This window comes from Balaenoptera physalus (assembly GCF_965194825.1).
Source record: "Balaenoptera physalus genome assembly, chromosome: 8".
NCBI classification, from domain to species: Eukaryota; Metazoa; Chordata; class Mammalia; order Artiodactyla; family Balaenopteridae; genus Balaenoptera; species Balaenoptera physalus.
The window spans coordinates 67,605,716-68,060,406 of NC_138887.1; the positions used below are offsets into that span (position 1 = coordinate 67,605,716).

The following is a 454,691-nucleotide window of genomic DNA, read 5'->3' on the forward strand; positions in this document are numbered from 1 at the left end:
ACTGTACAAGTTCAGTTAGGTGACAATATCTGGAGATGGATCAGTCAGTTCACCTGATGAGTAAAACATTAAATACGTTTAACTATAAGTTGAGGATGGTGAAAATCTTAACTGTATTTTTAAAGTTTTAGGGCAGGGTCTTGGTTGATTGAATATAGATCCAACCTGCACTATGGCCTCTGATCACAGCCTCCTCCTGGCAGCTCAGAAATGTTTGCAGCTGTGACTGGTAGTGTCAGAGAGCCTTGATTATGAAGGGAATGAGCCCAGAGGCTGATGGTCCAGCACAGCAGAGGTGGGATTGGAATCCTTCCTCTCTGGGGCCCTGTTGGCATCTGATGGAGAGAAGGCCAGAGGCTCTGAGGACTCCCTCCTGTATCTTATAATATGATCGATACACAATAATCCTAAGGGGGAGTTGGGAGAAAGTGGGGTTGATATTGCAACCCACCACCACTACCAGAACAAAAGCCCTCAGCATAAACCCATGGAGAGTAGCAGAAGTTCCTCCTTTATCTTTTTCACCTGTGAGTAATAAGCACAGGGCCGGCCTAACTGGAATGGGGTCGCCAACTCTACTGCATGGCATCACCAGATAGTCCATTCTCTACTTAAAATCCATTCTCTGTGATATCCCAAACTGAACTTTCTAAAATGTAATAATAAATAGCAGCATTATTGTGCATTTACTATGTGCCAGGCACTGTGTCTAAGCACCTTACACCTATCAGCATGTTTAATCCCCTCAACTGCCTGAGAAGATTATTTCAATGGCCGTGTATTTAACCCCAGCTGAGTCCAAAACCCATGGCCTTACAGCATTCTACCCTGTCCACTTAAGAGTGTTCTCCTTGATCAACACAGAAATAGAACTAAGAGCACTTCATTTGCAAGACTTCTGAAGCTCTCTGTTGTGTTAAACTCAGTTAAGATAGTACCTTGAAAAGACACAAATAAATGGAGAGACATACTGTGCTCATGGATTGAAAGAATTAATATTGTTAAAATGCTCATATAACCAAAGCAATCTACAGATTCAATGCAATCCATATCCATGGCACTTTTCACAGAAATAGAACAAGCAATCCTAAAATTTGTGTGGAACCACAAAAGACCCCAAAGAGCCAAAGGAATCTTAAGAAAAACTAATCTGGAGGCATCATGTGTTCTGATTTAAAACTATATTACAAAGCAATAGTAATCAAAACAGTATGATACTGCCATAAAAAAAGATACATAGATCAATGGAACCTAATAGAGAACCCAGAAATAAACCTACACCTCTATGGTCAATTAATTTATGACAAAGGAGCCAAGAACATGCAACAGGGAAAGGACAGTATCTTCAATAAATGTTATTGGGAAAACTGGACAACCACATGCAAAAGAATGAAACTGGACCACTACCTTATACCACACAAAATTTAACTCAAAATGGATTAAATACTTGAACATTAGACCTGAAACCATAAAACTCCTAGAAGAAAACACAGTGGGTAATCTCCTTGACATTAGTCTTGGTGATGATTTTTTGGATTTGATACCAAAAGCAAAGGCCACAAAAGCAAAAATAAAAAAGTTGAACTACATCAAATTAAAAAACTTCTGCACAGCAAAGGAAACCATCAACAAAATGAAAAGGCAACCTACCAAATGTGAGAAATTATTTGCAAATCATGTTTCTGATAAGGGATTAATATCCAAAATATATCAAGAACTCATACAACTCAATAGCAAAAAATGAAATAATCTGATTAGAAAATGAGCAGAGGATCTGGACATTTTTTCAAAGAAGACATACAGGGGCTTCCCTGGTGGTGCAGTGGTTAAGAATCTGCCTGCCAATGCAGGGGACATGGGTTCATGCCCCGGTCCGGGAGGATCCCACATGCTGCGGAGCGGTTAGACCTGTGAGCCACAACTACTGAGCCTGCCCGTCTGGAGCCTGTGCTCCGCAACGGGAGAGGCCACGACAGTGAGAGGCCCGTGCACCGTGATGAAGAGTGGCCCCCACTCGCCGCAACTGGAGAAAGCCCTCGCACAGAAACGAAGACCCAACACAGCTAAAAATAATTAATTAAGTAAAAAAAAAAAAAGACATACAGATGGCCAACAGGTACATGAAAAGATGCTCAGCATCACAAATCATCAGGGAAATGCAAGTCAAAACCACAATGAGATACCACCTCACATCTGTTAGAATGGCTATCATCAAAAAGACAAGAAATAACAAGTGTTGCCGAGAATGTGGAGAAAAAGGGAACCCTTGTTCACTGTTGATGAGAATGTAAATAGATGCAGCCACTATAGAAAACAGTATGAAGGTTCCTGAAAAAATTAAAAATAAAACTACCATATGGTCCAGCAATCCCATTTCTGGGTCTATATCTGAAGAAAACAAAAACACTAAATTGAAAAGATATACACACCCCCATGTTCATTGCAGCATTATTTACAATAGCCAAGTTATGGAAACAACCTAAGCATCCCTCAATGGATGAATGGATAAAGAAATCGTGGTATTTCTTTAGAATTAAATCTTGCAATTTGCAGCAAGATAGATGGACCTTGAGAGCATTATGCTGAGTGAAATAAGTCAGACAGAGAAACCAAACCATTATAATCTCACTTATGTGGGGAATGTAAAAAAACAAAACAAAAACACAACCCCTCATAGATACAGAGAACAGATTGGTAATTGCAATATGTGGGGATAGGGGTGGAGAGGAGGTGAAATGGGTGAAGGGAGTCAAAAGGTACAAACTTCCAGTTATAAAATAAGTCATGGGGATATGATGTACATACAGCATGGTGACTATAACAACACTGTGTTGTATATTTGAAAGTTGTTAAGAGTAAATCTTAAAATTTTTCATCACAAGAAAACAAGTTTGTAACTATGTATGGTGACAGGTGTTAACTGGACTTATTGTGGTGATCATTTTGCAATGGATACAAATATTGAATCATTATGTTGTACACCTGAAACTAATATGTTATGTCAATTATACTTCAATTTAAATTTTTTTAAAAAAGAAAAAAATTAAACAGGTATCCCATTCTGTTTGGGAACCGTTGCTTTCAATTAGCCCTTCTTAAACGATCTTGTCCAATGGGAAGGTTCCCCATAACAGCCACTGTAATTCTAGATTGTCTTAGTAAGATTTTGCTATTTATGTATTCACAGCCTCCAGAACCGCAGTTCTTAGATATAAATTAGGCAGGTGTGCTGGAAGGTGGGGAGCTCAGTTCTCTGAGACTTGAGGACTCCACTTCTTTAGCTACACCTTGGGTCTCTCAAAGCCAAACTGCGTGGTGTCTTACAGTATACCTTGTTACATGGAAAATTTCTTGAGGTTGGTAGGTGACCTAGTGTCAATCTAACCCATTCGGTGCCCAACTTACCCTAGCAGAGGAGTCTTAGGTGGCCAGAGCTCTAACAGCTTTGCCCACCAATTTTGTAGCGCTGGCTTCCAAGATACCCATTAGTAATAGATCTATTATTTTTTTCTGAGAAGATTTCTTTATAGTGGTGGACACTCTAATGGCTTTAAATATTTCGAGTTCCGCCTACTTAAGATCTTGGTGTGCCGTTGGTGAAAAGAGCCTGATATTTCTCGTCTTAATTTAATGCCCCAAGTCCCCCAACGGTTTATACTTTGGACTTACCTTGAGGCTTTGTGAGTCTCCTAACAGCTGCTATCTTGCTTCCTTTAGATTGACAGGTACCCATTATTTTCCCTTGTTGAAATAATCCTAATTCAACCAGATTTACTGTTTCTGGCTGCCTCTGCAGTTCCTTAGGCCCGTCAGGACCTCCCCAAGGCGCTTACCTTGTAGATGAGGTCGGCCACAAATCCAAATGCTGTCGCCCATTAGGTCTGGAGTTTCTTACATCCCAGTCTTCCACCCGGAAGGGTCCGGACAAACAAACTCGAAGAGCTCAGTAGGCAAAATAACGGGATCCCAGAGAGCGTCAAAGAGGCAGCGAACCCGAAGGGCTCCGAGGCTAACTTCACCTGAGTCCGGGAGCCTCCCGGCATCTCCAGCAGCTGTCTTCAGGACACACCTCCTCACCAAAACTGTAAAGTGACAAAACTAAAACAACTTAGTAATGAATTTGATGTCCTTTAGTCAAGGGAAAACAGTCCATAGATCGGGGGAGCGCAGTACCTCCCAGCAGCGCAGCCCTCTCCCAGAACGCTGGGCGGTTGTGAGTTTCACGCAGCCTTAAGAGGCAACGTGGAAACAGCCTGATTGGCCAGGAGGTGGGGATTTCTTTAGGAAGCGAGCAGCGTCTGTTGCTAAGGGTCAGTGAAATGAGGCACAGCTGAGCTAGCAGACTGTGACCGGTGTATATCAGCTTCCTTGACAGGTGAGGAATTGCCTTTACCAGGGCTAATTGGCATAGAAAGGCCTTTGATGATCTTCCTAAATTGCCCCAAAGCAGGATGCTAGCAGATCTCTTCCTCTCTTTGTAGAAACTGAAGCCTTTACCAGCTGAATTTTATATACTAAGAACGAGCCTGAGCAGTGGTTCTCCTTTCTGGCTGCAAGTCAGAGTCACCTCAGGAAATTTAAACGTTTTTTTTGTATTTTTAAGTTTTACTAGATTCTTTGGAACCTAATGAGGTCCCAGTCTTAACCCCACAGATACTGATTTACTTAGTTGCTTGTGGGAACTTTCCAGCAGGGTTTTTTTGTGTGTCCTGTATTTTCTTTTTGTTTTTTGTTTTTAAAGCTCCAGAAGTGATTCTAATGTGTTCGTGATTCACTTATATAAAGGTGGGGGAGGGCAGTGGAATCTAAAAACATGTTCAAAATCCATATGATTAATTATTAAAATATAAAACGGGGATAACTGAGTGAGATATTTGTGAACCTGCTAGGTGCAAAGCACTTGCAAGTGCTCACGGAGGAGAATGAAAAGAAAATGAATTTTCCTTCAGCATGAGATTATGGTTTTGGCCTTTGTAAGTTCAGAACCTCTTAGTCGTGTTAATAGAGCCACAACCATGAGGACCACCAAGTACGGTGGTGCAGGACGTGCCCTGACGGACAGTCCTGGGTGAGTGGAGGATGGACTCCAGCCCTGGGACTCTCCCCCAGCCCTGAGGTGGCCCCCATATTGAAACCCTCACAGACACCAACGTGTACTAATAGCAGCCCTGACATGAGGCCTGAATCACAAAGCTGCCCACTGCCTCCCTCTTCCAAATTTAGGGCACTGTAAGGACAAATCGGAATTTAAAATAAGAAGCTTAATTCCCTCTGTTGAAAATAAGGCAGGAGGTTTCCCCTTCTGTCAGAATACTTACCTTAGAAAACTTGTATTTTCTCAGTCTCTTTGAAATGTATCTTTTTAGAAACTAAATAAGCCTCTGTCAGTTTTGCGATCTAGTAATGTTTTTCTCAAGGACCTGGGTGCCATCTCTTTGAAATACAACTGTCAGGAGACATCACCCCTATCCTCCAGTTTCTGTGGGAGGATGGGAGCCAGACTTCAGTGCTCCAAGTTGTTAAAGTACCTCCTGTCATAAAGACGTTTGTCCCCCTGCCCCCCATAAAGTCAATTAGCTAACGTAGGTGGTCACCCCAATCACCAGGTAAATTTAGGAAGAACTGCGTGTGATTAATGGTGCTGTCAAGTTCTCTTAAATGATGACTAGTTACTGTTTATCTTGAGAACCTGTATGTAATGACCACACCTGTGTGGCTGCATAAAAGGGTGAGATTTCTTTCTCTCTTTGCAACCTCAGCCAGTTGCCTGTGATGAGCAGCACATTCTGGTTTAATCCTCAGTCAGTAATAAAAGTGTTTTCTTTTTCTACTACCTTTGTGGAGGGGATGTCTGAATTGAAAGTTTTTTCAAATTGCATTTCCCCAACAGCACCTCCACTCTCTATTCTAAAGTTACTGTCTTTTTCCATGCTCCCAATGCAAGGGGCCCAGGTTCGATGCCTGGTCAGGGAACTAAATCCCACATGCTCCAACTAAGAGTTCTCATGCCACAACTAAAGATCCCACATGCCACAACTAAAAGAGCCTGCATGCAGCAACAAAGATCCCGCCTGCCGCAACTAAGACCCAGTGCAGCCAAATAAATAAATAAATTAATTATTTAATTAAGTTACATCTTTTTAACTCGCACCTTCCCTATCCACAGGGAGAAGTATTGAAGGTATAGAAGGTGTTTTTGTTATAAACTTGCTCCCTTCTACCCAGCTTCTGCTAAACAGGTGGAATATAGGAGTTATGGTAATTCCAAATGGTGATGACGTTACAAGAAGTTGAGGTTATGTTTGTAGCTTTTGTTTGTAACTGGGTAATTAATTCATGCCAGTCTGTCATGTTGAATAAGAAATACTGGTTAATGATTCCCACTTCTTTCACAGAAAAAAGAGAGAAAAAGAGAGTTGTTTGGTTTTTAATTTTGTATACACATTTTGACAGTTAGAAATTAAAGTTTTTTATAATACAATCTATTCATCTTTCCCTTTGTGATATCATTACTTTTCAATTTAAAAAAATTTATCAAAGTAATACATGTACATAGTTTTTATAAAAAGAAGGCCAAGTAATTCTAAATAGCTTGTAACGAAAAGCAGCAGTTTCTTGCTTTATCTTTCAGTGTCTCAGTAACTGTACCAGTCAGGATTTGATTAGAGAAACAGAGCCACTAGGAATGAAATAGAATAAAGTATCTATTATAGAGATTTTACCTTACACAACTGTGAGAGCCCGCTGAACAGTCTGTATAAGGTTTCTGCTTCTGAGTCTGGGCTGGGGCCTAAAATCAGCAGGGCAGGCAGTCTGAAAAGGAAGATGGATTTGAAGTGGAGGAGAGCACTGCCTCAGCCTCTCACCCCCTTGGCGACAAGGCTGGGAACATAGTCTGGGGCCACATCAGCGCAGGCCTTCCATCACAGGAGAAAAGCTATGGATCTACGCTGTGAGTAACAGGAGCCATTTGGTGTTTGTTAAGGAGGAATATGAAAATTCGATCTTTATTTTAAAAGATATTACACAAGTATCTAGGATTTATAAACAAATGGTCCATATATACACTGGTTTTTAAATATTTCATTTTAATAAATACCTTATGTTAAGTGTTCATTTGATCTATCAGCCATTCTTTGAGTTTCCTAATATCTATTACGTACTGACGACGAATCTGTCATTCCAAATTAGGAGTACTACAACAGTGGTGTCTTCTATTTACACCATTTTGTGGTAGAAAGCCCTATTTAATTGTTTAAACGAAATAAATAAATGCATGAAATAAATCCAAAGTAAATACATTGTGAAAAATACATTTTAATCCAAAAGTCTGAATATTAGCATTTAGTTATTTACAATGGTATTTACAATCAATTTTACTGTAACTTTTGTGAAGAGAGAGATAACTACGTACATAGAGCTATCTATCTACAACATACAAACCATAACTTCCTTACAACATACAAACATTAACTGTGTAGAAAAATGGTAACAGTTAAAACTCCTACAATTCAAAATCATCATAATTAAATTAGATCTTGACAAATTTTGCTGGGGTTGAGAAATAATGGTCCAGTCAGAACAGGAGAGGAAGCAAGTGTGTGCAAATCCCACTTCTTCCCTCTTTTAAATTGTTGCTCCCTTACTTAGGTGACCTACACTTGAAGTAAAACCTGTCCCTGAATTCTGAATAGAATTCCTGTGCCTGGACTTCTAAGTCCCAGACATTGTGTTAGGCCTGTTAGTATGAGTACACAGCAGATGGTTTTAACTTTGGGGTGGGCTTTTTTTTCGATATCAGTGCTAATGATTAATCATTTTTATGACTGCCCAACGTTTGTTCTAATGGTGGTCAAGAAACTACTGCTCAGGGATGCCTGAACAGTACGTTTCCTGTGTGTTTTTAGTGAAGCTGTCTGTCTGAACTATAAACTTAATGTTTTGATTAAGCCTCGCTCTGACTGAGAAGGTAGGTGAGAGCAGTAAAGAGCAGCTCTATTAAGATCAACCAAATGATTCTGAATCCCTGCTTACTACAGAAGAACTGGATGAAAGTTTTAAAAAGCCTAGGCTAATAACATCATCCACCAATCACTTTCCTTAAGGTTAAAGCAGCCAACAGTCTGTCACAGCATTTTCTAGATGATAAAATAAAGCTTTTTTTTAACTTGGTGATAGATACTGTTGATCACGGCTACATTTTATTTGATTCAGCCCTTGGTTAGAAATTCAAACCTTAATTAATATTTTATCCTTGTAGAAAAATACAATCCATTTTATGAGTTTCTAGAAATAAATTATGGAGAAAAATAGATACTACCTGTTCCTAATGGTCTCCTTGGAAATTACAGTCTTTGCCTGGGAGGATACACACACTTAATGTGTATGTAATATTTAACTTCAAAATATATTTAATTCTTTTCTATCTCTTTTAATTTTCTAAGTGACTAGTAATAAACAAGCTAATGATTACTGGGCAGTAGAGAAAAAACTTTTTAGTCATTTTTCCATCCAAGAATTTCATTAAAGAAACATGTGGCATGTCTTACGGTAGTACAAATACAAGACAACTGGAAATCCATGTTCACTTTTTAAACTACAAATGGTTGGCAACTGTTTCCTTAATAGTTATTGCAGGAGTAGGTCCAACATGAGTCCATATATAGCCCTTCTCTGGTCTGGTGGGAACTGTGGGAAATGGTGATGAACGTGACTTGAAATATTCAGAAGGTGCATGACAAACAAATTCCAAGTATTCCATCTTCCTTGGAAGATCCTCTTCTGGTCCTAGAAGGCAGCCAACATTCACATTTTTGAAGATATATATCATTTCCATAAAATGTTAAAATTCCTAGATACTAGGAGAAACTGGTCTGGTGGTAACTTGACATTAGCCCTTGAAACATATATTATTTTGAAGTTACTTTCCATCATTTTTTTCTGCTTTAACTGCTTAAGGAATATAGCATTCTCCCCAAAATATAACTCAATATAGAAAGGATTCTAAAAATAATATTTAGCCTTATATAGTGTTTATGATGTCGACACTGTTCTAAGTACTTGATATATATATCAATACTTTGAATCCTCACAACAACCCTCTGAGTTAGGCACTATTATTATTCCCATTTTACATGAGGAAATAAGGCAAGAGAGATCAAGGAACCTGTCCGAGATCACATAGTTAGTAAGTGGCTGTCCTAGGAACCCAGACAGTCTAGTTCCAGAGTCTGTGCTCTGAACCTTTATGCTATGCTGTCTCCTTTACAATCTGAGGATTAGGAAGAGGAGGTGAGACAGAAGTCCTAGAGGTGATTCAGTCATGTTACTGCCTCTGCTGACAATCCTGTCTGATAGAACAGGTTAATGAAAGTTCACTCTTCTATGTATCAATACTTACAAGCAGAAGACTAAAACTGCTTGGTCATGTATCAAACTTGACATTCAGCTGGGAATAATAGTGGTACTTTACTTGTCCTTGAGTTCTCTCTGAAAAAAACCTTTTGCATCTTTTTTCTTAGAATGCAAAAGTAACGTATGCCCATTGCAGGAAGGTTGAAAAGTTTGGGGTAATTTTAAAACTCTGAACACTTTCAAAATTCTATTTATCAACAACTTCTTCTTGTGAGTCTATGTCAAGAACCAATTCTTTGGTCAGCCTTGAAATTAATGAGTACAGTGGCTGCCATTTCAACTACCAACAATGATATAAAAGGTTGCAAAAGGTCTAGGATGATGTGTGTGACATCTAGAGGGACACATAATGAAAATTTGTAAGATCTTAGACATAAATGTGACAGTTCCTCTAGAAATCAATTTTGAGTAAATTTTTATATGTTACCTAAATAACCTAGTTCTTGAGCAATAAATTCTTTTAATAGAGTTTAACCCTGGGTCACTCGGATAAGTCTTATCCACACAGCATTTTAGTACGTGCGTACTGCCCTGGAACTCAAAGTAACGTATAGCCCTCAAACCCCAGCTATATAAATTTCATATTTTCTATAATAATCTCTACTTTTTTGTACTTAACGCTTCTCTGTTATGGACTGAATTGTATCTCGCCAAATTCATATGTTGAAGTCCTAATCCCTAATGTGATAATATTTGGAGATAGGGCCTTTAGAGAGAGAATTAAGGTTAAATGAAGCCATAAGGGTGGGGCTCTAATCCAACAGGACTTGTGTCCTTATAAGAAGAGGAAGAGATGCCATGAGTGCACACACACAGAGGAAAGCCCGTGTGAGAAAAGGTGGCTGTCTACAAGCCAGGAAGAGAGCTCTCACCAGAAACCCACCCTGACAGCACCTTAGGACTTCCAGCCTCCAGAACTGTGAGAAAATAAATTTCTGTTGTTTAGCCCACTCAGTTTATGGTATTTTGTCATGGCAGCCCAAGCAGATGAATATACTTTCACATAATAATGGAAAATTAACTGGGTTCAAGAACCTGTCTGTACCTGTCAAACTCACCTATGATGTAGGATGCAGGATCAAATTGGTCCCTTGGGCTAGAGAGAGTGGGAATGAGCCACGTCAGTGCTGCACTCTTCTCACAATACTGGTCCTGGATAAAACCCCTGATCTGAGCATAGTAGGGTTTTCCATCTTGTTCGTCAATTACAGAAACAACATCTCCAATTTGGTAATAGACTCCCTGGGGGAAGTAGAAGATAACCCCATATTTAAAATAAAAACAGAAGGTGGAATCAAGATGGTGGTGTGGGAAGACGTGGAGTTAGCATCTCCCCACAACTAGGGCGCCTGCCGGCCAATGGTGGGGGACTCTGACGCCCAAGGAGACGGGAGGAACCCCAAAGTGAACTGGTAGGACGTAGGGGGACTGAGGGGGGAGGAGAAGTGGAAGCCAGACAGGATTGGCGTCCCTGAGGCTGGGCAGATCAGGAGAGGCAGGTGGGAGGGACTCTCCAGGAAGAGCGGGAAAGGAGCAGAGGGCGATTGCCCCGCCCACTCGGGCCCTGAGAGCCTGCTGAGCTCCCAGGCCCGTCCCCTGCACTCCAAAGCCCCCTCCAGGTCTCGTGGGTCCTTGGGGGCATAGGAGGGCAGCCAAGGGGAGAACAGGAGAGGCAGGTGGGAGGGGCCCTCCGGGAGGAGCGGGAGAGGAGTGGAAGGCAACTGCCCCACCCACTTGGGCATGAGGAGCCTGCTGAGCTCCCAGGCTGGTCCCCTGCCCTCCAAACCCCCCTCCAGGCCACGTGGGTCCTTGGCGCCATAGGAGGGAGGCCGGGGAGATCAGGAGAGGCATGGGGGAGGGGCCCTCCCAGACTGGAGGAGCAGGAGAGGAGAGGAGGGCATTTGCCCAGTCCACTCGAGCCCAGGAAGCCTGCTGGGCTCCCAGAGGAGGTCCCCTGCCCTCTGAGACCAGGGGCGGGGGGGCATGCCTGGACCCCTTCTGTTCCTTGAGCCTAAGCCCCACCCCCCACAGCCCCCAGGGCCTTTTCCAGCCCTGTGGGTCCTAAGCATAGGCCCTGCCCACCACCCAAACTTCACCCTTGCTTAGGCCCCACCCACCCTCCACAGCCAAGGCCTTCCCACACCCCTCCTTTTTTATTTCTTTTCCCTCCTCCTCTTTTTTTACTATTGTGGTACTGATGTATCTTCCAGTTGTTGATTAATCTATATTTTTATTTTTATATTCTTCCTAACATATCTGTTAGTTTCCTAGTCTAATTTTATTTTTTACTTTGTTATTGTTCTTTTTTTTTTTTTTTCCACTCCAGGCGGCTTGTGGGATCTTGGTTCACGAGCCTGGGGTCGGGCCAAAGCTCCTGCAGTGGAGCTCCAAGTCCAAACCACTGGACTAACAGAGAACCTCAGACCCCAGGGAATATTCATCGGAGTGAGGTCTCACGGAGTTCCTCATCTCAGCACCAAGACCCATCTCTACCCAACAGCCTATAAACTCCAGTGTTGGAAGCCTCAGGCCAAACAACCAGTAAGACAGGAACACAATCCCACTCATTTAAAAAAAAAAAAATGAGACGGCAAAAAAATATGTCACAGATGAAGGAGCAAGGTAAAAACCTAAAAGACCAAATAAATGAAGAGGCAATAGGCAATCTACCTGAAAAAGAATTCAGAGTAATGACGGTAAAGATGATCCAGAATCTTGGAAATAGAATGGAGGAACGAGTTGAGAAAATACAAGAAATGTTTAACAAAGATCTAGAAGAACTAAAGAACAAACAAACAGAGATGAACAACACAACTGAAATGAAAAATACACTAGAAGGAATCAGTAACAGAATAACGGAGGCAGAAGAACGAATAAGTGAACTGGAAGACAGAATGGTGGAAATAACTGCCGAGGAGCAGAAGAAAGAAAAAAGAATGAAAAGAATTGAAGACAATCTCAGAGACCTCTGGGACAACAATAAATGCACCAACATTCAAATTATAGGGATTCCAGAAGAAGAAGAGAAAAAGAAAGGGATTGAGAAAGTATTTGAAGAGATTATAGTCAAAAACTTCCCTAACATGGGAAAGGAAATAGTCACCCAAGTCCAGGAAGCACAGAGAGTCCCATACAGGATAAAGCCTAGGAAAAACACACCAAGACACATATTAATCAAACTAACAAAATTTAAATTCAAAGAAAAAATATTAAAAGCAGCAAGGGAAAAACAAAAATAACATACAAAGGAATCCTCATAAGGTTATCAGCTGATTTTGCAGCAGAAACTCTGTAGGCCAGAAGGGAGTGGCAGGATATACTTAAAGTGATGAAAGAGAAAAACCTGCAACCAAGATTACTCTACACAGCAAGGATCTCATTCAGATTCCATGGAGAAGTCAAAAGCTTTTCAGACAAGCAAAAGCTAAGAGAATTCAGCACCACCAAACCAGTGCTACAACAAATACTAAAGAAACTTTTCTAAGCGGGAAACACAAGAGGAGAAAAAGACCCACAAAAACAAACCCAAAACAATTAAGAAAATGGTAATAGGAACATACATATCAATAATAACCATGAATGTAAATGGATTAAATGCCCCAACCAAAAGACACAGACTGGCTGAATGCGTACAAAAACAAGACCCATATATATGTTGTCTACAAGAGACCCACTTCAGACCTAGGGACACATACAGACTGAAAGTGAAGGCATGGAAAAAGATATTCCATGCAAATGGAAATCAAAAGAAAGCTGGAGTAGCAATACTCGTTTCAGATGAAATAGACCTTAAAATAAAGACTGTTACAAGAGATAAGGAAGGACACTACATAATGATCAAAGGATCAATCCAAGAAGAAGGTATAACAATTATAAATGTTTATGCACCCAACATAGGAGCACCTCAATACATAAGGCAAATGCTAACAACCATGAAAGGAGAAATCGACAGTAACACAATAAGAGTAGGGGAATTTAACACCCCACTTACACCAGTGGACAGATCATCCAATCAGAAAATAAATAAACACAAGCTTTAAATGACACAATAGACCAGATAGATCTAATTGATATTTACAGAACATTCCACCCAAAAGTGGCAGAATACACTTTCTTCTCAAGAGCACATGGAACATTCTCCAGGACAGATCACATCTTGAGTCACAAATCCAGCCTGGGAAAATTTAAGAAAATTGAAATCGTATCAAGCTTCTTTTCTGACCACAATGCTATAAGAGTGGAAATCAATTACAGGAAAAAAAAACTGTAAAAACCACAAATACATGGAGGCTAAACAGTGCGCTACTAAATAACCAAGAGATCACTGAAGAAATCAAAGAAGAAATTTAAAAATACATAGAAACAAATGACAATGAAAACACGAAGACCCAAAACCTATGGGACGCAGCAAAAGAAGTTCTAAGAGGGAACTTTATAGCAATACAATCTCACCTCAAGAAACAAGAAAAATCTCAAATAAACAATCTAACCCTACACTTAAAACAACTAGAGAAAGAAGAACAAAGAAAACCCAAAGTCAATAGAAAGAAAGAAATCATAAAGAGCAGAAATAAACAGAAATGAAGAAAACAATAGCAAAGATCAATAAAAGTGAAAGCTGGTTCTTTGAGAAGATAAACAAAATTGATAAACCCTTAGCCAGACTCATCAAGAAAAAAAGGGAGAGGACACAAATCAATAAAATTAGAAATGAAAAAGGAGAAATCACAACTGACACTGCAGAAATACAAAGGATTAAAGAGACTACTACAAACAACTGTATGCCAATAAAATGGACAACCACGAAGAAATGGACAAATTCTTGGAAAGGTACAATTTTGGGATACTGAACCAGGAAGAATTAGAAAATATAAACAGACCTATCACAAGTAATGAAATTGAAACCATAATTAAAAATCTTCCAACAAACAAAAGTCCAGGACCTGATGGCTTCACAGGCGAATTCTAACAAACATTTAGAGAAGAGCCAACACCAATCCTTCTCAAACTCTTCCAAAAAGTTGCAGAGGGAGAAACACTCCCAAATTCATTCTACGAAGCCACCATCACCCTGATACCAAAACCAGAAAAAGATATCACAAAAAAAGAAAATTATAGACCAATATCACTGATGAACATAGATGCAAAAATCGTGAACAAAATACTAGCAAACAGAATCCAACAGCACATTAAAAGGGTCATACACCATGATCAAGTGGGATTTATCCAAGGGATGCAAGGATTCTTCAATATATGCAAATCAATCAATGTGATACACCACATTAACAAATTAAGGAATAAAAACCATATAATCATCTCAATAGATGCAGAAAAAGCTTCTGACAAAATTCAACACCTATTTATGATAAAAGCTCTCCAGAAAATGGGCATAGAGGGAACCTATCTCAACATAATAAAGGCCATGTACGACAAACCCACAGCAAGCATCATACTCAATGGCTCCACACCATACATTTTCATTTTATAAACGATTCCCATAATCTACATTAAAAAATACTTAAGATCCTCATATCGTATTTCAATAGGCAACTTCCTCTCCCAACTCAGCTCTGGATGAGATGTTTTATAATAGCCACCTACAGGGAAAAATAGCTTAGAAAGGAGCAAAAACCACAATCACACCTTATACAGAGTAGCAGAGACTTTTAGACTAACCCAGCATTTTAGTAGCACATTATACAATAAATTCAAACCTTCCTTCAGTAACTACAGATGCTCACCTTGTAGAAGATTGATTCTGCAGTGATTATGGTGGAAACTGACTCAGGGGCTTTGATGGGCTGTGAAAAAACAAAAGTAAAAATATTAGCACATTCGTAGTATGTGTGTGTGTGTGTGTGTGTGTGTGTGTGTGTGTGTGTGTGTGTGTGTGTGTGTGTGTAGCGTGTACAGGCATTTTTCCAGCCATATATGAGAGTTCTGTAATTTAAGAAATACTAAAGTTGTTGTTTGGTGACAAGAACTGCAGTAAAAAAGAAAAAAAGAAAAAAAAAAAGCTTTTCTGATCGTTGTGGCAAAGCCTGGTCTGAATACTTCTGCTACCTTTACCTTAAAAATTGCTGAGCCCCAAAGGACCGGCTCCTGACTATGTGGCTGAAATCTAACAGAAGCCCTCTCAGAGCTTTATTACACATTCTAGTTATAAAAAAATCTGGCTCTAATGGCCTGAGCATGACGGAGGTGGGAATAATAAAAAACGTGTCTCCTCAAAGACATTTTCCATCTCCACTTAACTATGGAACTAGTTATGACAGTATCATCAGAACTAATTTTCTAGCAAGCCTGAACCAAGGCCAAAGGAAACTTTCTTGGGAGTTCTTAGTAACTTGCCACCACTCAACCATCATTGAAATTCCTTCCTAAGCTGTAACACACACTTGCACGCCACAACACAGTAACGAGGCCTTCCCAAATATGTCTTGGCATTATCCCTGAAGAAAGGGGTTGTTAGAGAAATTGATATTAAAATACTGGCAGAGAACATATTCCACCATACTTCAGAGGAAAACGTGTTTAAGAGCATTTAAGTGTATACAACTATAATCCAATATTTATATGTTTTGTCTAGTCAATAAACACCTCATTTTAGAAAACTGAATTATAAAAATCTTAAATAAATTAGGGGCAACTATTCTGAACAAGAAAAAGGATCCACAATCTGCACAAGAATATAATGCAAGGCCTCTCTGAGTTTTTTAAATGAACACACCCAACTTCAGAAATGCCTTCACTGGTAAGTGAAGCATTCCTGTTCCGAAAGCAAAGAGTACCATACTGTGGTTTTAAAAAAATAGTATATAATGCATTGCCCGTTGTGTTTGACCACTGTCCCTTGTATTTACAAAAACAACGAGAATTTACTGCAACAAAAATATGCTTTCCACTACGCCCACACAAGTCTTTCGACCATCTATTTTCTTATAGAAGAAGAGATAAAGAAGATTTAGTAAAATTTTTCATTCATATTCATCAAGTTGATCATTATAAATCAGTAAGAAACATCTTCTGGGGCCATAATAACAAACAAATATGGAAATGAATGAGTTCCAGTATTATTATTTACTTAGAGCTTTAAGAATGAAAAAAAAAAAGTTTTCCCAGTATACCTCGCCACACCAAGAACTATAACCCCATCTCATCCTTTCCAGAGAATCCAGTAAAATGCGCTCGAGGTTTAGGTTTCTTTTAGAATATTTTATATTTCCCAGAGAAAAAAATAAAAGTTAAAAAAACAGAGAAAGAGTTTTATTAACTTTATAAACAGTAAGCCTCCTACAACAGAGCTCACTCCCTTTTAGAAAGTCTGGACCAGTCCCCAGAACACTACAGAATAGCTGCCAAGAGCAGAGTCCAAGTTCAGGGATGAGAGATGAAGGCAGTGGCAGGACACACTACACACACAATGCCATTACAGTACAAGACACTGTCCACAATCATCTTACATTTTTTAACTTAAAAATATGTCTTCTCCCTTTTCCTTTAGTGGAAACTTTCTTTTCAGCAGCTGGAGCAGATTTGTATTTAGTGTTTCTGAGCCGAGCAGACCTCCTGTGAATTTCCTGCTTACTCTGTTACATAAACAATTAAAGAACAAAAAAGAGAAAGAAATAAAAAGTGCAGAAAGGTTGCTGTCCCGATACGAACATCTTACAAGGATCCCAGAGTATGCACTTTAAACGATCATTTAAAAATTAAGTAAGAGTGCACCTTTTCTTTTTATGCCGGGTAATCACGCGAACTGGCCTAATTCAAACAGGGAGAGCCTTAGGCAAGCATCTCCAGAGCATCCAAAAAGGTGTGAGCTACTTGTAATAGGTCAAGGGGCAGCAACAAGAGTAAGTCAGTCCAGGCCAAGGCAAGAACTATTCATCGGTTGTGTTTATAACAGAAAAATGCTTAAAAACTCAACTCTCCTACGCCAGAGAACGGGTTTGGTATGCCACCTCCTGCAATGTAATACTTATGCTGCCACTGAAAATGATGACATGATAATCTTAATAACACATTATGACAAAATGAACTTTATTAACAGGTAAAGAGGTCCAGTAGCATGACCCTGCTGACATCTCTATGTATACGTGTGTATACTGAGATGTCTGGTTGCTATTCAAAACATTACAATGGGGGGATTTCTGAACCGTTTTCACTTTTCTTGCTTCTCTAGCCTTTCAATTTCTCACAAGAAAAGGTGCTGAGAATGGGCCGAACCAAAGACCATGTTCTCAACCGGGATGGGAAGGGGCGGCCCGGCCCAGTATGAGCACGGCGATCCCGGGAGGCCCCCGCCGGCCCCCTCCGCGCCCACCCGGCCTCCGCCCGCCAAGCGCCCGGTCGACCTCCGCCGGAGGGAGGGGCCGGAGGAGCTCACCTGCTTGCCGCCCCCGCCCCCGTTGCTCTGCGGAGGGGCGGCCGAGGTGCTGGCGAAGGTCGCCGCGCCGAAGCCGCCACCGCCGCCACTGCCCCCCGTCCCGCCGGCCGCCCCCGAGCCGGCGCCCCCGCCGCCCGCGCCGCCCCGGCCCGTGCAGTGGTGGCAGAGGATCTCCCCCTGCGGGCCCTTCTTCCACATGGAGGACGATGTGGTCTTGCAGACGCTGCAGGTGGGCTTCAGGCCCAGTGGCATCGTGGCCGGCTCGGGCGGCCCCCGCGGGCGCAGCGACACGGGAATGGCGACCGCCGGCCTTCGGCGGCCCGCTGGCCGACCCGTCACTCCGAAAGACAGAAAGAGCGGCGCGGGCGCGGCGCCGAGCTGTCCACTCTGGGACCAGGCCGCGGCCGCCGCCCCCTGGAGGCAGGAAGCCTGTTGCGCTCCACCGCCCTCACCAGCCCCCAGCGGCCCCGGCGCCGGGAGGCGGGGCCGGGGCGGGGCCTGGCCTGGGAGGAAAGCCGAGCCTTGGCCTGGGGAGGCTTCCGGCGATGGGTGGGGCCCGCGCACAGGCCGGCCCGCCTGACCGGAAGTGCCCCGCCCGGGACTCCTGGGACAGAGGACGGTTCGCGGACTTTCCGGTCTTAGGCCTAAGATTGACTACTAAAATACTTCAGGCTCAAGTATATCTAAAGTTCAGATAAGCAACGAATAACTTTTTAATATGAGTGTATCCCATGCAATATTCGTTGTTTATCTGAATTCAAATGTAACTGGGCATCCTGTATTTTTATTTGTTAAATCTGGCACTCCTACTTAGGACCCCTTTACACTCTTTAAAGTTATAACTTAGACCCCCAAATACGTTTGCTTATAAGGGTTATATCCATGGACATTTGTGTATTTGGAGTTGAAACATTTTAAAGCCAAAGATGGCACGCATATGTTCATTGGCCCTTGAATGACAGTGTTCGTAACCTCTGAACCGTACGCCAGGGACAGAGTGCTGGTTTGGTATTGTTGGGGAACAGATTTTCCCCAAGAACCCCCAGAAAGGGTCTTGGGACCTCCGTGGACCGTACTCGAGGACAGCTGGCCCAGGACAAGGGTGTCGTGAGAATCCAGCCTCTATTAATGTCGCTGGTCAGTACAGGCCTCGCCAGAGAAACGAGTCACCCCTCAGCCTCACTTAGTGGAGCAGTGGTTGCATACCTGTCTTCAAGATCCTGGGTTTTCTAGACTTGATGTTCTTGGACAGATCATGATGAATATGTTGGTGGAGTGCTGGGCGAAGAGGAAGAAGAAAACTGTGTTGAACACCTTATGATGTCGTGAAACCGCATTTAGTGCTTATGCCAGTCGTGGAACAAGATATTATCCCTATTTTACTGTTAACTGATGATCAACAGAGGGACTGTGATTTGGCCAGTTGCCCACATGGCCACTGGTCTTGGAAGCACATTTGGACAGGCCTTTGAAGCAGCTCTGGGTCCTGAGTTGCGGCTCGGTCATCCTGGCTCTGAGTCTAGGATTCTCCAATAGTAAAACAAAATATTAACTGCTTTCCAGACCATTATGGGGTTTAAGACCAATTGTGAAAGTGGTTGAGGAGAGTAGGTACACAGTGTTGTCTCCTTATTGTAGAACAATGCACTCTGTGAGGGGTGTCTAGGTACTAAATTCCATGCTCCCTGATATAGCTCTCCCTCTAGTGCACCTGTCTTTGCACTTCATCTCCAAATTACTGCCTCTCATTCACTGAAGACTTAGGCCCTTGGCTCACCAGCTTCCTCTCCACCAAAGGACACCATCCTGGGTCCGGTCCATATCCACATGTGTAACCACTCAACACACTCTTTTCTCCATTCCTCCTCATCCCAACACCTTCATCTCCTGTCCTTGCCAGCTCCCATAGCTCCTGGTCACACCCTCTACCCTTCTGAGATCATCAGGAAGAACTACATTTTTTTCCTGGTTTAAAAAAAAAAAATTTACAACCTTTTAGAATTAAGTATAATACACATACTGTAAAGTATCCAGTGCACCTGTGTACAGGTTGATTATCACAAAGTCACCGCACTCAGACAACCAAATAAAGAAATAGAACATTACTACCACAAAAGCCCCTCACTTGCTCTTTATCCAGAGATAACCACTATACTGATTTCTAACACTGTAGATTTTGTAGATTCCCTTTGTCAGGGTAAGGAGGGTCCCTTCTATTCCTATTTTCATCATGAATGTGTAGAATTTTATCAAATAGTTTTCTGTATGAGACAATCATAATGCTTTTTCTTCTTTATCTATTAATGTGTGGACTACACGGATAGATTTCTGAATGTTAAATTAATACTGCCACTCCTGGAATGAATCCAACTTGGTCATCATATACTATTCTTTTCACATATTGCTGGATTTGCTTTATTAATATTTTAAGATTTTTGTATCTATGTTCACGAGTGAGATAGGCTTATAATTTTCCTTTCTTGTAATATCTTTGTCAGGCTTTTGCATCAAGGTCATGTCAGCCAAAGTAGGGGCTTTGGATTTTACTCTGAGTGAGACAGGAAACCATTCGAAGCTCTTCTACTTGCTAATATGAAAAGATCTCAGACATAATTAGGAGGGAAAAAAGCAATTTATAGAACAGTGTATAGAACATGATCACTGTGTGTAAATTAAAAATCTGTGTGAGTGTGGTGTGTACTTTTTTTAGTTATTTAGACAAAAAACTGTGGACAATTGATGCTAACAGAAGTGGTGAGGGAGAGAGGCTTTCACTTTTCTTTTTGCACCCTTTTTTATCATTTGAAATATTTTTTTACCACATTACATGTTACTTCTATTTTAAAAAAAGAATGAAAAGAGGAGAAAGTATCAAATGGAAAATAAGGAAATAGGCAGTTTCTTGGTCCTAAATATCCTCTCCTAGCCAGAGGTCCTGGGGCACAGTGGACAGTACCGAGTTCAAGGACTGGCAAGCAGACCTCCTCTCTGCAGCTCAGTCCCTTGTCTGTAAGTCGACAATTGTCCACCTCAGTGCTGCATGAAGATTTGGTCAATTATCATGCTTGGCACATAGTTCTCAGTCAATACATGGGGCTTCTCCTACAAGCAGCAAAGCTATAGTATCACAAAACTCCTGTGCAGATGTAGTAGAGTGTTAATAGAATAGTGCAGTTTGCTATAAGGATAAGTAGGACTACGTGGCAGAGATGGTGACTGGGGCAGGGAAAGGGGGGGTGTTGGGAGGTGAGAGAAATGGGTAGGAGAAAAGGATTCAGGAAGGCACTGTCAACGAAGGCTCTGACCCAATCCCCTGCTCCTTCCTGGGTGCCTCAGGAAGAACAGGAGCCACAATTGGCCAGGCCAGGGCTCCCTGAGGTGCCAAGGGAGAGATCTCAGATTGATATAAGGAGAGAGAGATACCTAGCTTAGACCCAGAGGAAGGGTCCGATTGGAGCACATAGAGATAATTTGGTACCTATGGGGATGTGCAAGAAAATTCTGCTGGTGGGGTGTGTCTGTGTGTGTGTGTGAGTGTGTAAGCTGTGAATATAGAAATAAATACCTCCCAAGGTCTTAACATTCACACTAAGAGAAAGAAAGCTGAGTTCCCCAGGGGACTATCACTGTCAGCATGCAGTCTAATTTGCATAATTTAGGTGTTGCATAGTTCAGTAATTAAAACTCTTTGGAAAAAAAAAAAAAGGCAGATGCATAAAATGTATCCCAGGGCCAGTTTCTAAGAGATGATATTCACCACATTTTGTGTCTTGGTGCATATGGGCAGCATAGGGTTCCTTGCCCACTCACGCTCTTGTCCTGTATATCTCAGGGGCACAAGGTCACTGAGTGGAGACTCATAGGGTTGATGTGAGGATTCAGTGAGTTAGTATACATAAGGTTGTAAACAACTGTTTCATCTGGTCAGTGCCTGATTTAATGTTAACTCTGAGGCTGATAAGACAGGAGGAGGCTTTCTTTTGACTAGACTAGTCAAGTCATTAGTTATACCCCTCTCCCCCAGCTGTAATCCTGGGAAAAATGCAATTAACTCAAGTGGCCTCTTAACACTGACAAACTAGAGAAAGAGAGCTTGCAGACTGGACAGAGAGAGAATGAGTGAGACCTATGGACCTGCAAGAAGGGAGAAAGAGTCAGGGCAGGTATTCTTGCCTTTTCGTCTTTTATCCTCAGGAGGGGCGTCATGACAGCACCGTCTCTCACTGCACTCTTACGTTCTGTGTGTAACCCAACGGAGCTACTTTCTATTTTGCGTGTGTGCCCCATGGTTCCCATGCCCGTGCCTTGGCTCAGGGTGTTCTCTTTGCCGGGCATGTGCTTCCTCTCAACGCGTCACACCCGGCCGTACCCATCTTCCCAGAATCAGCTCAGGCATCACTTCCTCCAGGAAGCCTCATTCCAGGACTCACGTGTCCTTTCTCCCCTCCCCCCAATTAAGTAGCTGTTCCTTGCGGTGGCTATTCCCTCCTTCCACCTTAGGGTACACCTCTGTACCCGTGTCTCCTTCACTGGCCTAGGAGCATGTTGAGGAAAGGAAGTTTGCCTTTTTCCTCTTTGGGTTTCTTCTACCTCCCCACACCTTGCACTTGGTAAGCAGGCACTAATTAGCAGTCTAATGTGTGGATTAATATATCAGTCAGCCCGTTCTCAGCTGAATGAACAGCCTCCACTCAGGACAAGTGCCTGCTCCCATTCCCCTCCTCACTGCCCCCCACCTCGTCGTCTGACTTCTCTCACCAAGCAGCCCGAATCAGGTCTCCCGGCTCCTCACTGGCCTGCAGCCCAAGTAGGCATCTCCCTGTATCATGGCGGGCACCAACGACATCATCATCCACCAGAAAAACCAATGCCGGGGCTTCTCTGGTGGCGCTGTGGTTAAGAATCCGCCTGCCAATGCAGGGGACACGGGTTCGAGCCCTGGTCCGGGGGAAGAGCCCACATGCTGCAGAGCAACTAAGTCCATGCGCCACAGCTACTGAGCCTGCGTGCCACAACTACTGAAGCCCGCACACCGCGCCTAGAGCCCGTGCTCCGCAATAAGAGAAGCCGCCACAATGAGAAGCCCGCGCACCACAGCGAAGAGTAGCCTCCGATCACTGCAATTAGAAAAAGTCCGTGTGCAGCAACAAAGACCCAATGCAGCCAAAAATAAATAAATAAATTAATTAAAAAAAATTATTTTAAAAAAATGCCAACTTTATCATAAACGAGTCTTACATATTTGAAATAATTGTGCAGGATCCCTGGTGGAGTTTCATAAGCGTCTTCCTCCTGCTTGAGAGAAGGTGATGACATGGTGAGGAGGACACCGTGTCCTCTGGAAGGCTTTCTGCTAAGGCTTCGGGACACTCCCTGACATGGAGTCAGTTTGGAGATGCTGGCATAGGCCCCCCTGAGAACCATGTGCATTGGCTGTGACTGACCATTATGAGGCTCAGCAGAGGGACTTGACTCGAGCCCCTCTCCGAGGCAGCGGGGTCCCTGGCCCACCCCAGCCTCCAACTGCCACTCCCCTAACTGTCGCTTAGAACTTTGCTTCTCGGTACCCTCGCCTGTGCCTACCTGTCCTTCAGACGACTGCTGGCTTAGGAGCTGGGAAAGCTTTTTGAGGGCCAGGTGAAAGCCACATTTTGTGATTCAGGCATCCGCCAACTCTAGTTTTATAAGGAAAACTCAGCTGTCTTTGATTTTTGTTTCTTTGGTTTTGGTTTTGAGTGCTCTAAAATCTTGTTGCCTCTCCCCCTTCCGATGTGCAGGACAGCTGGGGAAGAAACCAACTTGGTTGCTTGAGCATCTTTTAATCCTTCTCAGCTGTGTGTGAAGAGGGCTTTCCTCAGAGGAGTTCCAGATTTTATCAAAAAAAGAAATAATTATTTTACTCCTCAAAATGTAAATATCTTTTTAATATAAATAATAAATGCTCATTATAAAAATTCATACAATTCAGCATATCCTCCAATTCTGCTGTGATAGAGATAACCCATTCCTCTGATGTTGGATATTTAGCCTGTTTTAAATTTTTTGCAGTTACAAACAATGAATGATGTAATGAACTTCTTTACACGTGTATTGTTGCCTATTTGTGTGAGTATTTTTATGGGATAAATTCCTTAAAATGTAACTGTTGGGTCTAACGATTGATGTTGCCAAATTACTCACCCAAAAAAGTTTACACACCTGCCACCTCCCGTGAAGTTATCTCAGGGCTGCCTTAGCCACTGGACACAGAAGGCACATTGCCTAGGGCCCAGAATAGTTTTAGGGGTCATGAAAACTTCTTAATTTCTTTTAAAATCAGAAGAAAAAAACAAATATAATAATAATGAATATATAATATACAGTGAATCCAGCCTGGATTATATTTTTTATACTAATGAAGCCATAAAATATGCTTTTTCATATTTTATTATGGAGATGGGACCCAAGAAGGCAAATGTGTGTAAGGCCCCTACAAGTCATAATGTGGTCCTGGCTTATCCATTTCTCCACACCCTTGCAACTCTGAGAATTCCTTTTAGTTTTTGCCAGTCTTTTAGGCAAAAAAAAAGACATTTCATGATTGTTTTTCTTTCCCTTGGTTATTTGTGAGATGTAGTCTCCTAAGTTGATTGACCGTTTAAATTTTCTTTATGAATTGCCTATTTATGCTCCTTACTCATCTTTCTATTGAGTTGCTCATCTTTTCCATGTTAAAAAAGTTTTTACATTATAAGAAATATTGCAAATTTTATTTTCAGAATTTTGCATTTCAGATTTATTGCTATCTTTTTATGATGACGTTTAAAGTACTCCTGTACCCCAAATCTGTCAAGCATTTGTTACATGATATCATTCTTACAAAGGCTTACACAAATGTTCATTGATATTTTCTTCTATGGCTATTAATATGTATGATAATATCTTTAATTCATCTGCAATGCATTTTTGTAGAAGATGTGAAATAACTATTAAAATTTCTTTTCCAAGCATAGCTAATTGTTCCAACACCATGAGACAATAGAAATGCCACCTTTACCAAATATTAATCTCTTATTATATATATGAGTCTATTTCTTGAATCTCTTCCATCCCGTTGATCCGTTTATCTGTTGCCCTGCCAGCACCACACTTTTAATTATTTAGCTTAATTATATTTTGGTCTCTGATTAGGTATATCACTATTCTCCCTCTTCCCCATAATCCTTCTCTTTCAGTTTTTTTCTTGATTATTCTCACACATTTGCTCTTTCTGATGAGTTACGTTTTCAAGTGCTGAATAAAAAACTCCATAAGTTTTGTAAAAGTTAGAGATTAATTTGAGGAGTAAGGGGCAATTTTATAAAACAGGGTCTGCCTCCCCAGGGGTGTGGTATCTTGTTCAGACCTTCTTCAGACGCCGTTCCCAGCTGGTCCTCGGCTTGTCCAAGCCCTTGCCATCTCAGCAATCTCCTCAGACTCCTCCATGGCTCTCTTTGTGGGACAGGAGGTCAGTAGCAGGGGCTTCCTTGAGTCTTCATGTCCCCAAGAGGTTAACAGGGTCCTTTTTCTTTGCCATTTTGGTCTGCTTGGTACTGGTTTTCTGAGAACTATGTCCTGCTGCAAAACGCTGTGGCAAAGCTCATCATAATCTCTTACCTGGATTTCTGGTCTCTTTGCTTCCACTTTTGGTTACTCTGGCCCATTATCCACACTGTGCCTCGTGTAATCTTTCTAGTCAGATCCTCATGGCCTCCTGCTGGAAGACCTTCAGTGATTCTCCATTGTATTAATTATTCATTGCTGCTGTAAAAAATTACTACAAACGTAACACCTTAACACAACACAAATGTATTATCTTACAGTTCTGGAAGTCAGAAGTCTGAAATCAGTTTCACTGGGCTAAAATCAAGGTGTCAGCAGCGCTGTATTCCTTTCTGGAGGCTCTCGGGAAGAATACATTTCCTTACCTTTTCTGACTTCTACAGGCCTCCCACATTTCTTGGCTCATGGTCCCTTCCTCCACCTTTAAAAACAGCCACTGCATCACTCTGACCTATGTTTCTCTTGTCACATCTTCTTCTCTGATGCTGATCCTCTTGCCTCTTATAAGTATGGTCATAAGGACCCTTGTGATTCGACTGGGCCCATCCAGTTAGTCCAGGATCATATTCCCACCTCAGAGTCCTTAACTTCATCACATCGGCAATGTTGCTTTTGCCATATGGAATAACATGTTCACAGGTTCAGGGATGAGGATGTGGACATGTTTGGGGGACCACTATTCAGTCATGGCTTGGGGATGAACTTGGCTTGCCAGCCCCGCAGTGACTGGCCCCCACTACTCTCCTGTCTAAACTCACTCTGCTTTCCCCTTTGAACTCCCTACTCCAGCCACATGAACTTCTTTCAGTTTCTGGAGCCTGCCCTCTCTGCTTCCTCCAGTCCTGGTCCAGGCTGATTCCTCTGCCTGAGAAAACCTTTCCCTACCTCTTCACCTGACTAACTCCTCCTCATCTTCCAGCCTTGGCTTAAACCTCACTTTCTCTGGAAGGTTTGGACAACCTCTTCTACTCCCTGAATCTTCTTCCAGACTTTGTTGCTCTCATAACATCCTCCATTGTTTCTGGCCCTGCTTATACTGCCTTTTATATTATTGCTTATTTGATTATCTTCTCTCCCAAAATGTAAGCTCTTTGAGGGCAAAGGTGACAAGGGCAGCTCCACACAAGAGGGAGTTTATTAACTCCTTGCAGAATGAATTCATAAACATATTAATTTCATAATAGGATACAAGTTATTTTACTCTGTAGGCCTCATATTAAAAGTATTTGTTCATCATTCATTCAACAAATATGTGTTGAGCACTGACTTGGGAAGTACTGAACCAAGGAGTTGAAATTAAGAAAAAAATCATCTAATGTTATGAAGATGCTAAGGTTGTAGTGGTATGATCATAAGGACCTGAATAACAATTTTCCCTTTCTAGGAAAATGGACTTGGAGGTCAGTGAACCAATAGACTTTAGTTCTGGAGATCATCAACATCTGGTTCAGAAAGCAGCAGATGATAATATCCAGAGCAAGTCTGCTCGGTCCTACGGAACTTCATCTTCAACTCATGGGCCACAACAAACTCATGGGAATCCACACTCCAAAGCTGGTGAGCAAGGGGATACCTATGTGGTAGAAATTTCAGCAGAGACCACCACAGAGGACAGCAATCCTTTATCTGGCCCATTCTCAGAAGCAGCTATCCGCAGAGGTGAGAATATAGAAATGACCTTTTCGGAAGAGAAAAGCAAATGTTCTCTTAAAATGTTTACACAGGGTGGATTGTAGGATTTAATTTTGTTTTTAGTTTTTTCCCAGTCATGCTTTACCATGAAACATGACATAGGCCTGCAATAACAGATGGTCCCCAAGTTTTCCAGGGCATTCATAAATTCATGATACACATATTATGGTGAATAACGTGGTTTTCTTAGGAAACGTGAATTAGTCATTGAACGTAGAATGTTCTTACCTACATACAAGGTGATACCATGATATTGGCTTAAGTTTTAAAGAATACTAATTCAGAGCCCTACATATTAATTCTGTATAGGAAATACATTCAGCTGTACAGAAGTCCGAAAAACTGTGGCTTAAATAAATGAGAATTTTTTTTTCTTTCATGAAATATGAAGTTGGAAGGTAGGCAATTCAAAGCAAATGCTTAGGTCCCCGGTGAACACTCTGCCACCTTTACGCCTTCTTAGGACCTGGACGACTTGAAGATGGACTGTGAATCTCATTGCTGTCTCCCTGTGGCCCTCACCCTCTACCTTGTGGCTGGAAAGAGGCCTTCTGGAGCTCTTAGTTGGCAGCTGAGGCTGCAATGGCCATTATGACTCCCTGACATGGATGGCAGTTTGTGTTGGTTGTTGGCTCTCTTCTTGTGGCTTGAGTTTCTCATCACATGGAGCTGGGTCCCAAGAAGAGGTAGACCAGATGGACAAGCCCCAGTGTGTAAGCATTTATCAAGCCTCTACTAATCAAGCCAGTGTTAATGTCTCACTGGCCAACACGTCATGTGGTCAAGCCCAGCGTCAATGTGGGAGGGCACTCCACAGGTTTTGCCCAATTTAAATTCTTATTTGTCTTCTTGTAATTGGATTGTAAGTGTTCTTTATGTATTAGATCCCTTTTCAGATACATGATATGCAAATATTTTCTCCCAGTTTGTGGGTTTTCTTTCACTTTCTTGATGGTGTCATTTGAAGCACAAAGCTTTTACTTTTGATGAAATCAATTTATTTGGTTTTTTTTCCCTTGCTTGTGTTTTAGGTATCATATCTAAAAAAATCATTGCCTAATCCATGCTCACAATGATTTACACCTATGCTTTCTTCCAAGAATTATATTTCTTATGTTTATGTCTATGATCCATGTTTAACTAATTAACTTTTGTGTATGTTTGATATGAGAAAGGGGCCCAAATTCATCATTTTATATGTGTATGTCCAATTGTCCCAGCACCATTTGTTGAAAAGACTCATCTTTCTCCATTGAATTGTTCTAGTGTGTTTGTTAGAAATCAATTGACCATATTTGTAGGATTGACCACAAATGTAAGGGACTATTTTAGGGCTCTCAATTCTACCTCATTGATCTATATGTCTAGTCTTATGTGGCTGGACCACATTTAATATCTATTCCCTCACAGTCCTTGATACATACTAGATGTGAATTTAATGTTAAATAAGTGGCTATTTTAATGTAGGCAGCACACATTTGGGTATATATGTTCTGGCATTTTGATTAAGATAGCTCAGTCCTATTTCTTTGTTGTCACACTTCAAATGCACAGAAACTGCCCAGCAGAAGGACACAGTTGACAATCCTATAAGTCAACTTTAAGCAGCATTCTTTCTTTTTTTTTCTTCTAAAACTGGGATAAGGCCACAAAAAAGTAAATGGTCATCACTGGTGTCATATTCCGAGGGCTCCAGGAAAACCTGTGTAGTCAGCAGGAAGTAAGCAAACAGAGATGCCAACAAGCTCTGCATTCTGCTTTGGCACGCCATTGGCTTGGAACTCCTTGGTCATACTTAACAATTCGTCAGGTTATCAAGTTTCTGCACAAGCAGGAGGGAAGGGAGTTGCTAAAGGCAGGGAGGATAGAGAGAAAAGTGGTGGAGAAGCTCTGCAAACTCCCTGCAGCCCAAGTCCCTCTGCAGAGGGGTAAACACCCTCTCCCCCAGTAGTCCCTAGGGCATCACTGGGCTCCATCTATGCAGGGGTGCAGCTGAATCCCTAATGATGGGTTTGCAACATTCTGAGACTTTCAGGTCACTTTTGGTCCTAAGGAGGATGGGGTGTCCATAATGAGGAATTAAATCCCTGAGTTTGGTCTTTAAAATTTGGGGGCTTTCATGGATAAACCCTCAGATCTTCAATAAAATGCCTCTAACAGTCTGGACTGAGTCTTTTCTGAGAGTTCTGCAGAGCTGTACTGTTGTCACTCTATTGGCCAACTCTAAACTAGCACTCCCTTTCCTATCCTCAAAAAAATCAGAGGAAAATTTTCTTTCATTAAGTGTCAAAAATACGTAATTACATTTATATTTTTACTTTTGAATATTGTGTCATAAAAATAAGGTTTCTGTCTCCTCAGCTTTCATCGTAAAAGTGTTCTTCCTCCTGTCAGTTCAGCTGCTGATCACCGGGGCAATCATCAGCCTGTTTCTCTTCTGGTAAATCTTTATTACTGATGTAAATTGAGTATTAAGCTGCCCATATTAATTCTCACTGAATAGCTCAATTTAATTTTGATCATTAAAAGATTATCTATTTTTCCTTAATCATTCATAGGATATAATATTTCTGTCGCTTTGTTTTTCTGAGGCAACTTCTAGACGAAGGTGTTGGTAGATTTCTGGAGTTTAACTTCCTAAGCTAAGAATTTTCCCTTATTTTGGGCACTATTCTCTTTTTTATTTTCCCCAAGCTATTTCCACAGATAAAACTGGGTAAAGGAAGAAAGGTGAGACTATGGAGGCTTGGAGGCTGGAGCTCTGTTAAATGCAGAAATTATTTCAGGGACTATGATCCATCACGGCTTAAACCATCCTTTGAAAATCTGTGTTTACAAACAAACGTATGAGAATTTGATTACTTTTGCTTTGTGTACATATCAATCTCAGTATCTTTTAAAATTAAAACTTCACTAGGACATTTGCATTTATCCAGATTTCACTTACAACTTATGACTGTACTTTTTTGTGAATCTATTTTAAAGAGATTGGAGTTTATTTATTTATTTATTTTTGGCTGTGTTGGGTCTTTGTTTCTGTGTGAGGGCTTCCTCTAGTTGTGGTAAGTGGGGGCCACTCTTCATCGCGGTGCGCGGGCCTCTCACTATCGCGGCCTCTCTTGTTGCGGAGCACAGGCTCCAGACGCGCAGGCTCAGTAGTTGTGGCTCACGGGCCCAGTCGCTCCGCGGCATGTGAGATCTTCCCAGACTAGGGCTCGAACCCGTGTCCCCTGCATTGGCAGGCAGATTCTCAACCACTGCACCACCAGGGAAGCCCTGTGAATCTATTTTAAGAAGCAAGATACAGTTTTATGTTTTACTGTTTCCTTTCCCATCTGTCATTGTCAACCATTTAGGGTTTCCCCCCTTTCTTCTCATGAGATTGTTTAACTTCTACTTAAGTATTACACTAGTTAGCAAAATAAGCTACTTATTGTGTAAAACTATTATTTTTTTAACCAGGAAGGCTTTAAGAGTTTGGGTGGTCAAGAATCCCTGGTTCACCTACGCACTCTTGTAAGTATTATTGGATTAAATTAAAAGTTTTTTCTACTAGCTATTGATTGATGTCCTTATTAAAAATTAAGTAAAGGTATAACATTCCTTTTTTAAATTAATTAATTAATTAATTAATTTTTGGCTGCGTTGGGTCTTTGTTGCTACATGTGGGCTTTCTGTAGTTGCGGCGAGTTGGGGCTACTCATCATTGTGGTGCGTGGGCTTCTCATTGCGGTGGCTTCTCTTGTTACAGAGAACAGGCTCTAGGTGCGCAGGTTTCAGTAGTTGTGGCACGCGGGCTCAGTAGTTGTGGCTCACGGGCTGTAGAGCAGAGGCTCAGTAGTTGTGGCGCACGGGCTTAGTTGCTCCTCAGCATGTGGGATCTTCCTGGACCAGGGCTTGAACCTGTGTCCCCTGCATTGGCAGGTGGATTCTTAACCACTGTGCCACCAGGGGAGTCCCAAGGTATAACAGTCTTTTATTTATTTATTTATTTATTTATTTATTTATTTATGGCTGTGTTTGGGTCTTCGTTTCTGTGCAAGGGCTCTCCCCAGTTGTGGCAAGTGGGGGCCACTCTTCATCGCGATGTGCGGGCCTCTCACCATTGCGGCCTCTCCCGTTGCGGAGCACAGGCTCCAGATGCACAGGCTCAGCAATTGTGGCTCACGGGCCCAGCCGCTCCGCGGCATGCGGGACCCTCCCAGACCAGGGCCCGAACCCGTGTCCCCTGCATTGGCAGGCAGATTCTCAACCACTGCGCCACCAGGGAAGCCCAGTATAACAGTCTTGAAATGACAAAATTATAAAGATGGAAAATAAGCAAATTAGTGGTTGCTGGGAGTTAGGGTTTTGTGTGTGTGTGTGTGTGTGTGTGTGTATGTGTGTGTGTTACCATAATGGGATGGTAGGATATCTTAATGATGAGATAGTTCCACATCTTGATTGTGGTGCTGGTTACATGGATCTGCACATAGATTTGCATCATAGGTCTATGACATAGCATTACGTATATACATGCTGTACCAATGTTACATTACTGGTTTGGGTATTCTACTTTAAATAGGTAAAATGGGGGGAAACTGAGTAAATGGTACACAGGACCTCTGTTCCTTTGCAGTTTCCTGTGAATCTACAAGTATTTCAAAATAAAAAATTTGAAAAAAGAACCCACAAGCTATGTGTGGATGGCAATGAGAAAAGTTAATTTTAAAAGCAAAAAAAAAAAAAAAAAAAAAAGAGGTAAAGGTAATAATCTACATTTTTGTTTACTTTATAATACTTATTATCAGATAATACATCTTTATATCTACCTATACTATATCATATGACATATCATATGATATAAGCAAATAACACGTGGTTTTAAATTATCCCCAGGCCAGCATTTTTTGTTGTATTTATTATACTTGCTTGCTGCGGGAAGCTCCGCCGCCAGGTGCCTGCAAATTACATTCTCCTGGGATTATTTGTAAGTAAACCTCATTAGCATCCGTTGTCGTTCATCTCTGAAATATATTTTCATCACATTATTAAATTCATTCCATTTATTGTGGAAAATCTTTCTGTGGAATAATACAGATAGAAATTATTTGTGAGACATTCTCTTGGATGAATTTTGAAGTCATAAACTTACTTATGACCTGGAATCCACACCCTTTTAACAAACTAGAGAATCTGGGGACCCTGGGCTACTCCTCTGTGCCAGCAAACTTGCTTCTGAGAGGCCCACTCCAGAGTCTGGGCTACATTTCAGGAACAGTTAACCTGACTGTCCTCTGTCAGAGACAAAAAACACATTTTGTTGTGGAGAGTGAGTTCACAAATTGTGTGCAAGAAATGTAATTTTCCTTATTTTTGTAAAATTTATTTTATTTCTCTTTCAATGTGTCCTGGCTCTATTGTAATTGAGGTTTCTGTTTATTAATGTTTACACCAGTCAGGCCAAACCTCTTGCCTCCTGGAAGCAGTGGACTCTCTGAAACTCACTGACAATAGTGTTTGCTCCTCTTAGGAAAATCCAGAACAGAATCTCAGTATGATTTAGTGTGTTGGAAAGAAAGTCAGATTCTTTGCGATTGCTCCCATGAACTGCTGACCACCCTTCCAAGTGAAGATTTACTTACCAATTCACTTGTTCCTCACCTGGTTCCATATCAGAGTTGAGGTAGCTTATAAAATATGCACAATATAAGAAGATAAGATAAATTGGTGGGGAAATCTGATGGAAGGAAAAATAAGGAAAGGAAAATAAAGCCAAAGGTGAGATTCGTGCACAAAATGCATAGTTCCATGCATTTGAGTGTGATGAGCCTACATTTGGATCTGCGCCTCCTGGTGGTCAACGTGAGCAAGGACACATGGTCATGAAGCTGGAGAAGACTGTGTCTTTGATACCCACATCTGGGCATTTCTTCAGCTGACGGAGCGTTGAGGGGCCTTTCTTAGCTGGTGTGGGTACACTGCTCATTGTCCCTGTGAGCAAGTAGAGTCTCCCAGTTCCTGCACTTAACAGCACAGACCACACTCAGAAGGGGTGGGAGTTAAAAGCCAGACATAGAAAGATACTGGGAATCCTGGGGAAGAGACGATGGGACGGGGAGAGGTATTTTTCCAGAAATTTTTGGATGTTTTCTTTTAACTTTTTCAATAGTTCTAATGTTTATTTCAAGAAGAGATCAAAGTTACTGATCTCAAAGGAAACTCTCATCTCCAAGGTTTTGCTGTTTATTTCTAAGCTGGTAACAGCCTAAGAGAAGAAATATTATAAAAGGGAAGGTTGAAAGCAAGCACATTGTTAAAATGTCATGTGTACGTGGAATAGATGCACTTAAAAAAAAAAACCTATAAGGTCAATAAAGACAGCTTACTTTGGTCTGTTGAACAAAGTAGAGAATCAGGCTTACCCACTGGGTTTGGGAGATCCAGAGAGGCAATCCGGGACTCCCGGGGCTCCGGTTCTTTTCCAGTCTCCAATCCTGGACGTCATTAGCCAGCTGGAGAAGTTCAAAGTCCCTCAGGCAGTCCTAGCACTGTGGATAGGATGTGTCCTCACATTTACTCCCGGAGACTAGAAGGTTCTTTCCTGGCTCTTGCCATGGACCAGCTAGTCTCTGGATATGTCTCTGACGGAGCATCCTACCAGCTGGGGAATGTCCTCAGGCCTTGCAGCCGCTGCTGACTTAGTTCTTACTGGCCTGCCGGCTGTCCTGGAGCCTGACTGTGGGCCTGGGCACATCCTCATAGCCTTTTTGGTCTCATCCTCCAGCTTGACTGCCTTCTGGCTCTCAACCCCTCCCTCTCTTCCTCACTGCCCCATCCCTGGCTCCATTTGGACCATGGGAACCCTCCAGCCCCCATATAGCCCACATACAGCCCCAATGCAGCCCTGGTGCAGCCCTCTTCAGAGCCCTGGATTGGCACCTACCAATGCAGCTCCACGCTTAGTAGGTGTGTCCTCCAGCTCATCCCCTGGTACTGAGGTCTCAATCCTCATTCCACGTCTGAGGTTTGACGTATTTTATTCTCTTCCAAGCACTATAAGAAAGGTCAGTACAGAAACCTTTGGTGGAGCATTAGTAGAAATAGCATATCCTGCTCTGATAAAATGTTAAGATTCTGTGTGGATGGCCCTATTTGATTAATGACAATATGGTCTACAGATAAAGCTTTTACCTTGGTTTCCACATTCCTAATTAATACATATTTAACTCACTGAATATGTTGAAAGTTGCTATTGTGTTCTAAGAAATATTTACTCATGAAATAATTTTTTCTGTCAGTCGGGGAGAACGATAAAGAAATGTTTGTTTCCATTATTTATTTCCCATATTCATAGCCTGTAGCTTTGTTCGCTGGGAGCATACATATTCCCACTAGCTCACTAGACCCTGCCAGAATGCACAAACCTCAAACCATCTCTTCTGGATTTTGGCCTTGGGGTTCAGGCTTCTGATTTATTGTGATTTTTGTTCCTAGACAATTCTTCAAGGTCTGCTGCTAGGAACCGTGTCAGTGTAAGTCTTTGATACACATTTGTGTGTGTGTGTGTGTGTGTGTGTGTGTGTGTGTGTGCTTTTCTTTGAATGCTATGTGAACAATAATCACAGTCTCTGGTTTTAGTTTCTATAATGCCGAGGAAGTGTTGTGGGCAACGGCAGCAACCGCTCTAGTGACGATATCACTCACTTTATTTGCTCTTCAAACAAAAGTACGTATTGTCGAAGCAGATTTTTGTCATAAGGGAGTGTGTGAATATGTTTCTTTGCCCCTCCTCCCTCGGGCTCTCGGCTTTCTGTGGGCCTCTCCTCCATGGAGTCCTTGCCTTCAGGCTTCTGGCTTTCCTAGTAACCATGTTAAAAAAGTAAAAGGAAACAGGTAAAATTAGTTTTAATAATATATTTCATTTAACCCAGTATATGTGAAGTGTTATCATTTCGACATGTAATTAGTATAACAAAAATATTAATGAGATACCTTACATTCTTTATTTCGAAATTCAAATCCAGTGTGTATTTTATACTTGCAGCAATCTCTGTTTGAACTAACTGCATTTCCAGTGCTCAGTAGCCAAGTGTATTGAAAGCACAGCTCTAGACAAACTTTCTTAGCAGGCATCAGAGTAACCCGGAGAGCGTGTGAAACACAGAATTCACTCCTCCTGGAGTTGCTGCTTCACAATGTCTGGGATGGGGGCCAATAACGTACATTTCCCAGGCGCTGCTGATGCTTCCTGCCTGAGAACCAGACTCGGTGACCTGGTAGATTATTCTCTTGGTGTGGTAAGGGTAGGGAGTGAAATAGGAAAAATAGAGGAATTAGGAAAACACTCTTGCAAGAAAATACCTTGGATTCTTTTGCTTCCTAATCCTTTTTTTTTTTCAGGCCAGAAGATGAATATTCCTCTTTCTTTAAAAAAAATTCTCATCTTCCCTAGGCTGACTTGGTTACTGATTTATAGAAGCAAAACCAAAAAGCATATTAATAAATTTTAAGATTACAAAAGAATAATTAACAGTAATTTTTGAAAGCTTAGTATATGTATTTTTATTGAAATATATACACACAAATGTGAAAAAGGTACCCAGTTAACATCTTTGTCTATTTAATTCCATTAATGTAGTCTATGCAAATGCTTTTAAAAATATGAATGATTATGATCATACTATACTTACAAATTTTCATCCTGCTTACTCAGTGTACATTTTTTATTAGGGAAAATTTTATATAGATACAAAGATAGAATAGTTTAATGAACTCCCATGTGCCCATTACCTAGTTTCAAAAATTATCAATTTGTGGCTCCTGTTATTTCATCCATATCCTACCCTTTTCTCCCTCCTGAAGAAATACAACACTTTTTATGTAGCATTTTTCAGTGCTTAGGGGCTAATGGATTTCCATGGTTCTTGGGATTAGCCAGGGGAAATTATTAGCAAATGGGCCAGTTTCCGTCTAGTGGGTACACAATGCATCTCTAAACACCTTGAAATTGCTTATGGATGATAATTTAATTGGTTTTGTGTTGTTTATGTTTCCTTAGTGCGATTTCACCTTGCTAAGTGGAATGCTGTTTGTTTTACTCTTCGTACTTATTATCTATGGAATTCTCTTAATCTTCATACGATCATATGTAAGTGGGATCTCCTTTGTAAACCTCAGAGAATTGTTAGAATATAGGGTGAAGTGCTGGTTGTATTGTTGGTCTGCATCCTCTGAGAAGCAGACACCAGATGGGTGAAACTTGCAAGGACTTTGATAGGAGAAATGTCTGTGGGAGAAAAGTGTGGCGGCAACGAAGGCTGGAAGAGCTGTCAGACCACGACAGCATATGTGACCCCGGGTTCAGGAGAGGGAAGGAAGGTGGGAGCACTCTGGATGTGGTGCCATCAGGGGCTCCTGGAGCTAATGTGGACCATTACAGCAGTCCGGGGTCTCCCAGGAAGGTCCTGCTGCCCCCACCAATGACTGAGATGGCGAAGCGTGACCCAGGAGCAAACTACAGTGGGTTGCACCACACAGCCACCGGGCCCTGGTCAGTTACATGCCCCTCCCCGTAGCTGGAGGTCTGTGAGGCCACCTGCTGCACCAGTTGTGGTAGGGGACCACTGACAGGAGGTCTGGGCGTGAAGATTGAGCTCCGACCCTAGGCGACAGCTGTCCTCCCCTGAGAGGATCTTGGGGTGCACCAATGACAGACCCTTGTTCTACGTATGTCCAGCCTTGCTGGACTCTGGCAATTTTGAATCCTTCAGACTCCAGTTGTCAGCTGTTTCCTTACAGCTAGCTCAGTCTGGAAACACTGTGCCTCCCCCTCTGTGTCACTGACTCCTGATTTCTCTCTTTCCCCGAGAACCTTCCCTGGTTAGCAGAGTGTTCCCCAGCCCTCTAGGACTAGCGCTCTCCTCCTAAGCAGTGAACGCCATTATGCTTCTCAGATGTTATACACCACTTCCTTTTGCTCTTCTACAGCCAAACCCTTTGGCATTTAGGCCAATTTGTCACGCATTCTGATCAGGGCTGTTCTGGTTGCAAGGAACACATACCGCACAGACTAGGTCAAGGCAAAGACCCAGAGACTCTCACGGACTTCCTAGGTGGGAAGAAGAGCCAGAATTCACGGAAATGGAAACCCCACCTCCCTTTCTTGAACTGAGGTGATTGGCCATCTCTGCTTGTGAAGTAATAGCTCCAACACTAGCTCATGATAGAACGGCTGCCTGGATTCCTCTATCCTGAGAATTGATTTCTAACTGGCCTAGAGCATCTGTTTGATCCTGGTCACAGGTAAGAGGCTCTTGGTCGGTCAAGAGATTCACTGCTGTTGGAGTGTTATCTTCCACCTCTTGTCAATCAGCTCTAGCAAGGCTGTGTGAGGGTCACTATGTTCCCTGAGCTGAGGGGAGGGCACATTCTCTTGAAGAACTATGTGGATGGGGCTTGATGAATGGAATTGAGTGGATGCTGTTGACCAACTATGTTCAAGAAAAGATTAATTCTCTCCACAGCTTTGACTTTCTTAATATCTAACAGCAGTGACCTAAGTGATCCCCTGAGTTGTTCCAAGTCTTACTGTTAATATACAGTGGTTTCCTTTCTTTTTGCAGTGGTTGCATCTATTGTATGCTGGACTTGGAACTGTGATCTTCTCACTCGTAAGTCCATTTCTCCCTTTCTTTGACAAAGAGTATGGTATGTGCAATGATGGGGCCCTAAGCCCTCTGCTAGGCCTGGAGTCAAGTGGAGTCAGTAATTCACTGGAAAGCTCTCCAGGTCACTTGCTCCTTCCTCTGTCTTCCCGTCCTCCTCCTCCTTCTTTTTATTTTTTATAAAGACAATTCTTTTTAGAGCAGTTTTAGGTTCTTAGTAAAACCGAAAGAAGGGTACAGAGATTTCCCATATACTCCAGCCTCCATACACGCATGGCCTTCCCCATTATCAATATCCCTCCCCAAAGTGGTACATTTATTACAATTGATGAACCTATATTGACACACCATAATCACCCAAAGTCCGTAGTCTACATGAAGGTTCACTCTTGGTGTTGTACATTCTATGGATTTGGACACATGTATAATGATATGTGTCCATCATTGTAATATCATACAGAATATTTTCACTGCTCTAAAAATCCTCTTTGTTCTACCAATTGATCCCTCCCCATCCCCAACCCCTGGCAACCACTAATCTTCTTACTGTTTCCAAGTTTTGCCTTTTCCAGAATGTCACAGAGTAGGAATCATACAATATGAAGCCTTTTCAGATTGGCTTCTTTTACTTAGTATTTGCACTTTAGATTCCTCCATGTCTTTTCATGGCTTGGTAGCTCATTTCTTTTTAGTGTTGAATAATATTCCACCATCTTGATGTACCACAGTTAATTTATTCATTCACCTACTGAGGGACATCTTGTTTGCTCTCAAGTTTTGGTAATTATGAATAAATCTGCTATAAACATCCATGTGCAGGTTTTTGTATGGACAGATGATTTCAACTCCTTTGGGTAGATACCAAGGAGCATGTTCACTGGATCATACAGTAAGAGTATGTTTAGTTTTGTAAGACAGTATTCCAAAGTGGTTGTAATATTTTGTATTCTCACTAGCAGTGTATGAGAGTTCCTGTTGCTCCATGTCCTCACCAGCATTTGGTGTTGTCAGTGTTCCAGAATTTGGCCATTCTAATAGGTGTGTAGTCGTATCTTATTGTAATTTTAATTTGCATTTTCCTGATGACATATGATGTAGAGCATCTTTTCATATGCTTATTTGCCATTTGTATATCTTCTTTGGTGAAGTGTCTGTTAAGTTCTTGGGCCCATTTTGTAATCAAGTTGTTTGTTTTCTTATTGTTGAGTTTTAAGAGTTCTTTGTATATTTAGGATAACAGTCCTTTATCAGATGTTTCTTTTGTAAATATTTTCTCCCAGTCTGTGGCTTGTATTATCATTATCTTCACATTGTCTTTCACAGAGCAGACATTTTTAATTTTAATGAAGTCTAGTTTATCCACTATTTCTTTCATGGATCATATTTTTGGTGTCGTATCTAAAAAAATCATCACCATACCCAAGGTCATCTAGGTTTTCTCCTGTGTTATCTTCTAGGAGTTTTATGTTTTATAATTAAGTCTATGATTCATTATGAGTTATTTTGTGAAAGGTGTAAGATCTGTGTCTAGATTCATTTTTTTGGTATGTGGATGTCCAGTTGTTTCAACACCATTTGTTGAAGAGACTATGTTTGCTCTGTTGTATTGCCTTTGCTCTTTATTCTGTCCTGTTGATCTATTTGTTTAGTCTTTTCACCAATACCACACTATCTTGATTACTGTAGCTTTATAGTAAATCTTGTTGTCTGGTAGCATCAGTCCTCCAACTTTGTTCTTTTCCTTCAATATTGTATTGGCTATTCTCGGTCTTTTGTCTCTCCATATAAACTTTTGTCTCGCCATATGGTTTGTCAATATCCACAAAATAACTTGCTGGGATTTTGATTGGGATTGTGTTCAATCTATAGATCAAGTTGGGAAGAACTGATATTTTGGAAATATTGAGTCTTCCTATCCATGAACATGGAATGTCTCTCCATTTATTTAGTTCTTCCTTGATCTCATTCATCAGAGATTTATAGTTTTCCTCATATAGTTCTTATATATATTTTGTTAGATTTATACCTAAGTATTTAAGTTTTTTGGATGCTAATGTAAATGGTATTGTGTTTTTAATTTCCAATTTCACTTATACATTGCTGCATATAGGAAAGTAATTGACTGTTGTATAGTAACTTTGCATCCTACAACCTTGTGATAATTGCTTATTGAACCCTCAGATGCTCCTGGGGCTTCTAATCCTGACCAGGGCTTCCCTGTGGGCTGGCTGTCTCTTGCATGGTGTCCTGAGCCCTCTTCCCCTGGGGTTGGGGGGAAGACAGCTGGATCCCAGCTCACCTTACTCTCCCACTTTCCTGTCTGCCTTCAAACACATAACCTCACCTGAGAGGTGCACTCCTAACCGCCAATACATGAAATGATTAGGAGTCATTATCTCTCTTGTAAGAAGAAATAAGATAAAGTCAGGGGTTCTTGGAGGGGAGGAAGAAAGAAAAGCACTTTTCCACAGAAGGACTCCAGGGTGACAGATGGAGGCTAAGATCAAGGCTGGAAGCTCAGCTGCTAGAGGCCTTTTTTAAAGGATGATCAACTGTCCTCGTTTCCCTGGGACTGAGGGGTTTCTGAAGACACACAAAAGTCCTGGGCAAACTGGAATGGTTGGTCATTCTAGCTTTTTGTGCCACAGAGTTACTGGAATCAGACATAGGGAGAGGGAGGATAAGTGGGAAGGGACTTAGTGGTCCAGGTGAAGCAGCTGCTTTGGCAACCCGCAGACTTGGGTTTGACTCCCTTCTCTGCCACCTGCTACAGTGTGATCTTCCCTTCTTGGAGGCTCTGTTAACCTCACCTGCCTCAACTGGGCCATTCCCATATTACATGAGATGGCATCTATCATGAACTGATATGAGGCTACCCAGAAGGTGCCCCATTCTTTTCCTCCTGTTTCTTTCCTCCCCTCCTCCTCATTCTTAGAAGCCTGAGTGGGAACCAGGACGCAGGGAGAGCTGATACCTGAATTACTTGGGACAGGTTTCCCTGTAGTGGATGTTGTTCTAAAATGGATTATTTTAAAGAGTCTTTAAAACCCCAAGAATTCTTTGTAATGCCAGGGTTGACCTGTCTGATGCGGCTCTGCCTCACGGCACTAGACTCTTAGTCTACAGTCTGGATATAAAGACCTGAGGAGTCGCTTGTTTTCTTTTCCTCCTTCTAATGCACTTTTGCTGCCCACATCTGCTCACTTCACAACAAACACAAGGGTGAGAGGGCTCTCTGACTTTTTTTCTTGATGCTTTAGAAGCTCATAATTTTACCTACCGCAGCTGAGCTAAAACATTTAATTGGGGGTTATTTAACCATATGAGTCTTCTCATTCTATTTTGGAAATACTGACATCATCACAAAGCCATCTCCAATGTCAAGTTTTGAAAAATGCTATCACCCAAAGGAAAGTTCAGAATTATTGCTGTGGGTGAATCTAAATGTTGGGGAACCATCTTTATTTTCATTCTTTTTTTCAGTGAGAACATGTGGGAAAGTCACAAACACAGGGCATTTTGTAGTTTCTCTCTGTGTCCAATCTGCCCACCTGGTCTACATCACTGGCTAAAGGCACAGAGCTTTCTGGACTTGGAAGGAAAGGAAAGTTAGCCTCACAGATTTGGTCCCACTGGCTTCAGGAGAATGAAGCACTTGCTTTAATAGATAAAGCACAAACTTGGGGACATCATGAATGATTGAGGCTGTAAGAATAATATCTATAGCCACAAATTTACTCTCTGTGATATATTTACTGATGGTAAATAATTTTTCCAGATAGTTTTAGGATACTTACTTGATAGAAATGTACAATTTAAGTAGCTAATTCTTCTTTCTTTTCTTTAAGTACTTGGTGATGGATGTACAGCTGATGGTGGGAGGGCGCCATCATCATTCTGACCTGCACCCTGAAGAGTATGTTTTTGCTGCCCTGAACATCTACATGGACATAATCAACCTTTTCCTTTTTATTTTGCAACTGATTGGACTGGGACGGTAGTCATATGGCCAAGGCTGGCTCGTGCTGAAAAGAGGGAAGGAGGGACGCCTGTGAAGACATGCAGAGGTTACCACTCCATAAGCCCTTCTATTTTAAAATACTTAATTTTTTTGTCAAATGAAAGTGAACATTCAGTAAATGTTAGCTGTAGCTGTTATATATTTTTAGTTCCACTGTCACATTGCAAAACTTTCTGGTGGACATTTCTGATTTTTATAAACTCAAAAGGTGAGCTACATAACTACATACTTACAAACATTTGTAAGATGCTCATTACTTTGTGGAAGTTTTCCAGGCACTATTTAATGCTGTAAGCAACATCCCTCTACATGAATAAAATTGATTACAGAAACCCATATTTACTCCATTCTCTTCTCTTGATTTGGACATTTGTTGGGAATATTTTGGTATCTGACTTTTTTTAAGAGTAAGAGAAACTATAAAGAATTCTGCCTTTCTCTTGGATTCCAGAGTCAGACTGGAGAAGTAAATTCTATCTTGAGAGATCTCTTTGTTTCTATCTCAAACTATCTGTGTACTCCAAGGGGAGCCTTTTGGGTCTGAACCACTTCAGTGTCTGGCAGGAACGTAAGAAGGGGCCATTTCCAGCATGGATGAACTGTGCAGGGGGGAGGATGGGGAAATTAGATGAATTCTTCTGGTCTCTCTAGTATTTATCATAGAGCTTTATTTCAAAATTTAACTGAACATACAGATCTCAAGTAAGACATATGAACTTAAGTACAAGCAATATAGTCACATACCTCTACCTGACTTTTTGATTACATATTTCAGATTAGCCATATCTCCACTATTTTAGTAGAGTTTCTTTATTGTGTTTATGATCTCTTATTACTACCAGTAAAATCCTGAAGATGGGTGTAACCTCTGAAATGTGAGCAAGTAGAAGAGAAAGGGAATTTTCTGCTACCCAGCAAAAAATCTAGGAGGACCCTCTAAAGCTCCTGGGTCAGGATATCTTAAAAATCACCATCTGTACATACACCTGCCAAACTCATGGTGAATTAATTCCATACAAGAAAGCAAATTCAGCTGGGAAGCTTGAGATTTTGCATATTCTTTTGGCATCAAGACAACCTTCCTGCATATAATAGGGACACACTGGCCAATTTATTTCTCCATTGACGTTTCTGCCATCCCCACACCACATTAGGCATTTCTCTTGTCTCAGCAATGCTCCCAACCACACAAAGCCCACTGTGAGTCTATTGTATGTGCCATCATATAGCAGTGGTGACTTGATTAAAATAAATTCTACTGCTTCTATGACAACCTTTTGATTTCTGCATTTAGTAAGGACTCTGAGCAAGACATACCTTTTACGGTCAGTCTATCAAATGAGTAGATTACTTTGTTCTCAATGACAGAAATTCACCTTTTGAGAAGAGCGTCCACGATTTGAAAATCTGTCAGGAGTGGTCCCAAATCCAGTGATGGGTAGCACATCTGTAAATCAACCCAAGATGTCCATAATGGGGCAATGGAAACTTAAAGAAAAAGAATCGATAGAAAAATTTAGGTTATACTTTCTATAATGCTGACAAATCCTGGGCCTATAATTTACTTTTAACTTTTCTTATCCCAAATGAGTATTCCCTCATCCAGCTTTAGGCATGGTTTGCTGAGCAAATCTATCTATACACAAGTGGACCCTAGTGAAACTACTCATGTTAAAGGATAGTAAGCAGTTAGCCAAGGCCTTTTTAAAATCGGTATGCCACTTTGCCCTCATATGTTCAAAGAATATCAATGGCCAAAATGCTGTGGCATATGTTTGACATTACTATCCAGACAAATGTTGGCAGTTTCAGTATCTTTTGCTTAATCAAATTCCTTGAAACAGATCAATCAACTGCTGAAGATGTCGTCAATGGTTTCCAAGTCGTAGCACTATTGATAGATTGTAATGCACTAAGATAACATTTGATTTATCTGATTGTTGCTCTAAAGCAAGTGTCAGCAAACATACGACACACACCAAATTTAGCCTGCTATCATTTCATTTTTTAAAATTTTGTTTTGAAGTAATTATAGATTCACAGGACATTGCAAAGATAATTCAGAGAGGCCATGTGTACTCTTTACCCAGTTCCCCCCAATGGTTATCTCTTACATAATGTACAATATCAAAACCAGGAAACTGACATTGGGTACAATATGTATGTATAGTTCTGTCATTTTAGCACATGTAAATTCATGTAACTTCCATTGTAACCAAGATACAGACTGTTGCATCACCACAAAAATGTCCCTTTTTCTACCCCTTTATAGCCACACACATACACCTCTCTTCCCCCCAACATCCCTAACTCCTGATAACCACTGATTTGTTTCCATCACTATTATTGTCATTTAAAAAATGTTAAATGGATGAAATCATACAGTACGTGACATTTTGAGGTTGGATTTTTTTCACTCAGCATAATGCCCTTGAGATCCATCCAAGTCGTTGGAAGTTGTGTCACTTGTTCACTCCCTTTTATTGCTGAGTAGTATTCCATTGCATGGATATATCACAGTTAATCATTCCCTTACTACAGGACATTTTGGTAGATTCCAGTTTTTGGCATAAAGCTGCTATGAACAATTGTGTGCAGGTTTTTGTGGACCTAAATTTTCACTTCTCTGTGATAAATGTCTAGGAGTGCAAATGCTCGGTCATATGGTTAGTGTATGCTTAGTTTTTAAAGAAACTTCTCAACTATCTTCCAGGGTGGCTGTATCACTTTACATTCCCACAGGCAGTGTATGAGTGACCCAGCTTCTCTGCAACCTTGGCAGCATTTGATGTTGATGCTACTAATTATTTTAGCCATCCCGATAGGCGTGTAGTGTCTTGCTGTGATTTAAATTTGTATTTCCTAATGGATAGTGATGTTACACAACTTTTCATGTGCTTATTTGTTTGCCATACATCCTCTTTGGTGAAATGTTTCTTCATGTCTTTTGTCCATTTTATATTGGATTGTCTGTCTTTTTATTGTTTAGTTTTGAGAGTTCTTTATATATTCTAGATACGTGGTTTGCAAACATTTCCTCCCAGTCTGTAGCTTGTCTTTTTACCTTCTTCATTAGGTCTTCTGCAGAGCAAAGCTTTAAACTTTGATGACGTCCAATTTATCAGTTTTTTCTTTTATGGATCATGCTTTTGGTATCAAGCGTACTTTTTCTTTTCCAAAATAGTTTTAGCTCCTTTGCCTTTCCATATTTTTAGAATATTTCCAAATTTTAGAATTATCTATAGCTATAAGAAAATGTTGCTGGGATTTGGTAAAGTTGCTGCCAAGCAATTGAACCAAACCCAGGCATTCTGTGAACTGAGACACCCCCCACCTCCTACTAAACCAGTGGCTTTACTTTAGGCAGTGAAAATATACACAAAATATCCCCCAAAGGTAGCTACTAATTTTTCATGTAGATTTAAGATACTTGCTGCTACAGTCAGGCTAGCTGTGATCTCTAATATACCATTTGTTTGACTTGCAAGGCCTGTTGGGCCCATGTTAATTCTCCAGTGCCAGGTGACCCACCCCAAAGTGGAGATGTCACATCAGTGAGTCCCAAGGTCTCCATGGGTCAGGCATTCAGTTTCAAGAAGAGCCTAGGAGCCAGTTAATAGCTGCCTTTCTCCAAAATGGTGTACTAGGTGGCTGCGTCAGGCAGGTGGCAATGTTGTGCTGGGAAATGGCTTGAGTACTTGGGCTGCCACCAAATCTTTAACACAAGGAATGATTTTACTTTCTCCTCTTGGAATTCTACATTGTTTCTGTTGGACCACCAGAGAGGGGACCAAGAGGCAGAATGGGGAGTGATTTATGCTCCACTCTCACCTCTCTACATGTAGCAGTCCCTAAATGGGAGATGCCACACCGATACTTATGAGACAGGTAACTGTGGGCACATAATCGTCAATTCCATTAAACATTCAGATTTGGGAGCCGCATTATATTCAATCAGCCAAAGGGCCCCACCCACAAGGGAAGCCTCCCTTCCCCTCTATGGAGTGTGTCCAAATTCCTTTCTCCTGGCTGAATAGTCTAAAATGCTCTTGAGTCAGGAGCTACATACAGCAGGTGGCAAATGGATGCCAGATTACCTTGTCCCTCAGCCGAGAGGGTAAGGAGCCCAAGAGATGGGGGAGGCAGGTCTGTGGGGAGTACACTTAATTGTTGCCCTGTTCTCCCCCCTTAGCCCCTCGCTCCAGGGCCAGTGCCTGAACACTGGCACAAATACCTCTCCTACAACAGTGGTGACACACGTCAACATCCAGAGAGAACAGGGCCCACGGGCTTCTTTCTTCCCCACACACACCTCCGCAATTACCTGGAGTCCTTGGCACCTTCTGTCCCTCCTGCACCCGGCGCTTCATCCTCACATCCTCACTGCCGTCAGGGGTCAGGGGTCACGGGCCAGGGCGTAAGCGTAGCCTGATCTGCATTTCTGGGCAATGCTTTGCAGTCACTTTTGCATTTGAACAGTGCTGGACTGCTCGTAGCCCAACCACATGAACTTCTCATGTTTTTGGTCCACTCAAAGCTCTCAATCAAAGAGCAAGGTTCTTATTGCTGATGACATTTAGTTCACATTTGGGGGCTCCCTGATTCAGCAGCCACAGCCATACTGCCTTTCAGGTAGGGCCGCAAGAATTGCTGTTTTGTCATGAAAACTTTCCTTCCTGTCTGCCTGCAGGAGTTGGCAACAATCAAGGCACCATTTGGACAGGGCAGCTTGTTTCAACCCTACTTCTTTTCGTTAAGCCTGTAAACATTGGCTCAACTCCTGTTCAGTAAAACGTAGGACAGCGGGAACCCTTATCCTTCCCCCACCTCTTAGCTATCTCTTGAGTGAGAGCATTCACTACCAGACAGATTCCAGGGAGTCTTATATTCCCAAACCTGGTCCAACGGTTCCTCTTCTACAAAATCATGTCTCTTTCAGCATTCCATTCCTCGCTGCCAAAATCGTCAGGTCTGGGATTTGATTTTATCGAGTAAGTTAGCCTGTCAGAGTTTCGTGGATGCTGACAGAAGACACAAGACCCTGGGTCAGAGGCAAAGGCCTTTATCACTCAGGGCACAGCATGCAGAATGAATGTCAGCATACTTGTGCCAGTTCCTCAAGTCCCCAGTTCCACAGGGGCAACACAATGGGCCCAGATGAATGCCAAGTGTGCAGGGGGTTTGTGTCGCAGCTGCAGAACAGAGTGTGAGGAATCCAACACTTTGACAGCAAGCCTGCTCCTTGTCCTCAAGCTTACTAGCTATATAAATCCTGAGAAGTGGTCCAGGCAAAACTCTTGCCAGGCCCTGCAGTCTTGGCACCCTGAGCAAGCACATAAGAAGCCCAGGAGAACTGTACTGTCTCATCTAATAACTACCCTTCTCTATATTGTATTTTCTTCACTCCTTCATGAATATCTCTCTCAGCCTGTCTGTAATCTGATGGCTTGTGCAGGCTAGGCCATTATGCAATGGCTGGCTAAGAGATGATATATAGCCTGATCAGGAATATTTTCAAATTACAGTTTTAAAGACAGAAGAAGAATAATATCTTCAAAAGTTTGGCCATCACTCAGTTTGTCAGCCACCTGTCAGTCTTAAGTGCAACAGAGAGCTAAATTTAGGAAACTTTTCTGGTCCATCTTTCTTTAAGAAGTACGACTACTCCCAGTTCCTAAAATAATGACAGCCATGTAATAATCTAGAAAGAGCTACTTACATCTTTCTAGAAAGAAATCTATTCTAGAGAGAAGGGGATAATGATTGACAAGGCAGTAACATACTGTTGCTAAGGTGACTGTTGCTAAGGTGACCTAGGAACTATGCCCATAGTCCAGGGCTGAGATACTACTACTCAGCCCAAGAGCCAAGCACATGAACACTTTTCTCCTATGGAGTTTTTGTTTCAGCCTTAAAAAAAAGAAAAAAAAAACACCCAAATTTGTATTATCATGTAATATTTAGATTCCAAGATTTTACTCTTTAGTGATTTACTAACTATAACTTTTAAAATTATGACCAAACTTCAGTAAGTCTCAGATTTTAATTCATAATAGGTAAGCAACAATATTTGAGGACTAAAAAGGGAACAAAAATGAGATCAGTGGCTGCAATAAACATGCACACGGACATTGGAGCTAAGCTTGAGATCCACTCAATGAAAGGCACAAATAAGACGATGACTCTTGGTGGTTATCACGGGCACATCCTGTGAAGCACCAGCCGGTGGCCTGGAACTTGTGCCTGTGCACTTTGAAGTACAGATGCCGAGGGGTGTTGTAATAACTCAGATGGGAAAGAATAATAAAATGATTGAGAAGCAGGCATTTCTATTCATATGGCATAAGAAATTTTCCTATCCTAAGCAATTTCACAAAATATCTTAAAATTCTATTTTACTGTATGTTTCTATTAGAGATTTCAAGGAAAAATCACAACTTTTCTTCTGAAATCTACAGTGATCAAAAATAATGACTGTTGAAGTCACAGCGTTTTAACGCATTGTCATGCAATGTTTTGGACTTATCTCTGGGGTATAAAATGCTCAGTAAGTGGGCTAGTGTAAAAAATATTAGGAATTAATCTATTACATGTAAGAACCAAATCAATCCCATCATACTGGAGGGAATTTAACTTGAAAAAGATCAGCTTCCTGACTTGGTTAAACAAAGTCTATAATGTAATGAGACAAAAGTGAAGTAGTTTAAGTAATAAATGTTTAATCAAAGAATTTTACATATTATTAACAGCATTCATTTGGCTAAACATCTACACGTTTGTAGAATCCTACTGTATATAAAGTGGGAATGTATCAAGTATAGACTATGAAAGTGCAAATAAGAAGTCAAGGTTAGAGTAATTTTTTTTTTTTTTTACATTATAAAATTAACTTGTTTACAAAATAGGCTTTGCCAAACTTTATTTCTGAATTGTAAAGTCAATGACTATGTTTTTAAAATATGTACCAAGGAAATACAAATTGGATAATGATCGTTTTCATGCTCAGGAGAGAACACCACAGAAACACCGGGTACTGCACAAGTGAGAGGAACCAGAACCCACGGCTATACTGTCTGCACACAGGGCACTCTTTCTCACCTTACTGCAGCTTTGCAAGGCGCCTCAATGTGATACAAAGACTCTTTCTATTGAAAAATTACAACTTGATCTAAAAACTGATTGGTGTTGATATTTTCAATCCAAAATAAATTTGTAAAAAAATCCTTTAATGGACTATTTCAGTTTAATATACAGTAATACACTGCAGATAAACGTAATATTTTCCCCAACTAATTTTAAAAGGGATTGATATCAATGTTTCTGATAATTGGGGATATAAAAACTAATGTGGACTTTTGATATCCATGGCATAGGAGCAATTCCCACACAGTTTATCCTAAGGGAACAGGGGAATATTAAATACTCTAATATAATGTCTGAGCCATACGGTTTAAAGTACAAGAAAATTTCAAAAGTGGGGTTTGGGGAAAAAAAGTAATCGAAAACCACAATTACAACTCATGTGGATATCAATACTAATATAACCTTTTACCCAGCCCAGGACTTGCCTGTACAAACTTAGTACTGAAATTTTGGTATCTGTAGATTTCTGATAAGAATCTGGCAAAACATTAAATGGAGTATTACGTATCTATTTTGCTTATGTTATGCTAGTTTTGATAATATGTAAGTAAAACAGCCATTCCAACAGTTTATTCTAGTTTTAATTACACACTGTACCATTGTATCTTAATTACAACTAGGACCAGTATTTTCTTCACAGTAAGACACTGATAACTAGGAAGTTGATTTTTTTCAACACTAAACAGTAATCACACAGCAAATGAGTATTGTGCAATACAACAAACACGTCAGCATTTGCGATTTAGGCAAACAAACCGATTGAACATTTAGTTGTTATATTTACTGTAAAGGCAAGGCCATGGGTGGTTTTATGGAGGTCTTTGCAATTCATACAGCATAGTTACTTCGGAAGAGACACTGAAATCTGAATTACTTACTTAACTGGCAACTATCCATTTAGGTTAGGCAAAGGCACGGTAACATGTTGCGCAGGATGTTTTATTGAGTTTTTTAATAATTGTGGGATTTACTATAACTCATGAAAACTCCACTTTTTTTCTATTTTATAAAACACTTACCATTAAAAGTAATTGCACCCATTAGTAATTAGAATGCACTGTAAAATTGTGAAAACAAAGAACTATGATTGCACTTCCAATAAAGTGTCTCTTAAAATACAGCACCGCTGTTGCTAATCAACTGTACTTTAATATTAAAATAAACTGTTTTTAACAGCAGCATTAGATTTAGTTAACTTAAGCTACAGGCTACATTTATTTAAATGCAGTCTCCATGGCAACAAAAGCCCATTAAATTCTGGAATATCATTGCTACCAAGTGGCACCTTTTACTTCCGAGAAGGCTGAGACTGCTCTGGAGCCCTCCAGGACACCGCACACCTGAACGCCTTGTTAGCGCACGAGTCAGAGTTTGGCACAAGTGGACTGTAAATAGACATGAAAAGAGATCTTTGATTCATGTAAAAATTAAAATGAATTACACTGTGGTAGATGCTGCACTAAAGGGAAGCCTTGGATACCTCAATTCACACTGCTCAGACAAAAAGGAAGAAAGAAAATTACGGAAGAGCACGAGATTGAGGAATGAAATGTTACTAGATCTGTCCAAAATAACTTCTAAAATGAAGAAAACTTTTATTTTTTTAAAAAGGAAAAACCACCCAAGGATTGGAGAGTAAGCCTTTAATTTAAATGTTCAATTTAAGTATTGCTGACCTTAGGCTAAACAGAGGACTGCATTTTCTTGAAATGTGGAATCTAACCTATTTATTTCATTTGTGTTTCTCCCTCCCACTCTTCTGTTCGTCAGCAAAAAGGGGAAAAGCTATCCAATTAAATACAAAAGAAATTCCCTGTAAGGTTAAAATCAGAAATGAAGCTACCATTCAAGGGAACTCCTTTGTATTTAATTCTAATGTCAGTGGTTTATAATTAGTTGGAATTAAGTGGATCAAATCTCTATAAAGCATATTCCACTAGCATACCATCTGTACCTGCAATTCATTTAGAGCCCCGAGGTGTGCAGCTCACACTAAATGTACTTGTTCAGGCCAGTCACTTGAGGTTTGAGGTGTTTGACTCGAAACATCAGAACCATCCCCCTTGTTGGCTGCCTCATTACCACTGTTGCCAGCTTGAGATGCTGTTTCCCCAGCCAGAATGTTTCCTTCCAAAGGATTTTCTTCTTCTATTTGGGTTCCTCTACCTTCACTGACCACAGCATCTTCAAACAGTGAATCTTCTGGCGGCACCAGTTCCACATCCCTCACACCTTCTGACTCATCTTTGACACAGGGGAGCTGGGAATCTGCACTGATTTCTGCAGCTGCTGGAGGAATCAGGGCGATACTCTGAGGGTTCATGTCATGAAACCAAGCCATAATATTGCCAAGAAGATTGTCATTGATGTTGGCGTCCTGGCCAGCTGAGTCAGGGTCACTGGATGAGGGATAGAATTCACTTCTCACCTCACTGAGAGGGTGTGAACTCAGGGTGTCAGTTGAAAATGGGTCACTTTCTGCTCCTAGTCTCATGAGGCTGTTACCAAGTTCCAACAGCTCAGAACTGCTCAACGCAGCCCGAGGGCTATCTGTGTTCCTGGGGACGGAGTCCAGCCTGGAAGGTAAAGAGGTGCCTATCGCTCCTAACGATGCTTCATTACTGAGAAAGTCTCTATTTTCTTCATTGATGGCTAGCCCAGATTCTTGCAGAGATAACTGTATTGCAAGAAGTATATTGGGATCGTCTTCATCCAAGGAACTCAGAGCCTGAGGCAACAGAAAGTAAAATTACTTTAAAATTTAAAAGGAAAAATGATTGAACCCAGTGAGGTCTACCACTGTTCTTTTACCAAACAGATAATTAATAGTACCTCTATTTATACAGAAGAATTATCTGACCTACTCAAATCTTATTTTAATTTTCTTCTTGTGGATGCTAAAGGGAAAAAAAAAATTACTTAAGGTAAATCTGAAATAGAAGAATCCTTCCCTGTAGTACATCTCTGAAGCAAAGATTTTAGAATGGAAGGAAGAAAAAGGAAAGCAATAGAAGTAAAAATAGGAAGCCAGGCTAAACAGAGAAAGAGCAAAAGCAGGGGCAACGAGGCTGCCCAGAAAGGCTACCTGAAGAGAGTCCTGGTTCTCAGAGTGACTGGCGGGGGTGTAGTCGTGCAGGGAAGAGCTGTGCAGTGCGCTCATAGACGCAGAACTTACCACGGAGGTGCCAGGCCTGTGGCCACCGCCACCTTCCGGGATATCTGTTTCAAAGCAAGTGGTGCCAGAGATAATTTAGTCATACAAGATCTCATACATCTTTTTATTTAAATTGATGATTTCTCTTTGAGTGCTGGTGAAAACCTGTGTTCACAAGTTCACTTAATCTTTCAGAGATTTCTCATCCATATTTGTCTCATCATAAACAGCAATACATATCTAACACTATTACTTCAAATCCATGATCATTCTTCATATTTTTGCTTGCATTATAAATGGTTCTATTCACAAATACAAGTGCTACCAAGTGCTCTTTTTTTCCCCCTTAAGCAATAAGAAAGATGTTTTAGTTTTCAGAGTTCTTAAAACTACAGAAGGACTCTGCTGGTGGCGCAGTGGTTATCCGCCTGCCAATGCAGGGGACACGGGTTCGATCCCTGGTCTGGGAAAATCCTACATGCCACAGAGCAACTAAGCCCGTGTGCCACAACTACTGAGCCTGCGAGCCACAACTACTGAGCCTGCGTGCCTAGAGCCCGTGCTCCGCAACAAGAGAAGCCACTGCAATGAGAAGCCAGTGCACCGCAAGAAGGAGTAGCCCCATCTTGAGGCCTGTCGATCCTGATTTATTAAAGATGATCTGCTAACACCACAGTTTGAAGATTTTCAATTAATAATTTAATATTTAAAGCTGATAATTAATATAATTTATCTTTAACACCAGAAATTAAAAAAAATGTTGATAGGAGAACTGAGGCTAGGAGAAAAATATTTCATGAACACAATAACAGTAATCAACAGCTACAATTTATTGAGTGCTCACTAGGTGCTATTAGTACTTAAGGCTTTTACACTTATTATCTCATTTAATGCTCATAATAAGCCCACAAAGTGATATTATTATTATTGCTTTTTTTAAAAAAAAATATTTTATTTATTTATTTATTTATTTGGCTGCCTCAGGTCTTTTTTTTTTTTTAAACATCTTTATTGGAGTATAATTGCTTTACAATGGTGTGTTAGTTTCTGCTTTAGAACAAAGTGAATCAGTTATACATATACATACGTTCCCATATCTCTTCCTTGTTGCGTCTCCCTCCCTTCCACCCTCCCTACCCCACCCCTCTGGGTGGTCAAAAAGCACCAAGCTGATCTCCCTGTGCTATGCGGCTGCTTCCCACTAGCTATCTATTTTACGTTTGGTAGTGTATATATGTCCATGCCACTCTCTCACTTTGTCACAGCTTACCCTTCCCCCTCCCCATATCCTCAAGTCCATTCTCTAGTAGGTCTGTATCTTTATTCCCATCTTACCCCTAGGTTCTTCATGACCTTTTTTTTTTTTCCTTAGATTCCATATATATGTGTTAGCATATGGTATTTGTTTTTCTCTTTCTGACTTACTTCACTCTGTATGACAGACTCTAGGTCCATCCACCTCACTACAAATATCTCAATTTCGTTTCTTTTTATGGCTGAGTAATATTCCATTGTATATATGTGCCACATCTTCTTTATCCATTCATCCGATGATGGACACTTAGGTTGCTTCCATGTCCTGGCTATTGTAAATACAGCTGCAATGAACATTTTGGTACATGACTCTTTTTGAATTATGGTTTTCTCAGGGTATATACCCAGTAGTGGGATTCCTGGGTCGTATGGTAGTTCTATCTTTAGTTTTTTAAGGAACCTCCATACTGTTCTCCATAGTGGCTGTATCTATTTACATTCCCACCAACAGTGCAAGAGGGTTCCCTTTTCTCCACACCCTCTCCAGCATTTATTGTTTGTAGATGTTTTGATGATGGCCATTCTGACCGGTGTGAGATTTATTTATTTATTTGGCTGCCTCAGGTCTTAGTTGCGGCACCCAGGCTCTCTAGTGGCATGTCGGCTCTAGAGTGCACAGGCTTAGTTGCCCCGAGGCATGTGGGATCTTAGTCAAACCTACGTCCCCTGCATTGGAAGGTGGATTCTTAACCACTGGACCACCAGGGAGGTCCCTATTATTGCTTCTTTAGAATGAGGAGACCAAAGCTTGGAGAGGGTAAGTGACTTGACTAAAGTTTCACACTGATAAGCAGCAGAGCTGGGGTCATGAACTCAGGTCTGTCTGATTCCACACCCCATGTTTTTTTTTTTCTCCCCCTCCAGTCAAGTCTTTATTGGGGCCCTTGCTGCAGCAGAGGGGAGTGAGAACAAACAACAGGTTCCCTAACAAACAACAGGTTCCCTTGCTTGCTCGCTCCCCAAGGGGAGGCGAGCTTGTTCCTTATATGGGGGGAGGGTAGGGGTGTGTCCAGTGTGTGTGTGGGGGTGGCTTAGGTGTTTTGCCCACCCCTCTGGGGGTGTTGAGTGCAGGCGGCATGTGCAGTACCCTGCCTTTGCTCCCAACACCCTGTTTTTGCTCCCTGCTATTCAGAAGTGGCAGTTGAGTTTTTTGGTCTTTTGTATCTTTTTGTCCATAACTTGTCCCAACTGCACATGCACGCAGTTATTTTTAGTCCCATATAGTTTCTTTGTATTTTGTTGCTCAGAGAGAGGTGTGTCCAGGTGCAAGCATTGCAGCACTTCAGCAAAGGGTCCCAGGTCCCAGCCTGTCTCATTTTTAGTGCTTTTTTTTTTTGCCACCCATGTGTCTTTCTGGTGAAATTGATGCTGGCTAAGGGGCCAGCTAGGGGATCTCAGTTCTCTCCACATGATCTCTCCATGCTATCTCTCCACACTGGCTACTTTGGGCTTCCTCATAGCAGTCTAGCTTGGTCCCAAATGTAAGTGTCCCAGATGAAGAGAGAAAGAAAGGCAGAAACTGTATCCCTTTTGTGACCTAGCCTCAGAAGTCACATAGCATCTTTTTGACTGTACTTGATGTACCAAGGCCAGAGTCCATGTGAGAAGTTATGGGATAAAGGACACACAGGGAAGCCATTAACTGCACAGCCCATGTTCTTAATCGCCCTGGTTTTCTGTATCCTGTGACATTAGAAGCATCTGCATGCTGACTGTATATCTAAATTACAAACTGTTTCACAAATATTTAGATTAGCCACTTTTAAGAATAAATGCAAGAGAACTAAGAGATTAAAACAAACCCAACTCAAGAACTCACCTAAAGTGCTTTCACTTGGCTCATCAGGGTCTGGAGGATTACTAAGCATACTGTGCACATCTCCTCGACGGCGTTGTTGTCTGTGCCTCCTCCGATACTGAAATTCAGCATATTCCTGCATAAACCAAAGGTTATAAAATACAGGAGAGCATGCAAATTTTTAAATGCAAATAAAACAAACAATACACTTTTTTTCTAGGAAAAAAATGTGTGATTTTATATACATATTATAAAATCACTTGGCTTTAGAAAAAGAAACTGCAGGTATTGCCATGCCAAGGAAACAGAAACGGTAAAATGGAAAAAGAAAAAATTTTAAATAGGCGTTAATAATTGTCTGGATAAATTGGGAATACTTGCAAGCTCCAATGCTAGATCATAACTGAGCCTTATTTCATATGCCTGGGTCTTGTTATCTAATATTATAATTAATACCAGAATAATTTTACTAATAAAAGTTAGGCCCTATCTGGAGGTCTGGCTTTAAAAAAAATGACTGTGATATATGCAACAGAAAATAAAAGAAAAAAGATAAAATAAAGAAAAGCACTAACAGTTAAGTACTTGTTAGATTGTTGGATTCTGTATTCTTTGGGACTACTATATACCATACTCACATCAAAGAAGAATATGAGGTTACCTTTAAAATAAGATGTTACTTGGCTTCCTTCCTATATTAGTTAATACGTGGGGTTATCTACAACCCAGGCAGGGGGAAGTGTTTTCTATTTAGCATACGGGAAGAACACAGATTTGGGCAGATGTCCCTGAGTTTATTTTACATTTGTGATAATAGTTTAAAGTGGGTTTGCTATCACCAGAGGCAGAACCTGGGCCTACCTGCTATTATCTGCGTACAAATGTACTTTTCCAGATTTTAGTGACAGAAGAGACGAGAAGACAGGCCAGTGTGCATGACACCAGCATAAAAAGGCTAATTTTGAGAATCATTATAGACTCTTTCAGGGATAAACACTAAAATACTCAGATTTATGATTATCTCTAGAATATTCAATATGCTTATGTTGTGAAAGTAACTGGAATAAATGAAAATAAGTTTTAAAACCCCAGTAAAACTTTTACATCATACAACTCTGGTTAAATTTATTCAAACTCCTTCATCTACGTAAGCAGTTGGACCCTAATTAAAGAATGGAAGGCATTCTACCAGGTTAGAAACAAATGAACGTAAGATACTACAAGTGCCCAGAGAGATTATTCAGGTTCTTTAAATTTACTGCTGAGCTGGGGTATCATTTCCTCTTTTCCTGGAGGCCCATGATCCAAAACTGGATGACTGTTAATGTGTCATCATGGTTCACTAGACCACTGAGGACTACCACGTTTCTCAGACAAAGATGGCAAGAAAACATTATTTCAGTTAAGATTTATCTTTAGGGAGAATTTGTTTACTTTGTACACTTGGTGATGGTACAAAGTTACTCTGAATTAAATAAATTATTTCTGACCATAGAATATACATATTTCCAATTGAAGAAAACTAAATGGTTAAAAAGCCTGTAAAAGAAACTTGTTATATTTATAATTATTCTGATAAAAAACTCAAATGGTGTTCTCTCACCATGCAACAGGCTTTAAAAAAATTGTTTTCATAAAATTAAACTTATCTGAAAATTTCCATGGATTCCTAAGATCTTCAAGTAAGCATATGAAAAGGCTTTAGTCGGGATACTCCAAATGGTTTGAGAGTGTTAAGGCTATAGAGAAGAGTGAGAAGTTCTAGGATTTATAGGGAAAAAAGCTTCCAGGAGTTTTTTTTTTTTTGTAAATTATAATAGCCACCATTTATTGAGCACCAATTTTGTTAGTGACTTAAACAGATGCTTTAATCCTTCCAGAACTTCCATGGGGTAGATATCACCATCCACAATTTAAAAATGAGAAATTAAGGAACACAGCCTAAGTAGACCTTAAGTTATAGGGCTAGACCTCAAATTCTGGTGTCCCTTAGACTTTTCGATCATGCTGTTTCCTCTGGGCTCCACTGCCTTTAAAGTGGCACAAAACAAATACTGATGCTTGTCAATGACTCATTCAATTTAGTTTTAAAAGAATAAGATGTAATTAACTTTAATGAAAAATATAAATTCAACCTAAAAGTCTACTGAAGTTTGGCAACATTATTTTTTTCAGAATGCATATGAAGGCAAAGAGCTAATTTTTATAGATATAATTTTGGCAGATACTTGATAGTCACACACTTGCAGAATTTTAAAGGTTCATACTGTGTGGTAATTCTTTAGATCTGCAATAAGGTTTACATAAAAGCTTGGTGTTCAATGTACCAAAGACTTTAAAGAATAGAAAACTGAAAGTGAATTAAATTATCCTTATAAAATTTATTAACTCATAAAAAGTAAATTTAAGAAAAATGTTATTTATAATTTCACAATTTTTAATCCCACAGGAACAAGAGCTCAATAATTTTATTTATAAGTATTCACATGTGAGGTAAAAAGCCTGCCTATTTTTTTACAAAATGAAATGGTGTCAGTCATATTAGCAGACCCTCAATATTCAAGAGAAATATTTTGAAATTACTGAAGTTATTGTCAGAGCCAGAAGCCGCAAGATGATGCATCCATGACTGTGAATATACTGGTAAAGGTTTTATTTTTGCTAAATTGTGTTTCTACCTTGAAATACTGAAATCTTTCTATTCTTTTTTTGATAACTGAAGCTTGTTTATTCCTCCTTTTAGGTGGAAGTTTTCCATACTATTCCCCAAAGCTGAAATTATACGATTACATAAAAATATTCAAGCATAGGGTCAGGTAAAGAAAAGGTTCATAATTTGTTTTACAACAGAAATTTCATTAATATATTAAAATTTTTTTAAAAAATTTAAGTGAATTTAAAATTTCTGTATCAGAGCTCTAAGTACAAATTCTTCCTCAAGTAAATCTTGTTTTGGATATATCTACCAATACAAAAGGCCACAAGGTGATTGCAAGTATCCTTAGCAGCTGAAAAGAGAAAGTATCTGATTTAAATAAACCACAGTCATTTATGGATAATAATCAATTCCACTGTCTTTCAGTTGCAGACAACTTATGGGCTATAAATGGTAAAGGTTTCATAGTTTGTCCTGCTGCCTTCCAAGAATTAAGTTAAAAGGTTATCATAATATAAGTGTCGAATGGTATACTGTTGTATAAAGAACCAGAAAGTAGAGAGAACTGCTAGAACCATTTAAAATCAGACTCAACAGTGACAGTGGCAATTTAAATCTCAGAAAATAGCAATGTGATTAAGATTTTCACTTTATCTTATTTCTATTTGCAGCAAATGTTATTTGCAGTATTAGTATTTTAGACCTTCTGTATTTTAAGATGGTATATCAACAACAACAATGAAAACAAGAAGAGTGTGAAAATCTTAAAGAGAAGCAGAGAGCAACTATCAAAGCATTCTTTCTGCAGAAACACTAATGTCAAGTTTCCACCTTAGTAACTAATTATAAATCAATGCTAACAGGTTGTTGCAATAACTTTAAAAAAAAAGATTGTCTATTTAGGTTTTTAATAAATTCAGATTGAAACAATATTACAACTAGAAATGCATTTCTAATAAATAAAATTCATATTTCTATTAATTAAAGATATTTTCCAAAAATGTAAGCTATAAATTGGCCTTCTGACTATTCAGTAATTAAAAATAAGAGAGGGTATGCATTTAATAATGTGATGATAATCCAACGAATAGGTAAATGTAGACTCTGCTGAGGCATTATTATTATAAAAGAAAGAAAAAAACATTGCTTACAATCTCAGTAGGATATTTAGAATAGATGAGGGTGCAAATGCAAGCAGGATTGCACTAAGGAAAACTATAACTAACCAAACCAAACCAAACCCGCACAAAACAATTACCTCAGGTGATGCAAATCCTAAATATTCCCAATCCCATGTTCCACCAGCAAAGCTACAAAGAAATTAGACATACCATTTGATTTATTATCAGTACTACAAAGTACAAACAATCAGACCCTTGCCCTTTGAACATTACTTTTAATTCCTCTGCTTGGAACTTGCTTAACCAAAGATCAACTACTGAATATAATTAAAATGATTCTTTCATTATTTCTTTCAAATTCTACATTGCTTTATGTTTGTATAAAATGGTGGAAAAATTAAAAATCACCATGCTATACCAGAGTATTTTATAATTGCTTCTATTTTTATTTTTAGGGGTTTATGTAAAAATAAGGGTCCAAGGAATTTCTAATGCTTATAATTAATATGAATAAGAAAATATGCTTCAATTTATAATGGCATAAGTAGTATAAGTGTCTGAAATAAAACAACCAAAACTCAACTGCTCTTTAATGGATGAATACGGATCACTTAAAAAACTTTACTAATATCAGATTTCTAATTTCTTTACAACTTCTTACCAAAAAATACAAATATGACCTTAACAATTTGGCAAGGCTTCCAAATTCTACATTATAAGATGTTTTTGACTATCAAAATGATGCGTTAGAATACTTGTTGAATTATGAGTTCACTGAAGTGTGAAATTTACCTAGCCTAATTTAGTCTGAGAAACTATACAACGAAAAACAAAAAAATAAAAAAAATAGAAACAGTACTGGGGGAAAAAAAAAACACCAAAAAGAAGTTAACATACTTTTATCAGCTATCCATATTTTAGGTATAAGTAACTTTCAGGAATATGAACCCTAGTTGGACAAAAAAATAAACCTGCTAGCATTTGTGGCTGGTGCTAGGATGAGTTCCATGGTGTGTATCCTTTTCACCTGCGTCTTGGAGCTTCTGGTGAGTCTGCAGGAGCAACTCCCCGAGCCACAGATGCCAGGAACTCTTGCCTCTTCTGCTGTACAAGGCATGCTGCCTTGATTATCTTGTGGCGGGGTGTGCGAAGGTAAGGCCTATTGACTTTTTGGGCAAGGTCTTCAGTGACCATCTCTAAGTCTGTCTATGTTAAGAAGAGGAAAAAACAAAATTATAGGTTGAGTGGGTTAGTCAATAGCAAATCCAGTGTCCGTCTGGTTAAATCTAACTCCTCTGAAATCAGAAATTAATCCAAATTTTATATAACTTCCAATTTAACATGTGTTTCTACTTCGCACATTTTAGGAAAACAGCATTCATTCAATAGGCATTTATAGTAATGTAGTTGGTATGGTGGATACAAAGAAGTAGTGAGTATAGTATAGCAGCTGTATAAAAAAAATTTATAATTTGTCTGTGTGAAAAAGAACTAATAAATTTCAAGGCACTGTACATGTAAGTGCCTGACCACATGGTACAGACTGTATGTAAATGCTGAAGGAATGTGAAGCAAGGCAAAACCTTTGTGATTTGGGGTTAGCTCTGGAAGGCCTCATGGAGAAAATGAATATTCAGCATTGAAGGAAATGTAAGATATAAATTAGTAGAGGGGAGTTCAAAGGGATGACATAAAAACAGTAGCAAGAGGAGAAAGTTTGGTGACTTCAAAAAAGAGGAATGTACAATGAACCTGGTCAGCTACACTGATGTCAGTTTGCTTACATGTTTTGTTTTGTTTTTTCAAGTACTCAAGTTTTTCAGTTGTACTGTTAAAATGAACTGGCAAATAGCAACTTTCCCATCTAGTATGTAATGTGGTTTGTTTCATTTTTGAAGATAAAATTCCTAATTACATAATCAGAGTTAGGCCAGATTTCAACCTCAACCAGTTTAAAATAAAGAAATAAATGTGGGGGCTTCCCTGGTGGCGCAGTGGTTGAGAATCCGTCTGCCAATGCAGGGGACACGGGTTTGAGCCCTGGTCCGGGAAGATCCCACATGCCGCGGAGCAACTAAGCCCATGCACAACTACTGAGCCTGCGCTCTAGAGCCCGCGAGCCACGACTACTGAAGCCCGCGAGCCTAGACCCCAAGCTCTGCAATAAGAGAAGCCACCGCAGTGAGAAGCCCGCGCACCGGGATGAAGAGCAGCTCCCGCTCGACGCAACTAGAAAAAGCCCACACACAGCAACGAAGACCCAACAGAGCCAAAAATAAATAAATAAAAGAAAAGAAAAAAAAAAGAAAAAAGAAATAAATGTGGTAGGAAATGTTTGCATAGCTCAGAACTCATTCAAATCTGCACAGTGACAAATTCAAACATAAAGAAAATTTCAGTTTATTATTGGTAACTTTTCCTTTATTTAAAAACCATTCTAAAAACAGAAACAAAATTGTTTATTAATTACACTCAAGTAAGATAAACCTTAGTTATAAAGTGGTTGAAAAAGGAGAAAATCTGTTTTTCATAGTAACTGTATTTAAATTTAATAAAAAAGACATCTTACTTGCATGAGTTCAAAAATTTCTTTCTTTGTGCTTTTAGGTTCTAAGAAAAATCCATATGGATAAGAACACTTGAGAATGCGTCGAGTTTTTAAGAGCACGTGAACTGCATCTTCGATGAAAGTGGTATCTGGACAGCCTCCTTCAGCTATAAAGTAAACCAGGCAAAGTGAAGAATTTTTTTTTGCAAATACACTATCATAAAATTAAACAACTAAGTTTTCGTAAAAGAAAGAAAAAAGAACAAGGATCCCTAAGAAGAAACTGCTTGAAGTAGCTATATGATAGTATTTATTTGAACTAGACTAAAAACCTACATAAAACACTCATACGTTTTGCATGTAGGTGACGACTTGTATGCATTTGTAAATGGAGCACAGCCTGCAGTAGCCCAGGAGTACTGATGGCAGTCATGAAGGAATGCATACATTGATCCTGGATTCTGTTCTCACCCTGTGAGTAAACAAATCTAGCTTTAGGTCAACTCAAATGTTCCATGTTTTACTAAGTTTTTTAGGTTATCCCTAGTAGAATTCTACTCATTAAGAATCAGAACAAATGCCTTGCTAAGTTGCTTGCTAAAAAAAAAAAAGCCTAATTATAAATTATGCTTCTGCAAAAACAACATTGTAAGGTAAAAGACACAACATCCTGGGAAACAACTGGGTAACAAATGCTAGTTAATAAACACTCCAGGGAGAGAAAGAGAGAAAGGGAGGAAGAGTGGTTTTATTTCTTCCTTTCCAAATCTTCTATCTTTCAATTCTTTTTTATGTCTTACTATGCTGTCTAGAACCTCCAGAAGGTTGAACAGAAGCAGTAGTTTACACCTACAAATACTTATTTTATATTTAGTATGTTTTGGGCACTGTTCTAAGTATTAGAGATACGTCCGTGATCGAATAGACTGTAGAATCTGTGAGGACTTTTTCTTTCAATTTTTACTGTGGACAATAATACTTCAAGAGTTTGGTATTGGCTTGATATAGTTATGTCATTACTATAGTCTAAGAACTAGTAATTAACAAGGAGACTAAGCTGCTATTGATGCTTTTTGTCCCACTCTAATTTATTTAACTTATGGTTATTGTTTTAATTAGGAAGTTATCCTCATGAAAATGGTGTTAGTACTCATTACTTTTATAAAATGGAGCGAACACAAGGGTAATCGATTGCATTTTAGACTTAAAACCTTTTATATATAAGCTGTGATTATTTTAAAAATGTGACTTTTTAGGGACTTCCTTGGTGGCACAGTGGTTAAGAATCTGCCTGCCAGTGCAGGGGACATGGGTTCGAGCCCTGGTCTGGGAAGATCCCACATGCCGCAGAGCAACTAACCCTGGGCACCACAACTACTGAGCCTGCGCTCTAGAGCCCGCAAGCCACAACTACTGAAGACTGCGTGCCTAGAGCCTGTGCTCCACGACAAGAGAAGCCACTGCAATGAGAAGCCTGTGCACTGCAACGAAGAGTAGCCCCTGCTCGCCACAACTAGAGAAAGCCTGCACGCAGCAATAAGGACCCAAAGCAGCCAAAAAAAAAAAAAAAAAAAGTCACTTTTTAAAACAAACGTGCCAGAACCTGTACTCTGTGCGGTCACTGTGAGATATTATATTCTAATTATGTAACTAGTATTCAATCCATTTTTAGGAATGTTCTTTTTGAACTTCCATTTTAGGAACCATAAGTAAGCCCTATCTCATGACTTTGCTTTTTGACTCCAATGTCCGCTATTTACCAGTGAGATGATTTCTCCCAAAACTGTACTTGACTTCCATTCTATATTAGGCACTCTGCTAAATTTTCTCAAGAATCTTTGGGAATTCAGTTACATGACAATTTGATGGCTTGTGAATCTTGCTCCTTTGACTAGGTCAGGGATGCCTTTTTGGGCCCATTCACTTTTCCCAACATTGTAGAGCATCATCAGCAGTGGCACAGAGTAAGCAAAACCATAATGTGTGTTTATCTGCCAGCAGCAGAGGTTGCACTAAGAGGCGCAGGTGAGGTAAGCAAGGTGGAAAATCTTACCAGAGGCCTCAAATGCTAAACTACACTCTGGGCTTCCGAAAACTCCAAACTGCCAAATGAGCAAATGGAGATAAGGTATTCTTTTAAGGGTCTTAACCTCCTACCAATGAAGTGACTTAAGCATGACAGCTATTTTATATTAACTATCACACATATCACTTATAACTTACTTTCTTTGAGAGCTCTACTCAATTGCTCCATCTTTTCTTTGGCTGTTTTAAGAAGGCGTTGCTCTAACTAAAAGAATAGAAATAAATAAATATATCATTTTCGTTATTTATTCACAACAGTAGAGTTCAGCACATTTGAAATGATTTGGGACATACCTGATAGCTATGTTCATGATTTTTAAATCTTGTGTAGTAGTGCATAAATCTGTCAAGTTCCTGAAATCGTTTGTGTTTTTTCTCAGCCTAGGAAACAAAAGTCCACAAATGACATTTATAAATAAAAGTACTAGCTATTAAAATTGTGTTTTTTGATCACTGCAAAATTTTATTAGTAACAGATAGTAGTGCATACAGATTTATCGATTATTTTGTTGAGAAAATAATAACCAATACATTTTAAATGCTTCCCAGAACAAAGTCTTGTATTTGTATTCTCTGTGACAAACCACTGAAACCACAATTCCCAGAGTATAAGGTAAATATGTCTCTCAAACCTTATGTTCATCAGATCTTCAATGTTTTATTATGTTGTTTATTGTTATGGACTGAAATGTGTCCCCCATCAATTCATATGTTGAAGGTGCAACCCCCAATGTGACTATATTTAGAGATAGGGCCTGTGAGATGATAAAGGTTGAACAAGGTCATTAGGGTGGAGATCTAATCCAATAGGGCTGGTGCCCTTATAAGAAGAGGAATAGACAACAGAGCTTGCTCTCTCTCCTTCCTGTGAGGACATAGCAAAAAGATAACTGTCTATTAAGCCAGGAAGAGAGTCATTGCCAGAAACCGAATTGGCAGAAATCTTGATCTTGGACTTCCTAGTCTCAAGAACTATGAAAAATAAATTTTTGTTGTTTAAGCCACTCAGTCTATGGTATTTTGTTATGGCAGCCAAGCAGACTAAGATACTTATTATATGCAATAATATAATATTATATTGTAGATATAATGTTAAACTTGTTTTTAAGCCATTTTAGAGACATGCTGGGATATACGTCTTGTCTAATCTTCACCAATATAAAAAAAGGAAAATTAAAAAAAACAAAGCTCAAGTTTACAGAGCTATTTTGTTTAAATTAAAGGCTACTCTAAAGTGTATTGAATTTAAATGCCTCATTACAATAAAGATAGGAAAAAAAGAAATGAAAAACATTGCCACTGGTATTAAGTGGCTTAGTTAGAGATCTTGGCTTCAACAGTTCTCTTTACCTCCACAGTCATTTCCTTGGATTGTTCCTCCACATGCTGAATGACTTCATAGCGAGTACATCTGTAATAACCTCCTGTGGAAGAACTATGTTTTTTCCATTCTTCTAGGCAAATCCAGCAAAAGTCATACTTGCACTTCAAAAGAAAACATATATGCAAATATCGTCCCATGTTAGTATGCAAATTATTTTCTAATTTCTTGTCAACCAATTTGTAGAGATTAAACAATCCTGCCTGTGTGACCAGGAACAAATCTTCTCAAAGACACACCCTCTTCTTTTTGAGGTTTTCTCTGGAGACCTTATGTGCGCTATGGAAAGATGTGGGGGTAGTTTAAAATTATTGCTTATAAGGATAAATTAAAATCATAATATTATTAAGTAATCTCAAGAAAGTTTGAAAAATATCAACGGGATATTCTTTCCAAATAATAAAAACGATCCTGACAAATGGTTCATTTTTCAGGTGCATAGTAATCTTACCTTGGTCTATAAAGCTCCACCAGTGTATTTGAAAACTGTTGACTTTGACAAACTGATTTTTAAACTGGGAATAAGTTAAAAAGGCCTCTAATCAGAACAGCTAACATAAAACCTATTTCTCATTAAAAAAAAAAATTCTCTTTCTTAATTACCATAATTTGCAGACAATGCCAAAAAATATGAGTATTCCAGTATGAAAATATATCCTTTTTTCTTTTAAATGCTTATGGATTTTGAGTCAGAGAGATCTTTCCAATTTAAATCTGTTTTCTCCTGGTACTTTTAGAGTTTGTTTAAAAAAATATTTAAATCTTTGATCCGTTCAAAATTTATTTGGGTATTCGGTATGAATTAAACTTTTATTTTTTTCCACATAGCTGCCCAGTTGTCTCAATACCATTTACTGAACAGTCCATGTTTCTCTACTGGTTGGAGATGCCTCCTTTACCATATACTGAATTCCCATTTATGTGTCTATTTTCTGGGCTTTCTTTCTATTCTGTTTCATTGATCTGTAGATTCATGTACCAGCACCATGCTGTCTTAATTACTGAGCCTTTATAGTATGGGTTACTGTTTGACAAGGCTAGTTCCTCCTCACTGTTCTTTTTCAGAGTTTTCTGGCTCTTCTTACTTTGTTTTTCCATATGAACTTTTAATTAGCTTATCTAGATGCAGAAACAAAACCTGTTGGTATTTTTGTTGGAATCTTTCTACCCAAGAACTTTGTTATCTTTCCATTTGTTTGTCATCTTCTGTGTCCTACAGATAGGGGTCTTAACATTTTCTTCATGTAAGTCTTATCCATTTCTTAAGTTTCTTTCTAGATAAATGAGGTCTTCTCTTTCAGTATATATTCTATCTGAATGTTGTTGGCACACATGAAGGCTATTACTCTCTGCATATTACTTTTTTACTCTGCTAGGTAATTGAATTTTTATTGTTTGCAATAGTTTTTCAGTTGATTCTTGTGGGCTTTCTAGGTATACAATCATGCTGGCTGTAAAAAATGACAATTTTCCCACCTCATTTCTAATTTTTATATCCCCAATTTCTTTTCATTGTCAAATTATGTTGACTGGTATCTCCAGTCCAATGTTAATAATATTTGTGATGGGGAGTATCTTTATGTTGTTCTCAATTTTAGTGAGAGTACCTCTAGTTTCCCCACTAAATATCATGCTAACTTTTGGACTAAGATAGATTTATTTTTATCATGCTATTGCAATAAAAGGAAGAATCTATCTATTCCTATTTCTTTGTGTGTCTTATAAAGAATGGTTGTTGAATTTTTGTCAAAGGCCTTTTTGGCATCTACAGAAAGTTTACATGGTTTTTCTTCTTGTATCTACTACTAAAATGAGGTACAGAAATAGTTTTTTAAATATCAAACCATTCTTGTATTCCTGGAATAAACCCCACATGATTAATTATTCTTTTTTTAAAATTAAAAACATGTTTTTCATGGAAATATAATCGATAGTCAATTATTCTTCTAATGCACTCTGCTAGATTACATTTGCTAATATCTGTATTTTCCCCTCCAATATCTTATTTAGGACTCATGCATTGGTCTTCATAAATAAGATGGATCTACAGTTTTAATTTTTATAATCTTGTCAAGTGCTGGTATCAAGGTTCTACTCAGTTTATAATAATTTGAAAGTTTCCAGTTTTTTCCTTTTTTTCTTTTTGTCCTGGAAACAGTCTGAATCACATTGGAATTACCTATTCTTTAAAGCTTTGATAAAATTCTATTGTGAAACTGTTAGGGCCTATTGCTTTTAAAGGAGAGATCATTGAAAAACTCTCTTCTACAGAGTGAGTTTGTTTGGGTATTTCTTCTAGAGTTAGTTTCAATAATTATATTTTCTTAGAAAATCAGTCCATTTCAAATCCAAGTTCAAATTTACCTGCAAGAGTTGAGCAAAGTTATCTCTTACTATTATTTTAGTTTGCTTTGTTTATTGATTAGTCCCCTTATTTCTTTTTTTTATAAATTTATTTATTTATTTACAGCTGCCTTGGGTCTTCGTTGCTGCACACGGGCTTTCTCTAGCTGCAGCCAGCAGAGGGCTACTCTTTGTTGCGGTGCATGGGCTTCTCATTGCGGTGGCTTCTCTTGTGGTGGAGCAGGGGCTCTAGGTGTGCGGGCTTCAGTAGTTGTGGCATGCGGCTTCAGTAGTTGTGGCTCATGGGCTCTAGAGCGCAGGCTCAGTAGTTCTGGCACACAGGCTTAGTTGCTCCACGGCATGTGGGATCTTCCCAGACCAGGGATTGAACCCATGTGCCCCGCATTGCCAGGCGGATTCTTTACCACTGTGCCACCAGGGAAGTTCCAGTCCCCTTATTTCTTATATTGTGTATTTGAACTCCCTCACCCCCACATTTTTCTTATTGCAAGCTTTGTGGTTTGTCTTATTTTCTTCCTTCAGAAAACCACTTTTGGATTTATTTATTAGTTGTATTGTTTTTCAGTTCTTGACTCACTGATTTCTGATTAAAAAAAATTCTTCCTCCTTGTTTTCAAGTTTGTTTTTTTCATTTCTTGAGTCATATCCTTAATTCATTCCTTATTTTGTATCATTTTAAGTGAATAAGGCTACGCACATTTCTGAATTGCTTTAAATATAGCCCTCAGGTTCTGAAAAAGTAGTTATTTATAGAAATTCTTTAATTTCCATTTTATTTTTACTCACGAGTTGTTTGAGAGATTTAAAATTTCCAAATGAAAAGGCTTTTTGTAACTTTATTATTCATTTCTATTTTATTCCATTATGATCAGAGAATGTTGATTACACCACTCTATTTTCTGGATCATTACTTAGATTTTCTTTGATGATCAATGGTCAATTTTTTTGGTGAATGTTCCATGGGTACTTGAAAAGATGACATGAGTCCATCTTTTCAGGATACAGAGTCTGAATATATAGTAATCAGATATACCTTAGTCATTATGTCAAGTCTTATCTTCACTAATTTTTTCTCTACCTGGTATGTCACGAACAGAGAGCTGAATTAAAGTCTCTGTCCTCATTTAGTCCTTCACAAACATGTACTTACACAATAAATCGTGTACTTGTTTCAAGGTTCTGACAGTATGCAAGTTCTTTTGTTGCCTGCTAAAAGCAAACCTTGTGCCTGATTTGATCCAAGTACCCTTCAGTACAGCTCCATTGATCTCTCAAACTTAGTGGCAAAACTGTCTACAAACAGCAAAATTTTACATTCTATGATAAGGAAAAGAATACAGAACTTTAATAATTTTTTATATTTTAGTTGCAGCATAGTTTTCCACAGAGCCAGATCAATAAAATTACTATAAGTGATTTAAAATGTGTAAGAATGCAAAATTTAAATAGCTTCCTGAAAATTATCTAAAGGGAAATGAATAAAGAGAGTTTTTAAAATAAATGAACTTATTTTTATAGGGCCAAACCTGTCATTCTTTTAAAATGTTTAACAATTTGATTCTAGAAAGTAAAAACTATCTACTGAGTAATAACCAATACTGAAGCATTAATAAAGGTATATTATGATTTAGTCATTGTGTTAGAAAATAGATTCAATTACATATTACCTGTTGTCCCACCTTCACATTTTAAAAAAACTATAAAAGTATAAACACTTTCACGTCCTAGATGTCTTCTTTTATGTCATGAGAATTACTCATCAGTTTCCTTTGTTCAATGCAAATACTTCAGATGGTTAAATAAGACTACATTTACATAGTATGTAAGTAAATGTTTCTTTTATATGCAAAAGAAGTTTAAGCAAAATCTGTTTAAGATAAATTACCTTACATCATTAGCCTGATTAATTCATGAAAATATTCATTCACTCAATACATATCTATCAACTATTTACTGCTGGTAGGTGCTGTGACTGAAATAAAGGTAATGTTGGATCCTGCCCTTTTATTAGTAGCCCAACTGCTGATTTTTATGGTCAACGTGTATTTTTTTTTTTACACATCTATGTAGTCTATATCAGACTGTCCAAGAAAAAACTAATATGGATGTTGGAGATAGGACTGCATATAAATGAAATAATTTTGGCCTGATCAGCTAAACTAATAAGCAATTCTGAGCATTTTACTCAGAACACTACTAAGTTTTTCTTCTTAGGAAATCATTACTGTCTCACTAAGACAATTCATTCATGTTAATTTATTATAATATAAAATCATCTGGTAACTGTCATTATTTTTGAAGTCATAATAATAATGATCATTAGCCTCAAGGTAAAAAAATCAAGAAGTACTTAAAGAGAAGATATTGATGTATTTTATTGAAATCTTAACTATGTGGGTTTCTTTCACATCCTAAATTAGAAAAATTATATTGCTCTTCTCTCAATAATTTTAAAAAATTATTTTTATATACATGGCATTCCCAAGGAAAAGGAAAAAAACTGAGATATTACAGTTAAGCAAAAATGTTCATAAATGTAGGCATGGATTAATAAAATATTATTAACTTAATTCTAGAATATTTGTTTTAAATATGGTAGTTTCCTTCTATGCAACTAGGTCAGGAGGGTAGCCTTCTAACAGTAATTATTTATAATAATTTTTAGCCAAGTGACATTTTCATTTTCAATATAGTAATGAGTTACTTATTTAATTGATGATTTCATTAGCAAACCTAAAGTCTGCCCACTGTTTTGGGCACCTTTCTTATATAGACACCAGGATTTAAATTTGGACTTAGGGGGATTGCTTGGGGCCTGACTTGGACCTTGAGACTATGCTGTGTGCTCCAAAATCAGCTTTGCAAGAGATCTATGCAAGGTAGCACTCAATCATTTAACATTATTTATATATACACAAAACTCTCTCAGAATCCTCACTGGGGGAGTGGGTGACTGGGAGGGAAGGACTCAGGCATTTCTGATCTGGCCAAGTACCACTGAATCCTTACCTTTATTTTTAACATTCACCATGATTGTAAAATTTAGTAATATAAACCAACATTTATGTTATTTAACAAAGAATGTAGAATACAATCTTCTAGAATCCATCTGAAAGCCAATAAGATACCTATGCTTACAGCATTTCTTCTTTGGATTCACAATCAAATGAAGGTTCTAACTGCAAAGCATGTATTGTACAATCCTCTTTAACTTACCTTAGCACACTGCATGTGATTGCATCCCTCATTCTTCTGTATTGGAGACTTACAGTTAGCACAAGGCTTGGAGTTAGTTAACAACCAGAGACAATTGGCAGCATCCTCATAAGCTTCACTAACTCCCACAACTTTGGGATATAAAGCACAAATACAGAAATAAATGATTTAGTGTACAACTCCAGATGGAAAAACACTCAAAGTTTTCTTTGCAGGCTGTCTCTCAATTTTAAATATATACTTATTTTCCTATTAGGGTCTATGGCAAAGTTTTTACCCATGAAGTCTTCCCTGGTGGCGCAGTGGTTGAGAGTCTGCCTGCCAATGCAGGGGACACGGGTTCGAGCCCTGGTCTGGGAAGATCCCACATGCTGCGGAGCAACTAGACCCGTGAGCCACAACTACTGAGCCTGCACGTCTGGAGCATGTGCTCCGCAACAAGAGAGGCTGCGATGGTGAGAGGCCCGCGCACCACGATGAAGAGTGGCCCTCGCTTGCCGCAACTAGAGAAAGTCCTTGCACAGAAACGAAGACCCAACACAGCCATAAATAAATAAATAAATAAAATTTATATTAAAAAAAAAGTTTTTACCCATGATTATTTAAGACAAAATAAAAATGAATCCAATGACATGTCTGAAACTAAATTCATCATTTCCCCCAAATCTGCTCCTTTCTCTATCTCCTGTCCTGTTAAATGATATGATCATCTACCCAGAATCAATCCAGGAAGAGCATGATCTGGACACCTTCCTCTTTCCCTCATCTACTGTGTCCCATTGATTCTATCTCTTCCTCTTTCATATCCATCTCTTCTCCATTCCCACTTCTTATTGCTTTAGCTAGGATCCTCCACACCTTCTTCCCACACAATTAAAACACAGAAACCAACCTACCTCCCAGATCCTTCTCCCCCCACCCTCACAACCCACACTATATTGCCTCTATAAAGTGATCTTTTAAAAATACAAATCTTTAAATCTTCTAATTGTTCTCCACTGACTACAAGATAAAATCAAACTGTTTTAGCAAAGAATACAAAGCCCTTCATGATTTGGCCACTAACTACCTGGTAAGGTCCTCCCACCCTCTATCCCCACACCAACCTTATACTCTTCATCATCTTAAACTCTGTTTATTCTACGTTAATTTGAGATCTGCACTCTTAAAGAATGCCAGCGTTTTTAAAGACTCTAACTTTTACATTTTATGTTCTATAAATCTCCACCACCACCCATGCAGAGATTTAGGAGCTGGAGAGAGTGGTAGACACATAATTTAAAAATTATTTTTTCCTGCAAGAATGACAGTAATGAAGTTTGTTTTCTAACTTCAAGTACATAGGGAAGTTCTACCTTTTCTTTACTGAAAGAGATGTCTGAAAATCAGTTTGAAATCCTTGAGAGTAGTCCATTCAGTTAAGACCCTCATTATATGCAGATATTCTAGGAAGGGTTGGGTAAGAGGTTAGCCCTACTGTTGAAAGCAGGGGAGAAATCAGAAGTTTTGAAGTTTAAAAGAAAAAGTTACTCAACCCCCAGATTTAAATCCCTGGAGAGGAAAGGCGACAAACGTTTGGGCTGTCTGACCCCTGGGAACTGGCTCTGCATATGAACTGGAAGAGATGAGCACCAGCAACAGCCCTCTGATGGAGCCTAGCAGTGGAGTGGAGGCAGGGGTTGTCTTGCTGCAAGGAACCCTGGGTGCCTACCAACTTAAGTTTGTGTCAACAACAGAACAGCAGCTACTGCTGGACTGTAAAGCACTGGTTTTCAATTCCACACAGCAGAGAGAAACAATAGCAGCAACGAACTGCTCAGACTCCACTCCGTTTCTAAGGCCACTTGGTAGAAGATGGTTTGATTAGGGTGTTGGTGCAGAGAATGCTCAGATAATTTGGTGGAGAACAGGAGTTTCAGAAGGAACGTACTATACTTAATGGCTATGAAGGTCAGCTGTGAAGGTAATGCTGTTTACAAAGGGTATTGCTATAAAACCTAGTCACTAAGTACAGTGTCTAATTTTTGTTTAAAGTAGTGGCCTTTCTCCTCCCTTTAGCATCAACATTATTTTTAGCTCAGAGGCTCCAACATATTCTTATGACCTTTATTGTCCATTGTTACAATAAATAAAGCACAAAGCCATTAAAACAAAGCAGCTGTGTGGCCTGCAACATTAACAGTTCTTTTCTCCTACCCTTGGAGAGAATGCTAGTTTCTGACTGCATTCTAGAGGATTACATGAAGTAAATCATGTTCAGAAAATAACCAACTATTAGTACAACAAAAACTTGAACTGGAAGAAATGCCTTTACTACCTGTGCTCTGAACATGCTCATTTCATTACATACTTTTCTCAATACCTGCAATACCCAAACTCCCTTCAATCTACCTGGTCAGTCTTCTCCATCCCTACTGACTTCCAAACTCTTCACTTCAGTTGCATGTCTAATATAGCTTGATCTTCTTTCCTTAATAATCTAGTGTGCTTTTAGGTCTCTTTGTAAGAAAAATTAACTTCATTTAATCAAGTATTACAGTATAAAAATCTAAGATCTATTAGTAGAATCAACATGTGCTCAAGTGAAAAGAAAGTTGTTTTTAAAGACTGAATTCTTAAAAGACTACTGAATTTCATTCAATAACCATTACTGAGTATGTACTATGAAAAAAACTGGTCTTAAATTTTTATAAATTAATTATCATTTCACAGAAAATATAATCATTCCTGCTTCTTGCTCTGATTAGCTGCAACAGAGGCAGTTTCAGTACTGAAAAACAGTATTTCAATCTTCATATGGAATTAATTCTTTCAACTGAGCTCAGTATATTTTCTAATATTTTTCTCATCAATTAGATTTTGTCACTCCTTTTAAGTCTCATAACTCAAAGACTTTGGAAAACTAGGAATAAGGGAGAAAACGATCTCATGCATCTCCAAGTTTGGTTGAAAATTCTTACACCAAAGATATGTGACCATGACCCAAATTAATAGGTAAACCCAATACAGCATTAAATCATACTTTTCTTTTTTGGAGTATTATTTTTGTATATTTAACAGTGATGTTCTACTTAAGTATCACGGTGGCCTATTATTGTTTGCTTTAAGCCTTACCCTAAATTTCATAAACTTAAAAGTGGCCATTAATAGTCTACTGGTTACCACCAACTTTCACTGTGGTGATCACACATCAGTACAGTGAGACAACTTTTTCTCAGCAATGGGGAATTTTCTCTGCAGTCTTGGCTTTGGCTCCCTTTGCAGTGGACCACTTGTGGGTGTCCTGGGTCTCTTGCCTCCTATCCAATTTTCTAAAGTTCCTCCATCTTTCTGAATTAAAATCCTATTTGGGACTCTTTGAGGACTATCTTCAGTTTTTACTTGTGGTCTCCCTATCTCTGGCCACCAGAGGTAACCACGTATACACTGTGTACACCAGTTTCTAGTTCTTCTATTTCTCTTCTCTCTTCATTATCAGGATCATTATCTTATGCAAGGACAATCTGTCACAGTCCCTCCAAAAATCTGTACTGACTAGCCAGGTCATTCTCCCTCTTCTTCTCTAATAAGACTTATTTGTGAATATGGAATGATTGATCCAATTTTACATTGGCAAGGGATAACTAAAAATAGTCACCCATTTCAAAATACTTGCTCTATATCTCAAATCACATACTTCTGGTCATTTTCTACTCAAGAATTAAATACTATACTGTACTAATTACTTCTTGTGGTGCATTAACTCTTTTAGGCAACTGGCAAGTACACTAGATTAATAACTTAATAAAATGAAAAGTTATCTTCTTACTTCTCCTGTAAACACCTTTCCTCTCCCATCTGTATTGCCTGTCTTGTTTAAGCCCTTATATTCTCTCACCTGGACATTATGAAGTTGTCTCAGAAACAGCTTTCTTACCTAGTACCTCAATAGTCCCTAATTTATCATCCACACTTCCACCTGAATGATTTTTCTAAGCAAACATCTTCAGTTATCACTTTCCTACTCAAAACTCCTTTTTGGTGTCTCAGGATAAAGTCAGACCTCCCAGCATTACATATAACCCCCACCCCTGCACATGCAGTCTCATCTCTCACTGCACCTTTGCACTGGTTGAACTGAATTATTTGCAGTCCTTGAATATGCCGTGGTATTTCACAGCCCTACTTTACCATAAGCCTAGAATGCCCTTCCTATTCTGGTCTGTGTGAAGAACATCTATCAGTTTTCAATACACGGCTTATGTATCAATTATTTTATAAAGCTTTCCTTACCTCTTTCCTAGATGATCTCCTAACTAATCTGCTCCTTTGTCCCTCCCCTCCCTCACAATGTATCACAGGTATACTGTTCTCTCACACCATCTTTACACTTATTTTTCTGAGTTTTGTACATACCTGTCTCCATCTCTAAAATGTAAATTTCAAGAGCATAGAGGGCATCTTATTTCTGTATTCTAACATAAAATAGCACTAAATAAATGCTAAAGACATAATGAAGATACTATTTAAAAGCAACAAGATACTCCTAAGTTTTCTCAGCATTTTTTCTGAGCTGGAGACAAGCACTTCTAAAAGCCACTGGACATCTCCACACATATGTCCTGCAGGTACCTCAGGTGCAAAATGCCCACAACAAAATTCATTATTTTCCCCTGAAAGTTACTCCTTTAAAACCTGAATTTCCTAAGTTCACCAATGACATCATGATCTACCCTGTGACCCAAACTAAAAATTCACCTTCCTACTTCTAACTCTCCTTTAGTCTACCCTTCCTAGTTATCAGTTATCTTGATAAAAATATCTTTAACAATGCCACTTCCCTATTCAAAAAATGCATTCTCTGGCTTATTCTGTTAATAGGAGAAATTCAGACAATTTGGCAAGAACCCTCACAATCTGGCAACACCTACCTTTCCAGCCTCATCTCTCGCAAATTTCTCCCATGGACCTTAATTTTAAACTCCACAGAATGTATAAAGAAATGCAGGTAGGTGGGCAATAGCAAGCCATCTCTAATAGAAATATAGATGTTTCTAGGTGTCAGAAGCAGGAGAAGAAAACAAAATCCAGTCGTCTTGTCATGTTTAAAGGTGTTGCAGGGTAATGGTATTAATCTCTTTACGGAACTCACACACAGACATACCCATACACAGATGGAGGATAGAGCTAATGGGTGGGTATCCAGAGAGCAATGGCAAGCTCTATCTGGTATTCAAGAGACAGATACAATGAACCTGGGGAACAAGAACAATCTCTACAAATCTTTTTGATTTGGGAAGCAGGTACTCAAAAAATATTTGTTGACTGAATGATGAATGTCCAGGACAGAAATGATTAATCAGCCCTCACTAAAAAGTATCCTAAAATTATCCACTTCCCTTTGCTCCCATTTAAAGGACATGAGCCTTCTCATCATGTGAAAGGGATCGCCCTCACTGTCAATTAATAAACTGGTATTCTGGTTTACCTAAGTAGTGTCTTTTCCATGGATCTGAATAACCCCAAGTCAGTGCACAAAATCGATCTTGTGACTATAAACTGCTGAGAACAATCTCTCGGGCAATGGTATATTGCCCAATATAATACAAGCCTTTAGGGACTCATGGCTGCCAGCCAGTCTCTCCCAGTGTCACTTCAGCTGCTGACATTACCCACCACATCTCTGCTTCTGTGGATATGCTGAAACCCAACTCGTATCTTGCTGCTGTCAGGAAGATTCCTTAACATCCTCTGTCCCCAACCTGAGTTAGTTGTTTCTGTTTTTGTATTCTCATATTTATCCAACTGTGTTAGTTAACATATGATACTGTAATTATCTGACTGCTTCCCTTCTAGCCTCTGTACTCTTTGAAGGCTGGCATCATCTTTATTATGTGTTTTGCTCATAATAAGTGTAGATGAAGTGTGTGAATTCTTAATCCTCATCTATAATACTTCAAACTAACTCCATTATTCAAAACGTTAAAAACCACCAAATTAGTTTTCATTTATATTAATTTTATGACAGTTGTCATAAAATATTTACTTCAGGAGGTGAGAAATTATGGCAAAGCAGATATATTTACTTGTCAAACATGGGTATTGATATTAGGAAGGCTAATTCAAACCCATTCTGTTTCCCCTGTGTCACTCAATCCAATCTGTTAGCTTCCTATCTGTACAATGGGACAACTAGCATCAATCTCATAGCATTTGTGTGAGGGTTACCTCTGTTAGAGGTAATATATTTATAGACATCTCAGTAAAAATTAGTTATAGACATGGCATTTAATGTAAGTAAATCTACAGAACCACATAATAGCAAGAAATTAACTTGCCTTATCCTCCACTGTAAGCTTCCAGGGAAATAAGAAGCTTCCTCTCAGTACAGATCATACATTTCTTCTCATGAAGTACAGAAAAGCTAGTTAGCCCACCCCAGGATAAAAGGGAAGGACTATAGGAGCAGAACTTAAATGTGACCCCTGTTTACCCTGGAGTCCTAATAAGTCCGTTAGAAACATGGAAGCTGTCTATGCTTTCCCCGCTGAGATCTCCAAAAGGATGTTGGTTAAAAAAGGCGAGCTCTTGCATTAACAAACTTGAAAACTTAAAACTTCATTTTTAAATGAAGACTCTAAGAAATAAAACCACGTTATCTTTTGAATGCTATTATAAAATATGTAGCTGTCTAAAATTCCTCTTACGTTCTTCTGGTTTCATTTCAGTTATTTTTTGTAGCCAATTTTTCCATGTTTGGCAGTCACAAGGCTCATGGGCTTCACCAAGGCACTCCCTAAAGAGGAAAACATGGAAAAGGCAATTTTAAAATATCCTGCATCAACATCAAGGTAAAACAACAGGTGGGAAGTACTGTTCCAAATGTAAAGTTGAGAACACTGAGGCACAGTGACTACTGAGAGATGAAGCATTTCAATAGAGGAACTGGAAGCATGATTCTAAAGCTCAATACCACTAGGCCAGATTTTCTTTCATCAGTACATTTATTCACACATTTAAAAAAGTTCCAAATAGATTACCTAATATTTATAATTTAGTCTCTCATGCCTTAAGAGCTGTAAAGTATTTTTTATCAGTTGGGTTCTGTCTCAGTAATAGTTTAAATTCTTGCAATTCAATGGGTGTTCCCCTGGCCAGCAGCATTGCCATTACTCACGAGCTTGTTAAACATGCAGAAGAGCAGGCCCCGTGAGACCTACTGATTAGAATCTGCATTTTATCAAAATCACCATATGACCCTTCTGCATTTTAAAGTTTGGGAAGTACTATTTTACATCACATTCTTGTCATTACTTTTACCTCTGAATCTCCAAGTAACAGCAAGGGCAATCTAACTTACTTTCAAGTTTGATAAATTCCAATTTTCTGTCTTATTGGAATTTGGCAAATTTTGATTTAAATAATTAAAACTGTATCAATTTATCATTTGTAACTTAATTATATATTCTTTCTATAGGTATATAAAAGTCAAACATTAGGGACTTCCCTGGGGGTCCAGTGGCTAAGACTCTGCGCTCCCAATGCAGGGGGCCCAGGTTCGATCCCTGGTCAGGGAACTAGATCCCACATGCCACAGCTAAAAGATCCCTTATGCTGCAACTACGGATCCCGCATGCTGCAACTAAGATGCAGCACGGCCAAATAAATAAATAAATAAATAAATAAATAAAATTTAAAAAGTCAAACAAAAATGACTTAGAGCCTTTACGAATTATTTAATTCAATATGACATTATAGTCTGTAGCACAAAGCTAATCATTCTAGTTAATAACAAAACATCATTTTGAGCAAAGAAAAACCCAATCTATGGGTGCCATCATCATCACATCATCATCACCAGTCTCATTTTAAACAAAGATGTTTTCTTTTTTTTAATTTTTTTTTTTTCTTGGCCAAGAGGCATGTAGGATCTTAGTTCCCAGACCAGGGATGGAACCCACGCCCCCTACAGTGGAAGCACAGCGTTTTAACCAATGGACCGCCAGGGAAATCTCTAAACAAAGATCTTGTTTACAAAGTTTAAGTTAAGAAGACATGCAAACTGACAGGTAGAGTCTTAACTAACTATGAGGTAACACTTCACTATATTAAGAATGTATCAATTCTACTTCATACCCATTAGGATGGCTACTATTTTTGAAAAACAAAAGAAAATAACAAGTGTTAGGAAGGATGTGGAAAAAATGGAACCCTTGAGCATGGCTGGTAGGAATATAAAATGATGCAGCTGTTATGAAAAACACTTTGGTAGTTCCTCAAATAGTTTCAACAGAATTGAAAACAAGGACTCAAACTTTTACGCCAATGTTCATAACAGCATTATTCACAACAGCCAAAAAATGGCAACAACTCAACTGTTCATTGACATATGAATGGATAAACAAAATGTGGTATATACACTCAATGGAATATTAGCCATAAAAAGGAATGAACTTCTGATACATGCTATAACATGTAATGAATTTTGAAGACATTAGGCTAAGTGAGATAAGCCAGACACAAAAGGACAAATATTGCATGACTCCACTTATATTAAATATCTAGAATAGGGAAATTCATAAAGACAAAGTAGAATAATGGTTACCAGCAGCTGAAGTTGGGGAGGGAGGATGGGCAGTTATTGCTTAATGGTTGTGGAGTTTTTGCTTGGGATGATAATAATGTTCTAAAATGGATAGGGGTGATGGTTGCACAACACTGTTAATGTACTTAATGCCATTGAATTGTATACCTAAAAAATCACTAAATACCTGGAAAGAATAATTTAATTTTCTTAAATTTCTGACTCATTACCAAATCTGGCATTTGGGAAATCTTTTCCATAACTGTGGTTTTATACAGCTCCTTAGTAACTTAGTGATAATTTAACAGACATTTAAAAAATATTGCGTTGATTAAAAGTAGAAGTAGACAGCATCCACAAAGTAGATCTTTCAAAGTAGATCTTTGAAAACTAACACATCAGAGAAAATAAGCCTGAACTTCTCCAAAGTACAGTACAGTGATGACAATTTTATCAGATGTAATAGGTGACTGATAATCTGGATTATGCCATGTGTAGGAAGACAGAGTATTCTGATAGAAATAATGAAGATACTGGAATGTTCTACAGATACTGGAAAACTAACTTCCTGAAGAAAGTTTTAACCAAGACACCAATGACTGGTAGCAAATACTCTGACAGACAAACTGTAATTACACAGGATAGTGGGAGAAAGCAGTCTAGGTTCAGTTATTAAGGGCACAGAACTTGTTGGTGAACAAGTTATAACAGAAAGGGTTATCCTGTGGTGGGAAGGAAAATGCCTACTCCTACCTTCCCTCCCAACAATGACTATATTCAGTTCTATCCAAGCAGACATCTCTTGGGGATAGCTCTCAACTGATTCTGTCACATGTAGTTCTTAAAAAGAAGAAACTGTTATTGGCATTTCTTGAGGTTTTTGCAATCATTTTTAGAAAATATTTTTGAACTTTTGGGGGAAAGAAAGAAGCAAACCCTGAATCACATGCTTTTATTTTATAAAGATCTCTCTTGCAAAGCTTCCTTTTGCATGAAGCAGACTTTCTTTCTCTTTGTAACACTAGATAAGTAAGGGCAGCAGAATTCTACTTAAAATTTCCTTTTTTTCTTAGAATTTCTGATTATAGGCAAAGCTTTTATACTATATGAATACGAGTAGGAAGCTATGTAAAAACAAAAATTGCAAATTAATGCTTAGAGAGGTAAAGCAATGTAAAAATCCTAGAATATACATATATCATATACCTACATATATCAATCATATAGCTTAACGAATTTCAAAACTGAAAGGTAACAAAGTCCTGAATTGCTATGCCAGAAAATGATGATACTATTTGCTAAGTTATCTACCACCCTTATAATAGGAGAAGGAGTAAATATTTACCAAATGTGATCTTAAATCCATGTGGTCATCCCCAGATCCCCTAAACTGGGATAAAATTCCAAGTAGGGCCTGTGATCCTGGCATATAGTTTCCAATGGATACTGAGTATAACCAGCCTGATATTTTGGGGTGTGAGAAAGAGTAAGCTGATATATTTTCTCCAAACACTAGACTAGAAAGGTACAGCTTATAGCATCATATATGTTTATTGGCATATATAGCTTTTAGAATCTAATCTACCTTGGTAGGTTTTTCCATTAGTTTCCATATTTTCGGTCAAACCAAACTTACTACTTGCAGCATACAAAGAGAGGTGGGGAAGAATACAAGAAAGTAAAAGCTAATCTACAGTGAAAACTAATAAAAGCTAGGTCACAGAAAACACAGAGTTTAAGAAGACAATGCCAATCACAGATTTTTCCTTTCAAAACTTTATTATCCTCAGATCTTAGCAAATGTTATCATCTTCTTGATCTTCTAAACATTTTACTCATCTATGTTTTCCATTTTTGTAGCCTCTCCACCAATCCTCTTAATCAGCTTTTTTCATCCAGGGGTGCTTACATGAACCAGAGGGCTCAGAAAATGATTTTCTGAAGGATAGTACATAATTAGTACCATTCTAGATGGGGTGCTTTAGGGCACTAGAGCTTAAGTTTCTCAAGAAACTAACTTCAAAGAAGAAGCTCCTTTATTTTCTTCTTTTAATATTCTTACTTTATAATAAAGTAGATTCACATTAATCTAAGGACAATTTATATGCAAACAATTAAGCTTGTGTGTATTCAATAACTCACTTCTCATTTCTGTTGCTGGATCTTTATCTCTTCTGGTGGGATAGTGAGGTGGAATTAGGACTCAACCATCGAATAGTAAAACACGTAAAAGTAAAAATTAGGAATTTGCTTTTTAAATGTTTTGAAAAATTATCTTAAGGCATGTGGATATAATCTATTATTCAGTATTTTGTTGCTATTTTACTTGCTGAACCTGATTTAGCCATGAAAGTAGTAAATGTGGTTTTCCTTTCATTAATCACTATATTCAAGCACTTAGCCAGAAGCCTCGCAAGCTTTTTCTGTAAAGGGCCAGATAGTAAATATCTTGGGTTTTGCAGGCCATATGGTCTCTGTCACAACTACTCGATGCTGTCATAGCCTGAAAGCAGCCACAGACAATAGGTAAACAAACTGGCATGAGTGGGTGTGGCTGTGTTCTAATAAAACTTTATTTTTAAAAATTGGTGCAGACACTACTTTGCTGACACCTGACCTAGAATTCAGTGCTATATATAGGTTGGCAGTTCAAGAAATATTTTTAGCTAATGATAATGATGATGAGGTTAAGAAATAGACCTTTCACGGTAGGGATATTTCCATAACTGCCTTTTTACTATCTAGCAGTGCTACAGTTTGATTTTGGTTTCTGATAAGCATACAAGTAAAGATTAGAGTTTTATATCTGCCTCAAGTACAATATTTCCTTGCATATGTGATAAATCTGGAAATGAGCAAAAAGCATAACAAATACTATTTCTTCTTCTGATCACTTAATTAACTAAAACAAAAAGTTATTATAATTGAATAAAGTATAACGCTGATGTCAGACAAACATACAGTCAAGAGACTATACATAGTTACATGGCCTATCCATTACTGATTTATCATCAGTTCATACTTAACTGAGTATTTATCAGGCACTAGAAATTAAATAAAACATAAGACACAAACTGGTTCCTAACTGGGACTGTGCATTAGAATCACATAAGAGCTTTTTTTTTTTTTGGAGCCCCACTCCAAAATCCACTAAATCAAAATATCTCTTGTTAGGGTCTAGAATGCAAATTTGGAAAAGCTGTCTTAATACTAAATTCTGGGCATGCCTGGTTAAGAATCACTGCTAGAGACTTCTACTTTGAGAAAAGATGTTAAACTCTAAACATTTTCTAATCTATGGTGAGTAATTTGGTACTAAAGTTCAAGTGCATGGGCTCTAGCATCAAACAGAGCTGGGCTTTAATTCCATTTCTGCCAATTCCTAGCTGCATAACCCTGGGCAACTCCTCTGTGTCTAAATTTCCGTATCTGTAAAATGGGTATAATAATATCACTCCGTTCATAGCATTGTTAGGAGAATTCAATATCTGAAAATATTTGGCAAGGTGGCTGGCACACATCAAGCACACAATAAATGTAAACTATCACCACTCTTTACACATTTTTTAATGAATAAGAATATCAAAAATACTACAATTTAAAGGCCTAATTCAAAGTATAAAGTCTCTTTAAAAACTGTCAGAAAGGGGGCTTCCCTGGTGGCGCAGTGGTTGAGGGTCCGCCTGCCAGTGCAGGGGACACGGGTTCGGGCCCTGGTCTGGGAGGATCCCGCATGCCGCGGAGCGGCTGGGCCCGTGAGCCGCAGCTGCTGGGCCTGCGCGCCTGGAGCCTGTGCTCCGCAGGGAGAGGCTGTGACAGTGGGAGACCCGCGCACCGTGATGAGGAGTGGCCCCCGCTCGTTGCAGCTGGAGAAAGCCCTCGCACAGAAACAAAGACCCAACAAGCCAAATAAATAAATAAATAAAATAAATTTAAAAACTGTCAGAAAGGTGATTAGGCTATTCCAACTTGTCTTTTACTGACCAGCAGAAGAGGTGTCCTTTTCCACAGTCCACAGCAGGGGCTCTGAGCAAGGGGAAGCTGAGTGTATCAGACCCAGATGTGTTTGACCCTTGTTTTGTTAGTCTGACTGCTCTTTCACAGCCTGGAGTAGGACACCATTTAATGGCAGGATTATTTTCAACAAAGGCCTGTTTAAACAGCAATAACAAAACATAACAAAACATTTTAACTCTCAATTCTAATAGAGAGTGTACCCCATATCAATTTACTTTAAAGCAAAAACAGAGTGACATAAAAAAACAAAGCATAGTCAGTCTCAAGAAACACTTAAAATAGTATTGGGATATATAAAATAAGAAGGAAAAATGTGGCAGTTACCTTAGTAATGACATGACTTTTAAAATTTATGTTTTCTTTAATCTAAAAACCAAGTAGATGATGATAGAGTAAAAATGCAACTATTCATACAGAAAATGTGTAATTTAAAAATGTTTTCTCATACAATGTGCCACTTTTCTGATGGAAAATAATTTTTATAAATAGAATCTTGTGATTATTAGTTGCATCAGAACAGTAAAGTTCTAAATGGTACTCTAATAATACATAAAAATCAATATTATAAACATAGAATTACCATATGATCCAGCAATTCCACTTCTGCATATAAACCCCAAATAATTAAAAGCAGGAACTGGAATAGATATTTGTACACCCATGTTCATAGCAGCATTATTCACAGCAGTCAAAAGGCAGAAACAACCCAAATATCCATGGATGAATGAATGCATAAACAAAATGTGGTATATACATTATTGGACTATTATTCAACCTTAAAAAGAAAGGAAATTTTGATACATGCTACAACATGAATGAACCTTGAAGACATTATGCTAAGTGCAATAAACCAGACACATAAGGATAAATATTGTATGATTCTACTTATATAAGATGCCTAGAATAGTGAAAGACATAGAGACAGAAAGCAGAACAGTGGTTACCAGGGGCTGTGGGAAGAGGGAATGGGAAGTTAGTGTTCAATGGGAACAGAGTTTCAGTTTGGGATGATGAAAAAAATTCTAGACATGGAGAGTGGTGATGGTTGCACAACAATGTAAAAGTACTTAGTTCACTTAAAACTAGTTATAATGGTAAAGTTTATGTGTATTTTGCCACAATAATAAAAAAAAATGTAAAAAAAAAAGTCAATATTAAGATGCCTTCTATGTTAAAGAAACAGTAGGACTTCTTTTTTGAAAGTCCATGTATTAGGGTTTAGACCATAAAAAAATCTGAACAAGACAGTTAAAATGTAACTTTTAAGTCACACAAAGAAGATTTGCATACACTTCTGAATAACTCCTGAGTGAAAATAAAGAAGATGGGGAAAAAAAGATGAAATAAACATTATAATTTGTTTTATGAAACTATTACTTGAAATTAAAAAATCCATAAATTTCCAAGTTGATAGTCTTTATTTCTAAATATTTACACTGAGGAGTAAAAATATGTCTTCTGGAAAATTTAAAATAGTTACTATTTACTTTGAACATTATCTTGATCAATCATTTATAAAAGTTCAACATGCAAATCAATGAATTGTTTTGAGCGAGTTTTATTTTTTTTGTAAACTACTATTATGGCTTTTTGCTTTTACTTCTATCATGATTATAAAATAATGCTTTAGTTTAAAACTTTAATTTAGGCCACCATTCCTTTATGCAGTTTTTCTGACAAAGTCAGAGTCCATTACTTTGTTTTCAAAAATAAAACAAAAAAATTAAAATCTGTTATATAGGTTTAATAAAATTTAAATTTTGGAAATCACACAGATAATTGGCAGCATACCTTAATATCAAACTGTAGGTATCGTTTGTCCATCTCCTTAGAAACTACGCTTTCTATGATATCCACAGGAACAAGTTGGAAGCAATCATATGCAGGGCAGAAAATGTTGTGAGCTTCACCTTCTTGAATTTTCAGATTCAAAAACCTATTAAAAGTATCAATTGATAGAAAAAAGGCAAGGATATAATTTGCACATTCTAAGAATTTTTTCTTGATGCTGAATTTTCTGTTAGAGTATAATTAAAATATACCAATGAACAAACCGTGCAATATCAATTGTAATACATTAAAATTCATATAATTCACAAACACTGAACACTTATTACCTGCCCAACCATTCATTATATATATGTATGAATATTTATATACAGATCTATGTTTTATAATTTAACTTTGTTTGCTTTATCCTCTTTAAAAATTTGAAACAATATATTTATTTAACATTAAAAATAGAAATAAGTGGTTTAGAAAGGTCATATTCAATTCTCAATATTCTACACCTTTAAATTTAAGAGAGCAATGGTACAGAATTAAACCATAGATAATTCAAGAGATTTTTGAGGTGGCATTGGAATACAGCATAACTTTTTGAAGAAAAGGTTTTCTGCTTATATTTAATTTAGACAAATATTAAAATGAGTTTCATGTCCTATTCTAGGCACACTAGTTGAGGTAGTACAGAAAAGGCATCCTGGAAAGTGGCAGGAATCTAGCCCAAGGTGAATTAAGTGGTTAAAAGCAAGATTTTTTTTATTTTTTTTTTTAACAGCTCTTTTTTTTTTTTTTTTTTAACATCTTTATTGAAGTATAATTGCCTTACAATGGTGTGTTAGCTTCTGCTTTATAACAAAGTGAATCAGTAATACATATACAATATGTTCCCATTTCTCTTCCCTCTTGCATCTCCCTCCCTCCCACCCTCCCCATCCCATCCCTCTAGGTGGTCACAAAGCACCGAGCTGATCTCCCTGTGCTATGCGGCTGCTTCCCACTAGTTATCTATTTTACATTTGGTAGTGTATATATGTCCATGACACTCTCTTACCCTGTCACATCTCACCCCACCCCCTCCCCATATCCTCAAGTCCATTCTCTAGGAGGTCTGTGTCTTTATTCCCGTCTTGCCACTAGGTTCTTCATGGCCTTTTTTTTTTTTTTTCCCTTAGATTCCGTATATATGTGTTAGCATACTGTATTTGTTTTTCTCTTTCTGACTTACTTCACTCTGTATGACAGACTCTAACTCCATCCACCTCATTACAAATACCTCCATTTCATTTCTTTTTATGGCTGAGTAATATTCCATTGTATATATGTGCCACATCTTCTTTATCCATTCATCTGTCGATGGACATTTAGATTGCTTCCATGTCCTGGCTATTGTAAATAGAGCTGCAATGAACATTTTGGTACATGACTCTTTTTGACCTATGGTTTTAAGATTTTTTAATTAGAGAATTCCAGGTCTGCCACCAACAAGTTATATGACCTTAAGCAATTCATTTAACTGTTTTGGGCCTCAATTTCACTATATGTAAAATGGAGATAACAATATATACTTCTCAGGGTTGTTATACAGATTATATGATATAATATATGTGAAATATTTACATGGTGCCTGGCATAGAATAAAGAATTCATAAATTTTAGTGAGGGTTTTATCATTAATATTTCCCATGGAAAAAGAAGAAATAAACTTAAAAAAATTTTTTTTATTTATTATTTTTGGTTGCGTTGGGTCTTTGTTGCCACGCGTGGGTTTCCTCTAGTTGCGGCGAGCGGGGGCTACTCTTCGTTGCAGTGCACAGGCTTCTCATTGTGGTGGCTTCTCTTATTGCTGAGCATGGGCTCTAGGTGCGCGGGCTTCAGTAGTTGTGGCACGTGGGCTCAGTAGTTGTGGCTCGCAGGCTCTAGAGCGCAGGCTCAGTAGTTGTGGTGCACAGGCTTAGGTGCTCCGCAGCATGTGGGATCTTCCCGGACCAGGGCTCGAACCCGCATCCCCTGCATTGGTAGGCGGATTCTTAACCACTGCGCCACCAGGGAAGCCCCGAAGAAACAAACTTTTGAAGTGTGAATTTCCCTTGCCTGAGGAGACATATCCAAAAAAATATTACTAAGACTGATGTCGAAGAGCTTACTGCCTATGCTTTCTTCTAGAAGTTTGTGGTTTCAGGTCTTACATTTAAGTCTTTAATCCATTTTGAATATATTTTTGTGCATGGTGTGAGAGAGTAGTCCAACTTGATTCTTTGTATGTGGCCGTCGAGTTTGCCCAGTACCATTTATTGAAGGGGTCATCTCTTCTCCATTGTATATTCTTGCCTCCTTTGTTGCAAATTAATTGCCCATATAAGTGTGGGTTCATTTTTGGGCTCTCTATTCTGTTCCATTGATCTGTGTCTGTTTTTGTGCCAGTACCATACTGTTTTGATAACTGCAGCTTTGTAGTAAAGTTTAAAATCAGGGAGTGTGACGACTCTAGCTTTGTTCTTCTTTCTCAAGATTGCTTTGGCTATGAAGGGTCTTTTGTATGTCCATAAAAATTTTAGAATTATTTGTTCTAGTTATGTGAAAAATGTCCTCAATAATTTTTAAAAGTGTAAAGGGATGTTGAGACTAAAAGTTTGAGAACAGCTAACTGTAGAGTTCCTTTTTTCACATAGCAGGACTCTCTTCCTTTTAGCTATGAATAGGTTCCCTGTAAAGTTAGATATAATTTATCTTAATACTTATAGTCCCCTGTCAAAGTGCACAACGTACTTAGACATAGTTATTACTACATAATGATGTTTTTTAATTTTATGTATTCTAAATACATCAGAGCAGGTTTAACTATCTCTGGAGAATTAAATGACAGAACTGAGAAGACCTCATTGAAGAAAGGATCATCCCTCTGTGAGCCAGGCTACTAATTTTCAGCAACATAGAATTTCTCACTAAATTTAAAAGCAGAACATAGAGTTGATGAATGTTAGTAAAAGAGAGAAATCTGGGGCAAACTTTACCTATATTTTTATCTTGTAGGTCAGCTTCACAGATTATACCGTAAGTTCCCACTGTTTATTACCAAGCTTAGTAAGATGGTAATAACTAACATTTACTGAGTGGTTACTATATGCCAGGCCCTGTTCTAAGCATTTTCCATATATTAAGCCATTTAACAATAAACTGGCAACAATGCTATAAAGTACTCACCACTGTCACCATTTTATAGCTTAGGAAATTGAGGCACAGGGAGGTTACCACTTACCTAAATCAACGACTAATCAGTAGCAGGAAGGATATTCTAGGCTGGGTAGAAAATAGTAATTACCCTTTCATTTAAGCCCTTGGCATAGATGCTTCAAAGCATCTGTATGGACTGATGAGATAAGGGGGTAGGGAAGAGTAAGATAAGTTAAGATGTTTTCAAAACTATCTAGGGACCTTTAAAAATTCTTCCTTGCTTCTTAGACTGAAGAGTTTTTCTATATGCCCATGAAAGGACTGCAATTAATTTTAAAATGGTTTTATTCACATACGAGTCACTCAATCTGGAACTTGTTTTACTGATGCTTGATTTGACAAGAACTACCTGGTAGGAGTGAGGAGGAGTATCCTAGGTAGGCTAATAAGGTACCATGGAAAACAATAATTAGATCTTTCAAATTTAAGTCTTACCATTAAGTATGGGAGATGGTTCCTGTGATAGGAGTTTGGTGAGGAAGGTCAAGGAAGTTCAAAAAAATTCAAGTAAATCCCTTAGAGGGGCTCAATTTTCACAGAGAAATCAACGTCAATAGTAACAAACTTGGCAGAACCCAGATAATACTTCCTAATATAATACAGTTGACAATTTTAAGCTAAATAAAGTACTAAACCTGTGGAAGATTTTCTGTGCTCAGAACCAGCTCAAAGTTTGCTTTGTGTTGTGAGTTCTGACCTTTGCCAATTAATTTATCTGTATCAGCTGCACTGATTTGATCCTACCTATAATTAGATTCAGAGTAGAGTCTAATCTATGTTTTAAAAAGAACAACCAGATATTCTTACTTATTCTCATTTTTTTAAAAGCAGATTATTTTTCCCCTCCAAATAAATAATGTAAATATAATATACAAATCCATTTATACAAATATAAATACAAATATAATCTTCCCTTATATCCCAATTTGGAAAACAGATAAAGAAAATGTACTCAAAATGAAACCACAGTGACAGAAAGAAGATCAGTGGTTGCCTACAGATGGGAGGTGGAGGGTGGTGGTGGAAGGATAAGAGGGAGGAGGAAAGAGAAGGGTGGGAGGGATTTCAAGGAGAAATGAGGAAACTTTTGGGGGTAATGGATATATTCATTATCTTGATTGTCATAATGGTTTCATGGGTATATATGTATGTCAAAGCTTACTGAAATATTTATTTTGAATATGTGTTTTAGTGTATGCTATGCATACCACGACAAAGTTATTAAAAAAAAAAAACAGAAAATTTCCTCAGGTTCTTGCTCTCTCACGTAACATGGTATTCCCTAGTTCCCTATACTTGGTTCCTAGTATTCTACGAAAAAGAATAGTTTGAAAACTTTTTCCTTAAATATTAGTGATATGCTTTGCTTAGGTCATCAATCATTAGATTTACGTGTCTCCAGAGATAACCTGATAACATATTGCTCATTATATTGATCTTCTTCATTCAGTTTATAAACCTCTCTCAAAAAGTATAACATTAGAGCAACATTAATGGATGGTGAGAAAGTATAAATCTTGGCAAGGTAATGGGAAGGAGACTAGAGATAAACATGAGAAGGAAAATAAAATTTCAATTTGTAATATAGACCAACCATGCTTAGCAGAGACATCTACCTTTGAATTGATTAAAAAGGAATTTTAAGCATCCATATTCTTACAGATTTCCAAGGCTATCCACTTGTCACAAAAAGTTCAGAGAAAGCATAAAAACAAATGCTTAAAGAATCTTGGGATATAAGAAACTGATTCTTGATATTGAGGTGCAGGCTTAAAATTTACAATAGATGAGAAAACTTATTTACCTACATCTGCTTTGTTCCCTAAAGTACCTTACATTAAGCAAAATAACCTTAATTACTAAATTAAATAATTTTACTAAATTAATAGATGGGAAGATGTCAAAATAAAAACAGAATTCTTCTTTAGTAGTAAAATATAACACATTTGAGTGTAACTCTGAAACCAATATAATCCATATCATTAAATATTGAAAGCAAGCAATTTTATTGCCAAATCAGAGTGCTATCATGCAGTAAGAAATACTAAGCTGCACATATACTCACGACTCCCAACATCCTCTACAAAAGTCATGTCCACAGGGCATATCCACTGGGTCTTCAAATACAGAAATACTGCACATACAAATGTCACACTGGAAGTGAAGAAGAAAAATGATTTAAACAAAGTCATACCTTGGAGATAGAACATCTCTTTGTTCATTAGCTTATGGCAAAAATACTAGCATAGTAATTATAAACAGTGTTTCAAAGTTATAAGGGAAATTAAAGTTAGTGTGCCTACCTTTGACTAAATAACAAATACCATGCTTATCTCATTATAAATTATTGTGGGATTTAAATGTTTTAATGCAAAAGTGAAATTCTTAAATTCCAAATGTATGTGTTAAATTAGTCAGCAACTATTTTTTTGGAAAAGGAAATACAAGAAACAAATCATTGCAATCTATTCAAGTCAAGATCAAATTGCTCCTTGCAAAATAACCACTTCAATATCATATCCGTCACCCTATACGCACCCCAGAAAATCTACAAAAATGGAGTAACTGTTTTTTTCAATACAGCAACTCAGGATATTCAGAGTAGCAATTTAAGGATTTCTACCCAGGGAACCATGCTACAAAACTGTGTATCTTCTAAACAATAACTACCTTTATAATGTTATAGATGTGAATTACAGAAGTAGGATTGTTTTCCAAGAAGGCCCAGATAAAATCTGGAGTGCATTCATATTTATAACATATTTTGTGTGGCTTAATCATTCAAGAAACATAAAAATTTCCTGTAACAGTACACCAGTGGTTTGCCAATTAAAAATGCACACAATGGCAGTACTGTTTCTCAATAAAAAGCAAATATTTATTATGGAAATGTATCCAGATGACAAACTCCAGAAGTTTTATTGAAACAAATACATAATCATCAACATATGATAAATGTCTTCAGAAAAATATAAAAATACTTTCATATCTTTGGTTTCAGATGCCTATCACAAACTCAACTTTTAATATTTCAGTATGGTGTGCTCAAAATTTTAAGCAATTGGAGATTTTAAGTGAAAATATTGTAGATGGTTTTCCCAAATTCTTTTATGTTTTCTGTTTTAAAAGAGAAAAAGAAAGCCCTTCTGTTTTTCAATCTGTACTTCAGAGATCTCAAAAATAGCCTGTGATAATAAATACTTACCAAAGCATGAAATAATTGAACCCTTTAAGTAGGGTATAGGATTCAATTACAAGAATATGACTAGAGGTTCCATGAAACAATATTAAAACTAAAACTATGGGAAGTACACTGAATACTAAACCATACCAAACTGGTGTCCAAATCCCCAGGAGATAAACTTATTTCATCTGGAGAGGTGACGGAAGAGCGTGTAGTCCTTGGAGTTCTTGGAGAAGGGAGTGTGTCCCAGGCATTATACCCACTTGGTGGTGGAGTTGGCATTTGAACACCTGATCGTTGGCAGCAGTTCTCTGGGTTGGACATCCAAGCTTCAAGTAATTTCTCCCTGTCCCAATCTTTAAGAAAAATAGAATGGATATCTCTCAAATAACAGAGAAAATATGGTGATGTTTTAAGAGCTTCATAATAACAAAAGAGAATAAATTAGAGAGATATAGGTCATCTATGGAAAAAAAATTATTTGTACCAAAATAGTAATCGCAAATGAATGTTCATGTATGTTATATCCATTCATATTTTTAAACAGAATTTAAACTTTTATAATTTATCATGGCTTACAACCATGTCAATATCTAATAATATGGTCAAAATTTTCAGTCATTTCTACTAATAATCAAAAGTGGTGGCTCACATGTCATTGGAATTTACTAAATTTTTATTGGTATAGGTTTGATTAAGCCATTTTACTCTTTCAAGAATAATATGTCACTTCACAATTGGCCTCACTGCTGTCAAGTTGTAAAATGATTACACAGCTAACTGTAAGCATGTCAAAATGCCAACAAGTCCTAAAAATCATTTGATAAACAGCTTGAAAGCAGAAGGAACTTCTGAAGAGATTACGATTATAAAGTTTTAGTGAATTTGATATAAATTACACATTAAGTGAGCCTGATTCTGGCTTAACTAAAAAAAGGTTACCTTCCTAGTGCAAACACTTTAAAAATAGTCAAGTGAAGTATGTTATTGTAAGTCCAGAGCCATAAAAACCTAACCCATTCAAAACAATAAACTGATATATCCAATGATTTTCCCAGGTGTTTTATATATATTATTTCATTTACTCCTCCCAACAAATTTTCAATCATTATTGAGGTGAAGAAACCAAGACTCCGGGAAATAACACAGCTTGCCCAGGTTCACACAGATATGAAGGATTTGAAACAAATTTCTGTGAATCCAAAGCCTGTGTTCTTTCCACTGCAGCCAATAAAGCATAGGGTCAAAAGTAATATGAGTCAATTATTTACCACGGGCCCATTCTATATCATTTTACAAATCAAATACAAATAACTGTGAAAACTTTCTATATAAGACTTTTTTCAACCATATGAAGTCAATATATTTGGTGGTTTACCAGGATAATTATGATTCAGACATGCAATGAAGATAGAGTGTGTTTCCATATGTGCAAAGGCACAGAAGTATAATGGAGAGACATGAGCAGCTCTGTAAAGTTACAGTATACTATATTGTGGTTTGGGGAGATGGAAGATAAGATTGGAAACAGGAGTCATTACAAAAGAAGAAAAATCCAACAACTGAAAAACACTGCACATGAACGCATTCTAGGAAATGTTGCTAAATGGACCTGAGTGTTTTGATAGGACATTACAGGCATACCTTGGAGATATTGCAAGTTTGGTTCTAGACCACTGCAATAAAGCAAATATTGCAATAAAGCAAGTCATACAAATTTTTTGGTTTCCCAGTGCATACAAAGGTTATGTTTACACTACATTGTTTTTTTAGCTATAATGCTATTACACACTTAACAGACTACAGTACCTTAATTAAAATACTTTATTGCTAAAAAACACTAACCATCATCTGACAACGTAGGGTTGCCACAAATGTTCAAATTGTAAAAAATGCAATATCTGCAAAGCACAATAAAGCAAAGTGCAACAAAATGAGGTATACTTGTACTTACTTTAAAAGTTAAAACTTTCTTAGAACAGTATGATTATTTTTCAAATCTCCACTATAATACTTTTTAATAAATGGAAAAAAAGAACTACTATAATTTATATACACACATATTAAATTAAATTAAATTCTAGTCTTATCTACTACAAATATTTTCCAGCACAATTTCATTCATTTAGCAAACATTTATTGAATGTCTTTTATGTGCCATACACTATGTCAGGCTGTAGGGATATAATAGGAGGAAAAACCAGGCATAATTCCTGCTTTCATGGAACTTAGAGTCTAGTAAGGAGAAAGACATTAAGTAAAATCAACACATTAAAAAAAAAAATCATCACTGTCAGAAGCACCATTAAGAAGAGGTAGAGACTCCCATTCAGGGAGCTCATGGCTTGGAGTGGACATCTGAAGGATGAGTGGGAGCTAACTGGGTAAAAGGAAGAGGGAAAGACATTCTAGACAGATGGTACATAGCATGTTAAAAGGCCTTATGGCAGGAGAGAAGGTACCATCCTTGTGAAATTAAAAAAGTCAATGTAGCTGGAGCATGGAGACCAGAGGGGAAGCACTGTGTGAGTGAGGCTGAAAACAGGCAGGGACTAGGCCATGTAGAACTGTTTAATAATACTCCTATCATCAGTTTAGAAGTGACAGGAAGCCAGTGAAAACTGGGCTTAGGGTTAGGAAGAACAGGTTGTCACGGTTAGATCTGAAAAGATCATTCTGACTACAGTATGGAATAAAAAAGAAATTGGATAGGGTGAGAGTGGAGGGAAAGGTAGACTAGAAAGGAGGCTACTGGGAAGTACCAGTGAGAGATTATGGTAGCCAAGCCCATGGTTGGCTGCAGTGGAGATGATGAGAAAGGAAGAAGTTAAGATCTGGGACGTGAGACTGAAAATTTGGTAACAATGGGATATAGGGTCTGAGGGAGAGGAAATGTCAAAGTTGTTGTCCCGGGTCTTCCACGTTGGTTGGTTGGTGCTGCCATCCATGTAAACAGGGAATACCAGAGACTCAGGTACAGGTTTAAAAGCATGATTTTAATTTTAGACATGATGAGATTAAGGGGCTTTTGAGATATCCTAGAGGTGCTTTCAAATCGGCAGTTATATATAAGTGTATAGAGCTCAGAAGTCTAGTCTTAGAGGGAGAAATCTGTATCTATGGAAGCCGTGGGAGAAGATGTCATTTCCTAGGAAGAGAGTAGAGTGAGAGGAGGTGTGGACTACTGATGTTTAATTACCTATAGAAGTGATGAGTCTCCAAAGAAGATTTAAAAAATACTTCAGTATACATTTACTCTAAGGACAAGCAAACTAGCCTTGGTCTCATATTTTAAAAAACAGGTAAGTAAATTTTACTTATTTTCTCATTAGGTAGCTTTGAACTATATAAGTTACTTTTATTACTGAGGAAATGCTCAGAAAATGACCTTTGTATTCTTAACAGAGTCATCCTTAAAATTCAATTACTACTTAGTAAATACTGCCAAACATTTCTGTCTTCTGTCTTCAACCTCATTACTTTGGGACTAAATTTGACAGTAGATAACATAATTCTTAAATCTATTTTCCTGTGGAAAGCTGAATGAATGTTACCAAGGATACAATCTATAAATCTAACAAATAGTTCAGTTTAATAGCTCTGAAACAGAGCCCATCCGGATTTGGACAGCAATTAGTATAACTGTAGCTCTGTGCACTGTCTTTTTTATTCACTAACATCGTTTATCTCTGAAAATCTTATTTGATTATCAAAATGTCACTGATATTACCTAAACAATATAGAAGAGATGTCCATCTGAAAACCTGCATTAGCCTCTATTATATGCCTTAATAGGAGACTGAAATATAGAACTCTTAAGTTATCAAAAAAGTTATCACAGAATAGACAAATGTCAAGTAATAAAATTCAATTAGTTATCACGTTATTAGAATTGACCCTACTATATAAAAGAAGTAACTTAGGGAAATATCAATGGAATGAAAATGGAGGTGATCACTTAAAAATACTTGATGGGGCTTCCCTGGTGGCGCAGTGGTTGAGAATCTGCCTGCCAAGGCAGGGGACACGGGTTCGAGCCCTGGTCTGGGAAGATCCCACATGCCGCGGAGCGGCTGGGCCCGTGAGCCACAATTACTGAGCCTGCGCATCTGGAGCCTGTACTCCGCAACAGGAGAGGCCGCGATAGTGAGACGCCCGCGCACCGCGATGAAGAGTGGCCCCCGCTTGCCACGACTGGAAAAAGCCCTCGCACAAAAACGAAGACTCAACACAGCCATAAAAATAAAAATAAATAAATAAATAATTAAAAAAAAAAAAAAAAACTTGATGACACAATGTGTAAACACCAGAGAAGAAAATCTTTGTTTTAATTACAATAAAATTACTGGTTAAGTTAGCCTTAGATTCTATATAATATTGTAAGTTAGAATTATGATATATTATATAATTTAGCTGAATGTAGATACCTGTGGCAGAAAAGGCCATAAGTACTACACAACAGTTCTACAGAGTAGAACTGTTGCTTGCAGTTAAGTGTGACCATGTGACTGAATTCTGGTCAGTGGAATAGGTGCAGGAGTGATTTATGCCACTTCCAGGACTGGCTCAAAAACCTTCCCACACCTATTTCTCCACACTTTTTCCTTTCTGATTGGTTGTCTGGAATGGAGATAATCCAGGCAACCTCCGAAGCTACTTTGTTAATATGGCAGAGTCTCAGTCAGTCAGAGCAACTGTGTGGAGCAGAGCCCGTGTCCCATTCCTAAGACTTTAGACTATTATGATTAATAAATGTTCACTGTGTTTGACTCGATACTTTCACTTCAGCAGCCAGCCTACCCTAACTAATACAACTGTCACGTTACAGCTCCTCACAGATGAATAGCTTCCACTTTTATGCCAGCTCTACATTATATTTAAATGCACTCACTTTACTTGAAAGCTCAAGCAAAGGACGGGGTGCTGTGAACCTCACACAAAAGAAACACAATTTAAGGTATTTGGTATTTCTTTACAAGTTTTTATGACGGTTAAGTATTATTACTGACTAAGAGGAAAATATTTTATCTTTAAATTCTAAGATTTTAAAAACTATTCTGAATTTCTCAATGTCGTTTTTGAACCAGGTCTAAATTTTTTCCCCAAAGGATTTACTTCAAAATTTTAAAAGATGACAATGGAGAAAAATAGTTTTATAATAAAAAGATGGATTTAAAAATATATAAATAACATTTCAGATATATTATCTATTCATTTTGTAACTATGTTCTGAGGGCTTAAGGGATGCCAGATATTGTGGAAACAAAAAACAATAAAAAGCTATCCTCTAAGAGCTCCCAGGTTAATGTAGAAGAAAAGCAAATAAAGAGATTATTACAATATTGTATTCTAAGTGTACGACACATACATGCACAGGATATAATGGGAAGAGACAGGAAGGCTCTCAGTGAATACTTGGGAACACATAAGCAGAAAAGGTTTCCTGGAAGAATGATTAATAAGGACAAGCAGGAGTGGGTAAATAAATGGGAAGATTAACAGCCCAGGTAAAGAAGCCTGGGTCATGAAGGTCTACTAAAGAGCTGGGATATTTTAAGTCTGTGGAGAGCCAGTGAAGGGTTTTTCAGCAGGGGAGTAACATGCTCAAAATTTTAAAATGCAACATAAAAAATGAATAAGGATGAAGAGGAATGGCAACAGTGGAGACTACAATTTAGATGAAAAATAATGACAACCTGAATTTAAGTCAGTGGCAGTGAGAATGGAAACAGCTAGGGAGGATGGGGAGAGGATGAGAGATATTTAGGAAGAGAAATGATGAGACTGTGGCCAAATGGAATAGAGATGGAGAAGGAAAGCATGACTTCCCAGTTTCTAGTTAGGGTGATTAAATTAATGTGGCAGTCCATTTATCAAGACAGTGGGAGAAATGATGAGTTCAGGTGTGGACATCCTTAGGTTGAAGAGAAAATGTTAAAAAGGCATTTAGAAATAAAGCCTTTAATATTTTATTAAGGTCAGGTGGTAGATATATTCTTTATTATTTAGGTGGTTTTTGAAACCCTTGGTTTCATTAAATAAACGTGCACAGCAATGTTTCTCAGAAAACGGTCTACTTCGTAAGGCTTGTTTACAACACACGTTTTTATGCTGCATCCCTCACCTAAAGACTTAGACTCTCTGGAAGTCGTCCTAGGAATCTCTGGTTAGTTTCCCAGGCTATCCTTATTTATACTAAAATATAGAGCCACTGGTATATAAAGTGGAAAAGACTGTCAAGTACAGAACTCTGGGAAATATCAATATTGAAGTTAGTGATTCTGTTATATACCAAATTATTCACAGAGGTGATCAAAGGATGATGAAATATGCAGTTTTAAATTTTCTTCTGATCAAAACGTTATATAAAAATTTTTGGAAGTTGACATTCTATTTTAGTATAGATGGTAAAGATTTATAGTTAAAACAGACCGGTATGCCTCAAAATTACTGGATGAGAACAGCCATTTACCTTTCTATGTTTAAAAATAATTTCTAAATCAGAAAAAACCTCTTTGAAATAAGCCAAAATGTCAAATATCAAGTGTGCAACGAGAGGGTCCAACTCAGCATGTAACAACTCCCAGAATGGTTATGCTAAGTATCACAGAGAACTTAAAATAAGCTGAGCACTTTTCCTAAGTAAATTTGGTAATGTCCTCAAAAAAAATAAAAACAAACAAAAAACCTTAAAAGGAACTGCATATTCCTGCCTTGCCTCTCTAAATTTCTCTTTGTGCATTTCATGGGGAGAAACAGCTTTTACATAAAATAAATACAACTGACAATACTAATAACACAACTGTTAGTTAACTTTAATTGACTTTAGTAAAAATTAATGTCAAAACCAGGACTAGGACTATGGATTCCAACTCTTAACCCTGCTCGAATCAGATACATTTCTAAAATTAGACAATCTATGAGTTGATTTAGTAGCTCAATTTTCAAAAGAAATTTCCTGTTTCTCTCTACGATTCGTAGCCAGTTTATACTTCAAAATACAAAATGTTATGAGGATGCTGAGTACTGCAGTAACTACTGCACAAAAATGAACTTAGGCTTGTTTAGCAAACTATTTTGTTTTATATTAAAACATTAAAATAGCCACCTTTTAACTCTGAAAAGTTTCAAAAGGCACTCGTGTTATCAGAAGCACATTTCTTTCATTACCATGAGCTCGAAGTAAAGCTTCAGCAGTAAATAGTGGAGCCTGGAGCATGTCTGCTGTTTCCACAATAAGCATATCTTTCAATCTACGAAGATCCTGAGGTCTTAATCCTTCATATGGCTTTAAAAAGAAGAAAAAAAAAGTTAAATTGGCTATGATACTATTAGGAAGTTCTAAATGCCTATAAATAAATATATATGATTATCATTTATTTAACCTTCCAGTTCCAGTTTGGCAATGAAGTTAAAAAGGCTCTGTATGTTCCACTATCATGGACTTCAAACTACTCTCTCACAAGTCTTTTTTAAGCTGGAAAGTGGATGCCTAGTCTCATGTACCTTATCATTCTAAAACAAAAGAATCATACTATAATGACAAAACCATCTTACTTCATAGTTTTAAAAATCTGAATAATACAAAAAAGAAATAGAAATAAAAATCTATAATCCCACCACTGAGCAATGGTCATGATTAAAGTTCTCAAGTATTTTTATCCAGTCTTTTCTTTTTGCAAATCAATTGTGTGTGAATATATCAATATATGTTTTCACTTAGACTCACTTTTAATCACTGAACCACCAACATTTACACTTATTGAGATACAATCTGGATTGCTAGTGGGATTACATGATACCTATTAATTAATTTGGAGAGAAGTGATTATGGCATACTATTCAACTTCTTATAAATGTATTCTCTCTGTTTATTCAAGTGTTAATGCTTCTTAGTTTTCTTCATAAAGGTACTGTATCATTTCAGGTTTTTAAAATTCTTTTGTTATCCTTTATACTTTTTTTTCTTTGCTTTTAACAGAAAACATACAAGGAATAAAATCACAAATGTCTCACTATTCAGAAATTTATAAAAGCTAAAATAACCTGTGACATGTTTTCCCCATTACATTTCCCTAATTTTCCCCATCCTTGCTTATGGCAATCACTATCATGAATTTGATTTGTAGCTATCATAGTATTATGGCATAACATTAAATATATCGCTAAGCAATTTGCTTTTATTTTTATTCAATATTGTGTTTTTATTATTAATATTGATACACATATCTATTTCAATCCTTTAAACAGATGTAACCAGCTTACTGCAGTAAGCATAGAACTAAAGACCATAACTTAAAAAGCAGTAGAAATTCTCAAATACTTATCAGAATAACAACCATTGAGGATGTCCTTTGGTAACATCTATCACACATTCCAGAGAGTTCTGGGCAGTCAGTAAGCCCTATCCCTTATAGCTGATTTATAGATACTTTAAAATTAGATATTATCTTTATTTCTTGCTTTGTTTTTTTGATTATCATGGAAACCATTTCATCAATTCTTACTTAACCCCATATGGTGGGAACTCTATTCACCAGGGATAATTTCTCTCAGTTGATGTAAGTTTCCTGATCCTAAGATGTCTTCTGGCAGGGAAGCATATATAAGCAATGAGTGTATTAATGACAGGAAAGACTGACAGACTTGACTGCAAAAGAAACTGCCAAGATTTAAACATAAAAAGTGTGTTGCTTTTAATATATAAGGAATTTGTGACAATCAGTAAATTTAAAATGTCAAAAGTTATAAAAACATAAACATCCTTAAGTATACAAACTCTTTACCTAACAAACTGGCCAAGGTTTGGAAAAAACAAAAACAAAAACACCCCTCAATACTGGTAAGGTTGCAGTGAGATGGCCCTCTGATGTACTGTGGGTAAAAACAGAAATTGGATTATCATTTAATGACTAAGCATCACGTATCATGAGCCTTTAAAATACTGATATTGTGACTCAATAACTTTACTTACAGGAATCTATCCTAAGGTCTAATCACAATGTGAACAAAACTGGTCAATTGCAATGTTACTTTTAAAAGTGACAAAATGCAAGTATCCCAAATGTACTTTAAGGGAGTTATAGGACATCTACATGTTAGAGTAGTTAGCAGTCATTCAAAATGTTTTCCATGATGAGTTTGTGAATATCAAAAAATATAAAGGAAAAAAAAGAAAGTACAGGATGTAAAATGTACAATATCATCACACTGATGAAAAATGGAAGGCAAAATGTTACAAGTATTATTTATAAGTGGTAGAATAATGAGTATTTAAAATTTTCATTCTGCTTCTTCTTATAAAGTGGGTGTTTGGCTGAAAAAATTTTAATTAAAAAATTAAAGAACTTCCCTGGCGGTCCAGTGGTTAAGACTCCATGCTTCCAATGCAGGGGGCGCGGGTCCGATCCCTGGTCAGGGAACTAAGATCCCACATGCCACTCAGCACGGCCAAAAAAAAAAAAATATTGAAGAAAAATCATTGGGGATGTTAAAAAGCTTTAAACAGGGGCAGAGCAAGCACTCAATCAGTCTGCAGTGTTACTCTTTTTACAAATGATAGTAAAAACTTAATGCTGAATACATTTCATATCACATTGTATTAATAGTCTACTACACCTATATATGCATTCAGCTATACTGCCATGAATCTCTACATATTACAGGTATCCTATAACCTTAAGTAGAAAAAGAAATAAAAATTTAACCTAAACTATTCTATATAGGGATTAACTAAAAAAGGAAAAAGGAGAAATTTAATCCAAACTATCCTTTAAAAAGTGCCCCCAAATCATCATGTACAGTTTGCTTTTAAGCTAATTTATGAACCACACTTTGTCCTGCAAAATCCTACCAAATCCTTTAATGATTAAATTTGTAGTACTCATTCCAGTCTAGAATTTATACACTATATATAACATTGCTTCTAGAAACTGTGTTCCAAGTTCAGATTTGGGACTCCAGGTATCTTCCCTGCCTCAGCAATGAAAACCAATATTTCCTGATATTCCCAGTGGTGGCAACTGTTTATTTTCTGGTATATTTCCTAAATGTTCTTTTTCAGATTAGCCATCATTCTACCTAATTTATGTTGAACCAAATAAAATTTGACTTTAGATACATTAAGAAAGGAATAATATTGATATAAAGCAATCTGTACAGATTCTTTTTTTTTAATGCACAGTTTAAAACTTAAATAGGTTACAATGGAAGAAAAATAGTCCTTGAAGGAGAAAGACATATTGCCTTCATGAACATGTAACATATTCACTCTGAATTTCTGCAATGGAACTATAACTAGGTCATGTGAAGCATTTCAATACATTGCTCAGTTCCAAGTGGGCAGTACCCCTTTCTTCTGCATGAGGGATTAAAATGAAGGTGCCTTCCTCTTTCCTGCCGCAAAGATAAACTGCTTCTTTTTCAGATTAACACAAACCAGCAATAACCTTCAAAGCAGTCCAATACTGATACAAAGAAAGAAAAAGAAAACTAATTTAAAGAGGAATGGCAAATAAAAGTGCCTAAACACATACAAATAATAGTTATATAAGTCCTCTCAGAATCAAGTTAGCACTGAACACTGAAGAATCAGAATCGTTTTTAGAAGAAAAAATTTACTGTCTTATAATAATTTCTTTATTTAAGAAATATTTATGGATGCCCACTGTGCATGCAGTGTGTTAGACACTGAAAATATTCTGCTAAATAAGGCAGTTATGGTTCTGGCCCTCATAAAGTTGACAATCTAATAAAAGAGAAAGGCAGTAAACAAGTAAACTATAAAAATATATAAACAAAATAATTACAGCATGTGATAAGTGCTATGAAAAATAAACAGGGTATATGGTAAAGAATAATGGAAGGAGAGGGGTCTACTTCAGAAAGAATGGTCTAAGACTGCCTCTCTGCAGAACTGATATAGTCAAGAGAAAACTTGGGAGATGATTTTAGACATAAGGAACAGGAAATGCAAAAGCCTTAGTATAGTTTAGGTACTACAATTAGAGCAAAGTGTGTCAGGAAAGAACATTTGAGATCATGTTGGAGAGGTAAACAGTGGCGAGACCATATAAGGTCTTATATCTGAGCAAACAGTTTGGATTTTATTCTAAGTGCTATGAAAAGTCACTCTATGGTTTAAGTGATATGACCTAATTTAAGTTTAAAAGGCACTCTGGCTACTGTGCACAAAATGGATTCTAAGGGGACGAGAACAGAAGGAAGAAGACCAGTCAGGAAACTACTAGAGTATTTCGGATGAGAAGTGAAGGTGGAGAGGACCTAGGGAGGTAGGAGTAGAGAATGGGAGGAGTAAATGGATTTAGGTTATAACTTTGAAGGTAAACTGACAGAATTCCCAGACTGCTTGGATGTGAGTAATCGAGAATGCTTGCCACATTTATGCTTGAGTGGATGGAGGTAATGTTTACTGAGACAAGGAAGACTTAGAGGAAAACCAGAAAGCAATGTCGCTCAGGCCAAGGGAAGAGTGTTTCACTAATGGAGTGGTTAATTATGTCAAGTGGTGCTGAGGAATTCAAGTAAGATGAGGAGAGAAAAGCACCTACTGGATTTGGCAACACAGTGACTCTTGATGTCCACATCAGTGCAGTTCCATCAGAGTAGAAGGGAAGAAAGTCACACTGCAATGGGCTGAAGAGTGAAGGGAAGGTGAGGAAGTTGGTATGTATAGACAGCTCTTAAGTTTTGTTTTTCTCATATGACGATCAGAGATATGGGGCTACAAGTGAAGGGGGACAGGGACAGGGCTGGGGAAGAGTGGTCAACGGAGAGGTTGTTTTGTTTTTTAAGATGGGAGTTACCAAAGCATGTTTGTTGGTAAGAGCAATCCAGAAGACAGGCAGAGACTGAAGTACAGGACTGGAGTCCTGGAGTCAGCATCTCTATTTATATGTAATTAAACATACTTACATATGCTAAAGGACAGACACCACCTCCAGGTTTTCTAGATGTATTTTCATACTTATGGCTATGTAGATCACAGGATATTTAGCATATTGCAAAGAAGACCACACAGACTGGGTTTTAAAGAAGAAAAAAATAAAATTTAATATAAAATCCATATAATTTTTTTATTAAAAAAACTTACCTCTCGTTTGTCTAATGCAGCATATTCAGCTTCTATTTCTTCAGCTTCAGGATCTCGTGAGAATACCATTTGAGATTCCAGATTGAGGGCCAAATCTTTGTGGTGTTGCTTTTCAGCACAATCACAAGGAGTATCTTTATTCTCATTCTCAGCAAACAAGTCTCCTCCATGTTTTACTAAAAGCTAAAAAAGATTTTTTCAAAAACTTTCAACTATAGGACTTCCCTGGTGGCGCGGTGGTTAAGAATCCGCCTGCTAATGCAGGGGACACGGGTTACAGTCCTGGTCCGGGAAGATCCCACATGCCGCGGAGCAACTAAGCCTGTGCGCCACAACTACTGAGCCTGTGCTCTAGGGCCCTTGAGCCACAACTACTGAAGCCGGCGCACCTAGAGCCCCTGCTCTCCAACAAAAGAAGCCACGTCGACGAGAAGCCCGCGTACCGCAAGGAAGAGGGGCCCCCACTCGCCACAACTAGAGAAAGCCTGCACGCAGCAACAAAGACCCAATGCAGCCAAAAATAAATAAAGAAATTAAAAAAACAAAACAAAAAAAACTTGCAACTATAGATTTAAATGACCAGTTATTTCATGCTGCCTATTAAAAAATTTTTAATAAAGTAAGCATAACAAAAATTCAACAGTATGTATCTGAAATGACAATAAAAGTTATTTAGATACCAGTGGCTTCTAATTTTAAGATTAGCAATTCTTGCTTATTAGCGTTAAGATGACTTCCTTTTGAGGCTTCCCTGGTGGCACAGTGGTTAAGAATCTGCCTGCCAATGCAAGGGACACGGGTTCGAGCCCTGGCCCAGGGAGATCCCACATGCTGCAGAGTAACTGAGCCCGTGTGCCACAACTACTGAGCCTGCACTCTAGAGCCCACGAGCCACAACTACTGAAGCCCACGCCTAGAGCCCGCGCTCCCAACAAGAGAAGCCACCGCAATGAGAAGCCCACACACCGCAACGAAGAGGAGCCCCCGCTTGCTGTAACCAGAGAAAGCCCATGCACAGCCAACAAAGACCTAACGCAGCCAAAAATAAAAATAAATAATGAAATAAATAAATTTATTTAAAAAAAAAAGATGACTTCCTTTGGTTAAAAACAACAACAAACCAATTTCTTAAACTTTACAAAGAAATTCTTAAGCATTCTGTCCAATCCAAAGTTTTACTTAAAAATGAATAATTTTATAGTCATTCAATGCTCTAAATTTTATACATTTCTATAAATCTTTCTTAAACAAGAAGGACACAGCCAATACTGTTACTTTAACCACTAATACCTGGATGTCCTGACAAGGTGGACAAAAGTTTTCATTTGTATCATTCATTATCCAGCTAAACGCTGAAATAAAATTCGGTTGAGCAAATCACTGAAGCAAAACTGTTTTCAATATTCCTCCAAATAAGCAACGGGAGCAAAACTGTTCTCAATATTCCTCAAAATAAGCAATGGGAATAGCTACTGATAGCCAAGTTGGGAAGATACTCTACCAAATCTCTTGATATTTAAAGGTAGGATTTCGCCCAAGGAAATCCCACTTTTAAAAATACATGGAATAGGGACTTGACTTGTTCACTACTGAGGTTTCTGCTGGTTTTGCAGAAGTTAAATATGTTGCTATTAAGGGCTATAGGTTCAAGGTTCCCCAGTATGTCTGCAGAGACATTAACAAGGACATGAATACCATGGGGGCCATAATCTAGGACAACCCTAAAGGACAGCCTGACAATTAGTCACGGAGCTGATTCTTTTATAGAATTCAGTCACAACCATAACAACACAGTAACAGCCACCACTTATTGTTTTCTAAGTGCTAAGCACTATGCTGGGGCTTCAAATACATATTCTTACCTAATATTAACAACCCCAAGTGGCAGGGATATTATAATGTTTCAGAAGAGTTAAACAAGTTGACCAAAGTTACTCAACTACTGGGATTCAGACGCAAGTTTGACCAAGTTCTTAACCATGACTGGACATTGTACTGACCCAAAGAATAGGCTGATCACAAAATAAAGAAGTCAAAGGTATCCTGGGCCCACCATAAAGTTCTGGCCAGATCTTATTTATGATCTAAATGTGAATACTTTTTAGAGATTTTCATTTTTTATGTGGGTTAATAAGAATGGTAGCTTCTTTTCATTTTCTTCCAAATAATTTTATCTCCTCTCCCTCCAACAAACACACGGATCTTCCTGTAAAGTTCTTTTATTGCTTTTGGAACTGTCATCCTTATGGTTCCTCCACAGTCATCCCAAGAGGCCCTGATAAAATAAGGGACTTATACCAATGCCAGGCCTGGAAGCCACGGGCTAACTTGACAAGCCCAATGGATATGACTTTGGCTTCTTGCTCTAAGCCAAAGGTATACCTCAGAGTTAAGATGGTTTAAAACATTTTTTAAGTTGTAAAAACAAGCAAACAAACAAACCAAGAAGAATATGAAACATAGACTTATGGTCACAAAGCTTAAAATATTTACCCATTACGTCTGGCCCTTTACAGAAAAAAAATCTGTGAAGCAATAGCTCTCAGCTGTCACTGTTGCAGCCACCTTCTAGAGCCTGAAGGCAAGGTCATATCAGCTGCTATTTACCACCTGGAACCTTTTTAGTCTAAATGTGGTCTGGGGACACCAGGGGGTTTGTTAGAAATGCTGACTCTCAGGGCTACCACCCAAGCCCCTCCCACTCCAGGCCTCTAAATCAGAATCTGATTCTCATCTCCAGGAGATTCTTTTTTTGTTTGTTTTAACTTTTTATTTTGTATTGGAGTATAGCCGATTAACAATGTTGTGATAGTTTCAGGTGCACAGCAAAGGGACTCAGCCATACATATACATGTATCCATTCTCCCCCAAACTCCCCTCCCATCCAGGCTGCCACATAACATTGAGCAGAGTTCCCTGTGCTATACATTAGGTCCTTGTTGGTTATTGATTTTAAATATAGCAGTGTATACATGTCGATCCCAAACTACCCGACTATTCTTTCCCCCCATCCTTCCCCCCTGGTAACCATAAGTTTGTTCTGTACGTCTGTGAGTCTGTTTCTGTTTTGTAAATAAGTTCATTTGTATCATTTCTTTTTAAATTCCACATATAAGGGATATCATATGATATTTCTCTTTCTCTGACTTATTTCACTCAGTATGACAATCTCTAGGTCCATCCATGTTGCTGCAAATGGCATTATTTCATTCTTTTTAGTGGCTGAGTAATATTCCATTGCATATATATACCACATCTTCTTTATCCATTCCTCTGTTGATGGACATTTAGGCTGCTTCTATGTCTTGGCTATTGTAAACAGCGCTGCAATGAACATTGGGGTGCATGTGTTTTTTTGAATTATGTTTTTTTCTGGGTATATGTCCAGTAGTGGGATTGCTGGGTCATATGGTAGTTTTATTTTTAGTTTTTTAAGGAACTTCCATACTGTTCTCCATAGTGGCTGTACCAGTTTACATTCCCACCAACAGTGTAGGAGGGTTCCCTTCTCTCCACATCCTCTCCAGCATTTATTGTTTGTGGATTTTTTGATGATAGCCATCTTGACTGGTGTGAGGTGATATCTCATTGTAGTTTTGATTTGCATTTCTCTAATAACTAGCGATGTTGAACATCTTTTCATGTGCCCATTGGCCATCTGTATGTCTTCTTTGGAGAAATGTCTATTTAGGTCTTCTGCCTATTTTTTGATTGGGTTGTTTGTTTTGATGATATTAAGCCTCATGAGCTGTTTGTAAATTTTGGAGACTAATCCGCTATGAGATCCTTATGCACATTAAAGTCTGACAAGCAATGACCCTAGACTACGGCCTGTGTGGCATGGAAACTGACATATTTATATTACCTTCTCTGTTCAATACTGGCGACTTGTATTAAGTCCACAGACTTATCATACCTATTGCAGGGTCTGTTACTGTTTTCAGCCTTTCTGCTTCACTAACACAAAACAGACTATTTGCTTCTGGCTGCTACAGAACTGAGAGCTGACTTTACTCTATGGTTCTTTGATATTCAGAGTAGCAGAAAATGATTTCTAAAATGCACACTGGAATGGCTTTCAAAACCATGAATTGATTTACTTCCACAACAGATACTACCACAGAAGAGATTCTAAATATTAGCAAGCAAGATAAATCATCTTTAACTTAATCACCCTAGTCTTTAGCAAAAGCAAAGACAACAAAATTTAAGAGGCTGTGCCATTCCAGAATATTGGTAAGAGGAACCTTCCAGAGTATAGACTGCATTCCTTGGGGTTTAAAAAAGAAAAAAAAAAAAAAAAAGGACGTGTGGAGAGGAGATGTGAGGAGAGGGGATGTGCGAGAAGTCATTGTTGAGAGCCACTGTTGACCGTTTTTAGAACTTGAGACTTCTTGCCTTGATTGGTAATTCGAAAGGAGTCCCCAAATGAGTCTGATGGGAGTGGGGTGAGGGGCCACAAAAACCTGTATCTCATTGCTGCAATTGGTACCTGGACAGAAACTCATGATCAGTGATGGAATGGAGGGTCCATGTTTACAGCATTTGTCTTGGCAAGGAAAATCAACGTATATGCTACCTTTGGCATAGACGCTAGCTAGCTATCAGCAGTACTGCCTGACATCGGAGGATTACTTTTTGAAAAAGAATTTCAGCATACTGACCTTTGGGGCCTAAGGCTGGAACACAAGAAAGCAGAAGATGTCAAGATATCTGTTAAACTTTTGCTGCATAAAGTCAGGTGTTTTGCTTTTACATAATAGGGTGTTACACGTGGTTCTGAAGAGGTAGTTTTTAAATGCTTCAACCAAAGCATTCTAAGTATCATTTTCTCCACTCTCAAGCAAGGAGAACTGAATATTTTATTCAAATGTGTTTTTTAGCCTATCTCAGACACTTGGTGGTACGTACAATTTTCTACCTTAAAAGAAATATCCAATTATCACGATCTCAGCGCATCTGTTTATCGATTTTGCCTTCCTTTCTGTTCATAATCCCAGAGGAAGAGGGGAAGGACAGCTCCTAGTTCATGACAAATCCCTTCCCACCCCTTTGATCCATCATCTAAATGGCTGGTTGACTCTGACCAAGTCATTTAACTTCTGTAAGTCTCAGTTTACCAGGTCCATCTATAAAATGAGGCTTACATAATCTTGAGAAAAAATGTAAAAAAAAGATGATTCTTAGTCTCTTCTGGTTGTAAAATTACCATTTCCTCATCTGTTTCCTCTATGACCTCGAGCACTCCATTACTCCCTCCATCTTCACTCTCTGACTTTCTACTGGCTCCTGGTATAGGAGTCCCCTATCTTAATTCTGTTAGCCTTCTTGTCATTTCCCCAATACTTTACTTTCTCTCTTGGCCACATCTGTCAAATTAGTGACTGACACCCGCTATCCCTCTGCTTCCTCAGCAAATTACTCAATTTCTCCCAGCAATCTGGCTTCTACTCTGCCCACTTCACTATAATATTCCTGAAAGTCATTAATACTTCTCAAATCCAACAGCCTTATCAGTCTTGTAATTCCTTGCCCTTTCTGAAGCACATCAAATGACTGACTACCTCCTCTCCTTGAAATTCTTCTCTTGGCATCCTCGACAATGTATTACTTTGGTTCTCTTCTCTGCTTTTTTGGTTTTTGTTGTAGGCCACTTATTGTTCTCACTCCCTTTAAACACAGGCATTCTCCAAGTTGATGCTGACCTTAATTCTGTAATTTTATCTATAAAGTCTTTTTCTTGGATTTCTCATCTATACCTTATCTTGCAGATAACATTTAATTCTAAATCTATATTCATTACTCCCAGTTAGTTCTAATCTTCCATAGCCTGAATATCATTTCATGTGGATAATCTAAGACCGCAATCTCCTTCTAAATGAAAACGCAAGATATTCTCCTTTCCTTCTAACCAATTCCTTCACCTCATCTCACTTTTAATTTTTTTTTTCTTTTTACTACTAAAGTGTAGTAGACATACAACACCTCATCTCACTTTTTAAATGTCTGTCAATTGTTAGCAGGCTTCAAAGTGAACTAGGTTCAAAACCATGCTCAGTTTACTTAAAAATAAAGTTAATTTATTTTACTCTAATTATAGATATGATAGCAGATTGTTACACAAAATGCAAAAAAAATCAAAGAGAGAAAATTATATTATCCAAAGACAGCTCAGCATTGTTAATATTAACATTTTAAAGTCTCCATCATTTTTAACCTTTCTCTCCCTTACTTTCTCGTATCAACTGACCAAGTCACCTAAATGCATCTGCCTCATTCTTTCCATTTCTAATACCACCATACAAATCCAGGCCCTTTATCAGTTCACAGCAGAATTAGTGCAATAATATTCTAACTCCTGTCACTCCCTCTAGTACACTGGTTTTCAACCTTGGCTGTACACTAGAATCATCTGGAGAAGTTTAATATACTAGTGACTGGGGTCCACTCTCAGAAATTCCAATTTTATTGATTTGAGATATGGTCTACACTATCGGATTTTTTGTGCAGACATGGTTACAACCACTGTTTCAGCACAAAGGTTTCCAAATTGTTTACGAATCATCTGGGCTGTCTGATAGTCATATTAGGGTGATGAGTGGGGATTAAATATATGAACTCTTTACAGGTGATTCCATTGTATGTCCCACAGACTACTGCTCTAAGCCAAGGATTCTCAAACTTTAATGTGAGTATGAATGAATCACCTTGGGGTTCTTGTTAAACTACAAATTCAGACTCAGCTGATCTGAGATGAGGCCTGAGATTCTGCATTCCCAACAAGTACCCAAATTCATGCCAATGCCAGTCTGAGGACCACTGTCTGGGTAGCAAGGCTTTAAGAACCACTCCTTTAGAAGTCCCCCCCTTTCAACTCTATTCTACATTACAACCATTAGGCTAATCTTACTATATTTGCTTTCATAATAGCACTCCACCAATCAAAAATTTAAATGGCTCAATTTTCTATAAATAAATCCAAAATTCTTGGCATTAGTATTTGTACTTAGTATGGCTTCTATCTTCATTTTAAGTCATCTGTCTTATCAAACCTCTGCAAAATACTCCAATCTGCATATGTTTGAGACCTAGAACAGTGCTTCTCAAACTACAACATGCAAACGAATAACCAGTAAAACTTGCTTAAAGCATTCCTGGAGTCTACCACCAGAGATTCTGATTTGGAATCTGGAGGTCTGTGGGGCACAAGAATTTGTATTTATAACAAGCTCCCAGGCGTTACTGATGCTACAAAATGTGCTGAGGGCCACATTTTGAGTAGCCTCCTCCAAATGTTTAAACTGAAATCTCATCCACTCAGATATTACTACTACCCATGAAATCTTCTGGGCTAAGTAAAATTTAAATGATGTCTCCTTCCCTTCAATGCCTATAACAGTTAATGCCTAAATAATTAATAGCTCTTAGCATCATGATGTTTTGGAGGCAATAATGAAATCATAACTTTCTTGATTAAAAATTACAAAACCGAGGCCCAGAAACAGGCAAAGTTACTCAGTTGCTGAGCTGAGACTACAATTTCTGTATTCTTTTTACAGTTTTAAAACCCCAGGTGCTAAAAACACAATATAATTAAGTAAAACTCTTCAGTATGATTTGTGAATGATTTTCTTGGCTTTTCAATGAAGTGTGAAATACTCTGATAGCTGCCAGAGTGTCAAATAGCCCCTGTAGCTGTAAAAGGAAGTGTGACTTACCACCTTTGGTTTTCTAGTGACCTTTACTTGATCTAACAATAAGCAGCTACACTTAAAGCTTTGAATAAGCAAGTAGGACAAGGATGCATAGGAAATATCTAAAGATAATACTCATTTTAAAAAATGCTTTTCACAAAGAGCTGAAGCACTATCAAACACAACAATCACCTCTGTCACATCAACCATTTCTTGAATCACTATGACGGGTGAAGCACCAATATAAATAAAATGAGGCCTAATGACTAGGCTTGATCTAGGGAAGTCCGCCAAGGGGAGGAGAAATCACTAAACTTTTAATTGGGCCTTGCTAGTAGACCTAACCCATCATTCCTCTCCAAAGTACATCTCTATTCCAAAGTGGAAAAACAAAAACTCAGCACCCAAGAAAACAGTATGTTTTTTATAGTATTAAATTCTTGTAACATTTATATTTTAATGGAGTTCCGTTTTTGTGCGCTGGGCATCCATTACATAGTATTTTTAAAGTTCTTTGTATACTTAAAGCATACAGGACTTGCTACATATTGATAATGTTATTTTACATATTTAAAATAAGCTTCTATAGTGTGGAGCCATCTTTGCTTTCCTCTCCCAATCTTTGCATAATGCAGGGGTCCACTGCAAACTAAGGCCTGTGAGCCAAATCTAGCCTGCTGCCTGTTCCTGTATAGCCCACAAACTAAAAACTATTTTTACATTTTAAAATGGTTGAAAAGAATGAAAAGATTATTTTGTGATATGTGAATATTATAAGAAATTCAAGTGGGAATGTCCATAAACAAAGTTTTATTGGAACACTGCCATGCTCACTTATGCATTGTCTATGGCTGCTTTCAGGATACTGTGGCATAGTTGAGCAGCTGCCTAAAATATTTACTATCTGGGCTTTCACAGAAAAAAGTTTGCTTACCCTTGAAATAATTCTTTGAAATATGAAAAAATTAGAATTAAAGGGGCTTTAATTATAGTTTGCCTTAATAAATGTTCAACATATAAGCATTTCTAATTTTCAAACAATTGCAGCCCACTCCTCTTTGTGTTACTTTTATCTCATAAATAATTTTGAATGACAAATATTTGTGAAACTCCAAATTTTCCTACTCAAGGAAGTTCGGAAAAATACAAAGTGAGGATTTGATATAAGCACCTGTTGTTAGAAGGTGGCCAACAGAGATAAAAAGAAGGGGCTGGCCAAAAGAGGCAAGGAAGAGTTCCATTCTGCAAATGAGTGGCATAAGTTTGATACAAAAACAAAACAAAACAAAAACAGTCCCAAGGTAAATCCAGGTATCAAGACTAGATATGGGGATGATGGTAGCCTCATTAATAGGAATAAGGCAGTCAAGAGGAGGAGCTGGTGGGTAGAGAAGACTGAGTACAGTTTTGGAAACACTGAATTTGAGAGACTGTTGGAATGTCCACTGTCAACTAGGCAGCAATATAAGAAACTTCAGGGCTAGATATTCCATATATATATATATATGTATATGTGTATACATATATAAAAATGTATATATATGTATATACATATACATATATATATAAAATATTTAGCCACTGATACTGTCACACCTGCAAGTTCCGAAAAGAACTCTATGATTAAGATGTTTTTAATCCAGCCCTGCACCAATGGCTTCGCAATTCCACATCTCCAATTTATTAATCAAACACCATTTGTGAGGCAACGTCATGGGCCCCACTGGTGTTTCTCCATTTGAATGGTTGCTGAATATTTACCTATGCTTTGACAACCTCCATTGATGTCGAATGAGAGAAAAAAACCACAACCACCTTCTCTCCCCAGTACAAACTCACACTCAGCGTGGATAATCACAAAGCCTCCACAGGTTAACAGATGAAAAGAAATGAGCAGTCAACACAAACATCGAGCCCTCTTTGTGGTGTCAAGGCAGCAGGTGGGGGAGGGAGGAGGGAGGGGATGATCCCCCTCTCCTGGTTGAAGGCATCACTGAAAAGTACAGGGAAGGGGCCAGCTATGTCGAGAGGGAGGATGCTAAGGACCTGGTCATCTATGTGCATGTTCCCCAGAGTCACAGGTCAGGAGTCCGTAGCACACTGCTGCAGAGGGATCTTCCTTTGATGGCTCAGAACCAGCATGATCTCTTTTACATTAATTGTGTGTGTGTGTATGCATTGTGTGTGTGTGCACGTGCGCATGTGTGTGTTTGAGGGTGAGGTTTTAAGACTAATCCACGGGATGAATTTTTTCATTCAAATAGAATGGTCTGTGGTGGACCCAAGATTATACAGCAGGAAGATAAAGGCATTTAACTCTGAACCCAAATACTGACTCTGCTCCCCACTCTCCTGCAAGAATTCCACCTTCTACTCATCTGACCCAGCCTCACGGGGGCTTGGCTGGGAAGCGTGGAGCGAGGGGGAGGGGAATGGGATCACACACCCTCAGCCAGCAACTGGTATGCCTGCACACAACAGTGCTCTAGACATACGTGTTGCATGAACGAATTTGTGACTTAGTCACTGACCTCTTCTCGTCACTTTTTAGCAACTTTCCCAAAGGGAGAGCAGAGCCTTCTCATCCCGCTCTTCCCTTCTCCCCAGCATGGAAATGCCTTGGAATTTCTGCCCTTGCGTCAGGATAGAGGTGGGATGCTCAGAGGTGGGGACTCCTGGCTACCTGCCCCAGGCTGCTCTGGCCTTAGCTGGTCCTGGGGTGGAAGCCACCAGGGAACTGTGAGTGCGAGGAGGTCAACTTCAGCTCCTCAAAACATGGCAGTCTTCTGTCCCTAAGAGACCTTCCCAATCTTTGGGACTGTTGGGCTGTGAACTGGTCAAGAGAGGTATATGGTCCAGCTCCTGACTCAAGACCCCTGCTTGAGCAGCTGGATGAGGAGGGACGGCAGATATGCCTAATGGAACCAGCCACAGAGGAAGTGCAAAGTGGCGTTTCACCCAGGAACACAGTCAAAGCTGCAGGCAGGCGGGTGAGCAGTGCAAGGCAGCTCATCAGGCATGGTTTCATTTCTTCTTGGCGATGCCTTCTGCTTTATCTTCAATACAATCAGGACAAGATGTATCCAGAAGTCACTCTACCACCTGGTACGTGGCACAGCATCACTTGAGGTCTATTACAATGCAGCTTAGTGCCCAGTTGGGCACCCCTGAGGCACCCCAGAGGGCAGCATGCGTCGGTTTCTGATGTCTGTTAGGGGAAGTCTGGCCCACATGGGCCCGAAGCCAGAATAGTCTGCAAGTGACAGTGCCCAGAGCACAGAGACAGGCAGGAAGCCCAGAGGTGAAAGTGGGATTAGGGAGAACAGCCACAGGAGGGCTCCTGCCAGCCCGTCATGTTAACACAAATACCTCAAACTCAGCACTCACAGTCCGTCTTTCCTCCTCTCCCTGGATTATTTCCTCAGCCTTGCCCCTCCTCCAGAACATAAGAAGAACTTTCTGCACTTGAGCTTGACTTGAGGGAAGGAGAGAATTTCGATTAGCAAAGAGGAGGACAGGTGAGGATGTGGTGATTAAAGGTGAAGGCCCCTGCCCTCTGCTCCTGAATCACCCCTCTCCTGGTGGAGGGAGTGGGTGGAAAGAGTGGGTTCTGGCCAGGAACCATTCACCAAGTAGCTGGAAACATCTGCCCCGAGCAGGTCCACCTAGGGCTCTACAGAGGGTGCAGCGAGCGTGGTCTGGCTCCCCCAGTTTGTGCCACCCCAAGTGCCCGCTGGGGGAGGACAGGGCAGAGAATGCCATCTGGACACAGGCTCGCTCTCACCCCCTGGGTCTTCTCAGGTGACTGTCATGTCAGAGAGGTGCCCTCTTCAGATAACACAGCTCAGGTGGCAAGAGGCTTAGGTGGGTCTCCATGGCAACCACCAATCAGGTCCTGGGCCGCCTCCAGGGTTCATCAGAGGAACTGTGGTTGCAGCCTCTGGACACACACACACACACACACACACACACACACACACACACACACACACACACACACACACACATCCAGGGTGCATCCCTTTTCTGGCCTGTGTTTTTTTCTCTCAGCACAACTTCTGAGAGATAGAAACAGAGGAAAAAGCATGAGGCAGCAGCCAGCAGCACAAGAGAAAAAGGAGGGAGGCGTTTAGATTCACTCTTCCCTCTACCCTGACCTCCTGTGGCTGACGAACTTCCTGCATTTCCCTGAAGAGATCCAGACACTCTCTTCTCCCACACTAGAAAGCAGAAAGCAGGACCCCCGCGGGACCTTTCACCTGCACAGCACCGGACCTCAGAAATCCCTGGTCAGGGAAGATCCCACATGCCGGGGAGCGGCTAGGCCCGTGCACTGCGGCTGCTGAGCCTGTGCTCTGGAGCTGGCGAGCCACAACTACTGAAGCCCGTGCGCCTGGAGCCCATGCTCTGCAGGGGGAGAGGCCACCGCAGCAAGGGCCCCCCCTCACACGGCGTGCAGCAACAGGGGGTGGCCCCTGCTCACCACAACTAAAGAAAGCCCACCTGCAGCAACGAAGACCCAATGCAGCCAAAAATAAATTATTTTTATAAGTAAATTTTAAAAAAAAAGATACTTTTATGTTATGTTCTGTGTGTTGTATGTGTGTATGTGTGTGTCCCTTTAGCTGACTATGGAACACAATTATTACAGAGAGAAGGGGAAGTTTTTAAACATTTCATTTATATGGTTCAAAATAATGAGCCATAGGAAAGTATGTGTTTAAATGCACATATGAAATTGTCTACTGTTGACTTTATCAGCTCTGTCCTTAAATAAACACATAGAGAGAAAAACATCTTCAACAACTAGAAAAGACGTATTTCCATAGATATGTCCTCAAGAGTTAAAAAAAAATAGCTTGGCCTTAACCATGGAGTAAGATAATCAATTTAACCTTAAAGGCTAGACACTGAAAATGGGATATATTTTACTGCAATCACAGATTAAGAGAAAATTAGCACTAAAAGTGGTCTTTTGAGATAACTGTGATCGTTTCCTATTGGATGGTTGAGACTGATAATCTCAAAGAAGTTGAGTGATTCGCTCAAGGTCTTACAGACAGTCTCTGTGAGGACCAAGACTAGAAACCAGTGCCCTATATACCATACTATGATAGCTTAGCTTAATGAAAAAAATTAGTAAATATCTGATAATAGTCTCTTACTCAACCCAAACCCTTTATATCATGCTTGGTACCAATAAGCACTGTGAATGTTAGAAGACCTTATACAAACACTAAGACACTTGAGGACTAATTCTCTAAGAAGTACAGTTATATAGTAGGTTACGTATTTCAATGTATTTGTTTTACTCACTAGAACTAGAAAACATAAGGCCTCTGGAAATTAATGTACACTTCCTTGTGAAACTCTTCTGGTTTAATTAACAGTAAACATTATCAAAAGTCATTCAAGACCTAAGGCTGGGTATACGGTCAAGTATATATGAGATTTAAGATAGCTTTATATGGGTAAAATGATGTGCTAAAATCTGTTGATGACAACTAGAATAAATGTAATGAAGGTATTTATAGGGCTCTATGTGAGGTGTTTTACATTAAGTCAAAGAGCTCTTCTGAACACAAAAAAATGAAAACAGTCATTAAATGGTGTGGTTTGTATAAAGTGATTTGCTGACAGATCAAACAGTTAAAACTTACACACACATTCACACCAAGCAAATCATCAGGCCTGTCAGTTCAGAATAAACCTGGTACTAATTTCCTTCACTGAACAAAAAACAATGTTGGTAAAAACACCACATTCAATTTTTAAAAATAATTTAATATCATGTCATTGCAAACATACTTCAAAATGAACAACCACTAAAGCAATGCTTATAGAGAATTTTTGGAAGCAAGATATTGAAGCAGCAGTTTAAGAGCATTATTATTACTATCAAGAATAAGATATTTTCTACTCTAACTCACTTGAGAAATATGATGCAGTCCCGTCAACAATGACGAGTCACTATAGGCAGTGATTCTTTCATAAGAGGTGGGCATAGAACAATATACAAAAAGACTTGTGTAAAAAGCCTCAGGAATTCTGCCAATAGCCTCCCTCCCCGCAAAATCCTAGAACATCCTTCCACCACACCGTGAATCAAAGTTAGAAAGCAAAGCTTAAAATTAGTTTCAAGTTAATGACTGTCACTAATTAACTAGTGGGCAAAGGTGACACAAACCCAAGAGATGAAATGACGAAGATTCTAAAAGATTAATAAGTATCACAAACAACAGCAATAAACACAAGATAAGATCAGAAAGGTTCTAGAAGTGAAAATAACTGACACTTCAGATACACTAAAGAAATCATATAAATGGCCATAACCTTTTTTTTTTTTTTTAATTTATTTTTGGCTGCGTTGGGTCTTCGTCGCTGCGTGTGGGCTTTCTCTAGTTGTGGCGAGTGGGGGCTACTCTTTGTTGCAGTGCGTGGGCTTCTCATTGCAGTGGCTTCTCTTGTTGCGGAGCACAGGCTCTAGGTGCACGGGCTTCAGTAGTTGCAGCACATGGGCTCAGCAGTTGCTGCACGCGGGCCCTAGAGCGCGCGGGCTTCAGTAGTTGCAGCACGCAGGCTCTAGGGTGCGTGGGCTTCAGTAGTTGCAGCACGCAGGCTCTAGGCTGTGCGGGCTTCAGCAGTTTTGGTGTGTGGGCTCAGTAGTTGTAGCTCGCGGGCTCTAGAGCGCAGGCTCAGTAGTTGTGGCACATGGGCTTAGTTGCTCTGCAGCATGTGGGATCTTCCTGGAGCAGAGATTGAACCCGTGTCCCCTGCATTGGCAGGCGGATTCTTAACCACTGCACCACCAGGGAAGTCCCTAAATGGCCATAACCTTTTAACACGGGTAAGAAAATGAAGGACCTTCATGTTTTTTGGTATATTTATCAATTTAGAAGTATAAAGTTTATATAGATGAATAACATTAAGGAAATACTAAATTTTCAGATATGTATTTTAATCTGATTAATATATATTTAATCTGGATCATTGCTTTTCCAATAAAGTCCTACATTTTTGGTAAGTGGATACTCTGTGATTCAGTCTATAATTCTCCCCACTGAAACTTAAATACATCTATACAAAAGAACTTCTAAGAATTATGTATGGATTGACCTCTACATAGCTGAGTGAAACCTGTTCTTCTGTATGTAGAGTAGTGATGACAGTATAAAGAGTAATGATTTCTTAGCTTAGTTAAGATCCTACACTATATGGTTGATTTTATCTAAGCCTGTTGTTAAGATATTTATATATATATGAAAAACATATGTGGAAAAACTCAATTACAATATAGTACTCAGGCACGTTAATGCAGACTACACAGAAAAAAACAGCACATTTTAATATAGATATGTTTTTAAAAGACCCCAATAAATGTATTCATTAATATTTATCAATTGCTTAGGGAACTGATCAATTCTAGATATAGCTAAAGGTCCCACTTGTCAAGATTTGCCATATGTATAAATTTTATAAATTGGCTTCTAAAAATAAGCAAAAACATATCTCTACTAAAACTATCACTCTCAATATGATAGAGTTTCTATGATGACTGTTATCTTCAGGAATGTTAGCAAATTTTCAATTGCTCCTAATTCCATTTTATTTCCAAGGATGAATGTTTATGGGTTTGTTTTCCCTAATACAAGGGCTCCTGATTCTCTTAGAACCACAAAAGGGCCCGAAATGACTAGCTAAATTAACTGTTAAGATAAGTAAAACAAAACTGATTATTACACATTACCAAGACACAGATTTTACCATGCAGAATATTAAAAAAAAAACCACCACCAAAGTTTTACCTCTACACAGGTTTTCATCCCTGAGGCAGCAGCATAGTGCAGGGGTGTGTTCTTTTTGTTATCAACGGCATCAATAGCTGCTCTCTCATATTCGCCTTGGTCAAGTTTTGCTCCTTTCCATCTTAAAATCATCTGCAGACAGTCTGCTCTTCTAAAATCATCTTCCGTGGGGCGTGCTAAGCGAGGATGAAGGGCTCCTTCCGATATCATAATTTGAGGACCCATACATAACAAATGCATAGATGTTTCATTGTGCACATTCCGTTTATTTGGATTTCCATCTCTACCAAAAAGAAAGGTCCTAAAATGGTAAAGGAAAAGGATGAAAATCAGTTTTTTCCTACCTTGAAGTAGTACACAGAAGATACATTTAAAAGGTAACCTCTACTTCGAAGTTGCTAATCCAATTTCTATTGAAGCACTGTTTCAAAATAGGTTGAATGACTAATTCTTAGTTATAAAAAACTCCATTCTAGAATAATAATACCAAAAAACTAAAGTTGAATATCTTTACAGTATTTGCTAATTAAAGAAAAAAAGGCATAGGAAGAAAAAAGAAAGGTAAGGAAAAGGAAAATGAAAGAGAAGTGAAGAAACAAGGAAGATGAGAAAAGGAAGGGGAGGAAGAAGGAAAGGAACCGAAAGGGCCACTTACAGACTAATGTCAATTAACATAAATGCCTTAGGTACATTATTAAACATACCACACCAATTTTTTTCTTTATTGCTCTGCTCTATTTTATTTCTCTTGAGTACATATTTACTTAATAAGGATGGTGGCAATATAAGCGAAGCAAGCAATGCATAAGTCTGGGAGCTAGTGGGAACGTTAAATGTTAAATGTTAAATCTAGGAAAAATTTCTCTACCTAAGTCTTTGGCTAACCTTTGAAAGAATAAGGCACATATTACACGGTGTAACACTTTTTGAGGGGAGTAAGCTATGGTTAGTTCTGGGAGACCAAGATCTAATTCCAAGGTGGTAGCCCTTACCAATGATAGGTCTAGGTGAGCTGCCGCAGCTACTGCCAAACCCAGATCTGAGAGTCGTGCCTAGCATTCGTGCCTAGCATCTACTACATCCTTGAGCTAGGGTCAATAGATTAATATTTGAGCCAGTTCAGTGGCCATAATAGGATACTGGAAAATGAGCTGGATAAAACCTACTATAATACAGTCAGCCTGTACTAAAAAACACAAATACACTATGAAATGGGCATACAGTCCCATATCTGAAGATGAGCCACATTTACTGCAGAGGGCTGGTATCATTTGCATTCCTATGTCCAAGTGCAGAAGAGCAATGGGAAGGAAGCAGAGCCAAACTCTTAAATCCTAGATTCATTTGAATTGTTTTTAGGTTAGTTTCATCTTAGAACAAGAAAAAACAAAAACCCTGACCAAAAAGGAACTAGAATGGGCTTTTCAATTTTAATGAGTTAGCCAAGCTGGAAAGCTCTTATGAGAAAAAGGCTGAGTAAGCTGTCTTAAAGTAGTAGAGGGTCCCAGACAACTTTTAGAACAACTCTGGATATTTCCTGTTTTTATAATTCAAGATTCTACACAGCTCAGCAATATAGCCCTTCAAAACTAGCCTGAAAGTAAGATTTGAAGTCTCTGAAGCAGAAACAAATGAAATATTATTACTTATAATAACCATGTCAGTCCCTCATACCCCAACTCTTACCACTGGGGTAATGCAATCTAAGCCAGATCAGACATCATAGACATCAGACATCTGCACTGTGGGCGAATGTGACAGGCAGACTAATGTCCCCACCCCAAAGAGGTTTATGTCCTAATCCCTGGAACCTGAGAATATGTTACCCTACACGGTAAAAGGGACATCGCAGATAAGATTAAGTTAAGGTTCTTGACACTGGGAAATTATCCTAGATTATCCAGGTGGGCCCAATGTAATCTTGAGTCCTTAGAAGAGAAAGACAGGAGGGTGAGAATCAGAGAGATATTGGAAGATGCTATGCTTCTGCCTTTAAAAATGGCAGAAGGGGTCACAAGCCAAGAAGTGCAGGCAGCTTTTGGAAACTGGAAAAGGTAAGGTAAGGGATTCTACCCAGGAGCCTGCAGAAGGAATACAGCTCTGCCAAAACCTTGAGTTTAATCCAGTGAAACCATTTCAGACTTCTGATCTCCAGAGCTTTAAGATAGTAAATTTGTGTTAAGTCACCAAGTTTGTGGTAATTTGTTACAGCAACAATAGGAAGTTAATACAGTAATTAGCTGCAAAAATAAGACTCTGGGAGGCTTGTATAGCAGACCTCCTCCCCTCTGGAGATGGGGGGAGGCGGGGAGAGAAGCAGGGGGTGGGGATCGGGGGGAGGAACCTATCGCTGAGTGAGAACAAATCGTCCTAAGGAAGATCCTGGGTTCTTATGGTTTGGAATGTAAAATATGTTTCTGGGCAGAAGATAAGACTAGCATCTCTGAGCCTTACAACTTAGGGAATGTCTCAGTGGTCTCAGGTCTCATCCACTCTTTACACCTCATTCAAATGTAAACATGTATCTTCTGAGAGGTAAACCTCTCTGGAGTTCTCAGTCTCTACTCAGTCAAAGTTTAACTTCCAAGGCTTGTCTTTTAAGCCCAGGTCCCAAGTTCTAGTAAAATTTGCTCAGAAAACCCTAACTGTGCATATTTTCTCTACAGTCCTACATAGCCTTTATGGCCTTCTGACCCCTGCAGTACATTTGTAGGCTCTTCATTGCTTGCTCTGCTGTTTGGTTCCCCAAGACCTGACCTAGCCATCTAAACAAACCCAGCCCTACTTAGAAGCCTCTTTACACTAGGCTGCCTCCTCCAGTGGCATTTGGTCATTCCCTTCTTTGTCTTCCTATAATATCCTAATTATATAATTCATTACATTGTATCATAGTTACTTTCTTACATATCTTTTCCCTTCTCCCACTTGGTTTACAGCCTTCTAAGGCAGGGTCTATATCCTGTTCTTTCTTGAATCCCCAGTACAGTGTCAGACACAGAGCAGACTCTTGCTATAAACTGAACGAATATTACTTTTATTGGGAATATCTTAAGATAGAATTCTAGATCTCTAAAGCCAGCAGTGTAGCAGACTGGTAAAGAACATGGTATCTAGTACAGACTGCCAGACTCTAAACCCAGTTCTGTCACTTTTTAGCTATACGATCTTACACAAGTTACATAATAGCTAACATATATATTATATATACAATCAACATAAATATATACCTAATATACATAATATATATAACCAACTAATATATGGTTGATAGTCTTTGACCAAGTAAACCTACTGCTGGAATTTATCCTAAAGGAAATAACTTAAAGAATAAAAATCTATAGGAACAATGACATTCAATATACTGTTGTTTTGAATAGAAAAATCTGTAGTAACTTAAATGTCTGGTTATAGGAAAAATGGGAAACATAAATCATGGTCTTTCTATACAATAGAAAATTATAAATTATAAAGTCATTGAAAAGTCTATCTATGAACATTTATAGCTAAAACTAGAAGGGAACACGGAATAATCCTAACAGTTGTTTAAGGGAGGTAGGAATGTGAGTAGTTTTATTTATTTATATAACCATAACGTTGCTTCATAGTTTAAAAGAAAAAAAAAATATTTTCCCTAAGTCAACAACTAATGATAATATTCTTAATGATATTTCCCTGTATTTATAATGGTTGAATTATAGTGGATTATAATGAATAACCAAAATCTAAACAATACTCTAAAAATGTTTCAAGATTAAAACTTCTTCCAAGAGGCATTATTAACAATAAAAAAGATTTCATTTTCTTAAAAATTTAATTTAGAAATAAATTATTAAAATTAATTCAGAGTCTGTAAGATTCTGTACAACCACATTTATTTACCCTTTCCTATCCCTATTTCCAATATATCATTTATTTTCTCTTTTAGTTTGTTCAGGAGAGAAACAAACCATGGAATTTAACACAAGGAATTATCACCATGGAATTTAATACAAGTTGGAAGGATGTAAGTTGATATGGAGAAATCTCTCTTTCTCTTTCAATCTCTCTCTCATTAAACAATTAGATCATCCCCAACAGAGGGAAGAGATAGTGTGATAATTTTGCAAATGTTCTTATACCCAATGTGCCAGACTCTGATTAATCAAACCAAACAAAGGTTATTATTCTAAAGTTAAAGTATTAAAATAGCTTCTTTATACATACTTATTCAGGAAAGATTCTCAAATTTATTAGACATAGTACCATACCTGCATAAATATTTTGTACTAAAACTGTAAAGCTAGATATTCTAATTTTATTGATTCATATTACTACTTTTTTATTATCTGTTTAATTTCAAAAGTAGAGTCTTCTTTAATTTACATGAATGAATAAACAGAAGTATAAATTTATAATTGATATTTAAGTTTTACATAGGTACCTTTCTATAACTATGCCAGTAATTATGAAGTGTATTTTACTACTTGCATATAAGGTTAATTCTGGAACAAGGACAGGAGATAACTGGTAGGAAGATGGAGTAAGGAAAACATTAACCTGGAAAAAAAAAATCCCTTTCATTTGACCCTAATAACCCATCCAGAAGCCATCTGTTTTTCTAGATTCTTTCACTGTTAATTATCAAACAGTCAGTTTATATCTCCTACCTATATTTCTTCTACATTTCATCTCCACTTCAGTATGACCCTATTCTGATCACTGTACTAAAACTGCACTCTTTCACATCACTAAGAATTTCCTAAGAGCTAAATTCTTATCACTGTCCTCAATTCTTGTTTTTAATCTGAAACTGCTAATAATTCATTTACATCCTGACCTCTGTATCACCTCGGTTTCCATAACTACACATCTTTTTAACAGACCTCTTAATTTTTTTCAGTACAATCTCTCTTTTACCCATGAAGATGGCTTCACTTTCCTATCCCCTTACTGGAAGCAAATTCACTTCCTGAATCTATTTACTTCTCCATACACATTCCCTCCTTTCAGAGAGCACATCTACTCTTAAAGTCACTTATCTTTCAATGGTTTCTATGAATACACTTTGTAAGCTGTAAACTTTTTATCAGAACCCAAATGATAGACAGTGGTAGCAGAATCATGGTTTCTCTCAAAGGGCTTCTACTATCACTTCTGTGATAATTCTTAATGTTCTTTCACCCTGTCTAATGTGACCTTTAGACCATATTCTAACTTCTCAGAGTCCCATTTCTCTTGCATATTTCATCATTATCTCATATTCAATTGAGCTCCCCCCAAAATAAGTCTTCTCTCTTAGGGCCTCAGTTTCTTGCCATAACACTCTTATCCTCCCAGTCACTTAACATACACATGCACTTTCAGTTGCTTTTAAAACTTTTCTTCCATGCAACATTATTTTTGAGTAGTCGTTGTTTGCCAGGTACTATTCTAGAAGTTAGACATATTGTTAAGAAAACAGATTAACTCCCTGCCCTTATAGTGTCTGCATACAAGGGAGGTTAGGAGAGGAGAACTGCATTGAACCATTTAAAAGAATTTAATAACTCCTGAAATATGAGTCAAAAAAATAGATATCGATAACTGGAAACTATTTTAATTCTCAAAGTTTAGTATTAACATATGCTCTGATAAAGACATGCTCTAATAAAAATGTTATATTTTATTTACACCGAAAGACAGGCCCCATTTATTTCCAAGGAAGCACAAGAAGTTATCCTGTAAAATCTAAGGAATAAGCACTCTAATTCCCCATTTTATACATGACTTTCCTAAGAAGCGACAGCTAATGAACTGTATATCCAAACTAGAACATGCTGACTCCAAAGTCTAAACAGTCTTTTCATTACATTAAGTAGTAACTATTTATGAATATAAATTTAGATTCCCATGAACTATTTATGAATATGGATTTAGTTTCCCATGAAAGAAGCACTGTGATATGGTATAATGTAAACTAGGTTCAGAGAGATACAGATGAAAACTAGCTCTTAAACTGTAAACTACCCTTCTTTTACTGTATTATTCTGCCTAAGAAGAGGGGAAAGTTATACCTACTGTTGCAGGCACCATAAAGCTAAAGGAAATGAGGATAAAATCAAGGCCTTATTGCAAATGGGTAATTTACTTTATGGGAACTAAAGTATTTTGTCTCTGGCTAGGTATATCCCTTTGTATACCCATATATGTCATGTGTCAGGAATCTAGGCAAGCTATACTGAAGGGTCTATACTGAAGGTAGCAGGCAGGTATGCCAGATTACATGAGGCAGCGTGAGAAAATAATGGCCATCAATTTGTTAGAAAGTTTAGCAAGGTTACATACGGTGAAATAACTGAAGCTATCTAAAACACAAACAGTTAAAACAGAGTTGGTATTTTACTTAATGATGATGCGTAAATGCTATTTATCCTTATTCTATATGACACAGTGTTAAGAAGAGTAGTTTAATTCCAAAATCAACTAATCATTTAAAATAATAATGATTTGTGATTTTCTCTGTACTACCTAAATAAATTTTGAAAAACAAAAGATACACAGATTAAAAAAATGAGAGTTGCTTATTCTTAGGAAAGGAGAGCAATAAAGTAATTTCTGATTCTAGTATAGGATATTAAAGGCTTTAATAAAGAAATTATGAGCCACTGATCTCCAAACAATTAAGAAAAAAGAAAACACCAGAGACAGGCTGTCTAAAGTCGTATTAAGCCCACAGACACCCCAAAACACAACACTTGACGCGGCCCTGCCCAACAGAGGGACAAGATCCAGCTCCGCCCACCAGAACACAGTCCCTCCCACCAGGAAGCCTACACAAGCCACTGGACCAACCTCGCCCACTGGGGGCAGACACCAGAAGCAAGAGGAACTACGACCCTGCAGCCTGACAAAAGGAGACAAAACACAGTAAGTTAGAAAAAATGAGAAGACAGAGAAATATGTTGCAGACAAAAGAGCAAGATAAAAAACCACAACCAAGTGAATGAAGAAGAAATAGGCAAGCTACCTGAAAAAGAATTCAGAGTAATGATAGAAATGATGATCCAAAATCTTGGAAATAGAATGGAAAAAATACAAGAAATGTTTAACAAGGACCTAGAAGAACTAAAGAACAAACAAACAGTGATGAACAACACAATAAATGAAATTTAAAATACACTAGAAGAAATCTACAGCAGAACAACTGAGGCGGAAGAACGGATAAGTGACCTGGAAGATAAAATAGTGGAAATAACTACTGCAGAGCAGAATAAAGAAAAAAGAATGAAAAGAATTGAAGACAGTCACAGGGACCTCTGGGACAACATTAAATGCACCAACATTTGAATTATAGGGGTCCCAGAAGAAGAAGAGAAAGAGAAAGGGTCTGAGAAAATATTTGAAGAGATTATAGTGGAAAACTTCCTTAACATGGGGAAGTAAATAGTCAATCAAGTCCATGAAGCGCAGAGAGTCCCGGACAGGATAAACCCAAGGAGAAACAAGACGAGACACGATTAACCAAGCTAACAAAAATTAAATACAAAGAAAAAATACTAAAAGCAGCAAGGGAAAAGCAACAAGTAACATACAAGGGAATCCCCATAAGGTTATCAGCTGATCTTTCAGCAAAAACTCTGCAGGCAAGAAGGGGGTGGCAGGATATATTTAAAGTGATGAAAGGGAAAAACCTACAACCAGAATTACTCTACCAAGCAAGGTTCTCATTCAGATTTGACGGAGAAATCAAAAGCTTTACAGACAAGCAAAAGCTAAGAGAATTCACCACCACCAGATCAGCTTTGCAACAAATGCTAAAAGAACTTCTCTAGGTAGGAAACACAAGAGAAGAAAAAGACCTACAAAAACAAACCCAAAACAATTAAGAAAATGGTAATAGAAACATACATATCGATAATTACCTTACATGTAAATGGATTAAATGCTCCAATCAAAAGACACTGACTGGATAAATGGATACAAAAACAAGACCCACATATATGTTGTCTACAGGAGACCCACTTCAGACCTAGGGACACATACAGACTGAAAGTGAGGGGACAGAAAAAGATATTCCACGCAAATGGAAATCAAAAGAAAGATGGAGTAGCAATACTCGTATCAGACAAAATTAACTTTAAAATAAAGACTAACAAGAGATAAGGAAGGACACTACATAATGATTACGGGAACAATCCAAGAAGAAGATGTAACAATTGTAAATATTTATGCAACCAACACAGGAGCACCTCAATATACCAGGCAAACCCTAACAGGCATAAAAGGGGAAATCAACAGTAACACAATAATAGTGGGGGATTTTAACACTCCACGTACACCAAAGGATAGATCATCCAGAGAGAAAATTAATTAGGAAACACAAGCCTTAATGACACATTGGACCAGATAGACTTAATTGATATTTATAGGACATTCTATCCAAAAGTAGCAGAAATCACTTTCTTCTCAAGTGCACAGAAAACATTCCGCAGGATAGATCACATCTTGGGTCACAAATCAAGCCTCGGTAAATTTAAGAAAACTGAAACCACATCAAGCATCTTTTTCAACCACAACACTATGAGATTAGAAATCAATTATAGGAAAAAAACTGCAAAAAACACAAACACATGGAGGCTAAACAATATGCTACTAAACAGCCAAGGGATCATTGAAGAAATCAAAGAGGGAATAAAAAAATACCTAGAAACAAATGACAATGAAAACATGACGATCCAAAACATATGGGATGCAGCAAAAGCAGTTCTAAGGGGGAAGTTTATAGCAATACAATCCTACGTTAAGAAACAAGAAACATGTCAACTAAACAACCTAACCTTACACCTAAAGCAATTACAGAAAGAAGAACAAAAAACCCCCAAAGTTAGAAGAAGGAAAGAAATCATAAAGATCAGATAAGAAATAAATGAAAAAGAAATGAAGGAAACAATAGCAAAGATCAATAAAACTAAAAGCTGGTTCTTTGAGAAGATAAACAAAATTGATAAACCTTTAGCCAAAATCTTCAAGAAAAAAAGGGAGAACTCTAATCAATAGAATTAGAAATGAAAAAGAAGTTACAACTGACAACACAGAAATACAAAGGATCATAAGAGACTACTTCAAGCAACTATATGCCAATAAAATGGACAACCTCGAAGAAATGGACAAATTCTTAAAAAACTACAACCTTCCAAGACTGAACCAGGAAAAAATCGAAAATAGGAACAGACCAATCACAAGTACTGAAATTGAAAATGTGATTAAAAATCTTCCAACAAACAAAAGTCCAGGACCAGATGGCTTCACAGGCGAATTCTATCAAACATTTAGAGAAGAGCTAACACCTTTCCTTCTCAAATTCTTCCAAAAAAATTGTAGAGGGAGGAACACTCCCAAGCTCATTCTATGAGGCCACCATCACCCTGATACCAAAACCAGACAAAGATATCACAAAAAAAGAAAATTACAGGACAATATCACTGATGAACATAGATGCAAAAATCCCCAACAAGATACTAGCAAACTGAATCCAGCAACACATTAGAAAAATCATACACCATGATCAAGTGGGATTTATCCCAGGGATGCTAGGATTCTTCAATATACTCAAATCAATCAATGTGATACACCATATTAACAAATTGAAGAATAAAAACCATATGATCATCTCAATAGATGCAGAAAAAGCTTTCAACAAAATTCAACATCCACTTATGATAAAAACTCTCCAGAAAGTGGGCATAGAGGGAACCTATCTCAACATAATAAAGGCCATATATGACAAACCCACAGCAAACATTACTCTCAATGGTAAAAAACTGAAAGCATTTCCTCTAAAATCAGCAACAAGACAAGGGTGCCCACTCTCACCACTATTATTCAACCTAGTATTGGAAGTCCTAGTCACAGCAATCAGAGAAGAAAAAGAAATAAGAGGAATCCAAATTGGCAAAGAAGAAGTAAAACTGTCACTGTTTGCAGATGACATGATACCATACATAGAAAATCCTGAAGATGCTACTAAAAAACTACTAGAGCTAATTAATGAATTTAGTAATGCTGCAGGATACAAAATTAATACACAGAAATCTCTTGTATTCCTATATACTAACAATGAAAGATCAGAAAAAGAAATTAAGGAAACAATCCCATTTACCATTGTAACAAAAAGAATAAAATACCTAGGAATAAACCTACTTAAGGAGGCAAAAGACCTGTACACAGAAAACTATAAGATAATGATGAAAGAAATCAAAGATGACACAAACAGATGGAGAGATATATCATGCTCTTGAATGGAAGAATCAACATTGTGAAAATGATTATACACCCAAAGCAATCTACAGATTCAGTGCAATCCCCATCAAATTACCAATGGAATTTTTCATAGAAAAGAACAAGAAATTTTACAATTTGTATAGAAACACAAAAGACCTTGAATAGCAAAAGCAATCTTGAGGAAAAGAAATGGAGCTGGAAGAATCAGACTCCCTGACTTCAGATTATACTACAAAGCTACAATAATCAAGACAGTATGGTACTGGCACAAAAACAGAAATATAGATCAATGGTTCAGGATAGAAAGCCCAGAGATAAACCCACACACCTATGGTCACTTAATCTATGACAAAGAAGGCCAGTATATACAGTGGAGTGAAGACAGCCTCTTCAATATTGATGCTGGGAAAACTGGACAGCTACATGTAAAAGAATGAAATTAGAACACTCCCTAACACCATACACAAAAATAAACTCAAAATGGATTAAAGACGTAAATGAAAGGCCAGACACTATAAAACTCTTAGAGGAAAACATAGGCGGAACACTCTTTGACATAAATTGCATCAAGATCTTTTTTGATCCACCTCCTAGAATAATGAGAATAAAAACACAAATAAAGAAATGGGACCTAATTAAACTTAAAAAGCTTTGCACAGCAAAGGAAAGCATAAACAATGCGAAAAGGCAACCCTCAGAATGGAAGAATATATTTGCAAACAAAGCAACTGACAAAGGATTAATCTCCAAATATACAAACAGCTCATGCAGCTCAATATAAAAAAAAAGCCCAATCAAAAAATGAGTGGAAGGGGGCTTCCCTGGTGGCGCAGTGGTTGGGAGTCTGCCGGCCAATGCAGAGGACGCGGGTTCGAGCCCTGGTCTGGGAGGATCCCACATGCCGCGGAGCAACTAGGCCCGTGAGCCACAACTACTGGGCCTGCGCATCTTTAGCCTTGCTCCGCAACGGGAGAGGCTGCGACGGTGAGAGGCCCGCGCACCGCGATGAGGAGTGGCCCCCGCTTGCCACGGCTGGAGAAAGCCCTCACACAGAGGCGAAGACCCAACACAGCCAAAAATAAAAAAATAAATAAATTTAAAAAAAAAAAAGGAAAAAACTCAACTATATGAAAAAAAAAAAAAAAGGGTGGAAGACCTAAATAGACATTTCTCCAAAGAAGACATACAGATGGCCAACAAGCACAAGAAAAGATGCTCAACATCACTAATTATTTGAGAAATGCAAATCAAAACTACAATGAGGTATCAGCTCACACCGGTCAGAATGGCCATCATCAAAAAATCCACAAACAATAAATGCTGGAGAGGTTGTGGAAAAAAGGGAAGCCTCTTGCACTGTTGATGGGAACGTAAATTGATACAGTCACTATGAAGAACAGTAGGGAGATTCCTTAAAAAACTAAAAACAGAACTACCATATGACCCAGCAATCCCATTACAGGGCATAGATACACGCACCCCCAATGTTCATTGCAGCACTATTTACAATAGCCAGGACATGGAAGCAACCTAAATGTTCATCAACAGAGGAATGAATAACGACAATGTGGTACATATACACAATGGAATATTACCCAGCCATAAAAAGGAATGAAACTGGGTCATTTGTAGAGACATGGATGGACCTAGAGATTCATACAGAGTGAAGTAAGTCAGAAAGAGAAAAACAAATATTGTGTATTAAAGCATATATGTGGAATCTGAAAAAATTGGTTTAGACAATCTTATATACAAAGCAGAAATAGAGACATAGACATAGAGAACAAACATATGGATACTAAAGGGATAAGGGGGGTTGGGATGAATTGGGAGACTGGGATTGACATATATACACTATTGATACTATGTATAAAATAGATAACTAATGAGAAACTACTATATAGCCCAGGGAACTCTATTCAGTGCTGTGTGGTACCTAAATGGGAAGGAAATTCAAAAAAGAGAGGATATATGTATACGTATTGCTGATTCACTTTGCTGTACGGTAGAAACTAACACAACACTGTAAAGCAACTATACTCCAATAAAAATTAAAAGAAAACACCAAACACTTTAGGCTGAAGTTGAAAGTTAAGTATAAAGGAAAAATGTAAGTGTAAAGTATATGGCTAAGTCATGAAAACAGTAATTAAAACAGCATATACAGTCACCTTTTCTTTAGGTCTTTAAATACTCATTCAATAGAATGATAACCAGAGGATGGAGACAGATATATTCCTTCTTAGAGGAACCAGGGATATTGATCAGATCAGCAATTTTTAAACTTTTTGGTAGTAGAGTTTTACAACTTTTACAACTTTAAAAATTACTGAAGATTCCTATTGGGAGATTGGGAATGACATATACACACTACTATATATAAAATAGATAACTAATAAGGACCTACTGTATATTACAGGGAACTCTACTCAATACTCTGTAATGTGAAAAGAATCTAATAAAGAGTGGATATATGTGCACGTATAACTGATTCACTTTGCTGTACAGCAGAAACACAACATTGTAAATCAACTATACTCCAATAAAAATTTAAAAATGAAAAGATTCCTAAGAACCTTTGTTTATGTGAGTTATATAGATATTCATATTAAAAATTAAAATATTTAAAAACATTCATTAATTAAAAAAACAAACTCATTACATACTTGACATTCCTAATATCATTACATAGTTAACATTCTTAATATCTTAAAATGAAAAAATATATATTTTTTGAAAATTAAGTGAGCACAATGGCATTGTTTTACATATTTACAAATTTTATTTAATGTCTGGCTAATAGAAGACAGACAGATTCTCATAGCATTCAGTCTGTTGTGATGTGTGTCATTTGGGTTCAAGCATATGAAAAAAATCCAGCCTTATATAATCACAAAAGGGAGAAGTATTTTACAATAGCCTTTTCAAATAATTGTGAATAGTCATATTTGATACTATGCTAAAAATTCAACTGGTCATTTCTTAAAGATTACTTGCAATATAAAATATGATATCTTATGAAATGAACTTTTGTACTCTGTTACATTAAAATCCATTGGTCTACCTTGCATTTTGAATAAATCTTTTACCCATGCATAATTGTAAAAAACCATATACCGATCTTCTGAAAAATACTAATTCAGTGAGTTATGCAGAGCTTCTAGATTTTTGTCACATTTCATTATACAATATTTTTAAAAATCATATTAATTTATATCACCACCAATCTTATTCAGAAAAGTCCCTAAGTAATGGGAAGCTATCAAGCTGAAGGCAGCAAATATAAGTTTTCAAAATTCCAATATTCACTTAAAAACTCAAATTTTATCATTAGCAACAAATACTGTTAGTTTTTCCTTGAACTGATAGGCTCACTTATTTAATACATTTTCAAGAAAAATGTCAGCCAGCCAGTATCCCAGTCTGAATGCTGTTAATTTAAAATGTTGTTTCACGAAAAAATAAGTAGTTCAACTCATACCTCAAACAAAAGTACAAGTGCTCTTTCTCAAACCTATCATCATACAACAGCAGAAGTGATTTATGCATTCTTCACATTTGTCACATAGAATATAAAAAAGATGTGTATTCGAGGATGGAAATTAAATAAAATTAGTAATTTTACTGCTTCATTGAGGACATTTTAAGTGAAACTGTTTAGTTTTTTTTTTTTCTTTTAAAACAGCAAAGAGCCCGGCAGAGAGGAATACAATTACTAGTAAGGTTTGGTGCCACTTCCTTGATTCATCTAAAGGCGTCAGCAGTTTTATCCTCTATTTTTTACACTATAACTGCAAATGTCAACGCAGTGAAAAAAAGGTAAATAACATCTTAAAATTAGTATAAAAATAGTTTTGACCTACTGCACTTCCTTGAAAGAGTCTCAGGATCTAGGAGTCCTCAGAACACACTTTAAGACTCACTGGATTAGCTATGGAAACAACCTAAATGTACATCAACAGATGAATGGATAAAGAAGATGTGGTACATATATACAATGAAATACTACTCAGCCATAAAAAAGAATGAAACAATGCCATATGCAGAAACATGGATGGACCTAGAGATTATCATACTAAGTAAGTAAGTCAGAAAGACAAAGACAAATACCATATGATATCATGATATGTGGAATCTAAAATATGACACAAATTAACCTATCTAGGAAACAGAAACAAAATCAGGGACACAGAGAATAGACTGGTGGTTGCCAAGGGGGCGGGGGGTAGGAGAGGATAGGAGTGGGAGTTTGGGATTATCAGATGCAAATTGGTATATAAAGAATGGATAGGGCTTCCCTGGTGGCGCAGTGGTTGAGAGTCTGCCTGCCAATGCAGGGGCCATGGGTTCGAGCCCTGGTCTGGGAAGATCCCACATGCCGCGGAGCGGCTAAGCCCGTGGGCCACAATTACTGAGCCTGCGCGTCTGGAGCCTGGGCTCCACAACAGGAGAGGCCGCGACAGTGAGAGGCCTGCACACCACGATGAAGAGTGGCCCCCACTCGCCACAGCTGGAGAGAGCCCTCGCACAGAAACGAAGACCCAACACAGCCAAAAATAAATAAATAAATTTATTTAAAAAAAAAAAAAAAAAGAATGGATAAACAACAAGGTCTTACTGTACAGTACAGGGAACTATATTCAATATCCTGTGATAAACCATAATAGAAAAGAATAAGAAAAAGAATGTGTGTATATATACATATATATATATATATATATATACATACACATAACTGAATCACTTTGCTGTACAGCAGAAATTAATACAACATTGTAAATCAACTACACTTGAATAAAATAAATTTAAAAAAAGACTCATTGGATTAGATAACTTTCGTATACAATGTTTTCTAATTTCATAAAGTATATTTTAAATTATAAATGGTTAGAATATATTTTGCTACTTGATTTCTTTTATGTTAAGATATATATATTACCTTAGTAATAATAATATTTAAATACATTTTACCTTGGTATTCTAAGCAAGTTTTAATTAATCACATAACAAGACTTGATATTAAATATTATTATAGTGTTCAATATTTGGAAGCTAAAGCAACAGTTTTGTAATTTCACTGAAAATGTTAAACTCAAAAAAAGAAAGCCTTAATAGATTAAGTAATCAAGAGTTAATCTATTGAGAGCATTACTAACTGTGTAGCAGTGTATTTGTAATATTTACAATCTAGTCAAAGAGATGAGTTTAATGACAATTGGATGGTTTAAAATCTAAGTTGTAGGAATTTCACAGAACAGAAAGATTACCGCAGGTCAGAATAGTTGGTAATGAATTCATGAAAAGACAGAAACCAAGTGAGGTCTTAAAGGACAAGTAATTAGAGAAGAAAGAAGACATTTCAGAATCAAGGACTAACAGGAATAAAGCTAAGGGGGTGGCATTTTTAAAAGTGGGGAAACCAAGAGGGAGGGTAACCAGCTTGACTGATATCATCATGTTAGAGAACAATGAGAGATTAGGCTGACTCAGTAGACTTAGGGCAGAGAAAAGTTGGCTTCAGAAGCCAAATATAATAAGGCAGATAGTAGTGTAGTTACAGGTTTCTCATGATAGAACATTGAAAAGGCTATACTTTTAGCAAGATTAACCTGGACATGAGATTATAGGAGGAAAAGACTTGCAAAAAGATCATTTAGGAGTCAGGTATTTTCAGTATTGGAAGAAGGGGTTGGGAAGAGTGAACAAAGCTTGGGGCAACGGGAATGCAAAGAAGAGAATCCAAGAGATAAGACTTAGTGAACTTTGCATTAGTAGCAGATTAGGTAAAGGAAGAGTAAGGAGAAAGTCAAGGATGATTGGAAGTTATTTAGGGTTACAGACGTGAGAAGTAATAATATTATATGCTAGGCATCATGAGACATATAACACATTAATTGTCCCACAAGTCTTACATGTATCTATTTTACAGACAGGGAAACTTAAGTCCAGAGTGACTAATTTGTTTTGCTAATAAGTGTTTTAGGCAGCCCTGACATACAGGCTTATCTGACTATAGAGATAAGAGGCTATCACAGTGTTGAATAGCCTAAAGCTTATAGTCATCTACCTGGGCAATTAGCTTTGCCACTTACAAGCTGCAGAGTTCTAACAAGTTGCTTAATCTTTCTGTGCTTCAGTTTTCTCACCTCTGAAATGCAGATGATTAACCACCTCATAGAGCTGTAATGAGGATTAAGTGAGACAATGCATGTAGAGCACTGTTAATAGTGCCTAGAAAATAGTAAGGCCTCACCATCACCCTGATAGCAAAACCAGACAAAGATACTACAAAAAAAGAAAATTACCGACCAGTATCACTGATGAATATAGATGCAAAAATCCTCAACAAAATACTAGCAAACAGAATCCAACAACACATTAAAAGGATCATATACCATGATCAAGTGGGATTTATCCCAGGGATACAAGGATTCTTCAGAATACGCAAATCAATCAATGTGATACACCATATTAACAAATTGAAGAATAAAAACCATATGATCATCTCAATAGATGCAGAAAAAGCTTTTGACAAAATTCAACACCGATTTATGATAAAAACTCTCCAGAAAGTGGGCATAGAGGGCACCTACCTCAACATAATAAAGGTCATATATGACAAACCCACAGCAAACATCATTCTCAATGGTGAAAAACTGAAAACATTTCCTCTAAGATCAGGAACAAGACAAGGATGTCCACTCTCACCACTATTATTCAACATAGTTTTAGAAGTCCTAGCCACGACAATCAGAGAAGAAAAAGAAATAAAAGGAATACAAATTGGAAAAGAAGAAGTAAAACTGTCATTGTTTGCAGATGACATGATACTATACATAGAGAATCCTAAAAATGCCACCAGAAAACTACTAGAGCTAATCAATGAATTTGGTAAAGTTGCAGGATACAAAATGAATGCACAGAAATCTCTTGCATTCCTATACACTAATGATGAAAAATCTGAAAGAGAAATTATGGAAACACTCCCATTTACCATTGCAAGAAAAAGAATAAAATACCTAGGAATAAACCTACCTAGGGAGACAAAAGACCTGTATGCAGAAAACTATAAGACACTGATGAAAGAAATTAAGGATGATACCAACAGATGGAGCGATATACCATGTTCTTGGATTGGAAGAATCAATATTGTGAAAATGACTATACTACCCAAAGCAATCTACAGATTCAATGCAATCCCTATCAAATTACCAATGGCAGCTTTTACGGAACTAGAACAAAAAATCTTAAAATTTCTGTGGAGACACAAAAGACCCCGAATAGCCAAAGCAGTCTTGAGGGAAAAAAACGGAGCTGGAGGAATCAGACTCCCTGACTTCAGACTATACTACAAAGCTACAGTAATCAAGACAATATGATACTGGCACAAAAACAGAAATATAGATCAATGGAACAGGATAGAAAGCCCAGAGATAAACCCACACACCTATGGTCAACTAATCTATGACAAAGGAGGCAAGGATATACAATGGAGAAAAGACAGTCTCTTCAATAAGTGGTGCTGGGAAAACTGGACAGTTACATGTAAAAGAATGAAATTAGAACACTCCCTAACACCATACACAAAAATAAACTCAAAATGGATTAGAGACCTAAATGTAAGACCAGACACTATAAAACTCTTAGAGGAAAACATAGGAAGAACACTCTTTGACATAAATCACAGCAAGATCCTTTTTGATCCACCTCCTAGCGTAATGGAAATAAAAACAAAAACAAAACAAAACAAAACAAAAAAACAAAAAAAAGAAAACAGCAAGGCCTCAATGTGTTTGCCATTATTTTATTAGTACAATATGTTAGTGTCATTAACATAGGGAAGACCCAGTTTTGGAAGAAAAAATATAACAAGATGAGTTGGAGGTGGCTTCTAAATGGGTATTTTACAAGAAATGAAAATAAAAGATAAATGCAAAAAGGAGAGGTTATAGAAATACCTGTTTTTAAGTCAAGAAATACCCATTTTATTTTTAAGAGGTTACAGAAATGCCTACTTAATAGTCATAGGCCTGCATAACCTAAATTATTTATGGAATTTTTCTCATTCACAAATCCTGATCATAAAGATATTTCCTGTGCAATGATTTTATAAAATTTCTACTTACTTTGTGTAAGATACTATGCTACATGCTAGAAGTATAAAGAACGTCCTTTAAAAAAGCTGTAATTTAGGTAGACAAAGAGAAGATACACAAAATTATAAAATACAATGAAATAGTGTATACCAAACAAGTAATACAAACAAACAAAAAAGAACCATAGAAGTTCAAAAAAAAGACTTAAGTTCCTATGGGTTGTGACAGGCTAAGAAGATAGATAAAGTGTGCCTAGGACCTTGAAGGAAGGCTAAAATTTAGGTAAGAAAGAGAAAGCTGAGAGGAGTGGGATACTCCTGGCAGAAAGAGCACAATGAACATGGCAGACAGAACACACATGGCATGATTCAGGGATACCAAAAAGAGCAGCTTATTTTGAATGACAAATTTGTATAAAAAGAAATAGAGAAAGGATTGAAAAGTTTTTTGTCAAGTTCTAAACTGCTCAGGACACTGGTTTAAGAATTATATTTCACTGCACAAGCAAAGAAGTGTTTCTTTCTCTTCTAGCATCAGACTTCCAAAACTACATAATCTACTTCTAAAAAGACTAAATTTGTTTCGGAACTACTTTTCTATCTTTTGCTTCTTTCATCTTATAAGCTAGCAAACACCATGTAATTAGGAGAATCTTCACATATTTGCTGCCACTAATGCTTTCTTGTTGAAGAGAGATTTTTTTAAGTTTCTTAGTATTTTCAGTTTCAAGGAAATGTTTTGCTTTTAGAAAAGTTTTTTCAAGTAACTGAACCCCATTAAAAGAAGGAAACTCAAATCTGATCATGAATAGGTAAGGTAAACACATTAGTTTTTCAACTTAAATTACCTAGGGCACAATTCCCTGCAATTTTTTGAGAGTTGATAAGTACTTTTCTAGAATTGAAATGTTGAAAATTAAACACTACACTATTATAAAAAGTTCATACCATGAAACATACTGAGGATCAAAATGTATTTACAGTAAAAAGAATATGTGGGGCTTCCCTGGTGGCGCAGTGGTTGGGAGTCTGCCTGCCAGTACAGGGGACACGGGTTCGAGCCCTGGTCCGGGAGGATCCCACATGCCGCGGAGCGGCTGGGCCCGTGTGCCACAGCTACTGAGCCTGCGCTCTGGAGCCCGCGAGCCAGAACTACTGAGTCCGTGCACCACAACTACTGAAGCCCGTGTGCCTAGAGCCCGTGCTCTGCAATGGGAGAAGCCACCGCAATGAGAGGCCCGTGCAACTGCAACGAAGAGTAGCCTCTGGAGCGGCTGCAACTAGAGAAAGCCTGCGCGCAGCAACAAAGACCTAACCCAGCCAAAAATAAATAAATAAAATAAATAAATTAAAAAAAAAAAAAAAGAATATGTGAACTAACCTCACTACTGAAACTTTCAGTCTAATTTAGGCATAATAAAAAAATCATACTTAATAATTTAGGCATATTCAATTCTAGAAAGTTTAATTCACTACAATACCACATAACATGCACACATGTATGCATATATTTTCTAAAGATCAGGGTTTTTTTTTCCCTTTCTCTAATTTGTTATCAATTGGTTTACAGTAATACTTACCCTAATATTCTATTCATTCCATGTCTAGCAGCATAGTGTAATGGCGTATTGTGCTGGTAGGGCTCCCCATAAGATGTATTTGGATCAAGGGATTCTTTTAGCTGAGGGTTGTTTTCATATATTTGGCAGGCCAGGTTTTCATCACCATTGATGAGTGCTTTACGGAATTTGGTGGTTGTATTTCCCATGTTTTGTTTTGTTTTTTTCTGATAGGCAGTGGCACTTTTTCCTTACCCCTTCAGCCACTTCTTGAATGCTTCTGCAACATGTTTCACATTCTAATGGAGGAAAAAATTATTAAATTAGATTGTGAAAAAGTAATTATGAAGTATCCTAAAGAAACAGTATCATAATTAGGAACACTGATAAAATCTAGGAAGCATATGTAAGAGAAAAACTATATTAAATTTACCAAATTTATCTTGATAGCAAAAAAGTCTCTAATTTTTAATGTTGCCCAAATTAACCTGATAAACAGTAACATTTTTCCACTCAGAAACTGATAAGGTTTCACAGACTGCACTTTATACTATAAAAGTTACCTGCATATATGTGCTTTTCAATTTTCTCCTTCACATAGGCAGGAAATGAGCTTGATTAAAATCTATGGTTGAATACACTTAAATCCCTGTATAAATTATGTATAAATCTGACTCAGCCAATTTGTAGGATAGTGAAAAATGTAGGAAATTTTGCTCATATAAGAACTCCAGAGAAGCAAGAAGAATTACAATCCTGCAGCCTGTGGAACAAAAACCACATTCACATAAAGATAGACAAGATGAAAAGGCAGAGGGCTATGTACCAGATGAAGGAACAAGATAAAACCACAAAAAAAAAGTAAATGAAGTGGAGATAGGCAACCTTCCAGAAAAAGAATTCAGAATAATGATAGTGAAGATGATCCAGGACCTCGGAAAAAGAATGGAGGCAAAGATCGAGAAGATGCAAGAAATGTTTAACAGAGACCTAGAAGAATTAAAGAACAAACAAACAGAGATGAACAATACAATAACTGAAATGAAAACTACACTAGAAGGAATCAATAGCAGAATACTGAGGCAGAAGAACGGATAAGTGACCTGGAAGACACAATGGTGGAATTCACTGCTGCAGAACAGAATAAGGAAAAAAGAATGAAAAGAAATGAAGGCAGCCTAAGAGACCTCTGGGACAACATTAAACGCAACAACATTCGCATTATAGGGGTTCCAGAAGGAGAAGAGCCAGAGAAAGGACCAGAGTAAATATTTGGAGAGATTATAGACAAAAACTTCCCTAACATGGGAAAGGAAATAGCCACCCAAGTCCAGGAAGCGCAGAGAGCCTAATACAGTATAAACCCAAGGAGAAACATGCCGAGACACATAGTAATCAAACTGACAAAAATTAAAGACAAAAAAAGATTATTAAAAGCAGCAAGGGAAAAACGACAAATAACATACAAGGGAACTCCCATAAGGTTAACAGCTGATTTCTCAGCAGAAACTCTACAAGCCAGAAGGGAGTGGCATGATATACTTAAAGTGATGAAGGGGAAGAACCTACAACCAAGATTACTCTACCCAGCAAGGATCTCATTCAGATTCCATGGAGAAATCAAAAGCTTTACAGACAAGCAAAAGCTAAGAGAATTCAGCCCCACCAAACCAGCTCTACAACAAATGCTAAAGGAACTTCTCTAAGTGGGAAACACAAGAGAAGAAAAGGACCTACAAAAACAAACCCAAAACAATTAACAAAATGGTCATAGGAACATACATATCGATAATTACCTTAAACATGAATGGATTAAATGCTTCAACCAAAAGACACAGGCTTGCTGAATGGATACAAAAACAAGACCCATATATATGCTGTCTTACAAGAGACCCACTTCAGACGTAGGGACACATTCAGACTGAAAGTGAGGGGATGGAAAAAGATATTCCATGCAAATGGAAATCAAAAGAAAGCTGGAGTAGCTATACTCGTATCAGATAAAATAGACTTTAAAATAAAGAATGTTACAAGAGATAAGGAAGGACACTACATAGTGATCAGGGGATCAATCCAAGAAAAAGATATAACAATTATAAATATATATGCACCCAACATAGGAGCACCCCAATACATAAGGCAACTGCTAACAGCTATAAAAGAGGAAATCGACAGTAACACAATAATAGTGGGGGACTTTAACACCTCACTTACACCAATGGACAGATCATCCAAAATGAAAATAAATAAGGAATCAGAAGCTTTAAATGACACAATAGACCAGATACATTTAATTGATATTTATAGGACATTCCATCCAGAAACAGCAGATTACACTTTCTTCTCAAGTGCACATGGAACACTCTCCAGGATAGATCACACCTTGGGTCACAAATCAAGCCTCAGTAAATTTAAGAAAACTGAAATCATATCAAGCATCTTTTCTGACCACAGTGCTATGAGATCAGAAATGAATTACAGGGAAAAAAACGTGAAAAACACAAACACATGGAGGCTAAACAATATGTTACTAAATAACCAAGGGATCACTGAAGAAATCAAAGAGGAAATCAAAAAATACCTAGAGACAAATGACAATGAAAACATGATGATCCAAAACCTATGGGATGCAGCAAAAGCAGTTCTCAGAGGGAAGTTGATAGCTATACAAGCCTACCTCAAGAAAGAAGAAAAATCTCAAATAAACAATCTAACCTTACACCTAAAGGAACTAGAGAAAGAAGAACAAACAAAACCCAAAGTTAGCAGAAGGAAAGAAATCATAAATATCAGAGCAGAAATAAATGAAAATAGAAACAAAGAAAATAATAGTAAAGATCAATAAAACTAAAAGCTGGTTCTTTGAGAAGATAAACAAAATTGATAAACCATTAGCCAGACTCATCAAGAAAAAGAGGGAGAGGACTCAAATCAATAAAATTAGAAATGAAAAAGGAGAAGTTACAACAGACACTGCAGAAATACAAAGCATCCTGAGAGACTACTACAAGCAACTCTATGCCAATAAAATGGACAACCTGGAAGAAATGGACAAATTCTTAGAAAGGTATAACCTTCCAAGACTGAACCAGGAAGAAATAGAAAATATGAACAGACCAATCAGAAGTAATGAAATTGAAACTGTGATTAAAAAATCTTCCAACAAACAAAAGTACAGGATGAGATGGCTTCACAGGTAAATTCATCAAACATTTAGAGAAGAGCTAAGACCCATCCTTCTCAAACTCTTCCAAAAAACTGCAGAGGAAGGAACACTCCCAAACTCATTCTATGAGGCCACCATCACCCTGATACCAAAACCAGACAAAGGGGCTTCCCTGGTGGCGCAGTGGTTGAGAATCTGCCTGCCAATGCATGGGACACGGGTTCGGGCCCTGGTCCGGGAAGATCCCACATGCCGTGGAGCAAATGGGCCTGTGAGCCACAATTACTGAGCCTGAGCGTCCGGAGCCTGTGCTCCACAACAAGAGAGCCCGCGATAGTGAGAGGCCCGTGCACTGCGATGAAGAGTGGCCCCCGCTTGCCACAACTAGAGAAAGCCCTCGCACAGAAACGAAGATCCAACACAGCCATAAATAAATAAATAAAATTAAAAAGAAAAACAGACAAAGATACTACAAAAAAAGAATTACAGACCAATGTCACGGATGAATATAGATGCAAAAATCCTCAACAAAATACTAGCAAACAGAATCCAACAACACATTAAAAGGAACACACACCATGATCAAGTGGGATTTATCCCAGGGATGCAAGGATTCCTCAATGTATGCAAATCAATCAATGTGATACACCATATTAACAAATTGAAGAATAAAAACCATATGATCATCTCAATAGATGCAGAAAAAGCTTTTGACAAAATTCAACACTGATTTATGGTAAAATCTCTCCAGAAAGTGGGCACAGAGGGCACCTACCTCAACATAATAAAGGTCATATATGACAAACCCACAGCAAACATCATTCTCAATGGTGAAAAACTGAAAGCATTTCCTAAGATCAGGAACAAGACAAAGATGTCCACTCTCGCCACTATTATTCAACATAGTTTTAGAAGTCCTTGCCACAGCAATCTGAGAAGAAAAAGAAATAAAAGGAAACCAAATTGGAAAAGAAGAAGTAAAACTGTCACTGTTTGCAGATGACATGATACTATACATAGAGAATCCTAAAAATGCCACCAGAAAACTACTAGAGCTAATCAATGAATTTGGTAAAGTTGCAGGATACAAAATGAATGCACAGAAATCTCTTGCATTCCTATATACTAATGATGAAAAATCTGAAAGAGAAATTAAGGAAACACTCCCATTTACCATTGCAACAAAAAGAATAAAATACCTAGGAATAAACCTACCTAGGGAGACAAAAGACCTGTATGCAGAAAACTATAAGACACTGATGAAAGAAATTAAAGATGATACCAACAGATGGAGAGATATACCATGTTCTTGGATTGGAAGAATCAATATTGTGAAAATGACTATACTACCCAAAGCAATCTACAGATTCAATGCAATCCCTATCAAATTACCAATGGCAGTTTTTACAGAACTAGAACAAAAAACCTTAAAATTTGTATGGAGACACAAAAGACCCCGAATAGCCAAAGCAGTCTTGAGGGAAAAAAACAGAGCTGGAGGAATCAGACTCCCTGACTTCAGACTATACTATAAAGCTACAGTAATCAAGACAATATGGTACTGGTACAAAAACAGAAACATAGATCAATGGAACAAGATAGAAAGCCCAGAGATAAACCCACGCACCTATGGTCAACTGATCTATGACAAAGGACGCAAGGATATACAATGGAGAAAAGACAGTCTCTTCAATAAGTGGTGCTGGGAAAACTGGACAGCTACATGTGAAAGAATGAAATTAGAACACTCCCTAACACCATACACAAAAATAAACTCAAAATGGATTCGAGACCTAAATGTAAGACTGGACACTATAAAACTCTTAGAGGAAAACATAGGAAGAACACTCTTTGACATAAATCACAGCAAGATCTTTTTTGATCCACCTCCTAGAGTAATGGAAATAAAAACAAAAATAAACAAATGGGACCTAATGAAACTTCAAAGCTTTTGCACAGCAAAGGAAACCATAAACAAGACGAAAAGGCAACCCTCAGAATGGGAGAAAATATTTGCAAACGAATCAATGGACAAAGGATTAATCTCCAAAATATATAAACAGCTCATGCAGCTCAATATTAAAAAAACAACCCAATCCAAAAATGGGCAGAAGACCTCAATAAACATTTCTCCAAAGACGACATACAGATGGCTAAGAAGCACATGAAAAGCTGCTCAACATCACTAATTATTAGAGAAATGCAAATCAAAACTACAATGAGGTATCAACTCACTCCAGTTAGAATGGGCATCATCAGAAAATCTACAAACAATAAATGCTGGAAAGGGTGTGGAGAAAAGGGAACCCTCTTGCACTGTTGGTGGGAATGTATATTGATACAACCAGTATGGAGAACAGTATGGAGGTTCCTTAAAAAACTAAAAATAGAATTACCATATGATCCAGCAATCCCACTACTGGGCATATACCCTGAGAAAACAATAATTCAAAAATACCCATGCACCCCAATGTTCATTGCAGCACTATTTACAATAGCCAGGTCATGGAAGCAACCTAAATGCCCATCGAAAGATGAATGGATAAAGAGGTGGTACATATATACAATGGAATATTACTCAGCCATAGAAAGGAACGAAATTGGGTCATTTGTTGAGACGTGGATGGATCTCGAGACTGTTATATAGAGTGAAGTAAGTCAGAAAGAGAAAAACAAATATCGTATATTAACGCATATATGTGGAACCTAGAAAAATGGTACCGATGAACTGGTTTGCAGGGAAGAAATTGAGACACAGATGTGGAGAACAAACGTATGGACACCAAGCGGCGGGGTGGTGGTGGTGGTGGTGTGATGAATTGGGAGATTGGGATTGACATGTATACACTGATGTGTATAAAATTGATGACTAATAAGAACCTGCTGTATAAAAAAATAAATTAAATTAAATTAAAAGATTAAAAAAAAAGAACTCCAGAATGTGTTAAATTACTGTAAAGGAAAAGTGAAACTGCTCAGTACTTACTTATAAGATCCTCAGAGAAAAGATTTTTAAAATGTTAATATATAGTAGGACTACAAAACTCACAGCAAACGAATAGAACTGATTATAACTAATTATACACAGAACTATGGAAACAGTGATTATTCTACCACAATACTATTAAACTTATTTCCTTCTACTGTAAGTAATTCAAAACAAGGTTGAAAATATGAAATGTTTATGCCTACTATGTTTGGAAAGAGGTTATGATAAAGATCATACGGGCATTTACTAACTGAAGCAATGTGAGGTCGGTGGGGGAAGAAGGACATGGAAACAATCATTGAACTTGGAGTTTGAAATCTCATATTTACCTACACTAGCTGTGTAATTGTAATTACCCTCCAAAAGCCTCACGTTCCTATGTGTACAGTAAAAGAAAACAAACATTTCTTAAGGACGACAGTAAGGATTATTAAGAAACTTTATGTAAGTAGCTACCACAGTCCTTGGCTAATGTGCTTAATAAATGCTAGTTGTTTTCCATTTCAATAAATGTTTCTGAATCTACTCTTGAACCATTATCAAAATTAATGACAACCGAAACAGCTTATGCAAAGGCAGGTATGAAATAAAAGGCTTATTCAATTGGTGAGTATGGTGGAGTTTAGGGTCTCTAGTGCCGTACTAACAGGAGATAAAACTGAAGATAGGTTGGGGCCAGACTAAGAAATGTATACTTTAAGTTGTAAAGAACGGATAATTAAAGCCTTTTATGCAGGGCAGTTATATGCTTTAGAAAATTAGCTATTGTGACACTGTAGAAAACAGACTAGAGGCAGAAACACTTAGAGGCAGAATACAAAAGTCTATCACTTTACCCAATTAACTCACTGGCAGGCTAGACATTAAAACATAGCTTTTAAAAAAAAGTTGAAAATAATATGTATTTGTTCAACACAAGCATTGCACAGGGTAGCAACAGTTGCAACAGAATACAAATTAAAGGACCAAAAAACAGATGAGTTGTTTTTGAAGTCTCCTATAAAACAGAAGCTCTCAACCTTGGCTGTACATTTAATAACCTGGAAAACTTCAAAGAGTCCCATTGGCCAGGCTATAACCCAGACCAATGAAATAAGAATCTCTTAGGGGGTGGTACACAGGCACTGGTATTTAAGCTCTTTGGGTGATTTCAATGTGCATACACCACTGTTTAAAATGCTCCTGGATCCCTCTAGCTAAATGGTCACATCAGAGTATGGAGATGAAGGTGAGCAGGCAAGGTAAGACATCTTCTAAGCCTATTTTAGAGAAACGCGTTAACTACCTACTTAAGACAGCAGCGCATTTTCTGGTTCATATCTATACTTAATGAGGTCACTACTTGGGTCTTTTAAGGGTTCTTTGTTATTGATTTCTCACTTTAAATATGCAAATACAAGGCATAGTAGAGATTTTTGACAATATGGATAAAGAAAAAGGACAAAGAACTCATAGTCTATTTACTAACCACTGGTAGCATTTGATAAGTACTCATCCTGTTTATAATGTATGTAAATATGTGTTTGTATACATATGTACACTATAAATATTTATATACATAAATTAGATCATACTACATAATTATAAAATTTTTATTTAATTTTTCAGAGGGCTGCTGAATCTTTAACCTAAACTACTACTCCTTTATCATCTCATCTTGAATCCTGAATGAGGAGCAAATCCCTTCTACACTCTATGCTTATCACAATATACTACAACCACTTTGGGGATTTTCTTAGGGACAGCCTAGATTTTATTTTTTTCTTTTGTTTTTCATAGAATCTAGGAGCCTTGTGTTTATTCTCAGTGAAATAATCTGTACTTTTGTTGCACTGCCTTAAGCATTTTAGGGGTTTATTATTCTTAATGAGAACTCTAGTTTATTATATTAATATATTTTAATCTATAACCAAATATAAAGGTTATCATGTGGGTTCTAAAGGGTCTTTCCTAAGGATTTGGATAGTTTCACTTGTTTTGGTCTTATCTTTCATCCCTGATAGAATGTAGCTCAAATTACGAACATTGTTAGAGTACTGGATTAGATTAATAACATGCTTTCCTTGATTTACATTAATCCTTTAGTGAAATGTTCTGTAAGAAAATAATTTCTACCCAAGATGTGAAAAAAGAAACATCTAAGAAGGCAATAATATCTTGGGGTGGTTATTTATAATAATAAGACACTTAAAAAATCAGTAAAACTCTAAATGTGCATTAAATATGACTGTCACGTGTTGAAAAGCATAATGGCATCTACAAACATTTTTGTCGTTCTCAGTTATTTTCAAGTCTGTTTCATTTTTAAAATATGAGTGTAATAGTCTTGAAAGGTGCCAGGAAAGGCATTAAAACATTCACAGCTCCATTCCCTCTCAGATTTATTCTCACAAGTCTTGCCTAGAATTTGCCAGATGTGTCCTTTCACTTTTTCATAGCCACAACTAGCATAGCCTGAAGTGACTGTTCCCTCTTTGTTTGAATCAAACCCTTCCAACTCCAAGATAAATCTATGTATAGACCCTTTATGAAGCAAATGATGGACTATCAAAGAGGCAAAAATAATTCATTATTCTGGGCTTCTAAAATCTAGGCAAAGTTTCAACATCTTTGACTAGCAAAGCACAGCACTTGGTAAGTATTTAATGAAAAAGTAAGAAAAATGTAGCTTGTCAACAGACTGCAGAAAACTTTCCCTAATTTCCTGACTAACTTTTAATTGTGAAGGGCTCTATAATTTTTCCTTTAAATCTTTGTCTCTCAACCTGTCCATTCATAGGTTAATAATCTGCATCAAAAACTCAAGTGCACTTAAATTAATAAACTACTCCCAGGAATCTTTTATAGAAGACGAAGTTCTTCAGAAATAAATAACCAACTCCTAATGCAATTTATCATTTTCCACAAAAGTAAATTACTTTTAAAGTCATTATTATGGACTGAAGGTTGATCTCAACAAAATAATTGGCTCCCACTCTTTGTTTAACTGGTATTAAAGACAGTCTTTAGAAATATGATGTCAAACTGGTGAGAGTCTATTGAGGAATCTTACATCTACCTGTAAAGTTACTTACTGTAGCAGCTGGTCTCTATGCACCTCTGCCCCCCTAACATATGCCCCTTGATCTTAACCCTATTACTATAAAAGATTTTAAAAATTTAAGCCATATTATAGTTTATTATAAACAAAAACCTCTCTTTGAGTGCAAACATTAATTAACACAGTTGGAAGTATAGTTTAAATGTCACATATACTATTGAAGTGTTAGCTTATATCCACAAAAAAATAAAACAAAGAATAAGAAAAACAATTTAAACTTATTGTAACAAGAAAACTGAAATGATATATAAGTATTGATTTTTCATTAATTATAATGCATAGAATCACAGAAACAGAAACGACTACATTTAAATCATCCCATCCTATCTTTCCAAATTTAACACTAAAAGCTTTTGAACATTCATGCCTTGCTGTTTGCCTTCATCATTATATTTTGGGAAATCTACTTTATTCCTCTTGTTGAAGTCTAATGCTTCAGTAGGACTGAAATTTATATTACTGAATGTACACTCAGTTCACAGCATCTCTAAACAATGTACGGTTTAGTGCAGGTGTCAGCAAACTTTTTCTGTAAAAGGCCAGATAGGAAATATTAAAATATTTACTTTGTGAATCATTTGGCTTCAATGAGTCATATGATCTCGGTCATAACTACTCAACTCTGCTGTTGCAGCTTGAAAGCCACAGGCAACATGTAATAGTAGAATGGTTGTGGTTGTGTTCTAATAAATTTTGTTTACAAAAATAAGACCTAGGATTTAGCCCACGGGATGTAGTTTGCCAACCCCTGATTTGGTGGAAGGAACACAGCGTAGTAGAACAATCTGGGTTGGAATCCCACATCTACTACTTCTTAGTGCTAACACAAATCATTTAACCTCTCTGTACCTCAATTTTTTCATCTGTAAAAAAGGGATAAGGCCACCTACCTTGCAGAATTGTCATGATTATCTAGGTAAAGTATGTAATACAGTGCATAGCAGGTACTCAATAAATTTTATCTCCCTTCTCCTATCAGGATCTGCAAGCCATTGGGAAAGAGTTAGTCGCTGCCTTTAAAGAACTCAATACTCATTCTTTTCAAAAGACAGTGAAACCTTAAGAAAAATGTCACCAACTCCGTGTTCTACACCAGGAAAATATATAACTGGTAGTCTAGACTTCATCATTTATTAGGTGTCTGACCTCTGGCAAGTTAAAAACTATATATTTTCTCAACAGTCTTCTGAACCAAAGTTAATTCCACTTTCGCTATTTTTCTAGGTCACTACCATTATTAACAAAGGTCTCGTCAATGTAATTGCCCTTATAAATACTAAGTGACAGGGACACAGAATTGAGTACAAAGCCGGAGCAGGAGACAGAATCTCACACTGGAGGTATATGGAAAACACACACACACACACACACACACACACACAAACACACACACACACACACACACACCCCTATCTAAGGCAAGGAGCAAGAGGTCTTAGTCCAAAATGTTGCTAAAAATGAAGTATAGTTAAGAGATTTGGGGATTAGCTTGCCTAACTGCATATTAAATTGAAGTCAAGTGTGGCTTTAATCTTGGTGGCTTCCTGCAAGAAGTTCATGAACATCCATATTCTATAGGAAAACTTATGAGTATTAGAGAATACTACAAAAATGATCTGAGCTACGAAAAATCTTTTAACAAAGAAAGGAACTTCCCTGTAATATGCATTCCAGAAATAAAATTCACTTTGCTGTTTTTACAATACCTTAATATAGCAGTATTCAAAATAAAATGGCTACACAAACACAAAAGTATTATCATGACAATACTAGAAAACTCATTGCGGCAGTTTGGCTGCCTGAGGTTTCTGAGCAACCAAGGAAAGAGATAATCCAACAAATTCTGGCTGCTGTTGGATACCTTTTATATCTATATAGCTTTCACAGTGTGGAAAAGGATGCTGCAGTTAGTAAAGAAAGAAATGAAAATAGCTGCAAAGGGCATCAACTGACTGCCTCTTTTTGCCAAACTAGCAGATGAACACTGAAAATAGCTAGCATGAGGTCCACAAGTGGAAAACTGTCCAAACATGGGATGCAACCACCGTATGAAACATCACTCTTAATTTTCTATTTCCTATTAAAACATAATTATCTGCAATGATCACAAAACTTAGAACTCTCCACTACTAAAATTTTCAAATAGCTAAAATTTTTCTTAGGCAATATTCAGCTTTCATACGCTGGTCTTTACAACTACTCAAAATGTTATGTGTTATACTTTAATTCCCCCTTAACAACTGCTTTCATACTTTGAATTCAGAATTTCATACAGAACTGAAGATTAACATTTCAGCCTCTAATGCTATGGTGGTGCCAGCAAAGAGCTTAATTTCAGCAACTTTGGCATATCTGGTTATTCAGCAGTGTTTGCTTTCATAATTTTTGAATACTATATTGTCCTTACTTCATAAATAATAAGTGAAAATGTTAAATTGGAAGCGTTTTATCTTGGTATTAATAAGTGAAAGTCTTAAAGTCGATGCAGTTGAGAAAAAGATGAAATTACTTATGCCTCAAACTGAGGCTCCCTAAACTTAAATCAACTCTACATTCAATTGAAAAATAAAGATAAAAAAGACACACCACTTATAAAAGGTTAGAAATTTGTATACAAACATTATTTTAAGAGATAATAATTAGGAGGTGGAGACAAGATAGCGGAGTAGGACTTGAGCTCACCTCATCTCACGAAAACACCAAAATCACAACTAATTGCTGAAGCATCGAAAACAGAAAGGCTGGAAGCTACCTAAAAAGATATTCTACTTCCAAACACAATGAAGAAGCCACAACGAGATGGTAGGAGGGGCATTTTCGCAATATAATCAAATCGTGACCCATAAACCGGAAAATAATTGTATCACAGGGGTTCTCCTACAGTAGAACCTATGTCAGGCTCCCCAGCCCAGGGGTCTGGCATTGGAAGGAGGAGCCCCAGAGCATTTGGCTTTGAAGGCCAGCAGGACTTGAGTGCAGGAGCTCCACAGGACTGGGGGAAACTTCGAGACTCTACTCTTGGAGGGCGTACACAAGGATTCACATGCACTGGGACCCTAGGCAAAGCAGTGATTCCATAGAAGCCTGGGCCAGGCCTACCTGTGTGTCTTGGAGGGTCTCCTGGGGAGGTGGGGGGGTCGGCTGTAGCTCACTGGGGAGACAAGGACACTTGTGGCAGAGGCCCAAGGGAATATAAATTGATGTGAGCTCTACTGGAGGTTGGCATTTTGGCACCAAGACCTGGCCCCACCCAACAGCCTGCAGGCTCCAGTGGTGGGACACCTAAGGCCAAACAACCAAAGTGGTGGGAATAGAGCCCCACCCATCAGCAGATAGGCTGCCTAAAGTCATCCTGAGTCCACAGCTGCCTCTAAACGCACATCTCAACAGAGCCCTGCCCACCAGAGGGACAGGACACAGCTCCAACAGCCAGGGGGCAGGCACAAGTCCCTCCCACAGGAGGGCTGCACAAGCCTCTGGACCAACCTCACCCAAGAGAGGGTAGATGCCAGAAGCAAGAGGAACTACAATCCTGCAGCCTGTGGAACGTAGACCACAAATACATAACATTAGACAAAATGAGATGGCAGAGAAAGATGTTCCAGACCAAGGAACAATATAAAACCCCAGAAGAACTAAGTGAAGTGGAGATAGGCAATCTACCTGAAAGTAAACTCAGAGTAATGACAGTAAAGATGATCTAAGATCTAGGAAAAAGAATGGAGGCACAGACTGAGAAAATACAAGGAATGTTTAACAAAGAATTATAAAATGTAAAGAACAACTAAATAGAGTCAAACAATACAATAACCGAAATAAAAAACACATTAGAAGGAATCAGTAGAATAAATGAGGCAGAAGAATGAAGAAGTGAGCTGGAAGACAGATTGGTGGAAATCACTGATGTGGAGCAGAATAAAGAAAAAAGATCGAAAACAAATGAGGACGGTCTAAGGGATCTGTGGGGCAACATTAAGAGCACCAACATTCGCATTAGATAGGTCTCAAAAGGAGAAGAGACAGAGAAAGGGCCTAAGAAAATATTTAAAGAGATAACAGCCGAAAACATTCACATGGGAACGGACACTCACTCAAGTCCAGGAAGCGCAGAGTCCCATACAGGATAAACCCAAGGAGGACCATGCCGAGACACATATTAATCAAGTTGCTAAACATTAAAGACAAAGAGAAAATATTAAAAGCAACAAGGGAAAAGCAACAAATAACTTACAAGGAAATCCCCATATGGTTATCAGCTGATTTTTCAGCAGAACCTCTGCAGGCAGGCAGGGAGCGGCACGATATATTTAAAGTGATGAAAGAGAAAAACCTACAACCAAGAATACGCTACCCAGAGAGGCTCTCATTCAGATTCTACAGAGAAATCAAAAGCTTTACAGACAAGCAAAAGCTAAGAGAATTCAGCACCACCAAACCAGCTTTACAACAAATGCTAAAGGACCTTCCTAGGCCCGGGGTCCCCAACACCCAGGCCATGGACTGGTACCGGTTGGCGGCCTGTTAGGAACCAGGCCGCACAGCAGGAGATGAGCAGTGGGCGAGCAAGCGAAGCTTCATCTGCCACTCCCCATCGCTCACATTACCACCTGAAACACTGCTTGCGTTACCGCCTGAACCAGGCCCCCCATCACCCGCATTACCTCCTGAACCATCTCCCCTCCCCCACCTGTCGAAAAACTGTCTTCCACAAAACTGGTCCCTGGTGCCAAAAAGGTTGGGGACTGCTGCTCTAGGCAGAAAAGGTCACAACTACAAACAAGAAAATGACACATGGGAAAGTTCATGGGTAAAGGCAAACATAGAGTAAAGGTAAGAAATCACCCACACACAAATATGATATCCAAACCAGCAATGTGATCATGAGGACTGTACAAATGCAGGATATTGGATATACAGTGGCAATTAAGAGACCAGCAACTTATAACAATCTTGTACATATACAGACTACTATATCAAAAAGAAAAGATTAATGAAACTAAAAGCTGGTTCTTAAAGAAGATAAACAAAATTGATAAATCTTTAGCCAGAGTCAACACGAAAAAAAGGGAGAGGGACTTCCCTGGCAGTCCAGTGGTTAAGATTCTGCGCTTCCACTACATGGGGCTCGGGTTCGATCCCAGGTCAGGGAAGTAAGATCCCATATGCTGTGCGATGGGGCCAAAATTTTTTTTTAAATAAATAAAAATAAAATAAATTTTTTAAAAGGGGGGGGACTCAAATCAATAAAATTAGAAATGAAAAAGGAGAAGTTACAACAGACACCACAGAAATACAAAGGATTATAAGAGACTACTACAAGTCAACTATACGCCAATAAAATGGACAACCTAGAGGGAAATGGACAAATTCTTAGAAAGGTACAATCTTCCAAGACTGAACCAGGAAGAAACAGAAAATATGAACAGACCAATCACAAGTACTGAAATTGAAACTGTGGTTTAAAAACTTCCAACAAAAAAAGTCCAGGACCAGATGGCTTCACAGGCGAATTCTATCAAACATTTAGAGAAGAGCTAACACCTATCCTTCTCAAACTCTTCCAAAAAAATGCTGAGGAAGGAACACTCCCAAACTCATTCTATGAAGCCACCATCACCCTCATACCAAAACCAGACAAAGATATCATAAAAAAAGAAAATTACAGGTCATTATCACTGATGAACATAGATGCAATAATCCTCAACAAAATACTAGCAAACCAAATCCAACAATACATTAAAAGGATCATACACCATGATCCAGTAGGATATATCTCAGGGATGTACGGATTTTTCAATATATGCAAATCAATCAATGTAATACACCACATTAACAACTGAAAAATAAAAACCATGTGATCACCTCGATAGATGCAGAAAAAGCTTTTGACAAAATTCAACACCCATTTATAATTTTAAAAACTCTCCAGAAAGTGGGCACAGAGGGAACCTACCTCAAAATAATAAAGGCAATATATATGACAAACCCACAGCTAACATCATACTCAATGATGAAAAACTGAAAGCACTTCCTCTAAGATCAGGAACAAGACAAGGATGCCCACTCTTGCCACTTTTATTCAACATAATTTTGGAAGTCCTAGCCATGGCAATCAGAGAAGAAAAAGAAATAAAAGGAATCCAAATTGGAAAAGAAGAAGCAAAACTGTCACTGTTTGCAGAAGACATGATACTATACATAGAAAATTCTAAAGAGGTTACCAGAAAACTACTAGAGCTTATCAATGAATCTGGTAAAGTTGCAGGATGCAAAATTAATACATAGAAATCTCTTGCATTTCTGTACACTAACAATGAAAGAACAGAAAGAGAAATTAAGGAAACAATCCCACTTACCATTGCATCAAAAAGAATAAAATACCTAGGAATAAACATACATAAGGAGACAGAAGACATCTACTCTGAAAACTATAAGCTGCTGATGAAAGAAATCGAAGATACAAAAACAGATGAAAAGACGTACGATGTTCTTGGATTGGAAGAATCAATATTGTCAAAATGACTATAATACCCAAGGTAATCTACAGATTCAATGCAATCTCTATTAAATTACCAGTGGCATTTTTCACAGAACTAGAAGAAAAAAATTTTAAATGTGTATGGAAACACAAAAGACCCCGAATAGCCAAAGCAATCCTCAGAAAGAAAAACAGAGCTGGAGGAATCAGGCTCCCTGACTATGGACTATAAGACAAAGGTGCAGTGATCAAAACAGTATGGTACTGGCACAAAAACAGAAATATAGATCAATGGAACAGGATAAAAGCCCAGAAATAAACCCAGGCACCTACAGTCAATTAATCTATGACAAAGGAGATGAGACTATACAATGGAGAAAAAACATTGTTCTCAATGGTGAAACACTGAAACCATTTCCACTAAGATCAGGAACAAGACAATGTTACCCACTCTTACGACTATTATTCAACATAGTTTTGGAAGTTTTAGCCACAGCAATGAGAGAAGAAAAAGAAATAAAAGGAATCCAAATTGGAAAAGAAGAAGTAAAGCTGTCACTGTTTGCAGATGACACGATATTATACATAGAGAATCTTAAAGATGCCACCAGAAAATACAATGGAGAATAGACAGTCTCTTCAATAAGTGGTGATGGGAAAACTGGACAGCTACATGTAAAAGAATGAAATTAGAACACTCCCCAACACCATACACAAAAATAAACTCAAAATGGATTCGAGACCTAAATGTAAGACCAGACACTATAAAACTCTTAGAGGAATACATAGGAAGAACACTCTTTGACATAAATCACAGCAAGATCTTTTTTGATAAAAACAAAAATAAATAAATGGGTCATAATGAAACTTCAAAGCTTTTGCACAGCAAAGGAAACCATAAACAAGATGAAAAGTCAACCCTCAGAATGGGAGAAAATATTCGCAAATAAGTCAACGGACAAAGGATTAATCTCCAAAATATATAAACAGCTCATGCAGCTCAATATTAAAGAAACAAACAACCCAATCCAAAAATGGGTAGAAGAGCTAAATAGACATTTCTCCAAAGAAGACATACAGATGGTGAAGAAGCACATGAAAAGCTGCTCAACATCACTAATTATTAGAGAAATGCAAATCAAAACTACAATGAGGTATCACCTCACACCAGTTAGAATAGGCATCATCAGAAAATCTACAAACAACAAATGCTGGAGAGGGTGTGGAGAAAAGGGAACCCTCTTGAACTGTTGGTGGGAATGTAAACTGATACAGCCACTATGGCAAACAGTATGGACGTTCCTTAAAAAACTAAAAATAGAATTACCATATGACCCAGCAATCCCACTGCTGGGCATATACCCAGAGAAAACCATAATTCAAAAAGACACATGCACCCCAATGTTCATTGCAGCACTATTTACAATAGCCAGGTCATGGAAGCAACCTAAATGCCCATCGACAGACAAATGGATAAAGAAGATGTGGTACATATATACAATGCAATATTACTCAGCCATAAAAAGGAACGAAATTGAGTCATTTGTTGAGACGTGGATGGACCTAAAGACTGTCATACAGAGTGAAGTAAGTCAGAAAGAGAAAAACAAATATTGTATATTAACGCATGTATGTGGAACCTAGAAAAATGGTACAGATGAACCGGTTTGCAGGGCAGAAGTTGAGACACAGATGTAGAGAACGTATGGACACCAAGGGGGGAAAACCGTGGTGGGGTGGGGATGGTGGTGTGCTGAATTGGGCGATTGGGATTGACATGTATACACTGATGTGTATAAAATTGATGATTAATAAGAACCTGCATTATAAAAAAACAAAACAAAACAAAAAAAACAACTAATACTAAACTTTTTTTGGGTTATTTGTATGGAAATATGTTAATATAAATGTTTCAGACATACATGAAATTTCTAGAAATGTTATATGTTCTGGTATAATGCTATAAGTCATAATTCTAGTTATTACTTTAAAATGTGTATCCCAGAAATAACTAAATTTCCTTGTCAATTGCATTATTATGAACTTTCATCAAATCTTTAACCATGGTCATTTTTAAGTCTTTTGTCATTTACAGACAGTTCTGGGTGTACTCTGATGCTTTCGGAAAAATGTTCCTATAAAAGGGTTTCATCTTCAAGGAATTCACGGAAAAGACTCTGACAAGTACAAGTTTCTGGTAACTGACTATACTGCTGAACTGAATGAATAAGCATTTTTAGAAAACTGGAAAACTGATGAATTCATAGAAGTGCTAACAAAAGATCAAGATGGAAAAAAAAATTAATTACATGGGACTGAGTGAACGGATAAAAAAAAATAGTAAACAAGTATCCTTCGTACTGATATGAAACTATTAAATTATGCTAACAATGATAAGTTAAAAAAAATAAAAATAAAATAATGATATAAATTTGCCTGAATTTTCTACAGAACAAATCAGAGTATTCTGTAGACAAAGCAACACATTTTGTTAACAGCTGTTTTAGGCCTCAGTTGAGTAATAATAAAGAATATGTAAAAGGAAAATAAAAATAAAAAAAATAATGTTTGTTGTTATAAATCACTTAAATTTTGTGGTGATTTGTTTCTATAGCATAATTTAGTGCAAGCTAACTATTATAGGAATGGACCAGCAATTCAGAGGAGTAAACCCAAAAACCTATAAACATGGCTTAAACAGATAAAGGTTTATTTTTATCACATAACTACAAATCCAGAAGGAGATAATCCAAAGCTCTTATATAAACTATAAACTACATAATGTCACCAATGTCCTCAGCTCCCCAAATTTTATACTGTGCCATTCTTAGCTTGTAGTTTTCATTCTCCTGGTCATAAAATGGCTGCGACAGCTCCAGACTGCAAGCTTGGTATATCTCAGTAGCCAGAACTGGATCACATAGCTATCTGTAACTTCAAGGAGAGCTGGAGAATAGAGTTTTGACCTTTTAAGGTTTCCATACTTGAGACAGGAAGAAAGAAAAGATTTAGAAATAAAGACTGGGTCAGCATACATACAGTGCCTGTCACAGATGCCATTTCTACTTATTAGACTGGTAAAGGAGTCTGGAAACAAATTGAAATGTTTATATATTACTGGTGGGAATTATAAATTGATACAAGGATTTCATAATTTTAAAATATTTGTTCATGGTGAAGATGAATATATCATAGACCTAGAAAACCTACTTCTATATATAGTCATCTATATATATTCTTATATAATATATATATATTTACTTTTATATTTAAATGAGGTATAACAAGGCCAACTTATTTCTTTTAATAAGCTAAAAATATCAAAGTGTATTTATGTACTAAGGGTAGTTCTGTGGAACTTTTGTTTCAATAAATAAATATATACACACACAAACACATACAACATGTATGTGTGTGTTTATGCCATGTTATGATATATAATGTTACTTCTTACTGTGGGTTAAAAAAATTAACAGATATTGTCCTAGGATAACTCCTAACAGGTATTCAAAGAGACTTGTACACTGATGCTTATTTTGGCATTATTTACAATAGCAGGGCTTGGCAACCAGCAGACTCCACTGTACCATAAAACTGGCTGAGTGGTTTCATCGTGGACCCCAACTGCAGAATGCTTAGGTCTATTCTTTTAGGCTAAATGGAAGAAGGAAGCTGGGATAGGTCTCACCAGTTAATATGTATACTTCCACCTAATCCCATTTCGAGAATGATAGATACATCACCCTCAGCTGTCTGTCCCTGTGCTTTTGGCACACTTTGTTCAGATAATATACATCCTGTTTTCTTCCAGACAGAAGAGGAACTCAGCTGCACAGAAGAAGGCACAAGATCTGGACAATTTTACTCCATATAAAATTTTTCAATCTCTGCTGTTTTTAGCCACATCCCTTACTTCTTCATTCACAGCTACCTGTGCCTCCAATTCCTGTGCTTTTTTGGATTTCTTTAGCACTAATCAGTCTTTTTTTTTTTTTCTTTCACAACTGTAGAATTAGGTTTGGACTTTGCTTAATCAGTTTAGTTTCGCTAAATCAGTTGCCTTTTGTGTATTTGCTCTCTAGCTTTCAAAACTGTTTTGAAGTCTTTCATCTGCTGTTGTCTCCTCTCTTGTTCTTTTTGACTTTAACATAAAATTTTGACATAAAATTTACAAAGTACATTCACATTGCTGTGTAAACATCACCAATATCCATCTCCAGACCTTTTTCACTTTTCCCAAACTGAAAGTCTGTCCCCATTAAACAATAACTCCCCATTTCTCCCTCTCTCCAGCTCCTGGCAACCACCATTCTATTTTCTGTTTCTATAAAGTTCATTTTTCCAAAGTGGAGAATAATGAATAAAATTCATTTTTACAAAATGGAGATCTATCTGCATTCAGTTCTAGGACAAATTATTTGATTATCTCTGCCTCTTCATTTCTCTGTTCTCCCTTTCCAGAATTCCTATTATTTGCATAATGGATCTCCTAGCTATATCCTCTAGTTTTCTAATCTTAACTTTATCTTCCAACTATTCTACTGTATGTAAATTTCAGCTATCACGTTTTAATTTCCATAGCTCTTTCTTGTCATCTGGTTGTTCCTTTTCCTATACTGTCCTATTTTTGGATCATGGATGTAACATCTCATCTCTATGAAGATATTAAATAGTTTTTTAAAAAACTTTTGTATACTTAACATAGTTAGGGATGTCAATTCTCCTCAAATTGATTTATAGAGTTAATGCAATCAAAATCCTAACAGGAATTTTTATAGATATAGACAAGCTTATTCTAAATTTTAAATGGGAAGGTAAAGGAACTAGATAATTAAAAACAATTTTTAAAAGAAGAAAAAGTTTGAGGAAAAATATTAATTGATTTTAAGACTTACCCTAAAGCTTCAATAATTAAAACAGTGTGGTACTGGCAAAGAAACAGATACAGAGATACATGGAACAAAAAACAGACTCCAGAAATACATCCATACAAATATGGTCAATTCATTTCTGAGAAAGGTGCAAAAGCATTTCAATAGAGAAAAGAGAGTGTGTTTTTTAAAAGCAAATGGTGTTGGAACAACTAGACATCCATATGCAAAAAGGAAAGAACAGAACAGAACCATGACCTAAGGTGCAAAGGACAACCTACACAAAATTAACTAAAAATGGTTTATGGATCTAAAGGTAAAACTAAAAACCATAAAACTCTAAGAAAAAGAAAACATAGGAGAATTAATAGGACATTAATTTTTCTACTAGGTTCTACTTCTTTTTTCTAAGTGAAAGACCATTTCAGAATCATAGGCTGATCTGATGATAGCCAAACTCTTCTACTGCTAAGTAACTACAGCCCTCAACCTAATAAGAAAATTGGTTTAGAATCTGGGGACATTTTATTATTTTCCTGTCCCTCAATGATGTCCCACTGATTCAATCTAAAAAACAGGGTAAGACATGCTATTACAAAAGAGATTTCAGAAGAAAGTGAACCTATCCTACAGGTACTGCATAATATATAATTGTATTACGAGATGAAATATACAATTTCTAATGTTGTTTGTGCTTAAAGTCAAACATCAAGAAAAGTCTGGTAAACACTGTGTGGTCCATTGCCATGTCTGCGAAAGTGTCTTCTCGTGATGAGTATTTTATACTTTAGAGTAAGATTCTCCCCAAACACCCAACCACAAGCTGTTCTAATAACAAAGGGTATTTCTCCCTTAAATCCCTTGAACCACATGTACTAAACAAAAACGTAAGGAAGAGATGTAAGCCGAAAGGAAATACCCATAGTGCATTGTGGTGGTGTTGCTATTAAGTCAAAGGACACTGATTAACAGTAAAGACAAATTCTAAAAGAAGATTAAATAAAGCCTTTTACAACATGATTTCTTAACTTGCTGATTTTACAAGGCAGTCATACTTCTTAAAAGATCAAGGGTCTACAAATGCTTTCCTCCATTATATTCCAATTTATTTTTATTATGTGGCAGCTGTTCCACCCTCCTCTGGCAAGGGCAATCCAATTTTTCTGGAGAAAAATTCCACCACAATCAGGACATGGTTTAGATAGGGCTGGCTCCACTCTAGTGGTAAGCATAAGGCCCAAATCTGGCTAATCAGTGTTTTCTATTCAGGCATCCACAGTGAATGGGTCCTGTCACGTAAACTGGAGCACTGACTTAATTCTAGGACTTTTGTTGGAGGGACCAAGAAAGAAGTGTTTCCTTCTGAACAAAGACACAATGCATAAGTCACCGTGTTTTGTATCATGTGTTTCCCCCATTACCACTGGCCCATAGCTATCTGTACTAAGGATGAACATCTGACCCAAAGTGAAACTTCTAGCAAGCCAATAGCCTATTACAAGATCTGGTTCAAGAATTCTACCCAAAAGAAGGTTCTATACTAGATAGTGACTAATTTAACCAATCAAATTCTCTCTCTTACAGAATTTGAAGGTATAAGAGAGAAAGAAAGCATGAGTGAACTGGGCTTTCATACTTATCATTTCTCCTCAATCCTCCACAACCCTTCCCTGCTAAGACCTATCCTCTCAGGACCTACCCTCATCTCATGAAAAAAACAGAAGAAGCACACAGAAGGAATTCCTTCATCTTCTCACAGTCAAGCTTATAAACCAACTTGCATTCACTTTTCTCTTTTCTTCCTGTTAGAAAGAAAGTACATCCCTTTCAAAGCAAAGGCAAATGATCTATTTATGCGATGGATCCCTTCCTTTTCAAAAACATTTCCTTCCTTTTCAAAAACTACACTCTTTCATATACCTTATCCCATTCCTATGCCATCAGTTCCCCGGAATCAAGGGATGGTCTAGGCCTAGATCACCCATCAACATGCAAACATGCTCATTATTTTCCACATTACAAAATCTCCTTCTTAAAGGATGGTCTTCTCAATAAATGCTTGGTCAATTATATCCACATGGAAAAAAAAAGAATCTTGAACACTACCTAAAACCCCAAACAAAAGTCAAATTCCAGGTGAACTGCAAATCTAAATGTGAAAGGCAAAACAACAGCACTTTCAGAACAAAACTATGGGGGAACATCTTCATAACCAGGATAAGCAAAGCTATTTTAAACAAGACACTGTTAACATTAGTTTATTTCATGTATATAACATCATTGTCTTTTCCCCCATAATTGTTCCAAATCTCTATATTTTTAAAAGATATACTACATAATCAGCTTTTCCCTCTGCTACAATCATTTCCCTCTCACTCTCTTCCAGAAAAACCACGACCTCGAAGTTGGTTTTTTAAAAATATGGAATAATCTAGCTATTCATTAGTAGAACAGATAAAATAAATGGTGGTTAATCATACAATGGAATACTATATAGTAGCTAAAACATGCCAAAAAATCTAAAGAAAGGGCTTTTTTTTTTTTTTAATCCAATCAAAATGTAAACTTGTGGGTAAGTTTTATACTCTGTATTTCTCGCAGATAAGAGTGCCCATATTTTCCAAATCCAAACTTAAGATAGTCAGGTAGAACAATATAGAGCCCAAATATAATACTTGAAATCATACTTACTCTGGATGTTCTGGGAGGTGTTTACTGTACCCACAAGCAACAGAGTAACTGAATATCAGAGTAAACAATCTATATCTAATACGTCTATATTGTTGACTGTAAGAAGAGCTATCAGCTAGGACTCAATTTTTCATCATACTTAGGCATTTCACCAGCCTTTTTACACTAACTTCGAAACTTCTAGACAAATTAAGAAAAGTATGAAACTTAAACTTCCTCTTTCTTCCTAATGCTTTCTTCCATTTGCAAGGAGCCCAACTGGTATAATATTCCTGACCTTTATCTACCCCAGGGATATAGGCAAATCTGGAGAGAAAAAACTGGATATACTTACTGTTTTAACCTCTCAATTGGTTCAGAACTCAGGGAAGGAATAGAAGTCCTTCCAAACCTCACTCAACAAACATTTTTGAAAGAAGGTGAGAAACGTAAGCTTTATCCCTTTTAACAAAGTATATTATCATTGACCCTCATGAAAATGGAACTTCCAAAAATGACTGCAAAATTGCACTATATAAACATAAAAACTATAAAAGAACAAAATTCCAATTGATGAATTCACTTTGCTCTTCTTTGAAAAAATGTAACTTATAGGTTTAATATTACAGAGTTGAATTTCAGATAATCCTGTTAATGAAAACATTTAACAACAGCTTGAACAATACATGTACAGAAGTGGACTGAAAAAAGGCCAGAAGCCTAGATCTATAAGGAGAAGCTCATTAAAAAAACCTAGTCTTATGGTTTATGTACCTTCTCTGTCATTTGATCTGCACTACAATCCTACCTGCATTTTATAGTTAAGAAAGATAGGCTTTGGGAACTTATTTTGGGAAGGCCTTATGGTACATTTAGAAAACTCTGAAGACAAATCCTGGCTCTGACACTTACTAGCTTAAAGCTACTTAAAAATTTTGAGACTTTTTCCCCATATGTAAAAGTAGATAATTAAGCCTCCATTGCTGGGCTATTATAAAATAGGGTGACAAAACATATAAAATACATTCAATATTTGCTAAATAGTAGGTACTCAGTATAATGTAGTCATCATCATCGTTATTACTAACTTGCCTAGAATCACACAGCTATATCTAGTTCCAAAAACTTTTTTCCTTCTTTTGAAAATTCTTAATAAAATTATATTCAGAGAGTAAAAATTGGAAAATATATAAAGTATAAAGAAGAAAATTAAAAGATCACTATTATCCTCAAACCTTGTAATAATTACTGTTAACACGCTGGCATATTTTCCTTCTATCCGTAGAGAGCCTTCTTTTAGGTGTAGAACTGAATCATACTGTATAATAAAGTTGGAATCTTTTCTTTTGTACTTAAGTTTTATCATGAGCCTTTCCCCATTTGATGAACACATAATTTTAATGACATACAGATAATAATTTAGTCCTATCTCTATTGTTTTATATTAAGTTGGTTCTAATTTATCCACTAGAATGGATAAACTTATATATATCTTTGAACCTATGTTTTTTCCCTCACAGGAGGTCTTAAGCCATGTGGCAGTATCTGTTTTCTCAGCAAAGTCCCTACCATTATTACACATGTTGACATTCAAGTCCTGGTTTGCATCTGGAAGAAAGAATCCATTTATACTTTATATATCTTTAGCTATTGATATTGAATCTTAGCATTAAATACATTCCATTGCCATAGCAACAAAATAAAGGTTAAGGGCTTCCTCATGTCTACTGTCTGCTGTGCAAGCCAAAGACCAAGTCTGAGACTGGAAACTCTTCAAGAGCAGAAAAAAGAACTTGAATCCTGTGTATCTGACTTAATGTTTCTGAATTCACTTTATATTCCATATACTTTAATGAAGTAACGAAGGGCATAGGAATATAACAACCTTTAACACCTAAAAAAAGATATGAAGAATTGACATTTGAGCCACCAATGCTTCCCGGCATCCTGAAGAAATGGCAACAGGATGAACATAAGTGCTCAGTGACACTTTTTAAAATTGGAAAGTTAGGACATGATTCAAAACATGATCTGATAGGCACAATACCTGAAATGAAAAACCCAAAGTTTTTGACTTCCATAGCAAATACATACAATTCACGTCTTGTTGGGCTGAGAGAAAATGAGTAAGAGAGCAAGGTACCTCTATGGGACCTAACTGCTCCAATTAAGGTAGTTAATAAGCACTGGCTACACAAAAACACTAAAACCTACAAAATGCTCAAATAAGGACCAAGTACTCTCAATCCAGGTTTACAAGGAGGAATAGGTATTGACCTTTTTCGGAGACTATGAAAGAATCTATGGTATAAAGTTATAAATCATGATACAGAATCATCTAAAAGCAAGTTGCATACCAAAATATAACTGTGACTGTTAGGAAACCCCACATTCAATGACAGCAATTAAAAATTCATACACTTTACAGAAGATTAAAAGATGCTTATTTCCCAAAAGAATACACAGACTTAGGAATTACAATGTATGCCAGGGAAGTATGTGGCAATAAAAATCAATCAAAAAGTAATTTCAAATTGAAAAAAGAGAGGCATAGAATATATCATTTTTAGAAAAGGGAGAAGCAGAAAAATAAGGGTTGGGAGTCAATGATGAGTAGCCTATGCTAGAAGCACATGATTGTCAGATGCATTTCTCAGAGAGTAAGAAAAACAAGCAGATAAAATAATAAATTCATGAAACAAATATTTATTGAGCACCGACCATGTGCCAGGCATGTAGGGGAATACAGCAGGAACAAAATAAACTAAAATCCCTGTCTCCATGGAGTTCACACTCTGTATTCAATAGTGTAAGGTGTTGGGGCTTCCCTGGTGGTGCAGTGGTTGAGAATCTGCCTGCTAATGCAGGGGACACGGGTTCGGGCCCTGGTCCGGGAAGATCCCACATGCCGCGGAGCAACTAAGCCCGTGAGCCACAACTACTGAGCCTGCGCGTCTGGAGCCTGTGCTCCGCAACAAGAGAGGCCACGATAGTGAGAGGCCCGCGCACCGCGATGAAGAGTGGCCCCCGCTTGCCGCAACTAGAGAAAGCCCTAGCATAGAAACGAAGACCCAACATAGCAATCAATCAATCAATCCATCAATAAAAATAAATAAATCTATAAAAAAAAGTGTAAGGTGTTATTGAAAAAATAATAATAAAGCCAGGAAGGGGATAGAATTTGGGGACACAGTAATTTTTCATAGGATAATTAGAGAGGGTGACATCTGAGTAAAGTAGGTGAAGTAGTGAGCCATGTGTTATCTAGGGACAAGCGTATTCCAGGCAGAGGAAACAGCCAGTGAAAAGAAGCATGCCCTATGTGTTCAAGGAACAAGGAGGCCAGTGTTACTGTAGTGTAGAGTGAGGAAGAAAGTGGTAGGATATGAAGTCAAGGGATATAATGGGGGCAGGCACACTGTTTACGGTCTTGAAGGGTCACTGTAAATCATGAGGCTTTTACTTTGGGTGAAAAGGGAGCCACGAGAGGGTTTTTGGGAAAGGAATGAAATGACCTGACTTGCATTTAACAGAATCACCCTGGCTGGCTGTCTAAGAAGACTAATAGGGATCGCGGAAAGGTTAGAAGCAGGGAGACTATTTAGGAAGCAGCTGCAGTGATCCAAGTAAAAGATGATGGTAGCTTGGACTTGGGAGGTAGCAGTGAAGGTAGTGCATACTTACCAGATTCTGGATTTATTCTAAAGGTAAGGACAGAAAGAATTTGCTGCCAGATTGGAAGTAGGGATGAAGAGGGAAGGAAAAGACAAGAATGACTCCAGGGTTCTTGGCCTGAACACCAGGAAGAATGAAGTTATTACTAAGAGGGGAAGATTGCAAGAGGTGAGGTGTGAGTGGAAAGGGAGGAGATCTGCTTATATTTGAACATGTTACATTTGACAGGCCTATGAGATGTCAGGTAGGCAAAAGGATATGTAAGTCTGAAGCTGAAGAGAGAAGTTTGGACTGGAGATGCAGTTTAGAAACCGACAATGTACAGATTGTATATTTTTTGTATAAACAATTTAATATTAAAATATAAACCCGCTGATGTTTTCCACCCGTATTTTTTCTATTTTAAAATGCTGAGATTTCCTTCCTGCCTATCTACTCTAGACTACTGAATTACAAATTATTTAGTATAAACACATTAAATAGCATACAAAAAATGAGAAGCCAAAAATCCAATTAAGGAGAAAGAAGTATAAACAAACTACACCAAGGAGTAAAGGGTATGAATAAGGAAAAGGAAGGTGGTGAGAGGCATCATGGAGGAAGCTATGGTACATGCTATATTTAAAACAGATCATTGATTTGTGGTTGATGCTACCTGGGTTTAAGGGCACAAAATTCCACATGAAGAGAGGTCTCTTTTTTTTTTTTAAAGATTTATTTATTGATTGATTGATTGCTATGTTGGGTCTTCGTTTCTGTGCTAGGGCTTTCTCTAGTTGTGGCAAGCAGAGGCCACTCTTCATCGCGGTGCGCGGGCCTCTCACTGTCGCGGCCTCTCTTGTTGCGGAGCACAGGCTCCAGACGCGCAGGCTCAGCAGCTGTGGCTCACGGGCCTAGCTGCTTCGCGGCATGTGGAATCTTCCCAGACCAGGGCTCGAACCCGTGTCCCCTGCATTAGCAGGCAGATTCTCAACCACTGCGCCACCAGGGAAGCCCAAAGAGAGGTCTCTTTAATTTAAAAAAATTTTTTATTTTTGGTTGTGTTGGGTCTTCGTTGCTGCACGCGGGCTTTCTCTAGTTGCAGCAAGTGGGGTCTACTCTTCGTTGCGATGCATGGGCTCCTCATTGCAGTGGCTTGTCTTGTTATGGAGCACGAGTTCTAGGCATGCAGGCTTCAGTAGTTGTGGCACATGGGCTCGGTAGTTGTGGCTCACGGGCTCTAGAGCACAGGCTCAGTAGTTGTGGCACACGGGCCCAGTAGTTGTGGCTCGCAGGCTCTAGAGCGCAGGCTCAGTAGTTTTGGCACATGGGCTTAGTTGCTCTGCAGCATGTGGGATCTTCCCGGACCAGGGTTCAAACCCGTGTCCCCTGCATTGGCAGGAGGAGTCTTAACCACTGCACCACCAGGGAAGTCCCGATAGGTCTCTTTTAAATCATATTCTAGACAGCAAGTGAATGAGAGAAGCTCCTGTGTAAATGGACTGGAACTATTTTTTCCCACTCCAATCCATCCTATACCTGACTGCTAATCTTCCTACATACATGCAATTTTGTTTTTACCTTCTCTTATGAGATAAGGTTTGGAATTATAGTTAATTTCATTCATTTTATTATGTCCCCTGTCAGAGCTCCTTATCTAAAGAACTCTGAACACAGGAAATGATTTTCAATGAGGAACTATTTTTTAAATTCTCCCAATACTTGTATACAAATAGTACCATTCTAGAGGCATAAGAGAGAAATAAGTTAATTTCATAGACTAGATGCCAGCAATACCAGCAGCACCTGGGAACTTGTTAGAAAAGCAAACTCTCAGGTTCCACCCCAGACTTACTAGATCAGAAACTTTGGGGCTGGGGCCCAGCAATCTGCATTCACAAGCTCTCCCAGTGACTGCTACATGCTAAACTTTGAGAACCTCTAGCTTAGAACATTAAGACTCAATTCTCTCAAGGAATGTCAGTTGAAAAAGGCTACTAGACTATAAAATTCTTGAACATAGGAACTTTATTATGTTTCACTTTTGACTGTCTTATGTAACTGGCATTTAACCCACATTCAGAATTTTTGAATAGTTAAAAAAATCAGAGGTACCCCCTCCCTCTAAGTTTCCTTGTTTTTCTACATTCTATCATACCAAGTTACCAGCACAACCTTTATCCTTCCTTTCTAGTCCTCCCTATTCTATAGAACAGGTAATGTCTTTCCAATCAGAATATCATATTCTAACTTTTAAAGTAATTCTGTGGATGCTATGTCAAGTCACATTTCACAGCAAGAAAAACCCTTCAGAAGATTATTTCTCCAAGGGCATCAATTTACACATGAGAAAATTAAGGCCTGGAGAGATCACATGACAAGCACATTCTTACAAAAGTAGAGAGACACTAAAAGATAAAATTATTATCTTCAGCCAACCCTATCTGGCCTGAGTCAAAATAGCCAGTTTATTAGATTTAAATAAAGTAAGGTGTTAGAAAGACTGAAGGACAGAATCATTTTATCTTTACAACTGCTTTCTGGGAATAAAAATAAATATAACATCAAATTCCATCACTTTATTTATTTATTGGCAATAGTGTGTGCCCTTTTCTCATTCCTTGATCTATATATTAACTGTGGGAAAAAATGATCCCTAACATTAATAAGAATGCTATTCAGCTATCTAGTGAAATGGCATGCAATGCCAGAGTCTTGTCCTCCACTGTCATATCAGTTCAATACTAAGTTTCCCAGAAACTAATCTCAAGACAGTTTACAACAACAGTGTCATTCAGGTAATGTGGCAATTTTTCTGACCAACATGTATCTTCCTGGTTATACTCCATCCAACACAGAGACTGCCTAGAGAAAGCCAGAGTGGAGCTCCTTTGATACTTTGTGTCCCAAACTAAAAACAATTTTAATTGTAATCTAATCTTATTTCACAAGGATTCAGAAGTAACTGATAAGCAACATACTGATGATTAAGTAAGGTAAGGGGATATAGTGCTATTGAAGGCAGCCTAGTATACATGGAAAGAATATGGACTTAGGAGTCACAAAGATCTGCAGGATTCAAGGTTTTGTTTGTGTGTGTGTGTGTGTATGTGTGTTTTGTAAGATCTGTTAAAGGGCTTTTATTAAAAATTTTTTTAATTGAAATATAGTTGATTTACAATATTGTGTTAATTTCAGGTGTACAGCATAAAAATTCAATATTTTTTCAGATTATATTCCATTATAGGTTATTACAAGATAATAGGTATACTTTCCTGTGCTATACATTAAATCCTTGCTGCTTATCTATTTTATACATAGTAGTTTTTAATCTGTTAATCCCATACCCTAATCTGTCCTTCCTCACTTCCCTCTCCCCTTTTGGCAACATTAGTTTGTTTTCTATGTCTGTTAGTCTGTTTCTGTTTTGCATACACATTTATTTGTATTATTTTTAGATTCCACATATAAGTGATATATAGCATTTGTCTTTCTCTGTCTGACTTATTTCACTAAGCATAATATTCTCTAGGTCCATGTTGCTACAAATGGCAGTATTTCATTCTTTTTTACGGCTGAGTAACATTCCATTGTGTGTATATATACATATATACACACTACATCTTCTTAAGCCATTTGTCTGTTGATGGGCACTTGAGTTACTTCCATGTCTTGGCTATTGTAAATATTGCTGCTATGAACACTGGAGTGCATGTACCTTTTCAAATTAGTGTTTTCATTTTTTTTTTAATTTGTTTTATTTATTTATTTTTGGCTGCGTTGGGTCTTCGTTGCTGCACGCGGGCTTTTCTCTAGTTGTGGCAAGCAGGGGCTACTCTTCGTTGCGGTGCGCAGGCTTCTCGTTGCGGTGGCTTCTCTGGTTGCCGAGCACGGGCTCTAGGCGTGCAGGCTTCAGCAGTGGGCTCAGTAGTTGTGGCTTGCGGGCTCTAGAGCGCAGGCTCAGTAGTTGTGGCACATGGGCTTAGTTGCTCTGCGGCATGTGGGATCTTCCCGGACCAGGGCTCAAACCCGTGTCTCCTGCATTGGCAGGCGGATTCTTAACCACTGCGCCACCAGGGAAGCCCCAGTGTTTTCATTTTTTAAGGATATATCCCCAGCAGTGGAATTACTGGATCATATGATAGTTCTGTTTTTAGTTTTTTGAGGAACAAGGGTTCCCTTTTCTCCACATCCTCTCCAACATTTATTATTTGTAGACTTTTTGAAGATAGCCATTCCAAGAGGTGTGAGTTGATACCTCATTGTTGTTCTGATTTGCATTTCTCTAATAATTAGCGCTGTCTACTCAAGTCTTCTGTCCATTTTTTGATCAGATTGTCTGTTGTTTGACTGTAAGTACATGGGTTTACTTCTGAGCTATTACGTTCCATTGATCTGTGTGTTTTTGTACCAGTATCATACTCCTTTGATTACTGTAGCTTTGTAGTATAGTCTGAAATCTGTGAGGGTTTTACCTCTAACTTTATTCTTTCTTCTCAGGATTGCTTTGGCAATTCTGGGTCTTTTGTGGTTCCATATAAATTTTAGAATTATTTGTTGTAGTTCTGTGTGGGTTCAAGTTTTAATTCTAGTCCTTACTTGCCCGCATATAGGACAGAAGCCGTAATATTAGTATACTGCCTCATACTGTTGATATCTAGTCTTCAGTTATTTTAAAATACAAACTTGTTGAGAACAGGACCTTTGTTTTATATTATCTCTGTATTCCTCCACATTATATTCACTTAGGTGTTCAATAAATATTTACTTAACTAATATGGAATAGATTTTAATATATCAGATAAACTTCCTACGTAATAGGTACCCTTGCTTCCAGATTCCAGCCCCCAAAGCACATCACCCCCCAACTAGCTTAAGACAAATCTGATTTTGTCCAATTCCATTTTAAAACCTTCCAAGGCTTCCAGCCCTTAAGCAGTTAAGGAAAAGTTCCTGACAAGACAAGAATTTCTCTCTTATAACTCAGACTTACCTCTGAGTAGGTACTACTCAAGCTCCAGGAATGTTCTTCCCATGCCCCTATAAGCTCCTCCTCAATAGGCTAACTTCTACTAGTCATCCAGGCTTCAGTTTATAAGCCATTTTCTCTATCAAGTCCCTGATCATAGTTCTCCAACCTTCAGCTAACAGTTAGATGTCCTGCCTCCCTAACTTACCATCTAATATTATAATGAAATGTTTAACCTGCTTCCTTAATTATGTGGTAAACTTGAGGACAGGATCATACCACTTTCAGTTTTATATCCACTGTTTACCACAGTTACTGGCACGTAAAACACCTTTAATTAATATTATTTATTGAGCATGATGATAAAGTCCTGTGTTCTCAACAACAATAGTTTCCAATTTGAGAATATAATCATGTTTATTTCCCTGTTTGCTTGTAAATAACTGAGGGACAAAAACACCTGGCTGCCTAATAGATTAAAGAAAAAGATTCTGGGGCTTTATTCAGCACACACATTTACTACGACACAAAAAGCAAAATCAGCATTATTTTTTTCAAAGAACAGAAAAAATATTTCACAACTACTTGCTACCAATGGGGGACCTGTTTTCTCTTGGTCTCATCCTCAGAGGTTACAGTTACCAAACTGGATTTGATCCTCAATTAAAACAAGCAGAGCCATGGATAATGAAAGAAAAAATAGAAAGAAGTTGCTGCTCAGATTGGAATGCCATCCTGGGACTAAAAGGTGACAAGCACCTGTTATGGATGACTGAAAAGAAAGACAAATGAATCTGCATTCCTGATAGGCCAATGGAACCACGAAAACAGCCCTGGAAGTCCTCCCTCTAATTTCTCATTACAGTGGCCCTCCATATCCATGGACGAGAAACCAGCAGATATGGCGGGCTGAATGTAATGGACTTGAGCATCCACAGATTTTGGCATCTGCATGGGGTCCTGGAACCAATCCCCTGCAGATATAGAAGAACGACTATACTTAAAGATAATGCCCCCCCCCACCATTTGTTTCTACCACTCTTTTTTGGATTTCTAGAGCAACTAAATATGATTTCTGATTGATAGGAAAGACAATACAAAGTTAGAAGAATATTTAGAAAAAAGTTGGTATACCCAGGAGAATAGAGATATTCACAAGACAAGAACACTGGAAGCCATAGGGAAAAAGATAGACATAAATGATAATATGAAGTACCAAAAGAAAATGTATGGCCAATGATACCATAAACTAAGACAAACAACAAAAGACAGACTGACAAAACATATTGGCAGGGACTTCCCTGGTGGTCCAGTGGTAAAGAATGTGCCTTGCAATGCAGGGGACATGGGTTCAATCCCTGGTCAGGGAACTAAGATCCCACATGCCACAGGGCAACTAAGCCCCCGTGCCCCAACTACAGAGCCCATGAGCCCTGGAGCCTGCGCGCTACAACTAGATAGAGAAAACCCACATGCCACAACTAGAGAGAAGCCTGCACATCGCAACAAAGAGCCCACCTGCTTCAACTAAAGACCCAACACAACCAAAATAAATAAATAAATAATAAATCTTAAAAAAAATACTTTTGACAAACAAAGCTAAAGGATTATATCCATATCAAAAAGAAGCAACAAATCAATAAGGAAAAAAATCCAGAAGGTGGTGCTTTTCACTGGAAACTGGACGATCTCAGGAGAATGGATATTGACTAGGAACTTATAAAGACTGACACCAAGAAACAATTTAGGATATACAACATCAAGAGTGACCCAGGAGCAGGGGCGGGAGCTTCAAGACAAGGGCGGCACGAAAGAAACAGGTGAGAGAGGAACCAAGATGGCGGAGTAGAAGGACGTGCTCTCACTCCCTCTTACGAGAACACCAGAATCACAACTAGCTGCTGGACTATCATCCACAGGAAGACACTGGAACTCACCAAAAAAGATACCCCACATCCAAAGGCAAAGGAGAAGCCACAATGAGACGGTAGGAGGGGTGCAATCACAGTAAAATCAAATCCCATAATTGCTGGGTGGGTGACTCACAGACTGGAGAACACTTATACCACAGAAGTCCACCACTGGAGTGAAGGTTCTGAGCCCCACGTCAGGCTTCCCAACCTGGGGGTCTGGCAACGGGAGGAGGAATTCCTAGAGAATCAGACTTTGAAGCCTACTGGGATTTGATTGCTGGACTTTGACAGGACTGGGGGAAACAGAGACTTCACTCTTGGAGGGCACACACAAAGTAGTGTGCTCATCGGGACCCAGGGGAAGGAGCAGTGACCCCACGGGAGACTGAACCAGACCTACCTGCTAGTGCTGGAGGGTCTCCTGCAGAGGTGGGGGGTGGCTGTGGCTCACCATGGGGACAAGGACACTGGCAGCAGAAGTTCTGGGAAGTACACCTTGGCGGGAACCCTCCCAGAGTCTGTCATTAGCCCCACCAAAGAGACCAGGTAGGCTCCAGTGTTGGGTTGCCTCAGGCCAAACAACCAACAGGGAGGGAACCCAGCCCCACCCATCAACAGTCAAGTACATTAAAGTTTTACTGAGCTCGGCCCACCAGAGCAACAGTCAGCTCTACCCACCAACAGTCCCTCCCCATCAGGAAATTTACACAAACCTCTTAGATAGCCTCATATACCAGAGAGCAGAGAGCAGAAGCAAGAAGAACTAAAATCCTGCAGCCTGTGGAACAAAAAACACATTCACAGAAAGACAAGATGAAAAGGCAGAGGGCTATGTACCAGATGAAGGAACAAGATAAAACCCCAGAAAAACAACTAAATGAAGTGGAGATAGGCAACCTTCCAGAAAAAGAATTCAGAATAATGATAGTGAAGATGATCCAGGACCTCGGAAAAAGAATGGAGGCAAAGACCAAGAAGATGCAAGAAATGTTTAACAAAGACCTAGAAGAATTAAACAACAAACAGAGATGAACAATACAATAACTGAAATGAAAACTACACTACACGGAATCAATAGCAGAATAACTGAGGCAGAAGAACGGATAAGTGACCTGGAAGACAGCATGGTGGAATTCACTGCTGTGGAACAGAATAAAGAAAAAACAATGAAAAGAAATGAAGACAGGCTAAGAGACCTCTGGGACAACATTAAATGCAGCAACATTCGCATTATAGGGGTCCCAGAAGGAGAAGAGAGAGAGAAAGGACCCGAGAAAAAATTTGAAGAGATTATAGTCGAAAACTTCCCTAACATGGGAAAGGAAATAGCCACCCAAGTCCAGGAAGCGCAGAGAGTCCCATACAGGATAAACCCAAGGAGAAACACACCGAGACACATAGTAATCAAATTGACAAAAATTAAAGACAAAGAAAAATTATTGAAAGCAGCAAGGGAAAAACGACAAATAACATACAAAGGAACTTCCATAAGATTAACAGCTGATTTCTCAGCAGAAACTCTACAAGCCAGAAGGGAGTGGCATGATATACTTATAGTGATGAAAGGGAAAAACCTACAACCAAGATTACTCTACCTGGCAAGGATCTCGTTCAGATTCCATGGAGAAATCAAAAGCTTTACAGACACGCAAAAGCTAACAGAATTCAGCCCCACCAAACCAGCTCTACAACAAATGCTTAAAGGAACTTCTCTAAGTGGGAAACACAAGAGAAGAAAAGGACCTACAAAAACAAACCCAAAACAATTAACAAAATGGTCATAGGAACATACATATCGATAATTACCTTAAACGTGAATGGATTAAATGTTTCAACCAAAAGACACAGGCTTGCTGAATGGATACAAAAACAAGACCCATATATATACTGTCTACAAGAGACCCACTTCAGACCTAGGGACACATTCAGACTGAAAGTGAGGGGATGGAAAAAGATATTCTATGCAAATGGAAATCAAAAGAAAGCTGGAGTAGCAATACTCATGTCAGATAAAATAGACTGTTACAAGAGATAAGGAAGGACATTACATAATGATCAGGGGATCAATCCAAGAAGAAGATATAACAATTATAAATATATATGCACCCAACATAGGAGCACCTCAATACATAAAGCAACTGCTAACAGCTCTAAAAGACGAAATCAACAGTAACACAATAATAGTGGGGGACTTTAACACCTCACTTACACCAATGGACAGATCATCCAAAATGAAAATAAATAAGGAAACAGAAGCTTAAAATGACACAACAGACCAGATAGATTTAATTGATATTTATAGGACATTCCATCCAAAAACAGCAGATTACACTTCCTTCTCAAGTGCATTCTCTATCCTGGAACATTCTCCAGGATAGATCACACCTTGGGTCACAAATCAAGTCTCAGTAAACTTAAGAAAACTGAAATCATATCAAGCATCTTTTCTGACCACAGCGCTACGAGATTAGAAATGAATTACAGGGAAGAAAACGTAAGAAACACAAACACATGGAGGCTAAACAATACGTTACTAAATAACCAAGAGATCACTGAAAAAATCAAAGAGGAAATCAAAAAATACCTAGAGACAAATGACAATGAAAACACGATGATCCAAAACCTATGGGATGCAGCAAAAGCAGTTCTAAGAGGGAAGCTGATAGCTATACAAGTCTACCTCAAGAAAGAAGAAAAATCTCAAATAAACAATCTAACCTTACACCTCAAGGAACTAGAGAAAGAAGAACAAGCAAAACCCAAAGTTAGCAGAAGGACAGAAATCATAAAGATCAGAGCAGAAATAAATGAAATAGAAACAAAAAAAAAACAATAGCAAAGATCAATAAAAATAAAGCTGGTTCTTTGAGAAGATAAAATTGATAAACCATTAGCCAGACTCATCAAGAAAAAGAGGGAGAGGACTCAAATCAATAAAATTAGAAATGAAAAAGGAGAAGTTATAACAGACACCGGAGAAATACAAAGCATCCTAAGAGACTACTACAAGCAACTCTATGCCAACAAAATGGATAACCTGGAAGAAATGGACAAATTCTTAGAAAAGTATAACCTTCCAAGACTGAACCAGGAAGAAACAGAAAATATGAACAGACCAATCACAAGGAATGAAATTGGAACTGTGATTAAAAATCTTCCAACAAACAGAAGTCCAGGACCAGATGGCTTCACAGGTGAATTCTATCAAACATTTAGAGAAGAGCTAACAACCACCCTTCTCAAACTCTTCCAAAAAATTGCAGAGGAAGGAACACTCCCAAACTCATTCTATGAGGTCACCATCACACTGATACCAAAACCAAAGATACTACAGAAAAAGAAAATTACAGACCAATATCACTGATGAACATAGATGCAAAAATCCTCAACAAAATACTAGCAAACAATCCAACAACACATTAAAAGGATCATACACCATGATCAAGTGGGATTTATCCCAGGGATGCAAGGATTCTTCAATATATGCAAATCAATCAATGTGATACACCACATTAACAAATTGAAGAATAAAAACCATATGATCATCTCAATAGATGCAGAAAAAGCTTTTGACAAAATTCAACACCCATTTATGATCAAAACTCTCCAGAAAGTGGGCATAGAGGGAACCTACCTCAACATAATAAAGGCCATATATGACAAACCCACAGCAAACATCATTCTCAATGGTGAAAAACTGAAAGCATTTCCTCTAAGATCAGGAACGAGACAAGGATGTCCACTCTTGCCACTATTATTCAACATAGTTTTGGAAGTCCTACCTATGGCAATCAGAGAAGAAAAAGAAATAAAAGGAAACCAGATTGGAAAAGAAGAAGTAAAACTGTCACTGTTTGCAGATGACATGATACTATACATAGAGAACCCTAAAAATGCCACCAGAAAACTACTAGAGCTAATCAATGAATTTGGTAAAGTTGCAGGATACAAAATTAATACACAGAAATCTCTTGCATTCCTATACGCTAATGATAAAAAATCTGAAAGTGAAATTAAGAAAACACTCCCATTTACCACTGCAACAAAAAGAATAAAACACCTAGGAATAAACCTACCTAGGGAGACAAAAGACCTGTATGCAGAAAACTATAAGACACTGATGAAAAAAATTAAAGATGATACCAACAGATGGAGAGATATACCATGTTCTTGGATTGGAAGAATCAATATTGTGAAAATGACTATACTTCCCAAAGCAATCTACAGATTCAATGCAATCCCTATCAAATTACCAATGGCAGTTTTTACGGAACTAGAACAAAAAATCTTAAAATTTGTATGGAGACACAAAAGACCCCGAATAGCCAAAGCAGTCTTGAGGGGAAAAAACGGAGCTGGAGGAATCAGACTCCCTGACTTCAGACTACACTACAAAGCTACAGTAATCAAGAAAATATGACTGGCACAAAAACAAAAACATAGATCAATGGAAGAAGATAGAAAGCCCAGAGATAAACCCACGCACCTATGGTGAACTAATCTATGACAAAGGAGGCAAGGATATACAAAGGAGAAAAGACAGTCTCTTCAATAAGTGGTGATGGGAAAACTGGACAGTTACATATAAAAGAATGAAATTAAAACACTCCCTAACACCATACACAAAAATAAACTCAAAATGGATTCGAGACCTAAATGTAAGACCGGACACTATAAAACTCTTAGAGGAATACATAGGAAGAACACTCTTTGACATAAATCACAGCAAGATCTTTTTTGATCCACCTCCTAGAGTAATGGAAATAAAAAAACAAAAAACAAAAAACAAATGGGACCTAATGAAACTTCAAAGCTTTTGCACAGCAAAGGAAACCATAAACAAGACGAAAAGACAAACCTCAGAATGGGAGAAAATATTCGCAAACGAATCAATGGACAAAGGATTAATCTCCAAAATATATAAACAGCTCATGCAGCTCAATATTAAAGGAACAAACAACCCAATCCAAAAATGGGCAGAAGACCTAAATAGACATTTCCCCAAAGACATACAGATGGCCAAGAAGTACATGAAAAGCTGCTCAACATCACTATTAGAGAAATGCAAATCAAAACTACAATGAGGTAACACCTCACACCAGTTAGAATGGGCATCATCAGAAAATCTACAAACAGCAAATGCTGGAGAGGGTGTGGAGAAAAGGGAACCCTCTTTCACTGTTGGTGGGAATGTAAATTGATACAGCCACTATGGAGAACAGTACGGAGGTTCCGTAAAAAACTAAAAATAGAATTACCATATGATCCAGTAATCCAACTACTGGGCATATACCCAGAGAAAACCATAATTCAGAAAGACACATGCACCCCAATGTTCACTGCAGCACTATTTACAATAGCCAGGTTATGGAAGCAACCTAAATGCCCATCGACAGACGAATGGATAAAGATGTGGTACATATATACAATGGAATATTACTCAGCCATAAAACGGAATGAAATTGAGTCATTTGTTGAGACATGGATGGACCTAGAGACTGTCATACAGAGTGAAGTAAGTCAGAAAGAGAAAAACAAATATCGTATATTAACACATATACGTGGAACCTAGAAAAATGGTACAGATGAGCCGGTTTGCCGGGCAGAAGTTGAGACACAGATGTAGAGAACAAATGTATGGACACCAAGGGGGGAAAGATACGGGGGTGGGGTGGGGATGGTGGTGTGCTGAATTGGGCGATTGGGATTGACATGTATACATGTCTACTGATGTGTATAAAATTGATGAGTAATAAGAACCTGCTGTATAAAAAAATAAATAAAATAAAATTAAAAAATTTTAAAAAAATCAATAGTAAAAAATGAGTAAAGCTATGAATAAGCAATTCAAAGAACTGAAAAATCAAAAGGACCAACAAAAATATCAAAAGATGCTCAGCTTCACAAGTAGTTAGGAAAATAAAGAATTATAAGATGCTTTTAAAATTGATTTTATTGTCAAAGAAAACATGAGTGTTAGTGAGTTTGTGAGGGAAATAGTTACTCTCAGACTTTTATGACAGCAGTAAGAACTATATCAACATTTCTGGAAAATAATCTGGCATTATTTATTAAAATTAAAACACTATATATTATGTACAAGATATTCATTGCAATATTGTTCATAATTGAAGACTAGAGACAACACAGATGTCCAAAATGAAAACAGATATGGTTTCATATATCTATTGCTACAAAACAAACCACCTCAAACTTAGTGCCTCAAAACAATGTCATTTCTCACAATTCTATAGGTTGGCTGGGCCATTTCTTCGCTGTTTTCACCTCTGATTCCTCTGCAGGTGCATTCAGCTAAACAGTCAGCTGGGTTAGTAGGTCCATGATAGTCCACTTTCATGTCTGCTGGATTAATCCTTGGTTCTCTCACCCTCCTATAAGCTAGACCAGCTTCCTTACAGGGCAGCTACAGGAAAGCACTCTTTGAAGTCTTCTTAAGGACTAAGCTCCAGAACTCACACATCACATCCACCATATTCAGTGGCCGAAGCAAATCACAAGGCTAGACAAGACTCAAGAGATGGAGAAATAGATGGGAGAAGCAGCAAAGCCCCATGGCAAAGGGGAATGCATACCACTGTGGAAGGACTTTACGGTCGTTAATCATTCTACCACAGGTAGGTACTGTGTGTATATGTGTGTGTACTATATAGCTGTATATTTCATTATATATATGTATATTTGTAAATCTATAGTTTTATTCTAGCAATACTATATAGTTGTATATTTCATCACATATATGTATGTTTATAAATCCTGGAAATATGCTTAAAAATTAAGCATACTGAGCTATGCAAAGTAGTCAGCATGCTGGCTAAGGATGCAGGGCACTGAGGGCATGTCAGGAAGGCCAACACAGGTGTGGCCCAGAGGTGAGGATAACAGGGTGTTGTGTGCAGACAGGGAGTTGCACAGAGCTGTGGGCCCAGTGAGGGCTTATGGATCCACAAAGAGGCACAGGCCAACAGGCCCAGCAATCAACGAGGCAGGGTGTGGTAGGGAGAGATAAAGGGAGGTGATGGTCTATAGGCAGGGAGAATGGTAGCAAAACAATTGGACAAGTGATAACTATAATGAGACTAATGTGAAGCTAAGTTTCTTACCACCAGAGAAGGCATTAAAAACATGGAAAGGGCAAAGACTAGAAAGAACCCTGGGGTATTGGATTGGAATTGGAAGAATTAGGAACAAACTTCTGGTTTTATAACATGCACATAGATACAGAAATAATTATGGATGTATATTAGTACATTATACATATATGTATGTGTATACAAACCATACTTACATACTCACACATTTCCTAGTCCCTATAAGCAATGACACCCCAGTAGCAATGAGAAACTAAGCCCCTAAATCTTTGTTTTTAAACACCATATTTTACAAAAACAAATAACAATAACAAAAACCAAACAGGGCTCCTTGAAGAAATGGCTGATTCCAGGGCTAGACCAGGCAAAGTACAAGACGAACCAGGAACAGCATGTTCTGCCAGAAGTGCACAATGAATGAGATGGGAGCATGATAAATAGGCACAGGAGCCAGCTTGAAGGGGCTCCCACTGGCTAAATCAGGGACAACTTAAACAGCAAAATAAATAATGATAGTAACAAATCACAACACACTAAAATCAAAATCCACAAGTCCTTACTGATTTAATAAACAAATAGGGGAGAAAGAAAAGTTCTACCTTACAGTAAAATACCAACTAATACATGTAGAAGGAATAAAAAAAATAGAGAAATATAATTATAAAAGTAGTTAATTCAGGTGGGAGTCATCACTGATACCTACACTGAGGCTAGTGAGTAGAGGTTTGATAAGAATCAAGATGCATAATTTTGGAATACCTCTCCACAAATTTTGATCAAATACAAAAGGACACCAATATGATCCAGGTGTTAATCACCAGTAGCAGCATGATTTGACATCATATGCCTGTGGATGCAATGCACCGAGACAGGCACAGCCCCACTTCTGTGGTATTCCTGCTAGAAATGCAAGACTCGATTGGAGTCACGAGGAAATATCACATGGAACCTAGGCTCAGGGTGATCCTACAGAATGTACTACCTAAAACTGTCAAGGACATGAAAGATGGAGGAAAATGAGGCTGAAGAAGTCTGAAAAGACATGACAACTAAATACAACATGCATTCTTGGATAGGATCCTAGATCAAAAAAGAAAGAGATATTGTTGGGATAGTCGATGAAATATGAATAGGTTCCTTGGACTAGACAGTAGTGTTGTACCAATGCTTATCTTCCGACTTGGAGGGTTATATAAGAGAGTGCCTTGTTTTTGAGAAATAGACACTGTAGTATTTATGGGTGATGGAACACCATGCCTACAGCTTGCTCCAAAAGGTTCTGAAAAAGACTATGATAATGGGTACGTACCTATGTATTTATACACACATATACAAACATGTATGTAACATATATATGAAGACAGAAAGAGAGAGGACAGGCAATGGAAGAAATGCAGTAAAATATTAACAATGGTGGAATCTGAATGAAGGAGATAAAGGAGTTCTTTGTACTGTTCTGGCATCTCTTCTGTTAAGTTTTAAATTATTTCAAAATAGTTTTTAAAAATGTGATTATTAATATGTGATACAGAACATCTGGTGTTACAGCAAATGATAAGCAGCTACTGTCTGAGGCTAGGAGATAGAATGAAAACCCTGGCTTAATATGTTTATTTACATAACATTCCTTTACAATACCCTGAGGGGATACACAAACAGGAGGGCAATGTTTTATGCCTATTTGGCGTAAAGGCATCTCAATGTTTTTAAGTGAACTTTCCTTTCTCTTCATGGATTTTAAATAGGCATTTTACAGTTCAATGAGAAAAGGAATTCTGACTTATTCATCTCTGTGGTCCCAGTACCTAATGCGTTTATGATTTTGTCAGTTATGTCTTGAATAGGAATTCTATCCCCAATATTATTCCAATCAGAAAATACAGTGATCCTACCAAATGTAAAATAGATAGCTAGTGGGAAGCAGCTGCATAGCAGAGGGAGATCAGCTCGGTGCTTTGTAACCACCTAGAGGGGTGGGATAGGGATGGTGGGAGGGAGACGCAAGAGGGAGGGGATATGGGGATACATGTATACGTATAGTGGATTCACTTTGTTATACAGCAGAAACTAACACAACATTGTAAAGCAACTATACTCCAATAAAGATGTTAAAAAACAAAACAAACAGTGATCTAAGTACCAAGAATTCTGTTACACTTAAAGGGAAAAACTGTATATGTTAAGCTAAAATATATATGTCAGACTGAGGATCGAAAAATATCAAGGATTACCTTTCTTAGGAACTTGGAGGAGGAATAATTATATGCTCTACAGTACTAAAAACAAGAATGTATAACCAGAAGCAAAAGGCCTTAGTCTAAAGAGTGGCTAACTGTTGACAGTTTTTGGTTAAAACCAACCGAACAAACAAAACAGAATACAAATGAAACTTGGTGAAAAGAGCTGACAGTGGATGATCATCCTTTAAAAAATTTGAGAGGGTCTGAAAAACAATTAGATTGAACCATATCAAACTGCTGATAAAGCATATATCCTACTAATAGATGAGTAAGGTCAGTTTTAAATATGAAGGAATACATTTTCATTGCAGAAACCAAAACTCTCCAAGGCATCAGAGAATTGTCAAAATTGAACTGAGAATTTTAAAAGCTGAATAGGTTTCATGTAGCTCAATACTCTGTCCTTCCTGGAGAATACAAATATTTTTTAGTACATTTTCTAGGCTCTTGGTCCCACTAATTAACTAGAAGAAAAAAAAGTTATGCATGCTTGAAAATCTGCATTACAGTTAACCATAATTAACTTCAGAACTGTCTTTTCAAAGGTTTAAACAACAGCTGAAAATTACATTTTGATACTATATAATTCATCTGCTCTAGTAAATAAAAGATACTAATACCTTATGAAATTAGAACCTTTCTACTCAAAGCATTATTAACCTGATCTGACCAAGGAGGTGAAAGACTTATACACTAAGAACTATAAAACATTAATAATGGAAATTGAAGATGATTCAAAGAAATAGAAAGATATCGCATGCTCTTGGATTGGAAGAATTAATATTGTTAAAATGGCCATACTACCCAAAGCAATTTACAGGTTTAATGTGATCCTTATCAAATTATCCATGACATTTTTCACAGAACTAGAACAAATAATCCTAAAATTCCTATGGAACCATAAAAGGTCCAGAATTGCCAAAGCAATCCTGAAGAAAAAGAACAAAGCAGGAGGCCTAACTCTCCCAGACTTCCAACAATACTACAAAGCTACAGTAATCAAAACAGCATGGTATTGGCACAAAAAGACATATGGATCAATGGAACAGAAAAGAGAGCCCAGAAATAAACCCACACACCTACAGTCAATTAATCTTTGACAAAGGAGGCAAGAATATACAATGGGAAAAAGACAGTCTCTTCAGCAAGTGGTGCTGGGAAAGTTGGACTGCCGCATGCAAATCAATAAAATTAGAACATACCCTCTCACCATACACAAAAATAAACTCAAAATGGCTTAAAGACTTAAACATAAGACATGATACCATAAAACTCCCAGAAGAGCACATAGGCAAAACATTCTCTGACACACATAAATCATACCAATGTCTTCTTAGGTCAGTCTCCTAAGGCAATAGAAATAAAAACAAAAATAAACAAATGGGACCTAATCAAACTTACAAGCTTTTGCACAGCAAAGGAAACCATAAAAAAAACACAAAAAGACAACCTACAGAATGGGAGAAAATATTTGCAAAATGATGCAACCGACAAGGGCTTAATTTCCAAAAAATACGAACAGCTCATATAAGTCAACAACAAAAAAACAAACAACCCAATCCAAAAATGGGCAGAGGACCTAAATAGACATTTCTCCAAAGAAGAAATAGATGGCCAATAGGCACATGAAAAGATGCTCAACATTGCTAATTATCAGAGAAATGCAAATTAAAACTACAATGAGTTACCATCTCACACCAGTCAAAATGGCCATCATTAAAAAGTCTACAAATAACAAATGCTGGAGAGAGTGTGCAGAAAACGGAACCCTCCTACACTGTTGGTGGCAATGTAAGTTGTTGCAACCACTGTGGAAAACAGTATGGAGGAGCCTCAGAAAACTAAAAATAGAATTACCATATGATCTAGCAATTCCACTCCCAGGCATATATCCAGACAAATCTATAATTCAAAAAGATACTTGCACCCCTATGTTCATAGGAGCACTATTTACAATAGTCAAGACATGGAAACAACCTAAATGTCCATCGACAGATGAATGGATAAAGAAGATGTGGTACATACATACAATGGAATACTAATGAGCCATAAAAAAGAAAATAATGCCATTTGCAGCAACATGGATGCAACTAGAGATTATCATACTAAGTGAAGTATATCAGAAAGAGAAAGTCAAATACCGTATGATATCATTTACGTGTGGAATCTATTGGGCTGGCCAAAAAGTTTGTTCGGTTTTTTCCATAAGATCTTACAGAAAAATCCGAATGAAGTTTTTGGCCAGCCCAATAAAATATGACACAAATGAACCTATCTATGAAACAGAAACAGAATCTCGGACATAGAGAAGAGACTGGTGGTTGCCAAGGGGCAGGGAATTAGGGGAGGTATGGAGAGGGAGGTTGGGGTTAGCAGATATAAGCTTTTATATAGAGAACAGATAAACAGCAAGGTCTTAGTGTATAGCACAGAGAGCTATATTCAATATCATATGATAAACCATAATGGAAAAGAATATTAAAAAAAAGGAAGTATATATATGTATAACGGAATCACATTGCTGTATAGCAGATATTAACACATTGTAAATCAACTATACTTCAATTAAAAAAATTTTTTTAAATCACCTACAGGAAAAAAAACAAAAACTGTTAAAAACTATATTACAAGTTCTTCCCCTTAATGAGAAATCTTAATGTCAAATCTTTTCTAGCATATAAGAAGTAAAACAACATTCATCATTACTATAAACCAGAATCTGTATGGGTTTTTTTTGTTTTTTTTTAAAGTCTGGTTGGGGGTCATGAATTAGGTTTTATTTCAGGCCCTTTGAGGGACAAGAGAAATGAAAGACTTTTTTAAAAAAATAAATTTATTTATTTTATTTATTTATTTTTGGCTGTGTTGGGTCTTCGTTGTTGCGCGGGGTTTCTCTAGTTGCAGTGAGCGGGGGTTACTCTTCATTGCGGTGCGCGGGCTTCTCATTGCCCTGGCTTCTCTTGTTGCAGAGCACTGGCTCTAGGCACGTGGGCTTCAGTAGTTGCAGCACGCGGACTCAGTAGTTGTGGCTCGAGGCCTCTAGAGCACAGGTTCAGTAAGTTGTAGCGCATGGGGCTTAGTTGCTCCACGGCATGTGGGATCTTCCCAGACCAGGGATCAAACCCGTGTCCCCTGCACTGGCAGGCGGATTCTCAATCACTGCCCCACCAGGGAAGCCCTGTGTGGTTTGTTTGTTTGTTTGTTTGTTTATTTATGGCTGTGTTGGGTCTTCGTTGCTGCACGCAGGCTTTCTCTAGTGCAGCGAGCGGGGGCTACTCTTCGTTGTGGTGCGCAGGCTTCTCACTGCCATGGCTTCTCTTGTTGCAGAGCACGGGCTCTAGGGCGTGCGGGCTTCAGTAGTTGTGGCGCACGGGCTTAGTTGCTCTGCGGCATGTGGCATCTTCCCAGACCAGGGCTCAAACTCGTGTCCCCTGCATTGGCAGCCAGGTTCTTATCCACTGTGCCACCAGGGAAGCCCCTCAGTGTGGTTTTTAAATGGAGATAAAATACTTCTTAGGACACTTCTAAGAATTAAATGAGATAATGTAATAACTAAATGCAGGGTAGCTAGTGTGAATTAAGTGCTCAATAAATGGTCTTTACTGTGTTAATTCTTATAGAAAGGATGTGAAACAACCCTGAAATACGGTCAAGTAACTTAAAAACCTACTAGAGATGTCTGTAAAGGCATATGGATAAAATCACAGTCAAATATCTAGACTGGCAAATTCAGGGAGGAAAAGAATCTTAACTTATTTATCCTTGTAGTTCCAGAATCTAACATAGTGCCTGGTACACAGAGTAGGCATTCAATAAAGTTTACTGAAATGAAGTGAGTATGAAAGTAAGTTATCTGGAAAAGAAAAAAAAAAGAGGTAATCTGAGGTTGTCTGAAAAATAAACGTAAAGAGTCACCAAATTACTATTCCCTAAGCAAATCACACTTTGAGAAAGAAAACAAAATACCTAAGCCTTTTTAGAACCATGCACAGAAAATCCTCTCAGACTGGTCTTTTTAATAATGACTGAGTCACTCTCAAATCTGTTTTGGCAAATGTGTCATATATAAAGTTCAATATTAGAGAGAAGGATTTTTAAATTTCATCTAAATAAATGTTCATACCCGAAGAGGTAAGAAGTATCCAAAACACTGAGGAATCTTTCCTAACTTCCATTCAAGAAGAATCAGACTTAATTCATAGTTCTTCCATCTATTTATACATGAAAATTAGCTTGAGCTTTTACCTACAAGTTGTAAATACACATATTTCACTTTCACACGTTCAAGTGCACCCCAGAAAAAGAAAAGGAAAGAAAGAAAACCAACCCTCTCAAAAGTGGGCAGTGCTATAGGAGTATAAAAGAGTAGCAAACAAAACTTCTCTCCCATGTCTCAGCAGCCACCTGATAGAGCCCACACTTACGGCACGGTCTGCATGGTTTCAGAACACTTTCATATTGAAAACTCAAAATTCCCAGTGCAATGGGCAAGGGAAAAAGCATAAAGTGAAAATACAGTCCTATCTTTTCCACCCTACGTCCAAGAATAATAGGGGTCAATTTACTGTTTCTAAAAAGGACCTTTTCAAGTTATTGCCCATCACATCACTACAGCACCCACTCTTCTTATTTGCAAACTGATCAATTTTACGAAAAGCAAAAACCACACCCTTAATAATACATTCAACTCTGTGCAATGCTTGGCTTCTGACACAAGCCGGTAAAGTACAATTCCAGAGAGACAGCTGGAGATACATCTTTTAAGCCTAGTTCAAACTAAAATCTGTGAACAGTGTGCAGTTACAAATCAAATAATAACCTCAAATCAACTGCTAGAAGAAGGTTTTGAAAACAAAAAAATCATTATTAAACACATTTACCTTTCTTAACAAAATGACGTTTTCTGAAAAAAATAACCAAAGCTACCAGTCTACACTACAGAGTAATTTAGAGAACAATAACAAAGAACCTGTAGTTCACAAAGGAAAATCATTCTTAAATTATCATTTGCTTACTACAGTACCTGGAAAAGTACAAAATGCATGAAGTCAACTAAGAACTATTGTCCAGTCACTGACAGCATTACAGTTACTTTTTAGTCTAATTTCTGGAAAGTTCTGCTGTGGCAGTTTAAAAAGGAAACCAAATTTTAACGAGAAAAAAATGCCTAGTTGCAAATCTGGAAATACACATTGAAGATATTCACGGTTAATTTTTTTTTTTTTTTTAACTAAGAAGCAGGAAGGTGACAGGCACAAAGGTGTGTAACATCTGTAGATGGTTGAGCCAAATCAATTTTAAAAGAAAGGTCTCTATGGAATTAAGGATTTAAGATAATATCTTGACAAATATAATCTGACGTGATCAAAAATCACTTTAGTTTTTTTAACCACTAACAAAGCAAAAACTTCCAATGCAAAGATTTTCACATCATACACACACACACTTTAAATTAAGAATTAAATGTAAATTCAACACACTAAAAAATTATCTAAAGGTATCCAAAACACATTTGAAACATCAGACTTTTGTTTTCACATTGATTTCTCAGACCTCCTAGTAAGTCTCCCCCGGAATGGGTCTTCATTTCAATACAAGGTTGTTCAATATGCCACTTCGTGTGAATAGAGCTTGTGAGACATCCTCAAAACCTCCTCGGGAGATCTTAATTACAGCTCTAATTCCAGTTTCCTGCGACTCAAACAGCAACGTAGAGAAAACAGCTTATACACAGGAAGGGAGAGGAATGAAGGTCCAGAGGAAAGGCCCATTCTTTTGTGGTGGCAGAAGCTGCAAAAATAAAGGTTCCCTAGAGCAATGTGCCCCTATCCCCACCCATTATAGCCCTTCACTTTCATCCATCCACCCGCTCAAGACTCTCGAGCTCTCGAGAAGAGCCGAACCCGTGGCTTTCCACGTCTCAAAGAATGGGCGGGGGAAGCTGTGAGGTCCGGGGTACAAACAGAAAAAAAGGGAGGACACAGATCCTTTGAGGACAGAGGGACAAGGAGATGCATCCAGATGGTGAGGATGGGACGTGCTACCGAAACACAGAGGCTTGCAAATTCGCTGGGAGAAGAGCTCCCAATGGGTCAGACAGAGGATGTTGCCTGTTCAGGAATAGGGACACAACAATCCTCCACAAATGAAGGGAGGCATATTTGTAGGAGTCCCGGGAGAGCGTAAACTCGGTAGCGCTGAACTCGGAGCCGAAAATAGGCTGAGACAGCCTCAAAAAGACCGGTACGGCGAAGCTGAGACTTACGGTTACTTCCCGGGCTGAGGGTAAGGGTCGGATGGACTCCGCCGCTCTGCAGTTCTGCCGCCCCTGCCTCCCGCGCCGAGCCGGTGTTCTCAGGTACTCCCTGCGCCCCACCCACCCGGGCGGACGCCCCTCCTCGCCCTGCGCCCCCTCCTCGCCGACCCCGGTGCGCCCGCCGGGCAAAGGCTGCCGGGGCCGAGGGTGCGCCCTGGAGGCCCGCGGGAAACTCAGCGAGAGCTGGAAGCGCCTGCGGCGAGGCTCAGACTGGGCTGGCGCCCCCCATGCCTCTCCGGCCGCCGCGCCGCCTCACTCGCGGGAGGAGAAGAGGGGGCGGTGGCTCTTGCCTCCGCCTCGCGGTCAAATACGGCTCATGCTCCAGCCTGGCACGCGCGTGCAGCCCGGGCGGCCCCCCTCCCCTCCCCCGCCTCCGGTTCAGCCGCTGGCGCGCCCACTGCCGCCACCACCCCAGTCCCCGAGCCGCCCGCCACCAGCCCCAGACAGCCCGCAGCCCCAGCGAGAAACAGCAGGAACGGCAGCAGCTCGGCAGCCGACCCGGAAGTTCTTCCACCACCAACCGCGAGGCTGCGAGGGGCGTGAACCCGGAAGCGATTTCCTCGCCCCGGTAGCATCAGGATGGAAAGCTAAGGCCTTTGCAGATCTGGAATCCCCTAGTTTGGGGAGGGGGTGAGGTGTGTGTGGCGCTGAGCTGAGAGAAGATGGAAGGCCAATAAAGAGACTGTGGACAAGAGGCTCTCCGAGTCCAGAGATCCGAGCTCTTGAGGCGCGAGGTGCGGAGCGCGGCCAAACACGTCGGGCGGCTTCTGGTGGCGACCGAGTGTTTTCCTGTCACAGGAAGTTGGGCCTGGCCGCTGGGAAAGTGAAGGGAAGGAGAAATGAGAAAGCGGTGACGGTCCCCCGCCCCCCAGGTGACTGTCCCACCCACTGAATTGAATGTAGCGGCCCGGGAGGTCCTCGGCCCCCCGCACGGGTGAGACGAGGAGGAGCACGTTTCAGACGCCAGCGAGAGAAACGGAAAGGTAGGAGGCCGAACTATCTCCATCCACATCTAGTTTTTCAGGCAAGGACTTTACTTCTTACAAAGACGCCAAAGACCCTTTTTGGGTGGCGGCTCTCGGTGCAGAGAGGCGTGCACGTCCTTTTCCGTTAGTGGACGCTGATGGGCGGTGGCGGAGGAAAAACCTCCTAGGCAGAGTGTTGATTTTTGTCATTTCAGGAAAAGCGATTCACAACTTGTCCTTGCAGCTCACCGCTCCTCTCTGTCCCTCTCTCCATCTTTTAAGGCTTTGGGCTTTACGTTCTTTGCTCATTTCTCCATGGTGTTTTTAGCTTCACCAGAAATCTTTGATCTAGCTGATCTGACTCAGGATCTCACCTCCATGATTCCCTTCTCACTCTTGGAGAGTTTTTGTGTCTTCAGTTTGCTTCCGAATGCTTCTCTCAGCATCATGTCTTTTAACTGCTTTGATGTCCTCATCTTATTTTGGGGGAAATGTCAAAAACTCAAAAATGTTTTCATAACAATCGAAAAACAAATAATTCATTCCATGATCTTTTCGACTTAAACCCGAGTTAATGTGTTAGTTGGTTTCCCCTTCGAACTGGGTTGAAGAACTACAGTAGCAGTTGATATAAAGCATATTTAGATATACTACGGATGATATCATGCTCCCCCAAATAACCTCCTTAAATATACTTGTAGGAATTCATTTGTTTCCCAATTCCACTATTACTTAGTTCCTTCTCTGTTAGCCAGATTTAGTATAATTGCATTCAGAAGTTATTTGAAGATTATTAAATATCTTAAATTACAGAATAGAATGTCACTTAACAGAAGAAAAGTACTTGAAAATTACAGATGGTACTTTTTGATACTACCTGATGATTGGTAGAACTGGTTGAAAGGACAAGGACAAAGCAAGCTGTGTTAGAAGTAGCACCAGTGACTATTTTCTATTCTGCTTTATTATTACTTTCTCTCTTTTTATTACTATAAACCAATTTGAGTGGCAAAAGGATGAAATTTTTAATGGTCAGCATATCCCTGTAGGGGTATTCTTACAGATATTTAGTTGCCATCACTTCTCTCTAATGTTACAATGCTTTAAAATATTAAATTGTTCCAGGAGAGTGGAGAAGTGGCAAGTAACTTAGCTACTCTACCTCAGTTTTCTTCTCCTGTAAAATGGAGATAATAATAATACCCACTTCATCAGGTTTGGGGAAGAATAAAATGAGTTAATGCATGTAAAGCACTTAGCACAGTGTCTAGCACATAATAAACATTATAGGTGTTAGCACTTATTCATATTATTTTAAAAGCATAATAACATGGGTTTTATTAGGTTGAGAAACATTGCTTAAGGATGGAGGAGAAGGGATCAGGAACATCCTACAGAACCCTAAGATAATGCTCCTTTTTTTGTTTTTATTCATGAAGTACACTTTCTGATCATTATTGGTAATTTCTATTAGCATGTACATTGTAAATCATCTTGTTAATTTTGACTTCTGGTAACTAAATTTACAATACCTATATTCATGTACTGAATCTTCTCTTTTTCTTCATTGCAAACTTTTAAAGTTTGTCCATCTGGGGAATTCCGTGGCGGTCCAGTGGTTTAGGACTCTGCCCTTTCATTGCCTAGGGCCCAGGTTCAATACCTGGTCAGGAGACTAAGATCCTGCAAGCCTTGCAGCACGGCCAAAATAAATAAATAAAGTTTGTCTATCTGTACTGTATATAGCAAATGTTTCTCATTAAAGACATTATTGGCAGTTTGTTCAACAGGACTGTTTTTAGTAAAGATGTTAACAAACCTCCCCCCATGGGGACTAAATGGCATCTGTTCACCCCATTTCTCCCCAGTCATAGTGACGAGAAATGCCCCTACAGATTTTCAAATGATCCCAGGTAGGTATCACTCCCAATTGAGAACCACTTCTACATATTTGTAAGGCCTTATTAGTCAGGCAGCATATTATCATTTATGCTTAAGCATTTTCCAGAAAATGCCACATATTTCCTATACTTAGTCACTTGAACCTTTATCTAAAATTCAGTCTAAACACATTACAAACTCTAGTTATAGCTTTTTCTGTTATTTTTAGCTCAAATTACCCTCTTCCAATCCTTTTGCATGTGTTTCTGCCTTAGCAGTTTTGCCTTCATATATTAGTAGCTTCTGTTCTATTCCTCACTTAAGCCTTTGTTTCCTTCTTTCATGTCACTGCAAGTATGTATATTTCAAACATTCAAGTATGAATATTTCTTGAAACTCAATTTTTAGAATCTTTGGGGTACATTAACATTAAATGGTGTAAAAACAAAATGCTATAACCCTCATGGTTTTTAAAAATTATATCACATTTGTTTATCTTTTAAAAATTGAGTGTACTGTGCAATACCAAATATTCTAGAGAAGTGATAAGTATTAACAAATAAAGCTTTTTGCTAATAGATGTTTTTTTAACATGAGTTGACCAGCACAGGAATTGATTTGCTTTAAATCGTGTTTAGAAAACTAAGAATTACTTGATTTCTCTGTTTCAGTGCTTAATAGAAAAAAGGGTTTCCGTAGTAGTGCCATATATGTTACAAAATGTATTCACAATGCAATGTCTTTCTTTTGGGGGCTGGCAGTCTTCAAGGAGGCATCCATACATTTCAAAATTTGTTGGATTTTATTATCTTGAAGTCATTGTTAATCTGAGGTGAAAAGTAATTGCTAAATAGAAATTCTGAGAAGAAAAAAGCCTCATCTTTTTCACTTAGTATAGAAAGTGCTGTTGTATGAGGTGGGTTTTAAGATGATCTTATGGAAAAACTGAACTGAAAAAAATTCCACAAGGTATAGAGTGAAAATGAATGTCTTCAAAACTTTTCACAAAATGAAATGTCTCAATCCTAATGTTTTCTGTAGTTTCTCTGTTGAGATATCTGTAGTTTCTCTGGATCTAAATCAGTGAAAATTTTTATAATCTAAAATAAAATTTTTATAATTTATAACTAAATTTTATAATTTAAAATAATTTATAAATTAAAATAATTTTTGTGCAATAATTTTAACGGTTCTTTTAATTTTAGGCTAACGTTTACTTAAAATGTCAAAAGTTACTGGATTTTAAAAACATTTCTTTTAAAGGAAATTTTCCAGTTATAAGGCAGTGGAAGGAAGTAAATTAAAGGCTTTTGTTATTACACAAGGAAGCAAATTAAAGATTTCAAAATGACTTTATTAATTGCATTGAGAAAACAGAATAAAGTCCTCTATCTCCTCTCAAAAGATATTCAAAACCTTTTTTGAAAATGAGCTCTTTTTTTTCTATGAGAGTTGGGGCAATAAGGAAATCATTAAATATGAACAGGTCATTTTAATGCCTAATGGACTTTAAAAAAAACTGAAGAAGGTTCATCTCACCATGGCCAGGAAAGCAGCTCCTTGCTTGATGTTCTTTTAGAAATTTACTGGCATATAAATGAGAGGAAGTTTTTTTAAAAAAAATAAATAAAATACATTCAATACAAAGAGGTGTATTTTAGTCTAGCCATGAAAAAAAATTTATAATAGCACTTAATGGAGAGATGGAACTATCAAACAACCGAGAGTGCTTGAACTTCAGTTACTTGTTGGAAATTGCCTAATGGAGACTTCAAATTAGTCTGGGGAAAAAAATGTGCATGTGTATGTATATTAAAATATATATATTATATATTTGGAAGAAAATTTTTGGATTATCTAGGGAATTGATAATGGAAGTGGGAAATATTCTTAAGTCGTCATCAGAAAGCTTTTATCAACTGACTAAATGTTTTTGAGTCTGTGATAGGTACCTCCAATGAAAATTATAAACTATCCTTTAGTTCATCCAAATGTCAGATATCAAAGTACTTTTTAAAGATTCTGGAAAGAATGTCAATGGCAGCTATCTATTTCTAGCTTCCAAACTATTAACAGTATGACATTCACTTGTGCAATTTATGGAAAATAAGTGGGTACTATTCTAAATTGCTAGTTCAAGCCATTTTTTACTTAGTATTTACAAGACATTTTATAATCATATCACCTTTTTTTAGGTCCAAAAGGCAGATTCTTATGCTGTTAGGACCTATGAAAGTATGTATCCCCATTTTAAAAAACAAAAATCTACCTTAAATAGAAAAGGAAAAAGGACAAGGTAATCTTAAATTATAAACAAAGGTTTTGAATGGTAAGATATAATCAGTCATCTCTGACTTGCTTTTTACTTAGTATATGTATTCTAAGATAGAAAAATCAACATTTTATTTTTTAAATTGTTTTTCAAAGTAGTTATGTGTCCTTTAATTTACTCTTTCAAGGGATTTCTTTGTTTTATAAAGCAATGGGAAATCCAGAAAACATAGAAGATGCGTACGTTGCTGTTATTCGGCCAAAGAATGCTGCCAGTCTCAATTCTCGGGAATACAGAGCTAAGTCATATGAAGTGAGAACGATTTACTAACATCTGATTTTCAACCATTGAATGTCATTCTCCATTATCATTTTCATTTACATATAAAGTAAAACCATAGCCTGTAAATTCTTGTTGATAACCTTGATCTTTACAAGCTAGAATTTACAGTTGTAGATCTGCCCATCATCATGTCTTTTCTGCTGCATGTGTTTTGACCATTTTTCTATTCATTGATATGGATAAATTATTAGATATTAAAAGTTACTTATTTGAGTTTTACTTATATAACTTACGAGAGTTTGGTTTTTAGTACGGTTTACGGAATGGCTCTCAAAAATTGAAAAAAAAAAATGCAAAATTCAGCTTATTCAAAATTCCAACCTAAATTTTGTTCTTGGTTGTTTTCCCAAAGAACTATTTTTAAAAGTTCATTAAAAAATATCTTTACCTTTAATTAAGTTTTAGGCAATTAAGTTACTTCTCTGTAGTCTTGAATACATATATTAGTAAACATGATTGAGGCTCCCGCCAAAACAAACCCAAAGCAGAATTGTTATCTTTTCTATGCAGCAGATTTCAAGCATCATAAAATACTTCTAATCTAATCTAACTTCAACTAACTTCTCTAGTATTTTGCTTTAATTGCTTTTTTAAGGTTAGTTATCTGAAACCTATTAAGGGATACTGTAGGGGTTCTGAGGAGACTGCTGCTTCAGCAGTGCTCTGGCTTACTGGTTCTCAGTCTTGGCTACACTGTTAAATCACCTGGGGAACTTTAAAATTTCCAGTACCAGGACCCCACTCCCCTGACATTCTGATTTAATAGGTCTGAGATGAAGCTGTACGTTGATACTGTTTTGAAAGTGTCCAGGTTATTCTTATATGCAGCTAGGGTTAAGAAAGACTGCTGGCTTATTATATTCTAGGACAAGTAAATTTTATTTTAAACACTCTCTTAATATTATTTTTCTCATCTAAGATTTTGTTGCATGAAGTTCCCATTGAAGGACAGAAAAAAAAGAGAAAGAAGGTTTTGTTGGAAACTAAACTTCAAGGCAACAGTGAAATAACACAAGGCATATTGGATTATGTAGTAGAAACCACCAAACCAATTTCTCCTGCAAACCAGGGTATTAGAGGTAAGAAACTTTTCTTTTTAACACAGTTGGCTTTAAATGCTTGTGGAGAAAGACATTTTAAAAAGTAGATTAAAATCAGTTTCTTTTTATGTTCCTTTTCATTTGAAAAACTTGAAAAAGACTCAGAAATTTCTAGGGTTTTTTTTTAAGGTGCAGCCAAGCCCCCTTCAGAAAGTAACTTAACAATTTTTTTTTAAGTTAAAAAATATTTTTGAAATGTTTAAATAATTTTAAGTAAAAAAAAATTGAAAATATTTAAATTGTGTTAATGATTTGTTCAAGAGAGAGAGGAAGCCAAGGGGCGGCTTGAAAATTAAAAGAAAGCACAAAATTACTTTTGTTAAACGTATATTTCCCTAGATAAGTATCTGTGAACTACTATGTTTGTTTCTCTACTCCAGGCCAAGAGAAAACTATAAACCTCTCTCCATAACTAAGTAACAGTTAAGATTTTGTGTATTAGAGCAAGTCCTATAAATTACCAGCCAGCAGAGGTTTTCTTCCCATTGCGTCACAAGAAGAAGATCATTTTCATAGAGCCAAAATGAATTGTAGAAGTATTCACCCTGAAAGGTTCAGGCCTCATTTAAAATATTAGATAATCTATAGCCTATGAAACTGATTAAACATTAATGATCAATTTTATCAGGCTGTGGCCTCACAAGAAGCATATAGCAGAAGTTACAGAAATTATATACTCTGTCCAGGATTCAGGCATTATAATTAAAAAGGTAAAGCTAATTTCAGTCAAACAGCAGTTGAAAACAGTTGTTGATAATGAGGTAAAGCATACCTCTCTGTGCCTACTTTTTGGTTTTTTAAAGCTTATTTAGTGTTTTTTTCTATTTGTTCATCTTTATAGAGATGAGCTGTCTAATTCATCTCTCACTAAAGAGACTATTTTTGTTGCAGAGATAAGGCTGAATCCTGTCATTTGATCTGTTGGTTATTTGGAATAGTTGTTCTCTAGAGATAGCTGAACTAAGCCTGTTTCATAACTTCTGGAGGTACCATTCACCATATTTACCTCCCCAACCGGTAACCTCCTCAATAGGGCCTGCAGGGTTTTTGTGGCTTGGGGCTCTAAGCATTGTAACTCGAGATTATAAGAAGTTCCTGCATAAATTTACAGATCTTTGATACACATTCTGAGTACTACAGAGAGAATCCCCTTTCCCTAATTATCAGATTGACTTTTTAAATAAAATGATCTAGAAATTGATCTTAGCTAAAAAGGGGGACTATCCCTTTGGGTGATCAAGGCAAGTGAAAGGCTCTTTTGGATGCCACAAATTTGTCAGCCTTTTCTACCTCTGTCTTGGACTTCTCTGATAAATTTTCATCCAGATTTGTTTTACTATCACTAAATTGTTATAGTTATCAGGATCTATTCTGAGATCAAATTACTGAGACAAAGTCTGAGCCCAAATCACATATTTGAGCTGAGATAGACAAGTCATAATTTGCTATGAATTAGCCAAACTCTACCACTTGGTTCATTTACCAAGAAGGGGGATACAAGTGATATCAGTGTTAACAAAAATATCCCCTGGCCCAGAGGGCTGGGTAGTTTTTTTTAGGAGAAGTTACAAGTGGATAGGCACCCTGAAACATGTCTAGCACAATTATGTCTTATATACTTAGACAGTAGAATGTACTAACACATTTTCAGGCAGCTTTTAATAAGAGAAATGAAAGTAAAGAAGTTTTACTTAACTAAATAGACAGTTGTATCAATGAACCATACCATACCTGACTATCCTATTCAACTGAGGTTTTCTAAAAGTGTGAAATATTTTTATAGAGTAATATGATTTCTTATATAAGTAGTAGTTGTGCCTTTTTGTGCAGTGCTATATATAGTTTATAAAGCACTACCACAATTACTTTTTAATGAAATTCTTAAATTGGCCCTGTGAGTTGGTATATCGTCATTTTTACATCTGTAAAATGGAAATGCAAACATAGGTTGTCACCTACAAAAATCATATTCCCATTAGTGGAGGAGTTAGGACTAGAACCTCATTTCCCAACTTGTAATCAGTGCTTTTCTTTCCCCGCATGACAGATCTCATAGTTACATATATAATTTGCAAAGTAGGCAATTAAACAATGGATCAGAACTGGATTTAGGGAAGCTGCAAGGCAGGAGAGATTAAGTGGGACAAGACCTCAAGCCAGACAAAAGAAATATTGCCTCTGAAATTTATTAGAATGTATCTAACACTTATATTTTGTACAAGTGTCTATTTTGTAAAAAATTGTTTGGGGGCTATAATAATAATGTGCCATAATAATCACAAATATTGACTCCAGCATTTTGTGAATGAATGAAGCTGCTTGAACTCATATTATCTACCTGTCCACAGAAGGCATCCAGCCAGGCATTCCTACCTGGGTCAATAACAAGGTTCTATTTCTTGGGGTGGGGAGATTGGAAAGGTTGATAAAAATTATGACAAAGGTATCCAGAATATAAAAGGTTTTAGAGTGAAAGACTTGTAGGTTATTATTTATAGCCCCCTTGCTGCCAAATCAGGAACAACAGACTAAGTATACGAATGGTGGTTACAATTCAGAACAATAGTTTATAGCCCAATCAGATTTTAATAAAAACTGAAATTGAGGGCGGTGGTTGAATATTAAATGAAGAGCTGCTAAACTTTAAGACGAGGGTGGAGGTTGAATATTAAATGAAGAGCTGCTAAACTTTAAGACTTTGCAGTTTATGTACACTACGCTTCTTGGCCAGCTTAGACTTTAGTGAAACTCTTACCATCTACATCCCAACTGAATGAAGTATATGCCTGGATGTGCTGCTGTTCAGCTGCTCTGTCAGTCCTTAGCAGGACGGTTTTCCTTGCTATGTATAGGAAGCTTCTCTTCTAGTGAGTCAGAACAGGGGATCTATTAGTTGACTGTCCACAGAATGATTTACATTATTATCAGAATTACCAGTTTTTATTAGTGCCCATAATAAAATTGACTTTTTATATTTCAGTTCCTCTTAATACTGCCTTTAAAATATTTTTTCTAATTCTCAAGGTAATATATAAGATTTTAAAAGGCCCATTATTTTTATCTTTACTGACTTAAAAAAAATGATTAGGAAAACGAGTGGTACTAATGAAGAAATTTCCTCTGGATGGGGAGAAGATGGGCAGAGAAGCGGCATTATTTATTGTTCCATCAGTTGTCAAAGGTAAAGTCTAAGTTTCACCTTATGAATCTTTGTGTACCTTAGGTGCTAAGTTAAAGTCTGTTGAGGAACTTAGGAATTTGGATTCATAGTTACTATTGTAATACTATTATAAAATACATGTTTTTAAGATAATGGAAGATGGAGAAATTTGTTACTTAAAAAGATGTTTTGATTTCAAAGTAATATTCAGGCTTCCAGACTGATCAGTAATGTTTTTGTTTCTGTTTTTAAAAGTAGAACAAAGAAGTGAGGAAGGAAGCCATAATCGAAACAAAAAGTTTTTAGCTTATAATGAGGGATTTTTCAGACTATGCTATATAGGTAGAATAGAAATAAAAATTTATGTATTTTGGAAAATTAACAGATTATGATCAGAACCTATCTTATATTTGGGAAAAGAAAGTGTCAGTAATAGTTCTAAAATACTCTTCCCAACAGTAGTGATAATATTTAAAGAACTTAGATCTAATATGAAAATTTAATTTGAGCTTTGACAAGGAATTTATCCTATTATCCTGGAATAATAGAAAACATATTGAGCTTCAGTGCAGACCTTGCAGCCCACTAATTTTGTGTTCTGGGCAAATCACCTCTTTAAGCCTCACCTCTTTATTTGTAAGATAGGTATCTGCTCCTACTTGGTTCATCGTGCTGGAAGAACTCAGTGAGGTATTAGATGTAAAAATCACTATGGAACCTGTAGAGTACTGGGCTCATGTAAGGCAGTAATAATACTGATGATATATTAATGACCCACTGTGGACATCTCATCAGACTGCTGTTACACAGTACTTACACGTATTTTATCAGCCAGCTCTACCATTCCAGAATTTTTTTTTTCCCCAGCCATACTTAGGTAAAACAGATCAGTATGTTAAATGGTGCTGGAAATCTTATTATTAATCAGAATTTTACAACATTGTTGAGGAAGAGGAAGGGGAAACAATTTCTGTAGTCCTCCAGGATTCTAAATCCTGCATTCACCCAAATGGATAAGGTCACAAAGCTGGCCAGCACTTGAATCCAGGTCTACTAATTTAAAATCTAGAACAATTTATGTTATACTTAACAACTTTTTTTTAACATACTGTGTACTTTTAAATAAAAATCATGCAGTCATAAACCTTTTATATGATGGCATAATTCTTCATTTTTCTTTTTCAGATAATACTAAATATACGTATACTCCAGGATGCCCAATTTTTTACTGCTTACAAGATATTATGCGAGTCTGTAGTGAATCCAGCACTCACTTTGCTGCACTTACAGCAAGAATGTTAATAGCCTTGGATAAGTAAGAACTGCCATTAAAAATATTTTTTAATAAATCAAATATATGTTCATATTAGATATTAGCTCTGAGAGGTAGAAATTCTTTTGGAAGAAAATAATAAAATTAATAATATATATATTAAGAAATGGTAAGTTTTTGAAGTATAATATAAAAATTTTAAACCCCAAAGACAAGATTGTCCTGATTTGCTTGCAACATGTTAAGTTTATTCTTAGAAAATGACAAAGATTGCCCTGGCCTAAGAATTAAGATTCCTTTGTTATAAAACTAGATTTAGTATCGATTTACCCTTATCAGTGAACAAGTCGTTTCACCTGTCATGCCTTTTGTCTTTCTGTAACAGCAGGTCTAATGTCACCTACATCTCAGTGGTTTAAATTTTTAAAGGGCTTCATGTTTTTTGAAAAGGATTTTAATTATTATTATGTTACATGCATTAGAAAAAAAATAGTTTGCTATGTCCAATAACAGAACTTTTATTTACAGTAAATGAAGTACTTAACACTAATTAAAATTATAAAAATCCCGGGACTTCCCTGGTGGCACAGTGGTTAAGAATCCTCTTGCCAATGCAGGGGACACGGGTGTGAGCCCTGGTCCGGGAAGATTCCACAAGCTGCACAGCAACTAAGCCCATGCACCGCAGCTACTGAGCCTGAGCTCTAGAGCCCGTGAGCCACAACTACTGAGCCCATGTGCCCCAACTGCTGAAGCCCATGCACCTAGAGCCCGTGCTCTGCAACAAGAGAAGCCACCGCAATGAGAAGCCTGTGCACCTCACTGAAGAGTAGCCCCCACTCGCTGCAACTAGAGAAAGCCGAAGACCCAGCAGAGCTAAAAATAAATAAATAAATTTATTTAAATAAATTTATTTTTTAAAAAAATTATAAAAATCTGAATGTAATATTAGAAAGAATTACACATCAGAGTTGGATAGTAGTTTAGTTTTTTCATCTTCACTTTTTAACAAATACATCTACTACCTCTTTTTTTTATTTTGCCAGGTGGTTAGATGAACGTCATGCACAATCTCACTTTATTCCAGCTTTATTCCGACCTTCTCCTCTTGAGCGGATAAAAACTAATGTTATAAACCCTGCATATGCTACTGAATCAGGTCAGACAGAAAACTCACTACATATGGGCTATAGTGCACTAGAAATAAAGAGTAAAATGTTAGCCCTAGAGAAAGCAGATACCTGTATTTACAACCCTTTGTTTGGATCAGATCTTCAATATACAAACCGGGTAAGAGTTGAATGAATTTTGGCTCTGATTTCAAAAGACATTTCATTTCAAATGTAATTTTTTTTCCTGAGATAAATGCATCTATTACTAATTGTAAACATTAAGATGACATCCGTACTTAGCTCTGTTTTTATACATCAAAGTCAAGTATCTAAAGCTCTTTTTGTTTTGTTTTGTTTTCCCTTTCTAGGTAGATAAAGTGGTAATAAATCCATACTTTGGTCTAGGAGCTCCAGACTATTCAAAAATCCAAATTCCCAAACAGGAAAAATGGCAGAGAAGCATGAGCAGTGTCACAGAAGACAAGTACTGTTCTGGTTTTCCTCCACATTGCTTTTTAAACACCTACATTCTAATGTTAAAGTACTGTTTAAAATGATATATGCAATTAGTATGCAGTGTCATCATTGCATAAATGATTTAGTTTACAGCTGCTCAGTGAAACATAGCTTTCATAGATATGTCACATTTGTTTCAAAACAATCTGAATTTCAACAGTGCTTTTTTGTTTTTTTTTTTTTCCTTTTAATGATTAGGGAACGACAGTGGGTAGATGATTTTCCTCTCCATCGAAGTGCCTGTGAAGGAGATTCGGAATTATTAAGCCGACTTCTCAATGAAAGATTTTCAGTCAACCAATTAGATAGTGACCACTGGGCACCCATTCATTATGCATGCTGGTAAATAGATTATTCTTTTGTTTTTAGAAAGAATGAATCCTTAGTTTATAAATGTTAGTGCTTCTTTTCAAAGCTGTTCTCATTCCAGCCACTTTTTCCTCTACCATGTTTGCCTTATGAGCTTTCTCTGTAGTAGTCTTTGATTACTGTGTATGTGCCACACCGTTCAGATTTACAAGGTCTGCCCCACAGGAAAAGTATCATTAATGTTCTCAGGCATCCTGAGGTCATGCAGTAGGATAGCTAATGACTAGCAAGTGCCATTGCACAGCACACGGTCCCTTATTCACCCTTGCAATTTCTATTGTTTTGTACTGGAGTTGTGTTATGTTTGTTTATCCTTATTATATTTTATTTTATTATTATTATTATTTATTTTTTATCTTTGGCTGCGTTGGGTCTTCGTTGCTGCGCACAGGCTTTTCTCTGGTTGCGGTGAGTGGGGTCTACTCTTAGATGCAGTGCGCAGGCTTCTCATTGCAGTGGCTTCTCTTGTTGCGGAGCACGGGCTCTAGGCCGTGGGCTTCAGTAGTTGTGGCATACGGGCTCAGTAGTTGTGGCTCACGGGCTCTAGAGCTCAGGCTCAGTAGTTGTGGCGCACGGGCTCAGTTGCTCCGTGGCATGTGGGATCCTCCCGGACCAGGGCTCGAACCCGTGTCCCCTGCATTGACAGGCAGATTCCTAACCACTGCGCCACCAGGGAAGTCCTGCAATACTTTTAATAAGATAGATAATTTGATTCATGTGAATTTGAATGAAGACTGATTTAACTGTTTAGTAAAGAACATAAATTACTTTATCTTGGAAATGTACTCTTATTCACTAATTGGTACAAGGATTTAGAAAGGGAATACTGGGCTATCTCATCAAGAGACTGGGATTTGGGGCCTATCTTTATAAGCTTAGACAAGATGTTTTACCCCTCTTTTTCTGTTTTCTCATCTTTATAATGAGGGGTTTTATTAGATCAGTGGTTCTCAAACTTTTGTGTTAGGGCTCCTTGTCATTCTTCAAAATTACAGGATCCCAATTAGCTTTGGTTTATGTGAAGTATATCTAGTGTTATTTACTATATTAGAAGTTTAAACTGAAAAATATTTTAAGCATTTCTTAATTCATTTTAAAATAACAATAAACATATATTAACATAAATAACAAAGTTTTATGAAGTATGCCCTTATTTTCCAAAAACAAAAAAATTAATGAGAAAAGTAGCATTATTTTACATTTTTCCATCTTTTTACTGTCTAGCCTTGTGGAAGATAGTTGGATTCTCACATCTGATTCTGCCTTTAATTTGCTGTAATTTTCATGTCAGGTAGCTTCTAGAAAACTCCATTGTACACTTATGAGAAAATGATAATGAAAAGGGCAGATAACATCTTAGTATTATTATGAAAATATGTTTGACCAAGAGGACACCCTGAAAAGATTTCAGAGATCAAAGAGTTTCCTGGATCACTCTTTGAGGACCACTTAATTAAATCACTCCTAGGATTGCTCCAAGCTTCAAAAATTCTCATATCGATGACACGTGCCTAAAAATTTTCTTTACTAGAATCACCATTTTCCAAAACTATTTAAGTTGGCTTTCTCCCCTTATGGGTAACTTGTCAGCCACTCAGTAAAAGTCTCACTGACATCTCATATTTTCTCACCTCTCTCAAATCAGTGTCTTCTCTCTCTGATAGTACTTTCAGGCTTCATATCATTGCTAAAGAGTATTTTAGAACTATGATGATTTGGCTCCCTACAAATTATTCCATCTGATTTCATTTGGGCCTTCACTGTAGCCAGCTGTGTGTTGTCTTTGTCTCATTCATCTTGTCAGCCTTTTGGTCCCCTGTAAACTATTCCAAATCTTTCTACTCTTAAGCACTTAAACTTCCACCACCTTTTTTCTCTACTCTCATCAGATAGTTTTACCCCCTATTTTCAGAGACAGTTGACGCCATCAGAAATGTCCTTCTTCTCCACCCCAATCATCAGTTTTTGTTCCCATCTCTCTCCTGTATCATAGGGTTTGCATGAAAAATCCTTCTTGTTCCCCATTAAATTCACTTCCTACATTGCTGCACTTTCTTTCCTCTTGTCTTCAAACATATATGGTTCCTCTCCCTCCTTGAAAAAGAACCTTAATTTGAACCTGCTGCCTATTCTGGCCACTATCCTGTTTATTCCCTTCCTTTCATAGCCAGACTTCAGTGGTAAGGGGGCCACACACTGCTTTCTCTTTTTCACTCTTCATGAACCTTCTTAACCTTTTCTGAGTTTTTAATCTCTTTCCCTGCTCTGCTGCATTAAATGCTGTTGACCACCCCTTTGTTCGAGGAACAAATTGTAGTTGAAAGGATAGCTATAATGGAGCTATAGTAAAGGTCAGTACAAATGCAAGATATAACTGATACCATTATTATTATTATTGAAATACTGGTCTCCATTCTGTGACCCAAGCATGTGTTATAGTATGGAAACAGCTATACTAAGATTCAGAAAACTGGATTCTAACTGGCTGGTAACCATGAGACCATGGGCAAGTTACTTAACTGGTACAAGCTTCATTTTTTTCATCTGTGCGCTAGAAATATCTCTGCCTGCATCATAAGTTGCTGTGAAGATTATATTAAATAATTGTGTAAGGAAGTACCTTGAAAACTTTAAAGAATCATACAAAATATGTTTATATTAATTATTTTTATTATTACTTCTTGAATTGCTCCCCTAGTATCTTTTCCTATCCTGAAAGTGTTTTTCAAGATGCATTTCATTGTTCTAAAATGTTCATCTTTCTCAAAATTCTGTCTCAGAAAGATTTCATCCATTCCTCCCAGCCTTAACAGTAATTCTTTTCAGTTGGATGAATTTGCATATTCTTAAATATCTCAAGCCTTTGCCTTCCTCCTGAGTACCAAGTCTGCATTTTCAATTGCCAACTGAACAATTTAGTCACTCATTTTTTTTATTATACATAAGGCAGTTTGGAGAATGCAAAGACATAACCTTCAAGGAGCTTCCAGGCTTATAGAAATGTATATATACAAGGATGAAAGTAGATAAAATGAGATTAAAAAGTAAAACTGAAATGGTAAAATGTAATGGGAATATAGAGGAGGTAGATTTTAAACCGTTTCAGAGAAATAATAGAACTTAACCTAAACAAAGTCAGGAGGGGGGAAAAGGACATCTCAAGAATAGCTAAGAACATGAGCAAACAGTCATATGAATAAGAAGGCTAGGATACAATTAGCAGGTTTAGGGCGTAGGAAAACCATAGGGTATGTGAAGGGGAAGAAAGTTGACAGCAAATCGTGTTAGTTCTAAAGATGTGCTATTTTCCCCTCAAATGCACCATATTTAAAAGCAAATTTCCTTTCCCCTTCTACCCATTTATTTCCAAAAAATGAATTACCTTTCCACCATTGCATTAGATTGCGACCTTATATACGTCTTTGTAACCAAATGGTGGACTCACTATATCTCGCACATTCTTTGTACTCTGCTTACTCTTTTTCCCACTATCTAGAATATTTACTTCTCTTCAGCATCTCTTCAGCTTCTTCCTATTTAAAATCCAGTTCAAATTATTCTTCTATCAGAACACTTTTCAGAACTGAGACTGAAATCTTAATCTTCCTTTTCCAACATTTTTTAAAGCATTAATTATATACTATTATGATTTGACAAATACATATTTTTTGATTGTTCTCCTCAACTGTTACTTAAATTTTACAGCGTTATGTTATTTATCTCATGTTTTTGGTTTCCTCTCTGATTACATTATAAGCCTTTACCAGAGCAGAGACCATTCATCTTAACATATCTTTGTGTCTCCCACATTGCCTCATACAGCAGCTATGTGGAGAATTACGTCTTTGGGCCTATTTTGTAAATCAAAGGCAGGGCTGGGTAAAAAGCATTATTAAATTTATGGGTTACTTTCTGCTTCTGAAAATAATTTTGACTAAAAAGTTTATCTCCCTAATTTATAATTTTTGTGTTTTGTGTGATAGTGATTCTCTATCATCTGTTCTATCTTGTATTTGAGATTATATTTTCTCCCAGTTGATGAGAAATAGAAACAGTTGAACTGAATCAGAGTAATTCATAAGAAATCCCTAAGCACTGAAAACATTACATCAGTGTCTTCATTCCTTGTTCTCTGCCCTAGAAAAATCTTAGATTTCTTTGAGATATTGTCTAAAATTTGGATTTTTCAAACATTTCAGATGACTTTTTAGGTGTTTTATTTTTTTATAGGTATGGAAAAGTTGAAGCCACTCGCATATTGTTAGAGAAAGGAAAGTGCAATCCAAACCTTTTAAATGGACAACTTAGTTCTCCTCTTCATTTTGCTGCTGGAGGAGGACATGCTGAAATAGTACAGATTCTCCTAAACCATCCAGAAGTTGACAGAGTAAGTTATTTTCCAGGCTTTTTTTTTTTTTTAATGATCAAACAGTGAATAACAAGTAATGACACTAAAATGTTAAGTTATACACTTGAGAGGTCAGCTGAAAAATAGAAACAAATTTCACTTACTATATAGAGTAAGTAATATTTATGTATACACTTTGCTTTTGTACATAATTTTTTAGATTATAGTAAAATATGTCTCACATAAAATTTACCATTTTAGCCATTTTTAGATGTACATTGGCATTAAGTACATTTACATTGTTTTAGAACCATCACCGCCATGCATCTACAGAATGTACATAAAATTTAACCTCTTTTCATTTTATATTGTATTTTCTCAAAAATAACTTTAAGAAGGAAGAGGATATTTTGGAATTTGTATTAACAAGTATTTTAGGACTTCCCTGTTGGCGCAGTGGTTAAGAATCCACCTGCCAATGCAGGGGACGTGGGTTCGAGCCCTGGTCTGGGAAGGTCCCACATGCCACGGAGCAGCTAAGCCCATTCACCACAGCTACTGAGCCTGCGCTCTAGAGCCCGCGAGCCACAGCTACTGAGCCCACATGCCTAGAGCCCGTGCTCTGCAACAAGAGAAGCCACTGCAATGAGAAGCCTGCGCACCACAATGAAGAGTAGCCCCCACTCGCCGCAGCTAGAGAAAGCCCGCGCGCAGCAACGAAGACCCAACGCAGCCCCAACGCAGCCAAAAATAAATAAATAAAATAAATAGATTTAAAAATAAAAGCTTTAACAAAACCTTTGTTGTTGCTGTAATCAGAACTTTTGAAAAACAATAATCACATTGATTAGTGCTTTGAGTCTTTCATCTTTGGCAGTTCATGTTTATTTTAAGTATAGCATGCACTAAGTTTGCTTAATATGTACTTAACACTTGACAGTAGTTTTTTAATGAAACTTTTTTTTTTAAGAAATTCACGTTCTTTTATTTATTTATTTATTTATTTATGACTGTGTTGAGTCTTCGTTTCTGTGCGAGGGCTTTCTCCAGTTGCGGCAAGTGGGGACCACTCCTCATCGCGGTGCGCAGGCCTCTCACCATCGCGGCCTCTCTTGTTGCAGAGCACAGGCTCCAGACGCGCAGGCTCAGTAATTGTGGCTCACAAAAACTTTGATATTTTCCCTTATTTGTACATTTGTAATGCCTTTTATCTTTAACCTTTTCTTTTTCCCCCACATTTCTAGCACATAACAGACCAACAAGGAAGATCTCCTTTAAATATTTGTGAAGAAAACAAACAAAATAATTGGGAAGAAGCTGCAAAATTGTTGAAGGAAGCCATTAACAAACCAGTAAGAATTATTTTCATAAATACTAGTTAGAGCCAAGCATTGTATTTAAATTGATAAGTAATTTGAGGATCTGTGGCAAGAGTGGAAGGATATAAATGTATGGATGGCTTCTTTCCTGCTTTTATAAAACCTCATGGTTAGACTTCATAGGTATTAAATTTGTTATCATCCCTAATATTTGGACATTTATTCTTGCATATCAAAATAAAACTGCATAAATAAATCTTTCGATCACTTAAAATTAATCTGATTTCCAGTGTAATTTGTATACTTGATATGCTGATTACAAATTTTAACCTATTCATTAAAGCATCTCTCTCTACTTAGGCCTTCTAAGTAATATATTATATTTGTAAATATTGGTTTGGCCAAAAAGTTCGTTTGGGTTTTCCCATAACGTATGAAAAACCTGAACGAACTTTTTGGCCAACCCAATAATAATATTACACATCATTTGGTAATTTAGTTTCAGCAAGTTGTCATCTATTACAGATTCATTTTCCTCCTCAAGATAGTGAATGGGTTAAAATAGGAGATTTCTAAGTCTTTTATTCTGCCAATTCAACCTGGCCTTTCCACCTACTTATGTACAAAATAATTAGCAGTGACATTAAAATAGAGAAGAATTAACAATTAGAAAACACTCAGTTATGCCTGAAAGTTATAGTGACGATAAAACTGTTATCAGTTTAAAAATTGTTTGGAAAAAAAAAAAAAATTGTTTGGAAACTTGCAAACCAGATAAAAGGATTTATACCAACTGATAAAGGATATAAGTTTTATACCAACAGGTATAACCCATATGTTTGAGCCTTTCCAGACATTTCTATTAAGTAGGCAATGAGTATTTGTTGAGTATTTCTGTAAATTTAACACCATAAAATGCTGAAAGTGATGTGATAAAGAATACCTATTCTTTATTTATTCAGTACATGATCTCTGCCTTTAAGGAAAATTACACACATTCATACACATTTTTGTCAAAACACTATTCCCTGAGTACAGGACAAAAGCAAGGAAATAGATAAGCAGTATAGGCACCCTTATGTTATACTTCGTTGCAATTTGTTTTCTATTTGTATAGTTAAAACACATTTTTAGGGACTTCCCTGGCGGCACAGTGGTTAAGAATCTGCCTGCCAATGCAGGGGACACGGGTTTGAGCCCTGATCCAGGAAGATCCCACATGCTGTGGAGCAACTAAGCCCATACACCACAGCTACCGAGCCTGTGCTCTAGACCCCGCGAGCCACAACTACTGAAGCCCATGCACTGCAATGAAGAGTAACCCCCTCTTGCCACAACTAGAGAAAGCCCGTGTGTAGCAACAAAGACCCAACGCAGCCAAAAATAAATAACTAAATAAATTTATTTTGTAAAAAACCACATTTTTATTTCTCATATAATTTTTATATCTGAATGTATAAGATAAAAGGAATTAGGTACTTTTATCTAAAATGAACCGTCCTGGAAGTTGTTTGGTGGCATCAGTTACTTCCTATAACAATAAAAATGTATTGAGAATATCATTTCTCTCTGGGATTTTCTGAACAGGAGGAAAGAAACTGGCTCAAGGTCCATTGTTTCATAACTTTTATCTGCAAAGTCTTCTATCACAGATTCCTCTTAGGACAAATTATTGCTGGTACACATTTCTACATTCTAATTTGTGGCCCACTAAACTCACGAGGTACTTGACTAACACCAGATTTAGTTAACCAAGTCTATATCCCCCATTTGATATTTACATTGTACATTAATGGCTTTAAAATATCCTTTCAGAAGATTTTGAAGTTGAATATTTTTTAAAAACCCATTTGCCTTAGTTTCTCAAACTTATTTGACCATGGAATATTCAGAGGAAAACATGTTAGAAAATATAAATAATGAAAGAAAAATTTTTAAAAATATTGCTAGAAGGTCCAGTGGTTAGGACTCTGTGCTTCCACTGCAGGGGGCGCAGGTTCGATCCCTAGTTGGTGAAGTAAGGTCCCGCAAGCCACATGGCAAGGCAAAAATAAATAAATAAAATATTGCCAGAAGATTCTCACTTGAAGTAGTTTTTAAGCAGATGAAGTTGAAATTAAAGCATTTTGTTGTATTGGGATGTATAATTTATAACCAGGTTGCATAATTTATTATCATTCTTTGTCCCAGTATGAAAAAGTTCGAATATACAGAATGGATGGATCATACCGTTCTGTTGAACTGAAGCACGGAAATAATACCACAGTGCAGCAGATAATGGAAGGAATGCGTCTCTCTCAAGAAACACAGCAATATTTCACTATTTGGATCTGTTCAGAAAATCTCAGTAAGAAACTTGTTATTCTGTTGTATAAACCTGATTATTCCTTTTTGAGAGTGGGTTGGTAAACTTAAGTATAGCATCAATTATTATTGACTTCTAAATTTTCAAATGATACAGCGTTCTTCTCTTTTATACAGATTGTTTATGTTCAAACTGCTGAAACAGATAAGCCTCTGCTTCCTCCTGGCTCCTCTTTGTTCATACAATGTTTGAAGTGATAAAAACCAAAACATTTTTTCTTTGGCAATGAATTTGATTTGAATGCCGTTAAACGTAGTGCTCATCCAACTTGCCTTTATTTTCAGTGCTCACCTCATCTCAGAATAATACAGATTTTCTTTTTCTGTATATTGGTTTTCTATCAGATCTTTGCTATTTAAACTCAACCCAATGTCATTGTAGATTTGTCTCTCAAAGTATTGCAGATACATAAGGGATTTCATTGAGGTGGTTGTGATTGGTTATCTAGTGATTTAATTGTATTTTTTTAAACACCAAATTCTACGGATTTTCTTATTAAATAGGCAATCATGGAATTAAGGATCTTAAATATATTTGATAAATTTTATTCATTTTCAGATTTAGTCTCATAATTCTTATATTCTTAATAAACAGTTAACCTCAAATTGGGTAGTAATGTTGATTAAAGTCAATATTGTTTTAAATTTAGACCTTTAATTTGTCTGTGTTCAGTACTTAGGTACAGAGAGTTTGATAAAAAGTTTCTATGTGTTGATATAATTGGTTCATTTTTACATTATCATTTATAAAAGGAAAGCTGTTTTTCAGGCCTTCAACTCAAGCCTTATCATAAACCATTGCAACATGTTCGTGACTGGCCAGAAATACTTGCTGAATTGACTAATTTGGATCCCCAAAGGGAGACACCGCAGCTTTTCCTAAGAAGAGATGTGAGACTTCCTTTGGAAGTTGAGAAAAAGGTTTGCTCAGAAATCTGTTTTACAGTCATTTAAATGTTCAGAATCTACTGAGTTCCTGTTTTAAGCACTAGAGGCAAAAATTGTGCTCTTCCTTTACAGGAGGTTTTATTTCTGTTTTTCTGTTCAATCCTTACATCCCTGTTGTAAGTGGTAGAGTTTGAGTCAGTCTGCTTACAAAGCCCCTGGTTGGTTTTTCCATTTCCCCACCTCCATTGTCTTAGAATACAAAAGAAATAGAGACTCCATCCTAAAGAGAATTACCAACCAGATGGGAGAAAGATTTTAGAGTAGAAAAAAATTTTAGAGTAGTTAGAAAGGGAGTACAGTGTCAGATAAACTTAATAAAGGGCTAATCAGTTGTGTAAACTTCAGAGGAGGAAAGAGATGCACTGGTGTAGGGGGAGAACAGAAAAAACATTCTGGATAGAGAAGATTATATTTACAAAGGGGACATTAAAAAGTTATTCTCAACAGTTGGTAAATAGCTGCTTTTGACTCAACAGAGAACTATATAGATAGTAAAAAATGAGGATGGAATTTACATTTGATTAAAAAAAAGTCTGTCCCAAACAAGTACGTTTGGATTTGAATTACTGTAAATTTTAGAGGAGAAGTGAAATAATGCCATCTGAGGGATGACTGGACAAGGAAGAAACCTAAGGGAGATGTTACAAGTTAAACTAGGTGATAATCTAAACAGTGGTAGCTGTGAAAACCAGGGGGAGAAAGAAAAGTTCCAGGGTCTCATAAATTTGGTGAAGAAAAAATACACAATTTCCTGATTCTTTATTCAAGAAAATATTAGACAAGGTTAAATAAATTTCAGCACATGAAAATTTCAATGACCTTGTCCAAACTTGGTAAATGTGTTTTATGCCTGACTATTCATATGGTCCCTCTTCTGTTGTCAAACTAAAGGTAGAAAAGGCATTTGACAAAATCCAGTAGCCTTTCATGGTAAAACTCTCAGAAAAGTAGGATAGACGGGAACTTCCTCAGTATAATAAATGGCATTTATGAAAAACCCACAGTTAACATACTCAGTGGTGAAAGACTGAAAACTCCTCCTAAGATCAGGAACAAGACAAGGATACCTGCTTTCACCACTGCTATTTAACATAGAACTAGAAGTTCTAACCAAAGCAATGAGCCACACTCCCCCCACCACCACCCCCCAAAAAAAAGGAAAGAAAGAAAAGAAAAAAAAAGAAAGGCATCCAGATTGGAAAGGAAAAAGTAAAACTGTCTCTGTTGATCACAAATGACATTATCCTGTATATAGGAAATTCCAAAGAATCTACATAAAAGCTACTAGGGCTAATAACTGGATTCAGCAAACTTGTAGGGTACAGGCTCAACACACGAAAATCAGTTGTTTCTATAACCAGCCACAGACACTCCACAAAAAAAAAAGGAAACTAAAAACTCCATTAAAATAACTTCTAAAAGAATAAAATACCTAGGAATAAATTTAACTAGAGAGCTGCAAAACTTGTACACTGAAAACTACAAAAACACTGCTGAAAGAAATTAAAGAAGACATAAGTAACTAGAAAGACATCCCATTTTCAAGGATAAGAAGACTTAATATTGTTAAGACATCAATACAAGCAAAGTGATCTACCAATTCAACAGAGTTCCCTAACAACAGACATTTTTGCAGAAATGGGAAAGGCGATCCCCAAATTCATTGCAAAGGGCCTTGAATAGCCAAAACATTCTTGAAAAAGAAGAATAAAGTTGTGGGATTCACATTTCCTAATTTCTTAGTACAAAGCTACAATAATCCAAACAATGTGGTACTGGTATCAGGATAGACATAGACCAGTGGAATAGAATTGAGAGTCCTGAAGTAACCCCATATGTCCATGCCAACTGCTTTTTGATAAGGATGCCAAATGCATCCAATGAAGAAAGCATAATCTCTTCAACAGATGATGCTGGGACATCTGGAAATTCATATGCAAAAAGTATAAAATTAGACCCTGATCTCATACCGCATCAGAAATTAACTCAGTGTATCAATAACCTAAATATAAAAGCCAAAACCATAAAACTCTTAGAACAAAATATACAGGTAATCTTCATGACCTTAGATTTGGCCTTGGAGTTTTAGATATGACACCAAAAACATGAGTAACAAAAGAAAAAATAGATAAATGGGACTTCATCAAAATTAAAAGCATTTGTAAATCAAAGGACATTATCAAGAAAGACAAGCTAGAGAATGCAAGAAAATACTTGCAGATCATAAATCTGGTAAGTGTTTACTATCCAGAATATAAAAAGAACTCCTACAACTCAACAACAAAAAGACAACCCAATTAAATTGGGTAAAGGACTTAAATAACATTTCTCCAGTAAAGATATACAAGTGGCCAACAAGCACATGTGAAGACACTCAGCATTATTAGTCATTAAGGAAATACAAATCAAAACACAATGAGAAACCACTTCACACCTACTAGGATGGTTGTAATAATAATTTATAAAAGAAGATGTTGAGTTTTGACGAGGACATAGAGAAGTTGGAACCCTTGTATGTTATAGGTAGGAGTGTAAAATGGTGCAGCTGCTGTGGAAAATAGTCGAGTGGTTCTTCCAAAAACTAAACATAGCATTACCATTTGATCCAGCAATTCCACTCCTAGGTATATACCTAAAGAAAACAAGAACTCAAACAGATACTTGTATTCCAGCATTCTTAACAGCATTATTCATAATAACCAAAAAGGTGGACACAAGCTAAGTGTTCATCAACAGATAAATGGATAAAGAAAATGGAATATTATTCAGCCATAAAAAGGAATGAAGTTTTGATACATGTCATAACATGGATGAACCTTGAAAACATGCTAGGTGAAATAAGCCATACACAAAAGGACAAATACTGTTTGATTCTACTTATCTTAAATATCTAGAATAGATATCATAAATGGAAAGTATATTAGTGGTTACCATAGGTGTGATGGGGGGAGAGAATGAGGACTTAATGGTTACAGAGTTTCTGTTTGGGCGATGAAAATATGGAAATAGTGGTGATGGTTCACAACACTGAATGTAATTAATGCCACTAAATTCTACAGTTAAAAATAGTTAAAATGGCAAACTTTGTTAGCAGTTCTTAAAATGTAGTAGATGTATGAAATTTGCAAATAATCTAAATATACTCAGCCTGTCTTCTTTCTCCCTAAGTAATATTTTTAAAGTTGGCTGGTAGAGGAAGAGCAATAATGATAATACTTGGATATTAATTAATTGCATATTATATTACAAATAATATAAAGTAGGCTCAAGTGAAAAGAAGCAAGGCTTAGTGAGTACTTAAGGTGAATCAGAATATCACGATCATCTGATAAAGTGGTTGCGTTCTTTCACTCATTGTGTAATTGAAAAATTCCTATTTTTACCACCTGAAAAATAGAAGAATTGCATTTTTTTGGTTAGGATTATTCTTTTAGGATGAAAAGAGCCTGCTTTCATTTAAAAAGAACAATTGTTGACTAATAGTCACTGAACACACTATTAGGAATTATAACTATTCTCTACTCAAACTCTTCAAATTCACTAAGTTAATTTTTATTAGAAAAATGTTTTCTTTCATTTTTCCCAACAATTATTTTGAGAAATTAAAAACCCATAGGAAAGTTGAAAAAGTAATAAACTTCATACCATATACCATTCATTAAATTCACTAATTGTTAACATTTTGCTACATTTGCTTCATCTTTCCTCTCTTTTCATTGTGAACCATTTAAAATTGAGTTGCAGACATCCTGGCACTTAATCCCTAAATATTTTAACATGCATCTTCTAAGAACAAGGATGTACCTACATAGTGTAGTACCACTTTCAACCTAATAAAATTAATATTTCCATAATAACATCCAATATCAGACCCATATTCAGATTTCCCCCCAATTTTTCAGTCTCTTAAAACTCCCAACTGAAGGAGCTAGTCAACGTTCATGCTTTGCATTTGATTACTGTCTCTTTAAGTCTCCTTTAATCTAGAGCAATCCCCTTATCTTTTTTTCCCCATGAAATTCTGTTTCAGTTTTTTTAATATTATCAATATATGGAGTATTATAAGGTATTATTTTAGTTAGTATGACAAAATTTCTTTTACCATAAGGAATTTGGGTCATTTTGAATCATATTTGGAAACACACTAAGTATTCATTCAGAATATCTATAATTGGTGATTATTTCTAGGTAGAAATGTATTCTGTAGGCTGGCATTTTTCAATGTTTGTTAATCTTATCAGATAAAGTGAAACTTTAAAGTTTTCAAAACTTAAAAAAAGTATGCTCTCCTTTAGTGTTATTTGAAAGTGCAAAGTACTGAATATTTTTTAGTCAAATCAAAAATGTTAAGCTTTTTTCAAACTTCATGTGTCCTTCTGGGAATTAACACTTCCTTTTATCTTCTTTGAGGTTCACTACTATATTGTGTGAAGCACAGATTGTAGAATAATGTTTGAGGAATATAAAGAATTTAAGTAAAATTGTACTAGAAGTTATACACACTCATATCCATAAACTGATGATAATTTTATTGAACTGTGAATCAGAGGTTAGCAACCTATGGCCTATTGCTGTATCTGACCTGTTGCCTATTTTTGTATATCCTGCAAGCTATTAATGGTTGAAAAAAATTTCAAAAGAATAATATTTCATGTCATGTGAACATTTCATGAAATTCAAATTTCAGAATCAATATAAAAAGTTTTAGTAGAACTCCAACATTTGTAGATGTATTGTCTATAGCTGCTTTTGTGCTACAATAGCAGAGTTGAGTCGTTCTAACAGACTATCTGACTCACAAAGCTTAAAATATTACTGTCTGAGCTTTAATAGAAAAAAATTGTCAACCTCTGCTTTAAAGCAATAACAGCTTATTTATATGAAATTACATAGCTTTTGCTTTTTCATATTAGATAGTGGCAAGCTGTACATTTATAACAGGAAATTGTGGCCTAATAACCAAATTATACTTTTTCTTTTAAGATTGAAGATCCATTAGCTATTCTTATTCTCTTTGATGAAGCCAGATATAATTTATTGAAGGGCTTTTATACAGCTCCTGATGCTAAACTGATAACATTGGCAAGTCTACTGCTGCAGATAGTTTATGGAAATTATGAGAGTAAGAAACACAAGCAAGGTTTCCTAAAGTAAGTATTTAATACAATTCATGGTCTTGTGCTATACCCAAGGTTCAGTTTAACCAAGAAAATTTAGAAATATTACGTTACTAAGAACTATTTAGACGTTGGTTTGGAATTAAATAATATAAGGCATGGAATGAGAAAAAAAAAAAAACATAGTAAAGCATTCTTTAAGTTACACTGTCTCCAAAGTTCTTTTTCTTATATTTGAGTATAGTTTGATATGCCTTATATTTGTTAGCTTTATCTTTACTGTATGTTTAAATAAGTTCACTAAAACCTGACTTGGATTAGTAGAAAAAATGTTAACAAGGCAGATGCATTTCAGTATAGCACCACAAAAACTAGTTCATGTTTCATGTTGAGAGAAAACATTGAGGTTTTAGCGTATCTAAAGTTTGTTTATTGTAGTTTTCAATATTCAAAAATATTTTGTGGCTACTGAAAGAAGAAACATTTCTCTAAGTTGAGCAATATTAGGATCGTGACTTTTTGCTTAAAATGTTGAGAGTTCTCTGATATGTTACAATATAATATTTTTCAGCTCAAAAATCATATTATTTAAAGCCGTTTACATGTAAATAATTATATTACCTTAGCTACTAAAGATGATTTATTTAAAAGATGTTGGCATATTTGCTTACAGTGAAGAAAATCTAAAATCCATTGTACCTATTACCAAATTGAAAAGTAAGGCACCTCACTGGACAAACCGAATACTTCATGAATACAAGGTAAGCTGTTAAATAGAAATAAAAAGACATTTTATAGCCTAGTTGAAATTTTGTTAGTATTATTAATATGTTTTAAACATAGGTACATTACATTTTATTCTTGAAATTAAATAAGGATCTTACAGTTCACATGCCTGAAAGGAAAAGTAGCAAAATAGGTTTATTTTTAATAATGTAGAATATTTTACTGAATACCGTCTGTATGCTGGATACTGTGGTAAGTGCTAGAGATTAAAAAAACACGAGATAATACACTATCTCTATCCATGAGGCACTTAAAAATGTAATAGAATAGATAAACATTATTTTTAGACCTTGATATTTCTTTTTTTTTAAATATAAGATCTCAAAAGAAAAACTGCCTTTGGGATAATGTCACACAATTTTATTTGTCTTTGGGGTAGCCTTGATTTTAGAAACTGTTTAGTTGACCTGTTTGGATTATCAAAGGTACATTCTTCTTTCACATCTGTTTATTTTACTTTGTTTTTAGAATCTTAGTACAAGTGAAGGTGTCAGTAAAGAAATGCATCACCTACAGCGCATGTTCTTACAGAATTGTTGGGAAATTCCTACATATGGAGCAGCTTTCTTCATAGGACAGATATTTACAAAGGCAAGCCCCAGTAATCATAAAGTCATCCCTGTGTATGTAGGTGTGAATATAAAAGGACTTCATCTTCTCAATATGGAAACTAAGGTAGATTTTCATCTTTTCAGCTGTTTTTGACCAGTCACATTATGTAATATCTAAAATAACAGTACTAGCCTACATGAACAATTTCATTCATTCATAATAGCAAAGGATAGGGGGGTGAAAATGAAATGATTATCAATAGGGAGTTAACATATTAATTGTAACATTGAAATACCTTGCAGCCATATAAAAGAATGAAGAATATTTTTCTGTAGAATGATCTCTAAGATATATTTGGTGCTGAACCATATGTAATATGCTACCATTCATGTAAAAATGGGTGGAAATGGGTATTTATCCGAAGAAAACAGAAACACTAACACAAAAAGATACATGCACATCCCTGTTCATTGAAACATTATTTACAGTGGCCAAGATAAACAACTTAAGTGTCCATCAGTGGATGAATGGCTAAAGAAAATATGTAAATATATACAATGGAATATTATTCGGCCATTAAAAAGAATGAAGTCTTTCATTTGCAACAATATGGATGGACTTTGAGGGCATTATGCTAAGTGAAATAAGTCAGACAAAGATAAATACCATATGATCTCACTTATATGTGGAATCTTTTTTAAAAAAAAAAACAAGCTCATAGATAAAAAGAACAGACTGGTGGTTGCCAAAGGCAGGGAGTTGGGAGATGGGCAAAATGGGTAAAGGGAGTCAAAAGGTACAAACTTCCAGCTGTAAAATAAATAAGTCATGGGGATGTAGTATAGAGCCTCGTGACCATAGTTAATAATACTGTATTGCATATTTGAAAGTTGCTAAGAATAGATCTTAAAATTCCTCATCACGAGAAAAAGAAATTTGTAACTATGTATGGTGATAGATGTTAACGATACTTATTGTGGTGATCATTTTGCAATATATATAAATATTGAATCATTATGTTGTATACCTGAAACTAATATAATGTTGTATGTCAATTATACCTCAAAAAATGGGGGGAAGTGAATAGTATATGTGCATAAATACGTATTGCTTTTGTATGCATAAAATGTCTCTTAAAGCCTTTGGCGGGGGGAACCATGTAACAGAATAAGAGTAGAAGGGAGACTTTTCATTATATAGCATTTTGCAACTTAAAAAAAATTTTTTTAACTGTGAATGTATTACCTATTCTAAAAATCAATTAGATTTAAATGAAAAAAATACAGATTTAAAAAAGGAAATATAATATCTGACACAAGTGGTTCATTTTGCAAATTAGAATTAGTTATAAGAACATTTTGGGGGGCAAGATGAAGTGTGGATGGGACTGTGAATACCTGTTAGAACTGTTCAGAGGTTTTCTATTCCACCATCTTGATCTGGCCGCCCCTACTTCAGAGCTTTTCAATCAGAGGCTTATTACTGTATTGTGCTCCTTTTTCTAATCAAACTCATGATAATATAAATATGGGGTTATCAATTACTTTTAGCATATTTAACACATTTCACAGGATAAACAGCTTTCTAGTTAGTAATAGGAAGCAGATAAAAGTCTATTTTGTTCATTCAGATATGTCATGAATAGACTATTTTCCAAATCAGTTTAAGTAACTAAGCTTACGCATTTTTTAAAGGCATTTTAGATTAGGGAATTTCATCGTAAACCTAACTTTTTTCATCATTTTTGTAGGTCTTTATTATGTAATCACATACCTTCTGAAAGTATCCCAATTGTAGTTTAGTTATTTCCTGATAACTCAGGATCATCATTATGGGCAACAGTTATTTTCCCATACTGTTAGATATGCCTGTGAATGGAGATAAAGAATATGTGGGACATAGGGCAGTGACTGACTTGGAACTTGATTTTTTGAAGTCTCTGATATCTGCTTGCTTTGGAGTCATTTGCTTATCATTTTCTATTTAGACTATTTTACTCATACAAAATAAGCTGCTTCTTATTAGCTTGTAACTACTTTTTCTATTCCTGTTGTACTAAGGAAATGAAGGAGAAATTCCCCTTGTCATTTCAAGAAATTTTTCCTCTGCTATTTCAGAGCATTTTATACAAATATCTGCAAATTCTTCTTCATTGAACTGGATGGTGATACTGTGGGCATAACACTGAGCCTTTTCTCTAAACTATATTTTATGTTTGACTTTTGGGAGCATTCCAAATTTAGGCAACAATGAAAAGTTTTATATAGTATTCAAATGATGTTTCAGTAATATCTTATAACATTTCATATTATGAATAATATTCTGGTCCAGGAATTGAGTAAGTGAGATAGCAGTAGCAGGCAGAGGATGATAGTGTTATTAAGAATCTGCTTTTTCTAGAAATATAAATAGAAATGCTGTCATTGGGCATATATAAAAAGGTGATTGAAACCAAGGGTAACAATGTTTTCTGTCCACATAATCATTACCTTGTGTTCTGTAAGCTACTGATAAATTTATGGCACCTATAAAAGCTCTAAGATAATTACATTTTCAAACGATCAAAGATAGGAACAATCAGCTTGTCCTCAGTTGTCTTAGATTGACCAAATCTGCTAGGGTTGAATATGACAAGCTTGCTTAAATAAACATCTTCATCTGCAAAAATACTTTCATTTGCATTTAAAACTCTACATATGGGATACATTAGCCTCAGAGATTAAATCTCAGGAAAAGCCATAGAATACAGCTGTGTTTTTTTTTAATCTCAATTACTTCTGCCTTCTATATTTTGTTATTGTTTGGAATAATGAAAGTTGCCCCTTAGAAAATACAGCTCAGCCAGTTTCATATACTCATCAGAGACCTATCTGTCTACTTACATAAAATGTAGGCAATATCAAATAGGTAAATGCAGTGTTACGGTTCAATGTTTTACTATAGTGAAAGCATTACAGTCTTCATAACTGACCTGTACTTGTTGATATATCTTCAACCTTAATACCACTGCTACATCCAGGCAATAGATTACCCTTTGCTGATGTCAATTTATGTAGACCATAATGCACTTCTGAAATAAAACTGGTTCTTTAAATACCCATATAGTGCCATTGTTCATGGTCACTTGTCAGTCAACATCACTGTTTCTCCTGTGTGTCCTGGTTGGCTATGTCTACTTCTGACTTACATGGTTTCCCTTTTCTGCTCTCAACTATCCCTGTCATTTCTCTTACTTTTTGACTTCCTTCACTAAGCACCTTCCCCTTTGTAGGTTTTACCTCCTAATGAGAGCTACTTTTTCCTTCTGGAGCAGACTGGTCTCTCAAAACAGCCATGTGGGCTCTTCAACTCCATTCAGCCGTTTTCATTATTGTGGATTTCTCAAGAATTCCTTTCTCCCTGCACACTGTCCTTTAAAAACAAAACCTTTATTTTTAACTTATGGCTTCAGTGCTTTTGTTGGTCATTTGACCTTCATGTAATCGAGGAGTTGCTATACCACAGATGTATTTTTTTTTCTGTATATTAAACTGTTTTGAGGACATATTAAATGGACAGTTTCCTGTCTCTTGATTAAACAAGTTTCAAGTCACTGATCCAAAAGATAGACAGTTTAAGGTTTTATGATATCTTGACTCAGTGTTTCATTGTGTACTTTGGTAAATAGCTATTTTAGCAGATCCTGTCTATAAGTTATATTTTATAAGTATAGCTATTTTTAAGTAAGATGTTATTATTTTCCCATTATAAATGGTATACACTCATGTAAATTAATTATATTACGTTTCACTTACAGAACCTCACTTTCAGAATGCCCTAAACCATTACCTTTCTGGCATATCCTTAGTTTATTATTTACAATCATTATGTTAAGAACTGCTAGTCATAGAGAGGTAATGTTTCTCAACATACTTATTTTAAAGAATGGCATGAACACTTTCTTTGTATATGTGTATACAAAGAATATATTTTTAGGGTAAGAAAATGTAAGTTACTACTAGGAGATAATTGTTTTTTAAATAATCCAAAGAATATATTGGATTCCTATTTAAATATACCATTATGTTACAACATGTAGGAATAGGGTACTGTAATTGGTTTTAAATAGTTCTGTTGAATATATGAAGGATATATTATTAATTTTTAAAATAATGCTTATATTTACAATAAATATATCAGTGTACTTATTTTCAGTGATATGAAATTGCCTAAATCAACATGTTACCCTATTACATAAATTTCAGATCTGAAAGTACTATATGAATATTCAAAAGGTACTAAATATATCAATAGTAAAAGGAATTGTTTTTAAGATGCAGAAAGTAAAAACTTGCAGTACACTTAATTTATTTGAAAGCCACTGATAGAATGGGCATCTTTTTTTTCCCCCCCATCATTGGGTAAGTTTAAGGTGTACAATATGTTGATTTGACACACTTAACTGTTTCAAAATGGTTACCGCCATAGCATTAGCCAACACCTCTATCAGATTGCATAATTACAGTTTCTTTTTTCTGGTGAGAACATTTAAGATCTACTCTCTTAGCAACTTTCAAGCATATAGTACAGTATTGCTAACTATAATCATCATGCCCCACATTAGATCCCCAGAACTTATAACTGAAAGTTTGTACTACTTTGACCGACATCTCCTTAATTTCCCCCACCCACCAGCCCCTGGTAACCACCATTCTACTTCCTGTTTCTGTGAGTTTGGCTTTTTTAGATTCCACATATAAGTGGTATCCTATGGTATTTGTCTTTCTTTGGCTTATTTCACTTAGCATAATGCCCTCCAGTTCCATCCATGTTGTTGCAAATGATAGGATTTCCTTATTTCTCATGGCTGAATAATACTCCTTTCTGTGTGTGTACACATATACAAATACATAGCACAGAATGGGCATCTTTAAAAAATTTTGTCATTCTGATTAGAAGAATATCATTGCTCAAGGCAGTCTTCTAAGAGTCTACCATATATGTGGCTCTGTACTGCAGGCTGTGTGACGTTAGTGTGGGCACTCTGAACAAGTTTTATTCTAACTTTCAAAACCATTGTGTTTAGACCTGTCCAGATAGGTGTAGATAGTAAGAGAAGATGGGTGTTGTTTTTAATAAATATTTGAATATAATGATTTCTAATTATGTTGCAGGCTTTACTCATCAGTCTTAAGTATGGTTGTTTTATGTGGCAGTTGGGAGATGCTGATACATGTTTTCAGATCCATAGTATGGAATATAAAATGAGCTTTATAGTACATACAAAACAGGTAAGTACCTAATCAGTTATTCTGGACTTCTAGTAATAAACTCTACTGTATTAATAAAGCTATTTCTTTTTTAAAAAATGACAGTCCATTTTACTTTAAGGAAAACCTCTAACATGAAATTAACATATTTAAGACCAAGGTAAAAAGGCAGGCCTTTCCTAAGCAAAGCCAGAAACTTATCTGAATAATTTATTGCAGTCTTATAACAATGAAAAATTCCTTTTCAAATACATAGAGAACTGTCTGTCCACTGCCATGTATGTCATTTACACATTCTTACATGTTTCAAATTTACTGTCAACATATATTTTACTTTGTAGGCCGGCCTTGTGGTAAAACTACTAATGAAGCTAAATGGACAGTTAATGCCCACCGAAAGAAATTCATGAGAGGAAAGCAACTGATACTTAAGGCACCACATTTTGTGATACAGATTTTTTCCATGAAAGATTTCTTAAACTATTACTTTTAACAAGGCATTTAGTCTCTTGTAATATATATGTATACTATTACATTGTACAGAATCTGTACTTATGTTTGGTGTGTAATATACCAATTAGTTTTATATAATATCGTAATAAGCTAATCTAATTTTTAGGAGAAACACAAAAATGTGTAGATTGATGGTCTGTATAATATTAGACAAAACAGTAAGCTTTATAAAAAGTTATTTTTGGTAAGTGGTACAGAATTTAGAGTGGAATATGATGCAATTAAAATATAGCTTTGCTATGACTTTGTGTGTCATTTCAAAATGTACAGAAAGTCACATGATTTGAATAAAGAAAATGTGTTTTCTACTTAAAGCATATGTAACACTGTCACTTAAATTTTTTTTTGTAATCTCTGAACATTTCTCAATGTGTTTTTAAAAGACTTAGTTAAAATGTTTATTTGGTATAAGCTAGTATTTCTCAAAGTATTATAGTTCCTGAACCCCCAGCATCATAATTACCTGAGTGCCTCTTAAAAACAAGGATTTCAGGGACAAGTTCTAGACAAGTTCATTCACTCTCTTGGAAATAGCAGGACCTGGGAATTTTTTCTTAAGTTTTACTTAATTTTCTGTTGAAATAATTCCAGACCTAATAATGAATTTGTATTATTAAAGTTAAGTAAATTACACAAAACTGCCTGGCACATAAGCACATACATACATGGACACATAGACTAAGTGACAATCTCTGAATATTAGTAGTTGCATTTGTCAAGAACATGTTGTATTTTTATGAGTTGGCTCAATGATGTATTTATATTGCCTTTACATTGTAGGAAGTAGATAACCAAATATCTGGTTGTTTTATTTAGGAGAGCACGGATATCATATGAGGAGCTAACTTGATGAATCTGCTATTTAATAAGCTTAGAAATTAGTCTTTCCAAGCTAACAGATTGTTGAGTTCTAAGTAAGTTCAGAGATACAGTAGTAATACTTAAAATTATCCTACAGGTTGCAGATAATTTTTTAATATTATCATCTACTCTTCACGTTGACATCTGCATATTTTTAATGGTGGTCTGCTGAGCTTTATTAAAATTAAGGGGACTTCCCTGGTGGTCCAGTGGTTAAGACTCCGTGCTTGCAATGCAGGGGGCCCGGGTTTGATCCCTGGTCAGGGAACTAGATCCCGCATGCCGCAACTAAAAGATCCTGCATGCAGCAACTAAAAAGATCCTGCACGCAGTAACGAAGATCCCACATGCTGCAGCTAAGATGCAGCGCAGCCAAATAAATAAATAAATACAAATATTAAAAAATAAAATAAATAAAATTAAGACTATGTGGTTAAGTAAGTTTAATGAGAAAGCCTGATTTATCTTTAATTCTGTGCTAAGCACTTTTGACTCTACATAGACAGTGCTCTGTTCAGTTTCATCCATTCCAATAGCCTCAACTGTTACCAAATACCCTGTTGACTCCCAAACCTAAAACTTCAGCCTCAACCTCTCTTCTGAATACTAGATCTTAATTTCCAGTTTCTTGCTATTCTAGCTCCACCTAAATGGTTTACACAAGGAACATCTGTTTCATCTACCTGCTCCATTCTATCCTTACACTTGTATTCTCTGGTTAATGGCATCAAACTGCATCCAGTTGCTTACCCTGGAAATCTGGGAGTGGTCTATAACTTCTCCCTCTTTAATCACCCTACACATTCCACTTAGCGAATTCTGTCAAATGTCTTGTGAGTCCTTTCCTATTCCCTTCTTCTGTGTTTGCACTGCAGCCACCCTAGTTCAAGTCCTCGCAGTCTATTCTTGGGCTTATTGTAGCTTCTTCCCCTGGCCTCTACAACTCAGGCTCTACACCCTGCCACACTGGGGCCAAGTTAACCTTTCTCATAGATCTGATTATTTCATTACCCTCTTAAAACCCTCCTCACTGATGTAAAGTTAAATTCCAATTCCTTAGTGTTGAATACACTAACCTGCCTATCCAGATTAATTTCTAACCAATTCTCCCACACTCATCCTGTGCTCCCAACCCAGTGTTTCCCAACCCTAACTCTGCAGTTACCTGGGGAGTTTTGGTACTTTATGACTCAATAATTTTCGGGTGGGGCCCAAGCATTTCTGTTTTGAAAGTATCCCAGGTGTTTTTGATTTATAGCTTAGGGTTTAGAACTGCTGTTGTAACTAACTTTAGGAAATAGCTGAATGCTTTTCCTTTCACAGAGGGAAGTGAGGATGCATCAGTGCTGCATCAAACAACTCCCTGCTCCATTGAGTACAGTGTACCCTCCTGGAGTTGTACGGTATGGCAGCCCTGAGAGACGGGAAGAGGAAATTATTAGAGTAGCATGGCTATTAAAAGCTTAAAAATATATAGCATTAAGAAGTCAATTTCAAAGTTAGTATTGAAAAAAAAATCATCATTGTCAGACCATAACAAACCAGAAATAAACAATAAGGGGAAAAATGCAAACAGCTTTTAATGAGTGCCTAGGATTGGTCAGGCACTATATGAGCACTGGGGATAAAAGATATTATTTTCCTTTTCATCATTCTTTCAATAAATTTGAGTGCCTTTTATGTGCCAGGGATCCAGTGGTAAGAAAAAGTCCCTGCCTTCAGGGATCAGAGTTTAATGAGGGAGATAATAAGTACTCATATTTATGAACTGTGATGAAGGACTTCCCTGGTGGCGCAGTGGTTAAGAATCCACCTGCCCATGCAGGGGACATGGGTTCGAGCCCTGGTCTGGGAAGATCCCACATGCTGCGGAGCAGCTAAGCCTGTGTGCCACAACTACTGAGCCTGTGCTCTAGAGCCCATGAACCACAACTACTGAGCCTGTGCGCCACAGCTACCGAAGCCCACGCACCCAGAGTCCATGCTCCCCAATGAGAAGGCACCACAATGAGAAGCCCACGCACCACAACGAAGAGTAGCCCCCACTCGCCGCAACTAGAGAAAGCCCACGTGCAGCAATGAAGACCCAACGCAGCCAAAAAATTAATTAATTTTTTAAAAATTAAAAAATAATCTTCACCCATAAACTGTGATGAAAGAAAAATAAAATGTACTATCTAAGCAAAAAGAGGGAAACTTGATCTAGTCTTAGAGATCAGGAGAGGCTTCCTCGAGCCAGTGCTGCTTGAGCTGGCATCCAAGGAGTAAGCAGGAATGAATGATGTGAAGAGAGTTTGAGGGGAAAGGAAATGAGGTGAGATATTTTGACCTCAAGGATGGTCTTGGAGAATTGATGAGAGGAATTACAATTTTCTCATTTTTAGCTAAGAAGTGAATGCAAACAGTTGTTTATCCAAATCACAGCAAATGAATTTCCATTGTAGAAATAAAACCAGAATAGGTAACCCTGTGCATGATAACTGCATTGTAAAGAGGAAAACTTACTGAAGAACTACGTCTTGTAAGATTAAAAATTGCAAAAATTGACCCTAGAAAAATTAGACTTGATAGAAATATATAATGAAGTAAAACTGCCCATAGTTCTTGACCAAATTTAATAGAAGAATTGCATAAATAAAATTTAGATTTTAATTTGATCCTGAGGAACTCAATGGCAAAAACTGTACTTGGAAGAATTTGGTATGTGCAAAAAACTGATTTATTAATCAATTCCTTTATAATTTACAGAGAAAAAAACAATGAAATTATTTCTTACTGAAATAATTTCAGTAAGATGAAAATGGGAAAAATTTTAATTGTTTTTGCTGTACTGTGTGTATAGGAAACTGGTCATGAAATTAAATTGGTTTGAGTACATGCAAAAAATATTTCCTCAACAAAAATCCATCTGTGATGGTACGATTCCCATTTAACATCTGTATTCGTAAAGCCAGAATGCCTCCATGGTCATATCATATCTGGTATTTGAAGAGGCAGGGATAGGCAGACTGAAAAGGCCCTAAAGCAAAAGAGGGGTAAGCCCTGGGGGTTCTTAGAAACCAGAGTGCTTCAGGCAAAGAAATATATTTTAGACATCTTAGGGTGTAGATGAAAAAAGCAATTTCAATACATTGTGCCAATTTCTATTATAAGAGGAAGTGCTGGTTGTTCAGAATTCATTTGAAGGGCACCAAGGATAAACAGGAAATACTTCCCCATTAGTTAAATAATAATAATAACTAATACTTTAAAATGGTGCATACTATATGCCTGGCATTGTCTGAAGCACTTTTAGATATATTAATTCATATATATCTATATATATAGATATATATGTTTAATCCTCATAACAATAACTTTGAGGCAGTTACTATAATTCCCATCTAACAGATGAAGAAACAGAGAGAACACAGAACATAGAAAACATTTGTTTTCTATCTTTTAAAAAACTTAGGAGCCAAACTTCCTAACACAGTAATGTAAATGTTTTCATTTTCTTATGTTGTATAACCTGAGTACAACTGTATATGTAGAGGTTATGTTACTTGTCTAAGATCAAAAACCAGTAAGTGGCAGTCAGAATTCAAAATCTGGCAATCTGGCTTCTGAATTTAGACGTTAGTCAGGTAAAGGAGAGGTAGCTGAGAGGTTTATCCAAAAAAAAAAAGATCAAATCTTGAAGGATGTTGTGTTCCCTGCTAATGAGCCATTGGAGCATTTAGGACTTGACTAGTTCAGATTTGTGTGTTGAAAGATCACCCTAGGTCACTGTACAGAAGGGCTCAAAGGGGTCTGAGCAAGAAGATATAAAACAATGGGAAGAAATGGATCAATGTTTTGACAAAACCAGTGACCTTTTGGATATGAGGAATTAGGAAGAGATAGGAATCACAAGTAATTTCCCTCTTTCTGTCCTGGGCAACTGGAAAAATGGTACCACCATATATGCTTAAGGGAAGGGAGGAGGAGGGTTTGAAGAAATGTGTTGAAATCCTGGTGCCTAAGGGACATGTAGGTGGAGATGCCCCTGGCCTGAAGCTCAGAAGGCTCAGCTGGAGTGGCAGTTGAAACTACAGGAACATATTTAAAGCTACCCAGGAAGAGAGTAGAGAGAAGCAAGCCAAAGAATGCCATTTGAGAAATGGACAAAGCTTTGTAGGGCAACACACAAAGCATCTTGTTAGGTACATGGATATCAGTATGGAAAAGAAACAGCTTGGCACCATCCTGCATACTGTATATTAATAAATTTCATATGGGCAAAAGTAAGTATTAAAAGAATCTTTAGGGGACTTCCCTGGTGGTGCAGAAGATTCTTAACCACTGCAGGGGACACGGGTTCGAGCCCTGGTCCGGGAAGATGCCACATGCTGCAGAGCAACTAAGCCTGTGCGCCACAACTACTGAGCCTGCATGCCTAGAGCCCATGCTCTGCAACAAGAGAAGCCACTGACTGCAGTGTGAAGCCTGCGCGTTAGAGTGATGACTTATGGGTTTGTGTTGGATGGTAGGGGCAGGGCCGGAGGGAGGTTGGGAACCACGTCACTAAGGCCAGGAGTTTAAAGAAAGCTTTTATGGCAAGTAAAACCTAAAGGCTGAGACAAGAAAGAATATTTATACCAATATGATTCATAATGGACCAAAACTAGAAATATGTAAATGTCCATCAACAGTACAATCACGAGTGTGCTGCATGATTTCATTTACATAAAGTTCAAAAATCAGCCAAACAAGTTGATGGGGATAAATATGAGAATAGTAGTTACCTTGTGAGGGGAGTGACGGGGCCAAGGTACAATAAGGGTGCTGGAATATTCTATTTCTTTTTTTTAAATTGGGGTATGGTTGATTTACAGGGTTGTGTTGGTTTCACGTGTACGGCAAAGTGATTCAGTTATATATATGTATCTTCTTTTTCAGATTCTTTTCCCTTATAAGTTATTACAAGATATTGAATATAGTTCCCTGTGCTATACAGAAGGTGCTTGTTGGTTACCTATTTTATATTTTATATTTTATGTGTTAATCCCAGGCTCATAATTTATCCCTCCCCTCCTTTCTGCTTTGGTAACCATAAGTTTGTTTTCTATGTCTGTGGGTCTGTTTCTGTCTTGCATATAAGTTCATTTGTATCATTTTGTTTAGATTCCACATATAAGCAATATCATGATTAAAAAAAAAAAATGAAGCCTGCGCACTACAACGAAGACCCAACGCAGCCAAAAATAAATAAATTAAAAAAAAAAAAAGAATCTTTAGGGAATTCCCTGGCAGTCTAGGGGTTAGGACTCTCGCTTCCACTGCAGGGGGATGGGTTTGATCCCTGGTGGGGGAACTAAGATCCTGCAAGCAGTGCCATGTGGCCAAAAAACAAACAAACAAAAAAAGAAACAATGAGAAAAGAAAAAATAAAGGGATCCTTAATATCACTAGAGAAAAACAGACCAATATATTTTAGAGCACATTCATTTATGGATTGTTTTTAATGGGTATCATGAGAAATAGGTGTTTAAAATGCCTTTAAATGTACACACTAAAAAGGAAAGCAAAAGAATCAGGGAATTTAGAGCAACTGGAACTCCTACATGGCAATAGGGATGCAAAATGGCACAACCATTTTCAAAAACAGTTTGGTAGTTTCTTATAAGTTAAATATATACCTACTGTAGGACCCAGTCCTTCCACTCCTAAGAATTTATCCAAGAAACAAAAACTTATGTTCACATAAAAATTTGTATGCAAATGTTTATAGCATACATTTCTCATTTTTTCATAATTCATAATGAAATGTAATTACTCATAACTGCCCCAAACTGGAAACATCCCAAATATCCTTCAGTGGGTGAGTGAATAAACAAACTCAGGTACATCCATACAATGGACTACTACTCAGTAACAAAAAATAAACTGTTGATGAACAATATGGATGAATTTCAAATGCATTATGGTAACTGAAAGCCAGACTCAAAAGGTTACATATTGTAGCATTCCTTTTAGCTGACATACTGGAAAAGGCAAAACTATACAGTCAGAAAGCAAATAATGATTATCAGAGGTTACGGATGAGGGTGAGGGGATGTGGGAATATAAAGGGGCAGCACAAACGAATTTGGGGGAGTAAAAGAACTGTTCTATATCCTCATCATGATTGACAAATACTCAGTGTATTTGTCAAATCTCACAAAACTGTGCATCAAAAAGGATTCTACATAAATTTTAAAAGTACACTAAAGAAAAGAATAACAACTTGTTATACAAGTGTTGAAAATTTACCAAAAATATATGTAGATTTAATGGAAATACAAGTCAGTACTCAAATTCTAAGAGTGAGTGGTCAAAGAAGATTCACAGGTTATACGTTCAGAAATGCAGACAACTTTAAAAAGTGGAAAAATACAAATCTTTGCTAACAAAAATGCAAAACAACCTTATTAAAATAGTTAAAATAGTATGAAATAATAAAACAACTAATTACATTAATAAAAATCAATGATGACACAGGATTAAGACAACATATGAGAATATATTCTGGGTAGTACTGAAAATTGGTTTAATCTGCTGCTAAAGCCATCTGGGAAATGTTTACTCTCCTTGACCTGATGATCCCACATTGAGGACAATCCAAGGATGAGCCCACTATCCCTACTTTCTCATTTGCAGTGCTCTACTGGCACAATTTCCCTTACTTGCCTAGGGAGTAAACCATATGTGATGCAATTCAACAGGGGAAAAAAGTAATAGTTTTCTAACATTACTGTAAAACTGGAAGGAAACTGTACAGTTAAAAATAATATATACCTAAGGCAATTGCTTTTAAAACAAGTCTCCACCAGAGCATACCAAATGCTTTAGTTGTCACAGGATCATGTAATAATGCCATTAACTCAATTATATGATCAAATAATGCATGTATAATCTCAAACCAGTAGTCAGCGAATCATTTGTTGATTTTGGAATATGTTATGTGATGTTTTAATAACATGCCTTCCCAGTTATATTTTACAGATGCTGATAATACTTGTTGTTTGTATTTACTGAATACATACTAGTAGGGCAGTGAAAGGGAAAGAACCTAAAATGGCAAGTCATATATAGATAGAAAAATGGATAAATTTTTCACTTAATTCAAATATGCACCATTTTTCCTTTCTGGATTGTTGGCTTTCAATTAATATTGAATTTAGTTTCGTACATATAACCACTAGAAGGAAGAAAAGCCAAATCTGGATTTTTAATTTATTTCGGCCACTTCACTCACAAATAATTTACTGTATATAGTTAAAAGTTGGATTTTAATTAATTTTATCTGAACTTTGGCTTACTTGTTAAGTTACCTCCTATCTTAAAATACATGGATATTCACATACCACTTATTGTTTTATATTGTGTAACAGTTTAAAAGCACGGTTTCACTATGGTATAAAGTTAATTACATTTTTCCCTCTTTCTTAGTCATAATCAATCATTGAAATGGTAAATATATCATTTCTCATTTACATTACTGTATAAATGAGGAAAGATTCAGAAATAGACATTTTCCAAGGTGGATTAAATACTATTATAGGAGTTACATAACAAAGTGTTTTTGAAACTTATTTTCAAGTTCTAAACAAAATTTGAGACAATTCTTAGGTAGAGGTAATCCCAATCTGCTTTTTAATGTGGAGTTTAAATCACAAGTCAGAACCTTAGTATTTAAATTCCCTAAAAGAAACGGGAGGAGGGGGATAAGAAAACTACCTGTATTCTGAAGACCAAAGGTAATATAAATTGCAATATTAAGATTAAAAAGCTTTTCTCACCTCTACCTTATGCTGAGTAAAGAAGGTAAGTATACTAATTAGTACTTTTTAATGCTCTTGATTAAACAAATACCAGACCTCTGGAACACTAGCAAATTATATATATTTCCAACAGTATGATAGGGATGTAAAAACAGACATATATGTCAATGGAATAGAACAGAGAGCCCAGAAATGAGCCCACACATATATGGTCAGTTAATTTATGACAAAGGAGCCAGGAATATACATTGGGGAAAGGATAGTCTCTTCAATAAATGGCGTTGGGAAAACTGGACAGCCATATACAAAACAATGAAACTGGACCACTATCTTACACTGTACACCAAAACTAACTCAAAATGAATTAAAGACTTTAACTTAAGATCTGAAACCATAAAACTAGATGAAAGCATAGTGAGTAAGCTCCTTGACATAGGTCTTTGTGATGATTTTTTGAATTTGACGCCAAAAAATCACACACACACACACAATGGAATATTACTTGGCCATAAAAAAGAAATCTTGCCATTTGTGACAACACGGATGGACCTTGAGGGCGTTATGCTAAGTGAAATAAGTCAGAGAAAGACAAATACCATATGATCTTGTAAGGATGTGGAATCTAATAAAACCTGAACTCATAGATCTAGAGAACAGATTGGTGGTTGCCAGAGGCAGGGGATGGAGGGGGAGATATGGATGAAGTGGATCAAAAGGTAAAAATTTTCTGTTAAAGCATAAAGTCCTAGGGATATAATGTACTATTTGAAAGTTGCTAAAAGAGTAGATCTTAAAAGTTCTCATCACAAGAACAAAATTTTGTAACTATGTAGGTTGACAGATGTTAGACTTACTGTGGTGATCATTTTGCACATATACTGAATCATTATTTTGTACACCAGAAACTAACAATGTTATATGTCAATTATATCTCAATTTTAAAAACCACCAAGTTCTTAACTCATTAGGCAGATGACAAATTTCAAGTACAATCCACAAAATAGCATGCTAAAAGGCTACACATGTAGAATTATTATAGAGAAGGAAGCCTCACTGCTTTTCATAAATTCTAAAAAGTCAGTTGCAATCATTATTCAACTTTAAATACCAAATTTGAATTTGGTGGTGATGGGAGGGGTTGGAAGCCTGTGGAAAAGGACTGGGAAAAGTCGTGGGCCAACCACCTTGATAACCAGGAGGGCCATGACTATTCACCAAGGCAGCAACATCCAGGCCGAGGGGAAGCATCCAACTGCCTAGCCCAGGGACCTTGCAAATGAAAGGTGAGCCTTTGATACGAGTCTATGGATAATAACGCATTGGAGGTTTCCTGTTAAACTGGCACTCAAAGGACATTTTAAACATCACTTTGAAATAGGGATGTGATGGTGTTATCAAAAGATATGAATGAATTCAAGTGGCATTTTTAGATTACTTTATTTCAATCATGATAAAACACTTGGTATATTCAATTTTGTAACATTTTAGATATTGGTATTGTTAGGGGAAACACTGACTGAAACCACCCACCCTGGCATGAGTTATCTTACAACAGGAGGTGTTGGTAAGGAACGCGGAACTAACAATACCACCAACTGTAAGAATTTGGGAAAGGTCAAAAGGAGAGAGGAGATGCCAGTCCATGTGTCCTACCAGCCTCCCAGAATCCTCCTCGCTGGAATCCATCTTGGCTGAGCATGCGAGCACCACCAGGAAGGACCCTGAGTCAGAATGATTGGCCAGAGACAAACCGGAAGCTAACCCCATTACCATAAAACCCAAGACCGCGAGCCACGTGGCAGAGCAGTCCTCTGGGTTCCCTTACCCTGTTGCTATTCACCAGGTGCCCCTTCCAAATAAAGTCTCTTGCTTTGTCAGCATATGTGTCTCCTTGGACAATTCATTTCTGAGTGTTAGACAAGAGCCCACTTTCAGGCCCTGGAAGGGGTCCTCCTTTCTGCAACATTATTAGTAAACCAAGGAATTCCTTTTAAAGTTTTCTATTTCCCTTAAAGTTCTATTATCCGGTTGTTCAATTACATCCTCACATTCTACAAATACTTCCTGTTTTTCTGATAAATACCGTGTTTTGGTTATATTAGGCTAGGACTAAATTAGTCCTGTAACTTTTCCTCCTCCTGTTGTTTAGCTGATGGGAGAAAGGAAGTCACACTCACCCCAGGAGCTTTCTCAAAGCTCAACCACCTCTCCTGCCTACATTCATTCCCCAGTACTCTTCTTGGTAACTTCCAAGGCAGACACGCCTTCAACTCAACTCCTCATGGTCTCGGGGATCCCTTTAAACACAGGTGCAGTCGCCACCTCCTGGAGATCAGCATAAACTCGGTTATTCCTGAGCTCGGGTTGCTCACCTTCAGCCTGGTCCGTGGTTTGGGAGCCTCGCCCACCCTTAAGAATGGTCCGGGAGCAACCGAGACAAAAGAGGTTGGACTGGCGGTTTGGTTAAACCAAATGAATTGGTTCGGTGACAAGCTGCGTCCTCCATGTCACTAAACGCCATTTTCACTGCGCCTGTATCGCCTACTGTTCATCCCACAGGCAGGAAAACCAGGTTCCGGGAGAAAAACCTCGGAGCATGACTATCCGTGAAGTCGGACTCGAGTGGATTAGCGTGGTAGTAACCTCTGGGGACCAGGGCCCTGGCCCGTGGCTTTTCATCTCCGCGGCTTCTTAGAATCAGAAGCCTGGGACGCCCCCGACCAATTAAATCAGAACCCTTATCTACTTGGGAGATTCCAATGCTCAAGCCGAGGACCCAGGCGCGAGTTCTCTACTCTGCACGCGGAGGCCGGCGCGCGTCCCTCCTGGGGAATTGAATGGAGGCCCGGGCCTCCCCCGAGGTGTCCTAGTGTGACCGGGGGCCAGCTCACAAACGCGCGGGCGCGCGGCAGAGCCCAGGCGCCAGGCCACTGCTGCCGTGGGCCCAGGCTCGCGTCAGAGCCGAACAGCAGGCCGCCGCCACCGTCGCTGGAGTCCTTGGATGCGACCCCTCCCGCTACTCGCTGCGGAAAGACTCCAGGTGACGCGAAGCTCTGTGACTTACTTCGGCGGCCCTCTAAGCCAAATCCAGGTTTTCTCCTCCCGTTTCTCCTCAACACCTGCAGCTCTGCGTGTCCTCCCTTTTCTCCATGCCCCTGGGATACCCATTTGGAGAGTGTGTGCATCCTGTCCTACATTGCTTTAGCCTCTGTTCAGTGGCCATTTTTTCACATTCTAGGAAGCAATTTGTCGATGCTGCACGGTATAAAAATGCCCATGTGGCCTCCTGAACGTCCATGTCTTTCAGCTCTGGAACAAATTACATCGGGTCATTGTTCAACTTACTAATATTTAGGAAAACAGAGTTGGGATCTATTTTTGCCTATCAAATTGGCAATATTTGTTTTTAACTGAAACTCTCAGTGCTTGTGAGAATGAGGGCAGACAATATAGTATACATTTTTAGAATGTTATTTAGTTGTGTATATCAACCTTAAAAATGCTCACATGGGAATGGTTAAATAATTGATGGCACATACTTCTATGGACTATTTCTCAGGCATGAAAGATAAACTTTTCAAATATTTGATTTCAAACCATGGTATGTTAACTATGATTTATATTCTCTGACAATGTAAATGTTTCATATCTGTACCGTTCAGGAGGTACAATTGTGGGTAGTATGACTGAGGAGCTAAATTGTAATTTAATTAAATTGAAATTGAAATAGCCACATGTGGTTAGTAGCTACCATATTGGACAATGATGCATAGTCTCAATTTTGTTTAAAAAAAAAGTATATATATGATATTCATCACTGGCTATCTCTAAGAAAGGGACATCATAGTTGCTTCTCCAGCATCTGTTCTTCCTTTGGGTTGCTCTATCTCCCTGATATGTGTATATATGTGGGTGTATAGGTGTGTGTTTATATATATATACAGACACACAGATCTCATCTCTGACTCAGTTTCTCCTCCAATACCAGTCCAAACTGGGTGCAGCATTCATGGCCAATCTGTAGGTACCCACACATGGAGACCAGAGCAACACTTATTTGATTATGTATCTTTTAAAAACAACCCTTTTGTTACACAGCAATGTGAATGTACCTAATGCTGCTAACTGTGCACTTTAAAATGGTTAAACTGATAAATTTTATGTATATTTTACCACAATAAAAACAAAAACAAAACAACACCCCTTTTGCAAAAAAACAACCAAATACCAGAGGATAAAACTACCATAAACTATGGTGACCCATCAATATCACAACCCCATGTATGCCATGCTTACTAAAGCACAAGGGCTAAAGCCACCTGAAGAAGGCATTCTCACAAAAGCCAACTGCACAATCTGGGCTGCTACAAAATACCAAGGTCAAAACTCCAAGGCTGTAAACCATGAACCCTCACCACCCCAGAGCCTTAATTTCTCTAGTTGTATTTATTTTTCAAAGTGTTCAGCCAATGCACCAGATGTTGCAAATTGTGGACAAAGAATAACACCCTTTCTTCCCCTCCCAAGTTTCTTATCATTAAATATAACCAGCTAGAAAGAAGTCAAAACATCACATTTATGACTGATAAAGCAGTTTAGAGAGAGTGGCTTTGGTCTACAGCTAAGTGAAATTGTAATAATTTGCCACTGAATTCGACATAATTACTTTGTCATCACACAGATGGACAGCCTTGGCTGCCCCAGCAGGTATGCAGCCCTTTTATTCTATGGAAGACAACCGCTAGAACACAAATCCTGCAGACAGAAAGATTGGAAGGAGGGAGCCCAAAAGGGCCTGAGTTCATCCGTCATCCAAGTCTCCTCTTCTCTGAAGAGGAGATATAGTGGAGATGAGGTTCAAGACCAAGGGCATTGCATGACTAGAGTTTCCTCCACATGAAAACTTTAAGTCAGGAGAAAGCAGTTACTTCCCCACATGTCTCAAGAAGAAAAAGAAAATTTGGACAAACCAGTAACCATTAAATCAAATTAATAAGAGATCAAAAAGCAAATTTTACAGAACCTTCAGGGAAGAGATTATTCCTATAATATATAAAATGCTTCAAGAAGTAGGTAATTAGGTTGTTACCCAGCTCATTTTACGACCATAATATAACCTTGACAGTAAAACTGGACAAGAACGGTACAGAAAAGGGAAATTATTAGCAAAATTACTAATAACATAGCCATTAAAAATTCTGAGTAAATGTTACATTTAATTCAGAAGTAAATTAAAAAGTAATATATTATGACCAAGTTTGATTTATCCAAGAAATGCCACATGTTCAATAAAGAAAATCTATTAATGTAATACACCACATTAGCAGATTAAAGAAATAAGACAGCGGCTGTCATTCCTCCTATTCCACATTGTGTTGAAGGGCTTAACAAATGTAGTAAGACCATAAGAATAAACAAGAGTCAGAGACTGGATAAGAAGAAAGAAAAAACCACCAATATTTATGATATTGTCCCTGTAGAAAATCCAGGAGAATGTGTAAATTTATTAGAACTAATAAGAGAGCCCAGATTGCTGGATACAAAATCAACATACAAAAATTAGTAGTGTTCCTGTATACTAATATTTTAAAAACTAAAAAAAAGACATAGGAAACAGATATCATTCCCAACAGTAACAGAGCTATATCACATTATTAAATAGGAAGATTGAACGTCATAAATACATCACTTCTTTCCCAAATTAATTTACAAATTCAATTCTTATTGAAATACAAGCAAGATATTATGTGGAACTTGACACGCTTATCCTGAAATCGATCTGGCAATGTAAACAATTGAAAATAACCTCTATAGTTTTGAAGAAAAATGGTAATAAGGTGAGAGCACTTTCTCTACCAGATATCAAGTTTTATTATAAAGTTATAATCATAGAAAAACATGTAGTATTGATGCAAACTTACACAAGTAGATAAAAGGAATAGAATTGAAAGTCCAGAAACAGCTTCCACACATATATGAAGTATGATTGAGGCAACATTAGAAATCAGTGAAGAAAGGACTTATTATTCAATAAAGTTTTGGAAATAATTGACTAGACATATGAGAAAAAAATTAAATAAGATACTTACCTCAAAGCATACACAAAATTATTTCCATACAGATTAAAGAACCAACTGTAAAAGGCAAAGCATAAAATGTTTTAGATGCTGGGTATCTTTCATCTGCACCTTATATCAGTCTTTGCTGCATACCACTTCTATTTATTTATTTTTGACCATGCCACGAAGCTTGTGGGATCTTAGTTCCCTGACCGGGGACTGAACCCGGGCCCTTAGCAGTGAGAGTGTGGAGTCCTAACCACCGGACTGCCAGGGAATTCCCCGAATAACACTTTATCAAGCTCACAATTCTGGGTTAGCCACTTGGGGTTGGCTCAGCTGGACAGGTCTTCTGATGACTGTGGCTGGGCTCACCCAGGCATCTGTGGTCAGCTGCCAGTCAGCTGGGTCACTCTGCTTCTGAGTGTTGGCTGGCTAAAGGCTGGGGTGACAAGTTAAATGTCCTTCATCACCCAGTAGTCTAGCCCAGACTACTTCACATAGGTAGGGGTCTCAATAACTGTTGAAAGGACAGTTCTGTAAGCCCCAATGTCTTTCAAAACTCTGCTTGCATCATGTTTGCTAATGCTCCATTGGCCAAAATAAGTCACATGGTCAAGCTGAGATTCAAGAGGTGGGGAAATATTGATTCTAACTCTTGCAGGAAATACAGAGATAGGCAACATTTGCGGCCATTTTGTAATTTCTGATTCTGCTTTCTGCCCTGGGGGCTGAACCATATGGACTGCATCAAGTGTGTCTCATGCTCTCTGGCTTCCATTTGGGTTCAGCCAATGGGGAACAGCAGCAGAAGATAAGAGGAATGGAGGAGAGTGAGATTGAGGATTTATTCCCTTGGCTCTCTTGCTGCAGCACATTGCTGCAGACTGACTGGTTCCTCCATCCACAGGCCCAGCTCCAGTCAGGTGACCTTTTTCCACAGTGCACTATCTGGGTTCTATCTTTCTATCTATCTATCTATCCATCCATCCATCTACCTACCTATCTACCTACCTACCTACCATCTATCTATCTATAGCTTTCTGTCTCCTACAGTACAACTCCATCCTTTTTGGTTTCCCTACACTCTACCCACACCTTTGAAAATAAGCTCTCTGTTAAATTTTCCTCAAATTACTCAATTTGAATGGATCATGTCTTTCCTGTGGGACCCCGACTGATATAGAAGTAAATATAGAAGAATTTCTTAAATGAGGCACAAAAAGCAAAAACTATAAAATTAAAATATGACAAAACACATTGTGGAAATAGAGAATTCTAGACCCAAATACTCTGACTCAGCCATAGTTGAAATTACAGTTAAAGCCATAAGCCATACATTTTGAGAAATTTTGAGTGGAGATCATTTGGACACAGATTTTTTTAATAACCTTTAACAATCAGTTAAAGCAAAATCCAAAAGTGTATTCATTAAATCCCGGTCCAGTCTGGTGTGGTTACAGTTCTGCTAAAGTTAGATCTACATATGGAAATAATATAATTTATTTAATATGCCTCCTATTCTGGACATATGTTATAGCCAATCCATTACTATTACAAACAATGCTTTTTGTGTCCACTTAAGAATTCATTCTCTAGCCTAATGTCATGAAGACATCCTCTTAGTATCATCTACCTGAAGTCTTATTGTTTTACTTTTCACATTTAAATCTATAGTCCACCTAAAATTGATTTTTGTGGATGGCAAGATAAGGGTCAAAAATCTTTTTCTTTCTATATGGATTCTCAGTTGACCCAGAATCAAAAGCTATTCTTTCCCCGTTGTTCTTAATGCCATCTTTGTCATAGATGAAGGTCCATATATGCATGGCTCCCATTCTTTTAATGTCAACCTTTTTGTGGTTTTATGCTTTAGAGTTATCTTTCAAAAATAGCACTTAGGTTTTCTTTCTTGTTTTGTTTTTTTACAAATTGGTTATTTATTCCATTCACATTTATTTTGATTATCAACATATTTAGACTGGATACCCACTTCTACGTTGATCATGACTTTCACCATAGTTGCTAGGAAGTCTGTTCTCATCTTGTCATTCCTTTGTAAGTGTTCCCTCCCTGCTCTCTGACTGCTCTCATGATATTTTCATTGTTTATAATGTTCTATAGTTTCAGGGTAAAACTTTTTATTTATTCTGCTTTGGATATGTTGTACCATCATGGATCTGTGGATTCATATTTTTCATCAGTCCTGGAAATAATTCATAGCCATTATTTTTTAAAATATTGCTTTTGGTTCATTGTCTCTACTTTCTCCTTTTGAAACTCTAATTAGACATGTTGGTCCATTACATTATATTTTCCACATGCTGCTTTATACTTTCCATCTCCATATCTCTCTTTACTACATTCTGGATATATCTTTCATATTTTCTAGTTCACTAATTTTCCAGTTGCTCTAGCATCATTATTGAAAAGACCATTTTTTCCCAATGCTCCAAAGTCCCATCTTTTTCATAAATCAAGTATCCATATGCCATAATCAAATGTCTGTTTCTGGGACTTGTATATATTCTACTGATCTACTTGTATATTCTATCTTTTTTTTTTTTTTTTTTTTTGGCTGTGTTGGGTCTTCTTGCTGCACACGGGGCTTCTCTAGTTGTAGTGCACAGGCTTCTCATTGTAGTGGCTTCTCTTATTGCGGAGCATGGGCTCTAGGTGTGCAGGCTTCAGTAGTTGTTGCACATGGGCTCAGTAGCTATGGCTCACAGGCTCTAGAGTGCAGGCTCAGTAGTTGCAGCGCCGGGCTTAGTTGCTCCATGGCATGTGGGATCTTACCAGACCAGGGATTGAACTCGTGTCCCCTGCATTGGCATGCGGATTCTTAACCACTGAGCCACCAGGGAAGTCCCTACTTGTATATCTTGTACCAATACCATATCACCTTAATTACTGTAGCTTCATAATAAGGCTTGATATCCAACACACAATTTCTCCCACCTGCATTTCCTTCTTTAAGAGTATCATGACTATTCTTGGCCCTCTGTCCAAGTACTTTTAAGAATCAGCTTGTCAAGTTCCACAAAAAGAAAGTTAGGATTTTGATTAGAATTTTATTCAATTTGTAGATCAATTTGAAAAAAAACACTCCATTTATTTAGGTTTTGTCCAATTTATCTCATCACATTTTTTAGTTACATTAAGTAGTATTTTTTTATGTAGAAGTCTTACACATTTTTTGTTAGATTTATTCCTATGTACTTGATATTTCTGGATCATAAATGATACCTCTTTAAACTTTCATTTCTAACTCCTTTTTGTTGGCATAAGAAATGAAATTGATTTTTGTATGTTGAGCTTGTATTCATCAACATTACTTAATGTTCTTATCAATTCTAATAATTTATCTGTAGATGATCTTGGATTTTCTACATATATAATTATATGTAACTAATGACTTTTATTTCTTCTTTTATAATCACTATACATTTTTTCTTTGCCTCATGACACTGGCTAAGATCTCCAGTACAGTGTTGAATAGAAGTGATGATAGAGGGCAACATTTTCTTGCTTCCAACATCAAAGGGAAGTTTTTACTGTTTCAGCACTAGGTACAACATTTATTGTAGATTTTTTATTGACACTGTTTAGCAGATTAAGGAAATTCTCATGTATTCCTAGTTTGCTAAAAGTTTTCTTTAAAGTTATGAAAAATGTTGCAATTTATAAAGTGCTTTGGAATCTATTGAAATGATAATATGGTTTTTATCTTTTAATATCTTAATGTGGTAAAATAAATTTTCTCATGTTAAAATCAAACCTTGTATTTCTGGGACAAAGGCAAATTAATCAAGAAATATTCATCTTCTTATATATGCTAGTTTTTTAAATATATAGAACAGTTTTATAATGTGTAGAATTTTTGCATTTTTGCCTTGAGTAAAATTGACCTGTAATTTTCTTATTCATACTGTCTTCCTTAGGTATTGATATCAAGGTTAGTCTCATAAAACATGTTGAAAACTGTTCCCTCTTTTTCTGTTCTCTTGGAGAGTTTATGAAATATTGAAATCATACCAGTTTAATAGAAAGTATTTAGGAGGGAGACTAAGGTGGCAGAGTAGGAGGACATGAAGCTCACCTTCCCCACAAACACATCAAAAATACACCTACATATGGACCAATTCTCACAGAAAACCAACTGAAAACTGGCAGAAGATCTCCTATACAATCAGAGCTGCAATAAAGATCTCCACATAACTGGGTAGGCCCAAAAAAAGAATGGGCATCCAGTGGAGACTGGTGCCCCTGGGACAGATCTGTAAGGAAGAAAAGGTCCACATGAGTGGACTCTCGCCCTGGGGAGCCCTCTTGCCTGCTGGGAAATCTGCTGAGACAGACAGAAGGGCTGGAGAAGCCTAGACTCTACTCACGAGGAGTGCCCGCATGCTGGTGTGCTAACAATCAGGGAGGAGAGAAACTTGCTCTGGTGGCTACCAACTTGCTGCATTTCCCAATCCAAAGAGGTGAATACCCTGGCCCCATTCACTCCACACCACAGGCTGGTGCGAGATCAGGGCAAAGATTCAGTCTAGCTACACAGAGACAGACTGAGGCACCTGAAATGTGATCTGGGCAGAACTGCAGAGACCATTGTCAGCACACACTTGAGGGCTGTGGGTCAAACTGGGAAGACATTGTCAGCTTGTGCACCAGATGGTGCCAAGAACATGCAGCAGCTAAGCACTTAATCTTGGGCAGACAGGTCCTGGGAGAAGACTGCCACAGAGGCAGTGCAGATCCCAGGAGGCAGCACAGCCACCTCAATTCCTGCAGCCACAACACCCTGACCCCAGCCCCAGGCTATTTCACACCACAGCCTTGCACTAGATTTGGGATGAACACAACAGAGAAAGGGATGCGATCTTGGGCTGCTTCTGAGTGGAAATGCAGATGCCTACACAGGCAGCACACAGGTCTGCTGTGACAACATGGGCCTCACTTGCTTCAGCAATCATCTCCTTTGGTGCAAGGCATGCACCCAAGGGCAACGGAGCCTGATCAAACCCAACCCTCAGGGCTTCTACTCCAAAAACTGGGGAGCAGATCCCACCCCCAGTAGGGCAGTGACAACCACAGAGCAAAGAGGAAGCCCCACTTCACATCCAGTACAGCTTCTAGACACTACAACATCAATCATAACCCCTTATCAAGGGGATAACAGCCAGCATACTCTGAGGAAAGACGTGGTTGTTACGTATACCAAAACCAATCCTTGCACCAAAAATATTGGAAACACACAGTCTTCACAGGGATGATCCCACATAAAAACACCCCTTCAAGACCACGGTAGATAACTGTTTCTCCTAAATTCATAGAGACATAGAAAGTTAAGTAAAATGAAAAAGCAGAGGAACTACTTTTAATCAAAAGAACAAGAGAAGTCCCCTGAAATAAAAAAACAATGGAACAGACCTCACTAGTCTACCAGACCCTGAGTTCAAAAAGGAGATAATAAGAATGCTAAAGTAATTAAGAAAGATTATTGATAAAAATGCAGATCACTGTAACAAGGAACTAGAAACTAGAAAGATGAATCAATCAAAATTAGACAATTCAATTGCCGAGATAAAAACTAACCTAGAAGCAATGAATAGCACTAAATGAAATGAAAGAACAAATAAGTGATCTGGAAGAGAGAATAATGGAAATCACACAGTCAGAACAGCAGACAGAAAGACAAATGAAAAAAAAATGATAGCAACATATGAAATCTATGGGATAAAATAAAGCATGCCCACTTACGCATAATAGGGGTTCCAGAAGGAAAAGAGACAAAAAGGGGGATCGAAAATGTATTTGGAGAAATTATGGCTGAAAAATTCCCAAACCTAAGGAAGGAAACAGATATTCAAGTACAGGAAACACAGAGGATCCCAAACAAGATGAACCCAAACAGATCCACAGCAAGACACATCATAATTAAAACGGCAAAAGTTAAAGAGAGGATTCTAAAGGCAGCAAAAGAAAACAAAGAGTAAGTTACAAGGGAATCCCCATAAGGCTGTCAACTGATTTCTCTGCAGAAACTTTGCAGGCCAGAAGGGAGTGGCATGATATATTCAAAGTCCTGAAAGGGAAAACCTGAAAACTAGAATACTCTATCCAGCAAGAATATCATTTAGCATAGAAGACAAGATAAAAAATTTCTCAGATAAGCTAAAACTAAAAGAATTCAGCAATACTAAACCTACCCTAAAAGAAATATTGAAGGGTCTTCTCTAAATAGAAAAGAAGCAAAAATCTATAGGAAATGGAAAACCATATAGGAAAGGCCAATATATAAAAGAATTGAAGATCACTTAAATAAGCCAGTACATAGTTCAAAAAAACAATCAAAAAATTTTCAAAAGAGATGATAACTATTACAATTAACAGCAAAAGGATAAGCATGAAGATGTGAAACAGGACATCAAAATTGCAAAATGTGGGGGAGAGGAGTATAAAAATGTAGGTCTTTTAGAATGTGTTTGAACTTGTATGACTATCAGTTTAAAGCAAGTAGATATAGTCATGGGTCAACATACTTGAAAACTAGAGTAACCACAAATCAAAAACATACAACAGATTCACAAAAAGCAAAAAGAAAGGAATTCAAGCATACTGAAAAAGAAAATCATCAAACCACAAAAGGAAAAACAAAAAGAAGAAATGAACAAAGAAGAACTACAAAAACAACTGGAAAACAAGGTTTAAAATGGCAATAAGTACATACCTATCAATAGTTACTTTAAGTGTCAATGAACTAAATGATCCAATCAAATGACATACAGTAGCAGACTGGATTAAGAAAACCAAGAATCTACAATATGCTGCCAACAAGAGACTCAATTTAGGGCGAAAGACACACACAGAATGAAGGTGAGGGGATGGAAAAATATATTTCATGCAAATGGAAATGACAAGAAAGCAGAGGTAGCAATACTCAAATTAGACAAAATAGACTTTAAACCAAAGGCCATAAAGACAAATAAGGACATTATATAAAGATAAAGGGATCAATACAACAAGAGTATATTACATTCATTAACATATATGCACCCAATATAGGAGCACCTAAATATCTAAAACAAATACTATCAGACATAAAGGGAGAAACTGACAGCACTACATTAATAGTAGAAAACTTTAACACCCCACTGACATTAATGGACAGATCATCCAGAAAAAAAAATCAATAAGGCAACAGAGGTCCTAAATGACACAATAGACCAGTTGGACTTAATTGCTATCTACAGGACACTACATACAAAACAAACAAACAAACAAACAACAGAATACCATTCTTTTCTTTTTTCTTTTTTTATATTTATTTATTTTATTTATTATTTTTTTGCCTGCATCAGGTCTTAGTTGCCAGAAAACCATTCTTTTCAAGTGCACATGGAACCTTCTCTAGAATGGACCACCTGCTAGGTCACAAAACAAGCCTCAACAAATTTAAGAGGATAGAAATTATTTCAAGCATCTTTTCTGACCACAACCGTATGAAACTAGAAATCAACCACAGAAAGAAAAACAAGAAAAGAAGGAACACATGGAAACTAAACAACATGCTGCTAAAAAAAACGAGTCAACGATGAAATCAAAGAATAAATTGGAAAATACCTCAAGACAGACGAAAATGAAAATACAACCTTACAAAATCTCTGAGATGCAGCAAAAGCAGTTCTAAGAGGGGAGTTCATAGTGATACAAACCTTCCTCAAGAAATAAGAAAAATCTCAAATAAACACTTAACCTATCACCTAAAAGAATTAGAAAAAGAAGAAAAAACAAAACCCAAATTCAGAAGGAGAAAGGGAATAATAAAGATCACAGAGGAAATAAATACAATAGAGATTAAAAGAAACAACAGAAAAGATCAATAAAACCTAGACCTGTTTTTTTGAAAAGATAAACAAAATTGACAAACCTCAAGCCAGGCTTACCAAGAAGAAAAGAGAGAGGACCCAAATTAACAAAATAAGAAATGAAAGAGAAGAAATAACAACTGAAACTACAGAAATACCAAAAAAAATCATAATACCATGAACAGTTATATGCTAGGACAACCTAGAAGAAATGGACAAGTTTCTAGAAACATACAGCTTGCCAAAACTGGCTCAAGAAGAAACAGATAATTTGAACAGAGCAATCACTAGAAGTGAAACAGAATCTTTAATGAAATTCCCTGCAAACAAAAGTCCAGGACTGGACAGCTTCACTGGGGAATTCTACCACACATACAAAGAAGAACTTATACCGATCCTTCTCAAACTATTCCAAAAAATTGAAGAGGAGGGAACATTCCCAAATTCATTCCATGAAGTCACTATCACCCCTATAACAAAACTAGACAAAGACACTACAAAAAATGAAAATTATAGGTCAATATATTTGATAAGTATAGATGCAAAAATCATCAACAAAATATTGGCAAACTGAATCCAACAATACATAAAAAGGATCATACACCATGATCAAGTTGGATTCATACCAGGGTCGCAAGGATGGTTCAACATATGTAAATCAATCAATGTGCTACACCATATCAACAAAAGAAAAAACAAAAACCACACGATCATCTCAATAGATGCAGAAAAAGCATTTGACAAAATTCAATATCCATTCATGAATAAAAACTCTTACCAAAGTGGGTATAGAGGGGACATATCTCAACATAATAAAAACAATATATGACAAACCTACAGTCAACATTATATTCAGCAATGAAAAGCTGAAAGCCTTCACACTAAATTCAGAAACTAGATAAGGACCCCCCAATATCACCACTTCTATTTAACATAGTATTGGAAGAACTAGCCCCAGGAATTAGGTACGAAAAAGAAATAAAAGGTATATGAACTGGAAAGGAAGAGGTAAAACTGTCACTATTTGCAGATGACATGATACTCTATATAGAGAACCCTAAAATCTCCAAACAAAAACTATTAGAACTAATCCATGAATTCAGCAAGGGAGCAGGATACAAGATTAATATACATAAATCCGTTGCATTTCTTTACACTAACAATGAAATACCAAAAAGAGAAAGTAAAAAAACAATCCTGTTTAAAATCGATTAAAAAAATTACCTAGGAATAAACTCAACCAAGGAGGTTAAAGACCTATACACTGAAAACCATAAGACATTGATAAAAGAAATTGAAGATAAGTCAAAGAAATGGAAGGATATCCCATGCTGTTGGATTGGAAAAATTAATATTGTTAATATGGCCATAATACCCAAAGCAATCTAGATTCAATGTGATCCCTATCAAAATACGCATGACATTTTTCAAAGAACTAGAACAAATAATCCAAAATTTTATATGCAACCACAAAAGACCTAGAATTGCCAGAGCAATCCTGAGAAAAAAGAACAAAGCTGGAGGCATAACCCTTCCAGACTTCAGACTATACTACAAAGATACAGTAATCAAAACAGCATGGTAGTGGCACAAAAACAGACATATGGATCAATGGAACAGAATTGAGAGCCCAAAAAGAAACCCACACACCTATAGTCCATTAATCTACTACAAAGGAGATAAGAATATACCAAGGAGAAAAGGCTCTTTAACAAGTGGTGTTGGGAAAGCTGGACAGCTACATGTAAATCAATGAAATTAGAACACTCCCTCATACCATATACAAAAATAAACTCAAAATGGTTTAAAGACCTAAATATAAGACATGACACCCTAAAACTCCTAGAAGAGAACATAGGCAAGACATCCTGACATAAATTATAGCAATATTTTCTTAGATCAATCTCCCAAGGCAAAAGAAATAAAAGCAAAAATAAACAAATGGGACCTAATCAAACTAAAAAGCTTTTGCAAAGCATAGGAAACCATCAGCAAAATGAAAAGACAACCTACAGAATGGGAGAAAAATATTTGAGAATGATGTAATGGACAAGGGGTTAATATCCAAAATATACAAACAGTTCATATAACTCAACATTGAAAAAATAAATAAAAACAAACAACCCAATCAAAAATTCAGCAGAAGACCTAAATAGACATTTACCCATAGAAGACATACAGGTGCATGGAAAGATGCTCTAATTATTAGAGAAATGCAAGTCAAAACCATGATGAGGTAGCACCTCATACCAGTCAGAATGGCTATCATCAAAAAGTTTACAAATCATAAATGCTGGAGAGGATATGGAGAAAAGGGAACCCCTCTACATTGTTGGTGGGAATGTAAATTGGTGCAGCCACTATGGAAAACAGTATAGAGGTGCCTTAAAAAACTGAAAATAGAGCTACCATATGATCCAGCAATTCCATTCCTGGGTATATACCTGGAAAAGACAAAAACTCTAATTCAAAAAGATACACACACCCCAGTGTTCACAGCAGCACTATTTACAATAGCCAAGATATGGAAACATCCCAAATGCCCATCAATAGATGATTGGCGTAAGAAGATGTGATATATATACACAATGGAGTATCACTCAGCCATAAAAATGAATGAAATATTGCCATTTGCAGCAACATCGTTGGACCTAGAAAATATTATGCTTAATGAAGCAAGTCAGATAAAGACAAATATTATATGGTATCACTTATATGTGGAATCTGAAAAAATAATACAAATGAATATGTATACAAAACAGAAATAGACTCACAGACATCAAAAACAAACTTATGGTTACCAAAGGGGAAAGGTGGGGAGAGGGATAAATTAGGAGTTTGGGATTAACAGATACAAAGTACTATACATAAAACAGATAAGCAACATGGATTTACTGTATCACACAGGGAACTATATTCAATATCTTGTAATAACCTATAATGGAAAATAATCTGAAAAATATAACTGAATCACTTTGCTGTAACCTGAAACTAACACAATATTGTAAATCAACTGTATTTCAATAAATAATAATAATAAAAAGAAGAAGGAGCAGTAAATATAGGGAGTTGAGTAGACAAGTATTGGAGAACTGAAAAGGTAGAGGGGGAACTGCAGTAACATAGAGATAATAAATACAGGAAGTAGCTACCACCCCTAGGGATGACGGAACGAAGGGAAGAGGTTGGGTTATTAAAAACCACAAACTTGGAGGAGGGACCTACAGAGATGGGATCCAGACCTCTGAAGAAGGGTGCTGCCTAGCTGTGCAGGTTCCTCAAGAGTCAAACAAAAGACTTAAAGTCAGGCGTTAGTCCTTGAAAAGGTTGTTTTACTTCTACTTTTTATAGAAAGCATCCCCTTCTTTAAGGCATTTTACTTCCACCTACTGGAGAACTGTCATAACGCACTGAATTTGTTGGGACAAGATGCTTCAATACCATAAGTAAACCTACAATATCCACAATGAGAATGGTACTCTCTGCATGTGGCACAGGGGGGCCACTGGCTATCCCCTGTCTTCCAAAAATTTGCTGAGTTATTTCATTCTCTTATGTATCCTTTCTCATTTTCTTTGATCTTTTTTATTCCTTTCTATAATTTTAATGTGGTATCAAGAGTATCGTGATAAATGCATGCAATCAATAAACTATCTTTAGTCAGCAATTATATACAAGTTAATTAGTTATACATGTATTTTAATAATTAGTAAATTACTTATTATAGAATAAAGTTGTATTAAAATTCATTTGTAATTTTAACATATTTATTATATCTCTTCACATCATTTGTTTTGTAGGTTCAAAGGAAACAATTAAACATGAAAATTATAATTGAATTGCAATCTTGTATTGGTATAAAACATATCAGCAAATAAGATGTCTGAAAAGAAGGGTACTTCAGAAGAGCTAGAGGATCTTCCTAGTCAATTTAGGAAAGAATCTAGATCACGGTTAGTGGAGGAATCTGGAGTTATTAAAGAAACATCAAACTCTCTAAAGGAAGCTTCTGATGGGACCACTTCCAACCAAATTTGTAAAGCGCGTCCTAGAAAAAATACATTAGGTATATGTGATGATACATCAACATCCTCCTCTGGAAGTAAATCTAAGAGAAATGAAGAACAAAGGAAAACTCTTCAGTTTTCTGAAACAATCGCTACATATGACAGCTTGCAGTCAAAAAGTGAAATTTCACAAAGTTCATCATTATCAGTTACTAAGATGAGTGCTGAATATCAGGCTTTCGTTGACTCCCTAACTCATGAAACATTAGAAAAAATTAGTCCACAACTCTCTGAAGAAAATCAGAAAGGACTTGGCTTAGGATCAGATAACTTTACAGTTAACCTCAAAGCCAAGGGTTTACAGGAATTCCCTAAGGACATTTTAAAAATCAAATATGTAAAATATCTCTATTTAGATGAGAATGAAATCAAAAGTTTTAAAGGGGCCGACTCCAGTGATCTGCTAGGACTTGAAATTCTATCCATGCAAGAAAATGGGTTATCATCACTTCCATCTGAAATTCAGTTACTTCATAATTTAAAGCTATTAAATGTCAGTCACAACCAAATATCACATATCCCTAAAGAAATATCACAGCTTGGGACTATCAGGCAACTGTTTTTAAATAACAACTGCATTGAGGATTTTCCTTCTGGCTTGGAAAGTCTTGGAAACTTAGAAATTTTAAATTTGGCTAAAAATAAGTTAAGACATATACCAGATACTCTGTCTAGTTTGAAAAACTTGAGAGCTCTCAATCTGGAATATAATCAGTTAACAGTATTTCCTAAAGCTCTGTGCTTCCTTCCAAAGTTAATTTTACTAAACCTTTCTGGAAACCTGATAAACAGTTTGCCAAAAGAAATTAAGGAACTTAAAAATTTAGAAATACTTTTGCTTGATCACAATAAACTTACCTTTTTGGCCGTGGAAATTTTTCAGTTGCTCAAAATGAAAGAACTCCAATTGACAGACAATAAATTGGAAGTTATTTCACACAAAATTGAGAATTTTAGGGAACTTAGGATTCTAATACTTGATAAAAATTTATTGAAAGACATACCAGAGAAAATTTCCCACTGCGTAATGTTGGAATGCCTTAGTCTTAGTGATAATAAGTTAACAGAACTTCCTAAGAACATCCATAAGCTTAAAAATTTAAGAAAACTCCATATAAACAGAAATAATATAGTGAAAATACCTGAATATATTTCACATCTTAATAATATGTTCAGCCTAGAATTTTCAGGAAATTTAATCGCAGACTTTCCTATTGAAATAAAAAACTGTAGAAAAATAACTAAAGTTGAATTGAGCTATAATAGAATAATGTATTTTCCACTAGGTTTGTGTGCTTTAGATTCTCTTTATTATTTGGGTTTTAATGGAAATTATATTTCAGAAATACCTGTAGATATATCTTTCAGTAAACAACTGCTTCATTTAGAACTGAATGAAAACAAACTCCTAATATTTTCTGAGCACTTATGTTCTCTTATTAATCTTGAATACCTTGATCTTGGTAAAAACAAAATAAGGAAAATTCAACCATCTATTTCCAATATGGTATCGCTCCGTGTTCTTATTTTATGCTGTAATAAGTTGGAAACTTTCCCCATAGAAGTGTGTACTTTAGAAAATTTGCAAGTACTTGATTTTTCAGAAAACCAAATACAGACTATTCCTTCAGAGATCTGTAACTTAAAAGGAATCCAGAAATTAAACATCTCAAGCAATCAATTTATATATTTTCCTACTGAACTTTGCCAACTTCAATCACTGGAAGAGCTGAATATAAGCCAGATAAATGGGAGAAAGGTAAGAGACGGATATTTAGGACTTTGTGGGGGAAGGCATGACTGAAGGGGATCAGAATCTAAGCTGTAGTGTCCGTGTGTGTGTGTGTGTGTGTGTGTGTGTGTGTTTAATTTAGTTGGAATACTTTATTTTGTAAAGGATAGGTTTTTTTTTTAAACCTCAAATACGGCTTACAAATAAACTTTTCAACACAAGAGTTTTATAGGAAAATATTTCATTAAAATGAAATCCCAAGTAATTAAAGCTGACAATTTTATAGACTTATTTTTATTTCAGTTTAACTGTGAAAGGAGTTTTAAAGTTATGGATGTAATATAAACACATTACTGAAAATTTGGGAAATTGAGAAAAAGAAGTAAAAAAATTCCACAAGCATACCATCATAATATAACTACTGGTCATATGTTGATACAACTTACTTTCACTCTTGCTTTTTCTTATGTATATGATTTTATAAGCAATTATAAAAATACTGTACACTCAGTTTTAAAGTCTTTTATTTTCACTTAACATGTAAGAATTTACCCATGACATAACATAATCGTCCCAATAATTGTTATAACCAATACGTGATTTATGTAACTAAACCTCTGTTGCTAAGCATTTAGTGATGCTGTAATTGTTCATCATCATAAATAATGCTGTGATGAATTTCTTCATAAATATAGCATTTTTCATATTTTACTATTTCCCTAGGGAATTCTCCCTAAAGAATTGCTAGATCAATGGGTATAAATGTTCTTATAGCATTTCATTTTACTCAACGCTGACTGAATTTTATGGAAATATTTTTTTAAAAACCATTACTGATTTATATATTAAGATCTCAGTAAACGAGTGAAAAGGACACAGCTATTATCTAGCAATCTTTAACTTGACCATCACAGTCAAATTAAAGTACCTTGATAGAGACTGGACTATTACGTAGAGCAAGATTTCCCAGAGTCTGTTCCTAAAACACTAGTCCCATGAGCTTCGAGAGGCACTGCGTTCCTCTCTTAGAGAATCACAATGGATTCAGTATATTAAAAGCTCTGAAGGGTCCTGCACTAAAGAAACCATTTTGTCTCTATTTAACCCACATTTCCCAAAGTTGAAAGTTAAAAAGTTGACCTTTTTAAACCTACTACCTGCTATATAATACATATTCCAGAGAGGCTACTCCAGAAAATACTTGCTTAAGTAGATGGAATGAATAATGATACATGTTGTGTTTTAAACGTTGCTCTTGTACTAAAAGACATGTTTTAGTTCTGCATTATAATCATCAATGAATTCCTTGGCTGATTCATAATCCTCTCACTTTCTCCTCCTGTATCTTACTGTGGAAGTCTGCAAGGTTGTGTCTTTAATTTTCTCTTTTCTATTAACTCCTTCCTAGACTTTGGCATGCACATGACTCTCAAATCTACATAACTGGAGCTAATCTCTCCCAGTGCTGTAGTCCCACAGATTCCCTGGAAATTCCCTGTTCTTCTATTCTTCTATTGCCTCAAAGTCAATATAACTTCAAAATCAAGCTCATCTTTCTTTCTAATGCAACTCCTTTAAAAACGTCTCTATTTTTGTTTGTGATGCCACTTTCTTCAGACCTGCCAATCTAGAAATTATGGAACCATCACCAGTTATACCGAATCTTACACCAAAACTATTTCATTGTTCCTCTGAAAAAGCTCTTGGATCATCTCTCTCATTTTCCAATGTCAGTGTCTCATCATTCCATTGTCTCATCATTTACTTCATGCCTAGACTACTCCAGGAACCTCTTGCTGTTCTCTTTGATTCAGTTTCCTTCCTTTTCTTAGGACCTGTCAAAACTATCAGACTTCATTTCACAGGACCATTCTAAGGAATCCAGATTCCTTGGATGGGTGGGTGTTGCCAAAGACACCATTCCATGTCATTAAAACATCATTTTGAAGGTCACCAGATGAGAAAAATGATTTATCAGAACTCCTTTCAAAAGGAATATTCTCTATCATTGGAAAGATTACTTTGATAACCCTCTTGGGGTGGAGGTAATATGCTCAAAAGATTAATTTATATAACAGCATATATTCACTAAACAGTCATCTGAAGAAGATGAGTCAGGTTAATCACAGGGCTTTTATTTTGCTGAGTGAAGGATGCCCAAGAGGAGTCTCCCTTCCATGGTAGCTCTATCATCACACAGTTCTCAGGCACTTCCTCTAATAAATGTTGAGCAAGTAATTCAAGAATATTTGTTTGAAGGAATGCCAAATTATAGAACTAGCTATCTGTCTTGATCTGACTCCTACCCCGTAGGCCCGGGTTTCAAGCCTTGCCGGAGGCTGGTTCCATGTTCCCTCTCTAAATATATCTCCCTCTGCTTCCTATCACCTCTCTTTACTGCTCAGCTTCTCACTGGCCATTTTTATGCATGATACTTGTCTTGCCTGCAGTGTCCTGTAACTTCTATACAATCCTATTCTTTCTTAAAAGGCCGTTTGAGTCCCACCTGCTACATGAAGTTTTCTTTTAGTTCTCTCATTTGTACTGATACACATTCCCTAAACTTCTCTCTCTATATATTATTGTAAACTTTATTTTAGCACTGAATTACTTATTAATGCTGATTTCTGATTGTTTCATATGTGTGTATTTTGTTCCTTGAACTAAATTTTAATCTCCTTGAAGTTAGGGATTGTCTATTATGCTTCTTTTATATATAGAAGAACACTGAGCACAATATCCAGTATTCACCTTGTTGTTTGATTATTTCTGAGGGGCCCATATATTCAAAACTCTTTTGTTCACTCATAGAACTTCCTTTATTCCAAAAGCCACTTGTGATGGCCTTAGTTTTTCTGATGATGCATATTTTTTCCTTGCCTTAGCAGAGTATCTTAATTCCTGTTACTTTGCAATACTTTTCGTACTAGGAATTTTCATTTGAGGCTATATTGCCAAACTGTGTGCGTCCATTATAAAGAAATTTACTGAGCACTTACTCAAAATGCATCATGATTGGGAGCATGTATACAAAAAGTATAAAACATGTATCATGTCATTTAAAAATCCAAGAAGAACACACAAGGGACTAATAAAAAGTAATGTTAATGAGAGTAAGAGTAAAGGCATCAAATATGGAAGAGAATAGTTTAGAAAGACTTCAGGGCAGAGAAGAAATCAAAGCAGGGTAAGCTTTAGGGACGGAAGAAAGGGATAAGGTGGCAACGAACACTGAGTGTTGGGAGAGTGAGGAAAGTGGTTAGCAAGCCACAGGGTTGAATTGGTAGCACTGGTCAGACTGGAGAAATACCTGCATGCTACACAATTTGTTGTGGGTTTTATTAAGGAAGGGAATCACAAAGACTTTGTGACATAATGAAAATATATCCTTTTTAGGACAAAAAACTCTCCTTCCATTTTATTTTAGAAGAAGTTTTAGTCACAGAAATATTTATTAAAAATATAATTGTTTAATCTTTGTTACAGTTAACAAGACTTCCGGAAGAGCTGTCTAATATGACTCAACTTAAAGGACTTGATATCTCAAATAATGCAATCAGAGAGATGCCAAGAAATATAGGGGAACTGAGAGGTTTGGTTAGTTTAAATGCATACAACAATCAAATAAGATATCTGCCACCATCTTTTCTATCTTTAAATGCTCTCCAGCAACTAAACTTGAGTGGTGAGTGTCAAGCATAACCAATAAGCATAATAAATTAAGTTGAGTTTTGGTTTGTAGGTTGCAAATTTTGCTGACAAGACAGAATGGCAAACAGTCAACATCATGTATTAAGTGCCCATAGGAAGGAAATGGCTAGTGCAGGTACAGAAAATGAGAGCAAAGCATAAGGTCCAGTTCCTTCCCTAAAAGAGGTTATAATCCAGCTGGGGAACCTGCACACATTTTCATTTCTTTTCTGTCTTCTCTGCCTATACCCAGTCATTCATTATTTCTTCCCTTTGTGAACCTGGCCTCATCTCTCTCTCTTCACACACCTACCTACACAACCTTAGGTCAGCATTGTCTCTATTTTCCTTCTCTGCTGGCTCCCCGATCCCACTCCTACACCCTACAATACTCTAATACCTTACACTCTTTTACAAAGTAAATCAGTTCAATAACAACAACAAAAAAAGTAAATCACTCACTCTAAAAATATCAGAATTCCCAAAGCTAGACAAGTATTTTTCTTAATAATTTTTATTATGAAATATTTCAAACTTACAGAAAAATAATAAACACCTATGTACTTACTCTCAGGTATAAGGAACGCTAACATTTTGTGATATTTACTTGAGATATTTTTGATTAAGAAATAAAACAGAATTGAAACTTCTTTTGTACTTCTCCCCAAACTAGAAGTAACCACTGTACTGAAGTTGATGTATATCTTTTTTCTATCCATGTTTTTATACATATATATATCCATAACAAAGTAACATTATTTTGAGTTTTAAATTTTATTATATCTTATCATACTATATGGTATGTAATTTACCATTCTGTAACTTGCTTTTTCATTTGTCATATTTCTAAAATTAATCCATGTTAATGTATACATAGACCTATTTCATTCATTTTAAATGTATGTATAATATGTATAATATTCAATTATATGGTTAAACAACAATTAATCCATTATCCTGTTGAAAGACAATTAGGTTGTTTCCAATTTGTTTGCTACTACAAATATCCCTGTACATGTTCCTAGTATACATCTGCTTGAGTTTTTCGAAGTGCATATAGCTATAAGTAGAATCACTGGATCAGAGGTTATGTACATCTTCAACTTTACCAGATTTGAGGAAATTTACGCCCATAGTGGTTGTACCAGCTAATCTCATAAACAGCTGGGTTTCTAAAATTATATCTTTCAGTTGAAAGTAGCACTTATAACCAGAGCCCTGCACCTTCTTAAATTTAGAGGATTTCTAGATTACAAACTCATCTTTTGGGTGCACTAGTACCAGTAGTACAGTAAAACCTACAGTAAATGTATCAATACTTAGATATAATGCAACTGGCATTTGTTTCCTGAATCCCCAGAACTCCTAGTAAGCTGGCTATGTAGGTATACATCCGTTTGCAATAACTTGCAATAAGTTACAATAACTCAGCCCTGCAATTTAAGTTTTTGGTCCCACTTTTGTATTTTGGCAAAGTTTCACTGTTTTTTAGGGAGGTTATCTATTTTGTCCAAGTGTAGGACATGCTTCACTCAGCTACTATTTGTGCATGAAAAAAACAAAGGCTGACCAGAGTCTTCTGGCCCACTGGAGAACACAACTACCAATAGAAAGCATAGTTCTCTTGAGGCTCTCTAGTACAAGAATCAAGACAAAATAGGAAGATCATAGACTTTTCTGCAAGCTTAGCCAGTTCTCTGTTAGTCCCTATCAGAATTAGAAAAGTGTATCAGTCAGGATCCAGTCAGGAGACAGAAACCACACCTTAGTTAATTACTAAGTAAAATCTTATTAACTGTTTAACTAAAAGGGTAAAGAGAGAATCCTAAGGTTATCACAAAAGTAGCAATGGCAGGAAGCAATAACCATCTTATGGCTGAGGGAATAAAGTGAAGAAGTTGGAATTATTAAAACTTAGAAGTTTGGAGGAGGGGTCACGCAGTGGTGAAACTCGGAAGTCTGAGGATGAAGTACTGCTTGCCTGGTGCTTGTTCCTCTGAGCTTGGGGGTGGTGAGTGTGTGTTTGTGTGGGGGGGGGCAGTGTGTGTGTGAGAGAGAGAGAGAGAGAGAAAGGAGCTAGTTCTGCGGGTGTTGGGAAAACTGCAAACTGCATTCAGCTGCTATGGGCAGGAACTGCTGCCGGTGGGGTAAAAGTGTTGCTGGTGTGACACCCAAGGAAAAACAATCAAGGAGCCCACAGAGATGGGTTTGGATCTAAGAGATAATCGCTACACAACTGGCATGCCCATAGTCTCCAGCTTTCCTTGCCAGATTTGAAGTTAGAATCCGTTTCCTCCATTCATGAAACGAAGCTAACAGGAATACCCACGTCATAGATTTGGTTTGTGGACTGAATGAGACTTTGAAAGCTGGTGGCAACTTCATTATTCAGACAAAAGACATTTATATACAGTCTTGAGAATTAGTCCCCTCTGTCACTAATGCTAGTGGATTTAGAAAGATAGATAACCACTTTGAACCTCAGTTTTTCCATCAGCAAGATAGGAAAGCTATAACTTCTGCTTGTTCATAGAATCGTGGAAATATAAGATAAAACTTATGAAAATATTTTGATAAATGTGAGACATTATACCAGTGAAAGGGATTTATAGATTAATTCCTTGCTTTCCTCAAAGCACAGACTTTGAAGTAGGACATTATTTAGAATTCTAACTCCATCATTCACATCAGCTAGATTATCCAGTTAGCTGGTATAATAATGTTCCCAGTACTCTATAATCTTTTATTTCTGTAGAATCAGTAGTAATGTTCCCATTTTCATTTCTGATTTTAGCAATTTGAGTCTTGCTTCTTTTTTCTTAGTCCATTGAGCTAAAGGTTTGTCAATTTTGTTGATCTTTTCAAAGAACCAACTTTTGGTTTTGTTGATTCTATTGTTTTTCTATTCTCTATTTCATTTATATCTGCTCTAATCTTTATTGTTTCCGCCTTCTGATAGTTTTGGATTAATTTGCTTATCTTTTTCTAGTTCATTTAGGTGTAAAGTTATTAATGTGAGATATTTCTTTTCAGCTATAAATTTCATCCGAAGCACTGCTTCTGTTGCATCCATAATTTTTGTTTATTGTGTTTTCATTTTCATTCATCTCTTTGTATTTTATAATTTCCTTTTTGATTCCATCTTTGACACATTGGTTGCTTAAAAGTATGCTGTTTAAATTTGTAACAGCAAATTTAAATTTGTAAATTTTCCAGTTTTCCTTCTATTATTTTTCATAGTTTCATTCCATTGTGGTCAAAGAAGATATACTGTATGACTTTTTTCAGTCAATTTTAATTTATTGAGACTTGTCTTGTGGCTTATTATATGGTCTATCATGGAGAATGTTCTATGTGCACTTGAGAAAAATGTGTATTCTGCTGTTGGAGTGTTCTGTGTATGTCTGTTAGGTTTAGTTGTTTTATAGTGTTGTTCAAGTCTCCTATTTCCTTACTGACCTTTTGTCTAAATGTTCTATCCATTATTGAAAGTGAGGTATTATAGCCTCCATCTATTATTGTAGAACCACTTGTTGCTCCCTTCAATTCTGTCAATATTTGTCTAATATGTTTTGGGGCTCTGCTGTTAGGTATGTATATACTTATAACTGTTATATCTTCTTAATGTAATGATCCTTTTAACAATATATACTGTCCTTTGTCCTTTATAACCGTTTTTTTTTTAAATTAATTAATTAATTTATTTATGGCTGTGTTGGGTCTTCGTTTCTGTGCGAGGGCTTTCTCCAGTTGTGGCAAGCGGGGACCACTCCTCATCGCGGTGCGCGGGCCTCTCACCGTCGTGGCCTCTCCTATTGCGGGGCACAGGCTCCAGATGCGCAGGCTCAGCAATTGTGGCTCACGGGCCCAGCCGCTCCGCGGCACGCGGGATCCTCCCAGACCAGGGCTCGAACCCGTGTCCCCTGCATTGGCAGGCAGACTCCCAACCACTGCGCCAACAGGGAAGCCCTATAACAGTTTTTGACTTAAAGTCTATGTTATCTGATATTAGTAAAACCACCCCAACTCTTTGGTTAGTATTTGCATGGATATCTTCTTCTGTCCTTCAATACCTAGAGCCATAAAAGAAAATACTACTTTCCCAGTCTTTGCAGCTTAGCTCTATGCTGGGGCACTTCAATGCTAAGTCAGGCCACCTATGACTCTGCCTTAGCCTTCTTCTCCTGATTGTGTGAAGCCCAAAAATCCACCACAGGTGCAAACCTAGGATTCTCTCAGTTCTCTTCTGTGCATGTGTTCAGTCCTGGATATGCTTACTGTACTCCATTTCCCCAGGATACACCATGGCCCTTCTGAGCCCTTATTCCCCCCAGAAACTTCCTCTTCAGCCTCCTCCTTCCTGGGCTTTTGGATCTGTTTGCTGCTTTCCCTGTCTGCTGTTCCTTGCCCCAGGTAGGCTCAGACATGTGTGTCTTTACATGTGACAACCACTTGCCACTCAGGAAGGCAGCTCCATCCTGAGTGGGGGGAGCAAAACAAAAGTCAGTCTCTGTGTCAGTCCCTCGGGGAATCAGCAGACAGGTCAAAATGCAAAACCTCAGTATTAAAAGAACAAGGTCCATGTTGGCTTTCTGGCACCAGCAAGCTGCACCAGGAGTGCAGGCTGCCCTCTCCACGGCTGTTGCTGCCATGCTGGGAAATGGAGGGTGGTATGGAGACGAGTGAAAAAGCCACAGTGCTCTTTTACCAAAATTCTGCTGCCTTTTTCTTCATTGAGCAGTATCCTAGTAACTGTAAAATTCTGGATTAAATTCCAGAATTCTGAAAAAGCTGATTCTATCAGCCCTTTCCAGCTTTTGATTGTTTCAAGTGGAGGGGCTGATTTTTTGAGAGGCCTACTCTGAATTTTCTGTGACATTCATTCTAGGTGTGTTTTTCATGTTTATTTATACTGCTTGGATTTTGCTGTTTCTGGTCTGTATATTCATGTATTTTACTACATTGGGGGACTTTTTTTAACCGTTATTCCTTCAAAATTTGTTTCTGCTTCATTTTCTCTCTCTACTCCAATTACCTTTACATATTGTCCTACAAATCCCTAAAGTGCTCTCTCTCTCTCCGTGTGTGTGTGTGTGTGTGTGTGTGTGTGTGTGTGTGTGTACACAGAGCTTTCAGCATCTCATATTGATCTGCCTTCAAGTTTACTGACTTGTCTATCATTTCTATTCTGTTAAATCTCTCCAATTAATTTCTAATTTCAGATACTGAATTTTTCAGTTCTAGCATTTCCATTTTTCCTTTTTTATAGTTTATATTTCTCCTCCAAGATTTCCTATTTTTTTCATTCATTATAAGAATATCTTTCTTTACATTCTTGAACATCATTGTATTGTCTGCTTTAAAATTCTTATATGTTAACTACAGCAGTTGAGTTGTTTCTTTCTCTTGGGAGTGAGCCACATTTTCTTTTTTCTCTGTTTTGGATCCTGAACCCTATAATCAATTCTATTTCTCTCCAATGTTGATATTTGTTTTTGTTGCTATTGTTGCTTCATCAGGCACTTAAGCTGCTGGACTAAAAATACAAACTCCTTCCCTGCAAATGGCAGCTCCTTAGATCTTAGTTCAGTACTTTTAGCCATTAGCTGTCATATCAGTTTTCTATTGGTATGTGACAAGTTTCCACAAAATTTCGCTTCTTAAATTAATAAAATATTTATTTCACACAGTTTCTGAGGGTCAGGAACCCAGGAGGTGTTTAGCTGACTTGTTCTATCTCAGAGTCTTGTATGAGATTGCAGCCAACCTGTTGGCTGGTGCTGCAGCCAGGCTTGATTAGGGCTGGTGGATTTGCTTCAAAGCTTATTTATGTGGCTACTGGCAGCAGGATTTAGTCCCTTTCCATATGAGCCTCTTTATGACATGGCAACTGGTTTTCCCCAGAGCTAGTGATATCAGGGAGTGAGAGAGAATGTACTTAAGTCAGAAGCAGCACACACTCCAAGAAGCAATGAGCAACTCTAGTACCCAGATCTTGGTTTCTAAATACCTTTCTTCACTAAAAGGAACCAGGTTCCTTTAATTTTGGCTAAAATAATATAACCATAAATATATAAATAGCACAAAGGCAAACTTTAGGCCAGTTCCTCTTGAAATGATTACAAATTCTTACTTTGTCAGTTATCACAGTTTTACTTTTTATGTCAGGTTTATGTTAGATTAAGGTGGTATTTTTTTTTTAAAGATCAAAAAAAATTTTTTTTTAAGATTTTTTTTTTTATGTGGACCATTTTAAAAGTCTTTATTGAATTTGTTACAATATTGCTTCTGTTTTATGTTTTGGTTTTTTGGCCACGAGTCATGTGGGATCTTAGCTCCCTGATCAGGGATCAAACCTGCACCCCCTGCATTGGAAGGTGAAGTTTTAACCACTGGACTGCCAGGGAAGTCCCACAGATTAAGGTGGTTTTGAAAAAATTATGTTTAGGGAAGTTGGAGCTTAATCTTCACTCCTTGAGGGTGGACCAGACTTCGTAACTCAGTTCTAAAGAATAGAGTATGGAAAGGAGAAAATCAAAACATTACATTGGAGAAACCTGGCAGACACTATTTTAGCCAAGGGATAACGTTTAACATGCTAGTGATGTCTTGTGGATGTCAGGTATCTCTGGTGTGATGAGAGCACTTCACCTCTGTGGTATTCTTTCCAAAAACCCATAACCCCAGTCTATTCATGAAAAAATATATCAGATAAACTCATATTAAGGAATATTCTACAAAATACCTAACTTGTACTACTCCAAACCATCAAGATCATGAAAAACAAGGACAGGCTGAGGAACTGTCACAGACCAGAAGACATAACTGTATGCAGTGTGCTATCCTGGAATGGATACTGGAACAGAAAAAGGACATTGATGGAAAATATAATGAAATCCAAAAATGTCCAAAGCTTATTTAATAGTAATGTGCCAATGTTAAAGTTTCTTCGATTTAAAAATGTAATACAATGGTACAGATGAAACGGTTTTCAGGGCAGAAGTTGAGACACAGATGTAGAGAACAAACGTATGGACACCAAGGGGGGAAAACTGCGGTGGGGTGGGGATGGTGGTGTGCTGAATTGGGCGATTGGGACTGACATGTATACAGTGATGTGTCTAAAATTGATGACTGAATAAAAAAAAATGTAATACAATAATGTGAGATGATAACATCAGGGAAAACTAAAACTAGATGAAGAGTATACAGGAACTCTATACAATTTCTGCAACTTTTCTGTAAATCTGAAATTATTGCAAACAAAGTTTATTTAAAAAATTACCTTCTCACTTACTCTGTAAAGTCCTTTCCTGCATTATAAGAGGAAAGCCTCCTTCTCATTTTGTCATCCTCTATGAGAAAAAGGAAACATTGCTCTGTTTCTATACTTTCTCCTTTTCATTCCTAGCAAGTGGACAACATAAGAACTTATGTTTTGCCAGCATTGTGAGGCTCCTCTGATACTTTGTCAGTGAGACACAGTAGATGCCCTTTACATAGTTGTTATTTGTCTCCATAGTTTTCTTTTACAGAAGGATATAATTCAATTATAATTTTTTTCTACTAGGAAATAATCTGACAGCTCTGCCTAGTGGTATCTACAACCTTTTTTCACTGAAGGAGATAAATTTTGATGATAACCCTTTGCTGAGACCTCCAATGGAAATCTGTAAAGGAAAACAATTGTATACTATTGCACGCTATCTACAGAGGGCAGATGAGAGAGATGGTAGGTGATGAGTGATTGGCTAGCTTACGAGTCATTTTCTGGCATCTATAAATTAACAAATAGTTTGCTTTAATCAGAGGCTTTCAATCTGGCAGAGACTTTCAAATATTTATCGTCTACCCTTTCCTGAAGGCTAGGAGTTAATTTTGGTAATTTTGATTATTTAATCTGGGTCTACACAATTTGAACCATTGAAAACAGGTAAATTTAAGTCACAGGTGAGCTGCTTCCCACCTACTGGCCTCAATGTACTTCAAGAGATTTTTCATCATGGTTGTGGCCAAACTCAGAGAATCTATATACAGATTTTTTCATCAGCTCTGATCACCATATGTAGTTGTTCTAAAAGTTGTATTTTGTCTTGAAGGAAGTTCATAGATCCTTTACATTGATGCCAGTCAGTTCTTGGCTCATTATGATCACCTGTCTGTAATCCTTGGGCATTCTTCATTCCTTCTGTTCTTAAGAGCGCCTTTGGTTGTTCCTGATTACTTCAGAGAGCGGGTCCATTTTCTTTAAATGTCCTTTCACCGGACCAGACGGAGACTGGTTTCTCCAAGCCTTTGGGATGGAAGTTTCACTATCCAGTTCTTTCCCTGGGTTTGGGTTCCCAACAACTAAGCTTTTTTCTGGGACTCTAACTTTGCCGCTCATTGTCAATCCTCAGAGTAGATTCAGATTTTGGTCCTACAATTTAATGCCGTATTTAAGTATTAAATCAATTTAATGATCCAGGTTTGGGGAAAGAGAATATATACAACTATCAGGACCCTGTCTATGTAATCAGGAGGCTTATATCATCATAATCTTATAATCTATTGAGATGGTCACTAAAAATGTACAGTCCTCTGTAAGCCACAATATGTATGGCTACCATTCAGAAGCTCTTGCAAGATGTGGGCCTCACGGATGGAAGGAACCTAAGCAATAAAAAGTCACTGTAGGTGTTTTCTCTAACTTGCTAGGCAAGTTGGTTCTGCTAATTATCATAAAAAAGGGGATATTTAATGGTAACTTTATTTTTATAAAACAAAGCTTTTAGGGGTTTCCAACGATCTATAAAGTATTCCTGTTAGGTAACAGTACTTTAGAGAAGGGCTGTAAAGTTACATGCTTGAACTTCCTTGTTAAAATTCTGTTACTCAAGTTCCTGAGGAAGGAAGATTCATGTGGTTCTAGCCTCTTTGGGGAAAGTTCAACGGGCAATGACAACAGATGAAAGTCAGCAAAAACAAGAGAATCCAAGCCATTTATCTCCTTTCTTTATTCCCACGGGGCCTTCATACTGCAGGCTTGGCACCCAGAGAAATTGGAAAGGAAGTCATCATAGGAGATGTTAATTCTGCAATTAACAAAGAACATGGGGTCTCTTCCTTAAAATTTCACTTAGGAGATTGGATTTCCAATTATATCATTAGCATATAATCTAGCCTGAGGGATTAATGGTATGGATAAAAATTTAAAAACAGAAAGCATAGAACATATTTGAGATGATTACAGAGGGACGGCAGATCACTGGTTCTTGAAAATTCTCAAATTACCTTGGTTAACAAAAAAATGGATCTAAAAAAAAATGGATCTAGTTCAAATTACCTAGAAGCTTTTTTATAAACTAAAAATACTCTACTTATATCTAAGCCAACATACATTAAATAAGTGATGTGAATATAAAATAAGCATATATATATACCATACTTATAGTAGATTTGAACTTGGTTTCTCAGGATGGTACCCAAAGAAGCATATTAAAAAGTCAGAATTGAAGGAAGGAGCTAAATTCATTTCAAATCCTGAAAGAATTAAAGGGTTTGATGATCACCTTGAAGTTGCTTATAATATCCTTTTTAATAGACATTTTATGTTAAATAGACATTTTACATTATTTATGTTTAGGGTTATTCAGATTTTAGAAGAAATGGAATAAATGGTTCAAATTTCAGTTTGTGTGTTAGAGCTGCACTTTAGTTTTCAATCTTATTTGATATGTACATCTTATAGCAGCACAGAAGTAAAAAACCTAGCTATAATATTAACTCAGAATAGAGTATGTTTTTCAAAAGAGATGACCTAAATTTTCTTTTATGTTCAAATGTAGAGAAAATCTTAGCGAAGATCTTCAAGATAATTGCCAACAATATTACTGAAACAAATTTTCAATTTTTGTGTCAAAAACTAAACCTGGCAATCACAGAAACTGATAAGTCTACAATGAGGTATGTATGAATGACAACATGTAGTATAAGCTTATTCTCATGTTCTGATTTATATCATATTGATATTACACGGTTTTGAAACCTTCATATTAACATGAACTCTAATTTGCTGTAAAAGACTGATTTTAGTTTATTATATATTTGAGATCCATATGGGTATAGTAGTTTTAGAGCAAGTACTCTGAGGATAGACTGCTTGGCTTTAAATCCCAAATAGTTTTGTGATCCTGGATAAGTCCCCTAACTTAGCTGTGCCTCAGTTTCTTTACTGGTAAAATGGATAGACTTATCTAAGAGAGCTGTCATGAGATCAAGTTATAAAGCATGTAGCATTGTAGCAGTAATGTACTGGTTTATAGTAAATAGTCCACAATTATTTTGAGGTCTTGAGTAAATCTCTCTTAGGATCAAATGTTAATTGAATTGTTGATTTTCTTCAAGGAAACAAGGGATGGCATGGGACTAACATTCACTTACTATGTATGTGCCAAACTCTGCGCTAAACTTTTATATAGACTATCTTCACCAATTAATTTAATCCTCACTTCACTCTGGTAAACTAGCTTGAAAACCTAGATATATAATACTGATGTAGTTTAAAACAATGTTCTTAATTGATAATTAAAATAATTATTATTTCAAAATTTTCAGCACTGTTTCATTAAGTGAGAGAGTCCGCCGAACACTTGATAAGTGGAAAATGGAAAATAACAACTTGTCAGTAACCACTGCTGCTCTAAGAGACCAACTAACTCGGGCACTAACTATGATAGGAGCATATGAAATTATGGACAAAATAACAGCTTTAAAACTTTTTACATGTGCAATTAAATTCTGAACAGTGTATCCAGAATAAGAACTGAGAACTTATGATGCACTTATATAATTGAAACTGGATACAAGAGAATTGCATGTCATGTTTCTTTTCATGTATTCCTAAGAGATGATGACAATTTATGGCTACCACTCTAGTGTCATCATAATAAAATATTACAGACACCATTTTATGTATTTATTCTGTTGCCTCTCTACCCTTCCTTCAGAGATACAGATATAAAGAAGCTGTTCTTAAGCTAATATAAATCCTTAGGCACTCTTATCCCTACTGGAAAAAGTTTAAAAATAGATGATTGGAGACATAGGCATTATACTTGTGAACCAATATTTCATGTTGCACTTCCAAAACAACAACAAAGACAATAAAATATATGGTGCTTAAATCCAACCTGCAAGATTAAGTCCTTTGTTTAATTTGGTCTCACATCACAAAGTTTCTGTATCTTTTAAGTAGAAAGTTATCTTATAAAGTTAACAAAAACTGCACTGTGTCTAGAATATTCTTAAATCACTTGGAAACCCAATACACTAGTTTAAGTGAGTGGAAAGTGAAGAATCCAGAAGTATCATTAGTTTCACACGTGGCTGGTGTGATGGTTAATGTTCTCAGCTGGTGGCAAGGTACTTCCATAGAACATTGAAATGGGAAGGATCTTGGAAACTATCATTTTACAATAAGAAAATTAAGACCTAGAATAACTAAGTGATATAAACCAGGTTCTCTACCCTTCGTTCAGAGATACAGATATAAAGACCAGAAAATTTTCTAGGGGAAACTTTGGTCTGAAGAGAGAAAGAGAGAGAGAGAGAGAAAGAGAGAGAGAGGGAGAGAGAGAAAGCTGGATAACATCAGAACAACGAAAGCACTTTCATTGTGCCCAGTTCTTATCGTCTCTTGCCATATTGCTACAACAGCCTTTTAAACAGATGTCCTATCCTATAGACTCACCCAGACCATACTGTATTTTGCTGCCAGGTTTATCTTTTAAAAACACAGATCTAACCATATCAACCTCCTGATCAAAATTTAAAATTATTTCTTTTATAGCCTAGATCACTCCATTCTTTCCCTGTTATTCTCCAGTCAAGCCAAGCTTTTCGAAACTCCTAAAATATGCTATGAACTCTCACTCTCTCCTTTGCATTACTCTTCTTTCTGCATGGAACATGTTCTCCTTTTCTCTGAATACCTACCTCTCCTGGCTAATTTCCATGCATCTTCCCTAAGACTTAGCCCAGATCATATCCTCTCCCCTCTCCCTGAGAATCAAATCTTGGAACAAAAATATCTAGAAAATAATGGTTATGAGAACTTATTTCTTTAATTATCATGCTATACATATATTATACAATAATATTCATAACATTAGTAATGAAAGAATAAAAGCAATTTGAAATAATTAAGCATATACTAGAGCAAAACATGACTCAAAGACCAAATGTATTAAAGCTATGACAGGTGAAATTTAAATCTCTAATATAGCAGCCATATTAAATACTGTAGTTAACTGTGTTCATGTTGGTACATGACAGAATCTGCCACTTTGCAATTGGACTTCCTCCTCTCCTATTTTTGATGAACTTGATATTATATCAATATCTTGGAAACTGATGTCTAGATCTGAAAGATTTCCCATAAAAAATTTCTTGTATAGTTACATTTTGTTTTTTAATTGGTCGGACAATTTTAGCTTTTTGATTTGAGTATCTATTTCCATTTAATTACTGATATTTTGGGGTGGGTTTTTAAGATATATTCACATGCCGTAACAGTCATCTTTTATTTTTAACAGTCATCCTTTTAAAGTGTATAATTAGTCGAGTTGTGCACCTTTCACCACCATCTAATTCCAGAATATTTTCATCACTTCAGAAAGAAACCCCAGGCCCATTAACAGTCACTCTCCATTTTCCCTTCCCCCCGGCCCCTGGCTACTAATAATCTGCTTTCTGTCTCTATGGATTTGCCTACTCTAGATGTTTCATATAAATGGAATCATATAATATATGACCTCTTGTTGGAGCATGCATCAATATTTTATTCCATTTTATGGCTGAATAATGTTCTACTGTATAGTTATACCCATTCTGTTTATCCATCAGTTGATGGAAATTTGGGTTGTTTCCACCTTTTAGTTGCTATGAACATTCATTTACAAGTTTTTGTTTAAACATTTTTAAAAACTTATTTTGGGTGTGTAACTAGAAGTGGAATTCCTGGGTCATATGATAACTCTATGTTTAACTTCTTGAGGAACCATCAAATGGTTTTCCACAGTGGCAGAACCAATTTCTATTCCCATCAGCAATATATGAGGGTTTCAATCTCTCCACATCCTCTCCAATACTTGTTATTTTCATTAAAATTTTGTTTTTTACTATACACATCCCATGACATGGTATCTCATCGTGATTTTTTTTTTCACTGACAAGAACTTTTATTTCTTTTTAATGACATTAAATACAACTGCTACAAGGGGGAAAACATGATAAAGAGGAGGCACCAAACTTCAGTTTCATAATTGATCCTGACAACAACCAAAGTAAATTGGGGTCTGCATTAGATGCAAAACTACAGGTTATTTCAGGCTCTTTACCTACAAGTAAACTATGTAAACAGCACATTCATACTCTGTATTGTCAAGACCCTCGTGGTGAGAAGGTCATCACAGATGAGTAAGGCTAGGTAGGCAGTTAAATGCACACAATGCTTACGCAAATAAAACAACATGGCAAGAATTCTACATGAAAATTAGACTTAGAGGCCAACACCAAATATGAGATATGTAGCTTTTAAAAACAGATTAAAACTCCAGATTCTACCCACTACCATCTTTAAGGCAAACATGCCTAATAATGAGTTTTCTTTGGCTTTGTTTTTCTTCTTAAAGAATACCATGTTAACCACTAGGGAACAGTTCTCTCCTTCCCCAGTCCAACAGATTTAAGTAAGCTGCTAAAGCTTTGGAAAAACAGAATTATTTGAGCAAAGACGAAATGTGATTGTCACATTTTCTCGTTAACCCGTCACTCATTTGATTTGGAAAAGGCGATGCTCCCATTACACATCCGTCTTAAACCCTCCTGTACCAGGGAGGCAGGAACATGAGTCTTAGAATTTTGCCTAAGCAAAAGGCTGTCCCTTTACTCCTTGGTTATCTGTGGGGAACAAGACAACTGCAATGCTAGTTATTCCAGCAACAATGAACTCTAACTATGCTATAGTTCCAAAGGTGGATGTTTGTCTGTCCCACTCCATCAAGCTAATTTACGGAAACCTGGAGAAGTGACTGATATAGGCAATGCCAACTGAAATAACAGATTTTGACTCTTGCCTTTGAACAGAACTTCCCCTTTGCATTTTGGCCCCAGACTCTAAACCAAATGTTGAAGGAAAAGAGAATCCTTGACTGGATAGAAATAGTTAACACTTAGGGACATCCATCTAACTTTACTGGTAACTATGACTAAGTTTCTCCCAAGTCAGTTTCTAAAGCAGGGTAGGATGTTTAAGATGGGTTACTGGCATACAAAGATGGGGCTGATGGAAGAACAAAACCAGACAGAGGCAGTGAGACCAGTATCACAGGCTGTGCTATAGCAACTAGGTACAACCTTCACAGACAGTGAACAGCAGCACAAATGCCAGACTGCAAAATCTCCCAAGAGATGTCTAGAGCTGTCTGTAAAGAGAATAACAAACTACTAAGACATCCATTAAGATAGTTGCACATAGCATTACCCTTAAGATCAGGTAATGCTTTGAGCACAGGCTTAATCAAAACTATTTTAGATCCACTTTAGTAGTTTTGTAAAACTGTACATCAGAGATTTGACCAAGTAAGGAGATGGTAACATCCTGGATCAAAAGGCACCTCTTATTAACTAATAATGGAGACAAAAGACAGCTTCTCCAAAGTCTCTCCCACAGGATGGAAGCTCACTGACTAATACGTCAACTCATACTTGAAGTTGGGGTTCAGCAGATGAAACTGAAGACCAACTGACACCTCTCAATAGCACTGCTTTCTAGCCTGTCCTAGAGTCAAGACTCTGGGTGGGTGGTTCTTCAATAAAGAGTGCAGTAAGGCTTTTCCTAAGACACATATCTATGTCTAACAGGATACAGAAATATGCTGGTAGAGCCCTAAGGTCACTGGGGAAAAAAGAAGGAAAATCCTTGAAGAAAGGCAGAGAAGGCAAACAGTCACAAGACTGCAAATCAACAGGGGTTGTTAGTCATCAACAGGGGTTGTTAGTCAACAGGGGTTGTTATTGCTATTCTTCTATTAGAGTTAAGATGTACAAGATTTGTAAACACTATTGTGCAAAATAAATTTAATGAAGAATGAAAAAAAAAAGCCAAAAAATAAAGGCAGCTAGTAGGTACAAAAAGAAGAGAAGATTTACACTTTTAATTTGTCCTTTCAACTACTTCAGATGTCCTGATTACCAACTTTTAAAATACTGACAGGTATTCGGAGATTCAAATAAAAAAAGTAAGAGGGGTTGCTAAGTGACTTGTATCCATTTATAAGTCACCAGCAATAATTAACACTGGCTTGCAGCCTGATAAAGAATCTCTTCCTCATGGGAGATTAAAAGATGATTTCTTTTGGGCACCAGAAGAAGACTTCACCTCTGCACAGAGGTGGGTGTTTTGCTTGAGCCTAGGTGTTTTGACTTAATGCTGGCTTTCAGGCGGCAGCCACCTTCAATTTAAATTAAAAAATTAAAACTATATCAACTCAACACTGCTTAAATGCATAGACACACACAAACAGGAAGGACCTTATACAAAAAATTTCAAGTCAGCAATGGGCATTTCCAAAAGGTGACAAGTTCTTTAAATAAAAATGTTGTGAAAAATAAATTTTAAAATCTACAAAGCACAAAACAGCAGAAGATGAGATGCTGCTCTGGACAGGACCTTGGATAGGGACCTTCATTGCTGATGGGAGGAGACAAATGGACCGTACAGGAAATCTGGTAGACGCTGGAACTGATGGTGGCTTCGCATGTTCCCGTCAACCCACTGAGTCAGACTGTATCTTTGCAGAGATTTCTGTCGGAACCGGGTGTAGTTTCACCTGGTGAGGTCCGAAGGATGCTACCATTTTGGGTTCTGCATGTGATAAACTTGACCCATCAAGGCACACAGCTCCCCCAAGGTACCTTGGCTACAGTCCACTGGGTCTTCTATATGAGCAGTGACATTCCTGAGATAACTTTGCTTCTGCTTTTCTAGATCTGATGGTGAAAATGTCAGAATATTAGTCCTTGCTTTGGTTTGCAGAACAGGAATGACTTTGCCTAGTCTTTTTTCATGGACCTTCAGCTTCCCAGAATCCTTGTCAAGAACATCTTTGTTTGATGAACTGGAAACAACTGGAAACCTCATTTCAAAACTTGATTTGTAGGGAAGAGATATGGGAACATATGTATAACTGATTCACTTTGTTATAAAGCAAAAACTAACACACCATTGTAAAGCAATTATACTCCAATAAATGTTAAAAAAAAAAACTTGATTTATGTGATCCATTTCTCCAGGATGACCCCATATTAGAAGGAGTCTCTGAATGGTTCAATATCTGAGAGGTTACAGGTGTAGGTTTCTTACTGTTAGACATATTTTTATCAGAGACAGTTTGTTGAAAGTTACTGTTTGAAGAAGGGAGTGGGGGCCCATCATAGACAGAGTTACTGGGGATGATCCCTTCAGATTCTGTGAAAATTGTGCTCTCATTTAGGCTAAGACCATCTTCTCTCATCTCTTCTCCAAGGGAGGAGAGTTTTTCAGTAACTTCAGATGTATCAGTCTTGTCCTTATCAAGTGCAACATCACAAACTGTTGGATCAAATGGTGCAACTGTAACTTTTATACTTTTCTAGTGCAAAGCGTCTGTTCAACGGTTTAGTAGGAGTTGGTCCATGACCAACTGATGTATTTAGTTGAGGTAGTTTGAAGAGGCCAGAGGTCTCAGCTTCTGGTCCCAAGCTGTACAATGAATTTTTCTCTTAGGGAGTATCAAGGGGAATTTGACTCCCTTTCCCTCCCTTCTCAACATTCCTGCTGTCATCGTTAGGCAAGCCTCCTCCCCAAGAAAAGTGCTCATTTGATAGGTCATCATCCTTCAAGAGCTCCTGAATCTCTTCCTCCATGAAACTGAAATGGCCGTCATCTTTTCCATCAGACAGCTCCAGCAAGGAGTCATCCAATCCATCCTCATCCAAGGAATCCCAAGAAAATGGGGCATTGTCTTTAGGCAAGAGAGGTACCAGAAGACTGTTCAGAGGGCACTAGTGAGCACATCATACTGTGTGGAGCTGCTGGTGTGATCTCTGCCTTTGCCACGAGACCAAATGGAAAAAGGGTTCAGCTCCTGCTAGCTGTTCCTTTCAGGAGACTTGTCAAAATGATTGACTCCCACCTTCGAAGTTTGTGGTTGTCAAGCACAAGTATCACAGGCACGGGCTTAGCAGCCACATTTCTGAAAGAGAAGCTCTTTCTGAGCCACTACCCCTACTCTCCAACTCCTTCCAAAAGGTCTAGTCCTGGGAGTTCCCAGGCAGTCCAGTGGTTAGGATTCCACACTTCCACTGCAGGGGGCATGGGATCCCAAATGCTCACTGGAAGAAAAACATCATTACTTGCAAACTTTACTGTGAACACAAAGGACCACTATTCTTCATAACCACTGAAAGCATCAATTCCTATGCCACATGACATCCACAGGCACAGAGCTGGCTCTTCTGAACTTCTCTCATAGAATGTTCCAATAGGTCAGATTATTTTGAAGCAAATCCCAGGAATCACATCATTTCATCTCCAGAAGTCGGGCCAAAGCCTAGGCAAACGACTGCACCTCACTCCACCCCCTGCGTCATTTTATCCTCTCATTGTGATTTTGATTTGCAGTTGCCTCATGGCTAATGCTGTTGAGCATCTTTTAATGTGCTTATTGGCCATTAGTATATCTTCTTTGGAGAATTATCTATTCAGATTCTTTGCCTATTTTTAAATTGGGTTATATTTGTCTTTATTTATTGAGTTGTAATAGCTCGTTTTGTAGTCTAGATACAAGTCCCTTATCAGATGTATGATTTACAAAAATTTTCTCGCATTCTGTGGGTTGTTTTTTCATTTTCTTGATAGTGTCCTTTGAAGTATAAAAGTTTTAAATTTTGATTAAGTCCTATTTATCTACTTTTCTATTGCTTGTGCTTTAGGTGTTACATATAAGAAACCATTTTCTAATCCAAGATCATGAAGATTTATACCTATGTAAGTCTATATTAATAGGGTTTTCACCAATGTAAATCCTTTTGCTCCCTCCAGTGACTGTTAAGGTAGCTGGGTTTCACCATAAATGCATGTGGTTAGTTTTCAAAGTTACTGCAGAGGGAGGATGGGGAGCAGAGTAAGTTAAAACACCACTAAGCTTGCTGTTCTTATCAAGATACAGCTGCTTTTCCTTTTAAAAAAAAAAATTATTTATTTGGTTGCGCTGGGCGGGCTCTTTAGTTGTAGGAAGTCCCTACAGCTGCTTTTCTTTAATAAATCCTCCATGGGACTTCCCTGGTGGCGCAGTGGTTAAGAATCCACCTGCTGGGCTTCCCTGGTGGTGCAGTGTTTAAGAATCCACCTGCCAATGCAGGGGACACGGGTTCAAGCCCTGGTCCGGGAAGATCCTACATGCCGCGAAGCGACTAAGCCCGTGCGCCACAACTACTGAGCCTGCACTCTAGAGCCTGCAAGCCACAACTACTGAGCCCATGTGCCACAATTACTGAAGCCTGTGCGCCTAGAGCCTGTGCTCCACAACAAGAGAAGCCACTGCAATGAGAAGCCCATGCACCGCAACAAAGAGTAGCCCCTGCTCAACACAACTAGAGAAAGCCCACGCACAGCAACGAAGAGCCAATGCTGCCAAAAAATAAATAAATAAACTTAAATAATAAATAAATAAATGCTCCATGGATTGCTGACAGGCTTTTGTTAATTTTCAGAGTTCTGAAAAAATTGATTCTGACATTTTTGGGGTCTGTTTTCTTGTTATTTTTGAGGGGAGAATTTTAGGAACTTTTGACTGCCATTTTCACTGACTTCACTCAATATATTTAGTTTTATATCTACCATCTTGCTATATGTTTTCTATTTGTCTCATCTGTTTTGTGTTTATTCTCTTGATCTGCCTTAATTTTACCAATCATTTTTATTCTTTTTTCTATTAATTTTATTGCTATTCTTTTAGAGATTACATTAGAATCACAATATACATATAGCAAATATGCAAGAGCTAAAACTCCTTAAAGCGTGTTCTCCCCTCTTCACTTGTTGTGTTATCATGCATTTAATTCTATATTTAAATTGGCTAACTTTAAAACTGTTGCTTTTAAAGTCTATATATATGCACATATATACAATTATTTCTCCCAGTGTTCTTCATTCCTTCCTGCATTTCTATCCTTCCGTCTCAAATCATTTTCCTCCTGCCTAAAGAATTCCCTTTAATATTTATTTTAATCCAGATTTTCTCTTGATGAATTTTCTGTTATATTTGACCAAAAATAGCTTGGCACTAAGAAATTCATTTTAATAACGTTAGCACATTACTCTTACATGCTTCTATGGTGACCACTTAATTTTTCTTGGCTCTCCCAAAACTGAAATGGTTCAAGAGTCACATCTCTCCTCAGAGGAGTTTGTCAATACTTAAATTCAGTCTGCTTGGTTACCTTGCAACCACGGCTCTCTAATGGTATGATTTTCGAAATTTTTTTTCCCCTTGAGTTTGGATTTAAGAAGGGGGCAATGTTCTTATGTGGTTTTCTTCATCCTAAATAGAAGCAGAACTCCTAGTTTCTATGTATATCATTCCTGGAATGCTTTTCAATCTCTTTGCTTAAAAAATTATAGTAATATTGGCTTTGGGCCAGCGTTTCCTGCAGGAACCAAAAAGCAGGATGACTTAGCTGAAGTTTTCTTCCTTCGTTTTGAGGACCTTAGTTTCTTTTAAGTTTCTTCTCAGTCTCCCATATGGTGGTGGCTGCTTAAGGTCCTAAATATACCCTATTAACAGAACAATGTCTCCTCCTTTAGGTCTCTTCTGGGTAACTAAACTCCATCCTACTTTTCCTTGTCTTGAGCAAATTATTTTTTTATAGTTTGTAACTGGAGCCTTGTGTAAACCTTAATGTCCTCACTTTGCAACTTTGTGCCCTCTGTCGAATTCTTACTCTATTAATTTTTGTGTTCTTGCTGATAGTCTCTCAGAAAATAATCTTGTCATATCCCTAGGCAATGGCTCTGCTTGTGGATGAATGTGGCTACTTTCACTTCTCCATATTATTCTCTTTCCACTTATGCTATGCATTCTAGCCTCAACTACGGCAACATTCTTTCTTCCTTCACTAAATCTTTAACCTCAACCTAAACACAGAAGAGGTGATTAAGCCTCCTCAAAGTCAGGCTGGCACAATGCTTTCACCACCAGTTACTACAGCTTTTCGACAGTTAGGTACATGAGTTTGTTTCTAACTATCCCCCATCCTTTATAGCAGTGGTCCCCAACCTTTTTGGCACCAGGGACTTGTTTTGTGGAAGACAACTTTTCCACGGACGGAGGCAGGGGGATGGTTCAGGTGGTAATGGGAGCGATGGGGAGCAATGGAGAGCGGCAGATGAAACTTCACTTGCTCTCCTGCCACTCATCTCCTGCTGTGCGGCCCAGTTCCTAACATGTCCTCGGCCCAGTCCTCGGCTTGGCTACCGGTCCTCGGCTCGGGGGTAGGGGACCCCTGCTTTATAGAACACATACCCAAAAGCATACTAGCTAGCATGCATGTGTTATTTTCCACATTTCAAAGTTTGGCTTCTTACAGAAATTAGAGTTCTCACTTCTTTTGAAATTTATCTGAACATAATCTTGCTCAGTGTACCAATATTGTCAGGAATATTAATTTTTTGGTTGTTTTTTGTTTTGTTTTGCTTTTGGTAGACAGGGGTAGCCATCAATAGTTTCAGTTGAGTGAGGTTTAGTTACATTCCCCCACAACCTCACTCTATCAATGAAGCACTTGCTTGGACAATTCTTACACACACACACACACACACAAAGTTATGTAATATGTTCTGTAAGTGCAATGAAGTCCCAGCTCTGTCATTTTTTAGTATTCTAACCACACCTTTCAGGAAAGATACACTGGAGGCAAATGTGACAATATACTAGAGGCAAGATCCAGTTAATCTTATAGTCTATTTTAGGCAACCAGAATCTTCCAAATCCTTAGCTGGACAAATGACAATTTAGGGATTGAGCCTGGAGAGTCATCCTTAACAGAACAGGCTATGGGGCTGGATGGAATTTTTTTTTTAATTGTAGTAAAGCACTCATAAAATTTGCCATCGTGACCATTTTTAAGTGGTGTTAAGTACATTCACACTGTTGTGCAACAATCACCACCATTTACCTCAATAACTTTTCATCATCCCAAATTGAAACCCCAAACCCATTAAACCATAACTCTCCCTTTGCCCTTCTCCTCAACCTTTGTAACCACATACTACTTTCTGTCTCTAGGTATCTCATAGAAGTGGAATCACACAATATTTGTCTTTTTATGTCAGGCTTATTTCATTAAGCATAACGTCTTCAAGGTTCATCTATGTTGTAGCGTGTGTCAGAATTTCATTCATTTTTAAGCTTGAATAATATTCCATTGTGTATATATACACCGTAGTTTGTTTATCCATTTATCTGTCAATGGACACTTGAGTTGCTTCCACTTTTTGGTTTTTGTGAATAATGCTGCTATAAACATGGGTGGTCAAAAGTCTGTTCAAGTCCCAACTTTCAGTTCTTTTGGATATATATCCAGAAGTGAAATTGTTGGATCATACGGTAATTCTATGTTTAATTTTTTGAGAAATCACCATACTGTTTTCCAAAATGGCTGCACCATTTTATATTCCCACCAAAAGGGCACAAGAGTGCACTTATCCTGGTAAGACTTGTTATTTTCTGTATTTTTGATAATAGCCATTCTAACCGATATGAAGTGGTATATCATTGTGATCTTGATTTGCATTTACCCAATGATTAGCGATGTTGAGCATTTTTTTCATATGCTTATTGGTTATTTGTATATCTTCTTTGAAGAAGTGTCTATTTGAGTCTTTGTTTATTTTTTAAATTGGATTTTTGGATAAAATTTGTATATTCAGGAGTATCTCTGAAATATTTTAGCCAGTACAATATATATATAAAATGTCACTAATTTCTTCAATTAAAAACCCATTTCTAACAACTAGCATTTTATTCTATATTTACATATTATAATTTTACCAATGAAAACACATTTCTAACATTCACTATGCAAATTTGCAAAGCCTGGTATCTAGCTTTTAGTAGTTGCCTCTGATATGACCTTCCTGATTCAAATTCTAGCTGACCATCCTGAGAGTTATATTCCATATTGGGGCAATTGCCCACACATATACTAACACATAATATCACACTGCTATATTGAAAAATTTTTAACTTAAATTAAGTCACACGCACCATAGCAAAAAGCTCTATATCTGGTTCTGTGGCTATGGTGCTGACCTTTCTCTCCTTCACCTACCATGCCCAGTCACATTTGCTATCTATTCTGTTTCTTGAACCAGCTAATTTGCCCATTCCTAACCCATGGTCTTTGCACTTGCTGTTCCTTCTGCCTAGAACACTCTTCCTTTTGATTCTCTCATGGATTTATCCTTCTCAGTATCCAGGTCTCAGCTCAAATGTTACCTCCTTAACGAAGCCTTCCCTGATCCACAAATTAAAAGTAGCTCCTTTCTCCCGAGTTTTTCTTAATCAAACTGCCCTGCTTATCTTAAACTTAAGTTTATGTGTTTATTAGCTCCATGAGAAGAAAGACTTTTTATTTGCAACTTTGTACCCAGTACCAACATGAGTGCTTTGGCATATGGTAAGAGCTCAATAAATATATATTTTTTATATTCAAGTGAATGAATGAATGAATGAATACCTAGAATGTGACATGTGTTAGAACAGAGATAAAAAGAAAGCACTATGAGAACACAGAGCAGGAATACCTAAATCATAATGCCAGGACAGGCTGCCTGGGGTAGGTGAGAATTGTGCTGAAACAACTATCCTGATAAGATGTAGATCAGTCAGCATGGGCTGCCATAACAAAATACCACAGATTGGGTGTAACAGTAGAAATTTATTTCTCACAGTTCTGGAGGCCGGGAAGTCCAAGATCAAGATGCTGGCTGATCTGGTTCCTGGTGAGAGCTCCCCTCCTAGCTTGCAGACAGCTGCCTTCCATCGTGTCTGCACATAATGGAGAGAGCAAGAAGATGACATAACTTCATCTTCTTTTATAAGGATTAGGGCCCCACCCTTATGATCTTATTTAACTATTATTACCTCCTCACAGGCCTCACCTCCAAATACAGTCACAATGGGGGGTTGGGGCTACAACATAAGGATTTTGGGGGCACATAAACATTCATTCCATAACAGAAGCTATATAAAGAAGGGCGGGCATTGTTGGGAGACATTCCTCCATTGGTCTCTCATGCTCCTACGCATTTTGCTGGGCATGCCAAGAATGAGGGCACTCTGGGCGTGGTGCTAGGCCAGTGAAGTGAGGGCCTCACCCCAGCACAGACTTAGCTTTCTCAGGACCGAACACCTTAGTGGCAGGCGAGGAAAGGGCAGAATTTCCTTCCTTTTTAAGCTGAAAAATATTCCATTGTATCTATATGCCACATTTTGCTTATCCATTAATCCATTGACAGACATTTGAGATGTTTCCATGTTTTAGTTATGGCGAATAATGCTGGTGTGAACAATGGGAAACGACTTCTCTCTGTGTAATCATGTATAGTGGCCATCTCTGCTAAGGGCAGGGAAATCTGTGTAAATTTAGCTAGAAATGTTTAAGAAATATCATTTAGGAAAATGTTTCTCTTCCATTGTCCCAGAGTTGAGAAATGTTTGTCCTTGCAGAGTGTGTGTTTGTGTGTGTGTGTGTGTGTGTGTGTGTGTTTGGTCCAGTAAGTTACCAGAAAACTACAGGAGGAATGAAGGTGTACATTTCATTTCTCACTGATGTGGAGACTTGACGGTCCTAGACTCGAGGCGCGAAATGGGATGGTTTTGCTTAACTGCCTCTTACTGAAAAACTCAGACTTAGGGAAATGTATTGGAGAACTGTGTCCTGTCTCTTGTAAGTTGTGTCCTCCATCCTCTGCAGCGGGGATGGAGTTTGCATGTGAGCTGGGCTGTGATTCCTAGGGTAGAACAAATCTCTGTGGGTATGGGTTAGAGTCCTCCCAAATGGAGATTTTTTTTTTTACAGTAGGGATTAAAGAAAGCTCCTTCACAGAGTAGTAACAGAGCAGTAAATTTAAATACAACCAGATACTGTTCTGTGTCCACGAAGGGAACCCCCAGTCCCCATGAAATGTTTGTTTTGTTCTTTTCCTTTGACTCTGGAAATAGTCATATTTAAGCATCTGGTTTTAGTTTTTCTCTTGGGTAGTAAAATTTATTTTGTTACCTATAATCCTTCAACAAAGTTCTAAAGGTAAGGTCATATGTCGATAGTGTGGTTTTGGGTATTTTAAGGGGAACCCCCTTTCTGTCAGAGAGCATCATCTTACTAAGGAATTACGGGAAAGTGAGCAGAGGCTCAAGGCCGAGCAAAGAGGGGAAGAGCTCTTTGGAAAAATGGCTGCAATCTATACTGATTCAGGAGTCAACTTAATATAATCCTCCTCCCCCTCCCAAATATATAAGAGGAAGATTACAAAAAGGGAAGAAAACTTTTAAGAAATGATCCTAGCTTATTTTCAGCCAAGCATCTTATTGTTTAAATAAACATTAAAAATATTTAAACAAAGAAACTCTGACTTTGATCACAGATGCTTTGTTTATCAATCACCCAGCATTTCAGTCCATTCTTAGATCACAATAAGGAACCAAGTTTAATTTCAATAATACTAAAAGAGTGGTCTGATGAGAAGTATGCGCAGCATATGAAAAAGGTGAATTACCGTACTCAACTAGTAAGATAATAGTAGGGTTGAATCCACGGTGAAGCAACAAGCACCCTTTTCATTTTATGATGTGCTTCTGAAACATCACCTTGGAAAACTCATATTAAAATAACAACAACAGGGCTTCCCTGGTGGCGCAGTGGTTGGGAATCTGCCTGCTAATGCAGGGAGCACGGGTTCGAGCCCTGGTCTGGGAGGATCCCGCGTGCCGCGGAGCGGCTGGGCCCGTGAGCCACAATTGCTGAGCCTGCGCGTCTGGAGCCTGTGCTCCGCAACAAGAGAGGCCGCGATAGTGAAGAGGCCCGCGCACCGCGATGAAGAGTGGCCCCCGCTCGCCACAACTAGAGGAAGCCCTCACACAGAAACGAAGACCCAACACAGCCAAAAATAAAAAAAATATAAAAATAAATAAATAAATAAATAAATAAATAAAAAAAAAAGATTACTATTAAAAAAAAATTCCTTTATAAAAAAAAATAAAAAAAAACAACAACAAAATAAATAAATAGAATAACAAAAACTATGGTTATACAATGGAACTACCTTGAAGTTTTAATGCATAACAGGTTTTGATTTTAAATGATTTCACAGGAGGGTAGTACTGGTGGTATGCAACTGGTTCCACAGAGAACAAAAATTGAAAACCCCACATATCACACGCTAGGTCAGCAGTTTTCAAACTTCTTGGTCTCAGGACTCTTTCACAAACTTAAAAATTAAGAACTCTAAAGAACTTTTTAAAAAGTGGGTTATATCTATAAATATTTATAGTAATAAAAATTAAAGTGGAGAAATGAAAATGTTTATTAATTTATTAAAAATAACAATCCCATGTTAATGCATTTTTATGAACACATATTTTCAAAAACAAAAAAGTGAGAGAGGTGGCATTGTTTTAGATTTTTGCAAATCTGTTTAATGCCTGGCTTAATGGAAGACAGCTGAATTCTCATGTGCTCTCAATCTACTGTGCTAACTATATTGTTTTGATTGAAGTACATTAAAATAACCTGGCTTGGGCTTCCCTGGTGGCGCAGTGGTTGAGAATCTGCCTGCCAATGCAGGGGACACAGGTTCGAGCCCTGGTCTGGGAAGATCCCACATGCCGCGGAGCAACTGGGCCCGTGAGCCACAACTACGGAGCCTGCGCGTCTGGAGCCTGTGCTCCACAACAACAGAGGCCGCGACAGTGAGAGGCCCGTGCACCGCGATGAAGAGTGGCCTCTGCTTGCCACAACTAGAGAAAGCCCTCGCACAGAAACGAAGACCCAACACAGCAAAAATAAATAAATAAATAAATAAATTTATAAAGTTCCTACCAAAATTCTAAAAAAAAAAAAAAAATAACCTGGCTTCACACAGATGTAGAGAGGGAAAAGGGAGGAATATTTTGGTAACTTTTTCAGATAATTATAGCTATTCTTCACAAGTGGTAGTATCTTAAAAGTTAGTTGCATGTAAAGTCTGAAACTGTATCAGTGAACTTTTTGTATTCTGTTATATACAAATCTATTGGTCTAAGTTGTACTTTGAATGGATGTTTCACTCACGCATGATCTTGTAACATCACGCATTGTACCTCTGAAAATACTGGCTCTTAATTATGCAAAGATTCAATATGTTGACATTTTTTATTATACAAACTCCACTTGTTACTAAATTTTCTCTGTAGAAAAGTCTCAAGAATTGGTAAGTTGTCAAGTTCATAGTGGTAGATATGTTTTCTAAAATTCTTAATTTTTATTTGAAAGCTTTAATTTTATCATTGACAACAAATACTGCCAGTGGTTTTCTTTTAAAGGAGAGGCTGACTTCATTTTCAAAGAAAGCATCTGTCAAATACACAAATCTGAAGGATCAAAGTTTGTCACTTGTTCTTTCAAGCAAAAATGTCATTCTGTGAAAAAAGCAGCTAGTTAAAATACATGTACTCAATGGCTGACCTTTAAAAAAATTAATGCTTACAATTTCATCAAGGACCTTCTTAAGCGAAGCAATTTTTTTCTACTGCAAGTGCATGGCCGTGCAGAATAATGACTACTAGAGTTTGGTGCCACTTGCCATTGATTTGTGCTAAGGCCCCAGAAGTTTTATTTACTATTGATTTGACACCATCACTGCAAATTCCAGCAGTAAAAAAGCAAATAATGGTACTATTATAAAGAGCTTTGATTTTGCATACACCCCCTGGAGTCCTGGGGACCCCCAGAAGGCCATGAACCACACTTTGTGAACTGCTATGTATTAGAATAAATGCAGAATATAAAAACGATTAAAAGACACAATCCCTATTCTCAAGTTCATCTTGTAATAGAGGAAACCGACTGGAGACGACTGCAACACAGCTTTAGTGATAGAAGAAATGGCAGCCGTGTGGAGGACAGATCAAAGGCAAGCACGGAAGCAGAGACCAGGTAGCATACTACTGCAGTAGTGCAGACAAGCAGTGATGAGGGCCTGACCTAAGGCAGGTGGTGGAATTACAGGACTCGGTGTCTGATTCGATGTGAGGCACAGCGGAGAAGGGCAGTTTGGTGGACAGCGGTGCCCTTCCTACAGAGGCATTACAGGAGGAGAAGGTTGGCAGCGAGGTGGGCGTAGACTTATGAGTTTAGTTTTGCATTAACTATGAGATGAGCATCCGCTCTCTAGGCAGAGGTGTCAGAACAGGCAATTGGCTATTAACTGCTCCTTCCCCGAGGGCCTCGCAGTACTCATTCCCTTCTGTATCCTCAATGCCTAGCACAGTACCCAGCTCTTAAGGTCGATTGAATAAAGAAATGAATCTGGTTAGGGGCTCGTGACAGTCAGCTAACAGGAGGGTTCGATTTGTCAGTCATTTCATATACACGCTTCTTTGAAACCACCGGAGTGGATGAGATCAGGTTGACTGTAGCAGGAGGACTGAACTCCCACTTCAAAATCTTTCTGGTCCTAAACGGTCAGAACAAGGGGCGTTCTTGGGAAATGTTGCCTCCAGTAGGTCACGACGGCCTATAACATACAAATTTAGCTTGTAAGACCTGTTTCTGGAGAAGGCAGAACACCCAACAACCAAGACTTGTCACCTTTATGTCCGCACTTCAATACCTGTCAGACTGGTTTTACGTGGGGTGAGATGGGACTGACCTCGGCGTCCCAACCTTCTGTGGGTAGACGGCGTCTTTCGCAATCTCCCTTTTCGCGAATATTTGTAACTGTCTCTCCGAATGGCCAAGACGCGGCCCTCAAACAGGTTCAGACGCCGTGCGTTCGCGCGCCCAGGCAGGGGGCGGCGCTCCATCCACCCGCCCCGCTGACGCGGTATAAGCCGAGATCACCTCAGCCGCACGCGGTGCAATCACAAAGCGCGCGCCGCGGCCGGCGATGCCGCCGCTACCCTCGTTCAGAGATCCTTCCGCCCGTCCCATCGCGGCGCCGTGTCCTGGCGCCCCGCACCCAGGACACACATGCTCCGGTGGCCCGCGATTATTAGAGGGTGATCTCCTTTTAAGCCCACGTACTCTTCTGTCTCTGTACCACCCGTGCCTTAGGTGCCGCCTTCTTCTTCAGGTTCTCTCTCCTGGCTTAAGGAGACCTCGGCGTTGTGGAGGTCCTTTTTAAGGGGCGCGGCCAGATCCAGGCCCCGCCCCGTTCTGTGACGCACAGGGTGGTGTGCGAGGGAGCCGGGAGTAGGGGGTACGGCTGGATTTAGTAGGGGACCTGCGGGCCGGGGCCGTCGCCCGACACCTGTGCCGGCTTTTCTCCCTCCGTCGATTCGGAGGAGCCGGGGCGACCTCGGCCTCCAGCGTCTCCGGTGAACTGACGCGGGGGTGGCGGCCGGGATGGTGATGCTGGGCTTACTGCAAGCGGGCAGGTCGGTGCTGGGGCAGGCTATGGAGCAAGTAACAGGCGGCAACCTCCTATCCATGCTACTCATTGCCTGCGCCTTCACGCTCAGCCTGGTCTACCTGCTCCGCCTCGCCGTCGGCCACCTGGCCACACTGCCGGCTGGGGCGGTACGTGCACCCCCAGGGGTTCTGGAGGGGGACGCTGCGACTAGGGCGACCGAAGGGCTAGCGGGGGGCTGGGACCGCGGTGGTGCTGGGCTGGGCAGTGGCGGCGGGCGCGCTGGGGGCTGGGGGTGGGGTGGGGTGGGGGAGGGTGGCAGCGGCACTGATGCTGGTGGCGCTGGCGGTCGCGACTGCCTTGACCTTGCTGGGCTTGCTGCTGGGCACCCCGATGTCGGTCGCGTTTCTGGTGGTGGCCGCGTGTCTGGTCCTGGCTGGGGTCGTGCTTGCCTCGATTGTGGTCGTAGTGCTGGCAGTGTTGGCCAAGGCACTGGTGGCCCTAATGGCCACGGCCGAATCCGGTGGCTGTGGCCCTGGCTGTGGCGCTGAGCGTCCGGTTGGCCGTGCTGGCCGCCGCAGGGGGTGTTTCGGGCCTGGTGGGGGCCCTGGTGGTGATGGTTTTGGCAGCTTCAGCCCTGCTGGCCGTCATCCTGGTGGCTACCCTTGTGTGGTTCAGTGTCCTGTGGGCTGTGTCATTACTCCTAATGGCGATTTACATTAGTATGAAAGGAGATACGTTCAGTTTGGTAGAGTGAGAGTAACTGGAGTGTTGTAGGGACCTTCCTATGATGCTAATAAAATACCAGATCCTCTAACTTAGTGGCTTTACTGACCACTAGCTTCGTGCTTCCCTAATATATTTGATGAAGGCATCCTTAGCCAGACAAACCAAGTAGCTTTTTTTTTTTTAAAGGTACATTTATTCTACAGTCTTTTTCTTTATTTATATTTATTTTTGGCTGTGTTGGGTCTTTGTTTCTGTGCGAGGGCTTTCTCCAGTTGCGGCGAGCGGGGGCCACTCTTCATCGCGGTGCGCGGGCCTCTCACCGTCGTGGCCTCTCCCATTGCGGAGCACAGGCTCCAGACGCGCAGGCTCCGTAGTTGTGGCTCACGGGCTTAGTTGCTCCGCGGCACGTGGGATCTTCCCAGACCAGGGCTCGAACCCGTGTCCCCTGCATTGGCAGGCAGATTTTTAACCACTGTGCCACCAGGGAAGACCCCAAGTAGCTTTTAAAACGACCCTTTTACTGACAATGGAATATACAAACTATTGACCAAGTAGTTTTAAAAATTATTTTTGTTTGAACCATAACAGGCATGAGGCAGTGGGTTTTTTTTCCTACATGTGGTATTTTTGAGGACGTGGTATTTGTCTTTGGAAAGACAAAGGTAACTTTAGCTTTTTAAGATTGTTGCTACTATTGTCCAAAGAGAGAGTTTGTAGAGCTCCTTACTATTTGAGACCACGAAAGATATGAGGAGTATTATCCTTTTTTATCATTCCACGTTTGATTTCCAGGAGGCTTGATGTTGTAATCTGCAGGGCTCATTTTGGGGCATCTGAAGTACCTTTTATAGTGTGTGCTAAAATGTTCCTGCTAGAACTGATCTACTCTCTGTGTGGAATCAATGGATCTAGATCATTTGTTGAGAGAAGCATGAAATGTGTTCTGTTTACTGATCAGTGTAGCTTCTTAAACATTTCCCTTCTTTCCCTCACGTTACTTTGTCTTTTTCCCTACCTTCTTTAGTCAAGATTTTGGGACTAAAATTGTGAGTGGTAGTAGAAATAAGTGGTGAAGAAACCATAGTTTGACTTTTCTGGGTTTTTCTACTAATGATCAGGATAGTTGCCTAGAGCCACTAATAATAGTGGGCATATTATAAGAAAGTGTTCAGCATTTATAATTGCAATGCCTTGGTGTTTGTCTAGTCGTTTATCTTATACTAGGTTTTGAGTTTCTGTTCTTTTTACTATGGCTATTCTCCTAAGGTATTTGCAGTTTGTTTGTTGTTAAGTTACTTTTGGTGCTTCATCTTTTGGTAACTTTTTAATATTAAGGACAAGTTTCTTTTTTTTTTTTTTTAGTCATGAAACTAAACAATGTTTTGTAATAGGAAATGTAAACTGGAAGGTTTTTTTTTGTTTTGTTTTCTCTTGTAGAAAAGTCCACCCTACATTTTCTCTCCAGTTCCATTCCTTGGACATGCTATAGCATTTGGGAAAAGTCCAGTTGAATTCCTAGAAAATGCATATGAGAAGGTAAGTCTTCCAGATCATTAGAGGAAAAGAAATGAGTGCTTTTCAACTGGCAGAACATTAAAATAAACGTGTAATCTTACGCTTATTCCCAGTATTGGAAACTGACAAAATTGGAGCTGCTCTGGTTTAAGAGCTGGAGGGGCCTTGGAGACCCTTTTATGTTCTTCCATGTCCTGGGATGATCTCTGAGGAAATCTAGTTCTGGCAACTATGGTTTAAAAACCACTGGCCTCAATTTTGTATTCACTGATCATAGTTAAAATTGATACTGATTGACCCTTCTTTTTCTTAACCATGAGTCTGTGGAATTTTCTAACCTGCTCTACATGTCTTCTGTGACTTCACTTCCACTTGGGTGACCCACACAGCACTGTGGCCCCTCAAACCTTTGCCCCTCTCCTCCCCGATGAGCTTTCTCGTACCAGTTCAGCCATTTGCTCCACAGTGCCGCTTTGGACTTGTTGTCACTTTTACCTGTTTTACCTCCACAGTATTAATTCTCAGCCTATTAATTCTCACCCTGTTCTCAGACCACAACTACTTCTCCTGGTTAGCCTGTCCAACTCCTTCCATTATAACCATTCTTTGACCTCATTAGATGGTCCAGTCCACTGTTCCACTTACTTTCTCCTGCTCCAGCAGCCTTATTTATGTTCCTTCTTTTTACACTTTGGGGCCATGGTTTATCATTTCAGTTACACTCTCGCCAGTACTTTAAATTTCCTTGCCCCTGGCTGTTCGTTGTGCTTTACCTGGTAAAAATCCAACCTTGGAGGGAGCCTAATAGTCATTTTTCCTTCCTTGTACCAGATTAGGTCCTTCTTATTTCGTGATTGCCTACCTTGAATGAACTTTGAACACTGCTCAGCAGTCCTATTATCTTTCTGTGGTTGGCTTACTTTCCCACTCAGCACAATGACTATTCAAACCTTCACTTTTTGAAACTTCTAAATCTTCCTACCTCTCTCTATTAAAGCAGATGACTTTGTCTCCTCTGTAAAGAGAGATTAAAAACCATCCAGTGGGAACTCCCTCATGTTCCCAATTTCAAACATACAAATCTACTTATAGCAATATATATATAAAATAGTATTCTCTTTTCTTCCTATTACATTAATAATTCTAAAACACTTAACTTTGTGTAGTACTTAGTGCTTTATATATATTATCTCACTGAAGCTCCACAAAAATACTTTCAGGTATATCCATTTTATAGATGACAAAACTGAGAAACCGGTTATTTAATTTGTTCTTGGGCTCACTGCTAGCTAGTGACCAAGCCAGGATTAATACATGGTCTGATATCCAAGTCTGTGCTTTTAATGATGATGTTGATACTACTAATAATAATAGAAACCACTTACATTATATTTACGATGGCCAATGCACTGTTTTCTTTTATGTATATATAATATATGATGACGTGAGATATATATATATCTGGTACATATAGCAAAAAAATATATATATATACTTAATCTTGACAACAGTTCTGTGAAGTAGGCATTATTATTATTATTCCCATTTTATAGGTGAGGGAAACTGAAGCACAGCAATGTTCATTTGTCTGACTGTAGGACCAAAGTCACAGCTAATATGTGGAGGAGCTGGGATTTGAACCTAGGCAGTCTGGCTCCAGAATCTTGTGCTCTAGCCCACTATATGCTGTCACCTTGATTTTATTACACTGTTTTGCCTTCTATGGGAGATTAAACTCTCCATCCCTCTTTTGTCACAGGAACCTTCTTCTATTATTTCTTCTCTCTATAGTTGACTTCTCTCTCAACTAGATCTTTCCCATTTTCTCTGGAAAGTTCTCAAAGGTCACCCATTTAAAAAGACCAAAGCTTCTCTTAGCCACTCAGTCTCCTCTCATGTCCCTCCCCCTGCAGCGAGTTGTCTGTACTTTGTCCCTATTTCCACACATCCTACTTACTTACTTTTTAGTCCACTCTAGTCTGTCTTTTAGCCCCTTCACTAATGAGCTCCATGTCCTAATCCAATGAACTTGACTTCTCAGCTCTATTTGTCAGGGATGACCACTCCCTCCTTAAATGTGGCTTCTCTCATTTTTTCTTCTACTTCTATGACTACTTCTTCTCTAACTCATTTGTGGGCTCATGCCTGGCCATTTACTGTTGGGGTTCACTGAGGTTTGGTCCTTGGCCTTTATTCTTTCCTAGATGATCTTGTCTCTACCTGCAGCTTCAGTTATTAGCCAGATATAGATAACACCCAAATTAATGTCTCTGGTTCAGGTCTCTTCTCTGATCTTCAGACCTGGATATCCAACTTCCACATGATTCTTTCTTAGTTGACCAAAGGCACCTGAAATCCAGCATTTTTAAAGTCTGACCCTTGATTTTTCTCTCTCCAATCCTGGTTGTCCTATTTGCTTCTCTCACCATTGTTCTCCCAGTTTTGCAATGTACCAGAGGCCTAGGAGTCATTCTTGATACTTCTCCATCCATCAATCCATTGCCAAGTCTGCAGATTCTCTCTTCAAAATAATTCTGTATCCATCTGCTTCTGATCTCCACTGCTCCTCCATTACCTTGTCCCAGGTATTCATCATCAGGTTCCTGTAATAGGCTCACTGGTCCTCTGGCTTTCCTTTAGCTCCTGTCCCTCTCTCCTCTCCATACAGGAGCCAGAGGGATCTTTCTTGTAAAATATGCACAGATTAGTCTCTTTCCCATGCAGTTTAAAATCTTCCATCACATTTCATTGCTTGCAAGGATAAAACTTCCTGAATATGGCTTACGAGGCTCTGTATGGTCTCGGCCCTACCAGACTCTGCCCTCATCTCATCCTTTCCCTCTCTTTCTCTCACCTTTAGGACCTTTGTGCATGCTCAGCCATCAGGCTAACTGCTACCATCCTTCAGGTCTCAGCTCAGGTGTCTTTTTCTCTTTTTAGTCTTCCTTTGATCATTCTCTCATCGCAGAGTTGCTTTCTGTTGTGTAGTACTTCTCACATTTGCAGTTTTACATTTGTTAATGTGATTATTTGATCAAGTTGTATCTTTTTCAATAGACTAAGTTGCATGAGTCACAGACAGTATTTTTGTTCATGATTGTATCCCCAGTGCCTACAGTCTGCAATAGTAATCAGAAAACTGCAAAGCGAAGCATTTAACACATAACTTGATTAACAAAAAATTAAAAATGAAATCATTCAGTGTTGGTGAGATAGTGGTAACACTGATAACTAAATAAACTTCTGGTGTCTTCATATAGCAAGTACTGTAGGAAAGGTCATATCCTTTGGCTACTCCTGTAAATTTATCTTTAACCAAAGGGGAAAAAATCTATATTCTCAGAGATATTCATTATATAATTATCTATAATAAGTAAAAAATGGACAGATCAACAATAGTGAAAGAACAGTTAACATATGATGTCTGTGTAAAAGATAGAAAATATTTTCAACATAAATAGTGAAAAAAGCAGAGTAGAAAGTTTTATTTATATTTTATTTGCAACTGAATGAATATAATTTGGACAAAGACTGGGGGAAGAATTGTATTAAGGTTTATGAATGTTTTAATTTTCAGCAATGTATTATTTTGTTATTTGAGACTGCGGATTTTTTGGTAACATCACTATGGGTACTTTTCTCACTTTAGTATGGACCTGTATTTAGTTTTACCATGGTGGGCAAGACGTTCACCTACCTTCTGGGGAGTGACGCTGCTGCACTGCTTTTTAATAGTAAAAATGAAGACTTGAATGCAGAAGATGTCTACAGTCGTCTGACAACACCTGTGTTTGGGAAGGGAGTTGCCTATGATGTGCCTAATCCAGTAGGTGACACTGTTATCTTGAAGAAAGACAAATCTATACTATAATATTTATAGCTAGTAGTGTAAATTATATATCTAAAGTAGAGAAGCAATTTATTCTTTGACTCAAAAATCTGAAGAATCATGAGACAGTTAAAAGAAGGAAAACCATGGGTAGCTGACGAAGAATGGGTATTTTGTCTTATAGTTGCTGGCATGGACTTAGCAATTTTAAAGGGCTTCCTGTACAAAGAAATAGAATCAATGAGAACTTAGCGTATTAGGATTTGATTTGAGCGAGTAAGAAGAAAAATCCCATTATTTCATCAGGAGGGCTTCCTACCTTCCTACTCCCACCTGAAATTTTAGCATAAGAGCTCTTTTGAGCTAGAGATTGTTGGCTTTAGAAGTTTGTGTGATTTCTTTCCTCCCCCAGAGTCAAATATTAAAGTGCTGCAATTTGATGTAAAATGCAAATCAGATAATTAGCCCAATTACTTGGTGTGGGCTCTGGCTGTGAACATACCATGCATTACCCAATACCCTAGTATAGCAGGTAAGAATTGGCATTGAGTGTTGCTTCTGGGGATTGAGGAAGTGTGGGCGAATGAATAGCTCTCCTCAAGACCAAAAGCAAGAGCCTTGGGCAATCTCTCTGGTTGGATGTATCTATTCATTTTCCACACAGCTAATCAGATTCTTAAAATAGAACTGCCCCAAAGGGCTAAAACCATTCTTTGTCTTAGTGTGAATTTATTCTGACTGTATTACATTCTAATTAAACTTTTGAAAGGTAGCGTAAGTGAGGAATGGTATTTGGGAATAGATGGGAGAATATGTGAAGGAGGATAAAAATATTGGCAAAACATAATGGACTTTTGGGAGATTGTGTTGGCATCTGGGTTGGGTTGGAAGACTAGAATATAACAGAATAGGACTAGTGAGCCGTGGAGTCAGGAGTGGGGAAAGCGTGTATGTATAGAAAGGAAGGCAGGAAGTGGGATTCCTAATTTATCATTTGTCTTGGGCCTGCGTAGCAAGTGTCTTCTACGTGTTTCTTCAGATATATGCATAGATGCTTTAAATTTCCCATATCTGGTGTGTAGTTAAGAAAATTATTTTTATTTTCAATTCTTCAGAAGATTGTTTTCTTTGAGTGTTAAAGAGTTATAATAACCCAAATGAATCTTATGATAAAACAAAATTGTGTTTTAATTCTCATATACCCTTAATATTTTGAAGGTTTTCTTGGAACAGAAGAAAATGTTAAAAAGTGGTCTTAACATAGCCCACTTTAGACAGCATGTTTCTATAATTGAAAAAGAAACAAAGGAGTACTTTCAAAGTTGGGGAGAAAGTGGAGAAAAAAGTAAGTAAAATGTTTTGGTTTTGCATTTGTCCTAATATGTCTACTTTTCTGTGACTAGAAATCTTAAGAGTGTGTGTGTGTGTGTGTAAAAAGCAAACTACACCATATGTAAAACCATCTTAGATTTAATGAAATGAACATGTTATGATTACCGTGGAGTTAAAAGACCCGAGAGGAAGTGATTACAGTGAGTCCCCTACATACGAACCTTCAAGTTGCGAACTTTCAAAGATGCGATTGTGCGCCGTATGCCAGCTGTTATACTGTACTACTATACTTTTCAAGGTACTGTACTGTAAGATTAAAAATGTTTTCTTTATTTTTTGTGTTTGTTTTTTATGTATAATTTGTGTTAAAAGTATTATAAACCTATTACAGTACAGTACTATATAGCGGATTGTGTTAGTTGGGTACCTAGGCTAATTTTGTTGGACTTACGAACAAATTGGACTAACGAATACACCCTCGGAACAGAAGTTGTTCGTATGTAGGGGACTTACTGTATTGCTGCTCATTTAGCAAAACCTTAAAATGGGTTAATTAATGTATGTATTATTTAGCTCATTTATGTGAATAATATAAAAATGATTCATAATTGAATTTTGAAATAAACTGAATGTAAAACTTACATTCAAGGTCATTTTAAGATAATAAATAAAATAAAAAATTTTGAACTCCCAATGGGCAAGTAGAAGTCTAAATGACTTAATTATATATGTATTACATTATTTTTCTCATATTGTATGTGAATGACTTATTCCAAGAAAAAAGTAAATTTAAATACATAAGCTTACTGTACCACCAAAAGTGTGATTTTAGCTGTTCCCAATAAAAATCTTTAAAAAATGTATGCTTCCTCACATTATATAGGGAGTATATTGAATGTAACTTAAAATTCTTTGGATTCTCTGAATCCAGTTTTTATATTGGACTGCAGTAAGTGTCGCCTTCAGAGACAATTGTCATACTCACAGCAGGAAGCAACATCTGCCTACAGGGCAGTAAGACCTCTGTGTAGGTCACCACATTCTGGGTCTGGTCTTCAGCTTCTATAAAAGGTCCAGAACCTGGTTTTATTTAATATACCTTAAGTTCATGGGACATATTTCCTATTCTACAAGAAGCTGATGCATGAACTAGAATGCCAACTGAATAAATACAAGTGAGATATAATTATGGCACCAAGAACCCCAGAATATTTGCTGAACTTCTCTTTTTTGGCAATCTAATTGGAAAGCCAAATGATAACTGGAAGTTCTTTTGGTGAACATGGAATTAAAGAACAGGATATTGATTGGGTAATTGTTATGACTTTTAAAGTGTCACCCAGATGTGCTTGCCTGATGCGTCTGTCTCTAATGTTTGGATATACAAGTTGGTGGTTACAGTTTTCTTTTATGTATGGTCAAGACTTCAGTTGTTTTCTGACCTTTGAGTTCCCACTTTTCAGTTTTTTTCCCACTTTTGACCTGGGGAATAATCCATTCTTCAGTCTTTGGACTGCTATTCCTTGGAAAGCACCTTATTATTGTCCCCATATGCACTAAATAACCTTTTTACTGCCTTTATTATACTGTGATCTGGAACTCAGATAACCACATTCATTTTTATCTTCATTTTTTCTTTTCAAGATGAAGGGCTCATGAGTATGAGTGAGGTTTTAGGTACCTTTGTGGCATCTATTTTGGCTGTCCAAAGAGGTGGGGTGCCTCCCATCATTTGGTTTCTTGCCTCTCTTTGTTGTAGCCACATATTTATAGGCTTTTTTTGATGGTATGAATAGGATCTTGTTGGTTCAGGAGTTAAGTTTTTATTCTCATTTCCTTCACAGTACTTTTATATCTCTAAGAAAACAGAACATTTCAAAAGAATTTTTGGCAAAAGTAATGGGAATGATCTTTTTCCCTCTAGATTTGTTTGAAGCTCTTTCTGAGCTCATAATTTTAACAGCTAGCCATTGTTTACATGGAAAGGAAATCAGAAGTCAACTCAATGAGAAGGTGGCACGACTGTATGCAGATTTGGATGGAGGTTTTAGCCACGCAGCCTGGCTCTTGCCAGGCTGGCTCCCTTTGCCTAGTTTCAGGTATGGATAAAGAAACGATACTTGGTCATTTCACTTTAATTACTGTAGTGTTGGTTTGCTTTGTATTAACAAAGATAAAAATTAAATATAGGGACTTCCCTGGTGGCGCAGTGGTTGGGAGTCCGCCCGCCAATGCAGGGGACGCGGGTTTGGGCCCTGGTCCGGGAGGATCCCACATGCCGCGGAGCGGCTGGGCCTGTGCGCCACGGCTGCTGAGCCTGCGCTCTAGAGCCCGCGCGCCGCAACTGTTGAGGCCTGCGCGCCTGGAGCCCGTGCTCCGCAGCAGGAGAGGCCACCGCAGTGAGAAGCCTGCGCACCGCAGCTTGAGAAAGCCCCCGTGCAGTGGCGGGACCATTTTTATTATTAATAATAAAAATAATTTAAAAAAAAATTAAATATAAAACCAACAAATTGGGGGAGATTATGAGCCTCCATTCTTCTGTAAGCATTCGATATTTCTTTACACAGCTTATTTAAGGTAAGTTTCAGTTAATTAGAAAGGTAATTTGTTGTCTATCTGTTCCAATATTTTAAAACCTACTTATCTCACATATTCCTTGTACTCAGGAGGGTTTCTCAACTCTACCTAAAAGTGATACAGCCCTTCTAAGCACTTGTTTGAAAGTATTTGACTAATTTGTAGTATATTGTGAAGTTTGATTTGAAGTATTAGTACCTTTCTTTAATTTTCTCTTTGTCTCCTTGACAGCTCTGTTATCTCCTTAAGAGTAGGGATCATCTATGATACAGAGAAACATTGCTCATAGGACCTGATGTGTAGCTTAGTATCTCTGTGCCTTTGTTGATTCATTTCTGTTCAGGTGAAAAATGGGAATTTATTCTAATGCTAAATCCTGTAGAAGAACCAGAGTGACTGTCTGCTTCAAGAATTAATTTGGTTAAAATTGGAATTTCATGTTAATGTAAAAGAGTATTTTGCTTTCTCTTAAGCTGGAAAATGGTTATAAAGGAATAATCATTTGAGTCTTATTTTAGACCTTCAGTTAGAACACAGGTAGTGTGTAAAGAATCAGGGATATGTATGTTAAAACACATTTCCTGCCCTTAAGGACCTTAGAAATCCCTAACAATATAAGATTTTCATGGCTTCTTTTTTTTCTCTTGGTTCTGAGTTTTCTCCGTTTGATGCCTGAAAGTATTACCTTATTTTTTAAAGTCATTTTCATGTTTGAATTACAGACGCAGGGACAGAGCTCATCGAGAGATCAAGAATATTTTCTATAAGGCAATCCAGAAACGCAGAGAATCAGGAGAAAAAATTGATGACATTCTCCAAACTTTACTAGATTCTACTTACAAGTAAGAGCTCTTCAGATCACATATTAAACTGAAGCAGGAAAGTTTTTACACATTAAAACATAGTTAAATAATATGTACATTTAAAAAGTAATAATGCTGGCAAAATTAGTAGCTATGACCTTTGAACCTTTTTAAATGGATGAGATGTAAATTACTGGGATCCTGTGCCTTACTGGAATCCCAGTACTGTGCATGGTGAAAAGTTTGCTAGTAAGCCTCAATGAAGTCTTTTGTAACCAGTATCATATTTTCTATTGGTCTGCCTCTTTTCCCTAAAGGAAAAAAAAAAAAAATTCTGACTTGTGATGGGCAAATGCAAGAGAAAAATTAATTCATTTTGACCCTTTATATAGAGGTTGAGACATGAAATGTGTCTGCCAAATGTTAAATTTGTGTATGTGGTCCATTCTTTAGGGATGGGCATCCTTTGACAGATGATGAAGTAGCAGGCATGCTTATTGGACTGCTCTTGGCAGGGCAGCATACATCCTCAACTACCAGCGCCTGGATGGGCTTCTTTTTGGCCAGAGACAAAACACTTCAAGAAAAATGTTACCTAGAACAGAAAACAGTCTGTGGAGAGAATCTGCCTCCCTTAACTTATGACCAGGTTTGTTGGATTTTCAGTTTCATTGCTGCCTCTGACACCGAGTATGTGTGGCTAATTTTTAAAAGGGACAATTTGGGATTTTCTATATACTAGAGATTAAATTGATTAGATTCTTTATTTTTAGAAAATTCCCCATAGCCTTCCCTGAAATGTCCTAATGTTGGATCCAGTTTACTAGTATTCTTTTGAGGATTTTTGCATCTATATTCATAAAGGATAGTGGTCTGTAGTTTTATTGTTATGTCTTTGACGGGTTTTGGTATCAGAGTATTACTGGTCTCAGAGAATGAGTTTGGAAGCATTCCCTCCTCTTTTACTTTTTGGAAGACTTTGTGAAGGATTGGTGTTATTTCTTTCTTACATGTCTGGTAGAATTCACCAGTGAAGCCATCTACCTCTGTGCTTTCTTTGTGGAAAGTTTTTTGATTACCAGTTCAATGTCTTCACTTGTTACAGGTCTATTCATATGTTCTGTCTCTTTTTAAGTCAGTTTTGGCAGTTTGTGTCTTTTGAGGAATTTGTCTATTTCATCTAAGTTGCCTAATTTGTTGGCATACAATTGTTAAAGTATTCTCTTAGCATCCTTTTTATTTCTATTAGGTCAATAGTGATGTCTCTTCTTTCATTCCTGATTTTAGTAACTTTTAAAGTGATAGCTTAATTGATACATAGTTCACATACTATAAAATCTACCCACTTAAAGTATATAATTCACTGGTTTTTAAAGTATATTCAGAATTGTGAAACCATCATCACAATTTCATTTTAGAGCATTTACATCACTTCCAAAAGACAGCCGGTACCCATTAGCAGTCATGCTTCATTTCCCCTGCCCCTGGCAACCACTAATCTACTTTTTGTCTCTATGGATTTGCCTATTCTGGACATTTCATATGAATGGAATCATACAATATGTGGTCTTTTGTGACTGGCTTCTTTCACTTAGCATGTTTTCAAGGTTAATCCATGTTGTAGCATGTATCAGTTCTTCAGTCTGTTTTATTGCCAAGTAATATTCCATCGTATGGCTGTACCACATTTATTTATCTCTTCATCAGTTGATTGACATTTGGGTTGTTTCCACCCTCTGGCTACTGTGAATAACACTGCTCTAAACATTTGTGTATAGGTTTCGAAAAAGCTGACATTGATGATTTTTGCTAATGTTTTCATTTTTTAGATGAGTGAATTTTTGAAGGTCCTTACCATGCCATTCTTCAGAGTGATGTGTTATCTTGCCTTCTTTTTCTTTACTGACCAGGGACAGTAATAAAACAAGATATTCCCAGTTACCCTGAACTTGTTTGTATCCTGTTGAAGTATGTTAAATATTTGGAAAACTCGGGAAATTTTTTCTCTTTTTAGCTCAAGGATCTAAATTTTCTTGATCGCTGCATAAAAGAAACATTAAGACTTCGACCTCCTATAATGACCATGATGAGAATGGCCAAAACTCCTCAGGTGAGTCTCCTGGCTAGATCTTTTCCTCTGTGCCCCCAACTGTTATTTATAAAAAAGAAATATCATAATATCACAGAGAATTTTTTTAATTAAAAAAGTAGAATAATCACTTCTACATAATTTTCAGTTTTACATATTTTAAATGTATAAATGTTTTTACATAATTGCAGACAGTATACATGCTCATCTGTTCTCCCTACATTTTAATTTAACAATTAGGGTTTTTTTAAATGGAAGTATATTTTTTCTTGGTTTTTAAAATAACATATGTATTGTTGTAAAAAATTGTAACAGTGTGGAAGTGTGTAAATTGGATTGTGAAAGGTTCCCTGAAATCCCACCCCTACGCCCAAGGCATTATCACTTTTTAAAATTTGTGTATATACTTCCAGCCCAATGTGTGTTATTTGGAAATCATCTTGAGTTAAAATAATTTTTAACTGGCCTATCATGTAGCCAGTTTAAAAATATATGTATATTTCATGTATATTAATGCTTTATTACACAATGGTCTGATTATTTGTTAGAATATTTTTAAATTATCTAGTGAAATGTGTTGCTTTCATTTGTAGACTGTGGCAGGGTATACCATTCCTCCAGGACATCAGGTGTGTGTTTCTCCCACTGTCAACCAAAGACTTAAAGACTCATGGGTAGAACGTCTGGACTTTAATCCTGATCGCTACTTACAGGACAATCCAGCATCAGGAGAGAAGTTTGCTTATGTGCCATTTGGAGCTGGTAAGATGATTACATTTGACACTTGAAATGTTTGTTCTGATAACATATTTGTGCCTGTCAGAATAATCCATGTGAATTTTATTTACAAATATCTTTCCCCTTCCTCATAGGGACATTCCTGCAAACATCTGTAGGAGTGTAATCTTTTCAGGTTGGAAAAAATATTTCATTTGTACTAAAGGAAATAGTTCTGTGAATCCTTATAATGTTGTATCACCTTCTAACCCATCTAGTTTTATCAGTTCCGATCTTTATAGTCCACCCTGTTTTCCCTTATCATAGCATTTAAAGCTCTTTGTGAATTCTGTTTTAAAGAACCATTGGAGTTAGCACACCATTTGGGCAATTATTTCAGGCTAAGTATGATGAGACAATCAGCATTTCAGAAAAGAGCAATGGCACGGAAGCTTTTCTGGATTGTTAGTGAACTTTCTGGTTCTCTGCCTATATATCCTGATGATAAGATGGTCTTTAAATTTGGACAGGTTGTGCATAGGTATGCAAACCTCTGCATTTCAATTAAGATCCTAAAATAACACAGGCAGACTCGTTCCTCCAATAATTTCTCCATTCATTGGTACTTTGTACAGATTAAACTATATTCTATGAATTATTTGTTTTTCCAAAGAGATCATTTAAGTGACATGACATTTTTGTCATTGGTCACACCTTTTCCATACAAAAATGAAAGTATAAAGTCCTTTGGGAACTTCAGATCTTAATAACTATTTAGTAAAGAAATTCAATAACGGTATATGATATAAATATCAATAAAAGAGTCATAGATTGTTCAAGTAGTTGGAAGGGGCAATAGTTCTCCAGCCCAAATTCTGCCCCATTTCTAAACTGACAGTTATCTGGCTTTTATCTGGGGTTAGTGCAGACCCCATTGGTTAACGGCTCAGTCCCAAAAGACTGTCCCTCACCACTTTAGATGCCAATTGTAAGTCCAGGTTGTCACCTGTTTTTCTGACCAACTGGCTATAAATTCGAGGTTCTCTAGATCCCCTCCTTGGGGTTCCATAATTTGTTAGAATGGCTTACAGAACTTAGAAAAGTTTATTTACTAGATTACTGGTTTACTATAAAAGTATACAACTCAGGAATAGCGTGATTGAAGAGAAGCATAGAGCAAAGTAGAAGGAAGGGGTACACGGCTGCCAAGCCCTCTGTGGGTATGCCACCCTCCCAGCACCTCCACATGTTTACTATCCTCGAAGCTCTCTGAACACTGTCCCCCGTCCTGTCCCTTCCCTGTACTTCTGTAGGGGTTTTGTGGAGGCTTCATTACATAGGGCACGATTGATTAAATCACTGGTCATCGGTGATTAATTCAACCTCCAGACCCTCTCTCTTCTGGAAGTTGGGGGGGTATTGCTGAAAGTTCCAACCCTCTAATCACGTGGTTGGTTCCCCTGGCAGTCTAGTCACCTCATTAGCAAACTCAAGTGTGGTTGAAAGGGGCTTGTTATGAATAACAAAAGGCTCTTTTCCTCTTTGACCTTTATTGCTCTTTTCACTTAAGAAATTCCACAGGTTTGAGGAGCTCTGTGCCAAGATGGAAGACTAAATACGATTTCTTATTGCAAACCACATTATCACAGTTGCCATAACCTTAGTATTGAAGTCAGATTTGAAGTCAGTTTAAGTCCTCCAACTTGGTTCGTCTCGTTAAGGATCGCTTTGGATATCCCAGTCCTGTGCATTTCTGCATTCATTTTATAATCAGCTTGTCAGTTTTTACACGTATATGATATGACTTTTTAAATTTTGATGTGTTGCTATTTTCAGTTTATTAAATTTCTTTTTCTTCCATTATCATTTGTAATGGCATTTAAAGTTTTGATTGGAAGGTTCATATTAACTTTTGACTATGGCTCTCTTGGGACAGAAGTTAAGAATATTCTAGAATATTTCCAAACTAGATTATCATTGTATGTTTCAAACCTTACTTATTTTTAACCTAGATAGATGTTAGGTTTCAAAAAAACAATTGGAAAAATGATTGTATAATTACCCATATGCTGTTTCCCCTAATAACAGGCATTAAAAATCTCTTGGGATTTTTATTATTTACATTCTTGTGACAAGAATATGTCATCTTTTTACTATAATATCTGTATATCTGCTATTCACCTTAACTGTATAAACAAATTTTATCACTCCAGGCTCAAAGACGTGAGAAAGAATTTCAACCGACTGTTATCGAAATGTTTTCTTTTACAGGGCGTCATCGTTGTATTGGGGAGAATTTTGCTTATGTTCAAATCAAGACAATTTGGTCCACTATGCTTCGTTTATATGAATTTGATCTCACTGATGGATATTTTCCCACTGTAAATTATACAACAATGATTCACACCCCTGAAAACCCAGTTATCCGATACAAACGAAGATCAAAATGAAAAAGACAGCAAGGAACTAAAATGTGAAACATCAGTGTAAACTGCAAAAGCATTGAAGAGAATGAGGTTTATGAAACAACTCCCAGTGTACTTTTTTTTGAGTGTGTAATTTTAAAAGACAGCCAGCTTAACTTACGGTTTTTATATTTTAACTGAATGGTTCCATCAAATCCCATGGCATTTCAGAAATTTCCTAATAGTTTTATGATGGATAAAGGAAAACTAAAATAAATTTCTATATAGTTGGTTTCCTTTCCTTTAAGGAAATCAGGCTCATTAGTTTGGGGGGGGATCTTTGGTAATTGGCAGATTCTAAGTAACACAATTTCCAGGTATTAATTTTAAGAGCATACATAGCTCTTGGCAAGTAAGTTCAGAGTATTCAACTCTTGTAATAGATCTGCAAGTATAAAAGCCCAGTGAAATACTTGGAAGCCTTAGATTATTCATTTGTTGGGCAATGTATGTATGTGTGAGGATGGGTGGGTAGGGAATAAACTCACCTTTAAAGCCTTGGATAAAAGAGAATCCTATTGTTTTGGTATGATGATATTTAGCAATGATGGAGCTATTTTGTAGGAAAATATATTTGAAATAACTGGAAGTACTGTCTGTAGGAAATTGAGATCTATGACAATGACTAATTGTTTTTCCTAAAAAATAATTAATATGAAAGACTGCTTGTGTAACTTGATCTAATTACTAAATATTACATATTTATCTGTTTGATAAATTTGTATCTGGTTCCACATAGTTGCATCTGTGTGGAAGTCCAAAATAAAGTCCTTGAGGGATAAATTTTGTTCTTTGGCTCAAGGTGGTTCCTGCTTCCTCTCCAGAATCTAATTAGGGATGTTTGTTACTAGTCCTGTTAGTTTAGGTTAACAAGCTTTTTATTTTTTTCTTTTTAAATAGAAAATCTGAGATCGGGGAATGTGGCTTTAAGATAAGGGTAATACGAAGCAGGGGTCTTGGGAGTGTATCACTGGTCAAATTCTGTGAAGCCTGTGTTCAAGGATCAACTCAAATTGTAACTGGAGACGTAACTATATGATACCTGTAATTTGACCACGTACTTTGTTATTACTAGATGGGGTAAACATACTTTCCCTTATGTATATTACAGTTCTGTTTAAAAGGCTGGAGGACTCATGTTAAACTCTACTTGTGAAGCTAAAATCTGTGTTGTTGAGTTTTTCACATTAAAATTATCTTTGAGAGTATAGTCTGCATTCACAAATTGTAAAGTGTGTGGTTCGATGAGTATAATTTAGGAATCTAGGAACTTGGATGGGAAAAAAGCTCCATCTTTATTTGTACTTATTTCAAACTGTAATTTAATATTTTCTTTACTTATGAATTTAGTCAACAAACCATACTAGTATTAGCAGTACTCATGATTTTGCAAACAGAAATCACAGATACTTTTCATATCCCGTTATAGATGTTGCAGATCTCTTGAAATATCTTTAACTTTCATCACTACTTTGACATTATGGTATTATAGTTATTAGATCTGCTAGATCTTATTTCTTCACTCATCACAAAAATTTTTTAAAGAAGTTTGACTATTTCTATATAGTTGGTTTCCTTTGCAATCCTATATATTTTATGTCTTTAAAAGCATTATTCTGAGAAGGGATCCATAGTTTCACAAGATTGCTAGAGAGGTTCATGGCACAAAAAAAAGTTAAAACTCTGGTAAGGCTGGTCCATGTTTAGTGAATAGTTTTAAGACTTAAAAAGATTTAGTTTTTAACCACAGACCAATTATTGAGAAGCATTAACAAGTCTGACTGCAGAGGCCTAATGTCATAAGGACGGTGATGGTCAAATGATGGGAGTGAAATAAGATTGAGCAGAGCACTTGTTTATCTGCTCTCTTTTCCATTCTCTCTTAAGAGTAGAATTGCCTTGAATGGAAAGCTATGTTTGTTTAGCTAAAAAAGGTTTTACCCACAACCTCCCCTCTTCAACTAACTGTTTTAGAATACATTTGTAACTTCTAGAACTCCTTATTGGAACCCAGCTGCTAATATGGAAAATTTAGGTAATTTGAAATTTCCAAGAGTGTAGATTGCCTGTTTGTGTTGGTGTAAATCATAGAATATCTAATGGTAAATAAAACCCTCTGGAAATAAGTATCAAATACTACTCTTCTTGCTATTTTAGTGATGGCCATGTTATCAGTAGGACTCCAGTTAAGAAATAACATTGAGATCTATATTATCTCTGTGAAAGCATCTCACTCTGAATTTGGATTGGACAGCAGGAATACTGCTTAATTCTGCTGCATTGTGGTTAATAAAATTTAAGATTCTGTATTATCTTAGTGGACATGGCTTTGTGAGGACACACCTTTGGATACAAGTAACCTTAAATATAAAAGGGCAAATATGGATTAATCATGAAAATACCCATTTGGCTTCTAAAAAACACTATATGTAGACTTAAAGTTGATAAAAAAGGCACATGGAAAAACTTCCTCAGTGTAGGGAAAGAAAAATCCCAATAGTAGCTAATTCTAAAATTAGGACAACTTTCTGAATCTCTAAATGCTACATATTTGAGATACATAATAAGGTGATACATACTACCGTAGGCTGTGAATGTCTGTGTCTCCCCAGATTCGTATGTTGAAACCTAATCCCCAATTTGTTGGTATTTGTAAGTGGGGCCTTTGGGAGGTGATTAGGTCATGGTGGTGGAGCTCTCACAAATGGGATTAGTGCCCTTATAAAAGAGACCTTGGAAAGCCCCCTTGCCCCTCTGCCACGTGAGGACACAGTGAGAAGACGGCAGTCTACAAAATCAGGAAATGGGCTCTCACCAGACATCAAATTTGCCGGCGCTTTGATCCTGGACTTGCTAGCCTCCAGAACTAGAAATAAATAGAATAGAAATAAATTTCTATTGTTTTTACAAGCCACCCAGGCTATGGTATTTTGTTATAGCAGCCCGAACGTACTAAGACATGCACCAAGAACTATGGCTCGTTAAAAATGAAGAAGGTTCAAATACAGTGTAGTTAAAATGGTGAAGTCATTTTTATTTCAGTACTTGACAAAATATCCCATAAAATTCAAAACTTCTACCATTATACAAAAATAAGTCTCTACAAGTGATATTATCTGTCTTCATCACCAGTAGCAAATATATTAGGCAGAAACATATAACTTCAGTAGCCTTATAAGAAAAGTGCAGGACACCTCAAGCTACACATTCAACAGTAACATAATGCCAGAAGTTTAATCTTTTCACCCATTTGATAAATACACAAGGTTTATAATTTAATCATTTAAATTAGCATTCCACAAATATACATGTAATTTAATGATTATTGTGCATGAATACATACACAATGCTTATATATACAAATTCCAGTTTGTTTTCATGTGCTGGCAAGGGATTTGTATACAATCATAAGCTGTGTTTGGATTGGTCCCATTGAATATCCACAATACAAAAGCACAAAAGAACCACTGATTTACAAAAGGGAATTTGTTTAAAATCACTTCGATTCATGATGTTTCAAAGGATTATCTTCTCATGCCAGCATGAAACTGAGTTGAACCTATAAGACAGGAACAGGATAGTTCAATGATTTCAAATTAGATTGTGACTTAGACTAACTGGTTCATGATGGGCAGATTATTACCCATCATTTTTTAAAAAATGCTTTGTTTTTCCTCTAAAAAAGTCTTATTCAGACCTGAACTGATTTTTTAAAAGGGATTTTTAATATATATTTAAATGTCACTGTAGCTGGCTCCATAGCATGCTAAGTGAGATTAATGTTAAGATTCTCTGTAAAGTGCCCTGCAGGTTGAATGTTCTATACCTCTTGAAATATCTTTTGGTCTTCAAAATCTGGGCCTTGTGAAATTTAGATGCTCAAACCAACAAAGCCCAGCTACGATAATAAAAGTTTCCTACAAGTTTCTTGGATTAGGTGATTTCTTGTATGAAGAGATAAACTACTAACTTAAATAACTGGTTATTAGTCCTATCTATTTGGTGGGAATAGTAGGAAAAAAGGGTCTCTAATAATAGTAACATTTTATATATATATATATATATATATATATATATATATATATATATATATATATATATAGACTTACAGCTCATTAAATTAAAATGATTCAAAACCTTTGAATCAGGAGTGAACTGAAGAGAGACAGGAAAAGAGAGTTTTCTCACAATAAACAAGGAAGGGAATCCACTTCTACTAATAAATTTTTTTGCGTGTGTTTTTGAGCAGAGAAAAATAAAACGTCATTCTTACAGTCTTTTGAATGGGATGGGTTCCTTGGATCATATGTAAGAGTACAAGGTCCTAGTAGAGATAATGGCTGCAGTAAGTGCTTAAAGTACTTGCGTCCTCCTCTCATCTCGCTATCCCTTATTTGCATGCCCCACGATGTATTACTTAGGAACAAGTTCTCTAGCAGACTGTGTAAGCTTCAGAGTACTTTGCACATTGGTGCTCGTCGTGCATTTCACCTAATCAATCTTTTCAATGGGACAAGCAGGAATTTTTGGGGGCTGAGAATGGGATCCAGGGTGATAAATCATGTTTTGTCTTAAATTCCTAAAGTCTAGCCTGGTAACTCAGGCACTGATCTGTAAGATTTGATTATCCTAATGAGGAAGGTCAAGGAATTTCAGAAAGAGAAAGCGTTCCGGGTCTATCAAGCACTATGGTGCTGCCAATACTTGGTTAACCTGAGGGTACCTGACTGTACAGTTCCAAGTCGTCTCTGCAGTGCCTCTAGCCGAGTGATATAATCTGTCAGGGCTCTGTCAGGATCATAATTCTGAAGCTGAGAACATGCTAAGGAACCAGGATTTAAATCAGCTGGAGGACCTGGGTACCTATGAGATTAAAAATACGAACATGAATCCCAATTATCTAGAAACAATACAAGTAACTCAGCCTACCACCATCCTACCCTCAAAAGGTAGACCACTTGTACACTGCTCAGTCTACATCCCCCATACTACTGAGTCTGAGTCATGTGTAAAGGAAAAAACTCTTTGATAAATTCAAAGCAGCTACTAAGTCATCAAAAGAATGTCCAGTACACTGCCTATTGCAGAGGCCATCAATAAAGGCTGCATATGTATAAATGCATCTTGTCCTGCAAACTTTAGACGTGTTTTCATAATTCCAGACTCTCAATTTTAGTTAATACCTTTCTCAATGTCTAGCCACAGCATATATACTAAATAACACTTGATCAGCTCTGTTTCCTATACCCTTGGAAACCAGTTACAAATTCAAAAACTGTTTTTGATTCTGAGCTTTAGATTATGTAAATAATACATAACTAAAGACACATTTAGCTATTTCAATGCAAAGAAGTCAAAGCCCTAACACTGTCCTTCATTCTCTGTTAAGTACTAGTACAGATTTCATCAAATTCTTACCTATTTTGAAATGGTAAAGGAGACCTTGGATAGTCCAGATCTGATCTTGAGCGATACGTACTATGTCTTGGTTCTCCATATAGCTCCAGCCCACCAGAAGAATGATAAAATGGGTCAGTCTTTTCGGCACCTAAAGTAATCCAAAATGTACCTTTGTAAAGAAAAAAAATACCAAGCCCTTGAAAAATTTCTACAAAATAGATAAGGGTTCAAAAGACTTACTATACTGTACTACACTACTATCTCCTATTTATAGTCACTTTCAATTATTCTTGCTACAAGAGAGAAACAATAGTACAGCTTGTTTCATTTACCTTTGGATATTAGTATTTCCGATAATCTGGAACTATACCTCTAAGAAAATAAACTATTTGATTTTTTTAAAGACCGCTTCTTAGTTTTAACTAGAGGTGAAGTGAGGGGTGCCTGTGTGTGGTTTGACAGAAAAGGCAACGTGGATAAAAAATATTAGATGAATACAGCCAAGTCCTTTTATCACTCTATTATATTGGCTTTTACTGGAAAAAACTTGAAACCAAAATATGCTAACTTACAACACAGAATTAATTATGGTGCAAATTTCAGCTGTTTCAGTATAAGGATGCGTATTTCAAAAACACTTTGCTTAGAGTACCACATATATTTTCCTCTTTCTCTGTGTAAAACATGTAAAGGTGGTTTACTATACATATCAGATATGCTGTGTGTCTGTAATTCTGTGTGCTTCCCAGCTTTTGACCTCATCCTTTTTGCCTGAAATGTTGAAGCCCTAACGTTTCAGTGTAGAGAGAAGGAATTTTAACTGTTATATCACCTATTGGTAAACAGAAACCTGTTTGAATATTGCTAAATTATGAAAATTTCAAATCAAAACTTTCATATACTAGAGTAACAGCAATCCTATCTTGAACCAGAGCCTTAAATGCAGTTGTGAAAAGACTGGGCTCTGGAGCCAGACTGTCAGGGTTCGATGCTGACTCTACCACTTCCTACTGGGTAATTTGGGACAAATGATAAATGCTTTTCCATGCCTCAGTTTTTCGTCTGTAAAGTAAAAAGAATAGTAACTGTACTTACATCATAGGATTATGAGAATACACGGAAAAAAGCAGGGCCTAGTGTGAACTAAGTGCTCCATAAAAATCAGCTCTTACTACTCTTTAGAACAGCAAGGTCCCCAGCTTTGTTAGTTATAAGGGCTTTGTCTTTGGAGAACACAGGTCCCAGAACACATTATTTGGAAGGTATTACACATGCAGTAATTTTAGAGCATCATCAACACAAGAAAAAATTCTATTTTGACTTCACCTGGATTCAGTCCAAAGCCATCCCTGTTAATATTGATGGAACCAGAACTTGTGACTCGATGCCACCGTCGAACCAAAAATTTCATTCTAAAAAAGATCCCAAGAAAAAATTTCACAGAACATCTATAGTGTAGAGTATAAACATACACTTACAACAAAAATCAAGTCATACGTTTAAATATGAATGCAGAACAAATTTCAATATAATCACATGACTGCCTAATCTAAGATTATGCAAATGTCCCCTGGTTTGTGGCAAAATTGACTGGAACAGAAGAACAGGGCTTCCCATGAGGCACCAGAGGTCTCTTCTTTTGCCAGTACCAGGTTCTGGCTTTAGAGGTACATGGGACATAAAGAGATGAAGAGCAAAAGCAGAAAAGGTTAATTGGATGGGCAAAGAAAGGGTGAGAAGAAATGAAAAGAAGAAGAAAGAATGGAGACTAAAGGGCAGATGAGATGGAAAGAGAACAGAAAGACCCTTAAATTGGCAGTAAGAAAGAGCAGGGAAAACGGAAAAGGAGTGAGGCCATGTAATCAGGGATGAAAAACAGTGCTGGCTTCAAAAGGAACAGGGGAGGCTGTGTCACAGCTCAGCTGTAGCGAGTTGTTGCCTGCCCCGTCCTAGCCCAAAGAGCTTTCTGGAGCACCAGGTTTGACTTCTTAATCCAACTATTTTCAAGGCTCAGTTTTAGGAGGGTCAAAATACAATAAACATATAAGAGGTCAAGAAAAAGAGGGTGAAAAAGTGAAGTCCTTCAATGGCAACTGGCTTTCACGGAGCCTTCCCGAATTCTTGAAATCGAAATTAATGGCTAACTCCTGTGATCTGTCATTTAGTGTCTCCTAAATTATGTGCATATTGGTATGCCCCACTAGAAAGTGAGCTGCCTTCAGGGATTTAGGCAGGGATTATGTCTTTTTTCTTTATCAATGCATCTCCCAGCACTTAACCCTGTACAAGCTGTATAAGGTGATGAAGGGAATGAAAGATGACAAAGGAAAAGGAAAAGATGAGGAAGGAGAGCTCTTTGCTTTCTCCAACCTTCTAATTCTTGTGCTACTGCCAAGAAAAGACAGAACCAAAAAGGACGCCATTTGGCAAGGAGTCTGGAAGACACCATCCGCAGGCTGTCAGCCCCTGGCAGTGTGGAGGCTGGTCTAGAAGGGCAGTGAGGAGCTGAAAGCCAGCAGATGCTACTCAGCACACAAAAACATAAATTACACCTCTTATTCTGCCTTTGTGATCTTTTGAGGTACTTGTAAACAACCCGAATACAACGGAATTGGGTAATACTTAAAAAAAAAAATTCCTTTGAGACTGTCTGGCTCCTACAGAAGTAAAAGGGAGAGGAAGCATGGAGAAGGTATCTAGGTGTCTGGGTATATACCAGCTAGCACCAGAGTTCCTAGCTTGGAACTACCAGAAAAGGAGTGACAAAAGCAACAGCACAGTCCAATGCAGAGTCAGGCCACGGCTTTCTATAGCTGGGCTGTGAGAGTGGGTTATTTTAGTAATGAAGAAAATGAATGTGTGTCAGCCTAAGTAACTTTTCAAAAAACATTTTTCTCTCTTATGATCTCTTTTAGTTATATGTCTGAACTAGTTCATGGACTTATTCAGATTTAAAAAAAAAAAAAGAGACTAAATTAATTAATTAATTAAAAAAAAAAGAGACAACCCAGATTGGATGTCCCAGCCGAGTCACTGGCTGCCTGCCTCTGGGAGGGCCCTTTTCATAGGCTCTCTATAGTATAACATAAAGTATCCCTGACTAAAAAGGATGAAAACCTAGAAAGAAGTAGGCATGTTTCAGTGATGGCAAATGTCTTATACTATATGAATATGGAGCACAACGGACAGAGAAAAGAGAGAGGACTGAAAATAACTAATCTCTTCAGAAAGTCGATTAAAATGCATTTTTTTTCAAGTATTTTACCTCGAAATTGCCATGGACACTCTGACAGCTGACCGAAACCTGGTGAAGCCCTTTGGACGGTTGGTGATCACCTCTAGATCCGTGAAGGCCGGATGTCCCCCCATTCGGGCAAGCAGAGCCAGGGTGGCATCCTCACATTCCTGGAACCCACCCAGTAACAGAAGCAGGTATTTCTTTTGATAAATGAGAGCTTTCCGAAAACTTTCTGCCCTCAGGTATTTGCCATAAATTCTCTATGTTTAAAGAAAAGAAAAACATAAAGACATTATTAAGAAGTTATTCAAACTGTTCTCTAGGGGAAGATAACCTAGACTTTATTTTAAAAAAGTGGCAGTAGTAGAATGGCAGGTACCCCATCACTGTTTTCTACTTTATCAGCAAAGGTAAAAAGTAAAGCTAAACCTTTATACTTCTGCCTCCCTTCAGTGAATGGATTTTAGCTCCTATTAATCATATTTATTGCAAAAATTTTTGTGTTTGCATTATCACCTGAGTTTTTTTAATTGTATAGAGCTACTTTATTAGTATCATCACTAATCTATTTAACTTTTTCAATGTTAATGTTTTCTGTCCCTTTAAGAGTCACACATTTATGTTCACTCCATAACTGGAATAAATATTCCAAACATTTTCTTTCTTTCCTTGTTTTTTTTTTGGATTTTATGTTAACTGATTAAGGTAGTTGTACTACAATATTCATTATTAGTCATTAGAGAGACTGTTCAGAGGGCTTACCACTTACAGAGCATGATCCTCTAATACTGACAGTAGTAGAGAGCTCCTGTTGGGAGTTGAAAAGCTAACTTTCTGTTGGTCTTTTAGGGATGAGACTGTGGGAAGTGGGACCATGAGCTCAAGGTGCTGCCTCTGTGACCATTAATAGAGCTTAATCTGATCCCAAACCTGGGCATGCTTCACCACAGTTTTTTTGTGACCAGCTAGAGATCTGCATTCAATGACAGACTGAGTACAGAGACCTAGAGGCACAGCCTGAGTGCCACCTAAAATTCTTTAGTCTGACAATTAAGGTTAGTGATAGATGAAATAAGGCAAAAGCAGAGGACCAATTTTAGTATACATTTAGATGGAAGATGTCTCCTACCTTTACAGTGGCGTGCTCAGAATCAGGGCTCAGATTTTGAAGTAAAGCTTCATTTCTTAGTTCAGCTTTTAGTTTGTATACTTCAGCTTCTGCCCGTTTCAAGGATTTTTGGAGAGTCAACTTTTCTCTGTTCCAGACTTCTTTTTCTGAAGCAATGATGGCTTCAATGTTGGGGCCACCACTGAATGAAAACCTAGAAGACTGCAGAAGCCAGAGCCTACTTACATGATTTTAAAGAACAAGTTTCTGAAGAAGAATCTGAATTAAACATATTAAAGGTATCCCTGTGGGGGATATAGAATGCTCAGCTTTCCAACCTCAGACAGGGAAGTTCAAAGCCAATCTCAACTGACATTAAAGAATATCCACTAACTTTTAAGTTTATGACCTTGCTGAGTAGATTAACTTTACAACTAAAAATCCGTGTGAAAGCCTGGCCCCAGACAAGATGTTTGGATTAGCAGAGCTTTCAACTAAAAAAGTCTAGAGACCTTTTTTTTTGGCCACGCTGCACTAAAGGTTAGCAGGATGTTAGTTCCCCGACTAGGGGCTGAATCCAGGCCACGACAGTGAAAGTGCAGAGTCCTAACCCACTGACCACCAAGGAATTCCCTTTTTTTCGCTTGTTTTTTTTTGTAGACTTTAAAAATGGACCATCTGGGTTCAAATGTTGAGCCTGTGCCTGAAACAGTACACTGGAGAAGTGGGGGAAAAAAAGCTCAACTTGTACATAGGGAAGTGGGTCTCTTCAGAAGCTGTGTGGATGTGTTATCATGCATCTGACCACACAGCTGGTCTTACAGGTCATTCCTATCTTTATATTGGATGGTAAAAGAGCTAGCAATTTAGTATTTTGTAGTTTTTAAATGGAAAAAATTTAAATAAATTCCCAGAGTAGTTTATTAGACTGAAATATGTAATTTAATGGCATTTTCCACTTGAGTTACGAACACAATTACTGATAAATAACTGACAAGAACAGGCAGAATGCACATGTGAACATTTCTTCACATGTATCTGCAATTGGTCCATAGGTAGCAAAGTACTTGGCTTTGGAGATAAGTATATCTTGGTTTGACTACTGACTTCAGTTTTCTCAAGTGCAAGACAGGGTGTGGATAAGAGATTCTGAACATATATAACCCAGAATCTGGCGGAGAAGGCGCCCCATAAATAAATAATAGCTATTATCATTACTGTCATTCCTATAAAAATTTCCAGTGATCCTACTAAGAATCAGATGCTTAGTACGCTGCCATGATAAAAAAAGACGTACAGGGCTTCCCTGGTGGCGCAGTGGTTGAGAGTCTGCCTGCCAATGCAGGGGACACGGGTTCGAGCCCTGGTCTGGGAGGATCCCACATGCCGCGGAGCAACTGGGCCCGTGAGCCACAGCTACTGAGCCTGCGCGTCTGGAGCCTGTGCTCCGCAACAAGAGAGGCCGCGATAGTGAGAGGCCCGCGCACCGCGATGAAGAGTGGCCCCCGCTTGCCAGAACTAGAGAAAGCCCTCGCACAGAAACGAAGACCCAACACAGCCAGAAATGAATAAATAAATAAATTAAAAAAAAAAAAAAAAAAAAAAAAGACGTACATAATCTCTGCCCGCTCCTGTCTGTCGATAACACCTGATCTGCTCCTCCAGCTTCATAACCATGTTTCTTAAATCATTCTTTTCTTCAGTCAGTTGGCTGATATGTCCTGTCAGCTCAGTATTTTGTCTTAGTAGTCTTTCAGTTAATGAGCCACAAGAAGTACTTGGGGACCTTAAGGTAGGCTAAAAGACAAAATGGCAAAAGGTCATATAAGCACAAACTTTTATGAATAATGCATATAAAATGTGTAGTCACTGAGAACAACAGATTTCATGAAGAAATAGTGCTTGAGCTGTGTCTTAAATAATAAGTAGGACTTTACTAGGCAGGAAAGAAGGGCATATTAAGCAGAAGGAAGAGCACGTGTAAAGGCACAAAGGCTTGGGCGTGAGTGTGTTGCTTTTAAGGAGCTAAAACAAGCTTGTTAAGACTAGAGTAAAGGTTGCTTTCATTTTATGGATAATAGACCTAACTGTAGGTAGTGAAGAGCCATGAAAGGCTTTAGGCTGGAGCATGCCATAAACAAAATTTACGTGTGAGAAAGATTCCTTTGATAGTACTGCGCAAAGTCGAGTAAATGAGAGAAGAAAGATCCTGATGTCAGGCAGACACATCAGGAAGTTACTGCCAACAGTCCAGGTGAGAAATGCTGAAGGCCTGAATGCAGGCAATGACGAAAGGCACTTAGGAGGTAGAAGGCACAGGACTTAGTGACTGCTTGGATGTGCAAGTAAGAATGAAGGAAAGTGGTCTAGGGTGACTTTCAACTCTCTAAACTGGGTGATATCATGACCAAAAATGTGGGTTTGGGACAGGAAGGAGAAAAGAAGACGATGCTCAGTTTGGATTGTGCCTGCCTGTGGGATTCCTAAAGGGGTCACTATGGGGTATGTTTCCCCAAGGAAAGATGTCTTGTAACTAAGTGAAAATATAAACCTGGACCACAGGACAAAGGTTTAGAATAGAACCATAGTCCACAAGAAGATAAGCTCCACAAAGGTGAGATTTTTATCAGATTTGTTCACTATAGCCCCAGAACCCAGTATAGTACCTGGCACATAGTAGGTGCCCAATGTAAGTATTTGTTCAATAATTAAGTCTACTGAGAATTCAGGCTGTGGGAATGAATGAGCTTTCACAGTTAGAGGAAAAAAAATGGATCAGCATAGGAAGAAGAACTCATGAAGGTGATTGATGAAAGAAATGGAAGAAATGAGAGAACAGTAGCACAAAAGGTAAGGAAAGAGAGGGTATTTAAAATGGAAGAGGTCAAAAGGGTCAGATGCTACAAAGAAGCCAAGAACGACAGGGACTGAAAAGATTCACTAGATTAGTCAATCGTCAACACCCTGGTAGCATCCTGAGAGTGGTTTCATGGAGTGGTGAGGGTAAAAGACAGACTATTCTTTCAAGAAACTTTTCATAATATAATAAGAAGTCACCATAGTTATTCAATAATGATAATTTTGTTTCCCCTCAAACTTTCACTATCATCTGCTGGGGAAAGGCAAACATTATTAATATTTTAAATAAATGAAAAGATAAAATTAAAACTCTTTAGAAAATACAGTGCCAGTTTCAAATGATTCATATAATTTCCATTAAATCTTTGCTCTCGATACTATACAGTGTTTTTAGAAAGTCTTACCTCTTCGCCTGGCTGGCCAGTTAATTTTTGTAGTTGTAAAACAATTCCATCAATATTTTCCTGAACCCAAACAAAATCTTCATCATCTGCTGTTTCAAACTGTAGTCTTCAAAAAAAAAAAAGGGCAAAAAGTCAAAACATATCATCTCAAGGAGCAGTGTTGACTAACACAAACATTACAAATCAGGCAACACTGCTTCACCTCTTACTTCTCTTTTACATTAAGTGTTCTCTTTCCCTGAGTCAGGATGTTAACGATATTTGTTTTCAGGTATATGAGTTTTGTTAAAGAAATACCACCTCCTAATGTAAACATGAACTAACTTTAAAATTTTAATTTCCCACCCTTGGCTAGCTAAGAGTGAGAGACAGATTCTGTCCAGCTTGTCTAAGAATGCCATTTCCAAAGGTCAGGCAGAAAATTCTAACCTATTGGAGGCTTTCTGGGCTAGATGCTGTAGTTTTGAAGCCACAGGTTGAAGTTTTTGTCTGATCATTTCTAATTCATGATTATAGCCAGTTCCTCCTCCATTCATTTCAATCATTTTAGGATAGCTTGATTCCTTTGTCTCTTCTATTTTCTGCTGAAGAACCCAATTTCTGGTTCGATCATTGGTTGAACTCCAAGTGGTTGGCTGGCAATTTTGGACAGAAAAAGAAAAAGCAATCATTATAAAATAAATAGCACATCACATTCTTTCTTAGGGGAACACAGTTATTGTTATTATTCCAAATGAACTTCTATAGATTTCATTTTTAAATGATTTGTACATAGCTATTTAAATAATTTAATCCAATATCAAAATTATATGATCACACGGCTACAGTATTCTTTTAAAAAATATTTTAAAACAAAATGTCAATTTACCTCATTAAGATTCTGATACAGAATTCTTCTACTTTCTCGTTTTTCTTCTCGTTCTAGTTCCTGCTTTTGGAATTCCTGCATAATTCCTTGCAGTCGTTTTCCTTCAAGGTCTAACTTATAAACTTGTTGCCTTTTCTCTTCCAGTTGGCGCTGAAGATCTTCCACTTTGGACTGAAGCTCATGCATTTTTTTCTGTCCCTCAGTGTTGGCCTCTTGTTCTGTCTGCAACGTCTTTCTGTGAACCTGCCTATCCTTTTCCATTTGCTGTCTTGTTTGCAAAGAATCCAGTTTATATTTCTCAGTCTCATTTAACAATTCTACTATGCGACTGTGTTTCTCCTCTAGCTGTTTCTGAAGCTCTTTAAGGAGGTCCTCAGAGGGTAAGGATGGCCGAGACTGCCCACTATCATCACTGCTCTGTAGTTGTGCATGTAATTCCCGCTCCCTATCCAGGGTACTACTCATTTCCCGAATTCGAACTTTCTCAGATTCAAGAAGTACTTGAAGCTCCAAGTTTCGACCTCGTTCTTCGGATAACTGGGCATCATGTAGCACTCTTTGTGATTCTATTTTCTGCTGTGATTCATTTAGTTGTTGTTTCTGTTGTTCCAAAAGTTGATTTAGCTGAATATTCCTTTGTTTCTGACCCTCAAGTGAAAATTTCAGATCCTTGTAGGAGAAAGTTGAATTTAAGAATTTATGTTAATATTGTTGAGAATACTTTCAATAATATTAAGTATACAATTGTGCCTTTATTAATACTGAGTTGATAGTATCTGGTAAAAGAACTGATTATCCAATTTACTAACTTGTATTTTCAGTGGTTAGAGTGTAATTATTTGGACAGCCAGTTGATTTTCATCAAAGAACATCAACAAAATAGAGCTAAGCTACATAATACTTTCTCTCCCAACATTAATCATATCTGGTTAAGAAATATGAAGATCCCACATGCCACGGAGCAACTAAGCCCGTGTGCCACAACTACTGAGCCTGCGCCCTAGAGCTCGCGAGCCACAACTACTGAAGCCCGTGCACCTAGAGCCCGTGCTCTGCAACGAGAGGCCACTGCAATGAGAGGCCCGTGCACCGCAACGAAGAGTAGCCCCCGCTCCCCGCAACTAGACAAAACCCGTGCACAGCAACGAAGATCCAATGCAGCCAAAAATAAAAATAAAATAAAATAAATAAAGTTAAAAAAAAAAAGAAAATAAAAGTATTTCTGATATAATGTGATGGGAGTTCCTGAAAACCCTTGAATTTTCCAATACCATACCACATAACTAAAAATACTAGGGCTTAGGAGGGGAGCAGGGTTAGGGACAAACTACTCAAAACCTATAAAATTTGTAATGATTAAAAAATAGTAATCAATACCTGAGGAAATAACATGTCCTTGCTAGGCAGAAAGCTCACTGTGCCTGGAGGCTACCATCCATGGTGGACATTAAAAAAAAAAAAAAAAAAAACCAAAAGTAACAGGGCGGAAAATCTGGATTCTGGCTACCCAGTTTTTTAGCACAGAGCTAGCAAGTACCAGGATTATGTGGATAGAAGAAGAGCTCCGAGCCAGGGGGAACTGTTAAAGTGGCACTGCCTGCACTACAACCTGCTTTGAGCTGTGAGCTGTGCAAGGTGGGGTGTGCCTCTCTGGGAGAGAGCCCAGCGTCTTAAAATATAGTAGCAAGGGCTCCTGCTGCCAGAAAAGTATCACTGCTCTCCTTCCCTAGGAGAAAACAGGAACCTAAACTACTTCTGCGTTAAAAAGACACAACTGCCATATTTATCAAATTATATATGCACTAATTCAAATTCCTAAAACACATGCTGTAGCAGAACAGTCTCTATGCATCCTTGGATGCAGCAAAACAAAAAAGGATCATACCATTAGCAATTCCTGATAATACTTTAGATAACATTATAATATTCAACACATAGTGAATGACTTATTATACCTGATAATGAGTCTAAGGTCAACATTATAGGAAGAGGAACGTCTCTCTTCTATCACTGTGGATTTTTTCACAGACATTTAAAGACAAAGATAACAATACCTCAAGTTCTTCTTTATCCCGCTCTTCACTGCGTCCCAGCTTGGCTTTCTCTTTCTCCAAAGCCCACTGGAGCTCTCTGGACTTTTTCTGTTCACTTGCTAATGTGTCATTAAGCAAATGTACTTCATCTGTTTTATCTTTAACTTCCAACCTAAATCACAGAGACAAATGAACTTTCATAGAACTACTTTGACCAAGTATATTATTGAGAGAGAACAGCTTCCACTGAAAAGTGGCGGCACATTATAAACTGGGTAGGGCTTCCCTGGTGGCTCAGTGGTTAAGAATCTGCCTGCCAATGCAGGGGACATGGGTTCGATCCCTGGTCCGGGAAGATCCCACATGCCGCGGAGCAACGAAGCCCGTGCGCCACAACTACTGAGCCTGCGCTCTAGAGCCCGTGAGCCACAACTGAGCTCACGTGCCACAACTACTGAAGCCCATGTGTCTAGAGCCTGTGCTCCACAACAAGAGAAGCCACCGCAATAAGAAGCCCGCGCACTGCAAGGAAGAGTAGCCCCCGCTCGCCGCAACTAGAGAAAGCCTGTGTGCAGCAACGAAGACCCAATGCAGCCAAAAATAAATTAATTAAAAAATAATAATAATAAAAAAATAAACTCGCAAATAGGAAAATATAAACCATGTAAAGATTAAAGATTTTTTGACTGTGGTTCAGTCAAATTAACTGTTTCTAGTAATACAACTATTAGTTATTATTTACCATTGTAAACAATTTATTGTTACAAAGTAATATGAATAAAAATTTCCTTTAACTTCTACTGAACATAAGAACCATGGTTTGTGTGTGAAAAAATTCAAAATAATGACTATACTTGTAATGTGTCCTTGGCAAGCAGAATATCTCAGTATTTACACCAACAAATTTATCCTTTTTACAAGCATTATCTTTAAAAAATTTTGCGTATTTTAGCTAACTAAACCGTGAATTCCATTGAGATCATAAATATCACTACAAATTACTTGGTCGTAAAATGAAGGTCAAATTTATGTATCTTATACAACAAGTCTCAAACAGAACTGAAGCCACGTAGAGAATATGCCAAAATACCTAATCGTGAGTTTATCATTTGGAAAAATTTGGGATGCTTCCTTTCCACTGTAGTTTTTCCTATAAGTAACAGTTTCATGTTATTTAAATACTATATACAATGTTACATTTTTGTAAGATCTGCACAATGTCTGTGACAAAATTACTCCAAGTCCTTCACTAATACAGGTTTATAATTAGGAAGCTTGGCACACCTGAATGCCTCTAATTCCTTTAGGTGCTTATGCTGTGCCTTGAGTGTTGTTTCTAGTTCCAATTTTGCTTGTGCAAGTTCACTTTTCAGTTCAGCAACCACCATTTTCTCAGAACTCAGTTGTTCCTGCAGTTCTGTTGCTCTGTCTTTCACACTGCTGAGCTCCACTTGCATCTCCAGCATTTGAGACTGCTTCTGCTGCATATTATATTCCAAGAGTTCTAAATGAAAAATTATTAATATTTAAAATATGATCTAGCAACTCATATTTGGCTTATAAATATTTTGTTGATAATAACTGACTTGTTATTTAAGAGATTACTACAAAGCAAATGTGAAAAGATTACAGCCCCCAAGTTAGCAATTTATATAAATACATGCATATGCATATTTTCCCCATAGTGCTATATTGTCAAGATTTCAGAACTTTGTACAAATATATAAGGATGATAAAAACTTAACAATTCATTACTGGATACAAGACTTGAAATTAAAAAAAAAAAAAAACTTGAGGTGTTCACACAGTACTATAAATAGGAACTTATATTAGTTCATTCAGAATTTTGATAGCTCACACTAAAAAATTCCAATGGTTTTTGATAGCCGAAGTACTTGCAGGAGTCACCCACCCTGTAACTCTGACTACAATGATTAGCATTGCTTGCTTGTTTTGTTCAGCCCTCCTTTGCAGACAGTCCCTAGGCACTTCATCATAACAAAAGTGGGAAGTCCAAACACCAATTTGGATAATGGTTTTTTCTTTAAAAACATACCGAACCCTTGCTATATGTCTGTCACAATGAAAACAAAGTGAAATATTTAAATCCCTAAGGATAATAAATGAAAAAAATGTAATGAAATATATACATCAGGATCCATTTTTATAAAAAATATTAACTTATGTACATATGCACAATGAAATATGTCTGGAGACATATATCCTGGGTTTTAATAGTCATTAGTTTAGGATTTAGGAGATTCCAGGGGTGATTTTTACTCTGTTCTTCTGTTTCTCTATTCTATCATAAATGTATTTTTAACTTAAAAAATTTTATCAAAGTTCATTACTTCCTATTACAATTCATATTACTGATGTCAGGAGACAGGAATTACATTGGCTTTAGAGTATTCATGTTAATTTAGGCTTTTAAAACTATTTCTTAGAGAGTAGAGTCTAAGGATTTACATTTATAAATATGTATCTATGTGATACTAACTAAGCTTTCAACAGGGTCCTATTTAATTAAGTAAAATAATACTAATAAATTCTCCAAAAATAATCTGCAATTAATCCTATGTCTAAATATAAGGGATATATTTAATTTGTAACTTCATTATACCTGTTTTCTCTAAAATATTTAAAGATATTTAAATTCTTCAGCTTTTCCATGACAAATGTGAGACTGGTGTAACTTTCAAAATTGGCAAAAGTATAGGTGTTTCTACCTTTATATTAAACAGAAATGAAGACAAAGACATGTATGTGTCTTCACTAGATATGATGAAAAATTTCATTTTAATCTCTAATGATTTCCAGCTGCAGCTCAATTTAAGATTCCTCTATTGAAAAGTGAAAAGATTTGAACAAGCATACCACAAAAGCAAAAATCCAGCTAGCCAATAATCATACCACAAATAAGCCAATTCAGTTATTAGAGAAATGTAAATTAAAACCACAACAACAATCCACCGCATACCCACCAGACTGGCAACTAAAGGCTGACAATATCAACTTCTGGCAAAAATGTGAAGCAACAGAACTTTCATGTACTGCTAGAAAGTGCACAAATTGATATGATCACTTTGGAAAACAGTCTGGCACTGTCTAATAAATTTGATGATATGTATTCTATGATCTAGCAATTCCACTCCTGGGTATGTATCCAGAAGACTCACGCATGTATGCATCAGAAACGTGGCATAACAATGTGCAGAAGAGACTGAATTTAATAGCTAAAAAGTAGAAACAACTTAAATGTTCAACCACAGAATGGATATATAAATTGTGAAATATTCACACAAGGGAATTCTATACAGTAACAAAAATGAATGAACTAGAGATAAATGTGGTAACTTAGAAGAATGTTATAGAGAGGTGAAAGAGACAAGACGCAAATATATACAGAGTGATAAAGTTCAAGAGCAAGAAAAACCTTAAACTTATGTGGTTTAGGAATATATAAATAGGTAGTTAAAAAATCAGGACAATGGTTACCTCTAGGGTACCACAGAGGAAGATGTGTTCTATATTACTACAGAGTAGCAGAAGGGGAATTCTGGAATACTTGACATGGATGAGGTTTCCACAGGTATTCATTTAATAGTTTTTATACTGTATATTTTTGCATTTTGCACTTTTTTGTATGTATGTTACAGTTCACACACACACAAAAGGTATTAAAAAGAAATCGTTACTTCCACTGAGGATTTCTTTTTCTTTTAGGTTATCCTCACATAGAGCTTCAAAACAAAGAAAGACAATGAACTTAATGGGCGAAACAACCTGATCAAGGCAATGCTTATTCATTTTAACTTAAATATATCTGTTTATATGTCAGAAAATTGCTGTCTGTTGGATTATTCTGTAAGAGTTAACCATCATTCTGTCTCCACACATAGCTAACTAAAGTCAATTTCAACCTCTACAGGAGATAAAAGCAAAGTCCTTTGCTATTTTAAAGCATGTCCTAACCAGCCTGTCTGGTGCACACAGCATTTTTTTCTCTTGCGACTGAGCAATAACCCCCTTACCTCCACTACTACCTCCTCCTCCCAAATTCAAGAACTGTTGCTTTTAAGATGCAGCAATAAGCTTAGATGGCACAGCATAACTGAGCATTTTTTATTTCATTCCCAAAGCTGAGAATGAGTTTTTGCCTGGTCAGAGAACCCTAATGTAAACAAATATTTTTCAACTCTAAAAAAAATTAAAGAAAAAAATTATATATATGTGTGTGTATACATATATATATAGAGAGAGAGCGAGACACACACACACACACGTTATCTCTTGAAACAAATTGGACACCCCTTTAATCCCTAGAGTAATTAATGTAGATTAACTTCCTGATGTGAGAATGAGAAGAAAATGTGACTAAGAAGAAATGTGTTTTAACTGAATAATAATAAAGTGAAGTTGTTTCACCTATTTGTGTCACCACATGAGCCTGTCATATAGCATACCTTGGCTTGGTTGATCATTCTCTTGTTCTCTTTTCAGAGTCATTTTCTTACCATTCATCTGAGCATGCAGTGCTTGAATTTCAGCTAACAAACTTCTTCTATCTGCTTTCTGGAGGCATTCCATGGCTGCTCGATATTCAATACCCTGTAAAAAACAAAAACAAAAAAAATCAAGAGAGTTGTAAAGACAATAAAATTAACAACCAGGAAGTCTGAAGAAGAATGACATGCTAAAATTTTGGAAAGATGTTACTAATGTTCTCTTCCTGCTCATTAGGATCTACTCTTTAGATAATAGTTTCCACATTTATTTCAAAATTCTTTAAACACCCAATAAAACATGATGAATAATATAATAAACACCCATGCACTTAGCCTAAGAAACAGCCCTTATACAGCTGAAGTCTCCTGTGTACAACTCCCTGAATACATCCTCCTCTGCACCATCTGCTCAAGAAATAACCAAATTCTAAGTCTGGTGTTATTTTCATGCACTCTGTATATTACATTACATACACACACATATCCTAAAAAATATACAGTTCTGTTTTACATGTCTTAAAACTTTATATAAATGGCATTATACTGATTCATTGTTGTTTAATTTGCCTTTTTCACCGAACATGTTGGTGAACCATCCTGCCTGACACATACACATACAGCTCTACTTCACACTCATTTTCAATGTTATATAGGATTCCATAGTATGAATTATATAGCACATTTTATTTGAGCATCTTTTCATATATTTATTGGATACTCTATTTCTTCCATGAGCACATATCTATATCACTTGTCCATTTTTCCATTGGTTGTTTTATTCTCATTAGATATTTGGTCTGTAGATTTCTTTTCTTGTGGTATTTCTGTCTGGCTTTAGAATCGGAGCAATATTGTCCTCATAGAATGAGCTGGGACGTGTTCCCTTCTTTATTTTGCAAGAGTTTGTGAAGAACTGGTATTAATTCTTCTTTCAACATTTGGTAGAATTAACTAGTGAAGTCGTCTGATCCTGAACTTTACTTTGTGAGAAGTTTTAAAATTACTAATTTAACTCTTTGTTATACATCTATTCAGATTTTCTATTTTTTCATGAGTTAGTTTTAGTAGTTTGTATACTTTTAGGAATTTGTCCATTTAATGCTGTTGTAAATAATTATTTTTAAAATTACATTTTGGACTTCTCTGGTGGTCCAACAGTTAAAACTCCATGCTTCCACTGCAGGGGGTGTGGGTTTGATCCCTGGTCCGGGAACTACGATCCCATATGCCATGTGGTGCAGCCAAAAGTAAATACATAAATAAAATTACATTTTGTTTGTTGTTGAGAAATCAGATTTTTACATCTTGATCTTACATCCAACAACATAACCAAACTTTCCTATCGATTTAAAAAATCTACGTGTGTAGATCCTCTTTGGTTTTCTATGTAAGTGGATGAGGGGTCTTCCCTATTCCTACACTTATTTCTCTCCCTTTTCTTTGCTAGCTAGATCTTTAGGACAAGGTTGAGCAAACTACTTAACCCTTTGTTAAGTAATGTTTTTAACATTTAACTATCAGATATGATGCTTGCTGTAGTTCTTGCAAGATATACCTTTTATATAGTTCATGAAATTCCTTTTTATTTTTAGTTTGTTATTTGTTTCAAGGTGTTTTAAAATATGAAATGCATTCATTCATTTGTTCGCTGTATCTCTTGAGATGATCACTGGGGTTTTTCACCCTTTAATTTGTTAAAGTGATGAGTCACATGAATTTTTCTTAATGGTATGCTACCTTTGCATCCCTGGATAAGTATAAGGTGATTGTGTCTCTAAAAAATATGCATTGGTGGATTTGGCTTGTTAATATTTTGTTTAGGATTTCTGCATCTATGTTCATGAATAAAATAGGCCCATAAAGTTTCTTTCCTGTATTATCTTTGTCTGATTTTGGTAACAGGGTTATACTAGCTTTCTAATAAAAAGACAGGGCATTTCTCCAATCATCTTACAATGGGAGCATAGATACATCCACACACACACACCACACCTTAACTATTCATTTGTTGATGGACATTTAGGCTGCTTCCGTATCTTGGTAATTGTAAATAATGCTGCTATGAACTTTGGAGTGCATGTATCTTTTTGAATTAGTGTTTTTTTTGGGGATATATACCCAGGAGTGGAATGCTGGATCTGAATGAGCTTTCATAAGCAAATATCTGCCCATTTCACCAAAGTTTTTGAATTGATGTAAAATTATTCATAGTATTCTATTACTTTTATATCTCAGCCATATCTTTAGTTATAATCCCATTTTTATTCCTAATTTTTAAAGAAGTATGCTTTATCATTTTCCTTAACCTATTCTCCAGAAAAGTTTCTATTTTATTAACCTTTCAAAGAATCAACTTTCAACGTGTTTATGCTCTCTACTGTACAAGTGTATGCATTTCACTAATTTTTTTTCCTTATTACAGTTGAGCCTCATTATTTGTGGATTACATATTTAAGAATTTGCCTACTCATTAAAATTTATCTGTAACCCTAAATTCAATACTTGGCGGTGCTCTTATGGTTACTAATCTCCTACATGTGCACAGAGCAGCAAAAAATTTAAATTGCCACATGTGCATGTTCCTAGCTGAAGTCGAACAAAGTGACACTCTGCCGCCTTCTTTCATCTCTTATACTATAAACAAGTGTCCTTTTTGCCATCTATTTAGTGCTGTATTTTTGATACTTTTGTGCTTTTTATTGGTGATTTTGCTGTTTAAAATGGTCCCCAAGCATAGATATGAAGTACTGTCTAGTATGCCTAAGCATAAGAAGGCTGAAAGATACATTACAGAGAAAATGCATGTGTTAGAAAATCTTTGTTTAGGTTTAAGTTATAATGCTGTTGGCCATGAGTTCAATGTTAATGATTCAACAATACATAGTAAATAGGGTGTCTTTAAACAGAAACACACATAAAACGAGATTCTGTACTGACTGGTTGACAAAAATGTCATCACCAGGTGCTCACAGAAGCCTACCCCACCCCGTATTTCCCCTGGTGGCGATGGCTCAACATTCACAGCAGCTTTACGGAATCTAACTACTGCAAATAGTGAGAACTGATGGTATTTTATTCCTTCTATTTTCTCTGGACTTATTTTGTTACTCTTTTTCTAACTTCCCAAGTTGGATGATTAGCTCATTAATTTTTAGTCTTTCTTATTTTCTAACATAAGACAAAACATTTAAGGTAATAATTTTTCTCCTAAATATTCTTAGTGGTTCCTGTTAAAATTTTAACCTTCAGACTTACTCTAAAACTAATCAATAGCTCATTTTCTCATTTCTATTAAAAAGCATTCTTTGTTTTAAAGTTTTATTTAAAGTTTCATTTTGATACCTGTTCTTGTATTCTCTGTTCCAAACAGTTTAATAATTCAACTGCATCTCTAGTACCTAGAGCTGTCAGCTCGGTCTGAAATGCAGCTAGTAAAACACCGTGCTCCTTTAAGAAAACCTGCTGAAGAGCAAGCAGAAGTTCACCTCGCCAGTCAGAGGAGCTCTCATGAGATTGAGAACTATCATAAACCTACAAAAAACAGAAGTATAAAAAACAAAAGTTAGTTTTCAAATAAGCATGTTTAAGAACTGTTCTAAAAATGATACCTGTCTACTAACCAAAATCAGTATTAGAAGCCTAAGAGAATACAGATTTATTTTCAAGTGTGCAACTTGGGGCATTTAAACAGTACATAGAAATTCATGTGAAAATACGTCATAAAAGACAATTTATTTTGTAAAGTGACTTATGATTGATAAAAATCATATAAAGCTCTTTAGATGCGTAATATTCTTTGAGTACCTTGGCTTCCCTTTGCACTTGCATTTTGGTAATCAAATCCTTAAGAGATGAGATTGTACTGAGGTAAGCTCTTCTCTCTTCTAGCCAAGATTCTGAAGCTTGCTGAACAGGATGGTCTTCTCCGTCACTATAGGGAGACTCAGTAAGAGAGAGCACCTGCATGCCTTCATTATGGACAGCTCTCAGTAATCCCTAGAAACCATAACCCAAAAGCCAGAATTAGGACATTTTTTCAAAGACTGCAAAGTCAGACACAAAAAGAGAAACAAATTTTAACATAGTTTTATCCCAGTTAGACTGATTTAGAAAAGCCACTGCAGAAAGGAAACACCAGCCTACCATTACTGAATGCCTCCTTCCTATGGAGGGGTAAGCCAATCCCAGAAGACAGCCTATGACTGTGTAGCTCTCATCTCTAAGTTCCACATATACCTAATGTGCTCTTCTTGGATTTAATTATTAGGCACTAATTTGACCAAAAGAAATATGTAGGAGATAAGTTCTAGTCTTTGAGACTGCTTTAATAATTTTGGCAAACAAAAATATTAGGAATAGAAATTAAAAAAAAATCTTTATACAAATAACTATTAAATATACTGTACTTTATTATCTGCAGAACACAGAAATAAAACTAGAGCCCCAAGGTTCCTTCTAGCTATGCAATTCTCTCTTCAGAGAGATCTTACTATAGTATAGATCTTCTATCCTAACTTCTAATAAACTGCTTTGTTCAATATAGAAAGTTTTACTAAAAGATGTCTGCCTTTTAGTACCTTTATTTTCTTTGGAAATGAATCTGTTGAACTTTCACCTTCTTCTCCTCGGCCTTCTGATGCTGTGTCAAATCCCTGACTTTGTGTAAGATAAATTCCCTGACCCCAGTCTGATCCAGAATCTAAAATAAAGAAAACCATTGACTATTAAAGAGAAACAAACTCTTTTTAAACAAGTACTATACAAATTCTAGAAATTTATATAACTTACCACTGGAACATATTTCTCTAGTTTGGTAAGCATCAGAATGTGTTAATTCAGGAACTGAGGAGCCCTAATCAGAAAAAAACAAACAAAAGAAGATAACATTTTTTTGCTTTAATAAAAACAGGGTCCAATGAATAGTTTTGTTCTTTTGTAATGCTGTCAAAAAAAAAAAAAAATTAAATATGTCACACCTTTCACAATAAATGAAATATCTATGGTTTACAGTAAGTCTTTAATTTTTTTCTTCATGGGTATTACCATAATAATAAGAGACATTATTAAATTAAGAAATGATAACATTGGGTTCTAAATCTGCACAGGAGTTTTGTGGAACATTATTATTTGACTCTACACAATGCAAAGATTTTAAATTGTAATTTTATCATAAAAAAGAGATTGCCCCAAATTTCTTTGTCTCTTAAAAACATAGATTTCTGGGGAAAAAAATCATAGAATGTTGAAAAAACACATTATGAAAACCAAATACCTCTTTAGATCTCAGACACTGTATCACTGACTTCAAGGTACCACATTCCTCTGTCAGTAACTGAACAGCAACATAGTGATCTCTCTTTAAGGTTTCAGTTTCTGAAATATGTCTGGATTCCATATCCAGAATCTCAGCAGCATGTAGTTCTTGCATCTGCTCAATTTTTTCAGTAAACTGATTAATTACTTCAGTGACTTCCTCTGATGAACATTCACTCCGTAAATCAATTTGGATTCCTGCATTTCTAACAAGAATTTGTGGAGTCTGATTGCTGCTGTTGACCCTGAGAGTCCCATCTGTCTGTGATGCAGAGCTTTTACCCACTTTTATAGGAAGTGGCTCTAACGTGCAGAACTTTCTGTTTTCTTGTACCTCGGTATTATCTTCTTTTTCTAAGAAGTGGGATAATTTCTCTTCTGCCTTTTTGAGTTGATCCCTAACTTGGCTTAAATCTTTCTGGAGAAATGCCATATTTGTTTCTTTTACCTAAAACATAATGAATAGAACAGTAGAACATTTAGTTAAAAATATCACATTTCAGAAACACTCACAGTTTTCATCTATATTCACATATATGTATAGTCACAGATTACCACAGAAGTGAAATCATTTGATCAGCCTCTACTTTTGGTTCTCAGGGGATATACAGTACTCTTTAACATGTCTTTCTCCTCTTTCATTAACAGACTAGAGATTAAAAGCATCCCCCTAAAAAAGATTCCAAGGAAAACCAAAGAAGAAAGATGACAGTAACGAAACTATATAATACCTTTTCATCAAATTTACAAAAGATTTTGTTCTAGCTGTTAAGTTATAGATCTGGGTTTGTTTTCATATAAGAGAATACACACTTTGAAATAAAATTAAGATAGGTAGAAATTGGAGCTATGTTACTTATTTTACCAAAAGCTCTTCTTGAAGTTTTTCTGCCTTCTCTTTATAATTGGCAAGTTCTTCTTTGGTAGCTGCTGACTCAGCTGTAAGTGTCTCAAATCGACCAAAAAATTCATTTTCTTCACTGGTATGAATCAGCTCAGTAGTTGTCTAAATGGCAGTGGAAAACATGAACACGTTATTTTCAAAAACCAAAGCCAAGTTCAAGGTACTTGTGCATTCCAATAAAGCTTTTTCAGGAAAGACTGCTTATCAGATAAAAGGGGTTAAAATGATCCATGTTCTTTCAACAAATAGGGAAACTCTTCACAACCATCATTTTATATTCTTTCTTATTTCTTTATTTTTATTTTTTTGGCTGCATCGGGTCTTCATTGAGGCACACGGGATCTTCGCTGAGGCATGCCGGACCTTTCGGTGTGGCACGCAGACTTCTCTCTAGTTGTGGCATGCGGGTTTTTTGGTTTTTTTTTCTCTTCTCTAGTTGTGGCGTGCAGGCTCCAGGGTGCGTGGGCTCTGTAGTTGTGGCGCACAGGCTTAGTCGCCTCACGGCATGTAGGATCTTAGTTCCCCAACCAGGGATTGAACCCACATCCCCTGCATTGGAAGGTGGATTCTTTACCAGTGGACCACCAGGGAAGTCCCCATTTTATATTCTTGAGACAGTAAGAAAAGAATGATATTTCTGGGAATGAAAGGTAAATCATGTCATTAGAACATATCCTAAAATTTTATAATTAATGAAAATAGTTTCAGTTTACCCGTTCAAAAAAGTTTCATATTTATATCACTTTCCTCAAAAGATACCAGGTGTTACTTTAGAAGTTTTATATATATGGAAAGTCACATTACCATTTTATTTTATTTATTTATTTTATTTTTGGCTGTGTTGGGTCTTAGTTGGGGCAGGCGGGATCTTCATTGCGGCATGCGGGATCTTTTGTTGAGGTGCACGGGCTCCTCATTGCGGTGCATGGGTTTATCTCTAATTGTGGCACGTGGGTTCAGTAGTTGCAGCATGCGGGCTCCAGAGCACATGGGCTCTGTAGTTGTGGCTCATGTGCTCAGTAGTTGCGACGTGCGGGCTTAGTTGCCCTGTGGCATCTTGGTTCCCCGACCAGGGTTCGAACCCGTGTCCCCTGAATTGGAAGGTGGATTCTTAACCACTGGACCACCAGGAAAGTCCCATCACATTACTATTTTAAATATCATTTACAGTAATTTATATAGTTCCAGTGAGCTAGGAGGAAAAAGCCTAGTAAATGGAAAGAATTGTTATCCTTTACAAAATAAATATTTATAGAATCCTAATATATCAGTTAATTTCTGGTGTTTAGATAGGACTATACATTAACTTCTCAAAATTATAAATATATAAAGTGAGAATTTGAAAATTAAAGTCCTTTCACACCTGTCCTATCCTATGCTAAGAAATAACTGCGATTTCAGATCTTTACATAAGTAGGCTTAAAGGGGTGAAAGGATGAAATCTATTATGAGGTATAAAATCTGCAAAAGTGAATGACTTACCACTCATACATTAATTCACTAGAACACTAATATATTTTGACATTTTCATTACTTAAAAGGAATGATGACCACTTAACATGCATGTTAGAGGAAAAAGGAAAAAACCCACACAAGTTCCAGAGGACATTTGCTATACTTAACATTTCCAAGTTTCTTCTGACTGCTCTACTTAACAACTATGGTAGTGAAATAAATATTGTGATTTTACGACCACAAAATATAGTTTGTATCCATTGTTCTGGTGATAATAATGACTGTATGGAATGGTAGCATTTTTTATAAAAACCCTTTATATATGAATTGCTAGATGTAAAGAACACTGTATTTAATTTAATAAATTAGCAGTAAGTTTAAGGAACAGGGAAAAGAGAGTTAGTTTCTTAGGGTGTTTAAGTGGAAAAAAATCAAATACAAACTAACCTTGAGAACTTCAAAATCTCCTAGAGGGCTTCTTTTCCTTTCTTTGCTTCCCTGTTTTTTCTCTTTGTCCTCCAATAGCTTCTGTAGTTCTAGTAGGTTCTTTTCTTTTTCCAAAGCATTTTTTTCTGCAGTTTCTACCTGCATTTCAACCACCTGGCTTTCTAATTCTGATATTCTCAAGGTCAGTGCTGACACATTTGACTCCACCTCATTTTTTGTTAGTTGGTTTAAATTCTGTGTATTTGTTCCTCCAGGTTCTGGTGAAACTGCTTGTTTATCTTGACAGAATTTTGCATATTCTTTAACTGCTTCGAGTTGGACCTGACTCACAAGAGCAGCAGCCACCTTTTCCTCAAGTATATTTTGCAGGCTGGCCATCTTCTTTTTCAGTGCTTCTTTTTCAGACTGGCCTTGCTCCTGCAGGTCCTTTATTCGTCTATGACATTGGGTAAGTTCCAAGTCCTTTGCACTCACAGTGCTCTCAAGTTGTAGCACCTGTGTTTCCAAACTGCTTATGGGAACTCTGCTGTTTTCTTCAAAAGATCTGAGGTAAGTCGGATGTTCTAGGGGTTTACGAGCACCCTCAGTGAGGACTACTTCTAGTCCAGGTTTGTGTCTGCTCAGATCATCCACAGCCATGTTAACACTTCTCTCTGGTATACGATGGACTTCTTCCGTATTTTCATATTCTCTCTTTAAGCTACATAATTCTTGTGTTAGCTGGTTCATTTTTAAATTGGTTTCTTTAAGTACACTTTTTGTCAAGGCCATTTCTTCATTAGTGGTTTCTACTTGCTGTTCCAAAGCCAGTTTTTCAGCTATTACTATATCCAACTGATGTTTTAAACTATCTGCTTCTTCTGGGAGAGAATTAGTAACCACTGATGCCTTCTGTTCAATATTTGCCAATTCCTGTTGAAGCTTTTCAATCACTTCATTGAGCTGCTCAATTTCTTCTTCTCTATTTTTCTTCACACGTTCTTGATCACTCATCAAACATTCTATCTGGGTTTCAAGATCCCTTATTAGTTCATTTTTTTCTTCAATAACCTATTAGTTAACAAAAAAGTAACATATACAATAAATATGTATTTATATTTAGGGAATTTTATTTTATTTTAGGGCAGGATCTTAAAGTGTTGATCACACACACAAAAATAATTTACTTCTCAGACATCCTAAATTAATTTTAATACAGACCAACAGTCCTCCATCACATCAAACAAGGACCTTATTTAGAACTTCATTCAGAAAGTCATTAAACGTAAAGTGATTTAGGCATTTAATAGCTGATTTCCTATAAGTAAAATAGTCAATATCAATACAATCTAATCGAAAAGGATGCAGTATTGAAATGTAACAGTCTCTAACAGGATAAAGTACTGAAATAAAATTCTAAAACAGTGCTCAAATGTCATTATCTTATTTAACTCACACAAAATAGAAGAATTTTTAATAGATTTGGTTAGAGTGATAGGATGAAATCTGAGTCACCAGAGACTCCCTATAAAACATCAAAAATCTTTGACAATATTAGGAAGGGATAAACATATACATAGCTTGTTAAACCAGTATGTCTCATTAAATTAAAATTAATGGGTAAAAGAGAATTTAAGTTTTACTTGATTTTTACATTCACAAAGAAACTGAAAAATAACCATCTTGCCCTTTAAAATTCTAGCTTAGCCACTATGGAAAACAGTATGGAGGTTCCTTAAAAAACTGAAAACAGAGCTACTATATGATCCAGCAATCCTGCTCCCGGGCATGTATCCACAAAAGACAAAAAATTTTAATTTGAAAAGATACATGCACCCCAATGTGCATAGCAGCACAAATTACTATACATAAAATAGATAAAGAACAAAGATTTACTTTATAACACAGGGAACTCTGTTTAATATTTTGTAATAAACTATAATGGAAAATAATCTGAAAAAAAAAAAAAAAACTAGATCACTTTGCTGTACACCTGAAACTAACAAAATATTGTAAATCAACTATACTTCAATAAAAAATAAAAATAAAATTCTAGTTTAAATAATTTCATGTAATAATTTTAAATTAGTGTACCTTGTTATCTGTTGTAATTTCAAGTTGATGCTGAAGTTTTGTAATTTGCTCATTCAATTGGTCAATTTCTACCTCTTTTTCCTGCATTATCTGAGCAAATTTCCCAAATAGTACATGTTGGTCCTGGGTAGAGATAGGATCAGCTTGCTTTATGGCAAATCCCAGTTTCTCCATTTCATCCTAGGAACAAAAATAACCATCCCAGTTGGATAGGGCATTACACGTGATTTTCGGAACATTCTGTCAATTAACTCTTACCAAACTATAGCATCTAAAACATACAAATGAAAAAAAAAAAATCAGAGCTATTATATAATTATTGTAAATCAATAATTCTTAAAATGTTTTGATAAAGGTCTCCAACATTTTTCATTTCTGATGAATTCAAATGTTTATGTTGGCTTGAAGATAAATTCCATACAAATCCATCTGCAGCTAATGTTCCTCTTTTAAGTATTATTTAGCAGCTGGATTTAGCAAATGCTTAATACCACAACTACTACACAAGACCAAAACAATGAATTATTCAGAGGCAAAGTTTTCCTTAAGTAATTACCTTAAATAATTTGTTTTCTTGTTCAAGTTCTTGTAGGCGGGTGGTAGATTCCTTTTTCTGTATTTCTAATTGCATATGTAGTTGCTGGACTTCTTCATTCTTATTTTCCAGTTCTTCTCTGAACTGTTCTAACTGTTCTTCTAAGTTTGTGATCTTTGATACCAAAATTATCAAAGGGAAAGAGAAAAAACTGTTCATACAAATGTTTATTTGTCAAGAGAGAATGAAGAGTGCTGTACTGGCTCTATAGTATATATGCTTAAAACACGTGAGCCATGAGAATAAAGGAAAGGGGTTTCTCTAAGCCAGATAGATTTAACTGTGTGGTTTCTAGACATTTTCAAACTAAATACCTTTAAACCATCCTGCCCAAAGCAAAGACGAGACCTTCAGAGGAAGGATACAAGGATCCACTTCCTACCTAAAATTATCCTCTGATAAAGCATAAAAGAGTCATGGGAGGAAGGAAAAGAGTCCACATTTTAGATCTTATTTTACGTTAAATTAACTGCTATCAAAAATGCTCAAGAAAGCTGTAGAATTAGGTCAGTTATTTTAGCCACCAAGTGAGATTAGCTCAATTTAGTCCATATTAATACTTAACCCAATGAAAGGTTTGGCAGCCACGTGCCTTATTTGAGCAGAAGAAAGCAGAGGTAGATGCTGAGAGCAAGAGATCCTTAGGTCTGAAATAACAGAAACTTAAAGAGTACGTTAGTAAAACCATTTTAGGAGAAAATTAGAGTGTTCCTATATATAGGACAACTGAAATTCAGCTCATTTCTGAGCACAGATTACCACTAATGGTAAAGCAATTGCTCTTTGATGGTTACGTAGAGACTGAAACTAATGATGAATATTAAGAGTTTGGTTTAATATTTGGGTTTGGTTGAGGAGAGGAACAGTCATTTAGCTCAATGCTTTGTAGCTTCTTAATACATTTTTAATGAATGGATTTTCAAGTGTGTATTTACCTAATGATCAAAATTGTTGCATTAAAAGCAACCTAAGACACAAGAGCAGCATTTAGTGGCAACTGGCTCAGAAAGTACATATAAATCATTTATTACCTTAGAACTTGAAAGGGGGCATATTCTGATTACACACCGATACGTAATCAGAATCATATCTTAGCATTAGCAAGGCAAAGACCTTCAGAATCATTTAGCCTAATATTTCATTAATAGAAATCATACTGATATTAGTAACAATAGCCATCATTTACAGACAGTTTACTGTTAGGCACTGCATAAGATGCTTTATATGTATTATTTTTTTAAAAACCCTATAACAACTTTATGAGATCTTTACTAGGATTATCTCCATTTCAGAGATGAGGAAGGGAGTCACTGAAAGAGGAGCACCTTGACCTGCAGTCACAAGGCTAGTATGTGGAAGCCAGTTTTTGAACCTCAGGAGTTTACCTCTGGAAGCTTACATTCTTAACTATCATTTATCCTGCTTCTAATAACTGATGTCTAAGACATATTTAAATAATTTTCTTTAACACTGATATTAAACTCAGTAGGCACACCTTAAATATAGTTAGTAGTTGTGCATATATAATTATCAGGTTAGTTTGTTGAAAATTGTGATGATTGTATCTTCTTCAAAGTTACCTAATATAATGGTATTTACACTTATCCCTATCTTCTATGACTACTTTTGATGACAAGGTATTATTTCAACACTTACATAGATATTTAAGTTCAAAATTGCTGCCTTGCCCTGCCTCACCTGATACTTATTTTCTTTTTTGATAAAACAGTTTATGGTCAAATTCTTAGCCTTAATATTCAAAGAGTGGTCCCTGGAGCAGAAGTAGCCTCACCTGGGAACATGTTAGAAGCACAGATTCTCAAGCCCCACCCCAGACCTACTGAATCAGATTCTTCATTTTAACAAGATCCCCAGGGGATTCATATGCACATTAAAGTTTGAGAAGCACTGGTCTAAAGCACTAACATTCCCATCATAAGTAGCTGAACTTGAGGCATCAAAACAGAGACTTCAATTCCCAAAATGACACTGTAAGGCATTCTCTCCTCTTACTCAGCCAGACTTTAGCTGCAGTCCCTGCTGTCTTATTACTGAGTCTATGACAACCAAAAACCAGAAAAATATTATTAAGGTCTAAAAATAGAATGGTAGCTTTCTGGTTTAACCTTGCTCTATTTAGCTACCAAATGATATCTAGACTATTTGGATTACATTAATTTGCACCTATTTGTGTTTACTTTTAAGTATTCTTCTCTTTCAAATGTGTGTGTGTGTGTGTGTGTGTATGTATGTATGTATGTATGTATATGTGTGTATACATATCCTAGTTAGATAGGAGATTCCTTGAAGAGCAGTACTGGTTTTACAATTGGACAGTGGTGTTCTACACATAGGAGTTCAATAAATGTTGAATGACAGTCTATAATACTTCTCACCAACAGGGCAAAACATGCCCGGATGTTTTGGCAGTAGAGCATCACAGGGCTCCAGAATCAGAGAAATTGAGGAGGAATTCTTGTTTAACCACTTACTGTGTGACCATGAGCAAGTTCCTTAACCTCTCTTAAGATCTGGTTTACTCATGTGTAAAGTGGAAATATCAACAGAACCTATCCTCCGGGAGAGTGCAAGGGTTAATGACATTAGGCGTTTAAAATACTTAGCACTTTCTCGCACAGACTTCAACAAAGTTAACTATTATTTACTATTGCCATTTGTAAGCTAGATCTCTTTAACTCTATAAAGAGCTAAAACCTTCACAGAGCTAAAGCCTAATTGAAGGCATCTTTTTCTTAAAGAAATTCTTCCTTCTATTTCTCTCCACATTATTCTCCTCTTATACATCCTGAAATTCCTATCTTCTAAGGTTTTCTTCTCTTTCTATTCATTTTGAACTTCTAAATACTGTAATAAACTTTAAAAAAAAGTTTTACACAAACTTCAGCTATGAGAGTAGTGGGAAGTATCTCAGATATAATGACACAGACATCTTATGTTTATACTGTCAGATATCTGAAAACATTTGCCTAGTACAGGAGAGAATGCTTAAGAAGTTATTTACATTAAAAGATATATGTTTCAATTTTACATTCCTATCTTTCAGTCTCCAGTTACTGAGTGAGTGGGTTCTGACAAAATACTTGTCACTGTTATTCAAACATGAATAACAGTGACAAGTATTAGTAGACCAACATTAGCCATCAGTTTAATTCTTTACTCATTCAACATGTCTGCCTCTGTTTCATCTGTAAAAACTGGGAGCTGGTTGACAGAAGCTCTCAAAGGCCTCTTGTAGTTCCAACAACTATGATTCTAAGTAAATGGTAGGCAGTTATTGGATACTTACTTCAAGAAATTAAGGTGTTAAGTAGCGTTAAATAAAATTCAAATGACAATAAAAATATAAAATTAGTAAACTTAATCAATTATCCATAATCAATTATCATTGCCTTTGCGACCAGTTTTGGAGTTCCATCTTTTTAGAAAGCAGACAATTTATCTGATTATTTAGTGTAAGGTAAATCTTTAAATGTTAATTCTTTTTGAAACACACAGAAGTGGTTACATATCAACAAAAATGTTCTCTGTCTCTCACATAAAAGCCAAAAAACAAAATAAATACGAATCTCTTAGATAAACATTAGTCAGTACTATGTGAAAATGAGAAAATAACCATTCTCATGGAAATGATCCATTAGTCACTTATATAGATGACTTTTTCCTCCTCCAAACTAAAAGTTCTCCAAGCTATAGTTTTAGCTGACATCTAAATCATTCTTCTATTTTTCAAAGCACTCATTAACATTAATATACTGTTTACATTCAATAAATATTTCTTAAAATACATCAACTGTCCTGAGAAAATTATATGGAAAGAGATAAAAATGTAATTAAAAATGTTGAAACATTTAAAATATGGTATAGCTAGACGACATACAGTACAATATGCTTTACAAAAACTAACGGTAGACAAAGGTTTAAATAATTAGGAACTGGAAAGTACTGCTGTTTTAAAAGTGCATTTTCTGGTTTTTTTTTTTTGGAAAGGGAGGGAGTAGAAAAACATAAAAGAACTTTATAGAATTACTTTATTATTAACCTTTTGTTTTAAGAACATGTTTAGCACACTGTAAAAAGGCACTATTATCTCCCAGGGCAATACAACTTAAAAAAAACCAAAACCCACAGCAAAGTAGCAGTAATTCAAAGCCTATGGTAAGGTCAAGAGGAAGGTACCGCCTTGTGCCCAAACCCTACTATCTCTCTCCACTCTCCTCTTCATTGAATTCATACCTACCAAACCAACCACCTTTTCTGTCCTCAAAACTTCCTCCCGTGTCCAAGCGTTTTTACTTGTCCCCTCTTCTTCATTCCAGTTTATTTGTTCAAATGTTTACTGTCTTCCAAGGTCAACTTAGGCAATAAGCTAAGAAACACTCTAAACTTGGGTTTTAGACCATAAACTTCATTCTAATCAAATGATATTTTCTAAAATAATTCAAGCCACACTTTGTCATTAAAAATAAACTTACCTCTTTTTCCTTTCTGTCTATGGCGTCTCGCTCAGCCTGCAATTGTATTTCTAGGGACAATTCCGCTTTAGCTTCTACAGATCCAAACTGTTTTCGGTCCTCTACCTTTAAATATATAAGAATTTTCTCAAAATTTCAGACATTAAATCCTGACTATCCATTTTAATTGGAGAAGTAGCAATTCTATTTCTCTAATTAGAAGTAGATAATCTACATTAGTGAATGATCAAAAGTTACAACATTCAGTCTTGAATGCATTTTATACAAATTAAGACAGGAATTGCTTGACAATCTTAAAATTCATTTCTCAGATAAAATGAAGGCTATCCCCTCATCTGCTCCCCTCCCAATTTCCTTATCCTGCTCTTCTTTCATTCATTTTTGCTTTCTGTAGCATAACAGAACAGATCTCATTGCTTCTTAGTTTGGGGTAAAGCATCAGCCTAAACTGGTGCCTACAGCTTTTTCACTTGACTATTATTTTACAATCACAAACTTACTGATGGTTAAAAGGGCAATTAATTCTTCTGGTTTAATTAATCTTTCTTTATCAGGACTCAGATATGCAAGGAACATTTGGAGATAAGAATTAACAGAAATGGGGCTTCCGTGGTGGCGCAGTGGTTGAGAATCTGCCTGCCAATGCACGGGACACGGGTTCGAGCCCTGGTCTGGGAGGATCCCACATGCCGCAGAGCAGCTAGGCCCGTGAGCCACAATTGCTGAGCCTGCGCGTCTGGAGCCTGTGCTCCACAACAAGAGAGGCCGCGACAGTGAGAGGCCCGCGCACCGCGATGAAGAGTGGCCCCCACTTGCCGCAACTAGAGAAAGCCCTCGCACAGAAACGAAGACCCAACACAGCCATAAATAAAAAAAAAAAAAAAAAAAAAAAAGAATAAACAGAAATGGTTATGATGTCAGTGAAGACATAAAGATATATACATTATGCAATAATAACAAAGCATCGTCAGTGATTTTTTTAATTTTAAAAAACTGATGTTCATGTAACTTCATGTAAGAGTAATCTGTACTAAAACACTTGATAAAATTAACCCAAAGAAAATGTCACACCTTTTGAAAACTGTCCGTACTCATGAGTAAGGCTTGCTCCAATTCCCTTACTCTGAACTCCAGTTTCTCAATTTCTTCATTACGCTCCTGTATATCCCTCTGAAGCTGCTCTTTAGAGAGCAAAAGCTCACTGCACTTGTCTGTTTTTTCTTTCAGATGATTTGTTAACTGTTCAACCTGGAAATATAATAAGCAAAAACTGTAATATTAAAAAATGTAAGCATGTTAATAATATATCTATCTTCATTTCAAAAAGGATTTTTAGATGCTATGCTAATTTTATTTTTGATAAGGATAGCGCTATTGTCTCCAACTACAGCAATGTTTTCTGAGTTGATACATCTAAGCAGTACTAGTAAAACAGAAATAATATTGCTTTCACCAAACCTTTTAAAAAAGTTCTCTTAAGACTAAGAGTTTCTCTAGCTAGGAGGAGCAACAATACATTTTTGAATAATGTTGCACTACAAGCTCTAATGGCACAGCCACACCAAAACCTAACAAAGAAAACAAGTTTACAGAGTACTGACTTACATTTATATGTGAGATAAGATGACCTAAAAAACTTTCATGGATTATGTTTTTCTTTCCACAAATGGTTATAGCGATACATATAATAATACAATGGTTCTAAATACCACAGGGATGGTAGGGAATTGGGGACCTTTAATACAGTCACTTGGAAAGCTTTGCAGCTTACAGATTTCACCAGCCCAGAATAGAGATGAGAATGCCAGGTGTTGAGAGGGATTTGTGCACCCTGAAAGTTTCCCTAAGTGATTCTGCTATGCAGCACCATTCAAGTGAATGGCTCTGTGATGGAAGGATACAGCAAGGATCAATAAGATAGTTTGTGATATTAGTTCTAATCAAGTGAAGAGAGAAAGCTTATTTAAAAAAAAGAAATGGGGCTTCCCTGGTGGCGCAGTGGTTGGGAGTCTGCCTGCCAATGCAGGGGACACGGGTTCGAGCCCTGGTCTGGGAGGATCCCACATGCCGCGGAGCAACTGGGCCCGTGAGCCACAATTACTGAGCCTGCGCGTCTGGAGCCTGTGCTCCGCAACAGGAGAAGCCGCGACAGTGAGAGGCCCGCGCACCGCGATGAAGAGTGGCCCCCGCTTGCCACAACTGGAGGAAGCCCTCGCACAGAAACGAAGACCCAACACAGCCAAAATAAATAAATAAATAAATAAATAATTAAAAAAAAAAAAAAGAAAAAGAAATGTGATGGTAAGAAAAAAAGGAATTCTACCTTATTTCAGTGAGATACTTTCAGGAAATTATCTAAAAATGGCACTTATTCCTCAAAACTTTAGAAGAAATGCAAGCTTACCTACAATTACAGGTTCAAGGATGACAGTAATAAAGCCTGAGGAGAAACTTTAACAATAAAAGGTGGACTAAGTTTGAAGTGAGGTCAAAGGAAAAGACAATAAAGGAGGTATAGCAAAATGGTACAATATACTGTTACAGTTAGGTTTTTTTTTTTTTGATCCTGAAAAAATCAGAAGCTGGGGACTCAGATCTGGCAAAGTAAGGAGAAAACAAATGGATCAATGATTTGGAAGAATATCAAATACACACATCCTTGTTAGTTTCTTGAAGTTTCATGAATGAGGCAGCTCACTCTTTTTAAATATAAGAAAACAAATAGTAGGAAATGACAGGAAGTTCTAGAGCTTAAATATTCTTTTGAGTGTCAACGAACACACAGCTACTTTTCAAAATCTAAAAATGTTAGGAACAAGATGAGTAACTATAAACTCTGTGGGGACTGATAACTTTTCTACTGCTCCAATAGATAAGGCTGTTCTACATTAGTTTCCTTCTATTAAATGAGAATGTAAATAACATTTTATTACAATGAGTTTATAGGTATTTTATACTTCCTTGGAATTTTTAGGGTTTCAAGAACCTTCTCAATATTGAAGTAATATTTAAGTTTCTGATTTTGAAGATTTATATACAATAGAAAGAACTCCTTTTAAGTTTTTTATTATATGCATCTTATTTTACACATAATAGACAAATTATTGTATGGTAGACAGTATCAGTAAAATTCTTACCTCTCTAGTTTGATGTTCACTGATAGGCTGGAATCGAGGTACGACCTTAAGTTGCTGTTCTAGTTTCTGTATTTCCTGTTGGAATACATCTCTCTCGTGTTCTCTATCAATGGCTTGCTCCTGAAGTTTAATAATAATAGTAACTGAAGAAATAATATTTATTGAAGCTATTATTTCCCTTACTTCCCTTTAATTGTAGGCACAGTTTTGTTTGAAGACGAACAACTGATGATCATGGGAATACCCCAAACCAAAAAGGTTTAAAAAGATAACATTTGTTGTATGGTACATAACCTATTACGGCTCTTTAACAAAAATTTAATAAGCATTTAAATGTTATCTGAAGCACAACACTTTTAAAAATTCAAGTAATGTTAAACACAGAATGAAATAAATATGTTCTTCTTAAAATGAATTTACTTTTTTGGAAGAAAGGAGGAATTTCACTATTAATTTAGTCATTAAACAAAAAAAAGTAGAACAAATTATGTAGTAAATCAATTTCTTTCATTTTAATCTCGGTTTTACACCTAAAATTATAAAATGTGTAAGAATCTTATTCTCTGATCTGTGAAGATAACACACGGCTTAAGTGAAATCCTAAAGAAGAAAATCCATGTGAAATTAGAGACTTAATAGCTTTTTGGAAGAGAGTAATGACAGCATGACAATTGTTCCAGTCCTTTGCTTCCAGGGCACACTTGTTACCTGTGTGTGTATCTTTTATGGGTTAAACAGTGGTGGCCAATTAGCTTTTAGGATCCTAACTTGCTTTGGCTATTGGTTAAGAAAAAGACTAGGACAAACTTCTTAACTATGAATTTGGAAAGGCTAACTGGTAGGGCTTACTCATAATCTGCCTGTACTGCTTTTAATTCTGAAAGCTGCACAGTAAAAATTACTAGAATTTTTACTCGAAATAGTACTTTTCAATTAATTAGTAGATGACACATATAGATGGAAATATTAGAATTTAAGAGTCTCTCCATAATTTAAAATCCACAGCCTAGAAGAGCAGCAAGTAGCATTCCACTGAGAAAATTAATATTAATGTTGAGAATACTTACATCTAAAAATTTTCTCATTTTTTCTAACTGCTTTTCCAGTGCTTGGTTTTGCTGTCTTAAATCCATTAGTTCAGCATTTTTTTCCTGTTCCAGCTCTATAAATCTACTGACTTGTTCCTCGACATCTATTTCTAGAGCTTTCACTTGTTTTTGAAGGTCATCACGTACTTTTTCAGCTTGACACTGTACCTCCAGTTTTTCCTTCATCAGTTTTTCTGTCTCCTGTAGTAATTCTGTTTATAAGTGCAAAAATATACTACATTAAATCACAATTAATGATGTTATGATAGTGAAACCACCCATAACTGTATTCAAATTTTAACTTCATGAAATAAAGGAGCCAAGTTTTACTTCAAACACATGTAAAAAAGGAAAATACTCTTATGAAAATATCAAAATAACATATTTCTACATAAGTAAGCAAGCTAGTATCAATAAAATTGTACAGAATTAACAAAAAGAATATGTCCTGTCACTAAAAACAGTATTTTTGTGAAAAGAGCATAGCAAATGACCCCCTCAAAATCCACTTTCACTATATGGAAAAGAGCAAAGTCTAACCAAATTCAAGCACAGAAACAACTCACTTCAGGCAAAAATCAATTCATTTAAACCCATAAAGTCATTTTTATATGCATACACAATACACACAGAGATCAAATACTGTAGACCTTTAACCAAGGCAAGTAAGAGTTACAGAAAAGAAATACAACTAGAATCAGAATTTCCTGTTAGCCTTACTCCTTATTAGATCCACATTCCTGACTTAGTCTTGCATACTCACATGTACGTGTATCACGCGAAAATTGACAAGTATGAGAGGTAGTGTGGTGTGGTGCTTAAGAGCAAAGACTGTGGGTTCACATCCTAACTGCCACTTGTCTCTGCGGCACTTAACATGATGTCCTTCAATTTCCTTATATGTAAACTGGGGATAGTAACAGTACTGATCTCTAAGAGTTATTGTGGAATCAAATGAGTTAATACATGTGAAGAACAGTGCCTAGACTATGGTAAGCACTACATATAAGTGTTAGCCATTATTATGAATATTAATCATACAATAATAAATTACATATAGCAAAGTAGAACAATTCTCTAATGAAGAAAATGGAAGGAATATTACTCTAGAGTCTTTATGTTAACTGGTCTGTCAACACTGTACTCAGGATTAGAAATGTACAGAAAACATCTTTCCTTTTAAAACAATACTGATTTAGATGTTAATATAAACGTTAATCAACCAGAAAGTCTCTTTATTAAATTTCACTGATCCTATTGATACCATCATCTTATATACTTCCTGATTTAGAATAGAGTATTTTGAAAACTCATAGGCTGTAAGAGTTTAATATATTTGTTAAAGAAAAAAACTTTTAATAAACCAACATTTTCTTTAAAAAACTGAAATGGTCTTCAGCTCTGTGGAATAACAGATATAATAAGATGATGGTCACTATGAATCTCAGTTGTTAATTCCAAATATAAATATGTATTTTTATTGTAAGAAGAGTTTTTCTGTTGTTAAAGGGAAAAACTGTAAGTATGAAACAAAACAGCAAAATTAGAGATATGTTAGTTGGTTGAAAAATCCAAGGGTCACCCAATGGCCATGCAATTGTATAAACACACCTGCTCCAGGTGCTGCATCGACTGCAGCATCTACTAGTCCTATTAGGAAAGAAAAAACACACACACAGAACAAAAATATGGTAATTTACATGTTTTCTATTTCCTAAAATAGAATAATACACATACACAAAAGAATCAGAAGTAAAAGTTGAAACCACTGATTATTATCATTGGTAACGTTTTCAGATGTATCAGTATTTCTTGAACATTTTACATGTATCACACACATACTTTCCACATTAAAAATTCCAACCCTAAACCTGTGCTAAACAAATTTGAGCAACCAGAAAAACTTCACCATATTACAAAAATGTATGTTGTATCTCTAAATTGATAAAATTCAATTAGTAAAACTACACATTTAAAATCTGACTGCATGTGTAATATAAAAGTGAGAAGATATGATTAAAAGGATTTAAAGTTCCACTGTTACAAAGACTGACATTTTTTTTTTTTTTTTACCACCAAACAAACTTCAAGATGTTACCTAATGTCTCATTTAAGAAAAGATTAAAGGTTATTTGTAAACTTATTTATTCTTTGAAGTCCCGCTTATATTAAACTAGATGTCAGCCTGCTTCTAAGAGCCAGTGACCTTTTCAATCTATTATCTTGCAGGCTGAAATCCACCTCACTTGCTCACTACTAGTGCAGGTCAGTGCTCTTATTTAGTTAATCCAAGTATACATTTTGCTGCCTTTCTGCAATTAAAAGAACTAAATCTTACACAGTTTAAAAACTATCCTGCCTCATTATATGCAGCTTTCTCTTTAGGCAGAGGTTTGAGAATAAATGAAGAATGATCTTTTTCTGTCAAAATATGCCAAAGGAGAAAGAAAAAAAATTTGATTCCACATGGTTGGCTAATAAGACAATTACCAATAAGGTAGATTTTCTTATTATTTTTCAATCCCTATATAAAATATATAAATAATGGCACTGAAAGGGGGAAAAAAAGCCATCTTGAACTTTTCAGGAATGTTTCATATAAAGTCTAAAAATACATACGCTGTTCAACTGGGCCTGCCTCAGCTTTCATAGCTTCCTTCTGCCTCGACAGTAATTCTCTTTCTTCTTGGATCTGCTGTTGTTCTGCTTCTAGTTCTTGCAATCTATTACCTGCACATAACAACTCTTGCTCAAGACGATCTATTATATCAGTTTTTTCCTGAATTTGCCTTTCAAAAAGCGTTTTTTCATCTGCATAGCCATCAATGACACCTGTAAAATAAAATTAACAAGGAATGTAATTATTATTTCAAGTTTTACCATTATACTTATATAAATAATAAAAGGTGTTCTGTTAGCAAATTTTAAATCATTCCAACCTATTGAGTCTTGAATGAATTTGCTGCTGATGATAGCAGTAACTATGGTATGTTCAATACAGCCTTTTCTTATTAAATATGTGTCTAAATAAGAAATTCCTCTGAATTTTCTATTATTTGTTATGCTAATGTATCACATCATGTATGTACGACACACTTTATTAAACGGATATAAACAGATAGGCTCCTGGAAAGCTTAATATAAATCAGATGCTTGTGAACTGAATCACATTTTAAATATACTAGAGAAAGTTGATATTTTAAGTGATTCTAGAAGGCCAACACCCACAACAGCACGGTAGGATATAAACAGCATGGAGCTTTACAGGCTTCAAGCCTGGAAGCACAATTTCATGGTGACTGAACAATTTATTAGCATCTCTTTGCTCCAGTTTCCTCATCTTTAAATTGTAACAGTTGTCTTAGGATGGTGGGATTATGGTAACAATTCACTATCGTTCATTTCTGTATTTTCTAAAATTTTAAATACTTTCTATAATTCTACTAAGTACTTTTTATAATTAAAAAAATATATATATATAGTTTTAAAAACTGCTTAGAGGAATTCTGAAGACAAACTATAACTACTTTTCAATGGGCATTTGAAATTAAAAGTAGACTGGTGGTTTCCAAACCTGGCTTGCACCACAATTTATCTTTAGACTTGAAATTCCTCCACCCTCAGTTGCCAGTGGCAGGGTGCTCACCCTCAGCCTTACTGAGCTCCACAGCCAGCTGTTCTCTGGCCCCGCACTCCTCATGAAGGCGCTCTCGCAGTTCTTCTTGGCACTTAAGGGACTCTGTCACTTCTCGTTTCTGTCTAAATGACTCACGCATCAATTCTGTCTGTGTAACTTTCGCATGTTCCAGCTAAACAAAGAGGCAAAGTAGACGTGAAGGAAGACAAAGTGTTAAGAATACCAGTGTCATTCCCTATTAAAGCTTAAAAAAAAAAAAAAAAAAAAAAGAATTTTAACTGAAAATAAAGATACACTGTTGAATTGTAGTCATTTAATATTTCTACTGCATGCTAGTACTAGTAGGTAGGGTAAATCAGTAGATACGTAGATTAGCTGTGTATAACTTTCCGTAAGATATGTATTCTAATTTTATTGAACAACAACAAAAAAAGCTTCTTTTGAAAATAAACCACTTTACATCACTAGATCTGTATGCTATCATATGAAGAGAGATATAAAATTAATAATACACAGGCCCTTTTTGTATTTGGTAAAGAATTTTATGTAACTATGTGTTCTATGATAAGCTTTATGTTTTCTGTATTTAACATTTATTGACTGCGACTCCTACTGTACACTGTGGGGAACTAATAATAAATGATTAATGCAATGTCATCAATGAATAAAATCATAGTGGCACAAAAAAATGAAGTTTAACCCATATTTTAACTAAAAGCTTTATACTTCTGTCCATTTGTAAAACGTCTACAAGACTCTAAATGAATATTCAGTTTATTTTCAAAACCTTAGAATACAGAGGCATTATCTATAAACACAGCCTCCTTAAAATGCTGTCATTGGCATATACTGACCACATTCTTAAACAATTTTTAAGATGACAGTCAAGTACAGGCTCAAGGCCAAAGCGCTCAAAAACAGTGATCATTGTTATCAGCTGCATGAAACTGCAGAAAAGCACTATCTCTGCTTTAGTTTTCTGGGCTTCTTACTGCTAGCACCTGCTTTATCTGTTTTTATTAAAACAACTACATGTGGAAAAATTGAGCTCAAATGTTTCTGGTATTTAATATCAACACCATTACATTTTTAAAAAATTTACCATAGCATTTTAAAATTTACCATAGCAAAGAGATTTTAGAGTTACTAAGTAAAGCTTTCTGTGGTACCATTTTGTGGTTGGATAAATCAGTATCTCACATATCTATTGTGCAATTATTCTTGTTTTAATAAGATGTTTTGAATATCATTCGCAACCCATTACTTGAAAATAATATGCATACACATTTAAGACTCATAATGGAAAATTAAGCACGTATTTTAATCACAAAATATTTCCTAAAATATCTGTAATAATATGTTGTTACCTCAACAAAGATAAAACTTTATATTTTTACTTTTGACTGACAAAAGACTATTTTCCTTTAAATGTGGATAACCAGTATACATTAATTTTTAAAATTAAAAAATGACCATAAAACATGAACTAATTTATAAAAAGCCCTCTCCTGAACTTAGTCACAGCCTATATTTTAAAAATAAATCAACTGCTTTCACATGTACACATGTAATTTTTTTCCTGTACATTGTAAAATGTTTGCCTGAAATATATGAATGCTCTAAAAGAGTTCATAGCTCTAATTAGGATATGAGGTTTTTTTTCCTTTTTCAAATACAACAATGCACTTACAACAAAATAAACACTTGCTTTAGATAAGAAAAATAAGTCAGCTTCTATATTCTATTTTCTGACAAGATCTAAACCTGCCTTAAGATGCATTTAAATATTACTATAAAACCACAAGAAATAACTTCAGTTTTACAAAGCAAAACAAAAAAGTTGGGACTCAAATACAGTACCTCTAGGAAACAATTTCACTTATTATAGAAGATAGCACCCACATTTATTGGAATAAGAGATTCCTTCAAATATTTATTTAAATACATTATACTTAAAAAAACCTCTTCCATCCAGTTAAGGTACAGTTTATTCCTAATATTTATATAACCTATAACCTAATACTTAATAATGTGTAATATATAAAAATATCATATTCAATATTTTCACATAATTTAATAAACTTACTACATAAAAGTATGTATAATTAGTAAATAATCTGTCACTTTAATATAAAAGCTTAAGGGGAGGTAACAAATCTATTCTGAAAGCATCTGTCTTGTTAAATACTAGCTAGTACATATAATTAAAGCCATGAAAGTCACAAGAAGTGGCAAATAACATACTGAGTAACTTGTAGTGAATCATTCACAACATTTAAGTGTCAAATGAACCTGAAATACTAACTATGCTAAATACCCTTAACACTGCTTATAACATACATTTCACATAAAAAGCAGAAAAAGGTATTTCTTCATAGGATTAGCAGGCATATTAAAAATAAGCTCCTTAGGGAGTTAGCAAAAAAACTGAAATAAGAATCCAGGTTTCCTTTTTTCTTTTCCGGAACTACAGGCAATATGCCATATGATTGTAAACATTTCCTAACTGGCTCAATGACAGTTCACTTAGCTGTTTTAGGTATGACAACGCCTATTCCTTCAAATATAATCACTCCATTTTTACTCAGGATTGGCATCATAAACATATAGAAGTAAGATTCTTAAGAACAAGCAGGATCTTTTTAAACAGCTTGCCTGGCATGGGAGAACTGAAAAATTATCTCATTCTGCTTTCTGGAATGAAAAACGTAGCCAAGTTGGGGCTTGTGGACAAAATTTAGCCCTTCAATACATTAATCATTACAGGATGAATGAGTAGTAACACACCAAACAAGAAGAAAACAAGATTCTATTCCATTTACCCTTACCAAAGACATTTAAAGTTCATTTCTCATTACAGTTTTAAACTAAATGTATAAAAAACTGGAAGCATAAAATAAAACTATAAAAAACCAAATTTTTATACTTACTGAATAAGGAGGGGTAGGCAGGGAAATTTTGGAAATAAGCTTTAATATATGCCCATTTCTTTTATGAATAAAATGAAAAATAGAAGTATTAACAATTACTGAGTTAGTTTCATCCAAATGTTCACACAGAGGAAAAGGATGTGGTAAAGGCACACGAGATTCAACCTCATAAATGTCTTCATCTTCTTCTTCCAACCACGAGCCACTAAGTTTGACAGTTGCCAAATAGGTCCTGTAAGAATCCATTCTAGAAGTTGTAGCTGCTAATTTTCCTCATTTGCTGTACCAGTTTTCCACTACACTAAAAAAGTTCGGTTTAGTTTATTAAGATATACCATAGCAGTATGAAAATTTCTCCTTAGCACTACCAAATAAACATTATAAAATTAATTCATACAACTAAACAACAAAAGAAAAAACCCACAAACTTAAAAAAAACTAGATCTCCATCAGTCTTCATCAAAAAAACCAGAACAAAACAAAAACAAAAAAACAAAACTAAAAGCAAGCAAACACGTTTTTAATTAGAATAATTACTAAATTGTTGAAAAATGGAAGACTAAAAATATAAATATCTAATTAGCTAAGCAATAAAACTTCTTCCGGTATCAAAATATGTCTGTGGAAATAAAAGCCTTCCAAGCAGAACCTGGTAGGGAAAGTCAAGTTTTCAGTCTCCATAGTAGCGGTGTTAAAAAACGTAGTTGCAACATTATTTCCCTTGTTCTTGCTGCTTCACAACCTGCTCTTCTGAACTGAGCTATTCAAATAGCCTCTCATGCTGAGCCGAAGAATTCTAGCCAGTGTCCCTGGGGAAAGGTCAGAACAGAGGGTGTGATTTAATGTCTTTACCTATAGGTACACTGACAGGTGGAATCTGAATTTACACACCCACAAAAAAGCCTGCCTAACAGGATCCAAGTTCCACGTCACAGCTCTGAAAAGGATATCTAGATAAGTTTATAATGCTTCTAAGATAAGCTGGTGTTTTTCCATTCCATTAAAAAATTGTTTTAATTTAAAAATGTGAAAACAAGTAGGTTTGAGTCCACATTACCAATTAGTTCTTCAACTATATCCAATAATCATAACTATTTCTGGAAAACTAAGTATTTCTTTTTGATATTTCCTTAAAATAATACTCATTCTTTTGAGTAGTCATTAAAACTAAACATAGTTTACGTAACTAAACATACATAGTTTATAACATTGGTTATAAACTATTTCCACACTGAATTGTTTACAGAGTAATTCTTAAGGAAAAAAAAACCCTCTTTTTAAAAGCTGCATTGTATATAATAATTGGTAATTATACCACTTAAGGTATCCTATGAACCCTGACTAAAACTTAAAAGCACAAGTGGTGTATAATGGCCTTTTGGTAGCTCCAGAAACCTCGGCAATAGTGAATAAAACAGCTTCTCAGAATTTAAAATATAAACAACATACTTTTTAATATTAAAAATCCTCAACAGTGAAAGTTGTTTTAAATAAATGAAAAAATCTTTCATTGTGGTGTCTTTTCTCTACCCAGTAACTAAATATCCTTAACTCACAAAACCTTTATCTACTATGGAAAAACCCACACTAAAGCAAGCACATCAACAAAAATCAATTTTATAGCCACTTTCACTATACAAAATATCTTTAGAGGCGTCAATACTCAAACCCTTCACAGTAAGTTAACAATTAGGGCAGAGAAAATAAGATTTTCTACAGAAAGCTCAGAATCTACAGGGATATGGTTTGGGGTAGCGGAGGGGCAGCTGCTTCCTAGAATTCCGGACTAGGTAATGACAAATTTCTGTTTATTATGGTTTCTTATGTGACGCCTCCAGTTAGTTTGTGAAAACATCATAACATCTGTACAAGATGGAGATCTAACCACACCACTGGCGCAGCTAAATTTGACTTTACTGGGGCTTCAGCAGATACAAAATCATCAACATCCTAGATGTTCAGCTTTATGAACTGGCTGGACCCATGTTCAGCATATCAAACACCTCTCAACATACTCTTTCTCAGCTCCCTCTGAGAATAACAGTTTATTTTCATAACCTGGTGTCCAATTTCTCTTATTTGAAGCAAAAACAAAACCCTGAAAGTAAGACATATCCCTTTATAAATAGAAACAATTAGGTCAAGCCAAGAACTAACGACAAAGAAAAGAGAAAACTAGGAGGAAAAGACTCAAAAAAGCCGCAGATTAAGATGACTTAGAATGGGGCAAACAGCCCTCATAACAGTACATTAACTGATGGCATACTATATTAATTGATGTTCAGAAAGGTGACCCTGAATTAAAATAATTCAAATGATAGTCTATTTTTCCCTACATTTGAAAGCATGTAAAACCTGTGTTTATCCATGTAAAACAAAAATTTATAAGTAAGGTATACCCCCTTATAACCAGGAACATAAGTCAAGGTTAAGAAACTAACCACAAAGAAAACAGTAAAATTAAAGGGGGAAAAGACTCAAAACAGCAGTAAAGACGATTTAAGATAGGGGCAAATAGCTCTCCCCAAAACAGCATATTAACTGATGGTATATTATATATATTGATGTCCAGATAGATTACTTTGAATTGGAATAATTCAAATTATATTCTTTTTTTTTTTTTTAGAAAGCACATAAAACTCTCTGCAATCAATAACAGTTAAAATAATTTAAACTTTTAAGAGGACACCCTTTTAATTATCCAGACTAGCTCATTATCCCCTGGTTTCAGATAATCAAGATTTTAATGTATATTTGAAAGCTATTAATTTGCGGTATAGAGTTACGTTTCGCTTTACTTTAATTGTACAATGTCAAACTATTTAACCTTTTCCCCAGAAATATTTCCCCCAACTTGTAAACCACTTCTGTTGCTCTCTTTTGTATTTTGATTTATTTTTTATTTTTTTAAGTTACTGAATAGACTGAATCCTGGCTACAATACCCTGACAGAGCCCTGATGCTTATAATACACACACTGGGAGGAACACCTAATGGCAAATGTATTTCAACACTTTATTAAGGTTTATGCTTTATTTTTATTTTTTAAATAAATTTATTTATTTTTTACTTATTTATTTTTGGCTGTGCTGGGTCTTCATTGCTGCACGCAGGCTTTCTCTAGTTGCGGCGAGTGGGGGGCTACTCTTCATTGTGGTGCGCAGGCTTCTCATTGCAGTGGCTTCTCTTGTTGTGGATCACGGGCTATAGGTGCGCGGGCTTCAGTAGTTGTGGCACGCGGGCTCAGTAGTTGTGGCTCGCGGGCTCTAGAGCGCAGGCTCAGTAGTTGTGGCCCACGGGCTTAGTTGCTCCGCGGCATGTGGGATCTTCCTGGACCAGGGCTCGAACCTGTGTCCCCTGCATTGGCAGGTGGATTCCTAACCACTGTGCTACCAGGGAAGCCCACAGTTTATGTTTTAAAACACAACAATGACAAAACAGAATCTTAACTTACGGTACTACTGTTTCATCCTCATAAAAAGGCTCCCTTTTGGAGAAAATATAGAAAAGTACCTTAAGTTCCATTAATCTAAAAAATGATTATTAATAAATTCATGAGAGTTGCCTATAATAAAAATCATTTCTTCAGGAGTAAATTCCTCATTCACTGTTCTCTTCTAACGCCTGAAAGAATCTCTTGGTAAATAATCTCCTATGGCTCTAAACAGTACCTCTGGATTCTGGAAAACTTTAATTGCTAAAACACTACTTCCCACATAACAGACTGATTGATTCCTATTTCTACCTGTCCCAAGAATCAAGAATCTGAAACAGGGACTTCCCTGGTGGCACAGTGGTTAAGAATCCGCCTGCCAATGCAGGGGACACAGGTTCAATCCCTGGTCCAGGAAGATCCCACATGCCGCGGAGCAACTAAGCCCATGCGCCACAACTACTGAGCCTGCGCTCTAGAACCTGCGAGCCACAACTACTGAGCCTATGCACCACAACTACTGAAGCCCGCGCACCTAGAGCTCGTGCTCCACAACAAGAGAAGCCACTGCAATGAGCTCGTGCACCACAACGAAGAGTAGCCCCACCCCCCACTCTCCAGACTAGAGAAAAGCCCCTGCACCGCAAAGCAGCCAAAAAAAAAAAAAAAAGAAAGAAAGAGAAAGAATCTAAAACCACACTCTCAAAGATAAAACTTCTCTGCAGAACCACAAAGACACTACTAAATGAAGATAATGTTAAAGAGATTAACTTTCTAAGGGCTTGAGACTAGACTCTCAGCAATTTTACTCCTATTCCAACAAAAGCCATCCCAACCAAAAGGAAACTGCAATAGGTTGAATACAAGCCTGAATATATTCAATATTTATAGCAGCCTGTCTCAGCAAAAGAGAAGTAAAATCCATCACAGTAAATGTATTATTATATGGATTTGGACATGCCATTGGGTAAATCACTTATGAAATCAAATACATAAAGTAAAATACTCATAAAAGATATTATGAAATCAGGCTATAAAGGCAGATACCCTGATACTTAGTAAAGAAAACGCTTACTAATTCTTTTATTAAAGCAAGATGCATCTACGGAACCTAAAGCAGCCTCTAAACTTAAAACTAAGTACAAGACTTAATCATGATGTCCCACTACAATTATATAACATATAAAACCAAACCAGTAAAAAAAAAAAAAAAAAAAAAAGGAAAGAAAGAACCTTGATTATTTGACAGTATTTACTTAGACTACAGGGCCTTTTCAATGAAACTCCTCCCCAACCCCAAACAAAAGCCCACAATCACTGGCAATAATTTCTCTGACCAATCTTAAAGGAGGCAGAGTCTCTCTGATCCAAAGACCACACCTTCCACTTGTGTTCCAGATTCCACCCTCACCTATCCCAAGGATCTGGCTCCACAAAGCCCATCCCCTCTGATGTGCATCTTCAACTTTTCCATTGCTACTCAATATAAACACCTGAATCTTAAAAAAAGCATTCTCCCCCTTTCAAGCTAATGGTCTCCTGTTTTCTTCATGGCCAGGTATCATGAAATTGCTGTCTCTATTTCTTCAACTCTATTTCTGTAAATGTCTGAATTTTGAATTTCTCCTCTATCAACTCCATGAAACTGTTCTCATCAAGGTCATTGATGACACCTATACTGAAACACCCAATGGACACTAAATCCTCAGCATCCATTACCTTTCCATGGTATCTGACACATGGAAAATCACTCCTCATCTGGCTTTTATGATACTATTCTCTTGATTTTCCTCTCTCATTCTCAATATCTTTTGTAGACTTATCTACCTTTATTCTCTTTTAAATCTCAGCACTCTACCAGGACAAAAAATTAGCTCTGTACACTCTCGAAAACCATGGTTTCCAATGTCTTTAAAATGATGACAACTTCCAATCTAGTTTCCCAAACTCTAGACTCTAGGGAGTATCTTCTCCCTCTATGCATTTCAAACTCAGATTACCTAAAACTGAACTCGTTATTCACTTCTTTTGCACCCCCCATCTCAGTAAGGGAAATACACCAACAACTTAGTTGGTCAAGGATTCACGTGTGGTTTCCTCTCCCCTTCCTTACCCCCTACATTCAATGTCACAAGAACTTCTATCAAATTCAACTTCTACAAGTTTTAAAATCACTTCCCTCTTGCCCTAACTTGATTTCTATCCCTTTTCACTGGAATATTTTAAGAGTCTCCTGTTTCTGCACATTCAGCATCTCTCCTCACTATTTTCCTGCCCATATATCCACCCCACTGTTGCCAGAGGAATTCTCTCTAAAACACAAATTTGGTATTATTATTTTCTACCAAAAATATTTCAATGCCTCCCCACACTTTTCAGCATAAAGTTAAAACTCCTTAACTAAGCCCTCAAGGGACTATGTGCTAATAACCACTGCTATCCTTCTACCCTCTGTTCCCCACATTCCACCCTGGATGTTTAAAACACAAAACTACCCAGTATCCTCAAACACATCATGCTGGTTTATACCAACATGCTATGCCATTTGCCACAAATTTTCTTCTTGACCCACCCACTTAGTTTCTACTTGTCTTGTAAGTCTTTACCTAAAAGACTCATTTTCCCTCTCATTTTCTCTTGAATTATGCTTTCATCTCCATTACTTCACTGAAACTGCTCTTGTAAAGTAACCAATGACACCCCCCCCCCGCCCCCACCGCACACCTCCCAGATTTCAAAATCTACTCCTCAGGCTATAACATGACCTGTCAGCAGTAACTGACAGAATGATTCACTCCTTTCATTTTCAAAGGGCAGAAAAAGTGGCAGTTAAGAGCATGGACCCTGAAGCCAGACTGCCTGGATTCAAATTCTAACTTACACCTAACTTATAAGCCTGGGCAAGTTCTCCAACTGATTTCTTTGCTTCTGTCCTGCACCCCTCCATCCCCCCAGTCTATATTTAACAAGGTGGTCAAAGTGATCCTTTTGATAAATGTAAGTTACATCAGTTGCTGAAAAATCTCTAATGACACAGAGCTGGAAACAATTTGTATGTCCTTTGGATAAACAAACAGGTGCATCCATTCAATGGACTACTCCTCAGCTCTAAAAAGAAACAAAGTATTAACACACATAGATGAATCTTATATGTATTTTGTTAAGACAATGAAACCAGACCCAAAATAATGCATAATGTATGATTTCATTAATGACACTCTGGAAAAGACAAAACTATAGGGACAGAAAGCAGCTAGTGATTTTCAAGGGCAGGAGGTGGAGGAGGGGCTGACTATAAAAGAACAGAGCAGCACCAGGGAATTTTAGGGTGATGGAAATGTTCTGTATTATGATTGTGGTGGTAGACACATAACTCTATGCATCTGTCACAACCAAAAGAACTGTCTACGCACAAATGAAATTTACTGTATGTAAATTTTAAAAAAATTAACCAAAGTGTGGGGGAACCCAAAATGGAATAAAAACTATAATAAATAATTCTTATTGTATTAAAAGTGAATAACAAAACCACACTAAAGGCGTGGGGAGAAGAGTTAACCTATGATACTTTGAAAAACAGTATTTTGATTGTATACTGTAAGGCTAAAGACCAAAAACTACTGTACTCTAGTTAGTAAATTTGTTTTTCACAGGGATATAGGTTAGCAACTGTAAAATTACTTTATGGGTATATATGGGTATGAAATTACTTTATGGGTATAAATGGTTAACAAATAAATAAAACTACCGTAGATTATGAGAGCCTTGCTTCTCGCCTTTGGAGAACACAGTTACAAAGGAAAGGGGAAAGGGGAGAAAGAATGCTGTGGTACTAGATGGGAATTGGAGGTATCGATATGAAATTATACTTCTATGATATATACAGATATAGAAATAAATATATATGCAAGGATTAATATACTACATATATTTTCAAACTTTCTGCTGAGAGGACCATAACACCTTAGTTAACAATAAGCACATACAGCACCCAGGTCTTGGTTTTTAAGTATCTTTCTCCAATAAAGGGAACTTGAATTCCTTGGAGAAGTAGTTGATTCTAGGGCTGGGGCAGGGAAAATACAAGATGGGCCTGGAGTCTCTGATAGTGCAAATGCTCAAAAGAATAAGCACTTTGAAAGTGCACAGGTGCCGATCTGAAAGAGTTCTTACTGCCAAAGATGGAACAAAACAAACTACTGTAGTATTGGATTATAAACCACTGAAAAAAATTAATAGCTATGAATTCATATGAAACTCGATTAGTTAAGTAAATAAATGTGAGTGAAGAAACAGCTCTTGGGACTTCCCTGGTGGTGCAGTGGTTAAGACTCCGCCTGCCAACGCAGGGGACACAGGTTCAATCCCTGGTCCGGAAAGATCCCACATGTCGTGGAGCAACTAAGCCCATGCGCCACAACTACTGAGCCTGCGCTCTAGAGCCCGCATGCCTAGAGCCCGTGCTCCGCAACAAGAGAAGCCACTTCAATGAGAAGCCCACTCACTGCAACAAAGAGGAGCCCCCACTTGCCACAACCAGAGAAAGCACGCGCACAGCAAAAAATAAAAATAAGTAAATAAATAAATAAAAGAAAAAAGAAACAGCTCTTACAGAATAATTCCAATCAATAAATGAAGGAATGATGAATGAATGATGACAGAAAATCCCACTGGAACACCACAGTAATAATTGTGCAGGCAAGATCTACCAACGGATGCTAAGATTAGTGGATGGAAGTTTAAAGAGAAACAGGAAATTTGCATAGTATCAAACAGTGGAGAAACCCAGCTGACACCACAAGTAATCGAGATTAACAGCACCTGTAATAAGACATGTGCCTTTCGATTTGACACACAGAGAAGGGCACATAACTTCAGTGGTATCCTTGTCAAAAATGAATAAGCTTCATGTAATCATGAGAAAACAGACAAAATCACACCGAGGGATATTCTACAAAATAACTGGCTAGTCTTTTTCAAGTGTCAAGGTCATGAAAGGCAAAGAAAGACTCAGGAACTAACAGAGTCTGGAGAAGATGAAGAAGACATGACAACTAAATGCAATGTACGATCCTGGAACAGATCCTAGAACAGAAAAAGGACTTTAGTGGGAAAACTGGTAAAATCCAAACAGTCTGTAGTTTATAGTATTGTACTACTTTTAATTTCTAAGTTTTGATAACTATAGTGTGGTTACGCAAGATGTGAACATTAGGGAAAGTTGAGTGAAGAGTACATGGGAACTCTTGGTACTATTTTTGCAACTTTTCTGTAAGTCTAAAATTACTTCAAAATAACAAGTTAAAAAATTGTACCCAATGACTCTGCATCTCATTAAGAATTAAATTCCAAGTTCCACGTGATTTGGTTCTCAGGTATCACTACGACCTCGTCTCCCACACTTTCCCCATTCTTCTCGCTCAAGCTACTCTGGCCTCTTTGTCAACCACACAAAGAACTAGCACATGACCACCTCAATGACCATCTCAGGCCCTCGTACTCACTATTCCTTTGCCTGAAACATTCTTCCCCAACTTACCTATGTGGCTGTCTCCCATACTTCCTTAAGGTAGATGCTTGACTATCACATTATCAGAGAGGTCTTCCTTAATTTTCCTACATAAAATGTCCTCTTCCCCCATCATGCTCTACCTCCCCCTATTTTATTTTCCTTCACAGTAGGTATCACCATCTGGCATACTACGTTTATATATTATCAGTCCCCACCATTATATTGTAACCTCTATGAGAGTAGGGACTTTGTACTTTGTTCAGTGCTGTACCTCCAGTATCTAGAAGAGCAATTGTTACATACCAGGTGTTCAATAAATTTGATGAATGAGTGACTCATCTCAAAGCATCGAGTCCTCCAATAAGCTTTACTTGTTCCTATCTTACCCTAAACTGTCAGATGCTGCTCTCTTTTCTACTCTCAGGGTATCCTATGCAGAGCTATTTACCTGAATTTCTCTTTCACTGCAAGCAAAAAGATATTATAGCAGTGTCAGTTCTGTTTTAGATTTTTTTATGACAAGTGAAAAAGAATCAAAATAAAAGGGAAATAGTCCATTATGAAGAAGAACCAAATAATGACTCATTAAAAAGAAAATGGAATACTAGTCATTTCACAGAGGACTACACATTATTTTGCATCAATCTGTTAAACATATTCATCATGTTCAAAATAATTTTAGTTATTAATGAGAATATTCTGAAGAAGTCAATGTCTTTAAACATCTCTCCATGGAAGAGTAGTAACTGAACTAAATTTAAAGAAAATTTTACAGAGCTCCTATCCCCACTGCCTTAAAAATATAATTCATCTAAGAAAAATGATTTTTATATCAAGTGTCAACAACTACTTCAACCTTTTATATAACAGATATTAGTAGAACACTTCAAAATTCCGCTAGAATAATGTGACTATTATAATAATAATTTCTAGGTCAGTGGTTCTCAAACTTTAGTCTGTATCAGTATCACCTAAAGGACTTGTTAAAACACAGGTTTTGGGGCCCCATCATTCGGTAGGTCTGGGGTGGGGACTGAGAATTTACATTCAGAACAAGTCTTTAGTGATGCTTATGTTGCTGCTTAAGAGACCACACTGAGAACTACTTACTGCTCTGGGCAAAATTTCTGTGATCTATTCAGTGATATTTAAACTAAAACAATACAGTGAAATCTACATAACACATTGCTGCTTTAGTATTTAACCAATTGAGAATCATCAGGCTCCTACTGTACCTCACTACCTAGACACATAAGCAGATATGATAAGCTGTAATCTTAGCCTGGAAGACTGAGTGTTTCAGGTGGATCTCCCGCACTTGTCTGTTGACAGTGTTAATGGATTATGGGGAAAGTTTCTCTTCAGTAGCCTGTAGGAACAAGTCCAACCACTGATCACTTCTGATTTATTTACCCTTTTCCATGGGGCTTGTCAAATGACAAATATATTGCATTAACTAAATTGTCCATAAATTACAATGAGTATCAGGTAGTAGCAACAGTATTAACAGAGCTCAAGATCCAGGTCAAAAGTATTTAATAGTGGTCAAAAAAGGAAAAGTATTAACAGCTGTTTTCATGGTATAAAAGATAAATACAGAAATTAAATACCAACGTGGCTGAAATAAGCAAAAAAAAAAAAAAGAAAGCAAGATCATGTAGAAATTCAGTATAGAATCATCTGTATGACTTTCATAGAATAAAAGGAATTATGATGCATATGCATTCAAGCATTAAAAGTGCTGAAAAGCAACAGTTGAAAATGCCAGAATTGGCTCAGTTTACTAAGGAGAGTAGCATATTGTTAAAGTGGCTTACGCATAAGCATTCTAAAAGAAAGCCAATCCAGGGCTTATGTTAATTTTAAAAAGTAAAGACTTTAAAAGATACCAAATCTTAGTAGAAAATGTGTGTTTTTTCATTGTAGCTATGGAATTTCACATTATGACATAGCATTCATAATTTCATTGTTTGAGCTTAAGTCTACCACACCTGAGGCTTAAGAAAAATGCAGTAAACATTTTAATTCTTTGATCTATATAATTTGATCTATATACTCTATAAAAGAGTATAATTTAATGTCTTGTTAAATGAATACATAAATGAGGCTGGTTTTAGTTGGTGCCATTTCCTTAACAGCACTTAACTATGTGTGCTTTTAGTAAAGATGGGACCCCTATCATTGTTTGTGTAAATAGTCATCCTTTCTGTTAGTAAATACACAAAGATGTGAGTTTTCAGGAATACTACACTTCTTTTAGTTCTTTGTGGATGCTCAAGGAAATCTGAGTTACTGAAGCAAAAGCTTTTCAATCATTTTGCACCTGATTTAAAAGAAAGCTTCAAAAAAACAAGAATTACCCAAAGATAGCAATTTCTTCTGTAATATAACTATATATCATATCATATTATATCTTCAGAATTTATCTATGGAAGAACTTTTGAGACCTATTTAATTGCATATGAATACCTTAGTTTGTTCAGTCAATCAAGGTGCCATCCAGAAGTTTAACAGTAGATATATTATGATATATTCCCCTGGCCAATCAGTGAATTCTCACTGCAATGTGTGGTTATTTTAGGATTCTTTTCCTCTCAAAGATAGATATGATCCATACTATATCACAGAAGAAAATTTAGACTGTCTTCCAACAAAGAAGAATGAACCTGAGGAAAACTCTGGTTAAGATAACAGTTTTCAGAGCTGAAATCTATTTGGAGGACAAATATTTCACTGGAAATATATGTTGTTTTGATAATGCCTTCTTAGTTTAATGCCAACAGCAACTTATCAAGAGACAAAAAAAGAATAATGGATTGATAATGATGTTAACCAAATAGTAGGAGGTTAACAAATTATTTCAAGGGTCACTAAACAAGAGATGACTCAAGAAATGGTGTATAATCACTAACTTAACCTAAAAGTAAAAAAATCTCGCATTAAAACACAATATATATAACAATATTTGTCAAATTTGATACATCCAATAGTCATTGCTACTGCAGAAACAGAATAATTTCTTAAAGAAAAAGAAGTAGCATCAATGGAGGCCAGACATCAGAAATAACAAGAGATCAAAGATACTCTTTCAACTTCTCAACTTTTGTTTAAAATGCACATGGATCTAGAATACTCTGAATAAAGATATCAGTGGAAAATGTTAATATACTGGCCCTGTAGCTGATGACAATGAAGCACTCATTGACTAACATGAGAGTTGTGATTCTACAGTTAAATTAAAGATTTTTAAAATAAGTGAAATTACTTCATTTTAAAACAGCAAACAATTTTTAAAATTCTGCATAGAGTACTTAAGAGACAATTACTATACAGGGTATAAAAATTTTATAGACAGAGAAAATTGCAAGTTAAGGTATAAATACAATGGTATATACTCTCAAAAGTTCTATGAAAACAATACTTTAATGTAGAAGCTGTCCCTCACTCTAATTTCCTACCAAGGTAGTGAAGTGAGGTATTCTAATCATATTTGTGAAAAGAACGTAAAAATCACGGGAAGGAATTGTAGGCTTGATCTGTTATATTTAATAGTAGTGCTATGACATACTTGAGCACACGGTTTGTTTCAGAGATTCCTTATACCATTCCTTCAAATAAATAATACGTATTATAATAGAATATTTCATACAATGGTAAAGTTAAAATCTCTTTTGGTATTAAAAAAAGTAATGTGTAAGAGTCTAGAAAAATCTGAAAATTAAAACATTGAATTTTAGAATTCAAAGACTCCATCAGCAATTGGTTGTCACAAAGACAACCAATTATTAAAGGGGAACCAAACTAGATTTCTGTGAGACAGTAGAGAGAAAACATTTAGTCCTCGTTCCCTGGCTTAAAAGAAAACCTATTTCCAACTCAGTATATATTAGCAACATAAGGAGGTTACCTGACTACTAGTTTCACTTATGGCTTCTAGGAGTTTTTCAACTGCCGCTTGTAGTCGAGAGCTAATGTTCAGCATAAGTTCTTCATTTTCAGGGTCTATTTCATTTCCAGTAAATCCACTCCTCATGAGCTGCGGTGACAGCTCCGTTCCTTCCTCAGTTACTTTGGACCACATGCTACTGTCACTTCTTGGTATATCACTTCCAGAATAAGAGGGTTTACATTCATCTGTAACCAGAATAACACTATTTTAAAGGTATAAATCAATTATAATAATTATAGTAAAACAAAAAAAAGGTTACAAAATAAAATCAAATTAAAACTTGAAATCATTGGAACTATAAGGTGTCTTAGTTAACACTGCAACAAAACAAATAAAATAGGCAAATAACAGAATGTAATATTATTTGATAACCTACCAGGTATAAGAATGGGAAGAATAATGCTATGCTAGCTAATAGGGCTTGGCAGAAATTAATATTTTCGATAATTAGTATTTTTTCTTTGATAAAAAATTTAAAACACCTTTCAACAGATATTTACTAAATGCCCATCACGTAGGGTTTACTAAGTAATGGAGACACATAGGTGGCAAGATTTGGTTCCTATCCTCAAGGACATTACACATGGTGTAATGAAAAACAAATATCTAAACAACAACATGAAAAGAAAACGTTGTGTAACGGGATGTTCCAGGTGTATGGAACGACAGAAGTGCTTGATTCTGCATGGAGCAGACCCTTTCATTTCTAAGCACTGTACTGGGCAGCATCACCTACTCGGCTAGACAGCAAAAGGGACTAAAATCTTTTTGCAACTTGCTACTTTTGTAATAGCTATCCTGGGAAAAGGTTAGACTAATAAGCAGTTCTAATTTTAAATATGGACTTGTGTTTCCACACTAGCCTTTTTTCTTATGTAAAGAAAACTGAGTTTACATGGGCAGAAGATAAAGCTTTAGAAGCGTTTTCTCTAAACTGAAATAAAAGCATATGTTATTTATCACTGCCAGGGAATACAGTACTTATCTGTGGGCAGCATGCTACAATCGAACAATGAAATTTCCTGAAGAGGAATCACCTATTCTTTTATTACAAGTAGTACATATTTCTTATCAGTAACTGTACAAAGTTAACAAATTAAAGTCACAAGAAATTGTAATTTCCAAAGTACCTGGAATAAACATTCAGTTTGATACAATCACCCAGGAGAATAAGAGCTATTTATTAAAAAGTCTTGCTAAAGTAGCTGGTGTCATATGGAAGTCTCTCAATCTCACGTAGTAATGATATCAGATGCGGTTTCAGATACAAGATCTGAACTCAGCACAATTCAACATTTTATTTATTTATTTTTAGCTGCCTTGGGCCTCCGTTGCTGCGTGCGGGCTTTCTCTAGCTGCAGCGAGTGGGGGCTACTCTTCGTTGTGGTGTGCGGACTTCTCACTGCGGTGGTTTCTCTTGTTGTGGAGCACGGGCTCTAGGCTCCTGGGCTTCAGGAGTTGTGGTGCATGGGCTTAGTTGCTCTGCAGCATGTGGGATTTTCCCGGACCATGGCTCGAACCTGTGTACCCTGCATTGGCAGGTGGATTCTTAACCACTGTGCCACCAGGGAAGTCCCAGCACAATTCAAGATTCACTAAGCACCTCCTCTGTATAAGTCACTGGCTGAAGAATCCAAAACTGCATTCTAGAAAATGACATTATGTGGAGCTTTTTTCTTTTTTTAAGGTCTTTATTGAATTTGTTATAATATTGCTTCTGTTTTATGTTTTGGTTTCTTGGCCAGTGAGGCATGTGGCATCTTAGCTCCCCAAAAGGGATCGAACCCACATCCCCTGCATTGGAAGGCAAAGTCTTAACCACTGGACCACCCTAGGAAAGTCCCTAGAGAAAATGACTTTAAATGTTTGCTACTACATAGGTTTATCTAATTCTTAGCGTAGCAGCAAATACAATTTCATTTTGCATTTTTATTTTCAAAACTGAAAAACAACAACTAGACTGGTATTTACTTACATTATTCCACATATTCAAAACTAAATGTCTTGGGCTTCCCTGGTGGTGCAGTGGTTGAGAATTTGCCTGCCAATGCAGGGGACACGGGTTCGGCCCCTGGTCTGGGAAGATCCCACATGCCGTGGAGCAACGAGGTCCGTGAGCCACAATTACTGAGCCTGCGCGTCTGGAGCCTGTGCTCCGCAACAAGAGAGGCCGCGATAGTGAGAGGCCCGCACACCGCGATGAAGAGTGGCCACCACTTGCCGCAACTAGAGAAAGCCCTCGCACAGAAACAAAGACCCAACACAGCCATAAATAAATAAATAAATAAAATTTAAAAAAAACCAACTGAATGTCTTGATAATAGGGATTAACAGTTTAAATATTCATGAGTTCAAAATGATCTTAGAATTCAAACTGAGTTCAGATAAAGTACAGTACAATGGATATTACAAAGCCAGTAAATAAAATTAACGTAGTCTAGAAAATAAATGATATTTTTGATGAAGTTATGGAAGCAAGAAATATTAGTTTACAACTGGTGTTAAAAAAACTAAAAATACCTATGTAATATAGCATCTTTATCTAAGGAATTAAATGCATTCTAGGGACACTTCCTTTTAATGGATACAGAGAATCTGACAAATCTGAGGAAAGATGATAGTCTGATATGATGGGCAATCAAGGGAGCTTTGTGGGCTGCAAGTATGTGGCGAAGCAAGGATGAGGTAGGAGAGAGAGCAGAAAAAAGGTCGCTAGAAAGTAGGCTGGATCCAAGTTGTGAATGGTCTTAAATTTTTCAGGAACCAGGGTTTTTTTGTTATAAATAATGGGGAAGTAAATCGTTTTTTTGAGCAGGAAGATAATATCAAATGTGTGATCAGGAAGCAAGCTGCAGCAATGCAGAGGAAGGGTTGGAAAAGGAGAAGAGTCTGGTTAGAATACTATTTCAATTGCCCAGATAAGAAATGTTAAAGACAGACGGGGGCTGGTCACAGGTTGGAAAAAACTGAATGTATAAGACAAGAAAGAAAGAAAAGCAGTAAAAGATGACTCTGGGTTTCCAGCTTAGATGATTCTTAGAGGACAGAAGAGTCATTAAGAGAAATACTAAAAAATTCGGAGAAAGTATACAGAGTAAGCATGAAAAATGATTAGTCTTAAGTGTTAACGGGCGATGTGGAGGAGAGAAGTCAACTTTTGAAAATATGGGTCTGTAGAGACTTAGGAGTCACTGTAGAAAGGTGAGAGTTGAACCTTGGAAGTAGACACATTTGCTTTAGGAGCAATATTTAGTGAGAAAAGGACAAACACAGCTGGAGCATAAGCCAACAGAAGAACCTGTGTAAAAAAAAAGTCAGAGAAAGACAGGAGAGAGATGTTCCAGGAGACAAGAAGAGAATGTTTCAGAAAGAGAGAGACTTCAATAATGTTATTTGTCTAGAAAGTCAAACGGGACAAGGACTGAGAAGATGCTACTGGATTTGACAATCGGAAGGTCACTGCTGTCCTTAGAGAGAGCAGCTTTGGTACTACAGAAACAGAAACCAAAGCTGGTGGAAGCAAGAGCTGGTCTAATCTCTCATAGAGTTTGCTGCGGTTTACCTTAAGGGGGAACAAAGTTGAGAAAAAACAATTTTTTTTTTTTTTTATTATGAGGATATCAGCATGTTTTAGGGTCCAGAGAAGGAATCCATGGTGAGGAAAAAACCTGAAGATACTATATATTGCATGGGAGCAAATCTCAAACACAAAATACAAAGGATATATAAAACAAAATGGCTTATAAAAAGCCACTGAATGTTAATTTTTTAAATGGCTAATAAAAAAAAATAGACATTAAAGTACCTAGAAAACATGAAGATGTGAACCAGCTTAATGTATTTTACTGATAACATTTTGAAGATATAAACAAATGAATAAAAATAATCAAATATGTTCCAATGAAGATACAGAACTTTGTTTATTCCAGTGAAATAAAGGAATGAGAACAACATCAAACTTGTACTGTATTTATTATAACTAGCCTTTGGCAGGAAAAATTAGAGAAAAAGATAAATTGGCAGGGCAATTTCATAAAATGCCAATAGAAATCTCAGAGTGACCAGTTTGGTGAACAGAATCATGATTTCAAATTGGCCAACCACTCAGATCTGTGTCTTAAACATGGCAGATGATGGTTATTCAAAATGTCTTCAGTCACTTTTTTTATGGATTTTACCATGTTCATTCCATACAGATAGCAACAAGCTTCTCAGTTTAAGCAGGGGGGGTGATAGGATAGAGCATTCCCCTGCCCCAGTGGCCTGAAGATCTCTGGGGTTCCAAATGGAAACCACTGACTCTTGTCTGACTCTTACACTTAACAGATGAGTAAACTGAAGGGAGGCCCCAGGAGGCTAAGAGACTTGCTCAAGGTCACAGTGAGCTAGAATAAGGACCTCCTCATACTAATCCAGTATTCTTGCTGTAACAACACACTGCTCCAAAAAAAGCTGCAGCAAGTAAGATTTAGTCCCTGGTCTTCTAAGCGGGAGGTATATGGATTTTACTACTGAACCATCACAGTGTAGACCTAAAGGACCTCTTCTTTCAACACATCCTAGGGGAACTCATTTTTATGAACTAGTCTAATATTCACTCAAGTTCAAGCGATTTCACATTGGCTCAAAATTTCCCTTCAATTTCATAAACTAGGCTGCTCTTACGAGGAAGCAAACATTAGCAAGTCAATTATTTATTTTTTTAGAGAGTTAACAAGTCCACACATGTTTAAACTCTAAACCAGTTCAGACTTGAGGGCTGCAAATAGATTACAAGTGCTACTGCTCACAACAAAAGGTCATATATAAAAACTGAAAAGCAAGAGTTCCTTCATAATCAGATTAAAACTGAGCTTTTTGTTATATTAAATAAGACATAAAAGAAGTATTTCAAAAGTTCATTTTAGTTTTTACAATAATACTTTCATTAAAAATCTGAAGAAACATCAGAAAAATTCTTACGTATGGAACATGGTGTCAATATTTTAAAGACAGTATCTTCTTCAGTTTTAAATTATAAATTCTATTAATTCAATATTTCCTTCAAGATGCAAAGTGAATCTAAGTGCCCCCAAATGATACTAGTGATCTTCCCAATTTGGTTACTAAGACTAGCACATCACTGCCAAACACAAAAATATAAAAACTAATTAAATGGAAATTACACACAACACCAGCAAAATTCTTACCTCTGCCTTGCTAGTCTCCATACTGTATTTCTTAGCAGAGGATTTAATTTTTCCTTTTGTATCTTAATATTATTCTTTCAGTATCTATTAACAGTTAAATAATTAAATATTTATTTCAAAAGGCTTAACTGATTCAAATACATATAGTGGTATTAAGTAAAACATTAAGTACCATGGTTTTATTTTGCCTTGAATCGGAATTTCAGTGCCTCCTTCACTGGACTGAGAATTGTTGTAAAGCAGAGAGCAAAAAGACATTGTTCAATACAATTGTATAACTGAACTGATTAAACTACTTATAATTGAAAAACTACTCTATCATTGGATATCTTAAAATAGGACATGGACATATTTAATCTATATTGGGAGACTTAGATGCATAACCATGCATAAGAAAGTAGGCTAGTAGATCAGATGTCCTTTCAGGTCTGCCTTCTCACAGAAAAGGAATATAACATAATCCTCTATGCTACATGTAAAAGAATTAAAGTAGAACACTCCCTAACACCATACACAAAAATAAACTCAAAATGCATTAAAGACCTAAATGTAAGGCCAGATACTATAAGACTCTTAGAGGAAAAACAGGCGAAACACTCTTTGACATAAATTAAACATAATCACATAATCACAGCAAGATCCTTTTTGACCCACCTCCTAGAGTAATGAAAATAAAAACAAAAATAAACAAATGGGACCTAATTAAAAGCTTTTGCACAGCAAAGGAGACCATAAACAAGATGAAAAGACAACCCTCAGAATGGGAGAAAATATTTGCAGACGAAGCAACTGACAAAGGATTAATCTCCAAAATATACAAGCAGCTCATGCAGCTTGGTATCAAAAAAACAAACAACCCAATCAAAATATGGGCAGAAGACCTAAATAGACATTTCTCCAAAGAAGACATACAGATGGCCAACAAACACATGAAAAGATGCTCAACAACATTAATTATTAGAGAAATGCAAATCAAAACTACAATGAGGTTATCACCTCATACTGGTCAGAATGGCCATCATCACAAAATCTACAAACAATAAATGCTAGAGAGGGTGTGAAGAAAAGGGAAACCTCTTGCACTGTTGGTGGGAATGTAAATTGATACAGCCATTTTGGAGAACAGTATGGAGGTTCCTTAAAAAAACTAAAAATAGAACTACCATGTGACCCAGCAATCCCACTACTGGGCATATACCCAGAGAAAACCATAACTCAAAAAGACACATACACCCCAATGTTCACAGCAGCACTATTTACAATAGCCAGGACATGGAAACAAACCTAAATGTCCATCACCAGAGGAATGGAAAAAGAAGATGTGGTACATATATACAATGGAATATTACAGCCATAAAAAGGAACGAAATTGGGTCATTTGTAGAGACGTGGATGGACCTAGAGTCTGTCATACAGAGTGAAGTAAGTGAGAAAGAATATCATATATTAATGCATATATGTGGAATCTGAAAAACTTGGTATAGACGATCTTATTTACAAAGCAGAAAAACAGAGACACAGACATAGAGAACAAACGCATGGATACCAAGAGTGGGGGTCGGCGGGGGGGGGATGAATTGGGAGAGTGGGATTGACATATATACACTATTGATACTATGTATAAAACAGATAACTAATGAGAACCTACTGTATAGCACAGGGAACTCTACTCAATGCTCTGTGGTGACCTAAATGGGAAGGAAATCCAAAAAAGAGGGGATATATGTATATGTATAGCTGATTTACTTTGCTGTATAGTAGAAACTAACACATTATAAAGCAATTATACTCCAATAAAAATTATAAATAAATAAATAAATAAATAAAATAAAAGTAACACAACAACAACAAATTACCAATTTATTCCTTTTTATAATTATGGGAACACTGCTCTGAAAGAGAGTTTGCTGCCTTTTAAGATACGTTGTTTGGGGCTTCCCTGGTGGCGCAGTGGTTAAGAATCCACCTGCCAATGCAGGGGACACGGGTTCGAGCACTGGTCCGGGAAGATCCCACATGCCATGGAGCAACTAAGCCCATGCGCCACAACTACTGGGCCTGCACTCTAGAGCCTGCGAGCCACAACTACTGAGCCCGTGTGCCACAACTACTGAAGCCCGCATGCCTAGAGCCCATGCTCTGCAACAAGAGAAGCCACCGCAATGAGAAGCCTGTGCACTGCAATGAAGAGTAGCCCCCGCTCTCCACAAGTAGAGAAAGCCCGTGCACAGCAACGAAGACCCAACACAGCCAAAAATAAATAAATAAATTTATTAAAAAAAAAAAAAAGATATGTTGTTTGCCGAATACTTCAGCAACCACTTGGAGAAGTGTCTAGGAGAACTGCTAACAAAAAAAGCAAAAAATATTCTTGTAATGTACAGAACATTCCTCAGAGTGTCTTTTGAATATGGTGTAGGTCTTACCTGTAGCACAGCAAAATGCCCCCTTTCCCAAATGGTTAAGTGAAACTAGTTTATGAGATAATTGTTTTTAAAAAAACATAATTTGATAAATACTTTCACAATGAGATCAAGAAAATATTACTTAATTCTTTTCTATACATCAAGATTCCTATGCAGAAAACACATAACCCTTGACTGAGAACTTAACCAAGAGTGAAGTTAATTAAAAAAAAATATTTCTACAAAGTTTGATAAGAATGAGTTTGAAAGTTTAAAGTTACAGTATTATTTCGGCTCTTACTTTACTAAAAGCAGTTTTTAAAATTATCTTTGAATTCAACTAAGTTTTGAAAATCAATTTTACTTAAAATTCCAAATCAAGCTCTTCTCTGCACTTAGAAACATATTACTGGCCAACCTGTAATTAAGTAAACTTTCTCTAAGTGGGATAATTTCTTCTCGTTTCTCCACATGAAACTTAACAAACAGAATGTTCTCAAAAATTGCATAAACTGGCATTTTTATTTTTAGATGACTGGCTTCCAACTGGGGAGAAGTTCTTGGATATGGAATGGTAGTGAAGGAAGGCCTTGATCTTCTGGTCCAAGCGTCCAGATCCTATCTTTCTCCATCTGACAAAAACTCTTCCCTTTAGAGGGTGGTTTCAGAATGTTGCTTATACCTCACAGGTATTGGTAAGAGACCTGAGTGGTGATATGGAATTTTTCTCTTATTGCTGGAGAAATTAAACAGCCTTTGGTTTATGTAGCAGAGTAATAACCCTGAGTATATGTAATGACAACTCTAAGACACCCATTTGCAAATGCTAAACAATAACGGTGTCTTAAGAAGAGTGGCTCTAGTGTATTTGTGTTTGGAGGTCTTTTTATTGGAAAATACTTTAATATTCTCTCTTCTGTATTTTCAACACTAGTAAAGTGCCCTGAACTCAGCAAGATTTACTGAAGATAATGACATGAGTTTCAACAGCATATAAAACTTTTACCTCCTGTGTGTTCCTCGTGGACACATGACTTTATTGGTGTCTCTGCTTCTGACCTCCAAATCAGGCTGGTCAATGACTGGCCTTTACTAGATCTATCTAGAATACCAAGGACATGGCGACCAATTGTTTCTTCAACAGCTGCTGTTGTCTTTACAACTTCTAAGAGGATCTTCAGAAGTCTGCTATTAGCTTTCTGGAGTGTATACCTGTATAGATAAGGAAACATTTATTAAAATATTTAATCTTTTTAAAGCAAACACTTATGTTCCACAAAAAAATACACTACAAAATATTTGACTTAAAAAATAAAACTTCATATGATCCTATTACAATAATATGCAATAGCACTTAAAATGAAGTGCCTTTTGTATTTATTTTATAATTATAAATTTTGTTTTCTTCTGAAAAATTTTCATCAGTGAACTATAATATTTTTTGAAAATGTGCAGCATTTCCTGAAAGAAATCAAATAACTAAATTTTTAAGCCAGTAGAGTTTGCAAATTAGAAGAATTTTAGGGAGATGCAAAATTTCAGTTTTAAAAAGTGTGGCAGTACCTAAGCATATGCAAGTTATTGAGCTGGTAATACCATTGATGGTTACTCTTATATATTTTACATTTTATCTTCTTTTATGTTAAATAATATATTTTAAAATAAATTCAAAAATTCCACCAGAAAAAAATATGCTTGTATTTCTGTAACTTAATGGTGATGATCTCTACATGGTTAAATTACAAAAACAGGCAGAGCCCTGTTTTTAAAAAGATCTATAGTACAATTTCATTATCTGCTAACACCAGAGGTAATATACCCCGATCAGTTGATTATTATATCTGCTCCAGAGACAGAAACTTCTCAAGTTACATATACCACACTCATTTCAGCCAGAAGAAGGAACCTATTTTCAACCAAATGGAATTAATAGTGCATCTCTCTTTTTTTATAGGTAATACATTATTTTTAAAAATTAAAAAAATGCTCCTACCACCCACCAAAATATCTTAGTACTCACAGATAATCACAGTTAACATTTTAATGCCTAGCCTTCTAGACATTTTCCCTCCTCTTTCTCTCTCATAAATACAGACATTTTAAAAACAAAAATGGGATTATCCTGGACAAAGTGTTTTCATAAGCTTTCATTTTTCCTTAACACAAACATCTTCATGTGTCAAGAAATATATTTCCATAAACGGTGATTCAGAAGGTTAACTGATTAACCTTTTGAATAACTAAACAACTCTCTTGTCCTAACAGCTTAATTCAACAAAGGTACTACAGTGGCAAACTATATATTTAATACATAGAGACAAAATAAGAAACTTTCATGGTAAAGGTCCTCTGACTTAAGACAGTTTCTCTCTCAACTTCACACTGTGGGAGATCACTGACAAGCTGGTTAAAGGATATCTGTTTTCACAGGCACGTGACATAACTATTTTAAGACAAAGTAATAAATGGAGTGGTCTTCCTTCAGTATTTGTCAAGTGAAAAAGACAGTTCTATTTTTACACCTAGATCAAGTTCTCTGGTTACAGAAGCAAGGAGATTAAAAATAAAACTCTAAATAATTTAGTTATTAGTACGAAGTAAGTAAAGGGTTTTATTTCTGTAACTTTTTCTGAGGTTTTGTTCAAGCCCCAAACTCCCCCGGACTAGGATAAGTTGAAAATATTTCTACATAAATGATTAAAATTAATATGATGGTAAAAAGAAATAAATAGGAATACTCATTTATCAACACTCACTACAAAAATTCCTAAAAATTAAACACTGTATAATTTTTAAAATATACCAATTAGAGATAAATAATATAAAATAAACATTTTGTTTATTTTATATTGCCATGGTAACTCTAATTTTCGTACACTGTCTTTCTTGTTTGAGTTGCATACTGACTGTGTTCCATACTGATGATCCAAAGGGGAAGCCAAAATCTTAGGGGCCAAATTCCTCCATGCAAGCTGAGGAAGGAGGTTAGCAGGACACAGAGGGTTGACGGTCACAGATTGGAAAAGGAGGAAGTTAAGTTAGTAGATATTAGTTTTAATTTAAAATTAGAGAAATTATTTTCATTTGAACAAAACAAATTTTAAAATACTGTGCTTAAACTCCTAATATTAATGTGGGGTAACTATTCTCATTTTCATATTAATCTCTATAAAATCAAAGTAAGGGAAAGTTTTGTTAACATCAGATCATTAATTTATTCCTCTAAAAAAGTGGGATGTGGATTAAGAGGTCTCATCTGTTATAAAGTAAATGCATGAAAGAAGTTAAATGCAGACTATCACTAAAATCATTTTTTTTCTCGTCATGAACAAACCAGGGGGTGGCTTATACTGAATGCATGTCCAAACAGTGAAGGAATAAACTCAACAAGCACAACTTTGTTTTTTAGGATAAAAAATGGCATATGAGCAGAATAAAATTAATCAAGAAAGGTTCAATAACCAAAGAATGTCTTATCATTCACTGAGTGAAGTATATGATCAATATCCAATAAAATTACTATATATACAAAAGATTTTTTTAAATTTGTCTATTTAATTATCAAAAAACTGATCATTTTTTACATACAGAGTACAATGTACAAATAAAATAAATGTACAAAATAAAAATAAGGACAAAGTTTATAATATTGAGACAACTATTTTAACTCACTTTACATTGAAAAAATATGCATTCTGTATACCTTTCATTGGACAGAATTTCAGGAGTCACCTCTTCAGGTTTTCTGTCCAATTCCTTTTCTTTAAAGGTCTGCTCCTCAACTTCTCCTTGGTTTTCATCTGCATTCTGTTTAAGTTTGTATAAAGATAGAGAGGACAAGATAGAAAGAAAACCTGTCATCTTGGAAATAGCACGTCATTCTTCTATATTGTTATGACATGAAAAGAAGAAACCTCTGCGTGCAAAACAGATACTGTTTGAAATAATATTTAACTATATTTTATCAAGTGATTAGCATTATCAAAAAAGATAAAAACAGTCTGGTGCACAGATGAAAAAAATTTTAATGGATTCAAGCTAAGGCATGCTATAATGCAACAATAAAGTTCGTTAGGATACTCTGGTCCTTGGTGAAACAACAGCTGTTGCTAAACTGCTGTCAGATTCAAATTACCTTAAATGGAATGTAAGGCATCTTGACCCCACCTACCTTAAATGTAAACAATCACAAATATGTTAAGCTCATACCTATAAAAAATATATTTCACACAAACAACAAAGACACACAGACCCTACTGCATTGTGGATCCACTGCTCCTAGGTGGGTCAAAGTCCATACTACCTGTGTTTGCGTACTGCTGTTGCGCAGCTCACAACACAGCTTCTCTCTTCCAGCTAGAGACAGCTGCTTTAGTGCTTCCAGCTCCTCTAAAAGCACCCTCTCTCTCTCTGAAACCAGGTTTTCATTATCTATTGAGGATCTCTAAATAAGAAAAAAGGTCATGAGAGAATATTGTTTGCGATAGAAGGAAAAAGCAGGAATATTAAGCAGACTTCTTTTAACCCCCTGGAACCAACAGGCCCCGGTTCTACCCTGCTTCATATTCCATGATTAGGGGTTAAAAGCATATATAAAGTTCAATGCAAAATTTGAAACTTAAAAAAAAGCTAATTAGGCCTAAATATTCAGCAATTTTTGCAGCTCAATTAATATTATTTTTATATGCCAGTTTTGCATTGAAAATTCAGAAGTTTAAATTCACAAAATGCAATGAAGAAAAGCAAAATTAATTTTTCCAAATGATATGTCTTATGTTCAACTCCTAATTTTCCTATTATTCTATATCTGAAACTATATTTCAAGAGTTCCCTATTTGTTATCTCTTGTTTTAGCTTAACTTTTCAAAATAAATTGAATAAATGTTTTTATAAGAACTTTTACATAAATATTTGCTTTTCTACAATGATTTTGTGAGTATATTATATACAGCAATTGAAAAGAATCCAGCTCCCAAATACCAAGGAATATGTAAATTTAGTCAAGAAAGTGGTAAGAACATTATGTAAATTTGCATTTCTCAAATCAAGAAGAGATGTTTCCCTGGAGAAAGTTCCAGAAACATACTACTTCAGATTTCCATTCATGATTAAAAAGATAGAATAAAAATAGATAAAGGTAAACCTTGGAGATGCTAATTTGGTGGACTCACAAAACTATAAATAAACATGGGAAAACTGAATATCAACTGCATCTCAGCACAAAGAAGTTCCAAAACTGTCAAAGTACTTTTGCCATGTATGGTCAATGGAATGTTTAAAAACAAAGAGCCTTGTAACCACTTTTTCAATGCCTAAAAAGGCAGATATGTCAAACAGTAGAGAGATAGTGCACTCCAAGGTTGAGTTAGGTGTCCCGAACAAGATCTTAGGCTGTTGTGCTGATGGAGTCTGTTCCTGATGTTAAATATCTGTATTTATTCAGATCACGGCAATAATTCTGACTTAAAAAAAAAAAAAGCGATATAAAGAACACGGCTATTTTAATTGGGGAGGAAAGGGACTCTCGGTCCCATACCTGGGCTAATTGTTTATTCAGCCTCTTAATCTCTTCTTGCAGCTGTTCCTGGTCTTCTCGCTGTCTCTCCATCTGCCGCATGTGTGCCTGCCTTAAAAGTTCCGTTGCCTGTTGATGTTCTTGGTACTGTCGTACAAGTTCCTGACTCATATCTTCTAACTGTTCTTCATTTAACATTAGTTGTCTAGAAGCATCCATACTTGATACCAAAATCTCATCATGGAGCTATAACAGTTAAAAAAAAAAATTTAAAAAAATCAAAATTTCAACCATAAAACATTTCGTGGAAATCTGTCAGCATTGATATTTTAAATACAAATGAAAGTAATTCTAATATTAACCCCACAAAGCACCTCATTTTAAAATTCCCATTATTAAACTAAAACATAAATAATTTAAAAATTTGTCTTAATTATAATTTCAAATCAATGTGAAGTTAGTTTATTATCATTATGCATGTTGTTCTCCAAAAGCAAAGTAACTATCAGTTATTTCAGACGTAATCTAAATCTAAGGGAGGAGAAGAATTAAGAAAAGACATTCAAGATTCCTTCTACTCTTAATGAATAACTCCATTATTTCTCTTGACATTTTATAAGGAAATAATATAAATAGAATACTTATATTTTAAAATTAAATTTATAGGGGCTTCCCTGGTGGCGCAGTGGTTGAGAATCTGCCTGCCAATGCAGGGGACACGGGTTCGAGCCCTGGTCTGGGAAGATCCCACATGCCGCAGAGCAACTGGGCCCGTGAGCCACAACTACTGAGCCTGCGCGTCTGGAGCCTGTGCTCCGCAGCGGGAGAGGCCACGACAGTGAGAGGCCCGCGCACCATGATGGAGAGTGGCCCCCGCTTGCCGCAACTAGAGAAAGCCCTCGCACAGAAACAAAGACCCAATACAGCCAATAAATAAATTAATTAATTAATAAAAAAATAAATAAATAAATAAATAAAATTAAATTTATAAAAAGAGAAATTTTATCTCTTTAATTTATATTATGCAGTGGTCATCAGAGTACTACAGAGAAATGCTTGATAAGAAACAAACTTCAATAATTTTTATTTGGAAATAAAAGCCTTATATTCCACTTTCTCATACTCATAAGAAGTCCACTCCTTAATGGGTTTCAACAAGTACCTGAATTCCTGAAGAGCTACTACTTAAACAAATCGTTCTGCCTTGAACAGTTGCTGGCAAATTAAAGAGGTTTACACGACTACCTCACAACTTTGCACTTCATAAAGAGTTGACAATTTTAATTGAATATGCCTCTAAAAAGATATAACCTATCATGAACATAAATAAAAAATTTGAATTAAGATAATTTTAAAAGAAGCAGAATTTACTACGTTCTGTTAAAGGCACAAACAGTTGAGGTATAGACACAGGATAGATCCTCCATTAATGAATAAGTAAAGAAAAAGAGTATTAGTATAAATAGAGTAGAATGCTTTAAATTATCCTCTCAAATGGGTAGCTCTTTCCTTGTGATATTATCCTATTAAATTAAGCAAATCTTTTAATCATACATATTGCCAAATTGTAGTATAACTGATCTTGAATTGACTGAAACAAAATTAATGTAGGTATAACTTACAATGAGGTTTTACCATGCATAATGTGTATAGGACAAACAGGAATACTATGAATCTGCCTAGTTTTATTTAATAATAGTATTAAGTTATTTATTCTTATACCTTAAAAATCACAAGTTGAGACCGAATTGAATACTTATCTTCTCCATTAAGCAATACTACTGTTAATATTTTTATAGTGAGGAAAGTAACACTTTTTTTTATAAGTTTTTATACTGAAGGAAGCATACTTACAGATTCTCTGACCATAAATGTTTTATCTTTGGAGAACATTTCTTCTGAAATAGTCAGCTCACGGTCCTTTGATTCTAGTATATCATCAAGATTACCCTTATTCGATAACAGAACTTCCTTTCCATCTTCTCCTAACTCTTTACTAAGTGGTTTAAATTCTTCTTTAAATTTCTTGTCTGTTGCCTCGAAAGTCTGAAGACCAACCTGACCTTGTGATAATTTCATTTCATTTAAATAATGTTCTTCCTGACAGAGAGCAGATGCTTGTTTTGAAGATGGAGCATCTTCTTTTTCCCCAGATATTCTAGATAGTTCAGTTTGCTGAGCAAATGCTATACTCATTGACACAATGACCTAAAGAAATGAAGCAAACAAAAAACGATTAGATCTATAAATACTACCAGGAATTTAAAAAGCAAGTTACCTCTCAAAATTACACGAATTAGTAAAAAGATGGCCTCATGCTTTTAAACTAAAAAAAATCCTAGGATAAAGTGATAAGGAGATAAAGATTCTCTATTTTACAATGAATCTACTGTCAAAGTATTTTACTGCCTGCCTTTTAAAAATCAATAATTGTAAAAGTTTTTTTCTTACCATAACAGCAATAAATGTTTGGTATAGAAATTTAAATATCTTTAAGTCAAGAAATACATTTCTATATAATTTTAAATGGGTTTAAAGTTTCATATTATACAGATGTACTATAAATTTAATCAGTTCTCTATGTTGACATTCAGACTGAGTCCATTCTTAACACTAAACACCACTGTTATGAAATCTTTTAAACCATATCATTGCGCATATTCTTTCCGATTTTCTTGCAGTAAATCCCCAGAAGTACAGCATGAGTGTAACAGGGAAGAGCCAATTTTGACTCCACCTTTCAATTTGTTTCTTTTACTTTAACCTTTGCTTTTTGTTGCTTTTGTTATTATAATCATACATAATGGCCTGCCTCAGGGAACCCTGCCCCTCTGCCTGAATGTGAAACTAAAGTGCCTTTGTTCAGCTCACAGGGAGACAATCTGACCCTGCCCACCTGTGAATGGCTGCAGAAAAGAAGAAATTAACACATCTCTTCCCTGAGGCTGGCCATTCCAGGAAATATCTGTAAGACTTAGGGCCTTTTTACTTTACTTACCCACCTCTTCCCACTCTCTGTTCTTAAAAGAAACTGGCATCCAAACCCCAATAAGATGGTTTTTTGGAGACATTAGTCTGCCATCTTCTCGGTCTGCCGGCTTTCCGAATAAAGTTGTATTTCTTGCCTCAACACCTCGTCTCCCGATTTACTGGCCTGTTTTGCAGTGAGCAGAGCGAGCTTGGCCTCAGTAATACTAGGTTTCTGTGATTAGTGAAACCTAGCGAGGCCCTGCGCAGCTCCCAGGCACAGAGACCTTTTTTTGTCCCCCATTTCTTGTAGGCAAGACTCTAGCCTCCATGACCTTCCCTGAGTTCCAAAGGGCAGATTCCCACAGTTGCTCATCAAGGGAGGAGCAGCCAAGAAACCACCTGAGGCGAGATTAAAGGGACCAGAGAAGGTCATCAAGATTAGGAGACCAACCACCTGAGACGCGATTAAGGGAGGGCAAGCCCTGGGTACACCCTGATCTTGTCAGAAACCCCACCCTTAAACTATTGCTTTAAAACTCCTCATCAAATCCTCCCGGGGTGGGACACAGTTTTCGAGGGCAGGAGCCTGCTGTGTCCCCCTTTGCCTGGCAATGCAATAAAGCTATCCTTTTCTATCAATACTTCATCCCAAACTCTGTCTCCGAGATTTGATTCGGCACCAGGGCACAGAGAAGCTGAGCTTTTGGCATCATTGGTAAGGATGATGATACAATTCAATCTAATCTATTTTACTATCCACTTCAACTGTGATCCTGAATTCCTGCTTATTTTAGTTCCATCTACCACAGGTACTTAGAAGTTCTGACTAGCAGCCTTGGCTCTGACAAGTCTAAGCCTCTGAGAACCAACTGTATGGATAACTTTATTTTGAGCCCCATCTCCACATATAATTTGCAGTGGGGGAAGCCTGATTGCCATAGTCTAAGATATAAGATACAGCATGCCTGGGATTTGAAACTTTTGTGCCTATTGACCTTCAACCTTTTCTGTTTTGCCTGTTGGTCTTGGCCATATAACTGAACTATCACTTTAATGTCCTGTCTTTTCTTTTTTTTTTTAAATTGGGGTATAGTTGCTTTACAATGTTGTGTTAGTTTCTGCTGTACAGCAAAGTGAATCAGCTATATGTATACATATATCCCCTCTTTGTTGGATTTCCTTCCCATTTAGGTCACCACAGAGCACTGAATAGAGTTCCCTGTGCTATAAAGCAGGGTCTCACTAGTTATCTATTTTATACATAGCAGTGTATATATGTCAATCCCAATCTCCCAATCCATCCCACCCCGCCTTACCCTCCTTGGTGTCCGTATGTTTGTTCTCTACGTCTGTGCCTCTATTTCTGCTTTGCAAATAGGTTCATCTGTACCATTTTTCTAGATTCCACATATACGTTAATGTCCTGTCTTGAACCTGATTTGCATATCTGGGGTCCTGATTCCCACCTGGTTCCTGCTAGCCTCCTTCCTCCCAGTTGCTATGTCTTCTAGCAGCTGAATGGAGTCCTACTTCAGTAGAATAATGCTGATGATGACGGACAAGTACAACAAGAATAAAAGCAGCAACAATCATTTATCAAGCCCTTGTATTATTTCATTTAAATCCTACAATAAGCAGCTACATAGCACAGGGAGATCAGCTCCATGCTTTGTGACCACCTAGAGGGGTGCGATAGGGAAGGTGGGAGGGAGACGCAAGAGGGAAGGAATATGGGGATATATGTATACATATAGCTGATTCACTTTGTTATACAGCAGAAACTAACACAACACTGTAAAGCAATTATACTCCAATAAAAATGTTAAAAAAATTTTTAAAAATAAAAATGAAAACCCTACAAGGTAGGTACATTACCCCAATTTAATCAGATGAGGAAACTAAGGAGAAAGATTAAGTAGATTAAGAGATTGAGTGATCTACTTGTCTCTTTGACCCCCAAAACAAAGAGCAAATAAATGGTGAAAGGGGGGTTGAAATTTTGCGGTCTTACCTAGGCCCACCTTCTAAAATGTAACATTACACTATTACTTCCACATCAGAACAAATCCGCCTGGAAGATTTGCTACAATTGAATTAGGAAGAATAATTATAACAGGAGTCAGTGCTGAGACAACTGAAGCACAGCAAGATTAAGACCCATATCAATGGTAACATATGTAACAAATGTTAGAGATTTGAATCAAACTGTGTCTAATTATAGAGCTCAAGCACCTTAAACACTATATATATATTATACTGTTTCTGCCCAGACAATCCACTACTACATCTCACCTACTAAATTGGGCTTCCTGGATGCCTGTGCCAGCTTACCCAGAACCAGGGTTTGGTGGTAATGTTCTGGACACTGTCATCTGGAAAATATGCCCATTACAGCAAAATATCAAAGACAGAGATGAAAGAATTAGTGAACTAGGCAATACAGCTTAGCAAAACATACCTTCAATCTTATCTAACTAGTGGTCAAGGCCTTAAAACTGGCCTCTATTTTAATCTCTTGTCTTGAACCTGATCTGCCTATCTCTCAATACTAAGAATGCAACATGGAAAGACAAAAAGATTAAAAATATGAAAGAGAAGCAAAGAGATATGAAGAACAGTGAGAATATTCAACCAACATCTAATCAAGAGTTCCAGGAGGACACACTAGAGAACAATGGAAAGAAAATATTTCATGAGATAATGACTGAGAATACAGAATACACCACTCCTAAGATTCAAGAAGGCCAATGAATCATAGAAGAACAAATAAAGAGAACACCAAAACCAAAAAGAAGACCTTAAAGTTTCCAGAAAAAAAATGTATTCCCTATGAGGGAACAACAGTTAAAACGACAAGCACTTTCTCAGCATAAACAAGAAAAGTCAGAAAACAATGGAATGTTATCTTTACAGTTTTGACATAAAAATAACGGTCAACCCAGATTCAAATGGTGAACAAAACCATCTTTCATAAATGAAAAAAAAAATAAAGATATAAAATGAAGACAAAAACAGAGTTTACTCTGAATAGACCATCAATAAAAGAACTTCTAAAGGATGTCCCTTAAAAAGCAGAAAAATGATCCTAGAAGTTAAGGCCTAAGAAAGGATTAGAACATTAAAAAATTTTTTGTAAATATGCGGATAAATCTAAACACTGATAGGTATAAAGCAATAATAACTGCATCTAAATTGTGGAATAAAAAAACACTAGATAGAGATTTGTAATTCCAGTCAGCATAAAGTAAGCTCACTATGGCCTCTCTCCCACCGACTGCAACTGAAAACTCTGAACAAAATACAAAAGCAAACTACCTGAGAATTCTGAAAAGTAAACAAAAGCAGGGAAATAGCAGAGGGAGTCAAAACTTGGAGAAGAAGAAAAAAAAAAACTTGGAGAAGAAATCTGTATAGAGAGGGTGACACAGAACTTGTGGTCTGAACCTAACTGGGTTGTCTTAGTTTAAAAAAAAAAATTCACAATCTCCACAGGATTATAAAACCTAGAGTCTACAGAACCAAATATTCAAAATGTTCAACATACAATTCGGAATTAGATGACATATACTTTGTTGTATATCAAAATTGTTGCCAGGAGATACACTCTAAAAAAACCAAACAAACGCTAAAGGACGTTTTTCAGGCTGAAGGGAAATAACACCAAAGGGAAACAAAGTGTGAAAAACAGCAGAATACAACATTCTTTTCAAGTATGCATGGAGTATTCAACCAGATAGAACATATTTGGGGCAACAAATTTAAATGAAATGAAATCATACAAGGTATGCCCAACCATGAAGAAATTAAAAATATATTAATCAAATCAATCAATAGGAAGATATCTGAAAATCCCAAAGATATGGATATGAAACAACGTATTTCTAAATAACCTATGAATCAAAAAGGAGGTCAGAAGAGAAAGAAAAGATTTGGATTGAATGAAAATTTGTGGAATGCAGCTTAAAGAAAAACTTAAAGGGAAACTTATAGCATTAAATGCATATATTGGAAAAGAAGAAAGGTCTTTTAGGAAACTAGAAAAAGAGCAAATTAAACCCAAAGCAAACAGAAACAAGCAAAAAATAAAGAACCACCACCAATGAAAATAAAACAAAAACCATTTAAAAAACCCCAAAAGCTGGATCCTTGGAAATATCAATATAATCAATAAACTTCTAGCTACACTGACAAGGAAAAAAGTGAGAAAGTACAGATAACATTCAGATCCCATAGCCATTAAATGATAAAGGGATACTATAAACAGCTCTACCAACAGTAAATTCAACAGCTTAGATGAAATGGACCAATTCCTTGAGTGACACAAACTACCAAAGCTCACTCTAAAATAAATACATCACCTGAAAATAACAAAATCTATTAAAGAAACTGAATTCAGTTAAAAAAAAAAAAAAACTTCCAACAAGGTAAACTCTAGGCCCAGTAAGATTCATTATCTAATTCTACAAAATATTTAATTCTGAAATAATACCAGTACAACATAAATTCTTCCTGAAAATAGAAGAAGAGGGAATACATTTCAGCATTTTATAAGACCAGCATTATCCTAATATCAAAACCAAAGACGTTATAAGAAAATAAAGCTAGGGATAACATTCCTCATGAAAACAGAATACAAATATTCTTTTTTTCTTGGCCACACCATGTAGCTTGTGGGATCCTAGTTCCCCACCAGGGACTGAACCTGGGAATTCCCCAGACAAACAGTCTTGGCAAAGTATTATTAAATACTGTAGAACCCAACAATATAAAATGGAGGAGACTGGCTCCAAAGGGACATGAAAACACTTTGGAGGTGATGGAAATGTTTTAAATCTTGATTGCGGTGTTGGTTTCATACACACAAACATTTGTTAAAATTCTCTAAATCTTGCACTTATAATTAGGGAATGTAACTTTCATGTAAATTATACCTCAATAAGGATGATTACAAGCAAACAACAAAAAACCTGACCATATGTTAAGTCACAAAACAAACTTTTGAAATTCTGAAAAACTGGTATCATAAAGATCACTTTCTTTTGTATATTCATTTAGATTAGAAATGGTTAACAAATAATGAAAAGAACTGTGTGGTTTGAAACAAACAAACAAAAAAACAGACTCAACTATCTTGTAATTCTCTCCTTTCTATTCACCACCATACCATCTAACCAAATTTCACCTGTGTTTACAATTAACTCTGCCTACTCTGTGCCTGTGTAGCTGAACTTAATTGAGGAGAAAAATAAAAAACCAAGCTGACTGATCTCATTTTAAATTCACAACCACTACCCTTGAAATGAGCCATTAGTGATACTGGGTGATTCTACTCAATTTCCCTTGTCTTTTCCATTTCTTATTCCTCTTCTTAGCCCTTTGTTTTCTTGTTTTCTCCTTAAAGCTCCAACATCTTCTCTTCCTTTCTCATTCTCAGGTGCCGACTTTGCTTTTTATTTTACTGAGAAAACAGAAGCAATCAGAAAAGAACTTCCACAGTCTCCAAATACTGCATCTGAAAACATACCTGAATCATGAGTCAAATATTCTTACCTTCCTTCCTGTTTTAATGGATTAAACTACCATGCTCCTATCTAATGGCAGCTTTTCAGGGGATTGCATCTCTTCTCATCTACTCAAGGACATAGCTCCAGCAACTGTTCCTCTCTCTCTTTAATCAGCTATTTTTTCCCCTTTCTCCTCAATCACTTCTATTAGCATAGAAATATGATGTGATATCCTTCATCTTAAACAAAAACAAACCAGCAACAACAAAAATCTACTACTTGACTCCCTACATCACCCTTTAGCTACCACTGTACTTCTCTCCTCCTCTTTCAAGTAAGACTCAAAATAATTCCTCATTCTTCTTCACTCTCTCTCAAATCCAATGTAATCAGTTTGTCTTTACCATCCCATCAAATGTGTTCTTGTGAAAGTCACCAATGACTTCACATTGTAAAATCCAATGATTTATTTGCACTTCTAATCTTTCTTGACTTACCAGAAACATCTGACACAGTTTAATACATTCTCTTCTTGATACACTTTTATTATTGGCTTCTGTGATGCAATCTTTTGTCCTTTCCATATTTAATTTACCACTCCTTCTTCACCTCCTTTGTTCTTCCTCATTTCTCTGACCTCTAAAGATCGGCACTGGGCTTCCCTGGTGGCACAGTGGTTAAGAATCCGCCTGCCAACGCAGGGGACACAGGTTCGAGCCCTGGTCCGGGAAGATCCCACATGCCGTGAAGCAACTAAGCTCGTGCACCATAACTACTGAGCCTGTGCTCTAGAGCCCATGCTCTGCAACAAGAGAAACCACCGCAACAAGAAGCCCGCGCGCCGCAACGAAGAGTAGCCCCCAATCACTGCAACTAGAGAAAGCCCGTGCACAGCAACGAAGACCCAATGCAGCCAAAAATAAATAAATAAATAAATAAAAGAAAAGCATTAAACATTGGCATTCTCTAGGCTCAGTTCCCAGGCCCCTGCTCTATTTACACTCACTATATTAATATTTTTCAATATTTTTCACTGCAACCATGGTAAACATACACATACAACAACAATAAAAAAACATTTTATATTGTGACCCAAAGCATACATAGGTACTTGTGTGTATATGTTTTATATAATTGAACTTTTCCATTAATATTAAAATCCTGGTCCCAAACCAATAAATTGATTTCATGACTTAAAAAGAAATTATATCTCACAGCTTGAAAAACACTAGATACTAACTAGATACTAACTACTGTATTTACATGTCTAGTTTTATCTTAGTTCCTGAACTCTAGATTTATATATCCAATCACTTCCTTAACACTTATATTTACACATTTAATAAGTGTTTTGCATTTACTGGGAAAGCTGAATCCTTAAGTCACCCACTCCTCTCCAAAAACTACTCCTTTGCGTTCCTTTTCATCCTACATCCAACACGTAAGTAAACAGTAACTCCATTCTTCCATTTGCTTAGGTCAAATTACCTGTAGTATTATCTTCCCTTGAAGGGCAAGTCCTTGCCCCTCTTTCCCTGTATTTCTTCTTCTTGTATCTAGTTACATCTGCTGAGGAGATAAATCTGTACCAGGACTTCACAATATTTCTCCAAATGGAACCCATGAATACAGAGGTGGCAGGACTGAATCAAACCATCCTCCAACTCGGCAAAGCTGGCAGTTGGGCAGGTGACCTTCACACTCTTGCCAGTTCTCCCTGGACACCTCTTGAAGACATCCACTGGAGAACTGTGGACTTTTTCTTTTGCATCCCACTTTCTTAAAAGGTGCTCAATCTGTTATCTTAACAATTCACTCTCTCACTTCCATCTGGATTCTCCCCTAATGTCACTTCAGAAGTGAGGCCTTCTGTGATTACCCTATATAAAATAACACCATCTCACTCCCCATTGAATTTCCTGGTCCTATTACCCTGGTTCATTTTTTTCTTCATAGTATTTACTACCATCTGTATATTGTCTATTTGCACCAACTAGAATGTAAGGTCTATAGGAGTAATGATTTCATCTCTTTTTCCTCTGTTATACTCTAGCATTCAGAATACTGCCTGGCAGTGAAATGTTAATGAATGTCTATTTTTTCAGTAGTACATATCCAAATCACAGGCTGAATCTAATGTTATCTATGTTGGGAATCACTACCTCTACTGGCTTCTTCATATACCCTGTGCTTTGAAAACAATGTTTCTGTCTTTTTCTATATCGTATGTGAGGGTTATAGGGTAGAGCATAATCCCATCTGTACTAATATAAACCAGCTATACTATTCCAGGATCAAGCTGGGCCATCAAATGTCTCTTGGATCACAGTACCTTGGCTGCCTTTGGAACAGTTTTCACTGACCTGTACTTTGGTAATCTGCTATCAGCTTGGATAAATGATGCTTCACAAAACACATTTATATCATCACCATTATCATAGTAGTAAGACTACTTTAAAAATGTCACTTATGAGTCTTTACTATCTTCTAGGTGCCTTATATGTATTAGTTCATTGAATCTTCACAAGAATTACTATTATTTCTATTATTCTCCTCTGTTAACATAGAGGGAGCTGAGATTGAAAACTTAAGTAACTTTCCTAAGATCACAAATCTAGTAAAGCAGAAGAACAAGAATTTAAAGCATGGTAAATCTTATAGCAAACCTCATGTTCTTAATTACTATACTATGATGCTCTGCTATAAACATTTCACTTGAGAAATTTATGTAAAAGGTAAGTACAAAAGAAAACCTGCAAGTCTCTAAAAGAACTAGATAGTGAGAGCTATATAAAAGTGATGGTGCCTCACTTTTTACTGTGAACTAAATATTCAATTCAGATATAGAAGTGAGTAGATCTTTATGGCTCACATACTTCCTTGAGTCTTGACCTCCTCATCTAATTTATGTTTAACCTAATTCCTTATGCATTTCCTGTAAATTCTGTCACTCCTTCCACTTAAAATGCACATACTCCACTACGATTGTTACATTGGAACAGTTTAAATATTATAAAAAACAAGCAGACAAACTCAGAATTCAACTGTTCCAAAATAAGAACCCAATTAGGTATAAGTATTTTAAAAGAGAATACAGAGACAAAAGAAATGGAATCATAATGGTATACTAGGTGATATGCTTGGTGTTCAGGAGATTACAAGAATAGCTCTGGGCATAGCAGCCAAGAGCATCTACAGTCATTAACATCACAATAACTTCTCTGGGAGGAGGTAGGCAAAGGTAACACATAAAAGACCAAGCACTTTTCTCATTTCCTACCATATCCCCCACCTTTAAGGAAGGCCGAACTCCTTCCTATGGTACTACTCACAAGGTAACAAATTTATAACTCTGAAAAGTTTCTAATTGCTATTCTACATCAAGAGAAGAAAGCGTTTCTTAAAGAAAAATTCACAGAACATTCCACTCAAAGGCAATTGTGGTTAATACCAGTATCTGATAACTTAAATGAGCTATGTATAAAATTTACAACAAAGAATAAAGTGCATTACCACCAATAAAACATATGTTTTTTGAAGGCTAAAGGGGAATACGGACCACAATAGCCTTCCAAATAAACTATAAACTTACCTTAGCTACTTCTTCTTCTAATCGTTCTTGGTACTGTTTTTCCAGCAACTTAACCATATTTGTTTCCTGTTTCACTCCAAATTCACCAGAAAACTAAATTAAAAAGCAAAGTATGACATATTTATTTACACTAATTATACACCACTTATTTTTAAACTTCTACTCTCAAATATCTTCAAAAGATTACTATTTTTTAGAAAGCTTCTGAAAAATTTTAATAAATAAATTTCTGCTCCCTTAATTAAAAACAATAATTCTAGTGAATAATTCTAGTGTACAATTCTACTAAATAATTGTACTTACTATTGTGAACTTAACAAAGAGGCAAAGTGAGAAATATATTTACAATTACTAACACACAGTTCTAGAGTGGGGAAAAGATACTTCTTAAATATAATTAATAAGATGTGCATGTATTTAATTTTAAGTAATGTTAACAGTGGCTATCTTTGCTGAATTTATAAACAAATTTCTTTTCTTCTTGGTACTTATTAATAGTATCCAGTTTTCTACAAATACAAATTACTTTTATAAACAGAAAAAAAAAGAATGGTTATTTAAATGTAAACATGTTCTTGGCAAGAAAGTACTTCTTTATTTACCAATTATCTGAATGTCATCCAAACAGATATTCCATGTGGGATGAATGTGGAAGAATTGAGAATGTGGCCAATGTCTCTCTTCTATATCCAGAATGAGAGAGGGCAATGATCTTTTTCTGTAGGACTTAAGAACTAAAAATTTACTGAGTGAAGATCAGGGTTTCACAGTTATGTTTGAGAAAAGTGGCCACAAATTGGGAATATATACAGTGCTGAGGAGAGGCAAAAGGTGGTTTAGCTAGATGAGATATACTGTAAAAGATGAGGGGCTTTTCTATAGCATATGGCCTGTGCTGAAGAAAGCCTCATCCAATGTCCCAGCCCTAGCATACTGAATTTTGGGAATTCCTAAATACTATTCTAGAGACAGCCTAGTTCAACTCCCCGTGGTAGGAAGGAAAGCTGTTTCTCTTTTCTGAAACTAATTTGTTATAAAGTTCAGGGCACTGAAACTAATCTGTAATACACCCTATGTCATATAAAACAAGACAAAGTTTAAACTAGAACATATTTAGGGGGAAAAAACACCTCTTAATTTCAACTTTCTTGTGTTTTTCCTATGCTATGAAAGTACATCAAATTTCTTCACTTACATATTCTTCTGGGTCTTTTATATAAGGTATTATCCTCATATTTACTATACTTAATTCTTAGCAACTATTTACTGGATAATTATTAAACCACAGACATAAAAATGACAGTAACAAAAATAAAATCAGTGTACATAACAGTTTAAAAATATAATACCTCTGTTGCACCATCCATGTTCTGTTTTATACAACTTCCAGGGTATACTGTTTTCTGTACATCAGATTCAGTAATTACCATTGAATCAATGGAAAAGCTAAAAATAAATAAAAGAGGATGAAAGAATTAGTGTTGTGTGTAAATTTTACTGTTAGTCCAAATTTACAGCATGCATAAAATGTGTATTGGGGCAATGGAAACAAGAATGACAGGTCAAGAGTTACAGGTATTGTAACTTAAGTCATATTTTTGACTGATTAAAAATAAAGCAGCAGAATTAAATGACAGAATATTTTAACAGATTACCCCTGAATTTTATGCCATTGTATAAAGTCTACTACAAAAGCATGACATGGAGCTGTTTGTAAGTATTAACATTTTTTAAAAGTTACCTATGCTATTATTGAGTAAAAAAGTTTATAAAATCTCATTTTTATTAAAAATTTACACACACACACACACACACACACACACACAGAAAAAAGTCTGAAAGAATACACATCAAAAGTATCACTGATGGGCTTCCCTGGTGGTGCAGTGGTTAAGAATCCGCCTGCCAATGTAGGGGACACGGGTTCAATCCCTGGTCCAGGAGGATCCCACATGCTGCGGAGCAGCTATGCCCATGCACCACAACTACTGAGCCTGCGCTCTAGAGCCAGCAAGCCACAACTACTGAGCCCACGTGTCAAAACTACTGAAGCCCACGTGCCTAGAGCCCATGCTCCACAACAAGAGAAGCCACCGCAATGAGGAGCCCGCGCACCACAACAAAGAGTAGCCCCCGCTTGCTGCAACTAGAGAAAGCCTGCACGCTGCAACGAAGAAGCAACACAGCCAAATAAATAAATAAATAAGACCTTCATTAAAAAAAAAAAGTAACACTGATTACCTCTAGTGGAATAGGTGGGCAGTGACAATGAGAAAGATTCTTAATTTACACATAACCACTTATGGAATTTTTTGTTTTTAATCTATTTATGTATCTTTTGGTATTCATGTCCTTATTCTAGATTGTACTGTATTTAGTCATTTCCAAATGTTCACTCTTACAAGTAAAGCTATGGTGTAAATCCTCATAAATATATCTTTGCACACATCTGTAGATGTTTCTACATAAAAAAATCCTATAATTGTTAACATTTAAAATTTTAATATAATGCCATCTTTGAAAAACTTACATTAATTTAACTCCATAACAGTACCATTTAAGTATTTTCTCAAAACTTCAACAACACAGAGTCATAACAGTCTTAAAACTTTCTTAGAACATGTATGTCTTTATTTTTGAGATTACACATTCTTTCAAATGCTACTGGTCGTGAAAGTTTCTTCTGTTGTGACTTGCCTATACATCTTCTATATTCATGTTACATGATCGTAAAAACTCATTTTTCTTGTCTTTATTCTCTGCCCTTTCCTGGTTCTTCTTTCTTATCATTTTGTCTGTTTCCTCATAGTTTCTTGCATACACTATTATGATCCTTTTGTTTCATGTCTTCTTATTTTCATAGCCCATGGAAAATCCTCCTGATTATTTATCCAGCTATAAAGACCCAAACTTCAAAAAAAAAAAAATGCTGCTTAGTCCACAAGGACTTCAATTCTGTAATTTTATAGCATTTGAAAGTGTTTATCCCAAATTCAAAAAAATAGTCTGGCTAAAACCAAATTCACTGTTCCCATCTTACAAATTAAGGTCCTACCCTCCACCTGTCTGATTTCTCTGTTTATATTAATACATCATAAACCTCCATATTCTCTAGCTCAAACAACACAGGTCATCTTTCGTCTGCTTTGCTCCCAAGATTCCTTCTATTTCAATGTCTCATAGTCAACCCTTCATTTCCATTCCCCCTGGAGCCACTCCAAAAAACATCACTGCAGAAATGTGAAGTGATGGGCACTGAAAAATGCCACAAAGACATGGGTTTATGTTCCAGCGCTTTGGCTGTATCGTCATGTTATATTCCTCAATCATTACTTTAAAAAAATTACTGTTTTGGGCTTCCCTGGTGGCGCAGTGGTTGAGAGTCTGCCTGCCAATGCAGGGGACACGGGTTCAAGCCCTGGTCTGGGAGGATCCCACATGCCGCGGAGCAACTAGGCCCGTGAGCCACAATTACTGAGCCTGCGCGTCTGGAGCCTGTGCTCCGCAACAAGAGAGGCCGCAACAGTGAGAGGCCCGCGCACCGCGATGAAGAGAGGCCCCCGCTTGCCGCAGCTAGAGAAAGCCCTCGCACAGAAACGAAGACCCAACACAGCCATAAATAAATAAATTAATTAATTAAATAAAATAAAATAAAATAAATTTAAAAAAAAAATTACTGTTTTGTGAATAAGTATTATTTCAATGATTGGATTGAAGTCCCCTGAGGTAAAGGACCACTTTATACACATCTAAAGTTTCCTCCATGACATCTAGCCAAGTCTCTTCCCAGTCATGGTTTCTTTTAATCCTCACGATCTCAAGGAAGTTTTTATTCCCTAATATTACTTAGACATGTTTATATATCAGCCCAAGACCACATAGCCAGACAAAGGTCAAATCAGGAGTCAAATGTAGGTCTGTCTGACACTAAAGCTCATAGTTGTTCCAATTCCATACTATATCGCCAAGAGGTTTCTAGTATGACATCACCAAATATTTGTTAAATGAATGACAATTATTTTTCTTAAACTAGTTCAAGTCTATCTTAGGAGAACAGTATATTCTTTATTCAAAAAGTGCTATAGTTGTGTCCAAATATGTGATGACATTTAACAAGAAATAGCTATAAATACATGTTCATAGGAGTGAACATGGCAGTCAATAAGACTCATTTTTGCGGGGTGGGAGAAAACTAATGGTTTTAGTTGAAAGGTATTGTTAATACATTTCCAGTGATTATTAGAGAAACTCTAAAAAAGCATGATGAGCTGGCAAAAGCCCAAGTGCAAGAACAGCAAAGTAGGTCTACACTTGCAGAAAACTTCCTTTTCTTCATGCTTTGGAGAGAAAACATCACTAATTAAAGGAAGGAACTTGAAATACTGTAAGTGGTTATTAGAGAGTTCTTGCTATATACCTATTTTCTTTCTTATCAAAAAACCTAAAGTAATAGTTTCCAAATATCAATCTATGGACTGCCTGCATCAGAATTATTTTGTTACAAATAAAAATGACCAGAATCCATCTCAAAACTACTGAATCTAACTCTTCAAATGTAAAATCCAGTAACTGTAATTTCAATAATAACAATGAAAAAATAATAATTTCAAACACTAATAATTTCAAAAACCTCCAATGTTTTTAATGAAGGGTAAAGTTTGGGAACCACTGACCTCAAATTAAATGGAAGCTTTATAAGGCTGTGCTAATGCTGGATAAACAATTCCAAAGCCTACATACAGACCCTGAATAAAAGATGGAGAAACAGAATGCTTCCGAAGAAGTGTGGAAATTCAGTATTTTGTCTCCAAAAAAAACCAAAACAAAACAAAAAAACGCCCTTGTCTTTAGGTTCCAATAACAAGTGCCTATAGAGACATCAGTCTTAGAGCAGCAGAGCCAGTCAAAGCTGGGTTAAATCTCTGAGGACTTTATAGAGCTAGTTAAATACTACAGCACACTTCCCTACTAAATTATAAACTGTTCATTCATTTAACAAGTATCTATTGAGCACCTACTATGCACAGGGAATTATTATAGGGTTTGGGATACAGTGAATAAATAAACAAAAATCCCCTTACAAAGCTTGAACTCCTTCACAGGGGACAGATAACAAAAACAAATAAATAAACCTCCCCTCCAAATATAATATGGACTTGTTTTTATTTTATATAAATACATAGTTTTATATATATAAAACAGTTAATATAGAAAAATGAAGCAGGAAATTCATATACAGAGTTATAAGGGATGATTTTAATTTCAATAGGGTGATCAGGATAGGCCTCATGAGAACATGACATTTGAGTAAAGACCCAAAGGAGGTGAGTGTGTTGGGCATGGAAATACCTAGAGAAATATCATTCCAGGTAGAGGAACAGCAATGAGACAGAAATTCATAAGGCAGGAGCATACTGACGGTTTGAGTATCTCGAGATTATATGGCTTTACAATAGTAAGTGACAAGCAAGTCGGCAGGAGATAAGTTCAGAGATAACAGGGACCCATTATACAGGTCCTAGTAAGGCACAGTAAGGACAGATGAGCACTAGAATAGCATGATTTGTCTTAAATTTTAAAAGCAAAGTTTTAGAACTGTGTTGAGAACAAACTTTAGGGAAGAGTTAGAGTAGAAGCAAGGAGATCTATTGTTGCAGTAATACAAGTGAGACATGATGATGGCAGGGACCAGGGGATGAGAAGTGGTACAGTTTAGATTTATTTTGGAAGTAGAGAGAACAGGATTTCTTGATAGACTGGAAGTGAGGTTTGAAAGTGGAGTCACCAGAGATGGAGTTAGATGGCTGCAGAGGAGCAAATTTTGAGGGGAAGATCCAGTTGTATTTTGGACATGGTGAATCTGAGCATTAGACAACCAAGTGGAGAAAGTCCAGTATGACTGGAATGATCATACCTTATATTCTTTGTGTATCCCCCATATCAAAGTAGCAAAGACTGGGCACACAATAAACAACAAGTAACATGCACACCGCCTGATTTAACTTAGCATATTCATAACAACAAGCATCTTTATAAAATAAAGGTGTAAGTAAAATTCCTATTACAAAATGTATTTGGTTTACATTAACATTTACTTCACACATTTCAGAGATGAAGAATTATCTCCTGTTCTTATTTCTTGGCAATGCTATAGCCCATCTCTTTCAAGCAAATTTGCTTAAGTTACACTTTTTTCTTAAAACAACCATACTATGATTGTTACTAAGCTACAAATACTACTGAATGAAATTATAAGTAGATGGATACCTTGGCTGAACTGTAAACTCATTAACAGCTTGTAGCCTTTCCTGCAAAGAATGAATCTCTGCCCCATAGTTTTCTTCAGTTTCTTTTAGTTGCTGCTGCAAAGAGGATACGAGGTTTTCTAATTCTTGAACTTGTCCTTCAAGTTGTTTAATTTTTTCGGTATCTTGCAGAGCAGATAACTTGCTTTTATGACAAACATCTGAGTTACATGAATGGAAGAAAATGCACATTTCAATACAAATTTCTTAGTGAAATACCACAATCACTGTTTTGAATGTGCAGAGAATATTAATTCTTCTTTGAAAAATGTTTTTTAGTAGTAATAACTCAGGTATCAATTTAAACTCATTTAGACTGAGTACAAGAAAACATGAATAGTATAATTCAAGATCATTTCTTCTATCTTCATGGCTGCAGTACCCCTAAAACTACCAATTTTATGTCTTTAAATTGAAGATAATTTATAACCAGAGAATGTAAGAAGTGGGAAGACATGAGTAGTCTAAATCTTTCATTTTAAGGATGAGAAAACTGAGACCAAAGAGGGTTACAGTGAAATGCCCAACGCACTAAGTTGTCTCAAATTTTAAAGTAAAAAATCAAATTACTGGGCTTCCCTGGTGGCGCAGTGGTTGAGAATCTGCCTGCCAATGCAGGAGACACGGGTTCGAGCCCTGGTCTGGGAAGATCCCACATGCCGCGGAGCGACTGGGCCCGTGAGCCACAACTACTGAGCCTGCGCGTCTGGAGCCTGTGCTCCGCAACAAGAGAGGCCGCGATAGTGAGAGGCCCGCGCACCGCGATGAAGAGTGGCCCCCGCTTGCCACAACTAGAGAAAGCCCTCGCACAGAAACGAAGACCCAACACAGCCATAAATAAAATAAATAAATAAAAATTAAAAAAAAAAAAAAAAAAAATCAAATTACTGAGCATTTGGTATAAAAACACCACATTATGGTATATAATCAAAATTTACCAGTGTCTTGAAAATTTGTCATCTGAGGATGGGTTGATAAAAAGTCTGTTTCCTCTTTTGGTAGGCTTTCTTCTGCAAATTCAAGTTTCACATCACCTGTCTGCTGTCCTTGAATCTATTGAAAATAACAGAAGAAAAGCAGTGACATAAATATATGACCCAGGATTGTGAAAACTATATAAAAGCAACTTTACCTTTAAAATGTTTTTTCCAAAATCACCTAAAATTGTGACATTCTAATACAAATACTTTCCCTTCCAAGTTATTTCACGCTCTCTTTTGACACAGTGACTCACATCCCATACCCTTCACAGCACTGATATTATATTAGTAAACATAATGTTCTTTCATAACCAGAAGGAATTTCATTTTACTATAAAAATAGAAGCTGCACAGAATTTTGGTATAAAGTTCATAATAACATTTAAAGTATGACTTGATCTCTGAAATTTCAACTCATACACAGTAAATTTTATATTATCAATACTTAATAACATAACTGCTATTAATCTCTGGATATAACCTACATACAACCAGGTAGCTGACAAATGTATGCTGTTCTTTATACAAAAGGAAGGAAAAGAGCAAAACCAGATAAACCTCAGCTTATTTCCTTAACTATTAAAACTAGGCAGCAATATGTCAGATGTGTGTGTATTAATTTAGTCATTCCTCAAATATTTAATAATCAGTCTACTATATGGCCAGTGTTGTGACAAGGGAGAGTAAGAATATAAAAAGAGTAAAAAAAAAAAGGTGTATCTGCCCTCACAGAATTCATCAACTAATTGGGGAAGTAAAATCAAACAAGTAGAGAAGCATTAAACTATAATGTTTGACTAAAGGGCAATAACGGAAGAAAGACTGATGTGGGTCTGAGTAATTATGGAGGAAGTCAAATTTGATTTGGGCCTCCATCATTTTGGGCAATGATTAGGAAAGTTTACATGGAAGAAAGAATAAGAGCATTTGTGAAAGAATGACCTGCTATAAGTAGTGAAGACAATGATCTTGAGGGACGGGGGAAATTGCACTAGATAAATAAGACAGGTATAAAGAGCACCGTAAAAGCAAGGGATGAGTTTGGACTTGCTACACTAGATGAACAAAGGATACTGTAGAAGGAGGTGAGCAACAGGATAAAAGCTATTTCCCATGAAGGCTGTTTCAGTTGGTACTACTCTTATCACGTCCTCTACCCCACTCCTACCCGCTGTGTACATTTCAACCAAGGACTTTGCCTCCTACTTCCTAGAAAAAATAAAGCCCATCAGGTAAATACTTCAGTTTACAGCTCAACCTTTCTATATTGTCACTTAATTCATTCAGCAAACATACAGTAAGCCTTTACCATGTGCTAAGCAAAGCACTGTGCTAAGAAGAAGAAATGAAAATAAAGAGAAGACTTCCTGATTCTGAAGGGTTTAGTGGGGTTTAGTCTAGTGGAAGAGGCAGAAGAGTAAACAATTATAATAACATGAAAAGTAATGTAATACAAATGAACCTTTGTACAAGGAGCTATGGAACAGGAAAGAAAGGAAGGTAATCAAGTATTTAAAATAATGGAGAAAGGTAAGTGCAACAAAATTAAAAGTACAGATATTAAGAGAATGGAGGAAGAAATTTCTAGTCTAGGAGGATAGGTAAAGAAGATGACACAAAGGGTAATCTGGGATGAAGTGAGAGAGTGGCATGGACATATATACACTACCAAACGTACTAGCTAGTGGGAAGCACCCTCAGCACAGGGAGATCAGCTCGGTGCTTTGTGACCACCTAGAGGGGTGGGATAGGGAGGGTGGGAGGGAGATGCAAGAGGGAGGAGATATGGGGATATATGCATATGTATAGCTGATTCACTTTGTTATAAAGCAGAAATTAACACACCATTGTAAAGCAATTATACTCCAATAAAGATGTTTAAAGAAAAAAAAAAGTGACACAAAAGAAATAACATTTGAACCAACTGGAATTATAAGTAGGAATACACTAAGCAAATCGGAGGGGGAAGGGCAGTGTTAGACAGAAAGAACAGCATGCAAAAAAGCCCCAGGGGTCTGAAAGATATGGGTGCATTTTGGAAACTCTAAGTATTTCAATATGGCTAAAATGAGGAAGAGGATTAGTAGATGAGGCTAACAGGTTAAGCAGTGATGTACTGCCAACTGACTCATCCCAACCAACCTCTGGGATGCCTCCACAGCTGTAGCCAACTTGCTGGGATAAAATGTGAAATTCACTTTTTTATCTATTGTGCAGAAAAGAGTTAACACAGAAGTTGTGAGATTTCTATCTCTTTAAAAAGGCCTGCTTACAAGTCTGGCCCTTGGCTGGCATCTGGAAACTTAGCTGGTAAACGGTTCTCTACACTAATATAAAAGTTTCCCTAAATTGTAAGAGAGTCTCATGCCTGGACTGTACAAGCAATATGGTTTATGCTGAACACATGCTTTCTTTCTGGAAGTCTGAATTTGGTATGTTCTGGCAGAGGATGCCTATCTGACTGACACCTGATTTAAAAAAAACTACGGTTTCCTAGGCTTAGGTGAGCTTCCTTAGTAGTCAAAACTTAGCACGTATCGTCACAACTGCTAGAGGAATGAAGTGTGTCTTCCTGTGACTCCACTAGGAGAGAATTTTAGAAGTTTGTGCCTATTTCCTCCAGACTTTGCCCCATGCTCCTTTTCAAACCTTTATGGGGCTGATTTTGCTCTGTATCCTTTTGCTGTAATAAATCTTAGCCTTGAGTACAACTATTATGTTGAATCCTGTGAGTTCTTCTGGTGAACCACTGAACTGAGGAGTGGTCTTAGGGACCCTCAGCACACCCATGCTCTGCCTTATTATACAGACACGTAAGGTGTAAGTTTCACTGATACAGGGAATGAAAAAAATAATGAGTTGTCTTGGTCTTGTTCCTCTCCTTTTACTTCCACATCAACTGACTACCAAATTCTTTAGGTCCTTCCTTAAAATATCTTATGAATCGTCCCTTCTTATTTCCTACCTCCCACTGCCACCAGATTAATCTCCCTAAAAGTTCAACTTCATGATGTCTAGACCATGATCACAAATCTCCAACAGCTTTTTAATGTCCACAGAAGTGTCACCAAGCATTCAAAGTTTGGTACAGTCTAACCTCTCTAATCTTAAAGTCCATTGCTCTCCGAGCAATATGTCCCTAATATATCGCACTTACACCTCCAAGACTTTTATCATATCACCTCTTCCACCTGGAATGCTATTCCCCTTCCCCTTCCTTACCTAAACCTACACATTTTTCATGGTCCAATTCAAGTCCCACTTCCTCCAAGAATTCTTCCTTAATTATTTGCACCCATACTCATCTACATATTTGCTTAATTCCAAAAGTACTTGGCTTTTATTTTATTTTTAATTTTTTTGGCTGCACCTTGCAGCACGTAGATTGGAGTTCCACAACCAGGGATCGAACCCATGCCCCTTACAGTGGAAGCATGGAGTCTTAACCACTGGACTGTCAGGGAAGTCCCAAAAGTACTTCGCTTTTGAACACTAATTAAATGTTGCCTTGGATAACTATTTTATATACATATATATACATATACACACATCATATTTCTTGAATTAGCCTATGAAGTCCATCAATTTATAAATTCCTTCCGTCTAGTGACTATTTACACTGTATACTGCTTTATTCCCAGTACACAGTACAACCTAGCATATAATTAGCAAATAAAAATTACTGGCTGAATAAGTGAATGAGAACAAGGTATACATCTTTCATTTCTTTTGTACTCCCTTCAGAGTATATTTCAGTATGACGTGAGATCAGGGGTTAGGGGAGAGAATTGTCTAGGGTGATATGATCCTCAAGTTTCTGGTTGAATGTCACTCTTCAAAACTGAGAAGGGAGAGAAGCTGGTTTAAGGGGAAGAAATTAATAAATTCAATTTCAATGTTAATTGAGACATACATAAAGGATACTCGAGTAGAGATATCCAATTAGATATACGACTCTGCAGCTCAGGAGTAAGAACTGACTAGACACAGAGATCTGGAAGCCATGAAAGTGAATGAAGGCAGCATACAGCATAATTAGCAGATCAAGCGCCGATTCTTGGTGACTATAAATGGGTGGGCAAAACCCACAATGAAGGCTTAAAAAGCCACAGAATTGAAGTCACAGAAGCTGAGAGAAGAAAATATCCTAAGAAAGTAGCTAATACTACAAAATAAAAAAATAACAGAATTAAAAAGAAAACTAGTTCAAGATACACTGAGCATGTGTTTATATGTAGTTGCAAAGTAGAAGTCTGACTTTAATTCTAGGCTACAGAAGTATTCTTTTGGGTACCAAACAGTTTTTCTTGGTTTTTTTTCCTTCCTAATTGTTTCCCAATTAGGAAAAAAAAAAAAAAAAACCTTTTTATTTTTAATACTTCCCAACACTTAAAAAAGCAAAAGACCTCACATAAAACTGATAAACTGAAGGAATAAACAACACTGGGACCCGTTCCTAAGTGACAACAACATGTGAAGCTGAGCAGTCTCTGCCCCCTTTAGATGAGGTATGTTTTCTCCAGGTTTCACTTTTCCAGCTTTCACTTGGCCTTCTTCATTTACTTTATGAGCTAAGCTCACGTAGGCATTTATGTTCATGATCTCTGACATATATCTCTCCTCCCTCCCCATGACTCAAAATCATGATGAATCTTTAAAAGGTATAAATCCATAATAAACCAAAAAACAAAAGAGACTAAGAAAGATTTCAAGAGAAAAGGGGTGGCAGAATACTGATTAAGCAGGGTGGAGGAAGCAGCAGCCTAAAGCACATGTGAAGGGAGCCACAGTTATAGGAGACAGTTAGCTCACCTAGTAGAACCCTAGAAAGGCCCCAGGCTCAGAGAGAAATCAATGACAGGTAGAGATCAGAAAACAAATACATTGACCTTTAACTAATCACAGTACAGCCCTTTCTGCTGATTCAGTCAGGAAGAAGCCTGGTGGCAGGTAAAAGTTTTTCTCAAAACAAACTGAAAGAAGTGTCTGGGGAGAACTAAGGAAGCAAGTGTGGGTGTTTGTGTTCCAGAGTGGCCTCCCACATTCTGGCACTGGGGAAGGGAGGTTTGTGTCTCACCAAAGGAAACTGTTCCCCACTCACTGTCCTGAAAGGAAAGAGGCAAAATGACAAACATCACTGTAGTAACTTGTTTACTGTAAGCCCTCCTACACTATTTAATAGTTTCAACTATGTACTGCCATAAGGAAAAGCAACATATTTTTAAAAGAACAGAAGAATACAAGGATGCAAGGTAAGAAAGCAGAAAGAAAATTTGATAATTAAGAATTCACTGGTAACTTTCACCAAAGAAAGTTTAGTGAAGTATAAGTTTGGAGCTTGTTTACAGTGGGTAGAAGAGAGAGCAAGACAGGAAGAGATGGGAAACTATGACTACAGCCTATTCTTTCCTTCAAAGAATATGACAATGAAGTTGAAAGAAAACACAAAGGGAGATATTGGATTCAAGGAAGACTGGTTATGTTCAAAATAGTGGAGACAAGAGGAATATGCAAGGGGCAAGAAAGACAGAAATAAGAAAAACAGACAAGGAAGCTGAAAGCACAGAAGGGAGGGAAGAAACAGGTTATCAATCTTAGAGGAGATGGAAGGTGATGTTAACAAAAGGACAGGGAATAAAATAACCTTGGTTATGAAAAGGGATAACTTCTTCTGAGACAGAAGGAAAACAGAGTATTTTCAGATTTAAAGAAATACATATGGTCTACAGGTAGCAAGATGAGATAATTTATGATTTATAACTGATAGCTCCCATACTCACAGAAAAATGAGAAATAAGGCCATCTGCAAAGAAAAAAGGGGAGTAGAAATGGAATGTATGACTTGAGGGAAGTTGTAACATTAGGTAGCATCCACTGAGGGGACTACGAGAGAATAAATGACAACATAAAAGAATTGTCAAGTGATCCTGAGGGTCCAGTTGCAGTCAGAGACCATGATTATGCAGTGTCACCAAACCACATCACCATCTAATTTTCTTAGCAGCCCTCAGAAACCCAAGTATGAGTGAAGAAGAAGGGTTCTCAGAGGCAGGATAAGGGCAGCAGAAAAACAAATCTAGACTACTAAGGGTACTGGTAAGAAAACGGTAGGATGATTCTGAATAGGGTTCAATATCTAGCTATGAATGGAAGGGGAAAGAAAACTAGTAATTGTAGAGAAATGTGGAATTAAAGAAGGGCTTTGAATCTATCCACCATCCACCTGTCCTCCTACATAGTTATCTGTAAGATACTGGGATAGGTTTATAGATTTTAGGAAAGGCTGGATAAGGTTGTGCTTTAATTGCACAGAAAGAGGAAGAGAGAGGGAAAGGAGAAAGGGGGTAAAATAGAATGGGAAAAAGAAGGAGGGGAAGAGAAAGAGGAAGAACTAATATATGTTATTTTTCTGATATAGTTAATAAATTATATGATGCCATCTATACTCTCTTACCTAGTTTTCTATGTGCACATTTCTAAAACAACTGCTTGAAAGAAATTTTATGTAACACACCATGTGAAACTAGCTATATTCTAAACAACAAATCACATTTTTCTCTAAAACAGACTCACTGCTTTAAAAAATGTTATATGTAAAATTAAATGCAACCGTTTCACAAAGTTTACAATTTGACATTTTATATACGTTTTAACTTTATCATGACTTCAAAAACTCTCTAAAGAGGTAAAGAGTATTCAAATTGCAGAAATTCCTTCAGCTCACTGATACTATAAATATATGTCACTTTTCCCTAATTTTCTTTTCATGTTCACTTATTTTAGAAATTCTTGGTTGATGAAATAGCTTACAAAATAGCAGGTAATACAATAAATGCAAACATCGTAATACATTTTCCATTTTACAGACCTTACTTAATCGTGACTGAAGTACCAAGAGTTTGTTGTATTCTTCCGTTACTTTGTTGAGAAGAGTTTGCACATTTTCTTGAAAATCTAAATGATAAACAATTGTAATAATTTCACTCCATAATAAAAGTCTGCTTCTTTCAATAAGTATTATTTGTCTGTTCATAACTTTAGAAAATTGCCTGCTAGAAGTAAAATTCATATATTTAGTAACCAACAATTAAAACCTCATTAATGTGGAACACCTGCTACAAAGATTAACCTGACAATTTCATATTAAAATACATTAATTTCTTTTGGCATTCATTAATTTGTACATATTTGTTCATTCTTCATACAAACGGATGGGGTAGGAAACATTTTATCTGTGAAGGAATATCAAAAACATTAATTGAGGTTATAATTTGTAAAAATGAATATAGGATTCCTATTAAGAAAGATAACTGAATGCCTTATTCTTTTTTTAAAAAATAAAACCCCGACATAAACTTATTCAATAAAATCCAACTTTTAAAGGTTTGGATCTATGGTATAAAATTAAGAATTATAGTCAGGAAAAGATAGAAGTAGAGGAACAGAGGATAAAGAGACAAGGAAACTTGTAGACAGCTTTGGTTCTCTTTATATCACAATTACTGCATTGTAAAACTAAAAATGTACATTAAAGATTTAAGATTTCATGAACCTGAAAAAACAAGATGTTAAGATAACTCAAATTGGCTAAGTGATAAAATCATGAATTAACAGAGAAAGTTAATCAATTCATTTAAGAAAATTGCTCTGTTCAATAATGTGGTAAAGCCTTTATTACCTTGAACTTCATATTTATAATCTTGCAATTCTAGTTCTTGATTTTCAGAAGTGTGAACACAGGAAGTCTCTTTCTCTTTCTCTTCTACATTTACTTCACATTTTAAAGCAGGAGTATAATGTTCACCAAGGACACTGCAAAAAGTCTGTTGACAACAAAATTAGGTATTTTATGGAATTAAAATTTTGATTTCTGCCACTAAAGATCATTAAACACTATTTTTCTATATGCAAAAGACAGTCAAAATGGCACAGAAAAATCAGTAAGAAAACACTCTTCCGTATATCAAATCAATCTGCAAAAGAAATAACCAAGTCTAAATCTTTCTCTCTCCACATATAGAATGTGAAATTCTTCTTACACCAGGAGAACACTGATAGTCTTCATTATCTATAATATATATCAAATATATCTATCAAATTATAACTTTTTGCTTCTTCCTAATAATGAATATATCTTATACTTTAATCTACCACTTTCTGGCTTGGATCCTATTGTGATGTTATCTCTGTAAGGTCAACTACCCTTGAAAAAACACCAAAAGATGAGGACAGAAGTTCAAAAAGTAGTCTATAAATTCTATAGAAATTATAATATATGAAGTAGGAGAACACATTCATAGACTTTAACATAAGAGAATACTATTCTGTGGTTTATACACAGAAAAAAATAAAAAACATTTGACACATCATTCTGGTTTTTCTCCTGAGCAACAGACAATTCTATCATCACTTACAAATAACATATGCCGCATAATCATTTCGTAAGCCCTCTAAATAAGTTTCACCTTTGCCCCTCATGCAACTGGAAATAACAATCGACAACTTCTAGACTTAACCAATTTGTTTATTGTTGCTATTTCTTGAGATTTGCCTAAAAGTTAAACTACACTATCTATTAATAATTGACTTTATTAAATTTTCAACACAGTCCCTAAGGTAGAATTTTATCATAAATTGATAAGTTGATTCAGGTTGGTAGAAACCTGAAGGATCACCCAATTTACAGGTGAGGCAACAGACCCAGAAAGATGAAGTAACTAGTCCATAGTAACATCAATGATTAGTGACAAAACCAGGTTTCACGATGAACTCCAGGGGACCTCTCCATTACAAGTTGATTCATATTTCAACTTCAGATTAGGGGTCAAGTAGAAACATTAACGGAAGAAAAGAAAATATAAAGTCAGCTTATAAATAAACTACTGTGACTTGGGCCCTCTTTCCATATTTACAGACTATCAACAATGGATATGAAAGGACAACGACTGAACCCTTCGGCAGAAGTGGAGGCTGAATGAATGTGGTATTTCTGACTTTCTTTTGCTTTTTTGAATACTGTTTTTGAACTATTCTGTAGGTAATCAGAATCAGTAAGGCAGCTTTACCTTCCCAACTAATACCACCCTCCTCCTTCTTCGATTTACAAATACACAGGCTGGGATGGAGATCTGTGACAAGCCTAGGCATGTATTTTAAATTTTGAACTATTTCAAATATGCAGAAAAAATAGTTCATCTATTACTTAGCTGTAACAAATACTAATATTTTGTCATATTATATCCATATTTTTAAAAAGAAATTGAACATTACATACAGATTTGAAGATTTCTGAATTAAGTACTGCTTACGTATTTCATTCACCTGTCTCTCTGCCCAGAGGTGATTACTCTAACATGCATGTTTTCATACTTTTTTCTTTTGAGATTTGCTGATATTAGTACACCTAGCAAACACTGCAATATGGTGTTCCATTGTACAGATATAACACAATTTGTTTATTCATTTGTCTGTAGATAAAAATGAGTTGTTTCTAATTTTTGACTTAACATAGACATTCTTGCAATGAACTTATCTGGTTGTGCACCAATGTGAGCCTAAGTAGAAGTAAATGCCTGGCCTGTGTAATGTACATATCTTCAACAATATACCTTACCAATCCGCTTCTCAAGGCAGTACACATCCACCAGCAGTGTAGAAGCGCTCCTATTTCACCCGATCTTCACAAATATAATTATACTTGGCATAATTATAATTGGCAATCTACAGTGTGAAGTCTTATCTCACTAGTCTTGTGCAAGATCCCCAGGTAAGTCATCAAATCACTCAACCACCAAAGTGGGCAGGGGCAGGAGATAGACCTGCTTCAGGCTCTATTGGTCTGTTTTTTTTAATTAGGCATACCTTTTGTGTATTCTACTGCTGAGATAATTTACCTAAATTTCTTTTGTTTCAAACTGATTATCAGGAAAACATTTAAATGCTCATTTTAAACTTAAAAACTCAGCAATATTTTCTTTTTCTTTTTCTTTTTTTTAAATTTTTATTTATTTATGGCTGTGTTGGGTCTTCGTTTCTGTGCGAGGGCTTTCTCCAGTTGTGGCAAGCGGGGGCCACTCTTCATCGCGGTGCGCGGGCCTCTCACTATCGCGGCCTCTCTTGTCGCGGAGCACAGGCTCCAGACGCGCAGGCTCAGTAATTGTGGCTCACGGGCCCAGTTGCTCCGTGGCATGTGGGATCTTCCCAGACCAGGGCTTGAACCCGTGTCCCCTGCATTGGCAGGCAGATTCTCAACCACTGCGCCACCAGGGAAGCCCCTCAGCAATATTTTCTAAATACAGTTCCAAGATAAGACAGTAGGGAAAACTAACTCAGATGATTCTGCCTATCAAATTTGTAGTAACTTAAAATTTAGCATTTCTTGTCTAAAAGTACTTTCTAAAAAAAAAAATCTTTATTGGAGTATAATTGCTTCACACTGTTGTGTTAGTTTCTGTTGTACAACAAAGTGAATCAGCTATAACGTATACATATATCCCCATATCCCCTCCTTCTTGAGCCTCCCTCCCACACTCCCTATCCCACTCTTCTAGGTGATCACAGAGCACCAAGCTGATCTCCCTGTGCTATGCAGCAGCTTCCCACTAGCCCGTCCATTTTACATTTGTAGTGTATATATGTCAGTGCTACTCTCTCACTGTGTCCCAGCTTCCCCTTCCCCGTGTCCTCAAGTCCGTTCTCTACGTCTGCGTCTTTATTCCTGCCCTGCCACTAAGTTCATCAGTACTGTTTTTTTAGATTCCATATATGTGCATTAGCATACGGTATTTGTTTTTCTCTTTCTGACTTACTTCACTCTGTATGACAGACTCTAGGTCCATCCACCTCACTACAAATAACTCAATTTTGTTCCTTTTTATGGCTGGTAATATTCCACTGTATATATGTGCCATATCTTCTTTATCCATTCATCTGTTGATGGACATTTAGGTTGCTTCCATGTCCTGGATATTGTAAATAGTGCTGCAATGAACACTGTGGTATATGTATCTTTTTGAATTATGGTAAAAGTATTTTTAACTAATACCTTACCTGTGTAAAATGAGAACATTCTTCAGACACTGCTCTGTGAAGTTTTCCAATGAGCATTTGTAAAGGCTTCACTTCATCACCTAATAGAATAGATATCACATTAAAATGTTCAGTTTACATACTTAGAAACTATTTTCATATTAAACCTATGTCAACTGGAAGCTTCCTGGCAATAAGATTAGTTTTAAATTCTTTATTTCTTTCAATGTTATTTTGTGCTGCTCAATGTTAACCATCTAAGATAATTAGTAGGATTTTCAATTTATATCCCACAAAATGGTACAAAGAAGTGACTTAACAATTTTTTTTACTACAACCCAATACAAGAAATACATCATATAGCATAACCTATTACATATATACATCCATATAAAACTGAAACAAAAATTTCACAAATCAATATTTACTCTTTCTACATGCTATGCACGCCAATGTGTTCTGTTCTACTTTATCACTGGACTGACTTCATCGCCCATTAACGGACCCATTAATTAACTTGTAGTCTGAAACACTAGAGATTCTATCTGAAGAGGATACCAATACAAACAATATATGCTTAAAATCTTATTCAATTGCCGAAGAACTGCTTAAGTGAAAAACTATGGTATTCTTATTTAAGCCACACTTTAAATTCTACTCTGTTCAACAAAACAATTCCAAACTTATGAACCACCTCATTCACAAAGGCAGATCTGTCAAGAGTGGGGGCCTAAAGATACCTTGAACAAAGGAAATCTAATTTAATTGAGTAATTAAATAAGTATTAAAGGTAAAAGTTAACTGCAACTAGTCTTCCACTTAAGGTTCCTTAAATATTGCTGCTTACACAGTACCATCTTAGTCTTTGGCTCACTCTACAGTCTCCCAGGGCATCTCATTCTTGTCCTTGGCCTCAAATGATCTTTTTTTTTAACATCTTTATTGGAGTATAATTGCTTTACAATGGTGTGTTAGTTTCTGCTTTATAACAAAGTGAATCAGTTATACATATACATATGTTCCCTTATCTCTTCCCTCTTGCGGCTCCCTCCCTCCCACCCTCCCTATCCCACCCCTCTAGGTGGTCACAAACCAGGATCAAATGATCTTTTGATTTACAAATCTTTATCTTGTGCCTAAACCTCCCTCTTAGGTTTCAGCTTTCTATTTTCAACTGCCTACTAAATATCTCTTTTTTTTAAATTAATTAATTAATTTATTTATTTGTGGGTTTTTCTTTTTAAACATCTTTATTGGAGCATAATTGCTTTACAATGGTGTGTTAGTTTCTGCTTTTAACAAAGTGAGTCAGCTATACATATACATATATCCCCATATCTCCTCCCTCTTGCATCTCCCTCCCACCCTCCCTATCCCACCCCTCTAGGTGGTCACTAAGCACCGAGCTGATCTCCCTGTGCTATGCGGCTGCTTCCCACTAGCTCTCTATTTTACATTTAGTAGTGTATATTAGTCCATGACACTCTCTCACTTCATCCCAGCTTACCCTTCCCCCTCCCTGTGTCCTCAAGTCCATTCTCTACATCTGCATTATTATTCCTGTCCTGACCCTTAGATATCTCTTTTTCAAAGTCAACAAGTATTTTTAACTCAATGTTCCAAGCTTAATTTACTATTTTTTCCACAAATCTGGTCCTTATCCTCCTCATGACTGGAGTCACCCTCAAGCCAACTACTCAAGCTAGAAACTTAGGGATCATTCTCAATTCCTTCCCCTTTTACTGCTAATATTAACTGCAGACTACAGCCTACCTCTTTAACTCTTAAACTTTCCTTCCTTCTCCAATCCCCAATGACATTTTAGTTCAACGTCTTAATGTTAACAGAATTACTGCCAAAGTTGCTTAACTGGTCTTCCCATCACTTATCACCTCCCCCAATTTGCCCCAATGCTGTCATCTTAAAATAAAAATCTTACGATGTTACTCCCACTATTGAAAATCCTGCATTAGGTCTTACCACCATTGGCATAAAGATTAAACATGCTTCACTTAGGGTATATGAAGCCTTTTCTTATCAAGCTCCTGCCAATCTTTCCATCTTTATCCCTCAGTACGTTTTCACACACCTTGAACTCTCAACTCTCCAAAATGGATGCAGTCTCTCATGCCTCTACATTTAAGACTCAAGAGCTTTCGCTAAAATTCTAACCTCCCTACTCCTGCCTACTGCCTCACTCTTCCAGGCAGTACTAGACTTTTCTCCTCTCTCCTTCCATTCTTTCTGTTCATTCTTCTAATATAGAAATTTTCCTATTGTTTTCTAAGAGTTTATTTTATATTGCTTTCCCACAGGATTGTTGACTTCTTGGGGAAAATAACTCAGTGATTTTTAGATTTCTCAAGCACTTAAACGAGTATCCTATGATTATATGAACAAATGAGTCCAGGACTGGAATACCCAGTCATGTTCCTCTATGGGGTCTAAGTCAAGAACAGAATCATGGAGTAGTGGGCTCTAAGTGATACTTATTTGTTTCATAATACTTATAATTTTGTTAGAAATCATTTACCTGTTTCTTGTGTTTTTATATTCTGTAGCTCTAGCTGGTGTATTTTCTGAAGTTCCTTGATCTTATCCTCTTGAGCAGAAATAAGCTCCTGCTTAAGACTGCAAAGAGCTTTATCTTTTTCCTTTTTCATATATTCACGAACCTGATCCACATGAGTTGAATAAACCAGGGAGAGGCAAATACGTTGAGCTTCCATCTGTAGCCTTAAATCATTCTTAAAGTAAATTAATGTGTAGGTTAGAATATTTTTAAATGACAAATCAAGTAATTTAACTTTTTTTTTTGCATATACTGATTACAAGGGAGGAAATACATGAAATTACAGTTTAAAATTTCATGTAAGAGAAGTGACGTCTAATTTAATTTTTTTCTCACTTATTCTGTTGCACTGACCTACCTATCTTTTTCAAGGAAAATAGCACAATATTTTCATTACTTCAACTTCAGAGTAAATTTTGATATTTGGTATAGCTAGGATGGCCTGATCTTTCATTTTTGTTCAAAAATAACATTTTAAAACAAGTATAGAGAAATGCAAATAATAATGTAATAAACACTATGTACACACCCCCCAAATTAACAAATACAATTATTTTATCTTTTTTTTTCATTTCTCTCCTCCCTACGTATTTTTTTGGTTTAGAAAGAAAGCATAGATAAAATTTAATCTACTATGTTCTCATTCCTCCTTCCCCAGAGGCCATTATCATAAATTTGATCATAAATTTGCTGCAAATACAGTTCATTTCTTATACTCTCACTTCTCAGTCCATCTATAAACAATGCATTATATTTTATGTTTTTAAGAATTTACATAAATGGTGCAAAATGGTATTTATTTTGCAAATTACTCTTCTCATTCAATATACTTCTGAGATCTATCCATGGAGATACAGATGAATTTAACTGTGGTATTATATATATGAATATAGCACAATTTGTCCATTTCCTTTTTGGAGATCAACTGGATTATTTCTAATTTTTCTGATATTTTAAAAAATGCTACAATAAGTTCATATACATACGCCCTTGTACATATATGCTAGTGTTTCTCTAGTGTAGTGGTTCTCAAACTTTAGCACACATCAAAATCACCTGGAGTGCTTATTAAAACAGATTGCTGGGCCCCCCTCCCAGAGCGTCTAGTTCAGGAGGTCTCATGTGGGCCCCAGAATTTGAATTTTAACCTGTTTTCAAGTGATGCTGATGCTGCTGGTCAGGGACTACACTGAGTGCCACCGAGAAATGTAAATGCTGCATCATAGATGATGTATATTAACTGCATTAGATTTTAACACATTTTTAAAATATAATTACACCAATTTACACTGATATTTAACAGTGTAGGTGAATACTCATCTCCCCACATTCTCGTCACACTTTTTATTGTGAAACTTATTTTGCCAATCTGACAGGTATAAAATGCTATTTTATTGTTATATCAATTTATAATGTTGAAAGTATCTTTTCATGTTTATGAGCCAATTAGTTTAGTCCCAAGAGCAGAAGTATTTTTGTGGCTTCAGCATTATTTCTAAGCATATTTGGATTGCTCTTAGGTGTTATTATGTAAGTTGTTGCTCAATTTCTTCCATGAGCTTCCTTCCACAGACACACACCTCACTCCTCTCCCCATCACTAAGGGGGTTTGTCTTGGTAGTGATGAGTGGGGCAGGGACAGCTTATGGGTTTGCCTCTGTTTACTTTATGGAAGTTAATGTCAAGGAGATGGTATCTGAATGTCACTGAAAATGTCTTTAGTTAGAAAAAGAAAATTCTTACTGAGAAAATTTGACCATTTTGACAGCTTCAAATTTAGGTCCTCCCCCAGTAATGCTTTTTAAAAAAATTTAAATGATCTCTGGCATTTTTAGGAGTGATTACATTAAAACCAATTATGATTTTCAAAACTATTTCAGATATTTAACAAAGCATTAATAGTTATGCAGTTAGAACATCTTAACTCTATTTAGGTTATTAAAATGTAAAATATCCTTACATCTGATATAAGATCATAAATGTCAGTACATTTATTAGAAGTAAAAAGAAAAAACTTTCCAGTGGCTTCCTACTGTATACAGAATAAAATCTCAACTTCTTACGCAGTCTGTAAGGCTCTACAAGATCTGGTCTTTTGCTTCTTCAAACTCTTTTCCTTCCACTCTCCTTCTCTCAAACTCAACTAAATACGTCTTTATTCTGTTCCTCAAACTCTTCTCCGTCATCACAATTGCTCTAATTTCCATGTGGCAGACTCCTCACTGTCATTCAGGTGGCAGCTCAGATGTTAATTCCTCCTAGACACCTTTCCTGACCACCGCTACCCACCATTCTCTATCACATTATCTGTTTTATTTTCTTTATAAAACATCACTATTTCTTAACTATTCTACTTGTTTCCTCATTTATTGCCTGCCTCCCTCACTAGAATATACGCTCTTTGAGAGCAGGAACCTTCTTTCTCTTGTTCACCACTATTCCTACCTGGCAAGAGACTCAATAAATAGTTGTTAGAGAAATGAAGAAACACATAAAGCTCTAGTTAGCACCATTATACAAGATGTCCAGTGGAATTTTCATGTCATTTCTATTTTCAGAATCCAGCAAATATAAATCATCAGGAGTGACCTAGTATTACTCATTATATGCATTGTTTAACTGTATTTAAAATTCATACATTTTCCCCCCCTTGAGGGAAAACAAGACTCTGAGAAAACGCTAGGATTTAAACCAAGATTTTTTTCTCAGGGAAATATAGTTTCATAACTACTGAACAACTATATGGAGTACTAAAAAGTTTGAGAGTTAATTTTCAGTTGTGGAACCTTGAAAACACCAATACAAAATGAGACTGAAACCAATCTTTGGGATTGCAACAAAATATTACAAAATAACTTTTCTAAACCTCAGACTCTTGCTATTTAAACTCTTGCCTTTTCAAAGAAAATGTTCTATTTCCTGAGCAGATTAACTAAAAGATTAACTAAAACAGCAGCAACAACATTTAAGACAACAATGTTTAAGAATAAAAAGATAAAAGAAATGATAAATGATAGGCTTAAGTGAGAATTACATTACAGGGTTTACTTTCATTCTCTTGTAAGGTTAATTTATGTTTTATGAAGATGAAAACTTTTAGTATGAAATGTACACTGTAGCATATACATGTAAGTAAACATACCTGTTCTGATTTAAGTACACTGAGCTCCTGCTGAAGTTTATCATTTTCACCTGGTTCAGTTGTCCCAAGTGATGATTCATTTGTCACTGACGGCAAGTGATCAAAAAACCATTCTTGCTTGTTTTCTTTTCCAAGAGTCATATTTTCAAAAGGAATTTTATTTAACTCCATTATTTTTGATTCTTCACCAAAATCTTTACTTATTTTAGGAACAGACTCTCCAGAATCCCTGCTTGTCAAAACTCCATCTTTTAAAGAGCTTAAATGGACAGCACACACATTTGCATCTTCTGTCCTATTATGGTTAATTATGATTTCTAGCTCTCTACATCTCAATAAAACTTGCTCTTTTTCTTGCTTTAAAGATTTAACTTCTTCCCTTAGAAAACTAATCTCGCTATGTTTCTGTTTTAATTGTTCAGAAAGATCAGACAGTCTCTCTGACAGTTCTAATTTTTCTCGCTCGGTTACCTCAAGCTTTTCCATAAGTTCTGTTGTATCTTTCTCAACAACCTCACCAATTTCCAATGGTTCTGCTGTAAAAGTTTTGTCATCATCAAAGACTGAACTTTTTATTTTCACTATAGTTGGGTTTATTCTTTGCAAATGATGAAGCTCTTCACTAAGTGCTTTAAGCTTACTTTTATATTCAACTTCTTGTTTATTTTTACTGTCTTCTAGATCGGTTTTTACCTTGAGAAGGCAAGCATAATCCTCCTGTAACTCTTGATAATTAACTTCAAAATTTTTTTCAGCAAATGAAAAAGTGTTCCTTTGCTTTTCAATCTCTTCAGTTAGCTGAATACATTGTTTTTTGAGGTTCTCATTTTCCTCTGTAAGTATTTCTATTTCTTTTTGCCAGCTACAGTCTTTGGATCTGGACTTAACGGAGTCTATGAAAATTAATCTTTCTTCTTGGTTAACAGGAGTATATATTTTCAACATGTCTTCAAGGGCCTTCTTTTCATCTTTAAGAATGCTATTCTCTGCTTCAAGTTGTGCAAATTTTTCTTGAAGGTCATCCTCTTTTTCCTTCATTTGTTTCTCCAATAATTCAGTTTTAAGTTGTAATTCTTGAACTTCTTGTTCAAGTGTACCCTTTTCCTTTTCTTCTTGTCTGAGTATTTCAATTTCTTTTCGAAGTTCATTGATTTGAAGGGTCATTTCTTCTGATTTTGAATTCACAAGGGATTGCTGTAAATCTTTCAGCTTTGAAATTTCCAAAATTAACTGGTTCTGCTTAGTTATCAAATTGTCTTTTTCAAACTGCATGGTTTCTATCTTCTGGCTCATTTCATTCTGTAAGCCATCTATCTGTTGTTTATAGTGAATGCCCAAGTTATCTTTAAGCTTTTCAATATTTATTCGATGTTCAATTTCCAAATCTTCCTTCAGTTTGGAAAGTTCTTCTTCATGACTAAACAGGAGCTGTGTCCTCAGCCTCTCTAGCTCAGCTTCTTGTGATTCAGCCATTCTGTCTAATACAGCATTTTTTTCTCTTTCTAACATTTCAAGCTTTATCTTATAATGTGTAACTTCTGCTTCATGTTTTAATTCTAGTTCCTTCCTGGATTCAGATGCAGAAATAATCTCTGCTTTCAAATCTTTCACTGTCCTAAGGGACTTGTGTGCTTCACTGAGTTTACTTTCTTGTTCAGCTATAGTCTGTCTAGCCCTCTGAATTTGGTCCCTTGAAAAGCTCAATTCTTCAAAAAGGTCTTCAAGTTGTCTCTGTAGAACAGACTTTTCTCCTGAAATTACTCCTAGTTCTTCCTTGAGTTTTTCCTTTTGAGAGTTAGTATCTTGCAATTTTATATTCAGTTCATTTATTGCCATATTCATTAACTTTATCTGATCTTCATTAACTGTAATATTTGGACATGATCTTAAAGCATTCTCCATTTCTCCCTTATGTCGTGTTTTAAGTTCATCTATCTGTGACATGTGTTGTTTTATTAATTCTTGTTTCATCTGTACTATCTGCTGCCCATACATCTCATCCAGCTCTGCCCGGAGTTGTTCTAACTTTCTTTGTGTTTCTTGTTCCATTCTTTGTAGAATATCAGTTTCAAATTGACTATCTTTATGATTTTTCTTCTGAAGTTCTTCAACTGTCCCCATTAATTGTTTTATTTCCTCAGAACACTGTCTTTCCTTTTGCTTGGAATTAGTCAGCTCTAATTTCATATTTTTTATCTCTTGGTTCTTCTGTACAAACTGTTCTTGTAATTCTTCCAGTAATTTATCAGCAGTTGTGACTTTATCCTTTAGCTCAAGAGTTTTTTTTTCTTCTTCTATTATTTTTGTATTTAATTCTTCAATGACTGCTTCCTTTTCCTGTATTTCTTTATTTGAGCTTTCTACTTTTTTATCCTGTTCCTTTATAAAGAAAAAATGAAAATATAAAAATGGCATTTTTAGTTCCTGGTTACTTATACCCCTTAACCCCATTACCAAAAGACTGACAGAAGACTGCTTTTTACATTATCCTACAAAAAGTAGCTGCTGAGCCTGCCCCTTAATTTTTCTTATGTCAATGAGACACAGGACTTGTGTAGTCAACACTACCTATGAGCAGTGTTGGCCTTCTTGGTGGGAAGAAATTTTTCTTATATTGCTATGACTAAATATTTTAGTTGAAAACTTCAGTGGGATTAAAATGTGTCTAAACCATTAAACGTTTTTCTTTCTTATTAACTGATTAACATTCTATGTATTTAGTATTTGCAATAGCTAGAGCACTACATACTCCTTACAGTTCCAGAAGATAGTCCTAAAAATAAATCAGAGTTCCTCCCATATAGTATTTTAGTGACCTGAAGGTTTGGTGGGCAAGTGTTATGAAAAGAGTAAAACAACAAACACAGGTTCCTGTAGGTGAGCCTTAACTTCACTCCTGGGGCTAAATGAATTAAAAGTTCAGGGATATGCCATGCTTAAGTGGTTGAATCGCAAGTGATATGCAAGACAATTATACCATTTATGGCATATCAATCTGATTCTAGATTTTTGGTGTGAACAGAAATTTGAAAGCAAGACAGATTTTTTTCCCCCCCAGGTCTGATTTGGGACTCTATTTTGGAACTGTGGATAAATCAAAACCCAGAACATATGCCAAGGTATGTCCCTATGTCCCTAATCATTCGCAGAAGTGTTAGAGCATAAGGGAGTCGAGTAGAAGCCCTGGAGACAAAGTTTTGTCTCTGTTACTTAGTTGCCTGAGTAGTTAAGGGCTGTAGTCCCAAGGACCAAAAAAAAAGTAAAATCCACAGAACGGAACAGAATATATGTAAAGTAATTAAAATCACCTTCAGGAGACAAAAGTCCAAGGCCAAGAGGACTTAAAGGCACCTCAAATGAATGTATTAACATACCTAAAAAAAAGAATGACAGGGCCTAGGAGAAAAGAAAGCCTCAGAGAGAAATATTGGCAGTGCCCATTTAAGTACAGTTCAGAAAAGAGAATCAAGGTACCATGAGACTTTGAGAATTCTAATCCCTCTGGGAAAACCATACCAAATGTAGAAAGCAAGGTAGGGGTCTATTGTAAACAGAATTAAGAATTTCAGTCCAAAGGCATGACCATTCCTACTGTGAGACGGATATATGAGGTTAACACAGCCTAATGCCACTGAACATTTGATTCCTCTAACATCCCTTGATCTCATGCTCACTTGAGCAAAATCCTATCAGCTTTCGTCTTGGTATCACATATCCCATCAATGTCACCATAAATTACTAGCAAGTACTAAGCCTTCAGACTTTAATTTCTGGACTAAAATATGACATTTAAATCAGTTTAATCTCTTTACATCTTGGTGTTTTCGCCTGTAAAATAAAGATGATATTATTTTCTCTATCTCACAGAATATGCTTGAATCTAAAATAAAATAAATATATTAAGGTATTAATTCTCACTGTGCGACATACACACATAATATATTTATATACTACAAAAAAATCTGTAAGGCATTTGGAGTCTCTAAGAAAGTAAAGTCAGTTCATGGCAGTCAACTTAAGTTAAACTGTTAAGTAATTAGTCTTGAAAATGTTAATGTTGTTATAAAATCTGTAATATTTATTTATATATCCTGGTTTTTCATGGGGGGAACCCTCATAAAATAAAAAGTATCGATTCAAAACTGTCCAACACCTGATATTACTGCAAACAACAATTCTTCATTCAATTATTAAATAGTACTAATTCATGGTTCACTTTTCTTAGTACCATTTATTCCAAAGTACATGGTTTTAAACCACTTATATGGTGTTGCAAAAAAAAGATAGCTCTGTGGTTAAGGATACAATCTCTCTATTTTTTGGAAACAGACCTGAGAGAGTAAGGAATAATATAGTTCCTGCCTGTGACGACTGTACCATGGGAAGTTCAGAGGATTAGGACAGTAAGAATGAACCTGGAACAGTTAATGCAGTTGCCTCAGAAACCAAGACAGTTCCAACTATCATCCTAATGTCCTAGTCCCTCAGTTGCTTTAATGGAACTACTACTCAGGGATTCATTCAAAGAGAAAAAAAGGAAAAAATATGTATGTAATGAAAAAGGGACCGATAACAAAAGTATTCCTGCTAACATTCAAATAAACAAAGGTTATTCCCCCCACGAAAATGAATTACTTGAATTTTAAATAATCTCAAATTATACTGCCTACTGGATACAATATAATAAGTACAAAAAAACCCGAGTGCCCAGGCTCTTCTAGGCCTAGACTGACTTTCTACTCTTACCTCCTGGAAAGACTCATTTCCAAAGACTACTGTTTTCTAATTAAACTATTTTTGATGCCTATATACACTTCTAACATGTTTCAGCCTGGGTCTTTATGCATACTCCACCCTCTCTAAAATGTCCCCCCTATCTCATCAGTTCAGATTCATAATTTATTCACTTATTTACCAAATTAGTATTGAGTAGCTGCTATGTGCCATATATTACACCAATTAGGGAGAAAACAAAGTACAATTAAAAGGGGATTGTTCCAATATACAGACTTACCTCAAATATCACCTTCCAGCTAAAGTCTACCCTGAATCACTTCCCTTATGAAAACCTACTAAGAATTTTCAAAACACTTTTTAAACATACTTAGCCTTGTTTTGTGGTGTCTTGCGTACATGCCTACTAAACCATGAGTTCCAGTGAAGAAAAAAAGCACATTTAAACATCACTATCTCTTGCAAGAGCATGATGCAAAACAAGTGTTCTGTAAACATCTACAAAATGATTTTTAAATTACCTTGGTTGTAAAGCATGTCCATTTCATAATTTCAGTATCTTAATATTGTATATTTCCTATTTTCCTTAGAGACAGTCTCTGGAATCATACTACCTAGATTTGAAATCTGGCTCTACCAATTTATTACCTGTATATCTGGGCAATTTACTTCATCTTGCTTTGCCCTGATGTCCTCATCTGTAAAATGGGGGTGATAATGGTATCTCTAACTCATAAGGTTGGTGTGATGATTCAATGAGTTAGTATGTGTATGATGCTTTGAATATTGCCTGGTAGCAAGTAAATAAAAATAAATGCTACCTAATACTTTTATTATTATCCAAACGATAGTCTTGTTTTGACAATTTCTCAACATCTTGCAGAAGAACCTCCTAAGTTTATAACAAGTACTGTACTGTATGTATAGTCTGCCCTCATTATTCAAAGATTTCATATCTGTGAATTTGCTTACTTGCTTAAATTTATATATAACCCTGAAATCAATACTCACAGTCATTTGCAAAAGTGCAAAGAGTGGTAAAAAATTTGAGTTGCTGGGACTTTCCTGGTGGCACAGTGGTTAAGAATCCGCCTGCCAATGCAGGGGACACAGCTTCAAGCCCTGGTCCAGAAGACCCCACATGCCGCAGAACAACTAAGCCCGTGCGCCGTAACTACTAAGCCTGCGCTCTAGAGCCTGCGAGCCACAACTACTGGAGCCCACGCGCCTAGAGCCCACGCTCCACAGCAAGAGAAGCCACCGCAATGAGAAGCCCGCACACCACAACAAAGAGTAGCCCCTGCTCGCCACAACTAGAGAAAGCCCATGAGCAGCAACGAAGACCCAAAGCAGCCAAAAATAAATTTAAAAAATTGAGTTGCATGGCACACATGATTCCAACTGGCATCAAGCAAGGTGAGCACACTGCTTTTTTGTTTAAGTTCTCGTATGGAGAGGACAAGGATGAAGACCATGAGAATGGAGATGGTAGGGGGTAGCAGAGCGTACTGCAAGAAATTCTGGCGCTGGGTCAGTCCAATAGGGTTGGAATCCCGATTCTGGCAACTACTCAGGGGGAAGGCACCCTTACGCAAGTCAGTTAACACTTCTAACCCTCATTTCTCTTTTGAAAATTAAACAAAATATAATCTACCAGGATGTTTTCTTAGGATTTAATATTATAATCTATATGATATGCACAACACTGTAAATCAAATATACGTCAATAAAATTAAAAAATAAAATATAGTGGAAAGAGCAAAAAAAAATCTATATGATATGTATGTGTGTGTGCATGTATGTATGTGTATATATATCCCCTGGGAGCACTGAATATAAGTGTTCCAAGCAACTTTATAACACATAACTACCATGAATAAAGAGAATCTATATTTTTTTCTAATTAAAATCCACGAAACTTCATTTTGCCATGAAAATATTTTCAGAATTTCATAACCATGGCTAAAATGAGTAGAAACATCTCTAGATGTAAAACAAAAAAAAGGATAGAAGTTCTGGTTATAAATGTAGATTCTCCAGAGAACTCAATTTAACAAAGGCCGATCACTTTCAAAGAACTCAGTAATGAGTATTATCCCCCCCCCCCAATATTTATTTATTTATTTAGGCTGCGCCAAGTCTTAGTTGCGGCACTCGAGATCTTCGTTGCGGCATGTTTAGCTGCGGCATGTGGGCTCTCAGTTGCGGCATGCATGTGGGACCTAGATCGAACATGGGCCCCCTGCATTGGGAGCGTGGATTCTTACCCACTGGACCACCAGGGAAGTCCCAATGAGTATAATCTTAAAACCTATTACTGGAAGACTCCCAATTGCTTTTGAAATAAATTATCTTACATGCTTAAAGAACTTTTCTTAATTATGAAACTTTCTGATTCATGTGTGTAACAAAAAGATAAACACTAGGATAAAAAACTTTAAAGTTAATTGTAAAGCTGCTGCACATTGGTTGACTTCCTTAAACATACCATTTCATATGCTCTAATTTTCTCTTGCAAGAAACTAATTTGCATTTTGAAGTCTTCTTTCTTTTTGTGATAATCTTCTAACAGATGGTCTTGTTCTTCCAGCTGTTGCTGATGAGTGAGGATCTGTTGTTTGGCTTGTAGTAAATCTGCAGCTGTGCTACTATGAGTGCTGTTTCTCAGAGTTTCACTAGCCTGTAACTTGAAAATAGAAAGAAACCCCAAAGTATTAAATTCTTAAGTGAGTACACTAAGGAACAGACATCCTTTGGGGGGTGTTACTCGGCTCATAGTTGCTCTCTGGGTACTGTACTGGATTCACAGGCTTGAGACCCCAGCAAACATGCTGCCATAGTTGATCAGATGAGTATGAGTACATTACCTAAGCTGATAAATTCCTCCCTTATCTAAAATTATTTTCTGTTACTCGTCAACAGAAACCTTAATTAACACAATCAGATTCCTATGGCTCTAATTAAAGGTAAGTGGAATATATTCGGTCTAGTTACCATTTCAGAACCTAACTAAAATAAAATCATACCAGGGTTGACAAAGGTTGGATGTAACTACAGGTTAATTTCTGCAAAAATCCATCTTATCGGACTTACAAGATTTTAAAATACAGATGAGGAAGAAGTACAAAGAGAATAATAGCACAAAACCACTCAAGAAGTATGAATTAAATTCCTGGTTAACATAACAAGTATTTACTAGTTTTTTCAAAATAATACATAATAAGCAAATGGCTTTTAAATAAATATTTATTTGCTCTGGAAAATATAAGAAAAATTTTAAAAATTCATTCCTAAAAATTTAATAAATTTTGTTCTATTAGTAATACTTACATGCTGGAATTGAATCTGTAATTTTTGACTCTGTTCTGTCAACTCTAAAAATTCTCTCATTGTCTCATCCTTTTCTCTTCTCGCTTGCTGTAAATTAGCAGTGAGTTGGGTTATGATGCCATCTCTCTGTTTAATGGCAGCTTCAAATTCTTGCAACTAAAAAACATCAGTGAAAAGTAAACGTGCTATATTTAATTTTTTTTAACAAAATTAAATATTAGTACAGCTAACTTCTTCAAAAATATGATATTCAAAATGCATTGGCAGAATTATCACAATTTGTAAGCATATTTGAAAGCTATTATCTTGCGGGAATTAGTTTTACTTCCAAATCAACTTTTAAAAAGCCATCTGAACTAGGGAACAAAATACATTAGATTTGACTTATCCATATATCTACTTCTAGAAGGACAAGTGTCTTTATATTTAGGGATGCTCCAATGTTTGTAGGCATTACCATCATAGGCATGTTTAAGCCTTGTTTCTAAAGAAGATGAAACTGAAATATATTCTGTCATCCTCATCAATGTCTTATTTCACCTTGTTTTCATAACTGACTGCCACAAACAACAGATGTTATTTTAACCACAAGAAGTTACTTACAAAGATTGGCTGACATTTTTAATGAGTTTAAGTCAATATTGACTGATGTGGTATGCAACATAATTTTCTCTCAGGCTGCTTACAAAAACATCTATCCCTACTGAAGTGATGTCAGTCTAGCTATCTCATAAAGTTAAAAAAAAGATCTCATTATATTAGCCTTGTTAATGGACTAGTTTTAAGCGATGTTGTTTATGATATGTATAAGGACAAATATTATGAGGTGACTTTAAGTTACCATTTTAAAAACCCATCTTTAAAGAATGTACCTATACTAGCATTCAAATTTCCTATTTTTGTTTTGTAACAAACCAAGAGCCACATAAGGTAAACACACCTGCTTCAGTCCTTCAGTCCCACAGGTGGCCCTCATTTCTTCTAGTTCTCTGTTTAGCTCTTCAATCTCATGTTGTTTCCCAGCCAATTCATTTTCCATCATCTCTAGGTGGGTCTGATTGTACTGTGCTCCATGTTCAGAATAAGAATCATCAACACCAAATTCTTCTTCCTAAACCAATCCAGATCTTTAATAATTCAGTACTAGCAACATTCCCTCAGGAAAAGGGATTCAAAATCTGAATCCTATAGCAAAGTCTAATTTAAAACATCACTCATCACCTGGGAGTTTACTGGCGTGACAACCTACTTTGTTGCTAATGTGATATATATATACCTCAAGAGCAAAAACAAGATAGCTGCAAATTCTGTTACAATTGGGTTTTATAACAAAAGGTGGATAATTTTGTTTTGTTACACTTTAAAAGCATTTAGAAATCACACACTGAAAGAAGTACATGCAGGAAAAAGCTTTGTTAGTAACCAAATGGTTTTAAATAGAATAAAACATTAGTACAATGAGTAGTTTTAAATACTGTACCCTTAATAAATTTGTAGGCTTTCCTGTTCTCGCCACAAAACTGCAACCATTTACCTGTATAAAAACAATTTCCTGAAATATTATGGTTTTAGAATTTTATTTAAAGCTAACAATTATATTTGTGCTAACTGTATTCATGCTTTTTTTATGCCTAAGGAAAATGCCTCATTGGCAAAAACAGATATAGTGATTAAATTTAAACACCTAAAAGACATTATGACCATTTCAAATGCCAAAGAATTCCTCATATATTTGAGTGCTTACAATGCAAAAGACACTGTGCTATACATTTTCATTTAAGTGAATTAAGGTTCTGACTAAGTGCAGTTTCTCTTTTGTCTTCAGAAGAATAACTATAAACCTCTAGTTACAAGATCCTCCTCTACAAAACACTGCCTTAAAATCATTTAAATAATTGTTTTTTGATTAAGCCCTATTCATTTTAAAGTAAAACTGTTTACTGATGTACATCTACTGAAGGTTGGCAAGCAGGTGAAGAAGTAGGAGGAGATGTCAAGAGCTGAGGAAAACTCCCCCAAGAACCTTCCCCTGAGGGTACTATGATAGCCATGCCAACCCTGACAGATGTGGAGATTTTCCAGAATACAGGTGTCTCTATCATAGACATTTTGTGGTAGGACGCAGGAGGTTGGCAGAATATGTCTCTGGGGTTGACCTGGTGGGAGATTAATTTCAGATCAATTAATCTACTCAATAATACCTTCCTTCCCCCAACAGCAAACAAGTGAACTTCATTCCTGTTTACACTTAATTTCTCACAATTCTATGTTAACAGAATCCAAGATAATGAAGTTTTTACTGTTCAATTACATAGAACAGAATATCTTAGAATCAGGATTAGGTTGATATGGATCACAACACTTGAAAAAGTGAAGATCCTAATTAAGAGTTCTTTCCAGAGTTTGATTCCTTCTTTTTTCCCTGAGGATAATTTCAAAAAACAAAGCTTAAAGTTAAAAAAAAATTTCACCTTTATGGCAACACATTACTAGAATTTGTGAAAACTATCAGAACACAGCAATACTAACTCTATTAAGATTATTAATAAAGTCACTTGCAATAACTTTCAAATTAAATTCTAAATTTCAATTAGCTTTTCTTGATTTTGAAATGAAGCACTTTGATAAACATCTACTAAACTTTTCCTTTAGGGTAACAGTATAATGAAATGGATTTTATGAATATTTTCAAATATCATATTAAGCAAAGGATATTCCTTTAAGTGGTGATATCACTTACATAAATTAGTTATCTATTTATAATAATTGAATCTAACACATTAAATAGCCAACATTCAGCTTAACTTTTCTCTAAATTGAGCACATTTTACACTTGAGCAAGTCATATGTATTGGCTTCTTAAAATACTACATGACTGTTTTCAAAACTTAATTATATTATAATAAATATTAAAATCTTGTCAATATTAATAGTTCTTAAAAATTTAATATCATGTAAATAGGTAATAAGAGATTATACACCAGAACTAAACTATATTTCAAAGTTAGAAAAGAAACACTCAACAGAATATTAGGATCATTAATAGTTAGCAATAAATGATATTTTTTAATCTAGATAATTGCTTCACTGATACCTAACAGGTAGAGCATTTATCTCATCTTCTTACACTAGCGTTTTAACACAATACTTGGTAAACCATAATATGAAGGCACATTAACAGCTTGAAACATGAAGATTAGATGAACAGACCCCTCCAACTGAAGAAAGCTTAACTTTTCTTAATGTCGTTCTTTACTGTGGCAGTTTTCAAAGTTATTTAACCTTTAGGCTACACTAATAGAGTCTTTTTGAATTCATAATTTACTCAATCTGTGTAGACAACTTGAAGATTTGGGAAAGTACAAATAAGGTACATTCTAAATTTTAAAGTGTTCTGTAGAGTAAGTATCATCTCCTAAAAATATTGCTATTCAGAAAGAATCAGAGGAAAGATGACTCTTATTTTATAATCATAAAATGTTCTTCACACAGAAACTTTTCCTTTCAGTGGACATCAGTTCAAAAACACAGAAGAACAACTCACTCTTTATTTATGATTAACACCTTATCCTTATTATACTTAATTTGGCAGTATGTACAAAAATATTAATAATGGATGTTTTAATAAAAAGATAAGAAGAATCTAATAGTTCATAAAAATTATAGGAGTTCACTGTGCCTAGCTGACTCCTGGAATTAGAGCCAAGAAACTAATGAGGTTAAGATCATTCATTCAAAGTCAAAGTTAAGTATCAAGCACCATGTTGTACACCTTCAATATATAAGCTGAGACAGGGAGGGAGAAAATGAAAATAAGGTGAAGTTAAAAAAAAGAAAGAAAGAAACCCAAGTCAAAGTTGAAAAGCTAAGTTTACGTTACTTAATGGCTGGTTATAGGCTATGTCTCCAACTGCAGCCAGTCACTTCATAAATGTCGTGAGTCCTAGAAGTGACTTGTTAAGAAGTTCTGAATAATCAGTTGAAGTCCATAAAAAGACTGTATGCCCTACTATCATTTCATCTTTCTATACATAGCAAAGCATATTTATTTACTTGTCTTATCCCTGTATGTTGCCTGTAGCATTTCCAACTTTCCCCAAATAACCCTGCTCTAAGGGTATCGATAAAAATATTTTATGTAAATATGGTATTCTAGATATGAAATGTCCCTTCACCAAGAACTGAAAAGATTATGTATAATTTAAATTAATTCATAAGAAGGGTATTTTTTATTTAGTCTGATTTCTCTAGTATACATAATTGGATATATTTTTATACAGAACAGATCTTAGGGAGATCACAGGATAAAATTATCTGACTAATCCTTTCTAGACCTGAATCCATTTTTTAATCCAAGGGATATACTAGCCACAGAAGTCAAGAACATTAAGCACATACCATATCTATCAAAATAAAATTTCTAAACTAATTGCTAATTAAACATAGAATCAGAATCTGAAATCCTTCTGAGAATAAATTGTTAAAAGAATTCACGTCATTCATTTGTTTCATATAAACTTAGTGTGAAGAAAAGCATACATCTAGTGAAGCACAGTAAAAAAAACCCCCAGGCTTTGCTGATTGTTTTTTATATATCAAACATCATACTAAAATTACCAAATAACCCTCAAAACTACCCTGTGATATAGATATTATTTCCCCCATTTTACAGGTAAGGAAACTGTATTTCAGAGTTTAAGTGATGTGTCCAAATTCATCCTGCTCAGAGGCGAAGAAGCTGAAATTTGAAAATAGGACTTTCTGGCTCCAAAGCCCCTTCTCTTTTACATCACCTTATTTCCCTATGGACCAGAAAAATGACAGTGATATTTAGACAAAATACAAGATAATTATGTGTCTTATGATTAACACCATGTAATTTTGAAATTTTAAGAATATTCAAATGCAAACCAGAGCAGCCAAGACTGTCATACTTCACAAATCTGTTATTTGTAGTGAAGTTATATGTGTTGCCTAGAAAGGAATTTCATTTTAGAGGTCCCTTAAGAGTTCTAATATGAAGAGTATTACAGTGTGAGATTTACTCCTTGTTTTATTTTTTATTTTTATTGAAATATAGTTGATTTATCATGTTGTATATTCTTTGGTTTATAAATTTGACCTACTGAAGATTTTTCTGCCTCCTAAGACTGTGAATATGGCTTAGAAGTCCTCTGAAATTCTAGCTCAGTCAAACCAGTCCAATGTCATTAAGTCAAGTAGCTAAAGACCCAAAACCAGTCCAGAGTATCATGGATTGAAGCGGTACCCATTTTAGCAATCTTGATGAGACATCATCAAATATTTCATAGACTATCAATTCTATACTATTTTCTATACACATAGTAAAATATGTAAATTTCTCAAAGTATAATCCATTATGAATCTAGGCCCAAAATGGATATTACAAGGAATATGATTCAAATCTGGTCAAATCTGTCAAAGATTATTCATAATTATCTTTCAACATAACCTTCTAAATCACTAATTTTTTCAACTTATACATCAGCTAATCAATTGAGTTTTTGTGACCAGTGTTAGAAAGAAAAAGTATCAGACGACTGGTCACATAGTAAAGTATCTTTTCCTGAAAGTTTGGTTTAAAAAAATATGTATGTATGAATATGTATATATTACTCATGTGCACAATTATTCATGTGCACAATTATTCATGTATACAACTATACACATATACGTAATACATATGTAAATATATAAAATTACATACACATATATATGTAAAATATATTTCTTATTGTTGAATCATGGACATGTTTTTTTGTTTTTTTAAAAATTCGTATTACTCTTTTTTAAAAAAATTTTTATTTATTTATTTATTTATTTTTGGCTGCGTTGGGTCTTCACTGCTGCGCACAGGCTTTCTCTAGTTGCAGCACGTGGGCTTCTCATTGAGGTGGCTTCTCTTTGTGGCACAGTATGGGCTCTAGGCACGTGGGCTTCAGCAGTTGTGGCATGTGGGCTCAGTAGTTGTGGCTCGTGGGCTCTAGGGCACAGGCTCAGTAGTTGTGGCACATGGGCTTAGTTGTTCCACGACACGTGGGATCTTCCCAGACCTGGGCTTGAACCCGTGTGCATTATCAGGACAGTTTCTTAACCACTGAACCACCAGGGAAGCCCTGGACAACATGTTTTAACTTTTATCTGTAGGACTTATATTTAAAATTATTTGTACCTCATTTTGAAACACATCATATTTACTAGGTATCACAATAAAAATTTAAAATATTAATTTTAACCAAATTTCACAGGCATGTATTAGATGGTCTGATCTGTAGCCACTTGGATTATAAAAAAAATTCACTTTGGTATAAAGAAAAAAAAAAAAGCACTTTGTGGAATCCTGGGCTGCCCAAAAATCACCAGTAGTTCAAGTGCCAAACCATCTTAAACTTCAATCAAGAAAGACAAGCTCTAAGAATTAAGGTATTATGGAAGAGAAAAGCAATGTTTTCATATCTAAGTCCCCAATTTAAAGTCACAAGCACAGATTCTCTGAATTGCAAGCTGTAATTTTAAACTGAGATACTTCCCATAAAGGCAAATTTATGTAGCCTAAACTGGGCACTAATTTATTTATTTAACATTGGTTAATTATTTCCCTGACCAGATCACTAATAAGTATATTCCCAGCTTTTAAACACATTAAACTTTTGAAGTGTAAAAGTTTTCACTCCCATTAGCAATCCGAAACAGTAATAAGTTCATTTAAGTACATGAAGTTTTTTTTCTTTCCTATTAGACACCTACAATAAATCAAAACTTATAGAATACACTGAGTTGTTGAACCATTCAATGTAAGAAAGTTTTCCATGTCCTCAAATATTAGACCAAAAAAAATGACAATCATATCTAAAAGAATAAGAAAAAGATAAAATGACATACATTTATTAACACATAAAGAAGGTATTTCCTGAAGTGTCCAATGCCCACGTTAGCTTTTATTACCTAAATTAAAAATCACTACTGCAATATTAATTTCAATAAATGAATTTATATAATTAACTAGAATTCAAGCAGTTGTAAAAAGCATTACGCAAAATAAAATACCCTATAATATGAAATGTTTACTGTGTTAAATATGGATACCTTATATCATGTATCCTAGAAACCCAATTTCAAACACTCTCCTAGAAACTAAAACAAGGCCTCAATCTAATTAAGGACCAACTTATTCAAACAGATTTAAGACTTTAGTTAATAATCTGAAAAAAAGATATATCAGAAAAATATAAACTTCAGGTTTTCTAGGTCATTTACATTACATCATACTGTGCTATATTCTTATTATATTTATAAAAACATAAAGCATGTGAGTTGCAAGTAATATAGTACTAATAATCAACAATAATTTCAAAAGAATATGAAATGTCAATCACAGTGTTACTTATCCTTACCTCTGAACTATAATCATCTGCCGTGGTTGAAATTTCACTTTCCGGCTAAAACAGAAAGTAAAAACTGATTATATTAAAGTCTTTCTACTGCATCCCCTCTCCAAATATTGTACTTTATTAGCCCATTACTATTGGTAACTTATGACAGAAAACTCAAAAAATTTTACTAAAAAACAGGTAAAAAATTATTAAATTCTTTAAAAATTCCACTCTGATTATGAATCACAATGGTTAAATAACACATCTAAAATTTATCACTAGGCAGTTTTCTAAATATAAAAGTATCAAGAAGTACTTTCACACAGGGTCTTTTATACACTACAAATCATTTGTAAGACAAAAGCACCATAAAAGATATCATCCCTCTAATGCTTACATCTCTTTTAAATAAAATAAAGTCCTAAATTGTTACTCCAAAAAGTTCAATTTCTTTAAAATGAAGAATCATCAAATTTTGGTGCTAGAAAATTCGCAACAACTTGAAGAAAATTACCAACCTCTGTTGTTATTAACACTGTTGCAGCTTACAAAAAACTTTCAAAGACATTCTTGCTTCATCCTTACATCCCTGGGATTTGGGTATGAAGTGAGTGGCTTTACTAAGCTTCCCTCAGCTTAGAAGTACTAGGAAGAGTCAAAGAGGAAACCTAAATTTTCACTGTTCACACGCTCTCATCAAATCTAAGAATCTAATTTTACAAGTGAGAAAAGAGACCCAGATATTTCATTTTTTCACTCAACAAATATGAACCATATATGAATCCAATACAGAAGCACCTACATAAAACAAATACTAATGGACATAAAGGGAGAAACTGATGGAAATATAATAATAATAGGAGACTTTAACACCCCTCTGACATCAATGGACAGATCTTCCAGACAGAAAATAAGGCAACAGAGATTGTAAATGACACAATAGAACAGTTAAACTTAATCGATATTTTCAGGACATTACATCCCCCCAAAACAGACTACATTCTTTTCAAGCGCACATGGAATATTCTCTGGGATAGACCACATACTAGGACACATGGCAAGCCTAAACAAATTTAAAGGGACAGAAATTATTTCAAGTATCTTTTTTGATCACAACAGCATGAAGCTAGAAATCAACTGCAGAGAGAAAAACGAGAAAAAATGATTACAGGGAGACTAAACAATATGCTACTAAAAAACTAATGGCTCAACAATGAAATTTTAAAAATACCTTGAGACAAATGACAATGAAAACACAACCATACAAAAGCTATGAAATGCAGCAAAAGCAGTCCTAAGAGGGAAGTTCATAGTGACACAGGACTTGCTCAAAAACAAGAAATTTCTCAAATAAACAACCTAACCTACCACCTAAAAGAATTAGAAGAAAAAGCAAAACCTAAAGTCAGCAGAAGGAAGGAAATAATAAAGCTCAGAGAGGAAATAAATAAAACAGAGATTTAAAAAACAATAGAAATAATCACTAAAACCAAGAGCTGGTGTTTTGAAAGGACAAAATCAACAAACCTCTGGCAGGGATCACCAAGAAGAAAAGAGGACCAAAATAAAATAAGAAATGAAAGAGGAGAAATAACAACTGATACGACAGAAATACAAAAAAACATAAGAGAATACTATGAACAATTATGTGCCAACAAATTGGACAACCTAGAATAAATGGACCAGTTTCTAGAAACATACAGCCCATCAAAACTGAATCAAGAAGAAATAGAGAATTTGAACAGACTGATCACTAGAAGTGAAACAGAATCTGTAATTTTAAAAAACTCCCTTCAAACAAAAGTCCAGAACTGGATGGCTTCACTGGGGGATTCCTAAACATACAAAGAAGAACTTATATCAATCCTGCTCAAATTCTTCCAAAAGACTAAAGGGGAGGGAAAACGCCCAAAGTCATTGTATGAAGCCACTATCACCTTGATACCCAAACCAGACAAAGATTCCACAAAAAAAGAAAATTACAATACAATATCTTTGATGAATATAGATGAGAAAATCCTCCACAAAATATTAGCAAACCAAATCCACAAACACATTAAAAAGGATCATACACCATGATTAAGCTGGATTCATCTGAGGTTCACAAGGATGGTTCAACGTACGCAAATCAATCAATGTGATACACCACATCAACAGAAGAAAAGACAAAAACCACATGATCATCTCAATTGATGCAGAAAAAGCATTTGATAAAATTCAACATCCATTCTTTTTTAAAAATTAAAAAAATTTTTATTTTATATTGGAGTATAGTTGATTAACAATGTTGTGTTAGTTTCAGGTGTACAGCAAAGTGATTCAGTTATACACACACATGTATCTATTCTTTTTCAAGTTCTTTTCCCATTTAGGTTATTACAGACTACTAAGCAGAATTCGCTGTGCTATACAGTAGGTCCTTGTTGGTTATCTATTTTATTTTATTATCATTCCACTTTTGTGTTCATGTTATGGAATACAATTAAACATAATATTTACATCTATAAAATTATCCTGTGTATACACATAAAGAAACATTAAAAAATTCTAATAGGGTTATCTATTTTAAATACAGCAGTGTGTACATGTTAATCTCAAACTCCCAATCTATCCCTCCCCCCACCCTTCCCCCTGGTAACCATAAATTCATTCTCTAAGTCTGTGAGTCTGTTTCTGTTTTGTAAGTAAGTTCATTTGTATCATTTTTTTAGATTCCACATATAAACAATATCATATGATATTTGTCTTTCTCTGACTTACTTCACTCTGCATTAAAGACTCTAGGTCCATCCATCATTCTTCTTAATGGCTGAGTAATATTCCATTGTATATATGTACCACATCTTCTTTATCCATTCAGCTGTCAATGGATAGACTGTTTCCATGTCTTAGCTATTGTAAACAGCGCTGCAATGAACACTGGGGTGCATGTATCCTTTTGAACCATGGTTTTCTCCAGATATATGCTCAGGAGTGGGATTACTGGATCATATGTTAGCTCTATTTTTAGTTTTTTAAGGAACCTCCATACTGTTCTTCATAGTGGCTATACCAATTTATATTCCCACCAGTATAGGAGGGTTCCCTTTTCTCCACACCCTCTCCAGCATTTATTGTTTGTAGACTTTGTGGTGATGGCCATTCTGACTGGTGTGAGGTGGTATCTCACTGTAGTTTTGATTTGCATTTCTCTAATAGTTAGCGATGTTGAGCATCTTTTCATGTGCCTCTTGGCCATCTGTATATCTTCTTTGGTGAAATGACTATATAGGTCTTCTGCCCATTTTTTGATTGGGTTGTTTGTTTTTTTGATATTAAGCCATATGAGCTGTTTGTAAGTTTTGGAGATTAATCCACTGTCAGTCACATCACTTGCAAATATTTTCTCCTATTCTGTGCATTGTCTTTTCGTTTTGTTTATGGCTTCCTTTGCTGTGCAAAAGCTTTTGGGTTTAACTAGGTGTTTATTTTTCTTTTTATTTCCATTACTCTAGGAGACAGATCGAAAAAGATATTGCTGCAATTTATGCCAAAGAGTGTTCTGCCTATGTTTTCCTCTAAGAGTTTTATAGTATCCGGTCTTATATTTAGGTCTTTAATCCATTTTCAGTTTATTTTTGTGAAATATCCATTCATGATAAAAACTCTTACTAAAGTTGGTATAGAGAGAACATATCTCAACATAATAAAAGTTATTTATCACAAACTCACAGCCAACATAATACTCATATGATTACCATATGATCCAGCAATTCCACTCCTGGACATATATCTGGAGAAAACTCTAATTGGAAAAGATACATGCACCCCAATGTTCATAGCAGTACTATTTACAATAGCTAAGACACGGAAACAACCTAAGTGTCCATCAACCGATGAATGGATAAAGAAGATATGATTGAGATATATATATATATATATATATATATATATATATATATATATATAACGGAATACTACTGAGCCATAAAAAAAGAAATAATGCCATATGCAGCAACATGCATGGACTTAGAGATTATCATAGTAAGTGAAGTAAGTCAAACAGAGAAAGACAAACATCATATGATATAACTTACATGTGGAATCAAAAAAATGACACAAATGAACTTATTTACAAAATAGAAACAAACTCACAGACGTAGAAAACAAACTTATGGTTACCAAAGAGGAAAGGCAGGGAGTGATAAATTAGAACTTTGGGATTAGCAGATACAATCTACTATATATAAAATAGATAAAACAACAAGATCCTACTGTATAGCACATGGAACTATATTCTATATCTTGTAATAAACCATAATGGAAAAGAATCTGAATAAGTATATATACATATATATGGATGCATATATATACATAAGTATATGTATATATACTTATAACTGAATCACTTTGTTGTACATCAGAAACTAACACAACATTGTAAATCAACTATACTTCAATTTAAAAACATTAAAAAAAAAAAAAAGCTGATTCATGGGCCCCACCCAGACCTGCTGAATCAGAATCTACATTTTAAAAAGATCCCACATGTGATCTGTATACACATGGAAGTCTGAGAAGTTATTCCTCCAAAATGGGGAAAGATAATAAAGTACGTGTCCAATGAGCTCAAAAAAATTAACAGAAACAAAAAACAAAAAAAACCCAACCAAACAAACAAAAAAAGCAAAAACCGAAAAAAAACCAAACATGAACCATCACTGTCTCCTTTCTCATCTACACTTACGGAAATTTTATTCAGCACTCAAGACCAAGTTCCAAGTCAACCTCCTCTCTGATGTAGTAATGATGCCAGGAACAGAAATAAGCTTACTCCTATTCTAAAATCCTGTATCAGTGGTTCCTAACTTATGTGGCCCTCTTTTAAATCTAAAACACTTTCATGGGACTTCCCAGGTGGTCCAGTGTTTAAGAATCCACCTGCCAATGCAGGGGACATCGGTCCGATCTCTGGTCCGGGAAGATACCACATGCCACGGGCAACTAAGCCCATGTGCCACAACTACTGAAGCCCATGTGCTCTAGAGCCTGTGTGCCGCAACTACTGAGCCCACACACTGCAACTACTGAAGCCTGCACACTCTGGGCCGCATGTGCCACAACCACTGAGCCTGCATGCTGCAACTACTGAAGCCCGTGCGCCTAGAGCCTGTGCTCAGCAACAAGAGAAGCCACCGCAATGAGAAGCCTGTGCACTGCAACGAAGAGTAGCCCCCACTTGCCACAACTAGAGAAAGTCTGTGCACAGCAGTGAAGACCCAGCGCGGCCAAAAAAAAAAAAAAAAAAAAAAACCACAAAAAACCACTTTCATGATGCAAGTCCTTATGGTTCGCTCACTTACTTATTCTTTTGAATGGCTACTGATTAAACGCATATTGTGTACTAAGAACTGTGCTACTGAGGATAAAATGGTGAACAAGACACTCTGCACTTGAAATGCTAAAATTCTAGTGAAAGCCCAAGTATTGATTTGTTAGGCAGAAAATGAAAATAAAAACATCTTCAAATCAAATCAAGCACCACGGTTGCTATATTGTATTATACAAAAGATCTAGATTTCAACAAAAAATTACAAATACAGGGCTTCCCTGGTGGCTCAGTGGTTAAGAATCCACCTGCCACTGCAGGGGACACGGGTTCAAGCCCTGGTCCGGGAAGATCCCAAATGCCGTGAAGCAACTAAGCCCGTGTGCCACAACTACTGAGCCTGCACTCTAGAGCCCACGAGCCACAACTACTGAAGCCGCGTGCCTAAAGCCTGTGCTACGCAACAAGAGCAGCCACTGCAATGAGAAGCCTGCACACTGCAATGAAGAGTAGCCCTTGCTCTCTGCAACTAGAGAAAGCCCACTTGCAGCAAAGAAGACCAATGCAGCCAAAAATAAATAAATAAATTTTTAAAAAATTACAAATACACAAAGAAAAAGGAAAGTATGGCCCATACACAAGAAAAACAGTAGTCAGTAGAAACTGTCCCTGAGGAAACATAGATATTGGACTTAATAGACAAAGATTTTAAATTAGCTGTTTTTTAAAAAGTCAAATAAATGAAGGAAATAATGTCTAAAAAACTAAAGAAAATTATAAGAACAATGCCTCGCCAAATAGGGAATATAAAAAAAGAAAGAATTTATAAAAGAACCAAAGAGAAATTCTGGAGTTAAAAGTAAAATAACTGAAATGTAAAATTCACTAGAGGGGCTTAACAGGAGATCTGAGGAGGAAGAAGAATCAGAGCAAACTTCAGTATAGTTCAACTGAAATTATCCAGTCTGAGAAAAAGAAAAAAGAATTTTAAAAAAATGAACAGATCATCAAAGACCTGTGCAACAAACATACTAACATATGAATAATGGAGACTCAGAAGGAGAGGAAAGGGTCAGAAAGAATATTCGAAGATATAATGGCTGAAAACTTCCCAAAGGTGATGAAAAACATTAATCTATGTATCCAAAATGCTCAAAGAACTCTAAGTAGGAAAAACTCAGTAAGATCCACTTTTATGATGAATAGCAAATCTCTATGACATCTCTGACTCTTGGCTAAAGCTCAAATCCCTATATATCTAAATCCTATTTCCACCTAAATATGCCAAGGCACAATCCAAATTATCATTTTTTGCCTTGTACAACACTCTTCCTCCTAAGCATCCCATTGTTCTCTACTCCTGGTCTTAGTTGGTAGCTCCACTATCCCACCCACCACCCAATCCACTCTTAACTTCTCCCTCATCTCCTTATTCTTGAAAATTCCATCATTAATGGGAGGAAGAAAGTTAGCATTTATTGAGGAAAACTTTCTATGGGCCAAGTACAGCCTCCCTCTGTTCACCATTACCACCATCCTATCCTGATCACTTTGAGATCCATGTAAAACTAAACTACTTAAGGTTTCCAAATCACATCACACTGTTTCATGTCTTTGAGAACGCTGATTCTTCAGCATGGAGGTTGTCTGCCCTACTTCTTTGTCTCTAGCTAACTCTAACTTACACCTCAAGACTTGGTTCTATTACCTCTTCCTGGAAACTTTCCCAAATAACACACACAAGACTGATTTGGGCATTCCCCCAAATCATGGTACTTTAGGGCACCATGTGCATTGTTGCTAGCATGGCTCTAATCGAGGTACACAGCCTATCTTACATCCACCTTCCCCACTAGAGTGACTTTCAAGGATACAGACTGTCATATTTATCTTTGTATCCTTGGTGCTCAATCTTTGGTGTAATACAGCTGCTCAATAAGTGTTTGTTAAATCAAGCTCACAAAAAATCGCATAGGGTGCTAATGAGTGTTGTCATTACAACAACTTTACACTTAGAATGCTAGTATTTAAAAATCTGGATGAATACTTACTTCAACAGAGAAGACCTGGTCATGCTTAACTATTTCTCCACTGTGTAGAGCTCTCATTATTGTGGATTCAGGAGTCACAGCTGATCCTGATCTCTGAGAACTATTTGTGCACATCTCATCACTCTGTGATTGCTCAATATTCACAGCATGGTATGCTGACATGTCATGTTTACTACTTGAAGTTTTCCTCTTTTTTTTCTGCTTCTTAGGATTCTGCCCATCAGATTGAGCTTTCCTTTGTCGAAACTGGGCAAGCTACAGAAAAAAAAATCATCGTTATTGTCAAAGATAATTTTTCTTTATCAGCACTAAGAAAAAAGTAGATTTGGAGTCACTTTCCTTAAAAGATCAACCCATCACTAAAATGATGACAAAATAATGGACAACGGTTACTGTGTTTAACACAAGAATGACTACTGAATTGCAAAGAAACTAGGTATTTCTGAATGAATACTGTTCAAATGTTGAGAAGAACTGAAAATATCATGTCAAAAGAAAAAAAATTAGCCCAGAGTTGGGTAGAATAAAAAACAGGCATTCTCATTCACTGTTTAGTGAGAGTATAATCTCTGGATATGAGATTATATGAAAACATAGGAGCTCTAAATGCATTTGCTTTGTGGAATTTCTGCGACTTCCACTTACTTATATTAGTAAATGTAATTATTTCATGCAAAAAGCTTTAGCTATACAAATGATCATTGCAGACGTGTTTATAATGGGAAAAATTATAAATATTTTCAGGATCAAACAGTAGAGCCTCCTAGCCCTTAATCATTTGCATACCATCATCAGGATTTTTGCCATATCCTAGTGTCACCTAAACTTACCAGTTACTTAATATGTTTTAACTAGTGTACTTTTCTTATTTAAATTTATTTTAAAAGGATACTTTCTATCCTTGACATAAATTAAAAGACAGTATCACTTGTCATTTTTTAAAAAATAAAAACAAAAATGAATACAATGAAAAATAAAACTGTATTATTAAAATTTTAGCTAGATATTTTGCTGAAGGTTCTAAGAGAAACAGGCAAGTGTTAGAGGGGTGCTAAGGATCTATGAGTATCAGACTTTTGGCTTATAAGAAACCTGGTTAAAGAAACCTGGAAAAGTAGTAACTTTTTTTTTTACAATACCTAAAATATCTCATCATTACCTATATCAGAAGTATGGATAACATATTTTGGGCAATACTAGATTAATTCAATTAAAATAATACTAATGCAAACCATTATTAATATTAAAAATATTAATGTAAACCATTATTAATAGTAAATGTTTATATATAACATTAGGTATAATATTGCAACATAACCTTTTTTAGTGAAAGGAAAATTAAGTGCATCTCTTTTAACAAAGATAAGGCAGGCCTCAGGCTCACAGCCTTCAACAATTATACCTATCTTAAATTTTAATAACATTATACACATAGGCCTGGATAAATTCTGTAAGAATATAACCATAACAACTTTGGTCTGTCTCTGGATTTGGGATTACAGGTATTTTTCCTTATGCTCACTTGAAATTTCCTTTTTGGTGCATAAATTTTCCAAATTTTATATGAAGCAACTATTAACTACCAATTCCTAAATTTAATTTGAACTCAGTCATTCTGAAAGAAACAAAAGCATAAGAACAGGTGTAAGCCCTCTGTGCCTTAAAAAGAGGAAATAGAGGAAATATACAAACATATTAATATATAAATTAGACCAATTACAAAGATGGCCAGTAAATGTCTTATGATATAAAGGATTAAAGCAATCTTGATGATGTTAATATCATTAACTATCAAAATGTGACAAATACTAGAATCTATAGAATAACATACAGCATATGTCTGCTGTAAATGAAGAAAAGTTTATAGATATGTACTGTTTACTTAACAAATGTGTCTAATTAATAAGTCAGAAATATCTAATCACTGACCCTGCAATATAAAAATATATCACATTTAAGTTTCTTCCCCAGTTGATCAGCAACTAGTCGGTTATTCTACTATCTGCTTAAGGAACAGATGCAAGACCAGTTGCCTCTATTTGTACATTATTAAGCTGCTGGAATGCATTTAAACTACTTTGGAGAGCAAATTCATTCTTAAAAATAAACCAACTGAAACACTATTATATATTATCTGTAAATAGAATCAAAAGTCTAGGGACATCATTTTAAAACGATCCCTCAGAAAGAATGTAAAAGCAAAAATATGCTAATGACATTCTTAAGATTTAAAAATATATTCAGACAGCAGAGGATATCAGGACAATAATGAAGATTTTGTTTAAAATTCCAACTCTGTTAGGATATATAATATATATTTAATATTTATTTAGATGTACAAATACATAACAAAAGAGAAAATTTTTAAAAAACAAACAAAAAACCCGCTGCCTGAGACAACAGTATCCATTATTAAATGAACCCAATGAAAAGGTTAATAATAGATATGGAATAAAAAGTAGAATAGGGACTTCCCTGGTGGCGCAGTGGTTAAGAGACCGCCTGACAATGCAGGGGACAAGGGTTCAAGCCCCGGTCCAGGAAGATCCCACATGCCGCAGAGCAACTAAGCCTGTGCGCCACAACTACTAAGCCTGTGTGCCACAACCACTGAAGCCCGCATGCCTAGAGCCTGTGCTCTGCAACAAGAGAAGGCACTGCAATGAGAAGCCCACACACCACAGTGAAGAGCAGCCCCTGCTCGCCACAACTAGAGAAAGCCCGCGCGCAGCAAAGAAGACCCAACGCAGCTATAAAAAAATAAAATAAAAAAGGAGAATAGTTCTATTACAGTGTTTAGAACTAATCACTTCTAAGGACATAAAATTACCAAGACATTGTTTCAGGCCTATGTTATTGATTACATGAAGTCATATTATTTTTTCAGAACAATTAACCAGAAGGTAAACTCCATGAATGTAAGAACTTTTGTTCACTGATATATATTCAAAATCTAGAACAGTACTCAATAAATACATGATGAGTGAAAAAAAGATAATGTACCTTTTATAGAAAAGTTAACATTAAGCAATAATTTTAAGCACTGTTCCACAGAACCTAAGAACTAAGATGATAAACTGGCATATCTAATCCCACTATCTAAAAAAGTTCCATGGTCTCAGAATTCAAAGTGGCAATTAAATGAATTAAAATATAAAATATTCCCTCTCACCATAATCTCTCTACCCCACTAGGCAAAACAAATAAACAGAAAAACTAAACAAATGACAAAATTAAATTCTCAGAAAAACAATGCCCATAATAGCTTTTTAGGAAGAGTTCTGTTTTGTAAAAACATGAGAAAGGGAACAAGATCACATCATAAATCACATCATAAACAGCTATCTATTTTTATTTTAAATCTGAAAAATGGCAAGCTGGCAGATAAGCAAAAATCAGAAACTCTATTCAATTAGCTAATCATTTGATACTGCAATGGTACACTTTAAATTACTGGAAAAACATTTATTCTAAAACATGCTGGAAATTCAGACTACAGACATCTGTGTTTGTCATTTGGAAGCCAATTATAAAAATGTTAACATATGCAGGCACGGAAATAGCTGCAAGATTTACTGGAAAGATATCATGTCCATATACACTTGTCTTTCAAAACTAATTCAGATCTCAAGCAAATGTCTTACCCTGACCAGAACACGAATAAATAATTAAATGAAAATGACCAATAATTTATTCCATAAACTCAATATTTATTTATAAATGATCATTCTCAATAAAACAGGGAATTTTTTTAATGCTGTAAAAAAAACGCCAAGTTTTTATAACGTCACTTCAATAAAAGTACTAACTGGAATCTGTTTTGTTTCTTGAGAGTTCATCAGGTGTTTATGTGCCAGGCACAAAGCTAGACATGAGTTGAAATACACGGTCTTAACAGTAGGATCTTTTAGTCTAGGCCAGCCTAATATTTCACTGAGTGGTGAGAAACAAGGTAGAAGTTAGTGTACAATTTTGTAAACTCAACAGTCCTATGTATCTTTAAGGAGGTAGTATGGGAACTTCTCTTGTCCTGATTTTCTCAAAAAAGGCTTTCTGTAAGAGGTGTGGTTGTAGAGTTTTATAGCTGTGAAGGAAATAACTTGGCATATGACAGACAGTAGTGAGTAGTTCATTTATTTAAAAAATATTTATTGTGTTTATGGAATAAATATTGAGTTTATGGAATAAATTACCATGTGTTTGCCCTGTGCAGGGTAGGTAGTAATGAAACAGATACAAACCCTACTCCTCTGAATTGTAATCCAGGTAGAAAGAAAAAAATTAAACAAATATGGACAAATACAGAAATATATCATTTCAAGAGACAAAATGTGCTTTGAAGAAAAAGTATAGGTACTAAAGAAAGTCTAAAACAGAAAGACTTAATTTGAATGGGAATGTAAGGGAGAAGTCATGAAATATTGAGAAAAGAATGTGGAAGCTGAGATTTGAAGACAAATATGAGTTACTTGCCCAAAAGTAGCAAAATAGAACAAGAACATCTGACTCTAAATCCAGTATTCTTTCCATTATACCAATTTGCATTCCATGCATTCTGAGCTCTTTTCCTTCATTTGTCATTAAACTTAAAAACACTAACATTAAATCTAGAACACGAAGTTTAAAGGCATGAACAAATGAAATCACCAAAACAAATATTTTGACAACACTAGGGAAAAAACACACACACAACACACACATACACCAAGAAATTATAAAATATTTTTAAAATGTTATCTACTTTCTCTAGTCTTCAAAAGCAGCTATGTTTTTACTGTAGAAAATTTAAGAAATCCTAATTAATTCTAATTATGTAACTATTTGTACCTGTCCGTGCAGCCTTTACCTTTGTGATATTCCTTAATGAACGTTGAACAAGAATGCTGTACGAGCTATTACAACAAAACTTCAGGGACCTAACTATGAAAACACAGAAGAATAACACAGTTGACCCAAACACAATTTGTATGTAGAGCTGAAGTAGGGCAACTGAAAACAAAGAAGACAAAAGCAACACTTTAAAGATGCTCTGAAGAATATTTTCCAACGATATGACACAATACAAACTGTTGGAAAATAACAGTGCCAAATAGACCCGAGGAAATCAGATATGGAAAAGACCACAGGACTTTACCTTATGGAGCCAGCAGTCTTATTTATATCCTACAACCTCAATCAATGCAGAATTTTTCTTAAAGTTTTGGAACACCTTCATGTCTAAGAAGAAAACAGATTCTGGAACTGAAAAAGTTACCTTAATTTTGCAAATTTTAACACATTTCATTGTCTGGCACATAGTAGGCCCAACTATTTTTTGAGTGAAAATAATGTTTCAAAAAGAATATGGATTACATATATTAGAGTACTGGACTGCTGTGTTTACAGAGACTCTAATAAGCTAGCTATGTGACACTGGACAAGCCACTTAACCTCAAGAGAACTCAGTTTTTTCAACTGTACAATGAAGAGGAGGATTAGAAGGATCTCGTAAAACTTCTTTCAGTTTTACCATATGATCCAGCAAGTCTACTCCTAGGTGATATATCCTAAGAAAACAAAAACACTAATCCAAAAAGATACATGCACCCCAATGTTCACAGTAGCATTATTTACAATAGCCAACATATGGAAGCAACCTAAGTGTCCATCAACAGATGAATGGATAAAGAAAATGTGGTATACATACAATGGAATATTACTCAGCCATAAAAAAGAATGAACTTCTGCCATTTGTATCAACATGGATGGACCAGAGGGTTTTATGCTTACTGAAATAAGTCAGACAGAGAAAGACAAATACTGTATGTTTTCACTTATATGTGGAATCTAAAAAACAGAACAAACAAATCAATATAACAAAACAGAAACAGACTCAGATATAGAGAACAAACTAGTGGCTACCAGTGGGGCAAGGGGCAAGATACAGTGGTAGGGGATTAAGAGGTACAAACTACTATGTATAAAATATTATAAGTAAGATACAAGGATATACTGTACAGCACAGGGAATATAGTCTATATTTTATAATAACTTTAAATGGAGTATAACCTATAAAAATATTAAATCTCTATGTTGTACACTTGAAACTAATATAATATTGTAGATCAACTATATGCCAATCAATCAATAAAATTTCTTCCAGCTTTCAATGCCTAAATTGGAAAAGTTTTTTTCAACTGTTCCTTTCCCTTTTTCTTCCCCGTACTCTCACTTAATTATGTAGAAGAAAAACTAGAATTCTACATTATAAAAAAGTTTCTTTTTAACTGTTGCTTGAAAAAACAGTTCAATAAACAGTATCTATTACTAAATGATCCCAAATGAAAAAAGATATAGAATAAAAAGCGGAATGATTACATTATAGTGTTCAGAACAAATCACTTCTAAGTATATAAAATTATCAAAATACTGTTTTAGGCTCATGTTACTATAAGAAGTATATGAAGTCAAATTATTATTGCAGAACAAATAACTAGAAGATAAGCTCCAGGAGGGCAGGGATTTTTAATCAAAATCAAAGCCTATGTAATACTCTTAAGTCTCGAATAGTGCCTACATGTAGGTTCTCAATAAAAATTTGTTGAGTGAAAAAAAAGATAATTTTTTCTTTTTTACAGAAAAGAGGAGCCATAAGCAATAATTTTAGGCTTATTCCTCAGAACTTCAGAATATCTGTATAGTTTCTAAAAAACAACTAAAATGATAAATCAGGTCCATGGTTACATTACTGTACAACCATACAATGTAATATTACGTACCTGTCAAAGATAATGTTTTCCAAAAAAATTTAATGTGGGAAAATGCTCTCAACATAAAGCTGGGGGAGAAAAGAGGCCAAAACTGCATGCAGAGTATGATTCAAGCTAAGCTTAAAAACAGACATAGAAACAAAGAATGAACAAACTGTTAATAGTGATTACTTGTAGGTTATGAGACTATGGGTAATTGTTTTCTTTTTTGAAAGATTTTCACTGCCTCCCTCCCTCCCCCAAAGATCTGTAAAGAATATTCACTAATAAAACTATGGGCCCATATGTTAATATCACTATTTTTAAAAGGATATAATACAACTACACATCTACCAAAAATCTCATCCCAAAAGACATAAATAAGGCAGAAGTCCCAGGAATTATGCTGTCCTGGGGCCTGGCCTCTTTCATCAGCCTCTCCAGACACCCTCTCCAGACATCCCATAAGCATAACTGCTAACAGTGACAGATTATTACACCTCACTGTTCAGATGCCACCAACTTCTGTTTCATTTCACTGTCACCTCATTTACTGCTAACACTGAACAGTGAGAACAATGGCACTTTGCCCCAACCTTATCTAGTTTCTGCATAGTATAAAGCTTAATCTCATCAAAAATAAACAAATAAATAGCAGTTCATGTAAAGGAGAATCCCTAAAACAAGGTATATCTGTAACAGATGCTATCACCCTCAGCAGCATAAATACATGCCAGCTTATCATCTGAGGTTTGTTCATTTATAAGCCACAGGTAATAGAATATTATTCTCTCTTATATGCATTTTTTTTTTTGCAGGAAATATTGACTTAAAAAATAAAAGAACTGCTGTATCTGGTCACTTCAATGGCCCATCCTGTCAGATATCCAGTGCCCATCAACAGCTCCAATGATCTGTCAGAGATCATTTGTGATGAAACTGGGTGTATAATAAACACATAAATATCAGTTGGCTTTGGTTTCGCTTCCTCTTCCTATCTCATTCCACAACACACACACTACTCCCCGAGGACTGAGGGGCCATGGGATTATGATCTCTGCACACCTCTAGGCCCTTGGCATATGCATCGGAAAATGGGCAAAAGTTAACACAGCACCAGTGTTTGTAACAGAAAAACTGGAAACAACCCAAATGCTCATTGATATGAGAATGCTAAATGAGGTAAATTCCTATAATGGAATAGTATGCAGGTGTGAACATCTTTACATAATACTGAACAAAAAGAAAATCATTAAATACTGCTTACAATATGATACCATTAAGTTCAAAAACAGTAAAACTAGTATATTATGTAAACATATGTGGTACAGAAAAGCAAGGCACTGATAAAGAAAATTCAGAATTGCAGTTACCTTAGGTAGGGAGGGGGTGGGATTAGATTGGGAAAGGTTTCAAACGTATTTGAATGTGTTTATTTCTTAAACTGGGTGATAGGCATAGAGGTCGTTTTTAAAAAATCATTTTTCTTATCTATATATTTTATATGTATTCTTTTGCAGGTGAAACATATTTAAGCATTTTAAAAGTATGTGTTTAGAACTTCCTGCTGAGGGAACTGGCCAGTGCTCATAGCTCCTACCATACAGGACACCCCAGCTGCTCCTCCCAGTCTAGTTTGATGAGAAAAGAGGCAGTTGATTAGATTCTTCTCTTGGAATTAGGGAACAAAGAGTTAGAAAAAATGTCCAGAAAGTAAGAGGGGAGATGAATCTTATTGAAGGATTTGAAAATCAGTGCATGATGCAATAATCATATAAATATCCCTAAACTCACCCATAAAGTACATTTATGCTATCAACCTACTAGTCACGTTGCAGACTAAAATACTTTTTTGTGTATTCAGCACAGCCAGTTTTCCTTCTGACGTTAAATCATCCTTACTTTAGTTGCACACCAAGTAAAGTAGCTGGCATATAAGAGTTCATGATGTATAATCACCTAGTTTTGCAGAATCACACAAATTAGCTATGTCAGTGGGTCCCAAACTTTACTGCACATTGAGGATCTTTAAAAAATAGTGAGTCCTGGATGGCACCTCAGACTTTCTTATTTGGGGTTGGAGTGTGACTTAGGCTTTGAAATTGTTTAAAGCTTTCCAGAGGCTTCTAATGTGCAGCAAAGTTTGGGAACCACTAAGCTAGATGCTTACTCTATGAATTGATTTGCTTGCACTATTTACATAATTTTTCCCTCCCCCTTCTTTTTTTTTTTAAGTGTCTATAGTGGGAAACAATTCCATTGACTAGAACAAATTTGGGGATTCATCTTTAATTTTTGGTCATGTGCAAACTGATGTACAAGCAAAAGAAGCTGATCTGCAAAGAGAGGAGCATCAGATATTGTGAAAGTGAAATAAGGGATGATAGAGAGAATGGCATTGGTTCCAAATGGCTGTTCAGTTTCCCATGAGGCCCAACTATACTTCTCTTAGCTTCCTTTGATATCTCTCTATCTTTACTATAACCCTCTTTTTCTCTCCTTCACTTAACTAATCAGTTTTTTGGGAACAAAGTACCCTGCTAGAAGTAGGGTGCTTACATTTAGCTATTTGAATCAGTCAATATTTTATATTAAAAAAAAAAAACCCTCATGGTTTTTCTGCTTCATCTGTATAGCAATAACATACACCTGCCACCTGGTGGCAGCATACCTACCTGAATATGGGATATGTTTTTTGGAAAACAGTAACCCTTTTCAAAGGTTAAACATGTCAAATATACATTCTTTGACAGTTTTTGGCTACTTTTAGGATAAAATCCATACTGTCTCAACTAACACATATGGCTCCTCATTATCTGATCCCAGCCTATTTCCCCAATCTAGTTTTCCAGCATGAGAATAATGATGATGATGGCTAATACTTCTTGAAAAGTTTTTATAATCTGACAATCTTCTAAGAGCTTTATATGTATTAGCTGAATCCTCACAACAACCCCAAGGCAGGTACTATTATTTTTCTCATTTTCCAGATGGGAAACAGAAGTACTGAGAAGTTTAAGCAACTTGCCTAAAGTCACAAAGCTAATAAACTGCAGAGCCAGAATTTGATCCCAGACTGTCTCGTCTAGTCCAAGCTCATAACCACTACTATTATACTGCTTTTCACAAAAAAATCTTTGAAAAAGTAGGTAGCATTCACCACTCTTTCCTGATTCACATTCATTCTCCATCCCACAGTAATCTGAATTCTTCGTTTCCCTTTCTCACCAACTGTTGCTAAAGCTCAAGGTCACTTTTCAAGTCTCCATCATGCTTGATTTCTCATTTTTGACAAGTGGTCACTCCTCCTTACTTGAAACTCTTCCCTTAGCCTCACAGACATCATCATCTCCTAGCTTTGTAAACAGTTTGTATACAGTATCCTCTGCAGATACTTCTCCACCTGTTTTTTAAACATGGGTGCTTCCACAGGATTCAACTCTCAGTATGCATCCCATTTAGTCGTCGTCTTGAGTGAACTTCCCACTCCCAGAGTGTCAGACAGTATCTTTAAGCCAAATATTTATCTCTAGCATGGCCTTCTAAAGGAACAGACTCATATTCAGTTTTACACTGGGCCACTCTTCTAGGATGTTCTCCGATTCAATGTATCCAAAACAAAAGTCATCTTTATCTTACTAAAATATTTGTTACCCTCCAAAAATGCCCACATTTCCTATCTCAGAGACCCATTTCACTCAAATCCTCTTTTCCCCCAAATTTGTCCATGTTCCCCTATCTCAGAGACCAGCACCTACATCCCTTAAGTTGCTCAAGTCAGAAAACTAGAGTCTTCTCTTATCTTAGTCTGTTTGGGCTGCTATAACAAAATATCATAGACTGGGTGGCATATAAACATCAGAAATCTATTTCTCACAGTTCTGGAGGCTGTAAGTCCAAGATCAGGGAACCAGCAGATCTGGTGTCTGGTGAGAGCCCACTTTCTAGTTCACAGATGGCCATCGTTTTGCTATAGCCTCACATGGTGGAAAGGGGCAAGGAATCTCTCTTTTGTAAGGGCAGTAATCCCATTTATAAGGGCTCTGCCCTCATGACTTAGTCATTTCCCAAAGGCACCACCTCCTAATACAATCACCTTGGGGGGGGGCTACGATCGCTACATATGATTTCTAGGGGGAAATGAACATTCAAATCATAGCATCTCTCTTACCCTTTACAACAATTACCAAGGTCTCTCAATTCTACCTCCTAAACAGTGACCAAGGATATAAGAGCCAGTGCAGGGCTGAAGTTAAGAACACAATCTCTTGGGTCAGAGTGGGTTTGAATCCTTGTTCTGCCACCATGACTTTGTGCAAATTACTTAACCTCTCTGGTTTTCCCACCTATAAAATAGGGATAGAAACAGTATCCACAGCTCTTAGAATAGTTATAAGGATTAAATAAGAAAATGAATGTAAAACGCTTAGCATAATGCCTAGCATTAGAAAGTGCTCAAAAATTGGTAGCTACTATCATCATAAATTCATACTCTTCTTTTTTCCACTGTCACCCTTCCCACTGTCCAAGTGAAAGACAATGAGGTAGAAACAGAAGCGGGGATAAATCAAGAAATATTTAGAAGGTAAAATCAGCAGAATGTGGTGATTGGTTGGCTCTGAAAGGTAAAGGAGAGTGAGTCAGGGAAACCAAATAGAAGGTGAGATAATGTGGGCCTATGGGGTTGTGGTGTTAGAATGGGAAGAAAAAGGCTAAGTAGGAGACAAATTTTGAATAAAAAACAATTAATGGGATTGGGTTATGAGTACAAAGGATACAGGAAGATAACTGCAGAATAATTCAAAGGGTTTTAGTTTTCAACTGAGATGCTTTCTCAATAGGTATAAACTACTGAGCCTCAAAAATATGATGGCACATAAAATAGAAAACAAGAACATTAAAATTATTTATTTATTTATTTATGGCTGTGTTGGGTCTTCGTTGCTGCGCATGGGCTTTCTCTAGTTGTGGTGAGCGGGGGCTACTCTTCCTTGCAGTGCACGGGCTTCTCATTGCAGTGGCTTCTCTTGTTGCGGAGCACGGGCTCTAGGCGTGCAGGCTTCAGTAGCTGCAGCACACAGGCTCAGTAGTTGCGGCACGTGGGCCCTGGAGCGTGCAGGTTTCAGTAGTTGCAGCATGTGGGCTCAGTAGTTGTGGTGCGTGGGCTCTAGGGCACACAGGCTTCAGTAGTTGTGGCACACAGGCTCAGTAGTTGTGGCTCGCAGGCTCTAGAGTGCAGGCTCAGTAGTGGTGGTGCACGGGCTTAGTTGCTCCGTGGCATGTGGGATCTTCCCGGACCAGGGATCGAACCCGTGTCCTCTGGATTGGCAGGCAGATTCTTAACCACTGTGCCACCGGGGAAGTCCCAAACATTAAAAATTTTAAATCCAACTCACAGAGGAAAAAAAAAACTATATAGACTTTTTTTTTTTTAATAAATAATTTTATTTATTTATTTTTGGCTGCGTTGGGTCTTTGTTGCTGTGCGCAGGCTTTCTCTAGTTGTGGCGAGCAGGGGCTACTCTTTGTTGCAGTGCATGGGCTTCTCATTGCGGTGGCTTCTCTTGTTGCGGAGCACGGGCTCTAGGCATGCAGGCTTCAGTAGTTGTGGCACATGGGCTCAGTAGTTGTGGCTCGCGGGCTCCAGAGCGCAGGCTCAGTAGTTGTGGTGCACAGGCTTAGTTGCTCCACAGCATGTGGGATCTTCCCGGACCAGGGCTCGAACCCATGTCCCCTGCATTGGCAGGCGGATTCTTAACCACTGTGCCACCAGGGAAGTCCCTATATAGACTCTTTTGTCATAAGACTAAAACACCGATGCCTATTAAAATTACTTATACTGCATTTTACCCTTTTAATTAAAAAATATATATTCTTCTCACCTAAAAAAAAAAAATCCCAAATTATTATCTTCTCTTTTTCTCAAACTTTATTAAAAATTGCTATTGATTTCAATGGAAAAGTGAGAGTTCTCTTGTTAAAGGGAGTAGAAATGCTCAGACATATATTTTCATTAGAAGAGGAATTTATACAAATTAAAAATTAAATATCAGTTTGGCAAATGTAGATGGTTTTACCTTAAAATATTCCCAATATTTTAAGTTATCTTTGAAAAGTTTCTATAACTTTCAGCCAAAACCTATTATTTCATATATAAACTCCCAGCAAATACTTGTTAATGCAGGTTTTACACATTTTCTAATACTTTGCCCTTTAGAGCATCTACTTATTTATTTGACTTTAGAAATCAACTTATACATACACAGTGAACAGACCATAAATGGTGTAGTAATTAACTCAGATCACTGCCCCATGCCCATCGCAAATCCCTGCATCTCTTTCCCCTGCATCCTCTTACACACTTTCATACATTAAACTTGCTTTTTCATAAATCTGAAGAGCTAATATTTTTAGTTATAATTGGTCCCTGTCCCTATCTTCCCTGGGGAAACAATAAGGCAATATCAACTTGAAAAAGTGAGAAAAAAAAAAAAAAAAAGAAAAAGTGAGACCCTTGAGGAATAAATACGGTCTAATCAGAGTCCACAATGAATGATCCCTAGTAAACAAGGAATTTTGTTTACTAATTTTGTGTGTTCAGTATCAAGAAAAAGAAGGAAAGAGATTCTAGACTTTATACCCTGTTAGTTTTTCAGAGCTCTGTAACCAGAGAACCTGTTCAATTAATACAATTTATAAATTCAAATCTTTATAGATTAGGATTTTGAATAGTTTAGTATAGTTCTTACTAGTGAAAATTAATAATCTGGGGGGCTTTGAGAAATGACCTCTTAAAAGAAAAGAAGTAAATTTGGGGGCTTTCAGAAATGATTTCTTAAAAGGAAAAAAAAGTTAGACTTACAGAGAAACTTTTAGACCACATAAGAATCTCAGTGAATAGCAAACCACAATAAGAATCATAACCCTGATGGCAACTGAAAACAAACACCACACTGTTCATGAAACAAAGAGAATGAAGGAATTTTTCATGGTACAAAAGAATCTATAGATTTAAATAAATAACCTAGGCAAAACCACTTCTGGAACAATTCTGTTTTTAACAGCATTAAATCCTCGTGCAAATCGACCACAGCTTTATGCAGTGTACCTAGATGAGCATTAAGTATCCTAAGTTATATTTTGGTGACCATGACCACAAAAACTCTAGAAGTAAAAGGGGAGTCAACATGACAAGAAAAGTATCTTACACCAGTAAAATATCTGTACAGATCTATTGTGTTCACATATGAAAATGGCAGGTCTTTTTGTTACTAAAGAAGATTAGGGTTTTTTTCCCACAGTGAAAATGGATTGGTAATGGTCAAGCAAACAACCCAATAGGTGCCTCTGGAACCAGCTGCATGCACTTGTAAAACAACTGGCTATGGAATGAAATGACTCACCGGCCCACACAGAATTCAAACATTAGCATTATGCTCTAATCAAACTACCAGGAACATATGCAAGGGAAGGAACAGTTTAAATTTTGGCATGGCCCAGAAGGCCTAAAAAAAAGATGGAAGATGATCCTCTGGAGATGTGTCTCTCTCTTTACCTCTCTCCATCACCTGCCTGACTGCATGTTTCTCCCTCTCTCTCCCTCTCAGTATATAAATATATACGTAATATAAATATAATAGTAATCATCAATAGCATTATGTAAAAGAAGTTGGTAACAACAGAATTAAAAAATGGGCAAAGGACTTGAATAGACATTTCTCCAAAAACAGACAGACAAATGGCCAATAAGCACATGAAAAGATGTTCAACATCCTTAGTCATTAGGAAATTAAAGAGCAAAAGCAAAATGAGATACCACTTCCCACCCACTAGAATAGTTATAATTTAAAAAAAATAGAGGGGCTTCCCTGCTGGTGCAGTGGTTAAGAATCTGCCTGCCAATGCAGAGGACACGGGTTGGAGCCTGGGTCCGGGAAGATCCCACATGCCACGGACCAACTAAGCCCGTGCACCACCACTACTGAACCTCCACTCTAGAGCCCGCGAGCCACAACTACTGAGCCCACATGCCACAACTACTGAAGCCCACGCAACTAGAGCCTGTGCTCTGCAACAAGAGAAGCCACCGCAAAGAGAAGCCCGTGCACCGCAACAAAGAGTAGCCCCCGCTTGCTGCAACTAGAGAAAGCCCACGCGCAGCAACGAAGACACAACATTGCCAAAAATAAAAATAAAACAAATATACTTAAAAAAATGGAAAACAATAAGTGTTGGTGAGGATATGGAGAAATCAGAACCCTCATACACTGCTGGTGGGAATGGATACAGGCACTATGGAAAAAGTTTGGTGGTTCCTCAAAAAACATAGAATTACCATATGATCCAGAAATTCTACTCCTAGATATAGGCCCAAGGGAAATGAAAACTGGTACTCAAATACTATACACGAATCTTCACAGCAGCACTATTCACAACAGCCATAAGGTAGAAACAACTCAAATGCCCTTCAATGAATAAACAAACAAAATGTGGTATATACATACAACAAAATATTATTCAGCCATAAAAGGAAATGAAGAACTGATACATACTATAACACTGATGAACCTTGAAAACATTACACTAAGTGAAAAAAAAAACAAAAAAAACACAGACATTAAGGGTCAAACAGTATATGATTACATTTATATGAAATATGTAGAATAGGTAAACCGATAGAAACAGAAAGCAGATTGGTGGTTGCTAGAGGCTGGGGGAAGTAGGGAATGAAGAGTATCTTCTTAATGGATACAGGGCTTTACTCTGGGATGATAAAAATGTTTTGGGGGCTTCCCTGGTGGAGCAGTGGTTGAGAGTCTGCCTGCCAATGCAGGGGACACGGGTTCGAGCCCTGGTCTGGGAAGATCCCACATGCCGCAGAGCAACTAAGCCCGTGAGCCACAACTACTGAGCCTGCGCGTCTGGAGCCTGTGCTCCGCAATGGGAGAGGCCACGACAGTGAGAGGCCCGCGCACCGCGATGAAGAGCGGCCCCCACTTGCCGCAACTGGAGAGGGCCCTCTCACAGAAACGAAGACCCAACACAGCCATAAATAATAAATAAACAAATAAATTTTTTTTTAAAAAAAGAGTAAACATTAAAAAAAAAATTTTGGAACTAGATAGAAGTGGTGTACAACGCTGAACTGTTGTGCCTCTGAATTGTTTTAAGATGGTTAATTTTTATATGACTTCCACCTCAAGTAAAAAAAAAAATCATAGATTCTTTATATCTAGCACCAGAAGAACTCAAAAAGCTCTCAATCATTACCGCATTTATTCTTCAAAACACCTGCTAAGAGTCATGGACTGTGACAGGATTATTCCCACAGACAATAAGGCACAGACTTCATGATAATTTAAATAAATGCTTGCCAAGTAAAAGTCCATAGCTGCAGTTGTAGGCGTTCAAAACTGTTAGTTGAACAAATAAGCCAGTAAATGTCTCCAAAGTCCTAGTGCCTCTTCTTGTATGACAAATAGCATATAAATACACATAGATGCCATGCCCCAGATGCAAAACAACCTTTATAAGTTTATAAAGAAAGTTTAAAAAATTCTGAAGCTTTCCAAATTAAACTTTTTAAAGAGATGCTAACTAATGCAATAAGATGCCCAATTTCAATTTCAATGGAAATGAATTGAGAAATAAATATAAATAATGTTCCTTATCATTTAATGTTTAACAATTTACCATGAGAACCTTTTTTAGCTTCCATATTAGAAGAAATTCACTTACATTTCAATAATCAGTGGCCTATAACAGATAAATATTTTACGGTCACAGTTTAGTTCTTACGACAAACTTTTTTATATATAAAAATAAGAGGTGTTTTGTTTGAAAATAATTTTTGCCCCAATCTTGTCATATTCCAGTCACTTGGATATGTCCTATCTTTTTCACTTCCTCTTTTCCATGTGCTCATTTGACTTTCAGTTTCACTGACAGGACACCACAGACCTCCTTGCCAAATCTCTCTTCATTGGATCTTAAGGCTCTTTTTTACCCAACCACTTCTCTATCCCTGTTCCTGCCATTTCTTGGAATGGCCTTAAAAACCTTTCTTCAATATACACTTCAAGAAACCTGTTCTGCCCATTCTTTCCTCCATATTCTCTCTTAAAGCTCATAATCTAAAAATCATGTTTTGCTTTGTTTTTTTTCCAACAAAGCCTAAAGGTCATGAATTAGTTTTTAACTCACAGACAACGCACCACTGTTGCAATAAATGTTGAAGGTATCAAACTCCTGTACCCACTTTGAAAGCTAAGCAAGCTACGTCACACATAAGAATTAAAATCTAGAAAGTTTAAAAGAAACAAGGATGGAGAGCAACTTTCTTAGTGGTGGAGCACTGTGTCTGAAATATGCAAAGAACAACTGTACACCATAACTAACTTTGTCTATCTGAGTGGAAACAGTAATTGAAAAGTCCTGTTATCAATAACCTACTATACAGCTTGCACAGAGCACCGTCCTTTTTTGCATACAGTTGGCACTACTTTCCAAACTGAAAATGCTCATTAAACAAATAAAAATCATATGATTAGTATTTACTGAATGCAATAGGCAAAAATTTTTAATAATTATTCAACAAATAATGCCAATTATATAAAATGCTGAATAGTTGATTAAAAACTTTGGTTTTACTGAATTCTACTACATTAGTAGAATGTTAAAAAGTATACCTAAGGTGAATTTACCGAAGTAATTTTATACTAAATACATAACTGTCCTCTAATTTTGTTAGCTAATATTATAATACTTTCTTTACATAATACTGTAAATAATTTTACTTGGAAAAAAATGAAGTCATTTAAAGTGAAGTTAGAATAGTTTGGATCAACACAAGGACAGCCTATGTAGTACCGTCCCTGTCAGCACCTTGCAGGGGGTTTAGCCCAGCTCTGAAAATATTTACTTAATGCAGTAATGTCTCACATCTCCACGGGTCAGGCTTCTTACTACATCAACACTGAGGAAGTAGCTGAGGACCCAACAGCAAACGAAAAAACCAACAGGTAGCAGAAGAACTAAATTGTCATAAAGCCCATTCACCAGGCTCCATCAATGCTGGGTTATTACAAACCACTGTATCAAGCTCAGTTACTGGGTTCTCTAGTCACAGCAAATCTAAAACAGCAAGTTAGGGGAGGAGGCAGAGGAGATGGAGCAAGGCAAGATAAGCACGTTCATGGCAATGAGAACTGACAGAGAAAAAGGATAAGAACTACAAAGCCAGAAAGGATATCTATAAATGTCTAATAATATAGAATCCCAACTATATAATGCAAGCAGCACTGGAATAAGAATTATAGTTCCAGGACTACACTAATGTCAGGGCCCTTGGGAAACCTAGTTATTCTGTGCCTCTTTTCCTTTTTCTGTAAAATGATCATAAAATATAACATGTTCTTCAACATACTATATTTGAAAAGCTTTTGTTTTTAAAAATGGCATTTAAACATTTTTACTGTTCATAAAAGAAATACACTGCAGAGAATTTAGAAAATACTAAAAGTGTAAAGAAAATTAAAATTGCCTATAATCCACCACTCAGAGATAACCATCATTTATATCTTGGTGCATTTTTTTTTCAGGTGTCTTCATATATAAATACATACATTTTTTTCAGTAACATTTTTATTAATCTGGCATTATTTGTTGGCATTTTCCCCAATGAGAAAGTTTCTATAGATTTATTTTAATGGCTGTATATACCAAAATTTATTCTCCTATCGCTGCAGATTTTGCTTGGTATAACACATTTTATAAAGTATACTATACTGTATACACGACAGGTCATTTAAAAAATCATCATTTATAGATATATAGAAAGGAAGTTTTTCAATGAACAGCTTACCAAACACCAAGTAAAAAATTTACAAGTTGTGGTTTGTAAAACTAGACTATCAAATACAATATTTAAGTCCAATGAACAAACAAAGACATTTAGAGAACCAAGTATCTGAATAAGTTTTAGAAATGATCATTTTAAGAGATTTCTAATGCCAGCAATAAGAGACTTCCAATCAAGAGAATTCTGTAAATTATTAAATTACAACATGCTAGTAAAGTAGCACCCATTAACAACTCATAGTCATTCTGCTCATTCATTCACTAAGCAAATATTTACTGAGTACTTACTATCTGATAGATATTATGCTAGACTACATTAGTATCAGTATCAAGAGCCTTCTTTGTAAAACAGTCTTAAAAATGAGGTGGCAACATTTAACACATTTTACCAAATGAAAAAATTCGCCCAATATCCTACTATACCATCTCTCTCATTCTACTTATTACCCAGTGTCTGTCCGTCCCACTAAACTTTGAGCAACTTGAAAACAGAGACTATCACCACCTCTTGTTATCTCCAGCTCTTGGTATAAAACAGGAGTTCGATACAGGTTTGCTGAACGACCTTACACTTACAATCCAAAGTTTTTAAGTCCTAATCTAAAAGCACACATTTATACAAATGAAGTAATGTCTACACTATTTTTGATGATGCTGTTTTCACTCTATTTTCCATGTTCCTATCAGTCTTCGTAACCTTAACGGCTGAATAATATTCCATCACACTAATATAGTTTAGAAAACGATTCTCCTAATATTGTCTTTGAAGTGTGTTCCAGTGTTTTTATATTGTGTCGCCAATGCTCCAACAAATATATCTTGCCTTACATGTCTCACAGATTTATTTCTGACTGGAAAAATTGGGATCTATTCTAGAAGATAATCTTCTACAATAAAAGTGAATGTTAAAAGGAGAAGATTTTTTACCCCATAGGCAGAATTTTGAAAGACAAAAAACACACATACACACAAAGAAACTAGAATTCTTTTTTGCCAAATCAAAGCAATTTAAATAAATCCTCTATTATGAACTGTGTTGTCCAAAGTAAACTATGTTTTTTGGACTGCTTCACATATACTTAGGAAAGATACTTCTGGAGACAGACAGTAAAAATTCTCAGGTAACAAACAGACAAACAAAATGTCTAATTAGAACAGAACTTCGATGCTTTTGGAAGGAGGTGCACACTTTACCTCCACTTTCTTGGATTCACAGATCACACTCAGACCCTCAGACTGCAGAAATGTAAGCAACTTTGGGCTTCTAAAGATGCCTTGATTCCCTTTTCCTTCCATGTATAGATCCTAAAGTAATAATCTACCGGATAACATACAAGCACTTACGCTTTGACCTTAGATAATATGAAGCTTAGTTCATATGTTCATGTTCATTTAAGAAACTTGTGCTAAGCATCTACCACTGTATCTCTGCAGTATGGCCCTTCAGTGATTACTGAAATCACAGACCCAGTCTCGTTTATTTGTTTATTTGGAGGAAGGGGAAGGTGAGGAAGAGAGAAGTAACAGTTAACTATATTGTAATTTAATTGAGGTGCAAGTATGATTACTAACAGTGATCTCTAATAAGACAAAATATAGTCTAAAAATGGTAATTTCATTATAGGGAGGAAGGGAGCCTTTGAGGCCAGACAAAAAATATGCTCAAACATGTAATTTTTAAAAGAAATATTCTATTTAATTTATATTTTGTCTATGTCAAATTTTTCATGAAACCCAGTGAATAATAATACCTTTTGCATTGTTTGCTTTACAGGTTTTTTCATACACACACTGGGACTCAACAAGATATATAAAACAATCCAATTATTTAAAGCAGGAATTCTATAGGTGTTGCTTAGAATATGGAACCTTGCGTCCCCAGGAGTTCCATTCACAAACTGCATTAACATTCCACACAATACAAAGCGCATGCCATGACAAAGACCTCCAAACACAAACATACAAAGCCATGCTTCTAAAAACGGCCCTAAAGCGAAGTTCACAGCTGGCACTTGTGGCACACTCAAGCCACGGCTGAGGCAGCTGTCACAGGCCAATCACACACCCAAGAGTGCCAGCGTGCCACCTAAGAAAGCCAAGCTGATGATGAGCGTACAAATCCCCTACCGAATAAAGAAAGGCCCCAAATCCCCACCCTGAAAAGCACAATGCCTGCACAACCCAGAAAACTCCCTAAAAAAGCGAAACGTTGGAGATTTAAAAGCAATAAATATCAGCTTATGGCAATACAGTAAAAGAGGGATTTTTAATGTTTGGGCATTCACAAGAAAGGAGCCACAGCACCCAATCATCACGGAAGTATCCGCTAGGTAGCTTATCACCAGGCTTTTTCAGTTGGAAACGGGAGAAGGCGAGGGGAAAACGCAGACCCTGCAGCACCTCCCTCCCCAGGCGGCGCACCAGGGCTGCTAAGATCTCCGCTTCCCAGGCCCCCTCCCAACCCTTCCCAGCCACCGCCTCCCAGCGCAGGCCGGGCGGCCTCCAGCTCTCTTACCTTGGCTTTGCCAGCCTCCAGCTTCTTCTGTCTCTCTTCGTCCTCCATAGCTTCTGCGGGGAAGGCCGGGAGAAGACAGGCAGGGGATCGGGATAGAAAGGAAAGGTCGGTTCACACGGGGATGCGACCGCAAGCTCCGCGGCCCAGGGAGCAGGGCTGGGCCAGGCGCTCCCCCCCGCCCGAGTGGAACTAGTCTCGGCGCTCACTGGCTGACCGTCTTCGGCCGCACGGGTAGCGTCGTCACCGCCGCCGCCATCTTCGTCTCCACGTAAACACACGGCGGGACGGGAGGGAGGGGGACGTTGTCCGCGCAGCCGCCGCGAGCCCGGCCGCGCGGGGCAGGTGCGCCCGCGGTCCCGCCCTGCCCCGCCCCCGCCAACCCCGCGCGCCGCCGCGGGGGCTGCCCCAACCCGGCCTCTGACCTCGGCGCCCCCAGACGAGAATCCGGCGGGGGAGATTCCCCCTTCCCCGGCGACTAACGCCACTCCCCAGGTGGCGGCCTGGCTGAGGAGGTGGGAGAGAGGGGGTGCGCCAGGGGCGCCGGTCGGACCCCCACCACCGTACAAGGGACTCTGGTCGCTTTTAAAACATGGAGATGTTTAAAATTTCAAGGGAAAAAAGAAAACACAGGTCCCTAAAGGTGAAATTGGTGAACGCTGAAAAACCCCAAAGCAAAAGATGGGGGGCCGGGAGGGGACGTACCGGACGACTGCTCAACCCGGAGTATTGGGAGAGCAGCCAGTAGCCCTCACTCCTTCCTTAACAGAAAGCCCCTCCCGTTTCCTCCCACGGGGCTGCCCAGTCTCCGGTTCATCTTCAATGCCCACCTCACGCGCCGTCCGGGATGGCTTTTCTGATCTCTTTGTTACCTCCAGCCTAACTTAATCCCCTCCCACCCCTCCTTAGAGCTTCCCCTTAGCTATGGTGTCCTGAAAGGAGCCTTGGCTTTGGAACCTGGGTTGAAGACAAAGCCAATATAGACATTCTAGCTTAAATGATCTTAAACAATTTACCTATCATCCTGTAGCTTACCTGGAAGTTTTGGAAGGTTTGTTAACATATGTGAGTTAACATGTGACTGTCCCTGGCATATTAAAACATCCTTAATGTCAGTTTTCTTCCTCCTTGTATTTCCTTTATGTACTCTGCATGATATTTTAATAACTTGTGCCCTTCTTAATTCACCTCATACTCCTGACTCCATAATGGCAAAGACTGTCTCACTCATCTTGGCATTACTAAAAAGACCAGCGTAATGCTTTGCACCCAATAAACACTTGTTGGATTGAACTGAGCCTTTTTAATAAATTTAGCATGACTTTCTTTTCTTTATTTTCATCTGTTCCCTCATTACTTCCTTTTTCCTCCCCATCATCATACTCTCGAATCCATTCCTGGTATGAACTAACTACGCTTTTTGATTTCTCAGGTTGATCATGTTTCTCCTTCGTTTTGGGTTAAGTTAGACTGAAAAACTAGCAGGTGTGAACTGAAATAAGCTATCAGTTAAATCATAGAAGTGGTGTTAAGTGAAAATTGGGGTTAAAAAAAGAAAAAGGAAAAAAACTAAAGATCTTAAGTCTACCACAAACTGAAGACTAGTTTTAAATAGTCCGGATTTAGAAATTCTTAGATTTAAAAGATTTTTTTGTTCTCAAACTTCATAATGCATACATAATTGTGGCAGCTTGTAACACCCAAGTATATAGTCCTATTTTCCTAACCTGAATTGAGAAGTGGATGAGATTAAACATTTTATCATGGGAATAAAAGAATTGAGACAATAAAAGAAGCTTGTCATCTACCAAGCTAAGAATAAAACTAGGACTGGAACCAAGTGTTCTAATACTGCAGTGATTTAAATACTGCCTGGACTGAGGGATTGTGTTTGTAGATTCTGATTGCCTAAGAGGAGGAAGCCCTACAATATCTGACAAGATATTCCTGTTTGTTAATAGATGCTGCTTTCTCAGTGACTAAGGAATTCACCTGTTTGTTCCAGTATGTGCTGAAAATGTTCGAGAACCTTCTAAAGCAATAAGATTATTTCAGTGTTTCCCTTTACTAACAGCGGCCAGTCATACGTGTCTGTTTTATATATAATGGGTGCTCAATAAATGTTGAAAGTTAATTGTGCGTTGAGTGCTGTTAGAAGGGCAAGTATGTGGCACTAGTGCTCTGCCACCTCCTTATGACAGCTATTCATGTCATGTCATGTCATCATTCATTCAAGTCATTCCCTGAGAAGATATTTGAGCAGAGAATTGGAAGAGATGAGAGAGTGAGCCATGGGGATAAGTGAGGATATTGCAAGTCTAAAGGTCCTGAAGCTAGATCATGACTTGACTGTCATGTTAAAGGAAAAACAGGAGGCAAGGATGGCTAGAGTAGAGTGAGCAAGGAGGAGGATAGTAGGAGATGCGGTCAGAGAAGTAACAGGAGGCCATATCCTGTAGAGTTCTGAAGGTCATAAGGACTGGCTTTTACACTGAGTGAGATCGGGAGCCACTGGAGAATTTTGAGCAGATGGGTGACATGATCTGGATTATGTTATTAAGGGACATCTGGCTGCTAGGAGGAGACTGGACTATGGGGGATCATTTTGGATGCTACAGCAATAATCTAGACAAGAGATACAGGGAGTTTGGACCATGGTAGTGGTAGTGAATTAGATTCTGGATATATCTTGAACATGAAACTAATAGTGCCACAGGAGTTGTAGATCGAATATGAAGTTTGAGGTAAAAAGAGGAGTCAAGGTTGACTCCAGTGTTTTTGGCCTGAGCAACTGAAATGATGGAGATGCCAGTAACTGAGATGGGGAAGAGTAAATTTGGAGGAGAACGTGATAAATTAGAGATACATATTAGGTATCCAAGGAGTGATGTCAAATATACTCCTGGAT

At 36.7% G+C, this 454,691-nt stretch overlaps 7 protein-coding genes and 1 pseudogene across 44 annotated transcripts; 4 read left to right on the top strand and 4 right to left on the bottom strand.

Moving 5' to 3' along the window:
- Window positions 1–7,297: 7,297 nt before the first annotated feature.
- GATAD1 (GATA zinc finger domain containing 1) lies at window positions 7,298–18,287 on the bottom strand. Of its 2 annotated transcripts, XM_082472108.1 has the most exons (5): window positions 17,804–18,284; window positions 16,878–17,003; window positions 15,156–15,215; window positions 10,473–10,656; window positions 7,298–8,787 (listed from the first exon to the last, which is right to left on the bottom strand). In XM_082472108.1, the coding sequence occupies exons 1-5, from the start codon at window positions 18,053–18,055 to the stop codon at window positions 8,597–8,599; spliced, it is 813 nt and encodes a 270-aa protein (XP_082328234.1). In that variant the 5' UTR covers window positions 18,056–18,284; the 3' UTR covers window positions 7,298–8,596. The 2 variants fall into 2 exon arrangements, with proteins under 2 accessions (XP_082328234.1, XP_082328235.1); XM_082472109.1 differs by lacking the exon at window positions 16,878–17,003 and having other exon boundaries at window positions 17,804–18,287.
- A 3,990-nt stretch (window positions 18,288–22,277) lies between these two features.
- Window positions 22,278–50,290, top strand: LOC309666481 (protein lifeguard 2-like). The gene is made up of 8 exons (XM_082473924.1): window positions 22,278–23,713; window positions 26,769–27,116; window positions 31,955–32,045; window positions 34,553–34,590; window positions 34,697–34,784; window positions 36,117–36,206; window positions 37,681–37,728; window positions 41,571–50,290. Coding segments are annotated over exons 1-8 (858 nt in total). The 5' UTR covers window positions 22,278–23,711; the 3' UTR covers window positions 41,724–50,290.
- ANKIB1 (ankyrin repeat and IBR domain containing 1) lies at window positions 48,646–188,394 on the bottom strand. Of its 10 annotated transcripts, none has more exons than XM_082471691.1 (21): window positions 188,232–188,394; window positions 138,829–139,106; window positions 118,915–119,215; window positions 103,416–103,598; window positions 98,474–98,591; window positions 91,451–91,659; window positions 90,185–90,273; window positions 84,895–85,039; window positions 83,071–83,237; window positions 77,210–77,298; window positions 70,524–70,654; window positions 64,913–65,047; window positions 63,857–63,943; window positions 63,701–63,767; window positions 61,499–61,644; window positions 59,957–60,135; window positions 59,067–59,118; window positions 55,174–55,288; window positions 51,972–52,105; window positions 50,841–51,614; window positions 48,646–50,271 (listed from the first exon to the last, which is right to left on the bottom strand). In XM_082471691.1, exons 2-20 carry the CDS (start codon window positions 139,014–139,016, stop codon window positions 50,874–50,876), a joined length of 3,276 nt encoding a protein of 1,091 aa, XP_082327817.1. In that variant the 5' UTR covers window positions 139,017–139,106; window positions 188,232–188,394; the 3' UTR covers window positions 48,646–50,271; window positions 50,841–50,873. The 10 variants fall into 10 exon arrangements, with proteins under 10 accessions (XP_082327817.1, XP_082327814.1, XP_082327818.1 ...); XM_082471688.1 differs by adding an exon at window positions 152,154–152,230 and having other exon boundaries at window positions 48,646–51,614; XM_082471692.1 differs by having other exon boundaries at window positions 48,646–51,614; window positions 55,174–55,270.
- A 447-nt stretch (window positions 188,395–188,841) lies between these two features.
- On the top strand, window positions 188,842–233,420 carry KRIT1 (KRIT1 ankyrin repeat containing). 7 transcript variants are annotated; one of them, XM_082471833.1, is made up of 17 exons: window positions 188,842–189,265; window positions 193,588–193,712; window positions 194,662–194,821; window positions 197,931–198,023; window positions 199,188–199,317; window positions 200,322–200,565; window positions 200,756–200,871; window positions 201,102–201,245; window positions 205,503–205,659; window positions 206,865–206,972; window positions 209,130–209,286; window positions 210,073–210,224; window positions 215,235–215,401; window positions 216,042–216,129; window positions 216,623–216,829; window positions 221,860–221,976; window positions 232,618–233,420. In XM_082471833.1, the coding sequence occupies exons 2-17, from the start codon at window positions 193,611–193,613 to the stop codon at window positions 232,627–232,629; spliced, it is 2,154 nt and encodes a 717-aa protein (XP_082327959.1). In that variant the 5' UTR covers window positions 188,842–189,265; window positions 193,588–193,610; the 3' UTR covers window positions 232,630–233,420. The 7 variants fall into 7 exon arrangements, with proteins under 7 accessions (XP_082327959.1, XP_082327955.1, XP_082327957.1 ...); XM_082471829.1 differs by lacking the exon at window positions 232,618–233,420 and adding an exon at window positions 223,427–231,855; XM_082471831.1 differs by lacking the exon at window positions 232,618–233,420 and adding an exon at window positions 222,297–222,787.
- Window positions 233,421–241,030: 7,610 nt separating this feature from the next.
- Window positions 241,031–265,318, top strand: LRRD1 (leucine rich repeats and death domain containing 1). Its single transcript, XM_082472205.1, has 5 exons — window positions 241,031–250,869; window positions 254,329–254,527; window positions 262,103–262,264; window positions 264,360–264,477; window positions 265,129–265,318. Exons 1-5 carry the CDS (start codon window positions 248,923–248,925, stop codon window positions 265,313–265,315), a joined length of 2,613 nt encoding a protein of 870 aa, XP_082328331.1. The 5' UTR covers window positions 241,031–248,922; the 3' UTR covers window positions 265,316–265,318.
- Window positions 265,319–265,337: 19 nt separating this feature from the next.
- LOC309665560 (S100P-binding protein-like) lies at window positions 265,338–282,624 on the bottom strand (annotated as a pseudogene). Its single transcript, XR_014268470.1, has 3 exons — window positions 282,488–282,624; window positions 270,847–277,664; window positions 265,338–270,761 (listed from the first exon to the last, which is right to left on the bottom strand). The product of XR_014268470.1 is annotated as a S100P-binding protein-like (transcript).
- Window positions 282,625–282,758: 134 nt separating this feature from the next.
- CYP51A1 (cytochrome P450 family 51 subfamily A member 1) lies at window positions 282,759–300,489 on the top strand. 5 transcript variants are annotated; one of them, XM_082471951.1, is made up of 11 exons: window positions 283,049–283,395; window positions 285,392–285,490; window positions 289,119–289,295; window positions 290,517–290,643; window positions 292,555–292,729; window positions 293,930–294,049; window positions 294,464–294,659; window positions 296,025–296,120; window positions 296,693–296,861; window positions 296,972–297,012; window positions 299,088–299,223. In XM_082471951.1, the coding sequence occupies exons 1-10, from the start codon at window positions 283,222–283,224 to the stop codon at window positions 297,001–297,003; spliced, it is 1,365 nt and encodes a 454-aa protein (XP_082328077.1). In that variant the 5' UTR covers window positions 283,049–283,221; the 3' UTR covers window positions 297,004–297,012; window positions 299,088–299,223. The 5 variants fall into 5 exon arrangements, with proteins under 5 accessions (XP_082328080.1, XP_082328076.1, XP_082328077.1 ...); XM_082471952.1 differs by lacking the exon at window positions 299,088–299,223 and adding an exon at window positions 299,030–299,073; XM_082471954.1 differs by lacking the exons at window positions 283,049–283,395; window positions 296,972–297,012 and adding an exon at window positions 282,759–282,875 and having other exon boundaries at window positions 299,088–300,489.
- Window positions 300,490–302,294: 1,805 nt separating this feature from the next.
- AKAP9 (A-kinase anchoring protein 9) lies at window positions 302,295–452,662 on the bottom strand. 17 transcript variants are annotated; one of them, XM_082471644.1, is made up of 52 exons: window positions 452,614–452,662; window positions 451,787–451,839; window positions 430,685–430,939; window positions 423,347–423,391; window positions 417,412–417,465; window positions 416,872–417,042; window positions 415,932–416,087; window positions 415,090–415,287; window positions 407,868–410,246; window positions 404,687–404,900; window positions 402,175–402,254; window positions 398,804–398,948; window positions 397,994–398,079; window positions 391,084–391,198; window positions 390,108–390,306; window positions 385,190–385,286; window positions 383,841–383,933; window positions 373,629–373,982; window positions 371,796–372,020; window positions 370,563–370,703; window positions 369,963–370,066; window positions 367,266–367,471; window positions 358,624–358,850; window positions 342,851–343,013; window positions 341,824–342,036; window positions 340,816–340,854; window positions 339,184–339,416; window positions 338,117–338,236; window positions 336,051–336,227; window positions 334,980–335,084; window positions 330,448–330,600; window positions 329,892–330,071; window positions 327,819–328,868; window positions 325,878–326,018; window positions 324,972–325,460; window positions 324,488–324,551; window positions 324,277–324,398; window positions 323,504–323,695; window positions 323,042–323,230; window positions 319,658–319,802; window positions 316,476–316,695; window positions 315,213–315,363; window positions 313,159–313,827; window positions 312,720–312,925; window positions 312,291–312,396; window positions 310,642–310,824; window positions 309,049–309,249; window positions 307,947–308,179; window positions 306,008–306,093; window positions 304,700–304,829; window positions 304,005–304,144; window positions 302,295–302,840 (listed from the first exon to the last, which is right to left on the bottom strand). In XM_082471644.1, the coding sequence occupies exons 2-52, from the start codon at window positions 451,832–451,834 to the stop codon at window positions 302,806–302,808; spliced, it is 11,727 nt and encodes a 3,908-aa protein (XP_082327770.1). In that variant the 5' UTR covers window positions 451,835–451,839; window positions 452,614–452,662; the 3' UTR covers window positions 302,295–302,805. The 17 variants fall into 17 exon arrangements, with proteins under 17 accessions (XP_082327770.1, XP_082327769.1, XP_082327774.1 ...); XM_082471643.1 differs by lacking the exon at window positions 340,816–340,854; XM_082471648.1 differs by lacking the exon at window positions 452,614–452,662 and having other exon boundaries at window positions 304,700–304,850; window positions 451,787–452,120.
- Between the last annotated feature and the right edge of the window lie 2,029 nt (window positions 452,663–454,691).

Bases quoted from the DNA above. Each gene is read 5' to 3' on its own strand.
- LOC309666481 (XM_082473924.1), top strand. The intron at 34,591-34,696 runs GTAAGTCTTTGA...CTCTGGTTTTAG, and splicing joins CTGCTAGGAACCGTGTCAGT to TTTCTATAATGCCGAGGAAG. The intron at 37,729-41,570 runs GTAAGTCCATTT...CTTTTCTTTAAG, and splicing joins GAACTGTGATCTTCTCACTC to TACTTGGTGATGGATGTACA.
- KRIT1 (XM_082471829.1), top strand. From the start codon at position 193,611: ATGGGAAATCCAGAAAACATAGAAGATGCGTACGTTGCTGTTATTCGG. The intron at 198,024-199,187 runs GTAAAGTCTAAG...TTTCTTTTTCAG, and splicing joins TGTTCCATCAGTTGTCAAAG to ATAATACTAAATATACGTAT. The intron at 221,977-223,426 runs GTAAGTACCTAA...ATTATCCTACAG, and splicing joins TTATAGTACATACAAAACAG to GTTGCAGATAATTTTTTAAT.
- GATAD1 (XM_082472108.1), bottom strand. From the start codon at position 18,055: ATGCCACTGGGCCTGAAGCCCACCTGCAGCGTCTGCAAGACCACATCG. The intron at 17,004-17,803 runs GTGAGCTCCTCC...TTTATGTAACAG, and splicing joins GGGGCGGGGGCGGCAAGCAG to AGTAAGCAGGAAATTCACAG. The intron at 15,216-16,877 runs GTAAGATGATTG...GTTTTTTCACAG, and splicing joins ATATTTTTAAGTTAAAAAAT to CCCATCAAAGCCCCTGAGTC.
- LRRD1 (XM_082472205.1), top strand. From the start codon at position 248,923: ATGTCTGAAAAGAAGGGTACTTCAGAAGAGCTAGAGGATCTTCCTAGT. The intron at 254,528-262,102 runs GTGAGTGTCAAG...TTTTTCTACTAG, and splicing joins CCAGCAACTAAACTTGAGTG to GAAATAATCTGACAGCTCTG. The intron at 262,265-264,359 runs GTAGGTGATGAG...GTTCAAATGTAG, and splicing joins GAGGGCAGATGAGAGAGATG to AGAAAATCTTAGCGAAGATC.
- AKAP9 (XM_082471646.1), bottom strand. From the start codon at position 451,834: ATGGAGGACGAAGAGAGACAGAAGAAGCTGGAGGCTGGCAAAGCCAAG. The intron at 370,067-370,562 runs GTAGTATGGACT...AAACTTAAACAG, and splicing joins ACAGCAGTACGCAAACACAG to AATGCAGATGAAAACCAAGG. The intron at 310,825-312,290 runs GTAAGACTTTCT...TTTGTCTTTTAG, and splicing joins CTGGCCAGCCAGGCGAAGAG to CCTACCTTAAGGTCCCCAAG.
- CYP51A1 (XM_082471950.1), top strand. From the start codon at position 283,222: ATGGTGATGCTGGGCTTACTGCAAGCGGGCAGGTCGGTGCTGGGGCAG. The intron at 290,644-292,554 runs GTAAGTAAAATG...TTTTCCCTCTAG, and splicing joins GGGAGAAAGTGGAGAAAAAA to ATTTGTTTGAAGCTCTTTCT. The intron at 296,121-296,692 runs GTGAGTCTCCTG...TTTCATTTGTAG, and splicing joins GAATGGCCAAAACTCCTCAG to ACTGTGGCAGGGTATACCAT.
- ANKIB1 (XM_082471691.1), bottom strand. From the start codon at position 139,016: ATGGGAAATACAACCACCAAATTCCGTAAAGCACTCATCAATGGTGAT. The intron at 119,216-138,828 runs GTAAGTATTACT...TTACCATTTTAG, and splicing joins GGAATGAATAGAATATTAGG to GACCTTTCTTTTTGGTAGAG. The intron at 55,289-59,066 runs GTAATTGTTTTG...TGGTTTATGCAG, and splicing joins TAGGATTTGCATCACCTGAG to GAATATGCTGAATTTCAGTA.